This window comes from Agelaius tricolor, unplaced genomic scaffold (genome assembly GCF_023055355.1).
Source record: "Agelaius tricolor isolate 1412-34295 unplaced genomic scaffold, bAgeTri1.0.p SCAF_10, whole genome shotgun sequence".
Classification (NCBI taxonomy): Eukaryota; Metazoa; Chordata; class Aves; order Passeriformes; family Icteridae; genus Agelaius; species Agelaius tricolor.
Window position 1 is genome coordinate 19099548 of NW_027269270.1, and position 472720 is coordinate 19572267.

Consider the following 472720-nt stretch of genomic DNA (forward strand, 5'->3'; position numbering starts at 1 on the left):
GCAGAGAGAGGGGAACTGAATTTTTATGAGAAAATGAGGCATGTTTCATATCATTGTTTTTTCCACACAATAAATTTGAATATTTTCAAAAATTCTCTCTCCAAGTCTAATGCAATGAATATTGCCAAAATACTGGGCAGATCAGTTCTGCCTCACCAAGTCTGGTGTAACAGTTAGGATTCAAATTCCAGCCCATACTGCTAAGCTAAGGTGGTAACTTGGCCACTTGAGGGGTAATAGATGTTTTTTCTTTGTGATACTCTGTAATAAATACATCATAGTTGGCCCAAGTTCTGCTGGAAAATTTGGTGTGTCTATTTGTGTGTCTGTGTCCCTGTGTGTCTGCATTGTGTGTATGCCCCTGTGTATGTGTATGTATTGTCTATGTCCAGGTGTGTGTCTCCCTGTGTGTCCATGTCCCCGTGTGTGTGTGTCCCTGTCCCTGTGTGTGTCCCTGTCCCCATGCATGTCTCTATCCCTGTGTGTGTCCCTGTCCCTGTGTGTGTGTCCCTGTCCCTGTGTGTGTCCCTGTCCCTGTGTGTGTATCCCTGCCCCTATGTGTGTCCCTGTCCCCATGCATGTCTCTATCCCTGTGTGTGTCCCTGTCCCTGTGTGCGTGTGTCCCTGTCCCTGTCCCCGTGTGTGTGTCCCTGTCCCTGTGTGTGTCCCTGTCCCCCCATGTCCCTGTCCCTGTCCCCGTGTGTGTCCCTATCCCTGTGTGTGTGTGTCCCTGTCCCTGTGTGTGTATCCCTGTCCCTGTGTGTGTCCCTGTCCCCATGCATGTCTCTATCCCTGTGTGTGTCCCTGTCCCTGTGTGTGTGTCCCTGTCCCTGTGTGTGTATCCCTGCCCCTATGTGTGTCCCTGTCCCCATGCATGTCTCTATCCCTATGTGTCCCTGTCCCCGTGTGTGTGTCCCTGTCCCCGTGCATGTCCCTGTCCATGTCCCCGTGTGTGTCCCTGTCCCCGTGTGTGTGTCCCTGTCCCTGTCCCCCCGTGTGTGTCCCTGTCCCCCCGTGTGTGTCCCTATCCCTGTGTGTGTGTGTCCCTGTCCCTGTCCCTGTGTGTGTGTGTCCCTGTCCCCCCGTGTCCCTGTCCCTGTCCCCGTGTGTGTGTCCCTGTCCCTCTGTGTGTGTCCCTATCCCTGTGTGTGTGTGTCCCCGTCCCCCTTTGTGTGTGTCCCCGTGCCGTGTGTGTGCGCGCTGTGCCGCCAGGGGGCGCGGTGCGGGGCCGGGTCGGGCGGGCAGCGGGGGCGGGCCCGGCTCCCTCAGGCCGGGCCGGGCCGGGGCCAGCGGCAGCCGCGCCGTGTGGGTAACGTCGGGAGCCGCGCACGGCGGGCTCGTTCTTCCCTTTTCCAGCCTTTTTCCGCTCTCCTGAGGGATGGATTATGTAACCTGACACTGCGGTCTCCGGAGTTTTCCCAGTTTTCAGCTGACCTCATTTCAGTGGGCTAAATAAAATAGGTGTAATTGGCGGTTGGAGAACTATTTCAGAATTTCCACTGGGCTTGTATGTATTTACTTCTGTAAGCTCTCCTACGTAGCCTATAGATGTGCATAGTTTTCAGGGGAAAACAGCAATTCTTCTCACATGTGGAAGACATTAAACAGTACTGTTTCTGCTGCTTGTTTTGCATTCTTGTGCCATCATTTATTATTTCTAAAAGTAAACATATGTGAATTCCACATAAGCAATAAAGCTATGGGATTTTCTTCTAATTTCTCTGTAGAGAGTGGAAATACGGTCATGACTATGTCCTGAGAAAGTGGGGAGTGCCAAAAAACACAGTAGATACTTTTCAGAGAAAAACAGTGCATGTCAAGTATCTGATGAGTCATAAAACCTCAAGTTAGTGTAAGCAGATGTTGGTTACAGCTCACATTGAGGGGAAGTACATAATCACCACCCCGATAGCCTCCCACTGTCCATTTTTTGTCCAAGAACTTCCCCAAAAGTGTGGTTTCAATTTTATGGAAAGCCTTTGAAATTTGGCACAGTTTCCAAAAGTATGTAGGAAAAAAAAAGTCTGCCAGAGGTTTGGCCTCCAACTGTGAAAACAGACACTGCCTTTTCGAACTCCTCTCCTAGATCTACTGACCAACACCCAGAAGAGAGAATTCACATTCTTTAGAATACAACAGGAAAATGAAGGTCTGTATGCTCCTGAATTCAACTTTTGGTAGCATTTACATCCTTTGTTTTAAACTGTCAGCTGTTAGACAAGGCTGGCTCTGATGTGAAAATATTTGCTTTAAAGAAGGAAAGGGAAGTCTTTTCATATGTACTGCAGGGATGTTTTTTGCTTGTTGCTAGGACCGATTACAGCAGTTAGAGGGAAGGAGGATTTCATTATTTACCAGCCATGGAAACAAACTTGAGACAATATTGAAAATGTAATTATTTTTTGTTTCTCTTCTGCAGACCCGGCTAAAAATCATATTTGGCGTGGTTATATGTCTTTTGCTTTCCTTATTACTTATGTGTATTGTACTGCTACCATCAAGAGGTAAGGTATTTCTAAACTTATGTTGTGTAAAATGCAGTATCTTTGGCTATTGTGGCTTCTGAAGTTCACAAAAGTTTATCAAATCATGTTTAGGATTGTCCTGTCAGAATTGTTATGGCTTTATCACTTTACAGAAATGTACTGACAGCTGAAATATCCTGAAGGTAGAATTGAAATGCCAGCAGATGTTGAAACAAGGAACTCCTTGAAGTGAAAAGTACCTGAATTCACTTCATTGTGCATGATATATAATGTTCTTAGTCACCGCTGCAAAAATATCTTTCAGATCTTCCCATATTATTTTTCTGTTTGAGGGGTTAGGAGACTTTCCCAAACTGTTAGTAATTTTCATTAGCTTGGTGAACTTGCATTGGGTTTTAAATGCTTGTGTAATAATTACAGAAGTTCTGTATCCAATTACAAGTTAACTTCTTTTTTTTTTTGTAGATAGGGTATGATGAATTATTTGTGAATATATTCAAGCTTGCATTTGAAAATTAAAGTCAGCATTGTATAAAAAAGGGATGGATAGTTTGGTCTAGTATTATAATGCCAGCTGTAGGTAAATCAACCCAGTGTGGTCTGCTGAGTGCTCTGGTGAAGCTTGAAATGAGTTTTGAAATTTTGAACATGAGTGGCACTGACTTGGTGGTTATTGTTTTCTATGACAAGATAGTAACAGCAACAGATGTACATGACCTTATCACTATAGCAGATTACTTTAATGCCTCTGAAATAATTAAAATATTAATAAAAGGCTTATATTCCAGTAACACTATCTATTTAAAGGATATTTTTTCTGTTATTATTCTTCCTTATGTGTGTGGGCAGGGGGACTGAGATGGAGAAACAGTATTTACAACTAAATGTTATAAAATTAACCATCTGCTTAAGTCTTGTGAAAGTTAAGTCCTGCAGTTAATATGCAGGTTTTGTGAAAGGTGAAATCTCTTTCATATCTGACATTTCTGTGGCTAATGTTTATCCTGGGCTGTTGAGAGAAGGGTTGAAGGCTTCTGAAGCAGTTAGGGATGATTTTGTTATGTAGGATTTTAATATGAGAATAGATGCATATCAGTTACATACATCTATAGATAGATATAGATATGCATATATACTATGCAGTGCTGGAAGAGATAGCACCTCAGAGTGACAGATTTGACTTTTAGTGTCAATAGTGGGGTGCCAGATTTTTTGTCTAGCTAAGCGTGGTCAAATCTGAGCTTTCACTACAAGGTAAATACATGGTATCAAGTCAGACTTACTCCCATCAGATCTGCATTTTATGACAGGGAAGGCAGAATATTTTTATGAGATTTAAATTTAAAAAATAGTAATGAGGGAACAAAGAGATTGGAGACCAAGGATCAGTTTGGCAGCCTGAAGAAGTTGATAAAGATGATGGAAGGTACTGTAGGAAAAAATGAATGTGTGTTTTTTGTTGTCAAATACTGCTCTCTGGCCTCTTCAGTACCTCAGCAATTATGGAGAACTCTTGTAGTGTCTCTTGGAATATTGACACTAGTCATACCAATAACCAGTCATACCAAACATCATATTTAGATCCAGTAGGATGATAAAGAAATTATCTTACTTCACAGGATGCTTTTGGGGGAGCATTTTAGACAATTGACAAACACACAGTTATGTCCAACACAGTTATGTCCAGTTTTTTATACACATGTTGGATGTGTCAGATTATGGCTTCTTATTCTCAGGTGGAACTGCAAGTGCTGCAGTTACCTGTTCAAATGCCTTAACCTTTTTGAATTCCAAGTAGTCTACTGATCAGTTGTAAATAGAAGAAATATAAATTAATTTTGCAGTTACAAATTTTGCGAGCTGGAGACAGACAGGAAATGGCTACACAGCTGGAATGTTGTTTGTACATTCCGGCTTTACCACTGCTCAGCTGAAAGGATGTGGCAATCTAGAAAGACAATTAATTGCATATAAGAAATGCACAGACACAGACCAAATAAATTTCTACTTAAGAAATCTGCAAAGAAAAATGGACGAGCATTTAGTTCTGGTTTTGTCTGCTAAGTTTCTAGTCATTTCATGTTCTTCAGACTTCTCAAAATGTGGTAGGTGGTTTTGATTTACACATACAAGTGTATAAAAATGTCAAAAAATTCTCAAAAATTAACAGGAAAATAATTTTTTGAGAGGATATTAAGAGGCAAATACTTGCAACTGCAAGTATTAGACAATTTCTGTGGGGCTCAGAAGAGCAAGGTGGGCAATATCAGTGTAGCAAATAGCATCCATGCCTAAGAAATCACTGACCGTTTTTTGACACATCTTTGAGTTAGGAATATGTGGTGGGATTTACCTGACAGTGATAACCCAGCTGTGATACTGCAACTCCAAATGGTTCAGAAAGGAGCTTTTCCCTTGTACATTGGTGTACCTAGTCCTCTTCTTCTGCAGCATAAAGAAAGAAAATACCTGTCTGCAGTTGAGAAGCAATAGTGGAACCACAGGCAGAGTTACAATTCACTGTATGTATTGCTTAGACTTTGAATAAATCTCTTCTGCTATTTTTAATGAATGTCCAAAGTCATGTCTGTCAAAGTTGCTGTTCCCTGTGTACTCTTGGCCTAGGCCTGAGGCCCAATCCCCATTTCTCTGATGTCACAGGTGAGGTCATAGAGCTTACTGCTCAGCCACAAAGTGGTGAGCAGCCAGTTTCTTATGAAGAGGTTGTGTTCTCTGCAACACCTCAGCCAAATCCAAAGTGGAAAAGCAGGTTCAGTTGATGTGAGTTGATGCTGAGTGTGACCAAAGTTTTGGAGTAGGATCAGGAGTATTGGAATTAATTTCTGGTGCTAAACTGAGTTTTATGTTTCCTCATTTTGGAGGAGCTTGTGCTTCAGCTATTCAGCATCAGCCCACAGAGATGAGAATGGAAATTCTAGTCCAGAAGCAGACAATAACACTGTGCTAACCAGTTTTCCTTTGTCATGTCATCTACTTGATGTTTGGCAGTAGATGCTAAATAAAATATTTATATAAATACATATATGCTAAATACATATAAAATGCATACATATATATATATATATATATATATATATATATATATATATACCTATAAAAATAACCATATACAGAAACAACAATACCTTCTGATTATTATGTATGCTTACTGTAATTTGGCAAGACTAGATACAATTTATAAGGATGCACATTAGAACATGTGGAATAAGCCATAAACCAGGAGAGCTTTGAGATATTAAGGGTGGTGTTAGTTTCCCCGTATCCAGTCTTTGAAACAGAATAATCCTGGCAATACAAACGAAGCTGTTACCTAAAAACAAGCAATCAAAATTGTAAGTACTCAAGTGAGAAATAGTTGTTTTTAAATTTTTTGGCAGTACAGTGGTAGAAGTTCAGATCTTAGTGGGCCCATTTTGAAAATCAGCAGTCATAATAAATCCTCATAGAATATTAAGTATGTGAGGGTGAAATATCTAACACAGGTAAGGTTTGAATTAGAGCTGTGAAAATTAGACCAGTGATGGAAGTTTGCGATACTGCTTGTCTCTTAAGATGAGAGAAGAAACCAGGTAATTTTACCAGATTAAGGTATCAAAAAGGACTGCAAATTTTAAGCTTTCTATACAAACAACCTTGGAAATAGATCCTGATTTATTTTGCTAATAAGCTTCTTCACTTAGAGAATTTTAACTGAGAGATAGTGCTAAGTAATCATCATTCAACATAACTAGAACTGGATTCTTTGGAATTATCTTCTGAGCATTTTTTTTAAGTCTGCCATCTTCTATGTTTATCATTAATGTATCAAAGATCTGTAATATGCAGTCATAGTATTAGCAAGAGGGATTAACTTCTTATTGAACTTCTTGGGATATTTTCTGGACGTATTGCCAGCTCAGAGTTTATAGGGACAGGTTTTTGCCTCTGGATTGGCATTCAGTTTTATTCCTTGTGACAGCTTTCTTCTGCATTAGTACAGACAAGGCTTGTGTCAACAGTCAACCTGACATGTGTATTCTACAGTGAATAATAGTCACTTAGCAGAAGAAAATATGTGTTATCATTACAAAGCACCATAGAAGGCAATATGAAGAAACATTTCCCAGGAAGTCAGTGTGATCTTAACAGAGAGGGCAACTAATGAGCAAGTGATGGAGCATGATATGAAACCTGAGAGCAACGAGTCATCTTGATTATCTGACTGTCATCTGAGAGCTCCGAAGGAACAAACAGGGGAAGTGGCAAAGATCTACTAAGCTGCAGTGTGACATCTCCACTACCTCTGAATACCCTGGCAGAAGACCCTTTGATTTTAAAGGAGAAAGCATAGCATCCAGAATGCCAAGACCTGAAAGCTGCCATCATTATGCTGTTGAACTTTAAAAATTGGCCTTCATCAGAACAATTCATGTGTCTTTTGAGGATTAAATATTTTGATTATTCTCACTCTTGTGAATTGCATAGGTTCTACACAGGAACTGTACAGCATAATCCTCTTCTTATCCAGTTGATTGACCTTGAATTTTTTTTTACAATCTGCCCTAACTTAAGTTGTTTAGCTTTGGGGAAAAATATAGCCAGACAAGATCCAGGAAACCAGCCTCCACTTGCATTATTTTAATAAAGTTATCTGACCTGCTTAGAAATCAAATATTTGAGTACCTCTCTTCTTATGAGAATCATTGTCTTCTTACGAGAATCATTTCTTTTGCAGCATTAAATAAAAGTTCAAGTTTGGGTTCACTCAATCATTACTTTTCAGAATTATTTTTTATCTGGATTCCTTCATCAAAGTTTTTCATGTGACTACTAAGAAATATATGTGGATGGTGATTATTTTGCAAGCTATCTTCTAACAGTGGTTAATGAAGCATGTACAAAATTTGGAGGTTAGGGTTTGCATCCTGTTGTTTGACCATTTGCTGGACGTGTGAAGGTCCCGATTAAAATAGTTGCCTCTACAAGTTCATGAAACCCATGCTTAAAAAAAAAAAATTAAAAACCCAAGCAACGTTTGTCTTTTGTGTGGAAAAGGCTTATTTGGACTCACAGTGTCTTCAGGTAAATGTGTCTGCATGAATAAATGGTTGAAATAAATTATTTTGTCTAGTTAATTTTGCATTCCCAAAGATGAGTCTTTCAGAGACTAAAGGAATTTATCAGAACAGCAACAGGGATCTTCCCTTTCTGCTGCACCCACGATTTGCATATCTCCAGGAGTATGGTATCCTCACTCTTGCATGGCACTAAATGAAGAAAAAACAAAACACTCTGCTACAATTTTTTTTCCCTCTTGCCATTAACAGAAAATGTTTGTCTTATGCTTAGTTGTCAACACAGATGATGGTCCTAGAGCTCTTACCTTGGAAGATTATTTGAATGGAAACTTCCAATATAAAACATTTTTTCCATATTGGGTGTCAGGTAAGTAAAACCTTTTCTCAAACATAGATAAGCCTTTCTAATATGTATTTCCAGACTGGTTTACATAGACTGAGAAATGTATTTTCCTTCCAGCTTTACTTTGAATGAATGCTAACTATGAAATTAAACAATGTGTTAGTCAAAACTTATGGTTGAAATTTACTGTTCTGTCAGTCATTCTAGAAAATCCAGGTATTTGATGTTTCAACAGACATGTCTGAGTCAAGTATAAACTATAATTTTACAGAGGCCTTCAGTGTTTTATTTCTTTTACTGTCATATTCACTACAGCAAGTGAAAGAAATTTGTCAATGTGTCAGTCATTCCTTAAGCAATCTTCTTTTCATGCTTTTCACAGCACTTTTTGAGTTACCACTTATAATGATTGAGGTAGTCTGTCTTACAGGTCCTGTTCTTTGTTTTCAGTAGTACCTGGCTCGGCAATGAGGCCAGCTGTTCTAATTTCATTTAAGGAAGTGCTGACACTGCTGAAATTCCTGAGTTCCAGGATATTGCATAGAAAAGAAAGCTGACTTTCTAAGTTCCTTAAGGTGGAGACGTGAAGTTGATTGCTGCTGATATAAATGTGTCTGTGTGTGGCTGAAGTGCTGCTCCTGTTATCATTGAACTGCACAGCCCAGGGAGACTGGAGCTAGCCTGGTTACATTCTAGCACACATGCTGCCCCCATCCCTGTGCTGCCTCGAGCACTGCTCTCTGCCAGTAGCAGCAAGCGTAGTGCCCATTCACATGGAGTCTCACCAAGCTGGTTTTAGCCCACAATTTTAGAACTGAAGTAAGGCCTTATGAGTGAGGAATTGCTTGAGTGGTTCAATTTTACGATGAGCAGTTTGAAGTATGTAGATATCGCTTGTATGATTTAAAAATTAGGTCACTTTGTTAGAATTCTGTCTGAATGTCTGAAGAATGTAGGCAGCATATCACCTAAACCTAATATTCTTCTTCTCTCTTTATAGCTTTCTCACTTAGACTTATCATTCCTTTTAACAGTCACAAACTCGCACAAAAGTCATGCCATAGATTCCATAGATAGCCATGCCTACAGCATTCCATATGTCTGCTTCTCTTCTGAAACAAGGAGTCAAAATTGTATATCTTATCCTAAGGATGATTTTAAACACAAATACTGTTACAAAAATCACACAAGAGTGCTCAGAAGATTCAAGGGTGATCTAATTTCCTAAAAATGAACATCTTCACAATGTTTCAGGCTCCTATTTAACTTTTAGTCTTGCTTTCTAGCTACACCAAATATGAAATTCATTCTCTCTGTTTATAGCAGTGAAAATAATAATCTGAAACTAAAAATCTGGTCTTTATTCTCTACCAAACTGTAGCTCAGATCTTGAGCAAAGGCAGGGTAAATTCTATTTTCAATGAAGCCCACTCACTTTATTTTGTAGGACTCTTGTAAGTAAGGGCAGAATCATGCAGTGTCAGTTGTGTGGTACTGCTTTTATCTGCAGAATATACAAATGAGAGTGTTCTGGTAAAATGATAAGCAAAGATATTTTTCTTTAAAACATTTACATTTTGATACTGACTTTCTAATGGGTCTGTCACTGGCATTCTTGGCATTTACTTGTGAAGTTAAATAGTTGATCCTCTGTGCAGTGTATAGTCTCAAGAATGTACTCAAGAACCCTGAAGATGGTTTCTTGGTTACTCTGTACCTCAGATTCATTAGAAGGAACACATTTATGTAGATGCCAAAAGATATTTGCTTAAAACCTATTCTTTGAAAGAAGTGTGAATTTGTTGATAAAAAGATATGTTGTGTAGTATCTTCTGTGAAGGTAACAATCATTTATCTTGTTTATGAAGATAATGAATATCTTCATCAGTCTGCAGAGGATGATATTATCCTTTACAATGTTGAAATTAACTACGCAACCACCATCCTGACAAACAGCACAATGGTATGTACATTTCTCATTAATAAAAAAGCAAAAAGTGCTGCTGTATTTCAAGTTACAGTTTAAAAGTGAGTAAGACTAGAATATAATCTACTTCTTAATTTTTCAGAAACAAGTTAATGCTTCAAATTATGTGATGTCATCGGACAAATATTTCATAGCCCTGGAAAGCAATTATTCAAAGGTAATTATTTTAATTTACCTCTTAATGTAATGTTTAATTTTATGTAGCATTTTGTTAATTGTGTTTACCATAGATAAATGTTTCTTGGTACTTTCTTGAGAAAGGGATAGGCTGTGAAGAGGCAGCTGATTATTTGTAATTAGATTATCTTTTTCAAGGTTAATAATATTATCTTTATTCATTTATGCAGCTGTGGAGATACTCTTATACAGCATCATATCACATTTATGATCTCATAAATGGGTAAGGCCTGATATTTCTTACAGAAAGCTGTGGTGCATACACTGTGGTGATGTGCTTGCAAGCATTCACTCCAAAACTGTAGTAATGAACTACTGACTTGCTTTGCTTTTGCCTAAATCTGTCAGGTTACCTGTTTGCTTGAGAAAGAAAATGTTCTCTAGGAAAAACCATACATTCTTTTCATCTGGATTGATTTCTATTTCATGCCCTAAAACTTTCACTGCTCAATATTCCCTTTGGTCCCCATCCCCTTCTAAAAATTCATTCTTTTTATCATTGATCTAATCCTCAGCGTCCCTAAAACTCTTTTAACAGCCAACCCTGCATTCCTTAAAGGGCTATAGCTTGTCCCATGGCATTTGGTCCCTTTCCCAAGATTGCCCAAACCAAATCCAAAGGAGGCCATCTGCCTCTGCAATCCCTTTTTATGCTGAAAGCAGCAGTGTGACCAAATGTGCTTAGTTCTGAGCAACAGGGACTGCACTGAGCTGCATCATTCTTGGGCAACTGCTGGCTCAAGGTGCCAGGAAGAAGTTGGTGCAAGCTGCTGTGAGTAGAGAGACACTGCATGGGAGCTGGGATCCTCACCCAATGCTGGAGGTGCTGCTGCCGCACCTGCCTCAGTGCATGCTGAGTTCACATTTCCCAATAACCTGCTGAGACTGTAACACAGACTGCAGCTACAGCAAATGACTGCAGGTGCTTGTGCAGCATTTGGGAACAGATAAGGCTGGCTCCTTAGGCGGTTGAATAGGTGTTCAAAGGAGTGAGTTCAAGCCTTTGCCAGCACTGGTGCACGCCATCCTGTTAACTGCATGTCTCTGCCTGCCTTATTGTGCATTGCTTGAGAAACAACAAGCAGTTAGAAAATGATTTTGTGACTTTTTTATTAATGTACAGTATAATGATCCATTTGCACTGTGCACGAAAAGCCATTTCAACTTCTTTCCTTTTTTTAGTGGTTTTGTAACAGAAAATCAGCTTCCACATAAAATTCAGTATATATCCTGGTCACCCGTTGGACACAAATTGGTTAGTAAAGATAATTAAGTCCTAGAATGAATTTACTTTGTATGGCTTAAAGACATTTATCTTTGGTTGTTTGGTTGTTTGTTTTTTTTTATATTAGGCCATATTTTTGACAGGCCTGTTTATTAATCTTGGTTATGACAAAGAAAACAGTTTTAACTTGTTCAAATTTTACTATCTGTGTCTCAAGAGAAGAATAATCCATGTTCTCAGGTACATTATGTGTTCCAGTTTGCTCACTAGTCTTTATCCAGAATTGACCAACATAATTTTTATATAAGATTTAATGTGGTTTCAAGGCCTGAAAACCAATTGGTTTCCCTTTGAAAACAAGTATAACAAGTGAATTTAAAATGGAGATTTACAGATACAGGATTTAAAATCTGTTCTAAAATTTTTACTGAACACAGAACTTGGCCTGCAATGTATAATTTATTTGCTGAGGTACCAGCTCTTGCAGAATTTTCAAGGGCTATTAGTGTACCATTTCCCATTTTGTATTCATTAAGTCTTGCTAGTGTAATGTAGGAGTATTGACTGCAGAAGATCTTGCTCTAATCCTGTTGCCTGTACTCTTAAAAAAAACTTTCTTGTCTTTAGGTATATGTTTATCAGAATAATATCTATTTGAAACCAAGTCCTAGAGAGGCACCAGTTAAAATAACTAGTGATGGAAAACAGAATGAAATATTTAATGGGATTCCTGACTGGGTCTATGAAGGTAAGTAAATCTTGAAGGGCAGCAACATGATAAATGCTTTGTTTAGATTGGTTCTGGTTTTCACAATCCATTTAAAATGTCTGTGATGATACTCCTTTTTTTCAGCCCTAAGGATTACTTCTTTTTTCCATATTGTATTTACTGTACAATGTATGAATTTTGTATTTGTACCACATAACCAAAATCCTGAGTCTGAAACTGTATCAGACCTCTGCAAAGTTGTCTTCTTTCTGATGCAAAGGCAGAGGCTGGGATTTAGGATTTAAAGTTTTAATTTCAGTGAAAATTTGGCACTTCAGTGCATCCAAAAAAAAATTTAAAAAAAAAACATGCACACAGGAAAATCCCAAGTGAATTAAGTGGGATCTGTGTGCATGTTTGGAGATGTTTGATGTTATTTATTTAGTGTAACTGTCCTTATGTGTGCTGAGTAGAGTGCTAAAACAGGTTGGAAGGTAGATTACAGTTATAAACAATTTTTTTTTCCTCAGAGGAGATGCTAGCAACAAAATATGCACTGTGGTGGTCTCCAAGTGGAAGATATTTAGCATATGTACAATTTAATGATTCTGACATACCAGTTATTGAATATTCGTATTTTGGTGAGGACCAGTATCCTAGAAAAATAACCATCCCTTACCCAAAGGTATGTTTTATCATTCTTTTGACTTCCTTTCTGTTGAGAAATTAGTTATGACAATGAGAAAATTAACTGTGCTTAATTCCTTAAGTATTACCATGGTTCAATCCATTGTGACTTAAATAAAATAAAACAAGCTTGGTCTAAGCTCAGAACAGCTGTAGGTACATACACAATTTTAAATATAATATTAAAATATATTTTGTATTTTATATATTTTAAATATAATATCAGTGAAATAAATGTAATTACTCATGTAGGTAAAGAGCATGTGCAAAAGTACTCAATATTTTTTCAATTCAGTTTACTTATTCTGGTGTGTAAATGATGCAGTTGTTATTTTTCATTATGGTAAATAAATTATGAGACTAAGGTGTTTTTTATATATATATTTTTAAAATAAAGTCTTCACTTTATTTGCACACTTCATAGTGCTTTTTGATCTGAAGGGGCTTTGGATTTTAGTTGCTTTCAAGTGTGAGATCTAAGGCAATAAGGTTTTGGGTTGGCATTTCTTCAGCATGCATTAGAAAGCTCTCCTGACTCTTATCATGTTCATATGATTGCAAGGGATCATGCTAATGTATTTAAAGAATTTGCTCACCTGTCAGCTGGCTCACAGTTCTAAAGTAAAACTGGGTGGTTTAGGCCACACGTGGAGAAGAATTAAAAAACTGATAATGTATGCAGTGAAGAAGCAACCATGAAATCAGTTTAAGCAACCATTTCCCAGTTGGGATGTCAAACAGCCCTTGCAATCATGTGAATAAACTGGGGTTTTATGCTGAAGCCAGTGTAATGTGTGCTGCAAAGGCCCCCACTGCAAACAGAACAATCGTTACCAGCAAGCACATTTTCTGTAGAGAAAGGCACTAAACTCAAATGTTTAAAAGGTTTTCTTCTTTATATATAGAAATATAAATGATAGAAAACTAAGTATGTACTACTGCTGCAGTATCACTCTTACATCTTATAAGACTATTTGCTCTTATATACTCAACTGAATTCATATTTTGTTACCTGTATACTTTCCTGCAAAAAGTGTTTTGATTTTCCTCAATTTGAATTATTCAGAGCCTGGTTTTAATAACCTAAAACATTTTCTTTGAAGGCTGGAGCTAAAAATCCTACTGTTAAAGTGTTTATTGTAGACACTATTAACTCTGAAGCATTTGGTCCTAAGGAGGTGCCAGTTCCTGCAATCATAGCATCCAGGTAGTGTGCCCTCAAATATGTCTTTTCTTGGTTAAAAAAAAAGGTTTCGTCTATTTGTTTTAAATGCTTGAACCTCTGAGTTGTACTTTATCTAACAGTGTACTGCCATATTAAACCCCTAGAAGGATCAGAAGCTAACTAGAAATATTGCATTTTTCTTTCGGCTGTCCATATGATACATTGTTACAGAGGATAAAAAAGTACCCTAAAACAGTGAAAGCTTTGCTGTTGTTTTTCAGAGAGAAATGTGGGGAATGCAATCTTTAGCAATGCTTCTATACTCCTGTTGTTTAATAACTGCCATTTCTTCCTTTTTAATTTTTTTTATATTTTAGTGATCACTATTTTACTTGGCTTACTTGGGTAGCAGATACTCGAATCTGTGTGCAGTGGCTGAAGAGAATACAGAATTTTTCAGTCTTGGCTATTTGTGACTTCAAAGAGCGTTCAAATACTTGGGACTGTCCAGAGGTAATGAAGTTTGAAATATAAATCTAAAATTACTGAATTTTACTAATCTGAAATTAGCATTTTTTTATCCCTGCCCTAATTATATTTTTCAGTGTTTTATCACAATAATATTTTACTATAGTGATACATTTTTTAATATTTTAATTGCTGGAAGAGGAGTGAAAAATACTAATTACTCCAGGAAATAAAAGCACAGCATTTTTTCTTTGTGAAACTTAAATAAAAACCAAAACAAAAACAACCACCTAAAATGCTGTTGAGAGGCTTTCAGTAATGTTTTTTATTTCCTTCTTGTGTAAGCATCTTCAAAAGTAAAACCATACAGGATCTGTATTTTTTTAAAGAAAATCTTATTATGCCGTGTTGAAATTCCATACTAAGTCTGACTAAATCATGTTCTTTTAGATTAATTAGTTAGATTATTTGAAAGAACATACACATTAATTGTAAGGCAGGTTTTCTGGAAGAAGAAAGTCTTCTGTTTTATCAAATCACACAGTTCTAGACAGTAAGCAAGTTTTCGGAAACACAATCAGATCCGAAAAAGAAAACTTCAGGCTAATTGCAACAGTAACTACATTTGGTTTCAATATGTCATTCTGTGATTTAGTCAGTTGGAAAGAAAACTATGCTCTGCTGAACAGAGCAGAGCTTTGTAAAGCCTGAGAAGTGTACACACAGATAAATTTATATAGATCCTGAAGGAAAGACAACTCTGAATTTCAGTAACTCTAGTATAGAGATCTCATTTGTTGTCTTTTAGTATCGGTGCTTTTGGCTTGTCTTGTTCTTAGGGTTCATGGTACAACTATTAAAGCTAAAATTAGATGAAACCTTGAACTAATTGGAAATAAAAGGCAAGAATATTTATTAAAGCATTTTGTATAACTGATAAATTATAAATTCAGTGTTTATTGACACAGTCTTTTCAAGTTGAAAATAATTTTTACTCCTCTTTGACATGAAAACTGTTGCAAATTTAAAGGGAATTTAAGGTCCTGTTACTTCAAAAACATTGTCATTGAAGTAGTAGTCCACAGAGAAATACTGTAATTTAGTAGGAATAAGCCATGTTTCATGCAGCATTTGCTATATTTCCTAAGTAATTGTTCCATTTTATAGGTTCATTAACACTGAATGAATCTCTACCTTGCCTGCCAGTAAGCTATATTTTAATAATTACATATTTTAATGGAAAGAAAAAAGATATAAGGTTTCTAGGATTCTACCACAATCCAGCGAAGTACTTTAACGCAAGCTTAACTTTTTGCACGTAGCTGGTTTTATTTACTTCAGCAGATCTGTTTATGTGTTTAAAATTAAGCATGTGCTTAATTGCTTTGCTGGAACCAGACCAGACCAGACCAATTAACATCTTTCAGGACTTTGTTCATGATCCTTGTTTAATTGCATTTCTCTATGAAACCTTATTTATGGAGTCACTACTGACGTTTCTATAATTCTATATTTAAACAGTGATACAATGCTTTTATCACATTAAAGTTTGCACAAATGGCCAATCGAAGGAGTGTGAACAGATGGGACTGCTGCATTAGCTCTATTTGCCATCAGAAAGTATATCTCTGAACATTTCCTTTGGCAAAAATAGTTCTCTTGTTGAATTCAGATTGCATTGAGTCTCTAATGTACAATAAGCTTGTACATGTTTTATGTATCTGAAAATAATAACAAAATATAATCTACAAGATGTTCCCAAAGTACGGATTCATCAGAAATGTTCACATGTTCAACTCTTTCTCATGTGACTAGACCACAGAAACCAATATGAGCAGTAGAACTATTCATGTGAGTAAAAGGTAGGCATGTCTTTGTGAAATAGGGGCTACTCAAATGAGAGAATGGAAAATAATGTTAGGATGCAGATATAAAACAATACATCCCATTTTTATCATCTTAAAAAGAAATAAAATCTGTCTTTTCAGTTAGTAGCTCAGTGGAGCCCTTGCAAAGTGCTAGTCTTCTAAGGGGCAAAGACCTGCAACTTTTCCTCAAGTTACTTTATGGGGAATAAATTAGAAGGGAGAACACATGATTTTAAAAAGTAGTGAGATTATGTTGAGGGTAAGAAATACAAATCATATTCCTTAAAAAGCAAATTTGTTAAATTTGTTTCAAACTGTGAAGAAATACTATATTGAATGTAGAGTATAAAGAAAAGTTTGCAAGATAAAAAAGAAATACATTGATTGAATGCAGATTTTTAAATATATCACTAGAAACTTTACAAGCAAAACATAAGTACAAATATAAAAGCACCTTTAGCTGCATCATTCATGCTCAGTATAAGTCTGTTTCCAAATCAGCTCTAAGAACAAGGAGTTAAGATGTTCTAAATTTATATTCTAGTCTCAGAATGCCTAATAGTCACATCACCACTGCTCTAAATCAACATCTCAACTTTGAAATCAAAGAAAATATAAACAAGCTGAAAATCTAAACCAAATTTTTAGTATTAATATTCCTGATACTATTTTACTTGGATTTTTGCCAAAAAATTAATGAGATCAAGTAGTTGTTCATTCTTGTTTTCAGTGAAAAAGTTGCATAATTGCTTTAAATTTTATTTAGGTCTGATGTCAGCTGTTAAAAACAATAGTTTAATTAACATAATGGCCTTAATACAGCAAAATTATTTACATAGACAACCTCCAACTGCCTGAACCTTCATAGCAAATATTCTAAAATTCCCTTTTACAGGCAGCTACTGATTTATTTGAAGATTTCCAATCTCCTTAAACTCAATCTTCTTAAAGAGTGTAATGTTGCTTTTGTTTTTCAGAATCAACAGCACATAGAAGAGAGTCAAACAGGATGGGCGGGCGGAGTAGGTTTTCTTCTTGCTCTCTATTTTAATTCAGTTAGAAGATACAGCTTCCTGTATCTTGCCATCAGTGTTTTGAAACATGAAGCAGCCTTCTGAGGCACACAGCACTACTGCTTAGACTTGTTGCGCTGTAGGACGGAAGCTTTTAATGCTGTGCTAGACGAAGTATCTGGCTATCTGCTTTCTAAATTTAAAAACCTATTTCTGTCCTGACCAACTGACTAGACAGGAAAGTTGGTTGAGACAGAATTTAATGAAGGGAGGAAATTAATGAAAAGAGGTGGATTTACAGTGCAGTGTAATCCTTAGAAGCATTCTGGAGCCTAAGAATAGATGTAAAATTCCTCTGGTGGCATTAGGACAAGGGATAAAATGGGCTATCTAGAATCTTTAGAAAAAAAGCCTTCCACTCAGAACAGTTTTAGTGCCAGGTGTGTGCACATCTTCAACTAATGGGGAACCTTCAAGGTAAGATACGCTCCTTAGAATGGTAGGTGATATTTCTTTGGAGTTACCTCTTAGCAAAAGATGTTTTCTCTGCCCAGTAACCCTGGACAACCATATGCCTTCAGCAACCTGCAGTAAAAACAAACCTGAAAGGAAATTGTAAGATCATGAGATCAGTATTTACAGTCATACAGACTGTATTCCAACAGTGAATATGTAGTGTTGTTTATATTTACTTTCAGGCAGGGGAAGTTAACAGAATCAAGTGTGTGAACCTCACACTGCCTGAATGTCCTGTAGTGGACTTAACAATGAGATTCAATTTTCAGTGCACTGTCTCTTAAGAGATGTTTAATGAGAAGATCATATGTTTACAAGAATTAGTTATTTCACTTGGTCCTTTGATTTTTTGACACTTCACTAGAAGTTCTGATGACACATTTTTATTAGAGCTAAAGAATTTGCACACATGCATAAATCCCAGATTTTGCCTTTATAGGCTTTCAAGTATTAGGAATCACAGATACAGTCTGCAGGGGAATTTAACTTGTGGTCACAAGTCCTAGTTGAGCTTGAGTTAATATTATTCAAAAGGTATACTCACTCAGGAATGTTTGACTATGTTTGAAGTGCTTGCAAGTCATTCCTATATCTTCATATCTTTATGTTTTGAAAACAAAACTTAGAGTTGCAGTAATTCAACCTTGACTGACAATTTTAGTAAAGATGTGATTCTTTAAAAGGAAGTAAAAGTTGAATGAACTTATCTGGAATAATCTATTCTTTAAAATTAGTGGAATAGTATGGGAAACTTCAGATATCCATTTCTTTGATGGTGTGCTTGCTCAGTGAAGCAGACAAACTGAGGTCCACAGGATACTCAGTCTGGCACCTTTCATGAACATCAGCATTATTCAGAAAATTTCTTATTAAAAATAATTTCTGCCTGTTTTTAAATAACTAAAGAAAGGTCATTGAGAATATACAAATTATTCCACTTACAAGTAGAGAGCTCATATTTGTGGTGTTCTTGTGGTATCTATATTATAGATTTAAGAAATCCTAAATTAAAGAAATTGTAACATGTGATCACGGGAAGATTGAATATCACAGGTACAAACCTGTGCAAAGTAGTTTGTCCCATTTGAACTGATTAAATGGTCTTGTTACTTTTAGTAATGTGAGGTATAATCTGCTAAACAGTTTGGACAGCCTTATGTCTCATCTGCTGTTTTTCTTCCATTGTTTCAGTTCTTTGTTTCTGCACCGTATTTTACATCAGACAGCAGTTCATACTACAAAATTTTTAGTGACAAAAATGGTTATAAGCATATTCATTACATCAATGGCTCTGTGGTAAGTCAAGCTAAGTGTTCTACATTGATCTACTGTCCTGAAGGAATTCTACAATATTCAGTAACTTAAATGTCTCCCTACACAGGAGAATGCAATCCAAGTTACAAGTGGAGAATGGGAGGCAATATACATTTTCAGAGTAACAAATGATGCAATGTAAGTGTCATGAAGTAAAAAGGTTGGGAATGTTATCAGTAAAAGCAACACTTAATAATTTGAACACCATTTGTTAACTTGTCAGATTATAATTAGGTGTAATTTGTTTTTTATCTGAATGCATCCACAACAAATTTGTATGCTAAGGTACTGCATAGGTTTGTAAAAATTATTTACTTATGAAAGATTCTTTGCAAATGGCCCTCAATTTTCTATTTATTTTCATCACCCATCTTAGAGAGACTTATTTAAAAACACTAACTTAATCATGTGGCTAACCCTCACGCAATTTGCAGTTACTTCTCTTTTTATGATCTCTCATTACTGTATAGATAGAGGCAGCTTAAATAATTGGAGAGATTAGCTCATGAGAATTAAGATAGAAGTCCTATTTATATGGCTTATGTGTCACTTAATCATAGTCTGAGCAAAGCTTTATTAAGATGAAAGGTATATAAGCTTAACTATTCTTCCATCGCATGCAGAAATCTCAAAAAGTCTTAATTAACTTCCAAGACAGCTTTTCATCTTGATGCTCATTCATAGGTCATCACTTTATGGATTATTTATTAACATATAAATGAATTTGCAGTTTTTATTCAAGCAATGAATTTGAAGGCTATCCTGGAAGAAGGAATATTTACAAGTAAGTTTTATTAACATTATCTTAATGATAGTAGGTTATTAGAAGATGTCTCTGGACTTGTCAATAAAACAATTTCATTTCAAGATGTTTAATGTGTAATTTCACAAGCTATTTTAACTAAATCTTAACCTCAGATTCTATCTGACAATGGAAAGAAATGCCATCTAACATTTAAATATACTCTTGGGGGAAAATTGATTAAAAAAACCAAGCATTTATTTTTAAATTAGCTGTTCTGAAAGTACAGGGCTTGCATCCAAGAATATGAGACAGACAAATATAAAGTTAATTTTAGAAAAATAATGATTGTTTTGTTGATTTTTCTCTTAGAATCAGCATTGGAAGTAAACCTATGAGAAAACAATGCATTACTTGCAATTTAAGGAAAGAGAGATGTCAGTATTATACAGCAAGATTCAGTGAACATTCAAAGTATTATGCCTTGATCTGTTATGGTATGTATGGCATGGGACTGAACATATAATCAGTTGTTCTTTGGAATTTATCAGCACTGTAGTTAATGCTGATTACCCAAATGATTTTTGTATGACTCACAGAAATTTCACAAAAACCAGGAAAGATTTCCAAAAAGAGACTTCCCATATTCAAAAATGTTGTGATGTTTCAGTAAATACAGATATATTCAGGATTTTTTTTTACTTTTTCAAAAAAAAAAAAAAAAAAAAAAAAGCTTGGGATTTTGAGAATTTAAAATGAATTAGTGAATGTCCTTCATGTCACAAAACAGATTTTAATCCAGCTCATGAAAGCCATGTTTTTTCTTGCAGCAGCCAGAGCAGGATTTAGAAACATATACTGTTTCTCAGTTTATGTGACCAAAGTTAGCTGTGAGAAACTACTTTACTTTGTTTCCCAGTTGAAATAAAGACCTGTGTCAGCCATAAATGTTGGCTGTTTAGCACCTGAGGACATTTTTAATAAATGATCTAAGAAAAATTCAGTTCAAGGCATCTGATCATTGAATCCGCTTGCAAGACACAAGTATTAAAGGAAGTCTTAGCTCTTTTGTAATAAATTAGGTGATTTCAGTGATCTGAGATTTCATCTGAGATTTCATCTGAGATTTCACTGCTGTACTCAAAAATCAGTGACATCACAATCTAAAAAAAAGAGGAAAAGGATCCAAGGTTTTCCTTTTGTGTACTTCTTACAAAGTTTACTATTCTTGTGATTCTGCACCGACTGATCAGCTGAAAAGTTCCTTAGAACTTCTGTGGAGGAGAGAACCAAATGTAGCAAATAACAACACCTTTCAATCATTCTTGCACAAAATAGTCAGTAAGGTCATCACCATGTGAAAGGCACTCACCTTCACAAATCCAATGTGACATGTTCTCAGAAGAATGTTTCACATTGTTAGTTTTGCATTCACCTTATGTAATCACATCTCAGGTATTAACTAGATGTCACTCCATCTCTAGGGAGGAAGCATTAGTAGATTTAAAGTTGCTTCTATTACATTTGCTGAGCAATGCCAGGTCTTTGTACACACAGAACCTTATGTATTGTAGCAGGGATAGTGACTTATACAGCAGAGAAGATTCAGATTTTTGCATCAGCTTTGAGATCTTTAACTCCTGCCGGTTATCAATGTTAATGTAATACACACTGCATCACCTAATTCCAGCTTCAAACTGTGAAGTGACTTTTTATCATTCTTTCAACAGGTCCTGGGATTCCCATTTCTACTCTTTTTGAGAACCGTGGTGATAGAGGTACCGCAAGTGTCCTGCCTATTTCTGAGCAATTGGTTTACTCCTTTACCTCCTTTACAGATCAAGGTCTTCTAGTACAATACTTAGGATTGTGATCAAGAAGCCTTTCATCTTGTTTGGTATTAAAATAACTAGTGTCTTCCTAGATATGTTCATGAGTAAAACCCAAATGGGAATGAACACAGTGATGCATTTATCTCAATTCCTGAGTCCAGCACTTTCATAGCATCCTGCTGTTTTTACTGTTTACACAATATAGATAAAAGTAACATGGGCAACTCTTTGTCTACCAAATTTTGAGTCAAACTTTGTAGAAAGCATTATTGTGGTTTCCAGAATATTCCTTTTCACATTTGGATGAACACAAGACTTTCTTTTTCTTTTTCTTTCACAAGACTACCTTAAAAAAAAGACAATAGCCTACTATTTAGAGTTTACACTTTGGCCTGTTGTGCTGTACTAATTAGAATTTGGATCAATGACTTCTTCAGCCATCAGTAGAGATGTCAGAGAAGAGCAGAAGCTCTTTCAGATGATCAGTTCAAATAACTGCTTCAGACAAGGTGTAATTATTGATAGAAAGTGTGATCTTCAGCAAGAAATATTCAGAGCCCTTATTATTTAAGTAGCCTCTTAGTGAAGACTGTTTGCAACCAAGCCAAGCAGGAACTTTCTAACTATGAAAATATAAATTGTTCTGCAGTGAATCTTCTCTTTCTGTCCCTTGTTTTTTTTCCCGAAAAGTTCTTCTCTGACTTTAAGCCTTCAGTTCCTGGAATGTTATGAAAACTAGCATGGTTCTGTTTAAACTTCAGAGATTTAGCATCCTCTTCCTTCCCCAACAATCAGTGGAAACGAGCTGGTAGTTGTAATGGTCCTTACAGCCAGCGTTGATAACCCACTGTTAACTGAGAGTTGTCAGACCAAAAGACATGCAAAAACATAAGGAAGACAAATGCTACAATATTGTTAAACTAACTTAATCTGTGGTGATTCATGTAGAAGTCAGTGAATTGCAACATCACATTACTTAGACTCCAGTAGCAGTTGGTACATCTTATTTTATAACCACTTAAAAATTTTTGCAAATGGAAAAGATAGGTTAACATGTGTATTGCACTTACAGTATAGAAACACTGTGTGCTGGTATTTCTTTTGCAGAAGGTTTAAATAGATTTAAAGGTTTAAATACAAGGCATGCGTGTTTAGTTTTTTTTAATTTAATCAATTTTTATACCTCTGTTTTTTCTGATTCAGTTACCTTTTATGTAAAGGGCCCCTACTATCTTATCAAACTATGCATTGCTTGAAATACAACTAAGTGCCCAACTGCAGTTATGTGTTTCTTAAACTCTCTGCAGCAGAGAACAGTTTCTTGTGATGGATTTTCACCATTGGAGGTTGAAGGATGGAGGTTTCATCATGCCTCTCTCTTCAGTGATGTTATTCTCAGGAATAAAAACAAATTCAGGCTTCTCCTTAAATTCTTCATTACGTTTTTAGAATTAATTTTCCTTCAGTTCCTTGCTTTCATAATCTCTTCTGTGGTGCAAAACTATTTTTAGTAAATCCATTTTCATTGCAGTTGGCAGCATTTTGAAACTATATCACCCATGAATTTTAGTAGGAGACAGTTAAACTGACATAGATCAGTTTGGAAGTTCCTTCCACGATGCCTACAATTCAGTTGTGGTAATGGGAAAGTTTCAGGAGTTTTGAGGGGAAGGCTGGAAAAGGGTTCAGCTCAGTTTGCATGAGCATCCAAGAGCAGGATGGTCTTTCAGCCATAAAAAAACCCACTTGAATCTGCAAAACTTGTCAAGAGTACTTTGAAAGAACGAATTTCAGTATTATATTTCTGGCATGTCCCAAGCACTACCTAGCTCAATATATGTTGAGAGAAGAATACTTCTTGTACTTTTTTGAAAATTTCCAGAAACAAGTAGAAGGGAAAGGTAAAGGAAAAAAGAAAAATCTCCTGCAGTTTTAAAAGGTTCTTTCATTCTGAAAGTGAAGCTAAAAGTCACAGATTTCCATTATGTTTTCAATATTCTTCATCCTGCAATACTCACGGGAAAACACATAAAGAAACGAGAACCAAATTATTAATAATATACAGTTATGCAATCTGTCCTGTAAGTTAATTAAATTTTAAACAGTAATTTTTAAATTATGTAACTGAATTTGGTCTAAAGCAAGTAAAAAGGAAAAAAATGTTTACTAAGTGAGCAGTAATAAGGACAGTGAGATGGTAAGTCTGGTGTCTTTGTGTAGGAATGTATTGTCCAGTGGTTAAGTGAAGCTTTGCCATAACCCCTTGAGAAATTGAATTTCCTGCATTACCCAGAACCAAGATACTCCCTGATGACCATGTGCTTGACCACACTGCCCAAGGGTCTTGGAGGTTAAACTGATGTTAGTCTGATAGGCAAGAGAGGAAATACCAGAGACACAGGACTGTGTTTTGCACAGAGCTATGAATTTTGCATTTCTAGCTCCCCCATTTTACAAAACTGGGATGAGGGATCTGCAGGAGAAAGCTGTTTCCTCTTAACATGCGGGACTCTAACACTCAGAGGCAACATGTGAAATGATTTGCATTGCAAAATGTACATCCTATAAAAATCTAACGAGTATTTGTGCACTGCAATGCCAGTGCTTTTCTTTCATTTAGCTATGTGATCAAGCCCAATTAGAAGTGTCTGAGTGGATTTCATTACTCTGCTTGTAAAATTCACAGATTTCCTTTCTGTTCTAATAACACAAAGTAAAAGAATCTTAATTACTGAAGAGAAATTAACAATAAATCAGTTAATAATTCAGGCATTTCTTTTACTTAGAGCTCAGAGTATTGGAAGACAATTGGGAATTGCAGTCTGCTTTGCAAGATATCAGACTGCCAAAAGAAGAAATTAATAAGCTTGAAGTGGATGGTATAAGTAAGAATTACACGTCTTTATTGTGCTTTTTATTCTTACCATTTTAATATTTTGCCTGAATTTTATTATAGTAAATACTTTCTTTCTGTAGAACAAAGTTGTTGGCCTGTCGGATTGGGAAGAGGCCTGGTTCTGCCCTGTTCAATAACAGCTGATTTGTCTATGCCTCAGGTTATCTCTCTGTAAAATAGTAGTTAAAATACATTTGGTTCACAATGCACGTTTCTAAAAAATCTTTAATACTATTGGTAAAGATTTTAAATATCGTGTGAAAAACGATATAATATGGTGGTAATAAAATGGGAAATGTAAGATGCTGTTCATGTGTTATGCATTATATTGACTTGCTTTCACTGTTCTTTTCAGTAGTGACTTACCAACAGTATCCCATGGTAATAAATCAGTATAAAGTTTCCAAAACTAATATCTGATAATCTTAAAATGGTTATACTTTTCTAGCCACCTGGAAAAACTGAGAACCTAGACTTTTGTGAAGTAACAATTTAGCATAGCTAAATTGAAGTGTGGGTTTCTTCAAAGCTGTTCTTCAACAGCTCAATATGAACAGTTAATTGCATCAGTTCTGTGATTCACAGTTTGTGCATTGTGTACTGTGTGCTGATTCATGTTCATATACTGTTACCCCAGACTCTGGATTATGCCTAGAGGAATCATTTCAACCATTAAGAATCTAATTTTAATTTGTCTTTTCTAGCTTTGTGGTACAAAATGCTTCTACCTCCACAGTTTGATAGATCCAAGAAGTACCCTCTGCTTATTCAGGTGTATGTAACTCTTCCTTTCTTTGAATCTTGTTGTTTCATTAGAAAAAATACTTTTTCTAATTTAACAAACCTGGGACATTTGCAACATTTTATAAAGTAAAAGCAAAACTACTTAGTTCTGTTTCATTTGTTGTGGTTTTCTCAATGTATTTCTGGAATAGAAATTCATCCCAATGGAGATCGATAAGGATTTTAGTGTTAATCTTAGCATGATAAGGATTACTTTCTCAGAGAAAGAGAAAGGCTAAAATCATTTAGGTTATTCCTTGTAGATCTTAGCTCTGTTGCTTCTTCTGTTTATCATGAGGTAGTCTGAAGTAGTATTGATTTCAGCTTTGCTAATATAAAAAAAATACAAGAGCCTGCTTCATTTTTTAAGATGAAAAGAAAACTAAGCTGTTAAGAGCACTTGACACAATTTATTGCAAGCAGAAAAGTGATAAAAATTGCAGTGGTGAAAAAAGAAAAAATATGGAGAAAGGAGAGCTGAGTGGGTGTAATAAACAATTACATAATTTTTTATTTTATAACCTGTGATGATCCAAAGGTCCAAGAATGCTAAGTATATTTGAAGTTTAGAGTAGAAAAGTCCTGTCCTTGAGGTCAAATGTGTAATTTGCATTAGGCCATTCTCATGAGGAGTGTCTCCGTTTGCTCAGCTATGTGGGGTGTGTTCTGCCCACCCTTCCAACAGCACATGTTATTCCCTACTGAAACAAATAAGATCGGGGGATAGCCAAAAAGTGTAAGGAGCTGTACTTCTTAATCTTGCTTTTTTTTTTGGCATTACTGACTGCATGTGGAAATCAAAAGCAAAAAAGCAGAAAAGCACCAAAAAAGGATGTTACTCCTAAGGAATTTGGAGAGAGCAAAGAATTGAATCTTTTAGGGATAGCTTTTCCAAGGATTCCCCTTAGGACAAGCAGCTGAAACTGCACCATTTAGTCTAAGCTGAAACTAATTATTTCCCTCACAGATAAAACCTAAATTATTAAAATGGATGTTAGATAGCATAACAAATCTCATAACTACTTGAAAATAGTAGTAGAACTGTTTGTTTACTGAGCTCTCTGAACATCAGTCATGTAGCAAAATACATGTGGAGGAAATGTTTTCAGTACCAATAGCTATTGTCCAGTGTCCAATAACCATTTATAAATCTGTGATTTGAAAATGTGTGAATTTTCATCCTCAGGTATGGAGGACCTTGCACTCAAAATGTAAAGGCAACCTTTAGCATTAGCTGGATAACCTATCTTGCAAGCAAAGAGGGAATTATTGTTGCTCTGGTGGATGGCAGAGGGACAGCTTATCAAGGTGACAAGATTTTGCATGCAGTATATCGAAGACTTGGAGTCTATGAAGTTGAGGACCAAATCTCAGCAGTTAAGTAAGTAGATTATCTCCCTGTATAGCTGTTGTATTTGCATACCAAGAAGTAGTAAGGTGAAAGAAATATTGAATTCTCAGCCTTTCTTCTGAAGACTGGAGGTCTCCAGGATATAAGACGAAAACACTTGTAAAAATAAAATATTAGTGTTTGCTTGCTGTCAGTAAGGTTTTGTCTGGTATATTAAGTCCATATACCAGTAAGTCCACATTTGGACCTCACCACTTGCATTGCATAAGAGAATCATCAGAGGCTTCACTCCTAAGCCTAAAGAAATACAATTGTCAGTGGTGAAAGTTAAGCCAATTATCCATTTTTCTGAAGTTATTTCCTGTAGGGCGAGCCTATCTTGGTGACCATAGAGATTAGCCAGAGATCCATAGGGATTTACCTCACTGATTAGCTAAAGGTTAAATGAGAATTCGGTAGCGAAACTGAAACTGACACAAATGTTCTGCAGGTCAATTAGTCACAAACCTGCATTCTGTGCTGTTGTAGGACAGTTAAGGTACAGAAAGTACCTGAGGTCCCTTGATAAGTGTTCCCCAACAGCTGCTCCTTTGCATGAAAACACTTGAAAGTGTTCCAGGGGAAACTGATTCCCTATGCAGAGATTTTTGGGAGAAAGTGAAAGATGAGGATTGCCAAGAAAGATTGTCTTGTTAATTTTACAGATGCAGTAGCACTGCTAAAGTGAGCATTCAAAGAAGGGTTAGTTTGAACCCCACAGAGATGACTGCAAGGCAGGAATTTAGCCTAGCCTTTGGTATGGAATTTGGCCCAACAGAGATAGATTGGATAGATTTCAGAGATATTAGAGATAGATAGATAGATAGATAGATAGATAGATAGATAGATAGATATGGACTTCCAGTCTAGATAGATAGATAGACTTCCAGGTGCAACAGTAAATACCCTATTTCCTCCAGACTCCACGAAGATACTAGAGTATCTTAGCTGGAAATTGGATGTAGCAACCCAGATTTTCACAGCTTTCTCTGCTTGTTTGAGAGCGCTGCCTGTACTTACAAGTGTGTGTGGGAAGGATATCTGTTCCTTCCTCTTTCTGCTTTGTGATAATTCATTTCTTCCTCAATGTTATAAATATAAATGCACCATTATCCTTTTCAGTGATAAATGAAACAGAATAGCTGTATATCATGCCAAGTTTTTCTATTATTCTGTTTTTTTATCTTGAAAATTTTAGGAGGAGTGGTATACTTCAAAATATAAGAAGAATGTTTCTATATGATTCTGAATCATTACTCAGACATAGAATATCAGAGGGAAACTAAATGGATTCTGCAGTTGCAAAATCTGCTGAGACAGGCCATGAAAAAATGACCTCAGACTTCACACTTCCCAGTTTTCTGTCAGCACCTAGACTAAATTTTTATTCAGTTAAATGTAGTGCATTCCATCTTCCTGATCTAACACATGGATTAAGATGCATGATTTTTAGAGAGCCTCTATACTCTAGTGGGAAGTTCTTGGAGGAGGCTTTTACTGCAGGTGGAGCCCCAGGGATTACACAGTAATATAACAAAACTAAATAATTTTTTGGCTTTTCTAATTCTGTCCCACCCAGATAGTATCCCACGTTTTGGCTGTTGTCAGCCACTTGCCCTTGTCCTGGTAAATAAGGCTGCTGTGTTTCTGATGTGTATCAAACCTATTGTGTTTATCTGTCACTCTCAATCCTTTGTGGTCTTTTGCTTCATCTTCTCTTCTTTGCTGTTGCTAATATTTCCTTAGAAATACAGTCTCCACACTCTGATTCGTAGGAGACCTAATATTTATGGTTCTCTTTGACCTGTTTGACTCTTGAGAGCGTAAGAAGTTTTGCACCTTTTATACATTTCAAACTTATTACCTACTTGGAGCATTAGTAGATGATTCCTTCATTATTATTTTTTATTAAAGTAGCCATAAGAGCTTTTTACTTTTCAGGCACATAAAAAACCGCTTATTTCTGCAGGGAATCCCTAATCTCCTCAGAAGTCAATACTGTTCCTGTTGAGAAATCAAAGTATTAACTCACTGTGACATCCGTATGTTGGGTATCTTGCACGATAAAGTTTGAATGTTAATGGTAATCCTGCACCACTGGCACTAAAGCAATGAAAATTATCCTCATCCAGTGGAATAAAAATTATTATTATGAAAGTATTGATTTCAGTATTTTCTTTTCTTGCAGGAAAAATTCTTCCTCTTCCCTTTCAACATCTATTGATTGAATAGTTGATGCTTTGTAGAAATCAGGCATGCTATGTTGATTGTCAGTTTGCTCAAATTGGTGGGATGTGTGGAAAAAAAAGTGCAAGAAAAACTATTTTTTGCTAATTTGTTATTGTACTAGCAATTTTTTGTAATAATGCATTTATATCTGTGATTTTATTTTCCACAGAAAATTTATAGAAATGGGCTTTATTGATGAGAAACGAATAGCAATATGGGGCTGGGTAAGTGTTTGGAGTTTTTAGATCTATCTTTAAATAATCCTGCAGTATAATTTTTTTTAATTATTATTATTATTCCTGGTTCTGTCTTAAGTATATATAAAATTTCTTCTCCAAATATATGATGGTATTGCCAAAGGGGGTGGTTCCTGCTGGTACTTATATACATGCAACTGCAACAGTTCAAGCCCCCAAAAATGAACCTTTGGCAGCTCAAGAGGGAATTTTGAAAAGCTCATGTCTAATACATTGTTTGGACTGGAAGTCAAGCCAAATTAAGACATTTTATTTGGCTTTAGTTTTAACTTAGGAACTTACTGCCAAAATTCAAGTATTGTCCTTTCTGATCTGAGTTTAAGATAGTGAGAAAAGTCCTATGACTATCTCTCATCAGAAAATGTGACCCCTGCATCATCCTGAATCACTGTGTACTTGTCTGGCTTTACAATGGTCATCAGGGAGAAATCTGGATCTGAGGGCTTTACAACATTGACAGCTTCACCAAGACATGGAAAAATTGGGCAGTATGGGAGTCATTCCAAATTATTAGCCAGTCTATTTTTCATGTTTGCTTTTATCATGTATTTCTCTTTGTAATGCTCCCAGAACCTTTAATAGCCAGATATATTGCCTCATCTTAGACAGCACATGAGCAGAGTTGCTAAAAATCTTTCTATGAAGCTTCTACCAACCAATATTTAAGTTACTTTGGTACAGTTACTACTGTAATACCAGAATAAAATGGGTATCATATGGTGAAATTAAATGACACAGATGCTTAGAAGTGAATAATTCTAAAGTGACATTAGGTAATTTAAGGTCTCAAGAAAATATTTTCTTTTTTAAGTCACATCATATTTTCTTTCACCACAGTGTTTCCAGAACCAACTAAGAGCTTGGACACGTATTCCAATAGTGGATATAATATTAAAATAAAGGCACTACTGCCAAACCTATCAACCTTTTTTTCCAATTTATTTGCAATTTATTATACCATTTCTTAGTCTGTAAGCTTTGAAAGGAGTTGAAAGCTGTTTTCTTATTTGTAGGCTGCAGATTGGTGAATGTGCATGAACTCGTGCTTTCAGACTCAACAAACTCTTCAAGATGGCAAAAGCTCTTAAATAACTACTAAAGTAATTTGGCTTGTGAACTCTCTCAGCCTGTTACACTGAACATATTTATCGCCCAATCCTAAGCCCTTACCTTTTAGCCTTGTGGACTGATTTTTTGAAAGATCAAATGAGCAAATCAGATGAGTTGGAAAAATTCTACTAATTAGTGTTTCTACTACTATATCCCTCACTATCATTCCAAGCTGAAAAGTCAAGAGGATGGACTAAGTTAACTTCTGTACAAAAAAAAAAATCTGCTTATTTCCCTTAGTCTTTCATATGCTACTGAAGTAATTTTCAGAATTTTTCATGACACGCCATACTTTTATCCCTTCCTCCATTCCAAAGTAAACAGAAACCCATTATTTTGCAAAGACCTTATATGAGTTTTTCCAACCTCAGTTCCACATCCTGTGGAGAGCCAAACCAAAGGCTTCTTATTTACATTATTTTCCTGTCTCAGCAGCTAGCCCCATTCAGTTTCACAGATCTTTTCTTATATCCAGGTTTACTTACTGCTTTACCCTTCTTATGGCCAGGAACTTATTCTTCCTTTCTGGGTCCCAGTTTGAGGTATCAGGCCAGAAAATACCAGGAACAGTGGCAGGCAGCCATAGGGAAGAATTGCTCCATCCTGAAGTAATGAGTTTATTAGTACTGATGACTGGGTCAGTTCAACATGCTGATCTTTAGCAAAACCTAGGTAGTTTGTTAAGGGAGGGAAAAAAACCTCTAACTCTTCTTGGAGGTGCACCTTGAAAGGATGAGAGGCAATGAAAACAAGCTACCAGCAGGAAAGTTTCTGTTTGGTTTTAGGGAAAAAAATATGACAAAATTGATCACTGTTAAAGCAGATAGAGTGGAGAGGATGTGTACTATGGATGAGACTGCAATCAGTGTCATTTCTGTCTGAAGTTAGTCCTGTTTTGAGCTATAGGCTGCATTAGATTACCGTGAAGGATGCTACAAAATTCAATTTCTCTGTGACTGTAAGTGGTAATGAAAACGGTGATAAACATTGAAGAAGCAGCAAAAAAAAAGAAATTAATTTGTCTAATCTGTCTCACAAGAAATTACATCAGATCCATTTGATATCAATAAATTAATTTCAAAAAACCCTCAACCTTTTGTTATTTTGTCCTCCATGCATGCAAAGCAAATTAGTTCATTTGGAATTAGTTTATATGAGTTTGATTCATATAAATCAGAAAACAGAATGATACTTCACCAGTAATTTTAAACCGTCTGTGATTTCCTCCTAGTCCTATGGTGGCTATGTAACTTCTTTGGCACTTGGATCTGGCAGTGGAGTATTTAAATGTGGAATGGCTGTGGCTCCTGTTTCCAGCTGGGAATATTACGGTATGGAAACTTGTCATAAATACTGACTTGGAAAGCAAGATGTAGCATTTAATGACTTCTTAAATTAAATCATTGCAGGAGACTGGCAATTTGAAACATAAAGACATTCAAATTACCTAGATTTAAAACTTTTAAGACCTTAAGTTTAATGTTTTTCTTGCTGAAAATAACTGAGTGCAACTGGCAGTTTGGAACTGATTTTGTCACAAAGAAGGTATGTCTGGATAATTCCATATGCACTTCTAAAACAGTAAGTGTATAAAGCCCTCTCAATAAACTGCTATTAAGGAGTGATCTGCCTTAAAGTCCTATTAAAGCATTATCACTGAATTCGGAAACAGCTGAACTGATTTATCTGCCAGCAACAGAATCATAGTACATTTCAACTTCTGAAACCACAGATGACCTATGTCAGGAATCAGTATTTCTGATGACTGCAAAGTTGTTTCCAAAAAGCAGTGGAAAAAGTGAAAGACTATTGTGTTCAATATAATATTTTTTAATTTAATACTTTTCCCTCTAAATGTTTCTCAGCCATGCCTGTATTGTTGTACAATATGTACAATACATATTCTTATTTATATTTATGGAATTAGGCTCCAAACTGTTGAGAGGAAACAACACTGGGTGTATATTCCCAAGGCCTTCCTGTGTGAATAAAGCAGGCACATACTCATACTTGCCGACCTGCTAAGCTTTTGGCATGGTGTTAAGGAACCTTAGTGTAAAAAAAAATCATGGCATGAATATTTTCAATGAGTAAAATGTAGCACTTTGAACACATTTACTTAGCATATGGTCGTTTTCTAAGAAGTCTTGGTTATGAGAAAAATTTTTGGTTAAATGGGAAAGATTCCTTCCCTGACTGCTAGCACAGACATTCCTTGTATTTATGGTGTTTTGCAAACAAAGGGGAAAATATTTGTATGACACAGGAAGCATAGTCTTCGTGTTTTCGCTGGCATCAAGATTTTTTTAAGGCATTTTTACTCATGATCACAAAATTATTTCTAGAATGCAGGCATAAAGCACTGCTTTCGCAAAAGTCCCTTAATAAAAGACATGTTATAAAAATTTGTCCCAGCATCAAAATTCAAATGAAGTTTTTAAGTTTAAGCAGATTAGACCTGCACCATTGCAGTCTCTACATCAGCTGAATTTTCAGGTGGCAATTAAAGAATCTTGCTGAAAACACACTGTAAAATCCAAACAGGCAAATGTACCTCCACTAAGGAAGGAAGGAAACATGAGTCATAAGTTTAGGCAAACAGATCATGTTACCATTAGGGTGAACTGTGTTAGGAGCAAAACTACAGGATGTTAGCTCCTTGAGTCTCCAAGTAGTATCAGTATGTCATAGGATGTACTGGCCCCTAGAGCTTCTAAATTCTGTCCAGCCCTCTTTTAGATGCACAGATGAGATTCTGGGCCAAAATCTTTTGTCAGAAACTGTCCCACCCCCCTCCATTTTGAGTCAGAGCTGAACAGTTATGAGATGGAAAGGAAGGTTCCATTCAGGGACAATGTATAGTTAAAAGCATTGTATCTGTGACTGTTTTATTAAAATTTATTTAAATTCATCTGCTTTTCCTTCCTCAATAATTGACAAGCTGAATCTTCCACTTAGTCATTATAATGCAATTCTGCTGACCTTTGTGGACTTGTTGTAGCTATACTGGTAGTAGAGGGTGGAAAAATTGGCTCAGAATACTGTAGAAATGCCAGCCATTCAGAAAGAGTCTATTTTATTGAAAACTTAAGCCCAATATGGTTGTTTGACACTGTGTTGACAACAGATATTGCACATTTTCTGCTTTCATGGAATGATAAAGGATTTTGATAAAAGATAGGCTACTTAAATTTTTTTGGTACTTATATTACAAATTATCTTCAGAAGCCTTGCTTGGCTGATGTGGGAGACATAGTACATGTCTTTAGCTCTCAGAGGTAGCACATGTAAACGATACATAATAAACTATGGGAACATGAGTATATTGATTCATTTCCTTTCCCTGGGAGGATTCTCATTTCTATTTTTTAACAAAAAGTTTTCCTGATACAGTGTATCAAACTGAACAAGATAGACAATCCCAATTCCTTAATGATTACAATGGCCATCACCTGTCTTTTGAGAGGAAAAAATGACAACTCTTCTTTGTCAGAAAGCCCTGACTTCCTTAAATAAATAAAGTCCTTGTAATTCTGCAGCTTAACTGCTCAATATGTGTCAGTTCCTCCTTCAAGGCAAGGTCATAAAGAAAGTAATCTTCTGGTAGTAGCAGCTGCTGTGTCAGTTTTCCATAAATTTTCATAGCAGCTCCTAGTTAAATTACAAATACCAAGGCAGCTCAAAGAGAGATGTTTCCACTGATTTCTTAATGATGGATACTGTTCAGTTATTCACATTTATTTTGTCAAATCTGTTACCAGTCTTTGTTGTAGTTAGAAAAAGGAATTGGACAGAGACCTGGAAAGCAATGGGCCACCTTTTCATTCATGCCTGCATCTTTTCCTGCTCTCTCTAGTTGCTGCATATATGCATTCAATAGGAAAATGACAACATGCATACCCATATTTACTGTAAATGCACATACAAATCCTCATCTCCTCTTTTTAAGGTGTCAGAATTAGTCTGTGTCATCTTTCCACCATGCACTCATATTGGCTCATTGCTTTATTCAACTGGCTTCTGGAGTTCAACCCAACAGCATAAAGCCATATAAATTAATTGCCTTTATCCCCAAAACCCAGATGAGTATAAAACCACTATTTCTGCAAAGATGGTTTGGAGAACAGTAAATAATTAGCCTTCATAGCTGATTTTTAAAATATGTAAAAATTTGATGTATTATGAGGAAGCCAAGAACAGACACAGTTAAACATCATTTAATTCCTATGTGTCACTGAAGCCACAAAATATCTGCACTTTCTTTACCTATAGCTTTTTTCTTCTTTAATTTCAGCATCAATCTACACAGAACGATTTATGGGTCTTCCTATAAAGTCTGATAATCTTGAGCACTATAAGGTGAGAATTCTGTTTCTGTGCTGTTCTGCCTTAAATTTGAATAACACTTCTATGGGTAAGTGGAACTGTGATGAAATAAAGTGGCTCACCAGCTCTCATGGTGCAGTCCTGTGGGGGAATGGCCACGTGACAGGGGCTACGTTCTGGTCTAAGAATCAGGAGGATGCAGCTAATTTGGGTCTCTGCACTTGCAAAACACTGTGTCCTTGAGCTTAGCTGTAGTACAATAACACGTAGTGAGAGAGACATGAGAAAAGAAAGATGTAACCTCTAAGGTGTGAAGAAGAGCTGATATTGTAGTATAGCCAATAAATTGCTTAGCTTGCAGAATATATATGAGCTTATTACTTGTTGTGCATAAAAGTCTGATGCTCTCTTCAATAAACGAAGCTTGCTAAACACTCATATTGAGTGTCCAAGTTTCCCTCACCACGACACAGTCCTTTTGTAGCAAAGCTACTACCATGAAATTCTTATCTCCATAATTAATTGTAGGTTTGTATTTATAAATCCCAAAAAAGCTAAATGGAAGTCATTATTTTCTTACTTGGACAAATCATACTGTTCTGCCAGTGCTAAACATTAGCCTAGAAAAGAACTGAAGTGAGAGGGATTAAAATGTTGATGTTAATAAGGTTTTGGTTGGTACTGTTAGCTGAGATATGCAAACTGCTTCATCCAAATTTAGCTCTCTGATAATAAGATCATAAGCATACTAAATGATCAGAGCAGCTTCCCCTACCTAGAACAGTTTGCCATTCTTTTCTTCACATTGATAGGAAATCTGTAGTTTCCTCTAGCAGCACACACCAGCTCTGGATACAGAGAGGCCTGAGTTAACATCCAAGAACTTAGTGGAAACACTTCTGTTAAAGATTTGGATCGTGTTCTGGTACGTATTTCCATCCCAACTCGAAGAACAGAAACACTCGAACCAAACAGCCCTGGTGGAGCTGTCTGGGTCGCCAGGAATTAGAGCATTCTGGGAATGACATGACTAGTGCTGTTCTTTGTATGAATTGGCCCACAGAAAAGACACTAAATATCAAATCTGTTTCTGATAGTGTAGAGACATTTGTGACAGCACAGAAAGCTACCTGCTGCAAGCCAAGCCTTGCACAGGGACCTTCTATGGACAGATATCATCAATATGGTGCAGATTAATATTTTTTCTTCTGCTGGTGCTTTTCAGAACACGTGCAAATGATGTAAGAAAAAAACAGTATTTATTTATAGGTATTCCTGTCCTGAAGCCAAAGTCACAGATCACAGATGCACAGAATAATTTAGTTTGAAAAGACTTCTGAGATCATCAGATCCAGCCATTAACCCTACACTGCAAAGTGCACCACAAAACCATGTCCCCAAGTGCCACATCTACACATCTTTAAAATACCTTCCCAGATGGTGACTCAACCACTGCCCTGAGCAGCTTGTTACAATGCCTGACAACCCTTTCCATGAAGAAATTTTTCCTCATATCCAGTCTAAACCTCCTCTGGCATAATTTGAGGCCATTTCCTCTTGTCTGGTTGACTATTGCCTGGGACAAGAGGCCAACCCCCACCTGGCTAAAATATACCTTCAGGGAGTCATAGAGAATGTTAAGGTCCCTCCTCCTCTTCTCCAGGCTGAACACCCTCAGCCATTCCTCAGAAGACTCACTCTTCAGACCCTCCCCAGCTCCATTACCCTTCTCAGGTTACACTCCAGCACCTCAGTGTCTGTGTTGGGCCCAAAACTGAACACAGGATTTGGGGTGCAGCCTCACCAGTGCCCAGTAAGGGGGATGATCACTTCTCTGATCCTGCTAGCCACACTACTTTTGGTACAGGCGAGGATGGCTCTGGCCTTCTTGGCCACCTGGGGATGCAGTGGCTCATGTTCAGCTGTTTCAACCAATACCCACAGGTCCTTTTCTACCAGAGAGCTTTCCAGCCACCCTTCCACATGGCCCCCAGTGCTGCATAGGGGTGGTTGTGACCCAAGAGCAGGACATGGCACTTTCCCTTGTTGAACCTCAGACAACTAGCTTTGGGTCATTGATCCAGATCGTTCAGATCCCGCTGTAGAGACTGATATATATATATATATATACATATACAGCCTTGTACATAGTTTCTATTCTCAGATTGATATGAAGCCACTGCTGTCATGTCAGTTCAACCGTTTGTTTTTCTACTAGGTAATGAAAGCCTTTCAGCACTATAAATAAGTGGTTTAAATTAAAGTTGCTGAACTGTTCTTTTTTCCTCTCAACAGAATTCAACTGTGATGGCAAGAGCAAAGAATTTCCAAAATGTAGAGTATCTTCTCATCCATGGAACAGCAGATGGTGAGGTTTGCAAATGGCAGAACAAACACAGAGCCAGAATCACTTTGTTTGAAAAACATTAAGCATCTATCTTTGATTGGGTCAGGACTTAGATCTTTGGTAGATTTCCATATGACCTATCATAAGATGCTTACTCGTTCTTAGTAATGTCAACTGTATCACTTGATAATTAGTGGACACAGCTAAATGCACTATAACTTTATGCTTTGTGGTATTAACATGTTTCAACAGACAATCTCTTTTTTTTTCTTTTCAGATAATGTACATTTTCAGAACTCAGCACAAATTGCAAAAGCTCTGGTTAATGCACAGGTGGATTTCCAGGCAATGGTAAATAAAGACTATTTTTCATTTTGAAAAGTGGTTCATAACTTTATCAATAAGCTTATCTGACATTTGGCACTGTTTTTAACTACCCTGTTCAACTGAACATGCTTCAAAATTTGGCAATTGCTAGTGCATTTGTTATCCTTCATAAACAACTTCTCAATTTCTTCCCCAAATGATTTTTCCGCTCTTTTTTTTTTCTTTGCCCTTTGCATGCTAGCAGGATTTTCCTCTTGTCAAGAATAACTTGGGGGCTTTTAAAATGAGCCAGGGAGAAGAATAAGAATTCAGCCTCCTTATAAGTGTTTTTGATACCGGGTAAAAGAGGAAGGTGAAAGAGCTGAGTTCTGGGGCCAAATTGTCACTAGTTATGGAAGAGTCTATCTTGAATTGGACTTGCCTGCCACAGACAAGAAGTGAAAAAAGGGTGTAAGGTATCCAAATATATATCCAGAATCAGCAAAAAAAAGTTCTCTGAAAAACTTGCATGGGATAGCAGGCACAGGCAGAGAGAGAAACACATAGGCAAGAGGTTGCAGGATATAAAGGAGAAATAAACAGGGGAAATGTAGATCTGGTTTATATGCTAACCTCTGCTTCCAAACCCTTTTCTTCAGGGCTAATAACCAAAGTGTTTGCCTGCTATCAAGTATACTGATCTTCTGCCCGAGTCTGGTTTCACAGGGCCATGAACTCCCCAAAAAGGGATAACAGAGGTTTATAGGCCCTTTTGTGTGTTACACATTTTCTGCCTCCTTTGCTGATCTTTAGCAAATCTGGGTTATATCTTAAGTATCTGGAATACTGTATGCAGATGTAGTCATTCTGGTTCAGCTACAGTGGAATGGCAGATATTTCTGAGTTAGCATAATTCATATGTGTGTTTTATTTCCAGATCATCACTCACAAGGTTCATGGCCCTGCTATAAAGCAGATTGTTTTGGATAGAACTTAAACAACATTTAGCTGAAATCTTGTTGCTTAGAGCTCAGTACTTATTCCTAAGCAAGACTCTTACCCTTATTACCCAGGCCATGCAGCAGGCCAAGGGGATTTCATCCCTAGCAGCATCTCAAGGCTCTTTTGCCTGACTTGATACAACTGGCCTCTAAGTACTGAGGCAGTAATGCTTACTCTTAAATAACAGAAGGCTTAGAAACTTTTTTTTCAGCAAGAATAAGAATATATTGGGAACTGATGAAAAATAAAATTATCAGGTTCCTCATTTTTCTTGAGCCATCCACTTCCTTATGTGTATCAATAAAATACATTTCTTTGTATTTTGTTTGACTCTTGCAGAATTGAAAACATGACATAAGGGGTTTATGTTTTGTTTTTGCTTTTTCTTTCAGTGGTATACTGATCAGAACCATGGAATTCCAGGCCTTTCCAGCAAACATCTCTACACACATATGACCCACTTCCTCAAACAATGCTTTTCTTTGTCAGAATAAGTAGGTTACTCAGAGCATGCTAAGGCATCTGAGACATCTTTGGGAGAATGAAAAGACAGCAGTGCCCAAGTTGTATAGTGTTCAGGTGAATTGATCACAGGAACTTTGAAATTTTAAACTTCATGTTTACATCCACTTTTGATATTGTATATTAGCAAATGTTACGGTAACAAATGTTTTGACACATTTGATATCTTTTGACAGAAGAAATAAAATCAGAATGTAAAGGGTCTTGTGCATCTATTGCTGACTTGCTTAAACTTACATTCTGCAGTCCAAGAATGGTGCTTCATTGCAAATACACATTGTCAGATTAATATGGTTGCATTTGTTAACTAGAACTGTAAAGTGGGAAAGGACAAAGGAAGCACTGCAAGCACCTAATTAGCATTCTAACAAGAACCAGTTTCTCAAAATTGATTTCCAACCTTTTGTAAAGAATCCAAGAAGACATAGGAACACACAATATTTAACACTGAAGTTTGGATACCTATTGACAGTATTGAATGTGTTCAAATTTTATTCAACTCTTATTTGAAACCTTGATTCTGCAAAACTCTCAGTGTTCAGGTTTAAACATGAAAGCAGGACACTCATAATAACTATCATATATCAGTGGGTTTTTCACCTGTATTCAAAGTACGTGAGCCATGTTGACCTGTTTTTAATTTCTAATCATCACCTCAGCATTCAAATTGATCTCAGTGTCATTCATCACAGACTGGAGGGGAAGGATCAAAGGATTGTGCAAGCTTTCTTTGTTTTGTTTCTAGTGCAACAATTTTAGGGAGTCTTTAAAAAATGGTGGAAGCTAAAAATTATTGGAATACTTGTATTCTTTTCATTAGTAATTAAATCAGTCCTGTCATAATATAAGAATATTAACAAGATAATTGGCAAGAGATCCATTGTAGATTAAACAATTGCTTGGTCATGTGTTTAATTAGTCTACTGCATAAGAACCATGGTCTTTCTGACACAATCTCTGCTATTAGCTGTTGAGAGTGCAAAATAACCTAAAATAGATTGTGTTGCCTTCCCACAAAGCAAGCTGCTTCATAACTCTCAGTCAGAGACCAGTTGCTGCTTCTTTGTGGAAAAGCAAGGGGTTTCATTTGACTTTCTTGACAAAAACATGGGGTTTGGCCAAAATAATTAAAATGTGGAAGTAATTTGCTATGTAACAGCTTCCTTCGTTTGTTAATGGCAATATCAAATCTGATTTTCCACACATGAGAACATTCCTTAGATACATCTTTATGCAAATGTAGTTGCCAAGCTGTTTGTAATGGTTAAATTATACTTTGATGGGAACTCTTCAGAAAATACTCAATTAGTTCAGGTTTTTTTGGAAATGCTGCCAATTACGTGATGTTAATGAGCTTTTTGTTGGTAATGTAATTAAAATTCAACTGCTATAATGGCTAAAGGAAAAAATTATAGCTGTAAGAAAGTTAAAATTAAGCAAATATAACATGAAGTGGGCCTAATTAGATGCTGATTATATGGTCCTATGTGCATTTGCTGCACACAACAGTAGTCTCAGAAATATGGTTATCTTACAAATAAGGAATACAATTCAGTTGAAATTTAATTCTCAATTTGTTCTATTGATACAACACCATGGAAATAATTGTAATCTTGTGGTGAAAGAGAGAAAAATTAAGCTCTTATCTGAGATGCTTATAGGTTTAAGATACCTGAATATGTCAATGAGAACCTAGGTAATTTCCAAAAAAGCATGGTATCAATCACACATAAATATCAATATATTAAGGTCACTTTCAATTTCTTCACCTTTATTTTATTTATTCTATTGAAAAATCATCTAAGTTCTGGAAATCTGGGCAGATAGATTGGCCCTTTGTCGGTACTGTAAGTAATAAAATGATGCAATGTGTTGTCCACACCTCGCCCACAGGTCTCTTGTCTGAAGCTTTTGGAAGTATTTGGAATAAGGGACATTTCAGGAAAATAAGTCGAATAAAATAACAGAAGGTACGTCTTTCTCAAGTGGTGCATTAGCTATTTCATTATTAATCTGCCCTGAGGTCTGTTTGTTTCCTAAGGCAATCATAATACACATCTTCCAAACTGTTCACTGTCTACTTTGGCTTGTAGGCAGCAGTTGTGGGGATAAAAAAAAAAAAAAACAAGTGCAGTTGCTGCCAACATTTTTCCTTCATTGTTTTTCACGTTGTTAATTTCTTTGCCTTACACAGTGTTCTTGCCAAAGAATGGGAATATGTCTCCAGCAGAGTGTGACATTTACACTGAATTGCTGAAATAATGTCTAACCTCAAAGCCTTATGATAGAGCAACCATGTGTTTTGATGACCTGGGAGAAAATGTCCTAGGATGCTGTGAGTGTCAAAAAAACCCTCTAAAAAATGCATCAACATCAGATTGCTGGCTGGCTTGTGCTTATAGCAGGTAATATCACAGTCAGTCACTAGAAAGGGTCCAGAGTACTGCAAACATACCCTTGTACTCTAACAGAATCACAGAATGCTTGGGGTTGGAGGGGAACTTTGGAGGCCTACTTATCTCACTTCCCTGTTCACACAGGGCTACCTACATCCCGTAGCCCAGGACTTTGTCCTGGTGGCTTTTGAATAACTAAAAGCCATCTGGATTCTCTACAATGTCCCTGGGCCACCATTGCTAGTGCTTGGTCACCCTCATGGTAAAAAAGTGCTTCCTTTTCCTCAGACAGAACATCCTATGTTTCAGTTTGTGCCTGGTGCCTCTCATTCTGTCGTTGGGCACCACTGAAAGAGGTTGGCTCAGTCTTCTTTGGAAGATACCATCCCTTCAGATATTTATATATGGTGATGAGATTCTCCCAAGCCTTTTCTTCTCTAGAAAGAGAACATGTTCCATTCTGACTTGTCTACAAACACAATCCATGTTACAAGCATTACCCCAAACATTCACTGGACAGGTATTTGCCCCACTACACTTCAATCAGAGAGAAGAGCCTTAAGAGGCTACAGGACAGGCTCTGTTGTAACACATCTTCAGTAGTTCAAGGTGAAAGGGCTTGTCCTGCAGTATCAAGGTGAAGCTAACAAAGTATGTGAATGAAAATATATATAACTATACTTCAAACATGGAATGTGGTGTGTAAGAGCCAACACCAGGACACAATTTGAATTAAGCTAGGCTCTTATGACAAGAATTAACATGCTCAAAGTTTTGCTTCCCACTTTCAAATGTTTTAGACAATCTGGTTTTCAAAAAATGCTGAACACTTTCTGTTCTTTTCTCTTTTGGATAACGCTCTCACACTTCAGATACTCAAACATACCACTTCAGACAATGAAACACGAGTCTTCAAATACCTGTCATATAAACAAGGTATCCAAGCCTCTGAAGGTAGAACATATTTTTTCTGAATTAGGTAGACAGGCCCTTGATAAATAACCACAAATACAGTTGTTTACAAGTCAGTTTCCACTATGAATTCTTTCTAGCTTTTAAAAATTAAAACTAGAGCTGAAAATGAAAAATTCCTTTATTCTAGAAGCTGAAGTGTACATAAATAGTAGAAAGTCACTGATTCCACTCCAAACCTGTTCTCATCATCTACTTTATTCATGCTGTGTGAGCTGTGCACATGAAAGAACCTGCAATCCTTATACTTCAAACAGAGACCTACATGATTTGTTTCACACAGGATTACAGCAGCTGTAAAGAAGAAAAGTCCTGAAGAGAAATTTTCCAGAAAACCAGTCAGGTTCTAGAATATGGTTAGTGTTATACTCATTTTACTCAGATATCAAGTCCAATTCAGAGTGCATTCAATACTTCCCAGTTTGCCAGGCAGTTCCAATTACAAGGCACAGCTGTTTAGAACATTTTATAGAGTCATTTGAAGGCTCTATATTTAATCTGAATAATTCATAGTATTTGCAAAGAGCATTTGGTATTACTTTCAATTATGAACGTTGTCTTCTCAGAATGTAAAACAACTAGTACATATTGGGCCAGCTCTTCTGCTTGCGCAAATTGATGCAGCTCCATTGACTTCCAGTGGAGCGATTCCAACTTCTCTGAGCAGACAGTGTGGGCTGCAGCTCAGCTACAATGGCTGTGGCTGCTGAGGTACAAACCTCTCATCACCCCTGGCAGAGAGCACGGAGCTGCGCGCTGTGGAAAGGCCTGGAGACCCCAAACTCACCCTCCATTTCAGAAAGCCATTTTTGCTCCCCGAAGGGCGGCCGTGGAGTTGTATACACACACAGGCACACACTGTGTGTGTTATGTACAGGCACAGGTTTATGGATGCAACATGGTGGGTTTGTTATGTGTGCATGTGTTTACACATATGTTCCTCCTCTATTGGTTCCCATTCTCAGGAGGGGAATGCTCTTTGTGATTATCGTGTAACAAAGATAGCAAAACGAAAGGGGCTGCAGAGCGCAGCCCTCTGAGCTCACAGCTGACAAGGTTAAGAGAGAACGCTTTCTGTATAATATAAGAAAGTAAAGGGTGTGGGCCCCTAGTCATACACCAAGATACATACTCCTCCCTTTAGACATGTAATGGATAATAATAAAATAGCAATAAATATGTAATGAAGAAATACACAGAAGAATTTGGGGAGGTCACTTTTTTGAAAGCATTTGATGAGGCTTTTTTTACTTTTTACTGTCAAAAGCCAGCAAGTTCCTAATTCATTAAAATGTTCAAATCTTAACAATTTTAATCAGATGATAGTGCAGGAAACTTTGATAAATTCCAGATACAGTGAACTCAACCACTCCAATTGAATCATGAGAAACATGAAAATTTCCCAAAGGCAGGCCCCTTTCAGCTTCTGTCTTTTAGTCTGACTCAAAGTATCGTCTCATTTGAGAACAATGAAATAGAGGACAGTGAGGTTGCCCTTGATTTTGCCAAGAGGTACCATCTAACTGGTGTATTTTAAAATGTGAGAGGAACAAAACTGAGTGTATGTGCATGTCTCATACACTTGATATAATATTCTGCTTTTGTTTGGAAACTCTGCTGTGCTCCTGAAATATGTACTATAGATTCAGTTATGACAACTGAGGGTTGCATGGTTCTTGATGGCAGTTCACTTCTTTCCTGTACATTTTATTTTCTCTGTACAACTTGAAAAACAAATAACTGGTCACCTTCTAGATGCTAGATGACCTGCTAGATGATACAGCTCTGTGTCAACCTGCCCAACCAGGTGCACTGAGGTGCTTTGTCTCTTTTTTTTTTTCTGAAGTCATCCTACTGTAAACAAGGAACTTTATATGACACAAGAAAAGAAACTGAGATAAACAGAAAGAGAAAAGCTGTCTGTTTCCTGGAGGAGAGGATATTGTCTCACATTCCGTACTGCTTCTTTCCAGAGTATCTTTAACTCAGCGCGCAGAGCGATGATTGTAGCGGTCCCTGCAAAGCGTGTGCGTGCTGGTCCCGGTGCAGAGGCGGTGGAAGGGGCCCTTTGATCCCCATCTGCTGCCCTGCCCGGGTACTGCAGGACGCGCCGCTGGCCTCCGCGGCAGCCGCCGGGTCACTCACCCCGAGGACTAGAAATGGAAAAAATAAACCATGAATCTCTTCGATTGATTCAATAGCATAGAAAAATTACACTTAGCAAAAATTAAACTTGATTATGGGGACTGTGTAGTGAGACTTAATGTTTCCCTGAACCCATACCATGGTACCACAGCCAGGTATTTACGATAGAGCACTAGGAAGGATCCAGTAATTTTTGTTTGCCACTCTAATATGGTTATTAAGATTATACATTACCTCAGTTGTATCTTATGGGCGATGCCAATCTGATCAATCAGCAGAAAATGACCTCACTGAAGCACATTCTTTGCTGGCTTTGAGGAGCAGTGTTAAGGGAAATAAGGTTTGTTGTAATAAGTATGTGCCTTGTGCCACAAACCAGACCGTGAGGCACTCCAGACTGGGGCACAGGCTGTCATTAACATTCAGTGAGATGTCTGCTGTGATTCCAGAACCTTCCTCCTACCTGGCTATCTCCCCTACCTGTCTCTGTGTTGTCACCGCATGGATGACCATGGCTTTCTTTGGCAATGCTGCTCCACCAGAGCTATGCAATTGTCTCCACTGAACAAGAGTAATTGCATTGAACAGGCAGTAGTACACATCTCAAATCTATTTTGTTTAATTTTTTTCCTTGTAGGGAATGGAAATGTGAGCAAATGGTTTATCTTGCATAAATCTGTAGGCCACGGTGTGAAACTCAGTATACGGTGAATGTTTGGCATATAGTTCTCAAGTGAGTGTGAATTTTCTTACAGTAGCAAATTTGGAATTTTACATCTAGGGCTAATCAAAACATTTTTTTTAAATTTCACCTGTGCTAGCATAGTGGGTAGCCATCACTGCAATATTTCACATCTCTTCATATTCATTATACTGGGACAAGATTACCTGAAGAATCATTCAAGGGCTTTGGAAAAGTTGTGCTTATTTTTAACAATGAATTAAATTTATAAACTCTGATTTAAAATTGATAAGTGAAAACAATTCTATTGATGTCAATAGAATCAGGATTCTAACTATTAAATGTGGCAAATCAGAAATTGGAGAAATTGCTGCCTTGATCCCAGGCACCTTTTGCCCACTGTTTGTCATGTTAATGCCCTTCTGTTTGATATTTACTACTTTGGACATTTCTACCTCACTCCTTCTGCAAATCCATGTTAGCATTGATGTCATAAAGTAAGCAGAATGAATGTGTGAAATTGCTTGTAAAATTATCAAATGAAATGAATAGCAAATATGATGACTTTTTTTTAAAGTTGAATAAGGAAACTGTCAGCAATGATGCACTCCTGTAATGCTTACTAGAGCTGAACAGTATATATATAAGTCTGTGCAAAAGAGGCAGCTAGGCAGAGCTCAGGATCCTCAAGGCTTGCCATAGTTGCAGAAGAGAGAGTAGCTCTTTCTGCAGCTGCCACGTATCACCTCTAAGTAAAATAAGGTAAGATTTATATGAACTACCAGTTATTTGTTTGAGAAAGCCGAGTGCATTGTGCTGCCCAAAGTTTGCAGTAGAGGTGCAGATCTTTCAGCAAATTGGTGTTTTCTTCTGAGGTTATACTCACTGATATTTGGAGTTAATGACATCATAATTTAAATATTTTGATGTATTGATTACTTCAACAGAGAATGATCCGATAAATGGAAATCAACAGTTTGTGTTGCAGAATTAATTGAAGGAAGGAAGATTAACCATGAGAACATGAAAGACAAGGATTGTAGTAAGGATTTAAATGAGATACACAATTATTGATTTTTATATTTTTATCTTCTTTAGTACCTTCTGTAGAAATATTTAATAAATGTGGGGTATTTACGATAGATTATGTGAGTTTAAAATTATTCACTCCTTATAGATACCGCCTAAATATGAATCAATGAGGATTAAGCTAGAAGCATAGAAACAAATTCAGTGGGTTTATGTAGACACTGATTTAAAACTGTCCCAGACAGATTGTCACTCTGTCACCCTACAGACTGTCACTCCACTGCCCCACTTTTAGATTAGTTTGTCTACAGCAACTATTATTTCCACATCACTGTAAGATCAGAAAAGGAAATTTTATAGCACAGAAGTAAAATTAAAGCCTTTCAATAGTTATTGGGATTATTGCATAAAATTGAATTTAATCTTCCATCCTACTATGGAATTCCTTAGACTAGAATTGTTGGATTTTACAGAACTTTCTACAAGGCATTATAGCATGGTGGATAAATTATATGTAAAATACACCTACCTGAAAAAGTAATTTATTTATTTCTAGAAATTATTGCTATTTGCAGACAGTTTCCTTTCAATAGAAGTCTATTTTGTTCATTCATGCATGTTCATATGAAAATATTTCCTTTTTTACTGCTTTTTTAATGTAACTTCATAATTTCTATTTTTAACTGGAAAGAGATACAAATGTGACTTTTGAAAGTTTTTTTGAAAACTCAATGAAATTAAGCTAGTTAAAATTGTACATAGATACAAAAAATCTACTACACTTGTAGTAGAATATATTAGAAAACTAGAAAAATCTGGTTGGTCAGGGAAATAATATTCAAATAAATATCTGATCAAGATTTGAGAGGTATATTTGTTACATATTTCTGGTGGTTCAAACAGAAATGTCTTAATTTTTTTCATTTTCAATCAGAAAGATATGAAAATATTTTCATTAGTCTAATATGCATAGGAATAAAAATTTTCTGTGTGAGATTAGCTTTAGTTTTCCTGTGCCTTGACAATAGGTTTCCATGGGTTTTAGCAGTATCTACTGGTGACCTAAATAACTTACAGCAAATAAAACCTTTTTTCTGATTGAGAAATTAATTGATTAGCCAGCATAAACTAAGAAAATACCATTTTTCTGATTATCTCTTTTTCTCTATAACACATGTCTATATTATCAAGAATAAAATTACAACTTCTTCTTTTGAAGCTGTATCCTGTTTAACTTGTCAAGAACTTCTGTTGCTGGTTTGACTTACCAATAGCAAATACTAAATGGTGAAAAAACAAAACTGATGCTAATTTTTTTAAGAACATATTTGACAGAATGTCAATAGTTTTTGGAAAAGCTTATTTTATTAATAAGGATTCTCTAAAATTTTATAAATTTCAAAAACTGCATTTATACATATTTCTTTTTTAATAATCTCACCATTTTGATTCTGAAAATTTTAGAAAGCAGTTGAAAATGGATTTAACTTTAATCTTAATACTTAAGGAATAAAGTAGCCAGTGGGATTGTTTACATCTGAAAGTTCTATAGGCCTGAGACATTAGAGTTAGAGCCAAGATAAACTGAAATTATCTCTTTACTGACTACAGTGACTTTGAATTATTTTTTAATAACTTTAATATAACAGAAAAGCTTTTGGTGTTGGATATTTCATTCCACCTCGGTGACATGGGTTTATGGCTAATCTGGATCACAGTTTAATAAAGCTACAGACAACTGTAAACTAGGACTATCAAGCAGGGCAAATTTACTTATGTGTGCTGCAATAGCCAGACTTTATCTGGTGTCCAAGTCCAGGTCAACTCATTTACAGCTGTATCAGCTACCAGAGGGTCAATCAAACCATTTTGAAATGACCACAACAGAGTCATCTCCCAAAGAACAGGCAGAGCTTTTGTTCCATTGCTAGAAGCCTATGAAATGTGAAATTATGCATTCCTTGAGATAAACATTGGATGTCAGTGTTGCACCACCAAATTACAGCTCCAAATGAAACAGTGAAAACAGAGTTCAGTACTAGAGTTAGGGTTTTAATAAGGCTGACTACATGACCACTGTGGTATATGTTGGTACTATAGCAGGGCATGTTCAAGTGAAGGGGTCAACTCTTATATACCAGGACATTGCACAAGGCAGAATGAACAGACATTGATGAAAAAATGGGTAACACTGGCAGTGGCTTCTGGTGGAGAGAGGAAAACTGACTCCATTGCCTAATAGTAAAATACTACAGAAAATATTATACCTACACATTTATTTTCCTGAGCTTGATCAATATTTTATTGAGATTTTGATTGCCTCAAGTATTTGGAAACAGACACTGAGGTATTCTAGTAAAATATTCATATTATTCAGTAAGAATCTCTTAAAAATCAGGCCTCACAAAATACCAGTCCAATAGATTCTTCCTAACCATTGGTAAAATGCCTGCCAATAGTCAAGCTTTGCATTTCCAACTATAAGTTACTTTAAAACAGATGGAAGAAACAGGTTTCAAAAAAAATCTGCTATGAAGGAGCAGACTACAGGGGCAGAGTAGAAGTCCTACAGCAGTAGGATTTTTGATGCAGGAGATCACCTTTTCAGAGGTGTTCATATAGCCCCCTCATTTGCGTTGCTCAGTGCAGAGCCAAGTCTCAATCTCAAAATGGAGTAATCTGCACCTTCACTACACATCATTCCCTCATCATTTTCTAAAACTTCCTGCAGCCCATAGTATATTTAAATTCAGCCTCTTGTGACAAGGCATTAAAATAGAGAAGATATATATTTTCACTCAGACTGCCTTATTTTATAAATCAGTAAGCAGTAAGTAAATCAGCTTCAGTAAGAAATTCCTGCAGTGGAGCCACAGGAATAGGGTACAAATTACATTTATTGGGGAGGGTGTTTTGTGACTGGGACTTACTTTGCTACCACTTTGCTTCAAGGCACTCATGTGTCCTATCTCCCTTTGTTTTCCAGACTGTATAATAAACCTCCATAGGAAAATTCCATGGATGGCAGAAGGGCTTATTCAAATACACAAGTATTAGCCCAAGTACATGACGAAATTATTTCCAATTTTATTATTTTTTATTATTATTATTTCCAATGTTGCTGATGTGAACTCATTGCAACTTCTGTGAGAAAGTATGGAGAGCTGCTAATGTGACAGTATTCTTGACAAAGATTTGCTTTGTTTTTTCTCTAGTGAATGACCTGGGAAAAGAAATCACAGCCACATCACTACCCTCAGTTTTGCAATAGAACAGTATCACAGATCTAATGCTTGCCATCAGCAAAACCCAGAGAAAAGAACAGACCTTTATCCTCACATTGCAAAGGACAGCAAGGATGCAGTTGCTCTCAGCTCTCCTTGCATTCTAGAATACAGACTAGAGCTGAAAGACTGGAACAGAAACTACATCTTTTGAATGCCTACCCAAGGCCCTGAAATGTCATCCACTGGATATGAAACCCATCCTAGAAGGCTCCTTATATTTAACTTTCATGTTTAGATCAGCACAAAGAATATCTCTTTTTGGTGTAATTGATTCAGACATATGTAAACATTATAACATTTTTCTTTGTTGCTTTATTTCTGTTTTGACAGGCAATGAAAATGAAAAGCATTTATTTTGTTGCTGGTCTCCTTTTAATGATAGTTCAAGGCAGCTGGCAAAATCCTCTTCAGGATACAGAGGAGAAATCAAGGTAAATTCTTAGTAGACCAAACTTTTACAAATACTTGGTGTGAACTTTGTTTTCTAACACTTTGAAGCCAAACATACTATAATTTAAAGACCCCTTTATGCATACTTGATCTACCATTGAAACTGACAGGGTTTTTAATATTGCAAACCTGAGCACAGAAATCTGGGGTATTAAAACAATGGCTACCTTATTTATCCAAGCAGACTGTGTAATTGGGCAGCGTCCAATCTGCTATACAGATTCCTTCTACCAGACAGCTACTGATCAATATGCCACTTGCTTTCACTTCGTGGGAGTAAAAAATAGTATTGTTGAAAGAAGAATCAATGCACCTGTAGACTGTACTGCAACCATTGCAGATTAACAAGGTCTAAACTTTTCACAGATCATTCAAAGCTTCTCATTCTGAGCCAATAGAGGAATCTAGACCACTGAATGAAGTGAAACGTCACTCACAAGGCACATTCACCAGTGATTACACCAAGTACCTGGACACCAGACGAGCTCAGGACTTTGTGCAATGGTTAATGAGCACTAAAAGAAATGGGTAAGCATTTTGATCACATTGATACAGAGCTCCACAAGCAGAAACAGCCAAGAATCTAGCCAATTCAGTTTCTTGGTACCAGCTTCCCATCCCAGACCATGGATAAACCTCAAATAAGTAAAGTATTTGAGGAAAATTTGTGTATATAAACTAATCATTTAGTTTGGAAAGGACCTCTAAGATCTAGTCCAGCCATTAACAGAATATTAATATATTACTAGAAATGAGAAACATGTAAAATCAATCAAAAGGATTTGGCCTAATCAAAATGTACTGTCTTATATGCCACCTAAAAAGACTGTCTCAGCCTCTTTGAGGCAGATTTTCTCAGTGAATCAATTAAGTTCAATACAAATAAGATATTTAAATATAATGCACAATTCTGGGCCATTAGGCCTCATCAAAACTTTCCTATCTGTGGATACTCTAATCCTGAAGTTTCATTTCTGAAAAGGCAGCTGAAGTGTAGATTTTGTTGACCACTGGACAATTTATCAGTATCATCAATATAAATTGGCATGTTTTTTTCAAATATACTTTGATTAAACTCAAGCTAGCAAGCTGAGAGCAAGAATAATGTACAAGTGTGTCAGTCTTGTGTTCCAGAGAAAATCTGCCCCAAAAGAATCCAGAAATATCCAGAAGAATCTATTACATTAATGCTTTTAAATCTCTGTGGAAGTCTTTAAATTATAAAGTAACAATTTCTACACATTGTACTAATTTAAAATATGAAATATAATGAACATAATATTCATCTATGAGTCATGAGGATTCACTATAATATTCAAATAATAACTTATAAAGCTTATGCAGGCTCTGCAGTGTACTGGTATTAATGATCTAATGATTGTGCAATTTCACTACAGCCAACAAGCACAGGAGGACACAGAAAATAACAAAGTCCCTGACCAGCTCTCAAGGTATTCTATTTGTCACAACTTGTTATTCTAAATGAGTTTGAGTTCATTTTCAGTTAAACAAGAAAGAAAACAACTAGTGTTCTTTGAAATGTTACCACAATCAAAGAAATATCAATCAAATACATTATTTCACACCTGCTTTTAACAAGGAAATAGGATATGTCTCTATGTTATTTATTCCTGCACTGTGTTCTATAGCTACAGATGTAAGGAATGCAACAGGATGAGAATAGGTTTTAGGAAAGCACATTTCAAGTAATCAAGGCGAGTAGAGAATAACATAAAAAGAAAAACTTGGTATAGAGAAGTCTGATAAAAAAAATAAACAAAAACAACCACATTATGTTGAAGAATAAAAAACCATTGAGAAGATTAGTGAAAGGAAGGTGGCCAGGAAAATTTGCAGAGAACTGATTAAACATGATGCAATGTTCAGCCCTCAGCACTCAGTCCAATGTTTCATAAACCACTTATTACAGAAAGGAGAAGACCTGTGAAGACCAGAATTCTGTTTCTTGACTGTGTTTTTGAGAAAAGGTTAGAGAGATTGGAAATCTTAAATAAATAAAGGAGAAACTGAATGTTTTTGCAAAACAGGTTAAAATACCTATATGAATTCTTTCTCTTGTCAGAAAATCCTAAAAGGATAGCCCAGATCACAAAGACCCTTACATTCACACTGTCAATATTAATAACAAATTTGTAATAATGTTTCCGCTTCATTGAAACTGCATATCTCAAAAAAAATTAACATTTCATTAAAAATGTTCCAAACAACTCTAGTTAGCATGCTGATGAAAAGTGCAGATGGTACTAAATTAGGAGGAATGGTGACATCCCAAGAAGAAAAAATAATAGAAAGAGCTAGATTTAGGCAGAAATTAGCAAATTTTGAAACAGAAATGCTAGGGAATTTATTCATGGAAAATATTCCATAATATGTCTACTTCTTAGTGCAGTTTTCCTTCCCAGGAGCCACTGTAACATAATTTTGTGTTATATCAGAGAAATAACCACAATGAGGTGTAGGGAGGGAGAATGCCTTTAATAAGATGGAGTTGATTAGGCCTGAAAGTTTTTCAAGATTTTGACTTGGTCAGAGATGATTTTAAAGGTGTTTATAAAACAACTCAAAATGTAAACTTGAAAGGAATTAAGTCTGAATAGTTTGGCTTAGAAATAATGAAGGTGAAGGTAGGGGGAGCAGCTAACAAAGGGCAACAAAAAGCATATCTGTGTAATACAATACAGCTTCTAGCTCATACTTAATTAGTAAGACCATTCCAATACAGCTGTAATTGCTTTCCACACTTGAAGTGAGTTGTTCAGAACTAGTTCAGGAATCTCTGCACAAAACTGTATTGCATAGTACAGGCATACCTTCAGAACTGAAACCTAACCACAAAAAATATGTCAAGATCAATTTGAGGCCCAAAAAGAACCCCTCTTTCCTATAGAAACACTAGTCTGGCAAGTGGGAAATTGAAATCAATAAAGATTGTTTAAAAGTTCAATTCTTACAGTCTGCTCCTGTGGTACTGCTCTCCTTTCAGCAATGCCATCTCCAAGCGCCACGCTGAATATGAGAGACATGCTGAAGGCACCTACACCAGTGACATCACCTCTTATTTGGAAGGTCAAGCTGCCAAAGAGTTCATTGCTTGGTTAGTGAATGGACGAGGAAGAAGAGAGTAAGAATCCATCTGTTCCTCTTATTAAATTTTGCCTAGCATTTGGGGTTAGAAATCATGTCTGATGAAACTTTGATGTGCTTTTGATCATTCTTGCTGTACTTCATGTCTTTCTTTTGTATTAGAAGATATTCTGTTGGTGATTGACTACCACTTTACATTATTAAGTTCAAATACAGATTAAAATCTGTTCAGTATGCTGTTACACTCTAAAAGGTGAAGTTTTATTTAAAGTCAACACATCTAAAACTAAACCAGACCTTCTTCCTCTAACTACGATCTTCCCCTTCACATAACATTGCTTACAGTCTCCTTAACTGTCACTGAGATTATTCAAGTCACTATCATCTGAAATTGCCTTCTCTTCTTTTCCTTTTACAGTCCATCTTTTCCCCTGCAATATTTCCAAGATTAAGTCTTTACCAATGTCTTCAGTTGTACTCTGTGTGCTGATGATCACTCCCAGGAGTAACTAAGAACTTATTTTCCTCTTCCCATGCTTCTCAGAGTCTCCCCAAGCTGCTGCTGCCATAACTATCATTTGCTATAGCTTATCTTCCTTTTTAAGATGCCTCTGATTCCTTTGCCATGGTTTGCAGTTCCCTGGACACAAAGCTCCACTAATGGTTTTGCCTACATATGATTTCTTTAATTTCTACCTTGTTCTCCACATACTTATTGCAGATTTCTCTATCCTATCCACTTCATGTACTCCCTCATGACTTTACATCTTTTGTCACGATGGTCTTACACTTAGAATGGCATTGCCTTCAGTCTCCTGCAGGCGTCTTCTGCTCATCTTTTTCCAACTCTGCATGGTTAGGAGCTACACCATGCAGCTGCCACTGCCCACCTTTCAACTGTTCTGTACTTATTTGTGCCTTTAGACTGTAAGCTCTTTGGGGCAGGGATTTCAGTTCATCCTTGGATTAAATATTCTACCAGCTGTAAAGTATTATGTAAGTCTCTCACTTTACATAAAAATAATAATAATAAATAATAATAAAATACAATCTGTAAGACAAGATTGTGTGTTGTAGTTAAGGAAGACTAAATAGGAAAAATTAAGTTTTGTAAATATTGACAATTTCCTGAAAAAAAACGGAGTTAAATAAATTAGGTCAGCTATACAGAGAAGGGAAAAGCTGGTTCACCTTCTTAGTTATGTTCAGACATCCACTTGTTTTTCTGTCATGTTTTATTTTCATGAGCAGAAATAGAGTATTTCTGTATCCATTTGAGAGAAATACAACCTCAACTGAACTTAGAAACCTAGATGGGCAATTAATTGTAGACAACCCCTCTGCTTTCCAATATTTAGTACCATTTGTGGTTGAACTTGTATACAACCTTCCTTGAAATGATCCAGTCTGCCTGTCATTGGATCCAGAACCCATGGTGCTTCAGGATCAGCCCACAGCCCACCTTAATGAAATCCATCAAAATCTTCCTATATTTGATGGGATGAAACAAGAGAGGAAAGTTTTCTAAATCGAACTCTGGTTTTGACAAACTGGTTTTCCAGCAGTCAAAAAAAGAATGGAAAAATAATCAGGATCTGATTCCAAGTATACAATGCAACATTCTATGATTTTACATCAAACAAGGACATAGGTTTTATACAGGTGCTTTAAGTGAGCTATTTCAACAACTCTTCTGCAAAAAAAAAGAAATTGCTGCCCTTATTAATTTTTATTAAGAATAAGAATTCTTAGGAAATATATTTTAAGTAAATAAATAGGCCTTATGTCCAAATAAAACAGAAAAATGTATGAAAATTTGACTGTAATGTTTTACTAGTGGTATTTCTTAAATAGCAATTCTTAGTAAATGTACTAGTACCTAATATACGTGGCATAGACATTGCAGACTGAGATATATTTTTGCATGTATGGCTTTTTCAAAACTGCTGGGGAGGAGTTTAGGCTCACTGGAAGGAATGGCTGTATGTTTTGAACATAATGCCTCAAAAGATGTTCTGACACGCATTGTGCTGCACTGAGCCATAACATCAGGCTCAACCCTTAACTCCTTAAAATCACAGGGAATGTGCAGTGTATTAGAACCCTGTAACAAGGCCCTTTTAAATGGATTGTTTGTTTTGATATACACAGTGTTGATAATTTCTTATTTTTGAAGTTTCCCAGAAAAAGCTCTTGTGGCTGAAGAAATGGGTCGAAGACATGCAGATGGCACTTTCACGAGTGATATCAACAAAGTCCTTGATGACATGGCTGCCAAAGAGTTCCTAAAATGGCTCATTAACACAAAAGTTACCCAAAGGTGCCTGAATTTTATACTATTCTTAATATACTGATATTTTAAATGCATTTGTCACACCCGGGGAAAATACTACTAATTTTTCTCTTAGCTGCTGATATATCTGTAGTATGTTGCAAACTTTGTTACAGACAGGTGAAGAAGGATAAGACACTAAATGGAACTCATTCCAAATATTATCTGAATTTTTATCAATGGTGAACCTCTCTAATAATTTCCTATTTAACTTGAAAGTAGTTCTGCCACTGAATGTTACCAGAAGTAAGGTCATATTAAATTACTGAAAAATAAAACTTTGCTTTGCATGGGACATTATAAAATCAGAAATATTGATTGGCAAAATTACACCAAACTGATTATTCTTTAAAGACTGTGATATAAAATACTGCCTTAATCTGTGGCTTGTCATTAGGGAAGAGTGCTGTAATCTGAGCTCCTGCCAGGTGACTCTTTGGGACCCCTGCTTTCATTTGCCTGTATATAGGCAAAGCAGCATTTTCTAAATGAGCGCTGTGAACAGGTTAATACTTGGGAATTATTTGTTAAAATTAACAAAGCATTTTAAGAAGTAATTAAGTGCCAACACAAGACACATGTGAGTGGCCAGATTTTTTTAACATGTTAGATATCCCATTTGCATTATTAAAGCACCCAAAAAGACAGTTGATTTTGGAAATCTGAAACAAAATTAACAAAAAATTTAGAAGGTGTAGCTAAAATACAGTTTTTATTAACATGTTACTATTTTTATGTTTGTAGTTCAGCGTTGAAACAAACAATTTAGGACAAGAATCTATTAGAAACTACTAAAATGCTTTTCCTTTAGGAATAATTGTTTTCAATCTGTTATTAGAGAGAGGCATTGAGAGGTCTGTGAAACTAACATCTGCTCACTCTTAAACAGAAAAAATATGTTCCACACATATTTCATAAATCTTGGGAGACTTAGAATTTTTCCTAATTGCTGCTGCTTTTTTGCTTTGTTTTTTTCCCCAGAGACCTTTTGGAAGAATACCAGTAAAAATGAAGAATAAAATGGGATAAATGAAGATCTTCATTTCATCAACTGCCAGTTATTAAGAGATTCTGAAATCTGTATTCTGTCATTTACATTTGTTGTAACAAAGTTATGTCACCTTGCATGCCAGGAAATAATTGTACTATAGTTTAGTGTTGCCAAAGGTTTATATATGGAAAACCTGTTGTCTAAGGGATGGTTTTCTTAACAGCTTTAAGAATGTGAAAGTTCTATAACTCTATAACTTCATGTTTTGCATTTATTAGGACTAAAGTAACTCCATTTATATTTAAGGATAAAATTATTTTTCTAAAAAATTTACTTCTACACACAAATTATTCAATTACCAATTATACGTGTTATTCATAAGGGGCTGGCAGTTACAAATGCCTGAGAAGTAAATATCCCTCTTAAAACCTTTGTTATAAAAAGGCTAAGCTTTAAGGGTATTAAATTATGGCCTAAAATAAATTTTTTTCAAGCTTCTTTTCTGTTGACTTCTCATTGTGTATATGCCATGTTCCTCTTTGCACTCCATTTCATTTTATTCTAATATTTTAGTGTCTCTGAGATTTTAGAAGTGGTTTGTTTGGAATGATAAACTTAGCATTGTTTGGTCACATTTTCTCTGCAATAATTCCCAGAAAAGAGCTATGTGAACTCTGAACTATCTTTAGGTGAAAAATAAATCATGTAAGATGAAGCTAGAGGGAGAAACATGACTGAAGAGACAATTATTCTTCATTAGCATAAATTCTGGCTCAGAACAGGACAGCTTTGGAAAATGTTAAGTGCAATATATTCCATAAGTGTGGAAACTGCCCTGGAACACCTTCAAATTTTCTAGGATTGCCAAACCAAGCCAAGACCCTCTAATCTGTGTTATATTCCTTCCTTCCTTCCCTCTTCCTCTGAGGATCACTTTTATGGGCTGCTGCCCCCTGCTTCCAAACTACTTCCTGACTACACAAAGCCCCTTTTCTTCCTCTAGCAATATATGAGGGATTTATATTAAAATGTCCTAAAGGGCAAGTGGTCTAAGAGAAATTCAATGGTCTTAACAAGTATCTAGTAGAAGTTGATATGAAATTGGAACATTGTTGAATCAGAATTAGTACCTATAATTTTGCTAGGAATAACATTTTTATGGGAATAAGTTTTTTAAAAGCATCTGAAACTTCCACTTATAATCTAAAATTTCTGGGAAAATATTAGATCATTCTTCCAAAGTGCTATAGGAATGAATATTCTGTAATTTTAGATCAGAACAGATCATACCCAACTTGGCATCTTGATCAGCTTCTTGGCAACAACAGAAAGCTTTGCTAACATCCCAACTTTAAACAATTTAAATTCAATAGAATCTTGCACTAAAAAAAATATAAAATCACAACATCCAAAATACCACCGGAGATAAGAAAAGAAAAAGGGAAAAAAGGTGGAGGCTGTGTATACATATTATTTGTTTATTTAATCCCATTTGTGGGATTTGGGTCCAAGCGGAACTGGAAAAGATTCAGTTATACACAGTTGGATACATATGGCCCAGGATAAAATGGTACAAGGTAGCTCTGCTGCTCCCACAGACTGAACTATTGCCTTTGAAATGTTTTATTTCACTTTGTCCAGGATGTTTTGGTGTTCTGAAGGAAGGATTCCTCAATTACAAATCCATTTTTTCGGAGTGTCTGTCACCAGGGATTTTGAGCCCCTCCTGGTGATGGCTTTGTCAGCTATGAAAATACTGGGCTTTCCACACTTTTACAAATGATATGCTTTAGGAACAGAGGGATATAAATTATTTTCTCAAGTTTATGCAGCTTGTCTGGAACACAAGAAAAACATTTAACCTCTAATTTTCTAAGTCCTGATCTAGAGCATGAATCAAAAGTAACCCTTTCTTCACAAATGAGACAAGCTGAGCTTCTAATCAGAAATATCAAACACATGTTTCACCTCAACAGGACTAGGATTTACATATCCTGAAATCATAGAGCAAGTCCATATGGCATCAGTAATAAGGTATGCCCTGGATATTTCTCACACATGCTACATGAAATTCAGTGAAGAGTATAAGTACAGGGAAAAATAAGTCACAATCTCTTTGTCTTTACTACTATAGCTGGAGTCCTCTGTGTATTGCACATGTGCTGCCTTGAACTTCCATGTGGCCTTATATTTAAAAATGTCCTCACTGTATTTTATTTGCTGAGTGTGCAGCATCTTTTCTCTTCCATACTATTTACTAAATATCTGGAAAAATAAGCATATTGCATGAAAACAAGACAACTACTTGGAATTAATACCAAAAAAAAAAAAAAAAAAAAAAAAAAAGAAAAAGAAAAGAAAAGAAAGAAAAGAAAACAACAGAAACTGAGATACCTGAGATTCTCTAACCATTCAACTGTGCTCAGAGGACATGTAAGAATCTGTAGTTCCCAAGAAAACAATTTTCTAAAGAAAAATATACAAACTTGAAAGAGCTAAGTGACAGTTGCTTCTAACCACATTGAAATTGATGTCCCAGTGACATAATCACATAAAAAAGGGATTTTTCTTTCTTGATTTAGAGTTAATACTCTCTTCACAATCCTCTCAAATTGAACCAATGCAAAGATTTGCTACAAAACTGTCATACCATTTCAACTTCAAATGCAAAGAAAAAATGAAACTCCACTATTCACTGGAGCCACTGAATCCATACAAAACTTTATCCAGCCCATATTTTGTCTCCCACAGGAACACACTGAGAAATCTGGAATATCAGATTTCAAATCATTGCACCTGTAAAGTAAACTGTACACATTTTAGTCACTTTTTTTTAACTCTGCAGAGAGCTTAAGTTTTCCATTCTTGCAGTTTGACTTTTCCAGATATTTCTGGAGGAAAGGCTCTGGATGTATATATAAACAGATGTCTAACAAAGTCTTGAGTTTTACTGAGGCTAGAAGTGTGAGGAAGACATTGCATCTGGCAGATCCCCCAGCTGTTTGGGAGGTCAGCCTCAGGCTGAAAGCTGTATTTTCATTCTTTTCTAGTCAGTAGCTCCTTGCAACCATGCAACTTCTTTATGAATACCACTGTGTTGAACATACAATATGAAGCTACAGCTTCTCAAATTTCATCATGTAGCAGCCACTGCTGGATAGTCATTTGTTTAATTTCTTGGCATGGTGCTAATACATATCTGATTACAAAAGAACACCACAGTATAAAGTAACTTGAAATACTTAGCTGGAAGAACTTTTTTAAGTCTCAGGCTATCACAAAAGACAATCTGACTGAGAACCAGAAGCATGACCATAACAATATTTTTTTGGGATCATGAGGGTTTTGATCAGTCAGGAGGAACTTGAGATTTTTTTCGAGTTGTAGAGAATCATTGTTAGGAATTATTACAATTCAATGGAAAACATATTCTGCTTTACTGACTATTACTGAATCACTCAGATGGTTCTGCCTACAGATTTGGGTCCTGTAAATCCCTCTGGCATGACCACAGTCAGAGGCACTGTAGGTTACTAAAAATTTGATCTAGACAGAGGAACCCATATTTCCAAAAGCACTTAAAATTATGTTCCCAGAGAAACCAGCCATATGCATTGACAGTACTGCTCCTTTATTCTCCTTAGAATTCACCACTGAGAAACTCTAAAACATGGTAGATAATCTCTCAAAATATTACTAAACTGCAAATTGACTGTGAAAAGCTACAAAATATTCAGGTACATTTTTTCACAAGACTGACATAATTTGACTATACATTTTGAGACTTTGTGATGATCACTACTTAAATGTTTAGGGGGGAAAAAAATGCACAGATTGACTGAATTATATCTATGTTGTGATTCCTACTCACTAGGAAAAGGAAAATTCACCCTGGGGTGAGGGGTGGTGGTGTTTTATTTTCCTTTTTGATTGTTGATAAGACAAACAGATGCACAGTATAGCAGATTGATATTTAAGTGGAGCTGTAAGACATTCTGAAACATTGGTCATGCATCTTACACCATATAATGAGATGCTACTTTGAAAAGTAATGTAAAGCACTGTTATTTCACTGTGATTTTACTTTATAGAAGAGGCCCTATCTACTCAGAGATTAGTGATTAGCAAGCTGTGAAATTGCAGCAGGCCGGATGCTGCATGGTAAATGTACACTGTGCTACCTGGAACCACTGTCAGGGCACATTAATGACCTTCCTAAGGTAACCCAATACTGCCAGCACAGCATAAATTTGTAACTAGTACCAGCTGCTACCTTTGAGGAGCATGGTATACAACAATGAGCAAGAACATGTTTGTCCCTAGATGAAGTCTGTTAGCTCCCAGACACATCCTTAGTGTTTGTAATCACTTTGGTTATACTAAAGGAGACTTTTTTATCACAAAAAGCTATTTTCCTGCTTCCAGACACAGTTTGCTTAAGAAAGAGCAGTAAAATATTAAATGCTGTACTCTGTCTGCAGAAGCAGAATGAAGGAGCAAGCAGCATTACCTTTCTGAAAGCTTTGACAAGCTCTTTGAAGGCAAGACTAAGAACATTTGCTATTTCCCTTGACTTGAAATCTTGCTTCAGCAGATCACATACTTTTTCTGTTACATTTCGCAACTCATAAAATACCTGCATCTGTCTCTGGTAGCTACTAGTGTTCTGCAATTAGAGGAGGAAAATCTAACATGGATAAAACAAAAAGCACGACTTACAATTATTGTTTTGGAGGCTAGAGCTCTTAAAATAATTTAGAAACTCAGACAGTTTTTTTAATAACGGGTAAGACTCGGATTTTTAAACAATCAAAAGCTTTACAGTTTTGATTTACAGGTTATTCTGTCTTTTCCAACAATTTGTCTTACTTTCTCAGCACATACTCAAAACTCTCCTTGGAAAGGGAATTGTTTTATGTCATACACAAGGGTCATCTTCAACACTAAATTTTAAACTTTTGTCCTATATTTCCATTTTCTGATTTTAATTTAAAGACCCACTTAGCAGACTTACACATCTATCTCCAGTGCCAAAAAACTATAAATATAAGCCCTTCCTGCAATTTTATCTGTTTTTTCATGACTGCTAGAAAAAGAAGTTCAAAGAGCAGGAAGTTAACAAGAAATGCCGGTGTTATCAAAACATTGGGAGTTTTCCATCAGCGTTTGAAGGCATTTCACTTTCTGGGCCGTTATCTGATTTCCGACAGAACTGCCCCCGCTGTCCCAAGTCTCTCCTGCCGCGTCCAGCTGTGTCCCGCGCCGCCGGGCTGCGAGCAGACGGGGAAAGCGCCGCTCCCCCCGCGGAGAGCCGGGATCTTGCACAACGCCCAGCGCCTGCCGCTCCCCTTCAGCCGCCCCCAGCCCGCCCCCGCCCAGGCGCCGCTCGCGAGCGGAGCCCCGCGGGCAGCGCGGGGGCTGCGGAGCCACAGCGCGCTCGACTCCGCTCGGCTTGGCTCGGCTCCGCTCGGCTCTGCCCGGATCCGCTCCGCGATGCCGGTGGGTGAGGGCGCGGTGGGCGGCAGCGCGGGCAGGGCCTGCGCCGCTGGCGGCTGACGGGACTTGTCTTGCAGAGCTTCCTGAAGTGGCTGCTGGGGATCCTGGGGGTCGCCGTGGTTGTGGTGGTCATCACCGTGCCCCTGGTGCTGCTCACCCGCCGTAAGTGCGCGGGGAGCGGGGCGGGGGGCGCGCTGCGGAGCGGGGAAAGTTCTGCGGAAAGTTTCTGCCTCAGGGAACGGGGTCCGGGAAACCGGGAGGTACGGCCGTCTCACCTGAGGGGGTGGGGGGCGCAGGGACAATTAAAAAGTCTCTTAATCTTCATGTTTGTTGATAATAGTCAGACGCATTGTCGTTTTCACCATTTTCTGTTCTTATTGTCGCCAAAGGCTCTCGAACCAGCAGTAAATTGACAATTACTAATTTTTCTAGAGTGTATTGAAAAGATTATATTCCCTCTCATTTGCTTTGTTTGCACAATTTTGTTAACACCATTGAGTGAAATTATATAAACAGCACAGTTACAGAGGTCAGAAAAGTACAGAAAGGTTCTGAATGAGTTTTTGGACTCCGACCAGTTAGCACTTTCCAGGTCGCCCTGGTCGCTCTGGAGGTTAATGTGGAACAGCATTAAATCCTGATCAAGCAGTGCTTTCAGCTGGTAGGACAGAGCTGCTCTCGTTTCGTGCTGTGATTAACAGCTGAGCCGTCGGGATATGCATAGCAGCACAGCACACTCTAAGGGGGGGTTTCTAGACTAGACCTAGGTCCGAGAAGTGCGCCCCAAAAAAAGTGAAGATGTGTGAGTGGATCTTGACGATGTGCTGGGAAATTGCTTATGTGTGCAGAAAGTTGGGGGGTTTTGTTGTGTTGGTTAAAGAGGTGGAGCTTGTGTCACTGGTGCTCCTGTGGCATAATTTACATTAAACTGTTTTGCAGTTCAGCTCTATTAATATTAATATCAATATCACAGTCATTCAGAACTGGATTTTCAAAGTCCAGATATCTGAGTTATATGCCTTCTAGGCTGAAACTTCCATTAGTGGATGCTGAGTCTGTTTTCTCTTATTTTTGGGCAGCTTTTTGCCACTTATCTCAAAAAAAAGCAGATTTTTGAGGTGACAAAAAATACTCTGAATTTCACAAGTGGGGAAGAGCAAGAGAAAGGGTCTTGATAACTTATCAGATGGATGTGTGCAGGCATAACACCTAGTGAAAGAATTCAGTATGCAGGCCTGAACTCTGCTGAAGAGTTCGTACTTGTCTATCTTGATGCCAATGCTATGTCTTTCTGTAAATAAAGTGGGTTTTCTTCTTTCATGAGTTGTAGCATAGGAGTTCTTTTCCTCCAGAAGTGGCTGCAATTCAAGATCAGTCATTCAGTTACATAGTAAATTAATTTTACTTCAAAGAGGCATTTCTGTTCTACGATACACAGAATACCACCATGCTGTCAGCCTTGGCTTGTTTCCTTTGGTTATAAAAGAGTACAACAGTGTGTCAGACTTCTTACTGTTGGTTCAAATTAAGGCATAGAGAACACACCCAGGTGGTTCATTAAGTCCCTCTGGGTAAAATAAGGATTGAGATGGAGTGGTCCCAGTTCAAAAACTTGAATTCCTGTCTCTTCACAAATCAGGCCAGCAGTAACATCTGAACAACTGTGACCATTGTAGTTTGGGAACTGCAGAGTTCTTTTGAATTTTTGACTGGAGGGTGCTAAACAGATGTTTTCTGTTAGCTGAGAGTGTACAGGTGGTGTACTCATAAAGTAGTAATTTATAGGTTAGGGCAATTAATCACTAGTTTGATTATATGGCTTTAATGAACAACCACAGCACATGTAGCTATGAATGCCTCTTGGGCCATGCAGATGATTGAGTACAAAATGAAAAGTGGTAAAACTGCTTTGGGAAGGAGCAGCTCATGTGACTGTGACTATGTGAAATCAAAGTCTGCTCTGATAAAAATCCCTCTAATTGCAGTCAAATAGTTTTCATTTCATCCCAATGTTTCAAGCATTGTACAGGGAGTGAATATGACACTTATTGATATAAACAGATAATTTTGAGTTTGAACTTCTTACCTATGGTCTGCAGCTGTTTTCCCTGCCATGCTTCTCAAATTATTTTCATTTCATAAGCTTAGTATTCATGCAGCACATAATTAGTTGGAGAAGTGGTCTCCAGTGCAGTGAAAGGTAGTGGAATTTTGCCTCTCCAGCAGAGTTCTGACTTGTTGGCTGGCCTGTAGGCCTTGCAAGCAGAACTTCTGCTTCTTTTCTTGCAGACACTTAGCATGGACAAATAGTGATGACTTAAATTTGTGAAGTAGTTCCCTAATTTGAGGTGCAGCCATTTACTTGGAGGGTCTGCTGACAGAACTCTGGACAAAATTCTATATTTCATTTAGGCCCACTGCCTATTTTGACACTTCATTTTATATTTAATAACCACATGGGGCTACTTTCATCAAACAGTTTAATTTCAAAACAGCGTTGGGGTTTGTATTTGAAGTCTGTTGATCAAAGCATTGTTGTGCTTTGAGGAACTATCCAACAGGTGACTACAGCAACAAGTTGTTACCCTTAAAGCATGAGTATTTTATAAAAACATATTTGGTCTGTTTGTTCATGATTCACCAATTTGCTTACACTTCTCACAGTTGTTGTTTTTTTTTTCTCCTATAACCTTCCATGCAAAAGGCAGATTGAAACCTCCCATGTCTGTATTTACCTTTACCACTTCTTTGACTGCAGGTCTCCTTACAGCTGGGCAGGAACACCAGGGGTGGGAGGATGAGCAGCCAATGCTGGGAGCAGCAAGGAGACGGTTCAGTATTTGCTATTATTCTGCTGCCATGAGCAAGTCATAGGCAGCCTTAGAGTGAGGGTCCCATACAGCTGCCTGTCCACAAACCAGGTTTCTTCACTCACAGCTGTAATTCTCTAAAGGTGAGATGTTCGCTAAATGAGAAGCTTTTGTGGTCTTTTGATAGAAGTGTGCCTAGGAGAGGCTGGAAGAGCACAGCAGGTCATGGAGAAGTTAATGACCTTAAGGTGCCTGAGTGTTCTGTGTGAGTGTGAAAAGATAGGGAATGGACATGTTTTCCTGCTACACGTCCTTGACTTCTGTAACTGTCATTTAACTCAGTTATCTACCCTAATTCAAATGCTGAGTAATACAATATGAAACCCCATTATCAACAGTAGATTGCTATCTATAGAACGCTTCTGCTGTTATTTCCTTCCTTTGCATGAGATGGGGTAAATTTGAGAGAGATTCCAGAGGTTGATTTACCAAGTTAATGATTAAATCCCTCCAGGGAGCTCTCTGCAGCCCCATGGAGTGGCTTTTGGATGAACTGCTCCAGGAGGTGTCATAGCACTCACATTTGGTTGTGGTCTCTTCTGAATGTCCTGTATCAGCCCCTGGGTATTGGATAGAATTCTGGATTAAGTGAGTCTTTGTCCTGAGCCAGCAAAGTAGTTTCTACCAATTTTTTTTTTGCTGAAAATCAGGTCTCTAACTGTCACATAGTAACTGGGGGCTGGAGTATACAGGAGGGGGGAAGAATTAGAGTACTCTTTTACAGGTTGGAAAAGAAATGGGGATACAGCAGATTTGGAAAAACTAGCCTGAAATGTCTCTTACTTTTCTGACCACTGAATCAGCCAGGATTCCCTTGCATCTCTCCTGCTGCTCCTAAATTACATGCTTTGCTTGCAGATCATTCTTGCTCTTCTGCCTTCACTTTAAAATGGCAATAACCATTCACCTTTTCTGTTTTTTATAATTTCTCTCTCCCTTTCTTGTTATTACATGAACATCATGCTTGCACTTGTCTTTCCCTTTATATGGTTTTTCCTGTCTCTCTTGGTAGTGGTAAACATGCAGTAAAGCTTCCAATATTATTGCTTTTGTTGTTTACCATGGTTTAAAGTCCGTCCATTTCTTGCCCCTTTTCTTTTTAAATTACACATGGAAATTAGGAAAATGAGCCTTGACACTGGAGAATAACCAAAACATATGCCAAAAGTAATTTCTCAACATGGTTCCATTTTAGTATGGTGATACAACATGCCATAAAGCTTACACAATTGTTAGATTCTTGTTTGCTTTACACTTGTCCTGGTTTTGGCTGGGAATCAGGTATTTTCTCCTGGTAGCTAGTCCAGTGCTCTGTTTTGGATTCAGTATGAGAATAATGTGGATAACACACTGATGTTTTTTGGTTGTTCTAAGTAGTGCTTACCCTTAAGTCATGGACACCAGTTTCCCAGGCTCTGCCAGAAAAGCGGTGCACAAGGAGCTGGGAGGGAGCATGGCCAGGACAGCTGACCCAGCCTGGCCAAAGGAGTATTTCACATCACATAGTGTCATGCTCATATAAACTGGGGGATTGGCTGCCAGGTGCCCATTGCTGCCTGGACAGGCTGACATTGGTCAGTGGGTGGTGAGCAAATTGTATTTTGCATCAGTTTTCTTTCCTGGGTTTTATTCCTCTTGCTTTCCTTTTCATTATAAATATTATTACTATTATTAGGAGTATTATATTTATTTTTATTTCAATCATTAACTGTTCTTACCTCAGCCTATGGGTTTATCTTTTCTGATTCTCTTCCCCATCTCCACTGAGGGCGAGGGAGGAAGGAAGGGAGTGGTACTTAGTTGCCAACTTGGGTTAAACAATGTCAGCACCTCACACCTGCAGAAACCAACTCAGTTTTTCTCTTAAGAGAGGGTGGCATATTAATAGGAAATTTCAAAATTCAAACAGAATTGTTTATCAACTTTGTATGAGTACTGCTTATGTAAACGATTGGGAGACTTCTTTGCAGAAGGCCTTACAGTTTTACTGTTGTAGCAGGGGTATTATGATGTAACTATTCCTGTATATCATTATGCCAGTGGAAATACCAATGTACTGTCAGGAGTCAGACCAGGGTGGAGATGAATCACAGAATCATTGAGATTGGGAAAAACCTCCAAGATCATCAAGTTCAACCTTTGAACATCACTTTATCAGCTAAACAATAGCACATCCTTGTCATCTTTTAGACATTATCAGGGATGGTGACTCCACCACTTTCCTGGGCACTCCTTTCCAATGCTTAACAACCCTTTCAGTGAAAAAATTCTTCCTGATGTCCAACCTGAACCTTCTCTGGTACAGCTTCAGGCTATTTCCTCTTGTCCAGTCACTATCTGCCTGGGAGAAGAGCCAGCCCCCCACCTGACCACAGCCTCCTCTCAGGTAGTTGTAGAAAGCAATACCATTCCCCCTGACCCTCCTCTTCTCAGGCTGAACACTCCCAGCTCCCTCAGCCACCCTCATAGGACTTATATTCCAGACCCATCACCAGCTCCATTGCCCTTCTCTGGACCTATTCCAGCACCTCCAGGTCTGTCTGGAATTGAGGGGCCCAGAACTGGACAGAGCACTCGAGGTGTGGCCTCACCTGTGCCAGGTACAAGGGGACAATCACAGCCCTGTTCCTGCTGGCCACGTTATTCCAGATCCAGGCCAGGATGCTGCTGGCCTTCTTGGCCACCTGGGCACACCCTGGCTCATGTTCAGCCTGGTGTTGACAGCACCCCCAGTCCTTTTCTGCTGGGCAGCATTCCAGCCACTCTGCCCAGCCTGTGGCACTTCCTGGGGCTGTTGTAACCCAGGTGTAGGAGCTGGCACTTGCTGAACCTCAGGCAGTTGGCTTTAGCCCATTGATCCAGCCTGTCCAGATCCCTCTGCAGAGCCCTCCTGCCCTCCAGCAGAGCAACACTCCTGCCCAACTTGGTGTTGTCCACGAACTTAAGGAGGATGAACTCAATTCCCTCATCCAAAGCATGGATAAAGATTATTAAACAGAACTGGCCCAAGTATTGGTCATTGGAAGCTCATCATTGGGAGTTTAGAAAAATAAGTCTGTATGTTGAATTGTTGAAAAAGAAAAATAACAAGAAAATGCAGCCTCTCTGAGGAGCCTAAGAGTGAAAGAAGCAGTTTTGCTAAAATATAAACATCCATTGACCTGTATACCATCTTCAAAGCCAATAAAATGCTTTGAATATCAGCAATTGATTTATTCTGCCAAAATAATCCTCTTTGACTTTTCTTTTCAAATGGAATCAGAACAATAAGAACCAAAATTTGGAATTCAATGTATGTTGAGTATCTTGGGTCGGTGGCACAAAGTGGATAAGTAAGAATATACTGGTAATGGCCTACCTTGTAGATTAAGAAAATGCTTCAACTAGAACTTCTATGACTGTACCCTTACAGCTTGGCGTGTGTTTTCATATTCAGATACTATGTGGAAGGTGTTGACAGAAAATGAAATTTTAATTTTATACATAGCCAACAAATCTTAATAGTGTCCTGATTTTTAGTAATGAGACCTTAGCAAAATATGTATGTCACCACGGAGAAAAACATTCATCAGTTTGGAAAAATCCCTAAACCTGTTCATCAGCCACCTGTCTTAAATTGCTTCTCCTTTTCCAAGAGAGAGTTTGTTGCTTTCTGAAGCCACTCTGATTGAAAATGACACTTTCTCGATTAGGAAGAAGTCATATTCCCAACTAGACAACTGTGTATGAATATTAAATACCCACTTGTTCATAATCCATCAAATTAAATATTCAGTTAAATAAATAACCTGAGAAATTAATATTCTCACAGAAACTTCAAGAGCAATAAATCCAGCCTAGTAATTTTTTTTAAGAGTCACATTTCAAAGGGAAACGGGCAAGCATTTTTTAATCTTTTCTGAGCATTTTAGGCTAAAATCATTGTTTGTTACCTCTCTTGCAGTGGTAGTTGTACAGTCTGTGCTGTATATATACAGTTTATATTGTTTGGAAATGAGAGTAAAGCTGTAATAGCTGATATGAATGTCTTCATGTGCTATTCCAGATGTCACAGGTATCCAACCTGCAGGAAAGTGAAGGCAGTGTGTTTAAAAGTATCCACAAGACGAGTCTCAGAATTGATTGGGCAGGTTAGCACCTTGGTTGATCAGTCACCACATCTGTACTTGAGTGTTTTTATGAGTTGCTTTTTTTCTAGTCTTTTGATTTAGCCAATTGAAATTAAAATTCCTTCCTTTCTGGACCCTGTACATAAAAGGGTATGTGCAGGTAGATGAAGGTAGATTTTAGGTTTCCATTAAAAAAAAAAAGGGAGGATGCAGGGAGAGAATTGCACTCCTGAATTTAAAATCTGTAGTGTTTGTTTTCGGAAGAAAAGAATCACAAAGACTCACAGAATGAGTTGTTGTTATTGTTGTCACTACTTGTCATACTTTGGAAAAAGTACTTTTTGCACAGTAGCACTTGTGCACTGCAAGCAGTGAGAAAGAAATACTTTACATAGAAGCTGACTGCAGCTGAAGCTGATGACCAAACTCATTAGCTTAATTAGATTCAAAGTTTCACTTGGTCTTTTCAGACTAAGGCAGTTACTTAGATTTAATTCTCCCATCAAAATCATAATGCTAAAATGAACTTAAAGATACCTTGGTGAAAATCACATCAAAAGAGGGACAAATATTTAATCAATTATTTCATCATAATTTTATCAGGAAGTGTTTGTTTGTTTTTTTTTTTAATTAGACCTCTCTGAATATTTTACTGCTTCTCAGATTTTTAGGGTTTTTTTATTTGAGGCATTTCTGAAATTTGAGCTTAAGGATTAGCAAATGATTCACAATTGCGACTATTAGCAACTGGGGCTTTGCAGTGAACTTCCTAGAGTGAGCGTGGGGACAAAGGCACAAAGATCACTTCTTTTCAGCTTTTGAGGAGTACATGTTTGCTGAGGTAAGAGAGCCAGAGGTCTTCTGGTAATTGTTTTCACTGTCAGAAAGGTATTTTCATTTCCATGAGTTTGTTGAGTGACCTTGCTGACGCTCCTTTATTTTATGCTTGCTGAATTTACCTTGCAATAAAGTTTTATTGCCTTCCCACTGCTACTACTTTGGAGACGGTTAGCTAAAACACTTTAATAACCAGCAACAAAAATCCACTCAGTAGCCAGGTTAAGAAGCTGGGGTGGAACAATTTTCAGCAAAGATCAGAATCTCTCTTCCATCTGTTTCTTTCAGAAGAGACCCCTTCAGGAAAGACGTACACTCTACAGAATTACTTGAACAATGACTATAAGTACAAAACACATAATTTGGAGTGGATTTCAGGTAATTCATTTATACATACAACTTGAACGTCAAGAAAATGTGCTACCTTCAGCAATGTACCACTAGCAGTCACCTCATGCTGAGGTGACTACTGTATTCTGAAAAAAAGTCAATTATTTAATTGTGCCATTATAGAACAGCACGTAGCTCAAAGGGTTGATTCCTTGTTTCCCTTAGAAACGTGCTCATGTTTCATGGCAAGTGATATTGTCCTACTGCTAAAAGAGCATACTTACTCCTGTGCTTTAGGGTAGAAGCATGATGCCCTCTGAGGTGTGTCAGCTTCCTGTGCTCTGGGCTGCCAGAGAACAGGGAGATGCAGGCTGCTTTTCCTTCTGAGCATGTCAAGTGCCCCAAGGGAAAGGGATGCTGGGAGGTGGATGCTGTGGGCTCCATGATTACGTTTTGTGAACATTCTTGTGCTATAAGCATCCATTCTTTATGGAGTTGGGAAACACAGCATTAACCAGATTTTTGGAATTTATTTCCTGCTTAAAAGCATAAAGGGCAAACAGAAGTAACTGATGAGCATTTTACTTACTTCTTGTCACCTCTCTTGTGCTTTTAGGAAATCAGTATCTTCACAAAACAGATAATGGGGACATCCTGTGTATCAGTGCTGAGAATGGAACATCCACATTAATCCTGGCAAATACAACTTTAGTACGTTGACTTATATGTAATATATGCAGACATTGGGAAAGGTATTGGATTTCATATTTTGTTCTGCATAGTCTTTGGAATCAGTGCTTAATGTGTTTCTTTTGCCCTTCCTTTGTTGACAGGATAAGTACCAGGCAAGCACTGTTATATTGTCTCCTGACCTAAAGTTTGCTCTTCTGCAATACAGCTATACAAAGGTACAAGTGCACTTTACAACTGAGGATGAAACTGGAAAATAAAGGTTTGGGAACAACTGAGAGGCTGAGAGAACGTGAGGGAAATGCAGGAGGATGGATGAATGTAAGGGCACAGTCAAGTTGAGCAGGCAGGAGGAGAACAGACTGGTATTATCTGTGAGCTTGGCACAAGAGAGCTGACTGCCCGAGGTAAAAAATCATCTGGATAAAAAGTGGATGTAGAGTTATTGCAAGGAGAACAAGGCTGGATGGTTTATCTGGGAAGACAATCTAGGAGAGTAGATAGGCATGGCTGTCCCAGGAGTTGTGTGGGTAAGGAGAAGTGATGAGTAGATATGCTGGTATACATCTGCTTGTATATGTGTGCTATATATATATATGTGGTTGTTACATTGTGGTGGTAGGAGGTAAGAGTTTAAAGCTGAGGTGAATGAAAATCTGCATGTGCTTCAAAGAAGGCTTATGCTTGGAGTGGGCTTGTGTGTCCCTGTTGCCTCCTGTCAGCGAGCACATGAAAAGCCTGCAGCAGAATGCCTCATCCTGGCACGGTGCTGAACCGTGCAACAGAGATCAGCCCACATTTATGCCAGGTGGCATGAGAACCTGGCTCTGGATGCCAATTGAGAAGCCTAATGGTGGTGATCATTTGCTGTGCAGTTTGTGCTCTGAGAAACCGCTGACTTTGTTGTTCTTTCCTTTTTCTAGAGAGGTGCCTGTTCTGTTTGTAAAAAGTTCAGCGCTAACTTGTGCAAATACTTGAGCACTGTGTCACTGAACACTGTCTACATGCCCTGGCCTTGCAGTCCCAGAGTGGTTCTTGAGCGGTGCCAGATGCAGTCTGTGCACTCAGTCATCAATTTTTTTTCAGTTTTAGCTGCCATGCTGGATCCTCCTAAGCCTCCTAGCTTTTGTTTTTCTGAATTGTTCAGAATTATTTCGCTCTTCACTCATCATTAAAGGCCACAAAATGCCTAATATTTTACCAGCCACCCTACATATCTCCTCTACTTGTAATTTATTGCTCTGTAGTATTTACTTGTTGCATTCATAAGAGTTAATTTTGTTTCAATGCTGAAGCAAGATATTTTAACCTTTATATAACAGTGTGATTGAAAGTTCTGTTATTATTAATCTTTATTGCAAAGGAAGAGAGTAACAAAATGAATCATGGGGATGTAGACACTTGTTATGTAATAGCCATCTGGCTGTGTAGTACTAAGTTGTTGGTTTATATCTTCATACAAATATCCAAGAACCCTCTTAGAAGGGAGCATTATTGCAATATGTCAGTGCTGTGGGCTGAATCAAACCTCTCCAGCCCCACGTAGTGAACATGTTTAAATGTGTGTGCATTATCATCATCATCCTTCTCTCTGTTAAGTGCCCACAGAGCGATACAGATTTCAAGAGGCAGATTACTCAAAGAAGGGTTTTATTTCTGTGACAGTATGAATGGGAATAGGTCACCCTGGTAGTGGAGGAAATGCTGCAGACATACTGCTGGGACTTGTGAGAGCTATTATAAAATAAGATGCCAAGTTAAATAATACAACATGAAAAATGAGACAGGAAACAGGAAATGAGCCAGTAAAGCACAAGGAAGAGGGTTAACTGCACACTGATGATAGTCTGCCATGTAGCTACAAGGGTTTCTGAAAATCTGCAGCATCTATGGCTTCTGTAGCTCTGTCATTAGTCAGTCAATGGCCTCAGTCAGTGTATTTAAGTGATGACCCCAGAAGAGTGGAAATTCTTTAGTCTTTCCTTAAACCTGGTAGGGATCTGTTACCCTTGTATGTTCATTGTGTTCTCTCTAATCTTAATAAAAATAATATTAAATATCTTAATAAAAATCACAAGGAGAGCTTTAGGGGTAATTCAGGCTGCAAGAGATGTGAAACCTGGTGAAATTTATTTTCTTTACTATTAAAATAATTCTTTTGCAGTTGTGGAGGCATTCCTTTACAGCTTCGTATCACATCTATAATTTCAGTAGCAGGTCAGTAATTTTTGCACATAAAATGTTGTTTTAACATTCATTTTGCACTAAAATGTAATTTCACTGATTTCTCCTGGCTGCATTTTGTTTTTGTTTTTCCAGTTCTATCTTAGATGATGGACTACTACCTAATGATACGCAGTATATATCCTGGTCACCTGTTGGTCATAAGCTGGTTAGTAAAGAAAAATAAAACTATATAGAGTCATTTTCCTACACATGACATGGAACCTCATGTTGTCTGTACCCTTGAAGTTTTGGTACTTTCCTACTGCTAGGTAAAGTAGCTGAACTTTAGTCTCAAAATTGACTACTGTAGCTGGAAAGACTCCAAAGTTCCTCTGTGTGTTTTCTTTTGTTCTTTAATGAAAATGCATTCCTGAAAGTAACTAGTAGCCCCAGCAGTCATGAAATGCACAAATGCACAGGAACTTTGTGTTTTTACAGTTGCAGACAGTAGCTCATCCTTTTCAAAGACAGCAGCATTACAACTGTCTATTTAATAATCACTCTGTGATTTTTATCTTCTAATTACACAGAAATTGATGAAGTTTTACTTGATGGATGCATGTAATGGGATTAGAGGATTAAAATCTGTCTTGTACTCTTTCCCACTGTTGTTTTCTTTCTCCTCTCCTCTTCAGTCCATGTCAATGGTGCCAACCACCACATTTGCAAGGCTTGTGCCTTCCTTGTGCTGTGTGTTAGACTGCCACAGGGCAATGTGGTGTTCATTTATTCTTATTGCTTAGTGAATTTGTATGTCAATTATAAAGACCAGCAACAGAAGCAAAGGAAGATGAAAAGAGTTTCTGCATCTCGGAGCAAAGTTCTGGAATGAAACTGTGTTGTTCAGTTATTGGAGATGAGAACCAGGGGTGATCAGAGAGGCAGGCAGGTGCCAAACACTAGAGTTCTGAGTGCTGCTGAAGAAAGGTACCAGCTTTGCAGAGCTATTGGCAGCACTGAGACCACAGTGAATGTTTTAGCAAAGCCCTGATAGTTTTCTTTGAAAGAAAATTTAGTGGAAAACTCCTGATGAAGGAAAATGAGTTTGTATTTTGGAGAAAATGAGTTGCAAGATTTTCAAAACTCAATATAGAGTAGTCATATCACTTTTCATATTTAGTTTGGTGTTTTGCATTGTGGCCTGAAGTTATACTGCTCACCCTGATTTGTATTAGTAATTCCAAGTTTGTTAAGTATCAAGGCTGTTTGGTGAAATGCAGCTTTTAAAGATGTTTTTTGTCATCTGTTGTAAATCTACTGCCCAGTAGATGAAATAAAGAAAGGAAGTAAGATTTACTGTAATAGTAATTGTTATCACAATGATGTTTTGCAGGCATATGTTTGGAATAATAATGTTTATGTAAAAGCTTCACCAACAGCAGAAGCTGTGCAAATCACTAAAAATGGAGAAGAAAATAAAATTTTCAATGGAATACCAGACTGGGTTTATGAAGGTAACTACATCAAGCAAGTTTTACTTTCCATTATTATGTAAAAACTTTGGTTTATTGTAATTGTTATCTCATTCCTTACCACTGAAAATTTCAAATTAATCAAACTCTGTATTTTAAAAGAAACATGCATCCTTATCTGGGATTAATACCTGACTAGTGTGATCTAAGAATATATATGAGTTTGCCTAGTTAGCATTGTGTCACTGGAAATTTTATTGTGAATTAGCTTCACATGATAGATTATAAACATTGATCTAATGTCTCATTTCAGAACCCCAACAAACAGTCTGCATTTTAGTATCTGAACTTCAATTTAAAAAAATCCTATTAAAAACTAATGAGAACAGCACCTAGGATTGAAGAGCCGACTTATCAATTATAACTTAAATACATTTGCATCTCTTTCAGAGGAAATGTTTGGCACCCATTCTGCTCTGTGGTGGTCTCCAAATGGCAATTTTTTGGCATATGCATCCTTTAATGATACAGAAGTCCCTGTTATAGAGTATTCCTTTTATTCTGAAGACACCTTGCAGTATCCAAAGACCATTAAAATCCCATATCCCAAGGTCTGTGTTATTTATTAAACATGTTTGTTCTGCAGTTTCATTAAGAGAGTAGTCTCATTTAATCAGTTTCTGCTAATGAAAATATTGTCTGTCTCTCCTCAACAGCTTGCTGTGATTACTCTTTCTGAAGTCAACAGCATCTGGCAATGTTAAAGTATTTTATTATCTCCAGGGGAAAGAAAAAAGAGGGAGGAATAAAAAGTATGATTTAAGGTTTTGTTGTTTCACTATAAAATTTAGAGGTAGTGAGTAGATGTTGAGATAAAAAATCTCTCAGGGGGCTAAGTTGGTACAAGGCATCAGGCAAGTACATTAGCTTAGTGTTGTGCATGGTATTGATAATGGAATCTTCTTCAGCTAATGTAGCATTTTCAGTTTCCTGTATTGAGAGGAAGAGGAGGAATCTGCTAAAGGAGTTCCTTTGCCCACACCTTAAGCTCTTCCAGTTTTAGCTGTGAGAGTGAAAGCTTTATGCAAGGAGCTCCTTGCCCCTCCTCTCCACATGACTTTATACCCACTGCTCATGGCGCAGTTGACACTGGGCTGAATGGGATGAGAGTCAGAGTGCAGAGTGCTCCTTCATGTGCTCCATGTGGGGAGGATTTCGTATTTAATACAGGATTTACCTTTTATTTGATGTTATACAGGATTTTGATTTATCTAAGCAATGCACTTAAGACATAAAGCAAGTACAAATTACACTTCGAGTGCAACAATTGCACTACCCTGCTGAGTGTCAATACAAGCATGTTCTCATAGCTGGCCTCCATAATACACTCACCATCACACTGCTGGGCATCTCCATTGCTGGGAAGGAATAGATGGGTTGAAATCATCTCAAGTCCATCATTTTAGTTCTTTCTGTTCACCCCTGGTATTTTATACTCTGTGTTGGCTTAAGGCATCAGCATGCCCTGCCTGCCTCAATCCATGATGATCTGGCCATCCCAGGAAGTTATTCTCAGTCTTGATTAACGGGGTAGGACAGATGATACAGCCAGTTATTGCTTATCTGGTACAGCTGTCTGCTGGAGAAATTGCAGTCTTTATGCCAAGCTCAGCTTTCTCAGCAGCAGCCATGGTCACTCCCTACCCTTCCCAAAGGTCCTGGAGCACGTGGCCTGTGCCCTTGGAGCCTCCCCCAGAAGGGTCACTGACAGCTGCAGTCCTGAGCATGGCCCCTGAGAACAGACAAAGGTGTAGAATGAATTGCCAATCTAAATTACACATTTTATTCCAAACCCCTTTTGTTTGGAATATTGCTGACTTCTGGAGGTGGATCAAGTTTAGCTACCTAGCTGTCACCACGAGGACTTGGCTGGGTAACCACAAGAGAAGCAGCCCTTGCTGACAGAGCTCTTTTGCTGTCAGCAGCATTACACCAGAGATGGTGCAGTGCATGCTGCAGTCACAGATTTGGTTGTGGTACAGGCAGCTGTGACATGATTAGTTCATGTAAGGTGCTGCTTCCCTGTGTGTTAGCAATGGATTTGATTCTCTCTAGGTACTGTGTGTGGTATGTCGGATGAGATCTGGTCAAATACAGCAAGCCCCGTGATTGTTTCTAAATGTAGTAGTCTTTCTTATCTTGAAACTCATAACTAACACTTCTGTGTAAAAAATACAAAGGATAATTTATGTACCAGTCATAAAACTGCATTTAGGAACTTGTCTTCTCACATGTTTGCAGTTGGTTGGTTTTGCCTTTCTGTGTGTAGTGACTTATTCATCTATAATTTCAAACGCTTCACAAAGAATATTTCTCTTCAAAAATACAATGAAAATTTTTATTTTTAGGCAGGAGCTACAAATCCAACTGTACAGTTCTTTATTGTGGATACCACATTACTTCCAGCTTTCAAGACTGTTGAAATTTTTCCACCTGCAGAAATAGAATCAAGGTGAGAAATTTAGTTTAAATATTTGATATTTGATTGTTTCTTTTGATGGGAGAGGAGGAGCTTTTATATGTGACCTCCCTGTATTCAGTGTATATGGCAGTTTTTCCATTTAATGTGGCTCTGGTAGCAACAAGATTTACCAGAGAAAATCTGCACAGAGATTATCCTCCTAGTGATTATATATAGATGGCATATTCCATGTATGTTATATTCAGAATGTGACAAGTTCTTGGCTCATCACATTCAGTGGAGTCTAACTATGGTGAAGTCATTTCACAGTACAACTTTAATATGAGCAAGTTTTCGTATAATCAAATTATAATATATGTATTTCTATTCACTGGAGAAAAAAAAAAACCCAACAAAACAAAACCTTAATGGTAAGTGAAGATTTGATTTCATTGGAAGCAGATTCCTTGCTAAGGCAAGGTATCATGGTTGTCTTCAGATTTTAATGTCTTCAGATTTATACTTAAAATGTTTGTTTTCTTTGGGAAGATGGTGAAAATCAGCACCTCTCAGAGTAAATGGAAAATTGTATTCCTCAAAATGCCACTGGAAATGCACAACATGATATAAATGTATTTTGTAAAGAGCAGCTACATCAATTTAAAGTGCATGCTCACAATTTGCTATCCCAAATCTTGGGGTTTGTTTTTTTTTCTTTTTAACAGTATTGTGGAAATGTTTTAGAGGTTTGCACTTACAAACATTATGGGTATGAAAGCACAGGTTTTACTGATAAACCAGAAAAAAAACCAAAGGTCTGTTAGCTTATGCATAAAACCAGCATTTTATACGTGGGGGCCTATAAGTGGAAAATCAGTACTCTTCTGTTTCAACCTCACCACAGTGTTACATCCATGTGTTAACAGAGATGCAAGTTCTTATGAATATGTTGTTCTTTATCCTTCCCTTACAGTCACACTGCCATAGCTGCATGTTAGATAGCTGTCGTGCCTTGTTTTCCTCTAGAATTCCAGTGCTTCAGAATTAAAATCCCTTTACATTTTGCTCAGTACTGATTAAGATCTTTGCTGTCTTAGAGGGTTTCTTTAATTTTTGTTAATACCTTATGGAAGTTGATGGGAGGAGAATAACCATCAGCTACCTTACAGCCTCACACCCATCTGACTAACAGAGGTGTGAGTTACATGGAGTCCATCCATTTTAAAATTGGTTTGCCACTCTGTTAGTCAGGATTAATACAAATATAAATTTTGAATGATGAGTTCAAGGATCAAAATTCACTCCTCCTCCCAGTGGCTGATCCAAATAATGGTCAAGTCTCACCATATGTGTCCTGCAAAAGTTGAGGTGGCCAGAACAAGTCTTGGGGAACTTTGCAAGAGCAAAGTACACAGGTAGGAAAAGGTGAGCAATTTGCAGCGTTGCTATTGGGTGGAGTTTTTTCTGGAAGCACAAAATATGAATATTTACGTTGTATTTATATGTTCACCACTGTATGACAGGAAAGGTTAGTTTTTGTGATGGAAAATTCTATTTTCACTTCCACAGAGCTAAATTTTGAGCAAAACTGGGTTTCAGTTGGTGGCATACCTCACTCCACCTGCCTGGCTGGGGATGTTGAAGGGCAGTGCCTCAGCAAATGGTTGCCTGCTACAGCACTATCCAGAGCTTGGATGAGCACCAATTTTACCCCTACATATGAAGGGGGCACAGCTCATTTATTTTGCAGAGCAAGAGTTTTATTTGTCAAGAAAAACTGCCAGAATCTGGAATGGCAGTGCTTTGCCATGTGATGGTACTTGAAACCTGACACTCTGCTTGAATGACCAGCATGAAATCCATCCAGCATTTAAACACTGGTTTTGGCACCATGGATACAGGGGGTTCCTGTTGGCCAGCAGGAGGATGAAGGGAGTGGATCCTTCTTGTCTGAAATTATCTACCCTAGAATAAGCTGACTTCTAAGCAGAGTAGTTGCAGAGTATCCCTTTTCAACAACAAATGAGGAAGGGCAGTGCAAAACTACTGTACTTTATACTTGAGTTAATTGCAGCTTAGTTAACCTTTTGTGTGTTGAGTACTGAAGGTACATTCCCACTCTCACAGGGGAGAGATGGTTTTTGTAATAGCTCGATAAATGATACTTGTTTTGTTTGTTTTCCTTGTAATGTTCATCTTGTCTGATTAATGATTTATAGTCACCAGAATTGTTAACGACTCTCACTTTGAAGGGGTGATAAGTGTGGGACTAATTCCCCTTATATAAAACAAGGGAAACCACAATTATAGGTACAGGAAGAATGATGGTTTTTTGGTTTTTTTTTTCACCAACAAGCTCCTGCAGACTGAATGGCAGTAGCGATTAAATGACCTGCTGACATCCCAGTCAAATATAAATGCAGAAATAGACCTTTTACAAACATGAATTTGAAACTATATTGTAGAAATAAATCTGAAGGTTTTTGATACCCAGCTGACATATTTTTAATCCATGCACACTAATTGTAGTGTTTCCTTCCCCAAACTGCAGTGATCAGAAAGATACTCTTATCACAAGACTTCCCACACATTTTTGTTAACTAACTTTGGGGGAAAAGGGAACATGAACTTGGAACTAAGTCAAATGTGCAAATTACAGTTAAAAATGTATACTTGCCTTGGAGGGGAAGTTTGTTTTATTTTAGTTCATAAGGCTTCAAGGAGATAGGAAAGATCTAAAATAAGAAAAGACAGTACATCTAACAGATCGTTATGGTAAACAAAGCCACTAAATTTTATGTGGTGCATTTTTAAAATTAATATACAGGAATATTCATGAAAATGGGGGTTTTTTCTGATACTTCATCCTTCATGTCAGCTGGGTGGTATTCTGAAGATGAAAGTAAAATATTCAGATAGTCATATCTGGTTTTGGTATGATCTCTCCCTCCACTGTAACTAAAGAAATAACTACTAAATTGAACAAAAGTATCTATCATTCAGAAAATAATTACAAGCAACCAACTTCAGGCAGCTAAGGATAAAATTGCTTAATCTAAGGCATATACAGCTTAATATTCAGAAGAATTTCCTCTAGATGCACACAGTACAAGATTTATGAACAGCCTGGAGTAGCTATTATTTTATGCATTAGAGAATATCTGTTAAAATTTAATTGCAGTCTTTCTGGAAGTGGGTTTGTATGAGCCATCTAATTCTTTATTGTATCTCTGAAAATAACCAAGGCATCTACTAGCAGCAAAAACAGTTGAAAAAATGGCTCAATTACATTTGCATCATTGTTTATTGTTGAAGAGTAGATTGAAATGAAAATAGCCAGATGAGTCTCATTCAGTGAATTGCTGAATGCAATTGTATGGTATGCTATTATAGAGAGGATTTTAAATATCTTATGTTGTTGCTGTTTTCAGTGATCATTATTTGAGTGTTGTAACATGGGTGACAGATGAAAGGATTTGTCTGCAGTGGCTCAGAAGAATTCAAAATTTTTCAGTCCTCACAGTCTGTGACTTTGAAAATGCTACTTGGTCATGTCCAAAGGTAAGAGAAATTAGGTGGGAGAGTTGCAATGGTAGATGAAACTAGAAAGGAGTAGAATATATCTCTATGTTTATCTTTGTAGAAATAAAGCCTGATGTAAAATAAACATAATTGTTGTGGGATTGTTTGTTTTTCTTGTTCTTAGGAAAAACAATTTACTGAAGAAAGTGCAACTGGCTGGATTGGCAGAGTGAGTATTCAATTTCTAAAACTGCTACATGCTAAATAATTCTGATAATTATGAAAATTTCATATGAGCCTGTTGCATTTTGCAGTGCCTCCTGTGTGTAGGTCCAATCCTCTCGCTTGCTGTGTTTTACATGTTCAGGAAAAAATTATCTCAAACGTCGCCCCATACCTGGGGTTAAGCTTAATTTTTTTGTGGGTGGTGGGTTCTGAACTCCCAGGCTGGGCTGAAAGGGCAGTGTAGCTGGAGTTCTAATCATGCCCTCTGTGACCTGTGCATCTTGTTGACAGGACAAGAGGTTCTGGCTTTAAATTGAAAGAGTAGGCTCAGATTAGGTGTTAGAAAGAAATTCTTCACTGGGAGGGTGGTGAGGCACTGGAACAGGTTGTCCAGAGAAGCGTGGATACCACATCTCTGGGAGTGTTTTAGACCAAGTTGGATGGGGTTTTGTGCACCCTGGTCTAGTGGAAGGTGTCCCTTCCCATGGCAGGGGGGTTGGAACAACATGAACTTCAAGGTCCCTTCCAACCCACACCATGCTATGATTTTTTGTTCAGCTTACCAAAAGCTTTTTTACCTTTCCAGACTCCTTTCTGCTTCTGACCTGCTTCTTTGATAGCAGTAGGTAGGGGGAAAATGCAGGAGCCCAGATTCAGAATTCCCTTTGTTCTGGGGAGTTGCCAGCTATTCTGGTTTACCTGCTTTCTAGTCTTCCTACTACCTCCAGAAAGATCTAGGGAATAAAATGTATTTAGAAGTGTATTCTGTAACCTTTGAATTGTATTGGAATAAAGGCATTAAGGACAAAGGTAATTCTTAGTCAATCAGGTTGCAACAAACCATTCCAGGATTTAATTGGGGCTACTCATTTATTTATTTTTCCCCTGCATAAAATATCCACTGAAGAGAAGTGGGGACAAGATGAATGTAACTGGCCGGATTAAAATTTTCATGCACTTCTGCCCAACCAGCCGCTACTGTCTGGATGATGCTTTCCAAGCTGCCTCTCAGTCCTTTTGTACATGGTAGGGAGTAGGCACCTAATGAACCACACAGAAGATCTGGGGGAAGTGAAGCAGAGATGCAAAAGTTCAGATTTGGAGGGAGAAATGAGTTTCAGAGTTTTTGATGAGAACACAGAGTACACTTTCCACTCCCGCATTTTCCACACACTGATTATGCTTTAGTCACTAATTCACTTTTGAAGTCAAAAATGAAAGTTTAAAGAAATGCAAAGAGGGAGGCAACAGCAGGGATGAAATCATCCGCAGTATGAAGATGAGAGATCAACCCACCTGCTGTCAAATTTGATATGGAAAGGAAGGCCTTAACGCTGACACATTTTGCTTCTCTGCAGCAAAGGCTTCACAATTAGACAATGTGATGATCAAGCTGCAGACTTTGTAAACAGTTGTGCAAAATGAGAGGGCAAAATGCAAGTCTGTGCCACTAAACTAGGTTGTTGGTTTTTTGTTTCTTTTAAAGAGACAACCCACTTCTTAGGAGCTGTTGGAAGAAATGATAATCTCACTGTACAATTCTTGGATTTGAGAAAGAAATAGAGAGTAGGGAGGACTGAAGAGGGGATAGGATAGGTATATTTATTCCTTTTTTATTTTTTTCACCTTCTTAGGGATGATAAAATGATATTTGACTGATAAGGAATATCTTTATACATTTGCAAGATTATATATATATGTGCACATACTCATGTGTAGAAAAATTTAAGTAAATTATCTGTGTGTGTAGAATACAGACATATAGTCCTCTCTTTGTAATAATATTTTTACGGGTTTTGGTGGGGAAAGCTTTTTAGGTTTTTTGTTGGTGGTTTTGGTTTGGGTTTTTTTTGGGTTTTTGGTATTTTGGTTTTTTTTTTTTAATAGAGATGAAATTATGTTTAAACGAAGAATGCTCAGAAAAGCCTGCATTGCTGTATAAGGCTTCCAGGTCATCAGCTGTTAGAGCTTGCCAGTTGAGTTAAAGGAAAGTCACACTTTGAAAAATAAGGGAAGAGCTAGCAAAATATTTGCCAGGTTAATTTTTGCAAAAATATTGCTTGGGAACAAGGAGAGGTTATTTGGAGCACACAGTTAGAAAGACTTACTTTTTGTCATTGCTTTCTGAATGACCAGAGGCAAATCACTTCATCTTTGTTTCACCATTTCAGGATGGGTGTAACATCTCCGAGGCAGTTACATTGTGTCAGTTGCCTAATTAGCATTTAGATCCTTTGGGCATTTGTCACAGAAATAAGTTTTATTTCATTCAGCTCAATTTCATTCCTCTCCTTTTTTCTACCATATGTAGCACATTCAAATGGCAATCAATAGAAGAAATGGATTCATTTCTGTCACTCTCAATTGATAAATGGATCATTACTTCATGAAAATATTATTCCAGTTTGAATTCTCTGTCATTCTGTAATCACCTACTTGCTAGCAAAATTTCCTCTTGGAAAGCAGCTTGTGTTTTTTTGAATAGAGCAGGACATTTTTCACTGTTAAGCTAAAAAAAAAAATTGAGTTCAAAGAATTTGTTCACAAGTATGTGTTTTAAAATGGGAAATTCAAGAAAAACATGAATTTGCAAAATTTGCATTTTTATAGGTTACAGCTGCATTGGATTAAATAAAAGAGTGCTTTTGAAAGTAGATGCACATATTTTTCCTAAAATTGTAGAAAACTAAGACCACCCAAAGTACTTCAAATTCTGGGTGGGGGGGAGGGAGTTGGGGGGCTGTGGATCACTGCCAGGACTAATACTTAGGAAATTCTGCTGCTTAAGGAGCAGGAAAATATTTCAAGTGTGTTTATTTTAAGAGTGATGGCTATGGGTTCTACCTACTAAGTCAGAAGGCAAAAATGTTTGCAGTACATTCATTGATGCCTTGTTGTAAGCATTGAGAGTCCTGGTTAGAGATATTAAAACCTAAATTTATCGCCTAGGATCTGGAGTTTTGTTTTTTGCTTTAATAGACATCTCTCTTATGTTCAAGTTTCAGCCATCTGTCCCTCACTTTGCACCCGACAAGGCTTCCTACTACAAAGTCTTCAGCGACACAGCAGGTTACAAGCACATCCATTACATAAATGGCTCACAGGTGAGGAATTTTGTCTAGGACAGTCACTGCTGGCTTGTGCTTCTCCTGGTGATCCAGGAGTCTCATGTCCTACTTCTTGACTTGCCTTTTCCCCTGCTCCAGGTTCCAGTAGCTATTACTTCAGGAAATTGGGAAGTAATCAGCATAGAAGCTGTAACTGATCAATTTTTGTAAGTATCTGTAAATAAGGTACCTCTTCCCTAAGGACAAGGGTCTAAACAAGCACGGAGAGAAAAGAGGGAGAAGGCTTTTAACTTATTAAAAATCTGATTTAAGTATGTTAGATAAATTTTTTAATTATATTGTAAATATTTTACTAAAACCAGTATGTTTTGCTTTTATAGATACTACATCAGTAATGAAAATAATGAAATGCCAGGAGGAAGAAATCTTTATAAGTAAGAAAATTCTTTTTTTCTGCAGTATGAGTAAAATTTTTGTTAATGAAAAAGAGAAACTTTAAGGAAAAATCACTGAAAACTTAAAGATTCGTATGTTCAGCCTAATGTGGGGTCATCTTTAAGATATTTAATGAAAATCAATGTAAGAGTATAAACTGCAAAAATAATGGAAATATTTTTCTATAAATTCAGTTAATAAAGGGAAGTTGTGAAAAAAAACAACCAATCCTCAAGCAAAAAAAAACTAAAGAGAACCTTCATGCTTTTTTTCCTATTACTATAATTTCAGTATTAATTGAACTCAAAAGCTGAAACTCGGTTTTCTCTAGTTTTTGAATCAGTTTCTATCACTTCCAAATTTTACCTTTTTTATTCAGCCATCTTACTTAAAAAGCATATACTGCTTTAGCATAGCTTAAAAAAAATATCTCTGAGATAAAGCTCATTTACTTTGCAGAGTGCTCTTGGAAAGCAGTCCAAAATTGCCTAAATGTGTTAGCTGTAATCTGGATGAAAAAAGATGCCAGTATTATTCTGTGTCCTTCAGCAAAGACACACAGTATTATCAGCTAAATTGTCTCGGTGAGTATATCCCGAATTAATTGACATAAACATGACTCACTGATTAGCTGGGTGGTGAAGTTCACTTCGTCAGGATCTTGATATGTACTGTGTAACAATGATATGTGTTGATAACATTGGATAAATGTATTGGCAGTGGAAAAACATACTGCCTCCTAGGCTCAAAAGTACCTTGACAAAAAGGGATAAAACTGGGATAAAACTTGTTAGTTCTATCTGTCAGTGGACCTGAAAGAGCTGCAAAACACTCCTGTCCACTGTGCATCTCCTCGAGAGATGTATGGGGAGCTCTGCCTGCAGGAGGAATTTGGAGGCTTTGAAAGTGTGACAAGCAACAGACTGGGTAAAGAGCAGTGCTTTATGTATGAGAATAAAATTAAGATAGTGCTGGTCAAGAAGAAAATCCAAGTAATGTAATCATAGGGTAAGCAGGTGGACTGTAGTCTGTCTGTGACCTCTAAGTGCTCCTGCCACATAGTACAAGGGTTAAATTAATCGACAGCTGAGAAAAATAAAATTGTCTCCAAAATTTCTTTAAATTTAAATGTATGCTGTTTTTTAACATGCCAAGATCTTCCTTAATCCATGGGCTAGGAGGACAGACAGCAGACAGAATTTTCTGTCAGATTGTAAAAGTGGTTGAAGACAGCTGCTGTGGTCCCCGTGACAAAGCTTCCTGATGGCCAAACCATTCTCCACAACCAAGGCATGGGCTTCGCTAAAGAGGGGAAATTCTGTTCTTCAGTACCTCACAGTCATGTGGCTCATCTCTGAGACAGCCTAAACATTCTGTGGGATCCTGTGGCTTGAATTTGGGCCCTGCTAACCTAAAATTTAGCTTGAGCAGACTTGAACAAGTTCTGAGCTTTTATGATTCACCCATTTCCAATTACTTTACGAGGGCTGTGTTTCAAGCCAGCATGCAAACATGAAGGTTTTGTGCCCTGTTAACAGGTCCTGGCCTGCCCATGTCTACCCTGCACAGAAGCACTGATGATGAAGGTATGGGATTGTCTTTAATTTATATTATGCCAGAAAATTGCACTGTAAATTTATTCTCATTTTCTTCTCATTGCCTAGTATAATAATAAAAATGTCAGTTATAAAGGGTAAAATTAATTTCAAATAATTACCAGAAGAATAAATTATATAGCTTGATATATATTTATTCAGAGTTTATTTAACATTATTTTACACAGGGCTAGAATACAGTAAGTAGTGTATGACCTATTTACTGAATAATTGTTCAGTTTTTCTGAAACAATATTTAGGTGGAAAACAGGGAAAAAAGAACTGAAGGAAAACTATATTGTAAACGTTGAATCTGAGAGGAAAAACAAAAACTGCAGTAAACTAAAACTGCAATATAAGTTGCCATCATCTCAGGTTTAATATTTAAAGTGGTGCATTTGAAAAAATCTGTTTAGTCTTTGAATCTTACTTACTCTGTTATTTAGTCCTCAGATACTTGGAAAAGAACACTGAACTGGAAAATTCATTGAAAGATATTCAGATGCCTTCAAAAAAATTTGGCTCCCTTAGTATAGGTGGATACAGTAAGTTCAAAAATGTCTTTTACCTTTCCCCCTCCCCCACCCCACCCCCTTTTTACCAAGTGGTTCAAGGTCTTCTGCTGTGGAGCATGACATGACATGACAGGACAGATGGGTGTAATAGGAATTCTTTCAGTTATTCAGAAAGTAGAGGCAAGGTGATTTTTTTTTTTTTGGAGATTTCCAAATATTCTCAGTTATTTTCTGAAATTCCAAAATGTTCTTATCTAAAATGTGCTTTTTCCATAGTGTGGTATCTTCATGTTTTCACAATGAAGTGGCTTAACTCCTTTTTCCTTTATAATAAACTAGAAACCAGAAGTCTCTAACAGTGCAATAAATAAATAAGAGAAATTAGGTTGGGGCACAAACCCAAAGCTTTTTAATGCTGTTGAATCTAAATTACATTATAAAATCAAGTAGGCCTTTTTGATTTACAGGTGCAGTTCCCCTTGGTTTGTGTTAGCAGGTTGGGAGAGGGGAGAAGTTCAGTTACTATGAAAAAGCAGATGCAGTCTAAATGAAAAAATCTTGAAAAAACATTTAAGCAACATTTCAACTCTATCACCTTTGACTTTGTGTGTGGGGGTTGAATAGGTTGAATAGATTTGGATTGAATAATCATTCTTGAAAGCACATTCATGCTCTGAGACTGCATAAACCTTGGTACAGACCGGAACAAAATGCTAGAAAATGAACTGTTAATGCCTTGTGAGTGGTGCCCCTCAGAATTAGGGTAGAGAAGTGTTCGTGGTGTGCTCTTAAGGTGAGCAACATCAAGGAGCCCAGCAGCGGGAGGCCTGGTACCTGTCTAAACTGTACTTGCTCCAGCCTTTGCTACTAGCTTTTCTCTTCATGACAAACTTCCTCTTGATAAAATGAGCAGTGATTCTTAATGGAATTCCATTTTATGAACTGTATTGAGTTTGGTCAGTCATTGCTAACTGTTCTTTTTGATGCCTCCCTTCTTTCACTGTTACCTTATTTATATAATAACTCTCTTTATCTTTGTGTTTTCTGTCTTTTATTTCTGTCACGTTTTTACTAGGGCTAAAGATGAAATCTTCCAGGCAAGATGGAGATTTAAAGATGTTCTTCATGCTATCAGTTGTATATTCATTATTTTTTTATTCCTCTTTGTTCTTACTACTTCATGTCTTCAGGGTAAAAGCTTTTGGGTAAGGGGAATCTATTTTTAATATCAAAAATAGGAGAAGCAAATCCAGTTATGTAGTCCTACTTAAAGCTTCAAGTCTGCTCACAAATCCATGTAGGTTATTAGAATGAGTATATCTGTGACTATAGAGTATGCAAAAGTTAAAATTAGTATTTCAATGTGTTCCATTTAGATTGTTTATGTTTCAGTGTTCTGATGCCTTGCATATTTGTATCTGAGCAAGTTTCTGTAAGATTTGCATTCTGACTGTTACTGCAGTGCAGTCCATCAGCATTGCAGCATCAGTTCACTTAAAATTCATGAGTGAACAATTGAGTCATTCAGTTTGCAAAACTTACAGGGTGTGCCTTTAAAATGTTCAGCTCACAGCCAGCTTGGGTAGGACGAATAAAATGAATGGAATCAATATTGCTTCAAAAATAATAGATACTTGGATATGTTTCTGGGATGCTTTACAAACTGTCAAGCAAAGTCTATCTGGCAGGTTCAAAATAATATAGAATTTCTTTCCTCTGCTGGGAGAGAAATTTTATTTTTGAACCTGTGTTAGATTTACTACTGTAGAGACATAACAAGTTTCACATGTAAGCTTAGAATAATGTCATGAGACGGCATGTTGATTCCCCAGATTTTATTACTTTCTGCTAGTTTAGCTGTAAAACATTTTTTTAAAATGAATAGCTAGGAACTTCTACATGTGTATATTAGGACAGTCCACTTGAAACTGCTCTATAATTTTTAGGGGGTGGCTCAAATGTTCTCTTGCATGAATTGTAATGCATGTCAAGTAATTTCACTGGAGAGCTGACCTAAGTCAAAACTCTTTTCACTTTTAGACCTGTGGTACCAAATGATTCTGCCTCCCCATTTTGATGAATCAAAGAAGCATCCTTTGCTCCTTGATGTGTAAGTTTTCAACCACATGGCAGTGTTGTGTTAATAATCACTTTCATCTACTTCAAATGTTCTTAATAAGGAAACACAAAACTGGAATGTTTTCTAATTACTTCTTGAAGTACTTTTAAGATGGAATGGAAAATAGGGGTTTATCCCAGTTCATGGTGGATTCCTGTGCCCTAAGATGATGTAATGTTTAATGAGCACAGCTCTGGCACTGGCACTGAGGCAGATATGTGACTTAACAGCCAGGATGTTCATGTTAGCTTACCTCCTCCTCTGCTCATGATGTTCCTTAGGAGTAATCTTTGATGAAATCACAATGCAGAATGAAACCTTGAATAAGTCTTGTATTCTAAAGCTGAAGTAGTGTGTGTGACATTGGATGTTTTCTTTAACTGTCAGTCAATGTTGACAAACATCATCCTGTGGTCAGGATTGCATTTGCTGTGTATTTTTTTTCATAAATACAAGCCCATGAGCATGTGCTGATTGGTCTGGTCTTCCTCAGGCACTTCTGTTCATCCTGGTATGTTTTCTTCTAAATGTGAATTACTGAATTTTAGGTATGCATTAAAAGAAAAATGTTAAGTTACTCCTTTTTTACAAAAAGGTGACTCTATAAGGAAAGTGGCTGTTAGTTGTTAGATACATCTTTATATAATGCAATTTGGTAGCACTTTTTGATGTGCCATTGAATATTTTAATGAACAGCCAGTGCTCTTGGCTTCTTAAGGCTTGTTTTGATTATGATACTATTTTTATTGACTTACTTTGATGTTTGTCAGGATCACATCTGGTTCACAGTGATCTTAATATCAGAAATTACTTTGGAATTATATGGATCCATCGTTTGAATTAAATTCCCAGTAGTTTTTTTCTGTGCTTTTAAGACTGATTAAAGTGGGCTATAGAGCCATATGAGCCATTCTTCTGTTTCTTACTGTGTTGAACAATGGCTAGAGAACTGCAATGCACAGAATTTTACCATCAAGACACTCAGAGTATGATTTCATAATGATCAAGTGCTTCTGAAATATTTTCAAGTAAAAAGTTACAATTATAGTTTTGCTTCCTTTTTCTCAGCCTGCGTAAGAAATAGTTCAGACTGATGAGACATAGAAAATGGTACTTTTCATTTTTCCAGTTGAAGGCTATTCATTGATTTCAGACTTAAACCAAATAAATCATGGGTGAGTGGAACAGAAATAGAGAACATCACTTTGAAACTCAGGTGACTAGATATGCCAAAACAGAAGAAAATTTGGCTTGGATTTCTGATTAGCTGCCTTAAGTCAAAATAATGAAGGTTTCTTATTACAGCAGAAAGAATTAAAACAAAAACAACAACAAAAAACAAAAACCAAAAAAAAATCCTGCTTTCTTGATTAACAGCTGAAGTTTCAAAAAAGCATATTGCTTTTAGTGGCACCTTGAAGTCAGTCAGTGATGCTTTCCTTGTTTCCTCAGTTTAATTTGAAAGTTTATCCTGTTTTAAAGGCCAAAGTTGTCAGCACAAATTATATTTCAAATGCTTGATGTGAGAATATGTGGAGAGTAAATGCCTGGATTTTGTGGCATTTTTCCCCTAGGTATGCAGGACCCTGCAGTCAGAAAGTAGACCAAGCCTTCCGGCTCAGCTGGGCCACGTACCTGGCGAGCACGGAGCGCGTCATCGTGGCCAGCTTCGACGGCAGGGGCAGCGGCTACCAGGGCGACCGCATCATGCACGCCATAAACAGGAGGCTGGGAACATATGAAGTGGAAGATCAGATAGAAGCAGCCAGGTGAGCCACAGGGAAAGGTCAACACCTGCTCCTTCTTTTACGTTCTTATTGTGTAAGGGGGAAAAATAGTTGAAGGTTTTTTTCAAATCGTCATCTTGAAAATATTGGCAAAAAATAACTGCATTCTGCTTAATTTTGTACACTGAAGTGTGTCATTTATATGCCAACCATCATTTTATGTTTAAAAAGAGAGGAGAGTTAATGCTGTAATACCAGTTAACCATATCTCTGATTTTATGGAGATGATATGTGTCATACTGTAGAAGAACACGCCACCAAGGAACTTGGAGATGGAAGTTTTACTTCAAGCATTTGCAAGTTTCTGTTGTCACAGAATTATGAGAAATACTCAGCATTCAAACCGTAGTTCACATTTGTCACTTGGTTTATGCTTGTAGAACTTCACTAAAACAAACAATCCCAGTATAGATCTCTCAGAATTGCAATGAAATTTGATCTTACAGGGTTTTTTATGTGGGATTTTAAAATGTTAAGGAGTTTAAACAATTTAACAATCTTTTTTTTTTTTTAATTTTTTTTTATGCTGACTATTTATTTCCATGCTGACTATGGTGACATGCTGACTATGTATTTCCATGTGTTGGTCTGTTCCTTACTTCTGCAATTTGATTTTAGTGCATCTTTAAAAAAAAAAAAAAACAAGGCAGATAGTGAAATCTGACCTAATACAATACAAATGTCAGTGATTATGGATTGAGGGGTTTCAGAGTGTCATATGTACAGATGTTTTTTTAAATTAAATTAAATTTTTCTAAATTTCCTAAAGACACTCATGCCTGAATTATCATATGTTTTCATGTGCTGTCACTATGATGAAGTGGGAAATGTACAATAGAAAGAGGAAGACTTGATGGGAAATAGGCACATCTGTAGAATGGCAAATACTTGCTGTCTGTTAAGTGTTTAATTATTCTGTTTGCTTTCAGAAAATTTTCTGAAATGAGCTTTGTGGATAAGAACAGAATAGCTATTTGGGGTTGGGTAAGTACTCAAAAAATTTTGGCTGGAGTAGTATTTAATTTAACAACTACTTATTGTGGTGTCATGTGCATGAGATCCTGTAGGGCTTCATGTGAGGCACCTCTGAGGTCACAGTACAATCCAGTAATTGAGCTGGTAAGTTCATCTAAAAGTGTGTTTATACATTACCCTTTTACAATCACTCGGGAGCCTTTGTAAGAGAAATTAGGACTACTAGAGGGATTAAAAACCAATTTAAATGGATGCTGCCAAGTTCCTGTGTACAGTATGAACCTATACTAAAAAGAAAAAAAATCCGAGTATGTATTCAACAACATTTCTTCAGTTGGATGACTGATTTTAAAAAAGATGTGAAATTACACTCGAGCCAGCTGTGTGGGATGGTTATCGTGGTATTTGCAACCACAGGCCAGATTTCTCTAACTTGATGCATCTTTAAAACCTGACACAGTAGATGGAAATATTTAATAGTTTAATAGCATGCACCCTCATCTACAAAGCTAAATGTGTACATAGTGTTAGTGATTGCAGTGCTGAATTAAATTGTTAACTGAAATTTAGGCACTGCAGGTGACAGGCACAAATGAATAAATTGCTTGATGGCAATATGGTGTCTTTAATTGCTTTTCTTCTGGGGGTAAACATCTCTGTTCTATGAAATCACATGTAATGGTATTAACTGTAGTGAAAGGAAAATTCTTTCTGCAGAAATTGATTATTTGATGCAATCCCATTTCAAGTCCTTATGACCCTCAGGATGAATAGTATAAGAATATTCCTCTTTGGAACTATGTTGGGTTATGGATCCTGGACATTGAACCTGTTGGAAAACAGATTTTCTTTATATCTTGAGTTTTTAGATTGTCAGCCTTTCATTGTCAGCCTGTCACTATGTGCATGAATTTTGTTTGCCATAGATTCAGCAGTAATACCTTTACTGTGGCACCAGGTTAGGCATTTATACAGTGTTTAATCACTAAGTGCATGCATTACTTTGCTTATCTCATTGGAAGGACCTAGGAATTGAAATTGGAGCAAACATTTAAGGACTTTGAAATAAGATGCAATTCCCTTTGCCTGTAATCTGGTTTTAAGACAGGAATGAGATTCAAAAATAGCTCTTGTTTTTGAATGTGGGTGGGCACATTTTCCTAAATAACCCATTCAAACTCTTGTGAGGGCAGTCATTTGGGCGGTTGGTGACAGTGTTTAGGTATCTTGCTGCCTGGATGCTCAAGTGTGTCAGATATTTACTCAGTGTATCAGGCTAGACTGTGAGTAAATTTTCTGTGTATAGCAAAGAGTGTGTTGTTGCACAGTTCCTCCCACAGACTCAGCAGATCCTACACTCTCCAGTCACAGTCTTGCTCCTGACACTTTGGGGGAGAGTTAGGGAGCGAGTTACCATGGGCCTGCTCCAAGGGAGCGGGAAATTTTTGGACGCCCTGTTGCAACTACTCATCAGAGCAGACTGTGGGCCAGAGCTCTGCTTCCACCCACTCCCCCAGCACGGGAAGGGACACAGCGGTTCAGCAGTGTCTCGTTTCCTGTCTTTTGCTGCTGCCTACAGTGCTACCAAGCACAGTCATCCCCAGCTGAGTCACAGTTCGGCAGCGTTTGCGCCCTTGTTCCCCATCAGGCTCTCATTCATCAGTGCCACAGCTGCCATGCGCTGTTTGGTGCCTGTTTCCCCGACCGAGCAGGCTGGCTGAGATCTGACCCAAATTCAGCATGGAGTTCATTAATATGAAAAACGCTGATCCTATAAATGCCTGATGAACTGTGTAGCAGATGGGCCCCATCCTTTCCCTTCTGATTAAAATAACAGCAATGTTTTCTTCTCAGTCTTATGGGGGATATGCGACCTCCATGGTGCTTGGCTCTGGGAGCGGCGTGTTCAAGTGTGGAATAGCGGTTGCCCCCGTGTCACGCTGGCAATATTATGGTATGTGAGGGCTTCCTCGTTACAAGGATTCCCATATGTCTTCCAGTGCACACGCTGCAAAGTGTGGGTTCGTAGCACAGAACTTTGGATTATCTACTAGATGCCATGTAAATGCCACTTGGTCTGTTTTTATGAGCTCGTGGCCACTGCATTTTGAAAATAAACCAATTTGCTAAATATTATTTCCCATTTTGAAAAGTCAGATCCATAACTTCGGGTAATCTCTTTAACCATTAATGAAGGCTAAATCAGTGTAATATTGGTAGTACTGCTGTAATGTATCTGCATTTGCTTTGATGACATACAGTACTGTGTGGCAGAAATCCATTGCAGTTAAACTTCTGTGTCTTCAAAATGAAACTTCACTTATAAGAATGAACTGTGAGGATTAACTTTGAACTTGCATTGTAATTTACTCTCTAAAAGTACCAGAATAGGATTTGAATTGCCTTAGGTTGGTTGGTCAGGGGTTTTTTTAGCATGTAAAATTTGGATTTTATAATTCTAATTCATCTTGAGAATAGCTTGATGTGAGAAAAACCTGATCAAGTGGACAAGTGTCTACATGTTTCAAACCTTTAGAGCATAAGGTTTAAGTAGTTGCATGAGGCTAGAAATGGGCTAGTTATAGGGGCCCTCCTCCCAGATTAAAAAAATTATATGAAGTTATGAATCGGTGCTGGTACAATCTGAACACATTTTAACATTTTCCTCATTTTTATTTGTCCAAAAACATTCAAGGGAAAGCTTTCCCTGGCAAACCTCTGCTAAAGAAGGCATAATATATCATTCTGCAACTAGCACAGAGGCTGTATAATGCTAATTCAGCAGATCAGATCATGCTGCCAGGCAGTAGCAGTAGTCTGTAGGGGACATAGCAACATCTTCATAATATTTTGGAAATGAATATTACAGTATGACCGGAGATATTTTTTTAATGATCAAGATCTCTAAAATTCCACTTTTACCTAGTTAAATGAAGGATTATGGAGGCATATTCAGCATAAAAAAACTCTAGTGCAACAACTCTGACGAGAAGTCAAATGGACATTAGAATACGGCAGCAGAGCATTCATTTGTATGGTTTAAAACAAAGCTGCAAATCTGCAAATGGTAAAAAGGCAAAGATACTTTTTTTTCATTTAAACTGAATCCTAATATACTACTATATTTTCATAGTATAGATTTTTGGTAGTAAGCATTTAGATAAAATAAATAAGATATTTTTTCAGATGCTAGTTATTTACTGCAACATCTTCAGTCATTTTTTTAGGATTACTGAAAGAATAACAATAAGGGAACACTGACACAAAGTGCTATATTAATATTCAGCATTCAGGTGTCCATGGCAACAAGAAGATTAACTATTCTGAATAACGATGGTTACCTACATCCTTCATTGTGGAAAACCTGATTTCCAGTATGCATTGTTACTGCTTGTATTGATGGGTAAAATTGATGGTAGACAGATTGAAAATTAAGTAGCAGATTCTAATTTTGGGATTTTTTAAATTTCAGATTCAATATACACAGAGCGATACATGGGCCTTCCTACAGAAAATGATAATCTGAAGAACTATAATGTAAGAAAGAAATCACTTTTTTTGTGTGTTGTTTCATTTCTAAACTGGTATATTGTTCTTTAAACAGTTTAGTTCTTCCCCTGTGGGGAGAAATAAGTTTTTTTCTTCTTTCCTACTAGAACTGTTGCATTGTGCTGTTAGAGGCTGTAGTCTCATGTGTTTGAATTTGCACAAGGCAGCTTCCTCTTGGTGAATGGTGTGGGGTTTCTGTTGTTTGTTTGGTCTGTTGGTGTTTTGGGTTTTATTTTTACATTCACTTCTATTTGACTACTTTGCAGACTGTAAAATAAGCTGTAAAAACTTTTATTTTTACTACCAAGAAACAAATTTGTTTTAAAATTCATATGTTCATGAGCAAAGTATGCTTTATCTTAAACATTCTTCACAAAAACAAATGTACTCCCATTCTTTCTGAAATGTGAGGTTTTTTTTAAACGGGTATTGTGTGAACTTCCCTGCTTTAGGAATCTGCAGGTTTTTTGCAGGGAAAGCAAAATCTCCTCAATACTAGAACACTTTGACAGGTAGGCTAATCTGTCTGTACCATGATGATATCAAATTGCAGAGCAACTGAGAGCCAGCATTGTCAGGACTGAAATGTTGGCCCCATCTCCATAAACAGAGGGTGTCCAAAGTTTTTTCTAAAATGACCAGAGTTTGCACAGGAGTGAGGGAATTTGCATTTGTCCTGCTGAAAGCAAATTGCATGTAGATTGTTCGTCCTTGTTGCAGCGTGATTAATCTAATTGACTTGCTCTAATCTAATTTGACTTGCTCTTCCATGTGCCAGATGATTTTTGTTGCCTCAAGGGCTTTTTGAAGTCACAGGTATCAGAGGTAGTCTGGGCACAGGGCAGAGCAGCCAAATGTTCTGTTACGTTTTGGGAAACTTCAGGCTGAGGTGAAAACACAGTGGCTATGGGAGAACTGTGAGGAATCTGAGGGGTACTTTGTGCCCTGGTTATTGGAATGTTTCACAGAAAACTGCTTCACAGTCCAGCCATGGTGATACTGGAACCAAACATTGATGTTAGAGGAGGAGATAGAGCATTCTCTGTGTTTGGGTTGGTAAGCAGGGTAGAAGACAGATAGCACTGTTGTTTGCATTAAAAGGTGTCATGGGTAGAAGAAAGGGTGGGGGTTGTTGCGGTGTTTTAAAAGTATGATAACATGTTTTAAAAGTATGATAACACATATAAATGCATACATATATGTACTGAAACATGAGGTTTGACATATATTTACAGTACTCTAGCGTTGTCAACTGCTATATGAGACATTCTGGTCAAGACTGGGGACAATGGTAGTGACTGCTGGACAACTTGGTACTGTGTCTGTCTCCCTCTTCTAACCACTGAGCTCTTGGGCCCAGCAGGAACTGACCAGCAGCCTGCAGCCTCCTGCCTGCCTTTTTCCAAATGTGTTTCTTTAAGGCAGTGGGAACAGTAGGAGGTCTGCGAGGTAGCAGTGTAAATATGAGTTCCTGTCGCTGTGCAGAACGAACGTTAACGCTCTGGGTGCACAAAGTCACTCACCAGCTTCACGGCACAGATGGCAACAGAGGACTGTTTAATCCTTTCAAGCCAGGAGTCGGATTTTCTTGGCATGGTATCCATTGCTGGCAATGGCCACGTTGAAACTGCCAGTACCAAAGAGCTAAAGGTTTCAAATGTGTTACTCAGAGGACTAATTGGGGAGAATGGTGGCTAGATGGAGGAGGAGTAATTGCCTAGATCAGATTGTCACACTTCGCTGCTGCTCCTAGAGAAAGGAAAATGCAACTTAAATCCTTGTTTGTTGTTAAAAGCTCCAAATATGGTACTTGGACTTTCCTTTTAACCTGGAGGGTGGGGTAGCTTGAGAAGTGAGTTTGTTGTTTCATGTGGCCTCAGTGACTGTGTTGTGGGATTTTGTTATTGCTGAAGACCCTTACTGACTTCAGCCCAGTATGTTCCTGGCTTACAGCCCCTTTGATCCATGTCCCAGTCCCAATAGCCAGCCTCCTGGCCCCTTGACACTGACAAGAGCTGTTTGCTGAAATGAGTGGTTTTTGAGGTGAATGCAGAATCTGTACTGAAAGCTAGTACATACAGCTGAAGCTGTTAAAGCTTGCACTGCTAACTCTGTGCTGTCAGGTTTGTGTGCTGCATCATATAGTCTCTATCCTGCTGCATTGCTGTAAAGCTGGCATGAAAAGTGAAAAGTTGCATAAACTGTAGTATGCACCCTGATTTAAAAGAAATGAGATGGTATACACACCTGGAGAAGATGAGCACTGCTAGGCACATCCCTAACATGTAGAGTACTATTAATGACTGATTATATAGACTCAAGAAACTAGGTGTGGTAAGAGGGGTACATCCTGCCTTTGTATTACTGTGACATTAGGTTTCACTATATGGAAGGCAGAGAATGTGAGATGTTAAATATTGTTTGTCAGGAGTCAAGTCTGAGGGAGGACTCACACTCCTAAGTGGGCTAATTAGGTATGTTCAGTACCTTTAATGTAGTTGTAAACTATTAAAAATTAGATCTTTGTAAAAGAGAGAAACAAGCATGGGTGGTGCTCCTAATATAATCCTAGACTGAATGGCAGAGAATCTGGTGGCCTGGAAGGAACATCCTTTTGATGTTTCATTGCGACTGAATCAGGGCAGAGCTCTGGAGGTCAGACGCAGTAGCCATGTAAAGCATACTGAAGAGACTGTTCAACTTGTGAGAACATTATTTTGCAGTTCACTCTGAATTTGATATGCTTTTGGCAAGTGTTTGAAACAGTCATAGATTTGGCAATCTTTTTCTAGCAGATTTGAAATGTTCAGTCCTTAAGAACTGCTGCATCATTAGGTTATGCAAAACAGGGTACAATTTTGTAAATATGCCATCTTGTACTGATTTGACATTTGTTCTATTATCTGAGAATATGCTAAAGGGAGAGAGACCTTCAATTTCAGCCAAACCTTAACTTGTTTGTGGAGTGCTGATAAAATGTTGACTGCTGTGTGATCTTTAGAAAAGCCAGTTACACTCAGCAGGGCCTAATTCTCAGTACTTGTTCATGTTACCTTTTCAGAGCCTTTGTCCTAGCAGTGTAACTGTAAAACAGAGCTGGTAAATAGAGTTGTATTTTTTTGCTGTCCACTTAAGGTTTGTTCAGCTGCTGTTGCTTTGTTGTCTAACTGTGCCTACCTGAGAGTGCTCCCTATCTTGCAACCTTCTTTAAGGACACAAAGGTACTGTGTCCTTAAAGCTTGTTTTAAGGAAGGGACTCTTCATGTCAAGTGTGAGTACAGCAAGTGAACTATCACCAGTGATAAAAAAGCAGAGAAAGTATCTCATATGCTTCTTCTTTCTGAAGTATTTTTACAAATAACTTTATTTTACTTAATGCCTGAAGAGGAAAAAGGGTGACATCCTCTTTCTAAAACTGCTTTTGCTAAGTCAAGTTCTCAGAAGTGTAGCTTAAATCAGGCTTCCACTCACAGAAGGTTTACTTAAAACAGCATTGCTTTTCTGCAAGAAAGCCTAGCAAGGTGGTCTATCCATTTTCCCTCTGCACATGTGGGAAATTATTTACTCAAAGGATACTGGTTGGTTTGGGGTTGTTGGTGGTGGTTTTTTTGTCTTTAATCTCACTGGGTCATTTCTTTCTCATTTGTTCTTTTGGTCAGCTGGTTTACCAGTGCTCTTCAGTGCATCAAAGTGCTTTCTCCATATTTTGGCACTTATTCTTACTCCATGATACCAAATCATCTAAATGGAAAATATCATGCTTCCACTCTTGGTGGATTTCCATATATTGGACTTTTGGTGCTCTCTAGCCTTCGACTATCAAAAGAGGGCAACTGCAGTGTTATAGACTGGAGGGTTGGGGTTTTTTGCCCTCTCTGCTTGGATTTTAGATGTCATTGAATACGTACAAAGAACTTACTTCATGTATGGAAGGGTTCTGGTACACTATTCTACCATGACAAAGGAAATTTAATAATTGTACTTGTTTTAATGATTCATGAGTGTACAAGAGACATAAGGAAGTCAGAAAGCTTCTTGTCTTGGCAGTATGATGTATTCGACTTTTTTGGGGTACTAATCCTTGTGCAAGGATACAGCCTTAGTACAAAACTAGGAAGAAAAGCAAGTCACTAAATTCTTCTGTTCATAATTTTAAGTATTTTTTTTCTTGCCAGATTAACTGCTTGTCTTATCAAGACTAAAATCTCTTGTCCCTGTTGTTCCTCTTCTTTCACTGCTCATGGCAGAGCACCATCCTACTCCCTTTCCTTGCCCAAATTAAAAATCTTATCTGCAATCCTCACTGTCTTCATTCTTTAGTCACAGTAGCAAGTTAGGTGGGCTAGAATGTTCTAGGGAATAAGTTGTTACTATGTTTTAAATTCTTTGATTAATCATAGTTGCTGATTATTTCATCTTTTCATCACTGTATCGTGTTTCCATTCCCAAAATGTAGCTTGACTTCTATTTAGAGATTTGGTCTAGTGATTTTTGCTCAGGCATTTCTCTTTCATATTTGGAGAGCACATTTTTCTAAACTTCTTGTTACCCAATTTTACTGGAGACTGAGGCAGTATTAGCTCTGGTTCCTTACCTGCAGGTGAACCTTGTGGGGAAGATAACATGTGTAGCCTCTGCAAGATCTACTCCTTGCTCTCGCGGGGTGCACTGTTGCCATGGCAACATTTTTTTTAACTTGTCTGCAGTCAAACAGAAAACCTATGGCACACGGTGTGCTGCAGGCTACCACCATGCTGGACATGGATTGAACGTGAACCTCACTGCAGAGCTCTTCCCCTGTGCAGCCGCCTGTTCCTTGGCACCATGACCTTGGTAGCAGCTGCAGGCAGGTGTGGGGTGCTTGGAGTGTGGGCACCCTGCCCTGCATGTGTGACCGTGTCCCGTGGCACTTCAGAGGGGGGTAAGCAGGGCTGTGCTTGGTTTGAGCTGAGGGGCCCCAGACAGTGTCAACACGAATCAAATTCAGTTGGTAGCAAGTCATAGCACCTTTTTTCTTTTTTTTCCTTTAATTTCAGAGTTCAACAGTAATGGCCAGAGCTGAAAAATTCAAGGAAGTTGAATATCTCCTTATTCATGGAACAGCAGATGGTGAGTTGCAGTTAATTAGACATTTTAGTATTACAGACAGGTTCGCAATTCTACTACTGACAAAACAAAAGCATGAAGGGGCAAGGCTGTTACATTTGCATCAATAAAATAATACCGATTTCTGCAACTAATCTGTGTTTCAGTCAGCAGTGCTGGGGAGTCTAGTGTGTACATTGCTTTGCTTTTCCCCCAGAGTATTACAGAAGCAGTTTTTGTTTACCTTTTTCCTCTTCCACTTTTCAGATAATGTTCACTTTCAGCAAGCAGCACAGATTTCCAAAGCTCTTGTTGATGCTGAAGTGGATTTTCAGGCAATGGTATGGTTCTGTTTTGTTTATCGTTATACAAATGAGAATAATAACATAAACTCCCTGTGGTAAGGTATAAATTCATTGCCTTCTTAAATGAAAGTTCATATAGTTGCATTTCATGTTCAGTAACTGAAATGTGAACATAAAGCACGTATTCTATTTTTGCACAAGAAAAACTGTAAAGCAACACCCTCTCATATTCGATTCTTTTTACCTAATCTTTTATTTTCTTTAAATTTTTGTGGTCTCAGACAAATAGCCAGTCCCAGCCTTTGCATATACCCAAGTGCATGAATATTGCCTTAGAGATAGGGTAAAAGGAAAGGTTGGCTTCAGCAAAATCCCAGATAGCCTGTCCATCTCATCTGGTGTTTACTGTACTTGTAAGACAAGCAGTTATTTGCCCTTTCTTATGTTGAGCGTGGAAGTTCTCAGACTAAGGTGCAAGCTCTTCCTTTCCTACATTCTCTTAGCCCTAGAGGAGCAGTGCTAGAGAGGATGGTGTATAGAAGGAGGCCAAGTGCATGATTTCTTTCAGCCAAACTCAGAGGACATACAGAGGGAGAGGTCAGGCATCCCTTGTAACTGAACATTTGAATCTACCCTCCATGTGGACAAGCCACATGTTGTTTTTACACCTTCAGTATAAAAACAGAGCATGTCCCACACACAAAGAAGGAGCTTAAGTGTCATAGCAGCTTCCTACCCCATCATGTCTTTGCCTCTATGCTGAAAGCCTCATGCTAGGATCATTTTAAATGGCTGCACAGGTTTTTATATCTGTCATGTTTGATTTATATCATTTAGATGTAGCTGCAACTAATATTCTCTGTATTTCTCTTTCACACAGTGGTACACTGACAAAGACCATTCCATCTCCGGTCAAGCACATAAGCATATTTACACCCACATGAGCCACTTCATAAAGCAGTGTTTCTCACTGCAGTAGCATTTTGCTTGTTAGTGATGGTACTTCTCCAGAAAACTCTCACATAATGTACTCTGAGCCAGTATAAATCAAGATGAGATACGAGTCAGCTCTTGGGATACCGGTGTACACAATGAAGTGCTAATCTTTGTAATGATTCCTGTTGCCAAGCAACTATTGCATTTTTATTGACTGTTTAATCGGGTCTTAACATCACCAGAATGATGTTGCAGACTTCTAGGAAGCATGGTACTTGCTTGAGTAATTATCTTTTGATATTTCAGTCTAAAAGAGGAACAATCCAGTTTGTATATTAGAGAAAGGAATGATAAAAATGTCACATCACAGAATAAAAAAAAAAAAATAATGTTTCCATCAAAAATGAAATGAACCCTGGGGTAATTTCTGTGAAAATAATGAAGAAACATTTTTGCAGGAATTCATAAGGCTTGATAATTATTATTTTAGAATGGTTATCAGGAATACTGCAATGTTAATATGTGCAGAATGAATTACTTTACACTGCAGTTCTTGAAGTGAGTGTGTTTGCTCTGCAATCTCTTGTATTGCAGTTACAGAACTCTTGCAAGGCAAGCACATAACCAGTTTTCACCAAAGATTTTGAATGATACCTAATCAAACCAGTGCCACTGAATTTCTTTGTGTGCTATCATATAGTACTGTGATTTTTTGCTTATTTTATATTAAAAATGGCTGCTACACTGGGAATATGCACTGCAAAATCTCCTCTGGGAACAAGAGCCCTATTTTTTTAATGTAGAAGTTGCTCATGTACTGATGAATAGGAACTGGTTCTTACCCTGAAACACAGAACATTACAATGTGAACTAGCAGTCACAGCAAGGGCTGGACTGTCACACTCCTGTGAACGTGCTCTTTGGCAAAACCTTACAGCCTACCGATAAATACCTGCTTTCTTTACAGCACTCCAGGTAGGCTTCTCCATCTAATCTGAGGATTAGTTTTCTTAATTTTGCATAGAAAAAATGCAATCCACTTGTACTAAAAATTGTGCTGCTTTAAAATAATAAAGACATTCATTTATGAAAGGAGGTGTAGTCCATATCATTGAAAATGTTCCTTCAGAAAAAGGACACGTGATTTTTTTTTAATCACATTAATTTTGAGGATGACTTACAGTGAAGCTTCTGATTTTGCGTAATGGTATCATGTAATGGAGTGTGACATGATTATCTAACACTTAGCTTCTTGGTATTACATGCCAGCATCTGATTATGTCTGTATTGTGGGTTATTAGTGACATTAGGTGTGAATGTAAAAGTACTCATGCAGACAGATAAAGCATGGGGAAGAATGTTAAGACACTTTGTGCAGCTTGTCCTTAAATGAGAAAGTCTCAAATAGAAAATCAGATTTTGTTTTCAAAAACTAACAATTCCTTGACTCACAAAATAAGATGGGTGGTTTTGTTCTGTTTGTTGGCATTTTTTTGAAGCACATTGGAGCTGGATTTTACAAATACCATCTTGGGTTCAAGGGAGTAGTGGCTCTAATGTAGACTGGCACCACTGTTTAAGTTTTACAGGATTACAGGTTGTCAATTATCTCCAAGAGGTTTTAATCTCTCATTCTTTTGACTCAAGGCAAAGAAACCTATATCAGTATAAGGTAGATCCCAGCAACAGAGACAGGTTATAAGAAAAGATTATCATTATGATATGGCTTGTGTATGCAAGGGTAAATAGGATTTCTTTTAATGTTATCACTCACACTGTCATAGAAGCAAAAAAAAAGTGTTTCTGTAATCCAAAAAACTACTTTCACCAGGCTCTTATTAGATAAGTGCAAGAATTAGTATAATCAAAGAAACATTAAAAAAAATAAGCGAAACTAGAAATTATATGGTCTTTCATTAAGATGCAATTCTTTACATCTGACCTACATTGATGACTCTAGCATCTCACTGGCAAACTCCTCTGTACTCTATCAATACCTCATCCCCTTTTAACTGTCTTACCTGCGAGGCATTACATAATGCAATGCTAATTATCTTACTTTGTCTGGAAAGCAACTTCTAAGATATGCTGCTAATAGACAATGATACAACTTTCAAAACAAAAGAAAACTTCATTGCTATAGTAAGCGTCCTAATTAACATCAATTTGGTGTCTAATTTTTCACTGTGGTCAAACTCCCTCAGCTCCAAAAATAATGGGATGATAGAGCTGCCTCAGGGAACTGACAACTTGCTTGAACTGCATGAGCACAGGTAAATAACTAAAACTGAGGCCACAGAACATACCTAACTCATTCCATTAATGTCCAAAGCTAGAAGTCAGTTGTGCCTGAATTATTGCAACATGCTAGTCATTTGCACATCTACCAATTACAGGTTTTCTCTGTATTTTTTTCTTATGTGAAATGGATGTTTTAGTTAGTTGCACAATATACTTCGTGTAAAATCCTAAGAGAAGCAGCAGAATCTTGAGGTGTCACTGTTACCATTCTTAGGCTAGAAGACTTCTAGTCTTTGGTTTAATAACTGGTGAAGAAGCTCAGAAGGGATTTAGTGAGATGGAGTCAATACTGTATGTAGTACTGCGATTCGTGGCCTTAAATTTTTCAGTAGCAGAAATTTAGGGTTCTGAGAAGAGCAGAAGCATTTTAAATTGTGTGACCTTACCTACTGATCTCTAAAAAGATCCAACTACTCCTGCTTTGTCTGCATCATCTGTCTCAGGAGGAAGGGGGACCAAATCATGAGTAGCAAATTGGAGCTTCATTCCCATTCTCTTCCTGGAACAGTGAGCTCTGAGCTGTCCCCAGTGTCACCCTTACTGCTAAGGTCAGACCAAGTACATCACCACCAACTCCACCCAGGGAGCAACACTCACAGCCTCGCATGGTTCTGTGAGACTCCACTTGAAAAGAGAGCCATGCTGGGTGCTACCACTCATTAATTTGTGATGCCCATTCAGGTCAGGTGGACATTTCAAATACTGCATGGTGTTGTAAACCTTTTCTGGGTTTTGCAGTATAAAAATAAAATTGAAAATTAGTTAGGATAAATATTTATTTTCACATAACATATCTTAATTGTGAAAAACACAGTAGTCTATTCACATGTACACATAAACTTTTGTAATAAATTACATCCAAGAAGTTGAGTAATTTTGAGCAGGAATATGAAATTAGAAGTAAATATAGCACTACATCTGCTTTACATTGTGTGTGATTTCAGAACGTTAAGATTAACATTGGAAAAGCACTTAAATTCACGCAAAACCAGAGTGTTTTAAAATAAAACCACTCTGAAATACTGAACAGAAATACAGAATGCCATTGAATACACTGATTTCTTAATATTCTAAGAGTTGGTCAAGTGAAGCTAATACATTTTGATTGTATACATTATCTGTAACAAAGTCAGCAACATGTTAAAACACCATCAGGCTGCTTTCAGGACAAACCAGTATTGAGCTTCTATACTAACCTTAAAACAATTGGAATCTTACAATTTATCATCAAGTACACAAAACAAAGCATTTAACCTTAATGCATCAGCATTTTTTTCCTAAATTTACATATACAAAACATGGAATTAGATGTGAATTCTTCTTTGCGTCCATTAGATGTTTTTTTTTCTCCATAAAAATGGCTTTTAATGGGCTTTGATAATGCTAAGGTAAATTTAGAACAGTGACCCTATTAAGTTTGCAGCAAAACGCAATTATTTATGGCTAAGGTATTAAAACACACATACTCACACACACAAAAACATTGGAATACTTTAAATGTGCTGAATGGGAAAACTTGTTCATGAGGTGTATAGAAAATTTGCATATTTGGGAAAGCTGGGGAATGTTAGAGCCCTATGGATGAGTTCTTACAAAGATTGCAAGACTACAATTCTTATTTTTAGGATTCAAAGTTACAGCATAATACTGAGAGTTAGCTTTCATTTTAATAATTTAAAAATTTATCTTAAAAAATTTAAAAATCAGTGAATTCCAAATAACACAATAAAACTTCAGCTCTACATCCCTATTCATTCAATACCTAATCTCGCAGTCTTTTACACAAAAGAACAGCTTGAAGGATCAGGCAGTAACAAAATCCATTACAAAAAATGTAATAGCCTTAAAGCCACATTTTACTTTGCAATGTTGTTTTTATCTTTTAATCAATATGTACTTGATGGAATAATAAAGAGCTGTAACAAAACAACAGCAGGATACCCATTTAATTATTATACACAATCTCTGAAACTAAGAGGTTTACAGTTGTTAGTGGAGAGAAGACAATATAAATATGTCCTTTATGTGGCTGAATTTTAGGCAATAAAAAGGAAGATCTTTGGGCAGGTGATAAAACTGCATGTGGGGTATAGTTTGTATCTACAAAAATTTCCCTATTATAAAATAATGGATTGATTAATGACAAAATGCATTTGTTTGGCCTACCATGGCAACATTCATACAATACAAGATAAGATACCATAATCACAAATTGCATTTTAAGAAATACTGTACCCATGTTTCACATCAAAGGATGTGGTGGTGTTCTTTAGCTAAGGTGAGAAAATGCTTTAATATATAATTTTATATATATATATTTATATATATATATAGGACTATGTTCCAGTTACATACAAATTTTAATATTAAATACACTGTATTAAATCAAGAAAAACTTCACAAATACAGAATCTGACCCTGCAATTCACATTGCAAAACTGAATCCATGACTTCAAATGGACAGATTAGGGAGGAAATTGTATCCTTGTTAGTTTGTTCACAGGGTCAGATCACTTGTTATTTTATAAACTTCTTAATGTTTGCTCGTCAGTTTGGGTCTCTTGAAATCATTTACTAGTTAGGTGATTAAAAAAAAATTGGAACAAGGGTTTTCAAGTTTATCTTGAATTAAGATTATTAAGTATTCTCACACAGAAAAAGTAGCAAAATACAGTACAAACCTATTAAGAGGAAAGTTGAATTTGAAAGAAATTTGCTTCTTACATTTCTGATACAAGTACTGATAAATGGCCAAGATCAGCAACGAACACAAAGATTTTTTGCATTGGCTACTGCAGACATTTACATTGATACTTGACAAGGTAGACAAGGTGAAATGAGACAAGTATTGCACTACATTACCTGTGCTAGTTTGAGATGAAAGACAAAAGTTACAAGGTAAATAATTTATATTTAGTGGTTGTGGCACTCCTTTAATTCGTTTGTAAAAAATTACTTGAAGAGCAAGTCATAGACAAGTCTCCCGGTCAACACCTTTCCCTGAGTCAGCTTTCTTCTCTTTTCTGATTTCAGCACTAGGAAATGAAAGGGGAAACAAAAAAAATAGAGTTACGGTAGCACTATCACACACACACAACTACATATATAATCTACCTGAAAACCAACATTGCACAGATACTTTATTTTTCATGCTTCATGGCACAAACTGGGAAAGCAGGTGAAAATTTCTGTGCTGAATGGTGTAGAGGACATCAGGCAGCATTTTAGTGACAAGGTAGGTAAAGAACTTAAGATGTACAGACAGCCAGCATGCAAGCAAAGATAGCCACTTATTTTTACTTTTTTGGCAAATACAACTTAATTTACTAAATAATGGTAATGGTACAGTTCTCAGACAATACCAGGGCATTCTTAAATGGAACAAACAAGAGGTCACAGTAAGTATTTCTTGTTTCTAAAATGTATTCTCTTGTTCAACTGTACATTTAGGAGGAATGATTCTGAACTAGAGTAATGCAAGCCAATATCCAACAAATATTTGGCTTTCAGTCTTGATTGGGGAGAGCAGAAGTCTGGGGAGGATGGGGAGAGACAATATTCCCCATGTGGAGTGTAATACATACTTCTTCATGTATACATTATAAGGAAATAAAAAAAAGCCTGAAAGATCAGACACAAGCTGTATAATTCAGAACACTAAACCAGAGTTCAAATTTGGATTCAGCTTTTTTTTTCTCCAGTTAAAACAATGTTGATTTGCCTACAGAAAGCAATATACGTGCAAAGCAGATGATTTTTTGTGTGTGTGAGTGTCCTAATTTACAACAGTGTAAATAAATAAAAAGTCATGTTCTTCCAATGAGTCTCAATCACAGCATGAAAATGCAAAGAGGCTTCCACAACACAGGCAAATCAAGCCTTCAACAAAGAGTGGCAGGGTATCTAAAGAAAACCAGATGGTTCTGAGAACAAACCTGTAGCAAGCACATAACCTACCAGGTTTCATGGGAATAATTCCTTAACTAGAATGAATGAGAAATAGGCTGAGTTACGCAAGGCTTAAAGAAAGCAAGATCAATTCTCAAATTCTTACGGCGATTCATGCACGATTCTACAATCATTTGACATTTTTCTTCACGTAAAAATTGCTTTAAGGATACAATTCAGTTCAGCCAAAGCTTACTTCTATGCCTATGGCAGCTTCCAGAGGTGTTAATGGAAATAGCTAAAGAATACCAACTTCTGCCACTTCAACTGCCAAATCTGTCACCTTCTGTAGAACAGTGATAGAATTGGGTACGTTACACTTTCTGCACACAAAGGGTATGCAAACAAATTCCAGGGGGGGGTGAATTGTAAGTGCAGCAGTACAGCAGGCAGGGAGTTACCTGTGCTTAGTACAAGCAAACACTGAGGTGTTGTGTGCCTTACAGTCTACAATATTTCCACGTTTTAGGTGCCTCTGTGATACCAGGAAAATCTTCCTTCTATTTAGGATTCACATCTCTGAGCAGCTCCTGCAGATGTGGGCTTTAATGCCTTGAGAAATTTGAAAAAAAAAGGACAAGTCCAGTCTTTTTCCAGTAAAACACGTCACTGGTGGATCTGTAAAGGGGTTGGAGTTCTCTTCCTCCCTGCCAAGGGAGTAGCCTAACTCGCCTCAGCAGGAAGGTCTGGGATGTGGGATTTTCATATCTTCAGGTGGAAAAGGAAACTCACTCATATCATCTACAAAGTGACAGATGCCTCTTTCTCCAATACTTTAAAAGACCAGCTAAGACCAGTCTATCTCCTGTCCATGGTCAGATCTGCATATGCTTTGAAATTGCTCTCTGAAGGGCTTAATACTGTGAGCAAAGACAGAGGAATGTTTATTTACATGTACCAAAGAGGGCTGTGCTTCAGATAAGTGCCTTGGTGTTCCATTCTACCAAGAAAGGCTCAAAAGCAGATTTTTAGGTCCCTGAGAATTTCAATAATAAAAAGGTTGGAAAATTGTAAAGTTCAGGTGCCTCTATGGCCAGGCAACTTGACTGAATCCCTTGTAAGTCCTCTCTTTAGACAGGTAAAAGCATTCAGGAGCCTGGGATGTAAGATCTCTCTCACGCTATGCTACTTCACAGAATCAGGGCCAGGGCACATCTTGTGATAGAAATTATCCATGCATCAGACTGGGAAGTCATTTGTATAAACCCTTCCTGTCTAAAATCTTTTTCTGTAGATGATAGTTTATAATTGGCCAAGTCAACTCAGCATTTAATTACTATGAGTAATTACTTGTTAATTGGTCAATGCCTTGCGTAATAGGCATTACATAAAATCATAGTATACTATCACAATTTAATTATCCCCATTTTATAATATTTTGAGATATAAGGAAGCAGAACTGACAGCAGAAAGGGAATACTAAATGTTATGTAGTTGAACTTCACAAAGTATCAGCAAAATTTATTTCAAAATGAGATTTTTTTCCCCCTCTATGATAAGGTACCCCATCACTGTGGAAATTGTTAATCTAATACTGCTGATCTTGATCATTTGCAAGAATTATCCTTACAACTGCTACCATTCCAAGCCTTTTTCTTTCCTTAATAATTACCTAGGATTGAATTATATCCTTATTTAATGATACATGCATTATATGTTCTATAATATTTTTGTAGTTCTATCCCTAATATGACTTAAGATTAAAGTTGCTTATGGCTTTGCTTATCAGAAAAAAAGTCTTTCAGAGTTAAAGCTTGTTGAATCTACTCCTCTTTCAGAATCTGAGACAAGCTAGAGTACCTGAAAATGCAGGATTTCAGAGTCTTTAAAGCTGTTTGTTTATAATAGGACACTAATATCTAAAACCAGAAAAATCTTATCTCCTGAGTCTTGGTTTTCAAGAGCAAAGATACAAGAACAAATTGAAAATTATATCTTTAGAAAATTATTTTCTATTTCATTAGTTTCTATTTCACTGCAGTTTCAAGGGCAGATCTCTTATCTGAGCCACAATGTATGTGGATGCTCTTTGTTCAGAGGGTCACGTTTACATCATCTGTCATACCACCAACGAAAGCAACATCCACCAGGAAAATTAAGACTCCTCTGTACCCAGGGGCTGTGAATGTACCACATCAGGTTCTTCTCTTTCTCCAGGCTTTCACAGCCTGGACAGCAGAGGCATTTGGCATAAGAAAACCCTCCAGTGGATCCTCCTCCCATGCACCACACTGATTTCAGTGACATGATCCTTTTCAGTCCATGTGTTGGGTGGAAGGCAAACTGGGCTATTTTGACTCTCAGTGAAATATTATCAAAATGACCACATTAGTGGGCTGCTCCATGGGTGTCTGAAATGAAGGTTCTCTGGTCATCAACTGCTCAGTCTTGTCTATGCAGACAGGGAAAGGAACAACTCTGAAAGGCAGCATGCCATTTTGGGGTAACAAAATTAAAAAACACTATCAGTATAAGTGTTCTCTTACTGCATCTGTTCACCTTGAAACAATGACTAGCTGTTTCAAACACAGGCTTTTGAAAAGTATATTTAGAAATGGGCAGAATATAATTCTGCATTTTAAAAAAGATGAGTAGGAATAAATGGATTTTGACATTTGATACACTACACTATTTAAATACACTATTTTAAATACAGACTAAATTTCAAATTCTAATATTTGGGACTTTAATTAAGAAATTTTACATTCTTATTTGAATTTTTTTCTCATCTTGTCTCCCCAAAAACTACACAAAGTCAACTCATTTGGGTTCCAAGGTGACACCATTTTGAATTGGAAGACACAATCAAGGAAAAGGTTGGGGTCGGGGTCTTACCTTTGGGGAATCAGCTTCTAGAGTGATTAGGAAGGGGAGCTTATGACAGAAGTGTGATACAAAACAATTAAATAGAAAATAGTTACATTTTAAATTTATGGAAGCAGAGGAAAAAATTCTCTTAGAAAATCACACTATGCTTGAATTTAATATTTTCTTATTCCTGTCGTAACTCTGTAGCACAGATAAAATAATGTGTCTTCATTTTACTGGACTAAATTCTAAAATTATTTAACTGTTTTGAGTACAAGTGAAGTAGGCAGAAAAATGTAAAGAAATAATGCAATCATAAAATTATTTTCACTCCAAATATTATTAGATTGCATTCAGAGTACTGGGTTCTTCATACAGCTATTTCCAGGGCAGTGATGATCACTTCTTTTTCAAGAGGAAAGAACAAAAGCAAGCAGAACAAATGCAATATCCAGGTGGAGGCTGGTGGTTCATTACACAAGCATCAGGCATGCTCAGCTTCATTTTCCACTGGAGCATAACTAAGTACCATGCAAATATTTGTGATTTATGTTTTTAAATAAATAGTGAATTTGTGTTTTGAGCTCAGAATATTACGACTGGACATAAGAAATAAAACTGCAAAATGCTAAAAATCTTTCTAATCCCTAGTAAAATACTATAATATTGGTTTGACATCAATATATAAAGTATAAGGAAGTTTAAAAAAATTAAGACCTTTTAGAAGGAAAGCTTGACTCCTTATCTTTTGCATTCTCTGAGGATATCAACAATGTCTTCCACACAGCAGTTTTTGCCATTTCATCAGAAATGTTTATCACAGATGGGTCATCTCTAGACAAGAATGAAAGTAAATACACAATAAAACAATCAGCAATCAGTCTTGTTACTTATTAACTCAATAAAAATCCTTGAAAACTGATAGTGATGAGAATAAGTGCAATATAAGTTAAGAGACTATGTTAAACTTCAGAAGTCCTGAACAATTACTTAAATACTCTCTCAGAACATCTTAGCATCTTATAAAGTATTTTCTTCCTCCAACAGCAATTAATCACAGTAACATCAATAAAATTTATTGTGTCACTACCAACTAATAAAGAAGAGAAAAATAAAGAAGTGTGAAATTAACTACTGCCCAAGATCTCACAGCATGAAAGTGGCATCACTGGATTAAACACAATCCCAAAAGGTCCTACTTATGCTCTGAAACTCCACCTACTTTTAAAAGCAATGAAAAGCCTTAACAAAATAAAATATTTAAGAAAAAAAAAATTTTTTTTATATTTAATTTAATAGAGCTAATAAAAATGCCCAAATTAAGCAAATCAGTAGTATTAAGTGGCACTTTGTAGCCGTTATGCTGTTTGCTTTACCTGGACTGCTCCAAACATGTATTTATACACTTAAATGTTTTAAGGGGTTCCTGTACATTATTCCTGACTTCATGGTTACTTGGCATTCAGTAAGCCCTCAGTAAACTTGCTGTTTGTTTTGGGGAACCACTTTAATCACCAGTATCTTGACTCTTGTTTTTAGCTACAGGACTGCAACCCTTACAGTACAGAGTTAGGTATTACCCAGGCAGCTCTACCAATGTCAACACACAATGGAGACCAACAGAGATCACACTGCAAGATAAACTAAGCTACATATTGCTAATATAAATTACAACAAGAAGGTATGGAGAAAACAAGAAAATAACCAGACCATTAGTAGTGTGATGAGTTAAAAGGAATAGGCAGGGATTTTTCAGAGACACAGTTACAAATCTCTTGATTTGCATTAGGAGACATTATGGTAGCTGTGTTAAAATATTAGAGAGAAGGCCACTCAAAGGTGATGTTCCTATGAATGCACATTCACGCAGAGGTTTCTGTCACCAGATATTTCAAATCTTTTATTAAGAATTTATTTCTGAAAACTTTAAATTATATTCATTCCCTATATGCTGGCAACATGTATTATTACTATCTATAACATAGATGTTCATGCTTTTTTAGTTGTGTCAACCCTCCATTATGCTTTATCTACCCAGGACAGCTCTTGATTCACTCATTATCTTACATAACAGGATTGAATCAGAATGTTTTACAATGTAATTCTGTAAGAACCTAGTTTTTCTGCAGCGTTTTCAAAATCCTTCCTGGATCCCTGCATGCATCAGGGTGAAGGGTTTGACCTGCTCTGCATCTTCCTTTTGCACTGTGCATGTCAGAAGCCAAAGCTCATTGTGAACAGTCTGATGCTGCAGTCCTGCCCAATGGAAGGCTTCCAGCTAGTGTGTCTTTTTACTAGGGAATGTGAGATCGTGTGGAAAGACTAGAAAAGAGCTGACCTTGTTAAATGCTGCAGTGTCTGGTTCAGTTCACCTATCTGTACCAAACAAACATTCTCCTGATATTCAGTAAGAATTATGAATAAATATTGTGGCAAATTTACTTTATTTAATTGCAACTCACCTAAAAGAGGAAAGGTATATTTTACCTGTAATGTCCTTCTAGTGGTAACTGAACAGTCCCTTCCTCTTCCATTGCTAACATACTTTGCTCTTCCTGGAACAAAGGAATTTAGACATGAGACAGGATATGAAATTGTGAAAGGTAAAATTTCTGTACTTTAATCATCTTTCCATTTTCTTTAAGTATTTATTTGAAATTCTTAAAGTAAGATACTTTTCAACTTTTACTTAAATAGTTGACATTTAAAACCTTCTATTTTAAAAGTTGTATCTTCACTTAATCGTATTTTCCAATGCCAAATAGAGCATTGTTTTATAACAATAAAGAGGAGAATTATTAACAGTGAGTAAACAACTGTCTGGTGAATTTTAAATAACACTGATAACAGTATATATGCATTGATGTTTACATACAAAAATTAGGGAAGATTATTTAAGTTTGTACACACAGTTTTAATACTGATAATACTGAATTTAATACTGATTTTTCAGTGAAAGGTAATGAAACAAGAAACCCAAAATTAGTTTTCACTTGAAGAGAATTAGGAGATAAGTCTACCAAAAACCATATGTAAAGTAATTACAAATTTAGCAAATCTGCCTTAGCAGGAGGGGAGAAGAATGAAGCAGCTCTCAAGTGCCATGTCCTGCCTGCAAGAACAAAGGAAAGCAACCTCCAGAAGAGGATTCCCAATGTCCACAGCCCTGGTCAGGATAAGCACAGCTAGGAGGTTAACAAGCCTTGGCAGGAAGGTGACCATCAAATCCTGCTCTAAATTGTTGCAGTGTGTGTGTGAGCCCAACAGACACCCAGAGACCTCCACAGCTTCCTTCCCTTTATAACAGTTTCCCTTTGTAACAGTTTTCACCAGTGCCTGTCTGAACGCATGGGTTGGCTAAAAAAGAGAGTTTATCATTTTCTGGCAGATCACCAAAGCCCCACGTGCATCACAAACACTGGTTTTTGGTATTAGCAGCAAGAGCCAGTACAGTTTTCCAAAATAGTAGAATTTAAGTTCTCTCTGCTCAGAAATTTGTTTCTTCAATGCTTGATTATTATAACTATTTCAAAAGTCACAATATTTTTTTTCTTCAAATGTGAAAGTTCTTTGTTCATTCTTGTCTCAGTGATTAACATCAAAGTGGCTTCCAAAGGAGGTCTGTGAGGAGAAGGCACGTATCATATCCACTATAATGTACAAAGCCCCGAAAAAAACATGGCCTAAAAATATAAAAACAACTTAAGTGATGAAATTAGGATCCAATCAAGTAAGTTTCAGATCCTGTCAACTACATTTCTGAATATTCTTGTGGGTAGAATACTTCTATTTTTAAAAGCTGTGTGATAGCAACTCTCCAATTAATTCCTTAGGCTACATGTCAGAAGTTTTTTATTACTAGTTAATTTTGTCATTTCCAGGCTTCACAGCTTCATAAGTTTTTGACAGTTGAACAGTTTTAATAATAGCTCTAAATATTTAGAAATGCCAAAATATGTAAAAATAACCTCTCAAAATAGACAGTGAATGAAATAAAGTAACACCAGTAGATTTTCCCAGTTTTGTTTTCTGATGCTATCCTATCAAGCAAGGGAAGGAAAGTGACATATAAGCAAAACATAAGTATAACAAGGAATTCTTTCCAATAACCAGACCCACATGAAGAGAGCTACCTTGGTTACTTCTGGTTACTCTGAATTGTGATGACAACAGACACCGTGATGAAACATCTCTCTGGTCTGCTTTGATTCAAGGCAGAAAACAATGACTCACATATTTTAATTTCAGCCTGGTAGTTTTACAGGCACGTACTAAATAGTAAATAATCATCTGGATTTTTTTCTTATAGGTAAAATCTTTTCCCCAAAATATATTCCATGACAGTATGTTGAATGTGTCAAGGAAATCAAAGGTAAGAGTTTACCAGGTTAAAGATGAGGCAGGGAGTTGTCAAAGGTCACAGAAGAATCACTCTTAAAAGTAGAGTAATCTAGTTTGTGTAGTTACCCATTCAAATTATTAGCTGATGTCCTATTTCTGCAAATAAAGCTACTAATGGGAAACCTTTAACACACATATTTCACTGGTCTTGGATCATGTCTCAGGGCATTCTTAAGGATAATTTTCAAGCTGATAAGGAATTATCTGAAAAGTATATTCTTTGAAATAGATTAGGAGTCCAGATCTGAAACAACCACCTGGGTGGCAATGCCACAGGATGCAAGTCTGAGCATTTGGTTAATGGGGTTAGCGGGGTCACTGACCTTTTCATTTCCAAGTGAATTGTTTCTGCAGGAGCAGAAGGACAGCTCTGGCCCAGAGTGTAACTGGGACACTGCACAGGGTCATGACATTGCTGAGAAAGGGCACAGCGTGATGCCTTGTGCCCTGTGTAAGGCTCAGGGGCAGCTGGAACATCCACACACCTTAAAATCTGCACTGCCTTCCTCAGCTTCTCCTGCAGGGATGAGACCCAGCCCAGTGCAGCATCCAAGTGCCCCAGAGCTGGGATCTGAGGGCTTTCCTACAGGCATAGGTTCATCTCTGCACACCATTTGAGTGGGTCTCAGAAGCAATCCCCAGATAATATTTTATATGACAGTATGGCAGCCTAAGAATCTACATCCCCACCTAAGCCTATCAGATTTGTAACCTTAAAAGCACTCATGCAAAATATGACAACGTTACACTTAGATACTGTCAACAAGTCTGCTTGGTACATGGAATGTGCCCTACAGAATTTTCTCTACATGTCTGAAGGAGAAATTGATAAATTGCTACAGACAAAGAAACCTGAAACCATGACCTACCTCTTTCTCAGCATCTTCCAGTTTCTTTTTCTTGCTCTCAGGCATCAGATCATCTAACCAGCTGAGCTCCCGCTTGGTAAAAAAGAAATCCATGAGTTTTCGGACAAATACCAAAGCTAGGACCTGAAAAGATATTAATGTAAAGAATTAGGAAATTAAGTATGTAAAACAGACAAATAGACTTGTAGAGGAATTCTTTCAAAAGTGACCAGTTTGTACTAGAATTTTATCCTTTAGTTTGAATAAGCTAACAGCTGCTATTTCTTTGTTCAAATGAAGTATGGTTTGAAGCATAACAATCACTGAGGTCAGTAAATATATTCTATTTCCTACTATCATCAGAGAAATCCCTTAAGCAGCAGATAAATAAACCATTATTTATCCCAAGACACAGAACTGTTAGGCTCCTCAGTTCAGTAAGCAATCTTCCTTAATGAGTGAATGTTCTTTCTGTAACAGGATTTAGTAATATTCCTTAAATAAAAAATGTCAAATAAATCTTACTATTTTTTCTTTAAGAGAAGAATTTTCCCTAAGAGAATATAAGTTGGGATATCCACACATAGGATTCAAAGCACAGGTTAAATGTCAAATTTTTCACTACTTAATACATTATAAATTTTCCTTGAACACAGAATCAAAGCAACATTATAATTAACTGTCCAAAATTATATTTTTCTTCAATAATAATTATCCACAAGTGAAAATAATTAGGAATTTTTAGAGGAAATTAAAAAATTCATACCATCATAGGAAAGACAATGGCAGCTCTTGAAACCTTTATAATCCAGAGAAGCACAAGACAACTCAGCTGAATTATAGTGAAGAGATGGACCTTTCTAAGAGGAACATGCCTTAGATAAATAAAATCTGGCTGGTGCTTTGCAGGCATCCAGAATAACTTTATCCTGTCAAAAAGCTGAAAGAGAAAATTTTACACGTTTGGATCAAAAGGAGGTGTAGGATCATCTATGCTGGCATTCACACACTGCCTAAGAGATCCTGAATATCCAAAGAATCTGGCTTGTTATTCTAAAGGCAAAAACTACATAATTTCAGCAGCACAGAAGAGAGTCCCTCAGTAACAACCATAAGGCTTTAATCTAGACTAGTCCAGCAGTGGCAAAGGACTTGTCTTCTCCCCACTGAGCCACCAGAGTACGAACGAGAAACGTGTCACTCAAGCAGAGTTTAATTACTCAGTCATACTTCAGTGCCTTTCCATTGGAATGCACATGTGCCTCCCCAGGTTGTACTGCAGGTGTGCTGAGACACTGAACTCTGCTGACTTACATTCTCTCCATTCTATAGTGCAGGAAATACCCTGTTCTTTGGCCATCACACACGTTGTTACTACACTGGGTGTTACCCAAAAAGAAGGTGGTTATTTTGAAATCATGAACTCTTAACATCAGGCAAAGCCAGACTCCAGAGTGGTCTTGAATCAATTGTGACTCCAACTGAATGGAAGCTGGTTGATCCTGTTGGGCATGTGCACTGTCACACTTCTTTCCTAATACATCCTAGACTCCTTTTTCAACAACTGAGCTCTACCTCCTTTGGCATATAAAAAGCTGCTCATGGAGGGACCTCTGCAGTCTTTTATTTCCGGCAAATTACCAATTTTCTTTTACTTCACCAGACACTTTATATCCCAGGCTGTTTTCTTCTCCATATTTCACTTTATTCACAAAACCAGAAAAAAAGGAATGAAAGCCAGAAAGCTGCTAGGAATGTCTGTGAGAGGTTCCTATTTTTCAGACCTATTTGGCTCCATACTGACCTGAGACATTTATGTCACGGCCAGTGATTATGGTGATACACCAATTCTCCCTGCATGGATGAGCCATACTATATTCACACAGCCTTCAGCAATGTCAAGTTTTGGAAATTTTTATTGAGCATGTGCAAACTGCATTTTTTTAAAGGCTTATAATTTAGCCAGATTTGAGTATATTCCTTTTTCACAGAAACAGCAAAAAGCACATCCTCCCACAAAAGCCATCTTATCAAATCTTTATTCCTTATCCCAGCATGGAGGAGGAAGATAAGGAGGGGGATGCTATCACTTTTCCAAGTAAAGATAGCCAGATTTCAGCATGTCTTAAAAACACTCCTCAATAGTGTAGTGTACTTTCTCATACCCCTGTTCTGAGAAACAGCTGAACCATATTAAATTGAAATTATTTAAACCTCAGTAAAAGCCAAACTCCACTTCTGAGAGTATCAACCCAAAGGATAAGAGATAGGCAAAGTTATAAAAGAAGAGTCTCTGAATAGAGACCACCAGTCAAAAAAAAATAATCCCAGTTTTGCCTATAAATGGAGGTAAGTTGCAACCAAATGTAATGAAAAAAAATCAGAAATTTTCTTTGCTTTTTGTATTTGACCTTTTACACAGTGTAACTTGTGTTTTCACTGTGTGATTTCTCAATTGTCTCAGAAGGTGTGTTGATGCCTCGTGGGCTGTAGGATTTGACACTGTGCCATTTCATGCTGCAGTCAGCCAGGAGAAAGAGAGCACAGCACAACCCCAACCTGAGTGCTGGAATGCCAGCGCTCTGCCAGCTACTCCTACTTGAGGCCACTGCAGGAATGCTGCCCTTCCACTGGACTTGACCCTTCACCCCTGAAGTGCTGTGGCTTGCAACAGCTCCCCCTCCCTGCCTGGAGTGTTTATCTGCACAGGGAAGACCTTCCAAATTTCACTTATGTTAGTTTTAGGGCAAGTTTGCCCTAAAGGCAAAGTTCAAGATAAATGTAGCCCTGCAAAGGAGCTTGAAAAGGCAGCATGCAAGCAAGAGAATGGGCAGGCAGCAGAGAGGGAAGAGCCCCTGATAGTTATTACTCAGTTTTTAGGCTCAGCAAAATTCTCTTGATAACAAGAGAGAACAGAAAAATCAGCACCCAAAAATAGGGGAGAAAAACTGAACACATTACCTAAAGGGAATACTCTATTTAGAGAGAATCCATTTTCCTCTTAGGAAGTCACTTTCAAAAATTTAAGGTTGGCAACATTCCTTTAAGATTATACACAAAAGCTAATCAATAATATAAGAAGAATGGTAATTTTTTTATAGAAAGCATCATCGATAACACACTCATCATAAATCCATTTTACCTGAATTCCCTTTAGAGATGAAGCACCCATGTAAAGAAACACTCCATAGAGCACTGGCATAGGAATAAACTGCACAAACAAGCAGAGAAAGAGAAGAGCATATTAAATACTACTTAACAATTTTAAACACTTCTAGAAAGACATTCAAAACAGTTGAAATACGAAGTGCCATATGCCTGCATTAATCAGACAAGTTGTAAATTCAGAGTCACTCAATTATAAATTAATAATGTTTCTCAGAGTATAAAGCAAAAGAAGAATCTGGCTCTGTAGTTTTATTTTCCTCTCATGGCCAGTTATTACAATATACTTAATTCCCTATTAATACAATTAACAGAACTACACAAAAAAATGAAAGCCTTAATATATACTTAAATTCTTTACTTTAAAGACAGCTCAGAAAAATGTTCAAGAGACACACAATACTTCTTACTGCTAAAAGTAATATTTTTTCCTGTAAACATTTAAAAATGGGTGAATGATTCCATGGATGGAATGATTTTTAAAGAGACTATTTAAATGTTCAGGTTCACAGCATAAACTGTGTAAGCAAATGGGTATGTCCATAGAATCTGTTAGAAATACTAAATCACAAAATGCGTGTTCTGTGTGTTTTTAAAGTGAAGGCTTTATGATATACTTAATAAAATACTGCTGGCAAGTACAATTTCTAAGGGCTTATTGCCCTCACTGCGACAATATTCAAGACTAAGTTCTGGTTTTATTAAAGCCAGTGCCAAAAATCTCACTGATTTCACAGAGGCCAGGTAATTCTTTAAAAAGTACTACATGTATACAGGGTATTATATATGATTGTAACTAGACTAGACACCCTTTTTCAGGACACTGGTGAGCTGTCTTGAGTATGCAGGAAGCATGAGATAATTTTTCTGTTCATTTCCAAGAAACAAACCATAGAACTTCTCTTGCAACTGTGAAAATATTTTTAAATTACTTGGAAACCACAAAATGTTTTTAAATCATCTAAATAAATTTTAAATTGGTATAACGAGACTGCTTCATGGTAATTTGCCATGGGCCCAAAGTATTGACAAAGTGTGAATACAGCCCAATGGCAGAATTCCCTTTGACTTCAGTCAGGCCAGATTTTCATTACAAGTTTTTTATTTTAAAAATGCTAGGCACTTTATTAAGCAAAATTAGAATTCCACTTTAAACTCTCATTTTGTAACATTATGCTGGTTAGTAATGTGCCTGGAAAGAGCATTGATTAGATAATACAGTAACAACAGTGAAATGTTCAGTGCAGTATTCTTTAACTTTCCCTTACTTCCCCAAATTACCTTTAGAATACTTGTCAAAAAGACAGATGAGCCCATAAGGATAAAAATCATGAGCCCTGTGACTCTTTGCTCCCGGATTCCAAGAAATTTTGGCTGCTCCCCTGGAGCGGAGCACTCTGATTCCAGTTTTAAGCTGTTCACATGGGAAATGGAGAGGACAGTGGCTGCAACAAACCATGGCAATCCCATAATAGAGCACACACCAAGCATCACTGCCACCATGAGTAGGTCGAGGTGGTATCCACATCCTTTCTGTTAAGAAAAGTAAGGATGGAAAGGAGATGTAAAATGACATCTGAATTAAGGAGAATGCTCTTGGCAGGCATTCCTAATGAAACAGCTAGAGACAACTGAAAATTTTGAGACTTGTAGGAAAAATAGAGCTTCCTTCTATGAGTTATCCAGGCTGGGTCAGTAGGGATGCAGACTGGTTATCTAAGGGGAATTCCTACTGGCTCACACTCAGTGCTCAATGTCACCAGAGTCCTTCCAGTTGTGAGTCAAATGTACCACAAATCCACTCTACAGTGGGCACCAAACAGCTTTCCTGCTTATAAAGTGGATACTGGTGAGACACTGGAAAATACATACATTTTCTGTTTTAACTAAGTCTCCTCTCTGGATAACAGTGAGCAGAACATCCAGCTGTGCTGCCAACTTCCCACTGCACTAATCATAGTAGACCTCCCCTCCATTCTTACAAAGAGATGGAAAAGTATGTATTTTTATTGGTCCCTACATAAAAATCCACAACATTTGCTAAGTCCCTTTATGCTAGAAGGGGCCATAAAACCACAGTGTTCCTTCTAAAGTTTTTTAAGATGGTAAGCACATGATATACATTTTCAGTACCGTACTTTCAATCTTAGACAAGAACAGATAGCTAGAAAATAAGATACATTAAAATAAAATATAATATCTATTAAATTAAAACATTAAAATTAAACTTTAAAAATTTAAATTAAAATATAAAAACTGCTTTGATGGTTTCCTTATTCAAACATAGCATCATAATATCCATAGGAAAAGTCAATACAAAACATTTGGGTTTGGATCACTTCTGTAGTGGTCAAATGCTACATAAATTTACCAACAGGTAGATAATGGTTTGCTTTCAAGCATAAAACCCTTTGGTCGAATCTTAGATAAACCCTCCAATGACTGCCTTCACTTGAAAAAGAAAAATGCATCAAGCTTGGTTCTATAGATATCTGTTACCATAGCTGAACCATAGCTGAGTGGGATATTTCACTTCAATTTTAGCAAGTATCCAGGACATCCTCACAGCTGCAAGCCGCAGCTGAGGCTATTTTCTTTTAAAAAGTCAGGTAGTTAGCCATCTCCACAAAACTTTGCAATATGGCAACAAATCCAGTGTCATGGTCTGATGAAACAGTGATGTTCATGCAAACAATGTGAATATGTTGAACCATAATTTTGCCTGTAAACCCATGCAAATGCCTTTTGACATAAAAAAAGTAACTAAACTAAACTTGGAAGGGTTTGCTACAGAGACTGCCAAAAGCTGAAATGTGCACTATCCAGAATTTGCTATGGGAAGTATAAAAAAAGAGGGGAAAATGAGTTGGAAGCAAACAAATCATTTCTTTATGAAGACAACTTTTACTTCTAAAATGGGAAGCGTCTGGGTTTATGAAAATGTAAGCCATATATCAAAATGAAAATGCCATCTTATTTGCTTACATTATTTAAAAAGGGGGAAAAGTAAAGAAAATGAAGAGAATCAACTTTAGCAACCTTCCCTCACTCCCCAAAAGTGCTTATGAGTCTTATCTCCAAGACACATCTTGACAAACTCAGAGATGTGTCAAACACAGATATTAGTTACAGGCACAATGCACTCAAAGAAAGAGTTTAATTCTAAATCCTAACAGAGACACCTTTTTTTACCTTCTGACACATTTATGAGGAATGTATCTGCTAATGCATACAGAAACCGAGAGCATTTCCTCACATTCATACATGATCTGAGGAACCTGACATATGGGAAGAAAAGGAAGCATAGCAACAGGTGATGCTACACCAGACCCCAGCAAAACTAAAACGCAGCAAGACAAGGGGGCAGCCAGGAGGACCATCTGACTCCCAGATGCCAGTGCTGAAAAAACACATTCCAAAGCTTGGCAGCAAATTCCTGCATCTGTCAAGTTAACCACATGCAATGCTATGGATTGACATGAAGAGCCAGGCTGACAAAGAGGGCAAAAAAAGAACATATCAAATGTCACAATCATCCAAGAAGAGGCAATGCAAAGTGAAGGTTGCAAATGCATTTGCTAAAGCAACTTGGGATTGGATTGCTGCTTATTAAAAGTATGTCAAAAAAAAGCCTAAGCTTGCTGCATATACATGTACAGAAACCTGCTGCTAGATTTTGCCCAACAGTTTTTCAGAGGGGTGATGTCCCTTTTTCTCTCTCCATCTGTAGGCAACTAAAGTGTTAGAGAACAGAGCAGGAAGTTGTCCTATGTTGTTTTAAGAACCCATTGTGCCTCTAAGGCTCAGTTTTATTCTTCTCCCTTCTTTAACATAGGAAGGGCATTAAAAAAAAGGATGGGTAGAACCACAGAAAGGATGAAGAGAAGGAAAAAAAATCTTATATTATGAAATAACCCCTGAGTAGTTTTTAAAAATCCATCCAGTAGGACAACACTGTCAATACCTGAGGAGGCAATTAATATTGTGGTGTTTAAGGAGATTATTAACTTGAAGGCATTTTTTAAGTGAATGAATCCTACTTCTACTAAAGCACAGAAGGCAGCACTTTTTAAACTCAGAATCTGTATTCCAAATAATATTCATAAAGTCCTCTGTAAGGCAGTGGATCACTGACACAGGGCACAGGTAACCAATAAAGAAAAAAGCATAAAAATTTAAAGGAGTTCTATATAATATATAACAAACTAGCATACTAAAGTAGATGGATGCACATTACATAATCTGAAGCAGAAAACAACAGTGAAAGTATAAATTTTGACTGAATACCTTTAGTTTGTGTTCTTTTCTATTGATAATGACAGCTGTGATCTGTTGGTCCATAAAGATAAGGATAGTACAAAGCAGGGCTGGAATTACAGCAGCTATCACTGTCCACCAAGGATTAGGCCCCAAAGGAGTAATAAACCAGCCACGATCATCTCTGGTGGGCTACAAAAACAGTCATGCATGGCCAGTCAGAACTGTAAGGATTATTCACATTTCAATTTCACAAGAATACAAACAAAACCTTATTAGGATATGACTTCCTCTAAAACCAACCTATATAGAGCACTAAAAAACATGCTAGACTTCCTTTGATGCCAAGCCAAGAAATTACATATAATAAAATATATAATAAAATCATCTGGATTATTAAAGACTTGGTTGCACTTGATACAGTAAACCCAAAATTTGGAGGAAGCCCCAGAACATTACAATAGTTTAGAATTTGGGTGATTCAAGTCCTGTTAATTTCTACAGGAAATTAACATTAAGAGGAAATAAACATTAAGAAGCATGAAAGAGCCTGATGGGAGAGGTTCACTTACATGGTCCATAAATCAGAGAGGTTGCATATTTACTTATGAACACAAAAATTTTAAAATACAATCACTACTCCCCGATAATGATAATAAAAAATTATAAACCCATCATAGTAGATTACTTTGCAAAATGATAAAGCAGTGCAATTTATCAACAACTTACCTTAAAAGCATTTGGAACCTGAAGTTTTGGTGATGGAATTCCAATGGCATAGTCAATTAAAACCATGGACAAAATAGTGAGAAAGACAGCAAAGTCGCTGACGACAGAGCGTACCTATGATTATTGAGAGAAATTACAATTTTAACTAAAACATTCAGCTATGACTTAAGATTTTTCTTCACTCTTTTAGTACAGCTTACAGTTTTAGCTTACAGGTAAAACCATGCTTATTCTGATATGAGTTTATAACAGAGGAAAGATGCCCTGTCTACTTCACCAGCTGTTAACTGAATCTGCAATGCAGAGGGAATTCATACTTGGACATGACTAATGGCAACTTTGGAACTGGAATAAGGGCACACACCTTTGTTGGGAAGTACCGGCTGGTTTTGAACTGCTTCAGGGTGGACGAGAGCGTTACTGTGGAGAAGAACAGGATGACAGACCAGAAGAGGACATCTGGAACATAAGGGCCATGATGACCACAGGCTCGCCCAACAAACTCACCATGAAACTTTTTACATTCCTATCAGGGAGAGAAAAACAGTGTTGTTCTAAAAATTATCCATGCTTACACTAACATTTTCTTCCCAATTTCTTCCCTAATTTGTATTACTAGAAATAGTAAAACAATTTCTAGATATTTATTCTTTTAAAACTTAAAACTCACTATGTGTGTATCTAGTCTGCATGTAAAATTCCCAAAGGAATCTCTTTTTTAGCCATATTAAATGATGACGTCGCTAAGACATACCATAAATAAAGTCATTAACATAAAAACAGGGTTTTGTCAAACTCAGAAAGTACACTGATTTATTTTCTGTGTACAAATACAGATTTACACTTACAAATACTCTCCAAATGTGGAAAGCAAAGTTCAAAAGGCACAAAGAGAAAGTCTGCTCCTGGTGCATTCCCAAGAACTGCTTTTTTGTTTTCCCTTCGCAGCCCCAGCAACTGAAGAAAAAGCTATTTAGGACGCGTGGCATTGGCCTAAAAGAAGCCCAATACATTTAATACCACACGGGGGCAGCACATCCTGCAAATTATCTTTCTCTGACAACAAGAGCTGATAAAATGCCCGAAAACCCTAAACCTTTAACATCAATTATATTTAATATACCTTTTTATCAATATGCAGATACAGTAGAAAGCATTTCCAGTACTTCTCCACTACTGCCCTTAGTCATCTAAAATCACAAAGAGTAGCTCTAGAAATGTGAGCTACGAGCTCTGGACTCACAATCCTTTCCTTCTCCTTCCCAATCCCTCCACACTTATTAAGAAAAATTAAATGCAGCACCCATGAAATCAGGGATTCCAGAAAGAAATATCCTGCCAGATCAGGATCTTTTTGTATTAAATCAAGTGTGTCATTGGCACATCACACTCACTGCACAATTATCCTGATATGGGAAACTCTGGCTTTGAAAAAAGATTGTCTTGGAAAAAACCACAATTGCTATTTGATGACTGTGAGACAAAGGAGCACAAGGTTTTTTATACTGCTATAGTAGTAAACTTGGGATGAAGTTCATCATATGCCTCTTGAAGAGGATTTTGTCACCATCAAAATCCTCTTCACATTTGTCCAAAATGTACTTGGTCCAAAATCCTTTGCTCACACTTGGTTTGTCTTGAAAGCAAAAAATAATCATTGGGTTTTAAGAGAGAATGAGAATCCAGATCTTCAGAAACTTGAAACATTTCAACTAGATACAAGAAGATATGAGCAGTAAAAGAGACATAATGGGGTGAGTCTGACCAAATATTTACAGACAGCAATGTCTAATCTCTTACTGCAGTTCTCGAGAGCAGAAGTTTCTTGATGGTGCTTGCAAGAAACAAAGACACAAAAGTACAAAAAAAATCAGTTATTTCTTTGACAACTACAGGGACTCATGGGAAAAGTTGGTCAGTTATACTGCTACCTATGTAAACTCAAGTTTTGGTAATAAGCTTTCACAGAAGTTTTTAAGGGTTTTATATAATGCAGCCAGTCTTTTACATTTATAGTTAAAACAAAATCTGTTATTTTAAATCTCCTCAGCTGCAAATGTACTCTGAAAAACACTGTCAGAGATCTGAGAAAGTGAGAGGAGGAGTCTGCTCCTGCACAGATGCTCTTAGAGTGTGCTGCAATTTTGAGAATATTCATTCTGGACTGCTGGAATCCCTCAGGCCAGCAGTTCTCAACTTTCTTTCTGCTGTTGCCACACCAACAGAGTTGAGGAGCAGTCCCTGCTCAGAGGAAGGCATGGAAGCAAGACAGAGCAGCCATGGAAGACAGCTCTTACTTAAAACGAGTTCTTCTGCATTCCTGCCTTTAGAAAAAAAAAAAAAAAAAAAGAAGAACAGTATCTTCTGGAGACAGTCCACTGGATTGGCTTTTAAGTGTTCAATTTGATTGTGCCTATGATTTGGTTAATTCAGCTATCTCTTCAGTCTGGTGTCTTTTGCATTCAATTCTCTTTGACTGTGTAATGAAATGATCCCTTTGCAAAAAAAAGTGGTGGCCCAATCTCAACACAACATTTTAATCAAGCTGTAAATGTCACTTTGAAAAAGGCAAACTTGAATTATAAAATCCTTTAAACATAGCAAAGTGTACCGTTAAGAAACTTGTTACACATTCATGCAAGCCTCACTAAACTGTAGCTTTATCCACTTCCTCCCCTGGGAAAAGAAATTACAGAACTTACGTGAGAAAAAAGTGGTCATTGAAGAGAAAATTTCTCCCCATCCTCTTTTTTATAGCCTGAACTACTGCAAGAGTGTTTTAGGGGAATTAAATGCTTCTGATTCTTTCTACACAAGGGAACTTTGGTTTTGCCATCTGGCAGAATTTAGGACAAATTCATTGTCATTTGACATGTTTGACTTAATCTCAGCCAAGCTCTTGTGCTAGTGTGTCAAGAAGGTTCCAAAGCAGGGCATAAAATGCACACACTTGCTGCAAAAAGCTTACAAAATGAGATAACACTATAAAGTTCATGTTAATTTTTGTTAAGTATCTTTTATTATTTATTTGAACAAATATGAGCAGGAAAATTGGTATTTTTTAAAATATTTTTGTTGCAGCAAGATGGATTATTTATGCCTATGCCTTTATTTATTAAGTTCCAAAATTTACTTACTGACACAGTTAGGTTCCCCCATGGCACATCAGATGCAGATATATTGTAGTCCTGCCAGTATTGTAAGGTTTTATTGCTAGGGTGCTCTGGTTCCACACAATTGCATCTGAAAAGAAATATATTTTTCCTTAATAATGAAAGATATATCAGATATTAATCTTAATTATCAATTTTAAGATACGTTAAAATTATGCTCTACATTGGCAGATAATTTTAGTTCAAATGAGTTCAGTAAATGCATGCTTTGAAGCAGTTTGGAGTTCAGTAGCCAGTGCTATTACTGGAGTATCATTTGCTGTGAGGTGCATATGCATATATAGTACGTAACGTGACATATTCCAACCACTGATCACATCAAGTTTTACCACCTGTTTTCTTCCTTGTCTATTGATAGTTCTGAGCACAGTTTGAAATACTGAGAATATGCTGGCCCTGTTCCACCCTCTTACACCTAACACTTCTCTACATGGACATTAGATGCTATGTACAGCTCCAGCCAGACCCATTTCCCAAATAACAAACTCTCTGTGTCCTCTTTCTTTCCTAGATGGAAATATGCCTTTGCATGCAAAATTGCCCAACTACCCAGTCAATTGTCAAGGCTCTGAATGTCAGGATCACCAGCACCAAAAGCTCTCTGAACTCTGTGTCCCTTGTTTCTCTTTTCCCCATAGCTGCTGTAAAAGCACAGTTTTCATTCTAAATTGTGTATTTTAACACGCGAAATGTGACGAGGCAGTGTAGGAGGACAATAAGTAATTTAAAAATAAGTAATTTAAAATCAAAATGAAATCTTTAAAGCCTCTGAAGCAACTGTGGGAGGCTTTTTCTTTGACAAAGCCTTCAAAACATCCAGGATACTCTGTAGGATCCAAGATGTCAAGTGTGCTTTGCAATACGCTTTAAATTAATTCTACTTTAATAATCTATAGCACCATCGAGTCTGCTAGTATTTTAATGTGCTTATGATGGCTTTAAATAAATTGTGTACTCTCTGATAAAGTTTTCAAGAGTAGCTGGCGACAGGATAACATCTGACTATTGCATGCAGAGCCACTAAATATAAACTGCATTACAGCTGTAGCAGAATATCAGTTTATTCACTTACCTATGCTATTTTCTATGTGACTGTTTATCTTTCCACAAAATGACAATACTCATCTAGATTTGTATGATTTTCTATATATTAAATTCTACCATCTACACCATGAGGACACAACACTGACATTCTATTTCAATTACAATACTATACATGTGACAACAGCTGCATTTAATACATAGAGAAGAAAAGATGCAGGTTGTCTTTGTGCAATTCCTTGCTTTTATTTTAAATGCAGCTATTTCCAAAAGAAAAACCCCCACAGCCCATGAACAAAAAGCAAAGAAAAAAAAAAAGAAAAAAAAAGCAACTGCATTCAGAGAAGTAGAGGGCCTGAGCCGAAAGTCCTTGACTGGATCTTTCAAACATATTTAATATGCTTTGGATCAGGCCCTAAGTGCAGAATGAACGCGTGTTCAATGTGTAGTCCAAGGTATTAGAGGATGGGTTAAATGAAGCACATCACTACCAGTGAGCTACAGGAGCAGAATAAAGCCAACAAACAGTATGGCTACATCATGTATTGCAAGGGAGTATTGGATGTTCATGCAGCAGTACAGAGGTGGCTGTGTGAGGTTACTGCTGTTTTCTGGGAGCACAGGAGCTCCCTGGCCCTGGTGTCCATCGCCGATCGCAGGCTGGCCGGACGCCGGGCCAGGGTTTGATTACAGCAGGCCAGGGTGGCAGGGGCTGCTCATTCAGTCACTTCCTCACTAGAAGGGGAGACTGTGCCTGTCGCCAGCACTACATGGCACAGCTACACTTGCTGCAAACTGCAAAATTACATTTAAACATTAGAGGAGCCAACATTTCTATTTCCTCAGAAACGTGACGCTTGAAGCTATACTTTAATACAGCTCAGGTAAATCACCTTCAGATGAGATCATCTGTTTATTTCTATAGTAATATCACTTTCCTCCTGCACAGTCTGGTCTTTACCAAGTTTCACAGGCATTTAGCAATGGCAGACTGATCATCAGCAAATAAGAAACTTGTGCAAACTACACCCACACAGACCAAAATTGCCCTGCACAGTGCTTCTGTCACTGAATGGGGGCAGAGCTAGGCCCTAACGGTGGAGATCAGATCCTGTTTCTACTCAGAAGACCATTCAAACAATGATCTCAGTGTTTTGATATATACAACATTGCATTGCTTTCAATATTGTACGTGTTTTGGCAACACTGACATTTTGATGCGAGATTGTATCATGGTATTACTGTCTTCCAGCATCCCACTAATTGCTTAACATTATAGAACTGTGAGATAGTAAAACACTCCCTGTCCATCCCAGAAAACACAAATGAAGGTACCATTCAGTGCCAAAACATAAAAACATTATCTACCAAAATGTCTTGTTTCATAACAGATTTAATTGCTTCAATGATAACTATTTCCCAATGTAACTGACCTTCAAGAATAATCTCACATTAATGAAATTATGCTTCCTACTTTAATATTTTTAGTATTTTAGTCTCCTTCATTGCCATTTTTACTTTGAGTAGTTCTGCCAGAAAAACCAAAATACACTGAATAGTTAACACTAACACATCCTTCTATTTTCCTGATAAAATATTACTCAGAATGCTGGAATAAGCAAAAAATTATTTCCTCTTGGGGATTCAAATGCTCTTACATTCTTATAAGTTGTTTAAAGTGCTGAGCACTTGCCCATGACAAGGGGTCTGTGGGGAGTTTATGCTATTACCAAATGAGTAATAGACTATACAAACACCTGTATTTTCTAAGCAACATATTCATCTTTAAATACAGTACCAACTTAGCAGTGTACTCTTGTGTCTTTGAGTGATAAGTCAGCAATGATCTTCCTGGTACTAAAAGATTCTAAAGGATTCTTTTGATTCTCTTTCCTCCTGGCTAGAATAAAGGCAGGGAACAATCTGACACTGATTTTGGTAGCAAAAGCATAGGTGTCACTCTGGGGGGGGGCAATTTTTGCTGCCAATCTCAACACATCCATTTCATCACACTGATGACAGAAATAAATAATTTTTTATCTTTACTCCTTTTGAATATGGCAACACATTCTGATCTCCTGGTAGCAATTCAGATGTTTAGCATGGGTGACTGAACACTCCATGGTGTCTGGGACATCCATGATGAGTTGGGACATATGAGAGGATCTTCGTTGACTCATGCCTTTGTTTTCAAAGGAGCTGGAGGCTGAGAGATCTAAAGTGGCACTAGATACCCAGTCAAAGGCCCCTACCTGTATTTAAAATGTCCATATTTTGCAGCTAGACAGATATCAGTGGAGCTTGTTTTCTGTTAGAGTATTTAAAAATCTAATACAGCCTAATAGAAAGTGGATTATACTTCTGAGGTAGACAAATGAACCATTTCAGACAAGATAGTCTTCAGACAACTCAGAACTGTTGTAAGATGAGAACTGACAAAATGAGAATGAAGAATAACCTGAACCTGCTAGCTAGAAACAGTAACCAGAGCAAGGAGTCTTTATTGCCCATACACCTTCCAAAGCACTCAAGAATCTCAGGCAAATCAGAATGGAGAACAAAGGTAGATTAGAAATAAACAATTTTAGGACTGCATGACAGACAGGTATTCCCTGGAGCCTGTACCTCTCTCCCTTTTATTGGAGGATCAAATTTTTATCTTAATCTTTAGCACCAATTCAACTGTAACATATAGGCAGTATAAGGTCACTCCCCACTTCTCTTCTTTGTCCCCCTTAACTCCTCACAATTTCTTAGCTGTTTTAGGTTTTGGTTCATAAGTCTCAGTCTCATTCACTTCATTAATTAGAGGCAGCCATCCTAACTTTGCTGCATGCAACATCTAAAACTTGTCCTGTTTTCAGAGAGCGGAGCTAGGATCCCACAAGAGCAACTTCAGGAAATCTCAGATAACTCTCAGTGTTCTTTGTTCCACAAAAGGAACAGTTATTACTATCCTTAATAGCACCAAAAAGACTGTCTGTATTATCCCTCTTTCTCTGGACTATGGCAAAGGGAATATTAGTTAGCAAATTAAAAACCTATCACTTTATATGTCAAGTTGGGGAATATTTTCCCCCTCCTTTTTAGATTAGCAATAAAATACAAATATCATGGCTGCTGCTCAACAGCTAAAAGGTTCTTTACTAAAACCACTTGCATCCTGACTCTACTTTTCTGTTAACTGAAAAACAAGAAACTTATTTCCTACATTTAGTTTTTCAATTCAACTTAACCTCAGTCTAGTCTTACAATATCCACCTCTTATTCCTGCTTCTTCAGATTGCTTCTTCACCATTTTCTTCTCTTTACTCTGCATGTTCTGCTCCCCACACAGACTTTAATGTAGCATGGTGCCAGTCCAGCTTCAAAAAAGAGCCTCAGACAGTGTTTTTGTGAGTAAATAAACCACACTTAAACAGTGCAGCTCCCTTTGAAAGCCCCATGACCATTCATCCCACAGCAGTCACCATTTTTCAGTAGCAGGTTTTCAAGACTAGGAGGCACTTACTATCAATGATTTTATAAAATTCAACAGGCACTGGTTTGGATCTCTTATTTTTCCAGCATTTACATATTGTATGCTCCACCTATTTATACTAGATAAAGATATGATCTATAAAAGATGCAACTGCAGCTTCTTCCTGATTAGTCAATATACCATTTCCCCTTGCTAGAAGGGAAAAATGCCTTTCTGGCTCACTTAAGATAGCCTGAGAATGAGATTTGCTCTATATGAATATTTATAATACTTAAAAAACTGCAGGCAAGTATGACAAATAAGTTGCAAAATGTGCTTGTTTAAACAATATGTCTCACTGAATATCAGAGCACATATTTGGTAGTATGAGTAGGAAGGTTTTCCCCTAGCACAGAGGATGCTCTGAGCGTGCTCTGCACTGATCACATAACAGAGACAGAGGAAGATGAAATGGAAGATAACATCCCTAGGTTTGTTTTTAAAGTAAGGTTTAGGTATTCTTTATGTTGCATTTACAAGGCTGAAGTATATTAATGGCACTATGCTATGCATGTTTAGGTTTTCTGCAAATACACCATTTTCATGGGAATTATGGGCATTCACAGAATCCTTCTGTCTGTCCAACAACTTCTATGGGAAGAGGACAACAACAGTAACATAAAATGATATCTTCTCTGCTATCTCATACCTACAATATCTGCAGATCCTGGCATTTTATTTACCTTATATTCCTTGCACCAACTTTCATACCAACTAAATCAAAGGCTCGGTGGATAAAAGACTGGAAACAAAATAATTAATAGTGATGGAAAATGGACTTGTCAGTTAGGTTCTATTCTCAGTATCATGAAACCCTTTCACAGCGAAGCTGTCACGGCAAGACAAGATTTTTTTCTTCATTTATTTATGAGCTCTGCCATCCTGAATTACAACCACTGTAATGTGGCCCATCTCTGACAGTCACGAACATCAGTAGGCATCCACAAATATTCTCTAAGGTTCAAGGCTGTTTAGTTGGTTAAGTTCAGGAGGAAAACATAAAAGCCTATGAAAGCACCTAAACAATGCACTCAGCAGTACAATAGTTTGATGGAGAAAGAAACAAAGATAAATCTGAGAAGGGGAACTGATGTTAGCCTGAAGACATCTCAAAGAATCAGGTTCTTTTGGATAGCACATCAGGAAGACAATAGTGTTTTTTCAAGGGGAAAGTCTAGAAAACATATTTATAATCCTATTGTAGCTTTGTTAACCTTGAAGGTTGGGTTTTATTAGCTATCTGCTGCAGTATGCAGTCCCTGCATTTGCAGCAGCACTATGGTGTGTAACTGCCATACACAGAAATTCCTGTGCAGAAAAGCAGTGCAACTCTGGGGATACTGACAAATCATCTGAAAGCTTCCACTGTGAAATACTTCTAGGATGTCACTTCACCCTACTTCCAAAGTTAAGAGTGCATATACTTAAGAGAGAAGAGGTTCAGTATAATGCTGGTACAGAAATAATTACTGCAATACATTGCAGTGCTACATGGTCAGTTTGAGTTTCAACTGTGCAGGTGCAATGCATCAATACACATAAAGGCACTGTAAAAATCCACACACAGATTTTATGTAAGCCTTCCTAGATTTTGAAGGCATTGTGTAGACCAGCTCCCAACTACAAACTGAATGCTGTGGAAAATTGCTTAGCAAGAGATCTATTTCCAAAGTGGAGGGGACAAGTAGTAGGAAAGAACAAAACAAGGTGGGCACTCTCTGGGTTCAAATGATGGAGAAAGAGACAAACAAGTCAGCTGAGTTGGGCAGGCACAGAGAAGTCTTGGAAAAAATAGAATAAAGAAAAAGAAATCCTGGATTCCAAGGTTTGTCAAGAAGCAAAAGGGAACCAGCAGTTAAACTCAGTGATGGCACTTGGTTGGTTCTAGGAAGAAGAGGGATATTCTTAGGGGAGGACACACAGTATATGGCACAGTTACTTAACTGTAGGAAAAAACTATAAAGAAGGGAAACAGAAAATCTATTTTCATATCTAACCTCAAAGAAATCATTTCAGGAATTGAAATTCAATTACATGCCTGGGACCATAATGAGCACCACTGTGCTCATCACTGCTGACTCTTCTCATTCCACCTGCAGCTTAAGAGATACAGGGTATGAACCAACCTAATTTGCATCCAATAATGATGTCTTTAGATTAATTTGTATGGATAATGGAAGGTTTAAAACTTGCTTGTGCAAACAGTGCTATGCACAAAACCAATCTTCACAATGCCTTCTAGAAGCAGTAGTTTCTATAGCCTGAAATGATACTGAGATTGACATGATCTTGGCTCCCTAATTACATCAGAGTGGGATTTTCTACTCCTAATGCTTAAGTGCATGTCAATACCAAGACAGATTGCAATATGCATATTACTATGCCAAGAAATCACTTTAAAATTATTCAATGTAATCTGTTAATAATTGAGTAACTTCTGGTAAAGAATTATTAAAACAACATGAATTCATCACTTTGAAAAAAGAATTAATAAAAACCAAAAAGGTATATAAAATTCCTTTATATACCAAAAAGGTATATAAAAATCTAAGCAACCTCACCCTGAGAAATAACTGAACTTCTGTATTCTAAGAAAACTATCTTAAAATACTCATATTTTAAAGACCAGTGGACTGCTTTCTAAATCACATTCCTTTCATCCACAATGCTTATTCTGTTTTCCTTTTAAAACCAGGGGGGTTTATCTGCTCCAATATGGGGTTCTCTTTTCCTAGCAAAAATAACATTCTAATATTTAATATACACTTTAAAACTGATGGGCATCAACGTTCCAGACAGGTTTCACTAACTGGAGATATATTTGCTACCAGGGTAGGATAAAAACAGGAGGAGGAGAGTGCAGAAATAAGAGAGTTGCTATGCCAACCTACAAATGCTAATGGCATGACAAATACAAAAAGGTCACATAAAAAAAAAAGAAATGCTCTGATCAAGAAGTATTTGTACTTAATTTAATAAACAATGTAGCTACTCTATTCAAGTTCCTTCAAAACAACACAATTTAAAAATAAGAAAATACAGCACAGTACCACACTGAAAATCAGGCTATCTTTGTCCTTCCTTTGATTTATCACTTAAATGCTTTATTCTTTATCATCCATATCAAAAATATGATGTTTTAGGAAAAAGTTACATATAAATGCTGAATGGATTTGCCTGTAAGTAGATCACTGTATTTATTCTGTATTTCAATACAGAGTAAAAAATAAAATTTAAAAATGACTAAAAAGTGCATCATGCAAAAAGATCATGCAAAAAGGTATTTTTGTCATTTTGAGGTAGAATTCTGTAACAAACTCAAAACCTACCTTCTACTTTAAATGGTAAAATACTAAAGGCAATTTTTAAGAAATCTTTTAGGAGGACTTTCAGTTGATTTTCAAATATTTAGGTGTGCTTGATTAAAAACTAAAAAAAAAAAAAATCCAAACTGTTCAGAATGTTCTTCTTTGTCTTCTAAGGTGTATTATGGCAGATATTAGTAATGACTCCTGTACTCTCAAATATAAGAGATGCATGCAGTGCAGTATTTTACATGAAATCGCTGCAACAGAGACTCTATGAGTACTCTCAACATAACTCTCAACAGAGAGTATAAGAGAATTCAAGCCCACCAAAAATACAGAATGGGTTTTCTTTTCACTTGAAATATGGTTTCAATTTGGTTGAAACACCGACCATTTAAAATTACTGCTTTCTTTGTCTTTCTAGTACTCCAAAGAAAGCACTAACAGAATGCCAATGACTTTTCCTGGGTCAAACTCATGTCTTCACCAGGGCAAAGGAACAGTACTGGCATGTGGACAGACAACCTGTGGATATCAGAGCATCCTCAAAGCCCATGGGAGAAAAGAGGACAGCTGGGCCACAGCATACACTAAAAATTTCAAATACATTCAGTGTTCTGACCAATTTATCATCAACTTTTGGAGTGGGCAAAGAAAACACAGAAATTTTACAGTGCAACCCAAGTTTTCTAGCATAGAATTGCAGATCCAAGATAAAGTTTTACATAAGCTTTGGTTGAGCATTCAAAGAGAAATGAGTTGCTCAACCTTTTGAAGATCACCCATGGCTAATTAAAGACCTGCCAAGGCTTTACTAACAATTAAAAACTTGTCTTTAAAATCCCCAAAGAGGAAAATGCAAACAGCTGTTTTAATTAGCAAAACAGCAGATACTAATTAGCTTCTGTAACAGAGTATGCTGGTCCTTTAAGGACAGGACCAGTTTCAGCCCAAGTTTGTTATTACCCATTTAAGCTATAAGTAGAAGGACTGGAATCAGATGCTGCAGGAAAAGCTAATTCCTTGTGAAATCAGTATTTCCCACATTCAAGTACACACAAGAGAGATTTTTATTTTGAGTAAACTTTCATGCTTATCCATCTTTTAGTTTATCTTTCCAGAACTGAATCGTGTACAGACATTTGAGCAGAGACTCAGAGTACTTGAAATGCCTTTTGATGACTCCATGGGGATGAAAATTGTGACACCTCACCTTCTGGGCAAAATGCCACTGTATGTGGACAGAGTAACACTAATATGTGCACATTTGCACAGCAAGCCCACAGAGTTCAGATTGCATCAAGTCTGTGTGAAAGCTGACTCGGGCACCTGATGTAGAGTTGTTGCAACTGACCACATCTTTCAATTCTCCCAATCTTTTGGGACTGGTTCTGAATAACTAAGAAATCTCAGATGAAAGAGAAAGGAACGGAGAGAACAGGAGAGGCTGGAATTAGCCTTTTGCTGTGTTCACAGCACAGATCCTTGGACAGCAGCAGATATGTTCTTACAAGGTAATGCATTGATTGTCAGTACACTGCCATTTCTAAAAATCAGTTTCAAAGCTAAAAAATGTAAGTCCCAACCCATAAGAGCTATATGTCTACAGCTGGGCATTTTGCTGTTAGTGGGGTCAGTTGCTACAGGCATCATTGATAATAAACAGGAACATGCTGCAAGTAGAAGATACAATATAAGTGCCAAATGTGAGATTTAATACAAGAGTTTAAAAGGCAATCTATTTGTACTATCTACACAGAGTGAAAGAATAACTGAAAATATAGGTATGAAATAATAAACTCAAATAACTACAAAAAAACTATCTCAAATAAGTTTGATATCAAATAACAATATATGTGTTTGAAGTGATATCAAACAATTCTGATATATGTGTTTGAAAACACCAGGCAGTGGTGAAATCTTTCTTCCAAACATCTGGAAGACACTTTTCTTTCAGAAGTTGTGTTTGAAAAATCTAAAACTCTTGTGCTGGTATTCCAACACTGTAGGCCAGGACAGGTCAGTAGGTGTACCTGGAGGATGACAAAGGCTACTCTTTCATCATTCTGTGTATTCTGCACATTTTACATTCATTGCTCAGTTACCAAGAGCAGGCAGCAATAAAACACCACCCTTCAAAAACCAGTCTGGGATTCTGATTATTGTATGGCATTCTAACTAAGACCAACAACATTTATTGATTAACACAAGGATTATAATGAGAAAACATTTTGACAAAATATAGACATAACTATGACTGTTCCCCTGCAAGCAGGACTGTTAACCTCATTTCTCTGAAATCTCTAGCAATATTAAGGGATTCAGCTAACCTCCAATATAGCTACCCAGGAACCCATGTTTCTACTTGTGCTCATGCTTTCCATTATATATTTTAATATCTCAGCTCCACCTGGTAAATGTTTTCTAAATAATTTTTTGTCTTTTTCTAGCATTTCAACATCTGATTTTCAAAACGATGGGAGGACATCATGTTCAAGGAAAAGAAAAAAATCTGCAAAGACTCTGCTACATGAAGGTCTTCAGAGTAAAATATCTACTTCATAGAAGGTGATTAAAGTTATATAAGGGGATATAACCTCAACTGCATGCATGGTATTGATGTCTGTTGTTTTCTCTTCAAATTAATATTCCTTTGTCTGATTAAACTATTAGAGAGGAATAATAAAATCTTCAGCATGATGAGAGTATGTCACAGCAGAACTATGGTTTCTCTAACTTGTTCTGTGTATTAAGGTACATAATGTACATTCAGATTCAGGATTTGCTAACTATTTTTCTAGTGATAATATACACAAAGCTCAAATGTTTTCTCTGTTGCTGTGTTCTGTTTTTCCCAGCTTAAAATGCAAATGAGACATTTGGTTGAGACACTCCTGTTTTTCCAGTGAACAGAAGATGTGGCACTGTTCAAGCACTGTTGCTTTAGGGCCCCACCCAGCTCATGCAGAGGGTTCAAATGGGTTCAATGAAATAAAGACATTTCTGGAGAGAGATTTTCATTGAAAATGCTTTTTAAGTAAATTTTATTTACTGATGTGACCAAGCTTAACTGGCCTCAGGACAGACTAGGATCTTGTCCTTTACTAGAACAACATTTTTGTTCTCATATCACAGAAAGAGGTCTATGAGGGTTTACTTCTCAATGAAATAATATCGATAAAAGCAATTCACTTTTTTTATTCCCCAAGTAGATTAGTACATGTTTAAACTTCACAATAAAGTAAAGCTGTTTAAATGGAGCTAGATTAAAAATCTTTGTAATAAGAACAAATTGATTATGAACTGAGATCCATCTAACAATTCCAAATCCACTTCAGTTCTTGCAAATTAAGCCTGGACCTAAACGCCAGAGAGGTAAAAATAAAGCAGGTACATCAACTTATAACCTTTTAGAAAGGTGAATATTTCAATTTGGGAAAAAAACAAAACAAAACAAAGATAAGTATGATATACAAACATTACCTGAATATCCTGTTGCCATTTAAAGATTATAAATCATAAGTACAAGGTTACAGGAAGAGACCATGAATTAAGTCTCATTAAATAAGAATGAATAGAGACCTAAAACCAAGGTCCCTTTAAGTCCTATTTTTAATTCTAGGATTTCCAGGTTAATTATATTGAAGCTTTTCCAAACCGCAAGTCTGGAAATAAATTTTTTACTTATCTTAAGTAAATATGTCCTGCTTGTACACATCCCCCCAGTAATTGCTACTTCCATAAGACACCATAGTGACTGAGTAGCTTCTACATGCTGCAACTACTGCAAACTCTTCCTGCTGTGCTCCTTGCAGAGAAAACAACCTATGGATAAAAAACCCTAACAGTTTAAGAGAAGAAATCTTACTTACGAGTACTTTGTCAGCAGCTCCAAATTATTATGCATGTTGATTGGATATGTCTCACTGAGATGAAACAGCTTCTCTAAGGCCTCATAAATGAAAATGATGCAGATAAGAGAAGCAAAGGCTTCTTCAGTAAACCGGGTAATGTAGCAGACTAGGGAGCTTGCATCAGTTGCAACAAGGATGATGCACAGGATTGCAGTCCACAGCCCAATGCTGGCTCTCAGAGAAAGGTATGACAACCCATACTCTCTAAAAAGGAGAGAAAAAAACACCAACTCACTCAACCTTTTGTCCAGCCACAGTAAATGGAGACAAAGCAGCTCCAAAATTTCCTTTTTGGGGACAGTCTGAATCAGAAATTATGTACTTAATGTGAACAGAAGATCAAGTCACCTCCTGACCAGAGCTCTTCTCCCAATTAACAGGACAAAAGGAGTTCTATCTCTACTAAAGTAATCACGTGAGCAGCTTTGAGAGTAGTCACACACAAAGTGTGTAAGGTCCACTCACTTTTTATCCCATATCCTGCTTTGTGAACAGCCAACACCTGTCAATTTCTTTTTAAGCTGTGAAAGAGTAGCTATAACAACTTTCATCAAAATTCTGTAAGCTCACTGCATATGATAATAGAGCTCCAAACACACCGTGTGACATTATCACAGCAAACTGAAAGGTCTGTCTGAAGGTGCGAGAAATTCTGAGTGCTAAGCGGGGTTTCCTACTCTCTGTTGTGCAGGAGATCCTGCCACAGAAGTCCCTGTCACAGCAGTGAGGCAGAAAAGCAGACTGGATGGCAGAGAAGCATGATGGCTTCCAAATGGAGACATCATTTTTACCCACACTGTGGCAGAGACATGACAAGTACAGCACATGAGCCTAAATGTGGCTCTTGTGGCATGACACCCCACCCTCTCTCTGTCCAGGTGAGGGAATGGCATGGCCTGTACCAGTGACTATTGAAAGAGGGACCACTTCTACTGCCTGCACTTTCTTGGTGAGAAACAACACCTTTCAAGTTAGAGATGAGATAAACCACTGATTTAAATATATTACCTCAGAGTAGAGAATGATAATATTCAAAAGAAAACCCAAAAAAATCCCCACAAACATCCTGAAGCAGTCATTCCCTTCAAAACAGGAGTGGAAGGGAGGAAGGAAGGGAAGGAAGGGAAGGAAGGGAAGGAAGGGAAGGAAGGGAAGGAAGGGAAGGAAGGGAAGGAAGGGAAGGAAGGGAAGGAAGGGAAGGAAGGGAAGGAAGGGAAGGAAGGGAAGGAAGGGAAGGAAGGGAAGGCTTTAAAACAAACAAAAGCCCTAAATTTAAGAAAATTCACCTTTCCGCTTTACCAATTCACTGCATAATTTTTGGACTCTGCAAGATGATAAAGGCAACAATTTATCTTGTAGTGCACTGCTTAGAATTTCCACTTTGGAATAGTTGTCTCTACTTTTACTTAAAAACAAATGAAGGATGAGTAATATCATGATCTTCACTTACTTGCAAAATTTGAATAAGATCTTCTCAAACACTAAAACTGGTCCTGTGCTGCCAAGTATAGTGAGAGGCTGTCCACCAAAAAGAGAGTAGGCAATTCCAGTCATGGACGCTCCAAACAGCGATTCTATTGCACTCTGAATACGACACAGAGAGAAGTGTCCATAAATTTTCAAACAGGTTCTTTTTGCAATGTCTTAGTCCATAGCCTTCTAAACATTGAAACACCAATATATAAAGGTGATTCATGCAACAGTAAGGAAATACAAACCACGAAACTAGAACTATAAGTTTGTTTTAAAAGTTCAGATTTAACACATACTATACGACCTTCAGTTGCTTCTCCCAGCAGACCACCAAATGTGATGACAGGAGACATGCAAGCACAGTAGAGAAACAAAAATGATGCCAGACACTGCAGACTGAGAGCATCCCTGAAGTCACTCCAGAAGAAGGGAGCTTTTCTTTTGATATCTAAAATTAATCCTCCAAAAAATCTAAAGAAAACATAGAAGAGCTCAAATCAATTAAGGTGGCACACAAAACTTTCTTTTACAATATTGCTTCAATCACATGCAGAGATGCTACTGTTCCTTGATCAAATGATTCATACTCTTATGTTTCACCCTTCATAAAAAATAAGTTTATAGGAAGCCTGTCTTTGTAACTTCAACCAGGAAATTATTGTGGTTTTAAAACAAACTCATTAACATGTCTCTTTTATAAATTCTTCAACTAATCAAATCATCCAGACACCAAAGTTCTGAACAATTGCTTGCTCCCATGCACTAAACCAAACTGTTTATTACATGAAATAAATCTTTACATTTGTTTAATTAGAGAGGTATCACAGTGCCTATTTGCCCACATCAGCTTCACATTCTTTATTTGAGAACCTGTTCCTAAATACACTTGATGACAGAAATGAATATATGCTACCATTTTTCAAGGACAAGAGCTGTCATCTTTTGTCATTTACACTGTGTCAAGTATAATCAAATATCTAGGAACAGACGGTCCCTTACAAAATACCATACAGCTAAAGTAAATAACCCCACAATGCTCTTTTCCTCACAGGCACACAATGTATCAGATCATGCTGAGGTAAAGAAGGTGGTGTAGTGCTACTACCTCCTAAATATTAAAACAATCCTTCAAGCTGTCAATTAGCAGATTCTCTGGTGAGAGAACAACTTCCAGCCAGACTGGCCATCACCTCCCCTGCCCCAGTGCACACCAGCACTGCAGCTGAATCTTTAGCTTCATGCTAAAGGTAGGAACAGTATTTAAATGTCAGGAGGCAGCAAAGTAAAAGAAACATCTATTGCCCAGCCACACTACACTAAGGCAGCCACTGACAGCTGATGCACTTACACCACACCGTATTAGATGAGAGAAAACAAGTATTCCTTGGGGCAAATTCTTCATTCTGTATATTGCAGCCACCAGGGTAACCACAGCCTCATGTACCAGGACATATCACGGCTTAGTGAGGTAAAAAAGAAATGCTAAAGCTGCACAACCCAGAAACTTCAACTACAAAAGAGCTGTAAGTATTCATAATATATGGCACAACACTATATCAAGTTTCCCGTCATCCTGTACAAAACCAAGAAACATTAATCAAGTTTAAGAAAGGTCTGGCCTTCATAAATATTAGAGAAAGGAGCTTGCAATAAACACAATGAGAACACTCAAACCCTCCTGCCCTCTCCTGCTCTCTGCAAATGAGCATGTATTGTCCTCTTCAGCTACGTGGCACATGCAAATCAGGACAAATGCCTGAAAGAAATTATGCACCAAGACACTTCTGAGAGAGAACCAGACCCTTGTGATTCCTTTTGAACATCACTTTGAACACTTAAGATTTGGAATATGTTTTCACTAACTTTCCAGTGCGTTGCAGTTCTGGTCCAGAGTGTCCCCCAGGATGTTCTGCTTCCCCATGGGCTGCAGTTCCATTTGGCACTCCTGGGATCTTACGCTTCTCCTACCAGAAGGAAAAGATATTTCTCGTGGGTTTTAGTACTGAAACAGGCTCTGAAAGTTAAAAGCTTAAACATAAAAATCTCATTTTAAGATTCGTCAGCATAACCTTCTCATAAGCTGTAAAGGAGTTCTATTACCAGACAGTTAATAGTGAAAAGAATCGTGATTCTATGAAATTTAAAGAATTGATCACCAAAAATATCTTGTATCAGAAAACATTTTAAAGAGTAACAAGCCTTGATCAATTCTTGCAATAAGCTTAGAACAAAAGCAAACGATGGCTATTTGGAATAATCAAGAATGTTTAAGACCACTTATCCCTGAATTTAGTATCTTTAGATACAACTGCCTGTATTTACTCAGGAGAGAACTAGTACTGAACTAAACCAAATGTCAGCACTATACTGTATGCTTGCAAGTCAAGGGTTCTTCTAAAGAAAATTAACCTAAAATAAAAACAGCATGCAAAACATAGTGACTCTGGTAAATGCTAAATTAATGAGACTTAAATCTACATAATAAAAATTCATCACAACTTATAAAAGTATCTGAATTTCACACTGTACAAACCTGAGAGGGAACATTTTTAGGTGGTTCTATTCGAATTGTTGGGTCCCATTCTCCAGGAGGGAGAACAGTAACCTGATCAAGAAACTCATCAATTCCAGACACCAAGTCATTGCGGTCCTTTGCTTTGTAAGCAACATCATGGAATACCTGTGAAAAATTGAGAAGTGCACATGGGAGGAAAAAGAGATTGAAAAGGAACTCCCTCTAAAATAATGGCTCCACTTATCTGAAATAAAACACACTTTGTAAAGTTCCCACTGAACAATCTCAGCTTCAACTGAAAATAGCTTCTGGTACTTAATTATCTTAGAGATTCCAGCTGCTACAGAAAAACATCCTTATGGCTGCTAAATATTTGAGAGATTTTGCAGTTTAAACAAAATTAAATCCACTGGAAAGCAACTGTGTAAAATGGAACCTTATTGGTGAAGACATCTTCGCTTATGAATATTGTTTCTCATTTTGTTACCCCCTTACAGCAGCATAATCTGGGCTGTCACAAGATCATGAAATGAGTTAGAATGCTCGTTGTCATCACCAGAATGATTAGCCACATTTCATGTGAAGGACTGGAGATTCCCTATTACACCTCTTCAGTTAGTACAAAACTGAACCATGAATAAAAATACCTCATCTGTCATTAGTGTTGCAATTGATCTTCCAATCTCATGGTATTGTTGGCCTTTACCCAGTGGTCCAAGAAGAATGAACAAAAATCTGCAAATTAAAAGTAAATTTGGGAAATTGTAAAGCATAGATGGTCAAAATTAATATTAATATTAATATTACAGAAATATCTAAAATGTGGACTAGAAGAATCTCTCAGATAAACACTATATATAATCTCCTTCAAGATCCTCACACATGCATTTAAACATGAAGCTTTGCTTAGAAAAAGAATATGAAAATAGCTTCCAAAAATATGTCATAAGCTTAACAGTCAGTCTTGACTGAGGCTACCAAAACCTCCTTACATAACAAACCTTAACTTACATAATAAATGTATGCAACTGTAATCTATGTACAGAACACATTAATTTATTTAATTCTGCTAATTCAAAAGAATGGCTATGGTTACATAAATTATTGCAATCTTGGAGATGTTAAATTTACCCAAATAAAATAATTTTAAAATATTTTTTACCCCCATTAAGGCTCTGGACAGTCTCTACTTGAGAGGTGTAGGCAAGTAAAGTTCTATAAAAGGCAGAGGATTTGTTCAAATGAAATAACTATAATTTCAGTTTTGCTACAATGCAAAAGACAATCTTTTGATGCATATTACTGATTTTTTTTTTTTATTGCATACAAATTTTTGCAGAAACATTTTATTGTCCTAATTTGTAACTATTTTTATTTTGACCAAAAATCAAGAAATCTGTTATTTTCCTTTTGGTGGTTTTTTTTCTTGTCGGAATTTGAGGGAGATTACAAGGAAAAGCTTTTTCCAAAGCCAATTCCCTCAGTGTTTCCTATATGCATGCAAAAACTAGAAAACATCAAAAAAGTAACATCCAAAGTATGTTGTAACTACAAAGTACAGCTCAAAGAAAATGTTTATCTGGTTAGAAGCAAGGATCTGATTCTCAGCATTGCATTTCATAGCATAACATGAGTGTGATACGTGAGTGTCCTGAGCATCACAAACTGGAATACATTACTGCCTACTGTTGGAATTCTACTTTCATAGAAACTAAAAGAGGGAAAGGGAAAGAAAGACAGAATGTGTGTAGAAACATATGCACAAATTAATAAAAAAAAAAGGGGGGAGTGGGGGGTGGATTCCGCAATAAAAGTTAAGTTAGTGAACACAGATATGGGAGAATCACTCTGGAGTTTTGATCTGAATTAACCTCAGCAGGACCCAATGTAATCACAGATCTATCCCAATTTTCTTCTATTTGAATACAAGGTCTATTTTAGACTTCTTTTTTTTTTTTTTTTAATTCCTCAATTTGTTTTCAGAATCAAAGTACTCCATCAGAAAAAGTTTCAGCTTGGAAAAAATAAATTTTAAAAAAATTTATGGTTAAAAGTCTCGTTTTGTACCATGCAAAGTAAATTTTTGAAGAAGTAAAATTTTTTTAAGAATATATTTACAGCATGTTCTCCATCTATTCACTCACTTTCCCTAGTCAACCAAATCAAACAGTTTGCTTTTTGCCTTTTCTCAATTTCATCTTCATTTTTTTTTAGTTCTGTACATAATTATGCAGTATCACACAAGTAGTTTCAGTTCCAGATGAAATATTCTATGAAGTTGAATATTTCACCTTAGGGAGATACTTCATCTGGAGTAATACCAGTTTGTCTAGGATAAACTGTGTGTTATAACGTACATTTCTACATCTGTGAGGTATTCAAAACTAGTTTGTGTCTGAATATACCCACACATCATTTCCAGGGTGAGTGGAAGGCTGAGAGATGTCTTTGTTAAAGAGCAAACCAAATTCCTCACTCAGTAACTGGCACATCACCCTGTCCCCCAAGGTCCTCAGGGAAACAGGAAGCAGGATCAGCCCAGCTGTACCTGGTTGGAATTGGAACTTCAGCCAGTCCCGTAAGCAGCACTGCAGGCGACAACCTAACAAACGCCACAACGGCACGGTCCAGGAACTCGAGCTCACCAACCAAGATGTTTGATGCTTCAGCTCCAGGTGGTATCTTTTTCATGAAGTGTAGGTCAACCTGGGGAAAGTATATTAAATTACAACCTAAAAGTTACTCACAGGGGTTTTTTTCTTTCCCCTGCTTTGTTGACAGAGACTTTCTGATCACTGCACTAAAACCTTGGCTATTTCAGTTGTGCAGTTCCACTGTTCTTGTCTGTTGAATATTTTTCTTTTCATAAAAATGTTTCTCTAAACCAAACTAGACATTTTTTCTTGGAAACAAAGCACTGCAGAATTCATTTATAAAGACAACAAATAAAATTCAAAATATTTTTAAGAATATAGGATAAATCCCCTAGTAATGCTTTTTATTTATCCTCATAACAGCATGAATACTTAATAGCAATCATAAAAGTAGAGGAAATTAAGACACCTTATTTTTCCATAATTATCAATTCTGGAAATCATCAATTCACAGCTCATAGTTGTTGTATTATTATCTCACTGAGAAGAACAATAGATTCCACTACACACAATTTTCCTTTTTCTACTCTGAGATGCTTTTTTGTTTTCAGATTTAACAGAAGACAGTTGCCCTTCTGCTGAAGTAACAGAAAATAAGCTATCATGAGCTTTGACAGCCTCAAGAGCAAGAAGAAAGCAGAAGAAAAACTTTGGAATTTTAGGCAGCAATGTTGATTTTCTGCAGGATGATAGGAAAACAGAGACACAGCTTCATCATGATATTGCTATAATAAGCTCAAGGTATTTGTGAAGGATTGTATGACTCTAGACTCTTCTCTGTAACAAAGACTGACATGGAGTAATAAAGTATATAATGTATGTCTGATTTAATTATGCACCAGCATTGTCTACATTTCAAAATGCATGAATTTTGTCATTTGCTTTCCTTTTATTAATCTAAACACAACAACAGCAACCAAATCCAATATAAACTGTTAAAGTGGACCATTTTAATGTCTATCTTACAGCCATCTGTCAGTACTAGTTTGCATAGTTTTTGGTAATATTTAGAAAATTGTTTTCTTGCAAATGGCTCTGGCACTAAATCAGAATTCAGATATAACACAGTTGCCTGTGTAATGAAATCTTGGTTTGCTGAGATCACAAAGAGATATCTAATGCTTCCCTAAGCTACAGAGATGACTAAACACCTCACAAAGTTAAACAAGAAACAGATAAACCTGGAAGGTTGGAGACCAAGTACTTTTCAAGGTAAATTGAAAAACTGAGGTAAATTCTGTTCTCCACTCAAATAATGAAATAACTCTTCAGGATTAATTATATAACTAAGGTTCATTCTGCACCTAATGTTGGTGTCACAGTTTATTTGTAATTGAGAGGAAGAAAGCAGTCTTTCAGACATGTAGAAATTTGCATTCTAAGCTGAGTTTACCTTGTGAATGGATGGATTAAACATTTAAATGCATTTAGCATTTAATAATTAATGTCCCATATACAATATGCTACAGTTGTGACATTGACGTCCTCTAACATACAGATCACAAGATTCAAATTTGAAAGAAACACTCTGTCTCCTGTCTACAAGAAAGTATTTCCAGATATTTCCTGTACTATTTCTCAGCTTGAGATTCTAATACTGTCTAATATTGTTTAGGTAGTGAAGAGAACACCATTAAAAGGAACGTAGCTGGCAGAGAAGCAAACTGAGCAAACACACCCAAATCCCAAAGGCACTGCTTTCACTGCATAATGAGAGTGGAGGTGGTCCTGGGAGTGAATTTATGGCAGTGGCAGAAGCTACATATGTAGAATGCTTCATCTAACCTATGCATAATACATCTCTTATCCCAGGTCTTTAGCTGGAGAGACCTGATGTGCATCTTAATCTGCACCGTAACCTGAGTCACATTCCTGACCTGACCCTAAATAGTCCAGGCAAGCTTCAATTAAATACAAAACTGAATAACTAATGCAGAGACCATGTCCCTCCAGGGCAACTCAAAGACTGAAGAGTGGTGGACATCTAACCTGAAACCAAACATAAACTGACATGAAGACAAACTAAATACCCAACATCCCTTCTTAGTAAAACATATTAACCAAATTTATTTATAAGCAGGGTCAACTGGCATTCAACACCAGTCAGTTGCTTCACATGGTATTTGAAAGACCCAACTCTGTCAGTATGGGACAGGGGTTTGTCTCAGAAATAATGTTTCCACACAGAGCACAGGGATGTTGCTGTGAGAAGGGATGTGGGTACAGTCTCTTTTATCCATTTTGTGTTTCAGGACAATTAATGTTCCCTTCAGTCTTTGGCATAAACAGTAGAAATGAGCCAGCTGAAGTCTTTAAATTATCACCCCCATTCTGCTCAGACAGGGGGTAAAGTGGTGCTGGGACACATCACCTCCACCTCACCCTGAGAACACAAAGTCCTGGTGGTGGCAGCAGAGGAAGAGGAGTGACACATTTACAAACAGCACAAAGCATCTCTCCATGTTCCTGAAGTAACACTCAAGACAGCTTTCAGTGCCTGTCTCACATTTTTCATAGATAGATACCAATACAATCAACACAGTCTCAATGCTGTATCCAGATTAAGTCAGCTTTTTGAATCAGCTCCAAATTTGGAATATTAGACATAGCCCAAGGGAAACAGATTAGCAAAGAGAGAATATGTGAGGTAGTCAAAGGTGCTTTTTTTTGTAGAAGATAAATGAAATTAATATCTGGAACGAAATTAGAGCAAGAAATCACAATACTCAAGAGAAAATTACTGTACTGCTCTACAATCTGTGCATATAATTCCAATTATAACCGTTGGGAGTTATTGCAATAGCACATTTCAAGGGGAAACTGCACTTATGCATCTTCAAACAGATAAATGGATCTATTTAAAGTCAGTCAAAAAGAAAGGTATTAGATTACAATCCTTTACTGTTATTTCATTCCTCCTAACAAAAGTTCTTCCTTTCATATTCCTGAATTCCTTGTTGGTATCCTTCCCTGTTGAAGTTAGAAAAAGATGAAATGTTGATTTCTTCCAGCTAGTTTAAATGGCAATAGCTCTTTTGATCAGCAAGCTGCAGCACTGCAAAAATAATGAGTGAAAGATCAAATGATGCAGCTCCCATTCTTGTTTAATACAAACAGAATTTCAGTTAGAGAACTGATTGGGATTTGGATCCTAAAACACTCAAAGCAACTGGAGAAATGTTCAAGAAAAAGCACTACTGAAACTGAAGTCATTCCCTTCACTTCTGCATAGCTTAATTTTGAATAGATAATTTTATTTATATTTTATAACCTTTACAAATTTTACATCTTGATATTAGAATACTTGCAAAACCAATTAGTTTTACTTAAGACTTTAATATAAATATCATGAAACCAATATTGTACTTGACTCTTTAAAGCATAATTTTAGTTTGAAATGTGTTTAAAGGATTAATATCAAATTTTTAACAATCTGCCACTGTTTATAGATGTTCTTGCAGCCTCTACAGAAATGTGGTTCATAATACATTCCCAGCCAGCCTCCTTTTTTCTCATTGTCATTGACAGAAAGATCAGTTTCCCCTCCCATTTCACCCATATACAATTCCTAGTCTGGAATGTTCAGTCAAAAATTCAAATGATGCAAATAGCTACTGCTGCTAGGAAATAAGTCTGGCACCAGATGGAGCAATCACATAACTCTACTTTTAGCTCAGCTGCACTAACATTAAAATTCAACAGACTCAAAGTGCTGTTCTCCAGAATTTTGGTTTAAATCACCTTTCTTCACTTACTCAACCTTTGTTGCACTAATGTGTCAGCTGAAGTCATCTATCCCTGCCAGGCCTGTTGTCTGTACCCATTGTGACTGCCTTAGGTACATACAGACTTCTTACACAAATTAGGATTCTCCTTCACATTAAAGCTGAGGAGCTGTTTGCTTTTCTTTGCTATCTAACATTGAACTGTCATTGCAATCTCCACTACTGAACAGTTAACATCTTTTGTAAAGTGTACTGAAAGATCTTGGCTTGCCAGAAGAATTAAGTTGTAGGTTTACAGAAACACATTCTGTTTGAGACATCTGGAATCCACGAGTTCAGGTTATAAAAAGCATAGTTGGCATTCACACATCACTTCTACAGAAAGTAAAAATCTGAGGTAAATGTGAATTATAGGAATTCTGAATTACTTTCCTACTTAGATAATTTTCTGTTAATTTGTAACGTTTCCCCTACAAATATACACCTATGCTATTAAATTTATCTGTGTTCCTAAACTGTGATTTCCTCTTACATATAATTTAGAAAGAAAATGTAAGATTCTGTTTTGTCATACAGAAACTGCGGTGCACACAAAACTTCAATGCTAAAGTAAAATCTACACTTTACAGATTTTCCTGACTCGCATGGATTTATTTTATTTAATTTTAAATATCTGTTTGGCAGCCAGGAAGCTCTCTTCACCATCAGTGAACACTTACCTTGCTGAAGTCAACAGTGCTGTTTTCTCTGCTCACATCATTTTTGTTTTCAATACAGGCTGGAGTAGCCTGTGGGGAAACAACCTGACCTGCTAAAAAAAGTATCATTATTACAGGTCTATAAATAAAGCAACATCCAATGACACAATTATTAGAGCTCTGCATACATTTCATATCATAGATATATGAGCACCTACACATAGCATTTTAATTAAAAACTTATTTGGAATAGCACATTCTCAAAAGAGAGAACAGTCATCATGTGTAGTTCAGAATGTGAGAAGGCAATTTCAAAAATATAAAAGATACTGTTGGATATTAGAAGACAAAATTTCTATACCAATTAAAGTGTACAATTCTAAAGGTACACATTTGGGGAAAGTCCTGCCTTCACACAGCTTTTGTAAATAATTTGAGGGGCTGCCAATTTTGGGTAATATCTGTCTACAAAAGTAATCCTCATTGACCTAAATAGGATTACGAATTTTCACAAAGTTACTCATGTGTATTAAGAATGTCCTGATTATAACAACTACAAAAAACACATAAAAGCGGACTGGTGTAAAAATAAATATATTGGAAAATAACTGATTTATAAGCCCAGTATTGAAAAATGTGATTAAGGACATGTATAAAATAAATGTTTCAGTAAACACATTTTCAAAAAAATTCCAATGAGGATTTAGTAAAATATTTTAAAAGAAGTTTTAAAATTTTCTCAAGATGAGAAATGTTTAAATACACCTCAGTCTTGTGGAAACAAAGAACAAGTATTTTGGCAAACAGAATTTTGCCAACAAAAGCTCAAAAAGAAAACACAAAGTCGAATAACGAGTCTATGTCATATGAAGCATATTTTTACTTAAAGCCAACATTGCCCCTGCACGTGGCCAGAGCCCTCTGTGCACACACCGAGGGTGTGGGGCAGGCACAAACCCCACAGGGCACAAAGCCCTCAGGGCACTGGCCATGCCCTGCTTGCCTTCACTCTTTCTCCCTCTCTGGCGTGTCAGAAGCCACACACAGCTCTGAGCACCACAATAAAGTACAAGAGAAAGTACCAAATGTATGAGCCAACTATCTCTTACTGCCCTAACACATACCCAGGAATAACTACAGAGTCCAGCTGGCCCAGAGTCAGCATCTCGTGCCCAGCATATATTTGTTTCCATAGCGAATAAAGTCTCTCATATGACTGAGAAATGATGATGTGAAAACATTGGTTCTGGTGAAAATCAACCTAAACTTGCACAGTAACAAAGACCATATGTTCATGATATTTGAAGATGAAGACAGTCAGGAAGTCCTGAGCTAGGCACATTGTCTGGGCAATTTGAAAAGCCACAGTGTGGCCCCTCACACTGCTGGGGCTCACTCCTGCAGCCCAGGCACGTCCCCAGCCTCAGCCTGGACGCCGAGCACTTCGCAGGATCCAGACTGAGCAGGACCAGACACTTGCAAGAGCCCCTCAGCCACTGCCAAAATGCTGAAGGATCCAGTTTCTGTCACAGCTGAGCAATACAGGAACCCTAAGTCTGGTCATGAATTCCCAGCTGAAACACTTGCTTAAGGAAAATGCTGGTTTTCATGAAAATCAACATGTCATTTTCCACTAGACAAATCTCCCATGACACAAAACAGGTTTTAGACTCATGTGTGCATCCTGGCAGCACAGACAGATATTGCACTTTGATTAGGTAGTACATTACCAGAATGTTTAAAAATATATTGCTAGAAATCCTATCTTTAAACTGCAAGTATTTCCATTTTTCTCTCTGATTCAGGGCAAGGACAGATCAAAATAAGAATAGAAATCAGGGCTTTTGTTCAGCTCTACAGTGAAATAAACAGAGAATGACAAACATGTAAATCTAAGCAAGTAGAATAAAGTCAGGATTCAAATTTACATATGACAAAAAGAAAGGATTGATTTTAGAAATCCACATATTAATGTAAATTAAGGGAACATAAAAAGAGGCTATTAATTCCTACACGTCACAGGAGAAATCTTTTGCAAAACAGAAGCCTGAAATTATTACATATGCAAGGTATTTACAAACAGTCATTCAATTTGTCTGTTTTAATTAGAACTGAAAGAAAAACAGAGTTCCATCATTGTTACACCATCATCTTTACCATATGTATTCCAGGGCACTACTTCACATTGAAATTCTTTTTCTGTATTGTTTGTTTAGCAGTCTTTGAATTATTTTCACAGGAATCATCCTGTAGTATTACAGCTATTAAAAATCATTAATATAAAAATTATATAAATTTTATTTCTATTTTGGAGATTTTATTAATGTGACAAAAATAATCCTTCCCCTTATTCAAAAAGAGAAGGCATAAAATGCTTAGGGAAAGTTTCTGTCTTGACTTACTCCCAAAAAACTTAAAATCTAGTAGTAATAGAAAACCTGCTGACTCTTCATTTTTTCTTCTTAAACACTCCTCTATGCCCAAGGATGTATGAAAAGGGAAATAGTTGTAATAATTACTCATACTAATATACATATTACATTAGAAAGAAGCTACAGGAAAGTAACAGAAATAGTAGTTCATTATCTTTCTGTTGCTAATTAGGCATTTGCACTTTTTTTTTCTAGACCCAAAAATTCAAGAAAATGAGAGCAGAAATATCTGCCAGATAAAAATATACTGACCAACGAAGGAGTCAAAGCATGGACCACTTGTTTAAACACTGAAGTTTTAACATCATAATTGGAGGTGTCAAAAGCAATCAGCATAATAGTCCAGAGGACTTTTAGACATTGTGTCCACCTTTCTTTTAGGAGAAAAATATGCAAAGATATACATATAAGGAATAAAAAGCCACCACCAGTAAGTATGTGAAGTTTTTAAGAATAGCATATGTTCTTTTTCTGTGCCAACAGAAGACCTCAAACTTTGATTTATCCATATGCTGGAGTAATCTGAAAGAACACAAGTTTTACCTTGAGGCAGAAAGACATGTTTAAATAGCTCTACAACTTCGGACAGCTTTCTGGATCATGGAACAACAAGTTTGGGTTTTTTACTGTATTGAGTAGCAATCAAAGATACAAGGCAGAGACAACAGGTAATCTCTTCATAAAAAAAAAAAAAAAAAAACACCCAAAAAAAAGCCAAAAAAAAAACCAAAAAACCCCACCAAAGTAACCCCAAACTCTACCCAAACTCTAGCCAGATTTTAAACATTTGTCATGGTTTACTGCTTCTTTTGTTTGAGCTGAAAATAAGGGGTTTAGGCTGCTACAAATGGTGAAGGCATAAACCATCAACTCCCTACAAGAGGGAATAAGAGCAGCAACAGCCTCATCATTCCACTCTTTCCTGCCCTCTCCTCACCAACTCCATTTCAACACTCCAAGCAAAATGGTTATTTACGCACAGTATGGGGTAAATACAGAATTTTGTTCTTCAAGAGTGCAATGTAATACTTTTAGTCACTATAAAGCTGAAGCCTGGATTTTTCCTGCAGTCCACCTACATAAAGCACGTGAAGAGCTGCATTCTTCAAGAATTCATCAGAGCCATTCACACAGTTTTAGGAATCAAATGCACAATGTGGTATAATTGAAATATCCAAGGTGCATACAAAGGAACTTAATACATAACAGATGAAACCATGCTATAATTGGTGTAACAGCTTTCCTATGTAATAAAAAGTCAATATCAGCACTGTTTTAAATTAATGTTTTAAAAAATTGCATATATAAAAAATATGTCTTTTTTTAGATAATGTGAAATTGCCAGAGCTTTGACTAGAGCAAGAATTCACACAAAAAGCACTCTTGCATGCAAAGTCAAGCCACTTATAAATCAAAATAAGGTCCACATTTGTTACAGTAATAGAAGTTTGCATTCGTAGATACAGTTTGCCATTTTTGAGATAGTCCTGGTGAATTAAAAAAAAAAATCTCAGTAAATTAATCTCACACGTAACATATTCTTCCTCCTTAAAATTTAGAACTTAAGACATTTAACTGTTTATTGTGGTTGTTATTCAAAATCCAAGATGTCTCCAGAACATCAATGACGAAAACGTAGAACAGTGTAGTCAGACACAAATCACAGTTAATGGAAACAAACTGGATGCAACCAACACAACAAAGAAAACTAAATCAGAAAAGAAGTTGCTTATTTTTCTAAACCATGAATATTTCTACCATTCAGAAAAAAAAAAAAAATCCTCATTTTCAAACTCCTTCAATCTCCAGACTGTTCACTGCAACTAGTCACCAATTTTCTAAATCTAAATGGAAAACACTGTCTGGGTCAAAACTCAAAGATTGAAAAAATAGCATGTTTTATTCAGTATATGATAAAATTCTATATAACAGAGCAGTGACAGCATCTCTGCAGGCTGAATTGTGCATGTGCATTTAGGCCTCCTGATGAACATTTTTAATCAGTGGGGAATCATGTCACTCCCACTGTACTTCTGTAACTACAAGGAGATTTGGTGTTCACTGATGTTATACAATTTAAGAAGATGAGGAAGAAGTCACTTTAGCTGTTTTTCTAATGCTAGGCCTGAATATCTCAAGCATAATTCACGTGAAGTCATGCAGTATAAACTAAAATGCTGTGATTTGCAGTTTTATAACTTTATGCAAGAAAATGAACTTAATAAAGAAATGGCACTGTCCCCCCACCAAAACAACAAATTTCACACAAACTTCTCTTCAGTGTGCCACAGCTGCAGACAAAGGCCTCAGGTATTTTTTAAAATCATTATAGCAAGAAGTTGCATGCTGACAGGAAATTTATATGAAGACATGGGTGTACATTTGAAATGGTCTGAAGCCCAAGCAAGAATAGGTATTTATACTACCTCTGAACCTTCAGGGAGTTTACAGAACCCAAAGGATAGGAGATGAGGAAGGTACAGAGATGAGATGAGCCTGTTAGAGACAGACACAACAAAGACAGAGCAAAATAAAGAAATACAAAGATGAATGATACAGGTTTATACATACAGATTACACATCTTATCATGGGTACGAGGAAATGTAGAGAAAGAAAGAATAATATCAGATGAAAATGTTCATAAATACAAGTTATATTTTAGTAGTATAAAAACCTATGGAAAATACAACCTGATTAAAATATATACATCTGAAAAGAATATAAAACAAGAAATAGAGCATTAGCAACCTTAAGGCAGAATTAACTATCGTTGAATTTGTCTTCTCTTCAAGGTAAGCTGAAGCAATTCCCCTGATCCAGATCCAATACTTCAGAAAGCTTGTGAGTATATCGATGGCATTGTGCATGATATACCCACAAAATCAAAGTGCATGGTCATATATTTAGGAATGCCTCCCCACCCTCTTCATGGGGCTCCAGGTCATATCCAGCTTTCTCCACGTGACAGTATCGTTGACATGGGAGCTTCACATGCCGTAAGCTCGCTCTGAGTTATGACATAAATCTTTGAACTGATCTTCAGAAAAGATTGGGAAACTGAAGAAGGTAACTAACACCATAACATAACTGAGAATTTTGACTTTCCAGAATGCTGAAGGATGCTATCCTAAATTAGGACAAGCATAGGCTCCAATACCTCTGCTTGTGCTCATACTGCTACAAAACAATGAAGTCCAAACCAGCCCATTGTACTAACTGAAATAACTGGGAAAAGGTTTAAAAAAGAACATGTCAAAATGAACAGTTTTAGCAGCTCATGCAATTAACTCCAGAGATCCCAAATTTAATATGCCATTGCTTCCTTCAAGCTCTTTGGAATACCAATAAACGTCTGCTTGGAATTTCAGAATTTCTCACAATCAGATGTGACACGTAGTGCAACCTAATTTTTTCACTAATAATGTGCCTGCTCTGATGTCGTGGGAGAGGAAACTCTTATAAATGGCATAAATATGGAACAGAAAACAGGCATAAGATCATGTTATTGTGGGTAAAGAACACTTCAGCAAGGTGCATGAAAATAAAAGTAACTTAGCCTGTCATACTCCTCTCCAAAATTACTTCTTCTAGGGCTTTAACCAGTATAATGTCTGTTAGATTTAATTATAAATATATATATATATATATAAAATATACACATCCCTAGACTAAAAGTGAAATAGCTGGTCAAAACTTTTGGTTTTTTATATGATGAAAACTTCTTTTCCTAACTACATTTTCACAGAATAAGTTATTTTTTCATGCCACACATGCCTAAACTCTGAATTTCAGAACCCCTTTTATAAAAGGGGAGAAGCTTATGAAATTATTCTAGCATTCCTATAAAACAGAGAGGTGTCATATATTGGCAGTTGTCTTTGGCTTTTTAGGCCCATGTCATAGGAATTTACAAACACAGCTCTGAGGTATCAGAGTGTGAAACCTACTTATTTCAATAAACATAGGTTAAATTGATTTATAAAGCAAACTTTCTAAAGATGATTTACCAATGAAAAATTTCACTTTTTTTACCTGTCTTTTATAGTATTTATGCTAAAATCATTTGCCACCCTCTATTTTGGGTATTTGGTGTCAAATTAGCCCATTAAAAAAAAATCATTTTTTCTCCTCTTATGCCAAATTTGACTGTCGTTTTTTATTGGAACATCAAAAGCAGGCTTTTAATTCTCACAGTTTTGATGCCTAATGAAAAGTGAAAGTTAAACACAGCATGGCAGCATTAAAAATGCATGGTAAATCCATAGCACCCTGACATCTTAGCCCTGCAGAGGATGTGAAGAAAAGCCATTGTAAACAAAAGATAATGCTACTAAATACAAAGCAAATTAATTAGATGGTCTGACAGATTCATAAACAAAGAAAAATGGAGGGAGAACATATGTACAACTATCTTCCAGCAAAGATATCACAATGGCCTGTCAGTACTGCTGCCATATATTGAATTAATTTATGTATTCATTTTCAGACTTTGCTCTTGAACATCTGAAAATTGACACATTGATAAGCTACTATTGTCAAGAACTTGGACAAAGAAGGGAGTTTGAATCCTCAGCTGTACCACATAACCTACAGATCAGGGACTCGGGGCTCCGAATCACCTTTTTAACAATCAACAAACTGCTAAGGATTTCTCCAGCTCTACTGTCTAACACTAACCCCAAATTTAAACAAAGAGACAACTTCCTTTTGTGTAGGAAAAGTGTCCAAGTTCCCATGTCTCATTTCAGCAGGAACAAACAAGTGTCCCTTCCAAAGCTCCTGGTCAAGGCAAGAGACAGCCAAACATGCATTAGCACTTAAAGGGTGCAAGTAGAACAATGCCACAAACTGATTTTTAAAAATCTCTGTCCAAAAAGTTCATGCTTAGGATTTTTCAATATAATTTAGATAGAAATCTGATATACTTTCACATAAGCTTCCTGAAAATTATTGAATCTCTATAGGTTATTCTATTTTTTACAAACATATATCATTTCTATTATATCTACTGGTACATTTACTTTAAGTTAACACAGTAAAAGTGACCAAGATTTTTTTTTAACGGAGGTCAGAACACTCTGAGATATTTCTACACAAGCAAATGAACTATGTATTTGGCATTTTTTCATCTTGCAAAATAGGCACAAACAAAGGAAAAACTGTAAGAATATGTCTTAAGAGAATCACTTAACCACTGAGTACATAAATTTAGTGTGTTTAATATGGACTTAGAAGCTATCCTGATGAGAATTTATTTTTGGGGGGGAATTTAGGAAGAGCTAGGAAGTTTGCCAGAAGAAACTTAGGCAAAAGCAAGATGTTTCTGGAGTGAATTACTGTATCAGTTCCACTCACAGACACATAAAGTTACCAAAATTGAGCTTATGATAATTTCACAGCTTGCCCTGAAGGTTCTTCTTAAGGCAACTAATGCCTATTTATTACATAAGATCTAGTGCAAAAAGCTTGATAGAATGCAAGCTGCCATCTTACATCCTGTGGAAATTAAGTACAGGATCATTATATCATTAACTTTCGCTAGTGTCTCCTGAATATTTGTTTAAAGTCATGAGCAAAAGCTGTATAAATCAACAGGAAAGTTGCCTTAAAAAGGGTGGACAATCATCCTACTTACATTTATTCTTGTGCATCCGTATGCATGATCACGCACATCTTAGTAAATATTATTTTTTCCTCACTCTTGGAGTGACACTTTGCCACAATTAAGGTTTCAATTTCATATCCTCATCAGATGAAATTACATGTTGCCTTTTAGGTCTAGAATCTTCCCCAGGGAAGCAACTAGATTTAGATCTCTTTAAACTTTATGTGGCAATGATTGAAAAAAACCTTCTTCCTTGAAATCAAGTTAACCTTTATTATATATAAGCAGCCCCATCTTCCCAAATCAGCCACACAACTGCTCTTTGCATTCTGTCCTGTGCCTCAGAGTACACAGATTTCTCTTGCAATCCTGATCTTCCCTGTGCTATGGCTGTTTCCTCTCTCCCTGTTTCCCAAGGTGATGGGGAGCTCAGCAGGGCTCTGAAACAGTGACAGCAGAAGGGACCAGGATTCCACTCTAGCTGATTTCTGGAATAAGAGTTAACTGAAAAATATTTGCAAAATTTAGCTGCAAATTTCATAACAGAGAGCTTTGTTTATGCAAATAAGGAGAAATAAGAAATTATCTTTCATTATGATGACCTATAAAAATAATACACCTTGTAAGGTCTTCCATAAAAGCAAGGGGAAAAAAAATTATGCCAACATTTTACTCTAGAGCCATTCTGCAAACATTTCTCATTTGCATTATCCTAATTTTCCCAAAGGGATTTTTTGAAAGAACAAGGTACAGCTTTTGTGACATCTCTCCAACAGTGTTATCTTGAAATGTTTGCCGCATTTTTCAAGCTCTCAAACTCACCTATAAAATCTGAAGCAGCAGTTGAGTTCTAGCTAATGCATATACTGTTGTAGACTTAGAAACTATTTAAGCAATTCACCACATTGTAAATAAATAGGTCCTGGATAGTCAACAGAAGTCAAAAATAGTCCTACCACATTCCTGGCACTGATGGAGCCTGTCCACAGCTCAGAACAATCCTGTGCAAAGATGCTAAAGCTCAATCTGACAAATTGCACAGGACACCAAAAGCTGCACTGGAAATAACCCACCATGCCAGCCACCCAGGATACCCAGCAGAGCTTCCAACACCTCAGAGAGTTCCCTTGAATAGCTCTGCCTGCCCTGAGTTGTGCAAAGTAACCAGATTTCAAATTTGAGCAGGTATATTTCTGAATGCCTAAGAGGAGCCACTCTCATGCAAAAAGTACCATTTTTACAGGGTAGCTTTTCAGAGCAGAATCACACTGTTAACCTGTGGGTACAAAGCACATGCAATATCAAACAGGCAGATGCTACTGAAGGCTCAAAATGCAAAATAAAGCATTACCATTTTTATCCATGGAATGGGGCTCAGACTGCTTCTTTCCAATATCAGCAAAGGATCTTACAATTGGGATCCTGTTGCTCAGCTTCTTCTGGTTCTGGTGGTGATGCTGTTTCAGCAATGCCTCATGCACTCTGTGACGAACATCCTCACTGAGCTGCCCAGAACCCACCTGCTGGTCCAGAATCATATCTGAAAATATATGCACAAACATAATAAAAGAGGGGAAAGAGGAAAAAATTTCTCTCTTAAATTGCAATAATAAAAATGAGTAAATGATTAGTACCTTATAGGATTACAAATGAAGTGCACCAGTTCCTTTAATGCAACAGAATTTAATGTAAGTTTTATCTAGAAGTGTTTCACTTTCAGGGGGAGAGAGACAGGGGAAGGGCAGGGACAAAAGGATGCTATTGATATTAAAAAATCCTCCAAAAATTATGCTGTTCACAAATTAAGGTCACCTATGCAATGTCATTGAAGTCAGTTCCTAAGCACTCTTACATATAATATATTTAAATTCAGGGTTATGATGTGGATTAGATGTCTTTTTTTTTTTTTCAAATAACCCCTATTCTATTTCCTACAAAGGACTGGCTGTGAGAAAACATTTTTTTTTTATTCCCTTTGTACTTACCGCAGGAGATCACAGTCTTTTTTTCTTGTAGCTATAATTACAATACCTTCAGTGCAATGCAAAGGAAGTTCAGGTAAGACAACACAGAAAAATTGCTGCATTATTTGTCAATACCAAATAGAATCTTTTTCTACTGCCAGATGTACATGTTACTGCAAGAGGATCATTTCAAGGAGGTGAGAGTGAAACTGAACCTCCTGCTAAGAAATTACAACTATTTTTGCAGTGGACTAGCAGAAAATAGTTTTACATATTTATATTCAACACTATTTGATTACAGATAAGTGCAACTCTACTTGTATGGTGTCATTCCTGGAATAACAGTATATTTCAAATAAAATATTAAAATATATTAACTGCTGAGGATGATCTCAATATTTAAGATTATCCATTTAGGAGGGAAAATTACAGGAAAAAGAAAATCAAATCCCTATCCTCTTCCTTTCCCTAGGATGCTCTGCTAGGCTTGTTAACAGCCACAAAAGCCACAGAGCTGGTGCCAGCGTAGTGACTATCAGTTTTTATTTCCTGCCAGAAAGAAGAAAGTGGCTTACCTACAGTTTTTTGGGTTTTTACAATGACTTCCCTTTTACTGTAGCACTGCTGCCACATGTAATAAGGGAAGATGCATTCAGTTTTTGAAAGAGTGAAAGATGGGCTTTCTTGCCTTGGTATTTCCCTCCAGCTGCCATTCTTTTAACATAGACCCAGTTGCAGTAGTCGCTGCAGGAGCTTAAATAACATCAAATTTCTGACAGATTGCTGTATTTTGACCCTTTTTTCCAAGCCCTATGTAGATGTGAGCTGCAATAAGAAAGACTGTGTCCATCCACCCCTATCATTATGGGATTCCTTTTCAGTTTCTTCCCAAGCTTCTCAAAATATTTTTTAAAAGCCCAGGCCCCTGCAATATCAGTAACACCCTTAACTGTCTTGAAAACAAGAGCGGCATGGTTAAATTCCAACATTAAATGGCCAAAAGGAACATTTTAAACATTTAATTTTCAAAATAGACTGTAATCACTTAATCCTGTAAGTAGAAGAGCCTACATGGTGACATCAGTTGAAGCTGTACATATTTCCAAAGCCCTGGTCTTCACTTTTGTATCTAGAACAGGCAGCCATTTCTTCACACTCCATATGAAAAAAAGGAGGAAAGAATCTTTGTTTTAAAGAATTTTCCTCTTGAATGCCCTTTTAAATTCTGCACAGACCCCTTGTAGCCAGAGACATAGCTAACCATTCAATTTTTCAAGGATACTTCACTACCATATGAAGCTTTCAGAAGGATGTGGAACCTGTGGAATATCCAGCAGCACAGGGTTACCCATTCTGTAAAATGCTCACACTGCAGTGTGACAGTGTACTTGTTGACATCAAGTACACTAAAGTAGGATGACATCCTACTTTAGTCAATCTTGGTTGATACTGGAACCACGAAATAATATTCTCAAGCTGTTAAAGACGGATATTCTCCCTGACCTGGTCATTTAAAAGAATTCAAAGAAACTTGGGGTTTCATGTATTTCAAGAATGTTTTCTCCATTCATATTCAGTTAAAATATATCATTGCATAAAATTAATTTTGTGAGTAAATGTGAGCAATGTGAGTACTTCAACAAGCTATTACAGTAACTGAGCTATAACTCATCACCACCTGTGAACAATTTACCCAGGCTGTGAATTACAGCACTGGGGTGCAGACAATTTGTATCAGTTCAAATGCAGCATGGCTCATGTGTGGCCCAGCAGAGAAAATTCCATCTGTCCCACCTCTAGAGTCAGCAAGGATGCAAAAGCAGGCTGGCTGATTCCACTCACTCTGGAGGTGTCTGTCACACTCTGCAGCTTTGTACAGAGACACGTGGCCAGACCCACGTGGAGCCCCCACAGGTCAAGGAAAATGGACAATAAGGAGGCTTCAAGTGTGGTGACAGCTCACTCCTCACTGCACCAGGTTCACAGTGTGCTCATTACCTCATGTGCAATAATACACAGAATACTCAGGTGAAACATAGAATAAATTTATAGAAAACATTCTGTATTTCTATCAAAATATCTGTGAAGTCCAAAAAGAAATTACTGGGCTCATATTCTCCTGATGTAGGTTAGCACTAACAGTTTACAGCAGAAACTTAATTCAGTATATACCAGCGAGGGTGCTGGTATTCAGACTTCCAAATTTTATAACTACACAGTTGTAGGACAAAATGAGAGATTAGTGACAAAACATAAAACACACAGGCTTTTGTGTGCATCATGATTGCAGTGATAGCTGACTACAAAGCCTAATTTAAAAGCCAAAGTTTTTCTGGCTTGTGGTTGTTGCCCTTAAAGACAGGGAAGAACAAACCAAGCAACCCTAATGCATCGCTTTGTGGAAGACAATCAGGTGGAACACCGTCCTTTATCTTCATGGGTCTCTAAAGAGGAACACAAATATATCCTTCCCTAGTGAGTCAGGCAGGAGGAGCAATATAAACCCAGCAATTAGGGTTCCTGGGCTGCACTTGTGAACCAAGACCCATTTACATAATTTACAATGGTGATTATAAACAAGCTATCTACGCTGGCAGATTTAGCGGCTCATCCAAGAGGACAGGACAGAGCACCCCAGTGCTTTGAGACACAGATTCCATTTCCAGCATTACCTGAAATTATTTGGTTCAAATATTCAAGTCTATAATACTTGAAAAGGAAAGAAAGAATGAAAAATGTCTGCTTTTTAAAATAACAGTGTGTAATTTTACTGAGGAACAAGAGCAAGTATTTCACAAAACCGTAAAGTGCAGAGACAAGGCCAAAATTCCCAGCTTGCAGTTCAGAACTGCAGGCACAGTGAATGCCTCATAAAAAATAAATTTTGCAAGTGGAGATTGACTCGTACAATCTAAAAGGATTCCTACAGTTGCGGCTAACATGGGAAAACACAGAACAACCACACAAAAAGACAATGCTACTTAGAAGTTGGAAGATCTACAATTTACCCACAGCCAAAGGAACAAAACCTGACAGTTTCTCTGCAAAGGTTACTACCACATGCTAAGCTGAAAATAAAGCAAACAAATGCAGGAACCTGGGTAAGTGAGAAGGTGAAAGCTGAACAAAAGACAGGTGTAGGGTCAAACAGAGAAGCAGATTACTCACAGGCAATCCCACGCTTTATTACAGTGTTTGTAATAAAAGTTAAATGTACCATAAAAGCACTGTCAGAAGCATAACACAGTGTAAGTGCTGCAGATGAAACAAAAGGCTCCAGTGAAATAAAATCTCAACTTGAGCCAGTTAAAATATGTGGTTATTATGGAGTAATACAGCTTAAAGCAAACAAAGGTAAAAGAAGACTTGTTCAGATTGAAAGCTTAACATGATATTAACAAAATCAATAAAATTGCACATTTGGGATGTAATGCCCTGAGTTGCTGAGCACAGAGTCTGGTGACCTCAATCACAAGATTAAGCTGTTACACAGATTGAAAATTCAATCGTGAGGAACATACAAAAGACTGCTTGGGAAAAAATAGACCTTGGGATTGGAAAGGAAGGGTAGATTTTAAACTTAATTTTAAAAAGAAACCATTGTAACAATTAAACCATTTAAAATAAATGGGAATATTTCAAATATATGCAAGTCACCAAAGCTCCACTGTGAGGCCACAGTTTGTATTTGACAAGGTTTGACATTTGTTCACAGAACACTCTGCACAACTACAAGAATGTGCAAGTTCTGTGGCTCATGCTGTAAAGAAAGTATTGCCATTAAAGGCTGGACTCAATAGTTTTTGAACCAAACAACAGAAAATGGCATCATATGTTAAATTGAGGAACCTTTTGGGTTCATTCAGTGGTTATAATCAAAAAACCAGATGGTAATCTGAGAATCTACATGGTTTCAAAGGAACTAAATGAAAATATCAAAAGAGAACATTTTCATCTGCCAACTTGAACAACACAGTGAAGCTGCTCTCTAATGGTACCGCCAGATTCTGGCAAATACATCCTCAAGAGACAAGTTCCAAAATAAACTGTTTTGATTACATAGATTTTTCAGACTTCCTTTTAGCATATGTTCTATACAGAAGTGATCGATAAAATATTACTACATAATGTTCAGAGGAATTCCTTGTGCATGGAGTGCTAACTTACTGATACAGGAGTCACTGCAAAGACATATGAAAAAATAACATCACATATTAGAAACAGTAATAATTCCCCCAAAATATGTGCAGTAAAAATTGCATTTTTAAACAGGATAAAGTTCAGCAGAGGAACTGAGCTCTTTGCAAGAGAAGCAAAATCCATCTTACAAAAATTAAGAACAATTTCAGAAATTCAGGAACAAACATGCTGTTCTGATGTATGATGACAGTGTTGGAAATTCATCTCAGAAGTCTCTATTATAATAAGATGCTGTCAGTGAATTCAGCATAGTAGGTATGAATAAGCTCTTTTGCAACAAGGAAAATTGTGTGCCTGTCCAAAGAAATATACAATCTTGTAGATGAAGTAATTTTTAAATATGACAGCTGGAATGAAAAAGACCTAATAGAGAATGGACATACTGGAATAGAGGATGATTTTAAAATTCTCACCACATAAACAGTACCAAAATATTTTTATGCAGAACTGTCATTGTTTCTAAAGATAAAATACAAAATACATGGTTCTGGAAACCATGCAAACACTACAAAAGGTGGCTTTCATCTGTACATTTTACCACAAGCCCATTAATGTTTTAAAATACAGATTTAATAATAGAAATTCTCAAGGGTTAAGTGCTAAGAGTTTAATGCATTAGTGAGTGTTTACAGATTAAAAGCCTTGACTAAAACAAATAGGAATTCTTAGTCTCAATTTAGCAATAAAGTTTAAGTACATCTCTTTCAAGGATATGAAGACTGGCACTGCATTAATAGCAATGTAATTTGGTATTGGAATATAGCCCAGATAGCAAGACATCACCAATAAATACACAGCACACATTCCTTGCTAACAAAGGCAAAAAGTACATGTGCACAAATAATGTATTTGTTCTCAAAAGATGATGCATTATAGCAATGCAGTAAAATTATCAAAAGATTGCATTAAAAAACCAAAACATTAAACTATGAATCAGAAGCACAAGAATCAAATTTAATTCAGGAGTACCCCTTAAAACCGTAGGGCATAACCTGTTTTCACAAACTCTCCTAAAGGTGGCATACACAGTAACAGGGAAACAAAACCAAAAGTAATCACCAGGACTGCTGGACAAGCCTGGCATGAGGATGGCTGGCAAGCCAAACAGCAAGAGCTCAATATTGAAAAGAAGTTTGAAGCTAACAGGTGAGAGCAGCCATTTCTTCAAATTCTAAAGTGTCAGGACCGTCAGATACAAATGGAATACATAACATTTCCTGGTGAAAACAGCATTTGCCTTCTATAGCACAAGATAAATAGGATTCTAACTACTAACAGGGAATAGCAACTGACTGGAACAGACAATAAAGGATTTCATGAGTGTGGCATCACTTCCATGATGCAAAACCAACAAATTGAGACATATCAGTCCTGCCTAATCTTCAGGTCCAGCAGTCACTTTTAAGTAAAAAGAGCTCCCTGTCATATTATTTGGAATTGTCATATTTCTAAGATACCCAGCACATAGGCCCTGGAGTTGTGCTTATTAGCACTACTATCAGTCTTTCCCTCTTGCAGTGCTGCCTACTGTGTGCCACACTCTAGGTAACATTGTCAAATCACTGTAGACCAGGAATTGCACACATAGCTGTAAAGGAACAAATTACAAAGGGACTCGGTTGAAGAAAAGTTAAAAGGCATTGCTACAAATAATATTAACAAAGAAAATAGTAATAACAGAGAAAATAATTGCACAAATAATATCAACAGAGAAAAGCAACCAGAGTAGCAACTTTATTTCTGGAGAAAATAGAAACAAATCTCTTCAAAGAAACCTGACAGAATGCGAGTAATTTACAGAATGATTCACTTGCCTGAAGCACCTGCTGCAAAGCTTTTTAAAAAAAGAATAGTTCATTGCTTATTGAATCTGCAGAGGAAAAATATAATCTTCTCTTGGAGACCAAGCACAACTCATGCAAACCTTATGTGTCAGGTCACCTTATCAGAAAGGGATGCCTACCACTTCAAGCAAATAATACAACAAATAAAATGCATCCAAATCTGCCACAACAACAGACACTTTTTAAATGAAAATGGTACATTCCATTTAATAAAAGTCATCCTAAAGCCTCTTCTCAGAATAGGTTTTCCTAATCAACAAACCAGGATAAGCCACATCCAAGACTGACTTATAATAGTGTGAGGGCAACTCCCCAAATTCTCTGCTGAAGAACAACTTACATCTGTGGTGAGTTCCAAGATTAGCACTACAAATGCTCAAATCCTTGGCCACCTTAACTGAAATGAAATCACTACAACTAAGGATTGAGATTATAGCAGTAATTAATTGGGGTCTCACTATATTGGAAAATATACAGTATCTTTCAAAAACAGGGAAAAAAAGGATGTTCAAAAGTTGAGGGTTTTTTGCATTCATCCTTACTTTTTTTACCTACAAAAAGAAACAATTCTGGAAGGGCTTTCTTAGCTGAATACAGACTAAATTGAGTGATTTCTGGATTAAGAATGTAAAGCTCAAGACTGAAAAACCCAGTGTACTATTTAAGCAAAAAAATGATACAAGAACACTAAGCAGCTGACCAAAGTACTCCTTAATTAAGTATAAATAAATAATAAAGCAACATACTGATAGACACCTTTGTTCTTTCAAATGAGCTGCTTTTTATTCTTCATGCTTATCTTTTATGGTGAAAAATTTTGAAGATCTAATTCAGACTATGAGTCATGGAAGAATCAGATCTCGGCACAGTGTAGAAACCCACACAAGTTACTGCAGATTTATATTAATAATATCTTGCATCAGTTTGACATAAACAATTTGGGAAAAGTAAATACAAAAAGCAACTACCACAATCTGAGCCAACTTTAATTCCACTGTTAAATACAGTCCACCACACAATATCTCGCCTACCATTAAAATAAGTAAAATTAATTTTATATGGGACTTACATAGATTTATATATCATTCACAAAGCAGTTTTCTTGATAATCTTGAGTGTTAGAAAATTTTATTGCTTTGTCCCTTGTATATTTCCTAGAATATTTACAGTCTTTAAGGAAAACACCAGGAAAGGAGGAAATGGCATTAATCTCAATCTCACTTATATTTTGGAAGAGAAGACTCATCCATTATGTTTTGTCTTGCTCAGAAGCTCACACAATCTCTAGAACTGCAACTACCAAATTAACTTCTATTGGAGAAAAATGGACTCAACTTTATCTTAAGTTAATGTACCAAAAATTTCTTTTAAAAACATACACTATCATTACTCCTGATTTCATTCTCAACTCAGAGACATATCTGTTTTCATGTAACTTAATTGCAATAAATACTTCCCTATGTTTTGGGGTTTTTTTTAAAGCTAGATTGCCTGTAATTAGCATAGCAGTAGATTAAGTTTGTGAAAGTTAGCACACGCCTCATTCACTTGAGGCAGCATAGCAGGAGCAGAGAACATGCCAGCTCTAATTAAATCTAACCAAACTATCCTCTTTCTTCCATTTTAATTCTCTTCTTTATTCAAAAATCGATTCTTAAAGCAACAGATTCCACATAAAAAATATAAATAGAATATTTATTAACTGTGCCAGACATGAGTTTCTTTTCTAGTAAATTGAGAAAAACACTTCTGAGGAGTTTCTAAACTGAAATGAATATTATGCAACAACTTTCTTGGTAAGCATTTTGTTTTTATTAAATGATTTTTATAACCAATAAATAAAACATCGATACATACCTGCAATTTCTTCTATGGAGTTGGCTCTCATGTCCAAAAGAACTGTGCCATTCAGGATGCAGCTCCTCAGTTCAAACAAGCTATGAAGTGACAGTGTGGCAACATAGGGCTTGCTCCACCTCTCTCCACCATCCTCTACATCTTCTTCAAATTTCAACCACCTATACAAACAATCAATTTTATAACTCCATTGTGCATAAGAAATGAAAAATTAATTATTTCTATGAATGCTGAAAGTACAGACAAAGACATTAAGCATGTCTTTAGATTTCACTTTATTCTTCCTTTTTAGGAAATATGAGAAACTTCCATTGTCTACTTCTTTAATAATGCTGTATTATATAATTTTTGAGGTTAAATTCTGACCACAGAGATGAAGAGATAAATATATTAAGCAATTCTTTGTACTCTTCAAGAACTTTGACTAATTCTTTGGCCTACAATGATATTTCTGTGATAAAATAAGTTGTATGGAAAGGAGTCTGGAGAAGCGTCAAAAATATAAAAGGATATAAGAAACTGGCATAAAAGGATCTCAAGTCTTTTGTTACCATCCAGCCAGATGAACTTGCTTGAGACTGAATTCTCTACTGATAAATACTGCACTTAAAATGTTAAAAGAATATTAAACAAACAAACAAACAAACATCTGAGAAGTCACACAGGGATGTTGCTGTGTGGAGCCCTGCAACCTGCCAGCCTAGCAAGGTTTGAACAGCTGCAGGCACAGCACATGCCTGTAGTGCTTGACTCTACAGCTCTCAGCTCTTTAATATGGACATGGCAGCAGAGAAGCCAAGCAGAGCCTCACACCTGGACAGCATCTTCACACATTTCCAGGCAGCAGGGAAACGTAAAGCATAAAGACCTTTAAAGCTGAGGAATTTCCAGTTTTACCAAGCCTCACAGCCCAGCAAAGCAGCTATCACAGCTGTCCTCTTCTGTTCCTGGGCCACACATCCAGCTCTGCTCCTACTTGTAAAATACACAGGTGTACCCACATTTTAGACACTTTTCTCCTTTCAGTCCTTGTGTACCAAGTTCTTCCCCTTTTGCTGCCATCCTGCAAGCAGCCACCACTTCACCGACCCAATCACCATCAGCATACCTGCTCCCATCCTGATGGAACTGTTCCAGCTGCCTTCAAATCATTCTCTCATTATTTACAATTTGCCTCAACTCCTTGGGTCCTTCAAAACTCCAGCCTCCTATGTCTAGCCCTCTCCTCCTCTTTGCATCTAAATACTTTCCCTCCATTTCCTCTGTGAGGAAACCAGCTGGTTTCTGTACTTTGTCTTTGCCCATGAGAACTCTCCTCTTCATCAGACCTGTTCCCCACTCCCTTTGCTCTGTTCTGTTTTCTCTTCTCAGCCCATCCCCTTCACCTTTGCATTGCTCCAGAGAAGCAGCAAGGACACAGCACAAAAATTTGCTTCCGCAAAGCCAAACCATGAAATTTAATTTGCATATGCAAATTAGATTTTCCAAAGGGACATCAAACATGATTTAACACACAGTTCTCCCCATCAAATTCAAAGTTATACTTTAAAAGGGAGGCCTACAACAACTCAGGGAAGAAGCAGGTGAGAAGAAAAAATAGTTCTTAATTTTTTTTTCATTTTGCACTTACACTTGAACTCCCTAAGAAGAGGCTGCTCCTATCTTACTCACGGCACTCTTGTTTCCAAGCTGAAAAATGTGCAGTACCTATTTGTACCCACAGCATCACAAATATGGTGCATTTATTGTCCTGTTTAAACCATTGTCTCCCAAGACTCTGCAAAATACCTACATTTTTCTCTTTTCATACCTCCATTTTTGTGTATATTTCTAATTTATAAGATCTTTATGTTTGAGTATTCTTAATTATTTCTGTTATTATGTATTATTATTAGTGTTATTATATATCCTATTATTTCTCTGCTTAGCTTGTTATATCTTTTTTGCTGATTCAGAAAAAAAAATTTAAAATCATGCTCCATATATTCTAAAAACAATGATCCAAGCTCAGAGTTTGACAAAATATCATCAGAAACCTCATACTGTCATAATCTTTTGTTCATGTCAGTCTTCAACATTGCTTATCTGATTATGCTGCTGCAGTCTGTCCTTGATATTTCCTAATTTAAATCTACTGACCAGTTGTAAACAGATTTGAAAATAAAAGACAATAAAAGACAAGCATGTTCTTAAAAAGCTAAGACATGTGACTGGACAGAGGCAGGCTTACTATCAGAGCTTGTAACATACTAGGGACACAGAGAAGCCTAAATCACGAAAACAGCTTTAATTAGCATTTATACTGTCAGACATTAAAGCTTAGGCATTGGTCCATAAAAATCCATAGGAAACTACTGCTACTGCTCAAATAATTTTACTTGCCGTTGTGATCCTCTGCATTTCCATGAATTGCAATAGTATAATTGCATGGGTTGCACCCCATTTCCTACTGTGGCTGAAACTCAGATGTTTAAACACATTATCATACATTGTTACTCAATGAGCCAGCAAGCCAGGACATAGAATTAAATCATGTCCAGCTGAGAACATTCTATGTTTGGAATAAATTTTTATTTTGATTTTAAGCATCAATAAGCATATCATAAGTTTACTAATTTCATCGAGGGAACATCATTATACTATTCATCACCTTTTGTCTTTTCAGAAATATTCCTGTTAAGTCAGATAATCCTTATTTAACATATCAAATGAGAAACAGTAGCAGTAAACCTAAAACAAATCTAATCTTATGCGGAGTCTTTCAGTTCTATGTGTTCAGTAGTTTTAAAAATCATAACACCATTGGATCAATCCTCTGAATTCGTGAGCAAGGCTCCATGACAAAAGTGGCTTTGAAATACAAACTCGGGCATAGATCCCAGTTTGCCAATTTTGTACTTCTTTTAGTTTCTCAAAGACAAATTTAAATATATTTACTTTGCAGATTAACCCCTTAAATTGGCATGATTGACAGATAAAAGCCTTTCTTAGTTTCTTGGGAAACACCATCGGCCCCTATTGAGCTCATGTCACACACATCCCCTGCAACTGGAACATATCTGGAGCTATCTCTGTTGTGTGTGATTGCATGGAAGAGCACTTTCATCCTAACAGCTTTATGTTACTGCTACAGACTGGCATGGGTCTATTGATAACACAGTTTAGTTCCTCTGATAGAATGCTTGCTAGAAAAAATATGCCAACAAGAGTTTCAGCAAGGCATGTTACTATAGGAAAAATATAACTCAGGCTAGGGTGGGTACACACACTTTATGCACATGTCCTAGCTTCTAACACCATCTTCATCACTTTCTCAGGCATCAATAAAAGAGTGCACATGCTTCATTTTCGACACAGTTACTGCATTTTCTGCACAACATGAAGTGGGTGACTGTATTTTATCTGGTTTGTAGTGTGGTATGTCTGCAGCAGAGAGATGGAGTATGTACTCACAACCCGCTCAACACTTAATGGTTTTAATGTAATATTTCAATCTGTATCAATTTCCACATGAGCTTGTGCCTGCCCACACCGATTTGAAAACCAACCAAACAACACAAACATGTCAGGAACAAAGCAGCAGTGAGAAACTTATGTTTCTTGTGACCCACTTTCTTTGGAAGATAGTTTTGATCCAGGGAAAATGAATTACACTTCCTAACTTTCTCTAACCCATGCATTTTCTAGTCACTATTAACAATTTACTTTCCAAAGTACAGACACAAGGCTATTTTCCTAACTGTGCATTGAAATTTAAGCTTAAGCACTTTCCTCCTGGTTCCAAGGTTCTTTCTATTTTCTTCCTTACTACATAATGTCTTCTGCTCCAAAAAGATAGTGATATTGTCCAGATATTTTTGGTTGATACTAGCAGACAAATGAGTTCCAAAAGTCTGGGTAAAACTTGCTACAAATCAGGTACCACTTTCCACCCATGACACACGAATTGCTTTCCCAACAGCTGCAACTTGCAGCTACACTATTTGGGCATATGAAATAAACCCAACTGTTACACTTCAGCACGTTTCTCCACAAACTTACCAGAATTTTTTTTTCCAGAATAGAAAGTATGTATCATCTCCATAGAGAATGCACAACTGTACAGCTGCGCCACATACAAAAACTGTTGTAAGAATGACTATTGATTTTAAAAGGTATGTGTTTCTTCTGGCTTGAAATCAATTGATGGAGAAAAAAAAATTATCCCTATATCAACATAACCAAGCTATTCATTCCATTCTGCTCACAAACTAATTCCATGGATGGGACAGTCTTAATCAGATCCTGAAACAGAAAAGTCCAGTGCACTTTCAATCAAACTGAAAATACCAAGATACAGATGTACTTCAGAGCCAATCCAACACGTCAGTCCAGGTACACCAAGTGCAGAGCTTGGTGAAATGAATGCATACCCACTTAGTGCTATCACTCTCATTAAATGTAATTTACCTGAAACTACAGCCAAATCCAAACAGTAAGATTTACAAATATTTCCAAGTGAAATTCTGCACACAAATGAAAAACATACAGTAAGCCTGGAACAGCAACAAATTCGGGTTGTATCTTCTCCATACCATGCTTTTAGTCAAATAAGTAATTCTGAAGTCCTGAATCAACCACAGGTATTTAAAATGACCCACTGTATTAGTTTCTAAGCACATGATCTTGCATATTAAACACCATCTCATTTCTATTACTCTACTCAAAGCCACTTGGTTCTTTGTGTACGATACCTTTATCTATTTCCAGAGGAGTAATACCTCCTAATTTCTTATTATCAGCAAGTTTCCTTACTATAATCCCATTTTTTATTCAATAATAAATCTATTTACTAAGCCTCATTCTTCAGAAGTTAGCTGTCACTACCTTCCACACTAATAGTATAATCTCTCAGCATGGCCTGCTGCACCTCTTCAAATAGTTCCTGACCTGCTAATAGAATTTTTACACTAGAATGCAGTTTAAGTAATACATTCCCACTGCTGTACCATATCAAATGCTTTACTTCGAAAAATTTAGATTCACTGTTTTTTCTTTGTCAGAAAAACAAAAATCAATTACCTAATTAAAGAGCATTATTAACTTAGTCTGACATGACATACCATTGTATTGCATTTTATCCAATTTTCCACTTATCTCCAAGTCTATACTTTTTCTTTCCTTCAAGCATTGTATGGCTCTGAAATTGGACTATAAGGGCTCCGTTTGCCCCAGCCATTTTTGTCCTTTCTTTAATACTATTGCTGTGTTTGGATTATCACAGCACACATGACAAACTCAGAGACATAGGAATTGCCCTACCCATTAAATACATGTTCTTTCACCTTTCTGGGATGGAAATTATTGCACCCTCTTATTTGCACAGAGAAGCACTTTGAGTCTAATCTTCATTTTAAATTTGGTAATTTCCTTCCATGTCCTCTTTTTCTAACCAGTCACCCCATGCCAAATGCAGTCTGAAATCTGGGGATCCAAACTGAAAAAGACCATTTATCTTGACCAATTTTTCCCACACAGCAGCCCCACTCTTCCTTTCTTTCCATCTTACTGCTAAAGTTCATGAAAATTTTACTATCACCTATTATGTTGCTCTTATATTTTCTGAGCTCCAAAAATGTAGTTTTATTTATTTATTTATTGGCTGGTTTTGTCCTGCCTTTTTTCAACAATCTCGTTTCTATTAAACATTTTTAATTCTTCATTTCATAAACAATAGTTGAGAAGGCTGCACATATAAACAGATGAACTGAAACAGAAATTTATTTCACCTACTCCTTTTGAATTCTATCTTCATCAGTACCACTTGCTGACAGAAATTGTAATAATTTTCAAAAACACAATTCTTTAATAATTTGCAAAGGGATTTTTTATTTTAAGTTGAACTAAAGAAGTTGCTATTTACCTGCTTAAAAATAACATAACACACGATGATTTTTACTTTTTAATTTCAGCAGAAGTTGATACCCCTCCCAGAGAAGTTCTATGTATTCCTAATCAGTATGAGAACATTGCAGACGATTACCTTGATTAGATTTTCTCTCTCTGAATATTAATAAGATTATTTAGGAATATCACTGTCTTCCTTTTGCAGCACAATCCCCATATGAGAATTTTCTACACATAAAAATCTATATTTAGCATCTGTCTATGCTGCCTATGAACAGATAATGGAAGGGAAGGTCATAGACAATTTTTTGGCCCTCTGGGAAAGCAGAAATTTGCAGTAAAATTAGAAAGAAAACTACCAGCCATGTTCATGTCAGCCCACATACATAGTTACCCACAAAATCCTTTCAGAAATTTTGCAATTTATGTTCTACCAAATATATATATTACACAGACTTTTGGGCACCATTGAGGAACACTGTCAACAACTGAGAGGAAGAACTAAGGTTTTAAGATGAAAAATAAAGATTGCTGTAAATGTAAATTCTTAATGAAACTAAGCAAATTATCTCCCATTTAAATGCTCAAGGTAAAAAATATAGAATTAAAAGAAAAGTTCTGTACCAGTATTTTTTTTTCACAGCAGAAATGCAATCTAAAAGTCTTTCCCACTAATTTTGCAGAAATAAAATAATCCAACACTGAATACTCATTCTCAAACTGTTCATGGAGACTTAGAATATGTAAAAGTTCTGTTGCTCCAAAAGTAATCTCATTCCTTGCTTTAATCTTTTTATAGTGGTTCCCTTATCACTTTCTTGAGTATTCAAACAAAATACGAACTTTGAAAGATTCTTTAAATTAGAAGAAAAAATATTAACTGACCCAATTATTTTGATTCATATATATGGTATATTCACTTTTTTTTCCCATCAGTGTTCACTCTGACCTATATTCATAAATCCAAATGAAAATATTTGGCTCGGGGAAACAATGAATGCTGTTGTAATACTAGCAGACTAAGGATTAAAATTATGTTCTTATTTAAACTTTATATCCAAAATCTGTCCCTGAGCTTGCTACAGCTTTGAAATCATTCCTCAGTACACCAGAAACCAATACCTACAGATAATTTTTAAGTTATGAAAATGCTCACCTTGCTGTCTCTCTCCACTCTGCATCCTCTCCTTCACGCCAACAGATCTCATCAAGCTCAGTGAAGAGATCATGAGGAATGTGTTCCTCATCATCATCTTCTGTTCCAAGAATAAACTGCACCCTTTGTGATGGGGTATCTGGAGAAAAATAAAAATATCAAGTCCAAAACACCAGTTTTCTTGCCATGAGAAAACAAATGTTATGAGATTATCCAGATGTTTTCATGCATATAACTTCCTGCCACACAAAAAAATTACATTTCTGCTGTAAGAACATTCAATTACACACAAACACATTCAGATTGAGATCTCTTCATTTACTGTAGTTGTCAAGTCAACTTTTCAAAAAACTCCTCCAAAGATACAACCTGATGCATAGAAACAGGGTGTATTGGAAGCTCGAATGGTATCTCCCAGAAAAAAGAAAATACAGAAAGCAGCACAGAAGCACAGATAAAGCTGAATAAAGCTGATAAAAGACTTTTACTCCAGTGTTAGGAAAATCTACTTTACCACTTCATAAGTCTACATCTGCAGATCTAGCTCAGGTCATAAAGACAGAATACTAAATGTGAAATCTTTGCTGTAGGAGAAATAAAACAAATGAAACCTGCCTAATGTGAATATACAATTGCAGACTTGACCCTTGCTCCTTTGTTAACTCTTTCAACTTGGTTAGGCTCCTTAAGATAGACAACTTCTTAATCTGTCCCAGCTTCCTCATTTTATTCTTCCTGACTTCCCTTTCAATATTTTTTTTACTTCCCTTTCAATTTTCTTCATAACCTTTCAGTGCAGGTGGCTAAATATATTTTTGAAGACATACTATTGTTTTTTTCACTCAAAAAATTCACAGAGCATCTTAAAGTACATGTAGATTCAATGTTCATAGCTCAAGTGCTGTATTAAAAAAATCCTATATCCCATTTGCCTATTTAAATGCAAATCTCAATGAACAAACTCTGAAGCACAGCCTCTTTAGCAGTACATGGCTGCTTTTTCTGCTAATGTATTTTAGATTTCTGAAAGGAACCAAAAGTCCTTTGTGAGAGCTAAGAGAGGCCAGGCTGCCAGTCAACTGAAAAACTGTTCAAGGAATCACTGAGCTGTTCTGCTGGATAATCATTGTCTAAATGAAGTTCAGTTCTATAACATATTTGTAAGACAAGCTATGGTGTTCCATCTAACAGCAAAGAGCATCACTGCACAGGGTCCTAAAGCTCTTTGAATATTGGAAAAAAATGAGATTATAGCGCCCATTGAATGCTAATTAAAGAGAAATCACAGCTCTTATCCAAACAAATTAAATGGGCCATTGACACAGAAAATTAAATTTAGCAATAGAGATACCTTTTTGATAGCAGTACTAAACTTGCTATAGCAAGGAAACACAAACAATATATGACAGTTTTCACCTGAGGTTTATTTGCTTTTACAGAGTGTAAAGATCTAGTGCAGTAAAGCCTATTTACTCCTTCACAAAGCAAGGAAATTAAACCCAAGGAGAAATACAGGAGAGAAGGAAGAGACGTTTGGACTTGGGTACTACAAAGAACCAGAGCATGGAACTGCAAGGGTACAGCTAAAGGAATTACTTTTGGTGAATCACTGAAGAGCAGCAAGAAACTCCTCCACTTCACCCTTTCTTTGCTTTCTCATCTCTCTCTTACTGTTCAGTCCTTTTTTTTTTTTCTCTAAAAATGTTCACTTTTTTCTTTAAATCAGAAAGTACATTCTAGTTAAGAAGTGTGCAACTTCCTAAAACTGATTTCCAGAAGGACAAAATTCAGTGAGATACGAATTTACAATGGATTAGTGCATATGACTACTAACAGAACATGGAAAACAAGCTACTTCGGTAGAGAGCTGGACTGCAGCTAGAATCTGAGAATAAGCATTGCCAGGAACATCCTGTACTGTTGATAAAATCAGCACCAGAACTGATTTACAGCAACTGCTACTGTTAAGTAATAAATGAGCAGTGTTGAACAGCAGAGCTGCAGCTCTGTGACAGCCATGATCCTCATGCAAGTACGTGCTTTCAGCGTGGGAGGAAAGCAGAGGATCAGAAACCTCTTGAAGTCAGGTGAGCAGTAACAAGGAATCACCTCACTGCAGTAATTTGCTCTTACTGGGTCTTCTGTGTAACAAGCTACTTGACTGACAACAGTGAATCAGAATTTTCAGAGACATCTACCATCATGGGGACCAGGCACTGCCAAGTCCACCACCAAACCACACCCCTAAGCACCACATTTATAGAAATGACGAAATATGCACTAAATTCTCTTCTTCCTTGTTAACAAAGCAGTAAAAAAAGCTGCTAGATTCCGTCTTTCTTTACTGCTGTGATTTCTATTGATATTTGAAACCTGCAAGTCAACAGCTTCATTTTCAGACAACAAGCTGAAACTGAAAAAAAGTTATCATTTGCTTTACGATACAATAACTTTATTTCAAGGACAAAACCCTAAAAGATATAACCAATAGGAAAATAATAATAAAAACAATAGATCTGTTGGTTCCACTGATAAAACTGAATTAACAGGACTATTCATGAGCAATGCCAGAGAGATTTGGCTCATATTCATAGGAGTAATAAATACCAAATATGCCATTAATATGTTATATAGAAAATTACTAATATGTGATTCAAAATCAGTATGGAAGAATACTTCAATTGCTGACTGTCAAACTGTGATAACTTAATCCTCAGTGCAGAAGCATAATATTTGCAAACTAGGACACAATATTTTCTGCAGTCTAGTCAAACAGAAATTGGCTTGAATATTATTTTTGTCTATCCCTACTTCAAGTAGCGCAGCCAGCATAAAAAAAAATCCTTCATACTATTATTGCTATTTCTAAAAAGTAATGAGAACAATCTAGATTACTCTTTAAAAAAATTAATGAGTGAGACTAATCAGTTACAGTAGTATTTCTATCACTCTAATTGTTTTATATCAGAGTTATCAGAAGCAACATGAACTTAAAGTATCACAATAAGCAGCTGATGATTCTCCCAAGTAACTTGTTCATCACCAATTCAGGAAATCCTCCATGACCAGCTAGAACTAGGTACAGGACAAACAGCAGACTGGGAGTTAGCAAGTGTAACACAGTTGACATTAATAACAATCCCTCACAAGCCAAGTGGAAATGGTATGGGAAATTCACAGGAGCAGAGAAAAGAAAGGATCGTTTCAGACACAAACATTCATCATCCTCCTGCTTACACTCACCACAGAAGTGGTGGATGGGGACTCTCCCCTAACCTCCTTCCTTTGCAGATTGGACCCTGCCCTTAGCTCAGCAATCAGTACAGGTAAGGATCAGAAATTCATTAATTAGAAAACTTAGTGAAAGTTTAAACTAAATTTGCATTACCAAAGTGCACATAAAACGGCAAACAGCCATACAGGACACTTCTGAAAGTCTCCTCACAGACCTTAGAAGTCACATGTTGGGTTGGGAGAAAGTATTCCTTTGGTTATGCTCTGGCACTTTATCCCTGCAGGTACAATCTGCTTCAGGGAACTATCCCAGCATTTTCTTGACATGAATTATTTCCATCAACCCAGGGCTATGGCAAATAATCATATCTTTTGGATCTGACAATATGGACAATTCTCAAGCTTTAATTATCCTCTTTTTTTGCTAGAAAACTGCAGTTATGATACATTATTTTAATCCAGATTTGCAGCAATCTGTGCCACAGCTGCCCAGAGATTCAAATTTCTGAGTTCATCATTCCTCATACAAGCTTACAGTTAAGAGTAGGTGAATTCTCTTAACAGCCATACTCTTTACAAATAATTAAATTTACCCCACTAATAGCCCTTCAGCACTTGAGTTTAGGTACCAAATACATCCAGCTGAGTCTTTTAGATTTACTTTCTTCAGGTCCTTCTACTAACCAAAAGAAGCCCCACTTGGCAACTCACATTTTTGTCTGCATTGCCTTCAGAGCCTTTCCTGAGCTGTGTGTGCAGTCCTGTGCTAGGCTCACCTCCAGGGCTGCTCTGCTTGCCTTGCCACGTCCAATATCATGAATTACAAATTTAAGCCTCTTTAATACTAGGGATTACTAAATCCAGATTTCTTAAAAGAACACACCAAACCTTCCACAAGCTTCAACAGTGTCTACTCATACAGGACACACATGAGGCTGTAATCAAACCCCAGCTCTCACAGCTGTGTTCACTTTAACCCTCAATAAAACCTGTCCTCAAAGACACCCTGTTCAGAGCCAAAGTCTCCCTATTCCACAATTTTAAAAATCTATTAAATATCTTTAACTGATGAGTACCAAAAAGCTGTTTCACTGGCTACAGGCAAACAACAAACATCAAAAAAGGCACAGAAAACTGTCACTAAAATCCACATGCACACAAGCAAGTGCAACCCCACCAGCCAAAGGGAAATCTGCACCAGGCTTTCAGTGCCACCACGACCCATGGCCCTGATGGAGCCTCGTGGCCCTGCAGCTCACAGGGGCTGGCACCCACTGCCCTCACAAGCAGCACCAAGGAGATGCCCCAGGCTAGAAAGAGCCTTTTTTTTTACCAAATAAGTTTTAATTTGCATCAATTCCTAATTTAATTCCCAAGCAGTCGCAATACTTTACCCCACAAGGAAAACTGTGGAGAAGGGGAGCTTAAGGCAGAAATGAAACTGAGGCCTTAATTACAACAGCAGCATTTCAGCTGAGAATAGTAAACCTCTCCAGTAAAACAAACAGCACTACTGCATTTTTAACTAGGGTGGATAAATGCACTGAATTTCTCCTTCTCTTCAAAAAGAAGAAACTTAAGAGACCAGAGGGTGAAAACCTAGACCACTGAAATCACAGCTTACAATTTTTACTACCCAAAAAACCCTCCCAATGCGCAAACCATCAAATCTGTAAATTGTGCCATTACAGGCACATGATTATTGCAAAATGGAAACACCTTTTACAACTTCATCTCATTAAGAGGCAACAGACAGAGAGCAAGGATCAGGTGTAGGGAAAACAAAACCCAAACCTGAGTAACTGATCTGTGCCCCTAAATGACAGGACTCTCTTTCATCCCACTAAGTACATATTCTGCATATTATTTGTCTAATCTGGAGTTACCTCTGAATCTGTACACTGAGACCACTTGGGTTATTTTTTTTAAATGACAGTAGGAGATAAAAAAAAAGCTAATGAGCCAATGTCAGAATGTTCTAAAAAAATCTATTCTCTGCAGAAACCTTCCCAGAAAGTAGCTGTTACAGCTTTCCCAGCCAGGATTCAAAGGAATTACCAGGAAGCTTCCCCCTGTTGTCATTGCACTGACTAGAGGTGTTTTCTACCCATGCTGATACACAGAAAACACTTACAGGAATTGTTTTTTACTGGACAGGGACCAGGTGGCACCTGTGACTCTGCATGGGACCCACAGAGGCCCCAGCACAAGGTGCACTGCACAGCTCCTGCAGCAGTGACAGCAGAGCAAGGGCTGCACGTGATGGTACTGCACAGATAAAGTTATATATTATACAGTTATAGATTATGACAGAAAATAATGCTTTATCCCATGCTGGGTTAACTGAGCACTGTGGAGCACTTCATGTCTGAATATTTCAGGTCTTTACTTGTTCCAGAATCTCTATTATTCAATGGGTGGATCTTTTGCTTTTATTATATCTCCTTTCATACTTCACTGCTTCAAAACACTGCTAATTTATTCTCTTGTATCATAAAAATCTTTATATATTTTTCTGACTTACTTCAAAGCACTGTTTTCCATCAGTTGGTCTCACAGTGCTTATTTTCTCCATCTTTTCTTCTTGCACCTGCTCATCAAAATGTTTTTTTCTTTCCCCTCCTCCTTCACAGTTCCCAAGCATACAGCCTTCTACTATTTGGCAGAAAAGCATTAAAAGGTGTCAATAGAAAGATGGAGCTAAGCGTTTCTGCTTCCTCAATTAAATCAGAATGATTTATAAATTATGGGACTAGTTTGGATCTACTCTCTCAGGTAATACAGTCCCCCATATTGAGTTACACATCAAAAAAAGGAAGTGTATTGTCTTCCTTTGAGCTTCCTTCACTTCTGGTTACTGTTAGAAACTTGGAGTCATGGGGAAGAATAGCTACAAAGCTTATAGAGGTTTAGTAGGTTCAGATTTAGTGTGGGAAGTATCTGTTGCTCCCTCTGTGCAAATAAAGCTTAGAAAAATCATGCTTATGTTCTCTCTAAAGGCAATGCTTCACCCCAGGCAGCACAGCAAGTTGTCTGAAACTCCTGTAAGGAAAAACCATAGTGAAAGAAGGAGGTGTATATTGACCACTATTAATCTCTGTATTATTTTGTCTGCCTGTTCTGTATGTGCTTCACCTCACCATCACTGTAGCATTTTCAGACGTGCCTTGATTATGCAAATCCCTTTCACTCTTGTCTATAGAATGCCACATTTCTGCCTGGATGGACCAATGTCAAAGCTCAAAATCTGTTTCACTGGCCCAGCTTCCAGGAGTCAGATAGACAAAGGGGAAAACCCTCAAAATTTACTATTCAGATAATTATTCAGGGTGAAAAGACTAGATATTTCCAGATTTCTGGTTCTATCTTTGGATTCTTTGAATTCTTAGCAACCAAGCACTTTGAAGAATATCTTCAGCAATCTGAATCCAGAAAAGATTTCCATGTTTCTGGCCCGTAACTTGTCTGTCAAGTGACACCACTTACACACACCCTTGAACTGGTAACTATAATACCTTTAAATGTGAAATTGTGACTTGAAAAACTGCAGATCTCTACTAATTTCTTGAGGTACACTAGAGGATGAGTGCAGCGACCATCATGCTACAAATCTACTTCAAGACTATCTTTTTTTCATATTACTGCTATTTCACCCTTAGAGATCCTTTGAACATAGGCTGATTTACCTAACACAGAATTATGTTAAACATTGCATTTTATTGCATACACAAATGTAAAAGACTATTAAGAACAGATTCAGCCAGTTAATTTCTTCTTTTTTTTTACTTTTGACATTAAGAAGGACACAAGCCTAGGTCTCCAGAAGTTGAAAGAACAGAGCTAAGTTCTCAGCCAAAATGTGTCACATACTGGCACTTAAATAAAACCAGATGACTCAACAGAAGACACTGTTTCATAGTTCAAGATATCTCACTTCTTGGCTAATGTAACTTTCAATTGTTTCTTTTTAATCTGACTTTATATGTATATATGCATATTCTTTTTGAAAACTGTTTTAATAATTTATGAACTTTGTTTTTCTCCAAGAAACTGGTTTCAATACAGTATTGGGTCTTTGTACATTTAAAATCCATTCCAGACAGAACCACCATAGCCAATTTTTTCTTCACTGTTCAGTCTTCAAAACATAATTCATATCTGCTAAGTTTGAAAAAGTCTTCACTTTGTTTTACTCTCAGTATAATAAACCATTGTACAAGATTTGAGAATTTCGAGCTCTAACCATCACCACTTACAAATACTTGCTCAAAAGCTTTCCACATACATAAGACAAATTTCTGATTAAAAGAAAGTCTTATAATTACTATTCTGTAACCTGAAATTACACTGGTACATTTCCTTAATGATTTAAAAACACACTAGAAAATTGTTTTCTACACGATTCAATTATATTTTAAACACTTTCCATAGCCTTGGACATTTCATCACATGCACTTTTTATTTTTGAACATGTAATATTCTCATGTTTTGAGACAAAGCTTGACTAATTTATTAATGAATGCCTTCTTCTTCCTTTGTAATGTTTTCTAACTTAAAATTTTGAGAACTTTAGGAGTTTCATATCAGATTTCTTTACTGAGAGGTATTTTTCCCTGCTTTTTCCTCAAGTCCACAGTTAGAAGATCCATGTTACAATGGCACATTTACAGAGTCATGTTAGGAAAAAGGTAAACACAACCTAGATCATGGTTTGAACTGATAAAACACTGCAGCTTCAGTAACATCAACATTATTACAAAACTAATTGTAAAGGACCACAGCTCTTCTGTGTTACATTTTAGGGGCAGATACTCCAGAGCCTATACTGAGGGCAGCTGGTGCCATAAAGCACTGCCCTCCTCAGCGGTGGCTGCAGTCTGTCTTTGTGAGAGCACTTAGGAGCTGCTCCCACAGTGCTCCTTCAGTGCTGGAAACCACTGAGCCCTCTCACGTACTGACTGCCACTGGCTGCTGCCTCTCAGGGGATTTGTTCAAAGGAAACAATCACCAGCAGGGGCTCTGGTGGATTCTCCAAAACCCTGCTGCTAATCATGTCCAAGTGATAACAGGACAAATTATGCACAATCATGCTGGCATTTATTACTTAAAGACCTATCCAAAAATAAAATTTGTCTTACCAAAAGGAGGAGATTCTCTCCCATCTTCTAATCCTGAGTCCCGTTCTCTGTCTCTCTTTCTGTGTTTATGCCCACGGTGCCGATGGCGTCGGTGACTTTTTCTTCCACCCAGTGGCACATGAACCCCAATGAACAATGTTCGATGGCCTACAGGTAAAAAAAGGTGTCCTTGAGAAAGGAACTATGTTATAACAACAATATAAATATTCTTAATAGCATTCATGGTATCATTCTTGTGATACTTTTGAAGTTATATAATATTTATTATTCTAATGTTAGTAGTCATAACAGTACTGACTTGAATAATCATGATTAAGCATCACAGATACACAACCCCTTGATACAGGAAGCAATTCCAGTACTGAAGTCCTTGTGATGCAGTGCCAGATTTTTTTTTCCTTCAAATTTGCATCTTTGTATTTGAACTTTCATTAAAGCCAGACAGGTGTTCTGTTAAATGTCTTCCAAAACAGTAACATAAAGAGACACATGGATCTCTTTGGATTGAACATTTGGTAAAGTTGCTGTTTGCTTTGTGTGTACAAGAACTTTACCAAACTCATTCCTATTTATGAGCCAAACCTTGACAGAATTCTTGTGGGAAATTCACTGAATAAAAAACGAAGAAGAGAGGAAAAAAAAGAAACTGAAAAAACAATAAAACACTCTGTAAGCAAGAGCACAAAATCCCTATACCACTTTACAGGCTCACATCATAAATATATTGCTGGTATCTTAGGGTGCTTTCATTTCTTCTGTTGTATTTTTTTAAATACATAAGAAGGTACATATTGCATGCCTGCTGCCTTCAAGCCTGACAAATTTTATGTTGCTGATCAAGCCCAAAATATTTAGGTCTCTTAGCTATGTGGGCTAACAGGATCAGAGTACAGTAAAGCATTTAGAAGGGGGAGAGCACAGCAGAAATGTGCACTAACCAGAACAAATGGGAAAGGAATTGTGACTCACTACAGGCAGGTCTTCTACATTTACTCAGCAGAAAGACATAGCCCGGATTACTCATCTCAAATAACATTACTTTCTCCTTGAAATGAACATAACACAGCTCATGGATATTTGCTGCTTTGCTGTAATCATTCAGCAGTGTCAATCATCTGAAAAAGGTCAAGAACACTAAGCTAAGGTAGCACGTGACCTCTAATCCCATGGAGACTCCAGAGGAGGCAGAAAACACAGCAAGGCAGCATGTGTCACAAAACATCAAAGAAATTCAGTACTGACAGGAATTCTCTGCAGAGGCAGAGCTAAAAACCTGGAGAAAAGAGTCTGGACACCACATTAGTTACTTGCCTAACACTGATCCATGTAGAGGAGGCTAGAAAGCAGAGGCATCAATTTTGAGAGACTATTCTTGTAGAGTCAGGAGATCTTCCTAATGCAATGCCCACGAGTTGAAAACTATTTATTTATTTATTTATTTATTATATACCTCTTTCTTCTTGCTTATCACATGTAACCCAAGAAATGGTTTAAAGAGAACTGCTGCCTTTTGTGTATTTCAAATGCATTGCAGTCAGTAGTGCATGACACAAGGAAAAACTCATTTAAAAAATACTGAAGGACATGAGTAATGCAGTACTTTACATTTCCTTATCCCCCTCCTTGGATAGAAGAAAAAGCAAAACAACATTTTGAAAGGAAGGTTTACTGTTCCTAAGACTTCAGTAATTTCCAGAGGTGCAAATAGATTGCTTTTTTAATTTAGTTACTAAGTAGATTCCTGCTGCTTTGTGATAGAAGTGGGCATGCTTATCCTAGTTTTCTCCCACGTCAATGATCAGATTGTACCTGCATCAGGAAATGCTGTTTGAGACTCACATTTCAATTAATTTCCAGGGCTGAAAGCAGTACTTGAGTCCAGACTGTTCTTTATTCAGTACACTGTGATACAGTGCCAGAACATTCGTGTCTGAATGCCACAGCAATTTTCCTTATACAGACAAAATCAGTTCACTTGGAAAAAAAAAAAAAAAAAAAAAAAAAAAAAAAAAAAAAAAAAAAAAAAAAAACCAGGAACCTGGAAATTTAAATAGACATCAGGAAAAAGCAAAGTGGATTTTACTCTTTCTGTGTGAACCTACTGAGACCAGCAGAGTGCTACCTAGGCATAACTTCAATAAACACATGGAGAAAGGTAGGTGTTTGTTACAAGGTTCAAACAAATAAGAGGCAAAGAAACTGACAGGGGAAAAGCAATAGCTCTCTACAGAAAAATCATAGAGCAAAAAGTAAAAAATATGAGAGTTAAGTAGTTCTGGTTTATTAAAAGATCACAACTGTGGAGCAAAAAGAGACCATCTGGGAACAAAAGAGTAATGAATTCTGAATTGCTGACAAAATGACAATGAATGATAGAAGCAGCAAAAAAAAAAGAAAGAGGAAATACAAAAGAAATCCAATTACTGTTTTACCTTGCTTCAAGTAACCTTTTCATGGTAAGTATTATGAGCTAGAATGTAATGTCCGTTTTTCTGTACAAATTGTCCAAGGCATTATTAAACAAGAGTTTCCAGAGAGCTCTCTAAATTTGCCAAGACTGAAGGTCAAACATGGACAGAGCAGGGCAGATCTCAGGAAAACCTGACTAAAATTTCTAACAAGAAAGGGCATCTACAACTGAGTGAACTCAGGATCAACCAGGATATCCACTATCCAGGCTATCCTTATAGAGAATAACTGATCATATATGGGCATTTCTTTCATTTATCTTTAAGAACTTTTTTGTGTCTTTTATTATTTACTTCATCAGATGCCAACTTCAAATGACTGAATGTTGCTCAAATATTGGAAAATAATTCTGCTCTGCCATACATTTTCACAGGACCTAGCTCAATTAGATTATATTTTCTCTTTCTTTTGGCAAGGCTACAAAGACACTAAAGTATGGGAAATAGTAACAACTACAGGTTACATCAAGGTACCAATCATTGACATGGGGTACAACCTAACAGCCATTCTCACACAGAGCTGACATATGGTTTAAGAGGTGAACATAACACATTGTTCTCCCTACCAAATGGGTGGGTTTTTTGTGTTAAAATTGTTTTTGGAAGAATGGGAAGTGTTGGGGCAAAAAAATCTGTAGTCTTAGCATTCCTTTAAAAATATCTTACTTCTACTAAATTAAGGGAAATATTTACAAATCCTTTCTCTCCGTCTCCATTTTCCCTTGAAATGTCACATCACTAAAGAATTGTAATGGGATTTCCAGAAGTACCTAAGTTAAGTCATCAAGCACCATCAATTATAATCGGTTATGTGTTTCCAGAGCTCTAGAAATCCCACTACATTTCTTTTTCTTTCCATTTATTTAAGGCATAAGATAGGTAGCTAGGATAAGCTTCAGGTTTTAAAGACCCAGAATGCCAAGTTCTGAAAACCATTTCTAGATGTTACTTCAGTCATTCTCAAGGGATATGCAGAAAATTCTTCCTATTCTGAGCCTGGGTTTTTAGATTATTAATTTGCTATTGGGTTCTGAAAAAAATTTAAGTAAGGAATAATTTCTCCTTTCTCCTTTCAGCAACCTCAAACAACACTTCTATTTAGATTTTATTCTCAGAAATGTCTCTGCAAGACGTATTCATATTAATAATATATGTTTCATATCTGTCTTTTCTAGGGCAATGATTCCATACTTCCACAAACTGAAGACTCTTACAGCACAATAATTTTTTCTTCAAAAGTTTAGGGGAGAGCCTGATTTTTCCACATGTTTGTATGTATTTTCATCTGTCTCAAAGCTAATAATAATTAATAAGAATCCTCTTAAATATTTTATACTATCATTTGTGTTTAATGTAATCCCGTAAAAATTAAAAAAGAATGCTTCATAACAAGGGTTATTATTTCTTCAATCCTTAAATACTTTAACTCAAGGAGTGTTTTAATGCTTTGAAGGTAAACTACAAGCTTCTTATGCTATAAATTTGAACTAACTTTATATTCTGGGCTTTTTTCCCCAGCTATATGCAATTTGATTCAGAATAGTATTTTATTAAAAATAATCTTTTTACAATTTACCAGTGGATGTGTAGCACTGTATAAACGTCATTGCAGAGCAGATCAATTCAGTGCATTGCATTTCTTTAGTAAGCTTTCACACTGTAAATAATCTTTGTGTATTATTGTATGTTCTCAGTGGGTCTTTTTTAAAAAATTGCTTGCTCCTAAATCTTAATACTGAAAATATTAATGGATGTGTTCATTTTTCGCTTTCCTAGCAGCCCATCTGGAATAAATCAACATCTGAGTTCAGAGGGTGTTTTTACAAGGACAAAATCATAGTCTTTCTATGATAAAACACTACTGATGCTAATGTAAGGTTAATAGAAAAACTCAGGAAGATCAGATAAATCCTATGGCTCACTGATATCTAAACCAATTCTGACTTTTTAAATTGTAACATAAATTAAATACAGCATAAACCATGGAGAAGAGCCTCTCTCAGCATGGAAATTCTTTCAGGTCTCCATACTACACCAGGAATATGGAACTCAAGTAGGTACTTTAGAGCTTCTTAGTGAGCCAGCCCAGTTGGTGGCAACTGTGTAAAAAAATGACTGTCCTGGATCCAAACATCCATGAGCACCAGCTGCTCAGGGTCCCTGTGCTTGTGCTGCCTTCCACCTGGGATCATCTGAATCTGCCTGAGGCACCTGCTGACACCAAGGCTTTCAGACTCCTGCTCACAGGCATGGAGGGAAGGGGCAGATAAGGGAACAGATGGGTCTTGAAACACCTCCAGAAAGAGCAAAGGCAGGCTCTGTGACCTACTGAGGAAACACACCGCAAAGGCAAGATGCCTTGAGAAAGAACACTTTGCCGGCAGTTCAAGCCAAGTCTCAGCTGACTGCTGACCTCAGCAGGACCAGAGGGTTTTCTCCCTCCTCTGGAAAACACTCAGTGCTTGAAGCCTCCCCTGGGCACTGACAGCTAGAGCTGAACCAAATGCAATTTTTCATCCTCTCAAAAATGAATGGTGAGGTAGAGACAGAAAACCATCAGTCCATGTAGGGTTAAAAAAATTGCCTTTTTCTTTACAGGAAAGAAAGTGATTATGGTGAATTGTGTAGGAGTAGAAGTACATGACTCATGATTCGTTATTGTAGTGCAGCAGGGAGGCAGAGCTGGAGAAAAAGCAGAAAGGACAAAAGCAATCCTTCCAAAATCAACAGTTTACATTGCTGTTTGTGGTTATGGTTTGCCCAAAACCCATTTTTTACCTTTTTGCGGTGCCGTAATTTGGAGGAACTGACAAGAAAACCTTCAAAATTTCTTTTAGATTATACATGTAATTTATATTCTAGAGTAGATTACAACAAAAATTATATAGAAAAAATAAAAACAATATCCCTGACCCACAATAACATTAAGGACACATTGAATATGGAGGATAAGAATATCTCATTGAAGTCATTAAAGTTAAGGACCTTTTAAAGAGCTTCGATCATTCACTGCCCTCCCAAAAAAATCTTGCATTTTAACAAAAGATTTTTCCAGATTGTAGGTGGGCTAAAGTATACTTTTTTACCAGCACTTCTGTTTCAAATTTCCTAGATTCCTCCAGAGGAATCCAGAGGTGTTGTATGTATGGTTCTATCATGAGATCATGACCTCGCCAGACAGAAGAAAAAAAGCCAGCAGACACAAAATATAAAAGAACCTACTCAGATACACAACTCTTTCCACTGATGGAGAGTGAAGCTGTGGTTATTGGAGGGAAGAATTTGATCTATATTTCTAAATTAGCAGCAAGCCAAAAAAGAAAAAGAAAAAGAAAAAGCAACCTCAGTACAAGTACATTCATGTGTTAAAAAATGAATGTTTATATCTTCTGATGCTGCAATTTAGCAGCTTTCACCAACAATGGCAAATTGGTTTCTGTCAGTTTCATCTGGGATTTCACAAAGTGAAGCATTTGAATATATTAGTCCCAACAAATACTGAAAAGGTTTCCTGTCTGTGAAGCTCAGAGCAAATTCAAACCAAATTCACAACCAAACCTTATCATCAGCTAAAGACTGTGGTGTTCAACCAACACTGTGGCACTTATTTGCTTCCATTATTTCATTATTCATCATTTCAAAGAGATTCTGTGAACACATGCTTCAGACTTATTCATGATTGTTCAAGGTGAACCACCTTCCACTAACACAGAAACTGCTGAGGAGGGACAAGGGGAGCAAAGGGATCAAACCAGGTGACTGCCAAGACAAAAGGAGAAAAGTGAGATCTCAAGCAATATTGAATTACGTAGGAAAAAGAAAACAAAACTAGATGAGAGGCACTACAGAAACATGTGCCTTAGGAATCACAAAGGGAACAAGCTTGAGTGTGTGATACCTGGTAGGCAACAAAATGAAAGAGCAACCTTTCAGGTACAGACAAAGCCAAATCATTCTGGCCTGTGCTTCCACAGCTTTTATTGTTCCCATCGAAGCGCAGCGAGCATCGCTGCAAGGAGCACGAGCGGGGTCAGAGCCCACGTCAGGATAAGCTGGGCACCCCAGGGAGGCACAGGCAAGGCAGCTGGGAGCAGGGAATCTGTACTGACATGCTAACAAATTATTTGCAGTAGGCTGTAGCATCCTGGGAGCCAAGGGGAAGGGAAATCTCAGCTGATGCTCCTGTTTGACCAAACAGAGCCGGTGTCTGACTTGTTTCCATATTGAGGCATGGGTGAATCAAGGCCAGGTTATTAAAATTTATATTCTTTCAGTCCTATGAGCTGCTAGGTCCTATTCATTTTTCATTTAAATAATTTTTAAATTATTGTCACAAGCTAGAACAAATCTAAAAAGAAGAAAAATAGCTAAAATAATTCTTTTAAAAGAGAATAATTAAATCTGGAAGCTCTAGAATTTCACTGTTTCTGTTCAGCATCCACTATCAAAATTATCCTTCATGCAGGTTGTTAATTACAAAATATGTCTACAAAATTTACAATTAATTTTTCGTTTATTAAATTTAAAGTCTCAGCTTCTGCATCATTCTGTGTTGTGCTAGCCATATTTATATTCTAATTAAGCTTGAAGTTTTTTTGTGACTTTCAGTAAGCAATCCACGTAATCAGAATTTTGTAAAAAGTGTCAGGAGGCATATCCTGAGTCATATTCATGCATATACTGGATACAGTGTTTTATGTATCCTCAGAGATATGAAACATGGCAAACTTGATTTCCCCTGAGGCAAATTTTCCCATGCCACTTAGGCAGATTAAATGAATGAAACATAAAAAGCTTAAGCAAAATCTTGACTTGTCTGAATCAAGGATCATTTTGCCATTTTCTCCAGCAGAGCCAGAATTCATCCCTGATTCATGCTGGGACCTTCACCTAACAATCTGATCTCCACCCATCTCCCTGTTGAAGCTGCTTCTCAAACCAGGCCACAGTCATACCCACAGCAGTTCTGAAATACTCTCACAAAAATCCTCAATCTGCAGTTGGGCACCTCCAGCAAGGAGTTCATGGAATGGCCACTTTTCCCCTCAGCTAACACAGCGGCCATAAGGAAAAGACCTTGGCCAGAGCGTATTTAATGTCAATCCCTTTGCATATCTGCATAGCCCTAAAGTCAGCATGTGACCTGAGAGAATCTGAGCTCTCCAGCCCAGAGCAATCCAAGTACTTTTGACCTATGAGATAAGCAGTAGGTGTATCTATCTGATCAGAAACTGTTCTCACTGGACATACATGGAAGCAATGGCAGCCAGCCAGAGACAGCCCCATGGAATGAGCTGAGAGCAGCTGCTGAAGTGCACACCTGTCCAGGAAAACGTGCCTAGCTGCCCTCAGTGCAGGTACCTGTACAACCTGTCATTTTGCAATTAAATACTTGAGCAGCCAGAATCAGTGCCCAATTCTCATTAAGGAATTCCACCACTAATAAAAATGACAGCATATTTATTTCAGTAGGATTTTGCCTGTACACACATTCAAAGATTACATGCAAAACAGGTGATTATAACCAGGAAATATAATCTCTTTTTTTGCTTTTAGAAATGCTTTTTCAGTCCCTCTATCAATGCAATAGTCAGACAAATGACCTATTCAATATTAGTGACTGATCCTGACTTTACAACTCAGAAAAAACTAACTATGTGGAAAAATAATTTGTGCTGAAAATCTGAATGCCAAAGCTCTCCAACAATTCTCCTCTGAAGCACTACAAAACTTAAGTAAAAAGATACAATTGAAGCACTTACTGCACTAAGATGAGCACCAAATCTCTTCTGTTCCCATAGGTACTGCAGTTCCTGTCTTATGTTCTCAAAGTTTTACTATACTGCTCATGGAAAGAAAATACTGATCTAGAGAGACTGAGGAAAAAATCTATTCTTGTGGCAATTCTTTGAGAGAGGATTAAACACCATATCTTCATGCTTTCAGCAAGAAATGTACTTGCAATATACTTGCACAACGACTGCCTAAAATATGCAAGTCCAAATATTTACTAGGCTTTGAAATTTCAGATGGAAATTTTAGTACACATTTAAATCTGTATTTCTGAAGTTTGAATGTTGATAATTTAAATATTTTTAAAAAGACAAAATACTTAGAATTATAAGATTTAATAAGAAGAAATTGAATACTGATTTTCAGATTTAAACCTGCAGCTCTTCATATGAATTGCAATTTTTGTAATGTTGCTGACATTGAAACTTACACCCTATTCTTCCCTAGAATATTCAGTAACTAGCTATTTACATTTTAAAACGTAAACCCAATTAAATGCCTGTCAAAAAGCTAATTACGTAATACGTATTAATAGCCTGGTTATACTCTTTTTCTAAGATATGCAATTAGCACCTGATTATTTAATTTCATATTTCCTAGTTGTTATGTCATTAGGAAAAAGGTACATTTTTCAGCAAAACCCAACACAATGTCAGTGAATGAGACAGGTATTTGTGAGTCCCATTCTCTGTTTCCAGGGGGAGAAGTGCCTAGTTGTACTGCAAAACAAATGGACATGCTATTAACAGCAACTGGATATTAAAATCTGCAATGTCTTCAAAACTTATTATGTCACCTGGTATTTTGAATCTGGTGATTATAAATTTAAGGACAAACTGATCTGAGCTTAGAGTGAGCATGACATTATCTGAGAAAGCTAACTGCATCATGAAGGATTGATTCTACACAGAAAAATTGTTTTCTTAGGACATTATGAAACAATAGGGTTTCATTTTTAATAAAAGCAGATTCATTTGATAACTGCAGAATTTTTCAATATTCTAAATTTAAATCAGCTTAAATTGATGAGAAGATTGTGGAAGTGTCACTGCCATGTTCCAATTTCTACTGATAACATCTTAAAACCATATCTTTGAAATAATATTTTCACTGATATTTCAGAGGAGCAACTCTACACATATAAGATGGTGGGGGAAAAGTAATTAAATTAACAGTTCTTAAATTATGTTTCATAAAGTCACATGTGGAACATCACAGTAATTCTGACAACCTTAACGTGACTTAAGCTTATGTGACTGAGCTTAAAGATGTCACTCTGCAGAAAGCTGTCCATCTTTAAAATGCCACCTCACTATCATCAATAAAATGACTCAGCAAAAGGATATTTTTGTGGGTTGACTCACCCCACAAAATCTCTGTGAGTCAGTACCATGGAGAAAGGGAGACAGGAAGCTCCCACTCTTTTACTGGGTGTTTTTCTGAGGACACCAGACACACTGGTTTCTCTTTGATCAAGGATGCAATCAAGAAACTGAAGACCACAGATTAAATGTGAGATTCAAAATAGGAGGTTTTGTGCTTATGCCCAAAACTGGCATTGCCAGCCTGACCCACTAGTACTCTCCCCCCTGGAGACACCAAAACTCTAAATGCCACCCTGAAACATCTTACCTGAGATCTATCCTTGCACACACCCAGACTTCCCCCAGGCTGAGTAGAGAGCTACCTACCCCATCCATGCCACACTGCACAACTACTAACATCCTTCTGTGAGAGACAACCTCACACAGCCAGGCCCCTCTCAAATGCAGCTACATCTGCTCTTTGAGGGAGGCACTGCTGAAGGAAGCAGTAACAGAGAGTTGCTGTGTAATGTTGGTATTCCAATGAAATCATCAATATGGCCAACATGTATCAGATAACACAAAGTTCATACAGAGAGAGAAAAAAAGAAAAAAAAATATGAAGTAATCAATGGTAAGCATTTAGAAAAATCAAGTTCCTGCACAGATGGAGATAGCTCTCTCTAGACCTGAGGCAGGGAATTTGCAGATGTAGCATGTTGATCTTAGTATTTCTTTTGGGCTAGTTCATGTGTGGATCTGTGTGGCAAAAACAGGAACCTCCATGTCCCACTACAAGAAGCTAACAAAATCAGCCATTTCCAGTCTCAGGAAAGGGATATCACATACACAACAGAAACTAATTTTCATTATAACTATGACTTAGGGGCTCACACAACTCAATACAAGAGTTTAAGTACAGTAGAAACCAAAGCTTGGGACACACTACACAAACAGAAATGCAACTGACTCATTAGACCAGTATCTAAACAGTTCTCATAATTTCTCACTTTCTTCTACATGGTCAAGTTAGGTGGTTTCTGCAGTGGATATCAGTAAATATGTATCCAACCTCTGACACTCCAGAATACTTTTGTTTAGCTGAAGATGTGGCTAGGCAACTACATGAGGATTGTAATGCAAATGTAGAAGCCTTTATAAGTACTAAATCAGCAGTCCTGCTTGCAGTTGCATATTTGAAAGCTTAAAAGACTTATCTAAAGTCACACATGCATATGCACAGGACTTGACCACAGATCACCAAAAACCAGCAAACCCCTTCCACCATCATCTGTTTCTGGACACTGCTGTGAGAGAAAACAATATTTCTTTTTTTAAAATAAATGACAATATTCTACTCTCTTGTCTCTTTGCATCCCTGCTCAAATCAATACGTTTACACATTGGAATTACATTTCGGTACTCTCAGAAGAAAGTGACAACATAAAGTACAGAAAAATCATCCCTCACCTTCTAGATCTTCCTTTTCAAAATGTGTCTTGAGAATGGAGCGAGTTCCACCTCTGTCCACAACAGCCTCTTCATCATTTCTCTACAAAACAGAAAAAAAGACAGATAAGCTACTTTTCATTTGGAAACTATTGGCAAGATTGTACAGTACTATAAAACAAAGATGTTTTTAATATTTCAACTTTTTCAACTCAAGAACAAAAAGGGGTGTAAGAATTTAATTTTACTTATTAAATCTATTTCTTTTGCATCAGTTTTTACTGAGGTATGATTACAGCTAACTTTGACATGCAAAACTTCTGGTAAAACCTGAAAGATGATGAGCAAACACTGGTTACTGGAAACCAAGAAAAACATGAGCCAATAGGACAATGAAAGAGGTGAGAGAAGAAAAGTCTGATCAAGGTAGCTTTATTCTCATGCACCTTAAGGAAGGGGTTGCACGTGTATTTTTTTCTTTAGATCAGGATCTTGTGCTACATGCACAATTCCCTAACTATTTCTACTAAGATTCCTTATAATTCAGCAAAGCTAGACAATAACACTCAGTGACAATATGGTAAGAAATAAAACTAACACCATGAAATCAACTGACTTCACTTACTGGTGAATTGCAAAGTCTTTGTTTTGCTTTACAAACACCAAGCTGAATTTAGAATGAAGCAGGCAGCATATACTAATAGCAGAAAACAGAAAAGCTATTCTTCCTCAGGAACATATATTTCATGTTTAATTTTAACCTATATTCATACATGCATTTAAACTGTACTCTCTACTGCACTGTAAACGTAGTACGTGATTAATAAGTGTATTGTAGTCAGGCCAGGTAAGAATCAGTGAAAGAAATCAGTGATTTTGTCATTTCTGACATGAAGAAAAAAAACCCAACTCATTTGCCTGAACAGAAAAATATTTTGGGGGTTCAGCAACAAGACACTAGATGCTGTGCTAAAATGAGTATCTGGTTCACTACGAGTTTGACATCACTTGTGAAAAAGCCAGCTACTAAATACAGTCTGTATTTCACAACATGAAATATTAATTTCCATTAAATTATTATGAAAAACGATGCATTATACAAAAGTAACAATTAATATATTTACTTGTCATTACTAGAGGGGTTTCAGCAAGTGATATTAGAACTAGAACTACTTGATTTCTATACATAAAATTGGTATCTTAATGCAAGTCTGAAGCAAGGGGATTTAAATACCAGTGTTGCATGATAAATACACATCTATTTATATAATGCAATGGAATATAATGAGAAATGAAAGTCTTTGAGCACCTCTCCTTAAATATCAGATGCCCCAGGCAAAAAGATTCACTTATATAGCTGGATGTGGTACATTCTGGATGTGAGTTTTTGTTTCATGCTCCTTTCTTTTTTAAAAATAGCTGTCATGCTGTAGCTATCTTACATAGAAAAATCCTACAAATGTGTCAGCACCAAGCATCTGGGCTGTTAAAGAAAGAAAGACCAAGTGTTAAAATGTCTTTATTAGAGCTTTCCCATAGATAAAAGTACATTACTAAAATATGACAATAAGAAATGGTCTTCTATTGAAACTGTTTTGTCTTTTAATAATTTAGAATTAGATAATAACCCATTAAGATGTACCAGGAAAGTATAACTTTGCACAAACCATTTGATCATTTTACTGAAATGAATCCATTATTTTAAAGCAGTTAGACATAATAATGCCATGCCTCTGGGTGAATGATTAGGCAGGATGTCAAAGTCCAAGTATTAGAGCCATATCATAAATAATGCTATTCTAGCATAAGACATTCACATCAGAAAGGAAGCAATGTTAGGGAGAATTTACAGTGGGGAAAATAATAAATTGCTGGGCAGTTTAAAGCCTTTACTGATTATCTAAGTAAATTAAATACAAATTAATTCATTAATATTTATCAAAATATGCTCATACACTTTGACTTCTCCTTTCCCATGTGTTCAATTTTCAGCTTCTGGCAGACTTTTACTTCTCTGCCTCCTCTTCCTGTAATGTCACAGCAAGTCTCAGCCTTGCCTCATTCTCAGAAGTGGGTTTATTCCATTAATATTACAGAAAAAAACAGCTTAATTGGGAGTGCTGTGTTGTTAGCAATTCACTTGTCAAACTCTGAGCAAAGTCCAATTAAACAGGCCTGGCACTGAACATGCTGACTTCCCAGGGAGCAGCACAAGAGCCACCTCACATTTACCAGTACAAGAGTTGTACTGCATTTGCTCTAGAAGTAATTTCTGACTCCTGAACTGCCCCCTTGGAAGAGGGGAGAGGTGAGACAAAGGTTCACTTGCAGTTTCGTGCTTAAACTCATTGGGCAGTGAGGTCTATTGCAATACAAATAAAAACAGATCCCACTCCACTTTCCTCTGGATTAATAGAGACTGGAAACCTAATTTCAATTAGTAAGACTTTTTAATTAGAATTTCAGGAAAACTACAAACTTATTATTTTTAAGTGTTGCAATAAATGAGTTTGAAACTGAAGGTATAGGCAAGACTAACCATAATATAGTCATGGAAGAAAGAATTCATGCCAACCAAACTCCAGACTAGTATCCTCAAAGCCATGAATCTTGGGCCAATCTGCATCTTGGCCCATCAATTTTAGAAGGCTCAGAATAAGGCAGGAAAACTAAAACCTCTTCATTGCCGTGCCACATTCATCTCAAAATTCTACCACTTCTTCCTTCTACACCATTTGAAGATGGTGAAGGTACAAAATTTTACATAGGGCACAAATCTGCAAGGACTGAGTAGTGAAACCACACAGACATACAGCAGCAGTCTGCAAACAAATGTGTGGACACACTGACCATGTGCAAGTCCTTGGAACTGTCCATTACTGCAATGAGTTGCTTGCTGAGTCCAGTGAACACTGTGGTCTACTGCTTAAAGCATGGAAGAGGGATCCAGGAAGTCCCCGAGCGCTAATCCTGGATCTGCCACTGACTCGCTGTGTGGCCTTGGAAAAGTCACTTAATCTCTGTGCCTCAGCTTCCCCATCTGTAAAATAGGGATAATAATACTTACTCATCTACCTTCCTCACTGGGCTGCTCTGTGCCAAAATAAATTTTCACACAGCATTTCAGAGCTGTAAGGCACTACAGAAGTGCCAAGTCATTCAATTTAAGAAATTTTACCCATGTGAATAGATAATGATAGGAAATAAGAAACTGACAAAAAAAAACATTAAGGCATAAACTTTCTCTTTTTTTACATCAAGCCAATGTATATTAATACCTTGCAATAATTTTACATTGCACAACTCCAACAAAAATATATAAGAATAAATGTAGGGTTTTTTTTCTGACAGCCTAATTTAAGAGCAATGCTGGAGAAGCCAGTGGAATTATATTTCAGTAAAGATATAATCAGAGTGTATTAAAATTTTAATAAAAAATATAACATTTTTTCACTCTCATTTTCATAATATTTGTTAATATCTTATGGTTTTACATACTCATCATACAATAGTTAATCTAAAATTTATTTCCCTACAGTAATAAAATACCAGCAAACACACAGTAGAAGAAATAATGTATCTGATATAAAATAGCAAGAAAAAACCAAAGCTTTTTACATGGAAACCACAAGATCCTTAGAGGCTAGGGCCCAGCAACCCTACTCAGTCCATAATTTTTTTCATGTCTTACATTTTCCAAATGAATGCTGGAATGACCTTCAACATGCAGCAGCAGCATATTTCACAGAAAATGTCTATTTAATGAAAGTCTTATAAAAACTTTCATTAAAGTATTTTTGTCTCTACATACTAGAAGTTCAAACACAGTGGCAAGTAGAGATAAGCAGACAATAGAGTCATCTTCTGCATGTTTTACATTGCTACCACATTGCACTGAAAATACGCATTTGAAGTTGAACAAAATAAAAGGAAATAAACCACCTTCAAAGACATTACTTTTTGGCAAGTAATCACAAAGGAAGAAGGTCACCATGAGTCTTGGAGTATGGATTTTCAACCCTTAGATAAACAACCTGCTTATCAGAGGATAAAGTTGTTGCCAGGAATTTTAAGTGTATTGGTTAGAAGGAATAAAAAGGCCCATGACTCAGTAACGAAAACCAACTGCCTTAAGTGCCCTTTCCACCTATGTATGAATAAAGCTCAGCATCCAGGATATTCCAATATAAAAATGACCTTCTGGAAAACTTCCCAAAGTGACCCTCTTTAGCTATGATACAGCCCTAACTACAATTCATAACAGGTTGCAAAGAGGTTGGTCCTCAATTTGCCACCTTCCAAAACTGTGCACTGCCCTTCCACACCTCAGAACAACTTAGTGGATGAAAAAATACACTTTGAGAAAAAATGAGAAGCATCATTTTATGACAGCTGTTTTTGTGCCTTTTTACTTACTGTCTATGCTTTCATCACATTGTAGATGACTGGGTGGAGAGAAAAAGGAAATTAACTACTTTCAAATGTGGATCTGTACAAAGGCACATGACAAACCTCTTTAAATATGTATGTGCTAACGTAGACACACACTCTTGTAGAACTTCAGTACATTTCCAGATGATGGAATTAGGACATATTCCACATCTTTTGGATGACAACAAGGTAGGCTGAAGTCCAGATGACAATCTTTGAAGTTATCTATATAGGTATTATATGTATTTACTTCAAGAGGAAAATCAATATATTCTCTTAAAAGAACAATTGCATACATCATAAAAACAACTTGGATACTGAGCAAACATTTACTAAAGATCATCTGTGTTGATCACTACAGCAAATGAAATATTAGCATAACAATAAATATACATTAAGAAACAGGAAAATAGGACAGCAAGGAAGTATTAAATACTTGCAAAGAGTGTGTCTCACTTCTTTCCCTTGGTAGGTTCAGTGATCCACCAGTATGACATCTGTACCTAATATATTTTGAGTAGACAAATCAAAATGGATAGCAGAGAGATTTTTATTTTACATGGAAAACTACAAAAAATTTTGATCCTTCTTTTTATCTATTTTTTTTCATACTTCGCTACTTTTATTTTCTGTCCTGGTTATTTGTTCAGTGTTTTCAATAAACTGGAAGATTGTTTCCCTTTGAAATACAATGCAAATACCAACTACAAAGAGTATTAATATTCTACTTTTTTTTCACAGTTTTTAAGACTCTCAGTCAAATCCTGTCCCTTTTAAATTACATTCTTAATATACTCACAGAATAAATCATATCAACATAACCTAAAGAACCTTCTTTCCAGCATCTTTCTTTCTGTGAAATATATAACAAAGCAGAAGCCATTTTGATTTTTCAGACACTAGAAATTAGGCATATGACACACCTGCTGACTCATAAGGAAAATAATCATGGTATTAATTGCTTCTCCATATAAGCCCCTTATTGATGATTAGACAACCTACATAATTCTGAAATGCCATCTGAAACTCAGGAACGCCTGTCAGCATAAACCATGAAATACTGCCTTCCCATAAACAATAGAAAGCTGTAATGTTGTGCTGGTTTTGGCTGGGGTAGAGTTAAATTTCTGCACAGCAGCTGGTAGGGGGCTGTGTTTTGGATTGTGCTGAGCACAGGTTGATAATCCAGAGATGTTTTGTTATTGCTGAGCAGGGCTTGCTCTGAGCCAGGGCCCTTTCTGCTCCTTGTACGGCCACACTGGAGAGGGGCTGGGGGTGCCTGGGAGACACAGCTGGGACAGGGGACCCCAGCTGACCAAAGGGACATTCCAGACCACGTGACATCATGCTCAGCATAGAACGGGGGGGTAAAAGAGGAAAGGGGGAGGACATCTGGAGTGCTGGCGTTTGTCTTCCCAAGTCACCATGACCTGTGATGGGGCCCTGCTCTCCTGGAGATGGCTGAACACCTGCCTGCCCACGGGAAGCAGGGAATGAATTCCTTGTTTTCTTTTGCTTGTCTGGGTGGCTTTTGCTTTTGCTATTAAACTGTATCTCCATGAGTTCTCTCACTTTTACCCCTCTGGTTTTCTCCCTCATCTCACTGGTGTGGGAGTGAACAAGCAGCTGCGTGGGGCTTGGTTGCTGGCTGGGGTTTAACCATTACAAACATACAATTTCATTTATTTTATATTATCAATAACTGCACATGCTTAAAAGATGGAACCCTAACATGTTCATTTCAGTTTATACCTATTATCATACAGTTAGTGGTATAAACCTTGTGTATTTACATTTCCAGTGGCCTGTAATGAAATACTAAATATTTCTGCAGACACCACACACACAATTATCATCTCAGTTCCAACATTACTGTTTTGTGTTATATTCATTTTACAGAATCATTACACAGTATTTGTATTTTTAAGGTCATTTTCGTTGAGTTCAGCTTAACATTTCATAAAGATGGCATTACTAAAGATATGGAAAACGAAGTTACTTGAACTCAAGAGCTACCAAGTGCATATTGGAAATATTTTGCAAAGACAATTAGCCTAAATGGCTAAAAAGCTGTTGCACACAGATGCCTGCCTCCCTGTTGCAGGAGGAAAATCACTGGTGACTGCCATGTTCAATCTTGTCCTTTAAAATGTCCTTGAGCAAACAGGCTCACACAAAACAGATTTAATGCACAATGTGTATGCCCACAATTTAGGTGCTATAATTCTTTTCTCTTTCTGAAGGCAAGCACACAGGGTTTAAAAAAAACAACCTTTTTTAATATTATCACGTTTAATTGCTTATATTATATATAACCATATATAGCAATCTTCTGAGGTGGAAAATACAGTGAATTTTATCTTTCAGATGAAATATAATTGCTTTTCCATTCCACTAGCTACATTATATCATCCTTTTCCTCTCTATCTACCTATCAAAGAAGACCCATCAAAACACATTTATAATGCAACAAGGTCTGTTCTATAAGGTCTGAAGGATCATTTTTTTAAGTGTCCCTTTAATGGCACTGCTTTTCTGGCAGCTTTCTGTAATAATCACTACTGGTTAACATAAAGCACAGCTTTCCTTTTAGTAAGCTCTTCTCCACATAGTTCAGGCTATGCAACAAAGTAAGAAGCAATTAGTTTTCATCCCAGATTTGCATCTTCCCCAGGGCTGCATGTCATATGCATAAAAGCATCCTTCTCTGTCTTCTTTTTTTCCTCTTTTCTATTTTTATAGCAAAACCCAAGATAATGTTTAGCATGACTCAATAATGAAATGTCATGTTCTGCAATGCTGCTAAAAATTGCACTAATCAGCACTGGCTTCAAAGAACTGATTTGATACTGGCCTGAGACTGAACACATATTTAATGTTATAATGCAATTTCTGTAACATATAAGCTTAGAGAATCATTTCAGACATTAACTCTAAGCACAAAGTATTGCTATAAATAAAACAAAACACAAGCAGAAAATAAACCAAAGCAGTTTTACACAGAATTAAATCTCGGTAATACTTGTAATTCCTGTGTTCATCTGCATTAAAGCATCCTGTACTTGTTATATACCATTATGAACAATAGAGCAGCTATAAACTGACACATAAATATTTCCTTCATATTTGATATGGAATCTTCTTTTTTTAGAAAAGCCATTTTAGATAGAAACAATACATTCCTTCCATTTGCAAGGCAAACATGATACACTCTTTTATCTATTCTCCATAGACCTATCCAATTGAAGACAATATTTCTATTTGAAAAGATTAAACAAAAAATCGAGGCAAAATAGGAACTTAGCTTGTTGCAATGGCCAGGTGCCCCACTTTGTCTGCCTAACACAGTGGGGTGAGGGAGTGGGGACAATTGCAACAGAACATGGACAAAAAAACTTCCCCACTTAAAACACTTGATAAACCTGTTAGAGCAGTGGGTATAATAATAGAATAATGAACTGCTAAATCCTTTCTGGCTTCTGGTAATTGTTTTAAAGCACGCACAATTAATTGCAGCTGCTTACCATGCTTTGTATGTCTTGGAATAAATCTATCAGGACTGCCCAAGTGATGCAAACACCTTAAAAAACCCAAACAAGGCACTTGGGTTACTGTGTTTCCTTGAATATTTTCAGTCATGTTCAGAGTCTCAAAACTTCTTCCTTTCCTTCCACCCTATCACTTCTGCCAGATCTGCAAGCTAATCTTTATTCAACTGCTAGTTTCAGCCAGATGTCTGAATAAATAAAAGACAGTACTCCTTGCTGCTATGTAGATGTAAAAGTAGGGTAACACCTTTATGACTGAGATTTTATTCCTTTTACTTCGTATTTTTTACTACACTGTGAAATACTTAGAAGTTCTAGAGAGGAGAACAGCATAGATGGTTGTTTTGTCCTCTGTGGTTATTGTTTCAATTTCTTGCATCATTCTGATGCGGTGCCATTAGCTGAAATCCTCTTTTCTCACTCCATAGCAATGGCTACATCAACTACTACTGAGAAGTCTAACAGCAAGAAGATGGATGTGAAGACTTTATCCAAAGCCTAAATGAGATTTAATTTTAGGTTGTCTGGCCTCTCTCTTGTCCCAGTGACAGGTGAGGACAGACCCAGCATAACAGCCCTATTTAGGTGTAGTTAGAAGCTGGACATGCAGACTTTATCCCACTATGCAATAGGATTTTAGTTGCCTGGCAGCAAAGGGGAAAGAAAACATGTCATTGCTAGTTTCTTAATCAGCAGTAAGATGTATTTGATTTTAAGTTGGATACACTTCCCAGCTTAAGGGGTCTCCTTTCAGGCTCAGAAATTATGACATGTTTTCAGATTTCTTCACCTCAAAATAGGGTCAGGGAGAGGAATCATAGAAGGCAGTCTTCTTGAAGCAGCTACTCATGTGGAAATAGCAAGTGCAAAGAAGAAAAAGGGTCATGACCAACTTTTCAGAACCCATTTTGGCAACAACTACAACACAGGAGACAGGAGTTTTTGTCTTCCTTTACAGCCAGCCACAAAAATTATGTTGTTTGGCAACTGCATCTTTTAGATGCAAATATATGCCAACCACATTTCAAAACCACCTTTTTTGATATTATAAGCCAGCAAGATCAATAATAAACTAAATCACTCTCTCAGAAACACCAATATAATGTTCAGCAATTCTTCTGTTTCTCAAACCACTTTCAATTGTATTTGACAAACACTTCCTTCCAACACAATACAAATACAATTAATATGAAGGCAGCAGGAAGGTTTCTCATGCTGACCTCCCACAGAAGTATGCCAACACTAGTGATATTGTTTCCCTTCTAGCAGTGGAGGTAGCCTGGCTGAACCAAATCTAACTGAAGTGTTAAAAATAGTGTGGCCATTTTGTCATTCATTTTCAGGAAAAAATTAACATCCAATACTATAAAATTTCCTGTTACAAGCCCAAAGATCAAATCAGATTCCTTGTTATTCTTCAGAGCTGACTTCTATATGAGCTATTTGTGCTCCAGAAGAGAAAAGAAGATTGTGTTTGGTTTGTTTGGCTTTTTTTAAACTGAAATCGGTAAACAGTTTCCTTGAATAAAACTGACAGATCTTCCTAATCAAATTGAACTGTAGGGTTTAGTCTAAAGATTTCCCAAGCCATCTATATTTTCAGGGAGTAACTTCAGCAGAAAATCTAGAACTGATGACCCAGTGTTTCTGCTCTCCAAAGATTTAGGTTGATCTATATGATTTTGTTCTCATGAGTAAATTTTTTATCAAGGCAACTGTAATTTATGTGACTGAAAAGCACAAATTTGTACCACTGAGAATTGTTCTGCTGCATGCAAATGAACAGCTACCACCATGGAAATGAAGAGACCTTTTGCACTGTTAATACAGTCAGAGCACAAGGAGAAACTTTTCATCTCATAGTTAGACAATGATATTATGATTATCTTTGCTCTCCCTCTTTAGCTGTCGCAGATCATCAGTAAGCCATGGTGACCAGGAAGGGTAATCCTAGAGAAAAGAGTTAGGAGCCACTTGTTCACAAGAAGATAAAAAATAATTAAATCCTCCAAGCCACTTACAATACTATCAGCTATCCGAAAGCTCAGGTGGTCTTTTCTTAATTCACACAGGCATTAAGAAAAGCAGGAAACAGTACAGAAGTAGTGAGGACAGGGAAGGGAGAGGCAGAAAAGAAATAAGTGAGCTAATGAAATTGATAATGTATTCTGAGAAATAACAGGACAAATTAACAGATTTCAAATGCCAAGTCACTTGTGCATCCTTTCTCCCCTGGCAATGAAACACTGCACTGTAAGGAAAATTTTTATACTGAAGACTCATTCAAAATATATTGGGAAAATGATCATGACAGTGGATTAGATAAGAAGGGATTTATATAGCTTACAACTTTAGACAGCACAACATAAATAGTCAGGAATTTGAAACGTGCTGCCAAAGAATCAAAGATAAATATGAATTAAAGTAGTAGTTGAACTGGTCTTCCTGCCTCTCAGATATAAGAATTAAACTTGTACACATTGCCCACCTGTTGTAATCTGTAAGCTTTAAAATCATCACTTCCATGTGATGGACAACAACATCTGGTTGTCCTACACTAGTCTAGACACTTGAAAATAAAAACAAGCTAAAAGTTAAAAACACCTTATATAACTTCAACAGTGTGCTCCATATTGAAATTATAGAATGTAACTTTTGGAAAGGAAAAGGGACAAGTATTACTATAGAGTAGAAAGTAGGTATGAACATGGCAGTACATCTTCTGTCAGTGCTTCTACATGAAAATGTTTTATTTTTAGAAAAGACTATTATTTTAATTTTAAATTTTCTCATAATGCTACTTAATTGACAGACTCCTCTGCAAATGTAGAGAACAGCAAGGAAGGACACAACAATGTCCATCAGACAGAGCTTTGAAGGGTACTTATCTAAATGACCCCAGTGGTCAGTACTTTAGGAAAACAGCAGAAATTACTAGATATAAAGTCTTACTGGCACATCACAGGTAATGAAATTTTTGAGTTACATATCATTGCTTCTATCTCAGTGTACTGCTCTAAAGTGAAAACAGTTACAAGCACGTTGACAAAAAATAATATCCAACACATATCCTTCATACCCTTCCTTGTCAAGATAACACCTTCTCCTATTATTAAAGCATGGACTCTTTTGTGGTGAACACAAAAAGAAAATTCTTCTCATTTAAACATGCCACAAGCTATTTGGATCAATCTTTGATTTATTACAAGTTGTACCAGGCTTATCATATAATCATTGAGGTTGTAGAGGACCTTCAACCTCATCAAGTCCAACTTTGACCTAATACCGCCATAGGCACTTAACTACACACAAAGCTCTTGAACACTCACTCATTTTTAGAACACTTCCAAGAACAGTGACTCCACTACTTCTCTGTGGAGTCTGTTTCAGTGTTAAACATTCTTTCAGACTTAGTGTAACAGGCACTTCCTCTTCAAGCCCAATCCTAATGTAGGTATTAAAAATTAATAATAACCTGCTGATCTATATTTACTCATACAAGCATTCTTCCTCAGACCTGCAAGTTCTTCCTATTTTTACTTTGACTAGCATTGTTATTTAATAAGTATGTATATGAATATGTGGAGAAATAAAAACAATGTTTATGGGCTCCATTGATATACATGCTGCAAATACAGGCATGATGTGCTTGTCAAAAAATTACTTAATTTATAAATCAATAATCATATCACTTAAAGGAGGTCTAACAGCTTACAGGAATACAAACAACAAATAGCCATGAGTTAAGGGTACTTAGCAACCTAAGTGTAATAAGATGAACACAACTAGCACATCTGCCAAGTCACTAACAGGTGACTATTCACTTTATATAGACTGCAGAAAGAGTTTTGATGAGGATCTTCAAAGATTGGGTGCTGTAAAAGAAAGTTCACTAATGACTATAACATGAATAGCAATTGGGAAATCAAAATTGATACTATACTGCCAGTAGAGCTAACACAAGATTTAACCTCGTGGTAAAATCTCTCTCTTGGAAGGGAAAGGACAAGCCAGTTAAAAAGCTGTTAAAAGAAAGACAAGAGGATGTATTGTATTTGTATTTGAGTAGATGAGTAAATAGACCTTAAATAGCAAGTGATGTAGGCAGAGTGATAAGCAAAGATGATATTAACACCAGTAATCAAGTGAAGGAAAGCTGTAAGTATTAACGTCAGCCAGACAGATGAGATCATAACAGTCACAGTGCTGAGGTGAGCCAGACCTCAATCTGATTTATGGCTACATGACCAAACAGGAACTGTCAGATTTCAGAGCCACATAGAGCAAAAAGAGGACATCAGGAAAGAAAAGGAAAGAAAATTCAAGATTATTTCTGACATGATTACATTCAGGTGATCACTGAAGACCAAGCAAATTTTCTGCACTAAGCAGGGTTTAACTAGACTGGGGGAAAACTATTAAAAAAAAAAAAAAAAAAAGCAGTGGTGCCTTCATAAAGGTTATGCTCATGGCTAAATTATCTGAAGTAAGGTGTGGAGGAGGATGCAAAGCTGAGGATGAATTCCTGAGAGATCTAAACATACACCTACATAAAGAAAGAGAAGGGGGAGAGGAAGACCCACCCAATAAAAAACTGAGTCTGTAAAGAGAAACAATCAACAAGGACAAAATGACAAATGTCTAAGAACAACAAAATTTAGTGAAGACTATAACATAGCATCACAGAGAGATGACAGATGGAGTGGAGGAGAATAAAGGATTAGACTGGAATTCCTCCAGGAAGAAGTCAAGTGGAACATTAGTGACATAAATTTCAGTGCAAAAGACAGAAACCAGAAGTAAGCAGTTCTAGAAAGGCATTAGAAGTCGAGAAGTTAAGACAAGTGTACAAAGCATATGAATAGGGAGAGTAGGGAGTGGGAGCAGATGAAGAAGGTCAAGGGTTAGGACATAAATCTGGTGAATTGAAACTTCTGGAGTAGAGGGTTGGCTTGTGCTGAGTTCTTTTTTTTAATATGAAGAGACTCAGACATACTTCTTGTGAAAGGGAAGGAATACAAAGAGAGAAGCAAAAATTTTTAAAAAGTCAGAATATGGAAAGGAACCAGAAAAAGTTAATTAGAACAGGTTCAAAGACTACACAACAAAAAATTCTGTTTCAGGAAACAAAAAAAAAGCTTGAATTTTTAGTTTGTTAGTTTTAAGAAATTCACATGGAAAGATGGGGTAATAGATGAACTAAATGGAGGGCTGTATGACTAATAAAAAATACAGAATAGGCAAAACTGCAAGCAAAAATATTCATAACAGATGACAGAAATCCCAGAGATTAAGAAATACGGAAAGTCAGCAGAATCAAAAGATTTTCACCAGAGATAGTCAGCAGTATCTTTGAGGCATTGCAGATGGCATTAGGAACTGAGAAAATGGATACTGGGAGTCAGCCAGGACCATGAATGTTAGAAGGGTTTGGAACTGTATGAGAAGAACAAAAAATAGTGCCTAAAGGGAACTGATAAGCTGATAGAAGAAAGTAAAGATTTCCTCAATAAAGGAAATCGAGATCATCAAGATCAATAAAACAGAAGTTTTACGAAGTCTCATTCCAAGAGAGAGAGAATAAAAATCTTTTTAAAGTTCCAGTAGTCACCACAGAAAAGGAACTTGGATAACACAGTGCAGAGAGAAGACCAACTCAAGCATGAGGCTGATTTGGCACATGGTATATAGCTCAAATGAAAAACAGTACCAGGGCAGCTACAGAGCTGGATGGCTATCCATATGGAGACTGAAAGGTGAGAAATTATGAATGGAAGAAAGTTGGAAGTCAAAGTCAGAGAGAGATGGGAACAGGTATAGTTGTATGCATATACACCATAAAAATATTAGAAAGACAGGCAGAAGGAAATCCTATTGCTATATAAATAAATTAGAAATAGGAGAAGGAAGAATTCAGAACAGCACAGAAGTACCTAATTCTTTGACCCAAATTCAAAGCAGATAATGTTTTAGGTAACAATCTCCACAAAAAGGCCAAGAGATGAGGCAGTGTTAATAAATAAGGGAAAAAATCTCTGTGGGCTGGAGGGAACGGCAGGAGGTAGAAAGAAAACATCTAGATTCTTGGAGATCAGTAACATTCTAGAAGCATCAAGAAAATAAAAACAATACCAAATAATAGAGGAGATAAAGAGTTTTGCACTCAAAGAAACAAGGGAGTTACAGGAATTTCACAAGCTGAACAAGAGGCAGATGTAATTTAAGGGAGGAAGGGAAGGACATTACACCAAAGTGTAATCCAGACATAGGTTGATATAAGATCATGAAAAGCATCAGAAAACACAGAGATAAATTGGCACCAACAAAGTAATCAAAAATCTCAAGAGAAAGGAAACAGCACCATACTAATTGTTGCTCTTTCACATACCCTGAAACTTCTGTTATCTGAAGCTGTTACACATATACTCTCTGACATACATTACTTGTTTTAACAAACAACATGGTGATTTCAAACGCTAGTAGATAAGGATGCTTTGCTGTGACATAGTTATACTAGGAAAGATTTAATCCCCTGAAGCTTATACAGCATGCCAAGTCCATATAAGCAGTACTGGTCAAAGCATTTTATACTTGTACACTCTGTAACAACACTAAAAGTTCATGCCAATGTACACTAATAAATCTTTTGTAATGTGGAAGTGGACTAATCTGAGTCGTATTCTCACTGGAATTTTAATCACATTTATGGATCATTTGCCAGAATTGTATAGCAATTGGGAGTAAATAGCATCGCTGGTTCTTATGCATCCTTGGACATACAGATGTCTGGGTTGTTGCAGAGGAATGTTGAAGGTTTTCTTAAGGAGCTTGCTCTGTTATTTTAAGCATATTTCTTCTTTCCAAGCTGAACACCACAGCTTGTGTGATACATAACTTTACCAATGATTACTTTCAAGTAGACTTTTGAAGGCAAAGGACTGTAAACAGTATAAGGCCAGCTAATGTACTTTAAACCAGACATATCCCAGAAAGTTGCACAGGACTTTTGGTCCCCAAATAAGGGTGTAATCAGATCTGCTAAATAGCAACCACAGATTTCAGCTAACACATAAAATAGGAGTTGACTCATCTAAAAAGAAAAAAAAAAAAGGAAAAAAAGTTAATTGAAAACTATTCCTCTGCTGTGACTCTGATATGCTATTATAGTCACAAGTATGCACACTTGAAAAACAAAGAGGCACCCACACTTAGAAATGGAAATACGGAATCATTTTATTTTCTTTGAAAAATTAATTCTATAGGATAATTTCATCTGCTGATATAAAGATGCCAGAATACAAGACTCCAGGAAGTAGGTTTGTAACCCATCAGGATTACAAATCCATTTACAAGTGGTAGAATTCTCAGTGGATGAAAACATAACACACAAAGACATTATTCTTCAAAAGGTGTATGAAATCCTACATTAGCTTGCACCTTGCACAACTCCTGTGTAGTCAATGGGAACTAGATGAGAGTCCAGATAAAAATTATCTTGAAATACAGCATTGCCATGGACTGCAACAGCACACTTTAAACTGTGCATATCACAAGAGCTTTGCTCTGCTTAGAATGAGCATATTTTAAACTGCCACAGTGCAGAGAAAAATTCTGTGAGAGACGAGAAGAAACAACAGGAACCCAGAAGAACAGAAGGATGTCTTCCTTGAATCTTTGTCTATCCTTCAAACAAAGAAGGCCCAAAGCTTTTATAAGAACACTAAAGACTGAAATGGCTTCTCCCTGTACATTCTATATTTAAACTGAAGTATTTTTTTGTAGAGGAATAAAAGAAGATAACCAAAAAAGGCAAATGTCCCCACTTCTCCTTTTAGCAGTGGATTTGACTTGCAAGGCCACTCTGGAAGCTTGATCATCCAACCTCACAAGCACTGCAACATCAAGCTTAGCTTAACTATCACTCTATCTATGCCCATTTACTATTTATCTGCTAAAAAGAGTACTGGGGGGAGAGGAGGGGAGTAGCAAGAGAGTACTAATTAATTACTAAGTAATAGATGAGAAATTCTCCTTTTCAACAGCAAAGGATCAAGTCAATAAATCTTGTGCATAGTTCTATTAATAGATACTGCTATGATTTCCTTGACATTTTTATTTATGATTATTCTCATTCTTGTTGATTTTCCATCATCCTGAATCACAAAAGTAATGCTTATGGCAAATTATGACAAAATATTAGCAAAGATGTGATGGCGTTTTTAATCTGTCAATGAGAAAAAATGAAATTCTATGTAATATTATTACCTTGTATTTGATGTGTCTTGTATTAAACACTTTCTGAATGTTCCTACTTGCTCAGTTTCCTTCTTACTCTTATGCTGGTTTATATTTCTAGCCAGCCTAGAAGCAGTATCAAATTTGCGTATCCTTCCAACAGAATACATTTTAGTCAACAAAAGGCTGCTTATAATCCCAAATTCTACAGGTGAAACACACATATAACATCTTATATGAAATCTCCCTTCATACCTTTGAACTGGAAACCTGCTGTTCTCTGAGAAGCATGGTGGTGTTCCCCTGTGCTCTGCTAGATCAGTGTATGTGCCTGTCCCAAATGGCAGACTGCAAACCAAGAGAGGAAGATATTTGGTGATGAACGTGCTGGGAAGGCAGGAACATCCATTATGGGAACAGCATTGGCTCCAAGGCTTAACCAATTTACTTTGCAGGATCCCTGCTGCCCAGCTCTGTAAGGAAGAAGCTGCCAAAAGTGTCCAAAGCAAAAGAGCCTAAATCTTGTTTACTATGACTTAAATAAACAGAATAAAAGATTTTTCAGTTCTCTGGGAAGAGAAAGATGTCATTATTTACATTCCTAAATTAAATTAGAGAACTATAGGTGTGCATAGTGTAGCCAAGCAAAGACAGGAAAATTAAATGGAAATTAAAGTAGAAATTGATAATGACACTTCTATGAACATGAAAGGAAGCCCATGAGGGAAATAAAGTCTAAGTAATTACCAGCAAAATTTGTTTATAGCTGATGATACAGACATTACTTAAAATGTATATTGAATTCTTGTCTCTGCAATTGCAAATGATACTAAAAAGGAAACAACTTAACAGTTCTTATCTCTTGAAGGAGGCAAGAAAAGGACTCAGAGCATGTCTCACTTCTGTGCTGAGGTTTCTGTTGCTGTAGATGTTCAGGACACAAGGCAGTGCTAGTAACTACTTTTGACAGCACAAATTACATCTTTCCCTGACATCCATGGCAAATATGCGTGTTTGCATTAGAAGTTAAATGGCTGAGAAATTTCAGCACATCTGCACCCTAGAAACTAGAAAATCACTCAGGAAAGAGGAGGAGGGGAGCAGAAGGCAGACTGGGCAATAACAAAACCCAGTGAGTCACTGTGAGACATTCACTGAGCAGCAATGAGAAATTCACTCATGACTACGTGCAGAAGGACTGGTGACAGAACACTGAGATCCAGCAGAGGATCCAGTCTGCCGAAGGCAACAAAGAAACCAAGTTCCCAGAGAAAGTTCAGCTCCTTCTGGAAGACAAGAACGCCAACACAGCTTTCCATTTCCATATGGTTCACGTTTCATATGTCAGGTAAACTTCACTGGCATTATCCAGCCACTGCCATTAAATCCCGTGCCCAGGTAATAGAAAATGCCTTATTTTTGACATGTATTATTACAACCACCTCAACTGATAGTCTAAAGATAAGATCAAGTCACAGTTATCAGACACTGAGCTTCATCCTTAGTAGTCCTCACAGAGCTAGGCCTACGCTTGTCATGTGGAATCTAAGCACCCAGCAATAATCTTCAGCAGCACATAAAACCCAATAAAAAATCACTGTATTATTATCACTGCTATGAAATTATCATTTTGTGGGTTTTTATGTATTAGATTTTTCTATTGATCATTCAGTGAACTCCATTACAAATGTTACCTGGAAGACAACTCTAAGGTAACACCAATCAATCTCAACTTTCTTATAAACTAGATGTTGTCTGACCTTAAATTACAAGTTCTGATGTGCACAACCTCTGCTTAAGACACACGTATTTGTATGGAGTCTCAAATTCTTTATTCACCAAAACAGACTAGAAAAGTTAGAAAACAATGGGAAAGAAAACGGGGAAAGAGAAAGACTGCTATTTTTCAAGTTCAAAGTATTTCAGATAACCTTAGCAGGAAAAAAGAACATTAACATTTAAATATCCTTTTAAAATGAACTAAAATGTGACATCAGCTGGTATAACTGACCTACATGGTTACCTCTCAGACAGAAACTCACCTGAAGTGTAGTTCATCCCCTCGTATCATAAACTTGCTCTCCACCACACCAAGTCCTATCTCCAAAACAGAACTACACATCTAAATGGTCTTGCATAACTGGAACTCCCCTAATCAGTATAAGGACAAGGTATTTCTCTCCTTTTCCACTTGCAGGATTCAGACATAAATATGACACTGCCTTTCCCAGAAAGTTCTAATCACAGGATTGGGACATAAAACTGATAGCGCTTTGGCTAGAATACTTTTAATTGCGTTAAATGTGGATACAAACCATATGGGTATGATTCCTTGCATGGATTTTAATGACTCTGCGTGCCTGCATAAAATCTTTAATAAAGAAAATTTAAACAAGTGAACTCATTATGCTAGCAGGAGAGAAACGGATGGATCTTAAATCACTGAAGGCTCCTATAAATTTTTGTTTCATTTAAGCAGCCTGGGGGAACAGAGGGAAGCTATTATAAAAATGAGAACAATTTTCTATACCTCAACACTCCCTCATGTTCCTTAATTCCTTTTTTTTAAATCATTCAATATACCACGCTGAATATTTTTTATCAGTTAATGGCTGCTTGAGAACATTTGAGAACCCTGAGTTTACTCTGAATTTCAAGCAAAACTAGAAATTAACAAACTATTTTTGTCAAGTTGACTAAAACCACAACTCTTGAATCCCTCTAGGTCACATTTCATTTAGTTTACCTTTTTTTGAGTTTTTTGATTAGTGATATCATGCTAGTTAATATCCTTTTATTCAGTTGCTTTGAAGTTTGCTCAGCTCAAAATATTAGTCTAGCCTTTCCCTTCAGGATTTATTTCCCTGCTTATGTCAATTAGTATTGGGGGGTGTAGATTCCACATAAGACATTCCAAAACAACAGGAGGTTTCATTACTAAAATGACTGCTGTGAATGAAACAAAGCTATTTTCAAAGCTTTCCTTCCCCACAAGATTACCAATTATAATTTTCTGTGCATTCAGTCCTCATTTTTCAAGGATTTCTGTGCAAATTTTTCTGTAATTAATTGACTAGTTAACAGACAATCCAAGATTCCTTACCAGATAATGTGATTCTGTTCCTCTGCTGAGCCCTGTTGAGACATAACTGGAGAGCTCTGAGCAGGTCTGGATTCCCTTCTTATATGAGTGAAATGGACATAATGAAGTAAGCCCAGTAAAGGAACACAAAGGTCATCAAAGGAGAGGCTGAGAGCACTGGGACTGTTTCAGCCTGAAAAGAGAAGGCTCAGAGGTGTTTTATCACAATATACAACTCCCTCACTGGGGGCAATGTAGAGAAGACCTAGCCCGACTCTTGGTGCTGCCCAGTGACAGGGTAAGAGCAAATGGATACAAATGAAATATTAGAAGTATCACTTCAACATAAGAAAAAACCTGGTGCCCTTAATAATAAGGGAATAGCAGCTTTTTGCCACCTTATCACCAGTCACATCTCGTGGTCTCCTTATTGGTACATACATTGTTTAAATGACCCAGGAAAGTGATTTTAGGGTCACGCTGAGAAGAGTATGGCAAGCACTGTGGAGTTTACGCTGTGTGAGCTGTAGTTAATATTGAGTTTATTAATGAAGCAATCTATACAAACTTACCAGAACTATGGATCAGCTTCTACTTAAAAGAAATTATACTGACAGCAAAGCCACTGGCTGCAGTAGTGTAATAGCACTCATGTTAATGGGGTTCTTCCATTAATAACATTTATTGAAAATTTAAGTAAGGCAAAACAAATATGGTCCTGCAAGGAAACAAGAAATAACTTTAATAAGACATAGTCTTTAGGAGGCTCATTATGGGATGGGAGGGTGAAAAGAGAGGCACAGGGTGGAGAAAGAGAGAGAGAGAGAGAGAGAATGAACTATGATAGTTTCTTCTCTCAAAAATGCCACTCTAAGTAATGCATATTCTCTTTTACTGCATTAATATGCTCGGCTTCCCTACTACTTCATCTTAGGTGGTTCCACCTCTACAGGAATTTTTCCCACTAAATATGACTCTATTCTAATTTTTTAACATATTACCATAGTGTAATTTGGTATTATGATTATTATTATTTGATTTATTCACATTTTCAGACTGCATCTTAGCAAAATTCCTTTGAATAATCTTTATTCAGAATGACCATGTGATGATAGTCTTGGAACACTAAATAGATTGGAACATTCTTAGAACACTCCACTCATTGTGTAGCTATGTATTTTGTGACCATGCTGTTACCTATTTCATATTTATGCTATGTTACTTTATGTTTTACACCTTTCTGATATGCTTATAGTAAGCCTTCCCTAATTCTGGTCATTAGGCCCAATGACTTGAAACATTAATTAAAATACTGAGAAGAATTTGACCAGAGAAGAGGGTCATGTCTTAGGAAGGAGGCTTATGTACACCAAAAACACTTGAATTCTTTCAGCAAACTCTGAAAGTACTTTTTGCTTCTAATGTTTTGCAAATGTATGATCACAATCTCCCATTTGTTCCAGTGTTCTCTTTTCCTTAAAAACTGGTACTATAACCTACAAAAAAAGTCAGCACTGTGGAATCAGGACAGCAACCAGTAACAAGTAAAAGCACCACAACTGTGTATGTGCATGAGGAAGAGCATTCTTGTTTAAAGTTGGTAAATTACACAAATATTTGGCTTCTTGCCCAACTGTTCTTAAAATAGTGTTTCGCTGCGAGATCTTTATCAGAGAGTCCTGTAAATTGCAATGTTTTAAAGATAAGGAAACTCATACCCATGGATGCGTATTCGTTATGCTCAGTCAAGAGAAAAGAATTCTCTATTTAGAGAGATCCTTCCTTACACAGCATTCTTTAAATACTGACAGTACCAATCATCTTGAAGAGAAATGATACAGTTTTGAAGAAAGCACAAAAATGTCTTCCTGTTAAGTTGCTACTAACACAGTGCCCTGGATTCAATGACTCTGCTCTTGTGCAGCAAGAGCAAATATAAAATATCAGCAATCTTTCAAACTTTTCTTTTTTAGGAGGCTGGATGTGGGACTTAAACAAGTAAAAGAAGCAAAATAATTTGTAATTTTAAGTTTTCAGATCACTTCAGTCCAATTCCATGTTCTCATGTGTCTAACTCTATCTTGCTGCAATTTCCTCTCTTACAAAACAGCTTTACTTTCATAATATATTCTTCTGGGGTGTTTCTCTCTAGCCCCTCCAAGTGAACAAGGGCTTATGTCCTAATGGGACTATGTCCTTTGAGTGAAAAAACATATTCAAACTCACTTGCAATGGTCAGTTATAGTGTTGCTTCTAAACAGAATGACCTAAGAACAAACTTCGTCAAGCAAGCATTTTTCACCAATTCATTTTCCTCTGTAGATAGTTTCCATTGTCAAAAGGCTGCAATGGATGTCTACTGCACTACTGGAGATTATATCAATGATACATTCCAAAACTATCCACAGAATGCAGTTTGCAGAATTTGTGTAAGTGATGAGAGTCCAGGACAAGCACAACCTACTGCTGTAGCTTCCAGATGCAAAATTCCATGGAGATCTAATTATTTCAAATGAGCAAAGAAGCAACTTCAAAATGAAGCTAAGTCAAGATTGTAAATTGAATAAGGAAAACAAAGAAGCTGGGGAGGGTTGGTCCTATTAAAAGGTCTATAAATACTCTGCAAAGCACCAAAATACCATGAAATCAATACTTTCAGGAATTTCATTCCAATGCCAAGAAACAGAATGTACTCATTATGGCTAATACATCGAAATACTGAAAATAAATTCTAACAGATTAAAAGGATCTTGTAGCAAGAGAAAGGTATAGTTAAATCATGCCAAACTTAATCAAGCTTAAGAGCAGGGCAGTCTTTGCCCATTATTAAGAAGAATGTAAAATGAATAAAGTAGACTGTGAAACTGGAATTTATGGTCAGCACAAGTAATACAATATCTTCTACAATTATGTTTTTAATTAAAAATTAAAAGACATTTTTACCATTGCTGCACAAACTTAAGTCTGATCTTCTGTTGCCTCCCACACACATACGGCTTCACCAAAATGTTATTAAATGAGGTGAAACCAGAATATAGTTCCAAATGCAAAATCAAATCCATGACTTACATGTTTACATTTCTAGGTGGATACATGAAAATATTTTTAAATCTTGATCGCTTAATCCTGTGCTTTGTGGTCAGAAAATACCTCTCGCCCCTGCCAATCTGCTGTCCAGTTATACGTGAAAATTGCTGCTCCACAGGGTAAAGCAAGAGACAGAAAATTGCCACTACTTTCAGGCTTCAGCTGAGCTTTTAAAACACACGGTCAAACATGTTGCCATGGAAATGTTCTGCAAATATATGTAGAATTTCTTAAGATGGAGTCGAATATCCCTTTTTAAAATAAATTTCTCCTACAATTTTAAATATAATTGCTCTAGGATGTATTCAAGGGAATACATCAGTCATTACCTAACGTTTATAACACCTAAAGTGCTAACAGTATCTCCAAATCTCTTCTGTGTTCCATATATGAAATTAGGCCACTATCTTCCTATGTAAAATACCCATATATCTGCTTTCTTTTATGTACTCTGACTTTCCTATACATCATCACAACACATTAGCAGATCCACAAGTATTACCCTTGCAATAAAGTTGACAGCAGTTACCAAAAAAAACCAGAAACAAAACAAAACAAACAAAAAAAAGACACATGCTTCAATAAAATTATTCTGGTTTTTAATAACATTCTAAATTTTTAAGATATTAATCTTCTCTTCTACAACCCATTAGTATTAGTATGCGTCACTGAGTGTAATAATTAAAAAGAGGACAGTTATCTTGCCAAACTTTCACTGTTATGTTCCATGAGCTATTTTTGAAACTGATTTGAAATGAAGCAAAAAGAAAAAGAATCTACTGCTGCAAAATGAAGCAAGATCTGTGCCTGCAGAATAGCCCTGTCCTGTTACACAATGTGATACGTTGTTTTAAATAATCTGGCACTGTAGGTAAACAGTTGCCTTATACTGCATTTCATATGACAAACAAACACAATCACAATAGCTTTTGTGTGTCATGCAAAGATAAAGCAAAATAAAAATGCAATACAATCTTGTCATTTTACATTACAGCAAAGGGATAACCTCTCACCATTAATTAGTTAAAAGAAAACATATTCACAATAAAACAGGCTGAAAATATATAGAGAATAATCTTCCAGTTTTCAAATATAAATGAGCACATTAGAATTCCAACATATACGTTGCTCTGCTTATGTAAACAGTCTACCCTATAAATCCTGTAGCAAATCCAACATGAAGCAATTACACAGACAAAGAGATTGCAAATGACCTAAAACTGTAAAACAAACCCTGTGTTAGAAATATTTGTATAAATCATGAGGTCATACCTGATGACTTAGGGACTGTAATGTCTCACCGGTTCCAAGCTGCATGACCTTTCTATTTCCAGAGACCCCCAAAAATTGCATTTCCTGTCTTATCAAAGTACATCACAGACCTATCTATCTTTCAAAATCTTCTGGGCTAGTGAAGAAAGCATTAACAGCCATTCTGTCCATCAGTAAGTGCTGGAGTCATTACCCTCAAGATATCAGATCTTAAATATAGTTTCCTCGGTGCGATTACAGACATCCAGCAGTCGAGGAGGCTGACACAGCTATATCACTGATGCTGCTAATGCCATCTGAAAACAGTAAGCTTACTGCTTAAAGCAATCCTGCAGCGTCCAAACAGAACAAGCCACATCCTTCAACTCCTCACTCGCGTTTTTTATAAAACCTAGCACTGTCATTATAGATTTTGTTTTCATCTCTGGTCAGCTAAAGGAGAAATTAGATATTATGTAACCAGCTTTGCATTAACAAAAGAAAAACGGCAGATGAAGCGACATATCGAGGTTATCAGATTTTGCTTGCATGACCACTCCTCAGCAAGCACAGTCACCATTCACAAGAAGCATCACAATCTGATCTAAAGGAAAATCACCAGAAATAAATTATAAACAACTCACAGGCAGCAAGGTATCTTAATTCCTCTGTGATACTGAAGCAGCTATTTTTACGAAGCCTTGTGAATCCTAGTCCCTAATAAAATAAAAGCATCACTTCCCTAGTATTTTAGTGTCTATTTTTAATAAATTGCATGATCACTGCATTGTTTCCATTACTCCCTGCTAGCAGCCAGAAAACAGCATGACTTGAAAATGTGCCAGTGTTATGACAGCAAAAATGTGGTTTGATATCAAACAAAACAATCATGCATGAATTTCTTCTGATAAGAGAGACCTTTCAAGCAAACAATGTACAGTAACCTCCTTAATAATTTTAAAATTATTAGGGCTATGAAGTAATAACTGAACTTTTTTATTAAAACATATGTTTTACACAAAGTGAAATTTCCTAGTGGAATTTATTATTATAAACCATTATTTATATTTGCTATTGCTGGTATTATGGCAGCAAACACACAAATAAACAAACAAAAAAAATTTCACAGACCTAAGATGAAACAGTGCCACCAAACTGGTAAAAGTATCATTTTGCAATTTCTCTGAATTCCAGACCCATAGAACAATTATGTGCGTTCACTTAGTGAGATACTAATTTCGAGGCATTCAGTTCATCTACTTAAACACACAGGAATTTTCTGTCAAGACATATTGAAACACTTTGCTACTAATTGAATTTTACTGACAAATAAAACTTGAAGAAAAAACTCTACCCTAATTTAACTTCAGCTTGCTTCAAGTGTTATTCAAATTAATTTGGATGTCCTTCTTTACTTTAAAATATAAGCAGAAGCTGAAAGTAGAAGCAAGTAGTTCCAAATTAATTCACCCAGATCCTATCCTGTTAAACATTATTATTATACAGTTGTAGTAATCTGTCCTTTGTGTAACTGAAGAGTTAATCAAATTTAGTTTACAGTAATTCACATTATGGCACTGATAAAAGCAAACTGGTCTCATCCATTAATATCATATATTTCCCTTTAGAGGGAGAAGCTACCTGCTACCATTTTTAACTGGTTCCACTTTATCCAGTGTGCAACTGCCTCAACATAAGGATGCTACATTTCCAGGGAAAGGGAACTGTCTGCCACACACTGGTGTAGGGTCTCCAGTGAAGTGTCCAGCAGCCTGGCAGAGCCAGTCAGTGAAGCTTTGAAGTGCAGCAGAGAACCAGATAAGGCCCAAGTTGATGCTGCTTTTTATATTCTCTGAGAGTTAATCCTGATGTCCAACAACCTGACACTGTCTTTTTACTGCTGCTGGCAGTGGCAGTCAGGGAGCCACTTCTGAACATTGGGAATGCTCTCAAAAGCTGCCACTTTTCAACTTGCTCCAGATTAACTCAGTAACTCATTTTCAAACCAGAAAATATTACTAAATCTACACACACAAAAATAAGTGCATATGCACAAGAAGACAAAAGGCCCTTCAAAAAACAAACAAGAGCAATTTAGCAATGAAAGGAGAAAACAGCTTTCCCGGCACCAGTATGGAATAGGAATACCCCCAACAGTAATATTCTTATTTCCAAAGGTAATTTACAAAAATAATGATACACCAGCACTATATATATTAAGTTACTTTTTCCTGTACAAACTGTGAGCTGAATTCATTCTGTCCAGTATCTACTCACAACTATGTAAGGGAGTACAACCCCACATCTCTAAGTTGCCACTTCCAAGTCCCCAAAAGCTGTTTGCTGGGATACAAAGGCCAGTAAGATGGTAAGAAGTGATATAAAAATGTAGGTTGCCAAGCAACCTTTCATAAATATTATGCAGGTTCTCCCTGTGCAAATTTTGTACTGCACGATGATCCCCACTCAGAGAGTGAAAAACACGCAGCCAGGGACTCTCCCCACAGCTGTCAAATGCATCACTGCAGAGTTTCTGCCCACAAAGAGTACATGGTCTCTCCTCCAGCTGGACACATGAAGAATTCAAGAACTAGCAAAACACAAGGTAGAAGACTATTTTCCTGAATTTGGTTATGATCTCAGTATAAATTATAAATGCACCCAGAAATATAATATTATTTCTTTGTGCACATTATCCCAGTTAATGGAATACTTTCATTTAACTTATTCCATGCTTTTCCTCATGTCAATACCATTACCTTTTTGCAAAAGTGAAAATTTTAACATTTCATTAACAATGTTAAAGCAGAGGGAGGGTAGAAATACAGTAACATTTTAAAAAATATAGATACTTATTCTGAGATGTTAAATCAAAAGTCTTGTAACCCATCCCCTTTAGATTATCAACAAGTACCACATTATGTCATACAAAAAATTACACACAAATATAGTTTGGTTTTATTTAATTCTTCTTCACAGGACAAAAAGAAAGAAAATTCATTTCTTGTCAATTATGCAAGGTGAGATAATGGTCACTTTGAATTCACCACAAATCAGTTTCTTATCAAATAGAGCTGACCTAAGCAGTGAGGGAGCAAGCAACAGAAGCTCTGTCACTCAGCTTTTTAAATTAAGTGTAAGCTGTGTTTGCTAGTACTAATGATCATGATAAAGAACATTTGAAATTAGTGCAAGGTATTGGAGACTGTGAAAGGTGAAATTACGTAGTGCTGCACCAAAAGAGCTAGAAGAACAATACAAATGCATATTTCTCAGCAGTAATTTGAGGGATCAGTTTTACTACATATTTTTATACATTACCAGAACATAGGATGAATTATAGCTGAAAAATCATAGTTCAGAAATTTCTGATATGGGAAAGCACAGCTAATATATATGAAGACTGGAACAGTACCAGGAAGACATGGATTACATATAGGACCACAAGAATAAAACTGAGGTAAAATTTAACAGTGCAAAATGAAAATATGTGAACTTGATGATTATTAAGTTTCTGCTGAAAATTGAGACCTCAGCAGTTGAAAATTACAGTGGATGAAATTTTGGGTACAAAGTAGATCACAAATAATTATGAGCTATCAAAATGATGTCCCTATGGAAATGAAAAGAAATTTTTAATTTATCAGGTAATATATTTCTAGTACAGAGATATCAACATTAATGCAATAATAAATTATATTAAAAATCTATTGTTCTTGATTTTGATGATCTATTGTCTGGAAGAGAAAGATTTCCACAATGGTCATGGAAAATTTGAGAAGAAACTGAAAACATTTGCTTTGTTTATCTTAACACACCAAAGACTAAAAGAGAGATCTGCATAGGTGTGTCAAGAAAGAAGTGCCAAGGAAAAAGAAACTCAAGTACGAATTTGTAACAAGCACAAATCCATACTACGGCATCAATAATTTCAGGTGGTTTAACTATCAGAGGCTGGAGCCCTGAAAAGTGGAGGAAATTAGAAAACACACAAAAGTGTATCTTGCACACCTCTATTTCTAAAAGATATGAAAACACTGACAAATGAAAAATGCAGAAATTTAAGTTACAGCAGAATTGGTATCAAGGACAGGACCTAAAGGAAAATGCATAGATTGCAAAGAGACTCAACACTAATTGGCTTAGAAACCTGAATTTTAAAAAAAATACATGATAACAGTTGGTTTCTCATGTACTAAAGACACCAAACTTTCATCTCGATACATAGAATGGTATTAACAATATAAAAAGCTCAGCAATTTCTCTTAACCAAAATAAATTTAAAAATCCAAGTTTTAGCTGATTGCTCAGATCAGGTTAAAATTTTATCTTTGTAGCTGAGTGGAGTAAGCTGAAAAGTAATTAATGATAGCCATTCTCCTTTAATCCTGATGAGAGGACTATTTCTATTGCTTTCTTTAGTCTATGTATGTCTCTCTTACTCAATTTTCCCATTATATTACTGGGGTTTGGATAAAGTATTAATATCCTTCTTTAGGGAAAAAGGAAGATCATTAGGAAATTGAAGTTTATTTTTATTAACTCGGTTTAAACTTGCTTTATTTTACGGGCATCTCAAATGAGATACTGTCCAAAGACTCTCCTGGGATTATGTCAGCAGGCATTATATAAGTCAAATCAGCTCATCTGTGGACAGCCATGACTGTGGTTAAAGAAAACTCAAAACATTTATAAAACAAAATAAGAAACAAGTAGAGGCAGACCTGAACCGTGGATACATAGTCAAAATTTGCAAATTAACTGCCTGGTTCCAGGGCTGCCTAGCAGATAATGCAGCTGTATTAAAACCTGCCTTCCCAAATATCCCACTGGTAGTGTGGCTGAATCCTAAATTTAAAACCCAAGCCTGTACCTCTGGCCAGTCCCTGATGATCCAGATCACTACAGTACGTATTATTGACAAATTAGAATAAATTTATAAAAAACAGCCTCAAAACAAGATTTCTTTCCAACATTTTACCTTCAAAAACTATTTTAAAATGTCTGGCATCCCATTTCCCAGAAGATAATGTAGGAGAAGGCTGACATCTCCTTTCTCTCAGACTGCTGAGGAGCAATCTTATAATGTATATAACAGATGGTTGCTTACACTTGTACTTGGAAAAATACAGAAAATAAAGAATACAAATCTCAAAGCTTGCAATCATACATTTATTTTCTAAGCAAAATTATATTTATATAAATCATGTATTCTAGAAAATTATCTGTAAAATCAGACTGAAATGGCCAATTTTAAATGTGTGAATAGAAGATGAATAGGTTCTATCTAAAATAACCATACCTTCCTTTTCTGACTAAAAAGAAAGCAAAGCTTTCCACGTTTTTAAGCATCTCACCAGTGTAGTAACTCGTGCCATAGCCTGGGAAAACCTTTCTACTTTTATTAACTGACTAAGACATGGCTGACCAAGGGCTTAACTTGCAACAACTGGGGATGTTGATTACAGGAATTGATTATAGGAAAACACTTTCCCTTCCTCAAAAAGGTGATGATGGAATTTGGACTCAATGTTATATAGCACAAGAGAAATTTACTTTCCTGGTAATAAAGAAATACCAATTTAATTAAACATCCTGGAACTCATTAGCAAAGCAAGTTCTAACAGCCTTCCCACAGAAGGAGCAGCAGGAGAGGCGATGTTGCTCTGGGTTGATGTTGCCCATCTCCCAGATATTACACAATACTGAAGTTGCAGCCTAGTTACATTACACACCTCATATGTTTGTTTCTTTTGATCCTTTTTCATCTCCCCTTGTGCCTGAAGAGGAAGAAAAACTCCTTTTCCATAAGAAAAATTTGTCAGCTCACTAATCCTAGATCCTTATCTGCCTCAGAATAGATCTGACTTTTCTAAATATTTTGCATTAAATTTCTCTTTCAAAGAAGAGAAATGTTAAATTTTGACATATGATTACCATTATCCTCTCTGCTAGCAGAAAATGATGGCAAAATGCCAACTTGCTTGTCTGCTACAGATAAGACATTTCCAAGCTTCCATCCTTCCCTTCAGAGAAAACAGAAGGGGAAGACCAGCCAGGAGAAAGCCTACCCTGTCAGCTGATCCTCTAAGAAATAAAATTAATATTCTCCTAGAAGAAATCATTTTCCTCCGAGCCTGAGGTAAATGATATGCCTTACCATATGTTATGATGGTCCTTTCAAGAATGACAAATTTGATGAATTTTTCCTGGATGGTCTTTCTCTCATCCAATCTCTTCTCATCACCTCCAGCTTCTGCTGCAGGCAAACTCTCAAGAGGCATAAATCAGCATAGCATCACCAAATTATATAACTTCTATCCCCTGGGGATTTAGCCCCTTCTATTTCAGACTTAGCAAAAAGAAAAGTGCCTGTGTATTCTTCAGTAATCTTTTTGACCTGTGTAGAGCTTGAGAGAATTACCCTGACACACTGCTGAGCCACGGCAGCAGTACACCCATCATGAGCAGAGAACCCAGACATTTTTTAAAGGAAGAGCTCTATAAAGGTTATGTCCAACTACAACATATTCAGAACTAGCTCTAAATCAGAAAAAAAACTTTGCTTCAGTTCAAACAAAGGGGGGAAAGGCACAGAACAGGTTCAGTCTAGTTTCTTCACTGTTTAAAAAAATATTGGCATAATCTGAATACAAATTCAGCTTTGCACTACTCATTAGTTCACCTATACTTCTAGGCAATCAAAATGTCTGAATATCTCTGCCAAACCCCAGATACCAGATTATTTGCACATCATTTTTACATCATGCTCCTTTGAAAGTTTCACTTTTATCAATAAAATATAGATACAAATACAGATATTTTAAAAACTCGTCTATCAACACACAGATTTCAGAAATTGTCATTTGCTGTAAAGTATACTGATTCTGAAGAGAATGACAATAAACAAAGATTGATTTTAGACAATATTCCTCAATCGAAGCTCATCCAAAAAGAAAATTGCTGGATATATCAGTTAGCACCAAAATTTCCAGGCTTTTTTTAATGTTTATTTCAGCCATGTGAAACAAGTGGGTTTGTATGTTTAAATATTGGAGCACAAACCTAATATTGTTCCTATGCAAAATACCCTCTGGAATCTTAAAAGACTAATGTGGGATAAGAATTGCAAGGATTGGGAGGCAAGGTCACTGCTTTGAAAGAAGGCAATGGGAGAAAGGAGCTACTACTAGAGTATAATTTAGGATTAGGTTAGCTTTGACAGAAAGCCATACAACAGGAAATTGCAAGACAGTAAAAAATGCTTTATGAATTCAATTTATCACAAAAATATGTCATTTGTCAGAAAGATTAGTACCTAATTTTATCACACTTATAGCTACCAAAAAAAAGTTAACGAGTAGTTTATTCCAAAATCAATTCTAAAATGTGACCTCTGACACAAACATTTGCTTTCTCACAAAGTTAACCAAGGATTTCACATGGAGATTAAACAAGCTAAGATTAACTGCACCTGATCTATTTTGCCATCTTTTCTCTGTGAGGGGACACAGAAAAGCTGTTCAAGCAGCACACACATCACTAACAGCTAAACTTCTTATTTATGATGGTTCAAGGTGAGGCATCCACAGCCTAAACAGGCACTGGGCTGGGCGCAGCCCTCCTCTGGTTTATGTAAGAATAATGAAAGGAGAGAAGAAAGAACAGCCCCCCCCAAAACTTTATGCCCCAAAAGAAGCAGGGCATAAAGCTGGTGTTGGGATATTCTGGAATAAATTATGAAATAAGGGACACAAACTATCTAAACAAGACAAATCCATATATGTATTTGGATTAAAATGGGAGAAAAGGTATAATTTCCAGGGACAATTCAAAATGTTTTAAATTGCCCATATGGGGTTTTCTGAATATTTAAAACCAAATTTTATGCTCAATAGCGCAAGGACAGAGATAAAAACGTTAAGACCTCAAGGAAAAAAAAAAGCCAATGATTGCTTCAAAGATAGAAAACTGGGACAAAATGGTCATTGGAAACTACAGAGTCTCCCACAGGAGCTTAAAAAGTCAGACATTGCCTGCTTTTCTATTTAAACTGCCTTTCAGCTACCTACTTAGGTAGAAGATACTTGCAAAAGTGTAAAGGTATAGAGGACAATGAAAGATAAAAGAATACTAAAATGAAGAATATGTAAAACTTAGATGGAGACTTTCCTGGTTTTGAAGGGAGTTGGTACTTTCATAACTGCTTCTGTTATGATGATAAACAGCAGCTAAAACAAAGCAAAAATGTCCACTCCTATGAATAGCAGTCATTTTCCTTCCAGTGCATACATATACACCATACAGACAGACATGAGGAAAGCCTATCACTTGTCATCCTAAACTATCACATGAACCTGGACAGCATAAAAGATTTTTTGTGCATTACACACAAAAATAGAGCTAGAGAGCCCAAAACCTAAATGATCAGATCTATCATGACTAAATATCCCCAGGCTAATAAACCTTCCCCTTTGTCCTGAAAGAGAAAGCCAGCAGCAGCCAATTTCACCTTTTTCCTCTCTCTCCATCAGGAAGAAAAACAGTGCTGGGACCAGCTCCCCAGAGGGTGAGGATGGCAGACACAAGGTTGGGTCCCAACTTAGACAATTCTTTCCTGCTCTCACCTGCTCCTCATGAACATCAGTGGAACCACCACACATCCACCACCAGTACAGCCCTAGTTCAGGCCTTCCTGCTCTCTTGAAGTCTTACCATTTTCAAAGTTGATGAGAAAAAAAAAGTCAGATGAGTCTGGAAGCAAATCCAAGGCTAGGTGAGAAAGAAAATCTCTCCTATTCAACACCCCTTCTTAGGATTCTTCTTAAATTACAACTGTGAGCCATTTCCACTGAAATTTTAGAGAAAAGGGTAATTATAAAGCAAGGGCATTCTCCTCACAAAACAGCTGCCCAGCAGTCTCCTCCTCAGAAGCTACATGGCTTCAGCCTGTGCTATCTCCAGTGTCCTGAAAGACACCACATATGTTCTTGAACTAAGACCTGATCACTGGGTTCTCAGACCAGACTCAGAAACAAAATGAAGGCCTGGAGAAACACTGAAGTATTTCTAAAAAGATTCAGAAAAAAATGTTTACAAATTTGACCCAAAAATGTTGTGCTGTTTCGTCTTTGTAGAAGAAATTTGACATTTAATACCATGAAATTCATGATACAATATTGTTAAAAACTGACTTTGAAATATGTCACCTATAGAACAGTCTCACACAGGAAACAGTGCTACCTTTGCTATGGTGCTTTCAAAACTCAGCTGGATGAAATGCTGTAAATCTCCTACACAGATTCACTTTCTGTTATCAATGCACTAAAAAATTCTACTTAGTGTCACACTTCATGGCTTGTTTAGCTGCACCATGCCATACACTGAAGTCACAAGTACCAGATAACTTAAATACCTCATATGAATATAAGACCACATCCTTGCAACTGAGCATATTTTGTGATTCTGTGATCCCTGTAAATGACACCAACCCGGACAACTCTTAAAGTTATTTTGGTCCATGGGTTGGCTTAAGATGAAGAGTCTTTTAAGTAAAAAGAATAAATGTAGTTTACTATGAAAAAACTTGTAGGAAACTGATACAAGTTTTAACTGCCAGCTGCTTGCAATTTTTTAATGAGGTAACACCACAGAGACATCATTTGCAGTAGCACTGGAATTGCAATTGTCAAGCTTGATTTCAGTTTACATTCTAATGGATGACCTCCAAGTCCTGTATTCCCTTCTACTTTTATTACGCAAAAACAAAAGGTAATGAAATGTTACAGAACATATTCATTAATTTGAAGAATTTTCAGATAAATTACTAAAAGTTAGGATTTTCTGAAGTGAAGCAGAAGATATTTTAAAAATACATTAAAATTTCAGTTGGTTTTAAATAACTGGAATTCTGACTTCATTAAGTACATGTAAGGAATAATATTTTTGTTCGTTCCCCAAAACCTGTTTTTCAGTTAGTTCTTTACTACCTTTCAATGTAATATATTACATCAAAAAAATCCACCTCAGATATAATCCAAGAACAATTTATTATTGTTATTTCTATAATAACATATGTATTATTTCAATAGTCTGGCTATTCTCAAGTTCATATATAGTACTTACTTTTTATAGTATTATCATTTTACAGAATGATTCACTTCAAGTCACCAACCCAATTTTTGTCTTCAAGGATGAATTCTACAGTTTAACATGTTTTGTTGTGTGCCAGCTTAAAGGAGAATAGTATGCAAAAGGAGAACCATGAAAAGAATAATTCAAATGTGGCACCTGACACACTACAGTAAAAGTTTTGAATATTTCAACTATCTACAATGTTTTGCTATGGCTGGCCAGAGGCAATGTAAATCTTAAATGCAGCCTTCTTCCTACACAACAAAGAAAACAAACTTCCTTTGAAAACAAACATGTGGCAGTCAGCACCCACTTAGTAACAAGGTGAACAGAGACTTCTATCCATTATTTCATCAATTCTTCCCATCACTAAAGCTCTTATTCATACAACATACAAAAACCAAGTTTACCATAACTCACTTTAAATATTACAGCTGTAACATGAATCACTATAAATAACTCATCCAAGAAATTAATTAGCAACAAAAGATTTTAAAATTCACTCAATGATAACAGGAGAAGTACTTAAATGCAATAGAAATAATTCATACTAATTTAAAAGACAGTACTAAGCATTATAAGCCAAGAAAAGCAGTTCAGACCATGTCATAAAAAGAAAATTCTCATAAATGTTTCATTTTTTTTAAATTACTTTCTTACCTCACTTAGCCTCCAGCAGTCGATAGACCATAGGCTTATCTATAGCCTATTCTAACTTCAGAAACTACTCAATCACTTGACAAGGAAAACAAAACTAGGAAAGCAAGGGAAACCAAATCAGAGCTTGAATTTAAGTTACTATTGTATCTGGGCCTGTTGCCTCTTTCTCACCTTGAAAACAAAACATATCTGCCACGATCAGGAAAAACAGAATTAGTCTAACTAGAATAAAAGAGTTCTCTACTCAAACAGATGCTCCATTTACGCACTTTATTACCTCTCCCAAAAATACAATGACTAACACCACACTGTAAGTAAAATTCTGAATCTGTAATTCCTAGCACCTTCATAATCCATTCCAAGAAAAATGCATTTTGCTTTCCCTCACTCACGCTCTCAAGCCACTCTACCAAGTTGACATTCCTACATCTAAGCCTATTTTCCAGGTCATCAGTGTGACCTTGTGCAAAGCCTCGCAGCCAGTGGGATTTATAGCTGGATGGCATTATGCCCACATGGAAACTTAAACTGTCTATTATTTTTGTACTGGTGAGGTAAGCAAAGACTTTGGGTTTTCTAAAAAGAAGCTTTTGACAATATTAATCTTTGTAAAAACATCTTCATGCATGTCAATCACAGAGGAAGGCATGGAGCACTGGGCACTCCACCCAGATGGTGCACAAGGCAATGCCAAAGGCTGACCACCAGCCTCTCCCATAGTCAGGAAGCCAAAGATTCTCATATGCTACCAAAGCACAACAGGTCATGCAGGTCACAGAAAACACTTTGAAAACACTTGATTGCAAGAGAAAGGTTGATCTCCACTCAACTTGACCTCTTCTGCAGGTCCATAATTTTTCTTATATGTAACTGCATTTCTCTTAACCCAAGACATAACGAAGTTAGGGCAGCTATCACAAGTATTAAAACAGCAGGATCTTGGTAAAACCGATTTTTCAAGCAACTTAAGAAATTAGAATTCAACCATTATCTTCCTGATTTTAATAGCCCAAGTGCAAGGTTTTTCTTAAGAAGTACATCTATTTTATTTTATACTAATTCTCATCATCAACATTAGCAGGAATAGTAGTATTTAGCACTTCTGATTTGAACCAGGGCTACCAGCAAAGCAGTGAAAGGAGGTGGAAGGTGCAAAAAGCAGAAGTCAGAGCCAAGGATCTCTTTTTCTTTGTTCCAGCTGGGAACCCAGGCTGAGGGCTACCTGGCATCAGCAAGGTTCTGATATCTGTTCAGGTTCATCCTTTCTTTTCTCCCCAAGCAGAGCTCTCACAGGGGGCTCCTGCTGCTCCTTTTCCAGCAGAGCCCCCACATCCAGCACTGTGGCTGCACCCAGTCTGTCAAAGTAGTCCGTACACTAAAATACTAAATATAGAGTGCATTAATAATTCATACAGCCCAGTCTGACACATTAGATTGTATGTCACAATTATCCTAAAGGTAAAAAATGTTGAGTTTTACATAAAATTCATTAAATGTAGTGAGCTAATTAATGTTAATTAGGTAATAGACAAAAAGAACTTAGTATGTGGTAGAGACTGGTCAATTTTAATACAGTGTGTATTGTACTGCATTAATACCTTGGCTGTAATTTTATGCTTAATGAGCAAAAGGAAAAGCTGATTATTCAGAAAGCAGAAAAAAAAATCACATGTGTTATGTGTTGGAAAAATAGCCTCAGGTGACAGAGGAAATACGTACCAAAGGAATTGGCACTCTAACAAAGAAAGTATCATTTCAAAACTCATAAACAACATGCTGTCACTGGGAATTTTACATAATCAGATTCTAGGAAGCAATACTTAATTGCTGATGTTAATAAAAAGACAAAAATCTGATTTTATTTGCAAAAGTTATCTGTTCTCCCTGTACAGTGTAAACATTTTCCCCAGTTTTTCTTAGATTCACATTTGGTTTGTGGTAATTCAGAGTAAGGCTTTCATATCAAATGCTCTAGCTAGGAGAAAAAAAATTAGAAGCAAGAATTTATTGATTAAATTCCTACTCACACCAGGCAAATGTTGGTGGGAAATATAAATGCATATGTCTGGCACTGAAAAAAAATGCCCATGTAATGCTCTACATGCAATTAAAAAATACTCTGGGCTTATGTTAAAACATTTTTTTTCTCATTCCATATCTTATTTCCCTACTTTCCACTAGATTTGAAAAGGCTTAATCAAACCTAGAAAGCCTCTTGAAGTATGTTACTGGAAAGAAAAAAAATCCAGTTAGTGCTCTCAGTAAAACAAAGGCCTATACTGTCTTCAGAAGATGAGTGGAATAATGACAGTAACAAAGAGGACAGATGTTGGTGATCTCAAACTACTCAGGATAAAAGCAAAGTACTTAAGTTCTTTCTTAAGCTTAGCAGCATACATTTTGGATATCATTAGGCAGTCATTAAAAAGTGAATCCTAGTATAAAAGACTAAGAAAGACAGATTGAGAAAAAGCTCACAATGAAATTTGGAGAGAACTTAGATAAAAAGCAAGTCTTAAGCTAAAACAAAAAACACACCACACACGAGCTTATGAACTGAAAAAAAATTCAGAAAGATCAGCAGCCACCTGGCCTAGAGGCCACTCTGTTTGGGTTTTCTAATATTAAAGTTTCATTTAGGGATAAAATTCTGCTGTGAGACATATCAGTCTTCACAGGGCCAAGAAACTTGAGGTCTCACCAGAGCCTAACAGCAGCCAGAGCCTGAGCTCTGGTGCTGTTCTCACATCTGTCCACTCACCTTCCTCCACTCTCTGAAAAAACATGTCCAATGCCAGAAAGACAGAGACAGCCACTGCTCTGTTTTCTAAAAATGCTATAAAGCCATACACCCTTGTTTGTTCCCCTGGAGGTCTGCTTATCATCTCTACCTGAAAGAATTGAGGGACTTTCTCTCCACACCTCTCTAGAAAATGGCCCCGTTGGGAAGGGAGGTGAGAGCCGCTTCATAGCTGCAAAACTCTCTGGGGACAATGGAAACAGTGGGTTATCCTTCTGAAAAAGCAAAAGGAGTTGAAGTCATGTCTTATGTCCTGCATAATTACATTAATCACTGAACCACTGACACACAGAAAGCCATCAGCATAGCCACCATTTGCCCACAGAGAAGGTCAGGGAGCTGTGGGAGCACATCAACACCCAACATCCTGTCGAGGCACCTAACCCAGACCCTCGCACTGAGCACCAACACCTGCACCAAGTTCAGGAGACTCTACAGAAAATAAGGCTAAAACCTTCATAAATGGCCAGGAAAATTAGAAGCTTTGTCCTGTCAAATGTCAGACGTGGGTAATCTCAGGTGAGCTGGTGCAAAGGCACAGCAGTGCATCAGCTGCCAGCCCTGAGGCAGCACAGCCGCACGCGTGTCCTGCTGCGGTCAGGCTGACCAGGTGCTCCCCTGGACAGATGTAGCTAGAGCAGAGGCACAGTGCCATGCTGCTGTGGCAACACTGCCTCCACTTCTGGGTTTATTTTATCCACACAAGGTCAAAAATATGTGAACCAGGTTCTCAAATTTTGCCGTAGTGCAAAAAGTTTTCCCACATCAAGATGGCAGCCATGCTTCATGCCAGGCCTGAAGAAAACTGCTGGAACCGGCTCAAACTCACAATGGCCCACAAGGTTCACAAACATTATTATCCCTAATGCTCCCTGCTTAACCCTAAGCTCATTAAAAACAACTTCTGAGCACTCAGTTGCAAGGTCTTTCACCTCTACCTAGTTATGACCTCTGTGAGAAAATGCGGTCGCAAGTTCCTTCAAGAACATACCATGCCACTGCCCAGCACTAACAAATACCTACTTAGAGAGGATAACACACTAAGTATGCAGGGCAGACCACATTAACACAAGCAGCACTCAAATGCACAAGAACCAGAACTGTTGTGTAAAGTTTCTTATCCTAAAAATTCACTGAAGTGTCTAAAGAAAAAGCTTGTTTTGTTTTGGTTGTGTGTTTTTGTTATGATTTGTTCTCCAGAATAACTCACAGCATTGGAACCACAGAGCTTTTGTCAGGAGAAAGTTGCAACATTTCCAGTAACACATGAATGGCATCAATTGCAATTAACTGCTCTAACCAGAGTTCACATATCTCTGCTGGCTGATATTTCCCTTGGCACACGCACCCTTTCCAGTCCTTTTACTCCATGCTTCACACAGTTATCTGCAAGGGATTTATTATAAGTGAGTCCAATTATGCATATAGTTATTTTAAACAAGGGTATTGATTTAATGAAGCCCTGTAGATTCACAAACAGCAGAACTTGAACCAATTCCACAGGATGTGTTTCCCCAGTGCATTTTCCATTACATATAAATTAAAAGACAGTGAGTGACTATTTGACTGCTCAGCAGTGCAAAATAACAGCAAAAGATTTTTGTTTTAATTTTCAAAATCACATTAAACATCAAGACTCCAAGAAATTCAAGAGTCTCTCAACAGAATCACACAGTATCCTTTCTGAAATAAGTTAAATAAATGAAAGAACAATGCTGCTCCTGCTTTTGACAGACAATGATGTAACACCACCATTTTTAGTGTCTGAGGAGCACAGGTACAAAGATAATAAGCATTATAATATGCCTTAAAAATTTAGAAATGTGGCAAATAATCTTTCCAGTAAAGGATGGATCATTCTCATTCTGTTCATATTTTACCACTACCTGTGCTTTGACAGCTAACTATTTCTAACTGTACTAAGTGCATTTTACAAATATGAATCATTTGGGTTGTACACCAGGATTTAATTTCTTAAAATTCTTCTTTTGGGTTTGACTTGAAAAAATCTAACCAAGGAGATAGAGGTGTATTTCCCAAAAGCTTCATGAAATCCACAAAGTTGTCAACAAGTTTGTTCACTTAGAAAAGAGATTAAGAACATAAAGCTTAAATGGTTTAAGAAGATAAGATAACAAGGTATCACTTTAACTGACCATTGAGGTGAATTGTTTAGGATCGTTTAGGAAGGCATAATTCAAATGAACAGGAGTAAGTTTTCCACTGTAAAATTCAAGTTAAACTTGAAGATCCTTTGAAAAGTGAAGATCCTTTTAAATTATTAAAGCCCTTAGAACTCAAAAAATTGAATCAAATTAAATATGCAACTTTCCAGACACCCAGAAATGCTAGACTGAAAAAACACAAGGTAACAGGCTTTTTCTTAGTACAACTGATAGAAAAAATAATGAAATTATTTGCATTGTCAGGAGGTAAATACCCTTGCTGATCTTAGCCATTTCCCAGATAATGGCTCACAGATAAATTAGCTTTTAACTGTAAAGGGTAAGAACATTTCTGGCCTAAAGGAATCAGGTACAGAGACCTAATCACATAACAATCAAGTTTTTGTTCATTCCTTAGTAGCAAGAGACAACGACATGAGGAGAGAAAAATCTTCCTGATAGGTGACTTAACTCAGAAAAACAAATTTATCTTGTCAGTAAGACAAGAAAATAAAAATCATAAAACATTGCTGCAGGGATTTATATGAGGCTTTACAACTTCACAACAAAATTAAATTTGGAAGCATTTTTGAATGGACATAACATTTAGAAACAAGAGAATAAAGATACCTACTCAGGTGATTATCAGATGTCAGTAAAACTCAATGAGCAGCAAAATTATTTCAGCAACATCACAAAAATGTCCATCTTTATATTTAGTCATCTAAATTTTATAACAAGTTGCTGGGAAATATGCCCAAAACTCTGTTACTTATGTATCAGAACTATTACTGCTGTGATTCTTCTACCAAAAAAATTATTACAACTGTGATATTTATAACACAGACTAAATATAAGTAAGCCTCCAAGCAAAAATACATTATTCAGATGATAAATGTCTTTCACTACATTTTTTGTCATTTATTCTAATAACAGTTGCCCTATTTTCAGAAACTTTATATCATTCAACCTTAAAAAAATTTCTTCCAGAGGGAGAAAAAGATTATTGAACCCATTTTCTGATCATAACTAGTTGGAGAAAATTCTGTCTCTTTAAGTGAAAAAGCTCCTTCAGTATGCGAAGATTTTTTGCCTTTAAAGTCTTGCTATATCTGCCACCAAAATGACCACATTTCCCCTATGTAAATAATAAGCAAACCAACATTTCATTCCTATTTTGAAACAACAGCCAACAAACTGTTGTCAAATTCTTAACAGCAAAAAAAAAAATCAGTTAAAAAATAAGGTTAAACATGTAAAAAGTAAAGATTCCAATTACTATAGGAACTGGATGAAGTTTCATATGTTAAAAAGGAACCAATTAAGCAAATTAAGAAGAAAATAACTTTTTCAATAAATTATGCAACAACATGAAACTTCAGCAAATGCAACATGAAGCCTCATGAAACCTCTGCAATGCACTAGCAATCCCTATTTTCTGCACGATCCTGTAAAAGTTCCACTAAGAGGTCCAGCTGCAATTCACTGGGGTGGATCAGTTATTCACCTTGGAATTGGGAACAAGTGCTTTCACAGGTGCTGGAGAGAAACTGCAGCTATATGACCAATGCTTTATGGGAATACTGAGAGGTAAAAAAAAAAAACAGTCCCTCTACTTTTTTTCCTGCTTGTTTTAGAAAACAAGAAGATTTTGGAAGCCAGCACAAATCATAGCAGCAATTCAGATATTATGTTTCAGCAATATGACCTGAAAACTCCCTACACTCTGTAAAGAATCCAAATTATGAAATACTGAGACTGACTACCTAGAACCTTAGGTAGATCATATTAGTCTATTCATGCTATAGTGATCCAGAAGATGTTCTCAAGCCATAAATGGACTGTCGAGAGTGCACTCCTATTTTAGTCTATGCTCATCTGTAACAGAAAGGAGTAAATGAGAGAACAGGGTTGGGGGGTTTTTTTGTCTCCTCCAAAAGAAAACCAGTAGCAGAAAGAATCCCATTAGAGAGATCACAAAGAAAATACAGTTTGAGAACAGATTCAGCATTGCTGAAGGAGATGAAAGCTAAAAGGCACTAGAGAAATAAACAACTTTAAGCATTTGACAAAGCAAATGTACAGCAGACTTTGCCACCGGCATCTTGCCTGCCTAGCTCTCTGTCTCCAGGTTCTGCCCCTTTGTACCATGCCCTAAGCAAAGCAGATCAATTTAAAACAAAAATCATACAAACGTTATTTAAATTAGCTTTTAGGTCATTTTAGTTAAATAGTCTATTTTGAATCTTGTTTTACAGCTAGATGTTTAGATATTTTCAAAATAAAAAAGGGAGATCTATTCACAATTGTTAAACAATGCAGGTATACTGAAGAGGAAAACATGATGTATTAGATCTGGTGGCTGTACGTGCACTAACATATTGATCAGTGTCAATTTTGCATTATTTTGTCAGAAAATTACAGCATTTAAAGGATAGCTGGGTATCTGTTTCTGTGGGGCTTTTAATCAGGTAAGTTTTCCAAGAGTCTAATTCAGTGAAAACACTACACCAAACCTAGTTACATGTCTTTTTTTGAAATCTCAGTAGGATTTTTGATGTTTGAATTTCTTTGAAATTTTGTGTACGTATCCTTTAAATTTCAAAAGTTAGAACCCATCATCTCTAGTACATCCATGTACTATGTGGAAGAAAGGCATTCTTGCCTTTTCTACTCCCAGCTGGGTTCTCAACTTTGAATGAATCCTGAGTTGACCCACCCATCTGCTCTATCACACATCTGCAAGTAACACAGACTTGGTTTAGCTGGCTAAAAACACAGACAGCTGAAGCAGCACAAAACCCAGTGATTAGGATCCTGAGTCTCTAAGTTAATTTCAGGTTGCTGCCACTGTAGCTCTCAGCTGACAGGATTCAAAAACCGGTTCTGTACAGAGCCATATACACAATCATGTTGTAATCTGCTCCTGATGGTGGGGCACGATGGATAAAGAGAGAACCAAAGAAATGGAGGAAAAAAAGAAAACAAAAGTAAAAGGATGAAGATACTTGCATATGAAAACAAGATGCTGATGTATGCTTGTGTAGACTGTAAAAGTACTACAGAAATACTTGAGAGAGAGAAATCCTTTTTTTTAGTTTCTAATATTAATCTTGGGCAACCTCATCAGTTTCAATCAAGTTACAATGCATTGTGCCTTCCTAAATAAAATTTGTGAAGTCTTACAGTCTCATTAAACAAAAAATATGTATGGAGAACCTTCTGTATCTGGTTATTTCTTTATTATAGGTCAAGTCCCAACCTAGAGATTGAGACCAAAATATTGGTAAAATATTTGAGATTTTTTTTAAGCCCAAACTTCCAAACCTGAACAATTAATATTTAAAATAGAATTTAATTTTATTTCTCAGCAAAATACAATCCAAAACTGAAAACATAGTTCCTTAATCCTGACACAGAAAGTATTCTGTGAGATTTCCTTATGAATGTTTCAACACAGCATCTAGTTTCTAGTCCTGCAAGAAATGCATTTCATGAACACCACTTTACTACAGATGTGAGCATTGTATTTTCAGTCTAGCACTTCTGAACACTGTTTTAAATAATTCAAATATTTTAAATAATTTTAATTTATTTAGTATTTGCCATGGTGTAAATTAGAAACCTGGTTATGTGTCTATTCTGATCCATCTGAAGACACTGGATTTTTGCATGGAGCGTTACTGAGTGTTTATGTATAATGATACATAAAAACAATTGCTGATTTTCCAACATATTAAGTGTTTATGCATCTGAAAAATAGATCTTGCTAAGAGCATGCATGACAATATTGCTTGATTTTTTATATATATATATATATACACACACATACATTACAGATGCTCTTATGTGAAACTGCAGAGTAACAGGAGACCAAAAACTTAGCTGTTTCAGTATCCAAATACTGAAGCACCAAAATTAGTGGGGATCTTTGAAACTAACAGATTTCCTAACTTCTGGAAATGCTTCAAAGTTGGTTTCACATCACAAGAGCCATGTGCTGTCGCCACGCCTGCAATGCCCCCTCCCCTCCCCTCTCCTCTCCTCTGCTCTCCTCTCCTCTCCCTCTCCTCTCCCCTCCCCTCCCCTCCCCTCCCCTCCCCTCCCCTCTCCTCTCCCTCTCCTCTCCTCTCCTCATTTGCCAAGCAAAGCTGGCAATGAAGACCGGAGGGAAGAGCAGCAGAGCCAAGCCTGGCACCATCTAGGGCCCAGCAGCTGAATTACACACAGCCGGTCCCAGCAACCTCCAGGGCCACAGCCTGACATTAATGCAATTACAGCGAAAGCTCTTGGTGTCCATCAGCAGCTCCTTCAAGGGCTCTGCCTGGCTCAGGGGCAGCCTTGTGCCCTCCTCTGAAGCCCATACCTGAATCTGCAAAACAATGTACAATTATTTGCCCATTGTAAAAACCAAGTATTTTATTTATTATACAAAGCAAGTCTTGTCACAGCTGAAGCCTATAAATTGCTGGGCAGCATATTCTCAATGATCACAGAACCTTCTTGCAAGCAACATGGATTTTTCAAAAATCAGATCTGTGATAACAACCAGAGCTATGGCTTCAACAAAATTCAGCAAAGGGAGGTGCTTTGGGGAAGGACAACAGCTCACAAGCCCAGGAAGACATCCCCATATAGATGTCTCATTTGCTTGTGTAAAAATGAGAATGCACAAGTAGAGCAGATCAGTGTTCTCCTCCCTTTGCTACTGAACTGAGCAAGAACAAAGTCTGACTGGCCTCTCCCAGGTCACTGCTGCTCATTACTAAAACATCTGAGGTTCTGCAGGTTCTGCATTTTCCTACATTTGGGACCTCTCAACCAGGAACTTTCTCCTGAAATATCCAATCCAACAAAAAAATGTAACAGAATGAAAATTAACTCTTTGGCACAAAAAAGGTTCATTTTATATAACAATAACCTGCTATTTTTAAATTATCTCATCTACAGGTGAATGAGTAATTAGTAAGTCCAAAGAGAATTATCTCCTTTCACACAGAACCATCTGAGAGATACCCCATCCCCGCAAAGCTATTTCAAGGACCCCAGTAAGGAAAACAAAACCAGAACAACAGAAATCTTTGAAATCCAGTATCTTGCCTCAGGTTACCCCACTATTTGGTTCTTATTGCACAAGGGGGAAAAGGGAACTAGTAAATGGTCTTTCCTCTGGTATTCAGTCCCTCATTCTGGTGATCAGCAGTTTAAAGTTTTCCTAAGCTGGTGATTGCATCTGTTGAATTAGGATCATTGTGCTCAATTACCTAATTCCTTTTTAACCTATTTACATGCATGGCCTCCACAATACCCTTCATCACTGTAATTTCTGCACTTGAACTCTATACTTTCTCAAAAATGTTTCTCTCATTTTTAACTTAGTAATTGATAAATGTTAATGAAATTTACCATTTCTGCTATAATGAAATTATTTGGATTTATTCTGTATTCACTTTTAATTCTTTATTTTTCTCAGTATCACATCCTCTGTCTCTTGAATTGCTTTATTTCCAAAACAACTCCTAATCTAAAGAGCTTCAATTTGAACAGAATTTATTTCCCCACTAGCCAAGAAATCCTGATTCATGTAACACCAAAATATGATCCAGACTTTAGAGTCCTGAAATTGAAAGCCCAGTCTCAGGTTGCCAGCCCTCAGGGCTACCATCAATGACATTATCTGAGATCATGCCAGATGGTCACTGTCACTACCCCATGAAAGCTGCAGACAGGTCAGATAACATCTAGTATTCTCCTTTTTTTTTCCTTGAAGAAATTAAAAAATAATGTGAAGAAAGCTCTCTGAAACATCTTTTTATATTGAGTCCCCATCAGCAGCCACTTAACTCTCAGACACACACTCACACACTTGTGTGCAGCACAAGAAACAAAAGAGCAGGAAGAAATGCCTGAGTAGAGCACAGCACTGGAAAAGGCATACCCTGGACAATGAACACTCTGGCCAGAAGAGAGAAAACCAGTCCAGGGGAAAACCAAGTTTGTTCCAGACAAAGGATATTGACAGCCAGCAGTAGCACCTAAAAATCAAGATATTGCCTCAAAAAATGAGATACAGAAAGAAGCACACATAGGATGTTTTTTGCCTTCTGGATTATCGAGAAAACTGAGATTTTGTAAAGGAATCATGCTGCTGACTGTGGATTGAGACATCTTCCAATTCCACATAAATAAAGGAAAAAGACGTATTTTTTCTTTTTCTTTTTTTTTCTTTTTTTTAATTCTACAACCATTTTTAACACTTGTTGGAAGCTGCTTTAAGGCTTAAAATATTGTAATAAACCTCAATGTGATTTCAGTGCCTTGAAAAAGTTTGGTCAATAGGAAATGTCAAGCACTTGCCAACACAGAACCAAGCCTGGGTCTGGATAATTCCATGATTCTCTGTGAGGCACTGGAGCAGGCTGCCCAGAGCAGCTGTGGATGCCTCAATTCATGGAAGTGCTCAAAGCCACGTTGGATGGAGCTTTGAGCAACCTGGTCTAGTGGAAGGTGTCCCTGCCCATGGCACAAAGGGGGCTGGAATTAGATGATTTTTAGGTCCCTTCCAGCCCAAACTATTCCATGGTTCTATGAAATGGAGCAGAACAAGCACTAACCACAGAATTAGTAACAAACTCAAAGGAAAATTTACTTAGTCTTGTATTTCTTGAAAGCTGAAACCATTCAATTGAATTGCATATACCAGGAAGATATTTTAAAAAGGATTCCCATTAGAATTGAATGAATTTTCATATTTGCATACACAGAGACAGAAAACACATCCTTTCTAAATATACAAGCAAAGCCTGCTAAAGAAATATCAAATGTTAGCCGGAAAATAATCAGTTCATTATGGACTGCAAAAAAAAAGGCAAATTAAAAAAATAAGTCATAACAACTACAAATTTATATTATTTTCCCATGTAAAATATATCAGTAGCAGAGCTAGACCCAGTTCTAGGAATGAGTTATTAAAAACTGTACTACAACTGTGAAGCATTAAAAATTTACTACAGGTATCTATCAATATTTTCTTTTTGCTCAAGTCAATTTTGTCAATGATTTTTATTACTTTTTAATAAATATGCATAATGGAAGCACTATCTAAATAGTTATTTCTGCAATCACTGTGAAATGAAAAATTAAAAACTCAAAGGTGAAAGTATAGCAGATACTAGAATAAAAGTCTGTGAGTTACAGTATTTGTACAAGACAAATCATAATCCTCTAGAAATTTTTTAATTTCATATCCATAAAAAAGCATTTGCCCTATTCCATAAAATTTTATATTTGTTGTGCATAAAAATTGGATGTTATCTTATTCTATAAAAAAACAAATACAAACTGAGAGGTATTTTTAACTCCGTCCATTGACAATTTATAACCATTATTATTTGAACTCTTAGAGCAAGCACTTTATGTGATTACAGTAATAATGATTATGCTACAGTAGCCCAGTAATTTCCACGAGCAGTCTGGAGAGTAACAAACTTAGAGAAAATAAGTAGATTTTTGTATTGCCAGAGATGAATTTGTTTGCAATCAGGCTACTAAGCAGGCTTGTTGTTCATATGTGTGCTGTCCTAGCCCCTGTCACAGACCAGGACCAGTGAGCAACAGACCCTGCACCCATACAGTCTTCATCCCAAAAAGTTCACACCACTTTTTTCCCAAACAAATAAACATAAAATATAACCACCTAAAGTTTTTACAGCATCTTATCCATGCTTTAATATTCTTTCTTCTTACCATGTTTATTCCTGTGGGATGCCAAGCACAAGGCAGATTAGCCCAATTTTCTCAAGGGTAAACATGGCATTTATGCAAGGTCAGCTCACAGAACTAAGGGACTGGAAGAGAAGGCTCTGATTCTGTCTACCTTGCAGCAGTGTTTCTGTACAGCCATCCTTTATATGCAAACCAAGAGAGAAGAGACAGACACAAGCAAATAAATATTAAATAGTTAATAACTTTTCATGAGTGTCATAGTTAGCAATTTTAGTAGTCTAAGATTCACCAAGAATTGGTTTTGCAGAGATAGCTGCTTCTAATATTGCCACTGAAACACTACTCAGAGTTTTTATATGATGAGCTGATCTTAATACCAGACCACTTTTGGAAACATAATTTCTACTGTTTTAGATTTCAAAACAGTTATTTCAGAACAAGAATGCTACTTTTCCAGCAGAGTTTCTCAGATCCTGCATTGGATGCATCATCAAAACCTACATCCTTTGTGCTGAGCTACCCAAGACATATTAGTCATATGAATGTGTAACAGACTGGATTGTATAAGTCTGAATCACTCAAAGAAGAATAAACAAAACAATTTAGTCAGGTTTTACATATCTCCACGTTCACATGTTTTGATAATAACTTTCATTAGTTAGCTTAAATATTTTCATATTTATCTTCAAAAGATTATTTTACATAGTTCAATTTGTACTTTCTAGCTTAACATTTTTCATAGGCATACATATATTAACAAGTTTCACATTTATGGAGACATTTGGGAGAGGGAGGCAGGGTAAGATAGCTTTGGGATTTGGTGGGTTTTGGCTGTAATTTACTGGGGATAACTAATTCTGTTACCATGTACAATCCCACAATATCTGCTAATGGGAACACAGTTCCTGTAGCAGAAGTTAGACCAAGGCAAATCCCTCATCATGGGTACAGTTCTCAAAAACATCTCTTGTCCTCCAAAGCTGGCTTGTCAGCAGCACTCCTTGGTAAAGGATGCACATTCTTCAGTAGCTTGATATTTTTCAAGGCAAAAAGGGCTTTGCTGCTTCTGTTATTTTTGCCCAAATTTGGCCAGCACTGGACAGAGAATTTGGGCAAAAAAAGTCATAATTCACAAATATTCAGTGGAGAGTTACTTGCTTCTTTTCAAATTGTCTTCACTCCAGAGGCAACTGCAGTTGTGTTGCTCTGGGCACTACTGCTAACACTTAGAAACCTCTCATCTACCTGGGGCTGGGCAAATAGAAAAAAATGTTCACATATTTGCTGGCCAAAGTAAATCAATTCAGATACAGCAGACACAAAGCCCTGAACTTTCAGGTAAGACAATCTGAAATGAACACAATCAAACAGCACGAACTATAGATCACTAAAAAACATTTCATCCTCTTTAAAGCTGAATGTGGCTTTTTCTTTAAAAGATTCTTTAAAAGCCTTTTTCTGCCTATGTTGTTTTAGACAAAATCACGTGAGTTACATGAGTTTTCAGTGTGTACTCCACAGCAGGGTTTTTCTCAATCCATTCCTCTACAAGAGGAGGACTGAGGGTGAGGGGTTATTCCAAAAGCAAGAGACACATTTGATGCGGATGGGGAAATCCAGACAGATCCCTAGAGAAAAAACTCCTTCTTCTGAAATTGGTGAGGATAAGCATGATGGCTTCTGCACTGCTCAATGCTATTTTTTGAGAGCATTTCACCTGATCAGAAATCATTCAGCTGCTCCTCCCAAAACAAGGAATTCACTTATTAGAATTTTCATGAGAAGACTCTCAGATGAGTATGAAACACAGCTTTATGAGTGCTTTTACAGCTCATTACTACATTTAATTTCAAAAGCTATTATAAGATTGCAATAAAAACAAGTGGACATAGTGGTATTTCACTATAGCACAGACATAAAGAGGAAAAACATAATAAAGTGGAAGTTTTCTAAAAGGCAATTATACAGTCAGTGAAGTCTTATGTTTGAGCATTTCTATCTTCTCTTCAAATAAAGGGAAAGGATAACACCAATTGAAGGAGACAAATAACATGAGTTACAATCCAAGTTATGAAATTTACTGAAAAAAAAGTAAAGTATGCTAAAATCTCAGCCCAGAGCAGATTTGCAGATACTGCATGAAGATTTGCCATGGTGATGGTACCTTGGAAACACGTACAAGCTTCAAACGAAGTAGCAATAGTCTCAAAAGAACTGAAACTAAGTTGTTTCTGAGGAACAGCATTAAGAAGGCTGGCAGCAACTGCTGCACAGACTTGGGGATGAGGGGGCAGAAGGGAACTAATTTTATTCTATAAATTCTTTTAAAATACCAATACATATAATATCCCTTCTGCTGACATGATAATGTACTGTTCTGGGACACTCTGGTTCTATTTTGGTAGCTACTTAAATAGGTCATAAAAATGATTAAAAGAAATGCTTAATGCATTTTTAGGAAAATGGATACAGGTTATCCCATTTTCATGAATTTAAAGGTAGACGAATGCCCACTATTCCACAGGAAACAGGAAATTCTAATTTTTGTTACATTCTTCATATTATAGTGTATAGCAGGAGAATAATTTAATTCCCCTATGTATGTTCTTCTTTGACTTTATAAAGCAAAAATATCAAGACAACTAGTCAGTACCATAGAAAAAAAAACATCTAAAGCACTTAAAATTTACACACAATCTCCCTCATTGTGCCTTTATTCCTCATCATATTTACAACACTGTGAATATCCTTGATACCACACAACCACCACAAAGTTTTCAGTGGTATTCAGAATTCAAAAGTTTTCAGATGTGACATGAAGTCACATTCTTGCTTTTGCGTGCTTACCTCTAAAGTAAAACCCCTGTGCACATTCATATGAGAGGGAAGTTTATATGTACCTACCATCTTCTCTCTGGAAAAGACATGGCATTTTGCTTTCAACTTTAATGGCATTGTTTGCCAGACTTATTACAGTTTAAGTACCTATTTTCATTCTTGCCAGGATCTAATAGTAGGGTTAGATCTTTTTTCCATCCTTACATAGTTTCAGTGACTATGAATGGCTCTAGAGATAACCTAGCACAATTGCTAGTGACTGGTATCTGGAACTATTCTTCAAAATAGTGGCCTCAGATCAAGGGTATTTTGAATTTATAGCATTTTAACTACTATTAATAAAAGTTTCCAGAAAAAGGTGCAGAATTTTTTTAATCTCTCTCCAAAAGCTCCACAAACATGCAATATTTTCTGTCATTTTTGAGTGTCACATCTAATTGCTGTGACAGTAAATGCTCCCAGGGAAATTTGTCTTGGAACTTCTTGCAGCCTCACTAATGCAGACAGAGTCTTACACTCTTTAAAAAGTCAAGAGGATTCCACAAAGGCTTAAAAATCTACATTTCAGATTGGCATTTTGCAGACACAAATTAATAAATAATGTTGCATTTTATGGTTTTAAAACCCGCTTGAAACAAAATGGATCAACAGTGAGCCTTTATCGTTGCAAGATACTCTTTGAATATGTTTACAGTAAATGTAAATGTTTATAGTAAATTCACTATTTAGGTGGACTTAACTGAGGGTATCAACATTTATAATCCAGATAAACTACTTATTTCTCTTTTGTTCGCACTTAGTCTATCATCCATCTGTAACATACTTGTGCCAAAAAGACAAAAGTGAGCTCTTCTCACAGAATGATAGGGCTGGAAGAGATCTCATGAGGTCTTCTTGTCCATTACTCAGATCTAAAGCAGCAATAACTGTCTTACCTATTCCTACAGAGGGGTAATAGACTCCACAAACATACCAGACAATTTGTCCCATTACTACACCACTCTTAGCATTAGACAGCTTTCCTTAGCATGCTTTTAAAATTGTCCCATAACCTTTCTCTTGGTTAGGGATCCCTTCCCTTGGTTGATCCTTTATGCATCAGCATTACATACCAAACATGCATGTCCAGGCTAAGGAATCCCAGTTTCTTCAAATGCTCTTTCATATTTTTAGGCCCATGCTCATTTTTGTTGTTCTTGAACTGTTCTACAATTGCTACTCTTTTCTCAAAACACACATATAGTACTGCACTGGTCAACTAATACCTTACAAATGCCAAATATTAGCTCATGTAACTAGCACACTGAATTTCCCCTAAATATGTGACGTTACTGCGCCGGTTTTCTTGCAGCAAGTTCCTGATCGGTCTGATTAAAATTGAGATCTTGCAAATCTTGACCTTATCTTTCACATCTCCACCAAATTTCAATATGTATTTATTTATAAACTTTGTGATGTCTCACAAATACCTAATCAAACAAAGTAGAAAGGCTCTAAGTAGGAAAACAGGGAAATCAGCAAAGACAGAGAAGATGCAGGATTCAAGATACTATTTTGTGCCTGCTGTACAAGGAGGCAAAGGCCCTGGTTTTCCTGCTTCTGTCCCTACACTTCTTTGCTCATGAAATTTAGTCAGCTCCCTTTTGCCTTTCATACCAGTCAGCCATAATGCCCTCGATTCTCCAAGTTTGCACAAAACTCCACACCTCATTTACCCTCATTTCACCCTGCAACTTCTTTTTTCCCCAAGATATTTCTTCTATATTTAGCAATAGCCTTTATCAGCTATTCCAACTTTCACCTTGCCTATCCTAATAAACAACCTTGTAGAACAAGGGTGGATTTTAATTATCTTTTAAGTATGCTACGCTTTTTTTTCACTTCATGAGAAGAACTTCTAAACTGCACCAACATTGAAAATTTGTGAACACATTTGTATGACATCAAAATGGCATTATTATTGCAAAAGGAGTCAGATAGATGCAATTCTTCAATATCTGGGCTTTTTGCAAGGCAGACCTGAACCTAGGAAAGGAACATGCAATGCCTATGGCTTTCCCTTCTCATATCAGACACACAACTAATTGTCTAAGATACTTCACAGTGGATTAAGTATTCCCTCACCTACTTAAATCCTCTCAACCATTGAAACTGTAAACATTACTTATTTAAGAAGCATCAAAAGATGGAAGCATTTTGTTTTAGAATTCATTCTATATTTTTTCCAAAGGAAAAAGTAGAGAGAAGATACAACTATCAACAGAGGAAATTGAAAGCATATATTTCACAAGTAGAATTTGTGAGAAAAAATCAAACAATTTAAAGATGCATTAAGGTGGGATGATTTCCACACAGTACTTTTTTTTTTTGCGCAAATATATCTCAGGCTGTCATTTATTCTTAAGAAGAAACACCAGAGAACACCATATGATCCAGATGTATTTTTTTTTAACTGTGACACTGGCAAATATAAGGGAGCATTTGGGGGCACTCAAATAAATATGCGATTGTGATTGTTACTTCATTTCTTTCTAGCATTTTCTGGCACAAGTTTTCTTTTTTCTTTTCATTTAGAACTCAGAATCAGGCAATAATAAAGAAAATACCAAGAGCAGAAATTCAGTCCTAAATTTATACTTACAATTAAGTTTTAGGGTTTTAATTTCAATTGTTGCCATTATCTCATCACTCTTGTCTTGAAAATGTAATACTCCCTCTGTATTTTTCCAAAAGAATCACAGCATTCTTGCAGTCTCTATAAACTTGCCTTAAGTGTTGCTATAATGCTGTACTCTGGAGAAGGGAACTGGGAATGAGTACTGTTATACCAACCACGGGGTCAGGCTCTGACACCCCTTCTCACAATGAGCAATACATTTCATCTGCAAGTCTCATCCAAGGGCCCACTCAGCATTAACAAAAGCAAAAGAATTTGGCCTGTTAGTGTGAGCAGCTTCCCACACTCACCTGCTACATTAAAAATAGTTACTTCCCAAGATCTTGCTATACCATTCTCCCACATACAGAGTCCTAAGCAGCAATAACTGCGTGCCATTTGCAGCAGCACCAGAGTGCTCTCGATACAAACACTGTCTTACCTAGAGCACACACATCATACACTGTAGCGTGTGCATATGCAGCACCCACATATAGCACAGCAACATCATGCTTTAAGGCCTTGTATCTACCAGATTGGAGCAAGAAATTTAAAAATAAATAAACAAATAAATACAACAAAATAGCTCTTTAATTTCAAGACTGAATGAGGAGGGTGAGAGAACACGAACTTTGAAAGGAAAAAGTCAATTTCACTTTCTGTACATGGGTTTTACTGCTACCTTCAGAAAACACAGAAAAACCACATGCCAAACATAAAAATAGTTAGCAAAAATATCTGCACTTTATCTATACATCCTCCTTTTATCCAAAATATCAAACTTCTACCAAATAACACCCTATTTTAAAAACCAATTTTGATTTACATATGAGATATCCAGAATCTACAGGAACAAATATGAACAACTTGTGCTATGAATAAATTGCCAATAAAGTCACAATAAAGCAACAATTTTCAAAATAATTTCCATGCAATCAGGTATACATGTACACAACAAACTCGCAGTATTTAGTTCTTTGTTAGGAAATCAACAGAAGGTCTTTGTGGAGGTCTGCAGATTGTTTCTCCTGTTCTGTAAACAAATGATGACACCTCAGAAATCTTTAAATTACTCACAACTATTTAAAGCATTCTGAATAATCACTGAAAAAACCATACTTGATGACTGATACATAAATCACCAGATGATTCTGAAAGCATACAACTACATTGTGTTACCATATTAGTATAGGTACTGAACAATACAAATTAAGACTATATTTGCATTTCCAAGAGCAGCTTCAACAATTTTCTGTTTATATATACAGTATTGCACTTATGGTAAATTAGCAATAGATTTCTAATAATTTGCACCAAAACTTGTCCATGCTGCAAAAAAAAAAAAAAACCCACATTAGCATAACTGCTAACAAGGCTATTGTCTCTGTATAAGACCTGTTTTCAAAAAAAGTGACAGGAAATTGACAAGGAAATTATTTAGTTCCTCAGAACCACAGGTAACAATGTACTTTATTAGTTTTCAAATTGCTAGGAATTGGGGTTTTCAATTAAAAGCTTGCATAATAAATAAATAACACATGACTAACACTAGAATAAAAGTAGATTCCAGTTTGTACAGACTGTGGGATTTTGGTGGGAAATTTCATTGAGGCTTCACTATCTTTGAGCACCATTAGTAGATAAAATTAATAAAGGACTACATTCTCAATCTTACTAGAAATAACAATTAAACTATATAGTATGTTACAGTTTCACAAAAAAGAAAAAAAATTAACTCTGTTGCATATTGCAAAGCCCCCAGACTAACCCCTGAAGGGAAAAAACTCTGCTAGAAGCCTTTTCTTCATACCCAGAGCCCACTGAATTGGGACAACACTTGGGAACAGACCTGTATTCATCTTACAGCTTGCATTCCTGTTCTGTTTGTTTCCAGTCAAGATGAGGATGGATCCCCAGAACAGAAGCCCTCTAAAGCTGTGTCACAACATTGCCTCCCAGACTAACAGACCTTAGCACCGATCAGTTCTCACCTATTGCTGCTCCCCAAACTCTGCCATGACTCCAGGTATAAGACTGCCAGCTTGCAAAAGGCATTTCTGCCTTATAGGGCCTTAGACAGCAGCCAGGCTGAGACTGCCACAGCACAAACATACACTTTATTGCCTGGCACACAGAGAAAACATCACCAGAAACAGAAATCCTGAAGGAGCTGTGCCTTTTGCCATCATTGTGGCAAGAAATCAACGTTGCATTGTTGAGGTGCACAGGCCCTCTCAGAAATCACAAGAGGGGACAGGGGTACATGCCACAATATATTTATTACATGGAGAAGTCTCCCGTGCCCACTTGAAGCAAACACAACTGAATTAATTAGCTGTAGTAAATGGAGGTGAGAACAAGGACACAAAGGTAGCAAGCACTGATCTGCAGCTCTATGGACAGGGACCTGCAGCTCTGCAGAGAGGTACTGCACCAGGGCAGGGCTCCTGAGGGAACAAGGGACAATTGTCCCCTCATCAGCACATAAGAAATATTATCTTCTTAGGTGCTCTCAACCACAGCAACAGCCTTTTTTTCTGGGCACAGCCCAGAGCAACAAAATTTAAAGCCAGACAGCCCAAGGCAATCCTGCACGTTGTGCCTTCTGAAAGCTGACTCCTCTGGCTCCCTGTGCAGTGGCCATCGCACAGGGACAGCACGCGGTGACAAAGTGAGACTAGCACACAGGCCAACAAGGTATGAGCAAGAGCAAAACTGCTACTGACTGCTGCATTCGTGTGAAACACTAAGGACTAAGCCTTCCATGGAATCACTGTCATGAACTACAGATGGAAACTTGGTTTACACTTAATTGTCTCTCTACAGAAAGGAACTCGGCAGCCAGTCTGTCAGTGAAAGCAACAGGACCTTCTACTCCACTGTCAGAAACTGAGAGAGCAGCCAGTAATAGGATGTAAGATTCATAAAAGGGATCCAGAAAGCAACGGGAAAAAACTGTCCCTGCCACAAGGAGAAAGATGATGCCAGAGATAACCTCACACTGCGTAGCAACCTGCCACCTGATTGAAAAATGGACCACGTCAACAGATGATGGGAACAGACCCTATGAAAAATGGGCTTGCCACGAGCGCAACTCATCAACCTGCAGCAGCTGAGACTTGTCTCTTTCAAGCTTTGTCAATGTTGTGCAGCTCGCCGTGCTAACACACAGCCATTTCAGGAGCAGCAAAGCCTCTACAGACCTATGCAGTGTGTTGACAGGGATGTGTACGCACAGTCAGACACTTGTGTATGTACATGAGAGACTTTTCCTTGCCCCAGACAGATTTCCTGTGCAAGGCAGGAACCACCATTCACAAACAGAATCTCAGTATGAAATCCAGATCGACACCCACAGTTAAACCTTCTGTGTGTCTGCAACCCTGTGTTTGGGGAAGGCCTGGCAGGAAAAAGGGTCCCTACAGGTCTAATGATGTTAAAAGCCCCCCACCAACTGATCTCTTTCCTACTGGCACGGAAAAGGCTGCCCAGCCGTAGCTGTGCAGCCGCACGGCGCTCCGAGGAGAGGGGGCACCGCGTCCCCCTCAGACAACAATAACCCCGGATCAGCAGCTCCACGGCTGAGCACAAGGGACTGCGACACGGCAGCACGGAGCACAGCCCGGGATCCGGCGGGAGGCAGACCCTGCCGTGTCAGTGCCAGCTCTCAGCAGATTCCTCTGCGCTCTGCAAGCGAGGAGGGCCAGGAACCCCCGGACACTGCCCCGGCCCCGGAGCGAGATCCCCGCGGGGTTGCCCACAGGTGCTCGCTCCCCTGCGCTGCCCCACCGCGGGGAGGAAGGGGGCAGGAGAGCCTGAGGAAGGAGATGTCGGAGGCAGGGGGACACGAAGAGAGGGGGTACCGAGAGCAAGGGGATGCCTGAGGCGGGGCCCCGGAGGGCAGGGTGCTTGCCCTGGAGGGACACACGTACACACACGCACAAACACACACCGCTCCATCCCCGAGCGTCCTGGCGCCGAGACACTCCCGCCGCCGCGGCATCGCCCGGCACCGGAGCGAGCCAACCTGTGTCCCCGGGCACCGAGAAACCGGCTGCGGTGCCCGGCACGGGCGGGCGGGCGGAAGGCGGCCCCCCGCGCCCCCTCCCCGGCTGCCTCCCCGCGGGGCGCGTCGCATCCCCCCGGCCGGGGCCGCGCTGCGGCAGCCGTACCGTGGGCAGCAGCGGCTCCATCTGCGCCCCTTGGTCCTGAGTCTCCATGCGGCGGCGGCGGGGCTGCGGCGGCGCCCCCTCCCCGCCGCCCGCGGGCCGGGGCGCTCCCCGGGCGCTGCGGGAGCCGCTGGGCTGCGCCGGGCTCGGGGCTCCCCGGCTCCGCGCTCCCGGCTCCGCGCTCCCGGCTCCGCGCTCCCGGCTCCGCGCTCCCGGCTCCGCGCTCCCGGCGCGCAGGCAGGAAGCGCGCGCCAGTCACATGGCCGCGCGCACCGCCGGCCCCGCGCGGGGGGGCAGAGCCGGAGCCACCTGCGGGGTGCGGGGTGCGGGATGCGGGGTGCGGGGTGCGGGATGCGGGGTGCGGGATGCGGGGTGCGGGATGCGGGATGCGGAGTGCGGGATGCGGGGTGCGGGATGCGGGATGCGGGGTGCTGGATGCGGGGTGCGGGGTGCGGGGTGCGGGGTGCGGGATGCGGGGTGCGGGGTGCTGGATGCGGGGTGCGGGATGATGCCGGGCCCGCCTCGCCCCTGCACACCGGCACCCCGCGGGCGCTGCAATGGGAGCGGGGAGCAGAGGGACCGGGCCCCGCTAAGCGCCGGGTGAGACTATGGAAAACACCACACGCGGCTCAGAAGTTTAGCGCTTCATACCAAGCTTCAGCCGCAGGCTCCCCAGCACTGCTGCTTCAGGGCAGTATTGGGCCAAGATTTGATTTAGCCAACACCAGAAGAGTACAAGAAAACAGTGACCCTTCACTCGGTCCTGCCCGACTTTGGCCCTTAGTTACAGACAGCACCTTCAAAAGAGAGTTCTGCCCCTCTCCCCACTACCATAACCCCACCATCCCCTTCTACCTGCAAATCACAAACATATCAGAATATCATCTTTTTCGGTATAGGAGTTTTACCCTCTTTTTCACACAATTTTAACATTCAAGCCTCCTACACATTTGGCTTCTCCTAGTCTATCTGGCTCTGCATCTCAGTGGTTACATTCACCTATACCAAAACCCCAACAAGCTCCACAAATGGTTGTCAAAGCCTAAATTTGCTGTACAAATGGGAATAAGAAGTTGAGTCCCCACAGTACTTGTACTACTAAGAACAAGTGTGACACTGCCTACCAAAACAACTGAGCTAGAGAAGTTTATATTTTCATCACTTCCCACTGTATCTTCCAAAAAAAACCCCAAGTCCATTCAAACCTGTGTGCATAAAAATCAAAGTGGCCAGAGATTTGATTATGAAAAATGAACTAGCAAGTAAACTCCTCTCTCCCTGTTAAATTAATTTCCTTGCCAAAGCAGCAGGCCATGCCCTACATTTTGGATATCCTTTGCAGTCTAAAAGTAGATCAATAAACAGCTTCACTAAATCTGATTAATTTCCTCTGCCATGGGACTTGTTCTTCAAGTCTCCCAGAGATCTTCCAGGTTGAATTACTTGTACATCAGCCAAGCAAGATGCAGAGCTGGGTGAGCAGTATGAAGGAAAGGGGAGTCAAAGCTGATTCTTACAAAGAAGGGGGCTATTTTCTGAGTTACAACTGAGATTTTGTTCTTTAAAGTGACACATACATTTAACACTATACAGAAAGACAGACAACAGATATGGTCCAGGTTCTGGGACAAAGGCAAGATGTGTATTTTCATAACCGATTACAGATCTCAGTAATTAACACTGGAGGCCATTCAGGTCACTAGAGGTAAGGCTGTGTCAGCATTTGCGCAGTAAAACCCTATTTGTAGGAGCTTATAATTAAGCTATGAAAGTCATGATGAAGCTGGGAAAGAGTGTGTTTAAAAGTGATTTTCCTCCTTTAAGGAAAATAGATTTAAAGTGAATATGCCACCTGTGAAATCAGGAAGACCAAAAGCTTTCAGTCTACAGACAGCTATTTCAATGAACATTAATATAATATTCATTAGTCTTAATCTTATTCATCACCTTAGTCTTCTCTGCCTAAATATCTCAAGCTTGTCCAAGAGCATTTTTTCAATAGCTACTGCAACTCTTCAAGCTCAATGGCATTTATACATCTTTCACTCCCCAAAATATTCCCTCAAAACACACTTGTCCACATAGACACATCTAATAAATGTAAAGCCCAAAACCAACTCAGGTGCTGTGTACATGACACTGCTCCCCAACACTTCACAGTGAAAAACAGGATCAAGACCATAAGCACCACACTCAGGAGTTACAAGTGACTTACTGAAAGGACCATCAAAAGAGAGTTAGGATCAGCCTGTAATTGTTTTTCCAAAGGTTTTTTGTCAGAGTGCTTTACAGTCAGGAGTTCACCATTATGGAATAATAGATGAAATATGGAAAAAGTTGGTTAAATAACAAACCTCTCCAAATTATTCTGTATTGTCCTGCTTCACACACATAAAAACACCACAGACTTCCATAGCTACAAAGCCACACTTTGAAAGCCAAAGTGCAAGTCATTCTTTTGCTTCAGTATGAAGGTCCAAAATGTTGAATCCAAAATTCCAAAGCCAAGGGCTTGGCATATACAAAAGTGGAAGAACATAAAGGACCTGGCTGAAATTTTTTTTAATCAAACATAACTAAGCTATTTTTGTAACATTATAGCAGTATATCACACCAAAAAGAGAATTAAGAGAAAGCAGTATTTATTCTCTAGTTGATTCATAATTGAATTTGAATTCTGTTTTCACTTATTTCAAGTTGGCTTCTTTCACTCTTGCATTTGATTGTAAGCCATACTTCCATGTCCAGCAATTCTGTTAGTATTACTCTATTACAGTAGCAATTTCATTTCTCATCCCAAAAGAATAAGCTTTAAATTTGTGAAATTTTAAAATAGAGCAGGCTTAGTTTCCAGTTTCAACTTTCAGTACACAACTAAGTGTTATTTTCAAGCTTTTGTACACGAAGGGTAAAAAAAATTCTCAAATCATCAATAATTGGAGAAACTTCATCACAAAAGCAGGTGTGAAATCATGACATGCAGATCCACTTCAGTTGTAAGATAAAGAATACTTAGGATTTGCTATAAAAAGAAATAATTTTGTGGCATATTTATGTCAGACTGATTTTTTTTTCTTTATATATATATATATCTAGTGCATTGGATAAACAAAATAGTGAGTGTTTCTACATTTACTTTTACAGTGATAAAGCTCCTAAAGCAAACATCAATGGAAAAAAGGGGAAATATTGTTCTTGTTCAATAACATTCTGAATTTATGTCAGAAACTGACCTGATCCCTGCCTGGTGTCAGCTTTCATAAGAAATTAAAGACAGTAAAAGTTGAATTTTATTCTCCTTCCTCAAGCTGCCTTTTGCCCCTTTGGCCTGCAGCAAACCAATACCTCAGATGTTCTCCCAAGTCACAGTCAATGTGTTAAACCCCACTGAACAGAGGTTTTGATCCTCAGAAGCTGTTCACAAGGAGTATGTTTTGTACATAAGCTGAATTACATTCAAAAGGCTCAGAGCACTCTCCAAGTACTTTGTAGGCATATAGCATAGATTTAGTAGGCACATACCCATCTATCTGGGCTTGACATAAAACTGGTCAGGGGTGTAAATGATTCCCACTGTCTTGAGCATCACTGACACAGCCCTGTTTATACAAAAATAGATATGTGATAAGAAACAATAATGAAGGCCTAGAAATCACAGAGTTCAAGCCCATGACAGATTTTCTTGCCTAAAGAGCACTTCCAAATTATCTGAAGGGTGGAGGAATTATCGCTTCCTCCACCTAAGTCCTTAGAAGGTATTCTGATATAGTAAGTGATGCTATATATATGGGTGTATTTTTATATGCTCATAAAAGCTGTCACAGAGTCCTAGCATCACTTACTAGCCCAGTACCACTCACATTTTTACTGTCATACCTTTCTGTCAGTTTTCGTTTTGTGATCAATATATAGCTATAATTTAAAAGAAATTCTTTATTTAAACCATTCCTCTGAATACAATTCCTGTTCTAGGAAGACATCCTGGGAGTATTGGCTCATCTCCCAGTTTAGCCATAAAATATGTCACTCTACCAGGATGGAGGGGGGTAGGAACTGCTACTAAGCAAGACTGAACTCCACAGAGCTGTTAGTTACAAACCTGAACATGAGAACTATTTACTTTTAAATGTCCCCATAGCAGAAATATGCTTGAAGCCTAATTCATTCATTTACATATATGTCCAATAGTCTCAGCATGTTCTTAATTCCAAAAAGAACCTGCACTCTGTCAGACCTAATGTGGTTGCCAGTAGATTTTAGCAACATTGTGAACAATTTCACACAATATTCAGAATCAGAAAGGACTGGGGTTAGATCAGTTTGCCCTCTCTTGATTCCTGCCTAAGCTCGAGCCTCAGATACACTGGTAAATAAAATGCATGCATGATACACATTAATTTGAATGCTCATACTGTGCATATTTATCATAAACATATTTCATCAATGAAGGGAAACCTTTTTAAAAACTGCCAATTATTTTCAGCTGGTTACAGGTTATTCGTATTTCAAGTAAATCAGCAAATTAATTCCTAAGCTTCTGGGGGAAACAAAATAACTATCAAGCAGTCAGAATCCTTTTCATTCTATTTTTGTCCTAATGACCATAGAAGATGAAATAGTAATGGGTGGACCTCTCAAACTGCATTTCATACTACTAAAATAAAGATGTGAACTACCCATACATATGGAGAGGAACAGCCCACCGATATAACCTACTCCTAATGCATTTTTTTTCTCTGTAATTAGAGAAACTATTCTGACAAAAAGGTAAAAAAGGGGAGGGGAAAAACAAATTCTGGCAGCAGTGTTTCCTCTCTCCATTCTTCCTCCCTAAGTAAAGATAAATAACCATCTGGATCATTGTACTGCCTTTGTGACAGGTGGTACTCAATTATGTTTCTCATTTGATTGGAAAGTGGTAATGGCTCTTTAGCAGCTCTTTCCTTTGCTAATATACTCTGCCTGAAATAATTTACTCTAAGTTAATTCATTTGAAATATGATCCAAAAAGATTCAATGCTATTGGGATGCATTCTTCAATTGCAACATAATCTCTTTTTTCTATTGGCATTCAAATTAGAAAAGAGTACTCTAATAATTGTTTCACTAATATAACTTCTCACATTGTTCAGCCAAAAGAAGTAATGCCAATGAAATATGTCTGTGTCCACAGCCCAATCCTACAACTCTTATGACACAGGGAGACAATCTGTGTTGGTAAAGAGCACCAAATATTTGTTACCTTCTTAATTTTCTCTAAAATGGATCCTCTACCAAAGGTTATGAATTTTATGGTATTCTGACTCTAAGCTAGGCCTCTGACTTTTGCTATAAGGTCAATATTAGAGAATACTATTTTAAAATCTAAACTAAAATTAAGACGTGGTAGAGACTCTTAAAATAATACATGTAATTAATCATAATATTATTTTGCTAATTTTCAAGGTAGCCACTCTTTCTAGGCCTATTTTTCAAGTGAAAGAAATTCCTCAGACATATCATCCATTTAATCCTGCTTTGTAAATAAAATATGTTGAATCAGGCCCTAATTAGTCACTGACCTAAATAATCCTTCAAAAAGATTAAGCCATCTTGATTTAAAACCTGCAAGGGGGGACAATATATTGTTTCTTGCTCGGTTACTCTAACAGTAAACTATAACTAAAGATGTATCTTTCAGATGTAAGACAACATTTATCTAGATTAAGCTTCAAGTGGTTGGATTTTCCCACAAGTCTTACTTTGAAGCCAACAAGTCCTCTTGCATGAGGAATGGTTTCCTTATATAGGTAAGGACTGTGTAAATACTTCTCTTCCTTTATGGTGCTTCTAATTCTCTGCTCCTAAAATCCTCTGCACCGCTGTCATGGCTCCTCTGAAGCTTCCAATTTGCACAGGAACACCACAGGATTGCAAAGCTTGGCCTGACAATGCGGCGTCAGGAAGCCAGACCATGCGCCTTTGACCTCCGGATCATTCCCTGTTTTCCACTTCATGAACCATGATTGTTCCCTTGAGCATGAGGAGAGCTCCTAACTGGGGCATCTGCAGGGTCAGATGATGGTTATTGGGAGAGATGGGTGAGGCTGGCTGCAGTTTGTTTGTTTGCAATATCTGAAATTTGCCAGTACACACTACAGTAAGTGTTACAAAGTGCAAATATCTACTTTCAGCTTTTGAATCCCAGTCATATTCTCTGTCTGGTGCTTTCCTTAGACAGTAATCACTTCAGCAGAGTTTATCAGCCTCCATGGCAGACCAGACTGATCATGTGGCCTTACTGTGATTGCGTCAAAGGCACAAAACTTCAGACAGAAGCTTTTCTGTAGGTATTCACTGAACTATAGAAATAACTATATAAAATTCATGAACAGTAATATTTTGCACATACACCTAAGGCAGCAAAGCTATCTGTGCTACTCCCAGAAACAGAAGCACTAAGCTGTGTCATGCTGTACCCATTTTTCTCATTACATCTTGGGTAAGATGCATTATCCCAGCTGCTGGGATTTTCAACTTTGTCTTGAATTGCAGGCGACTGAAGAGATTGTTAGCAACGATCTCTTACTTCAGCTAAATCAATTACTCCTGGCAGAAAAAGCACCCACCTCCTCCTCAGGTTTTCCAAGTACAAAGTTCATTCAAATCACTTCAAATCTAAATAGAAAAAAAGGAGAGAGGAAAAAAACTGCATGGAAAATTATCTTTTAAATACAATTTTGAAAACAAAGCTACAAAAATTGCAAATATTTCAATAAAAATCCCAGTCTAGACTGCATATAACCCTGAAGTTCCTCAGTAAATCAAAGCAGTGCTACAGCTAATTTATGGAGCTGACAAGATAGTTCCCTCTCTATCCATCACCTTTGATAGGAACCCAAACCTGGTATCATGAAGTTTCCTTAGGAGGTGAGATCATTTTCTCGTCTTTTGGGAGCATCTCTGAGATACCAAATAAAATTAAATTAACTATACTTACTATACTTTCTAAGCACACATTCATTGCACCCAAAATGTTACTGTTCATGAAAAGCCTTTTTGCCATGCACAAAATTTTAAATTTTTAAAACATGACAATTGTTCCTTGCATTCTAAGCATGTCTTACTGTTTTCATAATTACTGTTTTTGCAGTGCTGTACTAGATTTTCACAAAAACTAGATCCACATGTAGTGCATTACTAATAAAGATGACAGTGCTGGCTTTACAAATGCTTCTTTTGTTTCAAAATGCCACCTTTGTCAGTTTTCCTGCTCAAACTCCCTACATAGAGGGGAAAACCTTTGCTGTGTTTATACTGACCTGTTAATGAAATAGAAATACATGTCCTTCTTAATTTTCCACATGCTACATTTCCAGACAAAAAAATCTTACCTGAAATCCAGAATCCAGGATCTTGACTGGCTTGCCATTTCACAAGAACAGCAGCTGGCATAAACTGGCAGAGCTCCAATACAGTCAAATGGGGTTTATGAGATGAAAGTGCATTCCTTACTGAAGTAGCCAACTCAATTCAAAAGCAGGAATTTTAAAAGGAACTATTTGAAAAGAATAGCTACAAAGAAGTAACTATTCTTTTTAAAGATAAATACTGTAAAGCTGAGCTTTAAGATTGTGCAAAGAGAATAAATTCACCCCTGTTCCCCAGTAGGCAAGTAGTGGGGATACAGAAAGTGAAATCTTCTTTGAATTATTCGCCTCATGGAAGTCAGTGATACCAATTCCTTGGTTTTTTAAGAATTTTGCCTCATTAAGAAGACACTTTTGGCCTAAAGAGTAGTGATCAGTGATTCAAAATCTAACTGCAGACAGTGTGTAAGTGACTCTCATTTCCAGCCAGTCAATTTTGGGATGGATCCTGTGTCTAATGCTTCAAGTTTTTAACATTGATGACCTCCATGATGGGACAGAATGAGTCCTCCTGATGCCCATGGAGAGTTCATGGCAAACTGGAGGAGTAGGCTGACAGAAACCTCATGAAGTTTAGTAAGAAGTGCAGAGTCCTGTACCTGGGATGGGCCAGCTCTATGGGGTGAATTAGCAAAATCACAGCCAGCAAGTGCAGGAATGGGATTATTCCCCTTGGCACTCACAAAGCCATATCTGAAATAAAAGTGCTCTGGTTTTGGGCCCCCAGTACACAGAGGAAGATTAACAAACTTCTGTTCAAATTATACACTTACAGCATTGTCAGCCTAAATTTACAAGAACAACATATATTTTATATACAGAAAAAGGCATTTCTCAGCTATAATAACTCACATCTCCCTAAGGTAAACATTTAAAATTATTCCTGACCTAGGAGTATTGTTCCTCTCCAAAGACTTCAAAAGGATTTCACACAAATTTCTCAGATACCTTTAGCCACATTTGAGTCATCTAACACTGTCAGAGTAACCTGCTCCAAGCTGCCTTGGCTTATACATGAAAAAAGAGAGATTCTTTACAAAGTAAATAGCAGCTTAATGTCTGAACTCCAATTGTTTATCCAATTTTGACCAAAGGTGAACACACCAACCACAGAACTGAGTTTAAAACTTGTGCTTATGATAAGAAAGTTTAAACTCAAGTACCCCTGTACTTTCCTCCTTGAGATGAAAAAATATAATGTTAAAATTCCAGTTATAAAGAGAAAACTGAGGAGTACTAACAATATTCAGGAATTATTTTCGTGACATTAAAAATATAGATAAAATTGTTTATATGAACTTTTACCAGAGCAGTAGAGAATTCCTATCCAAGTTCTGAGAAATCTTATCTGCATGTCTATGGACTTCTAAGACAGTGAGTGTGGGGTTTCTGTATCTTATTTATTTATGGGGTGTTTAAAACCATTAATAGATTTTTTTAAAGAGAGAGATGCAATTTAGTACATGCAATCTCTTTACATTTCTGCAAATACCTCATTATTAGTAGATTTGTAACTGTCAGGACCCAGCTGCAAATCCACTCTGTGGCCATTGCATTACACCAGCAATGCTCTAATCTGAGGAATCACTGCCTGTTCCTAAAAATCATGGCCAATGCGTGGACACAGGTGAAATATTTTACCACCTGCCAGCAGGACCAGAAGCCATCAAAGCTTCCAGAATTCCTCTAGTACTCCCACTGCAGACATGAAAACACATTAAAGTGAAAGTGTGAGGTTATCAGGACCACCTGAAGCATCAAACATAAATATCACACTGAGACAACTGCACTGTTGCAAACATGCCTTGAGGCACTGCCACATAATTCAGCCTTGGTGTCAGGCTGCATGTTGAGAAAAGAGGGTTGGACTGATTAAAGCCTTGACCAAAATTATGACATAAACTGTCATAATTAATATCTCAAACAGAGACTGTGGGACACTAGTATCTAAACTGGCTAAAGGAACTAAGATAGCTTCTCATCTCCTGTGGTTTCCACTCTGACAGGTCCATATCAAAACACGATCATGGCACAATTTCCCCCTGGTGTCCTCATTCCCAAGAGGAAACTGTCATGGGGAAGCTGTAGTGCATCACAGGCAAGAGAAGAGGGACACCAAGAGTGCAGGTCTTGATCCCAGTTACCTCAAGAAGCACTCATAACAGAGAGACTGGAAAGAGCAGAGAAGTCAGAGTCCTCTCAGGAGAAGAATTTGTTTTGCCCTACCCTAAGAATCAATGGTCATCAGGATAGTCCTGCAGGTCTCAGCTGTAAGATAGTCACATCTCTAATGTCTGGCAACACACCTGGAACGCTTTCACAAAACCTGTATTTCGCTTGAAATTTGCTGCCTTTTGCTAGACCTCATGAAAAGAGAACATGTGCAGCAGTGAATATTTTTGCCTACCACACTGAGAGGTGTTTTCTGTCCAACCACACAACTTGAATCATATTCAGGATTTACAGGAGGTTAACATGTTTAGGGGAAGAGCAGTTTTTTGTATGCCAGTGCTCCTAGCATTGGAGATAGTCTATATTTATTATATATTATATTTATATTATTCTTGGTGTAATTTCAGAAAGTAAAACTCTATTTCTATGACTGCAGCACACTCAATCATATCTGATCCACACCTAAATTACTAAGATGGCAGGGAACTGCAGTAGCACCAAGCACACAGTAAACTATCCCTCTCTGGAGGAATTAGTCTAACTTCCATTTCCCTGATAGCTGCCATGACAGCCTAACTGATGAGCAACTCCCTGTAAGATCTTCCATGACTATTTGTGTTTTGAGAACATGAAAAAGGAGCAAACACAATGAAGATCACATCAACACATTTCCACATGATTCTGTAGGTCATCTTCAAAAACTTCAAAAAATTACTGAAAAGGGTTTTAGCAAATTCAACACGGAAGCTTTGACATTTGCCTATGATGAGAAAAATTATATAAGGGTGTGACAATATCTAATCCCATATTGTAATATTTTATCCAAAACTGAATTTGAATAACAAAATTTTAACCGATTTTCTAATAGTTATAAAGGAAAACAGCTTGTATAACAAAGGTAAATCCAGCCCAAGATACCCTTGTGAGTAATTGTCACAAGTTCTGCCATTTCTTTTCGTTTGTGCACAAACCCTCGGGTGAGTACATTTTCACCTTAGCCAATTGCTCCTCTTTGTCCAAATCACAAGGCTACCATCAATCAGAAAAGAATATAATTTAATGCCTACAGGTAGTAAAAAACAATTTAATGGAAGACATTTTTCTCTCCCTTGTGAAGTGCCTTGTATAAATTGCCCATTTTCCAGGCAGGACAATTCAGGAACAGGTCACCAGGCTGGCTTAAATACATGAAAACCTTCCACACTGTAGTAAATGCCTGCTGGGGATATTAAATAGAAGGAGGTAAGGAAGATTTTCCTACTAATAGTGAATTTGCTGTCAAAAAAAAAAAAAAAGAATCCACTATCCAAACTTTATCTGTAGAAAAAACATGAAGAACTCTGAGACACAGGGATACAACTACCATCTATGGTCATTTAACACAATAATGATTACATCACAAAAGCAGCTTGTCTCAATTCGCAAAATGTACTTTCCACAGCTTTTGGTAACTGTGCAAAGCCATGAACCTTAGAGCAAAGAGCTTTAGAGTCATGTCAAAAGGCAATTCCACATTTGTCTGGAAGTCCATATATTGGTGAATTATCTGAAACATGACATTTGGATCTACAAGAATAAGTTGGTTGTGTAACCACAGATGGAGGCCTGACAGGTTCAGAACACTTGACAAAAGGGTCCTTGCAGTAAATCTCATCTGCCATTGCATACAGTCAAGATTATTTTAATAACTATTTTTATAGATGTATGTATCTATATATACAGCTTTTTCTTTCATTACTGCAAATTGCAGTAAAAACATGCAATCTTTGCAGTGTATGAATGCAAGAGGTCAGATTAGCTGTTGTTCTTCCATGGCATTATTATGGGAGGTTTCCAACAGAAAACATATTGGTCACTGATTGTACTTGTGATATTTGCTAGCTAGTGGCCAGACACAGCAAAGGAGGTGTCAGCAGATTCCTTCCATACTGCTGAACAGGGTGCAGAATTCTGAAGTCTCACCTTCCCCTATTTCTAACACAGAGACAGTGAAAAAGGTAACCAGAAACACAGAGCTGAAAGACCCCGCAGTATGTTGAAGTTGGTTTACCCTTCCCTGATAAAAATCAAGACACAGTTATATTTTTTGATTAGTCACCTCAAACTTAGACATAAAGTTAAGGGGTTTCCTCTCAAAGTGTGTGTAGATAATTATGATTATAATAATAATTAACTAAATAAATGATTATAATAATAATTAACTAAATAAAAATAATTAACTTTTCCAGATGATGCCAGACCTTATCCAGCTGACCCAGTTTCACTTCAATGGAAGAAGTTCTTACCTGCCTCAAAGTAGTGTGAAGAAGCAAGGCAGTGAAAGGTGACAAAGGGAATGCATGCCACCAACCATCACTCCCTGCCCACTTAAAATCCTTCTGTAGCTAACAACTATCTGCCAGCCGTGAAGAGAAATGAGGTACCACTCCAATTAGTAATACACAGTCTGATTAGTAACTAAATGAATAGCGAGTGGCACTCGTATACACAAATAAATAACTGAAGTTTGATGGAGTACGAAACACAGTAAGATACTGATATTACCTTGTGTCCTGTCCCCCTTCAGACAGGATTAGAAGACAAAGCCAATTCTGTGTGACACTCAGAAACTGATTAAGTGCACTAAGACTAAATAAGTTTGAATGGCTGCAGTATCATAGGGAAAGATGGAAAATAAAAAGAGGGATAGAAGCTATTTCTATAGTTAGTTTCATTTGCCTCATATGTTTGCTGCATCTAAGTCACACCTTGAAATAAGACCATCACACTATGCCTAAAACTGATGGTTTTCCCCAGAATCACACTTTTTAGCACATACTGCAACTACACCTCCAGGTCAGAGCTGGGAATTTAGTCTTGCCCTCAGCACAGTGATTGAGGGCCATGTGCCAAATCCAGCCCTGACTTAAGTGCCAGTAAAAACTGTCAAACACAAAATGCAGCTGTCTAAGGTCAAGTCCCAGATGTTTTGTTCAAGTAAAGCACAGATGATCTTGACCTCAAGAAAACGGAATGTAACATTCATGTCATGGCCTAGTCAAAAACCCAGGGTTCCTACAATAAAAGCAGAGCTATTTCTTTTTGAAGGAAGATTAAAAGCCTTTGATCAAACAGTACCTTTAAAGCAGATAGGAGATAGGAGCTGGGTCTCAGATAACTTTAAATAGTACCAAAGTTCCCCAGAACCATGGGGTATTGCAAAATATGAATTGTTGACCACAAGTCGTTTTTAAAAACAACATATTGGTTGTTCAACAGTACTTACAGCATTAGGCTTTTCTCCATGTTTTCCCTGAGCTAAACAAACTGAGAAATTGTATTTTAATTTCACATTGATATAATACTTCCAGAAGAATGGCTTGTTTTTAATATACTGCACCTGCCTGAAGCTAAGAATTAAGGTCAACAAATTTTAAAAAAAAAGTCAGAAGAATTCTTCAGCAATTCTGGAATGATCCTTTAGCAAAGCTTAAGATAAATTTCTGCTCAAAAGCAGCTTGAGAAGCAACATGTCTGAGATATGTAGGATGTGCCTGTTACAAGTTTGCATCTACAAAACCTCCCTTCCCAGTCATACAAAAATCAGTCTCAGCTGTTACCTTGTCTTTTTCATCCTCCTGAGTTAAAGACCTATTCTGGGATGCCTTGTGCTGCCGGTGCCGTGGGCTTTAGTGCCACTCAGCGTTCAAAAGGCACAACTGCAGGGAGCTGCTCCGCCAGGGCGCCCAGCAGCTTGATAGGAGGAGGAATGGTACTTGACTAATTCATAGAGAATCGCGGATTTTAGAAATGAGGCTGATGTTGAGCCTTCGTTTGATCTCATCTTTAGCCTCAGTGCTTCTGTTTAAAAGCCGCAGTGGGATTTTCAGAGGAAATGGGCATTCAGCCTGAAATGGCAGGTCACAGCCATGAAAAGTAAAGAAATTGGCAGCAGAGAGGAGGGGAGAGTGAAAGAAGTTTGCAGGACATAGGAGACAAGACAAAATCAGAGGAAGCAAGAAGAGACATTCAGCAAACACATGCCAGCAGGAGAAGGACCAAGTGAACACAGAGAGAATGGGACAATGTAAAAAACTATTAGGAGAAATCAGGTAAGCTATTACTGCTTTGTGGCTCACCTGGGCAAAAACTCATCTTTGCCAAAATATATGTCTTGAATTTGACCTAAGATATGGAAGCAATCCCATATAGTATATTTCTTTATTCTGCCTCTTTCTCCTTCCTGATTCACATTATTTATTTTTGTTATTTTAGGAAGGGTATTTTCTCTTTTTTTAACCTAAAAACCCCCTCAGATAATACACTTTTTAAACACCTTGCCAAAATAAGGGCTCTGCTATCAATATCCTTTCTAAATAAAAAGCAAACCAACAACTAGCCAAGAAAAAAAATCATCAGTTCTAGCAACAGTAATTTCCGCAAAAACAAATGTCTTACAAGAAGTTTCCATAACATAAATAGAAGTTACAATCAGACAAAAAAATATTTTCTCCCAGGCCAATAAATATTCAAAAACTAAAATCATGAGCAGAAACTAAAACTGCGTAGGAGTTCCTGCTTATTGCAAAAGAAAAACATTATTTGTCCAAACAAAATAAGATGAGGCTAAGAAATGTCCTGAGAATCAAGCAAGCCAAGGTGACCATAAAATGCCAGAAACATTTTGCACAGGGATGCTCAGACTGCCCATGGTGGGAAGCTGTCACACCCTGCCCTGCCAGCCTCACCTGACCTACACCAACACTAGTGCTGGCAAGTGGCAAATCACCAAAGGGCTGCATTGTGAGAAATGTTATTTATAATACGTGGAGACACCATTGTCACACACAACAGCTAGCATGCAGCATCACAATAAAGACAGTTCCTTTAGCAGATTAAGCCCTCAAAAAAATTACCAAACCCAGAAACACGGAAGAGCACAAAGTCCCCCTCGGCTGGCCTGAGGACATCACATGTCTGCCAGAGGAGATGGGCTGCTGCAGTATGGCATCACAAAAGGGTGCTGAAGGAACACAAACTGTGTCAGGCTTGTATTCCCTTTTCTGCTTGAATTTATGTAAAATCTCTAATGAATAGAAGTTAATTAGCTACACTTAAGACTGATATACAGCTACAGCCATAGGGAATAAACAGGTTCACCAGCTGCTGTATTACTTTAACTACACTGTAAATTGCTGCATGCTATTAACATGCTCTCCTGGCTTCAATAAAGAAAATCTTATTGAAATCAGTAGCACACATTTCCTATTTCAGTGAGACATTGCAAAATTAAAATGATATGTAGTAAAAACAATATGTGTGAGCCACCTGCTTACTGTATGATAGAATAGATTGGCATAGAATGACAGCTGCTGCACAGCCAACATTTCAGATACTGTACTACCTTGCCAACTGGACTTAAATTCACACACGATTTCCTTGACTAGCACTGAATGAATTTTTGCTGCTATAAATATGCATTGGCAATTGTGATGAATCATCCTGGGTACTAAGGGTCATTGTTAATTCAAATACATCAAGAGCCATATCCAGTGCAAAAAGCCTCCAGAACAAATATTGATAAGTCCAGACTGTTTTGGTGACCTACATGTAAAGAACATGTCTTGACCCACAACAAAGAGTAATGAAGCCTGCAGGGCTTGCTGGATGTTCATAGCACAAAATGCTCAGTATTAAAACCAAAATTCTAATCAATCATTACATGGCTCCTCACACTAGCTTGGATTCCATGAGAATTACCATAATCAAGACCTTGCAGTCTTATTTAGGCACCTAGAGCCACATTCAGAGAACCTAAACTCCCTAATTTCTTACAATTATCCTAGCTTATGCTACATCTGCATTTTTTTTCTAGCAGACTCAAGACAGGTCTCAGCTCTGCCCCTGAGCTGGGCTGTCTGAATCCCTTCTCAGACTTATGTGGTTCTTAGCACTGCTCAGTCACAGGAGCTTACTGAAAGGCAGGCTCCTTGATGTTGCTTCTAATTCCCATTTATTTCAATCAGAGCCATGTGTCTAATTATGTTTGCAGATCCGTTCTTGCTGGTTTTATATTAAGGGAATGCCTAGAAACAATAAACGTTTCTTTTAATCTAACTTTCTCTGCTGGCAGCTGATGTCTCAAGTCAGTGCTGACAGGAGCTCTAACAAGAAACCTTGCATTAGATTCCCCTGATAATAAAATCTTGTTTGCATTTATAATAATAAATACTCTGAGTTGGAATAGGAAATAATTTTATGAGGATGAATATGATTTACAGTTCTACAACAAGCGATGATACAGTAGTGCTCATAAAAGGGCAGGTTTGGGGTAAAATCAGTAATCTATTTCAACCAATTCAAATGCCAATATCCCATCTGCTAAGTCTCTTTATTTTATATCAGTCTGCCATTTTCTCTTAGTGGTAGCATCAATAAACATTGTTGGTAATCATCTGCTTGTGCTCTAATGTGGCATATTCAGTTTCATTGAACAAAGCCAGGCTGAAGATCCCCGAAGGAAAACAAAAGTGAGTTGTTTAGTTATGATTCAGACCCGTGTCTCTCATTTAAGAATGACTCAAGTTGCATAATCACCAAACCTGAACATAAATATGTTTTATACTATACAAAGCTAAATGCTATTAACAGCTGCTTTATTTATTCCAAAGAATTTTTCAATTACATGGAGTTCTTCTCTTCATTTTGCCAAATGCAGTGGAACATTAAAAAAAAAAAAAAAAAAAACATTAATTTGAGAAGTTCACTAAAAATAGTATTTTTAGTGTCTGATGATGTATAACAGGATTCCAGCTGGAGAATACCACTTTTGATTTACAAAAGCATTTGTTTCTCTTTCCCTGCTTTCAGATAGATTTGTTATCCACAGAGATGAAATGCTGGATACCTAAGCCTAGATTCAGGTTCCCCTTAGGTGGCATTTGCCCTAAAATTCCCAAATTCATCTAGCATACTCACAGTCTGCAGCCAGAGATAACCTAAAGCATGATTACAAAGGCGGGTTTTGTTTCTCTGGCACTGTAAAATTACAGTTTCAATACTGTAATTAATCATGGTCATTCATAGTTACAATAGGCCTGATAATCAGTGGTGAAGGGAATTATAATTGGCCACTTACTCTGAGAAACTTGGAGATAATAAGCCCAGGCTTGCACAGTAACTTCAAAGCCTCACAGGTTTTGAGTTTCCACGCGGATGTTTGGATTTCTAACAGGAACAATTCAACAACAAACTTGAGTCCTTCTGCCTTAAAAGGCTTATCAGTAAGACAGAGAGGATCTAAAACTGTCCAGTTATGAGAGCAACACATATTAACATAAAGCTGGAATACCAGCCTGGAAAGCAACCTTCAGGAATCAGCTACATTTCTTAACATTGCTTGCTTCTTCAATCAAACTTCCTCCATTTAAAAAGCCATTTCCAAAAAATCTGCATTCTCTGATATGAAAATGTTCCCTTACAGATTATTGTCAGGACAGGCAGTTTTTCTCATGGCCCAGCAGGCCCTCAACAGACCCATGCTCCTGGAGGTCCACTGCAGAGGTGGAGGACACAGAGCTCAGCCCCACTGAGGAGCAGGAGCTCCAGGGAGGCTGGAGCAGGCTGTAACCTGCCAGCTCTGCCATGAGGACAGACCTTGTAAGAGATTCTCATGCCTGTCAGCTAATACTGTACCCTGCCCTGGCATTGTAATGGAAACGGCTGTGCTTTCTGAAGGCATCATCTCTGACATGAGACATAAAACCACACATGTTTGTCATTTCTATATTTAACATACCGATGTGGAGCTTGAGGAGGAAAGAATAGCTTCTGCTAACATAGATCAGAAATGTCTTTTGAGAGGTGGCATGTAAAACCATATCCCCAGAAAAGATGTTTAGTTATTACTAAAAACTCTGATGCTAGCACTGCTCTCCCAAATTGCTAGAAAACACTTTTCAAAGGAAAGACTGCAAAAGTACAAATATACTAAGTTTACAAATCATTCTTGTATATTTGCACGGTCACTGATGACAAAAAAAATCCATTACCTCAGCAAAGAACCACTGTTAAGGTGTCAAAATTACCTAAATAATCTATTACATTTATTCTTCTAATAATATTATTTACTGTTGTATTTATAGTGTGAATAACACTCACATGTTAAACAAGCATCTTGTTGTCTAAGATGCTTAGACTTTTTTTTTTATATTAAAAAAATACCAACCATTGGAAAAAGGAAAATTTACTAGTAACACTGAAATATTATTCATACTATGTAATTAATTCTGTAGGTGTGGCTTGATCATCTAAAACATAATAGACTATTTGGAGCACAGGCACTGGCAAGCCTGCTGCAGTCCCAGCTGGCCTGCTGCCTGGGCTATAAATTTTTTGTGCAAGAAGTAAATCTGATTTAAAACATTACTTGGGCCTGAGATTTACTATTCAGCAATGTCACCTACACCGATGTCCACCCACAATGGCACAGCTGCAGGAAACAGGGCAGCAGAGAGAGCCAGCTCTGGCAGCAGTCCCTGCCCGAGGGACTGCTGCTGCCCAGGGACACTCCAGGAGCCCCCAAAGGGAATGGCAGTTCATGCCAGAGAAACAGCAGCAGCACATTCTCCCCATCCTCTCCCTGGTGAAATGAATAGACCATTAGAAGCCAAAAAAGAAATGTATGTTGAGGTACTGCTAATGTTCTAACAAAGTGACACAAACAAGTTACACCTCTAACAACTCACCTTCTTCCTACTCTAGGTATTTATAGCAATGTCTTGAATTTGACTGATATACCATAGTCTATTAATTGTGCTGATCCCCCCCACCCCTCGCCTCCCCAAAAAAAAAGCAGGATAAACAAGGGGCAAAGTGAAAATTTTAAAATAGAATTTCCTCGCCTCAGTTTATTTAAGTTAGATATTTAGGACTGAGCTTATCAAGCCAACTGGTGGGCATCCTGCACATGGCATAGCACCTAGCACCAGCTTCCTGCATGTGCTGAATCATGGCAACTGAATTTACAGGAGCCGGTGATACATTCATATACCACAGAGCAGAAACAAGCTTTTTATTATAACAGTCCCCTAATTAGTAAGTTGTTAATAAACCGAGTTTAAAACAACAAAACAATTGACTGCCTATTAAATGACCTTAGAATAAAATGTGCTGTTACTATACTTGAGCTAGAGCAGTGCAAGTAAATATCTCCAAAAGAAAAAGCAAAGTCTTCTAAAACAGAAACCAATTTGATATGGAAATGGGTCAACAGTTGCTTAAGATGTAGCACAGTTTTGATTTGATCTGCTATATTTGGACTCTGTAAGAGGCGCTTCCAGTAACATCGGTATTGCTTATACATGAGACTTTTGCATAATCACTGTGTGAAGCATTAGAATTCTTCAAACCGAGAATGATTTTCAAAACGATTATATATATCTATGTTAATAACATGGATACAACAGTATTTGCTGAAGAAAAAGAACAACTGTTTTCTTAAACAATTAGGATTCATGTTACGTTGCTTGGCACACTATTGTTCAGAAGCCCACACAGTCCTTATCCAAAGGAAGGCCAGATGCAGCCATGGGCACCAAGTTATGCTTAGCACTTAGCTTAGAATACATGCTGGTCAAACAAGTAGAAATATAGAAATAATTGGACATACATTTGTGTTACAAATTAAATCCTTTTTAATTTGGAGCAAGCTGTTAGGTATATTGCTGCTTTTCAGACATGATCACAATTTGAGTTGTTCTTAAGGAAACAATCAGATTTCATTTAAATATTTTAAGATTTTTTACTTCCACATATCTCAGCTGTTAGCTTTCTAGTCCACCTTGTTATTTCTATGGAGCCCCTGGTAACCAGAAGAATTAATCTGATTTCATTCCTGAAACCTATGAAAGATCATTTCACCCTGCTTACCACCGTGTTAGGGAACCTACCCCAGCCAGCAGGGAATGTTCCTTCTTCTTTTCAAGCCTGGCCTCCACTCACACTTGCTACAGATACAATAGTACTGGTTCTTCTTTGCCCTTGCATTCTGACCTTGGGAAGAAGAACACACATATGTAATATCTTCCTTTAAGTGCACTTAAACAATGAATACAAGCATGCACATTCTGAACACGAAGTGCAGGCATTAAAGCAGCTATTGACTCCTGCAGAGTGATCAAAGGAATTTGACCTTGCCATAGATGAGGTACTCACAGCACAGAGCAACGATCAGCTAGCTGCTGGGCATGGGCAACCTTAACAAACAAGAATTATAGTGACCATTTTCAATTTATCTGTGTGTGCTGTTTGAAAAAGAACACATTCAGGAAATATTATCACATGTCATAACTTAAGCATATTATCTCTGCAGAGACATAAATGAGTTATTGTAGCCATAGTAAGCCAGAGGTTTGCTGAAATCAAAGCGAATTGGGAATGCTAGATCTTCACACAGATAACAAAATTAAACAAAAATGCACCAGGCTATTTGTGATTAATAGTTGTGCCTCTAAAATCAACATGAATCATAATTACATAGGTTACTAACCTTTACAGAGTCCACATGAATATCCATTGGATTCCCCAGTCCATTCTGCACCTTATATGCCAATAAAGATGATATTCTGAGAACAAAAGTCTCTACAATACGTGTCTCCACCAGGGTACAGCCCACTCTGTTGAAGCATATTTTAACCTAATAATTCCTATAGCATATTGCAATTTTTAGACTAACTGCTATTAGTGAAAACCCAACTATTCAATCCTGTGTCTGGCTCTGTAACAGATGTCATACATATTGTTTAACAAGTAGTTCATGTCTCTTGACACCATTTTACCACTTGTAAAATAAGAATGCTATGAGATCACTGAATGGTAGACATTATAAAAGTAGAAAGCATTGACTATTATTTGTTGTTTTATTATTATTTAATGTAACATATGGATGAAAAATTCTGGCTTGTTTGACCAGGAAGACAGCCCTATATGTTTAAAATTAAATTAGCATAGAAAAAAATTAAGCAAACAGACTATCTCAAACAGGAAATGAAATAAACAGTATGGAGCTCTTTAAATACATAACAAGTAATCAGCAAAAGGGCTATGAACGGAACCTGAGTGGGAAGCTTGTGACCAGTGAGGCTGATACTGCTGGAAGCCTGAATGAAAGTTAAAAGGCTCCATGACTAGGCCAGACTATACAGGCAATTAGAAGTGCTGAATGTTGCCAAGGCATCAGGCCAACAAGAATTACAACTCAACAAACTGAATGAAGGAGAGTGGGGGGAGGAAAAAAAAGAAAAAGGAAAAAAAAAGGAAAGGCTTTAATTAAATATTTGAGATCTCACAAGGGATGGGGAAAGTGCCAGGTAACTGGAAGATGGTTAACTAAACAGAGGGGGTCTGTTCACTCATTAATGTGTGGGGGAATTTACAAGTGTAACTTCTACTACCATTAATTGGAGCTACAGTAAATGAGTGATGCCAGTGCATACCGGTGGGGAAAGATTCTTGTTACCTAGTCTGGTCTTACCTGGTAAGGGCTCATCAAAGAGTTATGGGATAATTTATGGATATAAATGAAAAAAGTCACCAAGATAGAACTTGTAGAAATAAAAATTTCTACTACTTTGAGTGCAGAATAATGAGATGTTTTCTTAAGAACTTTTCCCTAGCTGTGTTTTTTCAGAATTGTGCAAACATTTACTCTGTCCTACACCTCAAAAAGCCCAAAATAACTGTGTGAGACATGTGTCAGGTTTAAAGTGCATTAAAAGTCTTCATTTCTGCAGCTGCTTGTCAGAAGGGTCACCAGTTGGGATGATTTGATTGTGCCTATGCTGAAATGAAGCAGGGAAGTGAAGCCATCAGGCCACTCACCTGCAGAGAAAGAGCAAGAAAGAGGAGAACAGAGGCACTTGTGAAGGGATCCAACACTGGTGAGGGTGGGGTAAGAACTCCAAGTGTAATCTGTCACCAGTGGACCCATTTTAGAAACTCTGTAGATGCAATTACTTCAGGTAAGCCCATATGTATTTTTATTCAGCTCCAAATTCCATGGCTTTGACAAGACCTATCATGTGAAAAATCTTAAATGCATGTTAGTTATAAACATTTTGCTATCCACTCTTCCTCCATTAAATCTGAAGTTTTTTCAAAAGAGAATTTTAAACTTCATTGTTCCTAGAGCACTACAACGAAGGCAGAAATTACTTAACAGCTAAGCACTAAGCAGAGGTTTGTATTTTTTTCAGCCACAATCAAAGACACTTTGGAATATGTAAAATATGCTAAGTTTTCAGAGCCCATGAATGGAAACCAGAAATAAAAATTTATTAAGTCGTTCAGGTACATTAAATGGAGAAATAAGGGCCAGGAAGGTCATGTTACAGTCCTGCATTGGTTGTTTTGTCACTATTTCTAAGTGAAAAGGAGAAACCATCAGAGTTTCAGAACATGGCATTTAAAAAAGGGCAGAATTCAGTATCTGTTCTCCACGTGAGATGGGATGGTTTAGAATATCATGGGATGGTTTAGAATAAGGAATCTATTAAAAAAAAAAAACACATAAAAAAAGGCTATAAGCCTTCACAGTCTTGAGGCCATATAAAATCTTGTTAAAACTTAGACTGCCCTGAGATGTTCAAGAACTTGATGTCTCAAGTGAAATGTGTCCTTACAAGCACATTTAAGAAGGTTTAATACTCTCAACATTTACTAATGCTTTAACAGAATGCAGAATGCTTAACAGAAAAGCAGTCAGGTAACCACCTTGACAGTGTTCCTTAAACTTGGACTCCTATTTCATTATAGGAATAACAGAGTACAGGAGAGCATTAGAACAATAAATTTAAATTATTGCTACAACCAACAAGGAATGAGAATGAGAAAGATAGACATTGAAGTGTTTACAGTGCTTGAAGACAAATTTCTAGTCATCTCCACAGTATTTACCTTACAAAAAGTGGCTGCCAAGAACTATTCACTCTTTTTTTCTTGCCTACCCTCATGGAAATATAGACACCTGTAAAGGACAAAACAGATCCACATTTACAATTGCCATGAAAGAGATTATTTCAAAAGTACATTCTTTATGTCATAACATAATTAAATGCTAGATAAATATCAATTCAACTATTATTTTCATATGGAACTTAAATGCTGACACAAGAGCCAGTCAATCTTACTAGCCAAATCTGATAAATTTCTTAAGATTAAGATGGGAAAAAGTGGAAAATTTTCACATTAAGGTGGTCGGCTATATTGTAGCTTAATTTATAATTTCCAGGCGTATAAGGCAAGCATAGACAGACCATATGTCTTTTCTTGGCCTTTAAATGCTCCTATTTTCCACTAGACTTGCCTTTTTCTCCATCTATTGGCAACCATACCATTTGCTATTCAGGTGATTGGCTGTTATGAGCCAACTCCTGTTTCCATATGAATAACCACTTTTTTCCCCAATTACTTAAGCTGCCAGCAAGTCACTGGTGTCATGTTCTTTGATGCAAATCTGACTGTCAATAGAGAACAGGACTACATAAAGGAAGAATTTATTATGATACCTCTAGCTTAATATTTTTTGTAAATGCTATTCAGTTTAGCTTCCAAGGAACATGGGCAGTAATGGTCCACAGTAAGAAGTAAGAATATCTTTAATTGGCTTTGTGCTCCACATGCCCTTGTAATCAGCCTTCCCATATGGTAGTCTGAAATAAATTTATCAATCTCAATTTATGTATTTATGTCACTTTAAAGGGTCCATTTTAGTCAATATCAAAATCTATAAAATGTCACATTTAATTTTAAAATTGTAATTAAAAGAGTTTGAGTACCGAATATATAGTCTGATATTTGCAATTTTTTAAATAAGCAGACACACAGAAAAGCATGGGAAAGGGGATTATCTGAGGCAAACGAATATCAGATATTAACAATACAAGAAATAAATATTAATTTTAACTTACTTTTTTAAAAGGTCATTTTTTATTAAATCATTCTTAAGTAGGCTTGGATATTTTTTCACTTAAAGGAAAACAGCTTACATTTTGCAAGCCAGGAGACCTTTTTCTTGAAATGCACCATGATAAGTGTGATCATGGGATAAGGGGCAGATTCCTTGCTAGTGTCAGCACTCCTGGCTGCAAGCACCATGTTTGACAGTAAATAGCTACAGACTAAACTACTTTCCATTTTACAACTTGCAATATTAAAATTCTAATACAGAACAATAGAAGCAATGTTACCCACTACTCAAAGCTTTGTCCATTTACTGCCTACCTTCAAACCTGTATCATTTCAGGATGCCTCTCCAGATCTCTGTCAAGTAGATTTTCCAAGTGTTGTTCATTTTTTCCAGGTGATTCCAGTTATGCACCATTTTAAGCATCTGAGTAATTTTGTGAACACCTGCTTCTGCAATATAGACACCAGCAGCCAATCTTAAAAGAAAGACAAATGCAGTACATATTTAAAACTTCTATTGGTCCTACAAACCTCAGATTCAGTTCTGCGTGTTTCCAGGTGCTCTCAGTTCAGGCTTTACCTATCGAATTATTAGCTCCTGTAGTAACTTCTTTTGTAGCAGTAGGTGTCCTTAACAACCACTGCTCTTTTCTTTAAAGGGTTTGTGGATCCATTTTTTTTATCATTGGAAACACAATAACAAATTATTCTTTACATAAGGTTGACAGCACTTATCAAAGAGCTGAGACAAAACAAGAAGCAAGCAAAGGGAAGAGAGGTAAACAGTAAAGATATTTCTTTAACAGTCTGCTAAGTAGATTATCTTTGATTGTGCTCATTTACAAATGGGAAAGGTCCTGTCTAATATCTGCAAGCAAAAAGAGAAAATACATGCTAAGCCTAAAATTCATTAGTGAAATATTTAATACCAAATGAAACAAAACAGTAATGTTAAATTCAGTGGGCTTAATTAACCTCAAAAATAGAAACATCTTTTCAAGTTTAAAGTTGTTTTTTAATGACAACCTGCTTTTATTATTATTATTGGGCTAAAACCTGACTTTAGCAGCATACATAAAATCAGAGCAGCTCACAGGTTTCTCAGATTACTCAAGACCAGGACTGGATTAGACTGCACTATTCAGGATTTTGAATAACACATAAATAAAAATATATGACAGTTGTAATTCATTAACTTTGGTACAGAAGTTAATTAGAAATTGTACAAATAATTTTTATGGGTTTTTTCACCAATGCTTTTTCAAAGACTGATGCCAAGCAAAGCTGGCTGTCACAAACTCTGAAGGAGCATTGCTGATCAGGCACCAGGCATTTAGGCCCTGGAAGGAACAAAGAGGTGCCTGATTTGATTTCCCAAAGTTAGGGTACCTGCCTGCTCTCTAGCTGCATAAATGCTTTCAAATCTTTTAAATTCTAATGGACTAATGCAAGGCACAGACTAGCTGGTGCCTACATTTGAAATCTGCTCTCAAACCTCATTTGCAGATTGGCCAGATGGTCATTAGTGTGGAGGTGTTCTCCAGGCAGACTTGCTTTCAGGGCAGGGTTTTTTAAATTTTGGAGGGGGTTGGGGAAGCAGAAAAGGAAATCTTTTTTGGGGTTTGGATTTTTTTTTCATTTGGGGGGGAGGGTTGTTGAGTTTTTGTTTTTCAGTTAAGATTAGTAACAGCTAGGAAAGGGTGAATAAAAGCTGAGCTACAACAGTATATTCTCTAGTTTGGTGTATTTAAGAAAGTGCTTGCAATTTAATCCAGAGAGACCAATAAACAGAAGACTAAAATAAAAAGGCAGAAGGCTGCAGTGTCAAAGTGCTGTTAAAGTACATGAGAAAAGCAATTCACTTGGGGTTCAATGTAACACTTCTAATAATGAGCTTCCCATATTTAGACACAAGAGATAGCAAATTCAAACCCCCTGGAAAGGATACAATACAGTTATACAACAACATAGCAAACTCTATTTGTTTTGTTATTACTACCTATGCACCCTATGGTTTCTTTAGGGAAGATGATATGATATCTTTATACCATAGTGTGTAAAACAGTCTGAAATCTCTCTTTGACACCAGTAATGCACTAAAATCCTTCCTAAATATTGAAAGACCTCCAACTTGATGCTAAGCTTGATCTTACTCATCACTAAAAAAAATAAATGTTTTGTTACTGCATTTCTCTCTGAGAGGTTTTCAAAATCCTTCCAGTCAGTACATGAGATAGGATACATATTGTCGGGGATAAGTTGTTAAAGTGAATTTGAAATGTGCTTCTCAAAATATCGTTTACACATTTACCAGATGGTAAAATAAACATGTAAATTGTTATCGAGTATACACCAACTTTATACTACAATTTTACCCACTGTAGAAATGGTGTAAAAATGTTGAATATAGTGTTACTTGTTCATTTAATAGTTTATTAACATTTTAAATACATTTGGAGAATAGGTTTGATTTCAGAGAAAAAAAAATACTTACAAAAGCAGCATTTCAAGCCATTAATCAGACCAAATTAATGTACTGATGTCTACATTTATCATTTACCTTATCAATAATATAATTAACATAATTATAGTTGGTTTCTAAGTATTTGTATATGCATAGATGTTGTGCATGTTTAATGGTATGGGTTTTAAAAGATAAATTTAAGTTGAACAAAGGGCTAAAAAAGGAATTTTAAGAAGTGTAGTTATCAACATCTGAGTTAAATAATGTGTGTTTTGGGATTGTCCTGGATTTGGGATTTGGGTTCAGGATTTGGGCTCAAGAGTTGTTGTAGGTCCCCTCCAACTGAGGATATTCTATGATTCTGTGATTTGTAACTAGCTGCTATTAGATCAACAGATCACTTTGTCACTGGAATTTCCTCTTTCAAGACCCACCATACACATTCAGAAATAGAAAGATGTGAATACTTTACATATGACAAAGTAGAAGGCGTGTGCTAACAAACCCTCCCTCAAAGAAGAGAGAAATGCAACAGTTTAGCAGATTGCAGGAATTAAAATCTTCAGCTCAAGGAGTAACCCTTGTCTTTCTCTAAAATATGAGGTCCAATGCATATAAGCATTAGCTAATGTCCCTGGTAGAAGACAGCAGACAAAGGATTTTGATGGAAGACAGTGGCTTTTACTGGTTATGATTGATCTCTCCTTTTGCAATTCTACTAACCCAGCTCATCAATTAAACTGTGCTATAGCATTTTCTTTCTCACATTTCAGACTATGCCAGCTCCTTTTATTAGAAAAAGAATTTTATTATTTTGCTGTGTTAGATTTAGGATCTTTCCTCACCTATGATGACATATGTTGACTCAGCATATTTTCAGTCTTACGCCCCCAGCAGACTCTGAATTATTTACTCCTTAGATATGAGCATATCAATCAGTCTTCAAAACATCTAATGATTTCTTTGGTCAATCCACAGTAGGGGCTTGGCTTCTCCCACATATTGTTGGAATTATTTTTTTCAGAGGCTTTTCACAGCACCTAAATTCAGTCTGACACCAGCCATGAAGCTCCTGTTTACTATTGCATAGTGGATTTACTATCATATGCCCTCAGCAGTAAGGTGTTATCACATAAATGTAAAAGATACATAATTCTCAAAAGTCCTAGCACAGAGCTAACTTAAGAGATAAGTTGACCTTATTAAAGAATTCTGGAAGAATGTGCATATCTAAATATCCTCTATTAGTAGGTGCCACAACATAAACCCTTAACCGAAATTTTCTTTAAATAGTATCACCCCTATATAAGGAGCTACCAGAAAAGTGGTAGACAATAGACTTTAACAAACTTGTCTGGTTTTCTGACTCATACTAATAAAGTCTGTAATTTAAAATTCAGAGGTCAAAACCTGCTCCACACTGGGTGCTTTATCAGTGCTCCATAAGAATCTTCCAGAGAAAGCCAATTGCATGTGAGCATGTTTTAAACACCACTTGGAACATCCTGCTCTACAGAATCACAGAATCATCAAGGTTGTAAGACACCTTCAAGATCATCTGCTGCAAACACCAACCCAGCACCACCGTAATCACCCCTCAAACATATCCCACATCCAGAATCCCCTTGAACATTTCCAAAAAGAATTCCACCACCTCCCTGGGAAACTTATTCCAATGCCTAACCACTCTTTCAATTATTTTTTTCTTTTCCAATATCTAATCTGGAGTTTCCCCAGTACAAAGTAAGGCCATTTCTACTCATCCTTTTGCTTGGGACATGACAAAAGAGGCCAACCCCTATCTCACTACCACCTCCTTTCAAGCAGCTGTAGAGAGCAACCTACCTTTTGGATTATACTCTGCAGATGAAGTATTTTGCAAATATAAACAAAAATGTTTGATGATATTGAAAAGACAGCAATAATAAGGATTTCATATGGGAATAAATTATAATTTAACTTCATTAAATGCCCCAGAATCTCTGGAAAGTTCTGGTTTAGAAATCATGAAGCAGAAACGTAAGTTCAAACTTGAAGAAATAGTCTAAGTGAGATAGGGAGAAGATGGATGTACACAAACAGCCGGTGTTCAATAGCACACAATTACCAGCCTACCTCTATTATGAATTAAGGAAAATATATGGAAGCTTAAAAGTCTGACTACCAAAATTCCTCATGCATTCAAGGCATGCATTGGCTTTGGTGTACACACAGGTACTACAGACTGAAACACTAAACATGAGAGGGAGCTGCCGAAGAAAGCAATGTCTTCAAAGCCTGAGCCATGGAGAACCAAACACCTCTGCCAACTAACTTCGAAGCAGAGCCTGAGCCAACACTTCTGTAAAGACAGGGTGAGCACTGAAAACTTGTAGCATATGCTGCTATTTACATAACTAATTGTAGCATGCACAGTCAAAAAACAGCCTCTAGCTTTAGCATATACATGCAAAATAATTGATTTTATTATGTACAGAAAATTAGAAGCTGTCAGAAACAAAGCCACTAGTAACAGCCGCGAGGAAGAATTTCGAATTTTCATCGCCTAGATTGCAGAGGCTAGTCTTCACACAGTTGTGAGGTTTACAGCTAGAATATAAATCTAGACAAGATTCAGTGACAGCTGATACCCTATCCAAGCTTTCGGTAAAACTGACATACACACACCATAGACTGATGGTGGAGACACTCAAGAAAAATATTCCCAGTCTCAGACTAGCTGTGGTTTGTCATTGCAGGCATTGTAATACAAGATTAAACTCTGCAAAGGACATTGCAAATATAATAATAGCAACCTAATCTTGCACAAAATAAAAAGAAAGAAAAATATGATGGCATGGAATAAAAGCACTAGCTGAGATGCTCCTAGATCTCTGATGAATAATAAGAGGACACCAAGTTGGGAAAAATACAGAAGAAAAAGCGGCATTATGCTGTTTTTCTATGGGAAAAAAAAACCAAACCAAAAACATGAACCTCAGTGTTTCTCAGGCAAAACAGCACATATGTGTAACCAAAAAAAAATGCATAATAGTTATAGAATATTCTTCTATCATTCAGAAGTAATATTATTTGAGACAATATTTAATCCTATAGATTGGCTCTATATTGGCTTAACATGACACGCTTTTCTTGCAATTACAGAGTGGATGACAATTTTTCACAAGTTTAAACATTTTTATAAAATAATAAATTTTAAGTAGGTTATTTTAAGATATTCTCTTGCCAGTAACCTTTTTGAAAATGGTGTTAAAATTCTATTTTTTTTTTAGTCAAAAAGCTATTACAAATCAAAGTTAGATCAGCAGAGGCCCCATAAATTATAATGCAACGCCCATAAAAATAGGACTTCACCTGTAACCAGCTGTTGAAGAAAAAACTCAGAAACGGACATTGATAATACAATTAAAAATGTTAAAAATGTTTTACATTGTAGATTCTTATTAAACATGTCATGTTAAATGTCTTATATGAGGTAAACCCTTTACAATCACAAAAAAAATGCATGTAAATGTAAATTTAGAAGTTTGGGTGCAAAAGAAAACAGCCTTGCATGGATCTCCTCCTCTTCATTAATCCTGAGCAAGGCTTTCTTGGTTTGAGCATCCTCCACAGAAGGAGCTGCAGGAGAAAGCACTCGTCTGCATGCCCTGGTTCTAAACACAAGAAGCACGGAAGAGCCAGTGCAGTGCCCCCCAGTAAGGAAAAGGATGGTGGAGAGAAAGGCAGGGTCTGGAGCTCCTGGGAAGCTTTGGAGATCGAGCACAGAGGCTGCCTGGGGACTAGTGGTGTATGTGCATCAGCTTGGAGCTCTGCTGCTTCCCCGCGCAGGAGCTCAGCGATCGCATGCATTATCCTAAACAGCTCTGGAGAGCAGGTTTGGGGTTAGCGATAAGCCCGTCTCCTACCTGCCTGTGAAAGGGATCACCAGCTTCCTGCTGTCCTGCCCTTGCACCCACCAGCCTGGCAGCCTTTCCCATGCAATAGCACCGTCACCATCCAAGTGACTTCAGAGAGCTGAGCTGACAGCAAAACAACCCTCGTGAAAAGGGTTGAGTACACAGAACTACACTTGAAATCTCCTAGATCCTTATCCTGAGGCAACTGTAGATATTAAAACAAAGTCAAAATTAAATATAGCTACTGTTTAGCACATTGTGTATTTAGCACAGGCATTGCCCTTGTCCCTCTATAACTGGGAAATGTGACCGCAGTGACAGAACTGCATTTTAATTACCGGGAAGAAAAAAAAAGCCCCAAAACCCACAACAGAGAGTACTGCCAAAGCAGAAGAGACTTGGGCCCTGATCCTACAAAAACTTACGTGCACATATACACTAAACTTTACACTGTTACAGGACAATCATTTGTGTTGCTTCTCCAGTTACAGTGTATTTTAAAAATAAACATATATCAGTAATGGACTGATTTGGGGTTTGGCCTTTTAGGTTACATCTGACTAAATGGCTTATGGGGCAATATAGTCCTGAAGAAATCTTACCTGCAGATGTCGTTAAAATAAATTACATTCATTTTATAGGCCCATATTTTATTTCTGCCATTGCATTTCACATTACTTCAGTTTATATCTGCTTATACAAATGAACCCATTTGCAATGTTTTTAAAAATTATTTTAAAATAATTTTTATTTATATAGTGATCAGAAAGAAGTTATAAGTGAACAGTATATAGAAATACAGCAACTGAAACACTGAAATATTTAAAAATACAATGCTAAATGTTAACATCAGAAGATTTTTAGTATTAAACACAAGGAAAAAATGAGCTACACTAGATAACACTTCAAAGAAGGTGAAAAGGATTTGGGCATTACAAAATCCTAAACACTTAGAAGAAGAATTGAAATATCTGGTTAACTCCTTTCTACTCAATTTCTGAGCAACGCTTTTAAATTAAAAGAATATAGCTGGCCTAAATATTGTCCCCAAAAGGGGGCAAGTTCTTGTATCTTGTTCTTCTACACACACCAAACAATTTGCTTTTGATTCAATCATTAAGACAGTTAATTCATCAGAATTGACCTTGACAATAAGCAGAAAGGAAGCTTCAATTTTTCTTACAATCTAAACCGTGAAAAACAAAAATGTAAGTAGAGTAAGATATCTGTTGATGATTTCATAATTATGTTACCATGTGAGAAACAAATTTGTATATCAGGTTGTTTATCAGTTAGTACTTGGTCCTATTCTTTCCATCAAGCAGCACCTGCTTTGGTTAGTATCCAAACCACAAGAGGAGACAATCAGATTGTTTCAATACAAAGCAGTATTGAACCACTGAAGCCCATGAAATGACATAACTATGCACCAGATGAGGATTTAATCCATGCTATTCTGACCCTAACTCTGCAAAAAATGTCATGCTCAATGCATAACTGAAATAACTGCTCAATACTGTGCCCAAGAATAGTCATTTAGAACCACAAGCACTGGAGATTTTTCAGTGAGATTTTCATAATTTCTTAACACAGGTGACTAAACCACTTGGAGATTTTTGAAAATGTCCCTACCCTCATCATTCATGCATGATAGGTTCCAAAGGAAAGTCAGGAACCAATAATAGAAAGCAAAGCCCTTTACCTCTTCCTCAATAGCCTGCATCTAATTCAAGGGAAAGTTTCCCTCTCTTAATGTAAGAGCAAACTGAGCTTCCAGGAAAGAGCTCACACAGAGCTTAAAGTAACACCTGTGTACAAGCCCCTCACGCTTTAGAAGCACAGTGGGAAAGCAGTGGGAATGTGGGGAGAGGGGAGCTGCCCCGAGGGTTTGCCGAGGGGGGCTGCAGTGCGGGGAGCGGCTCTGTCTCCGTCACTCAGCTGGTGATGTGCAGGCAGCGACCGCAGAGCAAGAGGCAAAACAGGAGCTGCTCCTGCCAGGCCCTCGAGTGGACTTCCCAGACAATGCAGGGTGAGCCACAACTTTCCCCAGGGATGGGGAGCAGCCACCATATTTCTGCAGTGTCTCCAGCAGGAGGTCTGGGACTGAAGGGTGAGAGAGCAACACCGATATTTTTGAGTTGGAAGTCAAAAATGTGACAGCAAACATTTCCACAAAGGGAAATAAGCTTTAATCAGGATGTTGATCAATCATAAAATACATATTTTAGCTTACATTTATGATTTCAGTTTAATTCTTAGTGGGTGGGTGTCTTCATCTAAACTAGGACACCTTTCAGCAGCGTAAAATTTCTCTCAACTCAAAATATCCGTGTTGCTCTTTCACCCTTCAGTCCCAGACCACTATCTGCTTTCTGGATAAACAAAAGCAGCCAATGTGTAACCAAATATGGTTAAAGAAAGAAGCTTACTTACAAAACTGAATTTCATAGCATGGCCCACAGAAATTGACATGACTTTTAGAAAGTTTAATTTATGTGCCAGTGCCATCAGTTTAAAAAAAATTACTCAAACAAGCCAAAAAATTACATTTCAAATTACTGAAGTGGGAGCTTGGATGATGTGCTTTGGTAACTCATCAATGTTTCTACTATATTTTTTAAAAAAATCAAATTATTAAGTGTATCCTAAATCAGTCAGTCACTTCAAGGTACACGACTATCACAATTATTGAAAAAGGCCTTGATCCTGAAAACATTTATGTCTGTGAATTTTTAGACAAGTGAATAGTCTTTGTAGGACTGACCTCTTACTTTACGTTGTTCACACATATGAACTCATATGCACGATCAGAGACTAAGGCAGAAATACACATTTACAAGCTATCAACATTTTACCTAAAATGTCTCTTAAAACAGATTCAAAGTCATTATCAGCTGTTTCTTATTTAAAGCTTAATATCTGTGTAATAGTATAGACAGTTTTACACAGAAATATCTGAAGGTTTTTATCTTTTTTGCCTTTGGTTTCAAAAAAAAATTGGCCTAAAAAGTCATCTTAAGACCAAGATCATTCATACTCATATCAGGCCCTTAGAATTAGAAACACTCCAACTATGAAAAATCACAGTGATAGCATGAATAAAACATCGCTGGCTTTATTGTGTAATATATTTTATAAGGTCAAAAGTTACATCTAATCAGCAATGGCAGCCTTGGATTCTAATGGATTCATAATTATCCTACATCCAAGAAGTAAAATATTACATATGTTCAAAAATTTAAGAGTTAAATACATATATTTCAAACAATATCTGGCTTTTTCAGGCATAAATCTTTGAACAAATGGGCTTCAAGGCACCATGCTCTGAAATAAGCGATGCTTTTGTCTGCATTTCCAGATTAATACCCATTCTGATAAAAGCATGAAACGTTACCAGTAAGCTGTGTGGCTCTCCAGACCTACCACAAATATATTATCTGGAAAGAGCTGGGTACTGAATGCAAACAGTCTGCTGCCTTCCCTCTACTTATCATTCTGCTGTTTCAATATTTTTTCTTTGACTTTGCCCCCATATCTTAGCAAGTGACACATTCCCTACTGAAAACCACATTTATGACAAGTTTTAATGCTTGGAAGGAAAACTTGTGTCCATTCTGCACAGAAAGTACCTGGAAAGTGTACTTTCATGCAAAATCCTTTCTTTCTGCTTTTCCCAATACACACACATTCTTTTTTTGCATCACGGAGATTTTAAAATTGTCTTATGCAATTTAAATAAGATTTCCAAAAACAGTAACCTTTTTACAGGGAAAAATCAGAGCATTTCCTGTTGACAAAGTAATTTGTGAGGGCCATGCAAAGCACCTGAAAAAACAGACTGCAATGAAAACCATTTTAACTATAGCAACAGCACTCTGCATAATATTAAAAGGAAAATTATGCAATTAGGTCTCTTATCAGACTTATGAAAATTCAGACTATGCCATTTGGGGGAAAAAAAAAAAAAGAAAAATCATTGTTCACCACATCTCCCTTCAGCACTACCTAGAGGAGGGAAGTGATGACCAGACAGTGAAAATTAAGAAGAACGTGTCCCACCTTATGCCTATTCTGCCAATCTGTCTCAGTTGTTCTTCTAGCTCCATAGGTTTACATGATTTTTTTCCCTAATTTTTTTCTTTTTTTTTTCTTTTTTCTTTTTTTTTTTTATGCTGACAAGTAATACAAGACAGATTCTTGCCTTCTTAGGATCTTGCAATCTAGTTTAGACATAGCACGTCAAGTGGTGATGAAAGAAGGTTAGGGTGGGTTTGAAAAGATGAGGATTCCAACAGTAAACGATGCAGAGACATCAGTTTGGTAATGTACACATGTTTTGCATGATTCATTGGACCAAAATGGCCAAAGGAACTTAAAAAGCTGTCAAAGGCATCTTTACCTCTGACCTACCTAGTCATCCATCTGCTTCCTCATACTGTCAATCAAAACCCTCCCATCCTTATCACTATTCTATTACACACATTTTCCACAACCATTTCTCCTCCAGCTCTTAAAAAATATCTTAGCAAACATTTCAATCAGTCATTAAAAACCTTGTTAAAATATGCAATGTGTCATCAAATATGCATAGCGTACTCGTGCAAAATCTGTAGAGAGTAATGTATTACATTTGATATAGTATTAATGTGAAACATCATAGAAAGTATTACCAATAGGAACTTTGAATCACTTTCTACAGATTGAAGCTTGATTTTGTGTTATATTAAATAAAGGAAGGGCAATTTAATAGATTATTTTACACAATAATTAAATTAAAACCCATTCAACATACCTAGAATAATAATACAAACTGCACGTAAAATTCATGCAATTAATTGCTCTTCTAACAAATTCATACACGGGGCTTTGCTTCAACCAAACTGCACGCGCTTCACTTTAAACATGCCGGGTCAGAACCCGCGCATTCACTCCTCAGTGAACGCAAACAATTTAACGGGTCGGTAAACATATGTTTAGCAAATATACAGGTGCACCTCTAAAAATGTTATTCTAAAAAATTATAATAGTAATAAAGTGACCTACCGACAGGAAATAGCCTGTTTAACTTCTGCAGCCCTTATCTCTTCCAGTCTCTTGCACAAATAGTTATGGAATTATCCTGTCGAAATAGTTATGGAATAACATCAGCCACTCACGCACAGGAAAGAATTTTGTTCAGACCTGTCACAGTTACGTATTTATTCCAGACCCGCTGGATAACCCCCGCTAAATAAAACCTGGCGGAGGCTCCCTGAAAAGCGCTCTGTCCGGGGTGACTGCCCGGCGGGCAGCAGTCCCGGCACGGCGGCGGCAGAGGGGACGCGGGCGGGGAACGCCGCGGTGCCTCGGGCCGCTCCCCCTGCCCTCTCGGGGGGCAGCGCAGCGGGACTGGCAGCGGCCGGGGGAGCAGGGGCGGCTTTTGCTGGCCGAGAGCGGGGAAGGAGGGTCGGGAGCACGCCATGGGTTATTTAGGGTGCGGGAAGCCCCGGGCAGGGCGCCGGGACAGCCCCTCACGGCGCCGCGGAGGGGGCAGCTGGGGCCCGCCGGAGGCGGAGAGGTGCGGGCGCTGCGCGGGGGGACGCGTGCGGCGCCCCGGCCCCCGCTCCTGGGAAGAGGCGCTGGGGAAAGGCGCGCACCGCCCGCGCTGCTCCGAGGGGCGGTCCGGGGGCACTGCCCTCACGGCCCCTCTCCGGGTGGGGTCCCGGGGCAGGGCCCTGAGCCCGACGGCACCGCGGGGCGGGCCCCGCTCTCCGCAGCTGGCACAGGCCGGCGGCCGCCCGGGCCCTCGAGGGCGGCGGAGGCGCTGGGAGCTCAGGGCCCCGCTCGGGGCCCGCACCTCGGCGGGGGTGGAGGGGACGGAAGGCAATTGGGGCTCTCAGGTGTCCCCCGTCAATACCGCGGCAGGACAGAATACCTCTGACGGCTCCACACCGCGCTTTACCCACCGCGGAACCGAGAGCAAGCCCGGCCTGTTACCCCAGCCCCTGCGGACCCGGTCCGCGCAGGTGCCGGGCCGGCGCCTGTCCTAAAGCCCACAGGTGGCTGTCTCTACAGGGGGCAGAGTCCCGGGAAGGTCGCCGAGGGAGAGGTGGCGCTGCAGGAGTGGGGGCTCCGCTCCCGCGCATAGGGCAAGCTGCTCCCCGAAAGGGGCCCCGCCTCGGGGGCACTGAGGGGCTCCGCCAGGGCAGCCCCCGCCCGGGGAAGGCGAGGGGAGGCTGCAGGCGGGCAGCGCGGCGTCCCTCGCCTCTGCTCCGACAGCGATGGCACCCCCGCCCCGCGCCAGGCACCTCTCCCGCCTGCAAAATGCTGTCAGGGTTTTTAAGCGTCAAACACAGGGATAATTATAAACCTCTGAAAACCGACGGGGTTTCATCTCCCTCTTTCACCCACTGCAAACCTCCACGCTTGGCCACGCGGTATAAGCGCTGTCCCCTACGCTCTTCCACCCCCCCAAAAAAGGACAAACGCGGGGCAAGCGGAGCGGCTCCGTCAGGGAGAGCAGCGGCGGGACTCCCGCTCCAGAGCCCCGCGGTGGGCCCAGAGCGAAAGAGCCCCCCAGCCTCTTCCCCCTGGTCCCACCCGAGCCCCTACAAATCGGCGAAGTGCTTTTTCCAACACGACGTTAACGTTTTGCCAGGTTTATTTTACTTGTTATACACAGACGATACAAACGGGCAAAAACCGAAACATTTCTCAATGGAGCATGTACTGGTATAAATTATTCAGTTCCACAGACGTAACAGAACAAATATAAAAATCACAACATTCGATTTACAGAAGAGTCAAAAATATACACACGTTTATGACCCTGAATTTCTATTAGGAAATTTCCCCGTCGAGTGTAATCTAGACTGAATATTTAGCCCGATGCATATTTCAGTTCGTAATTGGTTTGTTTTTTTTTTTCTTCCATATAAAAATGCGTTAATTGTATAGATTTGCTACTCAAAATTCGAAGACTTATTATTCTGCTTCGCCGGGGAGGGAGTCCTGGAGGGATATTACTTCTCCTTCAATAGTATAATAAGAGATTTACAAGGATGATCACTCTTTCGATGTGCATTTGATTCCCCAGGAAGTCAGATCTCGGTTAGCTACTTTATGAAAAAGTCAATTCCAAAACTAAATGCAGTAAAATATACAACTCACAACTCATCTTCACTGGACTACACTATGGTTACCAACAATTCAGTCGTCTATATCTTTTTTCTTTTTTTTTTCTTTTTTTTTTTTTTTTAGATTATTCATTACAAAGATTTACAGCAATATAAAGAAAGACGGGGGAACTGCAAAGAAATTTGAAAATAGTTTGTTAGCATATTTGGCACCTGCAGGGACCAGTAATGGATTTGGCACTTGGGGGCAGGGGAAGGGGGATTCCACAAAAATAATAATATTGCTGATCTCGAGCTATTCCTTTCAAAGAAAAAATAAGAGGCGGTTAATTTTGTTTCCGGAAGGCGTTATGCCCCTTTAATCGACTTTCCTATGAGACGTATTTCTGTTCTTTTGAAGGGAAAGCTGAGCTATTCCTTAGCTGTGTTAGCCCAGGGCGCCACGTAATTATTTCATGCGAGGAATTGGAGAGAAAGTGAGAAACCCATTACCTGCTGCTACAGCTATGGACCACCGACATTTCCAGAGGCATTTAGGAAGAGTGTTTACCTGGGGAGGGGCACGAGGAAGAGGGAGCAAGGAGCGGGGAATGGGGTAAAGAAATTTAAACAGGATCTAAGTTCTGTGACTTAACAATGAAAACAAAACAAAAAAAAAATCCAAACAAATAAATAAACCGAACCAAAGAAAATTAATCTGTTACAATAAAATAAATACTATGTACAGGCATTTCACAGGCTGTTTTCCCCACTATTACTGTTTCCCCTAGAATCCATCCGTGGTAAAAGGAAGGAAGCGCTGTACGATTTGAGAGTCTAAGCATCCTACTGATCAGTGGGTTTCGGTGCGGCAGTGCCCCCCGCGCCCCCGGGGCGCCGCCGGACCGGGCCGGGCGGGGAGCGGGGCGGGGAGGCGGCGGCGGCCGCGGCTCAGCCTGCCTGCCTCCCTGCCGGGCCGGGGCACGGATGGGGCAGCTAGGGGCGGGGGTCAGTGCGCTAACGCGGAGGAGTTATTGTGCAAAAGGACGGCGGGCCGGCGGCCGCGCCTAGCTGTGCGAGTAGAAGCCGTAATAGCCGATGTCCTTGGCGCAGGTCTTTTCGCAGTCCCGCTGGGTAAGCACCTCGCTCTTGAGGGGCGAGGAACTCTCGGACACCGGGGTGTCCGAGGGGGAGATCCGCCTCCTTTTGGCCTGCTCGTAAATCCCAGAATCGGAGGAGTCGATGGACTTAATGGACGACGGCGTCTCGATCCAGCTGGAGTCGGACAAATCTTTGGGCTTGGAGTCCTCGGCACCCGGCAAGGGGGACCGCTCGGGGGCCAGGCTCTCCGCCTCCTCCCCCAGGTAGGGGTTGCCGGCGGCCATGCGCGCCGCCGCCGCGCTGTTGGGCCAGCAGGAGAGCACGGAGCCCGACTTGCTGCAGTACTGCGGGGGGCTGCGGGCCCCCCAGCCCGACGGGTCGGCGTAGTAGCCCAGCGGCCGCCCTGCGCAGCCGGCCGCCTGCAGCGGCAGCGCCTTGACGCCCGCGGCCGCGTAGGACAGCAGCGTGGCCGCGTTGCCGGCGAAGTCGGTGGCCGTGTCGTAGGCGGAGGCGGCGAAGTCGAGGCGGTTGTTGGCGGGGGCGACGAACCAGCGCTGCGGCGAGGGGGCCCCCGGGTCCTCGGCTTGCTGTGGGGAGAGCAGCCCGTTGGTGTGGGGCACGCTGCGGTCGGCGCCGGGCCCCGGGCCGGCTCCTGCCCCGGGATGGAAGCGGGACTTGGCGTAGTTACTCACGAACTGGTCCTGGAGGAAGGAGCCGGCCATGGCGTAGCGGGCCCCGGGCACGATCTGCGAGCGGGGCGAGTCGTTGGGGGAAGGCGTCAGCCGGTCCATGTCGCAGCCCGTGTAGATCCTGCCCAAGAGAAGGGGAGAGAGCTGGGTGTCCGCCGCAGCCCGGCGCCCTCCTCGGCGCGGCACCCGGCCGAACGCGGCCCTCGGGGGACGAACGGGACGGCGCCGTCCCAGCGCGCTCCGGCCCTGCCCGGGAGCCTGAGCTCCCCTCCGGGCTTGGCCTCTGGCATCAGCAGCGCCGAGGGCCTTTAACGGGGAAGAGGAAAGACGGGGGCAAGCATGGAGAGCAAATCTTTCGGAACCGGTTGGCCATTCCTTGACGGGGCTGAGATCCCTCTCTCCGGTCCGAACCCACAACCCAAAAGCGTGGAATCCCGCGCGGTGACACGCTGACCGGTCCCAGCACACGTGCAACAGGCAGCCAGCCCGGTCATTTGCCGCGAGCAGCATGAGTGGCAGACTACGGAATTCTATCGGCTGTTTAACACTTATTATTGGGAGTCACAGACGAACCATCAACATTTTACTGAGTTTAAATTAAGCTAATCTTTAAACACCTACTGTAGGAAATGTAAAGCCAGACACTTCCAGTGTTCCCTGCTTGGCCTATATATAATTCTCCCATGCTGGGCTGCAATTTGCGATTATAAAAACTTTAATGGATGAATAACTACTATCTGCATTTAATTCAGGCTAAAACTGTGCTTTAATTAACCCTCCACGCCTCCTGGAATTTCTTATCCAAAATAAACTTGGCCCTTAAACAAATTCAACGTGCTAGACAACATTGAAGCTTCCCCCTCCCCCCCGTCTCCTTTCAAGTAACGCCCTATAAAGTTTTTTTCCTATCAAAAAGGGAAAAGCACTTTTGGCTGGGGCCGAAGGCCTTTCCCAAGGCCTCACATACTCTCGCAGAGCTCCCGGAGAGCAGCCAGGCTCGGCTGCCGCCCTCTGTGGCACCAGGGACCGCCGCTGCCCTCCCGGTGGCGGACCTGCTCTCCTCCACAGCCTCGGCGACCCCTGCCCCTTGGGGAAAGCGACCGCACCACAAGCGGCTCCCTGGGGAGAGCTGGAGCTCGGCCCCGGGCCCCTCTCGCACTAGTTCAGCTCTGGGCGTCGTTTCCACCCTTGCCCTGCAAGCCTGCTGCTGGTGGCTGCCGGACCGCGGTCCAGCGCAGAGGCTCAAGCAGGCGCTCAAGATACGCACGGGACGAGGCTCTCCAGGCCAATTGAGGCCGCTCCCCGCCACAGTTTAGAGAGGAAAAGGTTTTCCTCCTCGGGTCTGTGGCCCGTCCCACAGACCAGAGCTTGCAGCGGGATAGCCAAAATCCCTGCCGTCTGCTCCTGCGGGTGTACGGGCAGCCCTGCGGCCGCCACGTCCCGCTGCCCCAAGCTGGGCAGGGGGATGCCGGGCGGGTAGTACCCCAGGCCAGGGGAAGCCTGCCTGCAGGGCCTGCAGGCCGGGATTGCCCCATTTTTGTCCCGAGGGCCGCGAAAGGCGGCGGCGGGGGCCGAGTGTTGGTGCCGCCCCGCAGCCGCAGTCGGAGGGGCACCGGCCGCCTGCGGCGCGGGCGTCAGGGCCGGGGTCAGACCGCTGGGGACGCCTCGGAGGCGGACGGGCAGAGGCAGAACAGGGACAAACCGCGATTAAAACTTCCGAGGCTTTAGCTCCACCCAGAAGGGAGAAGGAGAAAAAAAATTCAACCCCGGCGAAGAATAAAACGAGACGAAGACATTTCCCTCCGGACCCCGGCTCTGCGGACCTCGGAATGATGCAGACCCGGCGGGTTGCCGGGGACCGAGCCCCTGCTGCTCCGGTGCTTCTTTCGGAGCCCTTACGCGCAAGTGGAACGGAAGCTTGGAAAGAGGCGCCAAGATACGTGCCAGGAAAAACCAACAACAAAACCGCCGCAAGTGCCAAAGCGAAATGCGGACTCGGGTGCGGGCAGCGCGGCCCCGGGCGCGGCAGCGGCCTCAGGGCTGCGCAGGGCCTCGCCACAGGGACAGCCCCTGTGCGGGAGCGGGCGTATGCTTCCCTCCCGGAGGGCTCTAGAAAAGCCTGACATTACACATCTCGGTGTGAGATGAGCCAGCCCTCATCCTAAATCTCCCCCCTTTGACATGTGTGTGCAGCCGGCAGAAGGGTAGTAAAAATCCGGTTTACTTACGTGTCATAATTGTCTCGGAATCCTTTTGCGAAAGGGTTGTGATCTATTTTCAGCTGTGTGATCTAGGGAAAGAGAGAAGCAGAGCACACGTTGTGAAAGCCTGAAAAATATACCACACTGCAGCCAACACGTTTTTAAAGGACCAAGCTTTACTCTAGTCAATCATACTGCCTTTAAACCGTGAAAAATCAGCTCTGGCATGCTTATAGACTTCACAGTCTAACTTTAAGATTTACGTTGTTGTAAAAAGTACGAAAAAAATCAATATTTAACCCCATATTTTGAGATGTGTTCGGCATTCCTAGTGCATGGGTATGAATATGCTGAAATCCAGAAATTAGGCAAAACGTATCGCAGAACGATAACTAGGAGTTTGCATTTGCATGGAGCAAAATAATTAAAGCGAGAATGTGGACTGAACATATGTCATTTGAAAAGGGGGCACCAGTCTGTAGCAAAGCCAGACCACTCCGAAACGCATCCAGGCATTAACGAGCTTTTAATTTGAGGAAGTTGCTCCGTCACCCCCGGCGCAATCAATGAGGATGTTAATTGATCTTTGCAGACTTAAAGCTTAAGCTAACAGCTTAACAGCTAACTAAGCTGTTTCCGACTGGGAGATAAACGCTGCGGGCCAGCGCCCAGCCCCGGGCGGAGGGGCAGGATCGCGCCCATCCTGGCGGGAGGGCGATGCCGCTGCGGGCACCCGGAGGGGGCTCCTGAGGCGAAGGCGGCCCGAGCGGCTACGGCCGCCCTGGAGATGGCCAGGGAGGGCTGGCACAAAGCGGGGAACAGGGAGCCCCATCTCCCGGCGCCGGAGACCCGGGGTAGTGGGCAGCAGCCGGGCCATCCCCGGTGGGCTGCCTTGCGGGTAGCGGGGGGACCGCGAGGGGAATAAACCAGGGAGCTCTTTACATCGGTGTTTTGGTAGGCGGTGACGGCAATGAACTGCGTCTCGGGGAACGTGAATGTCTGCACTCTGCCCGGCTGGTTGGTATCCTCCGTCCCGTCTTCGTTCACCTCCACCACATGCAAGCGAGGTTGGTACTTGTGAAGGGACTGCAAAACCACCATCTGTCAGGCATGGCAAAAGGAGGGAGGGGGACGCGGGGAGAAAAGAAGAAATTAGAGCGAGAAGGACGAGGAGAGCGATGCCCGCTGGCTGCCGCCTCCCCGGGACGGTTGCGGACTTCCCCGGCCGCACCGGACAGCGGTGTCAGCTTGGGCAACGCGCTCAGGGCCGACGAGGCCCGTGGCAAAATGAAATGGGAGGACTTTCTCACCACCACCCCCCTTTTATTTTCACCTAACGACACGATCTAAAAAAAAAAAAAAAAAAAAAAAAATACACGTCCTTTCGGAAACGATAGGATTTTAACTGAAGAAATAAAAATAATTCTGGCAGCGTCTGCGTTCCCCCACTGACCTGCCCGTTGTTGTTTGATGCTCCTTTATTGTTTGTAAGTTTTAGTTTCCCAAAGGAGATTTCCTGACGCATCCAGTGGGCTCCCGTGTTGGGGGAGTCGGGATGCATATACACCCGGTTTCCTAAGCAAAACAACAAAAAAACACAACCACATCACAGTTCTAGTCTGTACCCCGGTTCTGCTGCTGCATCCGCACACGAGGGTGAAGTACCCCGTTAAGTGGACAATATTTTACTGCCAAAACTCCCTTAATTTTAAACGAAAAGGATTAAAACAGCTTTTTCCGAACACCTTTTACTTTCTCCTCCACCCTCCTTTTTTTCTATTTAAAAAAAAAAAAACATCGTTGGCCCATTTGCGTTTAAGAAGTCGCCAGAACCAGTCCGCAAAGGCATTAATTAATCATTCTCACCTACATATGTGTCGGGAAAAGTGTTAATTGGAGGAACTTGCCTTGTACATTGGTGTCCGCCTTGCCGCAAGGAACCCATTTGCCTCCCTGAAATCTCCAGTGATTGGGGTCCGCCAAAATTACATCCACAAAAATATTGTAGTGAGCCGTAGGGTCGAGACCAGAAATATTAAAGCTTAGGAAAGGGAACATGCGCCTATAAAAAAAAAAAAAAAAAGAAAAAAAAAAAGAAAAGGGAAAAAAAAAGAAAAATAAAGGGAAGAAGGAAAGCAAGCCATCGGCAGCGACAGGCACACGCGGAGCACCCAGCCGTTGTGCTTTATCCTCACGGCTCCCGATAGCAACTGGGAAATAAAAATCAAAAGAAGCCCGCTCCCCGGAGTGCCGAGCTTTCCCGCGGGGAAGGGCTGAGCGCAGCGGGCGCGGGAACTTGCGGGGAGGCAGAGAGGGCTGCCCCGGTAGGGACCGGCTCCGGCGGGAACGACTCCGGCGGGGACCCGCACCGGAGCTCCCGGCGACCGGGGCAGGGGCCCCGGTGATGGGGGACGGCTCCGCCGGGGCTGCGGAGGCTCCGGGCGGCTCCCCCGGCGAAGTCCGCGGCTCAGCCCCGACACCCAGAAAGGTCCGCGTGGTGGCTTACCTTCCCTGCTTCGTGATGATCATCTCCGTCTGGTGCCGGTGAAATTTCAGCCAGAGTGGCCTGTTGCACAGGTAGACCTGAGCCTTGCCGGGAACCAGCCCCGGCTGGGTGGAGGAGAACTGGTAGAAAGGTGCCCCTTGGTAGGAATGGCCATACTGCTGGGGGTACGGGTAGCCCGCCGTGGGGTAGCCTTGCGGAGAAGAGTTGGACAGGAGGCTGTTATAAGCTCCGTTGGTGATCACAGGATGATGAGCCATGTAGCGGCTGGGGCTGGCGATGGAGAAGGCTGGGTGAGCAGGTCCATGCTGGCTGGGATAAGGGAACATGGTACTAGGAGCAGAGGCAGCAGACTGGGGCTGGCTGGACTGAGAGAGCAGATAGCGATCTGCAGCAGATCCATCGAAACTGTGACGAAGCTCAGAGACCCCGTCCAAGACGGGAGAGAGTTTATTTCTCTGGACGTCCCCTGGTGTGTCCTTGGAGTCAGGAAAATTGTCTGTATCTGACTGATTCGTCATCCCCCTGGTAATTTTTTTCAAAGGTGAACTTCTCTCCAGGTTGTCAGTGGTCGAGATAATGGGATGATCATGCAAGGCAAGCTCAGATCCGCCTGCATGTGGGTAACTGCTGCTCACATTGAGAAATTTCTTGGAGAGCATGATAGAGGGAGAAAGACAATGCTCCAGCTGCATAGCTCTAGCACCACAGTAATAACCCTTCAGTCCCTGGATCTGAAAGGGCTTCCTAGTATCAGAAGCTAGACATCCTGGGACCCACACTAGGCAGAAAGCACTTCATCTACCAAATGCTTCCCAAACGTTTGATTTACTTTTTTTTTTTTTTTTTTTTTTTTTTTTTTTTTTTTTTTTTCCTCCCTTCCCAGGGAGAAGAGATTGGCCAATTGACACTATGCAGCAATCAGGAAAGACTCACTTTTGATCTTGCTGCTTGTGGAGAGGATGAAACGGCTTCTGCCATTGGTTAACCGCTGACAGTAATTTAATTAGATAGACATTAATTAGGATAATCACCTGGCTCCTGGTCGCGACGATCATGGCAAATTGAAGGAGATGATTTTATTGTGAGATAGAAGGAAGGGAAAGGGGGAAGGGAATAGTGTGTTTGCTGTGAGAGCTCATTATTGTGTGACCTTTCTAGCTTTTTTTTTTTTTGCTTTTTTTTTGACTACGGCTGCAAAATAAATCCGAACCCTGCGATTCCCCAAATATTGCGCGCGTGCACCCCACCTTTGTGCGTCAGGGAGAAGAGCGGGTCCTGGGCGCTTTGGGGAGCGATGGCGAGGGGAGCGCGGGGCTCGGCGGCCGCTGCCCTCAGCTCACCCCCGCGGTTTGTCCCCAGCGGGGCGCAGTCCCTCTCCCCCAGCTCTTCTGAGCGATCCCCGGCGCATCGCCCCCACCCTTCCCACCCGTGCCTGTTTCGCGGGGGAAAATACACCCTCCGTCCCCGCTGACAGTGGCCGCGTATCATCTCTTTTAACTTCTGAAATAATCATAAGCCCCGCAGCCGAAGTGCCCTAATGTATTTGCCGCGATGTTTACGGGTTCTTTAGTAAATAAATATTTTATCTGGGAGCCGTAATGCCTGAGATTATCAGCAAAACAGCGTGGAAGGCGTCCACCTCCCCATCCGTCTCCGGATTTCTTTCCTCTCGGTGCCTGCTTTCCCTCAGTGACTCAGTCCCGCGGGCAGCTCTCGGGAGGGGCAGATTTCTGGCAGCGCCCTTGCCAGGGGCCGCGGCCCGCCCCGGCCGCGGGGTCGATCGGAGCTGAGAAACCCAAACCTCGATGGTGCTGCGGCAGGAGCCGCCGGCACCCTCTGCCCAGGGGGGTCTCCGCGGCCCGGGCTGCGCTCCCAGGCGGGCGGGGGCTCCCGGTGACCGCAGGGACCGGCCGCGGGTCCCGCGGGTGCGCGGCCGAGCCCCTCGCTATTGAGAGCGGGACCCTCCAAGGTGCAAGGATGAGCCTGAAGAGTTCAGGGGGCCCGCTCGCCACCCCGCCTTGGCCAAGCACCAGTCTCAGTTTCTCTTCCTAGGGAAGCCTGCCCGAGAATTTAAAAGCATGGGGTTTGTTTTTCGGCTTTTTTGTGCGTTTGGGGTTTGGGTTTTTTTGACCGGGCAGGAGCTCTCCTGTTCAATTTTTCTTAGTGTTGTCCCCGTAGTGGTTTGGACTTCAGGTATTTTACAGACCACATCTCTTCCCAGGTGACATCAGCAGCCAGCTTCAAATTTCACTGACAGGTAATGCAGCCTGAACCACCACATAATAAACCGAACCACAGCATAACTGCCTGAAGCCAGACTGAAACTTTGCAAACTCAAATCCAGAGAAGACTAGAACCAGGATGACTTGACAGAATGTGTATTTCACTGCTTTCAAATCCCGTGGCCATTTATTTTTCTGTTTCTTAACCGTGAACTACTTTGGTTATTTGGTGTTTCATAGATGCCGACATACACGCACTCTCTGCAAGGAAATTATTCTAATAAGACAATTTATGAAGCAAAAAGCAAGCAGTTCACTGTTCTACTCGAGTGGTTCAGCACATGCAACTTTCCATACACACCTTCTCTCAGTGTTAAGAAAACGGTTTCATTATTATCAGTTCTAACTAATGTTTCCAACACTTGTTTCACCAGTGCTCACCCTTCCCTTTCCCTGTTTGCAACAACAGAACATTAATGGACTTATACAGGCAGGAGATGGACCGAAATGCAGATAAACCCTCGGAAACGCTGCCCTGAATTGCAGAGCTACAGCCATATAGATGCAGAGCTGCAATGAATTCAGTGGTATACTGCCAATCACATGGAAGTGCTAATATATGCCAAAAATCTTCAGTGCACAACTCCTAAACTGGTATAATAGGGGGGATATGGCAGGTGGTGTTACAGAATCGTCATAGAATGGAGTGAGGTTTGCTAATACAATATGCCCGTCCTTCACGCTGACAGGTGACAAGGGGTCATGCTGCTAATGAAGGTCTGCTCCATTGCGGCTGGAGGCTCAGAAGGTGGCTGCTTGAAAATCTCTTTCTTCCTCCAACATCATATATGGGCTGCTGCTTTTCAGGTTACGGCATACACACAATTCTTCCAAATCCGCTGTGTAGCTCCTGAAGCACTGGACAAAAATAAGGAAGGATGCCCCAAAAACCTGCCTTTTTATTATTCATGTAACATCTTGGTAAATGGAAAATTGTGTCTCCAAGTTAAACTGAGGAGTGAATAGAAAGCAGGGTACCACAGCACAAGCTTATACTACGGGAGATCTGCGTCTCCAACAGACTCCCTTCAGCTACCCTCTGCAAGATGTACATTTGTCAAAATTAATTTAGAATATGTAAGACTCACTGGTTTGTCTCCCTGCTTACACCAGCCTCTCACGCATGTATACACTGCAGCACTGCGCTAGCTCCTCTCCTGTTCTGCAGTGCCATGTTACCCACGACCTGCCAAACTCTGTCTCCCTCGTGGTGTTACACGTGTGTGTGGGAGTAGAGAGCGGCAGGGATGCAGAGCCCCCCTGGCAGACGAGCCCCAGGGCAGGTTCCTCGATCAGCTCCTGCCCCGTCTCACCCCAGGCGCGCAGCCGGCAATGCGAGGCCTGACTGCAGCCCTCCTCAACCACCCGCAGGTTTGCAGTGGCAATCTCCAGAAAGAACTTCCATTTAACTACACGCAGGCAAATGTGGTTTGGTATGTCTCCATTTTCCCAGTCTGATATTCCACTGCCTACTGTGGGGGCAGAGGGAAGGCCATAAGGAGGGCAGCTGCAAAAATCTGCATGTTTCCCTCTGAAGTAAGTGCACGCTAAATATACTTTGAGAGAGAGTTAGTCTAAAATAGTAAATTAAAAGGCCTCAATAAGAAATTTCAAACAAAAGAAAAATCTTTGAATGGTAAAGTGTAAGTAAATATGGGCATAAGCCAGAAAATAAGACAATTTAAGTGTTATTTCCTTAGTATGCAAATAAGAAGTGAATTTTAAAAAAATTATCTTCAACAAGAGATAGTTTTGCAGATAGCCTGCCACTACTGTTGCTCTTTATTAAAAAAAGCCCCAAACCAACAGTAAAGAGAAAAAGAAAACTTCTGCCCAGACAAAATAATCAAATCAACATAAGCAACATCCAACACTTGAAAAAAAGAACCCTAACGAAAAATTCCAATCAGTCCCTTCCCAAAACCCAGAGTCACTCTCCAAGCCCAGATATTTGGCTTTGCCTGCTTCAAACCAAGCAACCCACCTGCCTTCCTGCAAGTGTTTCCCTCTCCAGTCAGTAGAAATGGTTTAAAATGTCATATTCTAGTTGGGCCTCTTTCCTCATATTTATATATATGGACATCTCATGTATGTTCTCTCACAGGAGGGTGGGTTCATGTAACCTAGAACAGCCTCTGTCACTTTAATGTTTATTCTCAGAATACTGCTATTTATGACACTGCTTGTGAGAGTTCTGTGATTCAGTTACCAGCAACTGAATTAATTCTCTTAAGGTCAGTTGTCTTGTGTAGATATTAGGGTTTGAATAATATTCAAAGGGAACTGACAGAGGAATTTTCAGCATTTTTGGTTTTCTACATCCTCAGAATTCAGCACTATGATTTTTTTGTTTTAATCTCCATGAGAGTAACTGGCAATCAATGGGAGCCAAATTCCAGTAGAGAATTTTTGCTTTCCTAGCAATTAGTATCTCAGTAGTTTTACAGTGGGGGAAAACGAATGTTTACTAGCACTTTTTCTAGTTTGTCAATTCCTGTTGTCCTTTCTCAAAAAACACTGTCCAGAACTTAAGACAGATTTGTAAATGTATTTTTATTATGTTGCAACAATCAAAATATATATGTATTACTGATTTCCCCCCCCCCCCCCCCAAATATTAAATGAAAAGGTACTCAATTTTTTCCCCACACTGTGTTCTTGAATGCTTTGGAATCTGTGAGGACCTTGACATAAAGAAACTGAAGCAAATGCACAATTAGAGACTGAGAGGTGTTATAGTGCTGCACTTACATTGCAAATGAAGTCAGATGTCTCCGTTTAATCAAATAGAGCCTCAACAGTCTCTGTTTTGTATTAGAAACAATAAACAAATATACACAGAAAGTATCACCAACAGTAAATCAGTTATTTAAATACAACCGTATCCAACATAGCAGCTAAACACTGGACAATGTTTGAGGTCATCAGCACATCCACATGCTCTTCTAAATGACGTTTAGGGTCCTGAAATACAAAGGATGCCATGAGAGGGATGACTGAAACACGTTTCTGAAATATTTCATTTACTTCAAGTCTATTTAAGATGTCTGTGAGTTAATGAACACAGGCCACTAATGCTCCTAAATTTTCCATTCTAGGAAGACCTAGCAAATGACTGAATTCCCACAAACAAAATTTTATTAATTTGTACTAGCAGTTAAGTTGAGGATAGGCTTAGGAAGTAAATTTCTATCCAGCATATCAAGAGTAACTGTGGCAGCTGTTGAGTTAGTTTTAAGGACAACACACAACATGTGAATTTTTCTATACATCTCACTAAGGCCAATATTTTAATCTTAGTTCTGGTATGTTGCAATTTGTTTTCAGATCTTTGCAAATGTGTGTTCTAATCCTGTGAAGATTCAGGCATCATCTAACGCAGTCTTTGAATAGTTGCATTGACTGCAAGAAAATGAGTGTATCCATACCCATAGAAACATGAACAATGCCCTGTCAAATGCTCTTAGGAATTGAATGTTAAGCCTGAGCAGTTTTCTGAAAATACATATTTTTACACACTATTACTCAACTGATGTAGGCATTTGTGGGCATCTGCATGCAACAATAAGATTATTTCTGGTTGAAAATCATACCCATGCACTTCTTCAGTTTCCCCACTGATATGAAATAATTAATCTCCAAATACTGCAAAAACATCAGGCATACCTCAAAAAGATGTCTAAACTTTATTATAGTATTATTGTAGTAATTCTTGTGTGTAAAGAAATTAAAATATGGAAGACAATAATGCATGGGAATTGTAACTTCTTTAAAGATGGCATTATGTCAAAATGTAATGAACCCATCTAAATTTATATAGAAGAGTGCTACTGAATCTGTGTATGCTGCTCCTTTTCAAAGTTTAGACCATTCTCCAACATTCTTTCGGTTCCTAACAAATTATACACCCAGTAACATAATATCCCTATAGTGTGAGTGGCTGCTTGTTTACAAAGCTTTTAATCTAAGTTGCATAAAAAAATTCCACTTGAAAATTACTTCACTGAACCATTTTTTTAATTTAAAAGCAACTTAAACATTTTATCAGGAAAAAAATTCTTTTCCTTTTGAAGAACTGCTCCAAAATAGAGTTTTTTCACGTATGCGTAACAAGTAGCGAAGCTCAGGTTCTGTTTGAGATGACATCATAACCCTTAAAATACAACTCTTCTTACATACTTATATGTATATATTTATGTATGTGTAGGTGTGCATAAACTCCATTGTTCTGAATGCTACAGAAATACATGAGTGACTGAACAATAGTGCAGATGTGTTATGACATTGCTGCTAGAAGCTGACACATAAGAGCAATCCAGAATCTTTTAAATTCTGCTACTGCTACTAGCAATACAATAAGTACTGGTTCTTTAAGGACACACTTGATATTTTAAAAGCTCTTTCTTGTTTTCATTGCCCTTCTTGAACACAAGCTCTTAAAAATTTCCTTTGCTCTCCCCTTGCTCAGAAGAGCACATTTCCTCAACCTTCCTCAAATCAAATGTAGAAATAGTTTTTTGTTGAGTCTTCAAGAAGACATTATATCCTAACATTGCAAAGGGATGGAATGAATTGAGTGGGTGTTTTCAGTTTCAGCTGTGGTCCTAAACAGTTTTCCACAAACACCAATACAAAGGAACTGAGCCTACCTCCCAAGTGTGTCTGAGAGCTAAGCACTGACAGTGTGTTCATGAACTGAAGACAGGGGTGAGCTGGCTCTTTACATGACAATGACCATGATAATGTACAAACACACCACCCTCACCTCTGTTTCCATGATCACCATTTTTAAGTGTCTCCACAGTTTGGGTCTCTCTGACACAGACTTGGATATCTTTATGTCTCTTAGTAGAAGTTAAAACAAATGAAGATGGAAAAGGGAAAACTACTAAATTTCAACATTGTTCCTCAGCATGTAATAAAAACACATATAGAACACGGCTTGCAGACATTCTGCCAATTACCTACAGTCAAAGACCTGTTCATTGCATGACCTCCAACAAAAATAAATTTATCATTTGAAGCACTGAGAATATCATACATGTAGAACTAAAATCACCTCCGCACATGTAAAGAATTAGTATTTAGAATGAACGAAGCATATCATTCCACCTCACTCTAATTCATCACACCTCACCTGCTTGCCAACATTTTTTATTGCCAGCTGTTCAGGTGTCATCTTATCTTCTTCTTCAACAGCCTGTGAAAGAAACACAGAAAAGGTCAGTGTTTCAGATTTCATTTACTTTTCTCCCAAGCCACAGATTCTCAAAATACAATTCCGTTCCTTAAAAAAAAAAAAAGGAAAAAAAAATCAAACAGCAACACATTTCAGAAAGTCAAAAGGAAAGGTACTTCAGGTTTTCAGCAGACGTGGTTTTAATTACTGAGTGTTAGTGCAAAAGATCAAGGCAAATACTTATGAATGGTTTTATTGTCACACATTCACCAAAATGTTAGTAAGCAAAAATCTTAAATGAGCAGTATCAATAGTTAAAGATAGTTGAAAGCAGTTAAAATAATGGAACTGAACCCAGTAGTTCTATATGGTTTCAACTACTGGAGATTTGATCTCAATTTTTGTACTGTTTAAAGTAATTTATTTTAATATATTTTGATACTGTTATGTTGCCTTCAAATACAGTGTCTTCATGAAGTTCATCCACTAACTTAACTAGTGAATGTGATACTGAATTTTGGTTGTAAGGACTTCTGAGGAGTTAAAAAAATAACACTTGTTAAGAAATACTGACATGATTACTACTCATAGAATGCTTGTTGAGATCTAGTATTTGTAAGAAATATTTCTAAGTGTGTCAGTATTAAAACAGTACAAGCAGCTGTGATCCCTCTTACAACACCAATAACAAATTTCTTCTTCACCAATAACAAATATCTAAACAGAACATTGAATTGGGCTCTGGAATGCATTCTAAATACTTATAGCCTATCTACTAGACTGACACATATAAATAACCTTTACTCTGCCACAGTGATCAAACAATCCTTGACTGAAGGATTGAAAAATTTGACTGCTCATTTTGATCTACAGAAATCTTATATTCTTGTCACTAAGTAAAAACACAACATGATTATGATTACTCACATTTCAAAGCAAAGCATGTAACTCAACACTTTGACAAAAGTTTAGGGCAAAAGTCTGGTGGCAGTGCCTGAGGAGCTAATCTGGCAACTTCCCACAGAAACCATACCTAGCTGATTAGTACAAACTACAGTCATTCTGAACAAAGCTTGTGATAACCAATTTGTTCTGAAATTAGGTAACTAATTTCTTCACTTCATAAACACAGCTACACTTATACTATCATTATGGGATATGAATACCTTGTTATAATTCTTAGCTAATTCTAACATCTCCTTCACTACTGTTTCATTGAGTTTGCAATGTTCACTGTAGTCCTGAAGTGTCAAACCTTCCATCCAACTCTTCTTATGCAAATTTAGCAGCATCTGCAAAACAAAACCTCTTTAGAGCATTCACCACAAAATACTTTCAGAATACTATGAAGATCTCATTGACAGCCAACTGATTTATAGTAAGAAGAATATTTTAAAAAATAGATCTTAAAATGTCAGTGTTTAAATAAAGGAAATACAATGATAAACTACTAGAGTGCTCTACTACAGTAGAAGATAGATTTGCATACTTTTAAAAGTTCGAACTTCTTGAATCCTAAATATGAAAATGAGGCATGAAAACATGGGTCACATTAACTTTGACAGGAATACATAGATTTGTTTTCTGTGATTTGTTACTTTTGCTGCAGGTTAAGAATGCACAATTGCCTTGTAGCAGAGCTAAGATAAAATTGAATACTTTAGCCACCATATAGTTGAATAGCTGAAACTTTTGGCCTCTGATGAAGTTGAAAAAGATTTTAATGCTTGGATTAAATTCATAAAGTAGTTACACAGGCTTCACTGATTATCTGATCTGTATGCAAGCAACTGACAGTAAAACAGACTTTGAAAGTGACCAAAGCATGACTTGTGTGTCTTTGCCTCATAAAGAATAAGCAAGCATAAAAAACATAGGATAAAATGTGCAGAGATTTGATGGTGATAAAGGCAGGCACTAATACATATATTTGAAAGGTTTTACTTGACACTTTCATGTCATCTTGAAAGAGCAAAGGAACAGCTACAATAGCAATTTCTTTATTTTCATGAATAAAGGAAGTGTATTTTGTGGATCTCCTGCACACTTGATGACTATAGGGAGGACCCCTTCAGCAAACAGTTTCAGCTTGCCTTCAATTTGTGAACATTTACTAGACATTTCTGAGAACTGGTAATCCCTGTAACTGCTATCACCTGAATAAAAGTACCTGTTTCATCCTCTGTAGAGCTTCCAAAGCAACCTAGCTTTGGAACATGTGAACTGAGAAGAAAGTTTGTGTCATAATTTGTGTTAGCAAGATCTTAGCTGCTGACAGAAGGAGTCGTAGGCAAACTGCATATGGACAGTTTAGCTAGGCTATCTTGATTTTAAAATTAAGGTTTGGTGTGATGAGCTCCTAATCTAATACATGAAGCATGTACTTTTGTTACTACAGATGGAGATAACAGATCACCACCATCATGAGGGGGGTTTGAGATATGTATGAAGCTGCCTCATGAAAGATGTGAGAGAGAGTTGTTACCTCACAGATTAAAGTCTTTCTAACTTGGTCAAGATTATTCTCCTACTTGCAAAGGTAATAACTCACTTTTATAAAGTCATTGACGAAAATACACACTTGGAACTTCAGACAAGACTGGATTTGGCCAATTGTTGCATTTGACTGGAAACAATAACCCCCTGGAAGCCTCATGGACATTTCCTGAGAGAGCTGGTTATGTTCAATCAGTTACTCATTTCAGTAACAGTGAGGTCTTGGAAGTCTGATACTGCACTAAAAATGGTTGTGCATTTCACACATTCTTTCCAACTCCTTAATTTGCACACATATTCCTCCACTATTTAAAACTGGGGTTTTTTTCTTATTACTTGTAACTCAGAAAGTCTGAATTCTGTAAAAAACTATTCTGATCATTTCATCATAAGCTTTGATATCAATTTATAACCCTAAAAAGGCCATGAAAATGCACAGACATATCAGAGAACATATACAGAGGACAGAATCTGGCTTTTCAAGAATTAACTTCTGTAGATGATACATAAGCTTTGTTCCTTCCTTTTTGTTTTCCTGGTTGAGACTCTCAAGCTAGATTTTGCATGTAACCTGAAGACATTTGATGCAAAAGTAGCAAAATATGTTTGTTGCCAGTAACTCCAAAATATTTCTTCTTGTAAATGCAGGACATCACTACTTCCTGATATTCAGTGACGTCTTGGGGAGTTGCAATCATACCAACTGGAAGTACCTTCTGTCAAAGTGATCACAGCAAGGAAAAACCCAACATCCCTTGGTTATATATTCCATTTTGGAAAACACAGTTAAAAATTCTCCTAGCTTCAGGAATTCCAGCCTGTGAAAACTGAAGGCAGCTAGTATGTCTTTCAGCGTCATCACTGAAAACTTGAAACTTTGCACAAACTTAGGTACAGAGAACAGAATGACAACTTTCAATGAGGTGGACAAAAATGTTGTCAAACTATTAATATGGTCATTAGAATGTGGTTTTGGAAAGTTTTATCACAATGAATGCTCATTCAAGTGCTTTCTGGAAGAGAAGCCACCTATTCTGGGAGAGTTTAAACAATTTCTGAAAGTAACAGCCATTGAAATCAGAATATTGCCACAACATTTTGTATAATGCTTGTGGTACTCTGAATTAAAGCTGAAACAATTACCTTCTGTTCTAGTTCATTCTTCCTGTAGTTGATGGTGATGGAATAGTAATGTCTGTTTAGTCCATGGATTAGTGCCTGCAAAATTTAGGGGAGAAATTGAATTAAAATCACCCACCGCTGAAATGAAGAAATATCAGAAGGGGAAAGCTCATTTCAATATAAACACCTTTAAAGATGACTCAAATAAAGGGAAAAATACCAAGAAAAAAATGCAGAAATTACCAGGAGATATGAAGTAAATATACCTGGTTCTATTTCTCTTTTTGTGTTCATTAACTGACAGTTATGTTTTCTATTTCTAAACCACAGATATTTTTTTTCACACAGTAGCAACTATAATAAGAAAAAATGGTAACTGCCTTCAAACATTTGACCGATACATATGCACAAACATATTTCTCTCAAATCCTTCCTCTCTCAATAAATTTGGTTATCACTCCTATTAAAATATTCTGTTGCTAACAAAAGACTATTCGCCATCTATTTATTTATAACCACTGTCAACATCCCCAAGTTAATTCTCCAGGGTACAACATGAAGAGGGATTAACTGAAGCAAGCAAAAACCTCAGTTAGACAATGTGTATCAAATTAACCTTGGATACTGACACTAATTTTATTTTTTAACTGTAAATGAAGGAAAAAACTCCCACCTTTTTCACTACAAGTATGCCCTCTGCAAATACAATCTGATCAACTGAGATTAGTTTTAGTGGTAGCTGTATGCATGTATTTTCTGTTTTGTTCACTTGCATTAGACATTTCCTTTTACATTTATGACTTAAGGGTGAATTGTATTAATATTTGGGGAGGTAAAATTCTATGATCAATCCTCATCACAACTAATAGAGTCTATTTTCAAATAGAATTTCACATATGAAGTTTACATTTATGAACAAGATAGAATAAATCATACATAAATATGCTGAATTAGTGATAAATCTTCTGTTTCAAGCATTCCATCTATTTAAATTTAATATATATTTACAGCTACACAAAATGAATGTGTATTTGCATCCTGTGCAACTTAATATTTCAGCATTACAGAATTATCTCTATGAAAGCTGAAAATGTTTTCATACATACATTTTAAATAGACTTCTATTGCAAACACATATACAAGGATAAAAAATTACTTGAAAAGTTACGAGAATTAGCACTTACATAAAACCATTACTTGTGCAACTTATTTTAATTAAGCTTGTAAAATACAGATTTTATTATCAATAACAGAATTTATAGTTTAAACTATTAACTGTAAGTAATTTCCACCGCCATTTTCTTATCCCACTCAAAATGACTGCATATGAGGTTTTGGTGTTTGTGTATAAACTCATGTGTAGATATTTAGGAAGTTTCCTCAAGTTCTTAAAGTTTGACAAACAGGTTTGACTTCTCCCACTATCCTCTCCCTTTCCTCCCCCCTTCCAGAAACTACCCTTTAAAAGAGTGGGCAAATGTAAAAGGTAAACAACTGTAAAAAAGGCTGTTGATAAGGGAACTCAAGAAAAAAATGTACAAAAAGGGAGTGAAGCCAAGGCATGTACTACTCTATTATTCTTCTTCCTGAGATTTTAAGTAAGGTCTTCTAAGTAATTCCTGCTTCTAGCCCAGCTGAAATCAGTATTTAGTTTGCTTCTGTCCTCAACTGGGTCAGAATTTTATTCAAGGCTTAAAATAAAAGTAAAACAACACTGCAAGAGCTCTTGCAGCTTTAGAAACAGAGTACCATTTAAAATTATGATTTTTATCATAACAGTGACATTTGCAACAGCTCATTGCCAGCTTGCAAAAAATCAACACAAACAAAAACTATCCATTTTAATAACAGAAACCCAAAATCCCATGGCCAAAATATGCCACGCTGTAGTGACAGTGATCTTAAAATAATGAAGCTGAACAATACTGTAGGGGTTTCCAAGGGAAAGCATTACACATGGTCTAGAAAAGCCCAGTTAGAAAAGCCCTGAAACATGCAAGCATGGGCTTGTCTACATCCAATCAAGAGTATTAGCTGCATATTTCATACTCATTATTGTCTGCAGTTTTGACCAATTCAAAAATCAAAAGTAAAACACAGCCTGAAGCAGACACACTTTAATTTTAAGATGCCTTTTTGCTAGCATTTTTATTAACAGCAAAGAGTTTCAATGTAGTAGTAAAAAAAAAAAAAACAACAACTTATCTTTCACCAGATAAGCGTATGGTGGTCTAGGACCTCTCAAAGAATGGCTCTCTCAGAGCACAAATTCAGCCATTATTTCAGTTCTGCTCTGACTAGTGGATGGTCTTTTTTCTTGGATGTTTACCTAGCAAGATATTACTTCTATTGTTCAAGTAAAGGAAACAAAAGCAGGAACTGGGCTCCATGGTTTCAAGGACACATGCCTTTAGAATCCATAGTAAGGGGGAAGAGTTTTTAAAGGAAGAAACAGTGAGGAAGAAGAATGACAGGGATAAAAGCATTAATCACTCCAGAGGATACTTGTTTCAGGATAGAGGCTATTTCTCAAAATCAAGGCTTGCTTCAGTGAAGCAAGCATTGGTTTTTTAGCGAAAGTCAACTTCAGAAATCAAATTCTGAATATTTAAGTTTCACAAATGAGTATTCAAAAGAAACATTACAGCAGAAGCCAATCAAGCATCCATTTTATCCATTGAATATCCTCCTCCACCATTTTTTCAGCAAATTACTGCATTACATAAAAATCGAGGATTAATTATTTAAGACACAAGGTTTAATCTAGATTACATAATGAGTAAGAACCTCTAGAAACTTACAGTAAAAAGAAAAGAGAGAACTTTTTCCATAATTTATTTGTGAGTAACTTGAAGAAAGATGAGATGTTGATAAGCATCAGTTTTTCAGCAGGACTGAAAACAGCACTTGTCTTGCATCACATGTTATGTCATCTATTGTCACTTTAAAAAGTTTGCATTTCCATAATTTATACTTCAGTCTTTGCTGTACACATTAAATACATGCATTCACCCTTGGGTAGCTAATTTAGGGCTCAATTTTAAACCCCTCACATACACATGTCCATTGATGAATCACATCAATTATAAATGCATGTGGAAAAATGCAACAGGGAGAACAATAAATAATTTGTAACCTACTGTTTTAAGTACCTTTCCCAAAAATTGATAAATAAATCTTGCAATTTACAGGACTAGCAGCACTAGGTTTACCTGGATAGATGGCTTGTTTAGGTGACCCAGATTTGAAGTTGTTTGTCGTGGTTCATGTCCTAAGACCATCATATTAGCATTGATCAATCTGAAGGCATCAATAACAACCTGTAAAAACAAGATGTCAAGTCAATTCTTTTTAGAAAATGCAACTAATAGAGCCAAGCAACAGTGGACAAGGCACAATCAACTCTCATCTGTTTTTGGCCTTTATCCAGAAAATCATTTAATTATAATATTAATAAAAAAGAACCTCCTGCTGGCTATGTGATCAGCACACTACACTGCCTTGTATTGTAAGGTGACACCAATTATTACCTTTTCCATGGAACTGTAAGTTTTATATACATTATATCACCATATAATATTGAATTTTATGTGCACTTACTCTAAGCCTCAAAACTATGCATATGTTTGTCACCTAAATCTTATCCAATCAAAATGAATGACAGAGAGAGACTAAAACTGAAAGTGAGCACAAGCTAAGGGACCAAGTCTAAAGCCCAGTCCTGTCACATCAATTATACTACCACAATACTTGAAATGACAACAAAATTATAGCCAGCAAGGAACTTGCCCCATGTATTCCCTTCTAGTCAGATGCTTTTTGCTTCTTGTGACTACGAAAGGGTCTATAAACTGTCTGATGGATTAAAAAGTCCTTGTCAGTGTCATGCTCAGGAGTAAAAAATAGAGTAAAAGAAAACCAAGGTCATTTATGATTTAAAGGTACACGGTAGGCAGTATTCAGTGCTATTTGATTGCAAATAATGTAAACTCATCACTGATTCTTACTCTGTCCTGTGCTAAATTTGTCTATAAAAATTTTTGCAAAGAGAAATTCGTGGTCCCATGCAATAAAACCCTCACTCCTGTCCAAAACCTATAGGAGCTGAGACAGACCTAAGAACCTACCAACAATACACTCAAACCCACTCTTACTGTGTGCTGACCAGCACAGGTTTGTAACTGCAAGAATAATTCTTGTTTAGGTTCCAGTCTTTTAACTGGACCAGTGCAGGTACAGCCTTGCACATCCACTAAAACAGTACCAGGCAGACTTTGCAGGCATCTTGTCTGCATATCTTTGGAGAGTTATTAACTTAAATCTCCTTTTAACAGCTTTTCTATAATAATTTTTATTCTTTTCTTCTCTGTGAGTTGGACAACAGAAGCATTTACATGGCTGGTTTGATATTTTGAGGAATTAGATTTGAACCTTGTTTATGCCGAACAAACAAGAAATCAACCACTGTCACTGGAATCTGCAGAGAAAGTGATACAGTCTCCCACCTTGTTCCAGCATTTTCCTCTCCATTTACACAAATATTAATAACTAAATAATGTGTAGTTTTTAGGATTAGAAGAAAAAACATTGAGGTCCTTCATGTGGAAATGAAATTAATTGGCAAGTATTTATAACAACAACAACAAAAAAATCAGGTGTAAACAGAAAAAACCCACAAACTTATCACCAGTTGTGATTTACTTTTGAGACCCAAGTGAGACAGTGGTGTTGACTGAGTGCCACTAAGGGCTATTGCTTGGTCTCTCAGCTCCTGGCAAGATCCACCTGCATATGCCATGTTTTCAAACTGCTTGCAGAAATCCTTCCAAAAAAGATCTTCTTTGTTAACAATGTTCAGTTGTGACCCAATTAAAGTGAGTTACCAGTGATTTTTTTTTCTTGACAAAAAAATCCCACAATTCAGATTTAGAATGCAGCAGAAGTACGCTATCTGATGCCAATGCTACAGAAAAAGGAATTACATTTAGAATAATTCTCAAAAATATTTAAAACAATCATTACATATCTATACATTACTTCTCAAAAAATAAGAAGTAATTGGGTTGTTTCATTTTTTACAATTTTTCTCTATCTTACATACAAAAGCTTGTCACAAGTGTTCTATCTTTGTATTCCATTTTAACCAGATGCTCTAATTTTTCAACATCTGGAAATGCCCAACCATAACAAACAGGCAGTATAAATTAAAAAGTCAAGCAAAGCAAGGCAAAAAAAAACCAAAAAAAAAACACCACCAAAAAAAGCGCACCAGCAGTTCTCCAGAGACTAGCTAGATAATGGAAAAAAACCTAAGCAAGCAAAAATTTACCCTGAGGAGCAAGAAACATGAACTTGGAAGTATACCAGAATGACAAGGAGTTGCTTTATAGCTTACTAACAGCCCTGCTTCTAGACCTGAATTTAACTGAGAACTTTACTAGACAATGTTGAGCTTATCCAGAAAGAATGGCGTTGTCCAGCATAGATTTGTTTTGGGGCTTGAGCCATGTAAAATAAAAATATTATTAAACTTTTTTTACAAGAAAATTCAACATTTTGGTTAGAGTTTTCAGATTAGTTAAATTTCACATTAAAATATAAGAACAAGTTCCTGAATTAGTTATGAGTGATACTGAATATTGCTCAAACATCTTAATTCTGACTAATTCTTAACTAACTCTCATTGTGTTTTGGGTACAAGCAGCATGGGAATACACTGCACTCTCTATTTCTCTTCCTGAAGGAATGACATGCAAGTATTTCCTAAGTAGAACAAATATAAATCTAACAGAAAGCAGTATGAAAATCTGAAATCACAAATACCAAATATTATGCTTTTAAAAGGGATAAAATTGCAATTCCTACAATCTCAGAGGGGTACAAAAAGTAGATTTGCAAATGCTATTTTTCATCTTAGTTGCACTCTGATGACCAATAGTAACTAAATACTTTAACTACACTAAGATTAAAGGAATTTGCTGCTATCACTATAGCAACCATCTTAAAGAAACTAACATGCTCAGCAACCTGGAGGCTAAATTTAGACCTAATACATAATAAAAACATAAATACCACAATAAATTCTACATACTCATTTCTATGAAATGTAGTTGCTTTTTTCACAGTGAGCATAAATCAGTCCTGCCTTTAGAGGATTACATAAAAATAAATAGACTCATTAATGTCCAGTGTACTAATGAGCAATGGGTGAAGTAGGTGTTAATTATGCCACAGTAAGATCCAAGAAAAAAGCCCCAGTGAGCACTTGGAGGTGTGTACAAGTTAAAGTCTCCTCTCTATGTTTGTGTATTTCGAAGTACAGAATGATGCAGACTGATGACAGAAACATGGTCACCCCCTATTCTATGATGGAAACTTTAGACACAGTATTTTGAACAAAGAACTTCTAGGGATTAATTAAACCCAGCACAAATCACCACTCCGTTGCTTAGATTTTTGTTGTAAAATGTCAGTATTTCCCAACCGAAAAATTTAAGCTTTCATTGTACTTAAATTACCTATATAATACAGCATATATTCTTCTAGTAAAAATTTGTTTCCAAGCTTCATGCTAAATTCCTTTCCTAAAAAGGCATTAAAAAGTTAACCAGAAGTCTATGTTATTGGGATGCTTTCCAGAAATTTGAAGGTAATTTTTTTTAAATGCACTTCCATAGTGCAACTCTTTCACCACTCTGACCATTTAATTTTTCCTTGTGTAAGTGTCTCCAGACTTTTCAGAGGTCATTTCAACAGCAGACAGCTTATAACAAAACCATTAGCAGTTTGGCTAGCTTAAGGAAACCTCTTACTTTCCTTTTTTGTTTATTATCACTGCATGAATCTGCAGCATATGAGAGTTTATAATTTCTCAGGCTTGTTAAATTCATGTTAAAGGTCTGTTTTCTTGTTGAATAAATTTTGTTCATATAATGCTGCCTATTTCATATACTGAGTCTTTAATAGCACCTTTGGTCTATGCGCAACTCACAGATCAAAACAGAGGACTAAAATAGGGGTTGATGATGCTATTTACATGTGTGATTCCTGCTGTCTTCTTGTTAGTAGCTTTAATATAATAGAAGACCTTGTCTGTTTTGTAATTAACACATCTTTACTGGAGAGATATTTGGAAGTGATTGCTGTGAATATACTGGTTAGTAAAATAAACACAATCACACACCACTTTCTGTTATCAGACAAATTTGTGAATTGTACACATTATACTCCAGATCAACAAACTGTGATATAACAGCCAAGTAGAAGACACATTTATATAACCCTTTATTTTTCTGAAAATATGTATTCAATCTGACCTTGCAAATATAATTAGCTTGTGGGATGTGTGGATTTCAGTACCATGGATGCTTTACTAATTGCAGTTCTTGGAAATAGATACTAAATATTTGGAAGCTGCCAATACAAAATAAAAACTGCATCTTTTTGTACATCTGTCTTAGCTTCAAAATGCATAATAATCTAAAAAACAATAACTATACAGCATTTTTTTTAGCATTTGCCTGGGGTCAACAGCCCACACTAGAGTCCATAGAATCTATTTTTAGGAAGAAAATATACAATTATGTCCTGTGTAAATTTCAGGACAGCTATAATTAATATGATTAAAATTTACTCACAACATAAAATGAGCACTGGACACCTCAATCGCTAGCTAGACAAAAATCTGGCCTCTTATAGTCTCCACAGTTATTAAAAATAATGGCTTGATGAAAATTTAGGGTATTTAATTGCCAGATATTTTTAGCTTCTCCTGAAAGTGTGAATGCTGTCACTCTTTAGTTTCTTACTATCAGATACTGATAATACTTGAATATTATCAGTTACTCTAAAACAGTTGTCATAACTTTGTGGGGCATTTAAAAAAAAAAGATTAATTCAAGAGTACTTTACACACTTGATTCTGAAACCCCTCCAATATTAAATATCCAAACAATAGTGAATAAAATAGCTTTATTTTTCAAGTCCCACTATATTTTAGTGGTAAACTTCAGTTAGGCATAAGTCAGCCTTTATTGTTTAAATTAAAATAAAAAAATCTAACATCAATATTTTTCCAGTGAAGAATCTATGGCATATGGTGACTATCTTTAAAAATGCATTGTATCCTTGGAATTCAAATAGTGATGTATTGTTTATGCCATATGTTTATGAACAAACATACCAGTCCTTAAAGACAACTGCAAAGGATATAGTGTGGTTCTGCCAGGTGTGGAAAAAGAAGTAATGTCCCATCTAAAATCTCTTTTATCACCTGCAACTGACCTGTTATCAACTGCTTAGTTTGTTTCTAGATTCTTTAAAAATGAAATGGAACACGTGACCAGAGAAGTGCAGCTCAGGTTTATGACCATTTCGTTATTTATGCTGCCATGCACTGTTAGACAGCTACAAGTGAAGAACATCTTCTGTCCCCTGCAAGCCCACAACATAAAAAATTCAAAGAAATCGTACTTTTTATGCCATTTCCAATGAAAAGCACTAAGAACTGAAACTGACTCATGCCAAATGCATATCACTGAATTGCTGTGATTGTGAGTTTGAAGTTTGCAACATGGAAATTATTTATAAAATATCAATTTTAGCTCTGGAAAACATATTCCTAGGAGTATGTGCATTTTCCTTCTCTATCCTTGGAGAATTATTTACTTGTGGTCAAATCTGCAGTACAACTTCAATATCCATACTGGAAGGGGAAGAGAACTACAGCATAATACATTTATCTTGACAAGTGAGGGCACGCATCCATAACTCCCATGTAGCTGAGCCACAAGTTTTAAAGCTATATGCTTTAATGAAGATAAATGGACTATTCTACATCCACCACAGCAAAAGGAAATTAAACATTTAATACTTTTCAATTAAGTCTTAAAACTTTCTTTTTTAGGGAAGGGCATGAACTCAAGTAACCTATGTAAATGGTTTAATAGGTAAACATACATGACTTAATTAAATCAGAAGTCCAAAGGACATTACAGAACAAATTTTGGAACACTAGGATTGATACTAACAATTTCAGCACTCCATTAAAAAAACAGGAGGTAAAATATGCAAAATATGTGAATCTGGATATGCATCACCACTCTAGAAAATGTAAGAAAACAGTGGTGCACTGGCAGTAATAACACTATGTAGTTTATGCCTAGGTTTCCACAGCCTGAACTGAAAATGCCAAGTGGCCCACACTGTGATGCAGACACAATTCATCTCCCACAAATATGATTCTCCAAGCAAAGGAACATCAATCTTCACTGAATCAGCAGTGATCAAATCCAGCACAAACATACAACTTCCTTACTCTCCAAACCAGGCTCCTATGGAAACTCAGTTCTTGCCCAGATCAAACCACAATGTTTCTGTCCAGTCAATGGCAAGAAATGGCACATTACTGAGAGTACCTAAATGTACTACACACTGTGCATAATGTCCAGAAAGGTACTCTTGATATGTCAATCAAAATTACATACTGCAAAGGTAGGTTATCCATTTTAGAATTCTTCCATTTACAATAGGAAAGTATTAGCAAATCCAGTTCTAACAATGGAAGTTGTTCCAGGTATAAAAGATTCTGACAAAATTGTAGGCATCATGTTTTAAAATACATTTTCCTCTACATGCTATCTGCATAATGATTCACAATAAATAGACACGTCTCCAAAGCAGTGACAATACAGTCAATTTACTGTTTTGTTAAGTTGCTTTTAATTACTAATTTCAACTCTGTTACTTATTTTTAACTGTACCCTGAAGACCATTGAATTCATTTGTGTCTAGGGAAGAATAAGTCAAACTAAAGATCAAGACAAGTGCATGAAGTGGGAAGGAGGAGTCAGGTATATTAAAAAAGTCTTGTTAGGTGGCTCCAATCTGCTTACACTTCTCACAAACTTTATTCTTAATGAGATATTTTAAATTTCAGGCATTACACTAGTGCCTCCACACATCTTGTTTCAAGGATTGCTCTTTTTCTGCCTTCTTAAAAAACAAAGCCTCTTTAAATCCTGTGGTTAATTCAAACAAAGAAAGGAAAAAGACAAGTTCAAAGGAAAAAGAACAGCACTTTGATAAAAGAGTGGAGTTTTAAAACCATGCAATATTTCAAAAAAATGGTGTAAAACATGCTCAGCTGCAGAAAATCTTGTAGCTAGATGGTAATTCCAATATTCAGGAAATTAATTGTTAAATTGCTGTCTACTACTGGTTTCAGTATTTTAGACTAAGAAGTAATTACCAAATTATGAAACCATTCACACACACGTTTGTCTTGATAAACTAGGAAGATTTGCAGCACAAAAACAGAAGTCACCCATCTGAAACAGTGTAATACACAGGCAATTTAATCTAAACTGGAACATAAAAGTAGCAAGAGATCAAAACTACTTGGAAATCACTATTTTTATGGTCAGCATGCAGCAGAACGACCATCTATTACTCTGAAGAGAAAAAAACCTGAAACCAGCTATTAACAGCCCTGTAATGCTCATATACATCACTAATTATGCACAGGTTGTCACTTAGATTTACAAGTACCAATGGACAAAAAAGGGGAGAGAGGTTGCTGCTATAAGTCCTCCAGCTCTCCTCAGGGTTTTCATTTGTATAAGGAGGATAAAAGAAGCTTGTATCTTTCTCTCTCTCCAGCATGAGAGAGAAATAATGCATGATAAGAGTAACCTTTTTCATACTTCAAAAATTACTAAAATAACAAATTATAAAGTTCAGCACCTTTTTTACTCCTTTTTGAATAAAATTCTAAAGATCTTATAAGCTGAACAAAAGAAAGCAGTTTTCAACTACCAATAAAAAGAAACCGCATGCACAAAATGGTTTCAGAGTACAGCCCACATTCTGTCTCTTTGAAGTAAAAAACCTTCCAGTTCCTGAAGAGGTTGCTCGGACCACAGGACAAGGTTCTTCAATGATGAATGTGGCAAGAGACAGTAGTAATAAACTGAAAAGAGCAGCTGCTGGCCATATGCATACAAAGGGAAAAAACAAACTGCAAGAAAAATAAAATATTGGAACAGGAATTGGCATGAGGCTGTTGAATCTCAAGACCCAAGTGGACAAAACACTAAGTGACCTGATCTGAACTCAACGTTGAAACTGTGCTCACCACAAAGTTGGGCAAAATGATCTATAGAGATCAAGTAGAATTACTTTGATTTACTAGGCTACCTAAATGTACATATTTATTTTCTTTTACCATCTGAATGAGTTTAAGATAAGGATAAAGTACCACAGCAAAATCCTCTTATGAATGTGGCTGGATCTGGTTTTAAGCACAAGATTAAGATGCATAGCAAATTTGTTTCTATCTGTCTGAGGTGACTGAAACAAAATTTATAAAAAAGTTATTGCAAAGACAACTATTTTCCTCAGCAAACAATTAAAAAAAGAATTTTGCCATAAACCAACAGATCTTCCAGACAGTGCCTTGCTAGAAAAAAAATATGGTTTAACAGAAATGAAAGTTTGCTGTATGAGTAGGAGATTTTGCTACCAACCCTGCTAAACACCACAAGTGCCAACAAGTTTCTCAGATGTACAAAATGGACTTCTGACAATTTTGGATATTTTATCGATCCTTATGCAAGCAATTATTAATCAAGGGAAACCAGTTAACTCTCTCAGAAGAACAAAACATTTTAAATGGCGACTTTGTTATAATAAAGATCCAAAGTTTTAAACAGGTCAAAAAAGAAAACACCACCCTTTTATTTTTTTAATATTAATTTAACAATACAGTGAGTGCAATGCAGTAAGTTAATGCTTTTGGAGTTAAAGCTACTATGTTACAGTGGGTTTAGTATAGTTATATTTTCTTAAGAGGTGATGAACAGCTGCTAAGTTGAGGTCCAAAAAACCACATTTATTTTTAACATTTGGCAAAGTTTATGGTTCTCTGCACAGACATTTCAAAGTGTATGTTGGAAATAAATATGAAATGTCAATATTTAGCTTTATTCCAGATCTTTAATGAAATTACTGCTTCTGTGAAATATGTATTACTTCTAAATATGTATTACAGCTTCCATTGCACAGACTGGAAAACTGTAGGGGATAAAAGAAAAGTTTATTAATAAGTATAAAATGAAACAACAGCTAGCCAGCTTGCCCCAATGGCCATATTTCAGCATGCTTACTTTGACTTCATTCAAAGAAAGCAAGCTAAAAAAAAAAAGTCAGAACAATGCTTTCCCTTTCTGGGTTCTGAGAACACTGACCTTCAGTTAAAATTCACTGCACTGTTGCAAGTTTATTTTACAGACAACTAGAGCACTATTAGCCTAAATATTGAAAAATATGGCACACAGACATGAAAAAAACCTAATTTGTATGCTAGAATATGTATGTAAAGTAATTTGGAATTACTTGTCCTTCATGTGTCCTACTATATTTATGCAAAAATAACCCAGACCTAAAATGGTCATTAAAGCAGTTGGCATTTAATCCACAGATCTATATGAGGGGGTTTATTTTTATATAAGGATTTTATATGACTTTTTATTTTTGCTCATTGGCTTTAAGACATAAAATGACTGGTTTGTTTTTTTTAACTGATGAGAATTACAGGTATATTTATTTTTAAACTGCAATCATACATCCCTGCGCTATGTAGAAAATGTGTATGGAGACAAGGTAGTTAACAAAGAAGTTAACAAGTTTTCCTTTTCTATAGTAACAGGGCAAACTGCTTTTTAATGTTTTAGCTAGTCAGGGTGAACCTGAGATTCCTCATCAGAATTCACTGCAACTTCCTGACACATGAAAATAACCTCTGCCCCAGTTATTCTTCACTAGCACAAGCCATGACTGCTTCACTGACCATAAACTATGGCAATTTATATGGGCATGGACCTGCCCTGAGGCAGCTTTAAAATTAGCTAATGTGCTATTTTGGGCTTTGCTTTTAAATACATCTAATCTCAGACAAAACATGCCATATTAAAATCTTCTATGCCACATGTTCACTATGTTTTTTTGCCAGACAGTCCTGCTAGTATAAGGTATAATGAGTAATGATCTCGGACTCACGTAGCTAAAGCTCACCAGCATAATGGTTACTACACCAGCAAAATTACCTCTGCAAGTGGCTCTTCATGCTGGCAAATGCAGATACTTTCCTGAAATAGCCTGAGCTCGGGCTCTGTAACACACAAAGCGGCTCTGGGTGCCATGATAAGTTACCCAGGCACATGAAGCACTGGAACCTCACCTGAGAAACCCCCCTTGAACAATAACATATCTGCTCTTCTCTCAGTTCATTGACAATCCAAACACTTTTTAGTGTAAGTGATCTTGCCAACCAGGATCACAAAACTCGAACACATTCCACATCTTCCAAACCAAGAAGTTAATTACAAGTGGTATTCATAATTTAGGAGATTCTTTTTATTTCTAAGCTTTAAAGGATGCACTTGCCAGAAACATGACAGATGTAAATTTTTTTTAACATGAAACCTGAGAACGTAATTTAATCTGACTGTAGCAGCTAAAAATGTGTATGAAAAACAAACATTACAAGACTTCCAGTAATCTCAAGTACTGGCAGCAATGCCATAAGAGCAGCTGTAACTGAGAAATGCTTAGATGGACAAAAATTTATTCACATTCAAAATAAATATGCCAAAGATTACTTTATTGAAGATCTCAAAGATCTCAAATCTAGACATCTATGTCAAACAACAGTGGCAATAAAATTATTATAAAAAGAAGCACTTAGTGAGCAAGTGTGCAGTGTGACTTATTAGAAGGCTTTTCCTCCTAATGGATTTAATAGCTAGTGAGGTCTAAATTAATTACTAGTAATAGTCTTGACATTATTTTTCATCAAAACAAAAAGAATCCTATTTCAACATTTCTATTGGAGTGGGAAAATAAAAGTTCTAGGAAAAATAAGTTAGGAATAATTAAGTGTTCTACTGCATCTTACCCCCCCCCCCCCCCCGCCCCCCAGACTACCTGTATTTTCTTCTACTCTTTAAGCAATTTAAAAAGGAACAAAATTTCTACAGATGTCTAATATCTTCCAAACAACCAGAAGCTAACAATTTTTCAATTGCCCGTTACATAAAGGTATTTGCTATAAAATTCAGAATTAAAAAAAATAAACAAAACAACCGAAACAGCAATTGTAGCTTCAGAACATTCTGCTATGAAATTAAGTGAACTCATAGTGTTTGGTATCTTAAATAAGATGTGCCTCACAGGAAATATGATAGTACAGTTTTATAGAAAATGAACACTTTTGAAATATTTATAAATTTACATGAATATCATCCATATATACCATGACGCATTTCAATAATTATTCTACAGTACAATGGGAGTGCATGCTCAAACAAAACACCTCAGCAGTATTTTAAAGCAGTAAACCACCTAGCCAATTTCTGTACGTTCTGTAGTTTTTCTAATCCACTCTCCCTGTGGTTGAGCAAAATCGAATTGCCTCTCACATTTGCAGACAGCTCTGTGAAGGTGATAATAGAGCTGCTCCCTGCTGTCATGAGGCAGGAAATAGGAAAATGGCATATGGGGCTAGAAAGAAATAAAAAGAGAACTAAACAAGAACAAAAGAGATTTCAACAAAGGACAACTATAACCCAATATGCTTTGCAAGTTAAAATCTCTTTTCATAATAATTTAACGTACTTAATCATTTATCTGCACGCTTCCCAAAAATTCAAATGCTTGATATCAACTTCTCTGTAAAGTTTTATTGCCCAAAACATTTGGAATAGAAGTTTTAATAAAAATCGTCGTATGCAATGCCTGGAAATCAATGCATTCTTAGTACCCATGTTAAGGGGCTGAACTTATTCCAATCTGTTAGTAATTGATCTCAGAATCTGTAGCTAAAATTTAATATATAAAACAGTGTATACTTGGATTATTAGTTGTAAACCTGTTGAGTGACACCTGAATAGCAAAATATTAAGAGAGGATTATGATTGTTTATGTGTACCGACAATATCAAAGACTTCCAGCCTGTTTAAAGACTACTTATCTAAGCTGCAGAACAAACTGGAAGTGATCTTTTAATTTACAATGAAATCTTGGTTTTAATTTTATTTTTTTTTGATACGCTATGGGCCTCCAAAAATCAAGTACTTACATTTATTTACAGTGCTTCTGTATTAAATCTTACTGAAGTACCTTAAAAACAAAAAGCAAGCCTACTATACCTTTCCTTTTACACTCTGAATGGGATCCACCACCACAGCAACAGCTCTTTCTGATAAGGCTTCAAAGCTCTGCTGAGTATTGATATCTACACCAGACAACCAACAGCCAAAGCCAGGATGACTATGATACCAACCAACTACCATCTCAGGTCTGAAACAAAGAGGACATTGAGATTTTTAAAAACATAAACACTTATCACAAGAAGAAACAGGAACATATCAGGGCATAAATTATGATGAGCTGTGAAAAAAACACCATTAGTAATATTTAAATTACTCACCATAGTATGGTGAAAACATGGACATGAATAAATGAGACAAAAGAGGGCTATCATTAAGGGATACACATTAGCAGTGGTAGATCATGCTTTCAGTTTTTCACCCTGTTACCACACCTTCCCTGAACCAGTTTTTACCCTTTCAGCACTTGAGTAAATATCTACTCTTTAACTCCTTGGCATCGAAGGTTGAATTTTCACGGCAAAAAGTCCATTTCAGACATGGACAACGGGAACCAACGGTGGGAAAGGATTAAATATCAATTAAACCAGCAGTAGAACTAGGAACTCAGTCAAAAAGCAATTTGCACTGTTCTGTTCAGCTGCTGAGCCTTTTGCTAACATTAATTTTGAAGTTTTTCCCACAGTAAAAGAATTTGAGCAAGCAGACGACAACTGTTGAGAGGTAGGAGTGAAATAAAAATTTGTTTAAATACTAGGATCTTTGCAAAATTATTTTCCGTTTCTTTTCATTAAAATTGTTCATGAGTAAGCTATAACTTCAAAAATTTTTTAAATTTTATTTGAAGGATTAAATAAAAAAATCAATCTTTTAAGCAGGTGCTGTGTAGTAATCGCCAATGCTAAACTGAGCAGCATTCTAATCTTTCTGGGTGATAATCAAAGCTGTAGATTTAACAGGAGTGACAATCTCCTGACAATTGAAATGCATGAGGGGGACTGAATTACATGCTATGCTACTCACCTAATTTTTGGGACAATTATTTGTTTTTAAACATTATTAATAGCCCTTAGATCACAAGTTTTGCAGAAAGCCAGCCGTTTCTTCTGAAAACTGTGCAGGGAGCACTTGTGACTGTCAGCCCTCTTTACAGTGCCTTACCTTCCCGTCTGTTTCAGCATATCCAACATTTTTGCTTGAAATACAGGATCAACTGCCTCCACACTGACACCCTGATTTAAAAAACAGACAAAAATCATAGTAGCTGTACGTGAAGCAATATTATTAAAAGACAGACAGAAGCAATATTATTAAAAGACATAGTAGCTGTACATGATGCAATATTATCTTTTAACTTGTAACTTTACACAAACAAAAATTTTCATAAGCATCTGTTTAAAAAACAACCTGAATACTTTAGTACTACATGACAGAACACCCTTAAATGCAAAATTTTTAGAAATGTATTTCAATGTGATTTTTTAAATCCTGAAAGATTATTCTGAATTGCTATTTAAGTAATCTTCACTATGAGTAAACATGATTAAATAGGCATAGGAAATCACTTTTTTGTCCTCTGTTTGGTCTGCAAACAGTGGCCTGTTGTTTGTCCCAAGTTCAGCTCTACACGTTCTATTCAAGATAAATATCACATATTTACTTTTTGCAGATTTTTATATTATGCACATGAATAAAGTCAGGACAAAAGAATTTAAAATTTTCATGGAGTGCAGCTCTGAGTAACAAAGAAATTATCCCATGCCTGTTTCAAGCACATTTCATTCCAGTTACATGAAATAAAGCACCATAAATTCCAATTATGCCCCTTGACTCTTCACCTCTTTAATCTGTTCATAAAATGGATATTCTTACTCAAAATTTAAACACTTTTGTTTTTCATATCAAAGAACTATCATTTAAGAGACATGCAACTAAGATCTGTCAAAGAGAACAAGTTTGAAGTATATCACAATTAAGGGCATGATACACTTCTAATCAAACCTCTTACATTTTGAATATTTCTGCTGGCTCATACTACATGAGTTTTGAAAGTTATCAATTTATAAGCCTTATAAGTCATATAATACACTATATTTGTGCATAAAAAAGGACACAATATCTGCATATATTGCTATACACACTTAAGTACTAGCCTTCTCTCAAAAAGAAGTTTTGACTACATTTCTTTTTACTGAAATCCTTTAACCATTAGACTTGTTTGTATTATAACTCACAGCTTATACCTCAGATTGCTTCAATGAGGTAAAGCATAAAAACATTTTTAAAAATATATTTACCTTGAGGAAAAAAACAAACAAGCAATTAAAATTATCGAGGTCTAGATGCGAAGAACTCACCGTTCCAGACTGTGGCATTGCAAAAACATCAATCACTCTCACAGTATAATCATCAACAAATTCCCCAAGCATCAGACCCATAACTTCCATAGGGACACCAGCACGACCATGCTTCAACATCTGGAATTAAGACCAAATGACACCATATGTTTAAACGAAGATTCAAGTCTGATTTGAGGTAGTTTTTTCAGCCTTTGTTGATCTCTAGCTAATTTGCAACTTGTAGCACTTTTGGAAACTGTAGCAAACTATAAAATAGAAAAAACAAACCCAACAAAAGAGAACTAATTAAAGTAAGTTTCTGAGGGTTCCAATCAGTAGTAATTTATTTTTAAAATAAGTCTGGCCAGCACTTAGGCAACACAAGTCCATTAACTCTGGACTGCTGCCAGGTGCTCTAACTCCAGCATTATATTCAGACATAGTATGTACACAGAACACTTACTTTCAGCAGTGCAAGGGAAGAGATATAAACCTGTTCCGCTGTATCGACTGCAGGAGCATCTGTTGGTGGCCCCTATAAAAAGAATAAACAATTATTTTCATCATCATTGTTATTCTGCAGTTTCTGAATATTTTCTTTTGTTTTGCATATTGCAAAACTTGTAGAAAAATGCATATGTAATTGATTTAATGAGTTAGATGTAGTTGTTACAAACAAAACAAAAAATTGCACACCCAATCCCCAAACCCTTGTTTACAGCACTTTCTGTCACTAACATTATTTTGTAATAGGTCACCCAGCCATCATCCTGTCACCCCCCACCTCAAACAACACAGTCTAAAGAGCAATCTTACCAGAGCCAGTCAAATATAAAGCAGGCAAGTGTTACACTGGATACAAACCTGTTACAAGCCGTTCAGGCAAAGAGTCAGATAAGTTTCCATTAGTCAGCCTTGCTGCAATGCTAACCTTTGTCAGCTCTAAAATATGGCCAGTTCTCCAATTAACTATGTGTTTCTTACAGTGGTGTGAATGTAAATGCTGCTGGGCTAGCATGATTAACTGGCACCAACACAAACAGCAATTTCCCTTTGCTTCATCAGCTTTCAGCTAAAGAGGACTTGCAGATAAAGGCTATGGGAGTACTTTGCAGATACACTGGTACAGTGAGAGAAAAAACGGACCTCTGATCCCTAGGTGGAAAAGCTGTGAACAAAATACTTTGCTCTTTGCCTTATGAGTAGTTATTCAAAAATTAGCACAACTGTCCCAGGTGTGAATGATTGGTTGAAACAGGTTCTGTGTAATGTTGAAATTGAAAAACACAGGAGGCAGCAGTTTAAATGTCCCTTTCTTGAGGAACAAGAGAAATATGGCTGTTATATACAGAATTCCACATGAGCATCCCTCATTACAGCCAATTAACAGCACATTGATTACTTTATTACCAAATTTCCACTGAAAAGACATAGCTTACTTCTGCATGAGGTGATGCAAACTTAGAGGGGCAACAAAGCAACTATGGAAAAAAAAAAAAAAGATACTCAAGTAAAGATATCAAGTTAAAAGAGGAAAACGGTGCCTTTACTGAACCCTTTACAGATTTAGAAATTTGAGTCCACAGTTATAAGAAAAACTGGGGGAAAAAAAACTTTTGAATAAATTCTTAATTTTTCACTTCAAGTGAAAAGATTCAACACAACATGCATCCTCATGACATCAAACAAGACACAGCGATCAACACAAATCCATTACTTCCTGAAGATAAAACTGGATACTTAAAGTAATCAACACATTATTATTTGTACAGGAATTATCCTTTCTGCATACTCTGATTTTCATGCACACAGAAAAACATCAGTCTTCAGAATAAAGCCTTAAAGACAGTAAGAAAATTCAGTTGTGGGGTTTTTCCCCCTTAAAGTCAATTAATCTATGAGTTCTACATCCACTCTTTGTATTGTGAATCCAATCTTCGTATTTTGAAACTCACATATATGCATGGATCTGTCAACCACACCCACTTCCTAAAAGCTTCAAACCTCTATTTCCAACTTTGATACTGCTGACCATCATCAGTATTTGCCTTTCCTCACTTCTTACTACTCACTCCTAATTCTTCTGTCAGTCTAGTCTTTTCATCCACAAGCTTCCAGCAGGTTTCCCTGCTTTTCACCTTCCATAGTATTCTCACCAAAGGTCCATTTTTCATCAACCTCACCCCTTTATCAAGTATTTCCCTGGCCTGGCCCCAGCCCAGTGAGATGCTTCAGTTGAGATGTACTCCTCTAGCATCCACACTGAAACACACTAAAAGCAGCACTTTAGAACATTGCCCAGAACCAGATGGACAGAGCACCTGCATCACTTATCCCGAATTTTCTGCAATTAAATTGACTGGCAAAGCTTCAAATGCCCAAACATTTTGCAATGCTGTTCCCATGTTTTTTTCTCCATAAACATGTCAGTTTACTTTTTAAACTCTATCTCCTCTACTTGAAGTCTATTCACTTAGAAGTGTTTGCTTAGAATTTGGAAAGCACAAAGACTCATGTTTCCACTTACTCAATGCAAAGAAAAAAGCCCAGGTAACCCGAGTTTTAATTTAAAAGTAACTTACTAGTTTGTTAACCAAACCATTTTTTCATACATAATGCTCTCCCAATTTTCCACCAGTTGTAGACCAGAAATGGTCTGAAGGGAAGATAAAAATAACTAGTAACCTTGTGCTTTAGGAAGAGCCCTAATACCCATGCTGTGATCACCAAATGCATTCTACATTTGTTCCACGTTTTGTTTAACATTTCACTGTAAGCAACCATCCCATTACACCATTCAGTAATTTTTAAAATAAAGAATAGAGTAATAAAAATCTCCCCAGATTAGCACAAACAGTTCCACGATTTCTGGAAGGCTAATCTTGCTATTTGACTGAGACTAGCTTCTCCAAGATCAGGAGGCTTGAACTGAAGCTTACTCCACAGACTATGGCTCTTGGATGAGCCTCCTCTATGAAATTTCTAGTGTTTGTTAAAATCACATTGACACCTGTCCCGCAGCTGAGGCATTAATCAAAGCTCTGTCCTCTGTATAGCTGCCCGTACCCCCAACTTATAAAAGCTTATTATTCAAAACTTTTCTCATTTTAGAGATCAGTCAGTAGATTCACCACTTAGAGGGAGGAAACAAATATGAATACATTTTGTTTCTGTAACAAGGCAGATGAATCACCTTTAGTTTAAGTGAAGGTAGGAACTAAAGCAGGGTGTTCCTTGTATTTCCTTATGATTTCTATATTCCTTGGAGCATCCAAATGCTCATTTACTGTGATCATGGTGCAGAAGAGGGCATACCTAATATGATACTTCATCAAATCTTTAGGCATTCTATGAGATAAAATAGAGGTTTTTTTCAAAACTTGCATTGAATACCCGTTGCCAGCACCCACAGTCAACAATTTATTTTCAGCATAGCAAACTCTGTTAATTCATAAAGGAATTCTTCATCAGTGCAAGCCAACTTGATTAACTTTTGCTATTTTTTTTAAAGCCATAGCATTCACTGTGAAGGATTTTACATGCTAAATGTGTTTAAATAGATATAGAAGTTACTACATTAAGGATTAGGAGGGATCAACAGCATACTTCACTACTTCATATTAAGCACATGCAAGACATAGTAAAAATATCAAACATGAGTTTCCACTCTTACTGTGCAGTTCAACCAATTTACCTGAACTTGTAAAAATTAGCTAATGGTAGTACACAAGGCAGGTTTGTTAACTCTCAGTCATCTTATAAATACACAGCACATACCAAGTATTTCCTTGGTCATTGATGCTTCTTTGTGTGACCTCACTATCTCCTTTCCATCTGCTCTGTTCTTCTTATAGATTTTAATTACCAGCTAGATTATGGGAAAACTTAAGTCCTCATTGCACCGTACCAATTACGTGTATTCATTTTCATGTTAATATTCCTTCTTTTGTTTTTAGTATCAATTACAACGAACTGCTCAAAAGAGTACTGAAATTCAGGAATCCTGAGGAGGAAATGATCCATAGGTCAAGTTCATATTATTTTTCTATCAGAGATAACTGCATTAGTACATTAGTATTTCTACAGAAAATTCTAAACCAAAGTTCATCAAACTCTTGACATAAAACCTTCAAAGATTTAACAGATAAAGCCAAATGGAACTTGGGTCTTCCAAGTAGTTTACTTGACTTTAGATGATTTGAAAAGAGAGAGCAGTTTGGAAACTGGAACCAATTTCTTCCATCTCTGATCACCTCCATTTCCACAAATGGCTGATAATGTAACACAGCCCTGGAGTGCCAGCCCCAGCTTCTGCGTGTTAGTTACACAGTATGTGGGAGCCACCTATGAGTTATGTGTTTTGAGATCTCTTTGGCCTGTTTCTGGTTGTCTTTCACAAAAGTTTACGCACTTCTTTCATCAAGCAAAGAAGAAGAAAGATTTTATTAGCTAATCTCTACATGGAGGCAAATATTTTACACTGACCCTCCACAGCATGTGCTATTACCACTGTTCATAAACTTCACTGCCTGCCAACTTTAACAAAGAAGCACCAGCCTTACGAAGCAGAGCACCAAATTAAATTAACTGGTATCAGGAACCCAGACAAGAAAGCGTTTGCATCTGCAATGCAAAAGAGCTGCTGGTGTTTTTGGTTACATTATCATATTCAAAGGACAGCTATGTCATTACATAGTTTTAGAAGACTGTCCATCTCACTGCAAAGCAGCGAATATTGCATACCTACAGCTTTATTGGATTATTTCTTGGAGAACTGGAGAAAAATTAGATTTGGAAACTGCAAGGACTACTGAACATTCTTTTTCCCAACCATGTATGTATAAGCTGGATACAGTAATTATTAAAATAAAATAACTGCTGTAAAAAATACTGTTATGTGTTACTGAAAAATTGATGCTTCTTCTGAATCAGCTCTATGCTTCCAGTCACTGAAATGAGCTGCCTGATGGCCACATCATAAAACCCAACCAAGCTTTAGGATTGTTTTTGTTTAGAATGGCAGAATTCCAAGGTCAATAATAATTGATAAAATTAGGTTATCACTATTCAAATAATTTTTTTTTTAGTAAGACTTGTAAGGGAAAAAGGATCGCATGCAAGTTATGGACAGAAAATTACATTGTAATATTAAATTATGCATGTTACTATTTTTGTTTCAAACAGTTAAAGAGATGATCCAATATAAAAAGCAGACCTTTACTTGGGTAACCCTTGTTGACGAAGTGTTAAAGGCATTTGCCATTCTTACAGGATAAAAACTAACGCCTTGAAGTGTTACCTACTCAGGCCTTTTAGCAAATTTGTTAACACTTTTAGGTATATTACTTCACCTTTCTCTTAGTGTGAACCGATATAAATTATTTAGCCAATTTTATTATTAAATGTGAACTAAAGTGTCATTTTAGAGCACTGTTCTTTATTTGTACTATTTTAGATTTATTCAAATAGCTAGAGGAAGCAGACTTGATTAATTACACAAGGAACTGAGAAATATTCCACAAATGGATACACTTTCCATTGTTTAAATGGATCTTAAACACTGCTCTGGTTTCATGTTAATAGCACAAAAGATGATTTTGAAATACATCATACCTGTTTCAAAGAAAACCCAGTTTTGCAGTAATAAAAATCCAAAGGCAGTGAACTTAAGTGCTGTAAAGCACATCTCAGCTTTAACGCATCAAACAACATATTACTGTGTAAAATAAAAGAATTATTACTACTTCTATTTATTTTTGTAACTGGAACAATTTAAGCACAAACATAGGACACACAAGCAAACAATGATTGCTATCATGTTTTATTTCTTTCCCAGTAAGCTAAGAAAGAACCTTTTAATAGTTTAATTTTGTGAGTATTAAACAACTAGTGTGAAAAACAAGCTGCATGTAAACTACTTCTACTGCCTCTGCTTCAATGACTAGCTGAGGCAACCTGTTATAGGAGGTGTTAATTGGCAATAGGAGTACAAGTCAGAAGCATGTTCCCCATCGTCCTAACCCAGCAAGGCTAGGTCATTAAAGTGGAAATGAATTCTTTCATGCCGACTTAACCCTTTCACTACATATTTTCAGCTGTTATATCCAAAGACAATTGAGAAAGATTAGCTAAAAAAAAAAAAAAGACAAAACCTCCCTTGGATTACTTTTGAGTTTATTAATCCCACCAATTTTTCTTCACTACCCTTCTCTACCTCCTCGAGAACAAGTGTTACAGGTAAAGATGACATTCTATTATATAGGTAAGGGGGAGAAAGGCAACTGAGGTATAAATGCAATGACAATCATTATAAAATAGTAATTTATCATATTAAAAGATGCATGGAAGGATGAGACACCTAAAGTGAGCTTAAATCTTCTGTTTTGTGGAGGTAAATTCAACTTTGTGTGTATAAATTGGTACAAGGGAAATAAACCTACAAAATACTATCTGCAGAGAGGACAAACATAAGCAAGTGTGCAAAGGAAGTAGAGCTGTTAATGATAGTAAGGCCTTAAAAGTCCAGAGTACCACTGTTCTTCTCTACTTTTTGCCAGTAAGTGGTACAACCTGCTGATATATGGATATAAAGAATAAGAAATTTCTTAGGTCAGCACAGTGTTTTTTACACATTGTTAAGCCTGAAAATCTAAGCAGAGTTGGGATTGTAGAACCATTTTCTTCCCGTACTGAGACAATACACTTCTGGAAATTCCCAACCCATGTTCCATCAGTGGAAGTGGCAAAGGGAGCAAGGCATATTCTGGGATCTCAATGGTTCCAACAACTTTGTCATGACAAGCACTCGAAACCATGTATTGCATTTTCTGCAGTACAGGAAGTTAACATGATCAGTCATGACAGAGAAAATTATTACATTCATACAAAAATATTAAAAAATCAGTGAGCTCAATAAAAAAGAGAAAAATATATTACTTGCATTGTGAATCACACACTAAAACTAGTAGCAAGTTGAAATTTTATTGCTATTTTCAAGCTATTACACACACAATTTTGTAGTTAGTTCCACATCAACAGGATTAGATTTTGAAGCTACCATTATGTCTAAACAGTTTGTATGTTTAGGTCCATTTTTATACCAATTATAAACAAGCAAGCATAACAGACCACAAAATACCGTAAGTCTCAACAAACAGCCTAGATTTCTTGAAGGATCACATTGTCTTGTTACACCATATGTCAGATGAAATAAAAATTGCAGTAATATGTTTGGTCTCAGAGACTCCAAAATGGAGTAGGGATACTAAGGAAGTATTGTGGCATCAACTGCTACCTTAAATTGAAAAATTTCTGAAAAAAACCTCACCTTAACAGGCTAGATAAAAACTCTCTCAGTATGTTTTACAAAATTCTGTCTCCTAAAAAAAGCTTACCCAGGTTCACATTTACAACAGAACTCCACGAACAGCAATATAGATGGACTTGAAATATATAACATTTCCCATCTCCCTTCCTCTTCAAAACCAAAATTACAAAACACAGAACTTTGTATAGCTTTGAGCAGTTGGTTAAACGGGTTGGGATCATAAATTTGCCAACACCTCTTTGGTGCAGAGCCAGAATTTCACTGCTTAGCTTTCTGCTTATTTAGGATTTTAGTTTCTGTGGGGCGGTGTTCTGTGGTTTTCTTTTTTAGGGTGTGTGGGGTGGCATTTGGTTTGATTTTTTGCTATGGTTTTGGCGGGGGGGGGGGGGGTTGTTTCTGGCTTTTTTGGTTGATTGGCTGTCTTTTTGCCTTTTTTGGGTTTCTTTTGTTGGTTTGTTTGTTATTTGATTGTTTTTAACTAAGCAGAACTTCAAACAAAAATAGTCTCTAGTTTAATGAGACACTTACAGAACATTATTATTAGAAATAAACGTTTACTACTCAATAATAACGTATTCCTGATGTAAAATTACTTATATATATATATAACTTTGATGCAATTTGCAATAGTCAGACTTCCTACAATGCTCCCAACACAACTGTTATATGAAATGGCTGCTTAAGTGTAATCTTCCCTAGGTCAGTGTTTCATTTATCTTTACCCCATTTAATCTGTACATTCATTGAGACACAAAACTCAAAGGGGTAGGTGTGCTTTATTACTGCACTCAAAATTCCTTATCAAGCATAAGGACAATTTGGACTAAATGTTTTTTAAATGTCATTTCCAACACAAACCAATCTATGATTCTATGACAATGTCATAGAAAAAAGCCCTAAGATTAGGGACATAAAACAAGTTCTCAGTAACACTGTACATCTTTTTGAAAAGAGCTCAATCTACTGGAAATAAAAAGAAAATACAGAGGTCAACTTCATTCCAGAAAAAGCCAGGACTAACCTGTTATCTACTCCCATCAGCATTACAGAAGGGATTTAGAACTGAGAGCCTCAATGCAGATGATGAGTCAGCACCTGTAATTTTGTCTGCCTCTTGTAGTCTTGCTTCAATGTAGATTTTTAATTACCTTATTCTAAATACAGTTCTGCCAAGAAGGCAGGATAGCCCTCAGCAGGTTCTGCCTAAGCTCACCCTCAAGTACACTTTGTAGGCAAAGCAGTTAAAGATATCTCCTCAGTATAAAGAACAATGCACTGGGTTCTAGGTATCTGTAGATTCGGTGTTGTGAAGAGCTGCTCCTCTGGATACAAGCAGGTGAACTGGGAGACTCAGTGGCAAGATGCAGTAAGGTCAATTGTTTGCAACACTTGAAAAAACAACTGATCAGCCAACAGCCACTGCCCCCCCAAAACCACACCACTATAACACTTCCAACTTTATAGGAAAACTTAGAGGACTCTCCTACACAGCAGGAAGAAAAGAGAAACCCTCACTCAAAGGTGCTGCATAGTAGCATTGCAACTTAATATTCAATTGCATGGGATTTCAGAAAGAAGATACAATTTCCAAGAGAAATAAGTTAAATTGATCGCTATAGGGTGGCTGTTTCCTGCTTGCAGAAAGGAACATTACAAGTGAATAGCTGACATGCCAAATGCACAAAGATATTTCTTCTTCTTTACCCTTTCTTCCCTATGTTCTTTCTCATTATGGCTACACTCATTTCCTTGTCCAAGCTCCTTTGTCTCTTTTGGAGAAAGTCAAAAGTCAGCTGGACTACACTGGCAATTAAATTGAGGAGAAGAGAATCTAATTGCCTAATTATTAGAAATATGGAAGTTTAAGATCTGAGGCCAAGAAGAGGCAGCTAAAAATGTTCTCCAGAGTAAAATAGCAGATCAGAGGAAACTGTAATGCTCAGACACAACCCACTGGCTTTTATAGTTTTAGTTTTATATTTGTTTGTGATTAATAGGTAAGACATGTCTGTAGTGCAGCCATCCTACTTCAAGACAGCCTTTATAACACAAATTACACAGAGGGTTTAAGTAAAATTATGGCTTCTCCTAAACCAATTTTATCAGGTTTCTCTTTTCCTCTCCCAATTAGCTCCTTAGGAGACAAATCACATTACAACAACTCAACTGTACTTCAAATGTATGAGAACTATACCCTGCTTTGCCATCCCCAGCAACTTTCAAACAAGCCTAACATGACCCATGGAGTTACCTTCTCCAGCAAAACCAGACCCTGGCCTGTGACCCTGGCCACACCTGGATCCTAAATTTGATATGAAGCTTTAATTGAACAGCCCTGTACTAAAACACTAATCAATGCAGTAAAACATTCATCCCAGACAGTGAAAGTAAGTGAAACAGCACAGTCTATTATCTCTAAGGTGGTTCTCTTCTCCTTAAAACAAAATCATATATTTTGTATAGAAAAACTGACGCTGAGACTTTCTGTGGAAAGTCAATTAAGTCTTCTGAACTTTCTATGGAATTTCATGTTGGATATTTTTAATGGATGAAATGAAAAATGTTTGTCATTGACAAAATTTTTTTATTCCTTAAATGGGTTGAGAGCTTTCAGGGGAAAAAAGTAGAACTGGAATAACCCATCCAAATTGTACACCGTCTCATCTACTGGGAATTACATTTGAGTTCCAGAAATAGTAACATTCTTCATACTTGAGAACTTTGCTGGAAAATGTCTCAGAAGCAATGGCACAGAAACGATGCACAATTTTACGAGCTTTAATTCAGACTTATTCCCCTGGCAAAATATTCTCCAAAGGTGTATCTGAAGCTTCAAATACTTATGAGAAGCAGACAACAGTGTACCACCACAATTCAAACCACATAAACCACCCAGGAGACACAGAAAGGAGAAAGTCATATAGCTAAACAGATACTGAGATACCAGACACTCTACAGCTTTACAATGAAAAAGGTACTTAATTAAAGACAACACATTTACACCCTTTAAATTAAAACACAAGCTGTTTCAAGAATCAATGAACCAAAATAATTTTCAGTAAGATGGTAAGGTGCTGCAGTTTTTCCTGTTTGGGTTGTTGGCGTGGTTTTGGGTTGTTTTATTGTTTTGGTTTTTTTTGGAGAGGAAGGACGGGGGTGTCTGGGTTTGTTTTGGGTTTGAGGTTTTTTATTGTTGGTGGATGTTTTTGTTTACATATGAAAGATGTAAGATGCAAGAAAAAGTCATGTACTCAAATGACACATCAGCTTAATGAAGTAACTCAAGGAAATTTGCATCTAATTGTTAATTGGGGATGATCTACACAGAGCTTGACCCTCCTCTGTCTGCCAGACCATCAACTCCTCTTTGGAAGCCCCACAAAAGAATGCACTGTGCTGTCCTCCAACAACCACCCTGACTAGATTAGCACACAAAGCAGAACTTTAGATCAGCAGCAGGTCTCCCAAGTTCCAATGGTGCCACAGATTTACTAAACAGGAAAAGCATGTTCTAAAAAACCCAAGATCCTATGAGGGGAAAAAGGTTCCACAGCACCAAGCAGTGCAGTATTTGAAACCTCCTAATCAAAGTGACAGTTTTCAAGTGCCATTTACAATGCCCTAATCTGGAAACATCCCAGCTAACCCATCTGATCAACTATTTCACAGATGGAAGCACTTGATGGCTAATTGGCAAGTCCATGATTCAAATAAAATAGCTATCTGCACTTCTTTTTCTATATTCCAAGTCAAGGTGTAAACACTCCTTACAAGACACAGGTCAGTTCTCTGTCTCCCCCTCCCTTCCCAGTGGAATTTTTCCCCTTCCCCTCTGTCATCAAATATGTTAATTCAAAATTACAGAATCAGTTTTATTTTTCATTTATTGTATTAGAACAGTTGTCTGCACTAACAGAGCAGTGTAAATGAATATTTTCAAAAATCTAACAAGCAATGAAAAATTACTTTAAAAGCCTCTTTTTAAAGTGTCATTATTTCACTGCTTTCTATCACATCTGGATTCAGAAAAACAGACAGCATGTGCTACTGTGGACAAGAACTTGCTCAACTTGAATTACTAGTCTGTAAGTGATGAAGAGAAAAGCTTGGCTACAAATGCACTTAATTTGCTCACACCCTTTGCAGTGGGATTGCCTAATAGAGGCATATGTGGAATTGATTTCACCAGCAAACAATAGTTCAGCATACAAAATGAAGAGGAGTGTTGCTCCAAATTCCTGCCTGCTACATAAGCAGAATGCTTTTACGTACCCCACAAACCTGTTCATTTGTCTGCAGCAAATGTACAATGCAAATCAAAGTACTAAACCACCAGTGAAATTCTGTGGTAGGCAGTATTCCAGAGGGACAAACTGAAAAGAATGATTCAGGAAAAAGAAGATAAGCAGAAAAACCCAACATAATGGAGAGAGAAAGGAGACTATGTAAGTGAAGCAGAACAAGGGCATTGCCAAAATCTTAATTCCCATGAACTACAGGAGCAACACTGAAGTCATAAGATTTTCTTTGAGACATCACAACCCTTTCAATTTTTTACATCTTTTCTAAAAGGCTTCATTCATTCATATATTCACTCATCTTATGCATTTATCACGAGAACCTTAACTCAAGACAAAACAAGCTTGTGGACCAGGTACAACACCAGTCATGTAAGACACAATTTCTGCATGAAGCAGTGTTCCAAAGGAGGTCTTACTTCTGGCATCAAGTTCAAAACTAAACACAGGTACCTTGCCATAAAAAGAACACACAGTTAATGACCAAGCATACTGCCAGAAAATACAGTGAATGGCTTATGTGATGCCAAAAGTTCTAAGAGTCTCTTCCCTTCTCCTCTCTTGTTCACCTCCTGCCCTACTAAGACAGCCCTTTGTCCACCTATGGTTAAAAGAGAAGAAATGCCTCAAGATTTCTAAGCCCCATGTCACTGGAAGGAAAGTTTATTGTTGAAGTGTCAGTTTAAGATTACTTCCTTAAAGATTTGGTTATTAGCCATTTGAAGACAGGCTTAAGGTAGATGTGATTTAGCACTGACCACCTCTGGACACCTGCAGGCCAATCAACCCCTCAATAGCATCCTGAAGGAGCAAGAAGTAGGGAAAGAGAACTGCAAATTCAGTGACAGAAGTTCTCAAGTGTAATACACTACACCAAAAGACTTGAAAAGCATATTGCAAACACATGAATTTAAAGTGCATTTGGGATAACATATCTGAGTTTGGAAATTAAGAAGACCAAGAAACCCTAAATGAGACAATAACCAGAAGAGGTAATTTTGCCAAGGGGGAAGAGCCAAATAACTACTGCTGAAGAAGCTCAAGCAGGTCACTGAGAAAGAATGCCTTGGCAGAGATCAAACAGAAACTGTGCTCACCAAGCATCTGCCAGTACTTTAACATCAGTTACAAAGCAAATCAAACAGACCCTTAGCAGACTTTATGTGATGCATTCCTCTTGCTAAGCAGATCCCAAGCTACAAGAAAAAGCAATCTCCAAACTATGGGATAAAATTACTTTGAAAATGCCTCTTTTTCTACCAGACTATATATACAGATGATTCTTATGCTGGCAAGAATGGCTCAGTCAGATGTTTTTACTATATTCAACCTTTACAACAACTGTGACACAGCAATAAGAACAAAAAGTTCTGTTGCTTAAAACACTCTAGTACAAACAAATGGTAATAATTTTGCTTTCTAGCATTACAAAATATATCCAAGAAATATCTTCCTCCTCTCTTCTATCTCAAAGACATCTGATTCACTCTGGATTTTCTCTCAATCTCAATTATCATCAATAGATACTCAGAATATAAAGTGACTTTTCAAGGTCCTTTGAAACACATTATTTTAAGGACATAAAAATATCCTATTTGAAAAGCCTTCCTGCTGATTCAATAAACCAAAAGACTACAAATGTAGTCAAGACATCTAGTGCAAGCAGCAACTTGAGTAAAGAGCAATTCAGTTTAATGCTTTTTTTTCAATCTAACATATACTCATCAACTCATTTAAGAGACAATTCCATATTTAAACAAACACAGAGCAGCTTTGCAGGCCAAAGCTACCAGAGGAGTTCAGCAAGCTTCCTCAGAATGTTATGTTCTATTGTCTGCCACAATTTTCTAGCAAGCTTCAAGTTAAAGATGAAAAATTCAGAAAACAGCAGAGAGTTAACAGTAAATTTGAAAAACAGCTTTGATAAGCGTCAAGTTCAGAGAGGACTAAGAAGTGAAAGCTTGAGAGATTAGACTGCACAGATGTTAAAAAAATGAAGAGTCATGAAGCAGGCTGGCAGCTCAGAGGAACAAGAGAAATAACTGTTTAAGAAAGTGAAACTAAAAATAACTGAGGGCGGCTTGAAGATTCACTAAGAGAACGTGAATAGAATTTTAGCTATAAAAAGGGGAAAAAAAATTATGCACCAAAAGTTACAGCTTATTTGGCAAAACATTTAGAGTCTGTAGATCAGCCTAGAATATTTCACCAAATGCTTCAGTATTAAACTACTCCTGTAGTTATGCTGGACACAAACACAATATATACAACCAAAAGAAGCTTTGGGTTTAGCAATTTCAACCCTGGACACACCTCCTGAAGCCCAAGACATACAGAACTGATTCCTCCAGTACAAGAGTCTGGATTCTCGACTTAGAAAGAGACCAGGAAGCTACTGCAGCCAACCAAAGGAAAGGACTACAAAGGAAATGAGACTGGAACCAATTCCTTAAGGAAATAATTCTTCCTACAGACCTCAAACAAAGACATTCCTAATTATTTTCCCCCTGTATCCACAGCAATCAGCACAATGTAACAAGATCAACTTGATTTTATTTTTGAAGACTGCTGGCCATGTCAGTTGATCAAGGAAAAAAGCACTAGGGTTTGCTGTAGAGGTAGGAGAAGCCATACAATGTGAATAGGTCTCTCACTAGAACAGGACAGCTGTCAGGGAGGCCTTCTTGCCGTGAGTAGTTACAGAAGTGAGAACAATCGACAAGAGGAGACACAATAAAACACACATACAAGAAGCTACAACTACCCACAAGTGATAAACTCAATTCAAATTACCTCCTGAAATGTACATACACTTCAGTATCTTATAATGCCCCATTCCCAATGCGATCCAAGAGCTGAAACATGTTATTTATAAAGAGCAGTGGATGTGCTCGGCCATTTACAATAAATACCCTTCATGTACTGGAAATCCATATTATTGGAAACTGTTTTTTAAAAAAATGTATTATGTGTTTCCAATGCTTTTCAATATGAATTTTAAAATGCTCAGACACAAAAATAAAGGTTTATAGACATTCTGTAAACTTAGTGCCAACACACATACTGATTCACAAAAAAAAAAGGCCAGGTTGTAACAAAAATATGCATACACATATAAAATCTCTTGAGTCAGAGATTATTACTATGAACAATGTTTCTTTGATGCTGTTTTAAAATATGATAGCATAATAGAAGAAACACTCCAGAATTTATTAATTTTAAAGAAAAGATTGACAAGCTATATACTAACCTGTCCCAGCCCAGGCATACCTCCTCCCAGTCGCAGAAGTCTATCCATATTTCTAGAAAAACAGAAACAAAGGAAAAATGTTCCCAAGCTCGAAATGTTTACTAAATTGTTATCTATATAATTCACCTTCAGTCACTCAGTATGTCAAAAATATTGGTGGTAATTACAACACAACATCAGACTTCCTGTTAATTAACACCACATATTAATTCAAGAAGCTGTCTTCCATGCTAATTAACAGACTTTGCTTTATTGCTTTGGTTTTGGGTTATCCCCATTTCTGAAGATGAACACTCTTGTCAAACTTCTCAAAACTTTCCAATCAGTCAATTAATTGGGGGATTTTTGTTACTTATGATCAGTACCTACAGCCAGAAAGTTCCTAAAACTTATTAGATATACAACTGAATTTACTGTCGTTTGCTCAGAAATCATCAATAAAAATCTTAAAGTAAGGATTTTAGCATCCTCATTAGTAAGTTCCGCGCTAATTAACTTACAGCTTGTCAGTTATCATCAAAACTACATGTGAAAGACACTAAGCAGATTATGGATCTCTGAATTAGCATCAAAAGCTTTTTTTTAATGAACTCATTATACTAAAAGAAATACTGTAAAGTAAACATTTAATGTGTATATAGTTAGAAGACTAGTGACAGTACAGTCATTTAATACATTCCCAGTCTTGCATGTGTCAGTGCTTTAGTGCAAGATTATTCCAATCAATGAAACGTCTTCCTTAAAAAAAAATAAAAAGCATCAGTTTGTGTGTCTTGTAACTTTCAAGGGGGTGATCCCCAGGAATAAAGGCTGCTAAGGTGCCCAACCAAAAAAATTACACTGCTGTTTCTTTCTCTACAGTTTCTTCATTTTCTGTTGTTGAAAAGACATCTACAATTTCATGGTGGATACCTAGGTACAGGTTCTGCCGAAGCTTTAACAGAACTTTACCACTTGGCTTTTTCAACTTCTTAGCTCTATACAACAAAACTTATCCATAAAATTTTTAAAAGGCCTACTAAATATTAATTTTTAAACAGCTGTTTTCATCAAATCAAGCAATTTCCAAGGTGCATTTGTAGCCAAAATCAGAAAATTTTACTAGCTTATTTTTTTTGTGAAATAGAAGATACAAAGCACAGCATCAAAAATTATGGTCTTAACTGGAGAAGTTTTAATACAACACAACGAAGCCTGTTCAGGCTTTGAAAGCAATTGAGAACACCAAATATGATTTCCAAAATACATTCATCCTCCAAGCAGATGTCACATTACACATAATTACATACATGAGTTCAGATTACATTAACAATACTTATTTAATAGCCTTCTTTTGAAATAATTATGCAAAAGAACTTGAAAAATATATTTGCTTTGTATATGAAAAAATCTTCATGCTGAAGGTGAATGTCACCATCATTTTCATAACTTCTTCTGATATTTGCTAGAATTCTTACTGGCTAAAGACCAACAAGTTTTATTTCAGTATAAGGTTAAAACAAATAGTTTAAGCTGCTAAACACATAAAGAAGCAGCATTTTTCTTCCTACTTCAATAACTTAACAATAGCCAAGATACATTGATCAGAAATACCTGCCTGACTTGTTAAATTCACTTTCCCAGTTCAGTGAACTATCAGGCTATTCATTTAATAGGATTCACTCTCTTGATTTTGTAGAACCTGCAAATCCAACAAGTGCAGCCTCACCTAGCAGTAAGTACTTTCTTAAAACTCCACTGGCACCATATAAATCAAAAAGGAGTTTATTAAAGGGTCAGTGGTTACGCTTAACTTCTTCAGTAAGTCATTGACACCAAGTTTCTTTTTTAGAGGCAAAAGCTGCACACAGTGTATATGCTTTTCTATCCTGAACTACAATAAATTCCAAATCAAGTTGGAGGATTTCCTTGGAAAGGTTAAGTTGCTGTTTAAAGATATTATGTAAGCATATGTTAAATGGCTTCAATAAAACAGTCACAATGTTACCACAAATTAACGCCAACTACAGTTCATGTTACTCCTCTGTGGTAGATACTCCTCCATTGAAACTCACAATGATTCATCTTCTGTGTCACTAAAGAGGGCTGAAGAGTAACTGAGAAGTATGTTTAAGGTCCTCAAACTATTATTTTAATCCATCATGGCTGTTCATTTATTTTAAGAAACTTCTGGTCTCTACACTGGTAACCCTAAAACTGATAGTTCTGACAATTACAGCAACTTCCATCAACTGATGAGGTACATTACCTATGTACATTTAAGAAATAATAAATAAATAACAAATCCTTTAAAAGAAGGGAAAAGCAATAGCTCATACTAATTAATAGTTCATTTACACAGTTTACTCCAGTTTCTAACCCAACAGTATAGTACATCATTTATAAAAGCCATATATTTTGCCATATCAGAGTTGGATGAGATAAAAGTGTTAAACAGACTACTTATCAGCATAACTTTACAACAACATCTCAATTTATTACAGACACCTAACATTTCCCACAGAACAGCCACTGAACTGAGATATTCAGATTTTCAAGACAGCAGAACAGACAGAAAATCTCCAAAACACAGTTCTAGATGCACTGCAAATTATTTCACTAGCTCCATGACAAGATTCTGGTTACAGTTTTGGCAGCTAATGCTTTACCTGCCTATTTGTAACTGAATATGTTTTAGTAGGCTATAGTCTATATGGACCTAAACATGTTTGTTTACTGAGATGTGTAAACATCTGAAAAATTTAAGTTAATGAAATACATTCACCAAAACAGATTTTAATTTTTATTAATCCATCTAAATATTATTTCACCTATAAATTCCATTTCTCCAACAATGCTTTTGTTAGCCTTACAACAGCTTAAGGGAAATTTTTAGACATTAATGAAGCTAACTTTAGCCTTTACAAATAAAACAACTATACATTTCTGACCTGGTGCTCAGCAAGAGGTGCTCACAGAACAAACTTGGCAGCTGCTCCCACTTTTTGACTGTAAAGATGACACCAGTAGGTCTCTTTCCTGTAGAAGGAAATAGAAAGGAGAAAGGCAGAAACCTAGTAAAATTTAGAAACCATGGCACATGTAAAAAGGAAATGTTACATTGATAAGCTGAAAAAGGACAAGGCACCATTGAAGAATAACCCAAAGAATGTTTACTGGGCTTTTTTTTTCCCCTTTACCATACAATTCCTAGAAGTGGTACAAGCCATGTCTCACTCAAGTATCCATAATCCTGCAAGAAGCTTCCAATTTTCTCAACATTTTTAATATTAAATTCCCAAAATATTTTAATAATTCATTTAAGCAATTTAAAGCTAACTGATCATTTTAAATGCTGTTAGAAACTGAAACCATGGTGTTTTTTTACTATTTTTGAAGCTCTTGCTGTAGCTAAGATGCCCTAAGCACCAAGGGTAAGAGCAGTCTGCAGGTACAGAAAGCTTTCCTGTTTATTTCTGCAGGAGTGGTTGGTGTGACTGGAAAAGTGACAAAGATCTTTAGATTTGCCCAAATTCAGGTAGAGAAAGGCTGCTTCACATTCAATTTAGGAGTTAAAATTCATGTTATCCTCTTCCCTGAGAAGACTGCCCATTAATTGCCTCCACTCAATCATTCATAGAGCAGTGTTTTGAAACAGATCTGTGAAATGATCTGTGGCTGTGATTTGATAGACTTTTTTTCAATGTCAGTGTTAACATAAGGAGCAATGAGGAAGCTGCTGCTGCTCACCAACTTGATGCTGCTTTCTCAGTACTGCCAGGACAGCCATTTGTGCAGCCCTGCAGCAAACTGAGAGGCTATCAAAAACGCTGGGTTTAACCCTGTTCACTTCTCTGAGAGGCTTCACGTTGCATCCCAGAAATAGTTGTCTTGGCATAACAGAAAAAGAGGTCTTGGAAAAGCTGATTGCTTTTAACACTAATACAGGCTCCAGAAGACATTTCTGTCAAATCATTCTTTAAGCTAAAGCTGCTCAAAGAATGTTTGTGGGTTTTGGGGGTTTGTTTCAGTTTTTTGTTTGGGTGGGGGGGATTTTTTTGTTTTTTACTAACTGTGGCAATTTAACAGAGACCCTTTTGAAGCTTATCTCAAAGTAGCACAAGAGCAAAGGAGGATGTGTTCACCTTCCCAGAAAGTTGGAAGAGAAAGAGCAAGTCAGAGTTTCTCAGTGCTGACAGTGGAAATCACTGACAAGTGGAATGGAAAGTTATCCTCCTGCCAGCTTTGCAGAAGGAAATGATCCAGGAGAGACCACAAGAGCCAGTAGCACAGGCTACAGCAGAACTGCAGCTACTATTTCAACTGGGCCTGGGTTATTCACCTTTAGCCACCTGACCACCCAGAGGTCTTGCATTCCCTTCCCCACTAACTACAAAGACATGAAAGAAACAAATCTCTGTGAGCTTGGTCTGTTTCCCAGTGAGGCACAAAAGGTAACCTACAGCTGAGAATCTTATCTGTGCAACAAAGTGCAAAAAGCTAGGCTGATTAGCAACTTCTCTGTTGGTTTTACCCTATATTCTTGCACACACACATATACTTACATTATATATACATACAAAAAAAAGCCAGAAAAGTAAACAAACAGTTCACAGTAAATCTCACCTCTTTTCCTTCCAAAGTTGGCAAAAGGTATTTTGATTGTTTCCTTCTATCTGTAAGGAAGAGTTAACAGTCTCTGTTTAAAGTGTAACTTTAAGGAAGTAACTGTATCAAATAGTTCTGTATCAGAAAAAATACAGGACAATTATCATAATTAACTTGCATTTTGGTGCATTGCGGGATTTGGATGACATGCACTCATCGCTGAAATTAATACAATAACTAATGGTTAAAAAAAAGAATTAAATAGCTTCTCTGTGTATATGTGTCCATGATTCAAAACATCATAACTAAAATAAGCTTGGTCATTGGATGTTGTTTAAAAATCCAGACTTCCATTACTGCAATTTTTATTTAATTACCTCAAAAGGGAAAAATAGTTAATACTAATAATGCAGTGAGAGTATACAGACAGCATCTCAAAACTGATCGGGAAACAGAAATTTTAAAACCCATGTCTAATATTTGCTCCTAATACTGCTGTTAGGTAACTGTAATTATTGGAAAGAGTTGCCCATTTGGAGAGCTCTGGTTCACCACTCAGTTGTTCATTGGTATCTTCTAGTCACTTAAATTCAGACTTTTAATAACGAAAACATTTTTTCTTAGGTAGCATAGGGATGAAGTTATATAAAAAGATCATGCACAAATGTGTATGCACATATAGCTATAAACCAATAGCTACTGTGTTTATACTTGGCATGTTGCAGCATGTATTTTGAAATCAACTTGAAACAGTCTTAAATTACTCTATCTCCTTGCATGAGACACATGAGTTTCACACTACAGTGCACTATTTTTATCTAGCATTAACACTCCACGATGTGATCCCTCAATGAAAGAGGGCTCTCCTGGTTTGGCAACTTCTGAGTTAGTAGAGAAATAAATATCAAAATCAGCTTTGACATACATAGAAAACAATGGCTACTAAACTGCCCTATTAGTGGAGGGAGTATCAGGCTACACACAGGTGACAGCAATTTACTTTGCAATTTGTACACTGAGAGACTTGATGCAAATCATTTCATCTTCGGTAACTCAGTTTCTCCACCTGAGACTACACAACAAGCTTTGTACAAGCACTTCCACATCTCCTATTGAGGAGTTACACACAGCAGATGATAAACAATTTTATTAACAGTGCTCAGAAATGGCTCAAGGTTTTTTGTGCAACTGCAACCATTTCAGCTTCACTTGGGATGATAAACAGCTAGAGAGGTAAATCAGCTGAGAAAGTGCACATTGCAGAAAAATGTTATTTCACCAAGAAAAAAACCTCATTGCAGTTAAAGTCATCAGACCTGAACAGAGACTTCACATGTGAAAAGGTGGAGGAGGGGGTAGGCTAGTCTATCCTCCTATATATTTTGTAGGAAAAGAAGAAAAAAATATACATGTTACCATCAATTCTAAGTAATCTGTTCATTAAAGCTTGAGTTTAATCATGTTATGCATGAATGCAGTCTCAGTAGTGCAAGCCCAGAGTTACATGACTCTTGCTTTGCTTCCATAATGTGCTCAGCTCTGTAAACCCAGGCCCTATTCCATACAGACCTGAATCTCAGTAGACCCAAGCTGGATTAGGTGGTTTGCAGGTCAGCTTCCCAGGCTCTGCTGTCTGACTTCCAAAAGTACAGCAAACCTAATTCTACTACATTCATTGCTGAGCTGGAGTTACTTCAGTAACACAGATTCAAACTGCTTTAAAGCTACTGAAGTACATTCACATAAAACTTACAGATAAGCAAAGTTTCATTAACAACTGCACCGCCATAGAAACCAACAGAAATAATTTTAATTTTATGCAGTACATGAAGTAATGGCTTTCTCTGAATTCTGCAGAAAGGCAAGCAGACACACAACTATTGTGGAACTATGCAGTAGTCCAGCAAGTACTCATCATACCAGCTGTCTATTATTCAGCGTCCTTAACACCTGCCCTATCCCATCATCCTAGATGTTACAAGGTACTTACAGGAACCACTAGTTTATACTCCAAAATTTTTGTCAGGAGTGAATCACTTCCAAGAAAGTTGACAAACTAATTTATATACTGGTATTATTTACTGATTTATATGCTGGTATTATTTAATACTATTTTTAAAGTATTCACTAACTTACAATGTTCTAAATCATAGTTTTCAAATGAGTATCACTGAAATGGCATGTTACAACAGATGATGGAACTCAACATTTCCCACTAAGCTACACGTTAAACCCTGCCATTCAAAGTCACACTAAGTGATTCAGAAGCAATTTATATGCTAGCCAATTTCTGAATTTCTTCACAAATAGATATTTTTCATTGTCTCAATATGATCACAAACAGTGAATGCTCTGCTCCACAGAATCTTCTTCCAAGTTTACTCCCCACCTGAGGCATACAGGACATCTTGGACTCCCAGGGCTGACAGCTTTTAGATGAACACAAATCTATCAGACTTTTCAGCTTGCCTAGTACCATTTCAGTTCTATATAGCTTTGAGATATATTTACATAAAACTTCTTTTTAAAAAGAAAATCTCAATCCCTGTTGGCTTGCTGTTTTTCCACGGCATACAGAAAACAACTGCAACTTTAAGACATGACGCCACCACACTGTTTACAAGTATCCAACTACATGACACACATTTGTTACACAAACATTACTTAAGTCAGCTGCATACTAGAAACAGCGCTGTTAATTTTTTATTATTGCTTCTTCTCTACTTAATTCTGCTTCTTCCTCCTTCGGGTATCCCAACCAGTGCTTTGCCTCCACTTCCCCCCGTGCCCCTCTAACTTCAGCTGCACTGCCGGGGATCGGGGCAATACTGCACCTCGGGAGCAGCAGCGCTGCCGCCCGTGAGGTGCCTCTGGCAGGGCACAGAGCACAGAGCCCCGCTCTGCCCGCAGCACGAACCCGCGCCGGGCGCTGCCGAACAAGGGCGGCCGCAGCGGGCCGGGCGGAGGCGGCCGGGCCCTGAGGCCCATGCGGCGCCGAGGCCCGTCCGGCTCCAGCGGCTGGACCCCCGCCCGGCGCCGCTCCCCGGCCCCTCTCGCCGCCTCTCCCTAGCCCGTTCGCAGCTGTCCCCGCTACCCCGAAGCGCTCGGACTTCCCAGCGGAAAGGCCAGGGGCCCAGCGCGATCCCTGCCCGCCAGACCCGCCCCGTCCCGCTCCCGTCCGCACCGCCCGCGGCCCTGCCCGGCGCTCGGGCCGACTCCCGGGCCGCGCAGAGGCCGCCGCCGCGCAGAGGCCGCCGCGGGGCCCCTCAGCACCCTGGCGCGGAGGCGGCCGGGCCCTCACCTGGGCCAGAGCCGCACGGGCCGCGGTGAATCAGCCGGATCTCATTCAAACCGAGCCCTTCCCGGTTCACAGGGCACCCGGCAGCGGCTTCCGGCCCCGCGGCCGGCGGGGAGGAGCTTCTGAGCGTGGAGAGCTCCGAGGGGCGCGGCCTGTGGGTGGAACGGGCCGAAGTCGAACGTCGTGGACTGCTTTGCTGTAAAGTGCTGCGGGTTAATTTCGTCCCTTTGCAGCCCAATGCCACCAGTGCTGAAGCAACGACGCCATAGGATGGCAGAAGAACCAACAACTGAGTCACCAAATCAATAAAACAAAAATTACTGTAATAGAAACAGTATCACATGCACTCCTCTCAAAAACAGTGTTATAGAAAATACGAGGATTTAGAGAAGAGAAGTATGAGTGACCATATGTGTAAAATCAGCAAAAGCAGAAATGGAGAAGCATGGGAATTGTGGCCAAACAATAGGGACATAATTACATTAAAGCATACATGCTGATGAATGGTGCAAACAGAGAAGCAAATTGGAATTTCTATTACCCTTATGTTAACCCTGGAGCAAAAACTCTGTTGTAAATTAAAAGAGGAAAACACAAAGCCAAAGGAGTACATTACCCGACAGCACGTGAACAAGTTAGAGATCTCAGTATCCCTTGTGAACTTATTACACATAACACAATAAAAATTCTTAGAAGTTGATTTATACGTAGTTACTGAAATACTGCAAGTATTTTAGGAAGTATTGGGACAGCTTAAGAACCTACACAAGCAATTTATTAGGACTCTACAGAGTTTCTGCCATGAATGACCAAGAAGAGTGTCATGGTTTATTTGAAAGCTCCTTTAATGACCAAGAATCTAATATTAGAAGATGATCAGCATTTTCTGCTCATAGACCAACTACAAGAAGCAGGTGAAAAGGTACTAAATTGTAAATTACATGGGAATAACCTCAGACAGCTATAGTCACCACTTCCACAATGCTGCAGCAGACACAGAAATCTTAGGTTTTTTATACCATGAAGTATAAATTAATCCCAAGAAAGAGAAAGGGAATTACCATTATATGGTATTCTGCTTTTTAAGAGGGGCAATGTTTTTGAAAAGCAAAATAATTTTCTCTTCCATTTTGTTTTTGGGCTAGGCTGAGGGAATCTCAAGAGTCAAAATTTCCAAAAGATTCTTTAAAAGCTAAAGATTTAAAACGTGGTTTAAGTTGTGGGTCAGTAATTTCTTTCTCACATTACTTAAACCTATTAGCAGAATTTATTGGTGCACTCACAACCAAATTACTCAGAAACAAAGAGTAAAACATATGTGTGTCTGTATGTATGTATATGTTTATCTGGGTATGCTTGTCTCAAACAGAAGAAATCTTGCACCCTGCTTCAAACAGGCTGTTACAGTCCTTCCTCTTTTACCCTGACAAAGCTTAGTTCCTATAGTCTTAAGACTGTACTTTGAGACTTGTGCATGTCTTAATGTTCTCAGAAGTCATTGTAATAATTATGTGGTCAAAGATTTTTCTTTTGGATTAAATTAATGAGGCCAAGTATTAATTCAGTGGATTGAAATGCATTATGTGTTTTGCTGGTTTTTGCCATGGTTTTGAGAGCAATCCATTTATTCCTCCATATTCACTAGAATTCTGACACCTTAAGGAGCAATACCCATTATATTTGGGTTCTCATTCTGCAGTCATGTGTCTTTAAAGTACCCTGCATTTCTGAAAAAAGAAAGAAACACAAGTATTTATTTGTGAAAAGTGAGTATTTCTCTGGGTTGATGTGTATAATAAGGAAAAACAACATAGTTAAGTCTTTATAATATGCCTATACCCACTGATTTAAATGAGCAATGGCATTTCAAACCATTTGAAGATTTGGCCCTTCTTTGAAATACAAAGTGAAACAGACTTTCATTGTTATTCCTAATTACATTTCAAGTCATAGTATTGACTTTTTAAATATATACATTTATTGAAATTTTATAAATAAATATAGTTACAGAAAAAGAAAAATGAGAAAATAGGAGAAATATTTACACTAGAAAGTATAGTGAATTAATTGGATATATAGAGGCAGTATCATGGTTGGAACTTATGACAGATGGTATTTTATATTTTTATATAAAAATGATATATTCTTAATCGTATATGTCAAAGAAAAGAGACCATATGTTGTTAAACACTTCCAAATTGTCATTTAATCTGAAGGGCACTCTCTCGCATGCTACCGAATCCCTCATTGTTTTGGTCTAACCAGTGCTAATCTATAGAAGATTTTATTTATTGATTTGCAGTAATGCAGTGCAAGAAAATGTTCAAGGTTTGTTCCCTTTTTTATTACTTGGATGGCTCTTATAAGTGGTAAAAACTAGCTTTGATTGGACCCTTACATTTTTCCTGGTTTCCACATGCTAACCTGTCCTTGTTTGTAGTGAAGTGATCAACAGAGATCAGACTTGCTAAGAGATCACATCATTTTTTTCCTATCTCCTGGTATATAATTTTCCCTTCAAATCTGTTTGTGATTGGATTAAAGCAGCAATATTTCTGAGGCTCTGTAATTAAATAATGCAATTTCACATGGCTAAGTGGCAAAATTTAAGAATGGCATGTAGAACGTGAAGAATGCACTGAGAGATTGGACACAATTTTCTGGCACATCATTTGTGTAGAGAGTGCTGTTTGTGCTAGGACAGGAGGAATTCTCCAGGATTGAGTTATAATATTAAAAAAACCAAAATCATCAACACTAAAAATCCCAAACAAACCCAACAGAAGATACGGTTTCAGAAAGCCTGGTGTTAGAATACCTGATGCACTGTGGGCTGAACAAAACATTGGACTTGTGGATATTTTTGTTTTCTATGTTTAAACATGAAGAACAGAGCATGGGAAATGACTATACTTCAAGGAGTAGAAGAGCTGACATCCTGTTTGTGAGAGGGTAGTAGAGCCAGAAGCACACTATTTTATTGATTGATTTAGAATTATGTTTGGTAGTTATACACTGAAAATGTAATGAAGGAATAATAGTGTTTTAAACTGCAGCCTTTCACCCTGGGAATGGACTGGAACTCTGTCTTGGCAAACCTGTAAATGGGGAAATGGTTTCTTCTGTTATCCTTGGCAAGCACTCACTCCGTTAGAAGTGCTGATGGTGACCTTTGTGACATCCCCAACAGCTTGTACAATGCTTGATCAACTCCTTGCTGCACGCAGAGTAATAGCAAGTCTTGTCACAAACAATGAATAAAATTTTACAGGATTAGTTAAAGATAGTATATGAGTGAGATTACTTTTTTTAGACTCCTCAACAATTCTACAATCAGCTGCAGAAGGCAGTTAGAGGCTCGAAAGAGGCTTCATTAATCATGAAACATATGATTATTGAAAACCTGCAAACAAAACTATTTGCATCTCTTGCAGAGCACAGACCTGCCCATTAAAGTATGACAAGTATAAAGTCAGTTTGAGTGAGAAGAATGGTAACAATGTATTTGGATATAATCCATCCCATTTAAGAAGGGAGAGGATATTAAGAAAGCAAACATTCCTTACAGTGAGCCATACACAGCCCCAGCCCCCCTCCAGTTGGTGCCAAAAGATCTTGTTTATATTGGAAATTTCACCAGCCACAAGTTGCACATGCAGTCCTAAAGGAAACTGGACTTTTGTCTTTTTAAGTCTATTTAAAGTGATGGCTGAGTTGTGAGAACTATCTACAAACCATCTGGAGAAGATAAGGCCAAGAAAAAAATCAGTCTTGCTGGAAATGCTTGTGTTGGGGGTGTCTATGGAAAATTTTTATGAGGAAACAGAGAAGTGGGTTTGTGTCCCTGGCAATTGCAAAGGTGCTACTCTGTGAGAGACAGTTTATTTAAATAACTGTGTAGAAGACTGTAAATTGAAAACTGTAAATTAAGAGAAAGGTGGTATGTAAAGTGGACATACTGTGGGTTTTTTCTGGATTGCTGTGGGATGCAATCCCACTACACCTTTTTTTTTCCCGTCCCCTTTATTCAGTGGGTGATTTCCCCCTTATTTGTGGCACAATAAAAATTAATTTTGTACTTCCTTTAGTACTTAAGATATTTCTGATTGGGCTGAACATTACTTTTATAGAAGTGCTGTGTAATTGGTATAATGCTTTTCACCAATTTCAGGTAGTGAGAGCAAACCAACAAAGACAATTTCAATTATTTCGGTGGTTATGTCTGTGTTAGGGAGTAGTACAGACTAGGAGTAAATGTGTGGGGCTAAATAGGCATGATACATTTCTGTTAGCATTTTCTACTTTGGATAGCTCTACTTGTGTCCCAAGGATGAATGCCCATTTACAACCAAATTGTATGAAGCATGTTTCTGCTCTGCCATGTTTCAATGAGAGAATCTACTTCCAGCACTCCCAAACTTTAGTTTGCTTCTTGGAAGGTTTTGCTTTAAAGGCACACTCTGGACGCAAACTTAAACAATCATGTAGATGCATGATACGTATAATTTTTTTTTACAAGAATTAACCAACAATGTGTAAAGATAACATGGCAGAAAGCTGGAGAAGAGTGAAATAAAATTGAAGAAGGTGAAGTCCTCTACATTGCTACACATGGCATGCCCAAAGCTCTGGGTATATACAATATGTTCTATGGAGAGCCTGAGGGACCTGTAAACTGCTAGATAAAAACCCATTCAGTGAATATTTTGATCCTCACAAGAATGTCACTTGGGAAAGGCACATTTTTTACAAGAAACCAGCTGCCAGATGAGACCATTGACCATTGTTAAGATCTTTAAAATAAAGCCAAGTAATGTGAATTGGAGCAGTTAACAGATGGATGAATTACTTGTGATATAAGTGATAACCAAGTCAAAGCAAGGTGAGAAAAGGACTTGACATTGCAAAGAACAGCGGATATTTGCAGGGCTAGTAAAGACTGCTTCCCAAATAAAAGTGTTAGCTAGTGGTGAAAGAACTGGAGTGTATCTAATTAAAAATGCATACCAAAGCATAAAGAGAGAATACAAGGGTAAACAAATGGCAGAGACCAGACTTGTTTTCAATAGATGTAAAATCAATCACAACATGGTGAAAAGGTCCTACACAAGAGGTTCGGTGTCCTGTATACAATGAAAGCAGCCATTTTGCCAAAATTAAATTGCTTTCAACTCAACTTATAAAGATCTGCCTAAGCAAAGCTTCTGTGACTGCGCTGCTGGAGGACATAACGGGTGACAACGGTGATTACAATGGCTGATTTAAAGGATGGTAGGGATGATGCTATTCTATAAAATCAGATTTTCTGCTGGGCCAGAACATTTACCTTTGAAATTGCCTCACAAACAGGATTGCAATTTTCAGATTTTGAAAATTCTCTGATGATACAAAAGTAATAAAGAATTCCTAAATAGCTTCATTCTACAGAATTCTGCATAAATCAAATAAATCTGAGATTTAGAGATTACATTACTCTACTAATCACAGAAATATAGCAGAGAATAAAGTATTTGCAGTCTTGGTACCTCTACAAAATAAGGTGTGTTCATCATTTGTAATTTACCCTGTTATTTGGGATGTGAGGAACCTGTAGTCTCTACTTAAATAGAACCTGGAGGTAAATACAAAATAATGTATTTAACTTAGACATTAAATTTGTGACTACTATATAGTCTTCATAATTATGAAAGTTATCAATCAGATATATTGACTCTTATCTTTAGGATGGTTTCACTTCTTGCAGCCCCTCAAGATACACACAGTGGCATTTTTTCCTCTTCATTCCCCTGGCTATTTTTTCTGTCATCCTTTATAGAATTCTCTACTGTCCTTATAAACATTAAGTCATTATGGAGCCCAGTTATATTTGGAATTTTTTTGAGATAATACAACTTATTAATAGCTAGCTAAGATAAATTAGATATTTCTCCTCCTTGATTGGTTTAGAAAAACAGCTATTTTATTGATTAAACATATATGTTATACTTCATCCAGTTCAGCTTTCTGAAACACAAGGCATTGGTAGAAGGAAAAGCAAAATAAAATATAATTGTTTTTTGACTGTGCACAGTCTGTGGAGTTGTGATTGTGCCTTTTTCTCTGTGTTGATCACAGAAAAAATACTAGAAGTAGATAGAAAAGGTTACTTTCATTCTTGTAGTACCCAAATTATCAGAAATGTAGCTCTTCCTGACTTTATTACACTGGATAGACAAGCTTCTTACAAACACTGAGAGAAATGTAATTTGGATAGGCACAGTACTTGCAATTGGCAATAAACTATTCAGGTAAGGCTACATCCTTATTTTAGTTATATTGGCTATGTGCCATAAATAAATACAGTAGTGATTTCTCATCTCACTAGCTTACTTGATTATGTCGATTAAAGGCTATAAACTGACTTTAATTATGTGTTGTAACAGTTGGTATTTGGAGACCTAAATATTTGGGTCCATGTGGTGGCAGTTTTAGTCTCCATTGTAGAAGGGATCTGGAGAAGCTTTTAGTACTGCCCAGATTTCTAATTTCAACTTTTTTTTTTTTAATTAATATGCCTCCAGGGTTTTTTATTAATTTAGGAGGTCATGGTTCTTTTAGTTTGACTACTAAATACTTTTTTTTCCTGTCTTATTCCAGGTCCAGAGATCATTTCAAGCACCAATTGAACCTAAGCCTTTTCTCTGCAAAGGTAGGATGTGAAAAATGCTATGCATTCCAGATTTTTTTTGCTAAGATGATCAAAGAGTGAGACACTTTATCCATGCAGAAAAGGTGGATGCAAATATTACACTTGCACATGCTATTGTTTTATAAAATGATTTGCAAATTTTTTTCAAATTCCTGAGAACTGATGAGGCAGCTGTCAGTATCAGGTGCTTAAGGCATCATTGATTTGTTCTTTGAATACTTTATTAAATTTAATTTAATTAATTTTTTAAAATTAAATTTCAACTTTATTTTATTTCTATTTAATATTTAGTTACTCTGTTAAAAAGAGTAAGTGCACTTCCCTTGTTTATGCTTACTGTTTAACTGTTAATCTGCACAGCACTAAATTATTATATTTTATTTCACGGATAAAAATGAGTCTAAATTCAAGTAAGAACAATATTCAAGGCAAAAGTAAATACAAAAGCTTGTTGTAATTAAATAAAAATATTGAAACCAGGTAATGAAAAAGGAGTATTCATTAGACCTTTTAAACTGTTGTATTACTGGTATTTAGGTGTCTGGGTTGTTAAAATGTAATACAATACACATTCTTTAATTTTGAAGAAAGTGGATTTGAATTATTACAGTAGAGAAATATCTTGAATTGTCTTGAGACTACTGACTTTTCTACCCACCTGATTAAGTCAATGTAACTGGTTTGATACCCAGATAACTTAATCCAATAACATGAATGGCCAATTACTGAAGTCCAAGAAACTGCTTCAGGATCTGCTACCTAGTTTTGGTCATATTCAAACTTGATACTAGCTCAAATCTTAAAGTTTGCTTTGGCTCTTGTTTTAGTCCCCACTATGTATGTCAGTATATGGCAGTAGTTTTCAATCTCTTTTGAGTCGGAAAGTCATCAAAATTTCAGTGGACAAGGAGTTGCATCAGAAACATAGAGTGAGGACAAAGAATACTCCACAGACACTTTTTTACTGTAGTCCACAGGTCACAAAGTTAATGTCAGCACTTTAAAAATCCTTTGGAGTATTTGACTAGTTTTCACATATGTTTAATATATCTGAAATATAATGTGATTATCCATATGGCATACATGCAGTAGGGAATTTAGGGTGGAATAAATGCAATGGTGATGATCCCGAGAATCTTTTTGTAACAGCAATTTTACTCCCTAGTAACTACCTCATGCCACAGAACCTGATACTACTTTTGTGTATTTTAGGAACTTGGAGTTTTTGAGTAGTGTTTGTATACCTAAAATTTACACTGTTGTCCTTTTGTGATACCCATCTCAGTATTAGTCCAACAAGCCAATAAACTATTTGCTCCTTTCAGCTTAATTTTACACTCATTGTTGAAAACCTTTCCTTTCTCCACAAAACTCGGATATAGAAATTAATTAAATTACACATTTTCAGTTTACCTGAAAAATATGTTTAAGCAAGAGCCAGAATCTCCTCCAGCTAACAATTACATATATATTTGTTATTTATATTTATAACAATTTTATATTCAACATCCTTCACTTGTTATTTTCAGGCACTGTGGATAGCCTCTAAGAAATCATCAATCCTTTGTTGCATATTTCTTTATGAGCACAGATGCTTACAACGTCTATCAAGTGACTGTAAATAACATCATTTTTAATTAGAAATGTGCTGATTTAAAACTGCCTGCTCATCTTAGCTCCATCTTTCAGGTAACTGGAGCTGCTAATTACTTTCAAAAACCCAGGTCAAATGGTCAGTGTCTGAATTCATTAACCACTCAGCAAAATATCTCTCTCCCTCTAGAAAAGAGGAAAACTTTACAAATATTTTTAAAGGTCAAATGTGCTCCACTTTACCCATTGACTTTGTTCTCAGTAATAGATATGGGATTTTGTAGTAGCAGTAATATACAAATAGTTAATATTGTTTAAATAAGTGGTAGGTAAACCAGCTCTGTTCCTTTGTAATGGAAGACAGCAAAATATACTGTTAATGGTGTACATAAGCAGTAACCTTTTAAGATCTCCATCCCACTGAAAAACATTCAAATCCAGTTCATTCAAATTTTCTTTATGCAATCTTTTATGGTTTTATTTCTCAAGTAAGTAAGAGAAAAATAATTACCAGTAATGATCATCACATATAGACTATCAAATAATGTGTTCAAATAAGCATAAAAATTGGGTCTAAAGCCCAGGTGTTTTAAATAATTTCTTCTGACCACCTGTGTGGGACACAATTTTTAAGGGAATGTTTTCTACTTGTAATTTTTGAGAAAACAGTTTGAAGCTTTCATAACTTTTATTTTGCTGACAATATGGAAATTGTCCAGTCTAGATCTCTACTTTTATATGACTGATATTGTTATGCACACAAATATTTAAGGAACAATTTTAAAAATGCAAGCCATTCCAACTGTCTTGAAACATAAGAATAGGGTCTCTCACTCAGTGAAAAGTAATTGTGGTTTGAATTCCTTGAAAATACTTTTGATATTGCAGTTAGTTTTCAAACAACCATTATACTTAAAGCTGGTAAGCTATTTATATTATTAACATGGTGTGGGCCTTCTAATTTTTTGGTGCTTCTTTCAGGTCTTCATTTCCTGAACATTTGTTAAACTTTCTTCACTGCTTACCAGTAAAGTTCTTGCTAGTTTAGATACTTCTCTTGTAATGGAAACTTGGTTTTAGATATACTGGGCTGATGTGGATTATATTCATGTCATCAATACGATAGTGTAAGGGTTTTTTTAACTCATGTGTTGTTATAATTATGTGCTGTTATGGTGTAGTTAAGTTTTGTTTCTCATTGGTTCTAGCATTTTTACTACACAAATAGGAAAAAAAACTTAACATCAAGTTTTTCTTGTGACAGAAGAAGGAGTTATCTTTAATATTTTGAATGAAGTGGTATTTTTATGGAGGAAGAATGCACTCTTACCTAAATTTGGACATTCAGATATTTTGCCTTTTGAAGTCTTTTTCATCTTAGTGTAGTTGATGAAAGACGGTGCTTTTTTTTCCCCAGAAGCTAAGAGTGCTAAATATACTCTTTCCTAGAGCTTACTGAAGAATAATAGTTTTGGGGTTTTTTACATTGCCAGTAGGAGGGGAAGGCATGTATTATTACACAGTATTGCACACAAATTTATTTCATGTTTTCATTAAATAAATGAAAACATGAAATATAAATATATATTTACATTTCTTTAGAAAAAATTGTTCAGGTACATCTTCAAAAACAAGGAAACACTGTGAGTAATGCTTTCTTTCCCCTCTGAATTACAACATGTTCTATGTGACTGAAGCCATCCTTGCATAAATCATTCTACAATGCCCAAGGAACAAGAATCACAGAATCATTTATGTTGGAGAAGACCCCTAATATTGAGCCCAACAGCTAACCTAACACCTTCAACCCTAAAACGTGTCCTCGAGTGCTACATCAACATGATTTTTCATCAGTGATTCCACCAATGCCCTGGGCATCCTATTTCAGTGCTTGGCCACGCTTTCAGTGATGACTAGTCTAAACCTTCCTTGGCATAACATGAGACCAGTGTTTGGTCTTATTGGTCTATATTTGGTCACTATTGGTATTTAAAACTTAGGTCTTCCAGAGTGGCATGATCATGTCAGCTGGCAGTCCTCTAATTTTAGACCAGAAAAGTGCCACTGCCTTTCAGAAGAGCACACAGTAAAGGTCTTGATTTCAAATAGTCATCAAAATTTTATGGCATTTGGTGTAGTAGCTGAACACAAAATTCTGCTTTAGTTAATTCTTCATCTTTAGTTAATTCTTCATCATTCTTCATATGAAGAAATTACTCATTTCAACTAACAGCAAGAACTTTTTGGATACATTTTCCTTTTTATTCATTAATCTATTGCAGATAATGGCTGCTGGACAGGTGTGCATCTATATAGACAAAACCATCCATCTATAGAGCAGCATGTAAAAAACCCCAAATTGATGGACTTTATCTTCAATTTGGATTAAAAAAAAGAGATTGTAAATTCACTAGTATTTATTACCATTTACATTAAATATCTATGCTAGCTGCATGCATTTGTTCTGCAAATGTTGGTGGAAAATAAGGCCATGCATATTCCTACAACAAAGCTGTTCATTGTATAATTTAGTTTTTAGCTGACTCTGAACTTACTGCAGGTGAAAATAAGATGATCCAGATCTGTCAGCACTGATATACATGTAGGTGGTTCCATTATTATAATTTGTGAAAAGCTCACAAGCTGTCTTTGTGAGGGTGCTTATATAGAGTAATGTATTAAAAAGAGGCAAGATGTTCTACCTTATGATGGCATTGCAGCTGTGTGGTTTGTGTAAAGTAATCAAGTCTTTCTAAAACACACATGAAAAGTATTTGAAGAGGAGAATTGATTAATATTTTTATATGGTTTTGTGTGTAATGTAATGCTTCATACTTTAAGAAAGATTTTCCTGCTTTTTATGGGACAGATATGTTCCAATCAAATGAACTGATAAGTATTTATAAACTAGATGCTCTTTTCATGAGTTGTGAGTACTACAAGAATAACACCACTATTCTTATAGAGAACATAGATGTTAGAACTGCCCCTCTCTTGAATGAAGAGTTGTTGCATTATTACTGGTGAAATTTCTGGACTTTTACCACTGTTTTGAGAAGACCCCCCTGCTTTTTTCTATCTTTTCTTAAATTTTGCTTTCAGTTTTTGTTTAAATTTCCTGTGATGAGCTTGTATAGCGTGTGTAATAGGTATTATAACCAGTCTTCAACTGATGAAAATAATTTATTGTGGGGGAAAATTACTTCAAACATCTACTTCTGATAAGCTTATTAAAACATTTTTAATGTATAAAAATAAAAAATATAATGTAGCTGGATATAATCCAGTGCTTTGTAAGATGAATTTCGGTTCTCCCTCCTTCCTCCCCTCTATGTTCAGAACAGTAGCAAAATGATATTATGAGGTTTTATTGAGACTGGCTGATATACTTAGAAAGAAATAGAGGAGCTTTTGGACTCATGGTGATTTCATAAAGTAATTCTGCTTCACTTACTTTCAGTGAAGCAAAAAGAAAGAAAAATTCTGAAATTACACCAATTTAAGCTTGTGCTCTTGTAACTCAATAGGTATGTAATTTTGGGGCTCTCTGTGGGATTCACGTATGAATCCATGTTTGAGCTTAAATAATAGAAAATTACTAGCTCTCTAATGCAATAATTTTTTTGTGAAAAGAAAGGGCTCACCTAAAATTTGCTAATCCTGTGAATGCTTGACCATATTGTCTACTTCAGCCACATGATTACAGATAGCTTCAGAAGAATAGAGCATTCCTAATCTGAAGAAATCACTTGATGGGCACTTGAACAAGCAGGGTATTCCTTCTTATGTAAAATGAAGGACAAAAGTGTATTTTTTCTATTCCTGAAAATAAAATTCCTGCCCTCAAGCATAGTCAACTATGTAAAAACCTAAGTATTGTGCAGCCCACTTTATCTATTGGAAATCTGAGCATTGGAACCATCAAATTTTTGTCTAAGTAGCAGCTCTGCTTTTCTCTTCTTAAGTTCTGGCCAGTGTGCCATTTTTGAAATATTCAAACAAAGAAACCACAAACCGCTAGTCACACCACAATACCAGCTTGTGTTTACATTTTCAGCTCTCCAGATCATGATCCTATTGAGTGCACATAGAGCGAGTGCGTGTACACGCGCCCATCCACCATCAGGAGAAACGAAACTGTAAACACAAGCTGGTATTTTGGTGGGGGCACACTAATATGGCGGTTGGTGGGGTCGGAAGGTGGAGGGTGAATTATGGATCCAGAATTTCCTTGTATTTTTAAGTCAGGCTGCTTGCAGTATCTGCTTTTCAAAGTGAAATGTTCGGTTGTTTTATAAGACTAAGGCCTAGTTTCATTAATTCTGAACTACGCGCTCAGACTTGAAAGATGATGGATGAAAGCGCTAATGCATGACAGATTTAAACTGGACAATGACTTACAAACTGCATTACAGGGATTCCTGATTGCTTGAGTGGAGGGTGGGCAAGAGTGATCTCACAGTTATTACCATTTATGGAATTCTTTGCTGAACTAACTAGTGAATCATCTTGCTTAATATTAAACTAAACACTAAAGACATTGTTAAAAATAATGTGGTGAGACCAAAGTGACTATCTTTAAATTTGCAGAATCTAAGATACATATTTAAATATAAACTCTTAAAATATAGAGCACTTGATGGGTAAACTGAGGAGATGAAACATATTCAATTAGATACTTCTCAAAACTTCGACATTTTATTTTTTGCTTAATTTAAATATGCCTGCAAGTCCCTAAACTTTTTTTTAATCAATTAAGTGGTATTATTTAGTTAAAACTAGAGTGCCTGAACAAGGCTTTTATCTGGAGAAGACTTGGTTTTGCTGCTTACAGATCAGCTGTTCCCATTAATTTTTATGGAATTCCCCTATTTGTGCCTATCTAAAGTTGGCAGGTCTTCCTTACGGGCCATTTGCAGCCACTTTCTCTTGTCTGCTCCTCCAAGAAGAGAATTGTTGAAAGAGTTAAATTGCTATTTTGAGAAAACAGGATGCTGGAATGCATGATCAAGCCATGGCCTTAAGGAATAGAAGAGAGACAAGAACAAAAGGGAGACTGTTGGCTTCATAAGGAAAATAATCTTCCTCTAAAATCTAAACAGTTCAATAGCTTCTCCCAGTGTGAAACAGCATGGCCTAATTTTCAGTCCTGCTCTTGTATTAGCACATTGTGTTAACAGACTTTCTGAGCTCACTCCTTTACGTGCTATGTGTTGTTCTTTCCACCATAGTAGACATTCTAAAGCACTACTAATTAAATCACAATCACAGATACTAAAATAGTTCCTATATAAACTATTAGAAAATTTAAACCTTAAAAATAATAAAACGCAGACATAATATTTTTATCTCAAAAGCCATGACTCCGTATTTTAGCTGCAAACTTGATTACTTAGCACACAGTGCCCATATTTATCTGATCCTTAAAAAAAAAAAATGTAAGAGGGAACAACACAGTACTGAAAAAAAACATATCATAGGCTTTGTTGTGAACTGTCTACACTTTATGGAAATTACATAACATCTTAGTTCTTAGTACAAGTCTGGTTAAATAGAATAGAAGAAGACTGTGTACCTGAACTTAAAGAACTTCTGAAATTTGCTATGTATGTATTTTGAGCATTTGAAATTACTAACTGAGGGAGACTAAACATAATAATTGCTTATCCTTATAACTAATGTGGTCATTTTGGAACAATAATATTTGGAAGACCGCAATTCAACCACAAGATCTGGAAAGATACCACAAAGTTTTGAAAAATATATCAAACATCAGGCTGCTTAATGGAATTAAGTCTGAAACTGAGATATTTTCATCTACCCCTTTAGATAGTTCACAGAATATCAGAGAGAGATTAGAGAAAGTGCCAAAAAGGGATACATTTTTGTTCTTACTGCTGTCACATTTGTACTATTAAATCACTGATATTTTTTAAAGGTAAGCTTAAAGTTATTTGTGTGAAAAATCATGTTTTGATTTGATTTAATGGAAGCTGAGATTCTCAATGAAATCCATCACACAATATTGAGAAATTTTCAGTAAAATCATGAGTGTTAGCAAACAGCAGAAAGCTTAGTGAACTAAAGCTGAAGTGGAATATCTTGGTAGGTGATGGGAGGTCTCATCTCTTACCTAAACAAATGGATGATAATCTATTGTTTTAGCAAGGTTTTTGCTGTGGGGTTGTTTTTTTTGTTGTTGTTTTGTTTTGTTTTGGCTTGGCTTGGTTCAGGTTTTTTTACATTTAGATCCCCTTTCTTTCATGCTGAAAGATATGCCCACCTAGACTTGCTACTTGCTACTTATTTCTGTGGACCTTTCATCTCATTCTCTATTCATGGCCAGGAAACTCATCCAACAGCAAGAAAAGAACTAACCTTTCAAAAAAGCTACATAGCTTCAAAATTACTATATTATTATGGTGTCATATGAATGAAAATTAGACTAATACATTAGTACAGCTGAAATAGTAACTATAACTACATAGCCATTAGTCTTTAATAGTTGCAGTCCTGTCTTGTAATAGTTCTGTTTCAATACAAAGGAGAAAAAAATTAAATTAGGAAGATTCCATTTCTGAACGCCACATCTAAGAAAACTGGAAGAGATCAGTCAGGCTTTAATTCCAGTTTAAAATGTACAGAGATGAAAAACCTAATAGTCAGCTAATAAGAAGAAAATTCCTAGAACTGATATGCAATTGAATGATTGGTGTAAATAGGAACAGTGTAGCCAAATCCCACCTGTACACACTTCTGACTTCTGTCAACATACTCCTATGACAATTTTGCTTTATTTATTAATATTAACAATTATTAGCATAATTTTAAAGTGTCAAACAGTGGATTATCTTTCCTATTTACTATATATATGTGTATTGCATATACTTTCATGCAATGTAAAGAAAATAGCTTGAAAGTTTTATCTCTTTACATAATTTCAAAATCTATATTAAAATTAAACAGTAGTACAGAAAACATTAATGAAGTATATAAATAGTATATAGTAAATAGTTTTATAATGTATAAACTGATTTTAACATCATGCCCCCCAATAGAGGATTTCTTTCTTCAATGCTTAAATGGAAAATTTATTCCAGAGAGAGCTATTCTTTTAAGAGGCTTTTACTGACATTTCACAGTAATGTGATGCATATTTACACATAGTAAAGAGTAAAAAACTTTTAAAATGCATAGCTTTGCATTTACAGTTAATGTTTTTAAAATATTCTTTGAAGGGTCAGATTAAATCTTGCATTGGTAAAACTCAGTTCAGCATCAAGTATAGTCAACTAGTAGACTCACATGTTGTATGCCAAGTGGCTGAAAATACATTATGTGAAGTAAGTTACTATTACTATTACTATCACTGTAAATGATGTGCTTGTTGGGTTTCTTTTTCTTGGAGGAGGAGTATGAAATGACTCGCCTTATGTTTGTTTTGAGGAAGTTCCTTCAGAATTAGATCTTATTTACAGTAAATCCAAGCCTGTGGTTCCACTGAAGCTGAAGCCAATCTAAATGTTGATTGCTGCAAACCCTACTTTTGGCCATATGTTACCACCGCTTTCCCTTGAGCTCTCTTTGCTGTGCTCTTCTCCAGCATTTTCACTGGCACCTTCATTCATCTGACTTTAAACCGAACGTCTTGCAGCTCAGGGGCTTTCTTCTAGTATAGTGAAGTATATTTTATAAGTTTTTTTTATGTCTCTTTGACTTCTCCGTGGGGTCAGATCATAACCTCTGCCAGGGAGGATGGAGCCAGGTTTGAGAATGAAAGAGAAACTGGATAATTTCTTTTTATAGCGGATTGATTTTAGACCAGCCTAGTTGTATTGTCAAGCTTCACCCTGAATAGAATTCTGTCATGAAACATCTCATCTCTGTGGGGGGACAGTGGCCTCCATGCTCTGTGACAAGAGAGAAGCCAGAAACACTTGGCACAAAGCACAGTGGCAGCTCAGATGCAGAACAGTTCAAAGTGTCATGAAACTGCAGCTTTAACTAATGAAATTGTATAGTTGGCTACATCATGCAAAGGATATGTTAGCTTTTAATTTAAAACAATGTCATGTTTAGAATTAAGCAGAAATAGTGTAGTAATGTTTAAATGTGTTAATTTAGGATGACACATTAGAACAATTTGAAACCAGTTGTAACAGCATTCAGATTTTAAATTATTGCACAATAATCACTATTATTATAAATAATGTTTTGTAAATATTTAAGAATGGAGCTCTGAACCTGTCTTCCTTCAAATCCATGGAAGTTCTGTTTCCCAGAGTAGGATTAGACAAACTCACAAATTCCCTAAAACTCATGAGTGACAGCATCTTACTATAGACACCTAACTATATGTTATAGCAGTATACCCCCTCAGATTCTAAACATTTAGATCTGTCTTCCATCAAAGCTATCTTCTTATTTAAGAAAGTCCTGTTATTGCATCAATTGTTCCTAGACTAACAGTGCTTCTAAAGTGATACACAGAGCCTTTTAAAATTTTTATTATTAAAGACTTATTTCCAATGTATGACAAGAAATAGAAAAGTCACTGGCTTAAATTGTATCGTATTAGATGTGCAGTATTTAATCATTTAAATTATCCTTTAGCATTGTATCTAAATAGTATTAATGAGGTTAATATCCATAAGAAGACAGATTTAGAATCTCATTGCTAAAACTGGTCAAATAATTCATAATGAATTATTCACCTTGTTTTTTTCATGAACTCTTGGTGAACAGATTGTGATTTTCTCAGAAGAATTAATTATTCAAAGTTATTCACCAAAAAACTTAATAGTTCTTGGGCTCAGTTTCTTGGTGAGCAATATATTGTGAACATCTGACCAGCTCCAGTATTTCAGATTATACAAAAGTGGATTTTTCCTGCTATGACCTTTCCCGATCAGTTAAGGTCTCTCTGAAATGAAATGTTTATGATACTTTTTTTCTCATATGGAGCTGTCCCTTTAAATCTGACAGAGACAAACAGTAGCAGTCCTACAAGTAATACAATATTGTTCTTGCCTTTTAGTTAGTAAGTACTGTATGCTGTATCATGCCTTTTCCTAATTTCCCATTACTTATTCTTGGAGGGTTGATTCATTGTCAGTAATGTTTTGTATGGATGATGTGGGTTTATATATTGAATTGAACATTCAAAATTTTATTAGAATTATTTCTGAAAATGTTCTGTATGAGTGAATAATATTGCAAATCGCTTATACAAACCAAGTGAATTAATTTTAATGTTTTAATGTTTTAATATTATATTATCTAATTTGCTTAGTATTCAGATTCCCCCCCCCCCCCAACCCCGTAGTGGTTTATATCCATAGACATTGCTTTCTTCATCTCTCAAATATGGAAGTTATCAATCTCCACTGTGATCTCTTCACTTTCTGCAAAAGCATCTTCAGTGAAATGGCTACAGTTGCTGGAATAGCCACAGATTAACCAGGGTTAGTAAAGTTTTGCAAATATTATTTAGAAATGTTGGTTCTATCCTCCTGAATTGCTTTCCTGTAGAGTTTGTTGAGTTTGTTCATTCTTTTATTTCTTCCTTCTTTCTTTCTTTCTTTCTTTCTTTCTCTTTCTTTCTTTCTTTCTTTCTTTCTTTCTTTCTTTCTTTTTCTTTCTTTCTTTCTTTCTTTTTCTTTTTCTTTCGTCTCTCTCTTTCTCAAGAAAAATCCGATTCTGAAGTTTACTCTGTCTCACTGAAGAGCAACTCAGCCTTTCCAGAAGGCAATATCCTAGAGAATGCCTTGTGGCTCTTCTTTTACAGAATTCTCCCATCTTTTTTTCTTTTGTTTTAACTTTAATAAGCAATTTAGCCTACAGTGTTCAAATCACATCCTTCAAGTGCAACAATATCCCTTCACCCTTTGACATTAGAAGATTATATTACTAAAATGCTTAAATATTGTAAGAAAAGCAAAAGGAAGAAAACAGTCTTTTCCATTGGTCTCTCATATTGAGTGGAAATAGCCAGCATAAGAGCCAGCTGCCTTTGTGACTCTTCTTTTACCATCACATTTAATGGACTTATTTTCTTCTTCAATATTTGCTCTTCACCGCTTCTCTTTAGTAATGTCTGGAGAATGTATTTGTAGAAGTGCATTCAATTTTCTCCTGCCCCTATGAACAGCTGTAAAAGTTGAAGGATTGTTTTCTGCAGCACAAAAATTGATACAGCACAAAAATTTGATGGATAAAGTTCTGAAATTCACTGTGAATTTCTTTCCTATTGTCTCAGGACCATGGAAAACAGTCCAATAATGAAATATTACATTACTTAAAGTGAAAAGCTGTTGAATTAACATTAAAACTGGTTTGTTATAGTTCTGTTTCCTGTATTGCCCTACCTACTCCCCTCTCTTCAGTATCCCAAGTTATCCTTAGGTTAGTTCTATATCTTAAGACCTTCAAGACAGGTTCTGTTCCTTTAATGGAACATCCCCAGAATGTTTCTGGTTTTTCCCTTAACCTCTAGTTTTGAATTCTGGCCTTCTAGCTAGGTAAGAGACATCACATGGTGAGGCAGGTCCAGGAGCTTTTGCAGGTTTTTTGATCAATCAACTGCTGCCTAATAAAGGTTGGCTTCTTTATACCTTTCACATAGTAGTAACAAAGATTGTTCTTATTTATAAAAATAAAAAAATAAATCAATACCTTATTGTGTATTTTTCAATTAGTTGAACTTTGCTAACAAATTTAAAAATTATCAAGCAATAGGCCATAAACCCACTTTTTCCTTTTTTATCTGGAGACGAGAATTAAAAAAAAAACCCACAACATTGTCTCCTCAAATGAGATAAATGAACATATAAAAATGTATGACCAGAGTACTCAGAATTTTTTTTTAAAATCCTGTTTGCACAGTTGTGTGTGTGTGTGTATCTGATGCAAGTGTTGCCAGATGCCAATTATGTGGAAACCATACCCAAAGTTGAGAGAGAGGTTGTGTTCTGCAAGTCCAGATGTCACCCAACTCTCAAAGCAGTGCATGCAGTTGTACAGCACCACATGTTTTCCAGTATGCAGTTTTAATTAAGTGAACACAGGATGAAGGTCCAAACCCTGTTCTCCTTAATAATTAAAATAACCACATTATTTTTGTTCTGAATTTCCTGGATGCAGTAGATTAACATGACACTGTAAACATCAGAATTATTTTGATTAGGTTATGCTTTAAATGGTTGGAAATTATGTGTTCAATGTTATCTATGCCTTGTGTTTTAAATTTAGCTGATTAATGAGATTTATGTTGTCATTAAAACAGAAGCAGCAAAGGATTTGTGAAGGCAAAAGGATTTGTGTGAAGGCAAAATTTTAAAATTATATATACACAACCATCTATATTCATGAGTAAAGTTGAAGGCAATTCCTTATTCAATCTAAAACTTGAAAAGCAAATTACTTTATGGGAAAGTATTGGGTCCTATTATATTTTTTATAAACTTTGGCATATTGGCATGGCTTAATGCCTAATAGTAGGAAACTTTAAAACAAACTAAAGCACTTTTGAAGGATGACTATATTCTATGTGTTTGTGAGACACTGGAGAAAATAAAGGAGTGAATTGACAAAGGTGTTGCAATCTGGAAAAAGGCATCACAAATGATAATCCAAACAAGAAGGGAGATGGTAACCCATCTGAATGAAAATACTGCTTGATGAATACCCTACACACGGATTTTTCTGTCTGTGTCTGATTGAATTGATGTTTTAGTCAAGCTAGTCTTCCTTTTGCTATAGTGGACTTCAGGTGAGGATTTGTATCGTTCTGCTTTTGGAACCCTGGTATTTCAGGGCAGATCGTCCTTCTCAAAGATCTGACTTTTTAAGGATCTGTGAATATAAATGGAATATTTTCCAGTTCCTGCTGAAAACCAGAACGTATGGATCTTTTTATAGCCCAGCTTTCCTCTAAGTTGTGTGCGATGTTGATAATGGAAGAGAACGGTGAAGAATTAGCGTCTAAATCTAAACGTACATTGTTTGTCGGAATGCCCGGGCGCTGCTTGGAAAGCCGCGGAGGAGCTGGCAGGGAAAGGAGGGATGGAGGGAGGGCCGGAGGAAGGAGGGAGGGAGGCGCAGCCGGGCGCGGGGCTGTGGCGCGCCCCTCGCGCGGCTCGAGCGGCGCCGCTTGCGGCTCCGTCGGCAGCGGCCGCCGAGCAGCGCCGGGAGCCGGCGGAGCCGAGCGGCGAGTCCCCGCTGCCACGGGAATTACCGAGCCAGGGAGTGGAGAGGGATCGGGACGGGAGCGCTCGCGGCCGCGGGAAAAGACGGCAGAAGTGGCGGTGCTCGGAGGCAGGCTCCCGCCGCACGGCAGGCGCCGCGCAAACCGCGCCACGCAAATCCCTTCCCGAGGCTCCTACTCCAGAGAGGAGCAAACTTTCTGGCCTGCCTTCGTGGAGAATCCTAATCCTAAAGACGCTGAGATATTTAATTGTGAAAAAAAGACTATTAAGAATTCACAGATTATTGAAAACATCAGTTAATCACCCCACGCCTGTCCTAGAAGAGACAGACAGACGCTGGGGAAAGCGCTGGGGACGGGCTGGTGTGAAATGCAGCAGCCTTGCGAAGTCTTTCCAGCTCCAGCCTGCTATTACAAGAAAAGGATCATGTGAGGATCCTTTGAAAGGCAATGTTCTGACTTAAGCAAGCAACTGCATTAATTGGAAGTCTTGTATTCATACATGCTGGGCTAAATAAAGCAAGCTGGTTTGCTGCGGCAGCCTGGGGAAAATATATAAAACTAACCCTTCAATTATTTTGTCGCTGATTAGAGTATCCATAACAAATGTAAGAGTCCCATGTAGCACAGAACATCTTTTCAAGGAACAGGACAAGCGTCCTAAACAAAAACCAAAACGACCTAAGTTTTTTTTGACATTTGGTGGGGGGCGGAGGGAAGCACGAATCGCCACGATTCCCTACTTTTGAGAGTTGCAGCTACAAGGTATCCCCCTTTTTTTTTTTTTTTTTTTTTTTTTTTTTTTTAAATCCCTGAAGTTAACTTTCATGATGGAGAAAAACTCGGCAGGACAACAAAGCTTTGATCTTTGTGTGAAGAAAGAAAGTAATAGAGTGAAAGTCTCTCCAGAGGATAATTATTCTTTGGCCGCTCAGGCAAGAAGTTCCTTGTCACTCTTAAGGTTAATATTAAGGTAGCTCGGCTATACTTTCCCATATTAAAAAAAAAAACAAACAAAAAAAAAACAACAAAAAAAAACAAACCCAAACCAACCCTCCCCAGAATGTTATACTATTAATTGCCAATTTGCATATGTGTGCAGCTGCTGTTTTGGCTCCGATCTTCCATCCGATAAGCTTGCTGGAGGTATCACAGAGCACTTGGCAGCTTTCCTATTTGAAAAGAAAGCCTTCCTAACTACAGAACAGCTGATAGTCTATCAGTGATAGACCCTGATGGCGTGAATTACAATTACACTACTTTTCACACTAAATCTGGGTGATAGCTACTTGGAAAGAAGTTTCATCATTTTTTACCACAAACTGGAAAAAGAATTACATGGTCATGCTGTGCTTTTAAAGGCAGTTTGGTTCACTTTTGTCTATTTAACACCTAATTCCGAGGAGTCCATAGGCATCTGGAGATCTGAACGTCGCGTAATGAATTCACTGTTTAGATGGGAGATTTTTTAAATCTACCTCAAATTACATTTATTAACAAGGAGAGCAGGAAGTGTTAGAGTTGTTAGACGCTTCATTTATTAAATAATTTGTGGATATTTTCAGTTGTCATATCCAGAGTCATGGGGGTTTACTTGTTTTTTAATTAGCAATTCCAAAACAATGCTACCACAATTTAACAATTCATCACGTAATCTCGGGCTGTTCAGTTCAGCCACTAATGCTAGATAATTCAGATTGTTATTTTGATCTGTTGATAACTCATTTTGTTGTGATAAGAGAACTGCTGCCTTGAAATTAAATGGCATGTTTTCCTATGGACCTTGTTGCGACCTAGAAACCAACTATATAATCTTTGTCTACCTATTTCTTAACATTATGTCTGGTATAGCAAAGCAATAGTAATTTTAAAATGTCACTTATTTGTTTTCTCACTTCATGATTAGTCTTTATTTTGCATTAATGTGTTTTCATATACCACTGTGGAGGAGGAGGAGGTGGGGAGAAATGCAAGTGTCAAAGTAAATTTAATTGTACAAGTAAGTAACCCACATTGATGCCGAGGTCATGATGTATAAACTTTTTCCTTTATATGTCAGAAAGTTAATTTAGTGAGGTGCTACCCTGATAGTAAAATGTAGCTGCTTAAATATCTTATAAAGGCATGGTGGAAAGCCTGACTCCTGACGTAGCTAACCTAACAGAAAATAGACTTTGTTTTCCTTTTTTAGTTTCTTGCTTTATTAGATTTCTCACTCTCACAGATTATCCAAAAACTACCCATTGATTGATCGCCCGTAGAGCTGCATTTGGTGTAAAGAAAAACTTCACAGCTTTATTGGCTCCCAGGAGACAAAACAAACATAACAAGATATTCGTATTAATACAAACAATGCAACAAATGAGAAAACCATCACATTTAAATAAGATGGTAAAATCAGTCCAGTGTACATCCCAGCCTCTGATATAGCAGACATGGAAGTTCAACTATTCACCAGTGCTCTCCGGCACGGGTCCCTCTGGGAGCTGCATTATTGCTCACAGCACCTCATCACCACGAACAGTTAACCTCAGGAAATGCCACCGAGTGAAACTTTCAGAACCCAGTTGAATGGAATTTCACTACAGCTTTGCAACTGTAAATATAAAGGTTGAGATTAGTCTATTTCTTAAAAAATATTTTGAACAAGGGGTGGTTGGGGTTTTTTTTGGGTTTTTTTTGGTTGTTTTTTTTTTTTTTTTTTTGTGTGTGTGTGTGCTTGGACCTGGAAGCTGTTGCTTATTTATTTTAGGGCATCATATATCTGATCTTAATAAGGCATTTATTTTGGGAAGAGAAAGCGTGAAGGTTCAAACTTTCTGAAGACAAAGAAAGGGATGTGTCCTTTAGCCTAGGCTAAAAAAAAACAACCCAATGAACAGTTTTATTTTTAAAGAAAGAAACTTTCCCTCCCAGCACAAATACACCCACGCATGCCACGAGTATTTTTTTTAAAGGAAAGCTAATGCCCTCTTAGCTTCTGTACCAGTTTTGAGGAAAGGTACCAGTTTTGAGGAAAGCAAGCTGGCAAGTTCACTCTCGGTGTTCTTTCCTCCAGAGTCTTCATCAGAAGATGCACCCAGCCTGTTACACAGTAACATTTTCTTCACATTTTCTTATAATAACTATTTTAATAGAAAAGTCACTTAGGCCCAGTGGGAAATATGGACCTTCTGAAATGCAGTGGGAGTCTTATAATCCTTATCATCTTGCTACCCTCACGCAAAGGCTAGGAAATTTCTGTTCTGCCATTCTGGTGATAGTCTTTTCTGGTGATCTCTGTGATGGGCTACTAAATCAAAGTGAAGCTGAACTTGGTGACCATGTGATTCTTTTGAGGCCCATAAGAGATCTGACGGGTCTCCATTTTCCACTGGATGGTGAGGTCAAAAAAGGCTGAGGGGACTGCCTTTTCATTCTGTGTTTGTAGTGTTCAACGGGCATTTCTTGGCATTCTGCTATTCTACAAGAAAGAAAAAACAAGACTAACTTATAAATGGTTGCTGCAGTTGCACTGGTCACGTTTCAATGGGTTTGTGATCTTGCATGCATCACTACAGGCTCTCTGCCAATGACATCTATGTTGGTCTTTTTGCACACTTGACCGTCAATCACCCCACATGCTACGATAACAGAGCTTTGTGTGGAACATTGAGGATTGTCTTTGTGGGTGCTGTTTAGATCACCTCTTTCATGGGTAGGCCAGTGAGACACATAAAGGGGCAACACACACTTAATAATAAAATTTAGAAAGTAGAACTAAACTAACTTTAAAAGAATTTGTGAAGCATACAGCATTTTCTTCTCTTAGAGGAGGCATTCACAGGTTACTACACGTCTTCAAAGAGTTGCACTTGCAGTCATGGCATATAATGCCAAGTTATCACTACACAAAGTAAATTTTAAAATGATGACTCTTAATTTCTTGCTAAGGTGTAGGAAGATATTTCATAACCAGCTGATATAACATTTCATATTACTTTCCAGCTGCGTATTCTTCTCAGTATTACTTGCCTGAAATGCCTGTGTGTGTGCATAGAATTATATGGAATAAAAACTTTGGAAAAATGCAAGGAGTAGTGTACTGAAAGAGATTTCAGAAATGATACATAGGAATGAGGCAAAGTATGTTAGAAGTAATGGTAGAAGTATGGAAGAAGTGAATTAAAGATCGGAGCAGACCTGCTGTTCCTCTTCCCTGGGCAGAAGGAGGTCCAAACCTAGCAGCTTTAATCTGGAAGATTTTTATCATTCTTTGAATACTTAGGGACACTAAACTCCCTGAATAAAGAAATCAGATGAATCCATTCTAATTAGGGATATTCCTGTTGCTGCTGTCTTGTATCACTTGAGGCAACTGGGAATCTATAAGTAACAAGCTTATTTGATTTGTATTAACTGCAGTTAAATGGACACATGGATAAGAACTCTATTAAAAAATCAGTGTATGCGATTTTGGCTGCTGAGTCTCTGTGGGCTTTCACATCTCGGATGGCATGGAGCCCGAGGTTTCTCTCCCGTGATCCTATTGAGCTTGGACGTGGCTTTTTCTACGCCCCCACCCTTATGTCCAGAGTTATGTACATGTTTCCACATATTAAAAATGCAGTCTATACTGCTCAGATTTACAACGCTAAGCCTCTCCAGACATACCCATCACCAGGTCTATGTACACTCTGAATGGTACCATTCCAGCCAGCTAGTTCCTCTGGGCTGGTTCTGTACTGGCAGAGAACTTGCATAAAACTAGTGATATTTTTTCCTGCTCACTTCACGTTCTGTACCTCCTCCTACAATTGCTGTAATCCCTTTAACCCCACAGAAACCTCCAACACTCTACTGTTGATAAATTGGTAGGTCGGATGGCCTTTCACCTGGTTGTCACCGCTGGAAAAGTGCTAATGGACATTTGTAGATAGGATTGTGACCTGACCAGAGGCTCAGTTTCTGCTGTGCAGGCATGGGCTTGTCGCACAAAGCCTCTAATCCACACCCAGTCTGTCCGTATATTCTTTTGCATGCACACTGACCCCAGGAATAGTTTCTGTGGTTTTTTCAGGGCAACTCTTATAAGCAGATGTTCTTATAAGAACATCTTATAATCCATGAACTCAAGGACTTGTTTTATTCTGTTGCCCTGTGTATGTGGAGTAACCCTTGTGATGGTGAGAAAGGAAGTTGATCAATTAAAAACAAACAAACAAAAACTCACAACAAACTACACCCCTCCCCAAAAAGAAAAAAAGCCCAAACCAAAAAACAAACCCCAACCGTTATTTGTCAATTATAAAGAAGAAACTTTGAAAGACTGCATCTCAGCAAGGATAGGAGGGGCAGCAGTGCAGATGTACTGCCTGGGTTCATCCATCATTACCTAGCAAATAAGCTGACTAGCTTGTGGGCAGGTACAGAAGCCCTGGCAGGCAAGCAAGAGAAGAGATTATTTTTGCACATCTTCTGTGAATCTCCAGGGAATTCAGTGGCGTTCCTTATCTCAAAAGCTTGTAATTAAGAGGATGGCATCTTTGGGCTGGAGAATTCCGGAGAAAATCATTTTCACAGCACCTAGAGGGCTCGATGTTGTGCTTGATGACAGATGGGAAACCTTTATGAAGGCTCCATAACCTCTTGCCCTCAGAGACTGTACTTTTGACACTGCAGAAATTGGGAGGATATAGATGTTTTTACTCGGGTGATCGTATGGTGATTTTTTAAAACAACGAGTCATTTATTAAAGTATTTTAATGAACTATACAAACAGTGAAAACCTGGCAAAGCTTGTGTCATTGCTGAGAGCGAAAACATAACTATTAACTATAGAGTGTTTTGCTTATGGAGACTTTTCTATTGCACGCAAATAAGATATAGGAAAAGACTAGCAGATAGAGTTTCATGTTTCATCTTTTCAGATCGTGACCTTAGGAGTGTCATGACACTTCCATTAATCCTTTTCTCGACTTAAAGATCCCTGTGAATATGAATAAAGTTGTATTTTAAAAACGAAAGAAAAAGAGAAAGAGAAAACAAAACTCATTCACATTCCGAGTCTGCTTTCTGTCTCACACGTATTACATTTCACAAAACAGATAGAAACAATAGAGCTTATTAAGAAAAACTTGTTTTGAATGGCAAATTAAGCATAATGAAAATACACACGTTTTTACAAGTAGTTATTTTTTACACCAATTGAATATTTTAAACCTTTTTAAACTATGTACTTGTCTCTGCAAAATGTTTTTCTTTTAGCTCATTTGCACCCTATCACCCTGCTATATATTTTATTTAAAATTTTAATTTGGTCACTTCAGAAATGTGGATAAGCACAGCACCTTGTCTGCGGCCAGGCAGTAACCAATAGGGATGCCCTACCCTGGATATTTATGAGCAATATCAGTGCTGGTTTCTGGGCTGAACAGGCTGATGCATGGATTGCTCCACATTATGTCTTCTTAGGCAGGGAAAAACTTATTATATTAGAGAAAATATCTTGGCATTCGTCTTTGATCCAAATACCTTTTTGGTGCAGTGTAAATCATCAAAATAGATATAATAGTTTGTTTCCAGCTTGAAAAATTATATGAAATCAAGAAATAATCCAAGAATCTTTTAATGGAAAGTAAACTTGACCTAATGAAAACTTATTTCTGCCTTTTATCCTTACATACAAATGTATTGGTTTGGCACGGCCTGGTTTTTGGTAGCAGGGCGCCACAAACAAACCATGACAACAGTTAAAAAAAAATACAGATAATAGCAAAGGCAAGTTTTTATCTCCATCCCCCATATCTCTAAATTCAGAAGCACATAAAGAAGGGTGCAGAGTTTATCTCAAATTTTGCTTTATACTGTAAATGTCTTCCTAATATGCAGAAACTTATGTATCTAGTATATAAAATCTCTTAAAGCATAAAGAACTAAAATGTGGAGCATTAAGGTGGACTGCAATTTTCTATTTCTTAGGTATTACAGCGATCTGGGAATTTATTTTTACAGCCTGAGATGTCAGTATGCCACAGAAGCATGAAAATCTCACCATCTGTATGCTCATGGACAATCTCATCAAGTACACTCAACGACAGACTTAGAATAACAAAATTTAAACGCTATTACTACCGCCTAGCTGTACATGCACTCAAATCTACTTTAAATAGCATTCAACCTGAGTTATCATGCTGCTTACCTCAGGCCTAAACCAGTTTATTCCCTTTCAGTGTTTTCTTATCCCCATGAATCCTGCTGTAAACCAGACACATGCTATTTGAAATAACATTTGTTTAATTAAATGTGAGGTTACACACAGACTTACATGATTTAATTTGGCCAAGTGCTGATCCATAACCCAGTGAAGGTTCAGGAGCTGAGCAATGGCTTCACCTGGCAGTTTAGCTAATGTGCTGGGCAATGTCCTTCTGGATACGTGTTTCTTGTCAATGCCAGAAAGCAAGGATATGTTTTAGTTGGAACTCTGTTATAACAGACACTACATAGTTTAGATTAACTCCTTTCAGTAGTACAGCATCAATGTGTTATTGCCTTAACATAAAACATACAGATTATGTAAATCTGTAATAAATACTATTTTGAAGTGTATAGTAATCAAAAATCTTTCAGGGCAGGATGGAATGGAAACTGAGAAATATTGGAGAGTAAACATTCCAACGCTCATTCCTCTGCTTCTCCCTGGCAGAGTGGAGCACTTACAGTAGCTGGGCTGCTAATGCTCCAGCCCCGGGGCTTGCCCTGTGAGTCCTGCCGAGCATGGGCTTCCCGGGAAAGCTAGGGCCAAGAGATCCCTCAGGAGGCATTTCTGCTGTCTGCAGACCCTGTTGCACTGTTTGTGAAAGGGAATGGTGGTTCCTGGTCTGAGAGAAGGCCAGACCTTTTAGTACCTCCTCACAAGGTACACACTGTGTACATGCACAGTCATTCAGGCTTGCAAGGCCAAGCAATCCGAGAGGCAAAAGGCAGTGGTGAAGAGAGGCCACTTGCTTATTGCATGTTTTAGCATTCTGGTCTCTAGTTCCCGTGCAGAGCTGAGAGGGCAATGGAGCCCCTGGAGTCCATCAGTAATTGGCACAGCTCTGCATTTCCCCATCTCGGCGGCCTGGTCTGGGGTGCGGCAATAGATGGTCTCTCACTGGGCAACCTGCGGCGCTGCCGGCTGTGGCCGGGCCTCTGGCGGGAGGGCGCCGGGAGCTCACCCGCAGAACCCGCAGGACTCGCACGAAGAGCTCCTCGCCTCTGCCCCTTGCGGGGAGCGCACTGACGGGCTACTGCCAGCCCGGGCGCCGAGGGCGAGCTCTGAAATCTACCACTGATACCCAGCAGCCTGCCAGGTCCCCCGGGCGCCGCCAGCCCCTCTGCGCGGCCCCGCCGGAACTCTCTCTGGGTTACCACCTATGCCGGGTGCGGTGCCGCCTGCTGCGGAGGGGCCGGGTAGCGCTGGGCTTGCCATGCGGCCAGCGAGAAGGAGGGATCGCGGCAGGCAGGCAGGCGGAGGGAAGGAAGGAAGGAAGGAAGGAGGCCGGGCTGATTAGCATGCAGCAGCGCTCGCAAGCCCGGCTCCATTGTTTTAACACCTCCCCTCTCCTCCGCGCCAATCTGTCACCGTTCAGCAGGCGAACGCTGCTGCCTCGAATGCTGCTCTTCTCAAATGAGACGGATAATTAGCTGCCCCGCACGAATGGCGCACTCTTCTCACCCCTGATTGCTATCACCTTCTTGCTCCTGGCAGTTTTGACACCTCGTAATCAGCCTGCTGCTTTTTCTCTTTTCTTTCCCTATTTCTGATTTTTTTCTCCCCCTTCCTTCTTTTTTTTTCTTTTTCTTTTTTTTTTCTTTTTTTTTTTTCCTTTTTTTTTAATGCAATCCCAGTTGCCATTTGGATTGAGACTCCTCTGTTGAGTTAACCTTGTATGATTGCGGGGGAAAGGGGAATGTACGGTAGGGAGGGGAAGAAATCGCCTCCTCTGAGTCTCATCTGCTGAGAGAACCATGGGGTGGGGGTAGCAGCATCTCGACTTGATCCTCCACTGCTTTTGTTCGTAAGGGGTAACAGCCTCTCCTGAGCATCCTCTGAATTAATATTATCTCGGATGGGGAAGGATGTGTTGAGCGTGTTGTGTGTTGAGCGACTCCTCCGCTCAGTTAATGAAGAAAAGACTGCATTTCTATTATCTGGTTAGATACAGCCATACGGGGAAGGGATTTTAAAAACAAGTTCACAAGGCCGGGAAGCTCCCTCTTTCTCCCGGGTAGGCAGGGGAAGGAAGGTAACTTCCTCAAGCCTCTTAGAGCGAATTCAATTTCATGGGAGTCGGAAGAAAGATCTCACTGGAGTGCAAGATCGGAGAGGGAACTTCCCTTCTGATTCTAGAGAAATAAGAAATCTCAGTTAATGCTCTGCTGATTTCTGCGAGATTTTTTTAAAAAAACAGAGGTCTCGTGGAATCTGTCATAGGAGCGTTTTCCTCTCCTGTAACAAGCAGTGACAGTCTAATTACTGGAGCTACGAGCAGCTGTCGAGTTAGCCGGAGAGACAGAGGAGCTACATGTGTTCTACCCGGCCGCCGGCACCGAGCCCTCGCAGCAGGCTGAGGCAGCCGTAGCGCCGCAGTGTCCCTCGGAGAGCTCCCGATAGGAAACGGGAGCAGTTTGTTTCCCTGCGAGGGCTGCCTGTGAGCGCGGGGGGCTCACGCGTCGCGCACCGTCAGCGCGGGGCGGGGTGACAATGAACTCGTACGGGAGCCCTGAAACTGCTCCAGCCCCGGGGCTGCCCTGGCGAGGGCTCCGCTGGCCCTGGCGGAGTTGGAATTCGGTAGAACACCTTGGCACGAGTTTGCTGCTCTTCCTGTCCTCTCAAGTTCCTTCCACCATATTTATGATTTTTAATGACATTCTACTTCCCATTTGGATTCAACCTCCTCTGCCGGGTTGAGCTTGTGTGGAAGAGGGAGGGAAGGGGAGGACTACTGAGCCTCCTCTGGTGAGTGTAATAAAGCAGATGTCCCTGCTGGCAGCAGCAGCCGCCTCCAGGAAAGCTGTATAAGGGGGGCCCGTTCAGGGACCGCACTCGCCTCCCACTTCGAGTCGCTCACAACTGCTTAGCGTGAGATTTATTTATTTATTTATTGTTTATTTAAAAACTAAACTAGTACTCCTCGCAGTGGTCTGATCGGTGAGCCTATGTGGATGCCCTCAGGCAGCAACAGTTTTACGCACGCAGTATTAAACAGCTTCCTAAAACGCAGCACTAGGCAGGAGCTCTCACAGTGGGAGATGGATGGGTTCGGCCGGTCGGCGAGACTTTGGGCAACCGTGTTCCTCCCACCTCCTGCCGCCCTCCCCGCTGCCCCGGGCAGCCTCCAGCAACAAAGAGCCTTGTCCCCGTGCGGGGACTCGGGCTCGGCGCGGGGCTCCCGGCTCTGCCAGCTCAAGGGCTCCTGGGGAACCGCATCCACGCCTGGGGGCGGGGGGCAGAAACAGATGACTTTATTTTCTTCAAAGGTGATTCGCAGTTTGTGCATCCCTTAATAACGCGAGCTTCTGAGCTCGAATTTCACGGTTGAGAGCACGAGTCGGTGCTGCGTGTCGGGCCGGCTGGAGATGTGCGAATCCCCTTCTCTCCTCCCAAGGCTGGAACTTGTGCCTCTCCCGGGCACCACCCCCAGCCGTGCTCTCCGGGGAGGTGCTTCACACTCCGCACGGCGTGGCCGCGGCCGAGCATCGCCTCTTCAGCGCTGCGCACCGGCCGGCTGAGAGCTCCGAAGAGTAACAAACTCTTCCTCCAGGTCACGGAGCAGACGTGCACTGTACAGTGCTGTTTATTACAGTACACTCTGTTGACAGCCCGTCACAAACATGACATGTTCAAAATAGAGAAAATAATTGCAGAAAAATCCATTTCTAAAAATTACACAGGTGTTAATTCTTCCAGAAATTTGTCACCTGCAAACAAATCTTTAAAAAGAAAAGGTGTTTTGCTTTGCTGCTATGAAAATATTAATGCTAATTATCAATATCAGGGCTAAACTCTATATTCAGTTCAAATGCAAAAAGCAAGCACCCTTTATCATTAATTTAAAATACTTGGCAACACCCCTATTTATAAATTTGATATCAGTAAATCCAGAAAATGTGCAAACTTTATCAGACTTCAATGTTTCAACTAAACACAAATTTTAATTGCATTGAGAAAGCCACTATATTCAGGATAAAAATAAATTCACTGAGATTTGGATGATTAAGTTTTCCCCTTTCCTTTCTAGTCTGTACCAGACTTGGGCAATCCATCATAGCAGACCAGAAGGGAAGGCAAATAATCTTCGGTATTATTAGTTTTGGGGAAAGTTTAACCTTTTCTATCCTTCATACCTGTTCCCCGAAAGCATTTTTAGTAATTATTAATGCTATAAAGGTAGATGAACAAGATAATAATTATTTTTTTATAACATGTAACAGATATTCATAAAATCATTACTGCTGCATTTTGGCAAAAGGGTCATTTATATGTTACTTTTGATTACTCGCTTCAGTAAAAAATTCATCTGGGAAAGTCAACCATTCATTTATGTTACTAGTGTACAAGCCTATCCTAATTCTGGCACACCTGGATTCAGCTATAATGATAATTTTACAGGAATCTGAATTAAGAGGTTCACTATTTGGAAATTATATAATATAAATGAAAAATGAGGGCCTATTTCTTTCCTGTTTACTTCAGGGAGAACATAATCACATCACTGGATATTGTCAAAAAAATCCTTGCATTACTCCAATTTTTGCCAGCCAGATTAAGGCATTAATCCTGCAAGTCTATATTCATAAATATAGTCACAACTTCAGGCCTATTCAGGCAAAGATTAATTGGGAAAAAAAAGTGTTTGACATCACTCTCAAAGTTAATAGTGAAGCATAACAAGCAATAATGTGAATTACAGTACTGAGTGACTTAGTTTCATTTTGCCTTGTCAAAATACAACTAAAAATGTGCTTATCTGACAAACAATTTCAGTCATGAGTTCTTGTTACAAGAAGTCTTAATTCTTAAACTCTTATCGTATCTATTGAATAAAAAAATGTATAAATGTATGCAAAAACAGTGAACCATTGAATTCTCATACATTAAGACTGTACTTTAAAGTGGGAATTGAGATGCCGAAGAAAATCTTCCTTAGATGTTAGAGATGGTGGGAAAACTTCTCGACAGAATTCACATATTCCACACTGATTCAGTTCAGAGTCTGCATATGCTTGTGCCAGCAAATCATTGTCTTGAGGCTGCCAAATGGGCTAAAAGAAACAGAAAATTATTATTGCTGAGGTATACATTATGCTGTAGTTTATATTTATATTAAAAAAATACCTGCCTCTTTAAATTAGGATTCCTTTACACCTGCCTGGCCAGAGACGTTAACTAGAGAGTTCTCATTTAAGAAAAGCAAGATAAGACTTTGTTTTTTTTTTAAAGTTCTATAAACGCACTATCCTTGCAAATATTTAAAAATATCTTGGTATCTATTAACGATAAATATTGCTATATTGCTATCAGCAGAAGTCTGCAATATCAGTCTGGTACATACAAAAGATTTTCTTTAACTTTGCATTTCAGTATTTTACTGAAGAAGTCATAGTACACAATAGCCATTTAGCAGAAATGAGAAAATATATTTTTACCTTAGAATAAAATGTTTCTTGTACAGAGTTAATATGATTCATATTTTATTTCCATTCTTATTCACATATAACTTGTTTTCAGTTTATTTCCAAAATAACTACCATGTCACGGCTTAAGGTACGTATTTGCCCTGGCTGCCTTTTAGTATAATGTGTCACAAATACTCTTGTCTGGGATTCCTCCTGCCATGACAGTGTCAAACTCACCGGAATCATTCTGAATATCTATCCATGCATTCTATCCATATAAACTACGTTGTATTTCGTTCAGCAGCTGCACTGCTCTTGGTCCCTGAGCTAGTTAGTTTCACCCAGCAAGTCTGTTTATTCAACATTGGAATTCAAGGCACTTAAGCCCAGAGTCTAAGTGTATACTATTTTGAATCGTACCAACTAGGAATCAAAAAGTCTTCTCTCAGTTTTCCAAGTTAAAACATTAGTTTCATAACTTTAGTATTAGCAACACAAGATCAAATAGTTACATTATATGGCCAGGACAATCAGGTTTTGAGTCAAATAAAAACCAAATGCATCCTGTGGTGAGAACAAAGTAGAAAGAATGGCAGCAAGCTGCTGTGAGCTCTATGTAGGAATGGAACGTAGAAGAGAGTGTGTCCTACAGGGGTTTTTTTGGCTCAGTTTCTTCCTCTTTTTTCACTCATACATGGGTTGGAAGGCAAGGAAGAATACAAAGTAATTTCTTTAGAAGTTTTAAATTTCTTGCTACTGATACCCAAGATTTTTAATTTTGAGCACTTCTTTAAATTTCATCACGCCAAATAGCTAGAATCTATTGTTTATTTCTCCCACAGCAACCCACTGTACAACTAAGCTGACTTTCACAGAAGTTAAACCTTCTGTTTAAACCACCCTGAACTTCTTGGGAGTCAATTTCCTGGCCCATTCTGTATTTAAACAGTGTTTAGCTTATCACATAGCAATAGCAGACTTACTGTCTTTCATTATGGTCAGCAATCCATATAATTAAATTGACTAATTAGTAATTAAGTGCAATCACACCACTTTTTTCAGCTCAAAGAGCCTACTTATTGTATGTTGCTGGTGTAAATTGCATATTAAATCTATCTAGACACTGACACACTTAAACAAGTTAACACACTTAAACACACTACATAAATGTGTTTAGAATTATTTGTTTCTGATATGATGTAAAGCACTGTTTGAAAAAAAGATAAAATAGTATTGTAAAAACTATTTGGCATCTTGGAAACATAACGAGGGGAGGTACCCATCCAGCAACCCACACACGCAGGCACTTAACTTCCATTTCTTGAGTGCTAAGCTTGTGCTTAATATCCTTGTCAGAACAGAGATTTATTTAAACACACATTCCATTTCAAAGACATTAATATTGAGATTAATAGACTACTGAATTGCTTTTAAAATCATGAACAGACTTAGAAGTATTTTTGGTGGAAACAACTCCCTCAAACTGCAAATACCAATAAACATGCGCATCTATATGAAAGTCTCAGCTAAATGTAGTCTGTAAAATCCTAGGTTCACTAATATCCGTGTTTATTTTAATCTACTGCTCTTTTCAGTCACGTTTTTTTTTTAAAGTTACATTCTAAGAAAATAGTACTGAGTTTTTAGATTTAGTATCCACATAGAAGGAAAGAGCTAAATTTATTACACCAACTGAGAGCAGTTCCAAGAACTTGCTGTTGCCAAATCTATTGCATTTATGGGGTTTTCCATTTTATAAGTTAACATATGTAGTAAATACTTGAAAGTTTTATCTACACTAGGAAAAAAAAATTAGGTATATAATTCTCTCTTTTTTGGCTTTTCCTTCATTTTTGGAAGGGATGATAGAAGCTGCAAGCAGCATAATCACCTCCTAGAAAGGTGGTAAAAATACTAAGAACAAGTTTATACATAAATTTTGCTAAGGTTAACACAGTGAAAAGGGCATGTATACAAGTAAGTTAAAAAAAATTACTCTTTTAATCTACATATACATTATCTGTGACCAAATCTTTAGCAAAACTTACAGTCAGAGAAAACCTCTAGAGCTGAGTCCAATTAATTGGGAAAAATACTTAAAACCTAGTTTGAAAACAGCTGAATAAAGGTGATGGATATTTAAATATACTGATATACACAGATGTATATTTAACGGATTCTCAAGCAATACTGGCTTGTTTTAAGCAAACTTCTGAATAAGAAATAACATTTTAATCAATGCAGTGCTATTGTAGATATGACTTTCAAATACTTAACAGTTCACCATTAGCTTTCTTTTTCTCTGTGTGCTAGCATTAGTACGTTTTTCTCCACAAAACAGATCATTCACATTTTAAATGCTGGCTCCAAATTAATTTCCTTATTTTGCAGAAATACCAGTGGTCAAAGGCTTGCTGCTATTCAACCACTGTTCTGTACTTTTTTAAGCTGCAGACTCCCCTATCAATTTATAACCACATACCAGCTGTTTCACTTGCTGTAATGTACAATGCAGGGTGCCATCTATTGAAGAATGAATACACAGACTAACTAGTAAAAGAACAGGCTGGAGAGGGAATACAAAAAAGGAGGATAGTAACAAGCAATGGAGTGAATTCTTTGCAGTTCCACAGGAATTCTACTAGCCGTAAAATAAATGTGGTAATTTGTTTAACTTAGTCACAACTTTAACGGGGGACCCAATGAAAAATACAATAAAAACTGTAATTAATAAGTTGGTAAAGAATTGAGATCTCCTCCATTACAAATAGATATTTAAAATAGCTTTTGAAAAAATCAAGCTTATAGCAGCAGTCTTTCAACGCTTTAAAATTTTCACTCAAAAAGTGGTTTGCAATAGAAAATTAAACTAGATTGGGTAAATTTTAGGAGAAGAAAACATTCAAGCTATAATGGCCTACAACACTTTCTAAATGCTGGTTTTGCAGGTCATGCAGTGACCAAATGGAGAGGTAAAGCTCTTCTGCTGCATGTACCTTGCCATTAGGAAAGAACATAAACTTAATCCATATAAGTGGTTAAAATAGGTTAATTCCACCCTCAGAGAATTCCAAATTATCACTATTTGCTTATTCTTGAAAATCTGTCCTTTCACAAGGTACCAGAAAATAAAAAACCAACAGAAATAAAAAACCCACCAAAATAAAAAACCAAACAAACACAAAATCAGTCTATAAAGCTCCATAATTTTGCAAGCTTTCATCTGAGACAGGATGTTTCACAAAAGAGGCAAAGTATTCAGAGACATGAGTGTCAGAACACACCAATATGTTTTACTGCATTACAGCTACTGGGCCTTGTTTTTAGAAGCTCCCATGGACTTCAGTCTATAAGTGAAATTTAAGCCCAAATTACATACGTAAACCTAAAATAAAGTATTTTAGCGATCTTTCCTTAATTAAAAAAAATAATTATGTTTTTTTCCTACAATGAAAAAAATTTAAGCTTTTTTGAGCAGAGGAATAGGATGTTGTTGATACCTCAGATTGAGACAAAAAGTAGCTTTTTTTTCATAGTGGAAGTATTTATCTGTTTAGCTTTTTAATTGGTTTATTTTTCCAATTCTCTGCTGTACATGAAAAACAATTAAAACAAATGTGTGCCCTATACAACTGAGATCAAGGGTAGAAAGAAAGCAATCTAGGGGGCAATTTAGGATTAATGACAGCTTTGAAATAGATATAGAAGCAATTAATATCTAGATGAACTGAAATTTGTAAAAACATCCAGTGCTTATGTCTGCTTATATTCCTGATGTTTCACTGGGAAAGCATCTTGAACACATTCTGCAGTATTAGGAAGAAAAAATGATGAGAGATAGTCTTAAAAAAAGACTTATCAGCTTTCTTAGAGAATATATTAATCCAGTCTCAAAGATCTTTGCAAAATATGTGTCTGAATCATTATAATTTTTTGAAATGTAGAATATTATAGAAAGATACCTGATGAGGACCTCTGACGGTTGTTCCAGCAGCTTCTAAAGAAAAAATTACTTCAGGTACACTCTGGTTTGTGTGCTTAGGTACAAATGTCAAACCACTGTCTGTTGTTTTTAAACATGGTTTGTCACAGATATTTTCTATGGGCATCTTTGCATGATCTGAGGGGTTTGTTTTGTCAACAGTAGTTAAACTTTGTAAAGCTGAGGTCATGAGATCAATGCCATGAGCTTCAAATGAGTTAGGTTCCAATTTACTGAGGTTAACAGCACGGTCTCTGTGCTCCAGGTTAAAATGATGATCTTGAAGCATGTTTTCAGATATACCAGTACAAGGAACTGTTGGTTTTTCCTGAGTGCTCTGCAAGAAAGCAGAGTCATTGTCTGTAGGTGGAAACTTGACATTAAATTTAGAAAGTGATTCTACAGAGTTGTTGTCCTCATCTTGGCCCACTCCTCTTGGTGTGATAGATGTGATGCATGATGCACCTCTATTTATATCCGTTATAACCCGAGGCTTAAAAAGCTCTTCTGCTTGTTCATCAGTTTTATCTGTGCACTGTATCGGCATGGAAAACTGTATTTCTGTGAAGAAAGAATGAAGAAAATATTAAATAGTCCATTGAAATACAGTTATTAAAAATGTGGTGTTGGTGCATTTTTTTTCTTACTTCCCTGCTTTTTTAACTGTTTATTTTCTCTTTAAAATCAGATTGAGTTGTAGTTCTCTTTCACAAACATTAGTTCTGACACGAAAACTATCAGAACAGAAATAGAAGGAAATACTCCCTTCCAGTAATTATATTTCTCTTTGATTTAAGGCTATAAACATTTTCATTTTATTGAAAATTATGTTGTCCCATACTCTTAACACATACTTGCATATTCACTGAAGTGTTCTGGCAGAAATAGAAGCTGGAACCCAAACCACTTCACATAGTGCCAAGAACATGCTAGGCACCATGAGCACAATTTTAGAAGGTATTCAGGTACCCAACTCCCACTGGTTTCCAAATTAGTTAAATATTTAAACTGAATAGCTATTCAGAAATGGGACCATGTTTTCCCTTTGTTTTGAGAATTCACCCTTCATTTTTTGCACTATATTAATAAAAACGGTAATAGTTACCCCTAACCAGGTCAGAGAGTAACTTAGGTAAAAAACTGATTGTACAGCAGCCTTTTGGTAGTGGAACATGGAAGTAACAAATCAAATATTAAATCTATATAGCTTTTGTCATGTATACCTTTACACACAGGTGATTTAAGCACTTCTTTTATTATCTATAATGCTTACGTCATGTATGGATTATCACACAGTGGAGTTAGGCACTTTGCTGGGAATCAAAACCACTCTTGTAAAGTAAGTTGCCAAACACACTTCCCCCAAAATCCCCACCCCCAAATAATAAAGTTATTAGCATACAATCAGACTACCACAGTATAGTTCAGAGCAATTTGAAGCAATGCTAACACTTCATGTAACAAAACTTCAGTAATGGATGACCTAAATTAAAATCAAGTGCTGTAATCAGCATCTTTTACTTCAGCTGTGTGCATTTGGCAGGTGTTTATTGAAATCACTTATATTGAGTCTGATCCTACTATTAAGGAAAGTTAGTAGAGAATACCCATAGTATTACATTGTATTACCCATAGCTTACATTTTATTAAAGGTAAGCATTAGCAGAACTGGACATTCGGGATCTTTCACAGTTCCAAAAAAATCAAGCCTTCCTTATGTCTTCAAGAAGTATTGGATTAAGCTCTTGTCCCATATAAGAAAAGAGTATTTAAAAGTCTGCACAAGGAAGTCTAGAAACTAAGTCCTCTGACTCTCCTCAGTCCTGCAGTTTTCCTCTAACAGATATGGGGCTAGAGACTTTCATAGCAGACATCTTTTGAACTGACAGCTAAATTAAAAGCAAGCAAGTGCTGTCATTCACACAGTATGATGGGATATCACATGTAGTAAGTGCCTGCCTCTCACTCCAAGGGACAAAACAATTACAAGAGCCATTGATGTGATGACTGTCTTTTATAGCATGTGATTTGGAGCATTCGTCATAGAATGCCAAAACTGGCGGTGCGTTTTCTTGGTGAAATACTGAGCACCATGTGAACAGACTTGAAAAAGGCAGATGGTAAACAGTGGAAGTACTTCTATGTATGTGTAATTTGCAGTATTTTCAAATATAAAGCAAAGCTTTCAAACAGTTGAATCACAATAAGAGCTTAAGTATGATATTACCAGTTTCAGGTTCTGGCTTTATCTTAAATATACTCAGTTGGTCTGTTTGTTCTCTGGCTAGCATACATATTCGATGACACTCTTCTTTCATGTCCTGGAAAATAGTCTCCAGATTCTCTCTGGAAGATCAAAATGGTAAATTAAAGAGTCAACCAAATCAGCTTGTTGTGACCTTTAATCTAGTCACACCCACAAAACAGAGAAAAACAATAGTATAAGCTACTTTTCTTGGATATCTTGCTCCTCAACATATGTATACATATTTTTTGTTCTCAGTAAAAGCAAGCAGAAAAATGAAAAGGAAATGTTGTCAAAGAGTTGTTTAGTCATATCATACACATACATATTTGAACATAGGAACTGACCCTGCAAGGACCACCCCCAAAAATCCAGCCTTTCAGTTCTTTCAGTCTTTCAGGTATTTTGTGGAAGAGTTTATCTTTCCCAAGGGTACTGTTTCCACCTCAGTTCTAGGGAAAATAAGATGCTGCCACTATGAACATTGTTTGCTGTCGGTGCCACTGCACTCCAGACTGCAGAAGAAGGAACCACAAGCATTTGTTATGACTCTTTCCTTCTCTCTCTACCTGGCATTTTGTCAGTTGAAAAACCTGGAGTTTGTCAACTCATGCCCTCTGGTTTCATACAATATGATATAACTTTTCTTTTTATTCTGAGACATTTATTGTATTATATATTTTCCAGAGTATCATATGGGAATCTGATATTTAGTTATCTGCACTGAGAATGGTAAAAATAGTTCATGCTGGTGTGAGTTTATTTCTGCAAAGGCACTGTTATTTAGTTACTGATGCTTCCAAAAAATTCCACTGTGGAATTTTGATAAACTTGCTGAGTAATTTATATTTTTAAACACAATATAATGGATTTTATAAAATGAACTTCAAAGATGAAAAAGTGAAGTTGGATTTGTGTTCTCTTTTGCATCTTTTCATCAAAAGATCTCAAAAGGGATTTTTCTTTAATCCAGTGAATTGCTTTCTTTTTTATTGCTTATTCATACAGCAATCTGACTGTGTTCCTACTTCTGTTGTGTTTCTCTTTCTGAAGACACAAATGTCTATTTGTATCTCATTTGAAAAAAAAGATCTACAGAAGTAGTTAAAATTATTACTGTTAACACATTCTGATGATTTTCCAGAAGTTTTGATAAATAAGAAATAAAAAAAAAATAAAGTTTCTATTCAGAACTTTAAAATATAGCTATGATTAGATGAAGCAGTCTTAATTTGCTAGACATTTGTGATACTATAATCTTAATCTATAAGATTACCAGCAATCTTACCAGTCACATACCTCCTTCCAAGAAAACAGTAAAGTAAGGAAGCTATTTGAGAGCAGAGGGACAGAAGACAGGTAAAAGTTTTTCATTTTTTAGATATAAATCAAAAAGACAAATCTTTCTCACATTACAGTCTTATTTCCTCTCTTTCTTATCACAAAAGAGTAGTGAGCCAGACTAAAGATCCATGTGGTTCACCTAGCCTAAGTATGGGAGTGGTCAAAAGCAGATGCCTAGGCAAGAGAATAAAAAGAAAGCAAGAAGTCGATACTTTCTCTTAATAACTCCCCTAATCTCACCTTAGAGAATCTTCTATTTGGCCCCAGAAAAGTTGTTAAAAGTGGCATTACTGGCTGTCCTATGAAAAATACAAACCTCAGACTTTGTTCAATATTTTCCTGAAATCACTGGCAGAAGGGAAATCTACTGCTTTTGACACCTTAGTCATAGCAGGGGCTTGCTGCCTTCAGCTTACAGATAAATTTGGTTTCAAACTATCTCATTTGGGATGGATCAGGCCAAGAATTATTTCTTCATGCTGCCTATCAGAGCGCTTCCTGGCAGCACAGCAGGCTCCTGTGCTGTGCTGCCATCAGTTAATCCATAGTGGCTGTACATTCCTGCCCAGAAGAGTTAATGCAAGGCAGTGAATGCTTATCCAAACCCCAGCATTAATACCCACACCGTTTCCTGGAGTTTAACCTCCTGCTGAACTGAGTGGATACCTTCCTCCCTCCCAGCTTAGCCCTCCATACTTGTAAAGCCCCAGCTATGCTTCCACATAGCTGTTGGCTCTATTATCTTCCTGCATTAACTCTTTGACCTTTGATGCTGCCCCCTCCCGACTCCCTGCCCAGCCAGTTCTTGATGCACTGTGCAGAAAAGAGGGCAATAGCTGGCCTTACTCAATTGCAGAAAAGCCAAAAGCAAATTTGAAAAATGCTGCAGAAGTATTTACCTTTCAGGTGAAATACCAGAGATCCCTAGAGATAATTCAGGCTTATCTGGAACAACTTTCTTACTTTTCACCTTGAAGTAAAAGATGAAAATATTGAGCACGTTAGCATATTAATTTTGCACCTTGATATGAATGAAAATGTCATGGGGTCCTTCACCTAGTCCTGTTGAAAGCTCTCAAAGCATTGTCAAAATGACAAAAGCAGTTTGTGTGAAACTCCTAGTTCCTTTCAGGTTAACTTATTATCTCAGTGTGGCATTTCTCTGCTCATACTCCCTTGAAACGGAACTAGTTCTAAGAATATTGCTTGATTGTAATTAGCTTTCAGTCGTGTATAAGGTAAGATTCTGTCTTTTGTATAAGCTTGTTACCAAGCTATTTTACCTCTTAAAAATCAATTTATTCACTGAAAATTTCAATGAACACATCGGAAGGTAATATGTTAGGAGTTCTAGCAGTTTTTAAAATAAGTTATTAACTTTGACTACCACCGTGTGGTTCACTCCAGTATTACATAGTTTTACATCTGCCAGGCATTAAGGGAAGTTTTCATAATAACCAGTCACTAAGCTGCAGTTCCACTAGAGCTACATTACCAGATGGCCTGAGTAGTTCATATGTGCTCCAAGTCAGACACGAACTTGAGCACGCCTGCCAAATCAGCTGATTTCAAAGATGTGTAAGCTCAGAAATCTGTATAAGCTGATCCATTGCCTATAACCACAGGCATGTCTTACCTGTAAGGCTGAAGTGCAGCTGCAGCTCCTGTAGATTCATTTGAGCTGCCTAACACCCAGCAACCCAGGATATAAGTCCTTGCTACAGTAAACTAAGCAATGCTTAGGAGGTCTAATAGCAACAAGTTCTGTGCTGCTGCACTCTTATGCTTACCTGTGTTCACTTTAAATTAGGTAGCTAATATGTGTATACGTGGTTAGTCACATCAATGACTGCACTCTAGCTATCCCACAATGACAGAACAGCACCCTGGATGCTATTCTGCAATAAAAATAGGGAGCTAATCTGGAGTTTTGACAAATATGATAATTTTCAATACATACCATAAAATAATTAACATACTAACTAACCAATAAGTATTTAATGGTGTTCCCTATGTGCTTTGTATAATTTGAAAATTTCCTAGTAATTATAGAATGATGACATTTAAAATAAATTTATCAGAATAATTAGTATGAATTCCAAACATTTCATGTTTGAAAGAAGTAATAATTTACAAATGTTTGTCTTTATTTTATCTCTCCTTGGTTTCTTATCTTACCTCCCTTTTATACGTTGGCTTCTGTATACCCTTTTGTGCTTCATTTAATTCTTGCAATTTGCTTTCCAGATTTCTTATTTTATCATCTTGATTGGAAATAATAGATAAAAGCTTCCTTTCCTTTTGATTGCTTTTGTCCTCAAGTTGCTTCAATTTCATGCTCTCACTGTCTAACTGTTCCTAAAAAATAATTTTAGAAACACCAGTACAATTAATAAATTTGAGGCTTGTGGAATATCACTATTCAGCAGTCTATAATAAGGTAAATGTAGGTTTTGCATCGCAAGTAAGGGTCAGTCTTGATTATTACATTAATAATTTTCAATTGATAGCGAAGATCTTCTACCTCTACACATAGCTGTAACTCATCATAGGTGATTACTCAAAACAACTGTATCTTTCTCAAAGTCATATTAGTGTTTATAGAAAATCAACATACTTTCTTGATTCACTTACTATATCATTTATATTAACATTTTATGTATAATATTTTGCATATATGATACATAAAATAGTATTTAATTAATTTCAATCTTATACCATTTTGAACATGTTGATAATTCTGCAAATTGAGCAAACCCAAGAACACAATCACACAATCACAGAATCTTAGAATACCTTCAATTGGAAGGGACCCATAAGGATCATTGAGTCCAGCTCCCTGCTCCTCGCAGGACTACCTAAACCACAGAAGTTAGAGCATTGTCCAGAGAGGCTCAGTGCCATGACAGCTCCCCTGGAGAGCCTGTTCCAGTGACCAACAATGGTCTCAGTGAAGGAGAGACCATTTTCCTAATGTCCAACCTGAGCTTCCCCTGATGTGACTTCATTCCGTGTCCTCGTGTCCTGTCGCTGCTCACCAGGGAGAGGAGAGGAGAGGAGAGGAGCACCTCCCCGTCCACCGCTGCCCTTGAGGGAGTCAACTGCGATGAGGTCACCCCTGAGCCTTCTCTTTTCCAGGCTCAACAAACAAGTGACCTCAGCTGCTCCTCCTAATTCTTGCCTTCAAAACTTTTCACCATCTTGGTCACCCTCCTCTGGACATGCTCTAATAGTCTGATGTCCTTTTTGTGGCACCCAGAACTGCACACAGTGTTCGAGGTGGGGCTACAGCATTGCAGAGCAGAGCGGGACAATCCCATCCCTTGCCTGGCTGGCGATGCTGTGCCTGATGCCTCCCAGGACAGAGTTGGTCCTTTTGGCTGCCAAGGGACACTGTGGACTCCTATCAACTTGCCAGCAACCCAAACTGCAGGTCTCTTTCTGTAGGGCTGCTCTCCAGCCTCTCATCCTCCAATCTTTATGTATAACCAGGATTGTATTGCAAATATTTCAGTCCTATAAAGACTGATTTGTGGAATAAAAAGCCCTGGCTGCTCTCACTTCGATGATCCATCTAGGAATTCATGGAACTTTTAACTATGTGGGATTTTTGTGGAAAAAAGAAGAAAATAACAAACAAAATTTTTTAATATGTTCAAAGATAGTAGCTGCAAAAATTTTCAAGAAACAACCAACAGTTAAAAACTGCTACTATGAAAACGTTATGGTTGTTAGTTTATGCAATTTAGGGAACTGTATCAAGTGTCACAGAAAGTGTCCCCAAGCCCCATGATTGTCTCTGCAAGAGAAGTAAGCCCAAAGGATTAACTCTTAAAGAAGAATGTATGAGAATATAGTCTGTAGACACGTAGGGTAAGATGAAGAGGAAAGGAGCAACCATGTGCTTTCTCAAGAACTTTTGTTTTATTTTCAAATGGAACTTACATAGGGTGAGGTTGTGCATTTGAAGATCAGGTGGGTAGGGGCTACCCTGCTAGACAAAGACAGCCATGCAGTCTTTACAGTAAGACCTTCAATGCAACTCCAGACTTGGGTGGCATCTTAAAGATCCAGATTAAGCCTCTTCTGCTCAGCGACTTCAAAACATTGTCTAAAAATGGCATGTTTCAATCCCAGCAAAACTCCTTAATCCTAACTCTACTATGCTTTGCATTTCTGACAGGTCAAATTCAATTTCCCATTTAAATATAAAGTAAGGGGATACAGCTTCTCCTGTGTTTTCCTTCATAATTTGCTGGAAATCCAAACACCTAGGAAAAAGCTTTCATCAAAGATAGTACTTGCCCTTGAGGAACAATTGTATCTTAAGGACAGTAAAATAACTCACTGAGCCTGCGATACAGCATAATTTATCTCTGTGAGACTATTACAGCTCCAATTCACATGTGGGTTTTCAAAGGCCCTCAGATAACTGGAGACCCTGCAGAAATGGCCAGTAGTTCTCCTTCATTTCTCCTACATCTGCAGGAAGCAAGGACAAGATTTAAGCAAGCAGGGAAGAAAGCCACATGAGAAGAGCCGTGTTACAGTGAAGACATATCAGTACATGCTGATGGAAATCATCATTCCTGTGCACCATCGGGATACCAGGAAAAACCCTGGAGAAGCAATTACACCTTTTGGGATCTTTCAATAACACAACCCTTCATAGCTTGATGATCTTAAGAGTTTCCAATACTGTGCCTGGCAGTTTGCAATGATGTGGTAACCCTTCTAAACTGGCTGAAGATTACAAAGCTAATGCTTGATAAGCTTCATAAACTTTATACATTTTATAAATATGTCACACAGGTCTTTTAAGCATGCTGGTATTAGCTGTCAGCAAAGTGGTCATGTATATATTATGAACAGATAGGTATCTTTTCTTTTGCAGAGACTTCATAGGATCAGAGGATAACTGAAATTGGAAGGGACTTCCAGGATTCTCTAGCTTCTAATCAAATCAGGGTCAGTTACAATGTCTGATCAGGTTACTCAATTTAACCTTGAATTTCTCAAGGATGAAGACTGCACTTTTCCCATGCCTGGCTGTCCTCATGGTGAAATGTTTTCCGCTATGTTCAGTCTGAACCTTTCCTGTTTCATCTGCCCGTTGTCTCTTATCCTCCTGCCATGCACTGATGCCTTAAGTTTTAACTTTCATATTTTCCAGATTCTGCACTGTATTAATATGTAGCTTTGAACTTCATATAAAGTGTTAGCAAGTTCTCTTCACAATTTTGTTAGACAAAACAATCCTTTTCCAGCCTGAGAACCAAGGACACCGTTTTGGCTTCAGGCCCAAAAAGTGTAAACAATGGCAAATTGAGGAGAGCAATCTGGGAGGATGCGACTTCATAACCTGAAGCTGTAATTGGACAATTAACCCAAATATGTAAACGGACCAAAACTTATAAAAGTGTGAAAACTCGTGGTTGGGGTGCATCTTGGGTGGAGCCACAGCCAGGCTCTTGGACTGCCCAAGGTGTATCCTTTAAAGGCCTTTTAATAAGCACCTACTTTATTCCTTTAACACTGTCTAGCCTCTGGCCTAGGCAGCCTCTCTAGGCATCAACAACAACATTAAGAGCCTGGCTCCATCTGCCTGATAACCTGAATGTAGGTACTGGAATGCTATTCGCTTTCCCCGAAGCCACCTTTGGGGAAAGGTTGGACAAGAGCAGATTTTGTACCTTCTCATGGAATATGTACTCCAGCCCCCAGTTAGCTCAGTGGGGCTTCTGCTGAACTCACTGTAGTTTGTCAATGCTTTTTCCGTACTGGAGGTCCCTAAGCCCAGTTTATTATTCCAGATGCAGTCCAGTGAACACTGAATAGAGGGAGATACCCTCTTCCCTGGGCGTGCTAGCTGTGCTCCTGTTAATACAACACAGGGAGCTGTTACCCTTCTTTTTTGTCAGGACACGCTGCTGGCTCATGCTCAGCTTGCTAACAAGATCCCAGCCCTTTTCCAGCAGAGCCTGCTCCGCAGCCAGTCAGCCCCCAGACTGTACTGCAGCAAAGGCAGGTTCCTTTATTTTTCCCTGAAGTGTGCTATAATGGCCTGTTTCCGTGGCTTCCTAAAACAAACAAATGGTCAGGTAGTTTCAAGGAAAAACACAATTCAACTGATGAACTATTCAACTGATGACCACTATAAGTGGTCTCAAGGAATATTAACTGTGACTTTTAACAGTTTCCCCACAAACTCTTCTTTATTATTGGGTAGAGATAGATTAAGCAGATGAAGCAATAGGAGAAAAGGCTTTCAATACCAGAATTTCTTATATCTTAGATTACGGCCTAATCCTGCTGCATACATTGTATCAGCAGCAAATAACAGCTACATGCACAATATTATCAGCCACCAAAAAATCAAGTCCAGCTTTCTTTGCATTAAAGACAGGAAACAAAGTGACACTAGTGAAGCTGGTATGGACTGGAACATGGAACTCCACAAGACTGCTGCAGTAGTTGCTCTTGGTTACATAAGTAATTTTAGCCCTACAATTTAAAACATAAAGATGGCTATTATATGTCTGCCATTCCTCTGCCTATGTTCTGCACAAAAGAGCTAAACATTTATTGTAGGATGAAGAGTTTTGAAATATGTAACATTTGCATCATTCATCCCTGACATACAGTTTCTTCCTCCTTTTCATGGCACAAGACACTCTTGATGAACCAATTCCAGACAGTGTTTAATACTGAGGTTCTTGAACCAGCAAAATGGGATCATAAGCATGTTTTCTTGTCACAGGAGCTGACTTTAGCTTCATGTCTTATTAAGTTCACAAGGATTCTGATATCTGACTGTTCTAAAAAGTAGAAGCTTGACATCATCTCATCTCTAAGGTTTTTGGTTTGCTGCACAGCTTTGGCTCTGAGACAGTGGTTGGATCCCAGTTCTTCCTACTTAATAAAGTTTAGCCAGGGTCTCAAAACTAGGCAGCAATACAGGCACCTTTGGTCTTCTCAGGCAGAGGGCTGAAAAATTCTGGTAATGATGTATATAGTTGGGTACTGATCACCAAGCCAATCTGGCCACTCACTTCTTTCAGTGAAGACAAATGGGAACAAAAGAAATCTCAAAGCATTTTATGACACACAGGCAAGAGACCTTGACAATAGCATATAAAATACACATGTATGACCACCTACTAGAAAACAAAGAAAAGATAGCTCCTCCCTCATTTTAAACCTCTGAAATTCAAGCTCTAATCATGCACCTATTACAATCAATTCAGGATTTCTATTGACTTTACTGCAGGACAGAATACAGTCCACTGAAAAATCCCACTGGACTTAGCAAATGAGAGTTTCAAAAGGTTTCAATAAATCCAAGCATCTTCTGCCATGGGAGACTGAATTTCAAGGGCAGTGTAGAGGACAATGGCTGTAGGAGTAATTTATTTGGTTTAGAGCAGACTGTGGATAGAATATTATTAGAAAAATACAGGCTTTCAAAATAGAATATTCAAACTTCCAAATTTCAATACCTGAAAAAGCCAATACTTTATTGAATTACACACAAGAAAACTATACTGGGTCAGTGACAGGATGGTGGATTTTCAGTTTAAGAGATGTCAAAATATGACATCTGAGGAAAAAAAAGTACAAGAAAACAGGAGACATTCATGATGTATCCGTTAATAAATTCCCAGATCTTCTTAGTTATAGTTTCCATCTATTTATTAACTCTCAACAGATGTCTCTTCCACAGAGTTGTCCAATTTTCCCTTGAAGCATGAATTCCACTGGGTTACTGTGTTTTTTTTTTTTTTGTTCAATCAAAAGATAGCTTGTGTAGAGACACTGCTGTATATCTTCCCTCGTAGCCATGAATTGCATGGCCAAGACACAGCCAGAGCCAGTACAAGTGTGTGTGCCTCTGCTGTGCTGTCTGGACATTTTTGTATCACTCTTGCCAGATCAGTGCAAGTTTACCAGACACAATGCCAAACATTAGGGTCCTCCTTGTATTGGAAGGATGGTGCAAATATATCCATGTGCCTCTGTAGAAGGCAGCCTTTGTCCAGTCAAACATACTTTCTGAAGCTCCATGCTTTTTCCCAGTAACGGGAACAGAGAATAGGCTGGGTCAACCCAACTTTGCATGGGTTTAAATCTCTACACATCCCCTCTAAAAAGACCTTATTTGAATAGCAGTGTGCCTGGGTTTAAATGCACCACCACACAGACAGACTTATACAGTTCATTCTGCATGGAGGTATCTCAGAAATATTTCTGTTCATGGAATAGAAGAAGCAAAATCCAGATGAAATACCTGTTGCTGAGAGGTAACTGCAGCAATGGGCTACACAAAACAAATATGCAGATAAAGAAAATAACCTACATTCCATTAGGAAAATAGCTCCAGAAATGATGATTCCAGCTTCTCATGCATTGCCTATAATCTCCTGTAGAGATCACATTATTTCAGTGTTTCCCCATAAGATGAGCAGGTAGCACATCTTCCTTTCATTCCTAACTTATTATATGAGTAAGTTGCTTAAAACTATTGTTTTGTAGTAAGCATTCAGAAAGAAGACTATGAAATACTAGACTTGGTCAGATCTTCATGTGCAACCATAAGACATAATTTTTATCCAACTCAAGACAGCAAACTGCAAAAATAGGCAAAGATGTTCCATCAAAGAATTAACCCTTCAGCTGTGTTTTAATGCAAGGAAGTGCAAAGACAAGGAAAGAAATGATATCTTATAATTACAGATTCTGATGTAGAAAAAATATAAAAAGACTATTTTAAATAGAAAAGGAGTGTATAGAAATATTTGCTGGCAGTATGTTTAAAATGTTTGCAAAGGCTTAGTCTCATATAAGATTCCTTCAGGATAACTAAGCAAGCACCAGTAATTCAATGAAATTATTTTTGGATCTAATGGAATTGCATTTCTGATAAAAAAATGTGTTTCTGTGAATTTATCACAATTAATTTGTTTGTAGCTTAGGAAATAAATCCTGAAATTGACTCTTTAATTCTAATGCCTGATTTCTCACAAGGGTCTTTTAAAGACCCTTAGGAAGTCTCTGCTATGGAGATTCACATTCGAAAATAAGAGACTTTATGTTACAAGACAGCTCTCAAACACCACAGTGAGATGACTTACAATAAGAACAATGCCACTTTGTGCATTTCTGTCACTGTCTCTTCTCAATATGTAAAATCCATTCAAGGCATTTCCCAGCTATTCTGGGCTATTACTTTATTCTCATTGCTGTTACGCTTAATAGGCTGTAGTGAAAATCTTAATGTTACTTCAATGAGGAGAGGCAGAAAAGACATCATCTTAACACTGGCTATTTAAAAAACCCAAACAAATCAGCATCTCCCGAGCAATGGATTGTTCACTTCCCACTCCACAACTTTTGGAGTGCAGATTCTCCATTTCTTGCAAAAACACAGAGACCGTTTGCAATGTGAAATGCTCTTGTATGAAAGAAAAAGCCCTTTTATGGGTTTTGGCAAGTTAAGAAATAAATAATCAACTAAGCTCCTGCTTTATGGTCAAAACTGTTCTAGAGAGCTTGATGGCCAAACAGAGATTTCACTGGGAAGGACCAAAGATAATGCTTAGTTCACCTAAACAGGCTGCAGTGGCACAACACTCATGCACTTCATGTGTGGTGTCTTATCTTCTTTTTGCCAGGGTCAGGATAAATGCATGTGATGGTATTTCTTGTTCTGTTCATAGGCACCCGTAAATATCTCACTTATCTTTTAGGTTCCCACAGCACAAAAGTGAACTTACTGCAGGTGACATACCTTTAGGAGTTTTTCTCTTTGCTTTGCTATATTCAGTTTTTCAGAGAGCTGCCTGAAAGGCAAGTTGGATGTTTCAATGTCTTCACGAATCAGAATGTAAGGATGTGCATTGCCTTAAAGAAAAAAAAAAAAAAAAGCCACTGACTCTTGCTGCATTTTTCACGGTCAGCTTCTAAGTAAAAGCAAAATTAAAAGAAGCTAGACTTATAGCTTCTTTATAGACTTCTTTATGTTCTTTGAGCAAGCCTTCATATTAAACAAGCAAGAAATGCTAAATTCTGTGTTTAGAGACAATGCAAGACTAAATCGGCAATAAAGAAATGTACATGTACTCTTAGAAATAAAAGTCAGCCACTTTGCTAGTATTTATGAAAACCAGGAGTGTTAGGCTAGTGTGAATAAATATTTAATGAGCATGGCAGATTAACACATGGTTACTTTGACTCTTTTCTCTTATTTGTGTAATACAGTCAAACAGTGAAAAATATCCATCAATGACTATTTGATCTGAAAGAGAATTACCTGCTTATAAAGTTCTGCTTATGCAGTAAGATTAGCATCACAAGATTCATCTAACATAAAAGACATATAATCATAGTACTCACATCTAGAACAACCCGAGATATACTTTTTAACAGGTAAATGTAAAAATAATTATGTAACAATTAAAAAAAATGTAGCAAATGATTTGAATCCATATTTTCATAACTTTTATTGGCTTCAGTGTAAGCAGATTCTACCTCTATAGAAAATCTCACCATTTCTTGAAGAGGATAAAGAGAGACCCCAGAAGTGTTGAATTTTATAAATAGATCTTGAAACGGCACATTTGTGTTAACTCTCACATTCACAGGAAAGTATGATACTCATTTGAAATATGTATATTGTAAAAACTGAAGCAACAAAGTCAGAACTATTCATCAGTGCAACACAGCATAAAAAGCAATCATGTGCAAACTGGAGTACATACCTCTATTAGCATTCAGAGCAGCCAACTGTGATTTCAGTTTTGCAATAATGCTGTTTTGAAGCTCTATCTTTTCCTGCTGTTCACGTATTTGCTGCATGTAGTTTTCTGTCTGCAAATATAATTTAATTAGCATTAATCTTATTCTGTTTTGACTAGGGGTCTCCTATTTGGCATATAAAAAGCAGCTCTGATTTTTAAAGATAACAGTAGTTGTGGTCATCTGAGTAAAAACCTTTGGCAAGTCCATCTTTTTGGGACTGTACTGATTAGAAAAGGTATTATAGGAAACAACCTCTGAGTTTTAATAACTATTTCAGCTGTGGCAGTTGTAAAGGGTAACTTTTAAGTTAGGATTCTTCATTTACAGATGTAGAATACATTGTGCTCAAATTAAAATTTTAGTATTCTTCAGAATGCTTGTCAGTTAATCTATAGAAAAAAGTAATTTTCCCCTGGATATTTTCTAACAAATAATATAAAAATAGGCTTTTAAAAATGTAGATTTTAGATGGAAAACAACAACATTGTTTATTCCATACCACAGATACTCTGTAAACCATTTTGACTGCCTATGAACAGTTTTGTACATTTCTTTGAATGTAGTGGACTAGTTTTCCTAACCTACATAATGGGGCTGGGGAGGAAGGTAAGTAAAAAGCCCCATCCTTTGTCTCCAATACTACAACTCATGCTATAAAAGGCCACTCCTTTAATAATACTGCTTGTATTTCATCCAACTGTAAATTTTGCTAGACAGTCCATTAATTGAATGAATGGCCAGGTGGCAGGAAGTTGCTAATATTCAAAACTATTATTTCATTAGCACATGCCTAATGCTGCAGTTACAGCAGTGCTAAAAACAAGCAAGAAAACTTGTGAAATCCCAACAAGAAAACTTTCAGGAATGCACTGAATTTTTCTGCAATTAGGAATATGTCTATTACTGAAGAGGTCACCACCTGCCACCATCTGGGACAAGACTCAGCATTGTTTTCATGTCTATTCATAGTTTAGCCATAGTGCTATCTAATTCTCAAATCTCAGACACATTTAAATTCTATACCCTCCTACTGTCCGCTGTGTTTGTCTGTAAAGCAGGCAGGAAAAAAAATCTACAAGCAAAATTGATTTTAAAAGGCCAGGTAGTAGCTGTGCTATGGGATGATTTTTTTTTTTTGTTGTGTTTAAAAAAAAAAAAAAAAAAGTGATCAAAGAGCAGTACACTCCAGCAGCTATAAGAGACCTCATGAAGCAGAAAAATCACTGAGAACCAAATTGAAAATGTACAACAGCAATGTCTTGTCAACACTTCTGTACAGAGCACAGACATGACAGCTAAAACAGACAGAAGAGAAGATGCTTTTGACAGCCAGTGTGCACAAATTATTCCTTGAGTCAGATGGCAGCAACAAGTTACCAACTAGAAGATCTGCATGACAACCAACCATCCATCTGTATCAAACACCATCTGGCCGAGATGACTCTGGCTTCTGTGTGCTTGACATGGCTCCCAGCTCTAGAGACTGGCAAAACAAGTGGCCTATCGGTAACTTAAGTAGTAAACTGTTAACAACAGCATGGTGGACAATCCAACAGTGTGTGGAGGCCACACAATGAACAGAGGAAGTTACTAGAGTAAAGCACTGTACAAAGGTCATTCAAAAAACAGAGGAGTTTGGTTCAAAAAAAGCAACACAAATAATAAAACCCAAGTAATTTTAGTATCAACTCTTCTTGAAAAAAATACTTTTGTTCTCTTTTGAAATCATAAAATTCAACTACTGAAAGTTCGATTAGGACAAAGATTTAAACTGGTAGTAATCCTTTATCAAAGGCTTTAGATTTTTAATTTCTGAACCAGTGAAAATGCAGAGAGCAATCTTGCAAGCATTTAGCTCACTTAGCACTGATGATCTCACACTCCTGTGGCTTTCTTGTATGGACCTTGGAAGGACTATCTCATCTTGCACTCAGTGCCTTGTTTCTTGGTCAGAAGATTCTTTCATGTAGTTTTAGTTTATTCAAGGGCATTAACTTAACTGCTTTTCTTCAAATAGTTAATAGCTCATCCTAAGAGACAGAATTTAAAAGATCCCTAAACATTCTAAAATGTCTTGCCTTTTGTTAATTAGTTGTAATTTCAGCACAAAAATCACACTACTTATACTTGTTATGTAAAGAGACCTCTACAGATTTACACCAGCACTGCTGCAAGACTATGAATAGAGACAGACTGTACAGTGGATGATTGCACACATGACTGACTTGAAATGTGTTTGTTCTGTGATGCCTTGGCTAGTTTACTTTGCCATGCAAGGAGATAGCAAGATTGGGCCCAGATATCAGAATATTCTCTATTAGATCCTTCCCTGCTTCCAATTCTACTACTGCTCCATAACTTGACATGGAATATGGTTCATTGGCCTCTGAGCTAAGTCCCAGCCTACCAGCTCTACTGAGTATCAGAAAATCCTGTAGTAATGAAAACATTCAAACCTTCCTGTAACAGAGGTTCCGTTGCTGGGCAGAATATGTATGATAAAAAAACTATGACAAAGCCCAAACCTGATAGCTTTGAAATATGCTGTCCTATTTGAGAAGTTCCAGAGGAGTTTTGACTGAACTAATGTTTTCTGCAACAGACTAACTAAAACTTCAAATGTGCTTCTTAGTGGTCAGAATGCCTCCAGAAACTTTCTGTTACTCCATTAACGAATAAAAGAGAATACTTATTCTAGCAACTTTCAGGTACATTTGTCACAAAGATTGTTTAATTTAAGCTATTTATATTAATAATATAAAAATATTTTTAAGAATGCAAATTAAATTCCAAAATGTACTTTGTTAAAGTAAGGAAAATTTTATATACATTTTTGTTGTGTTTACATTAGAAGACTTCATTAACCCTCCAAAACAGACAACACTTTTCCAACCTTTAGAACTATTAAAAATACAAAAAGAAATTCTAAGGTCAAAAACCAGAAACCCACCTACTAAATTCATAGCCTAGTAACTTGCTTTGCTGTGCATTGACATGGTTTCATAATGGCAATCTTCAACTTTAACAGATGCACTAAAGTGTGCATAGTTAAAGTGAAACTGGCATCTACATATACTATCATCCCCCATGGGAAGGAGGGCTTTAAAGATAGAATTCAGCTTCCAACACCTACTTTTTGCTGTAGTTCTTTCACAGCATGGTCCCTCTCCATGCATGCTTGTCGATAGGCTTCATAAGCTTTGTTAAGCTGTTCTCCAATGTTTTTGTCCATAATTCCCAATGTTGTTTCATCATATGGTCAAGTTAACAGACCTGAAGAGTAATCAGAAGGAAAAAGAGAGAACACTAAGAAACAGCAGTATATAACTAAAAGTTGTATATACAAGTCATATATAGCATGACTTGTACCACTGTTGTATTCAAGTGATACGTGCAGTATATCTGACCATTAACAGCATAACTTGAACTATAGCTCTGTTCACCTCAATGTTTAATTTTATGTCCAGGGATAGGTTTAAACAGCAGACAAACAAAAGTAGCTTAACTCTTAATCCAATTCTGAATGTATAGAATGTATAAATGTATCTTTAGTTACAGTGTTTAAGATTAAGACTTAAAATTGGTGCAGATTACCAGTTACCAGATTTTATATGATCTCCAAAAGTTTAACATTTGCATAATTGTGAAATAAAGACAGCATTAATGACCAAAGCTAAACTCAGCTTTTGACATTGTGTGGAAAAATCATGCTATGAAAAGCCAGTGTCCAGAGACAGAGTCCTGGAACTTGATTAGAATAAAGGGAGGGAGAGTCTCCTGGGGCACACGTCCGTGGGGTTTTCTCTCTGGAGAGTGCAGCCTCCTTTGATCCTGAACTCCTGGCTGCATGATGCCCTCTTCCTTACCCCATGGCTGAAGTACTAGGAAGGTACAGCCTTCCCAAACTCCCTACCACATATTCCCCCTTGAACCTGTCATTTTACCCCAAAGTTCAGAAACTCAAGCTTGTAAGGACCCATTTGCCTGTTTTAGGAATCAAACTGTCTGGGCTGTGCAACAAACTTGCTGCTTGAAGTTGGTAAAGACATTAAGATCTATTTCAAAGATCTTAACATCCATATCCTCATCCATGGAACTGTTTGTAAAAACATTAGCACACATCTTTCCCATCAGCATTAAGAAATAAAAAGATAAAAACTCAATTAGGTCACAACCTATCCCATTCTGTGCCAAATTTGAAAATGTCAACACAAGCTACCCTAAGGTAGAGTTAAAACATCTTTTATCTAAAAATCAATGATACCAAGCAGTACAAATTATCAAGACTTGGACCTTTTTATCCAATATTATGAACTTTTTACACTTTGTGTACAATTTCAGTAACAACTGCCAAAACTACAGCTATCAACTTTGACACATAAGACTAGAACTACTAAATGTCAGATTCCAATTTCAAGAACTTTGCAAACACTGGTCATTTACTTCTATAGTAATATATGATACTAATTTTAAGATCAAAATTTAGCATAATACAAGTACAATAGAGAACAAGTTAGTCAAGTCTCAACCCCCACCCCAGAGCAAAAAAAAATAGCAATTTCATCTCTCATCTATTTCTTATTTAAAACAGTGTGGACTGCCACTATCATCTCTCACCATCTCCTGGGATTATGCATAAACCACAAATACTACTAAAGAAAGTGGCATGAGGATAAACCCGGCAAGAAGAGTATAGGGTAACTTGCCTTGGACATTGCTCAAAATTATGAAGATTGCAGCTTGATGATTTTGTTCATGTTTCCCTGTTTTCGAATATATTCCCTATCATAGGGCTTGAATACACAAATGTGCTCCAACTTTTCTAAAAGGCTCAAAAGACTACTGTATGAACATCACACTTTTTTGTCCTGCAAATTTTATTTTACTGGTATGTTCTGACAGGAAAAGCAATTGTATCTCACCTCTGGCTTGGCTGTACTTCAATAGCAGCAAAGCAAATTCTTTAACGACTTGGAATTTTTTAGGGATCCTTTGATGTCATAAATGTTACTGAAATCCAAGTTTACAAATTTTGCATAAAAGGCCTACATTGTTTCACATGAAAGGCTTTGTTTGTTTGACTTGTTTTGTTCAGTAGTTTATAATCCCCGACAGTGCATAGTGTCTCAAAGCTTTGTTAGTAACACAGGCTACTTCATCCACCTCCTTCCTCCTCCAAATGGTATTCCTTCAATGAATGGAATATTCATGCTCATATCTGGGGCACACCTTTGACTAAATGAGTAGGCTTTCTTTCCTTTTCAGATGGAGGACTGCTCTCTGTAGTTCAATGAATAAAATCAGATATTATATCTGCCTTCAGGGACAGTGCTAAACTGCAGAGAGCATTGTTATAGCTGAAAGTGACTGAAAGCGTGTTCTCACAATCTTCAAAAGCTTGTGAAGTTTGCATCAGTATTGATTTTGTACTCGCCTGAAATCCTCCAATGTTAACAACTTGCCTAGTAAATGGCATATCCTGTACATATGAGATAACTTCAAAAAATGAGTACAATGGGATCTAAAAAACTATGTTCAGCTTCTAATGGAGAGAATAGGGCTCAGCTCCATGTGACTCACAGTTCACAGAAAATGAGGGTTTTAATTTCATTCATGCAAACTCAAATCTCCATTTGAACTGCAGTATTTAAAACTTATACCTGATTTCCAGCCTTTTAGTCATTCATTGTAAATGGGAACATTAACAAACAGTGATTCTGTCATTTGGACTGATGGTATCAAAAGTAATTGATCCAACAGGCAGAACTGTAGCACAGTGCCTGATTTTCTACTTTGGATGGAAAAATAATTTACTGGTAGCCCCCTAAACTTCAGACTCCATGCAAAGAAAGGTCAATGAAAGTCATTACTAGTGACACTTTAAGATGGCACTGTAACTAGAAGAATTGGTCCTACATTTGCCCCATACCCTAGACATTCTTCTTTGACCTTACCCTTCCCTTTCTTCCAGCCCGAGCAACCTTTCTGTAAACCGTACCAGCAAACCAATCCAGTTTAAAACTAAACACTAAATGTATTTTTGCCGCATTAGTTTTAATGCAGGTCAGATCCACAGACCACTTCAAATGGCACGGTAACACAAGGAAGCCTGCACAGGGACAGAAATCAGCAATAGGCAGACAGAACTGTGTTCAACAGCAGCACTGTTTTATGTGTTTGAATTGTAACATGAAGTCACAGTTGTGTAACAGTGTCACAAGTCTGCACTGAGAAGGATAGGCCAGCCTTCCCACACCTCTGGCCGCACATTTTTGCTGCTTACTGGTACCGCTATCAGTACTTCTATGCTACACAGCTGAGTATGCCAAAGTAGCTCCTTACTTCCTCAAAAAAGCAACAACAAACCCCCTAAAAAAACCAACCTCGGAATTAAAACTGGAGCTAGCTCACTGCAAGGCTGCTGGAGCACTACTACCAGCACAAGGAGGCAGTGGGAACACGCGACTAGCCGTGGGCAGGACTGCCGCAGTCTAGATTTAGATTGGATTAAACTACTCTGTAGTCACACCCCAGGTTGCCTGCTGCTGGAATAAATAACTGCTTCTTATGTTATCTGTCTCATATCCAGAACTCCTTGCAGTTAGAAAAACTGGCTCATTTTCCTGCTTCTCCTCCATAGGCATCAATATTTATCAGGGAATTTGCCAACTGTTCCTTGTCATTTACCCTTCTCCCTGCATCCAATGAAGAGGAAAAAACTCCCTCCCAACAGCCCTAAAAAAACCCCCCAAAACCCAACAAACCAAAAAAACCTAACCCAAATATCCCCACTATTTTAATCAGTTATGATTAGTTATGCTGTATCCAAATGGCAGCTGGAACATAATTCAGCTCAAAGCTGACAATCCTGATCTTCAGCAACTTACATTGTGGATATTCATTAGATCCTAAAGGCTTTCACAATCATTAACAGCAATATATAGTCAGCAGAAAAGCAGCACTATAAAATGCTGCATTTATTCTAAGAGGGTCAGAATTAAGAGATTAGTTACAGAAGTTGTCCTGCAAGTGTGAATACCTGTCAGTGCTATGCTGCTGGAGCTATGGCAATGACAACTGGAATTTCATATTTGAGTAAAGACTTGTACACTGGATAACCACTGAGTACAGCTAATGTTGTAAGACAAACTTCTAAGTAAACAACAAATGAAACCTGAAAATTATATTAAAATACTTGCTTAAAATCAGAAATATTTTGCTGATATAGGTGGTGGGAAGAAAAGTAGTAATATGCATTTTCGTAGTCAAATGCCAAAAAAGCTCCAACACAAAGATTAGCAACATATTTTTGCTGCAATCCCAGCTCACAGCTCACTAAAGTTTTCATACTAGTTTTCATATTGCCTCTATTGCCATACTATTTTCATATTGCCATTAAATTATGAAAGAAAGGTTTTAGCTAATCGTGTATATGCACATTAATTCATAATACACTTTCCTACCTCTCATAGTTTAATGAGAGATGAGGACACAGGTGCCATCCAACCGAAAGTACTTCTCTACATATTTCTGCTCTCAAAACAGATGTTTCGATTGCTATATTTTTTAAGTTACACTGTCATCATCTTGGGAACTGGAAGCCTGTTGAGGTAATCATTTGTGAGTGACTGAGAGCTCATTGAACTTTTTTGTGTTTTGTTTTTTCCCTTATTTTTTTCTGAGTAGACACCATTCCTGCTTTGCCCGACGGCGGGACGCGTCGTTAACACAGCAGAAGCCCCTGATGGCACAGCAGGGTTAGAGCTGGGCAGCCCCGGTGCGCTCAGGGCTCGGGACGGCGATTCCCGCAGCGCTGGGGTTCGCTCCCCCCGCCGCGCTGCCCTGCCCGCGGGGGCAGCCGCCTTCTTCCTGCTCCTGCGCTCGCCGCCCGGGCCATCGCCTCCCGGCAGCGAGCCCGCTGATCCCGTCCCCCGATTCCCCGCTCCCGGAGCGCCTCCGCACGCAAACGACGCGCCCCCGGCTCCGCTCCCGAGCCGGGCCGAGCGGCGCCGAGGGGGAAGCGGCGCCGCCGGGAGCGGGGGGCGGAAGCGCGGCCCGGGAGCCCCGGCTCGGGATCCCCTGGCGCGCACCGCGGCCCCGGGCCGAGCCCCGCCGCTCCCGCGGCAGCGCCGGAGCGCGTGGTTTCCAAAGCGACTCAGACTTACGAGCGCCGCACGGAGCCCGCGGCCGCTCCCGGCACAGGGCACTCGCTCCTGCCCGGGCGCCTTAACCCAGGAACCAGAACCGACTTCCTGCCGTGCCTCTCCCCGCCCTGTGACGGGGCGCTGCCCGTGCCGGCCCCGGGTCGGGGCAGGGCAGGGCAGCGGGTGCCGGAGCCGCCGGGTTCGCGCAGGGATGGCACCTTCCTCGTCCGCCCCGCGCCAGGGTGGGAGCCTGTCCGCTCGCCCCCGGCTGTCGGGCAGTGCCTCTTCTGTCTGGCTGCAGAAGGCTTCTCAAGCAGCCTCTGTGCTGCTCCCGACTTCCCCAGGCCTTTCCTATTTCTGTCTTTCCATGACTTAGAGTGATTTGTAAATAACAGTAGTTACATTTGTAATATACTTTTCATGCTCACGGTAGTTTCTCTCTGAAGGGTCTGTGGTAGGTTACTAGAGAGGCATTTCCCTGCCTGCGTTTATTTCATGCAGGCAATGAATACTATAAGTAAGAATATAATGGAAACAAAGAGTTTTAATTTTGCTACTGCCTGAAGCCCTTCTCTCTTTAGGTCACATGTATAAGTACAACTTTCTTTCCTGACGGTATGTAGGAGGATGGGAGCTGATGGGAGAACATGAGGCATTTGCTACATACTTGTGCAGGATACCATCACAGAGCCAGCGGCAGAGAAGCACTACAGATTTTGAATTAATCTCTGCTGTCTCTGTACCCCAGTGAACATACCCATGCAGCCGAGCTGTGGTGTTTGTTCTAGGGCAGAGCTTTTTGCTTTGCTCACTCACAGATCAGAACTTGCATTCCGGCTATTACAACCTATCTACCCTGGGCGCCTGCCCTTGGAAGCTTGAGGACTGAGCTCAAACATAGCCACAGAAAAAGTAGCCAGGTGTTGCTCTCTATGCTCTTTTGAAGATTATTTCTCTTACAATTTATCTTTCCTGCAAAGACTTTAGCAACTCTTTTGGTCTGTTTTGGCCTGTGCTAAGGCTAAGGAGACTTACAGGCAGATAGCTTAATGAGCCTATACATATACTTCCTGTTTGGCCATTTTTAAGAATTTCAGGTGAGGTCCTAATGAACTATTAAGATTCAGAGAGAGTTTGCTCTTTTAGCACATTTTCAAGAAAGGGGAATTCAATTTCCTTTTTCAGAGACAGTGCTTGAGATGTCCAAGTTAAGGTTTCATTCAATGGGGTCTTAAAAAATAAAATAGGGTGTAGGGAAAAAAGTCTATTGTTTCTCTTTTAATTCAACATGCTAAATTTTTAGTCAGTTTTGGCAAGTTATGCTCTTAAAATTATAATGGATATTCAGCTGAAATATAACCTGCATTTCTTAAATTCAGATCAATAAATGCAATATAATTTAACTGCTGCTGTATTTAAAATGGATAATGTGCAGAAAAGTACCAGTAGGTGTTGTCTGATGATAAACATGCCTCAACTAAAATTATGGCTACCTGAATTCAAATAGCCATAACATGTATACCACCTCTGAAATACTGTCGTTGCATGTTAGTTGTTTTAGGGGGAAAAATTGTTTATTTAATTCTAGGAATGTGCTTAATGTAAATTTGCTGTGAAGGTCTTAAACTCAGCAACTCAAAACTGGCGATTGTCTACAAACATGACTTTTCAAATCACATGCATTAATCTCTTAGTGCTTTTTCAGTAATATTCTTTCAGAGTAAAACATGGGAGAAGCTGTTTTTTCCTCTCTCTTCATTATTTAGTGCCTTCTTTCTTTACATTTCCTCCCCCAAAACAATAAGGTATATTTTACAAGCTTTACAGTAACCCAGCTTGATAATCTTAGAGACTTCAAACCTTTGAATAAATTAAATAGAAGAAAATAAAAATACCCATGAAAATAATACAAAACCTCTATTTCATAGCTAACTTGATCTCTGATCTTTTTGAGCATTTTCTGCTCTACGGTCGATGACTAAATTACTTTTTGTTCTTTTCTTCCTCATCTTGCTTTCTTTTTCTTTGTTTTTCTGCTCCTTCCTCTTCCGTCTCTGTACTCCTTTCCCTACAGCTATTTCAGGAACAGTTTTCTGTATTTCTGCCCCACATCAATATTTCACACTTTTATGTCATTGTCAAGGCAGGATTGCTTTCCTGTATGTAATCCTCACAAGATAGCTGGAAAGAGGCAGCACATATCAGTGTATTTAAAAAAGATTTAGGATTTTAGGAATCTACTGATCTTAAAAGCAGTTGCAAACCATTTATCTGGGGTTTGGGAGTGGTGGCGCAGGGCTTCTTGTATTTTAATACTTTATTTCCCTTTGTGTTCAGAGTCAGAGAAAGTCTTACTTTGACTACTTATGCTTAGAAATTTAGAGTGAGAGGGTTTTTTTTGGTTGTTGTTGGTAGGGCGTTTTGTTTGGGTTTTTTTGTTTGTTTTGTTCTTGGTGATTGGGAATAAGCAAGTTGATACTTTTTTCATCATGAAAATTCGAGTTTGTGCTCAGTGGGTCAAACAGCCTATTTAAATACTTACATCATGCATATCCAGTTTACTGTTTTACATTACTTCTCAAATGGTATTTTAACAGGAGTTTTCCTTAGTCTGTGCTGATGTGTTAACACTTCTCGTTGGTTAGACTGCGCTGAGGTCTGGGGAGGAACTCACTGCTTTCGGGAGATGCTGCTGCTGGAGCAGCTGGCAAAGGGCTGTAGTTCATCAAAGGTTTCATCTGATTCCTTTTTATGATTCTCTAAGCTCATAAATGCAAATTGGCTTCTGCTAGAAAGAGGTTAAAATATTTGTTGCAAGTTTAATGTAGCCATTCGTTCAGACGCTAGGTGGCTCACGTCAGATGTTAAACCTTTTCTAGAACTTAGAGACTGTGGTCCCAAAGGAGTGTGCTAGGTGCTGAGTCTCTGTTGCTCTGGGCTGTTTCACCGTTCTTTTAATCTGTTGCTGCTTTAACAAACTGTGCTTTAACAAACGCGTTTTGATCTTGAAATGCCTTTCCTGGTCAGAAAATGAGAACTGTGGATTAATTTAGACCAAATGCTGTCATTCCTTAGTGTGAAGGGAGTTGAGGCTGATTATTTTTTTCCCAGCATCAAGAATAGTGGTTGATGAGCCTGTGTAAACCTTAGTATGTCATTTGCCTATAGGTTGTAACAGACAAAATTAGTTTATGTATTCCAGAAACTAAAGGATATTTAACCAAAATGCAGACACAGAGATTTGGAGCACTATAAGCAACATAAAAGTAATGTCGTATACTTTTTCTATGTATCTGAATGCTGAAGCTGAAAAGTCTAATTTACTCATTATCTTTGCAAAGTGTAGGAACAAAAAGTTTGGATTCCCTTTTCTCATTTCTTTAGTAACAGTATAGGCAATCTTTATGTTGCCTGGAGGAGTATCAACAGGATTATGAAATGTGGTTTTGTGCTTCTTATGACTAATATTAGCTGGGAACTTCCACTGAGAAATACCCAACTGAAGAACTTCCTTAAATGCAACAGTGTGCAGAAAGTCATTCTCTGAAACAGAGACCTTAGCAGAAACAGCCAGCCTGCAAACCGGTTTTGGACCCAGTGCAACATTCTTTATTTCTGTAAGTGATGTCAATGATTTCTGGAGGCTCCCTACCCTGGAGAAAGGTTACCCTGCATGAAAAAGGAGCAGTGCATGAACAGGCAACCCTGCATGCATGGGAACAGCTAACATACAGAGCAACTGTTGGACCAAATATAATGCATGCTTTTTAATATGTTGTGAAGAAAAAGCCCATGATGATAATGACACCAAAAGAAAGCAATAGCTTTGGAAAACAAATGCTATTCCTCTATATAGAATATAACCTGTGTTACACATACAGGGAGTAAAAATGGGGAGTGTAATACTTCTGTGAGAAGAATTGCCAATCCACTGATTCTTAGTTAAGCTCCAAATAAACTTTATTAGGCAGACCCTTAAGCTCTGTTTTATTGTAATTGTGTCTCTCCCCACTTCCCCTCAAACCACCGAAACTGAGTTCTGTAGAGCAATGTAGGGAAAACACCTTGAAAAATTAATGTTCTAGTATGAGTGCCTTATTGCCATAGAGGCAAGTATTCAGGAAATTTAACATGTAATCATTAATTCCCTAGATCTGTCAATGTGAAAAAGTGAGATATCATGGCATTAACTACATTATGTATGCCTTTTTCCTTTGTTCCATGCTAAAATTCATTAAATTTTGATAACTCATTTGTATAGAACTACATTATATACAGTATCTAATATAAGAAAACATGATTGATAAACAGAGCCTTTGCACTATTTATTGAATGTTTCTTGATCCCAAGCCTGTATTTAGGTTTTCAGTGTGGAGTAAGAGTGGAAGAAGTCAAGGAAGATGTATTTGAATTGAAACATACAATTTCAATGGAATCTTATGACCTCTTTTGCTCTTCTATGAAAAGGGGAGCTGTGTCCTGCAGCAAGACCACAGATTCCACAGTATTGTTTTTGTTTCTGTAGTGTCATAGAATTCCGAAGTTTGGCAAGAAGGAGGAGACAGCTGTTGATGCAAAGTCATTACATTAATGGACCTGTGTTAGTATACCTCTGGAATTTCTTGTCAGAACTGTTCAGGATGTGAAAATTTTGGTGTTCGGGGGAGATTGGACAAGTAAATACTTGAGAGATTCAATGAGGGAAACTAAAGAGACAGGCAGCATCAATCTCAGGAAGTTCTCTGACCTGAAAATAGCTGGCAGCTGGGAGAAGACTCTGAGGAAGTATTACATATGCTTGCCCTGTTCTCATTCTTCCCAGGGCATTGATTTCTAGCCACTGCTGAAGAGAAGATGGGTCTGAACCAATGTGGCATATGTTCTTACGTTAATGACTTCATGCTGATAAAAATGTGTAGGAATTTCTCTACATTAAACAACCTCCTGTAAAAGACCAGATTCTGTAGAAGTATAGGGAACATTACTATTGCAGAAGCTCCAAAAGATCTTAGAAAATCCATTCATAATTATTTCTGAATATTTTGAGAATATCCATTTGAAAGATAGAACCTTTGGGCAAGTTTTTAAAAGATATTTAATCTGGTTTCTCTCAAATATGCTGTGTATAATTTGTCTGCGTTTCTAACTGAATTATGATGACCAACAGATCAGCTGCATAATATCATTGTAACTGCTCACAAGGATTAACAGAAGGTTTGTCTGTGTAAATACACAGGTGACCTTCTTCTCCTGTGTAACCTTTTAACAAAACCACTATAGTGAAAAAAAGTTTTTGGAATTATTCACCTCTGTAATCTTTTTTTTTTTTTTTTTTTTTTGTGATATAGTTTAACTCCTCATTTTAATTTTTAAATCTTTGTATAAATGAAAAGGTGGTTTTGTGACTTCAACAAAGCACTTTTCTTGATTCTCACTCATAATCTTCCTGTGAGAGTTTGGTGGGTCTGAGCTTGACTACTTAGAGTGGCAAGACAAAATAAGAATCTCAGATTAATGTTTCTGTAAGTCTCAAAATGTATCATTGCAATGAAGTTCTAAACTGAACAAACAAACAAAAAAAAAAACCACAAAAAAACCCCAAAAAACCCCAAAACCAAACCAAAATAAAAATAAATAAAATTGAGCAGTCATTGAGCAGTCAGGCTGCTCAAGTTTTAACTAAAATTTCTTGATATCTGCATGCACCAAGGAGAAATCAGCAGCTGTGCCTGCTGAATTTTGTGGTAAATCTTTCCCAACTAAGCAAAGAAAGCTTGAAGCCATGTGCTGTGTAGCTCATCGTGTTTTGACACTGTGCTGGGTTGAATAAAGTCTCATCATCTGTGAAGCTAAGAGGAGTTAATGATAATAAAAATTCAGCCCAGCTTCTTGCAAACGATATTTGTTCTTACCATGCAGTAAACAGGAATATATGTACAAAACATAAAGAAAAGAAAATATTATTCATTGTGCGTTGTCAGTTCTAATACAGAAATTACATCAATGGTAATAACTCTGACTTTCTAGATGAGCTATCACACTTCAAGATTTATTCCTGGTGAAGTAGGGAGAGAAACACATGATCAATGGGTTTGGGCCTTTTTGCATAATTAGTGGCAAAACGCATGTGCACACACACATGCACACACTCACTTCGTCTGGCACAGCTTCAGTCTTCTGATACATCAGCTGCTAAGACATTTTCCTATCCGTAGTTGCTTCCTCTGAGGGAAAACACACCTGCTCTTCTAGCATTGTATCTACTTATTGTTGGCTTTCTGGAAGCAAAAATGTAAGAGAATTTTGGCTTGTAGCAGAGATCTGAATTAGAATGGGACAATTCCAGTCTTATAAAAGCAATTATACATTAATTTGTATTTATTAATTACCAATTTACTTCTTTAGATACATACCAAGGGTCTAGAATGGCATGTTCAAAGTGGCATTTTGCTCATATTATTTTCTTCCTTCAAATACTCTTATTTGAACAGGTTTCGGCCATTTTGGCAGCTCTTAATATGAGGGATAATACCAGGAAAGATAAAATCATACATGTCAGGTTGGTTGGGAGTAAGAAAATGAAGTACCAGAGGAACTCCTTCCCTGGTGCTTGGCCTTACTTTCTGTCCATACTCTGAAGTACTGAGAATTGTCTCTAAACCTCTCTTCTAAAAGATGTGACCTACACGATGGCCTGGAACTTCAAGAAGTGTTCTCAAGTTTTTTCTCCAAATTCTTCAGAGGCAATGGACAGATAAAGTATTGTTCTATCATTCCCACCCCTCACACACTTGTATCTTCCAACCTATCCCTTCCTACTTTGTTGACAGATGGTAGAGTAGCTAAAGACAAGAATCAGAAAAGGAGTTTATGGTTATGGTACCGGTGGCTTCGCGGAGGCTGCTACAGCCTCTGGTACAAAACTTTGCTACACAGAATGTAGAGCTTGCTGAAAAGCAGTGTTTTAAGTATAGCTGCTGTCTCTGGGTAATACTCTGTAGCTCTGAATCCTTTCTAGTCACATCTCCTGGAGATGAGAATTAGATTTTGCATGGACTAATTGGGAGAGATCACAGAGACTATATTTCTCTCTTGGCTACAACAATCTTTGGGTTCCAGTCTCCTTTTAACAATGTTTACATGTTTTTTGGCACAGTAGGCAGTAGGTCATTCCCACTTTTCTGCTTTTGACAATCAGTTTTACCGACTGATTTTGTACTTTACTGGTGCCTAGAACAGCCCTCTGAAGATACCATCCTTGCCAAAGGCAGCATCAGCTTTACCTAAACCATTTCTAACATATGTTTGCCTGTTTTGAAGATCTATATTGGTGATAAAGATTTCACAGCCTCCCAAGGGACCTTCTGTTCTTTCTTACAGATTTTTTTTTCTAAATCTCTAATTATTCTTCAGTTGAACCACATTTTCCACAAGGTACAATGAACAAACTGGACTACATGATCCAGCTGACGTTCCACCATAGTTTTCAACAAATACATGCTGACTGTTTTATATCTGTAAAATGGGACAAAAACTTAAGTTTTTAAGGAAACTTGTTCAATTATTTGCTCCAGTATTTTTCTCAGGAAGAAAGACAGAACAGTATGTAATTTCCTGATCTCTTCTCTGCTCTTAAAGATAAATATGACATCTGTCCTTTTTCATTCTTTTAGAAGCTCATCTGTTCTTCACAAGTTCTCAAAGATTTATTGCTAATGACTCCAAAATGTTTTTATTCTGTACTCTAAGTATCCTGAAAGGAATTTGTTCGAACTCAGCTGGTTTGAAAATATTTTATCTAAGTTATTGCCCTGTCCTGTGTTCTCTTTCCTTGTCTCTGAGACTACTTAGCCAGCTGATTGAGGCTGACCCTTCTAGTGAGAAAAAGTAAAAGAGGTATGAACTTTTTTGACATCATCTCTAATAATATTTTTTCTCCACTGAGTAGCAGACCTCACTTTCCTTTGTCTTTGTCTTGCTATGAATGTATTACAGGAATACATCCTTCTTCTGCATTGCTATTTATCCCATTTTGACTTTTCCTATTTTGCCATTTTTTACATTCTTTTACACTCATTAGTAACTTTATTGAGCTTAATTTATCTAGAAAAACCTTCTTATTGTTATTTAGCATGTTGGTATCTTTTGAAGTGTATTTATTGCTTTGTTCCTTGCATTAGGGGGGTTTGTTTTATCTCCTCTTTCTCTAAAGGAGGTGGAAAATCTCATAAACTCCTTCATTTATTTTTTTCAAGGATCATGATGATATCTAAATACTAGGTTTAGGAGCTAAAATATCTGTGTAGATGTAGTCCTGACTAACTTGCCAGAAATCACACTGTGCATTTATGTTAGAGATGGGTCTGAAGCATAGAAACATCTTGCTCACATCAGTGGCTTCTGTTCCTACTTAATGTTTGATCTTGTTAAAGCAGTATTTGGCTATTATCTGATTTCTGTAGGTTTGTTTTATGCTAGCAAATTTCCTTACTTATCAGTTCTTCTTTGCGTGCCCTTCATTGTCCTTGATTATTTCTACATTGTATTGTGGGAAAGAAAAAAAGTTTCAGTACGTATTTTTCCCATCTGGTTAGTCCAGCACTCTTCTTAATTAGTAAAATGCCATCCTGTCAGATTCTCTCCTGCCAGGAAGTCATTCAGCTCCGAAATCACTTCTTCACCTCCATCATATATTTTAACATTTGAAAAAAGCAAAAGTCTAAGATATGGTATTCTTCCTTACAGCAGAAAAAGCAAAATCAACTATAGCAATGCTAATTAAGTGTAGTTTAGGATTAATTTGTATTTAAACAAGGCCTCATGGGATTTCAGAACGTGTACTCAGAATGCCGTAAAATATGTAACAGCACTTCTTAATTAATATTCCTTCATTTGGGAACAATGAAAAGCAGCAAAACAGGTACAACCTTTTCCTTACTCTTTCCCCAGAGTTTATGCAATGCCCATTCTGCTTTCCCAAGTCCAAAGGTCAGCTCCTTCTTAGTTTTGGGCAATACCAGACTGGATCAAGCATAATTTTATTCTCTTTCTTGAGTATTAAACCTCTTTTTCCACTATAAACCCACTTACAGACAATGTGTTGTGTATTAACTCATAACCCAAATGTCTGGCTACAGCAGTTGTGTTGCAAAGACATAATTATTCTGTTTCTTTTCCATTGTGTCAAGAGAAAAGTCAGCCATTTAAAAATTGATGTATGGTTTAATTATTTTATTTTTAAAATGATCGTCATTTCAATAAAATGCTTAAATCAGTCAGTACAATTACACTGATTTAGATGACAAAGTAAATAATTGTTAAAATAGCATTCTTTAAAAAAAAAAAAGTCTCAAGGAAAAACCTAAACCACATCTGTATTCAAAATAGCTAAAAATATAACTAAACATATTTGAATAGTTTGTAAATAATTGGGAAACAGGAAAAAGCCACAAAGTTACAAACCTTCATAAAATTCCAATTTTAGGTGGAATTTGCTGTAGAGAAATTAAATAGGAGATAATTATTAATATAATTTTAAAGTAGATTATAGCATTTTTCTATATTTAATTTTCTTTGTAACTGCTATAGAATATATAATTTTTCTTTTAATTTCTGTAGGAATTTTTCCTTTTACATGGAAATAATCTGAAAATAACTATCAACAGTAATTACACCCACTAGGTATTTCTCCCAGAATATTTCTCCTGTATTTTGACTCCTCTGTGGTGGGGGCTGTGCTATGTTTTCTGGGCAGCTGGCAGGAGCGTTTAGGCCAGCTTTAAATAAAATGCAGCAGAAGTAGGAAAGGTAAAGTTAACTACTCAGAGAATCTTCTATGCATAAAACTCACTTCCCTAGGCAACATCAGTTTCTAGTTGGTGTTGGGATCTCCGGATCAATTAGGGATTTTTGCCATGCAGGAACTTCTACTTTTGTGGAAGAAAGCAAGGGAAAAAGAGATGACAAAACCAATACTCAGTTCTGTAGATGTGACTGTTCCAAGGTGTGAAAAAGCTGGGTAAGATCATTCTATATACCAGGTTTTAGGTTTTACCACTAATATCTTAGCAGAGGGGGAAAGCAGTTATGGTTTTTGTTCCATAGGGTAGCTTGTGAAAATTGGTGTTGATTGAATGATACAAATTCTTGTTGAGTAAAGGCCATATCCAGAGTGTGGAGCTAGGCTAAAATGTTATGCAAATGAAATGCAAAATGTAATGCTAGTTCAACATAATTCTTATTTATGCTTCTACCCCAGCTAAAGAAACAGAAGACACCCAGGCATCACTTTGGTAGTTAAGCAAATCTTTCTTCTTATTTCCAGCAACATACCATGTAAGATGTCAGCATTTCAGCCAGTAGGCAGCGACTCAGTGAATATTCCTTGGTTTCCTGAAGCTCTCCCTAGCATGCTTACACTCTTTTCTCATACTGGAGTCACTCCAAAAAATAAGTATATCAAAGCCAGTATTTAAGAACATGGAAACAACACCCCCCCCAACTGGTCTTTATTAATCACTGTCTCTTTGGACAGCATTTTGCTTCCCTAAGTGTTTGTCAGATTTGTGCCCCAGGCATGCATACTTGAGAAATAGAGTTTTATTTGGGTATTAAATAACATAATACATCTCATTAGTAATAAGCTGCTTTTTCTGACAGAACATAAGTCTTATTAAACATGACTGTTGGGTTCATTCAGTGTCTAAACAGGACCTTGCTGCAAATCCCAGTCCACTTGAGCAGACATGCTATAAAATGCCATGAGTAATACCTCATCATATCATTAGGAATAATGATAATAAACAGTGATAATGAATCTCTTGGCCACTTTTATATTAAAAGAAATGAGAGGATATATCTCACTACAGGAAAAAACAGCAGTTGATGAAAGGTTAATATGGATATATAATATAATGAAAAAAATTATTTATGGAGAGATGTCAGCGGTTATTTCATCTATAACAGTAGTATTTTGCTACATTACAAATACAGTTTTCACTTGTATTCCTACCTTTGGTGACCAATTAATATGCAAAGGGTATTTTAGGAAGAGTACTCTATATTGGGATTTTTTTGCCAACAAAGCTGGGCAATGCTAGGTAAAGCTTTCTTTCTTTCAGCATGCATTGATATTTCTTTGTTTTTTCTTTTCCCATTAGAATCCCTTCCATTCCTTTTAGATCCTCCTGTCTTCATCTCTGCTGCCTCTGCATGTCTTATAAGAGCTTCTCAGTTTTTGCTCTGCCTTTACTCAGACTCCACCAACTCTCTCTAACTCAGTCATTCCTTCCTATTCTGCTTCTTGTACCTCAGAAACCCCCCAGCCTTTGAATGGTATAGCTACTGCAACTTCTCTGATTTTTCAACCAGCAACCTGAAGGAGCTGTGATTGTTTTGCTTTACGTTCTTTCTAAAGAGTGGCTGCAGTTGTAATAAGACAAATTCTATTTGCCAAGATGCTCTCTTGCTCTTGACTATTAAAATAACAAAGGACACTGGATTGTGGAAAATAAAAGGGAATATGTTGAAGCAGATTCTAGAAGTGATAGCAAGTAAAGACAGGATTTCTTGGGTTCTAGCCTGCATAGCGCTCGTTATTTCTCTGCCATCTTTGCTTTTTCTCTGTAGTGCAAATTTTTCACTGTCTGATCTCACTGCCTTCACAACCTCCAGTGTAATGTTCAAACTGAACTTTTAAATCCACTCAGCATTCAGAATATACTAGATGGGGATTTGAACCAAATTGTTCTTGTTGTTGTTTAAAATGGTAAGTTTTCAAAATGAATTTATTTGAAAGCAAATATCTATTTACATTTTTTCAATGTTTGAGAGCCCTGCAAATGTTGGCCTGGCAGCAAGGGTAATGAATATACAATTGTTATACTATCAAATTTATTTATTTTACTAAATTTACTTATTTTAGCAGATTTCTTTATCTTTTTTATCTCTCCCCCTGTTTCATTTTGACATCTGGCTGTCTTTAGTGGTAGGGGAATGTTAAAAATAACCCAAACAAGCAGCTTGGCTGAGGTTGAGTAAAGGGCTTCTAGAAAACAAAAACTGACTTGAAGTTTGGGGGGGGATTAATTTAGAAAAATGACATTTACCTTAAGCTTATCCAGTTCTTGGATTTTTCCTCTGTGCTTCAGGTCCCATTTCCCTATTATTTTTAACTTTTTTCTTGCTAATCCTCGAGGATGAGCATGCATACATTGCTAGTAAGGAAGTATTCATGTTTATATGAATAATGCAAAGGATATAAATAGGCTGCTGGAAAATACAAAAGCACTAAAAGATTTGAAATACTGTTAAATAGAAAAGGTGTTTTTGGAAATTATTAAAAGTGCTGCCTTTTTATGATCTTAATTTTCATAATTTTTGTGTGTATATCATAAAACAGCATGATTCATTAAATGCCTAGTTTGGCATTTGGGTTCATCATATGTTTCTCAATATCAAAACAATAGACATATTACCTCAACGGTTTTTTTCCTTATAATAGGCTTTTAAGAGAATATTACAGATGGTGCTTCTTGATTGCTCACAAAATTTCAGGTTTGTAGTTTTCCCAATAATTTTCTTATATAATGGATTTCAAGACTTTGTGTTAGGCCATTGAGACAGTGGTGAACTTCTAGATGAAACCCAGAGTTATTAGGGAAGGAATAATACAGAGTACTTAAATTTTATCTCTGGATGGTGCTCTCAGATTAATCAGATTTTGAGTCAATACAGTCTTGAAACTTGGATTGTCTCTTGGTCATTCGTAATGTCACATAATTACCATTCACATTCTGATAATTTCCTCTTGGCAACTCAAGTACAAAAAGGCAGTGTACAGTAGGTATGAACACGGACAGGCTATCAAGAAGGAAAATGGAAGCATTGCTTGGGCATGCAAGGATGGAATTAGGAAGACCAGAGCTAGAGCTGGAACTGAAACTGAAAGAAATGTGGGCAGCAAAAAAAAGCTGAACAAACTTGTGGGGGTACACTGGCAAGAGATCTCAGAAAATGGGTCCCCTTGATGAGTGGGGCAGGCAGTCTAATACTGAGGATGACACCAAGGACGTCTTGTTTCTCTCTGTCTTCATTGGCAAGGTCTGCTCTCAGGCCCTACAGATCTCTGTTCCCAGCAGCAGAGTTCATGGCAGACAGTTACTGTCCACAACAGACAACTGAACCAGAATCAGCTTGAGAAACAGGGCATGTGTTAACACCATAGGATTTATCTGGTATTGCTGATGGAGCTGGTTGGTTTTCTTCAATGTAAAGTGTCTCTAAAAAATAGTTTGAAAAGTCATGATTATTAAGGAAAATTCCTGCTGACTAGCAAAACCCCAAAATATTATGCCCATCTTCTGAAAAGGAATGGAGGAGAATCTGGTAAACTATAGAAGTAAACTACCTGAAGTATAAGAATGAGGTATTTACAAACTCATAATTTCTAAAGAGATAGGATGGTGTGATCTAGACAAACATTTTCATTAGGCTTTTTTATTGCATTTTCATAAATAGGTTTGGACTCTTGATTTTCTTCCTGTCATAATTCTTCCTGAAAAAAATATTTTGAAAATATTTCCATATGACAGCTGGCTTCCACACTGAGTCTATTCCACAGAATATTGATGGCAAGGACTACAAACTAAATACTATTAGGTGTCCATCAGCTTGGATATAACTTGCCCTTTGAATTATGGATTCAACTCCTGACATTGTTCAGTCAATCACTTGCCAGGTCTAGAAGCAGGTTGATTTCATTTTGGAATTTGGTGTAATATTAACAAAGCAGAGCTAGCAAGGAGGGAGAGTAGGTGTTATTTTGGTTTTAAATGAGTTCCATTTTACCTTCTGCTTAAGAGATGACCAACCCTGGTCTACATTGTCTCCTTTTCTTCTTTTTCACCAGCCACAGATGGATAGAGTACTACCTGCAACCTCTTTTTATCTTTCTTTCCTTTTGGCAACAATCTGTGAGATTTTTCATCAGAACTAAGATAGCCTTGCTAGGTCCTTTATAGTATCACATTACCAAGCTTGATAATGTCTTAAATTAAGTTTTTTTAAAAAAATCTTTGAACAGATATTCTAAATTTCTCAAAACCAGGTAGTTTTTAGCAAAAGGCTTTATTATTGCTCCCTGACCCAAGCAAACAGCCAGTGTTTTGAGACCTTTTATGATAACATGAAGAAGTTAATTAATGGTTGAGAATGTTTTGGGGTTCTTTTTTTTTTTGTTTTCTGGTCGGGTAATACAAAGTCTTTTTCAGTACATACTTTATGAATAAACAACAACAGATAGTTTGCTAACAGTGTCTCTGTCTGACTTTCCAGTTACTCCTGCTCCCCAAGGGAGCTGCTTTGACTCCCTTCTAAGGTCTAGCACATGACTGTCTCACACTTTGCCCTTTTAAAATTTGCAGCCACTCCAAAGAGGAACCTTGGCTTAGAGCATTACTGTTTATCAGATCTGTGTACAATCTAGTGCCATTTGTTTCCATGATAGTTTCTAGCTGTCTCATTAAAATGTTTCTTCCAATTAGGATAACCAAGAATTACCTGACTCTAATTAGGTTTCTGTTTGCTTGCAGATCAAACACAGACTTGATGGCATAATGGTTTCCAGTATAAATATATCCTAAACCTTTCTAGTGCACAGAAATGTACATAGATTCCACTTCTTCACAGCAAAAACAGAAGCTTTTTATTCCTCTTCACTTCTTCTGGTTTCTTTTTTTTTTTTTCAACTCTTTAATTTAGTATGCAACAGCAGATGGGTATAACCCCTGTTTTTTACTACACTCTGTCTTGATGCTTACTACATTTTCTGCTCTCTTTGCCTATACCCAGTGTACCAGTATCAATGATGACAACTTCTTTACCTGGGCACACTTTGAGAGGAAGCTCTGTGGTTTATTCACAAGGGAATGAAAACATTCTGAACATTCTGTTCATCATTTGCCATTGACTTTCTAACCTGCTCAAAAGTAGGCATTTTTTCACCAAGTTTTTCCATCATTGCTATCATCTGACCTGTACTTTTGGTACTAGCAGGGGAACCTCCAGGCAGATCAGCAATCAGGCTTTGTGATTTGCTCAGGTCTTTTTGCCCTGCACCAGTGAAGAATACTCAAAAGACTCCATCAACACAGTGCTGTAAATCAATGTTCAAGCGAGAATGATTGACTTCACAAGATATCTGATGAAGGTGTAAATTTATTGTGTGATAAGTTTGCCTGCTATGTGTAATCTCTTGGTGACTGACTAAGCTGCTTTTGAAAACATTTCCTTTACATTCATCAAGCCTCAGTTTCATCTATTAAATAGTAATTATTCTATAGAGAGAAATTTAGAGAAATCTAAATCAGTTTATAATTTCTCTTCAGTACAGCAATTTGTGTTATCATTTTATATGTTGACATTTTGAGAACTTTTTTGTTATTTGCAGATTATAATACAGGCTGGAGACTTCAGTGGGAAGTCAGGTTTGTGGGTATATGCTGAAAAGAACTTCTGAAGGAAAAGGAGCAATAGCAAGAAAACATTTATTCCAAACATACTTGCACAAAGATAATCATTAGTACATAAAAGTTTTACTATCAACTATGGATTTTATAAGAAGCTAACTTATTTATTCACAAATTCCATGGCTTTAAGTACCTTTTTTTCTATAGTTCCAATGGGATAAAGAAGCTAATATCTTGAATACAAAAACCACAAACAAACAACAACAAACTCCCCCAACCCAGGAAGAGCAAGAAGAACTGAAGTCCTGTAACATATGATAAAGAAAAGAATCTGTGTCTGACAAAAGGAGTGAAGATAAAAAATCATACATGGTTTGGTGAAAATCAAGTTTCATATGGTCAGGGTCTCTTTTTTTCCCAGTGATGTGTTCAGGTCAGGCCAAAATAGCTACATTTCTTGGCATTTCACTTGGTATAATAAAATGCTACAGGATCTCCCCCCTTTTCTCCCATAGCACACTTACTAGATTAGTCCAAATTCCTTTACTCAAATCTGGTAGTTCTGGCATATGGGCTACCAGCTGCCCATAAAACCGTGGTTATCTTCATTTTACAACAGGAAGAAAGCCTTTTTAGTGAAACACTACATATATATTTTATCGCATGCCTATTTTTATTTGAGTTTCTTTCCTCTCTTATCTCTCAACACATTTAGATTTCAGATCATGAGTTTTGAATTGTTTTGAACTAAACAAAACAGAAATGTCTTTGCAGCAATATGCTGCAGCTTTAAGTGTCATATTCTGACCTATGAGAGAGATAGGAGGAGAGCACCATATCTATCCCATAGCTTTCATCTCAGGCAACCAGGGGTGCTTCTCAAACACTGCGTGAGGAGAGGTAAATTCAGGAAAAGTTGTCTTCTTCAGTGGTGACCATCCACAGAGTCACTTAGAAGCTTATTACCATTTCTGGAGTACACCAGACACAATGAGTAATTTTAATACATTTTCAGTCTTCCAGTACTGCAGAAATCAGTCACTACAGATATAAAACTGCAAGCTCTGGGTTCTTTGGTAGTGTGATGCTCTCATTTGAGCTATGGATATAAAACTTTTAGTTACATTTCCTGCTCAGAGACTGTTTAAAGTTTCAGAATGGCAGACGGGTGGTTTTTTTGGCCTTACAATGACAAGTAAAAAGCAGCAGTACAACACTCGCTAACAGGATTTTGTATTTTTTTACTGAGATAGCAACTATTGAAATGTCAATATCTATTAATCTGATTTGTTCATCTGCATCTCCACAGGCCGTGGATGTCCCTGGCCTCTTTTTTTTTTTAATCAGATGGCAGTCACAACTGCTTTTTCATATGTTCTGTATTTATAAATTATACACAGATTTTAAATGGATCTCATGTACAGTGCGATCATTTAAAACATTTATATCAAACCCCCCTATTTTTTTTTAGGGGAAATATATTAGGAAATATATTCTCCCCAACCCAACCATTTTAGGCAAGTAGAAGTAAAACATTTTTCCTTAGCTAATACATTCTTATACTTTTTTTTTCTCTGTATTTCTGCGAGAGGGATTTTTCAGGAAATTATTGTTGAGATATGAGATCTTTAGAGATACATGGGCTGGAAATTAAGAACAGAACTGACAGAGTAACCTCTCAGGTTCCTATTTTCTCCTCTAGGGGCAGGAATATTGATGAAGCAGACCTAGACAAAAAGATGAGATACAATGATGAGAAAAGATGCACCTCTGTAGCATTATATTTACAATCAGAGGGTTGTTTAGGTTAGAAGAGGTCTCTGAAGATTATTTAGCCCAACATCATGCTCAAAAAAGAGTCAACTTCAAAGTTGAATGCAGTTCATGAGGAACTCACCCAAGTTCCAAAAATTTCAAAAAAGTGGCAATTCTCTAACTTCTCTGAGCAGCAATGCTACATTGCTTTTCCAAATGTCCTTGCTAATACAGCCTTTGTCCCCACAAATGCCCAGCTGCTGATTCATGTTCCATGTTCAGCAGGATCCCAGATCCTTTCCTGCAGAGATGCTGTTGGTCTCATGTTCTTTCTCCCCTTCGCTCCCAGCTTCTCCCTTCCTTTCCCAATAACATTTCAGGCATTTTCTTGGTACTTGCTGTTTTGTTTGGGTAAGGTCTATGGGTTCTGTAAATATAAACTTATCCTGTATGCCCTTTCTTTGCAATAAAACTTCCTGTTCAGCCTGTGGGGTTGGGAAAGAGTGCAAGGCTTGTGCATTAGTTTTCCCTTGGTGAAGCTGCTGATCTGAAGGAGCTCAGCCACTTCCCTGAGGATTGAATGAAAGCCCTCATGTCCTCATGAAGAATTCCTGAAAAGTTCTCCAGACGTAAAACTTATTTTTTATTTGAGAGGTTAGAACTATTTGAGTAGATTCCAAAACTAGTCCTTGGCTTCATCTCTCACAATTCACCACGTATGTATTTTTCATATGTAGTTTCTAGAGGTTAACAGGTTAAGGTTTAGGAGATTAATCTCAGAAACTACACAGGAAGTACATGCAGCATACCAATAAAACCTTGAAAACAGATTTACTTATGGATTGTATAATGTGGACAGTGAAAATATTATAGGAATAAGACAGTTTCATGTTGCAGTGGTAGCAAAGGACCAGAAAGGTTATTGAACTAATTGTATAATAAGTTATTAAAAGAACTGCTATGGTGACAGATGGAAATAAACACTGCTGCATGAATAATAATCATGTTTTTCCCTACCAGAGATCAACTCTAGACATTCTGTCTGAATTAATTTTCCTTTAAGTTAAAAGAAAAAAAGAAACAGAAAACAAAAGAATTAAATCCCTACATATGTCTCCTCTGTAATGTACTTTCTGTGCACTGTAATACAATTTTCCCTCAAAAACGAAAGCTATCTTTGAGTACAAGGCATTTAGAAATGTATGTGTATAAGACATGAAAAGCAGTGGCAATAACATACCTCATTGCATCAGTAAGGATTCAAACAGTAATTGCAACTAAAAACCCTACAGAAACAACTCAAACAAAAAACAACCACAAAAGTTGCCCAAAAATTTTTTTGTCCATCACAATAAATTAATTACAAAAACCAGGCATACATTCTGCATAGAAATTATAAGCATATGAAAATAGAAACCACATTCTGATACCTTTATGTATACTAATACTCCACTTCTCCCTGCATAAAAAAATTACTCTTCATTTTTCTCTTCCCATCTTCACATTTTCTTCAAATCAAAGTAAAATTTTCGGGACGGTCAGCAATGTTTTCAGTGTATTTGTACAGTATGTGAACTCTCAAAGTCTGAGACCTCTGCTGTACTGTCACAACAAAGATAAGAACTGAAGTAGTAATTGTGGAACAAAGCAGGGGTGAAATTTTGTGATTTTTATGTAAGTGTAATTCACATTGGTTTTGAGATAAGTTTTGCCAAATGTTATGAATACAGGATTAGAGAGGTGGTAGTTCAAATCTCTGTATTAGCTCTGTTTTCCAGTAGCCAAGGTTTGTCTGTTGCCTATTTCAAAGTAGGGCCTCTTTTATTTTCCATTTTGTAAAGCACTAAGCATAATCTTTGGCTTAAATAAATGATGAGTTTTAAAAAAGAAATATCCCTCAGACCTTGGCTTTCAGACCCATACACTGATCTGTTTGTATTGCTAGATGGTTCAACTCTGATTTCATATATTTTTAAGCATGTTGAGTTAAATACTTGAGTTGTGTACTCATCTTGCACAAGTCTTGCTCTTTAATGTAAGTTTTTTTCAGAAGGCAGCAGGGAGCTCTGGCAGTGCTTTTGTTCATTGCAAGGTTCAAATGCTGTCTTTTTTACTTGGTATCTCTTATTTCAGTGAGATTTTCAGAAGAAAAAAGCAGTCTGTCTTTAAGAAGATTCAGTTAGGTAGCCCAACAGAATTTTGTGGGTACTTTTTATAGATATTTAGACATGCTAGAGATGTAATGCTGAGAAACCAAGAGCTTAGATAGTCACACTGTCACCACAAGCTATAAATAATCTCTCTCTTTTTTTTTTAATATGAAGAGTTTTCATTGCCACCTAGCACCAGGATAAAATTTTCATGTGACCCTGTAAAAACCACTTTTTCTTCCTGATCTTTCTTTTCTTCTGCTTTTCCTTTGGCTAATGCTTCATGCTTGAGCTTTTGATTTAATTTAGATAGATAAATCTTCAGTAGCAAATAATTCACTCTGAACTACAATGTTCTATTTACAGCACATACAAATGATGAATAATAGCATCATCTCTCAATGAACAACAGACTTCTAGTTTGTACACATAGTGCAAACCAATTTTTATCTAGATTTTATATTCATATCAAAGGGAAGAAATAGACTTTTTGATCTACTTTAAAAAGTAAAGAGAGAAATCTCCTGCCCCTGCAATAGCTCTAGAAAAGAAAATATTCTGGTTTGGCTTCAACTACTGTGAGCAAACCCTTGACTAAAGCTTTGAGTGGTGGAACATCAGTATACTTCAGGAGAACTTGTATACCTTGTCTCCTCCTTTGGAAAATCCCAATGACATACATTTTGATCCCTTCAAAATGTAATATAGGAAACACATATATTTTAAAGGTAGATCTGATGATCTTCAGACACCTAGAAGCTCAAGAGAAGGTTGAGCTGTAAGCAATTAATCAATTTGTTGAGGGTATCTTGTTTGTTTTATGTGTCTGTGAGTGTGAACGCCAGGGAGGAAGAAACCAGCAGAGAAGAACAACCTGATGACCACCATGATTTCTGTTAAAAAATTATGATCCCTTGACATCCTGTAGACACATTTGACACCCACTCATTTTAGGATTATCCCACATTTAGCACTGCTACTTTCTTCGGTTCCTTAAGCCTCCCATTGCTATTTTCTGCACAATACAAAATTGTGTATCTGTAAAGGCACTGTGACTTGAGTGATCCATTTGAAATTAAAGTAGAACTATAATGCATTTTCCCCACCTCCCACGTGCCTATTTTTACCACTTCTCTTATTCTGACTCACAGAAGATGTGAAGGGAAGTGCTGAGGCCTTGCCTAACATTCAGTGTCCCAGGAAACCACTGCCCTCCCACTCAGTTTGCCTCTGCACAGGCAGTGCTGTGTGAGCAAGCTGCTGCCATCGCGTGCTGAGCACCAGAGTGTGGCTGCAGCCAGCATCCAGCTCCAAAGAGCAGCACTGAGTCCTCAGGACTCAGCGTGTTGCTGCTGATCCAGGAGTTTGTGCTAACGTATTGCATCTGCTAGGCAGCTCAATTCTCAGAGGGCTCTAAGACTTGCAGACTGGGGGAAATGACCTTAATGTATACAGATATCCCAATGGCAATCACAATAGCTGGGACACTGGGACACAGTTGGAAACTAAAACAAGAAGAATGGGACAACACACTTACATAAGTGCCAAAGGAGAAAGGTTGTCTAAAAATCTGTGAACTTCACATTTGAGGTATTTTTTCCTCAACCATGTTAGAAGTTTAGATAGTCAAAATTCCTAAATTTCAAAATTCCTCAAAGAAACCTTTCTTTGTCCCGAAATGTCCCAAGAACTTATACTTTACTTCTGTGTTTTTCTCTACAAACACTGAAAAAAAGAAGCAGTCCTAGAGATTAGGGACCTATGTGCAGGTTGTCTTCTCCCAAAGAAATGCTGTTGTTTCTAGTCCTAAGTCAGACTCTTGCTTATAAGTTTCTTTTCTGGCTCCTAGAAACTTGCAGCAGGATCATGTCTGTGCTCAAAACTCACAATGAGTCAGCAGAAATGAAATTGGTCTAAAGAAAAGCTCCCAGAGAGAAAGACCCATTCTACTGGTTTGTTTCTGATTTTCCTTCAGTCCTGATCCTGGAATCTGATCTGTGACTTTCTAATTCCAACTGAAATCATCCTGTCTTGATCTATTTAATTTCTGCCGGCTCCTCATCTTGGAGTCTTCTGGTTGACTGAACTTCTGCATATCTTTTTGCTTTTTCCATTGGGTCAATTAATGTGGACACTCTAGTGCACAAACTGGGCTTTTTATTGGTCCTTAGCAGTTCCTGGCTTTGAGCTGTTGTGTGTGGTTTGCATTTGCACATCAAATCCAGGCCAGGCCTAGCCATGCAGGTATCGTCAGAGCCTGCAGTCGGTAACTGCTGAGCACCCAGGCTTTGTAGTACTGGAGTCATTCTGTAGACATGGGCAAAACGTCTTCTGTATCCACATACCAAGACAGCAAAAGTGTATCTTCAGGTGAATATTTTTATAAAATTCTTATAGAGTCTTACAAATCAGTAAGTCACTCTTATCAAGCCAATATATACATTACAATAATTTGAGGCAACTTGAAAAGTGTATGAAAAAATATTAACTACTTCAAACTATTAACACTTTTAAAGACCAACTTCATGCAAATGGGGTGAACTATATCCAAAAATTGCCATTTCTTTAACATATGCAAATAAATGCAAACCACAAAACCAACTACCTAAGAATGCCCTGTATTAGAGGATGTTTTTGATCAGCTAAGCTATATAATAATGTGAAAATATTTAAAATTAAAATAATTGAATATTATTTTCAACATATGGTTGCATATATGGTGGTATAAATACTGAACTTCAATGTATTTTTTCTAATCTTTTCTTAATTTTACAGTTAAATCTCATTGATGTAATGTCCAGTTTCTGTACTTACAGAGCATAAAGTGTACGAAGTATGCAATGTTTTTATCTCACTGAATGATGAATACTAACACCCACATTAAGCTGCAAATTATTCTGCTACTTGACAAAGTAAACCAGGATCACTGTGTCCCAATAGTTCCTGCTGAAAACTGGAAAAGTCCAATTTTTTGAAAGTGAAGTCTTTTGGCAGAAGAAAATAATATCCTGGCAATAGCTGGTACAGTAAAGGACTATGTCAAGTTATATGGGCAGATTTTGAAATATAGGGTCTGGTGTTTAGCACTGTTATTTAAAGACATTCTGGCAGGTGTAAATATTTGAATACATCTCAATCTAGATATAATTTTTTAAAATTTAAAACCAATCTATATTTGTGCTTATTCTGGCATCATGGCTTTTAATGATGACCAGACTAACATCCCCATGAAATGACTATTTATGTTGTAGGCCAGTGCAACTGGCCTGAGATAAGAACATTTCCTTTGAGTTTAGTGTGGTCATATTTCTCTTATGATGTTTCTGGTTCAGAAAAAACAACTACTATAATTGTGAATATTAAGGAAGAAAATACAAGATGAAAAATTGAATGAAAACAAGAGCAACAGCTGGAATAAGTGGGAGAATTGAGAACTGGAGAAAAAAATTTAATGAGATTAGCAGAAAAGGAAAACTTGAGAGTAGGAGATGGGGTGGGAAGTGATCCACAGAAAATTTTTATACCCAATATTGTTTCTTAATGGATAAAATATGTCGTCAACATTTTTACTCACAAATTATGGGATTTTCTTCTTTGAGTTTACATGAGGGGTGAAGGTCACTCTGATTCCTTTCCTGATTTGTTTTTATGTGTATTGCTCAAACTCAGTATAAAGTGTTGAAGAGAAGTTCAGAGTTTACTTATAATAAATACAAGTCACAGTCTTCTTATGGTTTTTGGTATCGATGATTCCTTGAAATTTTTGAGATTGATGAGGCTCAAGTAAACTTTTTTTCCTGTAATTGCAAAGAAGTTGGACCTAAATGATGTTCCAACTTATGGGATTTAGATCCTAATTATTAGTGGACATGCAATTTATATAAATTGCAATATGCACACTAAAATGTAAATATTTAAAATAATATAATTTGCTTATATCTGTCAGGACTTCATGTCCTATGTGCTACCCTTTTGAATAAATAATTTTTTCCATATGTTTTATCTTTGACATACACAAATATAAAAAAAAAAGAATAAATAGCAAGCAATTTAAAATGGAGAATATGGTTGCAGAATACAGCTTTCTGTTCTTGTTTTGTATATTGACAACCTTCTAATCTTTGGCAAGAGTCATCCTGAGCTTTGGAGTCAGGTTTAGCAGAGAAATAAATAAACGCAAAATACCCCCAAACTCCTAACCTTTCAAAACAGTATGAAGGATATAGCTGTAATGTGTCAATATTTCAAAATTGCTTCAGTCTGGAATGGTTCAAATCCATGATGTCCAAGTCAATAAAGTACAGAGTGCTTTTCTCTTAATTCCCTTCAATACTAAAGTCTGTCTCACTTTTTCAGTGTAACTATCCTAAAAGAATTACCAGCAGAGAGCCCACCTTTTCATTTGCCAACAGAGTGACCTGAATTTTGCAGAGCTAGCTGTCCTACTTGCCTCTGGAATTCAACAAAAATAACTGCAATTAATATTTCTTCTGCCATATGCCATTGTACAGTAGCAGATGATTCTATTATTACCTTATTTAAAATTAGTCTTTTTCATCGATGATCTTTTATAAAATAATAACATTTTTCATGACTGGCAGGAGGTATATAAACAAATATATGAAGACCAGTTGCATTCAATTTTAAGTAACTCAGATAATTATGCAGAAGTAATTAATTCAAAATCTGTTTATCAACAGTAGTCTGTAGCTGCAGCATTTCATCCCAGAGACATTAACAAAGGCTTATCACCTGCTTTCTTGTTGTATTTTATCTCCAAGGCAAATCAATAGGCAGAATATGGAAAAAATGACATTTCCACAAGTAACAGTTAACAAAACTTGCAAGAACTTTTAATATCTGTTACCAATTAATTTTCCTGGCTTAAATTAAGATAAATTCTAAATGGAAATGGGATGTGCAAACCAACAGCATTTATGCTTCTAATGCATAGAAAAGCTATGTGAAAATGAGTTTTGAAATACAAAGAAATTTAAAGAATTAAGGAATTAAAATAATTATTTAAGTTATAATTGATTATTCTCAGTAAAATATTCAATGTGCACTTGTAAGTGTTGTGGGTGAATGAAATCTACCTGTTGAAGAACTGTGCTGATGCGATTTGGTTTATTACTCTATTACTTTTCCTCATTTTTGTTCTTTCATGTATTTTTTTTTAATGTTATGCTTTGAAGACCAGGTTTTCATTTAGTATTACTTGTATTCATATAGAAATGTTAAATACCAAAAGTAGATGTTTTGCTTTGAAAGTGTCATTTCACATTTTTGTCCAAGTGTGTAGTATATTCAAATATGGGAATGGCTTGATATCTAGTACTTACTGTGTGAGGTCTCGACCATTCATCCAGCAAAATGTAGTTCTGAACCTGAGAGGTTTGTATTTCTGTTCATCAGTATGTCTAAAACATTATTATATAAAAAATATTTAAACCCAGATTTTTATAGATCTAAACTGCAGAATAGAAAAGTAAGCTGACTTCAAGATGTGCTCATGGAGTCTCTTCATTCCCATTTCTTTCTAAATACTAAAGTCTGATTAAACCAGTAGCTATGGCTACAAAAGTACAACAGTTTCTTGTGGAATCCATAGATGAAATCCTGTTCCCAATGCAATCAGTTACATAAAGTGATTCCAGCATGACTCAGATACCTACAAAGGTAACTGTCATGATCCTGAAGATATTCATACACTCTATTTATATAGATGTAAAATTAGTCATATACCTAAATATTGACAAGGTTTGAGTCACTGTCAAAAGGCTATTGTGATGATTTTTTAAAATAATAAAATCTTTCTCTACTTTTTACACCTGTTGGTAACTGCTTGTTAATAACTTCCCCTTTTTTTTGGAATTCCAAAAATTCTTCCACTCTCAAGAGATCGGGGCTTATATGTGTTTATTAACAAAATTGTGTGCTGAGATACATTTCTATTAATATTGCCAAATCATATTTAAACAAATTTTAGAAGTAAAATGTAATTGCTTAATTAGTGTATTTTAGTTTTTGATCAGTAGTGGAGAAGAAAGTCTGGTTCAAGGAGGCAGAAATACTGACTACTGGATTTTGCTGCAGGTGTGAAGCACATTCCCTTTTCAGAGAAGCTACATTTACTTATATACTAGCCATACCTTTAAAATGTATGGAGCAAGGCAAAGTGAGAATTATACACTGTGCTCAGTGTAGCATAACATAAAATAAATTCAGCAACAAAGAAATGAGATAGTTCCAAAGTGCATTGTATTGCCTGCTCACAGGAAATTATAGGTAAAGAGAAGTGACAGTCAAGGGTTAAATTACGAAATTTTGCAATTTATTTCTCATCATTTATGAGATTGTTAAATGTCAGAAAGTGGACTTTTTTTTCACTATCAGTATAAAACTGAACATACTGTGAGACATAAGGTAGCAGGTGTCTTGGCTCTAAACTATCAAGTCTGTGGGCATTCTGTTATAACAGGTGCTCCAAAAATTTGAACAGATTTTAACAAGAGCTGTATGGGCTTTTTAATTAGCCTGGTTACTCAGCATGTGGAGAAAGCACTAGGTATGTGCTTAAAACACCATTGTATCTTGCAAACAAATGTTTCACATACCCATAGTCATTCTTTTGCTTGTTATCTTTAAATTCCTTTCTATCTGATGCTAGGATTTGATTCTGATATTCATTTTTCTTATAATCTCTATCCTACCTGAAAAGAATCATCATTCTAAAAAAAAGTGTTGAATAACATATATTCTCCCATTTGGAAGGAAACATTTAGAAACTTGGACTTACCTGGTACTTAGCTGTGATTTTACTTGGCATTACAGAACTATGAGAAGGCACACAGAAAAGAAATTCTGCGTTCTGAATCTCTCAGTTTTAACTACAAAGTGTCTTCACTTTCAGTTATGCTCTTCCCATTATTATTAAGTACATCATAAGATTTTTTAGAAGAGACAGTGCAATAAACTGGAAAATAAAACTAAAATAATAAAAAATGGTTTGATTTTACAATCATTATGACTGATTAGATATGATTTAAAAGATATAATTTGAGAAATTCATGTAAATGCATGACTATAGCCTGTAACATAAAAAATGGTCTCATATAATTTCATTTGTGTTATATTGTTGATTTCAAAAGAGTAAGCCAAAGAATGTCACGTTAGAGGGGGAAGAAAAAAGAAACAAAGTGGTGGCTTACATAAGATTTTTGTGCAAACTGTCATGTGGTGAAACCTAAGATTTTAATTTAGAGATAGCTTTATTTTCATATGAAATTATTTTACTAGCTGTGCTTGTAATATTGACATTAGTATCTGTGGCTGGTATTTACCTAGAGATCTTTGCATCTATAATGACTTTGTTGTTATAAAGTTTAGTATTGCACATCTTAAATTACAGAAATAAGGGGTTTATTTTTTTAAACTCAGAAGAGATTGTTGAGAAATTATGTGGAGGATTTCACACTTGAAACATTTGTGTCAAAATATCTTTAACCACTTGGCCTAAGATTAAAAATACCAAGACACATTTTGATCCATGTAAAATGCACGCTTTAAAAAGGGTGCTTAATTTAAAAACGCTTATATCTGCATTTTTATAGGAACTTCTCTCTTACATAAATTATTGTAAGAAATATACATGTTATGATTTCACTATGAATTTATCCTCTTTCTTTATGCTATTATTTATTTGCTTGGCAGTAATATACACAATTATAGTCAATGATCACTTATTACCTGAAGTAATAATTACTAACACTCCCACCATACTTTTTAAAATTTAGAAATGCCAACCAATTTACAAGCTTGATGGAACAGAAAGATGGATATGTATTTCTGCTGTAATGAAAGGGGCTCTTATTCCTGTAGATGCTATTTTGCAAACCTAATAATCATGGTGAAAACACAGCAGAAAAAGTGATAGTATTTGTTAGCCACCCAAAATCCCTATAGATTTTGTAATTTGTTTGCTGCTGAAGGATAAGATCCTTGCCATTGCATTTCTGTAAGGTAACATGGATAAGAAATGCAGATTACAGTAGTGCATATTACCATTGCAGCTGAGACTGTGGCTTGAGCATTGGTTACCTTGGGCACTAAGACCAGTTTGATTTATGACTGCACCAGTTCCCAGCACCAGCTCCTGCTCCATAACCATCTCTGGGTTGTGCCAGTGCAGTTGGTTGTGTGTGGAGTATAAGGCAAATTTCCCTTTTTGGTTTTTTTTTTTTTTTTTTTTGGAAGTGGATGTGTTGAGCCAATAACACCACTAAATTTAATGTATTATCAAACTGTGGTCTCATTTCCTGCAAAAATATAACCTACATGCAAATGAAGTCTGCTGGGGCTCTAGCAATTCTGAAAATAATTGAATTCTGAAATGACAGATCTAGAGAAGATGACTATGTCAGGGAGACTTTGAAGGGGTAATAACTTAGAAAAAGTAGTCTTCCTCCTTATTACCATTTTTTTTCTCAAGTAAGCATCTTCCTTTCAGTCTTTCAAGGGCTAGAGAAGAGTGACCACTTTAGCCTGATTTTCTAGATTCATCATCATGTTACCTGAATAATCATGCAAATTGAGATTAGAAGCATCGTCCCTGCTGGAGGGTGATTTACATTACTGAAGTGCCCTGTAGGAAAATATGTAATGAGATTCAGGTAGCAATGGAAGAAAAATACAACAAATGAAATTGGAGGAGGATGGCAATATAAAATTAGAAATCATTACAGCAATAATGAGTAATGAGGGCTAAGAGATGAAAACATATGGAATTGCAGCAACCCATTTCTAAATTTGAGAGGCCTAGTCAGTTATTGATCAGAACTAGAAATAGCCAATTTTTAGATCTGGAGTTAAAAAAAAGAAGTCTGCTTGTCAAAACTTAGCTATGTTTTAATGCAATATTTACCTTGCAAATGTGTAAGATCTAATTGGATGTTGCATTAAGATAGATGCTAGGTGCAAGTGATGAGTAAAATGTTGGAAGGTGATGTTTACATTTTTAAGCCATTCAGGTATTTATATTAGGTACAAATATATAGGTTAAAGTAAATATAAGGAATATGTGCAGAATACAACCCATGCTAAGGATTTCATCTGTAAGGCAAGATTTGAGAAAGGCTTCAGCCTTTATAAGTTTGTCACTGGAGTAGCTATGGCAGATACAATTATGTAATAAAAACTATGAGGCTGTGTGCCTCATCTATGTAGCTAGAAATCTAGAAAAACTACTTACCAGTATAAATTCTGTGTATGGCAATTCCATTAACTAATATTAAAAATATTACAACTGTAAAACCTTGTGAAAATTTAGGACTAAGTCATGCTTCTTATTGATATTAATAGTTTCAACAGTTTATATTAAGCACAGGAGAGCAATATGGAAATAAATTAAGACATTCATTTAAATATTTGGAATATTGCAGTCCTTGAAGAAACTCTTGAAAATATAACTAAAACTTAGCTGATTGGATAAGAGCATTCTGTGTTCAAAGAAAAGTTAATAATTCTATAGATCCCTGGTAGGGTTTTAAATTATATGCTTCACAGTCAGCATTTTTTATTTCCCCCTGAATTTTACCATCTCAATGACTTCTCCTTTTCAGGGACACATCATATGGGCTTTCTAGAATGTGCCCAATTTTAGTAAATTTCAGCCTAAAAATGACTTTTACAGAAAAAGCTGTGATTGTGAAGAGCATAAAAATTTAATGAAAAATGAAGAGTTAAACACTAATTACAGTTTATGTTTTTAACATTCATTTTGGCAGTTCTCACTATCTTTTATTGTACAGTGTCTGGGGTCAATTAGGATTCGGTTGATCTTGGAGTCAGTTGACAATGCTGTTTATAATTAGATAGAGGAAAGGGAAAAGGTTGATGTTTTCTCTCTCTTCCTCATTAGGGCTGGCTGACTGAGCCAATTTTATTGCTATCTTAAAGGCAGTTAAAAAGGTCATGTGACTGTTTCCTAAATGAATTGTTTTGCAAAAAACTCTTGTTTTTGTAAGGATACTCATCGTTAGGATGGATAAGTGGTTGTTATTAAAATTTTTAAGTATGCAATTCATCATTCTGATAGACAAAGAAAAGCATGTGAATTATTTTACCTTTCACACTGTAATCTAGAAACTGTTAAAGATTCAAAATTTTAAACCACTGGTGTGCAGTTTTGCAGAACCTGAACTAAAGAGATCACAGAATCAACCTCAAATTTAGTCTCAAATTGTAATCTTTAAAAGCTATTAAACAGCACTTTCCGTGAAGTAATACAATTGATATGAATATTTTAATGCCAGACCTTTAAAATACTTGCCTTTTTGCTGCTTGATGGTTTGTTTAATAAACATTCATGGTAGCATAAAAGTATTGAATATACTTTACAGCATTCTAAGAAAAAGCAGTTAGCAGAAGAATTGATGTATATTTTTAACAGCCTTGAAACTAATTTTTAAAATTGGCTGTGCCTACTGTAGTTATATAATGTAAGTAATCTTAATTCATTAATGTCTTTGTTATTTTAGACATATTTCTTCTGTTAATACTGCAATATTTGTTTCATGTTTAGTGCAGCACTGACTCCACTAATATTAAATTAAAGGTGAAATGGATATTACTTTTCAGAAAATTTAGTACAATGATTTAATAATGTTTTTACTTTGGTAGTTCTTTTTTGATATTAAGTAATGAATATATATTTATAGAATGGAATGTGAATTGTATAATACATTATAATCATACTAATAGAAGATAAAAGACAGCAACCCTCTAGTTCAATAATTTGAAATGAATGTAAACTGACATTTGAGAGTTCTTGGTTGAAAAAAAATGAAAAAAGCAACAAAAGATAAAAGAAAGAAGAAACTGTAAATGAAACATGAGAGGGAAAGTCCCAACAGTTCTAATTAAAGATATTTCAACGTTAGAACTGCAGCATCCACCCACATGTCATTCTTGCATGACATGTAACAGAAGATCACCAGCTCTGTCTTCCTTGTACAAAATATTTTTTCCTATAATTGTTTATCAATAACAGCAAAAGTGAGAGTTTTTGCATAATCGGATTCATAAATTGTACAGAAAAGCAGTAATTATAGTAAAGCTGCCTGTAACCAAAAAGTGGTTGTTAAAGTAACTTTCAAGAAATGCTGCCAGCCATGTATTAGCCAGTATTTTACTGCCTGCACTGGTTTCTTTCATCAAGTAGGAGATAAAGGAGCAGCCTGGAGAAGGTGACTAGCTCATTGCATATGTAAAAAAAGTAAAATGTGTGTTTCCTTTATCTCACTCGAAGGACAGAAGTGAAAACAAAAAGCCAAGCATATTCATGACAGTGGCAGATGGTGCCAACCTTGCACAGCTATTTTCTTTGATTATTGGCTACTTATACTTTTAAAAATGAGAGACAAAGCCAGAAAGCTGTGGTTCTAGAAGAAGATAATGAAATCACACTGACATAGGTCATTGTCCTGAATATAATCCAAATTTGTTTTAGATTTCTATAGAATTTTCCCAGATTTCTCCTTCTACTTTGCCTAAAATGAATACAGATCGCATTAATATTCACACAATATTGGACAGTTTGTGATTAGGTGGAATAAATTTGCCTGTGGCATTTTAGAAAATATTTAATTATCATAGTCTTTAAGAACTGCCTTTTTCTGTTCAAAGAATAATATTAACTCACAATAGTCAGTATTTTATTAGTTTAATCACTGTCAAACAGTGAGCATGGATTTTGAATTATGAATATCCAGTTCTGAAAACTACATTTACTGTGCCGAATTGTATGAAACAACTTTGGAAAATAATTAATGCTGGATTCAGAGTAGAGGCATATTTCAAAGTGTCTGAGTAAACGTCAGGAGGTTTTTGAATACTTTTATTTCTTTTTTTACTGCTCGGAAAATTCTGTGTATTATGGTCGCAGTTAGATGCATGTTTAATGAGTATAAAAGCTACAGCCAAGTTAGAATGAAAGAGAAAGGAAAGTGTACCAAGGCCCCATTTATGATTCTTCATTCTAAGACCCTTTCAAGCAAGAAGATCCAAAGGGGAAATGAACATCTTTTCCACCAAGTGAATGAATCACACTGCTTTTACAAAGGATCTAGAGAATGAATAGGAGAGTTTAGGGCCCAAACACTGAGACCAAATGAGCTCTTTCCTACATAGGAATGTGACCACACATGCTCCTCTTAAAGAGTAGATTTTCTCTGCCACCAGTAGAAGAAAAGTCAAGCAAGCATGAACGGATGCTGAGCTCAGAAGGAGCCCCCCACTACCAAAGAAAACATCACTGTGGTTCCCAGAGCAGAAGGAACATATTATACAAATTAGATTAGTCTAGTAATGAGGGCTGAAGAGATTTTTATTGCCATGGAAAGCCACTTGGATTTTGTAATTCTTGTGTCTGGAGCAGTGCTTTACTGCTTACCACCCATAGATCTGTATGCTCATGCTGATGTGACTGTGTTACAAAGGAGACTCTTTGTGAAGAGAAACATCAGGTCACAGAACCTATGATCCTTTAATATTTGTTTCAAATAACTATTGCAAAATTGGAAAATCTGTGAGATGTTTGTGTTTTAGTCTTAACCAGTTGCTGGTTTTGCTCATATGAGTGAAGCATATGGGGTCTTGTAAGTGATATGGTTTCTTGATAAGTGATAAGCTTATATCATGCCTTGCATCGTCTTCTAAAAAAATCTCTGTTGTAACAATTCTAGCTTTAATAATTCCAATTTACTTCTTACTATAAGAAATACAGCAATGAACTTTTAACATATGACAAAGATCTTTGTGCTAATCCCCTTCCTCAAAGTTTCTTTGGAATACCCCTAATAGATCTTCAGCATACCAAAAAAAGGTAATCAGGGATTCAGTTTCATATTCTGGAAGAGTGCTGTGCTCTAACTTAGTGTTGTCCCTTTTCCCTCAACTGTTAGCACTCTCAGTTATGGGCAGTGGCACCTTCCCAAAGCAGGAGCACACAGGGGATAATTTTGTTCAAGTTGTCCTTGCTATCCTACTACTGCAGCCTTGTCTGTAGGTGCTTGCTGGTCTTTGATGGCACAGCAGAGAGTGTGGGTATGAATCCTCTGTGCTTCACAGTCTTAGATGTAGTAAAAGAACACAATAGTGCTGATTCCTGGACAATCAGAAAAGGTTAGCAGTACCTGTTCACTGTGGGATTTTGTTGTTGTTTACCATCACTGTAGTCTATTTTAGACAATGCTATTGAAAACAAATGCATTCCTTTTGAAAATTAATATCTTACACTAAACAAATAGATGTATGTGTGCAAAGGTAGAGTACAGCATAATTGCCAGAAAACTTTGACATCAAATCTGCCAGTCTTCCAACCCCAAACCTATACAACACGTTCTTGGCTGAAATGGAAAAGGCAGGATAGGTTACAGCCCAGACACAGAAACCCAAATATATGTTTGAAAAGCAAGCACCCAGGTAAATCTTTAAACTGTCAGGCACCTGGTGCATTTTTCTGAATATTTTCTAAGTTAGTAATTTCATTGAAGAGGGTAAGATAGAAAGTATGATGTTCCACAATCCCTAAATAGTGAGGTGGTGAAAATAGATATATTCACTGAATATATACATATGTGTCTGAATATATAAACTCTATATATAGAATATATTCAGTGAATATATTATATATTCACTATCTAAAGTAATTGAAGAACAATTACTTTATATTAGCACATGATGAAGCACATTTGCTGGGCCTGCAATTATACTTTTAGGCACGCAAGTTCTTGCTAATTTGCATAAGTAAAAAAATTGCAAACTTTGAATTTTCTATGACCTCTGGTTAATGTCAACTTAATGATAATTAGCAGTGTCTCTGGATAGCAAACATATGCAGTCTATTTCCTTGAATCACACCAGATATGAGTACATAGTACTGGATGTTGGGTAAACAGTCCACAGTCCATAACACGGATAATGTCCATAATATGGTGGATAAAATTAATAAGCCTCATCTGAAGAGCCATTTTTTTCTTTTCAAACAATATAGTGGATCTAGGCAAAAAATAAAAATTAACAGAAGTTTTTATGTGTTAAAACCAGAGCCAGTTGGCTGCCTTAGTTAGGGTGACAAAATGCCAGCAAACCCAAAATCTTCACTTGCTTTGAAGACCTCATGCTGAATGAGAAGCTGTTGTTGAGATACAGATACTCTTTGCAAGTATATTCGTTTTCTTCTTTCTGGACTCACAAGAGAACAGAAAATTTAAGCAATAAATTATGCCTGTCCCTTTGAGATCAGAAAAGCTCAGAATGTGCACACTTTGAAGAGCTGAAGTTGATCAAAATGAAGCATCCAAGCTACGAAACTGTAGAGACATTTGACTCTATGAAGTACTGGCTTCACTGAAAACTACACTAGACATTTCCTACTGCAGAAAGTAATATGAAATTTCTTTATAGTGAGCTCTCTGCCATTCAGGAGGATGCTCTGCAAAGCGGTTGATAAGGCTGTCGCTTGTAGCCCTTGATGGATAGCTAATGTAAAACGCACCAACTATTTCTCAGCATGCCCTCCAAGCCATTTTTGCTGAATATAGATGTTCAGAAGCTCAAATCTAGCCAGCACAGGAAAAGATTTCTTTATTATGCACAAGTGTGCCCTGGGTCAGAATAAAAGAAATAAGTGATTGTTCTTGGTAACTTGGCATGTAAAAACATTGCCAAAATTATATATTTTTGCCTGTATGTGTTAACTATAGTTATCTCTGTAAATAGAGCTGTACTTTTTCTGCAACAGGAATTTATTCTAATACTTTTATACTTTTCTTTCCTTAGTGGTATAATAACTACTGTGCCATATATATAGAAATTACTCCCAAGAATGTTACAAGCAGGATTCACACATTTAAATGATTTTTTTTTAAAGCTGAACTGTTTCCAAATTCTTCTATCCAAGCATCACTTAAGAAACTGTTTGTTCAGTTCAGTTTCATCTCTGCAGCTGCCAAACCACTTCAGTTCTGCCAGCTCTGCTCTCTGATTGCAAAATAAAGGGTGGTCACTTCACAGTGTATGCAAGAAATATTGTAATTTTGTGAAAATTATGACATTTAGGAAAATTCTTTCAATAGTAAATTGTTAGGCTATCCTGCTACTTGCCTATTTAGCAAAACCCAAAAAGAATCTTTTACATTCACTTCTTCATACTTCCCTATAACATTAGTGAAAATAGTTTACTGGGTTTACATTTTCTAAGACTGAACTTTGCTGCAGCTTACATTCAAAAATATTTTTGTAGTATAATAGCCTGTCAAAACAAATCTGTTTTCCTCATTTTTTGTGTGTGCAGAAGGGTCCTTTTTGTCAATCTCTAAAGATAACAATGGGACAATAGGAACTGCGCAAATTAGCAAAGCTTTTCTTCTTCTCTTTTGGTTTCCTTTTTTTTCTCCTTAAAATCGGAGGGTGTGTGGAAAAGATGCATCAAGTAACCCCTTATTGTATGAAAAGTGCTGCTACATAAATGCATTAACTATTTTCATGGCTCATTAACTATCTTCCTGTCTGAAGATCAGAGTCCCCTGTGTCCATACAGTGATCGGAAACACAAAGACATAGAACATAGGAACCTGCGACCTGTTTTATTGAGAGGGAATGTAGATAATCACCTGGCTGTAGTTTTTTGACATATACGTATTTTGAATTTTCAGAAAAGTAATCTCAATAGCTTGCTAGTCTTTAAATAAAGGGTCTCCAATTAAAGTAAATACATAATATTAATTTTAATCTGAAACATCATTTAAAACAAAACAGAGAAGGAAAAAAAATGTAAGCTGCTTACTGATAATTTGCTTAAGTTCCAAGCAGTTTTCTTCTCAGAAAAATCATTTGCCTTAGCTGAAGAAGAAATTAAAGTGTACTTAGAATTAAAGAAGGAATAGAATGTTTGATTTGCTTTTTTTACAAGCTTTACTTTCTCTTGGTAGTAAAAAAAAATTTGAGTTTAAATTGTGATAGAGAAAATTTGCTAGAAATAAAACCTACAAGGACAATAATCTCTGAATATAGAAACAAAAAGGAAGGAACTTACTGTGTTTGTTTTTAATGGAACAAATGTAAAAGTGAGAACTGTTACAGAATTCAGATTTTTCCTGCGGCTAACATTTTATCTTATTCAGAGTATTCTTTCTATGAGATTCTGTTCTGTGTTTTTCCCATGCTGACCTGTATTTTGCTTGGTGGAAAAGCTCTGCTCAGAGTGATTCACTGTAGGGTGAGGAATCACTTTGAGGGCTGCTTTTTGTTCACCTTGCATTATCACTGTGAAGTGCTAACACTAGCTGTAAGGCAATACCAATCATAACAGTAGTGTGTTGCACCCACTTTCAACTTAGTAAGTATTGTAATTTACATTAATTCTGAATTAGATCCAATGGGAATAAAATTCTAGAAATAGGGATTGCACATTTTCACTGAGAATATTTTTGAGAGGTGCAGGCAGTTTATTTTTCTTCCTATAAGCCTCATAACTAGTACTTGATATATTTACAGATACTGAGAATCTGAAAAAATTCTATCATGCCTCTTAGATGGGATATTATGTAAACATTAGCATTTGTTTGTCAAATAGTATTTTTGCATGTACTTGTACAGACCCACTGAACTGAATATATGCACAGAGATATGTCCTCTAGCAAATTGTTAACCCAGAGGAATATATCCTTTGCATCACAGCTTCATGCCAATCGCCACTTCAGTAAACACTGCCACATCACGATGACTGTTCTCCAGGAATTAGCAATGAGTTTGTTTATAATCAAGTTTATCAATATTTATAAAGTACTGTACTTAAGGGGATAATATATTGATAAAATACAGTTCTGAAATGCATTACATTTCCACATTATATTTAATGGCTAAAAATACATGTAGTGGGTGTGGAGTAATAGGGGCCATACCCCGCCCCCACAAACAGTTTCTTTATCACCCCATCTGCTACCCCAAATGCTAACGCTCAGGAACACCACTGCTTTGCAGCATGTTTTATTATTCAAGCCTTAGTGGGAGGAGAGCTGCAGAGAGAAAGTGTTAACTGCAGAGAAAGGGAGGGTCAAAGCAAGACCCAGAATAAGCTATATTGCTCCACTAATGCCAGGACAGTGGCACAGACTTCCGCTGGACCTGAACCGGCTACTAAGTACCATTAGATTAGATTAAAACCTGCTAGAAAAAAAGGAACCGTGAGAAGGAGGTCTAAACACATTTGTGAAAGAATTAATAAAGAGGCTAAAGGTATTTACGTAGGCAGGGAACATATGGAAGAGGAACAAGGCAGACTTTGAGAAGAAATTATTTAGCTTCATTAAAAAAAAACAAACCCAAAACCAAAAAAAAAAACAAAAAACAAAAACCTACAGAAAACCACCAAAAAAACAAACAAAAAAACCCCCAACAACAAAAAACAAACCCCACAAAAAATCCAGAACAAAGCAAGGCCAGGAAAAAAAATAGAAACTTTACACTGTTTTTGCACTGCCTTTCTATTTTTCCAGAAGAATTCAGGAGGTTGAGGCCTGATCAGAAAGAAGTCAAACAAATATTCCTTTTGCTTTGGATCAGGTACTTTGGAAAGAAAGAAATGCTGCTAAATAAATATCAAATCCTGATGAGTGTTAATGGGGTTTAAGAGACAAAGCGTCCAGTTTGAAGCACTTATTGGCGATGTCTACACTATCACCACTTGCCAAAAACATTTCCATCATTGTGCAATGGTTGAGATTTATAGCTGACTTCCAGCATTTTAGTCTAACCCAGCTCAGAGCAGGTGAGAAGCTGGCTGAATGCAGCTCATTGAGATGATTTTGGGGATGACAGGATTGTTCATAAATGTAAATTAAATTGAATAAGCAATTTCATTTAAAAACTGACAGTTGGAGAAAAGGCAAAGGAAAGGGAGAACACTGAGTGGGGTTTTTAATACTCAAAATTTTAAAAATGGATTTTTTATCTTAATATTTTCCCTTAAAAATTGGTCCATTTTTTATTTTAAAAAATCATTAAAATAGAAGAATCCTGAAGTGTTTTGGTTTAGGACAATTGAAATTGTTTAGGACAACACAAAATTAATATGTCTCTTGTTATGTGATTCATGTGACAATCTGTAAATTCCATTTATACAGCTCTTAACTAGGTAATACACTTCTAAGCAAAATGACTAGCCAGTATTCTGGGTCTCATTGACATCTCTCGATTTGAATGTGAAGTTGACCACATGAATCATGGAGTTTTAAAAAAAAAAGCAACAGTTGATTTACAATGATTACATAAATATCATCCTATAATTTAGTCAGAATAAACAAGGTACAGTTTTCAGATTCCCAGTTGCAAGCCTGACAGCATTCCCTGGACAGACACTCTGTATTTCGACTGCTGTTTTGCCATGGTAAGTTTGTTATTTGCCATGATAAGTGTATTTATTTTGGTTTTTATTTCCCTTTGTTGTTGTTGGGTTTTGTTTGTTTGTTTGTTTAATTGATAGATTGGTTTTGGATTTTTTTTTTTGGTTGCTTTCTCCTGTTTTTAGACATTATATAGTTGACATTATATAGCAAGACTGACCTTTGTACTAAAATGGAGAGCATATGCCATATGCATACACCAGTATATCCAAAGGTCTGCATGTTCACGGAAAGAAAACTATTTCCCAACCTTACAGTGATTGTTCATCAATTTGGGATGGTGAGGAATGAAAGTATCATACTGGAAGATCTATTTTCTTGTATGTAGTTCTGCTCCTGTAAAAGTGCTGGAGTGCAGTCCCAGATGATGAAGAGTCAAGGTAATGGTCTATTTCTACTGCACTCAAAGAGAACTCAAGTAAAATAGATGACCTACATGTAGAAAACCCACAGATGAGTATTAGAAAATACGGAAGGTTGTGTCTTGATATTCAACTGAATAGTGTCCTGTTAATTTATATATGCCTCAAAGCCTTTCAAATTTTCTGGCACTGGGTAATCTAAACCTAGTATAATCAAGTCAGTTTTCAAATTTCCAAGCCAAAAGATTCCATGCAGTATATTCAGCAGTGATCCTTTATGAGGTACTATAAAAAGCCAAACTCTGCTTTATCTCTGTGGCCTTTCCTCAAGAAAATTTATGCTCTCTTGCTAGTTGAAATGTGTTAGCTGACACTCTTCTTCACCAGAAAAGGCTTGGACTGACTCATGATCAAGGATGGGATATCTTATATTGGAATGGCTGCAGTAGTTCCCTACCCACACTGCAGGAACAGTTCAGACTCTGATGTAACAGCTACAGAATTGCAAATAAGAGCTTGGCATTTGTGTAATAAACTTTAGCAGTTCAACTACTGCTTTGTGAGAAGTGGAGCCAGCTCAGTAGTCAGAGTAGGAATCTCTAAGAGAAGCAAGAAAAAGAGGGGTGCAAAACACTGGAACTGCCTCAACTTAAACCATCCCCACTTGTAAATCAGATCCCTATGGTGTCTTGACTGTTGTGATGTGTATCCAACAGGACACTTTGGAAGGAGAGATAGTGCAGTATGACATACATTCTATTATTGCTTGGATGACTTGGGGGTGGTAGGAACAACTACTTAACTTCATACAGTAATATTGCATATGGCTAGTCTGAGATTCCAAGTCCAATGGAAAATAAGTTTGGCATTATAGGGAAAGAGTTCTTGTAGTTACAAAATTAAGGCAAATAGTAGCACATTGTCTCAGAGAACCCTAGTATGGATTTACAGAAAAAGGAATGAATAGTAAGGGACACAGGTTTAAGTATGGCACAAATACAATTTTCAAAATGTTAGAATCGTACAGCAATGACCTTATAATGGCAGACAATGACTAGAATGAAGAAAAGGCTCCCTGGTTACCTGGAATACTTAAGCATAACATTCCTAGCTCAGTAGGGAAGGACTGAGGCTCAACAAATTGTCTGCTGTCTAATTGTCTTTTGGCTCAGCTTGGAAAATGCAAATAGAACTAGACTGCAAAAATTGGTTCAAAAAGCCCTAACAGGATATCAAGCATTAAGCAGTATACAGCAGATGGTAAAAGATTTTTAAAAAGCAGTCTTCTTTAAGTTCACAATAGTCTAGGGAGTTAGAAAATGGCAGGTGGAGCAGGAACTATAACAGGTTATGAATTGTCAATAATTTTCTTTTCAGTGGCAATGAAACTGCTCTTGAAATCACCAAAAGGTTATAGAGATACACTGTAACTGGATGGTAAATACCTCAAGTGACAACTGGCACAAAGATGTAACAACTAGAAGAAATACAGAGTTACAAAGTAATATTATGAATTTATATTTACAAACTAATATGGAATTATTTCTGGTCAGTCACAAAAATCTTGGCTATAGATGCACTTAAAGAATGCACAAAACAAACACAGGCTATAAATCAAGGCAGTTAAGCAGCTAAATACTTAGCATTTAATTACAGAGCATCAAGATCACCAGTGTCCTTCATTACTGTACAAAGGACGAAAAACTATGCCTCAAGACACTTGTACACATCAAAATAGATGCTGCAGCATAGAAATAAACAGTGTAGTGATAGGAGGCTGCATTTGAAGAGTGCATGGTGATGCAGAGGGCATAATGTGTACACAAACAGTTCTGTGTTTTTATCTGCACTGGATGAATATTTTATTTACCTCTGCTGACTCCTCCATTCTCCAATAGAATCCTAAGAAAAGTAGAGGCATTACTCTCACTGGTGTACTAGGTGTAAAAATAAACAATTCCTGATAGCAAATAATAACTTTTAAAACATTTTCCTGCCCCCCTTATCCTCTCATTCTGATAGGCAACAATCTATGTCCCCTATACTTCAAGTCAGGCATCCTGTCTTTAGTAAAATTGACATACTGACGGCAGAACTTGAAAAAAAAAGAAAGTGAAATTACTGTTGTCAAACTGATAAAAAACAAGTGCAGGATATTGTACAGTTCCAGGGAAATGTAGAAGAAAATTAGAATGCAGTTATCTCAGGTAGTCTGCATTTAGATAGCCTGGAAGAGCGGTGCCAAAGACAGATGTGGACTTTTCCGCAGCACAATCTGCAAAATATGATTATGACCACTTTAATACTAATAGTGTTAACTCTTCCATTCCTTAATCATTTACAAATCAGATAAAAGCATTACAGCACCACTTCATTACTGTTGAACTTACTTGATATGTACTAGTGTTTCATTCCTCTTAAATGATGACTTACAAAAATATTGCAGGAGCCCACATATCCAAAAGAAGAAAAGCACAAGAAACAAGCTCAGAATCAAACAAAAAATTGCTGCTTTCAGATGTAATTTCTAGACTTTTAAACAAATCATTAATCTTTGATATCTGCTCACCATGATACTGTTTTTCCATTGCAACAGAAGTCTGACAGCTACAGACTTGCCTTCCCCACTCAGAACTTCTTATAAGGAATTGTTTAAATATTGATGGCAAAGCCTACCAGTTAGAAATCAAATTGGGATGTTAAAAAAAAGCCAAGCAAAACTGAACTGCTGATAAGGAATAATTTCACTAAACTCTAGCCTAGAGGAACAAGCCTGTGAAGAGACTACAGTCACAGAAAGCCAAGACTCTCAGAGGGCTATTATCTTTCCAGAATGGTATGTCTGGAACAATGAGAGTTATGTAGTAATAGACAAAAACTAAATTCCCTCACCTCATCTCCTAAAATCATAACAGAATGTGGCAAAACCATTAAAGTTTTCATGCCCAGTTAACTCACATACAGGAGATAGCTTATTCTTTCTCTTTATTTTACAGGAAGTTTTTTGCCTTTCCGTCTTAGTAGGTGTCAGAGCCCAAATATATAGGTGGGTTTTCAGCCGCCTTCTGAAATAACTGATAATTTGGGCAAAATTCTTTTAAGTCAAAAGAACCTGTACTGCAGCAACCTCAACATGGCACATAAAAAGGAAAAGCACAAGTTATTTGGAGCACTGGAAGAAATCCTACTTGTGTTTTCTTGCTGATAACTCACAGGGAAAAAGATGTTTCTCTTTAGGAAGCAAAGTCTCTCCTGCCCAAGGGACTTGGCAGGGAATAGGTGACAGGCCATGTCAGTGAAGAGAACATTTTAGGTAATTCCTTTTTATCCCAGTAGTTTTCTGTCCTTTCCACAATATGGTGACGTTCTTAAAGATCACTCGGTGGGCTCCCTTAAAGCCCACTTTTGTATATGACTGTGTATACATGCATATATGTGTATATATGTGTGTATTTATACACACACATGTAAGTATGTGCAAATGTGCGTTTGTTAGAGATGCCTTGACTCCCCAAAAATTGCAGAAGAAAACCAAGGTGCTTGAATTTAGTGGGTGGAAAGTGGCTTAGAAATAGGACAGTTTACCAAATTATGGTGGTCCCATCCCACAGAATGTTGTCCTTTCTTTGCAAGCTGTATAAATTCAGCCTTCAGCTACATTTTCAACTTCAATTCCTTGTCACATTTCTCGTTTCTGTCTCTCTGCTCAGCCAATGACAGCAGTGCCAATCCTCCAGTTGTTAAATCTATCTGAAAGCTTCCCCCCTCCTACTTTATATCACCCTCAAAGTGATTTTTGCAGTCTCTCCTCCAGAAAGAGTGAATTTGAACACAAAGACAGAATATTTGAGCCAATGAGAGAAGTAAAAAGAGAATCCTTGAAGTCTTTTCTTTAACTCATGTTATCCAATGCACATTACAGGAAGGAGAATGTCCCTTTAAATAGTTTGGGAGCCCTCTAGTGATTCTTCCTGTCTTTCACTGAAGAAATTATGAGATCCTCCCCCCTACCAGTACAGGTAGAATGGAGAGGCCTTTCTACATAGATGATGGACCCAGTGTTTGTCATCCCATGAAGCCACTGTTAGTTCTGCAAATCCTTAACATGGCACAGAAAACCCAAATAACGTGCTTTCCTTTCTTCAGTCATCCCTCTTTGTCCATTTTATTCATAATTTAAATTCTTGTTTTGTGAAGCTGGAATATCTGGAAGATCAGCGACTTAAATCTTGGCAGAATTTTGTCTTGGTTTGTGAAGGACATTCAGGGCAGAGCCCCACGTACATGTGTGCCAGTGTGTGCTGCAAACCCTTCCTTCTGAGCTGTCAAGTATATAAGAGTGTAAATCCTGAGCCTTCAGATTATGGTGAGAGCTGAACCTTTTTGCTATTCTGCCATTACAAACCATAAGCTCTTTTAAAATATATTTTTAGGAGTCCTATTGAATCGCACAGTATGTAGCATAATGTAATCAATACAAGAAGCTGCATATAAATAATCTGTTTGGATTCTCACACATTTTAAGATGAGAGAGGGCACCATTCCCAGCAGTACTCCCCCCCTCCCTCAGAGTTCACACCTTTTATGGGGGAAAATGATTGTAAAGTATTCATTTAAGCCAATAACCAAAGCTTATGTTATTCATTTCTCAGTGATATACATAGTGCTCTTTTTGTATACTATTAACTATGGACATATGTTTTTCATTTGACTATGTTACTTACACACACAATTCTTTTAAAAAATATGTAAAATATAACAGCTGCTGTAAAAAAAATATTTTTAGATCTCTGAAGTGCCTAACGAGCTGCAGTGCACAACAAAAATTGCTTGGTCTTTATAACTCGCCCATTGTAAAATACCATGGAAGAGTTTAATCTGTTTGGTCATCTCCATGGAAGAGGGCAAATTGACACAGCTCTAATATGACAATGTGCTTCTCTGGGGTGTATTCCTTGGCTGTAACAACAAGGTCTTGATCATTCACTGCATCAAAGAAATGATACAAACAATAGATCAGCCAACTTTTAAAACAGCAGTATAAAAGCAATTGTAAAGACACCAGCTGTATCATCTGAGCTCTGCTTTGACATTGCTGTTTTCTGACGGCATAAATATACCTATTTCCTGCCAGTGTAAGTGAGAGATTAAGGGTAAATATAGAAAACTTAAAGTTTGCTTTGGATTAGAACTTTTTTCTTTATGAATTATTGAATAAATCAAATATCCTTGGTTCTTATCCCAACAGAGTGTGATGATTGCTAGCTTGAAAAAATGTAGCAAGAGCAAACTTTGGCAAGAATGAAGCATTATAATTTGATGTCTACAGAGATTTAGAGATGGGGAGGATTATCAGTTACAGGCAATGCTATCAATATTGGTAGAAGACATTCAAACTGTAATTCTACCTAGATTAAGGTACTTAAAAAGGATGTTTATGGATTGAAAACAACCTGTGCCACCTCTTTTAAGGGAATAATTGCACCACTGTTTAATACATAGATGCAGATTGCAACACATTTGACTGCTACCATGTGAGGGAATGGCAAGTATGGAAAAATGCCAAAACTGAATGTCTTCTTCCTTCTCTTCCAGTTGATAAGACAGGAGAAGTAAGATGCTTTTTTTGAAATCAGTCATGTAGTATCTGGAGAATAGGATGAGAAAACAAAATCTTTTTTATGAAGATCCCAATCATATAGTGGCAGAGAATATACTGGGGACGAGTCTGCTCTCAGAAGAGCTCTGACATTTTCAGCAGAAACTGAAGAACCATTCTGCAAATTTTCTGCTTGAATCTGACAGGGAGCCATGGTCATCACTTGCACCAGGCCCTGCCCTGACCAATTCTGCTAAAACACCTTCCATCACCCAAGTTAAATGCCTAGACATTGTTTCTCATTTCTTTGCTTCTTCTATATTTTTGTTGCTTTAGTCTAGATGTTTCCAAATTATTAAGTCCAATGTATTCAAAGAAGAACGCGTGTTATAAGATGTGTAGAAGATGTCACTGAAGCACTTCCATTCTACTTCAAAAGTGTCCAGGGTGTACAAAGTTGCTGACACAAGGTTCTTGAAGCACTTACAAGAAGAAGCAGTAGGGTGTCCATCTGACTTTCCAAAGCTTTTCAAAGTGCTGGTTTTACTGCAACACTTTTACAGCATTAACTTTAAAATTTTTGATTTTTAGCCTATTCCAAGGCTTTGCTTAGTTTGAAGTGAATGCCCAACTTTCCATAGGTAGTTAGCTAACTACTCCCACAGACTGATTCTGATGTTGCCCTAGAACTGGTGCAATGAATCACTTCTAATTTTTAGACTGGATTTATGCCTGGGGAAACATATTGATCATATTGAGAGTATTTATTGAGAATATTTATCTGTGTACATATTGAGAATATTTATCTGAAAGAATGGGTCTCTCTTTTTGTATTTTTCATATTGCTTTTTTCAATAGAAGTAACAGTCTTTAGAGTCATCCTCAAAATAAGCTCTTATACTTCTTGAGTATATAATAATATACTCTTAGAGTATTATTATAAAGAGTATATAATAATATACTCTTATATTATTATACTAATAATAGTGGTCTTTTGTATCTGAGAATTTACATACTCCCTGTCTTCAAAAAAGTGTCTTTAGCTATTTAAGCAGCATTTATTTGGTCAACAGTGGTGATGTAGAATTTCTTGTCAAGTGTCAATCAAGCTGTATAGTCATTTTTGCCATTGGGCAATCTAGTTTATTGATCACTTGAGATGTAACAATGGTTTCACTGTCAGGTTCTCCATTATTTCATCAGGAACTACAGGTGTGCAATACAGATAGCTCATCCAAGTTTCCTTGAAAAGGCTATCTTCTTAAGAAAAATTTCACTTAGTGTTACTATGTTAATTTCATATCTGGAGACTGCATAATCAGACAGGGCAGTTCTTCACATTGGCTCATTCAGTGGATGTCAGTTAGTGTCTGTACTGCTATATTCAAAGATTTAAGTTTAAAGGACTGAAAATGAAGGGAATACAGGTTCCTCAGGGAATGTCTGCACTCTGCAGTTAAACACAGTACAGATATCCCTGAACTAGTGCTGAGCAGCCTACAAACTGAGCAGCAGCATTAGCATGATTTTGCACTTCAGTGAAATCTTTGACTCCCAGTAGTAAGTCCTGGCTGCAGCTGTGCCATGGTGGTGCAGATACATTGCTTTGCTTCCCCAGCAGATCTGCTGTGCTCTGTTGTGTGGGAGTCACTGAACTCTAGTGTGGCTTCTAGCTGATGGAAAGTCATCTGTGATCCTGAATTTTGTGTGAGCAGATTTTGCAATTGCAAGTGCTCTTGAATCTGTACCTACAGCTTTGTTGGGTTTTTTATCATCTCAAAAGCCTGAAGGAATGGTAGATCAACTTGATTTCAACACCAAACACACATGTTCTAGCAGTGTCACTCAACCAGACTCCCTTACAAGATAGAGATGAAGAAGAGGGAAAGCTGGCCATATTTGAACTTGAGAAAAGCATCACTTCTAAGGGAGATTTTAAATTTTTCAGTGATTAAAAAGAAAGCCCAGGAAGGTCTGACTAGCAAGGGTAAACTTTGATTCATTATAGTTCAAATGAATTATTTTATTACTTCTCATTTCTGTAAATTTCCTTCTTTCTTACTTTTCTTCCAATATCATAGAATTGCAGAATTTTTTGATTTGGGTTGGAAGGGACCTTAAAGATGATCTTGTTTCAATGTGTCTTACAAAAGAGCACATGACCTGTCTGCTGGATTTCGTTTGTAGGTAAGTATATGAAAATTTGTGAATCTCAGTCAGTTTTCCCCCACCTTTTAAAACTTCAGGAAGTTATAGTAATACCCAAACCCACAAGTCCACAATATTTTCACTCTTGAACTGACATACTCTAAGAAGGACTAATTTTAAAGTAAGGTCCTAATACATCACTGAGGCACTGAAGTTTGGAGACTACCTTAGGGTGAACAGTAATACATTTTAGCTCTGTGAACCAGAGTATTAGACCTGTACCAAGTGATCAGCTCCGTGTATTTGAACATGTAAAGCCACAAACTATTTGCTGCTCATTTCCTTACCTAAGCTATTGCAGTTGTGATCCACTGAGAATATCCTATCTGGAAATTTTCTTAATGGGGTTGGTGGCTTGAAGGGTACTTTACAGCTCCAACATTTGATTTCTTCATGTGTTGCTTGAGCTATGACTATGTGCATTTGGGCACCTATGTATTGAAATGGGTTTTTTTATCCCCTCATCTCTTTGCATCACTGATGAGCAAGGTTGAGCAGTGAGAGTAGACTATTGTGTGGGGCTTTGCATTTGATGTGTCAGTTATTTAATAGCTTATTCTTAAGACAACTGAGGGCACTTAGAGATTTAGGCAAGCACTTTTATATCACACAGAAGCAAGTCCTTATTTCACTCATAATCAGAAACATCATCCTGGTCAGTCCTGTGTTTACTACACGTTGCTATTTTAAAACTAATCTGTGAAAATGAAAACAATTTAAACAATGAAAGTTCAATCCAATGCACTAATCTATACTTTTTGTCTCTTGGTCTTTTCTGAAAAACTTTCAGCCCTGTTTATATACAGCAAAGATTTATTCAGAATTGCTGTTCTAAAACAAATCTTCTGGCAGATGAAAGGGTTAGGAAAAGACCATGGGAGAAGACAAGGAAACTTTAAATGAATTATCTCATCTTTCAGCAGAGATCATATTAGATTAAGCTATACATTGCCAGAATTAGGCAATATTACCAGACACAGGTCTTTACAAATGCTTTGATAATATGCTTCCCTCTCACATGCCAGCTACATTAGAAACAAGAAAATATATTTTTAGTCACTACTTCAGAATATTTTAATCTTTTTCTGCTAGCGGAATAATTGTTTATGGGCTCTGATCTTGCCAGATTTATATAAGATGAACTGGCTGGCAGTGACTTTCTATATTAATTACACTGACATTCCCTTTTTCTAGCTGAAGAAATAAATAATATATGTCTCAATTGTTCATCAAGAGGTGTCTTGAACAATTGAGACATCAGAAGAATATGGTCAACTTCCTTTTTCATCCACAGACTAACCAAACTGCATTACTGAAGGAAAGATACGTTGCTGCAAGATAAAGTTAATGGACAATATTGAAATTTTCTTCTCAAGTATTTTGTACATGTTTTAAGGTTAAACTTATTTATGGCAGATTGAGGTTAAATGCAGCACAAATTATTCAGGCTTTATACAAAGCAGAGTGATGGCATGAGCACAGCTCTCAGTTTGATTTGCTGGGCAGTGTCTTCCTTGGTCTTGACGACACATTAGCAAGGTCCTATGGCCTTTGGCTCTGGCCTGACTCCTCCTTTATTGTGGAATACAATCGTGCCTGTGATGCATTTCCTAGATCACAAGAAGAACAAATTCTGTTTCTGTTCCTAGTCTGCTGCACAATGGTGTTAGTATCATTCCTCAGTGCTGTTTGTATCATTCTTTCCCTTTCTTATTCCATTTCAAAATGTCTTTACTGAAAACTGATCCAAAGAGAAAGGTGATATATAGCAACTGTCTGAGACACTTCTCACTAACACAGTGCAGAAAGACTCTTCCAAGTCCTGTCCAACTGAGTGGGGAAAAAGTTTATACTTTTCTCATTTATACTGACTGTCATGGATACCTGAGAATTGTTAAAGCACAGCACAAGCCAATATTGTTTTGGTTCCATCTCCTGCTGGTGGTGAAAAATACACATGCATTTTCTGTGCATGTATAACCTCACTCCCAAGGCTGCTTTTAGAGCTTTTGCCCTGTTAAAATACTACAACATATTTCTTGCATGAAAATCAGGCCTGTTCTGAACAACTCCTCATAAAATACTGATTCATTTGTACTAGATCACTCATTAAAATTTGAATGATGAATTTTCATTCCTGCACCTCTTTCTCCATATATTGATGCATTGTAATTGGTGTGAAAGTTCAGCCAGTGGAACCCAAAACTTACGAGATTTTGTAAGTTTACTTTACAATTTAAACAATTTTAGCTGCCAGACATGTCTGATTGCTATATTCCAAATATTCATACATCTCTCATAAATATATAGATTTTCACATTTTTTAATAAGTGAATGAAAATACCTTTTGGGGAATAAAGTGATATGTTTTAAAGGCATTTGTTTACTTTTTCTGTAAGCTCCTGAGATGGCTAACATACTAGTTGTTAATCACACCATCTGTTCGAGCACTGTTTGACTAAATGAATCAATTCATACTTTTTCTTCTTAAAGCAGTTTTTTACAGAACAATATGTTTGTGTCTATTACCCCATCATTTGGCAATGTGATATGAGATATTTTAATTTTCCTATTTATTGTGCAAGGATTTTCAATCTCCAAATATTTTTTTTTTAAATATGCATACAGCACAGAAAAGCTGTGTCTATTGATTTCTGTAGCATTGCAAACAGTGGAAAAATCTGTTCCATTCTGCTGTCAAATTTCAACCATCTGATTATATTTAAATGAGTTGTTTCAACATGTTCCATTTAAATGACCGTCACTCCAGCGATTCCTCCCGCGTACCGAAGATGGCAGTGATGCACAACCTACCCACCTCCGAGGAGCTCACTCACATTCTAGGTACTGGTTCCAGGAGTCAGCAAATTAAGGGGGAAATATTCTGCAAACGGGAATGGAAACCTTTTGTGGTCTTCCTGTGTCTCAGTTGTCTCTGATCAGCTTACATTCACAGCATTCCAATCGAAATTCCAGCTGAATATGGAAACTGGAGCTTGAAGTAAATAGAAACCCAACCTTAGAACGACTGTAACCAAGCTGTTTTAAAATTTGTGTTTACATGCACTTTCTAGCTCCAACTGAAAGAAAAAATCATCAGTTTCTGTTCATCATATCTTGGTCATTCCTGAAGTGTGATATGAGAGGCTTTGAGTGACTATGGGTCATTTCTAATTCCTCTGAAGCTTTGCACAAATATGCTGGGATGCATTCCTGGTTCTAGTTTACCTTAAACTAATGTTTTGTAGATTCAGAGAAGGAATGCTGGGCTGAGCACCAGGGGGACTCTGACAATTAATAAAATAGTTTCTGAAAAAAAAGAATGACTATAGCCACACTGGTAGTACAAATGAAATGAAAATAAGTAACAAAATACCTTAAGTATCATATAACAAATAATCAAACATACCTTTATACTGCATTGGAATCAGAGTGAACAATGGTTCCTAAAATCTATGTGATATTTACATAGTCACTCATGAAACAGTAAGTCATTTTCCTCACTGTTGTGGTACCGGTGTCCAGAGAGTTTTCTTTTCAGAACAGTAAGTGTGTTCTCAGTTAAAATATAGTTAGTAACTATATATTAAAGATAAAAATTGTGCAAAATTTGTTTCTCATTTATATTCTGTTTTCCAAGCTAAGCCTTATTTGTGTAAATTCATGTTTACTTAAGTTGCCAGGCCAGACTAGTTTCTGAAGGATTGCATGCTAGAATAGAAAAGCATTTATTAAGTAATGAAGAATGATGCTAAGATGGTCTTAATAGAGTCTTCATCCTCCCTTGGTTTGTCTGGTTTTCTTTATTGAGCATTTGGGGTTTTTTTTGTCAATAACAGAAAAAGAAAGTAAAAGGGCGAATGTGTCTCTGAATGATGTATCAAAATTTATGTTATAATCAGTAATTATAAATTATAATCAGTATTGTGTTGTGCCAGTGGAACACTGTTGTCTCTCTGGATCATAAATAGAGCAGAAGTCTGTAAGTAATGCAGGCATCAAACAGGTGTATATACTGAGGAGCAGGTTCATGGCCTTGAACTGCACTGAATGTGAACTGCAAGCCAGTGAAAGGTATGCAATACTACATGTATTGTTTTCTCAGGTGTCCTGGTAAGGTGATAAGCTGCTGAATTATTTTATACAAGGTGGAGATTTTATATTGAATTTTAACTACTAGCTAGCCTTAGCCTGCTCTGAATGTATTGCAGGGGTCATTACGAGGTGACTTCTCTAAGAAAATGGATTATTTCATAAGAAGACATTCTTTCATCCTTCAAACCCTTTCTCAAATCTAAATATTTAGCATTTAGCAAATATGATCCACTGTGTTGCTTTGAATGACAAAGCTTATTTGACAATGGAGGAGCCCATCCTTTCAGTGAGAGGCTGAAAGGCATCTTCCTTTAGGTCTTGGTGAAGTTTCAGTTCAAACCAGCCACTGTTCATTCCAGTCTTGGGAGTATTAATGTAAAATGGCATTTATTTCATGTCAGTGATTTATTCTGCTGGAGACATGTTACTCTTGTGTTATTGGTGATGAAGATATTTCATGTCTTCCCCGTTCCTAATGACTCATCTATAAAAGTACAGATAGGAAGGAGGAAGGGAGGGGAGAAGAAGGATGGCCATACACTTTGTAGGTCTCTGGGGGATAAAGGCAGTTTCTGTGGTTCACTTGTGCTCTGGAGGTCACCAATACCTTATCAAGATTATGAAGATTATGAAAGTTAGCACAGAGGGCAATACAGAGACTGAAGTTCAGGTTCCAGTTTTAAAGCCTTAGAGAAGTTTTATTTGGATTATCTTACTGGGAATCCCAATCCTTTTCCTTCAGAGATATATGTAAGCTACATCCAAGTGTTTTAATTGTCTGTGTTATATTTTACTTATCTGATTATAAAAACCTTGACTTTTGATTTTTCAAGATATTTTTCAAAATGATGTGTCCTCTCCATTTAAGGGGTTATGGCTTTTTACAATATACTTTTAAATGTGGGTGTAAGGTAAAATTAGTAAGTCATTTGTCACATCAGATCACTGAGAAGCTCATCCTGAGCTACAGCATCAGGATGAAACTGCTCCTACACTGCTTTATCTGGTTAATTAAAAAGGCTATCTAGGGAGTTCATGTCAACTTGAATAATGATGCTGCCTTTCTGTACATATTAGAATCCTCCTTGAAAAATCTAGTAAATAGCATTGCCATGTTGAGATTGGAGATTTTATTCAGGAGGTGGATTAGGTCTGCCATGTTGAAAGGGAAAGATATACGGTTTTCTTCAAAACAGAGGCAATTCTTCTGAGACAATTAAATTTACCTTCTTTACATTAATAATCTGACAAATTTGCCTGCCTTCCTTACCATTTGTTTCTCTTTTGAAATTTTCTTCACTGGATGGAGTTGTTCCTTAAGACTTCTAAATGTACTTGATCTTTTTGACTGTGCAGCATTTAAAATTATCAAGTCTTGCAAGCATAAAATCTTTCATAATATAACCTGATCTCCTCATTCCTCTATATGCTATGATCTGAATTGTGCAGTCCTAATGCATATGGGTGATTGCTAACTCATAAATAAATCCCAGAAATCTCTGTGGAATCATTTTTGTAAGTGCATGTAAAGTAGATAATAGGTCATGTTTTGTATGTAAAAAAAACTCAAAACAAAATGTGAGTTGCTTCTCTTTTATTGCAGAAGGTCTCCTTTAGATTTCTTGCAGATCTTTTCTAAAGATTTCACAATAATGGATTATTTTCTCTCTAAAATGTTGATTTTATTGAGATAGAAATTTTGAGTCCATTAAATTATTTTAGAAGTTTTTAAAGAATTTTAATTATACAATGACATGATTTTACTGAAGACTGGATTGTACTAAATGACAATTTTAATTCTTCTGCTTTTTTCAAATAAAGGAAAAAATTCAAGTGAGCAACTTAACAAAAAAAGAAACAAGGGCCAAAATAAGATCTTGAAAATTTGGAGGACTTTGAATTATTTAATATTTTTACAAGATTACTTGATTTGGCTGCCTATTACTGTCAAGTTAGAGACTAAACTATGTCTGATGATATATGTCAGTAATATTTCATTTGTCCTGAGGAAATAACTCATTGGTGTTAACTGTTGTCATATAGATAAATAACTATTTTTCAATATGTTTGCTTAGAATTTTTTACTGTTGCTGACTGGAAAAAGGAGACAAAAGTGAAAATACCATCTAACTGATCCTAATGAAAGACAGCCAAACAGCAAAGGAATCTTTACATTTTTGAGGTTGTGTCTGCACTGAAAGCTAGATTGTCAAAGTCTATTTTATTACTCCTCCTCCAAATCTTTCAATTAAAGAGTTTGGAGGTCTGTGTAATTTATTTCCATATTGGTGCAATAGCAAGGAGAGGTAAGGAAAGGTGTTTGCATGAAGGATGCCTTGGGAGTGATGGAGAGCCTGGTGGCAGGAAGATAATAGAGTCAAATTGAAATTTATAAATTTCTCAATGATATTTTGATATTTTAGGCTCTGGAACATCAAAAATCAGGAATTATTATTATTATTATTATTATTATTATTATTATTATTATTATTATTGCTGCTGTTGTTGTTGTTGTTGTTGTTGTTGTTGTTGTTGTTGTTGTTGTTGTGTCTTGCCCTGGTTGTTCATCCCACATGAAAGATGAAATACTTTTTGGTAAATAGGAAAATTCTAAATAAAGAATTAATTTTGTAGAAGCTATCCTGAATCTGTTTTGGCAAAAAAGTTGTACTCTTGCTATCCACTAATAGTAGAAAGAGATTTTTATGAGTTTTAATATAATTACTACAAAGAATCATTTTATATCAGATCCTCTCTACCAGATATCACACTCAGAAAATAACTCACAGGTGCAATGATCTCTAAATTAGTGTGCTTATGCTATTTCCAGCATCATGCTGCTAATTCATTACATGTCTTCCTCTCTACCTCTGCTGGTGTTTAGATGATAAACTAAAGGTGTTTAAATTATGTTTATGTCAGATTAGAGGGGAATAAGATGAGAAGAAGTAAGAGAGAAGATGAATGAGATGGTCCAACACTGATGAAAATGCTTTGTCAGTTAGGTCCATGTAATGTCTGATTCTCTACCATCTTCAGGCCATACATAGTCTGCTCTTTACTGAATCACATATTTGTTAATTTTATACCACTCCCTTTGCTTTTGTTCCCACAATTACCTTTGTCTGTGGTGGTAGAAACTTTCTAGCAGCTTGACAGTCTCTAACTTCCTGTTTTCTCCTATTTTGGTGGAAATTCTTGATGTATTCTGGAAGAGAGAAGATTCAATAAAAATCAAGTATTAACTGCTTGATACATTTCCTACAGACATTGTTAATTCCACAGACTTATTTTCATAACAAAAGGGCTATGCAGAGATTTCTTTTTCAGTCAGTTGCTTTTTCCTGAATTAGTTTGCAGGTAAATGTTTTCTTTATCCTTCTACAGGACCTCTAAGAATCAAATCTTTTGTACATTTTATTTAAATACTGTAAAAATATTCCATTTGTAATTTAAATTGATTACATCTCAAAGCAGAAACTGAAAGGAAATAATGATGGCAGGAAGACCTGTTTACAAAAACACTGCAAATGTGTTGATGCATTATTCAAGGACAAACATTTTCTTCACGCAGTGCAAGGACCTGATAAGTTCCTGGATACTGGCATACTACTGCAGTAACAGTGATGCAGCTGTAGTAGAATTTCATCTCTTTTTGTTTCCCTTGCTTTGGTGTCCCTAATATCTTTCTTTATTCATTTATGTAGAAATGAAATCTCTTGTGGACTCAGCATAACAACCCCCCCTCCCCCCACCCCATTTTCAGACCAATTTGCAACAGTTTCTAAGCATTTAAGTGAATCCTGTACAGGAAATGCAGCAGTGAGACTCATCTGGCTGCACAGGAAGGCTTTTGATCCTTCTAGACTCTTCCACTCTAGACAAGAATGAAGACAAAAATGATGCTTCAGAAGCATGACAAACAAGGATGTTTGGAAGCAGGTCTTGCAGTATATAGTTGTCATTGTCTGGTTCTCCTAACAAAGACTTTGGCTAGAAAGGTGAGAGGTATGACCCTGGAATCATCATTTCCAGCAAACCCAGCTCCACGAGATGGGGGCAAACCCAGCTCCATGAGACTTCAAGGCACAGTAACACCACTGCCATGATCACCCATGGCTGTTGGCTTCTCTGATATCAAACTGTTATTGTGAAATATAATATCTCATGCCATTTCAGGCAATGCTTCAGCATTCTCTCTTTTCCTATAACACTCTGACTAATCTGCTCTTATGTACAGAATTGAATGGAGAGGGACTAACAGTTTCCCACATACTTACTGGAAGCTTCTCCTGTGGGGTTTATATGGTCTGTAGAAAATGAACATGAAATTCCACTTAGTTATCATTCTGCCTTGTAAGAGCAATATCCTCTAGGTCTTGTTTTAGCCAGACATTTTGATAATTCCTTCTTCAAAGGATAACCTAGAAATGGGGGTGTACCTACACTCAGGGTATATGAATATAAATTACAGATGCCAAAGCACTATATTTTCTAGAGTACAAGATGCATGTATTATTTATTTTTTATTTTGTGTTACTTCAGTTGTTTTCATAAGTGTTTCTAACTTTAAAACACAGAATATAAACTCTGTATTAGTTTTAAGTGCTTAATTTCTGCTTCTGTTCTTTTCAAAGCAAAAAGTTATGGCTAGGCAGTTTCATATTATTACATCCTCTCAAGGGACTTAAGTAAAAAAAGTCTGTGAAGCATTGCATTAAATCACCAGTCAATGAGGCCACTCACAGTACATAAACCTAACTGTGTTCATAAGTCTTTTCTGGGTCAGGGCGAAGAATGTATTCACTTGCCAGTACTGCCTTAAAGACAACTTAGCAAACAAAAGATTCAAGCACAACAAGAAAAGCATCATTCTTATGAAGACACTTGACATTCCCTGAAGCATCCACACCCCAAAAAATCAGTCCACACCTGTAAAGCAGACTAAACTGAAAGCAGTTTAAATATGTTCGAGTGAGTGAAGTTCAAATATTTGCAAATATTAAGCAATTGTTCTATGTACTTCTAATTCATCTGATTGCATTAAACTTGAATACACAAAGGTCTCTCAGTATCACTGGGAAAACTGAAAACCTGATAAGCTCTAAAACTTGCTATGTTCACTGAAAATGTGTAACTGTACATTCAATAGGTCTGTAGTAATTCTAAAGATGTTATTTTTTCATACTTCAGGTTCCTTAGGCTTCATACACAGGGTAATTAAACCCCAGTTGAGAATAACCTCTGTTGTTCATTCAATGCATGAATCCTCTCAGTGCAGCTAACATACTAAGTTATGTTTGTGTTAAGAGAGTTTGGATATTGTTACAAAATGTTATTGCTTTGGCCAGGTATTTGAACTACAGATTATACAAATTGGGAAAAATAATCTATATGTCAATGTTCCCAAGTTACATATTGAAGTCTAAAAGACAGATTAAAAATTGATTTGTAATGGAAATGCTGATTGTAAAGAAAGACACTTAAATGGCTTCTCTGTCTTTTGAAAAGTAACTATATCTATAAATCTTAGTCTGTTTTGGTAGACCATTCCATACATTCAACTTGACGACAGAAATTTGTTGTACCCTATTTTAACCATTGTGTTTAAGATGTATGTTCTTGCAATGTTTACAATGCTTTTATTTTTTTTGATTGCCCTTAATATTTCTGATTATGATCTTGGGAAACAGGTGAAAGACAGGAAATCAGGATCTCTTGAATGTTCCATTCACCAGCTTAATAAAGCAGCTTCTCAGAAAAGTATTATTTAAAGAGCTGCAGCTTAGGAGAACAGTTTAGCAGATATGTAAGTGATGACAAGTTTTGGAAAGGGTCTGTAAACTCCGTTGCAAGGCTGGTATGTTAACTGCAGCATTTTGAATACAAAGTACTTATATTAAGTGTTGGAAACATTGTATTGTATTTTATAGATATTGTGGTATTTAAAGAGTTGCTTCTATTTCTGTTATGGAAACACCATGTAAAATACACTGCATTGCATATGGGTGGTACTTCTGTATTTCACCTGTGCCTGTGTAGGCAGTTTTTTGATGGTTTCTTTTGTATTCACATTGTGTTTCCACTTGATTCTTTCCCAATTAACTGTGACACAAGAATTCATGTTTATAGATAAGTGGTGAGGAAAAGTTCATCTAGTGTGACAGAATTAGTATTTGGTTTTGTTCTAGGTTCATCTTTATAATTCTGCTCTCATGATCATCTATGCCCAGCAGCTGTGCCTATTGAGCCAAGTCCTCATTCCTGTGTCTGCCTCTCTGGGGAATATTGACAAACACATACAAAAAGAATACATTTGAATAACATTAGAAAAATGTCCTTGCAACATTTATACATGTATTGTTGGAGAGGTGCTTGTGGTTCCAGACTGCTTCCTACATTATTTTGTACATAAAGCTACATTTCTCCCTGCAGTATTTCAAGATTTAATGTCTCAGATAAAACAAAATTATTTTTCCCCCTCTGGGAGGTTAGATATTCTATTTATCTTCCTTTAAGTTGAAGACAAAAAGGAGAATGAGATTACTTAGTCACCATACATAATTTATAGAAAGGTAAATGAATGCTGCTTAAAATTGTATGTGAATATGGTCACTTATTAGTAAGTTTTCTGCTACTTTTTAATTTAATATGACTTTCTTATAATGCTGATATGAACAACTCATTTACTGATGGGCAATGACTGCATAATTTAATAGGAATATATAAACACCTGAATTAATTTTAAAGCTGTAAATCTGTGCATAATCAGTTTGTTTGGGCAACATGATAGATCTGTGAGTGTTTCTCTGTCAAGGTGCAAGTAGTAGTTAATCTATATGCAAACCTGAATTTCCCAGAAGAAGAAATAGGTAACCTTGGCTATAATCACAGATTGTTTAGGGGAAAGTAACTAATCACTGTTCTTGGAGAATGCTTTAATGGAAACAAGAGAGTATTAATTTGATCCTCCAAGAGTCATTCAGTTTTTAGTTAACACAGGGGCCATCCAATAATGTAGTATTAATCATTAGGTTATACACCAGAGCTCCCAGACATTTAATGCCTGGGGTTGGAATGTAGTTCAGATAATGTTGCTTCAAAAGCAAATACCATTTGCCTGCTTGAACAAAAGGAGGGTGTATATTAGTGAGCTGCAGCACAATCCAAGGAGACTTGGTCAGGCAATAGAATAACTGAAAACATAACAAAATTTGCTCTAAACCACTTGTGTTTTCATTCCATGGCCTGTAAGGAAGGACTACTGTGTTCATAGTTTTTCACTTTGGATGTTTCCAGGGATGGGCCACGTACCATCCCTCTGTGTCAGGGTTTTCTCACCCTCATGGTAAAAAGCTGAGGCTCTGAACAACCTGATCTAATTGAAGATGTCCCTGCTCATTACAGGAGGTTGAAATAGATGACCTGTTAATGTCACTTCCAACCCAAAATATTCTATGATACTATGAGTACAAAACTGTCCCAGGAAATTTGTGGCAAAACAATTCCTCTGTTCTAACATGTCACTGGAGATTTCTATTCCAAATGTCAAATATTGTTGACAGTTATTGAGTCCCTATTCAACTTACCTCTCAAAAATATTTTTATTAATATTTTCTAAAACTATGAAGAAAAAGTCTAATATGAGGTGCTTCTGGCATGTGCAAAGGACAAAGAAAACTAGGCTACATTCCTTCTGGGTTTTTTTATTGGTTGGCTGCTTTACTGAACTATTCCACAGGGTGAGATAAAGGAGGCCACACAAAATTGACACAGATTAGAGATTAAAGTGATACACCATTACAATGATTGTAAGCAACTTTTGTACCATTTTGTAATATCTCTTTATCTTCCTCATACTTGCTGTTTAAATCTCACAGAATTCTTGAAATTTACATTAATGAAAACATATCAGCTTCAGGAGCAATAGCGTTGTGTCTCCACAACTCACTAGGAAATTAAAACCCATACATTCAAAATAATATGCAAGTAAAAGTTGCGTTTAAAATTGTATTGCTACATAATTATCCTGTTTACAGTCTTCTCTACAGCTTTTCTCACAGAAAAATGTAGATTTGGAATCTAACTGGAATAAAAATGCCAGAAAGCTTTGGCAAGATGATGTTTGCTGTGTACTTAGGGATATTGCATGGACAAAGAAATGTGTTTGTAATTAGGGAAACACAGAACAGTTCTGATTACATCTAAGAAAAGCCAAAGAGAATAACTTTCTGAAGGACAGACCATATAAGCTTAAGTGGATGAAAACTTAGCTTTACACTAAAGTAGTTAAAGGAAATACACAGCTCCTCACTGAGCTAGTTCAGCAGATCAGCTATTTCAGTCTTTTATAATCCAGCTCTAGGTTGTTCTTCAATTAAGATATACACATCATTTGTCCTGAAAATTTAAAAACATTTCATAAGTTTTCTCTTAAAATCTCTGAGTAAAGATTATCAAAAGCCAGAAAAACATTCTGCTGAAGATAGTAGCAATCTTTCTACTGAACTCAATGTTCACCAAATAGACAAAATTGGCTATATTTTGTTTTTAGAAGTGTCCAAACACTGTCTGATTTTGAGAAATATTTAAGTGGGAAGTAAAGGGCTGCTTCATCTTCTGACCAGACTTTCATATCTACTTGACCTTTGCTATCCAGGCATTTCTAAAATGTATCACTTCAAGAGTGATACAAGTAATCAAACCACTCACTCTGATTAGTTAATGTTGGACTGTTCAGTCTCACACACTTAGACTGTGAGCCCAAAAAATTTTCAAGCTAAACTGGTGAACTTGGAGAGCTAAAGTAACTTAGACCTGCTGAACTAACAAAGACACAGGAATAATTACATGAGTATTATCTCTGCTAACAAGTTCTGATTGAGTGAAGCTGATCAATTGCCTTTTATATCTGACCAGCGGGCACATTATATGGAACTTGAACAGCATAGAAACCTGCATTTTGAGATGGTTTGAGAAAGCTGAAGCTTCTGAGTGAGTTCCTTGTAGCATTCTCTGCCTTGATGTGAGACCATGTTTTCATGGCAAACAGCACTGACAAATGTGGCACTGCAGTTGAACTTAGCATGAAGAGGCAGGTTTCATCAAAGCAATATTATTCTCTGCAAATGCCTGGAGAGCTTTAAGCCTTTGACTTTTCAGAATGTAATAGTCAGATCTGACCTCTTCCAGTTCCAATGTTTCTAATATTTGTCTTACCTCATGAATTTCATATCCAATTCATAATGATAGTGACCAAAAAGACTCTAAGCCCTTTGTCTGTGGTACTTAAGAGTCTCACTTGTTGAATGTGCAAATAATTGTAATAATTACTTTTTTAAAGCATGAGTGAGGCAATGAAGAGTCAAGATATTTCAGTAAAAAAAAAACAAAACAAAACAAAAAACAACCAAAAAAGAATTTTATAAAGCCAGTGTTCTTAAACAGGTCCATGTCAACACCTGTAGCATCCCTAGAATTTTAATTCACGTGCACAAGAAAACCAAATCCCATCATCTTTATTTACATCCAGGAGAAACTTTCCAGAGCAAATGGTTGCAGAAGTGAAAAGGGAGCATGACATCCTCATTCAACAGAGATGTTTGCTTTGTATGTTTTTTGAAATCAAGCATTTCTGCCCCTGGAACAAACTGTATCTAAAACCAGGTCTTGAAACAGCTCCTTTTCTTATCTCCTTTGAAGCATACTGTAGTCAATAGCATACCTAAAAGGACACACCAATCCTAGATATTAGATCCTCAAATCTTCTATTCATTCTTGGGTGGATCTCATCTGTATAAGTCATTCTTACTACAAATTAAGGATGTACACATTGGAATTTGGTACCAAACCTGTAATCACGTTTGCTAAGCACAAACAGAAACTCTTCACATGAAAAATTTGCCCTAAGTCCTTGCACCATGTCATGGAATGTCAGCATATAATTACAAGAAAAAGCTACTGTTCCTTAGGATTACTTCTTTAAAACATTCTAGGATTCTCCTCTTGCACAACATGCACTTATTTCTTCTTGCAAATCTATCCAGCACTGTTGGACACTGAGTGTTCCTGGTTATCCGCCTCTAAAGGAGAGTCACGGATGTAAACACAGCTCTCATACTGCTGAGTGTTCTGAGTGCTGCAAACGAGACTAAATTTGGGGGACTATTGTAGCTTAACCTGTATGTTGACAGAGTCTTGTTGGACTCTGTGTATTCATAACCTATCTCTGGAAAAATATTTTTTGGTTTCTTGAGGGTTAGCTGTACATTTTACATATTAATGATACTTTCCTCATTCTGTAACAACCCTTACATTTGTTGTTGTAATTGTCACTATGTGATATAAAGATCAATTGGTATAAAGATGTTTTTCAACAGTTGTAATTGCTTTAAAGGATATACTGTAGGGCATTTGTCTGGAAGCATTTAAAAGCTAATATAAACTCACCATTTATTTTAATCAGTCATACTTGCTTCTTTTTCTTAGTGCTTTTCTTCTGTTTTAATTTTTTGAACCTGAACTGTCAATAACAACTTTGATTTTTTCCTCTTTTTTTTTCTCTTCACAGATCAAATCTTTTTGATCTTTCAAGGTTTTCAAGCAATGTTCTGACATGTACTCAAAATCTCTTTATACCACAGTCTTCCTAAATTTCTTTTGTTCTTGATTCAAGTATAAACAGCTATGTTCCCTTCAGTTATTTATAATATACTTAAAAATAGCTTCATGTGAGTGTAGCTAGTATATATAATTTTTCTTCTCCCCCAGATCTTCACAAACTGCAACAAGGCCTACAGAGTTGACAGAGGTCCAGATTTAAATCTCAGATATATGAAGAGGAGTATCATTTTAATTAAAATCAAACTACTGTTCTATGATGAGGATGTTCTGGTTTTCAAATGCATAAGACTTATTGACATTATGACTAGAATGCATAGTCCTTTTTCAAGGCATTTAATCACTTCATTATATACTTTTAAATTTTGAATTAGTTCTTTTTGATATTGTAAATTAATACATGCATAAAAGCAAACTATTCAGTCAGTTGAAATGTCTACTGCTATCATTATTCAGAAAAAAGTGTACTCACCACTGCACTTAATAGACATTTGTCTGAATAAAAGACAGAAAAAAAAATCCTTTTTATTGCAACTTGTAAAATCTTGGAGTCTAGTCCTTAAATCTTCCCTGACTTGCAAGAGTGAGTTCTGAGAATTTAAATTGCATCAAATTGAAGGATGCTGCAGAGTTCCTCCATGTTTCTTTAGTGTTACAGAACAAAAATTAAAACATTGACTCTTAATTTTTCTTTCTAGCAAGGTTTAGTGGATGATTAAATATTTGTGCTGTACAATAGCAGTTCTGTAGAAGCAAGCTCAATGCTGAAAAACTCACTGAAGTGCAAGACAGAGTCTTATCATGGTGAAGTATTGTTAAATTATGCTTATGTGTGAGAAGGCATGGACCTGTATGTACTGAAGCCCCATTTTTTAGAGAAAGTTAAGATTTATTTTCCCTTAGAACATGTCAATTTGGAAATAGTCTATGAACAAAACCAAATCTGGTGTGTGTGAGCTTTTCACATTATTTTCCTCTCTCTGGATATACTTACTTGCTTAGAGAAGTCCTGTGCAGTCTGTTTTTGCAGTGGGCACTATGCTCCCCAGCCATGACTTGTTGCTGGTCAGATCACAGCCCACAGTCCTTGATAAGACCAAGGAAGGAAAATATATTTTAACATAGAAATGTCAAGAAAAACTGTACTGTTTTACTGGTTTATGACCTTTATTACAGCCTTAGATTTGAAAAAATCTTCCTAAACTCCTACCCATATGCTCTGGCTTTTTGTAGTAAAGCAAATGTTTGTGCTGCTGCTCAACATAATCCCCTTTTCCTTTCTCCCACATCTGCTACTGACCAGGCCTTTTCTTCATTGTGATGTGAGTGCTTAGTTTGAAAAGACACAACGTATTTAAGAATAGAAGATGTCATTGTTATTGAAACATTTTACTCAGCCTCAAAATCAGGGTTTAGGAATCTTCAGATTTCCTCAGTGATTTTGGGGCAGCTGAATGAATTCCTCCAAGCTTTGGTCTCCTATTTGTAAAAGTGAATCATTATAACATTTAATTTTAAGAGAAAAGTTTTGTTGCTTATTTTGATGGAAAGATTTTTTTTCCCTTGTATAATACTAGGAAATAATATTATCTCATGAATCTTCCACACACTACAAATAATGAAAATATTTTATAAAGTAAGTGTTCTGTCTCAAAATGCTTTTAAATTAAATCATATATGAACTGCTATCTTTGGGGTTTGAGTGTGTTGTACTTTCTGCTGTTTCAGTGTTTGTGGAGAGTGAAATAGAAAAGTAGTTGAATAAAAAATAGCAAAGCTTTCCTGCTCTGCCAAGGAGCTCTCCTTTCTGTCATGTTCATTTGGAAAGCCATGTCTGGAGGGAAAACTTATTAAGGCTTGTCTGTGTACAGAAGCTTCTATTGGTTTAATTATATAAATCACATTTCTATGACATGTATAAACACTGTGCTGTGCTGTATCTTGGCAGGCACATGTTATTCAATTTGCTTCCAAGATTTCAGGTTGCTGAACATCACATATTGCATGTCCCAAATACAATGGAAAAAACAAAGGCAAAAAATTGCAAGCATCTCCCCAGCTCCACAGGTACTGAACCGGGGCGTATTCGGCTCTAGGATTTCTGGGATTTTCTCAGCACTTTGTCAGGAGAAGTAGCCTTAAAAATTGATTCAAAGGAGAGGTTGTCAACCTAAACAAGCATGTGCAGAAGCAGCTTAGCTTGTCAACACACTTTTTGGAGAAGATCTTACCCTGCACCTTTTTGTTTCAGTCTAATGAAGGAGAAAGCCACAGATTCTTTGAATTAATTGCTCTTGCTTTCAAAGGGGTCGTTTATACAGCAGAATAGACATTCAGTGAGTTGTTCAGAAATACTTATGGTATGGGGATGTGACCACTTGCAAAAAATGGGAGGACATAAAAGTCACTTGATTTCCATCAGCCTGAACAGTTGCGTTGATAAGAAACATGCCATTCTGTACACATACAGCATGGCCAGAAATGGCTGCAGAGAAACATGAAACTATGTGAGCAACCTTTTCTGTCTTCCATGACAGAGCAAGCTTTCAGAGGAACCAGCATCAGCATCAAAGGGGTGAGACTGCACTCCATCCAAGATTACAAGTATATGAATACGTGGTAAGGTATGAGAAAATCTCATGGTACAAACCAGGGCAAGCCAGTGCTTTGTTTTCTCCCAGTAGTGCCTATGCAGAGCTCCTTATTGCCTGTGGTTGTATGGATGGCAAGTGAGGATGGCAAGTGAGGAGTGTATCTGGACTCTCCTGTTAAAAATGGATAGTTCCTGAACTGGCTACAGAATGTGGAGAATAGGAAGCTGTAAGGATCAAACAGTTGTATTATGGAGGAAAAAGGAAAAGAAGCTGATAAGCCAGTGCCTTGATATCATAGTGTCATATTACCACATGGTACATATTCCTTTGTTGGAGCTTCTTGTCATTCTGAACACCCATTGCAGTTAACTGTAGTTGGAAGGAAATATCATCAGAGTTTGCATACAGCTATGAGAAATGGAGTGGTTTTTATTTATTGTAGATAGTTTGCAGGTTTGAGTTGTGCCCTGCCTCAAAGTTGTTTTGATTTTAAGATAGTTTTGTCCCAATTCAAGAGAAATACTGAAATACAGATGGAAAAGCTGGTTTTAATTTTGTTTAGTGACAGGTTTTACATTGTTTTAATTAATTGTTAAGGCTAAATTCTGTGCATTTCAAATAAGGTCTACATTTTCTATGAGGAGCTTTAACCTCCTCCAATTTAATATCATATAGCAAACTCCAGCCTTCTAAAGACATGCCTAATTTATGGTCATGGTTAACTCTTTTTTTGTTCTTTACCACAGTACCTGCAGGAGCTGAGAGCTGGAAGGAATGTTCTAATCATTGATTAAATATCTTGCTGCTTCTCATTCTTTCTTCCTTTTTATACTTTAAACTCACACATGCATAAACAAAAAACCCAACCAACCAACAACAACAAAACACCCCAAGCTTTCCAAGGGGAAGTACAAATATAATGATTTGCAGGGAAATGTATCTATTGTAAATGCAAATTCTTCTTTGTATTAAAAGTGCCACTGTGCAAATGCACAGAAATGAGTTATACATCTCAGCATCAAGACTGAAGCACACACAAGACTAGACAATTGCTTTTTCAAACCCACGGGATTGTCCTTTGACACTATGTGCAGAGGACATTTACAAATTAAATCTCTTATCATTCTAGACTTTTTCTTAAATATTTTTAGCCTGTGCAACAGCATCTGGTTTAAAACAGGAAACAGGCTTATAGCTAAATTACTTTTGCACATAAATATTTAAACTCTATATACTGAAATGTGACACCACAAGTTATCACTTCCCGGTATGCAACCTCTTATGCTCCTCTTTACTTTGGCAGATATAAAATATCACAGAGACATGATGAATGTAAAGTCCTTCTCAGAAAACAAAATAAGTTCTAAAATCATTTTGGAATGCTGTAATTTTAATGCAGTATTTCTGATTTTATGGAATCAGGATGTTTTGGGTGTGTTTGTTTTTTTCCAAAGGTAATCCTCCTTCACATTTACTTAAAAGTTTGACTTAGTCTGCTCCCTCTTCTGACAGAGGGATATTTGCTGTAGATTTTGAATTTGCTGTAGCTGACAATCTCTATTACAGGAATATATTATCAAATACTGTAAATTCTCTTCATTCCTAGGATATCTACAAGCTTTAGGAGATAGATTAAGCAGAAAATGTAGTTTTATTATCCTGGAATTCAGTGCTGGGCAGGAAGAGTTATAGCACATAAGTAAAGTGATCACACTGTTAATTGATATATTTACTACCTTAATGCCTTTTTTTAATGCCTCTTAGTTGTGCATCCTTGCCCCTATATTTGTAGTCTTCTTCAGAATATGGACTTCATGTATCTGCTGTTCTATTTACTTTCCTTCTAGCTGACCCATTTCAGCTAAATAACCCGGGCTCTTCTACTACCTTTCCACTGGGCTCAAATGGATTTCTGTCTCGCTCAGGACTTTGCAGCTGGTAGTAGCAGGCGTGGTAGAAACCAGTTTGAAAGCATGCAAAACCTCCCAGATGTCAGGGCCCACAGGCTGATTCTGACAGACTTTGGCATGTCTGAGATCACCAGGCAATCACTTCAGGTTAATCTTAATGAAGGTTTTAGTGATGAATAATTTGAGATGTTCATTTTGTACCTGTTCAGCACAGAAGAGATTTTGTGTATTACATTCTGTTACATGAATGTTGTAAGTTGCAGAAAGAGTTGTAGCCCTGCCATTGAAATATTCCTGAGAAAGATATACCTCAGATAAGAAAATGATTGAGAACAGTTGCTCACAAACTGAGTGGGCTGCTTGAAAGGAAGGAAGGAAAAAACGAGAGGAGAGACATGGACAGCTTGGAGGAGGTTGTACACACGCAGCATCTGAGGCTGAGGGCAGGGGAGGGGCCCAGGGCACCAGGAGCAGAGGCAGCTCTGACACAGAAGGGCTCTCAGCTCTGAGCAGCTTTACTCAGAGCTGGTTTTCCAATCCAGCTTGCTTAGACTCAGTCCTGCCTGCCTCCCACGGACCTAGGAGATTTGGAAGTTATGGAAAAAATAATTTCTCTTTCTAGCACAGCTAGTAGGCATGATCAGAAAAGAAAATCAGAGAGAGCACCTACAGACTCATAGTCAGAAAAGGGGATTCTGATGAAAATTCCATCCATTTCCAGAGAGCTTTACAGCTCCTATCAACTTGCAGTTTCAATTTAAGTAGTTGTAGCTTAAGTACAAGTATTTTTAGGAGCAATATTTCCTTTCTGCTGCTTCTAAAGTGCATCACTTATATAATCTAGTAAATGCATCTACTAAAGCTTTGTACATCTAAGCACATTGAAATCAGCAAGTATGGATGGACATGCAAACATTACATAGTGTTTAGATATTCTTATATTCTGACAAAAAGTCGAATAGATTTATTCAAAACTCCATGAAGGATTTACCGGGCATTTTGATCATAAATGATAGCCTTACTTTGAGCAATAATAACATTTTATCAGTTGTGAGGAAAAAATGTTCTAAAAAAAATAATCTGTCTTGATTTTTTTTCTCAATAAAAGCCAAGTTTTGAACCAAATTTGGAAGGGAAGTAATAATTTCTATGAAATTTTCACTGAAAAGATAAAATATTTTTGATTGTTCTGTGGATTTTACTCAGACAAAACTAGCACTGGAGTAAAAAATGACCAACTGGGCTTACCTGTGATGAAAATACTTCTTTTGGTTACATAAATCATTAAGTAGACTATTTTAAAATTGTATTTATTTTTGTCCTCCATGGGGAATTTGTATGTCCAGCAACAGAAGAGAAGAAAGAAGTTAGTGTCACAGCTAATTGTTTTATACCTTTCCACTAAATTTTAGCAGATTGGAGCTTGAACACTGCCCTTTTCTTGCTCCACAGTGGTCAGATGATCAGGATTAATTTGCTGTGACCTATTTGTTTTGACCTTACTATGACCTTTAAGATTTTTTATCCCTTTTCCTGACACTGTCTGTCATCTACCTTGGGCAGACAAGTAAAACTTCAAAGCAGTCTTCTGTAGGATTCTTAGTTTTATAGCATAGTCATTCATTCCAGCACATAAAAGATCATTTGCCTATAAACATTGTTGATGAAAATAGGAGTAAAATGAGTCTTTTTTTAAGCTTCCCAGGTTGTGTCTCGGAAGAATGTTACAAAATGAATAAAATAGGAGGCACACACACTTTCAACTATTTAAGTCTATTATTTAGTTTTTTTCCTGTAGGAATATTTGCAGAAGAACCCAAGTATATACGACATAAAGAATATCCATTGTGCTGTATTTCAAGTAACCGGGCTTAATACAGTTCTTACTGTGTTTAAAGACATTTTACTTTTTTCAAAGTTTTCACACTTCTTTGGAATGTTTTAATCCATCTCTGATTATTACATATGAGCCAGAGGTATCAACCAATGAGTTCATATCTGGCTCAGGCACTTACATGTGTTTCAGATTGGGTTTGACCTCTAATTTTTTCCTCTCTCATCTCTAATGATCCCATATGCACTTTACAGGGCTACTCTGACCACTCTGCTTGCACCTATTAATTACAGCTAGAATTGAGTATTTTCCAGGGGATACCAATTGACACAGTGATTTTTCTTTCCTTTTACCACAGCAGGTGACAGTCTAACTTCTGCAGGTTCCACATTGTTTGCTTACTATTCAAGAGGAGCAGAAATTAGAACTTCATACTTCTAGTGAAGGAGACTCCTAAATTTCCAGTGAGATGTAATATTCTAACATCCCAAATTATGGTCTCAAAAGTGTTATATTGCATGGAGAGAAGAGCCATGTTGCAAGAATAATGAGAAAATGGCAGTGCCCTAGCAACTTAATGTCTTATTTGTTCCAGGTTTCTAAACCAAAATCACAATGGTAGAATACACCAACTCTTAATGACACCATCTTGGGACCATGGTTAATGCAGTTGTCCCAGATCCATGCAGACAAGATTTCTGGACAGACACATGCAAAGCATGCCCAGATGCTCTCCCATGCTCCCTCATGCACTCCCTCACCTCACCACAAACCCTTATTGACTTGTTCTATTCATCTCTTTACTGAGCTGTAGATTAGAGTTCTTAGTCTAAAATTCCTATTTGTCTCACAAGATGTCCTGGCTGTACCATGAATATAGGAACATCGTCT

The 472720-nt window shown here is 37.4% G+C and overlaps 7 protein-coding genes and 1 long non-coding RNA gene across 21 annotated transcripts; 3 read left to right on the forward strand and 5 right to left on the reverse strand.

The window, feature by feature from the left end:
- The first annotated feature begins 1895 nt into the window (after positions 1 to 1895).
- FAP (fibroblast activation protein alpha) lies at positions 1896 to 40657 on the forward strand. Its single transcript, XM_071435037.1, has 26 exons — positions 1896 to 2149; positions 2420 to 2504; positions 7836 to 7931; positions 9776 to 9870; positions 9977 to 10051; positions 10242 to 10294; positions 11254 to 11326; positions 11924 to 12044; positions 12536 to 12690; positions 13796 to 13899; positions 14235 to 14370; positions 17171 to 17215; positions 18914 to 19018; positions 19104 to 19174; positions 19767 to 19820; positions 20151 to 20275; positions 21509 to 21556; positions 24397 to 24495; positions 25211 to 25280; positions 26476 to 26670; positions 29078 to 29132; positions 31507 to 31606; positions 34570 to 34634; positions 36897 to 36969; positions 37226 to 37299; positions 38649 to 40657. Exons 1-26 carry the CDS (start codon positions 2144 to 2146, stop codon positions 38748 to 38750), a joined length of 2280 nt encoding a protein of 759 aa, XP_071291138.1. The 5' UTR covers positions 1896 to 2143; the 3' UTR covers positions 38751 to 40657.
- Positions 40658 to 45633: 4976 nt separating this feature from the next.
- GCG (glucagon) lies at positions 45634 to 56654 on the forward strand. The gene is made up of 7 exons (XM_071434256.1): positions 45634 to 45735; positions 49620 to 49720; positions 50106 to 50267; positions 51137 to 51190; positions 52744 to 52881; positions 55021 to 55164; positions 56158 to 56654. The coding sequence occupies exons 2-7, from the start codon at positions 49623 to 49625 to the stop codon at positions 56180 to 56182; spliced, it is 621 nt and encodes a 206-aa protein (XP_071290357.1). The 5' UTR covers positions 45634 to 45735; positions 49620 to 49622; the 3' UTR covers positions 56183 to 56654.
- Positions 56655 to 61533: 4879 nt separating this feature from the next.
- On the forward strand, positions 61534 to 136709 carry DPP4 (dipeptidyl peptidase 4). Of its 2 annotated transcripts, none has more exons than XM_071435049.1 (26): positions 61534 to 61666; positions 61741 to 61825; positions 69768 to 69857; positions 70426 to 70520; positions 70643 to 70717; positions 72664 to 72716; positions 72819 to 72891; positions 74059 to 74179; positions 74588 to 74748; positions 76546 to 76649; positions 80030 to 80159; positions 80305 to 80349; positions 83345 to 83449; positions 83552 to 83619; positions 83794 to 83847; positions 84308 to 84432; positions 85387 to 85434; positions 85890 to 85988; positions 87999 to 88068; positions 89652 to 89846; positions 90794 to 90848; positions 92694 to 92793; positions 94312 to 94376; positions 99425 to 99497; positions 99741 to 99814; positions 136664 to 136709. In XM_071435049.1, exons 1-26 carry the CDS (start codon positions 61661 to 61663, stop codon positions 136676 to 136678), a joined length of 2184 nt encoding a protein of 727 aa, XP_071291150.1. In that variant the 5' UTR covers positions 61534 to 61660; the 3' UTR covers positions 136679 to 136709. The 2 variants fall into 2 exon arrangements, with proteins under 2 accessions (XP_071291150.1, XP_071291149.1); XM_071435048.1 differs by lacking the exon at positions 136664 to 136709 and adding an exon at positions 100659 to 101806.
- On the reverse strand, positions 103774 to 250544 carry SLC4A10 (solute carrier family 4 member 10). 9 transcript variants are annotated; one of them, XM_071435042.1, is made up of 26 exons: positions 250308 to 250544; positions 196374 to 196563; positions 193545 to 193626; positions 182510 to 182656; positions 174138 to 174276; positions 167096 to 167256; positions 158582 to 158770; positions 149214 to 149305; positions 144664 to 144821; positions 142763 to 142850; positions 142134 to 142280; positions 141464 to 141564; positions 139897 to 140071; positions 139578 to 139711; positions 138086 to 138331; positions 126309 to 126414; positions 123536 to 123697; positions 123172 to 123285; positions 122473 to 122634; positions 119467 to 119718; positions 118163 to 118231; positions 115787 to 115960; positions 115042 to 115164; positions 112259 to 112326; positions 110489 to 110605; positions 103774 to 106050 (listed from the first exon to the last, which is right to left on the reverse strand). In XM_071435042.1, the coding sequence occupies exons 2-26, from the start codon at positions 196398 to 196400 to the stop codon at positions 105984 to 105986; spliced, it is 3300 nt and encodes a 1099-aa protein (XP_071291143.1). In that variant the 5' UTR covers positions 196401 to 196563; positions 250308 to 250544; the 3' UTR covers positions 103774 to 105983. The 9 variants fall into 9 exon arrangements, with proteins under 9 accessions (XP_071291143.1, XP_071291142.1, XP_071291146.1 ...); XM_071435041.1 differs by lacking the exon at positions 250308 to 250544 and adding an exon at positions 217179 to 217556; XM_071435045.1 differs by lacking the exons at positions 196374 to 196563; positions 250308 to 250544 and adding exons at positions 106951 to 106998; positions 217179 to 217553.
- A 5791-nt stretch (positions 250545 to 256335) lies between these two features.
- LOC139593739 (uncharacterized) lies at positions 256336 to 286633 on the reverse strand. Its single transcript, XR_011680386.1, has 5 exons — positions 285236 to 286633; positions 274145 to 274305; positions 272819 to 272888; positions 269815 to 270464; positions 256336 to 256961 (listed from the first exon to the last, which is right to left on the reverse strand). It is a non-coding gene; the product is annotated as an uncharacterized lncRNA (long non-coding RNA).
- Positions 286634 to 286814: 181 nt separating this feature from the next.
- TBR1 (T-box brain transcription factor 1) lies at positions 286815 to 294612 on the reverse strand. Of its 2 annotated transcripts, XM_071435051.1 has the most exons (7): positions 293784 to 294612; positions 293185 to 293339; positions 292731 to 292852; positions 292220 to 292378; positions 291305 to 291366; positions 289080 to 289197; positions 286815 to 288974 (listed from the first exon to the last, which is right to left on the reverse strand). In XM_071435051.1, exons 1-7 carry the CDS (start codon positions 294473 to 294475, stop codon positions 288354 to 288356), a joined length of 1929 nt encoding a protein of 642 aa, XP_071291152.1. In that variant the 5' UTR covers positions 294476 to 294612; the 3' UTR covers positions 286815 to 288353. The 2 variants fall into 2 exon arrangements, with proteins under 2 accessions (XP_071291152.1, XP_071291151.1); XM_071435050.1 differs by having other exon boundaries at positions 286815 to 289197.
- A 1561-nt stretch (positions 294613 to 296173) lies between these two features.
- On the reverse strand, positions 296174 to 345280 carry PSMD14 (proteasome 26S subunit, non-ATPase 14). The gene is made up of 13 exons (XM_071435052.1): positions 345132 to 345280; positions 341849 to 341898; positions 340174 to 340261; positions 337244 to 337295; positions 322832 to 322903; positions 322387 to 322506; positions 321191 to 321261; positions 320069 to 320219; positions 308075 to 308182; positions 304884 to 304958; positions 302411 to 302536; positions 301203 to 301265; positions 296174 to 299029 (listed from the first exon to the last, which is right to left on the reverse strand). The coding sequence occupies exons 4-13, from the start codon at positions 337289 to 337291 to the stop codon at positions 298931 to 298933; spliced, it is 933 nt and encodes a 310-aa protein (XP_071291153.1). The 5' UTR covers positions 337292 to 337295; positions 340174 to 340261; positions 341849 to 341898; positions 345132 to 345280; the 3' UTR covers positions 296174 to 298930.
- Positions 345281 to 376399: 31119 nt separating this feature from the next.
- Positions 376400 to 405077, reverse strand: TANK (TRAF family member associated NFKB activator). Of its 4 annotated transcripts, XM_071435055.1 has the most exons (11): positions 404793 to 405076; positions 404091 to 404229; positions 399761 to 399900; positions 396588 to 396696; positions 395618 to 395730; positions 388009 to 388188; positions 386730 to 386800; positions 384469 to 384587; positions 382222 to 382802; positions 377737 to 377905; positions 376400 to 376573 (listed from the first exon to the last, which is right to left on the reverse strand). In XM_071435055.1, the coding sequence occupies exons 3-10, from the start codon at positions 399857 to 399859 to the stop codon at positions 377738 to 377740; spliced, it is 1440 nt and encodes a 479-aa protein (XP_071291156.1). In that variant the 5' UTR covers positions 399860 to 399900; positions 404091 to 404229; positions 404793 to 405076; the 3' UTR covers positions 376400 to 376573; position 377737. The 4 variants fall into 4 exon arrangements, with proteins under 4 accessions (XP_071291156.1, XP_071291154.1, XP_071291157.1 ...); XM_071435053.1 differs by having other exon boundaries at positions 376400 to 377905; positions 404793 to 405073; XM_071435056.1 differs by lacking the exon at positions 388009 to 388188 and having other exon boundaries at positions 376400 to 377905; positions 404793 to 405077.
- Between the last annotated feature and the right edge of the window lie 67643 nt (positions 405078 to 472720).

Bases quoted from the DNA above. Each gene is read 5' to 3' on its own strand.
- FAP (XM_071435037.1), top strand. The intron at 24,496-25,210 runs GTAAGAATTACA...TGTCTTTTCTAG, and splicing joins GCTTGAAGTGGATGGTATAA to CTTTGTGGTACAAAATGCTT. The intron at 34,635-36,896 runs GTGAGAATTCTG...TCCTCTCAACAG, and splicing joins ATAATCTTGAGCACTATAAG to AATTCAACTGTGATGGCAAG.
- GCG (XM_071434256.1), top strand. From the start codon at position 49,623: ATGAAAATGAAAAGCATTTATTTTGTTGCTGGTCTCCTTTTAATGATA. The intron at 52,882-55,020 runs GTAAGAATCCAT...TTATTTTTGAAG, and splicing joins AATGGACGAGGAAGAAGAGA to TTTCCCAGAAAAAGCTCTTG. The intron at 55,165-56,157 runs GTGCCTGAATTT...TTTTTTCCCCAG, and splicing joins AACACAAAAGTTACCCAAAG to AGACCTTTTGGAAGAATACC.
- DPP4 (XM_071435048.1), top strand. The intron at 61,826-69,767 runs GTAAGTGCGCGG...TGTTTCTTTCAG, and splicing joins CCTGGTGCTGCTCACCCGCC to AAGAGACCCCTTCAGGAAAG. The intron at 92,794-94,311 runs GTATGTGAGGGC...TTTAAATTTCAG, and splicing joins GTCACGCTGGCAATATTATG to ATTCAATATACACAGAGCGA.
- SLC4A10 (XM_071435038.1), bottom strand. From the start codon at position 217,259: ATGCAATTTTTGGGGGTCTCTGGAAATAGAAAGGTCATGCAGCTTGGA. The intron at 167,257-174,137 runs GTGAGCATTTTC...TTGTTTGTATAG, and splicing joins GAGTGGAGAGAGACAGCAAG to GTGGTTGAAATTTGAAGAAG. The intron at 140,072-141,463 runs GTTAGTGAAAAC...TGTTTTCTTTAG, and splicing joins GAACTGCAACGCACTGGAAA to ATTTTTTGGAGGATTAATTT.
- TBR1 (XM_071435050.1), bottom strand. From the start codon at position 294,475: ATGCAGCTGGAGCATTGTCTTTCTCCCTCTATCATGCTCTCCAAGAAA. The intron at 292,853-293,184 runs GCAAGTTCCTCC...TGTTTTGCTTAG, and splicing joins GGCGGACACCAATGTACAAG to GAAACCGGGTGTATATGCAT. The intron at 289,198-291,304 runs GTAAGTAAACCG...TCTCTTGGGCAG, and splicing joins TTCCGAGACAATTATGACAC to GATCTACACGGGCTGCGACA.
- PSMD14 (XM_071435052.1), bottom strand. From the start codon at position 337,291: ATGGATAGACTTCTGCGACTGGGAGGAGGTATGCCTGGGCTGGGACAG. The intron at 322,507-322,831 runs GTAAGTGTTCTG...TCTTAATTCCAG, and splicing joins CTTCCCTTGCACTGCTGAAA to ATGTTGAAGCATGGTCGTGC. The intron at 302,537-304,883 runs GTAATTGTTTCA...TTTGTTTTGCAG, and splicing joins AGAATGAACTAGAACAGAAG to ATGCTGCTAAATTTGCATAA.
- TANK (XM_071435055.1), bottom strand. From the start codon at position 399,859: ATGGACAAAAACATTGGAGAACAGCTTAACAAAGCTTATGAAGCCTAT. The intron at 395,731-396,587 runs GTATGTACTCCA...TTTTTCTTTAAG, and splicing joins TGCTCTGAATGCTAATAGAG to GCAATGCACATCCTTACATT. The intron at 384,588-386,729 runs GTAAATACTTCT...TTGATCTTCCAG, and splicing joins TCTGGTATTTCACCTGAAAG to AGAGAATCTGGAGACTATTT.